General features: G+C 39.8%; 35 protein-coding genes and 2 long non-coding RNA genes across 77 annotated transcripts; 22 read left to right on the top strand and 15 right to left on the bottom strand.

The window, feature by feature from the left end:
* The first annotated feature begins 39254 nt into the window (after window positions 1-39254).
* LOC139993766 (NAD(P)H oxidoreductase RTN4IP1, mitochondrial) lies at window positions 39255-42628 on the top strand. Of its 2 annotated transcripts, none has more exons than XM_072015796.1 (9): window positions 39255-39414; window positions 40013-40230; window positions 40419-40659; window positions 40740-40885; window positions 41014-41163; window positions 41234-41523; window positions 41880-42065; window positions 42137-42314; window positions 42384-42628. In XM_072015796.1, the coding sequence occupies exons 2-9, from the start codon at window positions 40183-40185 to the stop codon at window positions 42585-42587; spliced, it is 1443 nt and encodes a 480-aa protein (XP_071871897.1). In that variant the 5' UTR covers window positions 39255-39414; window positions 40013-40182; the 3' UTR covers window positions 42588-42628. The 2 variants fall into 2 exon arrangements, with proteins under 2 accessions (XP_071871897.1, XP_071871898.1); XM_072015797.1 differs by having other exon boundaries at window positions 39291-39414; window positions 40150-40230.
* On the bottom strand, window positions 41326-45482 carry Fen1 (Flap structure-specific endonuclease 1). Of its 2 annotated transcripts, XM_072015798.1 has the most exons (9): window positions 45321-45480; window positions 45122-45224; window positions 44884-45050; window positions 44070-44179; window positions 43811-44014; window positions 43498-43716; window positions 43236-43418; window positions 43076-43162; window positions 41326-42567 (listed from the first exon to the last, which is right to left on the bottom strand). In XM_072015798.1, the coding sequence occupies exons 1-8, from the start codon at window positions 45400-45402 to the stop codon at window positions 43085-43087; spliced, it is 1146 nt and encodes a 381-aa protein (XP_071871899.1). In that variant the 5' UTR covers window positions 45403-45480; the 3' UTR covers window positions 41326-42567; window positions 43076-43084. The 2 variants fall into 2 exon arrangements, with proteins under 2 accessions (XP_071871899.1, XP_071871900.1); XM_072015799.1 differs by lacking the exon at window positions 41326-42567 and having other exon boundaries at window positions 42777-43162; window positions 45122-45170; window positions 45321-45482.
* A 494-nt stretch (window positions 45483-45976) lies between these two features.
* Window positions 45977-49463, top strand: Rs1 (Dead-box helicase Rs1). The gene is made up of 13 exons (XM_072015793.1): window positions 45977-46154; window positions 46275-46463; window positions 46572-46662; window positions 46726-46871; window positions 46961-47266; window positions 47361-47488; window positions 47575-47772; window positions 47863-48007; window positions 48112-48293; window positions 48374-48705; window positions 48808-49053; window positions 49134-49215; window positions 49326-49463. Exons 1-13 carry the CDS (start codon window positions 46068-46070, stop codon window positions 49417-49419), a joined length of 2226 nt encoding a protein of 741 aa, XP_071871894.1. The 5' UTR covers window positions 45977-46067; the 3' UTR covers window positions 49420-49463.
* A 1741-nt stretch (window positions 49464-51204) lies between these two features.
* On the bottom strand, window positions 51205-57889 carry Pds5 (cohesin associated factor B pds5). Of its 4 annotated transcripts, none has more exons than XM_072015789.1 (17): window positions 57601-57889; window positions 56726-56877; window positions 56436-56630; window positions 56132-56322; window positions 55840-56047; window positions 55231-55737; window positions 54859-55157; window positions 54428-54770; window positions 54251-54355; window positions 53737-54156; window positions 53292-53654; window positions 52963-53194; window positions 52597-52844; window positions 52228-52524; window positions 52039-52074; window positions 51868-51918; window positions 51205-51809 (listed from the first exon to the last, which is right to left on the bottom strand). In XM_072015789.1, the coding sequence occupies exons 2-17, from the start codon at window positions 56804-56806 to the stop codon at window positions 51753-51755; spliced, it is 3633 nt and encodes a 1210-aa protein (XP_071871890.1). In that variant the 5' UTR covers window positions 56807-56877; window positions 57601-57889; the 3' UTR covers window positions 51205-51752. The 4 variants fall into 4 exon arrangements, with proteins under 4 accessions (XP_071871890.1, XP_071871889.1, XP_071871892.1 ...); XM_072015788.1 differs by having other exon boundaries at window positions 52948-53194; XM_072015791.1 differs by lacking the exon at window positions 52039-52074.
* Window positions 57890-58400: 511 nt separating this feature from the next.
* Window positions 58401-59244, top strand: Rps20 (ribosomal protein S20). The gene is made up of 3 exons (XM_072015803.1): window positions 58401-58558; window positions 58742-58847; window positions 58937-59244. Exons 1-3 carry the CDS (start codon window positions 58556-58558, stop codon window positions 59191-59193), a joined length of 366 nt encoding a protein of 121 aa, XP_071871904.1. The 5' UTR covers window positions 58401-58555; the 3' UTR covers window positions 59194-59244.
* Window positions 59245-59246: 2 nt separating this feature from the next.
* Eif2alpha (eukaryotic translation initiation factor 2 subunit alpha) lies at window positions 59247-61349 on the bottom strand. Of its 3 annotated transcripts, none has more exons than XM_072015801.1 (6): window positions 61194-61349; window positions 60711-60956; window positions 60391-60622; window positions 60077-60309; window positions 59887-60002; window positions 59247-59796 (listed from the first exon to the last, which is right to left on the bottom strand). In XM_072015801.1, the coding sequence occupies exons 2-6, from the start codon at window positions 60946-60948 to the stop codon at window positions 59611-59613; spliced, it is 1005 nt and encodes a 334-aa protein (XP_071871902.1). In that variant the 5' UTR covers window positions 60949-60956; window positions 61194-61349; the 3' UTR covers window positions 59247-59610. The 3 variants fall into 3 exon arrangements, with proteins under 3 accessions (XP_071871902.1, XP_071871903.1, XP_071871901.1); XM_072015802.1 differs by having other exon boundaries at window positions 61147-61332; XM_072015800.1 differs by having other exon boundaries at window positions 61160-61331.
* A 238-nt stretch (window positions 61350-61587) lies between these two features.
* Window positions 61588-65633, top strand: Usp20-33 (Ubiquitin specific protease 20/33). The gene is made up of 4 exons (XM_072015792.1): window positions 61588-62263; window positions 62392-64149; window positions 64228-64499; window positions 64575-65633. Exons 1-4 carry the CDS (start codon window positions 61845-61847, stop codon window positions 64874-64876), a joined length of 2751 nt encoding a protein of 916 aa, XP_071871893.1. The 5' UTR covers window positions 61588-61844; the 3' UTR covers window positions 64877-65633.
* A 1391-nt stretch (window positions 65634-67024) lies between these two features.
* On the top strand, window positions 67025-70717 carry Vgat (vesicular GABA transporter). Its single transcript, XM_072015794.1, has 4 exons — window positions 67025-67472; window positions 68349-68652; window positions 68790-68922; window positions 68979-70717. Exons 2-4 carry the CDS (start codon window positions 68366-68368, stop codon window positions 70161-70163), a joined length of 1605 nt encoding a protein of 534 aa, XP_071871895.1. The 5' UTR covers window positions 67025-67472; window positions 68349-68365; the 3' UTR covers window positions 70164-70717.
* A 6241-nt stretch (window positions 70718-76958) lies between these two features.
* Edem1 (ER degradation-enhancing alpha-mannosidase-like protein 2) lies at window positions 76959-79530 on the bottom strand. Its single transcript, XM_072015143.1, has one exon. It carries the CDS (start codon window positions 79318-79320, stop codon window positions 77224-77226), a length of 2097 nt encoding a protein of 698 aa, XP_071871244.1. The 5' UTR covers window positions 79321-79530; the 3' UTR covers window positions 76959-77223.
* Window positions 79531-80096: 566 nt separating this feature from the next.
* Phtf (putative homeodomain transcription factor) lies at window positions 80097-85280 on the top strand. The gene is made up of 16 exons (XM_072015208.1): window positions 80097-80506; window positions 80585-80724; window positions 80839-81050; window positions 81139-81325; window positions 81417-81553; window positions 81631-81733; window positions 81826-82038; window positions 82230-82294; window positions 82436-82605; window positions 82741-82877; window positions 82981-83290; window positions 83409-83637; window positions 83766-83861; window positions 83954-84097; window positions 84207-84302; window positions 84382-85280. The coding sequence occupies exons 1-16, from the start codon at window positions 80481-80483 to the stop codon at window positions 84529-84531; spliced, it is 2415 nt and encodes an 804-aa protein (XP_071871309.1). The 5' UTR covers window positions 80097-80480; the 3' UTR covers window positions 84532-85280.
* A 199-nt stretch (window positions 85281-85479) lies between these two features.
* On the top strand, window positions 85480-89774 carry Pasha (microprocessor complex subunit partner of drosha). 3 transcript variants are annotated; one of them, XM_072015133.1, is made up of 7 exons: window positions 85480-85939; window positions 86895-87326; window positions 87641-87724; window positions 87857-88241; window positions 88341-88618; window positions 88686-89122; window positions 89302-89774. In XM_072015133.1, exons 2-7 carry the CDS (start codon window positions 86924-86926, stop codon window positions 89632-89634), a joined length of 1920 nt encoding a protein of 639 aa, XP_071871234.1. In that variant the 5' UTR covers window positions 85480-85939; window positions 86895-86923; the 3' UTR covers window positions 89635-89774. The 3 variants fall into 3 exon arrangements, with proteins under 3 accessions (XP_071871234.1, XP_071871235.1, XP_071871236.1); XM_072015134.1 differs by lacking the exon at window positions 85480-85939 and adding an exon at window positions 86322-86788; XM_072015135.1 differs by lacking the exon at window positions 85480-85939 and having other exon boundaries at window positions 87121-87326; window positions 87589-87724.
* A 2890-nt stretch (window positions 89775-92664) lies between these two features.
* On the bottom strand, window positions 92665-95350 carry Rilpl (Rab interacting lysosomal protein like). Of its 5 annotated transcripts, none has more exons than XM_072015137.1 (7): window positions 95308-95350; window positions 94170-94520; window positions 93901-94042; window positions 93687-93814; window positions 93138-93508; window positions 92919-93017; window positions 92665-92854 (listed from the first exon to the last, which is right to left on the bottom strand). In XM_072015137.1, the coding sequence occupies exons 2-7, from the start codon at window positions 94479-94481 to the stop codon at window positions 92731-92733; spliced, it is 1176 nt and encodes a 391-aa protein (XP_071871238.1). In that variant the 5' UTR covers window positions 94482-94520; window positions 95308-95350; the 3' UTR covers window positions 92665-92730. The 5 variants fall into 5 exon arrangements, with proteins under 5 accessions (XP_071871238.1, XP_071871241.1, XP_071871239.1 ...); XM_072015140.1 differs by lacking the exon at window positions 95308-95350 and adding an exon at window positions 94957-95287 and having other exon boundaries at window positions 93687-93805; window positions 93922-94042; XM_072015138.1 differs by lacking the exon at window positions 95308-95350 and adding an exon at window positions 94957-95287 and having other exon boundaries at window positions 93687-93805.
* Window positions 95351-96392: 1042 nt separating this feature from the next.
* Window positions 96393-103991, bottom strand: LOC139993540 (FHIP family protein AGAP011705). Of its 5 annotated transcripts, XM_072015360.1 has the most exons (13): window positions 103842-103991; window positions 103473-103684; window positions 103104-103355; window positions 102865-103015; window positions 102441-102686; window positions 101690-101737; window positions 100667-100834; window positions 99280-100557; window positions 98995-99193; window positions 98862-98873; window positions 98625-98781; window positions 98320-98485; window positions 96393-98242 (listed from the first exon to the last, which is right to left on the bottom strand). In XM_072015360.1, the coding sequence occupies exons 1-12, from the start codon at window positions 103989-103991 to the stop codon at window positions 98323-98325; spliced, it is 3036 nt and encodes a 1011-aa protein (XP_071871461.1). In that variant the 3' UTR covers window positions 96393-98242; window positions 98320-98322. The 5 variants fall into 5 exon arrangements, with proteins under 5 accessions (XP_071871461.1, XP_071871460.1, XP_071871465.1 ...); XM_072015359.1 differs by lacking the exon at window positions 96393-98242 and having other exon boundaries at window positions 98276-98485; XM_072015364.1 differs by lacking the exons at window positions 96393-98242; window positions 101690-101737 and having other exon boundaries at window positions 98276-98485.
* A 314-nt stretch (window positions 103992-104305) lies between these two features.
* Window positions 104306-106880, top strand: LOC139993552 (uncharacterized). Of its 2 annotated transcripts, none has more exons than XM_072015388.1 (3): window positions 104306-104422; window positions 105203-105759; window positions 105907-106880. In XM_072015388.1, the coding sequence occupies exons 2-3, from the start codon at window positions 105241-105243 to the stop codon at window positions 106048-106050; spliced, it is 663 nt and encodes a 220-aa protein (XP_071871489.1). In that variant the 5' UTR covers window positions 104306-104422; window positions 105203-105240; the 3' UTR covers window positions 106051-106880. The 2 variants fall into 2 exon arrangements, with proteins under 2 accessions (XP_071871489.1, XP_071871488.1); XM_072015387.1 differs by lacking the exon at window positions 104306-104422 and adding an exon at window positions 104589-104739.
* Window positions 106881-108002: 1122 nt separating this feature from the next.
* LOC139993541 (spondin-1) lies at window positions 108003-135848 on the bottom strand. 3 transcript variants are annotated; one of them, XM_072015366.1, is made up of 18 exons: window positions 135580-135848; window positions 134685-134953; window positions 126811-127012; window positions 116760-117003; window positions 115889-116075; window positions 114828-114992; window positions 114499-114622; window positions 114189-114319; window positions 113087-113285; window positions 112790-112952; window positions 112401-112626; window positions 110998-111202; window positions 110229-110396; window positions 109764-109886; window positions 109314-109462; window positions 109091-109169; window positions 108937-109005; window positions 108003-108800 (listed from the first exon to the last, which is right to left on the bottom strand). In XM_072015366.1, the coding sequence occupies exons 2-18, from the start codon at window positions 134688-134690 to the stop codon at window positions 108625-108627; spliced, it is 2616 nt and encodes an 871-aa protein (XP_071871467.1). In that variant the 5' UTR covers window positions 134691-134953; window positions 135580-135848; the 3' UTR covers window positions 108003-108624. The 3 variants fall into 3 exon arrangements, with proteins under 3 accessions (XP_071871467.1, XP_071871466.1, XP_071871469.1); XM_072015365.1 differs by having other exon boundaries at window positions 112287-112626; window positions 135580-135846; XM_072015368.1 differs by lacking the exon at window positions 109764-109886 and having other exon boundaries at window positions 112287-112626; window positions 135580-135837.
* On the bottom strand, window positions 117020-122615 carry LOC139993555 (uncharacterized). Its single transcript, XR_011801405.1, has 4 exons — window positions 121456-122615; window positions 120953-121253; window positions 117543-117626; window positions 117020-117491 (listed from the first exon to the last, which is right to left on the bottom strand). It is a non-coding gene; the product is annotated as an uncharacterized lncRNA (long non-coding RNA).
* Window positions 135849-136001: 153 nt separating the features above from the next.
* LOC139993542 (uncharacterized) lies at window positions 136002-141774 on the top strand. 3 transcript variants are annotated; one of them, XM_072015369.1, is made up of 11 exons: window positions 136002-136461; window positions 136999-137120; window positions 137295-137513; window positions 137683-138539; window positions 138601-138720; window positions 138824-138936; window positions 139137-139276; window positions 139429-139547; window positions 139660-140008; window positions 140215-140417; window positions 141643-141774. In XM_072015369.1, the coding sequence occupies exons 1-11, from the start codon at window positions 136428-136430 to the stop codon at window positions 141665-141667; spliced, it is 2301 nt and encodes a 766-aa protein (XP_071871470.1). In that variant the 5' UTR covers window positions 136002-136427; the 3' UTR covers window positions 141668-141774. The 3 variants fall into 3 exon arrangements, with proteins under 3 accessions (XP_071871470.1, XP_071871471.1, XP_071871472.1); XM_072015370.1 differs by having other exon boundaries at window positions 140227-140417; XM_072015371.1 differs by lacking the exon at window positions 136999-137120.
* Window positions 140425-141117, top strand: LOC141445871 (uncharacterized). The gene has a single exon (XM_074112020.1). It carries the CDS (start codon window positions 140458-140460, stop codon window positions 141079-141081), a length of 624 nt encoding a protein of 207 aa, XP_073968121.1. The 5' UTR covers window positions 140425-140457; the 3' UTR covers window positions 141082-141117.
* Window positions 141775-141928: 154 nt separating the features above from the next.
* Window positions 141929-143433, bottom strand: LOC139993545 (splicing factor YJU2). 2 transcript variants are annotated; one of them, XM_072015376.2, is made up of 4 exons: window positions 143278-143433; window positions 143038-143152; window positions 142436-142952; window positions 141929-142329 (listed from the first exon to the last, which is right to left on the bottom strand). In XM_072015376.2, the coding sequence occupies exons 2-4, from the start codon at window positions 143049-143051 to the stop codon at window positions 142006-142008; spliced, it is 855 nt and encodes a 284-aa protein (XP_071871477.1). In that variant the 5' UTR covers window positions 143052-143152; window positions 143278-143433; the 3' UTR covers window positions 141929-142005. The 2 variants fall into 2 exon arrangements, with proteins under 2 accessions (XP_071871477.1, XP_071871476.1); XM_072015375.2 differs by having other exon boundaries at window positions 142436-143152.
* A 110-nt stretch (window positions 143434-143543) lies between these two features.
* Window positions 143544-282671, top strand: Cycd (cyclin D). Its single transcript, XM_072015382.1, has 8 exons — window positions 143544-143630; window positions 143743-143846; window positions 200747-200821; window positions 232003-233883; window positions 242479-242694; window positions 270051-270213; window positions 277205-277350; window positions 278456-282671. The coding sequence occupies exons 4-8, from the start codon at window positions 233686-233688 to the stop codon at window positions 278666-278668; spliced, it is 936 nt and encodes a 311-aa protein (XP_071871483.1). The 5' UTR covers window positions 143544-143630; window positions 143743-143846; window positions 200747-200821; window positions 232003-233685; the 3' UTR covers window positions 278669-282671.
* A 2821-nt stretch (window positions 282672-285492) lies between these two features.
* LOC139993543 (calcium-independent phospholipase A2-gamma) lies at window positions 285493-290852 on the top strand. 2 transcript variants are annotated; one of them, XM_072015373.1, is made up of 11 exons: window positions 285498-286133; window positions 286508-286904; window positions 286979-287345; window positions 287424-287636; window positions 287752-287960; window positions 288067-288265; window positions 288534-288737; window positions 288827-289072; window positions 290397-290451; window positions 290550-290614; window positions 290799-290852. In XM_072015373.1, exons 1-9 carry the CDS (start codon window positions 286066-286068, stop codon window positions 290399-290401), a joined length of 1908 nt encoding a protein of 635 aa, XP_071871474.1. In that variant the 5' UTR covers window positions 285498-286065; the 3' UTR covers window positions 290402-290451; window positions 290550-290614; window positions 290799-290852. The 2 variants fall into 2 exon arrangements, with proteins under 2 accessions (XP_071871473.1, XP_071871474.1); XM_072015372.1 differs by lacking the exons at window positions 290397-290451; window positions 290550-290614; window positions 290799-290852 and having other exon boundaries at window positions 285493-286133; window positions 288827-289080.
* A 757-nt stretch (window positions 290853-291609) lies between these two features.
* Window positions 291610-292664, top strand: Pmvk (Phosphomevalonate kinase). The gene is made up of 4 exons (XM_072015389.1): window positions 291610-291771; window positions 291874-292079; window positions 292144-292293; window positions 292393-292664. The coding sequence occupies exons 1-4, from the start codon at window positions 291620-291622 to the stop codon at window positions 292512-292514; spliced, it is 630 nt and encodes a 209-aa protein (XP_071871490.1). The 5' UTR covers window positions 291610-291619; the 3' UTR covers window positions 292515-292664.
* A 187-nt stretch (window positions 292665-292851) lies between these two features.
* On the top strand, window positions 292852-296217 carry Dcp2 (decapping mRNA 2). The gene is made up of 5 exons (XM_072015374.1): window positions 292852-293086; window positions 293197-293844; window positions 294057-294195; window positions 294280-294577; window positions 294661-296217. Exons 1-5 carry the CDS (start codon window positions 293040-293042, stop codon window positions 294912-294914), a joined length of 1386 nt encoding a protein of 461 aa, XP_071871475.1. The 5' UTR covers window positions 292852-293039; the 3' UTR covers window positions 294915-296217.
* Ho (heme oxygenase) lies at window positions 295573-297012 on the bottom strand. The gene is made up of 3 exons (XM_072015383.1): window positions 296712-297012; window positions 296212-296410; window positions 295573-296036 (listed from the first exon to the last, which is right to left on the bottom strand). Exons 1-3 carry the CDS (start codon window positions 296812-296814, stop codon window positions 295595-295597), a joined length of 744 nt encoding a protein of 247 aa, XP_071871484.1. The 5' UTR covers window positions 296815-297012; the 3' UTR covers window positions 295573-295594.
* An 801-nt stretch (window positions 297013-297813) lies between these two features.
* LOC139993556 (uncharacterized) lies at window positions 297814-299690 on the top strand. The gene is made up of 3 exons (XR_011801406.1): window positions 297814-298130; window positions 298214-298384; window positions 299401-299690. It is a non-coding gene; the product is annotated as an uncharacterized lncRNA (long non-coding RNA).
* A 1551-nt stretch (window positions 299691-301241) lies between these two features.
* On the top strand, window positions 301242-336381 carry LOC139993538 (uncharacterized). Of its 5 annotated transcripts, none has more exons than XM_072015356.1 (10): window positions 301242-301829; window positions 302307-302517; window positions 303194-303433; window positions 310637-310735; window positions 310870-311042; window positions 311192-311349; window positions 311471-311882; window positions 312020-320330; window positions 320424-331277; window positions 331464-336381. In XM_072015356.1, the coding sequence occupies exons 3-10, from the start codon at window positions 303196-303198 to the stop codon at window positions 331631-331633; spliced, it is 20415 nt and encodes a 6804-aa protein (XP_071871457.1). In that variant the 5' UTR covers window positions 301242-301829; window positions 302307-302517; window positions 303194-303195; the 3' UTR covers window positions 331634-336381. The 5 variants fall into 5 exon arrangements, with proteins under 5 accessions (XP_071871457.1, XP_071871458.1, XP_071871459.1 ...); XM_072015357.1 differs by having other exon boundaries at window positions 301243-301829; window positions 312020-326880; window positions 326998-331277; XM_072015358.1 differs by having other exon boundaries at window positions 301243-301829; window positions 312020-324441; window positions 324691-331277.
* Window positions 336382-336561: 180 nt separating this feature from the next.
* Window positions 336562-347947, bottom strand: LOC139993554 (COMM domain-containing protein 4). The gene is made up of 8 exons (XM_072015390.1): window positions 347811-347947; window positions 338104-338151; window positions 337884-337955; window positions 337727-337792; window positions 337387-337426; window positions 337017-337217; window positions 336798-336944; window positions 336562-336709 (listed from the first exon to the last, which is right to left on the bottom strand). The coding sequence occupies exons 2-8, from the start codon at window positions 338104-338106 to the stop codon at window positions 336672-336674; spliced, it is 567 nt and encodes a 188-aa protein (XP_071871491.1). The 5' UTR covers window positions 338107-338151; window positions 347811-347947; the 3' UTR covers window positions 336562-336671.
* On the top strand, window positions 340696-343594 carry LOC139993548 (uncharacterized). The gene is made up of 2 exons (XM_072015381.1): window positions 340696-340867; window positions 341059-343594. The coding sequence occupies exon 2, from the start codon at window positions 341501-341503 to the stop codon at window positions 342458-342460; it is 960 nt and encodes a 319-aa protein (XP_071871482.1). The 5' UTR covers window positions 340696-340867; window positions 341059-341500; the 3' UTR covers window positions 342461-343594.
* LOC139993551 (uncharacterized) lies at window positions 344076-347630 on the top strand. 2 transcript variants are annotated; one of them, XM_072015385.1, is made up of 4 exons: window positions 344076-344344; window positions 346286-346729; window positions 346977-347076; window positions 347173-347630. In XM_072015385.1, exons 2-4 carry the CDS (start codon window positions 346288-346290, stop codon window positions 347357-347359), a joined length of 729 nt encoding a protein of 242 aa, XP_071871486.1. In that variant the 5' UTR covers window positions 344076-344344; window positions 346286-346287; the 3' UTR covers window positions 347360-347630. The 2 variants fall into 2 exon arrangements, with proteins under 2 accessions (XP_071871486.1, XP_071871487.1); XM_072015386.1 differs by having other exon boundaries at window positions 344079-344344; window positions 346992-347076.
* Window positions 347948-348550: 603 nt separating the features above from the next.
* Tk (tachykinin) lies at window positions 348551-367371 on the bottom strand. 4 transcript variants are annotated; one of them, XM_072015380.1, is made up of 8 exons: window positions 367160-367371; window positions 351532-351635; window positions 351266-351458; window positions 350844-351032; window positions 350171-350422; window positions 349811-350030; window positions 349515-349737; window positions 348551-349436 (listed from the first exon to the last, which is right to left on the bottom strand). In XM_072015380.1, exons 3-7 carry the CDS (start codon window positions 351455-351457, stop codon window positions 349574-349576), a joined length of 1017 nt encoding a protein of 338 aa, XP_071871481.1. In that variant the 5' UTR covers window position 351458; window positions 351532-351635; window positions 367160-367371; the 3' UTR covers window positions 348551-349436; window positions 349515-349573. The 4 variants fall into 4 exon arrangements, with proteins under 4 accessions (XP_071871481.1, XP_071871480.1, XP_071871479.1 ...); XM_072015379.1 differs by lacking the exon at window positions 351532-351635 and having other exon boundaries at window positions 367167-367371; XM_072015378.1 differs by lacking the exon at window positions 351532-351635 and having other exon boundaries at window positions 348551-349428.
* A 4023-nt stretch (window positions 367372-371394) lies between these two features.
* Window positions 371395-372724, top strand: Ttc1 (Tetratricopeptide repeat domain 1). Its single transcript, XM_072015939.1, has 4 exons — window positions 371395-371821; window positions 371907-372083; window positions 372176-372358; window positions 372428-372724. Exons 1-4 carry the CDS (start codon window positions 371522-371524, stop codon window positions 372605-372607), a joined length of 840 nt encoding a protein of 279 aa, XP_071872040.1. The 5' UTR covers window positions 371395-371521; the 3' UTR covers window positions 372608-372724.
* Window positions 372725-373860: 1136 nt separating this feature from the next.
* LOC139993849 (probable sodium/potassium/calcium exchanger CG1090) lies at window positions 373861-383298 on the top strand. Of its 2 annotated transcripts, none has more exons than XM_072015937.1 (10): window positions 373861-374680; window positions 374754-375046; window positions 376579-377064; window positions 377197-377422; window positions 377739-377851; window positions 377999-378174; window positions 378465-378688; window positions 379339-379653; window positions 379768-380001; window positions 380178-383298. In XM_072015937.1, exons 2-10 carry the CDS (start codon window positions 375023-375025, stop codon window positions 380375-380377), a joined length of 1998 nt encoding a protein of 665 aa, XP_071872038.1. In that variant the 5' UTR covers window positions 373861-374680; window positions 374754-375022; the 3' UTR covers window positions 380378-383298. The 2 variants fall into 2 exon arrangements, with proteins under 2 accessions (XP_071872038.1, XP_071872039.1); XM_072015938.1 differs by having other exon boundaries at window positions 373861-374246; window positions 374315-375046.
* Window positions 383299-392788: 9490 nt separating this feature from the next.
* Tinc (transmembrane protein tincar) lies at window positions 392789-425434 on the bottom strand. Of its 5 annotated transcripts, XM_072015931.1 has the most exons (15): window positions 424739-425434; window positions 403962-404082; window positions 401960-402064; window positions 401515-401791; window positions 400757-400981; window positions 400484-400615; window positions 398440-399342; window positions 398176-398363; window positions 397899-398098; window positions 397279-397781; window positions 396603-396798; window positions 395473-395605; window positions 395259-395309; window positions 394501-394719; window positions 392789-394304 (listed from the first exon to the last, which is right to left on the bottom strand). In XM_072015931.1, exons 4-15 carry the CDS (start codon window positions 401783-401785, stop codon window positions 393141-393143), a joined length of 4185 nt encoding a protein of 1394 aa, XP_071872032.1. In that variant the 5' UTR covers window positions 401786-401791; window positions 401960-402064; window positions 403962-404082; window positions 424739-425434; the 3' UTR covers window positions 392789-393140. The 5 variants fall into 5 exon arrangements, with proteins under 5 accessions (XP_071872032.1, XP_071872033.1, XP_071872034.1 ...); XM_072015932.1 differs by lacking the exon at window positions 403962-404082; XM_072015933.1 differs by lacking the exon at window positions 395259-395309.
* Window positions 425435-431619: 6185 nt separating this feature from the next.
* On the bottom strand, window positions 431620-435302 carry Nemp (Nuclear envelope integral membrane protein). 3 transcript variants are annotated; one of them, XM_072015690.1, is made up of 8 exons: window positions 435165-435302; window positions 434688-434797; window positions 434382-434604; window positions 434146-434312; window positions 433845-434060; window positions 433636-433760; window positions 432071-432232; window positions 431620-431957 (listed from the first exon to the last, which is right to left on the bottom strand). In XM_072015690.1, exons 1-8 carry the CDS (start codon window positions 435256-435258, stop codon window positions 431834-431836), a joined length of 1221 nt encoding a protein of 406 aa, XP_071871791.1. In that variant the 5' UTR covers window positions 435259-435302; the 3' UTR covers window positions 431620-431833. The 3 variants fall into 3 exon arrangements, with proteins under 3 accessions (XP_071871791.1, XP_071871793.1, XP_071871792.1); XM_072015692.1 differs by lacking the exon at window positions 434688-434797 and having other exon boundaries at window positions 435165-435299; XM_072015691.2 differs by lacking the exons at window positions 431620-431957; window positions 432071-432232 and adding an exon at window positions 432674-432897.
* A 138-nt stretch (window positions 435303-435440) lies between these two features.
* LOC139993716 (tubulin epsilon chain) lies at window positions 435441-438268 on the top strand. Its single transcript, XM_072015694.1, has 8 exons — window positions 435441-435572; window positions 435685-435917; window positions 436006-436121; window positions 436197-436385; window positions 436529-436780; window positions 436846-437208; window positions 437295-437469; window positions 437692-438268. The coding sequence occupies exons 1-8, from the start codon at window positions 435548-435550 to the stop codon at window positions 437836-437838; spliced, it is 1500 nt and encodes a 499-aa protein (XP_071871795.1). The 5' UTR covers window positions 435441-435547; the 3' UTR covers window positions 437839-438268.
* Window positions 436455-439640, bottom strand: Vps60 (vacuolar protein sorting 60). Its single transcript, XM_072015693.1, has 4 exons — window positions 439040-439640; window positions 438624-438941; window positions 438301-438528; window positions 436455-438213 (listed from the first exon to the last, which is right to left on the bottom strand). Exons 1-4 carry the CDS (start codon window positions 439106-439108, stop codon window positions 438163-438165), a joined length of 666 nt encoding a protein of 221 aa, XP_071871794.1. The 5' UTR covers window positions 439109-439640; the 3' UTR covers window positions 436455-438162.
* Window positions 439641-439740: 100 nt separating this feature from the next.
* Window positions 439741-500887, top strand: Orb2 (cytoplasmic polyadenylation element-binding protein orb2). 2 transcript variants are annotated; one of them, XM_072015689.2, is made up of 9 exons: window positions 439741-440621; window positions 441880-443060; window positions 451767-451875; window positions 479221-479271; window positions 489877-490179; window positions 490306-490418; window positions 490657-491049; window positions 491129-491239; window positions 491480-500887. In XM_072015689.2, the coding sequence occupies exons 2-9, from the start codon at window positions 441963-441965 to the stop codon at window positions 491594-491596; spliced, it is 2295 nt and encodes a 764-aa protein (XP_071871790.1). In that variant the 5' UTR covers window positions 439741-440621; window positions 441880-441962; the 3' UTR covers window positions 491597-500887. The 2 variants fall into 2 exon arrangements, with proteins under 2 accessions (XP_071871790.1, XP_071871789.1); XM_072015688.2 differs by having other exon boundaries at window positions 439741-443060.
* The last annotated feature ends 8276 nt before the right edge of the window (window positions 500888-509163 follow it).

Consider the following 509163-nt stretch of genomic DNA (forward strand, 5'->3'; position numbering starts at 1 on the left):
GGAAATTAGGTTGAGGCGAGCAAGTTTTATTTTATATTTTTAAGCTGGGTGTGAAGATCGGAGAATAGTTTGGAATTATCGTTGATCGATTAATTTTTTCAACGCTACTTGATCATTATTCCGTGAAATAACATCGGTAAATCGTAACGATATTCTGCTAAATACGAAGGAAGGTTTACGTTTCTCTAAAACAGTCTAACTTTCTATCACCGTATCACCGAGCAAAACATTATAACCTGCGCGCAAGAAGGGAAAAAAGGAAGAAACGGAAGAGGAAAAAAAGAGAAAGAAAAATAACGGCCTTACCCCTGCTAAATAGCGTGACCCACGCGACACACAGCACGTTAAAGAACCCCGATCCCGTGACCACAAAATTCTGCCGCGCCCCGAGAACGCTTGAAAACCGTGCAAAGCTCGCAATATAAATTACCCATATCGCGTCCCCGTATTCCAGTCGCCACTAAACTGCCAGTCCCCAACTATTTCCCCTGGTTTCCCGGCGCGCATCACCCATCACCAGGGGTTGTTCGTTCGACCCTCGCCGTCACGAGCCGGCTTAGGTGGGCGGTGCCCTTGCCCAGTACCGCGAAAACAAACGAATTTTTAATTGATCACCTGCTAATGAGTCGGCTGTCGAGAAGTAACGAGAAAGCGAGAGGGAGAAAGAGAGAGAGAGAGAGAGAGAGAAAGAGAGAGAAGAAAAGCCTATGTTCAGGAACGTGGCTCCTATGGAAGTAGGAAAGGGAAAAGGACGAGAGAGAAGGGCAGAGGTTAGGTCCTAGGGTCGAGGGTGGAAGGCGAAGAGAACACGAGAAAAGAAAAGGAAAGGAAAAAGCTGCGTGGCAGACGGTTGAAACTTCATCATCGACCGTTCCGAGTCTTCGACGAACGATGGCTGGAGGAGAAGTTGGTAACGCGGGGGCGGTCGAAAGGGTGAGTTCAGACGCGTTAACCCTTCCGCATCGCTTCGGCTCCAAGTTGCAGAATTCTTAGTTTCTTCGGAGAAGTTAACGTAAGTGTGTTAACTTTGACTCGCTAGCGGCGATCCGGAGTTTGTCACGCGTTTTAAGTGCGAAGGAATTTTGGTTTTGTTAATTACGATGAGCTTTAGCGTTCAGGAGTGTACGTACGTTGAACCGATTCGTTCCGATTCGTTCGGAATTCTTACTGTTCAGTGTTGTTCGTTGCTACAAGATATAAAAATTCTAATTTCTTTCGTAAGGAAACATCGTTCCCGAGGAAGGGACAGCGTTGCTGTAACCTGCAAACATTTTCCTAGAATATTAAATTATCGGATTTCGAGGTACGTCCGAGAGATACTTCGACTAGTTCGATGTATTTCAGAAAGACGAATGTGTTGGAATTCCTGGCTGACTCCACCTCGCTATTCTAAAAACGAACAAACCTCCATAGTTAAACCGACCTTCTACTATAATCCACCTCACCCGGTATATCGTAATGTAACGCGAAACAGAAAGAGCGGAGACTGGAGGGGGAAAGGAAGGACGGTTTCCTCCTCTAACGAAACTTTTTTTCCCGGCGCAGATTTACACGGGCATGCGTTAACGAGCGGCACACCGGTGTAATAATTAGTGGCACTATATACCGTGACTCGCAAGCGGCCGGGTTCACGCGCACACGCACGCCTACGTACCTACGTATGTGTGTGTGTATATACATATATTATATACACACATAGTTACCGATACACGTATACACACATAGACAGACCATGGTACGGAATTTCCAGGCCGATTATCAGCGTCCTGTCGGGAACGGGCCACCGAGGATCGTGGCTCCGCTCGAATATCGATTCCTCGAGCTTATCGGTCCGCTTGCATACCCTCCACTCTGGTAGACCCACGTCGCGCCCCACTTTTTTTTTCCTCTTTATCCCTCCTGCCTCAACCGACTTCGTTTTTGCCCTTCGACGATGCTTCCGTGAGGTTTTCGAAGGTCCTCTCTCCGGGGAGAGCTAAAATAACGCCAGTTCGTCAGGGACGAACTGTTCGTTTTCGTTGGGTCCTCCCCCGTCCTTCGTCTGCCAGTTTCCTTCGTTTCTCTCCCCGTTGTCCATTCTTTTCCCTCCCTTCGCTCGTTTACTTTTGCCCGTTCCTTGCTCGGCGTGCTCCCAGGGTTTAGATATTTATACGCGAGCAAAGGCTCGCGCCAAGGCAACCGAAGGAAGAACCGGTGGTGCCGCGCTGAAATACGACACGATGCACCGGGACGCGACCGGCAACTTTCGAAATGCCTCCTTCGAGAGGCGTAATTGGAGGGTAATGGCGGCAAGAAAGCGCCGGGGAGGAGAAGCGAAAGTATCTCTCGTTCGCGGCCAGGCTACTCGCTCGAAAACGACGATTAACCCTTTAAGTACGCGCGTCCGGTAAAATGTCAGCTTGATTACGGAATATCTCTGGTTTCTGTGTATATATAATATATGTACGGGAAAAACTAGACCTACCAATACCGTGCGATGTGCTACAAAGTTATAGAAATGTACAAAGTATCGAGATATTAATCGTTACAGTAAGAGAAGATTAATTGTTGCGGTAACTAAAGGACCAAGAAATCTGGGAACGTTCTCGTTTGGAAACGGATAGCCGGATACCAGTTTAGTATTCGGAGATGTTCCTCGTGGGTGTTTGATTGTGATTGGGAGTAGATTTAGAAAGGAAGGTCTGAAAGAAAGGGAGCAGTAGATTAAAGTGGAGTAGAAAGAATCGGGAAATACGTAAGTAAATCTATGTACACTTGGCTAAAGTAGAAAATGGAAATGAAAGAATTATGGTAAATGTCGAAGGAATATATTAATCGAATGAGAAAAGACTTCACAGGCAATTTTGCCATCTTTCATTTACATGGAACAAAGTCTATCGATTTTTGCTTTTAAAAAACTGTTATTCTAGTCTAGTTGTCGCAACGATGCTGCTTTGCAATTAGATGAAGTTTCATACATTTTGATTTTGCTATCGGTTTGTTCATCGATGGTGGGCACCAAACCAAAAACCAAAGGTATTTTAATAAATCGAGAACGTTAAAGGTATCGCTGCATATTTTAGCAAAGATAAAAATGTTGCCTACGAAAGGCTGACTTTTTATCTGCCTAAATTTTTCATACAATTTTACACATTTTCATTTATCCATCGATCGAATCTTACAAACGCGAGCGTATAATACGCGATACCAACAATAATTTCGCACCGGCGGACTATCGATCTATCGCCCTTTGGAACGCTTTAATCGCACCGTCCATTTCTGCGTGAATTTTTTAAAAGCGTATTTTTTCTCCCTTTTTTTTTTCGAAAAGCCACCACGCTTCGGGAAAACAGCAACGCCCACAAATATTTACAAAATCGCAGCTGCTCAGAGCTGTTCACACGAAAAGACCTCTCTACCGCGCGAGAACCTGCCCCACAAACAATACCCATTTTCCCTCTATCGATCTACCTTGTAACCAACATTAAAAACCGGAAAAAAGGAGAGAAGCAAAAAAGTAACCAAATATAAAGAAATTGCGCACTTTTTTCGATCAATGTACATGTATAATTTAGAAATCATAACTCGCAATCGTAACCTTGAGTCGTGCGCTATGTTGCAGCAAATGGCTAATATTTTATGGAACGTCCGGAGGAGTTACCAAAACATTTTGCTCCGCTTTACGGTATTTGCTTCGCGAAAATTCATATAAAATCGCGTAGATCTTCGATTTCTCCGAACCAATTGCTAATCTCGAGGACGCGTACATTTATAAACGTAGGACGAAGAACGTCGATCGATTAATCGTGTCGCAATTTCGAGCGAAATGACGTGTTCTAAGGCTTCTGCGTCTCGGCCTGCAATCGTCGACCTTTGAATTTCGATTTGGAGAAATCTTATCTGGCGACGTAGCCTGTACCTATTCCCCGCCTTCCACGCAACTTTTCCGGCTGAAAAAGCGACATTGTCGGGGCAAAATATCCGCGTCTCGTTTCCCGCGGAGCTAACTAAACCTTTGACGGCTAATTATTTCGCTTAATTAAAGTGAAACCCGATGCGAACCCCGTCGGAAATTAAACAACGTTTTCGTAATCGAGCCCTAGCCATCTCTTCCACGGCCCTCGTCTTCTACCTGGATTTATTTGCCGGCGTAATCGCTCAGTTTGCGACCTCACCATCGTTACACTCTATATCTTCCGATATGGCACGCCCCATACGTTTATCGTTCCAGTGAATTAATAATTTCTTCCTTGTTCATCCTGTACGTATCGCAGTTTCCGCGCGGCTCTTTCCTTTCCTCCCTTTCTCCGCCTCGCTTTCCCGCTTTGGTTCGTCCTTTTCTTCTTTTAGCTTGGTTTGTTTCGATGGCTTGTCGAACGAGTCTCGGTTACGTGAATTTTTATGGATTAACGTTCTATCAACGCCGGATTAAAAGCGTTCCGTCGCGGATACCGGTCCGATTAGTGCGAGTTGCGGCGAAAATTTCCTGTTTGAGGCTTATTTCGTCCTTTGTACAGCAAGCGATGGATCAGCACTTTTTGGTCTAGGTTTTTGCTCCGCGTTATTTTTTTATGTTATTGATACGTGGGATTCTTTAATTGATAGAAAGAGAAAAAATAACGCTCGTTGTTACCTTCGTAACGTTAAATTTGATATTCGAAATGAAAATAGAAATATTCTATACGTATAGAACAATTTTCAATGGGATACATTCGATAGAAGGTAGTATTATATTCCATAACGCGATAACGCATGGTTAACGTACGATATGTTTATTAAATATAGACAAATTTATTGCTAGATTCCTTCTGTTGAAAGATGTTATCGATGACTCGCACGACGTGTCGCCAGCAATTCTAATTTCGTTGAAAACCGAAAAACGCCGTTGCAATCGATCTGTCGAAAACATTCGTCTATTCTTGCGACCTAACTTCCATCCAAAAACCTCGATTCTCTCGTAATCATGCGTCTTAACGTGCCCATTGCACGAACGATCGCACGTCCCCGTTGACATCGGGCGTACAAGGCTCAATTACTTTTGCTCGGATACCGCGATGAGCGCGCGTTGCCGCATAATATGTCAGCGTAATAACACCTTGACACGTTACACGCTCGCGATCAGCACGAGCTGCGCGAGTCCCGTTGCGATCGCGCTAATATCCAACCATCGCGAAATAAACTGCATTTAATTACACGCGCGTACATCGCTCGCCCCATCCTCTCGATCCCTCCGCGCTCCCGGCCACGTTCGAATCGCGTAGCTGGCGGCGGCAGTAGCAGCATTGGAAACGGGTATTTATTTCCACACGGAAGAAAGAGAAACAGTAGGCCGCAGGGAAGCATCAGCCCTCCTCCAACTCGCCAGCCCATGGATCCTGGATGTTCATCCATTAATCCTGCGAGCAAAACGATGCAACGCGTCCCACACCGGCGGCGGCGGCGGCGCCGTCGACGATGGGAACCCTTCTTGGTTCTCTTGGATGCCGGCCGAGTTATTAATGAGTTAACAGGATTTCCTCCGGTCGGAAAATACGCCGGGAAAAGCCTCCGGAGGATTTGGATTTCGGGTCGAGAAGCCAACGATCTTCTTCCTCTCTCTCCCTCACTCTCTCTCTCTCTCTCTCCCACTCTCTCCCTCTCTCTTTCTCTCTTCCTTTCGCTGCCTTTCTGTCGTTCACGACCCGTTCATTCCGTGTTCCATGACGGTGTATGCGTGCGCCGCGCCGCGCCGGAACGATCACCGGTGTGCACGAGAGCGCGTCCAATTGATTGCCTCGAGAAGGTAGTTTGTGAAAAATTTAGCCGCTCGCTGGATATGGGTCGAGGGAACCTGGCTCCAACTACCGAGAGATTCCGCGGATCTTTCGGAAATACAACAGCCTGGAAGGAACGATTCGACGGTTGCTGGGTGGATTGGCTTTAGAAATGGCAAAGCACTTTTTTTTTTTTTTAAGTAAAATCAGCCAATCAGAAGATTTTGTTATCGATGTTATGTAAACGTGTGTTTGTTATGTAAACGTGGAGACGCGGAGAAAATGGGGATAAAAGAAGACGTGGTTTGTTAATCAACAATTAAAACATAGTTGTGAATGAAAATGGTACTGATCAATAAGTATTTTCCAGGTTGGTTTCTAGAATCTTAAGCTCATCGTTTCTAAGTATTATAGTTATAGTTTGTTGCTCGACGAAACAGGGTCATTTGTCACTGGAGAATTTCGAATCGCGTTTTACCATTTTTAATGCACCATTAAATTAACGAAGATCATCATTTTATTTAAATGACGAAGATCGTACATTAATTTTTCCTATCGCGTTCGTACGCAACATGGTACGATTTCCTTGGAATATCGAATGCGCACGTACACACACATTTAAAGCACGAACCACCGAGCCGACATTCTTTCGCATCGTGTCTACGTTCGACCAATCCAATCCAGGTTATAGAAGGCTCGACTGAAATTATCGAGAAGACTGGACGTTCCGCGAAAAACGGAACGTAGATTCGGAGCGAGGGTTTAGTCATCGCTTTCTAAGCGGCTTCCGTGCCGATTCCAGGCTCTATAGAGATCAGGGAATACGTTGAGACCCGGTGGTTCCAGCCAAGGATCGATATATCGGCATAGCCTCTATTGCGAGAGGCTAATCGCCCGGTCTCAAACTCGTACTACCTTTCGTGATCATCATTTCGAACACGGTTTCAAAAATATCCCGTCTAGAACATTCCATATACCGTGAAAATATCTTTTTTATATATAAGATTTCTTGTATAAATTAATATTATCAAATTCCGGAAGGGTTGTATTACTTCCCCGAAAACGAAGTTAATAAATTCCACTGAAATTAGAAGAAGATGTTTATACATCCATTTCCTTTACAATCCTACGAATTAGAATATCGATTCAACTTTGTTGAAGTGGTCGCCATTTCTAAGAAAACTCTATATCTGGTCTTTAGTTTTCTCAAGCACCGAAGCCATCCACAACGTATAGACAAAAGGCAAACCATAAACGGTACACATGCAACGTTGACTTAAGGGTTTTTCAGTCATAGGGTAACGCTGCTGGCGTGCGGATCTTGACCAGCTCATATTGTATTTCACACTTTGTACTTACACTTTAATATTCAAAATATAAATATACATATTTTCTACCTTACAATTTATCCACGCGTTCCTTTGTATTCATTCTTACATCCAATAACCGTAACAGACTTCATTCTTCAACAGAATCATATTTTTATCTATTGACTAAAAATTTCATTCAGTTTGCTTAGAGAACATTAGGAAAAGCAGATCCATAAAATACTGTTTTTCGCGATGCAATCTAGGAAACCAAGTATTAGATCAATCTCATTTCCGAATTCTTTTTCCCAAACCCATAGCTTTACCTAAGAAAAGCTCGTTCCCTTCTCTCTTTCTTGCTCACCGAATCACTCTGCTCATCGACAAATTTCCAATCCCCATTACCGGACGAAAATTCGTATCTGAAAGCCGGCGCTCGTCGACGCCCTCGATGTCGCCGCCGTTCTCCAAACGATCCTCCGATTTCCTATCGTCGGCAGAGGCGAACTCTCGACAGAGGTGGAACGCGTGCTACCGGGGAAGAGAGAGCAGGAAGAAAAAACGGCCCATAAATATTTATGCAACGCGCGGGTAGCCAGGCCGCGAACGCGAGCCCCGCTGCATCGATATAATTCACGGTTATCGATCGAACGCGCCGGAAACGCGTTTCTTCCCCGCAATCCGCTTATCGCCGCGACACCAGATAGGAAAGGCGCGCGCGATGCCCGACGTCGCGTCGTCGAAAGATGCCGACCGATTCGTTCAACCTGTTGCAAGGCCATTAACATCGACCCTACGTGTCCTCCATCGATTCAACCGACATGCAGCACGGCTACCGTTCTCGCTGGGTGTGGCGGCCGACCTCAGAAAACCGGAAAAAGAGAAAGCGACCGAGCCGGAACGAAAAGCGGACCGGTGGCCACCAGAAATCGGCACGCGACGTTCGAAACACGCGCTCCCGCTCCCGCTCCACTCGCGCCACCATTTCTGACACTCGGAGGGGAACGGCCTTTTCCCTTTTTCGCCAAATCATTCTTTTCCATTTATTTTTTGCTTTTTCTTTCTTTTTTTTTAACTTTCTCGTGGTAAAGTATATCCCTTGTTCTTTATTCCGTCTTCAAATTTCACAACGTTAGAGTACTACGTTACGTTAATGTTCAACGTTTGAAATTAATGCGACAATGAAAGAAGAAATTCAGCGGAAAGATGACAGGTTACTAGAAAATTTCTAATAAATTTTCCCAACGTAATCAAGCAAACTTCATTATCGAAATGCTTCGGCAAATCGAAAGAGTTTTTCTTAAGCAACAAACGTCCTTCGACTGACAAGAGCTCCTCCGCGGATACCAAATTCATCGGAACATCCATTATTGTGATTACATACATCAATGCTCTCTCATGATTAGTTTGCAGGCACACCTGTCTGCGTATTAATCCAGCGTTTGATACCGCGCTATGTGCTCGTACGTACGTGGCATAATTATCGTCCAAGAATTTCCCTCCTAACGTCATCCGCATATATATATATATACCAAGAGTCTGGATTTCCGATTTCGATTTATAACGATGGCAGAAAAATTGAAGATGAAAAGTGCGCGGCTTACGATAACATCGATCGTGGTTCCGGTAACGATACCAGTTCCGATTCAAGATAAAATTAGGGTCACTTTCGATCGATACCACCAAGTGGCAGAGTCAGAGAACTACCGTTGATTGCGATCGAAGGTGAAATTAGCGTCACTCGCGATTGATAGTAGCGAGTAGCGAATCGTACGAAGCAGTCCAGTGCCGATTGTGATCGTAGGCCGTAGGTTAAATTAGTCCTTGGTTCGATCGATACTAACAAACGATAGAGTCCTATAAGAACCGGTAGCTAACTTCTGCACGCAGTTGGAACCGCCGGCGTATAACGTTTATTAAAGAACAATCTACAAAGGGGAATTGCACGTTGTCGAAGTAATCAGGCAAACGTGAGATAACGAGATTGTTAATTTATGGATGAGATTAGTGATTATTTCTGACATTAAAAATTCATATAAATTCTATCCGAATGATATCAAAGTGGGAAAAAATTAATACTACAACAAAATTGACGTACAAATGATTGTAGCTAAATCAACGTAAACTAATTTTCTTTGTTTCAAAGTATCGTAAACCTGTTAAATTGTAAATGTTCGAATTTCGCGAAATTATTTCATATACAAAAAAACGTCTAAAACGTAAAGAGTCAAGCATCGCTGCTATGCTGATAATCCAGTGCACGTAACACGATAAATGTCAGCAGCGGCATGACCAAAACGTACAAACATTCTAACCATCGTACCGCAATAAATTACGAGACACCCTCGTCGCGCACCTCTGACGACCCTTTGCATCGGGCCATCATGCACAAGCTCGTCAGCGAGCGACTCGTCGAGTCGGAAAGCGCCCCTTATTAGTATCTCGAGCGCGATCTCTGTCGCATGCGATGTCCCGATTAATCAGCCCCAGCCACGTACCCAAAACGAGCAAAGATATCGACTCGATAATCCGAAGTAGCGTGGAGAAGCGTGCGACGCGGTCGCGCGAGCGTGACTCGCGATCAGCCGGAAAATCAGACCGTGTACCCTCCGCCGTCCTGCCTGCCACTCTGTGCCCTCCCGCGTGATACCTTCTAGCCACTGTTTGTGAATGAGGAAGGGATAATGATTATAATAATAATAAGAGAGCCACCCCTGGGCGGCGTATCATAGACGACGACCTATTACGCGAAACACGACACCGGCGCCGGTCCGAGGTTGGAACCACTTGTAAAAGCGAGCGAGAGGATCGAGCGTCGATGCGGCCCGATGGGCAGAGGAGGAGGGAAGCTAAAGCTATGGGAGAGAAACGATAGAAAACGGGAACAAGCGAGAGAAAAGGATCGGCCGCAGGCGAGAGAAGAGGACGAGAGGACAGCAAGCGATAGCAAACGGGCGAAACAGAAAGAGAGGGTGTGCAGAGGGGTTGGAGAGGGCCACCGCGCCACCGGTGGTGAAACAGAACGGGGCAAAAAGAACGCCGAGAACGAGCTGGCTGGCTGGTTGGTTGGATGGCGCGGGGCGGCAAGACGCCGGGAAACGAAAGAGCGAGAGAGGGTGGTAGTGGTAGCCGTATAGCTGGAACACGCTCGAGGGAGCCAGGCTAACGGAGGAGCAGGAGGAACGGCAGCGGCAATGGCAGCACGACGAAGAGGCTAGAGAGGAGAGAGGAGAGAGGAGAGAGGGTACCGACGAAACGAGAGGAAACGAAATGCACGGGGATATATATCGAGGGTACGAGGGACGTTGAACGAGGCCAGGGGAGAGGGGCCAGGAATTCTGACTGTGGATGCGAAAGAGCCGGTACCGCTCTCTCTGTGGTGTGCAAAACTTCCTTGCGATGCACCGAGACCGAGAGCAGCACGGTTGAACGAGAGAGCGAGTGAACGATGAAAAAGAGGAAGAGGAAGAGAGGCGCACTGAGAAAAAGAGGGAAACCGAAAGAGAGAGAGGAGACCGACCGAGAGAGTCAGGAACGGGAACAGAACGGTGGATGGGGTGGACGTGGGAAAGGGGTTGAGGAGGATAGGAGGGAGAGTGTCGAGTATCAGGCAAAGAGGGAGCGAAAGCAAGAGAGAGAGAGAGAGAGAGAGAGAGAGAGAGAGAGAGAGAGAAAGAGAAAGCAAAGGACGGTGAAAGGAGACGGAAGATGAAATCGTAACCTGGCTCTGGATGAGAGCCAGCATGAAACCCATGGTGTGTGCGAAACTCCCCGTGAGAGAATGGGGGGAAAAGACAGCCGCGCCGGCCGAGATAGCCCACGCACGCAGTCAGAAAAGAAAGAAATCGGTGAAACCAACAGAGAGGAACAGAGAACGAACGAGGAGAGACGCTTGTTTGCCGGTATCGTAATCAATGGGTTAGGAGGATTTCAGCGAGCAGCAACCTCTAGACTCGCGAACAAACCAGCTATCGCTGTGTCTCTTTTCCGTCATGGACCAGGCCGTTCGTCCGTCTTTATCGGAGAGCATCGGTTTTGGTACGTGGGACGTCCCGTTATTGGGTAGCCCAGCCCGCAACGCCGGATTTATTTTGTTTATTTATTTATTGATTTATTTGGAATGATTTCGCCGGTCATTACCGGTCGATTGCAGGATATTATCTGCATGATAATGGGTCGTGCAAACGTTCCGGACGGTGGGCTTCATTTATCCGGCCGATAATGAGCAAGGAATCTGCGGTTTGAAATCGTATTAACCCCCCCTTTCGAACGTGTCGAGCCCATTTTTCCCGTAGTTCCAATGTAGCCGAGTATTATTATAATATGTCGAAATTGTCTTGGTGAATTGAATAGAATTAATCGAGAAAGTATTCGCGGTTCCAGTGAAATCTGTTGGCGAACGACGCGACGCTTCGTCATTTTGATTTCGCTATCCTTGCCTGTATTTGGAAAAATATATATTTTTAGTATTACTCTAACTTAAGCCAATGTGATTAAGATTGTCTTTGAAATCCTCGAAGGCTAGCTACAAGGACGAGTCGTATCTTTGAAAATTTTGTATCCTTACTTTCGACATCTTTAACTCTTCGATCGGAGATAGGGGACGACTTTTCTGAAATTACGATAGTAATCTGTTCCTTCATTGAAACCTAGTTAAGATCTCTGACGCGACGTTATATGGTCGACGTTATCGACGTACATAATACATATATATCTGCAGCCGAACGGATTAGATAGCTGTGGAACAGAACTTTGTTAATTAGTCAGGAGTTTTCAACGGAAATCGTGGCAGACACGAATAAGATAAATGTATTCATCCAAAGATGTAAATTGCAAGAATATAAAATACGAAGAAATTCGAGTGGAATTTTCTAATCCAGCCGTACATTTGTTAGAATTAGATCAATTTTGATTCTTTTCCATTTCACGATTTCCTAAGGACCCAAAATCAACCTGCTCGATTTGCAAACTCTCTGTTCGTTAACGAGCTTGCATTCGGTCGGCGTTCACTTTTACGAGAAAGGGTTGAAAGGGTTGAACTTCGTCCAGGCTCTGGTACAAAAGGGTGAGGAGTCGGCCAAGGAACGATGTAAATTTAAGCAGGCGAAAAGCGATACGCGCGCAATGGTGTGACATTCAAACGTTCGATGCTCCAGCGACCTTAAAGCGTAATGGTTTTACGGTACGTCAAAGCTGGAAGAGTACCGGAACTGTCCGGAGTGAAAATGGGGGTGGCTACAGAGAATCGAGGTTGCTCGTAGGGGGTTTTCGCTCTGACGGGGCCATTACACCCTTGATTTCATTACGGCAGCCTTGCTAGTCAACTGCAATCTCTCCTTCTGCCGCGCTCACACCCTCGTCTTTTCGTTCCATCCCCGATATTTCTCTTGGCTCCGCTGCTCCCTCGTTCTACCTCTTTTCGCTCGCCATTCTTGATTTCGCCGTTTTTCTCTCGCAACGTTACCCTTCTGCCCTTTTTTCTTCTCTTCCGGCTGATTCCTCCTCCGTTTCTTTTCCCTTTACTCGACGTTCTTACTCGTTACTTCTCCCACTATGATTCTTCTCCTCTTCTTTTTATTTTTAATAATTTACATCACTCACTTACCCGCCGCCACATCCTCTTCCCTCGTATCTTTCACATTTCCAACCTATCGATAACTTGTACTTCCATTCGACCTACATCCGTCTCCCATTCTTCCCCTTTTTTTATCGGTCAAACTCTTTAACTTCTCTTCGACTTTTCCACCTCTCCCGCCCGTTTCATTCACCACACATTCTAGCCATCTATATATCCCCCGTTCTACACTTTCGCCCTTCCCGTTCCATCCCTCTTTCTCCAACCCTTCCTCCGCCATACCGTCATCCACCGCCTACGCCCACCCTCTCTTGATATTCCACGCCTCGAGTCATCCAACCGCCTCATCGTTATTCTTCGCTCGCTCGCTTCTTCTTCTTCTTCTTCTTCTTCCTCGCCACTCTCTCCCCGACTTGTCCTCTCATCCTTTTCCCAGCCTCCTTCTCCCTCTACCCTCTGCTCGTCCTATCCACCGTCCATATCGGGTCTCCGTTACGAAATTCGTTTACCGAGCGGCTAAGATCACCGCGCGATTTTCCGCCACCGTTCTCTCCTTCGCTTCTCCGTCCTTCTTTCCCTTCGTCCCTCTAACCAGTTCCAGGGGCGCAAATTGGACGATGAAGTTTTTACGAGGAGTGTTGACAGTTCGCCCGGGCGCGGGCGTCGTTCAGCCCGGCTCGAAGCGAGACGGCTTAATTGTAAACCTCGACCGGAGTCCCGTCGCCATCGACGCCGAGGGAACGATCGGAAATTGGATGGCCTCCGTTGGAGGGAGCCGTCCCACAGCCCACGGCTAGATTGAAATCATAGGCCACCCCGGTTCGCGTCGCGCTATCGGCGTCGGGTTAATCCGTCGAGCTCCGCCGATATTTATCTTGTCGAGTTCGCCCCGACAACTTGGAGCGCGCGCACGATCGCTTGATTGACTGCAGCCGAGTCGTGCGTCGGGCCTCGCAGCCAATTTGCATGAGTATTAGGAGATAATTGATAGAGAGGGCCGGATGAAGCGTGAAACGAACGCGAGACCTGCTGCTCCTCGCCGCTCGCACCGGATATGGCTGTGATTGCCAAGATTTCGAGGCTAATTAAATCGTTGACTACGGGCATGTCCGTGGTATTACGGAAAATACCGTTGTGGTTGAGAAGTTTTTTAACATCGCGAGTCTACATACGTCGAAGCAAAGTGTACGTGATATAGAATTTTTAGAAATATTCCAATATAGTTGCCAAGATAATTTTTAACTATAACAAGTTAACAAGGGTGATAACTACCGCATTGTCGATTCGATAAATACGATTGAAGGTAAGATATCGAAAGTTTTGCTATCGAGAAATTGGACGATGCAAGAATAGAAGAAGAATATGAAAGAAGAAAGGAAAGATTTCCGGTAAAATATATTTTCATTTTTTCCATCCACGGTTTAGTTGGCACTTGCGATCGTAATGCTGTCTTGCGATAGCCTTAAAAGCTAAAATAAACTATTCGGGCACTTAAAACTTTTCACGCCGTATCCTAGTGATATTTACATCCTTCCCTATCAAAAATATCCTTTTTTATCTTTTCGACATTTACGTCGTTTATCGTTTCAACTCTTGACTCGTGCTCAAAAACTTCCAAAGAGTACATAATCCTATCTTTATTGGTCGTGCTTGAAAAATGATATCAATTATCGTAATTATTTCTCTCGAATATAAGGATATACGCGTTATACGCACACCGATGCGTGCAAGGAGTAGCAATTCTTTATATATAATTCATTATTCGATCAACCATTTCGTTGGAACGTTGATTTCTAGACCGCAATAGCGGTTCATAGAACGTTACCGTGAATTTCACTAGCTTTTGCCGCAGCAATAACTGCATCATTTCAGCTCGCAAATTCGCGGACAATTGCCATGGTGAACGCGAATTTCTGTAATCGGCATTTTAAACGATCGTAAAAGGCAGACCCCGGTTTAATTGCGAACAACGATACGCTTTGCGTGAACGTCGAATTAATTATTTATTTCGCCCCGTTTAAAACGAGTCCTTGAAAAACTCTAATTAACTACTTAATGCCCCGTGACAACTCCACTAAAAGCGAGCTCGCAGCGCGCGGTATGCTCCGAGATCGGGGTGGAGGTTGAACAAAAAAAAAAAAAAAAATCGCCATTAATTATCGCAAATTGAATTTCGGCAATCACCGAAAATGCAATTAACATTTTACCCCCAGCTCGCTCTTTTATCGGAAAGGTATCAAGGAGATATTGTACGCAGTAATATAAATTTGACGAAATATTAACGAAATATTGTTACTCGTATAACGTTGTAGAACGCGAAGACGCGTTAATTATTGTTATTATTATTACCATCGATATGGCGGCTTCGCTACGCAAGTTGATTGGTTTCGTTATTTTCTGAATGAATGGACTGATTCAAATAGTAAACGTCTCGTTTCGAGCTGCGAGACTGTCTTTTAATTTCTCGAAGACATCTTCTGTTCTTTAAAGAAGGAGAAACGAGACGTAAATGTATTCAAAATTTAATAAATGTAAGATGTATTCAACTATTTTCGAAATTCATTTTTGGCACTGATATTCTCGTCGCATCCGTGTTAGACGTTTAAAATGCATAGCGCGAATGGAAGGAAATTAAAATTAATTCGACAATGAGTTATTTTGATCGCGATCCGAGAAAAGAGCGAAGCTAGATGGGACACGGATAAAACGTAGAACCCTTATCAAGTCCTTCTCCCCTTGCCAGTGTTCAACGATTGACCTTCGACCCTCGCAACCACCCTTACCCCTGTGTCTCTGCTGCGACCACAGTTTGTGGGTGACCGCAAGTGGCTGAAAATCGCCGCCACGAGATTGATCGTCTCCCAGTGATTGCCGCTCCGTCTTCTAACGGAGAAATCTCGGTTCCTCGATTGATCTACCGCCTCTAACGATTTACGAGCCAACGTACTCTCCTTGTTCCTTTTCATTTAATAGGGTATCCTCTTCTCACATACTTTGTTAAAAAGTAGCGTAATTGCGAAGCATATTTCCATCGTGTCTAGCATACGCAACATACCAACATATACGAGAAAACTAAAGCTCGCAGGAAAATTTTGAACGCGAAACTTCACCGGCAGCCAAACAACGAATAAGGATCAGCCAACTGAGCGACGATCGTCTTAGCAAACCAAAGTCCGTGCGCAAAACTAATCTTGCGATCGATCGGCGCTTCTGCACTGGCATTGCCTGCCTCCGAAAAAAAGAAGAAGAAAAGGAGAAAAAGGAGACACGAGCGTCAACAAGCCCGAGCAGAGGACAGTCCTCGAAAGGCCGCTGGCCACTTGTTGTCCACCCTCGACTTCCTCGAGTCGCGCATTTCCCAGAGGGTGGAACCGAGGCCGGTCGGTTGCATGTCGACCACTTCCTTCTCCGCGGCCAGGAATTATATTCCGTCCGGCAACAGGAACCCATCCTCCCTTCCTTTTCGTCCATCCTTTGGTTTCTCTCTTTCTCAGCCTGCAGCCATCGCCGCTCGTTTCCAGGGGAAATCTTCCCGGACGTTGACAGGGGGAAGGGGGTTCGTCGGATCCGGAATGAGTTGAACGACGACTCGGCAAGTAGTCCGGGACGAGGTGAAACGGGTGAGCAATCACATTACCGGGGGAGCCCACCCTAGCCCTATTTCGATATCCCCGTGTCGCCTGTCTGCACCGAACCTTCGACCCTCCTCCCGCTTCGATCCACCCCCTTCGCCGATGTTCACCCTCTTTCTCCATCCCCTGGCCACGCTCGTTCAGCCTGGTTTCTCGTCCCGCTTAGCAGCGTGCGCGCTGGAATCGAGCCGTACTCGCCGGATTATCAATCGAGAGCCACTTTCGGCCAGTCGTGAATAACTCCAGGGCGAATCGAGTCCGCGGGGATGGAGCGGGGGTTGGTTTGCAGCCTCCGCTGGTTCCGCGGCGGGCCGAGGCAAGGAAATCGCATCGAGGGAAAAATGCGGCCGGAAGCTCTGGTCGATTTCGAGAGACGGTTTTCCGCTCGAAGTGCCGCGAGGATTTCGACGGCCGCATGCATGGTAAATGGGATATGAGTGTCCTTTTTTCGACGGAGGACATCAAGAGATCGTGCATGAAATGTTTCGAACGAAGCTGCTTTATTTTTCTTCGAGCGTTTAAAATGCAGGTTTCGTGGATTTTTTGGCATTCAGATTTCGAGACCGAAACGATGGGAATGAAGAAACGAGGCGGGGTGTGGCCTTTGGAAATAATCGAGGAAGTCTTATTTTTGCGAGTGATGCGTGGTATCGACTTAGAGATTGGATTTAAGATGGAATTATCGACATTTTCTATCCGTTGCTTTTACCGATGTCTTGCGAAAAGAATCGATGGGAACGTGATGTAGAAAATATTTAAAAATATATATTTAAAATATATTCTTGTTAAAGATAATACACGATATAGCTACATAAATCTTCCTATCGATCGACAATACAAATTATTACAATTCGATTAAATTAATTAACTCGATTAGCTTAGAAATTATTCCAAATCACAATTTCCTTTGCAAATTCTTCTTCGACGCAATTCGTGCTCGATTGTCATTTAAATTGCTCGTTGCTCTCTATTTAGGCTTATTCCATCTTTGGTCGACTGCTCGGTCGACTGTAGAGTAGAAAAGTTCAAAGAAGCTTTGGCTTCAGCAGGTTCGATAGCTCGTAAATCGAGGTCGCGGGATCAAAAAAGCCCACGGAGTAGCTGTCAGGGATTAAGGAGTGGAAAGCGCATTCACGTAGCCGCTTACGAAGGCGAGAGAAGGTATTTCTTTGAGTTCTTCGCTGTGCTTCGCCAAGGAACGTCGAGATTGCCGTAGAAAACTGGTTGCGCTTTTTCCAACGGTGAAAGCACCTTGCTCAAAATAATTAGGCGTTCGAGTGGCCGGACAGTTCTGATGAATGGATCAAGTATGGAGGATAAAGAAAAGATACGCAGTCCAATACGATAAAATGTCGAATAAGCGTTTAACAAATGTTTCTAGTAAGCAAGTAATGTTAGAAATTAAAATATATATGTATCGTATGTTAGTTTTAATTCGTCCGAGCGGTGTATTCTATTCTGCTTCAGCAATACTATTTGATCGACCTTATTTTGGGATATTCAAAAGCACGCTTGTCTTGAAAAAGACAGAGAAATTTCAGAATATTGCTAATCAGCTGCAAATGACGTCAAACTTATTTTAGAATAACTATCTTAAAATTAGAAAGGATTGTATCTCGATTTTTTTTTTTTTTTTTTCTTTTTAGTACGATCCATCGTTTAATTCGATTGTCATCTCTAACGTTAACCATTTATGAAACGCACACGTATCTACCAACACCTGTGAAAAGATCGACTAATCTTAGATCGGGGCAAAACTTGAGTGTTCTCAAATCGCGGTCGGCAACATACGCCCCATCGCCCAATTTCTAAAAGCGGAAAGATGTCGCATAAAAATTACAGAGTTTCTATTTTGAACGTGGGAAACAGAAACTGGAAAGTTCCGTATGAATTATGCCAAAAATGTTATCTAACCTCTCGCACCTCCTCCGCTCGTCGACAATCCCCGAAGAAGCAAACAGACCGTCGCGTCTAGCAAACTCTCCGCACCGGGGATCCGTGGGCGCGATAAACATGCCTCGTGTCCGGCGGACGTCCACGAGGCAAACGCGGCACGGTCGAAAGCATAAGGTATTGGACGTGGTGCACGTCAGTGCAGCACGGTGAAAGCGGAACGTCGCACACAGGGTGGCGCGCACACACGCGCCAGAGCAGCGCGCGCGCCAGGACGGTGTCAGTTTGAAAGTGCGAGCAGGCATCGGCCCGCGGCGCGACGCATCGATCCCACTTTCCATCTCTCACCCTCTCCGAGCGTCATATCCTCTACCGGTGGCTCTCCTCCACCTCCACCTCCGCGCCACTTCCACCGACTCTGACAGCCCTCTCTCGCCCTCATGCCGAGCCTGGTTTTCCATCCTATATCCCGACCTCGCTCTCGCACCGACCATTTATACACCACCTCCGCTCCTCTTCGCCCCCGTGCTCTGCATCCACCGCCCCACACCCGCTACGTACAACGGCTAACCATGATACAGATACCAGAAATCCACTTCCACCATCTCGTGCGGGAATGAACGAACGAACGAACGAACGCGTGGGCGTGGGTGCGCGTTTACACGCGGCCACGTTACCCGCGTGTTACACACGCCGCGTCCCATTCCACCCTTCCCTATTCCCATCCCATCCTCCCGCGACTTGCCTCCGCGTCACCCCGTCTCTCTACCCTCCCTGGTCGGTCTGCACACGGTTCCTGTGTACCTGGCGCCGCTGCAACACGGCCCGCCATCATTTTAATGAAGATGTAATTACGGCCGTTTCGGCGCCGGAATCAGCAACGCGACCGCGCCGCGCCGCGCCACGACACATCGACTCGCATTATTGGCTGCCTTATTAACCGGCGCCGCGTGCACACACGCGCTACCTGGCTCGGCAGGTGCTCGCCGCGTCGTCCCCCAGGGGATGAACAACACAGAGACGCGCCAAGCTGTATAGAGCGCAGGTGGAGAGATAGGAAGAACAGGCGAACGAGCGGTGGAAGCAGCGGCCTCGAGAAGCGCTACAGGAAATTGAGTGAAGCGACCGGCCTCGGCAAGAGCTTCCATTTGAATTCATAGGGAAAATTGGGGAAACTTTGAATTGGGTTAAGTGGCAGGGGTAAAGAAACGGCGCTGTTTGCGTTCCGATCGAACGATCGCAGATACATGGAAACTGGGACCTTTCGAGGGGTTGGGTCCGTCCACGAATTTCGGGGGTTCGATAGCTAGATACGATCGGAGAAATTTGAACGAAAATTAGTAACGAGTATAATTAGGAGACCATGCTGAGAAGTGAGGTGGCTGCAAGTTTTGAAAACGGCTAGGCCTCCGCTAAACGAGGTAGCGAGTCCAGGGGAGAAATTGTGAGAAGTTGGAATTGGATAAGCCAACGGGGCCTAAAAAGCAGTTTCGTTACAGTCCATGGGGGAAATTGGAAGAAGTTAGAATTGGTTAAAGTGGTGGATTTCATACAGCGTGGCCGTTTCCATCCACGGGGAAAAACGGTTGAATGCAATTGAAAAAAGTGTCGGATCTTCGGAATCGGATGTTTCTGGGTTCGCATGGAGAATTTGAAGAACTTCGAATCGAACGAGGTTACCGTGCATAAGAATGGCATCTGTTATAGTTATTAGAAAAGTTGGCACTTCCAACAATTAAATACGCCAATGACGTTCGAGAAGTTCCAATTTCTTACGTGGACGATTCGAAGCATCTACTTATAAAATTAGAAGAAAACAAGGTAATAAAATTTAAAATTTTGCAAAGGAGCTATACGATGATAAAAATATGATAATAATTAGATATAGTAAATCGTTTAAAACATATCCATCAATACTTTTTACATATACAACGTCCGAAATATTCAAAGTTCTACAAATATATTTTCAAAGATATTCTAGAAACCAAAAGTACCAAAGTATTAGACATACGTCATGTCCGGTCTGCGGCAAAACCGGCGAAAACCTCGATTCTTCTACCCGTACGCCATCCGGCAAAGTGCAACGCATGGTTTTTCATCTGAGACGCGTGATGAATGTCCCCAATGTTTCTGTTTCCGTAAAAGTGGAAGCCGGATCATCGATATATACGGGTCGACGGACATTTGTCATCATCGGGACGAAGATGTAATTACGGATTTTGGCATCGGGACCGCCATCGCGCCTCCGGGTGCGACATATCAGTCGCATTATTGGCTGCTTTATTAAGCGCTGCCACGCGCACGTCGCCTGTCACTCGATTATACATTCCAATATACATACGTCGGTATTTCGGTGTAGAAAACTGCGAAGAAAGAAGGATCATCGGGACCGAAATAATTATCGGGACTCTACGGAGTCGTTCTTCGCTAACCACTCTCGTCGTTTAGGTTTTCCCTCTTCCCTTGCCTATGGTCGTAATTAATCAGTCGCGTTCTTTTACGTGTTTTCTCCGTTTTATCACCTCGAAGAAGCTAAAAAGGAAAGAATTTTTTTAATTAATAGTATTCGTTAGACTGACAAATACGAACTACGCGTAATTAAATTCCTTTGCATTTTTTTTAAAGAACGCTGTGCCCTAGTTTCCATGGTTTTAGAAATGTCGTTTTATCGAATTGTTTAGAATAACATGTAGCAATTGTAGTAATATATAAGTGAAATAAAAGAAATCTTTAAAATCATCTTTAAAATTACAATTTAGCGGGAAACTTTTATCAGCTATGTATATAAATGCCCGGCTCTCTTTGTAAACGATATCTGATAAATTAAACATTCCTTTGCCTGCACATTGCACAAACTAACCACAGGCACTTGCTACTCCTCTCATACGAGCTAAGAACCAGGAGGGCTAAACAATAAAGATAATCCACCTTTGTACAGCGTTATCAAACCCGTTACACCGACCGTTCTCTTATTCCATTCTCTTGCTTCAAAAATGGCGATCAAGGATGCATGGATAAAGCGAAATACGTCGGGACGCAAATTGTAAAATTTCTAGAATCCTTGAAACCTATTATAAATAAGGAAGAGTCGATAATAATAAATCAGAAACGTATACGTACCTCGAATAATTCAATTATCCGATACTTTCGTGGTGTTTCGAGTATTTACAAAATTTCTACGATCCCAGCGTTTTTTAACAACGATTTGTAAAACCATCGAAATTCCTCGTCTCGAACTAAAATTGTTCCGACTCTTCAGACTCAAATTTTCTAACTCTCTGGCGAAAATAATAATTCAAGGCACTCTGGTGAAAGGAAAAAGAGACAAAGAGAGAAGAGAGAGGAGGTAGCGACACACTTCTCACCAGCAGCGAGTTAATTTGCCTGCGACCGAAACTGTCAAGCCATGCATAATTGCAGCGACTCCTCGGAGATAAATCGACCGGTCCATTCCAAGGTATAATTTGAAATCAGATCTTAAATCCCCGAGGCGGCGGCCTCCTGCAGCCCTCTACCAACACCGGAGACCGAAAGCCAATCGAATACCGGAGCCAGTCGTATCCGTGTGGATACAAGCGAATTGGGGTGAACATGAACAGGGATAGGGAGTTGAAAGGCGTGTGTGCGCGCGCGAGCACGCTGTGTACCGGGTAGGATTGCATAGCAACGCCAAAACCTCGCGCGCACGTTCTGTAATCCCGTTAGGGGGTCGAATCAGGCAAAGCACATTAACCACCGTGAAGGGGATAGTTGCCCTTAACTGCTCTAATTAATATAAGGGTTTCCTCCCGGTCATTCTAGTATCGAAAGCATACGTGCGTTGCCTGCCGTGTTAAGCTATTATAAACTAAACCGTGGCAGGGATATCGCTGGCGGCGTTTCAAGTTTTTACTTTTCTTTCCGATTCTCGTGTTTCCCGACGATTTCGGTAGCATGCTTCTGGAACGCAGAGATACCGTAACTGCAGTACAGTAATCTTTCGCGACGATTTCGAGTAACTGCGAGTTACAGTTTCAGAGATTTTACTTTTTCTTATTTATTCGCTTGCGCCTGAAAACCCTTTGATATCTAAATGTGACGCAGAAGAAAGGCCAACCACGCCGAATTATCAATCATTTATTCGATGGATCAACTTTCTATCCTCTGACCAACCTCGCGAGCGAGAAGTTAAAGCTGTAAAAGATACGTATGCGTTAGTCTTGCGTTTGCTTTTTAAATAATTTCGAAAGAAGAACGGTTCCAGTTTCTTGACAGTGGCAACCTCGCAACAATTTTTGAAAAATTCACCACTGTAAGCTCTTCACCGTCGCCGAGTCTCTTGCACGAACAGCGTACAACCCTTCAAAATACTTGCACGATGGCTCTCTTCGAGAACTCTAATGACGCTCTCACCACCTAGCACGAGTGCCGTAGCCCACAGAATTAGAATTCCATGATCTCTTTCGTCATATTCATTCCTTGTTTAACTACACCGAGACCATTACTGGGCATCGGATCATATTTTGCAACTGTTTACGTTTATTCGTGCAGATCGATGTTGTATTCGAAATAATTTTCGAAATCATTTCTCGGAATATTTCGGAGAACAATCTTTATACGTAAATTGAATCCTGTTTTAATAAACGATACGTGATATTTTTTAGTAATAAAAGTACGCCTCTTAGTTCCTCTCATTTTTTAAAAGAAGCGCGTCCTTCTATCCTCCAACATAATACTTTCAAAAGATAAGTGATGAATTATAGACGTCGTCTAATGCATACTGTACACAGTTTCTTAGATCTCGTGCTCTAGTATTCACAAAAATACTTATCCTTTGGAAAAATACAAATAACATTAAAGTGATGATATTACAGTATCATAGCTGCATTTACATTTTACGCAGTAAACATCATTAATAATGTTAGATATTTTGAGGAACAAAATAAAGTACAAAATGAAACTGAATATTCTAAGATTAAATAGCTGAACCCAATCTGTCGCAATTATGACGCACGATCCTAATTGCTGGTTTAATACAATATTTATGACTCAAACTGTTCTTCTAAAGCTTGCATTGATAATTACTGCAAACATATAGGACAATCTGATATAATTTAAACAAAAGCTTAAACCTAAGACTAGAGCGTAATCCCAGTTACTACCAAGCGAGTGGTCTATGCGTCATAAAATCACTAAAAATGTAAATTTCTCGTTCTTCTCCTTATTTTCTCCTTCTCCCTTTTCTCTTTAATCTCTTCGATAATACGAGAAACGTCAAATTCCAACATTAAAACGTGCGATCATTGACGAAACCTCGATCGGATGAAATACATGGACAACCTTCTAATCGCTAAAAACTTCGCGTTAAAGGAGATCATCGCATCCGACAGGCAAAGTCGCCGCTCAACCTTTAATAAAAAAAACAGCTCCCATTACTCTCCAGAGATTTCATCCCTCGTATCCGAATCCAAAGGGTGGGAACAGTGACCCTACTGATGAAAACTACCCCATCCAGTTCGGGGATGCTGCGTGGTCCAGCACGAGTAACCGAATCTTGATTTCGCAACCAAGGTCAATAGATCATCAACGAACTTTTTCCAACGGTTACGAGCCATCTTGCCTACAGTAGAAGTTCTCAAAGGATCTGGAACGAAAGTCGTACGTCGTATTGTAAAGTAGCAGCACGACGGATTAGTTTCGGACTCGGATTGCAACATTAAAAAGAACTTGAGAATGCGAATCTCAGTGAGTAAATGTATAAAGTTCGGCTTGATTTTGTTAAAAAAAAAAAAAAAGAATGACACAATTTAACAATTTCAATTCTCGTGTATTGCTCGTTTCCCAAATCGACACAGTGGCCTGAAAGTGGCGATGAAAGACGCACGAGGTAACAACTTGGCAAGTTCTTTCATCAAAAATATAAGGTGGATCGTCTGTAAACAAGAAAAAATACATGAGCCTCGTGCCTGGACACGAAGGATCCAAAAATTTTTGCGTATCACGCGCGGGAGTTGCGGGTGGATCCGCTCGATGAGAGTACCCTTTGAATTTTGAATGATCCCCGAGACTACTGCAGTCACCATCGGAATCGGCACCCACGGCTCTGTCCGCCTACACATTCCCTATTCACGACGTATTCGACCCATCAACCATCGCCACGTTTCCTACACACACACACACACACACACACACACACACACACACACTCCTCTTTCGTTCCTTTAATCTAAACTTCTAAAAAAACTGTAGGTTCCTCACAAATTTGTAATAATATTTAGAGTATTCCGTGGACCTGAACAACGTTTTGGAAACCAAATTCACAGTGATATTTAAATTTCCTCGAAAATTCAAATTCCACTGTTGACGTACGAACTTTTATACAATAAATAACATTTCGGTGTACGCTAATATTTTAAGGTATAATCTGATATTTTTCTTTGCCGAAATCACACCTCGACAATTCATCGGTACTTTACACATTCATCTACAAATCTTTCGTAGAAACTACTCGTTTATACACCCAAGCGCAATTTCCATGATTCTTCGCGCAAAATGTCCTTTTTCACTCAACCGGTAGAAAAACTGGCAAAGGTGACAGACAAATAAGTTTGAACATAGTCCACGAAAAAAAAAAAAAAAAAAAACAGCTTGACGGAGCATAGCGACACGAACGGAGCAGCTTTGTTCGTAATTCGGTAGTTCACAGCGTGGCTAATTGCACCGCGTTCCATGGCTGGGGCTCGTAGATCCCGTGGAGCCGTCGCGCTAATTTCCACAGGATCGGGGAATTTTCCGGCGACGGAACGATCGCGATTAATTATTAAACGCGTCGACGATAGCTGGCTGGCTAGCTGGCTGGCGCACGGTGATTAGCAATCGTAAAAGACAAAACGACCGATGCATCGTCATTGATTTTCAACGGTCGACCGAGGTGCCAGTTTGGCGCGCGTTCAGCCAGGTATGATTATCGATTATCGCGTCTAACCGGGTCGAGCGGCCGTGACGTTTTCGTCCGCCGATCACGCCGGATAATTCGAATTGTAAAACCGTATTTCAGTCGTTCACGCGATACCAGTTTTTTGGCCCGTTCACGCTTTCGTTCGATAGCGTTCTGGAGAATCGTTCGATGCTGGTACCGCTAATTTCGTTTGAATCGTTTGTGTTGGAAACGTTCGTGGAACATCGATGGACAGTGATTATGTGTGTTTAACAGAGAACCAGATAGAAGTGTGGCAAACACGATGCAAGTGATTACTCTGTATCTGTATTATTGCGTTGGATTTCATGGAGGTTGTAGGTCGATTCTTTTCGTAAGAAAAAACAAACCACTTATTTCCATGAGTTCCTTTATTAGGAAAAACTGACATAACTGATAAAAGATTGCAAGGTGAATTTAAGAAATAGCGTTCGCAACATTATCACTTTTTCTCCCGCTCATCGGTTCACGAAGTTGATTAATGCGGTTTCTGAATGGCTTGATTATCGTTTTATACCTAAGTCCTTTCCTCCACTTTCCTTCCCAGTGGAGTAACCTTAATCCTGAAGTAACGCAACAAAAATTAACGTTTTTCAAATCTCTGATATCGTGATAAATTTCAAATACTAAACAGCATGTACCTGAAAGAAAATGATGGGTGGAGAGTAAATGGAACTATACGTATCGACAACGCTTAACGGCGACGGTCGGGTATCTGCTGCGAGCAGCTTCCGGCCACAGCGGCAGAAATTAATTAGCAGAGCGCAACGGATCGCACGTCGCGCGTAGTAATTGGCAGCGCGACGACGCCCTTGTAGGGAGCATAAACTGCGGAAGGGATGCACTGGAGGGGCACTATCCAAGTGCATCGACGAGGGGAACGCGGATAAAGGGGCCGAGCGACAGGAATGAAAAAGAAGAAAAGAGGATCGATGTAATCTACCATCTGCTAATAATAGAGGCTTTACGCCGTCCATTCATCCGCGGCGCGGACCAACGCCGCGTGTTTACGCTTTCAACCGGTGTGCATCACGGCCATAATTTCCAACGATTCCGCCATAGACGCGTCGCGACGTCCTTTAAAAGTCTAGCTGCCGCTCGAATTACGTAATTTCGAAGCTCCGTGGCGCGTAATGCTGACACAAAAAGGACCGTCGAGAATACGGTTATCGCACGAGAGGGTGGCAACGATGAAATATTGAAATAAGTGGCATCGATTCGTCCACGGTGGCCCGTGTGATAAGCGGACTCGCCCGAGAAAACTGGCGAGCTTTTACTCCACGAAACTTTCCTCCCCGAAGCGAGTTAATTAGAATTAAAAAAATCATAGGCAGAGTTCGTAGCAATCGTCGTGTCGCGTCACCGCCAATTTTTAGTTTAGATATTTGACGATTTTGGCGATAAAAATTCACCGCATGTAGCAAAGTATGTCTCTCTTCTTAAAGATAGAAAAACAAGACCGCTTTTATTTTTTCAAATGATATTATACGCGTATAATGTTTCTATCGCATAAATAAAGCAAGAAAAAGACTAGGAGAGTTTCGTTTAGTCGCAATTGCGTTTCGAAGAATATCGTTTTATTTGCAACAAAATGTTTAAGAGACTGGCGTTTTTAATTACTGCGGCTAACAAATCTGGAATTTCAGTTGATGTTTATTGTTCAAGATACGTCCCATGTACTTAACGGGATGGTATATTTTATGCAGATTTTCGGTTATCAGATTGAAACTGGACGCGCTGCGCATTTGTCCCACAAGTTTATTAACAGAGTCACGCGGATGGAAGGAAATATTTTTTGATATCATGATTTTCGTTCGTGCAGATAATTAGTATAAATTTTATCAATCTTCTCGCGATTCTTCGTTTCTTCGTTTATAAAAACCATAGTGGCGAAATGCAGTAAACAAATTCACACAAAGGAGAAGTTACTAATCGATGACACTCTGCTACTATTGCAGCGAAATCTGCGAACGCAAGAAGTCACTGCAACCAATCCCGTTACATTCCTCGTTAAATCGTTTCTCATGTCAGGAAATACGTTAACCAAAGTCAGGTATTCGGAAGTGGCGGTGGGTGCGGCGTCTTATCGGCTTTCAAATGGCTTTGATAAGCGTTAATGGAATTTTTGTCGTTCTCCGAATTTCGTTGAAAATAACAAACAGCCTTGAATGTGGGTGGTCAGAGACTCGGCGATTCGTATCTGCAAGTTTTTATCCAGTCTGTACGCATCTTCCGGAATCGTTTCGGTGCCCCTTCTATCCGACAAACAAATATTCCTTTGACACAAAGAGGAACCGTTTGTCGACATAATCGATACGAAGATGCTTCTCTTATCTTCTCCAGCGTCATCGATCGTCGTTTAAATTAATTCCTCTCGTCTTAATCAGGTCTCGTTCGATGTTTCAAAGTGTACGATATCGTGTCGAGATTTTTAACGAAACGTTAAACACGCGTCACTCGATTATGCGGATTACGCTTATTACGATTATTATATTGGATTAGATAAGATCGCGAAAGTGTATTAATCGCTGCTTTTCTTTTGCGATTTGATTTCGCTAGCTTCTTGGCGTTATTTCGGGGAAGAGGATGTGCACTTGTATCGTCAAATTCTTCAAATAATTGCACAAACACGGTAGAAAGCGACACAAGGTAGGTAGGAAGCAGGCGTCGCCGTGAGAGTTCCATATCGCAAAATCGATCTCCCGACTGCTCCTCCTTGGGCCTTCAACTGCCACCATTGCCCGTTTTCCAAACGAGATACGCACCGTACTACCGAATCGGCCGGTTTCAGAAACACGCATCGCGTGTCCCGAAAAAGGCTTAATTCTAGGCATTCCGCGGGTCGGGTCGGGTCGGGTGACTCGACTCGGGGAAGATAGCCGGCACGATAACAGGATTCCGAGAGAGCCACGAGGAAGAAGGAGAGACCGCCGGGACGGGACCAGTCCTCTGGTGGAACTCGCCCGACCGGACGTCTATCCCCGAGGTAATTCTTCGAGGGGAGCGACAGTTATATGTATGGTCGGGTAGAGTGTACGCGCGCAAGAGGGACGAGGAGGTACGGTGGAGTCACGAAAGGCCGAAGAAGAGACCCGAGGGGATCGAGGAAAGAACGACGAGGACAAGGAGGAGCTCGACCGGAGAAGAAAGCTGTGGGAGTCGAGGCTGAAGCAAAGGGAAGGGAAAGGAACGGGCGAAAGAGGGCCCTGAAAAGGAGTAAAAGAAGCAGAGGATTAAAAAAGGAATATCAATGGAGAGGGAGGGGGGGACGAGAAAGACGGGCTCGAGTGGGACCAAAGAAGGAGCGAGAAGACGATCCAGGAAGGCTAAGGCGGTGGCGGGGATGAAATAAGGCCCGGAGAGAAAGCAGAAAAAAGATGAGTGGCGAAGGGAAGTTGACGGGAGGAGGTCAAAGAGAAGAGACCGAGCAAATGCTTAAGAACGCTTACTGACGTTAATAGTGTACGAATGTTGGTTCGCGAGCAAGTGTTTTGTAATCAAATAAAATCCAATCGTAATTATGGTACCCTTCGGAGACAATTTTTTTTATCGTTATCGCGTGCATCCTCGGCAAATTATCGTTAGCTCTTCTATCAGACTGAAGAATGGTAATCGATAATCGTAATTTATCTTTCTGGCAAGAACAAAGAAAAATCCGGTTGTACAGGGTTAAACGAGGAAGGATACGAAGAACGCGGAGGAAAAAGATGAACCACCGTACGGTATAGCAGCAGAGGGGTACACCCATGGGAGTAGGAAAGGGGATATCTTTAATTCGCGGCCGAACGATTCGACGAGCCCGATTCCCGAACGGTTCGTTTGCATCGCGGAGCCTTTTCGTGGTATTTAGCCGAACGAGTAACGATTTCAGCCGTGATACTCTCGCAGGACCCACGCCGCCGATACGGAGGATCGGGAAACGAGCCAGCCCAAGAGAGAGGAGACGGGGGCGGCCGTGGGGCAGGAAACAGGGAGAGGAGGCGGGAAGAGGGAATTTCGAACGAGAGACCTTCAGCGAAGCGCGAATTAATTCAACGCACAGCTCTCTGTTCCTCCGCTTTCCGCCTCATCCCCCTCGACTCTCTCACACGAACACGCTACACGCTACACGCTCACGCCAGCGAGCCACCCTCTTTCCTCGTAAATTTGCCCTCGCCGCACCACGAAGGGCTTCGGGGAAAAAGAGAGAGAAAGAAGAAGAGATGGGGCGGAATGACAGACGCCCAGGGATCCAGGCAGAACGCGTGCAACGATACAAAAAAATGCCAAGAGATAGGGGGACGCTGGCGGCGGGATACCGTATGTTGGCAGAGGGCACCGAGGGGAACCGAACGATCAAGTGGACGGTCGACCCGAGCTGTGGACAGGGGTCCGAAACTCGGGGCCCCTCTTGTGTTCCGTGAACACGTGTTTTTCCTCGCTCGCCAAAGAAAAAAAAAGGAAACGCAATTTTCGACGGCCAAACGAAGCGAAGGGGAAAATTGCTCCGGTCGCGCGGCTTCGGTTCGGTTCGAAGATAAATAAATGGCGCGTGGTCTGTTGCAAACGGCTGAAAATTTGATATCGCCCGGTTAACTGTACTCGGCTTGCGTCCGTTTTTTCATATTCTTGCTCTCCTTTCACGAAAAACGTTAAGTTGTAAGTTTGTACGTTGTTAACGAAATTGGACATATGCTGTATGGATATTTTGCGCGGATCTCCTCTTTTTAACAGAAATTACCTTATTTTTCGTAGATTCGTGTCCCTCCTCGGTGCTAAACGTTAACGTTGAATTGGATAAACGATGTGTAAATTATCTCGTATAATGTTTAGTATATTATGGATGACTGGCATTTCACATACTAGTGCACGAGCTGCGAAATCTACCGCTACGTAAAAATAAATTAATTTGACTAGCCAATCGATGTAAAACATTGATATCGATGAAAAACGAAAAATTAAAGATAAACGCTTCCTAAAACCAGGTATAACTCTGTTATTTTAAGCCAATTCGATATCCTTCTAAACGATTCCAATATCCCAATAACCGAAAACCCGTCGCTATAAACAGGCTAACTACCCCATAAACGGGCCCCGTATCTCGAGGTCTCGCCACATACGAGGGAGAAGTCCCCTGCCGGCTGACAAAAAGAGGAAAATTCCCCATAAATTGCAATCTGCCTGCGGCCCGGTTCCGCTATCGACGGCACAGTGGAAAAGGCGTCGAATAAGAGAAACGACGTGCTAATCGGCTCGTTTACAGTCACGTGCACGCCCACCGTCCGCCTGTGACGTTCGATTTGCATCGGCCACTTAACGGGTGTACATAATATATGTATCGCGGCTGCGGCGACCGCAATTCCGATGTCTCGCCGCTTGGACCCTCGTCGATCCTCTCTCCGTCCCGCTCTTTCTCTCTCCTTCGCTCTCCTAGCCGTGTCGTTCCTCTCTATCGCCCACCGTTCCCCTCTATTTTTCTCACCCACGTTTTTCTCCTCGTCGCACTCGCCCCACCAACCATTTCTTTCCTCGTCCCTCGTTCCATCTTTCCCGATGGCTGTTTCACCCTCCCTGTCTCGCTCTCGCGACGAGCAGGCTGCGTCTCACCCTTGGCACGTTTCTATCCTCTCTCTGTCTGCGCCTCACCCTCTTTCGCCGGCTTCCAGCCGCACTCGAGAAAGCATTTCCACCCTCCCGCCGCGCCGGCGAGAGTAAAGTGAGTTGGCCCGGAGAAGCAAGTACGTGGGGGGAGTGGGTCGTGGCGCGAGTGCCAGAGGGCAGGGGCAAGCCACCCCTACCTTAACAAGCAACAAGGGTGGAGAATTAATGAGAGAGGGCGCTCCGGCAGACACTTGTGGCTACCGCCCAACCCTAGCCATCAAACCGAGCACCGATCCACAGAAAACCCTCGAACTTAACGCACCACGCCCGCCGCTTTTCGATCGCGTGCCCGCCAGCGCAGCGCACCACGGCAAGGAAACTCGCTCGCCTGTTCTACACATACGGATACCTATATACAGGGGGGGGGAGGAGATAGATAGATAGAGAGGGGGAGAGAGAGAGAGAGAAAACCTGAACGTATACACATGGATTCCAGGATGCGTTGGATTTTTGCTCTCTGCCTTTCTGGATATCTCCGCGTAAGTGTGAATATCTGCTAGTGTGCGCGCGTATAGTTTTTTTCGTCGACGTTTTCTGCCTCGTTTTGTTTTCACCGGTCAGGGAGAGGGTATTGGATTTTTTGGAGGAAGTTAGAACGGTACGTGGGAGGAGGGCCGTGGAGGGTCGCGAGGAGAGGAAGGTGAATTATGGCCGGAGGAAAATTAGTGGGACTTGTAGTTGTGAAAAATTGGTGCGAGTTGCGGTCGACGATAGTTCTTCGTTCTCTTTTTTCGGAACAGGTTCGTTTTTATATTTTTTCTTCTCAGGGGCAGAGGGACTGCTGGCTTAGCTTTTTGAAACGCGGCTGTCAATACTCCACGATGCTCGATGTAATTCGTTAGGAGAAACGTTTCTGACACGATGGTCGTAGGATGTACGTACGCTCCGATTAAAACGTACAGTTGAAAGTGCTACAGTTCTGCTATCAAAAGGATTTCTACTTTGTACAGATTATTAGACGTCTTCGAACAACAATTAACGGGTGCTTTAATTTCCATCACAGTTCGTCGTACAAATAGATCGAGCGATATCAAACGGTAATATTAAACGATATAGAAACCCGCGGATACCAATCGAACCACCCAAAAGACAAACCAACCGTCCGTAAAATTTTCCACGCGCAAGAAACTCCGCCGCGAAATCCACGATCCCTTCCGACGATCGTTTCCTCCAACCCCCGACCTTCGATACCAATCTTCTCGAAAGAAATCGATTGCTCGTCGCGACCCTCCCAAATAAAAAATACCCTTTGAAAAAGAAATCTGGCGAAAGGCAGACGCGATATTCGAGAGGAGCGGTAATCTAACGAGAAGCGCTAATTAAAAGAAAGGCTGGAGCAGAAATTAGCGTGACGCTTTTCGCGGATTCCGCGTACCGTGGCTCTGGCAAAATGGTGAGTGAAACAGCGGGTTGCGGGGGTGGAGAGCGGACAACCAGATGTCCAGGCTTTCGTTGTCGGTCGCGTGACACATCGCTGTCGCGTTTTTGAGCACGAGCAGAGCCATGAATGCGACGCGCGCTGGTTAATGCGACTACCTATGGACGCATGCTTAATTGCTTTAATTAAAATTCACGCTGCGCGTCGGGACATCGGTCTCGCGAGGCAGGAGGGAGGCGAGCAATGGGAAGGGGATTGGCCGAAGGGAGGGGAAGGATGCGTAGGCACGTTTATTCGAATGCGGCCAGTGTACGTTCGCGAAAGGAAACGGTACCGCTCTTTCTGCCTGGCCACGACTTCAGGCCACCGGACTGAAAAAAGGAACAAGGCGAAACCGGCGTTCGTTGGTCTCTCGGCCGCGGCCGGTTCTCTCTTGGCTGCTTCCGGTAACAGATTTTTTCATCGACGCGGTGGCCAGTCGGCCGAAAATGGCCTGCCGTTTTCCCGAACATTCGGAAAAATCGAACGAACCCTGCCCGTTACGATCGACTTTGACCTTTTAACGTTACCGTAAGTTTTTAACCAGTTTGCATCGGTTTCGATAAAATGGTTGTTATCGATGGTTCGGTTACGTAACCGATAGAACATCGATACATATATCCAACCCGAGAGAAAGTAACTTTACAAATCAGATACACATCTAGTCGCAAAGCCGAACAACACACTTTTCGTAACATGGAATCGCCGATGCAGAGCGTTTTCAACTTTAAAATTGTTTCTCTATAAAAAAAAAAAAAAAAAAAAAGAGAACGGAGAATATGAGTTACAATGTTTTCCCCCTGTGGTCTCCGTATTCAGAAATTCCCGAACAACCGACCCAACTTCACCTCGATAACCAGCCAACTACGATCACGCTACCGTCGATATCGTACTGTTAATACTTGACCCGTTAACTACGGTAAAAACGAGTTAACCCGACGTCCAATATTGTACCAATATTTAGAAGGTAATAATTTATTCGTTCGAATACGATTTTGGCTGGTGCGCTCCTCGTTTCAAGATATACGACGCGCAAAGATCGATTTAAAAAAAATTGATCAAGAAACAGATATCATCGTGTCATTTAGGACGGCCACGAGCGATTCGAGCGATAGGAAGTTTCCTTGTCCGCGTTTGGTTGTTTCAGAGAGCGATCAAAGAGTTAATTTCATGACCGAAAGAAGCTTCTGGTCGAAAAAACGGTCTAACTAACAGGATAATTAACCTTATCAAAGTACTGCGATCCTACGATCAACGAAACGCAAATTTCACTCGTGCGGAAACTCGGACTCGAAACGGAGGAAAAAAAACAATCGCGCAAAGAAGCTGCGAAAGCAGGAAACGGGAATCAAAGGCAGAAGGAAGGATGAGAAAACGAGCGAGAAAAGGACAAAGCAGTCGGGTTCTCGCCATATGGCAGCTGTCCCCGTGTCCCCTCGACGGACCGTCTAATTCGTGGTCTCTTCGGAAGGGACGAAAACTGCGAGGGCGGCGAACGAGCGCCGGCTGGATCAACTGGATATGCAAAACAAGACGATTTGCGCGAGGACGAGGGCAACCGACACGCGGAGTTACCCCCCGGGGTCCCAGGAACACGATACCGAGGCTGTACGCTTGGTGCTCGTGCCCGGCAGCACAGATATCGTATGTTCCCGGTATCGCCATTTTTCTAGCTTCCCATCGTCGTAACTTAATTCCTCGATCAGGTGGAGGAAACGACGATGGAGAGAAGGGTGGCACGGCGAGGCAGAATAGAGAATCGTGGAATGAGAAAGGAAGATGGAAGAGGGAAAGGGAGAAAGAGAGCGAGAAACAAGGAGAAAGAAAAAAGAAAAAAAAGAAGAGGAGCGATTCGAGCGGAATCAGGAAGGGAGGAGTAGGATGTAAAAACGGTGGCTGGTACAAGGGACGGTACGATCCTGCTGCCTTTTCCCCGCACTTTTCGCTCTTTCCGTCCGTGTGGCTGTGCTGTACTCTCGCGTCTCGTATCGTAAAAATCGAATATTTCCACGAGCGTAGGCGAGCGCACACCGGCACACGCTAGAACCACCTTTATATCTGTAGACGTGACTCCTGTGCCGCCGCGCCGCCACCGCTGCCTCTAGAAATATATGGTGCCGTAACGGTCGCTGGTGCGAGAGCTCGTGCATGGGCCGAGGGAGAGACAACGGCGAGCACGAGAAGGAGGGGATGCGAGAGAGGAGGAGGCGAACTCGAAGCCAAAGAGAAAGGGAGACAGCCTTATATGCCTTCCTGTCCGTTGACCCACGGGACCCTCCTGGCTCTGGCAACCCTCGCGACCCTGTTATTTGCATACGCTGACCTCCTTTGCCGATTTCCATGGACAAACACAGACATCCCGCGGAATCTCTGGCAACCTCCACCTCCGCCTTCTGTCTCTTCCTCCTCCGCCACCTCCACCTCGTCCTCCTTCACCTCCTCTCGCTTCTCCCGCTGTCGCGTCTTCGCCTCTTGCATCTCCTTTCGCCGCCGTTTTCACAGCCCGTGAAGCGTTGCTCGACCGTGGAAAGTCTGCCGCGCGTTCGAACACTAGCTCACCGCGAGAATATCTATAGTTAGCGGGGCTTCTAGTCATTTCGAAGATTCGACGCACCGAGGACAAAGATCAAAGGACTCGGCAAAAGCGACGAATAGCTGGCGAGGAAAATTTTGCGTCGAAAAGAGTCGAACACGGGGATGTTAACGGTGAAAATGTTACGTCGAACTACCGGTGATTCGCGTACGATCGCAAAAGTGCGTGCCTGTTACGCGTGTATGGAAATTAAATTCGCGGTAAACAATCTCCTATCGATATATATTTCCGGAAAGTATCGTTCAGACAGATAGCATTTACGAAAATTTGTCGAATCGCGCGGTATTTGACGAAAAAAATTAGCGAGAAAATCGCGTCTCGGCGGCATAGAACAGCGCGATTTTCTAATTCCGTTTATCGAATGAGTTCCCGGTTTCGTTTCGAGAACGTAATCGCGGAGACGCCAAGGAGTTTCGGAAAAAGGAAGCGATCTGAGAAACTGCTAAAATACGAATCCACGAGCCGCGTAATGCACAATTTGTATACGCGATAAGAAAAACAACAACCGGACAATCTGTTCTTAGGATATCGCCAGAACCGTATCCCCTGTCTAAAATATACAAGGCATATATTCTACACGTAACAAGGAAATATCCTATACGTACATATTCGTATCGTCTTCCGCGAACAAAGAAAATATATCGCTTTCATTTTTCATTCGAACCCGAGCTGCAATCGACTCGCCGATAAAAAGATGCAAGAAACGCCAGCTGCTGGATAGGAAACGCTACCCGTTGACAAATTTTTAATGGCGTTCGATCGCTTCGCTAATTTTCAAATAAATAAACCCACGTTCTTCGCATCTACGAAGAGGAAAACGTAGCTTTTGCGTTAAAAATCTGTCAACGAACACGTCAGAAACTCGCATCTACTACGACGCGTTCCTCGAGAGTATTCTCCATCGACGCAGACGCGCCTTCCCAAATGGTCACTTTACACCCACTGTAAGCTCCCTGTCCCCGGAGAACTGGAAACTTTCTACCCAGCATGTAGGTATCGGCGTGTCGTCAGCTTTTTGGCAGCGGCGCGATACCTCGTCAGCCCCTTTGTCACCCCGAAAGTCGTCGCTAGGCTGAATGCACTCGACCGCGAAACAGTGTGCGTATAATAAACCTTGTGTACGTGTGCAACACGCGCGCTACCCGACGCCATTGCTTCGCGTATCGCACAATAGACCTCGTGCACATTTACACCATCGCTTCACCCCCCCCTCTCCGTCTCTTCAACATCCACGAGTTTGGTCTCCGTCTTTCGCCACCTCTCCAATGTCCCTTTCCCTTGGTTCCTTCCCGTACCGTGCTCTTCCGTCGCGTTATTCACCGTTCCCCGTCTCTTTCCGTTCCAAGCCATCCAATCCTCCTTGTCGCAAATACCTTTCTTTCTTCTCTCTATCTTGCCTGGTTCGTCGACTTCGTTACTCTTGATTTCTGTATCTCATAAGGTCTACCTTTGCTCGGCGACTCCGTCACGAGACCTTCCTTTATCGCAAATTCGCGAATCTCACGCCCTGTTTCGCCGCACTGTCTTTCTTTCGCAGTCACCGCTTCGATCGCCATTTCCTTTTCTCAGTTTGCCCGCACGGTTCTTCTTCCCCGATGCACCCTTTTGTCCGCGATCTTTCTCTTTCTTCCCCTTCCTCCCTCCCCCTTTTACTAATCCCTTGTTCCTTTCTCTCGTGCATCTTCTTTCTTTTTTTTCTTTTTTCTTTTTCTTTTTTCTTTTCTTTTTGCTACGCCGATCTCCTTGTAAAATGTTCCACTTTGACGAAAATTACTTCCGGCGAAGTCGATTTCACGGAGTTTTCGTTCTCTTGATACCGTTTCTTTCGAAGCCTTTCTGGACCGAGGCGCTGATTCGAATATACGCGTGTGGCGTCTGGAGATTCCCTGTTACAAGATCTCTCTCGCTTCTGAGATTTCCCTTTCCCCGGCACGCTCGGGGGGGAGGGCTGTTTTCCTCTTTCCCGAAACGTTTCTGCCTACGGAATTTTCTGATCCGTAGCTTTCGAAAAGTCGCGCTTTTTCAAATCGTACTCCCGTCGGAAATTCTCGCGCCATCTGGCAAATTTGTTTATTCTAATCTCGCACACATGGAAATTTCCATTTGCGAAACTTTTATTCGTACATTCGCTCGTCCCAGGATCCGCTGTTCGCGTTACGACGTTTCTTATTTCCAGAATTCGAGGATTCGCAATAGCGAAACCCTCGTTCCGCAAAATCCGCGCTTCCCCAAGCGTTCTCTCGTTACTCCTTCGCCAAAGTCACCCCTTTCTACCGCAGCCTCCCCTTCTAGTTCTGCAACATCCGGCCGTTTCCAACAACTCCACCCTCGAATTGCCTGCCACGTTTGGCCGAAACTTTCGTCGGCGAAAAAGTGCCGCGAGATTTCCCACTTCCGGGACCTTGCCGTTCCCCCTCCCGAGCGTGCAGACACAGTGACACCCGGCCGTAAAAGGGTGAACCGATTCCTGGAAGCAGGCCAAGGAGGCAGGAAGCGACGTGCGAGAGAAACGTGGCCCGTGTCGAGGCCGGGACGCTTGTCTCCTCTCTCTCTCTCTCTCTCTTTATTTCTTCCTCTTTTTCTCATTTTCTCTCTGTTCTTAGCATGCGAAACACCTCGAAGAACGGCGGTCGCGAGCGAAACCGCGCGCCAACCTCCGAAGCAGCGACGCGTAACAGAGAGTGATCCTGACGCGAGTTTACGACTGGCCGTGGACAACTGTTCCCGGGCGCAGCTGTTTCGCAAATACGATGCAATTTTCGCGGTTACGACCGGTAGGCCTTCGACGACCAACCTTCGGCGTCGCGGCCGATGATCGACGCTTGTCAACCAGCAAATACGGGCTTCGCTCGGGCTGAAACTCGAAGCCGCGCCACCTCTAAAATCGCACGAACGGTTTTTTTAAAAGTACGCCAGTTATTCCTACGATTTTCCTTTCTCAATTTACTTGGATTTGTTTAAAATAACGCGATAGCCCGATCGTCACTTACGATCCTATTTTCCGATGATAATGGAAAGATACTGAAGATCTTCGCGAAATGCCATTACGTGTCTAAGCAGCGGCTATTCTTGTCTGAGAATTTATGAAAATTGATTTAGTCCTACGTTTGGAAATAGAATGCAGGAGAATATCGACAGAACGAAGATAGTCAAAGTAGGTAATCGTTAGCGATTGGATAAAGAAATTTATTATTCTATCAGAAATTTACTGTCTAACGTTGTCAGTGATATGAATAAGATGTGGCGTGAAAAGCTTCCAACTATTCGATGACTGCGTAATCGACAAAACGTCGAACAAGAAATTTTAAATAATTCAAAAATTCGATGAACGAAAATCGTAATAATCGATAAAAATGTGTGTAGCAAGAATAGATCTTAAAATTATGGAAAAATCTCGACATCCCTAGTTAGTCGCGCCAGCAAAATGGTACTCTGCCGCAATTTTCGTAGATAATCGCGAAGGAATTCGATGCACTTGCCGCAACTGCCGGCGATAATCCCCGACAAGAAGCGGCGTCGACGGTCCTACTTGGACGGTTCGACGAGTTTCAGTAGCCGGCCACCGTGATATCCCGTAAAAGGATAGGTTGCTCGCTGGAAAGCGGCCAGGACTCATTCAGAAGGACGTGCCTGGACGGCTACCAACTTGCTAATGTGCCACGAGCCTTGAACTCACCGTGTGAAACACACGTAGAACGCGTAGCTACATGTCGAAAACGATCTTTGAAAACGTTCGAGAACCCGCTCCTTCCGGCCGATCGTACAATTTCGCGCGATTCAATCAGCATTTTACAACGCGTAACGTAACATTTGGATATTAACGCGTTCTATCGGTATTTGTGCATATGTATGAACGCGTTGTTGAGACAAAAAGGCATAAAACATTCTTCTTGCTTAATTGTTAATTTTTTCATACAAAGAACAAGAAGGATTCGAGGGACAAAGAGATCGCGTAATTACGCGGATAACGATTACGGAAATAAAACGCATAAAAAAGAAAAAAGTAAAATAAAGAAAAAATAGAAAAATATAATTGGTAATAACTATAATTGGTGAAAGTATATTTTTCGTCTTTCGATTAACGTTCTTTTTATACGGGCAGTATTAAATTACAAATCTGCTTTTTAATATCTTTTAAAATATCTAGTTTCCTATACAGTTGGAGTAACGATTACTTTTTACGTTCCAACCGGGATTATATAAATTCTGTACAAACAATTCTATACAAAACTAAAATATTGCCATCTAATGAACGATTTAAAAATGCTTTAAAAATACACGTAACTACTTTACCAACCGCAGCTTAATCCATACCACCGACCTGTACCATTGATTATACAGGATTCCAGTACAGTGCCCTACTGTACTAACCGTTCATCTTACCGCAATTCAACTTTATCAATGAACGATGAAACACGACTATACCGATAACTATACTGATAATATTATCGACCGAGCTTTGATCTAAAATTTACTGATCGATAAAGTGTGTCACTCTAAAGATATTTAAAATACCTGTGCACTCGTGATCTGTGTCAGAAGTAATCAGTAATTGCGTGAACATACATGATACTTACTGATCATTGTTACTTACGATCATTGTTCTTTCAACAACCATAAGAAAATGTATTGTGAAAAATAGACAAATTAGTAACTGAAACTTTAGCAAGGTATGATATACGCACACATATACGATATAATAGTATAACATATTCAAATTATTTCTCTTTAAAAGTCAAGTTTATAATCTGTAAAATACATTATATAAAATCAAAACACAAGTAATTTCCTTGCAAACAAATATTCGACGCTTTAGAAAATTGTGTCAAAACATTAATGTTACACAATCAACAAGTATAAATAAATCTTTTATCGGGAACATACGCGTATATATGAATACCAGAATTTTTGTTTTAAAATAATCTTTGTTTATTGCGTTACTTTTTATCCTGTTGACAAAAATGAAACCATTTTTTAGCAATAAACTGCGAGATTTCGCTAGCATTAAGCACTCTTGTGCTTTTATCTCGCGTGACAAAATTTCATAATAATCGTTATACGAGTTATATCACACAGAAAACAAATGAATTTACGTTAAATTTATGCGACTCGAGTTAACCTATCTCGTTCAACAGCAAGCGGCGTTTCATCAATTCTTATCATTCCTTATAAGATCCCTTTCCAAGTCGCCTCGTGATTGAGGCGACGACGTTTTACATAATGCATAACGTAGCGACTTAGGAACTATAATTTCCAATGTTTTCGTAGTCACACTTTGAAACAGAAACTTGGTATCTATTTTGAGTTATACGAAATGTGTTAATCGTTTATTTATATAACTACTGTGCTGCATTTTCAGCTAACCGGTCATTTGTAACAGTGTGCAATATAAAATGATTTATTAGATCTGAACTGTCAAACGAGTTGTTTACAAAATCATGGATGAAATTTGGTTTCATCTATCGAATCAGGTCGAGACACTTCAGGTAATTGTAATTTTTCATAAAAATTATCAGCTATTTTATCTTCCTTTTTCTCTTAATTTATAAATAAAATAAAAGATATATCACTATCGATTATTTGTCATATCTGTTTCCAAATAAATAAAATATGATTGACTTTCGGTTCCTTCATCTTTGATATTACATGTTAAATTTTTTGTTGGGGGCAAAAGATTCAAACATCGTTATTTGCACAACAAGGACAACAATGGATCATAACATGGTTGACTCAAGCACGTCAAATTTTTTACAAATTATATGAGAACCAAACAATGCAAAATGTCAAAGACATCGTACAACATATACTTATTTGGATTGAAAATGCTTGTGAACAATTACAACATCGATACTATAATACACATTTTAATGTCAGAGTACTTTACAGACAAATAGAAAGCTTATATACTAACAGAGGTAGCAAAATAAATTTTAACATTTCATTATTTAATATTAATATTAATTGGGAAAAAATGATAATATAATTCTTCTTCTAGCGTCCAAAAGGGAACTTGCATTTTGTCTGACAGGTTTAGTCGTTGGTACTTTACTTGGTTATTATGCTGGAGTTAATTGGGGGCACGTATCTCATCATATGCATCGTATAAAAGCTATAACATGTCACCATTACATTGGTATTGAGGTATTATATTAAGTTATATTGACGTGTAAGAAAAATAAATAATCTTAGGTTAATGCAACTAAATAATGTAAGTATATAACTGAAGCAATATTACTGAAGCAAATATATTTTTATTATAAACGATATAGGGTGTGTCCATGATAGACGATGCTGAAATGCCTATGATCGAAAGATCTAACGAATTATTAGTACAAGTTAAAGCAGCTTCTGTTAATGTTGTTGATACAAAAATTTGTTACGGTTATTCCAAAATTTACAGAAGACTCCTCAATTCTGGTGTAAGTAAATTAAAATGCTCCATTTTATCGTATTACTTATATTCAAAAAATGTTATTTATTCATTTTCAGAAACATAAAGAACTCCCGGTAACATTGGGCAGAGATTGTACTGGAATAGTGATAGGTATAGGACAAAGTGTTATTAATTTTGACATTGGAGATGAAGTGCTCTTAGCTGTACCTTCGTGGGCTCCTGGTACAATGGCAGAATACATAGTTGTCCCAGAAACTCAAGTAGTTAAACGACCGAAACTTTTTACCTTTGAAGCATCTGCGAGTCTTCCCTACAATGGATGTTTAGCCTGGGATGCTTTAGTTAATAGATCTGCAATTCAGGAAGGCAATGCGAAAGGAAAACGGTATAAATAACTACAGTAGGACCCCCTATAAAGCGAAATATATTTCCGTGTTATACGGACTTCGCGTTATACGAATCCAAGAACGCAAGAAACTATAACTAAATAAATCTGTAGCCTTTTTTTAATATGAAAAAATAATATGCGTTCCACAATACGCACTGTAAACAACCCCTCCTTATCGCTCAACAGTTAATGCAAAAATATCAGAAATGAGTCATTTTCAACTCTTAATCACGTTATATGGGGACAGTGGTACCATTTTTAGTCCGCGTTATAGGGGGTCCGACTACAGATAAACAAATAGTTTTATTATTATATGTATATAGAAGTTACTTTTTAAACTAAATATTCTATAGAGTACTTATATATGGTGGAAATACACCTGTCGGTTGTATTTTAACTCAATTAGTTAAGCTATGGGGTGGACATGTAGTTACAATGTGTAGACAGAATGCAATTCCTGTATCAAAAGCTTTAGGAGCAGATGATGTTATACCATTAGACGATTCAGATATAGAAAAGGAGTTACAATTACATGATAAGTACGTTCAATATAACAATTATTTAAGAATATATTAAATTTACTTGTGTTAAGCGATCAATAAATTTTTAGATTTGATACTATATTTTATACTGGGGGTCAACCAATTAATGAACGTATACTAAAGCAGCACTTGACGTCGTATGGCTTTTATGTCTCTACAGTTCCCGAACAGTTAACGTCTGACTCATTAGGTCTTGTATTTGGAAGCATATTTGCTGGATGTGTACGAATAAAGTTACTAATACAGGTAAATGAAATTATATACGTAGTATTTTTCTATTGTGCAATTTGATTTCAAATTCGATATTTATTTCAGTACGTGCTTGGATTTAATATGCATCAATGGAAAGAAGGTTCAAAGATTAACTCAACATACTTACAAGCATTATGCGATTTAGTTGATGCTGATCAATTACAGATGGTTGTAGACAGGGTCTATGGACCTCATAATATTGAACAAGCATTGTATCATATATTAGATCCCAATGCTATCGGCAGTACTATAATAACATTTCAGTGACAATTGAATATTATATGTATAAAAGTTTTCAGTTATATGAATATCGCAGTTTCTTTTATCAATACATACTATAAACAACATCCCTATCTCCTATCACTGCCAAATACCGTCCAACATTAAAATAATCTCTATACACCTAATAAAACTGTACAATAAATACACATGGTGCAAAAAGCAAGACTGAATAAATATTGTAATAAAATTTACTTTATATACGCAATTACATAATTTATATAGCTCCAAATTGTAATTTACTAGAATATATAAATGAAAAGGAATTATGTAACAGGGTGTACTACAAGTTAAGCCATAAATATTGGACGATGTATGTAAAATGAAAAATATTACTCGAATGTCTATAATTTATTTTATGAAATAAATATGAAACTATCTAAATGTATTCAGAATTATTCATAATGACTTTATATGTTGAATATTATAAATGATTCAGTACATAGCACTCATAAAAATTAAAAAAGTATGAGTACTTTGAACAATTATTTTGGCTGCCGTCCACGTGGTTTCCCTGTTGTTCCTTTCTTATTTTTTTTAGCAGCTCCCTTTGTGTCTTCTGCCTGTTTTAAAATATGATAAATTTAGTAGATTAAAAAAAAAAGTGTAATCTTAAAAACCGTTATTTATATTTACTTTACGCTTCGGAGGATTTGGATTTGGTAATACTTTAAAGAATGTATCTAGCCTTCCTTGAGTGGAAGTATTTCGTGCTTTATGTAATTTTTTTGCACCATTCCTTACTCTTTCCTCATTAAATTGCTTATCACCACATAAATATTGTACTAACCCTTCTTCATTTGGTTCTGTCCATTTCAGCTTATGCAAAAATCAATATGCTTATAAATATTTTCAATCATTTACACATGTTATACTACACATGGAATGTTATATTTACATCAATTGTTTCAGGATCTGTTACTTCAGGTTCTTGAAATAATAATCGAGCTTCTTTATAATTCCAGTCTTCAGGAATGGAAAACTTCTTAGTATCCAAGTTTTCTACAATTTTCTCAAGTGACCTATGTGTTTTAATTAACTCTATAGCTCTTTTTGGTCCAATTCCTTTAATGCTACTTGTATAATCACAACCTAACATTATACAAAGATCAATGAACTGTAAATAAGCAGAAATAACAAGCTATTAATGGCCAGAAAATAAATATTTTTAATTATATCTTGTATACAATAAAAGTATCGATCTTACATACTTCATCATGATTTAATCCAAGGTCTTCTAATACTTTATCAAAATGAAATTCCTGTACAGGCATCTTTCTTGCTTCGCTAAATGTTAATCGCCTGAGTAAAATATTGCATCCAAAAGTAAGTGCATCCATATCTTCTGTAGCGGTTGCAAAGACCTTACCAGCCTTTACCAAAGCAGCACATTGAGCTTCCGCTTCACATGGAGCCTATAAAATCAATATATGTATTACAGTGAAATTTATAGCGCCTTGTTTTACCTACATCAATGTAAGGAATGCCCATTAATTGCAATAATTGTTTAGCTTCTTCTGCATGCTCTTTTGTAACTTTTACTAATCTTCTGTTAAATTTCTCTATATCCTCTGCGTTTCCTAGAAAATGACAAAAGATTTTAATATGATATATAAATTGATGCAATTATCATGTATAAGTATATATACAGGGTGTCCGGCAACTGGTGGTACAATTCAAAGCTGTGACCTAAGAAGACCTTGATTATAAGAAGTCATTATACATGAAAAAATAAGTTGATAGTACACAATAAAATTTTTTCATATAACGCTTTGTTTCCGAGGAAATCAAGCTTGAAATTTTGTTGAGTATACTTGAATTTCACTAAGTACCAACTAAGTATGAATAAATAATCAGTAGCAGGTTATTCTACATGCGAAAATAAGCCAAAAATGTGAAATGAAATTTTTCCATTTAAAGGAATATGCCCCATTTACAAGAAAATAAAGTTTGAACATATTTAGTAAAGAACTGGTCCAGTGCATACACGTGATACATTTTTAAATCTACTCTGCTCTTTAGCAAAGCTATGTTTTTATTCTATTTTTACGTGCAGTTTGACTTCTGTTCAACCCGAAATTACTCTAAGTATATTTGTCAAATTTCCAAACTTGATTTCAAAACTTTCTCAGAAAGAAAGCATCACATGAAAAAAATTTATTGTATATTTTAGACTTTGCTTTTAATGTAGAATCACCTCTCATCCAACTGTACTGTGATAACTGATGGTTACTAAACATTCTATATAATAAATCAAATGAAGAAAAAACACAATTAGAAATACCAGCTTCCTCTGCTGCCTGTAACAACTTCTGTGCTTCGTCTCTTCTTTCAGCTCGTTTTGCTAATTCTCCACCTTTTAGATTTGGTGGTTTTCCGTCAAATACGTATACAGGCTTTATTCCTTGCTCTACTAAACGTATTGTTCGATAAAATGTACCCATTAAATGACTATAATATAAAAAATATTAAAAGTAATACAAAATATATATTCTTATGTAATTATTTGTCAAAATATATACCTTGTTGTTTCACCATGTACAGATGTAAGCTGAGCTCCTTCACTCCGTACTGCAATAAGAAATTGATATAAACACATCGACGCATCTATGGCTACTTTACGACCTAGAATAGAAAGTGAAAATGTAAAATATTCCTTTCGTAATTAATTTTGATAATTAAATGATTAAAAATTCCGAATTATCCTAATTATCTACATACCAAAATAATGCTTTAATTCTTGTTCTTTAATAGCACTTGGCGCTATATCTGCTATTAATTTTGATAGACCTAAAATACCCATGGTAGTATCACTCAATCATTCAATGTTCTAAAGTTTAAAGTTAAATGCGTTAAAGTTAGTCCAATAATGTGTGAAAGGTGGGATCAAAAAGAAACGCATAACATAAGAAGAAGTTTCGCGCCAATATTACGCTGTGATAACGCTATAATAAGAATAAGCGTGCTGTCCATCCAATGTTGAGAAAATTAAAGTTACTAAAACTGAAGTTACTAAATACCTGCTAATACCTCTGCTAATAGAAATCATTTGATACTCAAATTTATCCTATTATTATTTATCCTATTATTATATAATATTTCAATATCACATATTTTATACATCTTTTTATGTCGAGTATAAGAGTTAAAATGAAATCATAAAATTGCGTATAGTAGATTCAACAAATTGAATTCATACGTCATTAGTGTATATTTGAAATTAAGATGCTAGTTTAATGAATAATAAGTTATACATATTATACATATTTCGTTTTAAGTTGTTTATGATATTATTAGTGGAAATTCATTATTATTAAACTATAATTTTCTAATCAGTATCGGTATTGTATATATATATGTATATATATAGATGTTACTACATACTTACATATCCACAGTAGATATTCCACGTGGTTGAATTATTAGGAATTGTACATGGTTTTGTAATATGTGTATTTGTTGTGGAAAATGAATACTAATTGTGATTTAATAAAAACAATTGAAGATGATCAGGAAGTGCCAAATTTCTCTGAAGATTCTGATGTCGAAGATGATGTAAGACATAATTTAACAAATTATATTAGGTTAAATAGTACAACTTTATTCAGTTAGAAAGATGATTGTTTACTAAATGATTCTCATTTTGGAAAAATAAAAATTTCCGAATTAATGTAGTTTCAGCCCAGGAAACAAAAGAAAAAGGAAAATAAGGACTTCGATAACAATTTTCAATTTGTAAATGATATTTCTGATTACAATAAAGACACATGGAATGACTTAAACAAGTATATTAAACGAAAAGCTAAGACAAAACTTGATGATAAAATTAAAAGAATTAGAAGAGGATCTGAATCTAAAATACAAGTACATATATATATATATATAAAACTTTGATGTTATTTCTCTTTAGATATTTAGTTGTTTCAATTACATATACAACAATTATGTTACATTTATATATTCTTCCTTCAGAATGAAATAGATAACGAATCCAATATAGACTTACCTGAAATTAAAAAAGGTGATGATGAACTATCTTTATCAGAAGATGAGCTTAGAAAAGGTAATAATATATTTTACCTTATAATGTAAACTTGATTAGAGAAATATAAGTGTTTTATTTTAGATATATTTAAAACTAAAGAAAAGAAAAGTAAAAAGAAAGTGGTTGTTAAAGAAAATGATGAAGAAACAATTAACTTTGAGGAGTATTCAAATATAGAAACTCATGCAACATTTTACCAAATGAATTTGTCTCGTCCTTTGTTAAAGGTATTGTATATCAATATATTATTATTAGATATTATATTAATATATATATTAATTATCAAATACTAATTCATAATACATATTCTTTAAAGGCTATAACAGCTATGAATTTTGTGCATCCAACGCCTATACAAGCTGCTACCATTCCTGTTGCATTAATGGGTCGTGATATATGTGGTTGTGCTGCTACAGGTACTGGTAAAACTGCAGCTTATATGTTACCAACACTAGAAAGATTATTATATAGGCCATTAGATGGTCCTTCTATTTCTCGTGTTCTTGTACTTGTCCCAACAAGAGAACTTGGTGTGCAAGTGTATCAAGTTACAAAACAGTTATCTCAATTTACAACAATTGAAGTAGGATTATCTGTTGGTGGTTTAGATGTAAAAGTTCAAGTATGTTGATATATTGTGAGAAACTTAAATATTAGTAAATGAACACTATACTAATAAATAATCCTTTATTAATTTACTACTACTTTAAAATTAGGAGGCTGTATTAAGGAAGAATCCAGATATAGTAATAGCTACTCCGGGAAGATTAATTGATCATTTAAGAAATACGCCATCGTTTTCATTAGACAGCATTGAAGTGCTTATATTAGATGAGGCAGATAGGTAAATAAAAAAAGAATATTTGCTTTATATTCCTTTTATTAATTTATAATTGGAAGATTATATACATATACTTTTTTATTTATAAGGATGTTAGATGAATACTTTGCAGAACAGATGAAGTACATAGTAAAACAATGTTCAAGAAGCAGACAAACAATTTTATTCTCAGCTACTATGACCGAAGAAGTGAAAGATTTGGCCGCTGTATCTTTAGATAAACCAGTTAAAGTTTTTGTAGATAGCAATCAAGACGTAGCTTTTAATTTACGCCAAGAATTTATTCGGTAAAATTATATCTTATGCAACTAATTGATCATGTTTATATTCTTGTTTAATATATGTATATATTCATTCTTTATATATTTTTAATATAGGATACGAAAAGAAAGAGAAGGAGATCGTGAAGCAATTTTGGCAGCCCTAATTTGTAGAACCTTTCATGATCATGTCATGGTCTTTGTGCAAACAAAAAAACAAGCTCATAGATTACACATTTTATTAGGGTTATTAGGCATCAAGGTATTTAAAATATAATTTATTCTAATAAATATTAAAGTATATTGAAGTTTGTAGTAAAAAGTAAAAGGTAATCTTTTAAATCATTATTATGTATAATTTGATAGGTAGGAGAACTTCATGGTAATCTTACACAACCACAACGTCTAGAAAATTTAACAAAATTTAAAAATGAAGAAATAGATATTTTATTAGCAACAGATGTTGCTGCAAGAGGTTTAGATATTAGTGGGGTAAAAACTGTAATTAATTTCGTAATGCCAGTTACCATGCAACATTACATTCATAGGTATCAATATTTAATTTGATTGTGAATTTTTACAAATAACCAATATAAAAAAATTAATTGCTTTATTATTTATTTGTTAGAGTTGGGAGAACAGCTAGAGCTGGTCGTGTTGGAGTGTCAGTATCACTAGCTGGAGAACAAGAACGTTCTTTGGTTAAAGAAATTATTAAAAATGCAAAAAATCCAGTAAAGAATCGAATAATACTTCCTGATATAATCGACAAATATTCTAAAAAATTACAGTCTCTTGAAACTGATGTAAACAAAATTTTAGAAGAAGAACGAAATGAAAGGGAATTAGCTAAGATAGAAAATCAAGCGAATCGAGCAGAAAAATTATTAAAAAATGAAAGTAATAAAGGCGCACAAAGAACTTGGTTCCAAACTCAGAAAGAAAGAAAAGAAGAAAAAGGTAATTTTCAATCCATTAATTTTTGTATTTGAAATTGTAGCTATTCAAAATTTCACATGGAATACATGTACACATTATCAAAATAATTTATATCATTTTTAGAGAAATTATCATTGACTGAAAAACAAAACACAAATAAAGAGAAGAAACAAAACAAAGAACCATCAAACATAATTGAAGAAAAGAAAAAGAAATCCAAAGAATCTAAACAGGAAACAGCAGAGGATAGAGCCAAAAGAGAATTAGAAAAAATTGCAGCATACCAAGCGAGACTAGCTAAGAAAAAGAACAAACAAAATAAAATTCGGGCAGTTGTAGAGAATGATAAATTTTCATCCAATAGAAAAGGTAAGTTCTAGTAAATTATTCATTTTAATTATGAAAGATTGGATGTTATCTTTTTTTCTATAATCTCAATACGATTTCAGCATCGCTAAAACGGCCAAAATCTTCATTTGCTGCTGACTTAACAAATACAAGCAAGAAAGCTGTGAAAAAAATGCGTTACGAGTAAGTATATTTTATTAAAGTAAGGTAAAATAAAATATTACATATTATTATATTATATTTAAAAACATACATAATAATGCTTTTATAAGTAACTATTTTATTTATTTTAGGGCAAATGTTAAAAAGAATCAAAGTAAAAGAAAAAATGCAAAAAGTTTAAACATAGGGAAAAAGGATAGTAGATCAAATTTTAAAAGACGTTAATTTTGATATTTGTAACTGTATCTTATTAAATACATACCATTTTACTTAATCTGTTTTATTATAGAACCGTTACAATGCGTCACTTATGTCTCACAGATTGACAGATGAATAGCACTGATTAATTGGTTTTTTTTCATCAGAATATGTATATTTTGTAGTCTATAACCTGTTTGAAAAAATTGCAGTACTATGCAATTAAATACTTATAGAAACAAATGTTTGATAATAATACTATAAGATAAATTATAGCATAATCCAAAACAATTTGAACTTATAAATTATTTCAAGAAATATCAAATTAAATTTCATAAAGCTGAAACAGTAACAATGCACTGCTGATGACTTATGAACAATGCTTTGTACATACATGAAAAATAAAGAATGACCTTTATGAATGTTTAAAAAATTAAAAATTGCAAGATTTGCATTGTACTGTAATTTCAGTGAAGAGGTAATAGGTATGTGTTAATTCTATAATGTTTATATAATAAGATCAAACACTCATCACCATTCACAGCCTCATACACAATTCTCATTCTCATCTTAATGTTTAATACAATTTAATGCTTAATACTAAGAAATCTTCTAATGATGACAAAAGAAATTTTATAAAACCTAGGCCCATTTTAAATTATTTTAATGCTATTCAAATTTGTATCCAATTTCCTAATTTTTTAATAACAAAAAGGTGTGAGATTATTTATTTTTAACTCTAAATATTAAGTAAATTCTATAGAATTTTACACTTAATCTATATTTATTCAAAAGTTTCATTTATTTCTGTTTATTGTAGTTATGAAATAAAATATATTTTTAAATGAATACATTATGTTTAAAGCAATTGGTAATATGTAAAATTACTATTATATAAATATTTATAAATGCAATGAATGTTTTTCAACATCTTATAAAATACAAAATAAAAATATAAGTATTTAAACCATTCAAAGTATGTCTACAATTCCTTGGGATATCGCAATAATACTTTTACTATATTGTTTGTACAAATATATGTTCTGGATACAAATTTGAATTAAAGTGATACGAAAGTAAGTTTATAATACATATACAATAATGACAGTGATGGAAGAATAACTGTCACGTTCGATGATGATAAACTTCAATCGATTATTGAATTGGTGGTGCATTGTCGATACTTTTTTATAACAAAAATTTTTACGTTTATTTTTTATATTAATGCGCACTATCCGTCGAAGATATTTATATGTATACATTTATTAGATACTATTGAAGTATTTATAAGGACACCTTGTCTGAAATAAATTAATAATTAGTGGCCGTGCGCTAACCAAATCTCATTTAAATTAATTTTTGGATTAAAATATAAACATATAATTTTATGAGAAAATATTTTCAATATTTTCTCAGGAAATAATGGTTATCAAAATTGTCATTCTTTCAATAAAATAATTATAACATTAATGCAATAATATTAATTATAATATAATATAATAATAATGATAATCAGATTAATAGAATCAAACAACTTTAGATCACAAAGCCAATTGACACACACCCTTTTGTTTAGTACATGATGGTCACAGAAATCCAACAACGTTATGTTGTTCTCTTCTGCGTGTAAAGATTTAATGAAGTGTATTATTTCGATGTATTTCATGTAATAAATGTGGTTTTCGATTACTTTTTACTGAAAACTACAATTAAGTTTGATGATATCATGTAAGGATTTTACTATTTGGAATAGTTTGTTACAAAAATTTTGTATACAATCTCATTAATCTATGAAGAAAAATGCACATGAAATAGTATATATAAACATTTGTATTCGTCAATGCAAAAGTGAACAATACAACAATTGTCAGATATTTCACAAGAAAGAAAGGGAAATATTTTCGAAGACTTATGTAAAAAAGATGGTGGTTAAACAGTTATTAATTATATAAAGGATTGTATTTTTTGTCAATAAATGTGTCATTGCTTTTTTTTAACGTGTAGAGAAATTAAAACCAAACCAAGTTCATGTTTTTTTTTTTTTTTTTTTTACAATTGAAAGAAAAATATTTTCCATATGATCAGTTAGTAAATTTTTAATTTCCTTATGAATGCGATGCAATTTCACGAAGTTTCTTGACTTGTAAGCTTATATGTATCAATTATTTGACGTTAATGTATCATTATCTTAACATCTTACTGTCTAGACATACGCGAACGACAGGTTTATTAATTGTTGTACATAATCAAAATATTCTGTTTTCTAATTTGTAAAGTATTTTTAGATTCTTTAATTCTTATGATCATCACGGTCTTTCCCCTATTCCTAACATCCCTTTGAATACAGTTCATTCACTTAATTATTTATTTACTTTGTCTGATTCTCTTAATGCCCTCTTTGCTGGTGGTTCTTCAATCTGAAAAATTATATCTTTACTATATATCAAATTACAATCATAAATATGTTTTTCTTACTTCTTCCTCTAAACCAGGTAATTGAATTCTAGTTTCCGATGCTTCCGCTGGCTGTAAGTAAATATAATATATTAAATATAATACATATATTTTATATTTTTGAAATATGAAGTATAATATACTACAAAAGAGAAATAAATGTTGAATATAAATCTATATAAATAATTTTACCTGCGCATCAATACATTCCACTTCTCCAATTTGCAGCTTGAAATTACATATACTCATAGACTTTTTAAGACTATTATTTAGATACATATATCGTTCATATAAAACTTACAAACGTAATGTATATATAAGAATTTACTCTAAATCATACTTTATCTAAAATTATCCTATACATTATTTTAGTTGTCTTACCCTTGCATCAGTTTCGTTCGGCCCAATGCCCACTTCCTTCTGTTGTTTGGACTTAGCCCTACGTTGTGGTCTTTCACTGACAGAATGTGTATTATGAAGAGAACCCTTTCCTTTAGGACTCGACATGTTTATCTGCATTTCAGCAGGTAAGTAATTCCTAGTGTTAGTCAGCAATTCATCCGCTCGTTTGAAGTACATGGTGGGAATTCGTGTTTCACTTGGAAATTCTTTCATATCGAAATTTGTCGTTTTTGTATATATCACATTCATAGCCAAATCGCAAACAGCCCACAATTTCTGCAAGTACACAGTAAATATAAGCTGTTTATATACCTGAATCATAAATAATAAATAATTTGTTATAATTACATAATTCATATTATTATCCTCAGGTTTTAAAGCATCCTTATGACTCTTCATTCGTTCTATGAGATTTTTATAAAAACCATAACAATAATATTCATTTTTCGTTATAAGGGGTTCTAATATAAACCACAAACATTGTTGTATCACTTTCAACTGATTAACCATCAAATGACTTGTAAATTCAGGATCATGTGCAAGAATAGGGACTGCAAATACTAGCATATAATCAGGAAGAATGTGAGGCAATTGACCTGTAATAATAATTAAATAAAATATTTTATATTTATCTTTTTCTAATAATATATGTTTAATAATAAAAGAATAATATTAAACAATATTTCGATAATGCCTTACTATTTAGTTTCTTACCCATGGCCCGTTCCACTGTACCCAATGACAATGTCTTAACATAATCTCTCCTTTTATTTATATCAGTTTGCATATAAGTTTTTAAAACACATTTTAATCTTTTGTCCTGCTCTTTGCCAGCAAGTGCATAATAACCCATAAAGTCTAGTGGCAAACACTTGTTTGGAATTCCTCTTCCAAGTCCTTTATGTAATTTGCTACCAAAAGCTTCCCTCACTTGTGGAACTTCATCCTATGGAAAAAATACATTTTCACAATATTTTTATTTATTTTAAATAAAATTTATTTAAAAAAAATAAATCAATAAATCATAGTTTAGAAAAACGTACCACCATGAGCTGAGATAAATTATAGAATTGTTCTGCTGTAAATTGATCACCAACACCTTTTTGTTCGCAAATCTTCAGCATTGAACAACCAGCTTGTAAGCGCAACCAACTCATTTCTGCTTTACTTAAACGACCCTGCTGCAAAAGATCTCCTTTGTTTACTACAAATGCATTCAGCATTCTAAACGTTTTTTGTGCAGAGAGCACATCAGTCTTCAATCCTAGTAACCAGCGTGCCATGCACTTCAATCCTTCTAATCTACAACGTGTTTCTTCAGGTAATTGATCTTCCCTGCACCAGTCTCCCTCAATGGTATCAGCAGTTTGTTCACTGCTTTCTTTCACTAATAACTCCTTGACTATCTATAAATTCAACACACTTAATCTGAACTAAATCACATTATCATAATTTTGAAATAGTAATATAATATTTGGCAGAACTTACCTTCCTAGACACCATATTTTTTATTTGTACTTGATACTTTTCTGGTAAATTATAAGCTATGTGACCTAATGTAACTATAGATGTTCGATAATATTCTGAAGTTGGTGTAAGACTATTTTTAATTCTTTCAATAATTTCAGGGAAAATAGTATCATGAATATTGGTCATATTAACAAATAAACACCTGACAGCTTGTTTTGCTTGTTTTGGTGTTCCCGTTTCTGCGAAATTTTTACATATTGGAACCATAAGGTTCATAATATCCGGTGCAACATCACATAAAGGTTTATATTTCCCTAAAAATGTGAAAATCGAAAGAACCAACGGTGCTACCATTTCATCTTCCAATTCCAAAAGATGGACAAGTTGCATCAAAATATCATTATGAAGAAAATGTGGACCAAACACAAATGAAAGCATCTAGAAGAAAAACATTTTATATACATATAAAAATGAATTAGTAACATAAAAAGCGAAAATTATATGCTTTTGTACAATGAAATTATAGACTTACCACGAGTAACCTTAACCCCTTTTCACCTGCATTGTTCGGATTAAGTCCAACTTCTTCTATTACATTGCCACCTTTTAAGCAATCTAATACATATCCGATTAAAACCTGTTAAAGCATAATTGATATAAAGATATGAATATAAAAACATATAAAAATATAGCCACGTGCATTACTTACCCTAATTGCTTCTTCATCAATCATTACAGAACTAACTCTTTCCAATAGCATTTTTATTGTGTTGTAATACAAATTCGTCATGACAGGTTGACCCAATTTTTTAAGAACCATACTTATTGTATCTGCACACTCTTTACAAGAAACATTTGGTTGAACTATTGTTTCCATTCCTTGTAATAAAACCGAATCTTTTCTCATGTGAGCACTGAACTTCTGTATAAATTCTTGAACTTTCATAGGATCTGGTAGAAAGCGAGATATCTGATGAATCTTAGCTACAAGTTCAACCATGGCGTCTGGCTTTTTTACAATTTCTAACCATTCAACCACTGCTCTTCGTACACTGAAATATAAAATTTTATATAATAGTACAAAATAAATATATATAAGATAATAATAATAAAAAAAAAATTAAGGAAGAGTGTACTTACGCAAGCTGATGCTTTTGTAATTCTACAAATGCTTTAGATGCATGATCATCAATTGTACCTAGTAAATGATATAACTTTTTCATTCTTTCACCAGCTGGTAGTTGGTAAGGTACCAAACAAGTGTTTAGTAATCTTTCTACTAGTAATCTATCTTCCATTCCTGCCATATAATAACCATGTAATATTTTATCTTTTATCCAAGTAACAGCCTTTTTCGTAGCTTGCGGTACATCTGCATCATTCAAATGTTTCTTATATATCATTGCTAATCCTGCCATTGCTTCTTTCCTGATTTTAAACTGAAAATTGAAACAAATATTAATATTTTTTTCATATTCATAGTTTACATATTTTCATGTAAAAAAAACATACCTTTTTATCTAATGTTCTTTCTTTAACAAATTCTAACAAATCTTCACTGTCTGATACCACTTCAAAATCCCTTCTAGCAGTGGTCACTATAGCCATAACAACTTCATATCGTACACTTTCATCTGCATCATGTTGTCTTAACTTTAACGTATCAGTAATATCCTTTCTCAGTTCAGGATGGTTTAATAAAAAATGCATTGAATACTGCACACATTTGATACGAATTGATACACTGATGTCATTAAATCTTCCTAAAAATGCACGCCACAATTGTGTGTGTTGCACAGCTAACTGAGATCCTTTCTCAGAGAACATTCTTGCTAATAATGCTACAGCACCCAATCTTTCGGATTCAGAGGAAGATTTTAGTTTACATTCTAATTGTGGTAGGACGGACAGCAAGACGCTTGGACATATGTGATTCAACTCATAAATTAAATCATACACTTTCTTGCAAATTTGTAAGCTCTTCTCCTCTTTGCCCAAGATCAATACATGGTTGAAGAACTATGAATTTTAAAATATAAAAAGGTTTTTAGTATTATAACTTTTACCTTCTTGTGTTATAGATTTACAAACAAATAAAAGTGTTTCTTTTATTCTACTCACTGCTTGAATGTATGGTTCTAATGTATCACTACATTTAATCACTAGTTCTTTTGCAAGTAAATACGCATTTTTCTTTTGTGTTTTGTTTGGTTCTACAATGTTCATAAGTATGATATCTAGAAGTTCATTGCTAACAATGTCTGATTCTGTAATAAGTGGACATAATACATCTAGCATAAAGCTTTTGACTTTCCCAGAATGTTCATCGCTGAAATCATTAGAATTACAAGCAATTAATTAACTATTCATTTATATATTGTATTTATGTACTGTATAATCATGTTAAACATACTTTACTATCCTAAACATAAGAGAAAAAAGTGCGCAAAAGATTTCTTGGCAGTCCTCTAATTCAAAACACATATTAAATGATTTCACATATGCTAAATTTTCCAGAAGATAAAAATATCTTTTAAAAGCGGGATCTTTTGGATCTTTTAGTCCAGCTAATTGTTTAATCAGAAACAAGAATATTGTTTTAACCTATAACAGATAAGGGTATTAATTTATTATTAAATCCTTAAATTCCCAATAAGAATTAGAAACATTTATATAAAATATTCTATGAAACGTTATAATTAATTAACTTATATTACCTGCTCTGCATCTTTATATGGAGCTTCTGGAGCATAAACCCTCAAAACATCAGCAATACAACATGCAATCAAAAGTTGTACATCTTTACTCTGATGCATTAAAAAATGTTCTTCTGCCAAATGTAATGCAAGTGGTATATATTGTTGATACATTCCTTCATCTTGACCCATTGCTTGTAATGTATGAGCTAATGTCTATTTGATAAATTTTGATATCGGTTATCTTTAATTGTTTATCTACTGCCTCTCTTATATTTTATATAAGATATAAATCATTTTATCATATATACCTTTAATCTCCTAATAAGTTCATCTGGACCCAGATCTTCTGTGACAGATCTGCACCCTTGCGGGTAAACTATTTCCGACATGTTTACTAAATGATTTAACCAAATATGAGTAACTTTATATCCTTAAAATAATCTAGAACACCGTCCAAATTCTGAAATATTATATGTCTCATTAATTATTCTTCTGCCTTAAAATGTTATTTTTAATGATTTAAGTAATAAAGTCATTTTATTAAAATAAAACACTGTTTGTTACAACTATACGATGCAACTCTTCCAACTTCACATATATGTTGATATTTTATAATATAATTTATCATTCAATGTACATAATGATTTATTGTAATAATTTACAATATAATAATGATTTTTGCATAATGCTTAATCAATTATATAACTGAATAAGAAAATATAAAGTGTATAGTGTTAAAATGATAAAAATAAACATAAAATCAACAAATTAAAAAAGATTAAATGAGTTAAAAATAAAAATAAACATGAATATTTATGTTATTATCAAACTAGTAGATTTTATTCTTACATGCCATTATAGTTTTGATATCAACACAAATAGTAAGTAGAAGCTTCTACATACGTACAACAAATACACATCATATAACAAAATTATGACTTAAATGAATTAATAAAAAGATAATATAACATGCTAATATATGTTTACTTGTATAAAATATAATACTAGTACTTTAAAACAAATTATAATGAAGCATCATAGGTTATGTCTATGATTTGTGCATAAATATAAGAAAACAATGTAAACAGTAATACTATTTAGCACACTTATAAAGCTAAAGAATTTCAAAATACATTATTATACAAAAGATGTTGGATATTACATCCATTAGAGAATGTATTACCTCAAGATATGCATAGGCACCACAAGGCCTGTGACACTCAAAATATCAATAAAGCAAATATATGTGATGGATACACGGCACTATTTTAGTTTTTGGAGTTCACACACTTTCACGTTGTAATTATTACTAAGTGCGAATATATCGCGTTCGACGTAATTTCCTGAATTTTTTGTAAATATCTGGCATGGTAAAACGATCAAAATGTCAGCAAAAATGTAGCGAAATCGTTTTCATAAACGGTTAAGCGTGTCAAAGGACGCGACAGTGCATTCGATCACTTGAAGTCATCCACATTTAACTTTATTGGAGAATACTTCAGATTCAAGTAGTTAAACAACACTAACATAAAAGTACTGAAGGGAATGTAACAGTAATGCTATTGGTTAGAATGTACGAAAAAACATATTGCACCAATAATATAATGTTTCTGTTATGTACAACTGGACGAAGTTAGTCCATGAAGAATTTTAATGAAAACAACATTTAAGCATATGCAATTAGCGGTAGAATTTAGAACAAATAATATGTACACCTAAACATTTGTAATTAACCAGATAATACATATCATAAAAGTAAAAATACAGATTAAATTTTTTAAACATATAATTTATTAATAATTTAATTGTATAAATGATTATAATCTGATAACAAATAAGATTAATTTTTGGAATTAATTATGGAAATTGCCTTTGATTTTTTAAATATAAATTAATATAAAATTTATTAGTGTGTAATATTATTTATATGTAAAGTGAATTTCATTAAAAAAATATATTTACTAATGCATTTTTACTAGATAGAAATTATTAGAATATTTGAATCATACCTAACCGGAAATCATGGTGTTCCCTATCTCTTTTGGTTTAGCACATGCAACGTGTGCTTGCATTGGTTCAGCGCTGATCAGTTTGTTTAAAAAGAAATTGATCATCTCGACCAGGAAAGCAATTAAACAATGGTGTGTGATTATTTTGTTAATTTTCACTGGAAATAAGATTTTCAATTAAATTGGTTTAACGAATTATAAGTCTTTTTATATAAGTTCTGTTTGTTAGGTTAATTGTATGTCCAAACACGCGGTTTACAGCTGTATGTTTTCATTTAATAATATTAATTGTGCTTTATTCAATAATATTTTCAGGCAAGTACAAAAGTTGACAATCCTGAAAAACCAGGACAAGAAGTAACTCCTATTCACAGAATTAGGATTACACTAACTTCACGAAATGTACGCTCTCTCGAAAAAGGTAAATTGTTTTTTGTATGTATTATCTTTACACAATATTATTTTATATTATTATTGCATACATTTTCTTAATTGTACATATTGTTTTAGTTTGCTCGGAATTGATAAATGGAGCAAATAAACAAAAACTTAAGGTGAAGGGCCCAGTTCGTATGCCCACGAAAATCTTAAGGATAACCACACGTAAAACACCGTGTGGTGAAGGATCAAAAACGTGGGATCGTTTCCAGATGCGCATTCACAAGAGAGTTATTGATTTGTATTCACCGTCAGAAATTGTAAAGCAAATTACAAGCATTTCCATTGAACCTGGTGTTGAAGTGGAAGTCACGATTGCAAATGAATAAGCAATTTAAATAAAACTGTATAAAGTTTTAATAAAAATGTAAAAATGCAAATGTCTGTGTAAAATTTGTATTCTAATAAGATCAAATACATAAGTATTTTGCAATTAACATATATCATAAACATGTAAAAGATTAAAGGATTAGAATTTAAATTTATTAATTAAAAAATTGAAAATATATTGCCAATATGAAAAGAAGATAATTTTTCTATCAGTAATTTAGACATTATTTATCTGTTTATTTCATGAAGTTCATAAAAAATTATTTATAAATTATAATACATTGATTTTTGTGTACATATTTGAAATATTTTGCATAATGTCCAACAAGGCAGTACCGTACTTATAAAAGTACAATTGTGATTTAGAAACAATTGTTAGTTAATGAAATGTGATAATTTGTTAATTTATTCTATGTTTATTCTTCTTCTTGAGAATCGTTTTCGGGTTTTTTATCTTCCTCTGCGCCTTCACCGCCACTAAATCCATCCATTCCTTCCACTTCTTCTTCATCGTCATCACCAGCAACTTCAGCATTTTCAAGTTCAGCTCGTTCCATTTGTCTTGCTAATTCTGCTTCATCAGTTGCAGTAACAACTTTTGGCTATAAATTAAAAAATTAGTGTCATACATATAAAAGGTTCGAATATATATAATCTAATAATAAGTTTCTAATAATAATGACAAAACATACAGCCATTTGAACATTAAATACACCTCCCAATGATGTTATTTTATTTTGTATAGCGTCAATGGCATCATTTAATGCCTTTAAACCATCTTGTTTTTCTGGTGTAGATGTTGTTATAACTAAAACGAAATTAAATTTTTAAGTTTTTATCCATAGGTGAAGATTATGCAAAAACATAAAAGTAGAGACATACCATACAGTGGTGGTGCAATTAAGTTAATTTTAATTGGAAGTTCATCAATGGAAAGAGCTAAACCAGCTTTTAAAGCAGCTTTCACTGCATCAATTCCTTCATAACCATAACAAGCTACTTCTACGTCTGCTCTAATTTTTACTGCTTGAGAAGTTAATTTTCGTTTAATATTATTTAATAATACTTCTTTTGTATGTTCATCAAGTCCACACTCTGCTAAAATAGATGGATCCCTAAAGTAACAATGTTTTAACAATCATTACTATACAAAACTAACAATATTTCATTTCACATATTTTATTCCTTGTACTCACAAAACTGATTGCTTAAAGAAATCATATGCAGAAGCTTTTTGTTTCTTATATTTTTCTTCAAAATGCCATGCAGTTTTTTGATATAATTCCTCTAGTTGATCATCACTATCATAATGTAATAATTCTGCAACATGTCTTAATATTGAGTTTACAGCCTTTGCTTTTGCATATCTCTCTGTGCATTTTTCTACATCTTCAGCTGATACACGACGTTTACTAAGATCAATATAACCTATATTGAATCATTTAATGAACTATTAGATAAAATGATTAAAGTAATTTTAGGATAATTTCGTGCATAGAGCTTTTATATATTTTACCTTTCTCTTTGTCAACCCTAATAACAACAACTGGTTCAGTTTTTCCTACTCTAATAAGTTTATTAATAGATCTAATACGTCTTCTAGACAATTCAGAAAGGAGGATCATACCCTCAATATTATTATATTCTAATAAATGTACATATGCTCCCATTTCAGCTATGCTACGTACATTCACCATAACTACATCTTCCACTTCAGGATATTTTTCTTTGTAAAATCGACACGACAACACCATTTTTCCTACTATAAAAAGAAAAATATTACGGTTTGTTTTAATCAAAATAAAAACAAAATTCATTTTTTTTTTTTCAGTGATAAATATCTTTCTTTGCGTCAAAGAACATTTAAATCTGTCAAATATTTTAGTAAATAAAAAATAGAAGGGTAGCATATAGGTTAATTTTAAGAATTTTACTAATGTGTGATAATATACTTTTTATAGTTACCAGTATGAATATATTTGCACAAAAAATAACCAACCGTTTATCTATACTATCGAAATATGCTCAGAATGTTAAAAACTTATTAACGTGTATTAATAATCCATGTGCACTTTGCTCTTGATTTTCAGTCAAGTTATTAAGAGAAATACACAACGGTAGTCAACTTGAGGTTTGTTCACTGACAACATTTTGTCTAACAACGCGACATCTATCGCAATGGATTTAGATAAGTATTGTGATTAATATCACTATACATATAAATTATAAATTTTGGGGGCATAAATACATATTAGAAATAAAAAATTATAATAATTATTATGCGAATGTTAATTATTCAACATAAATTTAATATGAATCACCAAAACATGACAATGTGTAAGTTTATTCTAAATGGTTTCAATTCGATTATCGATTGTAACATGCACGCCAACCTATATTCTTTTTGTTACATTGGCTATCCGATTATAATACCTAATTTTCTCAACACAACTATCTCCAATGACAATCGTTTTCGTGGATAATGTTCGATTACCAAGAACGACATGACCCAGTCAGGTTAGAAAATGAATATAATATTATTCGAGTCGCGTGTAAGCCAAATTTTAGATGAATGTGAAAAACTAAAGTGTACACGCGATTTCGCGTCCTACGATCAATAATAATCGACAGGACAAATATCAAAATCCAAATGCCTCTGATTTCGAGGAATTGTCCTCATATCGCCAATCGTGGTGATCTCGCGTTTATTGAGATTGTAGTATCGCAAAAGGAAAAGTTTAAAAAATGTAGTGAATGTGATACGGATGGACCTAACTTATGGTTGTGCTTATTCCCTGATTGTCGTTGGGTCGGGTGTCCAGAAACACATTTGGATCATAGCATTGTACACAACCAAAAATTTCCTAATCATTGTGCTCATATGAATCTTTCCACAAATCGTATATGGTGTTATTCTTGTAAAAGAGAAGTTATAACTAGGCATGTACCATCACCACCATTGTCACCTACTCAAGTAGATATAAAACCACAAAGTAACAAGTTTGCTGGTGATGCACCTATTAATATAGATTGTAAAACAGATGATCTTAATCGACTTATATTGGATAAGTAAGTATTTTATTTATTCCTCTTATATAGTTCTCATTTATACTATATTATTAAAAAAACAAATACTGAAAGTTTTTGAGGCATATGTACTTACCAAATAAATGTATTTTCTTTTTTATAAACAATAGGTTTTATGGTGAGCTTATAAATAGAGTGAATTATGAGAAAGATGGATTATTTAATGAAAAATCTGGTGATTCACCATATAGTACAGACTCAGATGAAAGCAAAGATTTTTCCGGAAAACCAAAAGGTCTTGTTGGTCTTCAAAACATCGGTAATACATGTTACATGAATGCAGCACTTCAAGCTTTATCAAATGTACCTCCTTTGACACAGTTCTTTTTGGATTGTGGTCATATGGTTAACTATATGTCCAAAGATAGAAAACCTGGTTTAAGCTTAAGCTATTTAAACCTTATTCGAGACATGTGGAATAAGAAAACCAGAGTATATGTTGTACCACATGGAATATTATCTGGTATTCGAACAGTCCATCCAATGTTTAGAGGATATCATCAACATGATACTCAAGAATTTTTGAGATGTTTTATGGATCAGTTACATGAAGAATTAAAAGAACATATTGAAGATGATCGCGACAATGTGTTGAGATTAAAGGGACTAGGAGAACAGTCTTCAGATGAAGATGAAACTGAAATTGATGGTAATGGTTCTAGCCAATCAGATGCCGAATATGAAACTTGTGATTCTGGAGTAAGTGAACAAAGTTCTCTTAGTGATGAAGGTGAACGTGGTACAAAAAGAAGATATTCTAGAGTATCTCAATCAGAAAAACTAAGAAGCAAATTCACAAATAGAAATATCAAAAAGTCAACTGTAGAAAGTCAACCATTTTCTCAGCAACAAAGATCAACACAAAATTCACCTGTGAAATACAGGACTAAGAAACAAATGAAAACACGAAGTATCATTAGTGATATATTTGATGGAAAACTTTTAAGTAGCGTACAATGTCTAACTTGTGATAGAATTTCAACAAGAGTAGAAACTTTTCAAGATTTGTCATTACCCATTCCAAGTAGAGATCATATTGATATGTTACATCAAGGACCTTTAACTCCGCAGAAGGCAGGACCATGTTCAGATGTTGTGTATGTAACTAATCAGTCTGGTTGGCTATCATGGTTCTTACAATGGATGCGTTCTTGGTTTTGGGGGCCAGTTGTTAGTCTTCATGACTGTCTTTCTGCATTTTTTAGTGCAGATGAACTTAAAGGAGATAATATGTACAGTTGTGAAAAGTGTAACAAACTGCGAAATGGAATTAAATTTTCAAAAGTTTTAGAACTACCTGAGATACTATGTGTCCATTTAAAAAGGTTTCGTCATGAATTAATGTTTAGTTCAAAAATAGCAAATTATGTTTCATTTCCATTAGAAGGATTAGATATGCGACCATATTTGCATAAAGAGTGTGTATCCAAAGTAACCATGTATGATTTAATATCAGTTATTTGTCATCATGGTACAGCTGGTGGTGGTCATTATACTTGTTATGCATTAAATCCTATTGTGAATAAATGGTTTGAATTTGATGATCAATGTGTCACAGAAGTCTCACCAGAAACTGTAAAGCATTGTGAGGCTTATGTGTTATTTTATAAAAAGTGGTCACCAGAAATGTTGCAGTTACGCGACAAAACAATGGAATTGATGGAAATTTCTTCCAGAGAATTGTCTGATCTGAACTTTTTTGTATCGCGGCAATGGATCAATCGTTTTAATACATTTTCGGAACCAGGACCTATAGATAATTCTGATTTTCTTTGTCCACATGGTGGTGTCAATCCTGTTAGAGCACAATTTGTAGATAAACTTAGCATGCCTATTCCACAAGCAGTTTGGGAATATTTATATAATACGTAAGCATTACATAAATTATGTTTCAAAATTATTCTTTTAATTTAGAACTTAAATTATTGACTAAAATAATGTTTTAGATTTGGAGGGGGTCCAGCGTGTACACATTTATATGAATGCCCAAGTTGTGAAGAAAAATATGAATCATTACAAAAAAGGAGACAGTATGAGATGGAAGTATTTCAACAGCTAAATCATAACACTGACAATCCTACTGCCATATATGGATTGGCTATGGCTTGGTTACGTCAATGGCAAAGTTTTGTACGGGGTAAAGAGACTCAACCACCAGGACCAATTGATAATAATTCTATCATAATAAATAAGAATGGTCAGAATATCCTCAAAGTTGGTAAGTTTCAAATTATAGTATGTTCAAGTCTTTATAATAAGTTTATATGTATCTTAATATAAAACTTATATATAGGTTCAGATTATGGACAAATACCAGAAGAACTCTGGCAATTCTTCTTAACTACATATGGTGGAGGACCAGAATTAATGTTGCATTCATGTCAAAGACCAGTTTCTGCTCAGTCTAATATATCATTACATTCCACTTCAAATTCAAATCTAGATCAGAATTTTAAATCCAGTCGTACAGAAGTTAAATCTAATAAACTCTGTATGACTAGGAGTTCTGAAACAATTTCACAACCAGATAGTGCTATTGAAAGTTTAACTTCGGATAGTGACTCACATCAAACACAAAGGGATGTCAATGAGTAAATTAATTACTTCAATATACAAAATATAAATTAATACTTCCATATGGACATTAAAGTTATAATTGATATCCTCATATAAAAGAATCAATTTCTAACTGTCATGTCGTATAACATAGTTATGTTATAGATTATTGTTGGATTTGTAAAACAGAAGTATCTTCGATAAAACTACTTGCTACACAGTACTTCTTATAAAATATTTGAACATCGTGCAACATTATATAAAAATTTTAAGAAATGTCTGTATATCTCATGGCGTTTGCTTGTGTGTCTTTTGTTTGTCACTATGTGCAATTTAATGTAAATTTGTGGGTATTAAGTGTATTTGGTGGGCAATTAGTTAGTACAAAATTTGGTATCTACGACTGTATTATTTAAAGACAAATATTTAGTTGTATTTTAGACTAAGCTGGTGACATATTATTAGTCCTCCAACTTTGATATTAAATTTAATATTTTTCCTCTTTGTACATTTACTATAATATCTGTGTGTCATTCCTGCATATACAAAATACCCAAAATTACATATTTTCTGGTTTATATGCATTCATTTAAAAAATGTATACACTATATACATATAAGTGGAAGACTGAAAAATAAATCGACTTAATTTAGCAGAAATTTTTAGTTAACCCTGGTAAAATATACCAAGAGTAATATATAAAACCACAACAGAATGATAGTAACACAAGCTTCGTACTGTAGAAAATTAGTAGAAAATGTCAAACTTCTGCTGTAGTCACAGACACACACACACACGCGCGCGCGCGCGCGCACGCACGCACGCACACACACACACACACACAAACACAAACACACTCTTCTACTGCAGTTAAGTTATAAATTCATTGATATGTATATCTTTAGAGTAGAAGTTAGAAGCATTTTTTGTTGTGATCTCACGGCCTTATATTGTTACCAGAGTTATTAAATTCAATAATTACCGGTTATTTTGTATACAATATATTATAGTGAAGTATTCATATTATATGCGTGAATCGCTTGTTTGGATGTTACTATAATTTGAATTACAAAACGCAGGGACACAAATGATTGTAAAGTTAATATCAATTATCAATTATCATTACGAAAAGTAACATATCTAAGATGAATAATAAACAAGTTGATTTCTTTATTTATTAAAAATTATTGGTTTTTTCCTCTTATAATACCTTTAATATTGTATCATAGTAAATAATAAAATAACATCTTATTATATATATTTATATACAAAATAATAAAATTATTGTTATTTTCAAATGTTATCTACATTACGAAATGTTTTTTAGTAAATAATTTGCAGTCTGCTTAATTAGGTTCTGTAATATTAACTTATGCATAAAAATAGCTTTCTTACGCTATGCTGTCATTTTTAATATTTATAATACATATTAATATTTCACTTTAAAGTAAGATATCATGATTAAAATTATTTATGATTATTGTTAATATATGTAACATAACTCTCTTTGGGAAAATTCAAAAGATCCATATGTCCGTTGCTCCCATTGTTCATCAGTACTTACAAGTATTTAAAAAATGTATAAAGACAAAAATATAATATATAGACACAATATATAAGTGTGAGATATGAAATTAGATATTGCATTGGATGTTGTTTTCGACAATGCATAGCTTTCACAAAAAATATTCATTATTAAAAAAATGATACCAACGATCAAAGAAAAAATCGGCAGTTACGCAAAAAAATACAAGGAAAGGCTAATAAAATAAAGACAGATTAAAGATCATTAATTGTTTTCTCTTATCATTTTACATTATTTGGAAAATAATTATCGTTCAACTTGTAGAGATTGTTTCGCATGTATTTCCGTAATGTATCTGTGGTCAATTTATAACTCTTTAAACATGTGTAAAAAAATATATTTCTTTAAATTATAGCCCTAAATTTACACATTTAATAAATATTTAAAAAATAAAAACAGCTTAATCTTCAAAATTCAAGCCTAATTAAAAAAGCGCTTGTTTAAATCGCGACCTTCTCTTACAAATTTCAATACCAGTCTCGTTTTATCAAACCCAATCGACTCAGATATTGCAATACTAGATAAGATACGCATAGCGAGTCCCATGAAAAGTTGTCAGTTATGCTTTGCAATCATTTTCTTTTAATTCGTTTCACGTGGGGAGACGTGACTTTTAAATACAGTACTGACATGTCGAGAGATGTCTCATGGACCACATCGATCGAGGCTTGCGCGTTCGAGGGATGCTGGCCATATTTTTCGGATCTCCCAACCCCTGATACGCCAACCCCGTAGTCTATGTCGCGATTAAGGGCTCGCGATTAGGGACTCGACGATCGCGGTAGACCGTAGACGACCATGCGGTGTCGTAGCCCACGTAGTTAGACGGTTTCGACCCTTTATTTTCAAGTATTTCCGTTCTTCGGACTTGCTGCTGCTGGACCCTTTTTTAATTCAAGCCTTTCGTTACGCCTGGCAAGGAAATTGGAAAAAATAAAAAAAAAAAACGGGACGAGACTCGCGCTGGAGGAAGTTGCGTCTGTCGTCGCACTGTTCAAACGCCGCTAAGTTTCCCTGAATATTTGCGGGCAGAATTTTATTCGTCATTCGGTAAGTGAAGCAAGAAATCGAGACTCCGGTCGATATTTGAGAGTACAAGAAATCAGGGGCAAACATTCATAGAAGAGACATCAGATACATATATGAAAAGTTTGGAAGCGTACATGGAAAAACGATTAAATCGATTAAGGGCTTACGAAACACAATGAGGGATTGTCATTTAAACACGGGGTTCAATTACACGTGTACAAAGTATTTCCTCGTTAATCGAATGGAATTGTGTCGCGCTATATACTCAACCATTCTTCTCATTCAAGCGATTAAAATGACCTGTATATCGTGTGTTGCATCTGTTACTCTAATTATTTTTATAAAGTGGCAGAGTTGGTTGAGTTACTCTAAAAAGAATCATTAAAAAATACCCATAACTAATAACTAATGCAAATGTCTTATTAAATTTTTCGAATACTAAAGTAATTGAATATTATAGAATTTTATTGCTCATTTCTACCCCTCATTTTATTATTTATTGCAAGATATGAACATTTATACATTTATATTACATTGATATCACTCTATATTGAAATTTTACCAATTTTCGTAGAACATATGTACAATTCGTATAAATTGAAAGGATTCTGTAAGTATATCTGATATATAATATTTAGTATGCTTAAAAACTGATAATTCTAATTGCCGAGTTACACGGAACAGCATTACTCATCCGCAACAGTTGACAGTCATATTATGTATGTTATATTATAAATGATATCATAATATTTGTTAATATACAATTTAAATTTTGTAAATGCAAAGAATTAGTAACAATCGAGTATATTGCTTATTAAGATTTTCAAACGAGGGAATGCATAATTATTAACGTGAAAATTTTAACGAGGATTGTAAAAGCAGTTTGCCTACTTTCAGAAGCAACGAATTAAATAATGGCCAATTTTCGCGGATTCTACATACCATCCTTTGGGGCAACGATAAACGTTGCTTGGGAAACATTGAAAGCTAAATGGCCAGAGAATAGTCCGTGTATGGAACTTATTCGCGGTCCAGGTCCAGGTCAACGACAAACTCCAGGACAAAGTGGACATGCACAGTTCAAATCGTTGGACGAAGGTCATGATAACACGGAAATGATAACTATGAATGGAGATCAAGCATATCGGGAGCAGAATAATGTAGGCATCGCTGAGGACTCTTTCAGCTATCAACGAAACGGGTAAATGAACGTTTCCGCGTATTGTATAGTAATAGATAAAAAAGACTCTTAAAGTTATTGTAAATTCGTTCTTCGGTATTCGATCGAAGAAAGATTCTTATGTAGAAATAGCTCATGCATGCGATTTAATTTCATAGGGACAAAATTAGAACAGGAAGTGTCAGTAGCGGTGAATTTAGCGAATACGACGAAGGTGGTGGCGAATTTGGTGGCTCAGGAGTAAAAATTAATGAATGGCAAGCAGCATGGAACGTTACAAATGCTATACAGGTATTGTTTATTTAACGATAGATTCGCAAGATTAGATTTATTTATTTGATTTGCAGGGTATGTTCATCGTATCGTTGCCATTCGCCGTATTACGAGGTGGTTATTGGGCCATTGCTGCGATGATCGGTATAGCTCATATCTGTTGTTATACTGGCAAGATACTCGTTGAATGTTTATATGAATTGGATACCACGACTGGCCAACGCGTACGCGTACGGGATTCATATGTAGCCATTGCGAAAGAATGTTTCGGACCAACGTGGGGTGCTAGAGCGGTGAATATCGCTCAGATCATCGAATTACTTATGACTTGTATTTTATACGTGGTCGTCTGTGGTGATCTGATGATAGGCACGTTCCCCGAAGGCGCGATCGATACTAGGAGTTGGATGATGTTGATCGGGATATTTTTACTACCTCTCGGTTTTCTCAAATCCCTACAGCATGTCTCAGTCCTTAGTTTTTGGTGCACGATGTCTCATTTGTTCATAAACGCCATTATTGTCGGCTACTGTCTTTTGGAAATCGGTGATTGGGGTTGGTCCAAAGTAAAATGGATGCCCGATCTAAAGAATTTTCCAATCTCTCTTGGTGTGATCGTATTCAGCTATACCTCGCAGATATTTTTACCTACGTTGGAGGGTAATCTGATCGATCGATCCAAGTTCGATTGGATGCTAAACTGGAGCCACATCGCGGCCGCCGCGTTCAAATCGCTCTTTGGTTGGATCTGTTTTCTAACTTTCCAGAATGACACACAGCAGGTGATCACGAATAATTTACACTCGCCCAGTTTTAAGGGTCTGGTAAATTTTTGCCTGGTTATAAAAGCCGCACTCTCCTATCCTTTGCCGTATTACGCTGCCTGCGAACTTCTCGAGAGAGCGTTCTTTAGAGGCAGACCCAAAACTATCTTTCCAACCATATGGACCGTAGATCGCGAGTTGAAAGTCTGGGGTCTGGCGTGGCGAGTTGGTGTGATCGTTTTCACCATTCTTATGGCGATCTTCATTCCGCACTTCAGTATTCTTATGGGGTTCATAGGCTCCTTTACCGGAACAATGTTATCATTTATATGGCCGTGTTATTTTCATTTAAAGCTAAAGAGAAACTCCATGGAATGGAGCGCAGTCGCGTACGATTGTTTCGTAATCTTTCTCGGTGTACTCTTCGGTGTAATCGGAGTATACGATTCAGGCTCTGCCTTGATTAATGCCTTTGAAATCGGTCTGCCGTTTTGAACAATCACACGTGTGATTTAACTCCCTCGAGCTCCGTTTGTTTCTCCAACGGAAATAAAAACATGTAAGACGAAGAAGTACGTGTAGATATACCGCTCAAGGGAATCAAATTTTATGACACATGTATCGAGTATGCACTGTACGATAATATTCGTATCGCTTTTAACGACTGCAGTGCAATCCGCTTACGTATTCCCTTGAGAACATGACGGCGTCTATATTTTTGCTGGTTTCGAACGTTTTTTAACGTTAATCGTACGAAATAACAAAGAAAAAGATTCTAGTTGTGTGTCATCGACTAGGGAGATTCTATGAAAAAGAAAAATGTATATCTCTTCGATTGTTTGAATAGATATAACATACAGATTTGTTTAATCAAAAAGGTTCGAGACATTTTGAGATTGTATATTTATATTCAACCAGAACTCACACATATCTAGCAGATGATCTATTTAAGGCGAGAAAATCTAGTAGAGAAGAAAAAATGAATTTATTCGCGTATACATTTTGGCTTCGACATGTGTCCTATCGTCTTCGTTTGGGTTTATGTCTTCCTTCTCCTTGACAAAAATCGTCGACATTCAGGGGCTTTCTAGGCGACATTTAGACTATTTAGAGCGCAGTAAACGTAACAATATATTGCTGATTGTAAGTGATCGATGTCTTCCATAATACGTTTACAAGCGAAACACACGGTGAATATTGTACGTACAAGTTAACTACTGTTACGCAGATTTCGGGATTTTATAATTACATTGCGGATCTTGTAATTTCTATCTACACGTTGACTACGCGCCGCGCCGAGGAGGCGTTGTTCGTTGTTAAATTTACAATTAGAGGTATTTAGTCAGTGGAACGTGTAAAACAGAGAATAACAACGTTTCTCATTACGATTACTTCAGGATCTTAGCTGCCAACACGTTAACAACAAATTAGTCTATTCTAACGTCTCCTCGTCGTGCAAGCGAATGCAAATATGTAACCAGTTATGTACGGATGAGTACAATTAGTTATAATAATCCAATGTCTTCCAAGGCCTTTGCAGGCCGCATAGATCACACTTAATTTAAGCAATACGAACGTAGCTGATGCAGTAGTTCGGTGCTGCGAGATGTTCTTCAATTCAATTGTACCGTTAAATTGACTCAAATATTAGGTACTTAGTCTCAGAGATCTATACAAGTCTAGATCTATACAATTATTACTGTTTGAGCTGCTTCTCCGAATGTCCGCCAGCAATTTTGTCCGAACGTTTCGCTAGCATTATAATTAGTTTCTTAATAAGTGTACCAGTTGATCCCTGAGGAAAAGGTTAATTTAGGGATTATCTAATTCACTTATATACATCTAGAAGCCGCATACAGCAATAATTGTTATATGCATCTTAGTGCAATCTTAGTTTTTACTACGTGAAAATATTTTATGTTTCTCGATTTCATTCTTGGTTAATGTTATAACTACACTTGTTCGTAATGAAAGTGTATGGTAATTGTTGGAAATATTGTGCGGTTATAATTAAGAGACTATAAGATACATATAAAGATTGGGCTTATATTATTGATTAGATGTTTTACGACCAAAGGAATACTGGTTGAATGAAATGAAAGGTAAAGCCGTCTACCGCTAATCGCACTTCCATATAATCACGACCTTAAAAGGAACAAAAGATATCAGAATAATATTAATATCATTATGACAAGATCAGGTATCGTAAAAATAATATTAATGTTGTTATTTAGAAAGATGAACAGTTCTACTCAGTATTCTGTAACTTGTTATTTTTTTAATCTAGATATCAAATCTAAGGGAAAAAGGGGTAGGAGCATCTCGCAGTCACAATATGTTATTTAAATGAGATACAATAATATTCATGAAACGAGTCTTCCAATGATGTCTTCCAAGATGATAATAATAATTAATGTAATACGATCTATTGATCGAACGAAACCTTTGTCAATGATATTAAACGTTATATTGTGAGTTATAGAAGTTAAGCGTTAATTATTAAGGCTATGATCAAATTTAATGTATAAGTGAAATCATCTGAAAATTATTTCAACTAGTTTTTTCCTTTCTTGAGGAATCGTTTCCTTCTTTACATTATTAACGTAGATAAATGGTAAAAGTCAACGCAAGATTGATAAATTACACATGATATTGCCTTGATCTTAAAGAAGAGATATCGCTATCGTATATATGTATAATGTATATGTATACATAGTATCGATCTTTTATTTTAAGAAGTATAACGAAGCTTTGATTATAATTGTCGACCAAAAAAAATAGACATTAAATAAAATTAGACAGAATGTCGTGCATGAAGATTACAATGATTACAAAAGGAAGTTTCTATTTCAAAGACTATAGCTAAAAAGAGGTTTGAATAATTATTATTCACCTTTGTGAGTACAATATTTTCAAAAAATAATACATACGTTATAAAGAATAATAAACAAAACTACACATGTTTCAATGTAATCGATGAATTTTTTTTCCAACGGACCTTTAATTGATACAGTCCTTAAACAGACAATAGATATACATGTACTTATGATACAGTATTGTTTATCAATCTTACATATGCTTTAATATTATTTGAATCTGGCTCGATTTATGGAACTCGATTCAAAACGATATAAAGATATTGGATTGTAATGTACGAAATGTTCGTTTCTAAGTTGAAATAAAAGCGCTTCTTTTTGACAACATAATTTTATTAATAAACAGTATTTATCAATAACAATATATAATATTCATGTGCAGTATTTATTTTTATTTCCATTTTTTATACAGAATTCTTCTTAAGTATCATGACATTCAAAAATGTCAAGCTCCTTTTGTGTGACATTGAAATTCCCGTAATATTCTTTGCAAAACTTTAATCAACACTATGGAAACTAACAGTGCATGCATAAAAATATGTAATACATTTTTAAACATATATCCATATAATATATTCCAAGGGATTACGTTCGTGTATAAATTTGTAAATTTATAACGATCACAATATTTTATCAAGAAATAATAACCATGATTTAAAAAGTATTCACATTTTTTAGTTCGATTCATAATTTATGTACCTACATATTCTACTAAAAAAAAAAATTCTTTTTTTATTCTACAATAAAGTATATACATATGTATGCGTCCGTATTTCATACGAAAAATAAACCATAAGCTTTTATGCGCGCAATAATTACAAAGTGATATTTAACGTGCCCTCATTTCATTGTCGCTGGTTGTTTGATCCAAAATCCCCATGTAGAAAATTGCTCTCCATTTTGTTCTTTATTTGAACCTCGAAATACTTTTATTTTTACACGTGGTACGTCCCCTGGAAGAAAATAAATCTAGTTCCAAAAAGTGAATTAATATATAACCACTGGCACTTAGAAAGATTCGAATAAACTATTTTATAGAAACATAATTCGAACAGTGGAATTTTATATCTACAACGTATAATGTAATATGCAAGAATAAGTCAATCTTATTTCAATCAATTTATAAATTATTATTTGAAAAGTACATGGTATAAAAGATTATATTTTTAATCTTACCAATTTCTATAGCATCACTCTGCATAGTTGTTTTTCCCCTATTACCTTTTACATTCACAAATATTATTAAAGTGAGGAAACAAAGTAAGCTGACAATTTTCTAAAATAATACACAGACATTTTCACTTATAATAAAAATCATAATACATATTACCAATATTAATGATATGCAACTTACCAACGAATTCATGGCGATAGATGAAAATACAATGATATTTTCGGGTAGAACGAATCCTTTATGTAGCGATAAATAGTATTTGGAGCGTAACCGAATCAGATCTGTATGGTTTTCAGATACTTTTTGTTACAGAGAAAGTTACTTTTTTTACAAATAAGAATGAAAACCTCGAAACATTAGAATAGATACTACTTACACGTTACAATGCAGACAATAAAATTTGCGGTTACTTCTTATTTCAAAAAAATTACTCTTTTTATTTAAAATTTTTTAAAAATAGTTTTAAAAACTATCTTATATTTATCTTTATCTAATCGTCGTTTTGTAAACACGGTATCCATCTAATGGAAAATATACGTCATGAAAAGTGGCGAAACATGAATTTACAAAAAGAATAATTACACCTATTTACAGCTGCTAGGTATTACACATATACTCTATGTACAATAAGTTTTATATAATTTTTTGAACAGAATAGCTCGCGGTCTTAGTGCAGATGTTTGTCTTGAAAGGAATCACAATAAATGTAACAAAAAGTTATTGTATTAATGTGTATTTATTGCATCACTGAAGTACATTATTTTTCTATTATAATTGCATTTGACTTATACAATGCAATTAATTCACTTTTTGTACAATGGATTATTAGGATTCATTTGATTGGAACGGTTATCCAAATCCGCCTTCGTCCCTGATCCATGATATCCTGCTTGATGCCCTGGACCAGTAGGTCCATGAGTTGGATTACATTGTTTTGTTCTATTATCCTGTGATGCCTTGTCCATCTGTTGAAAAAGAAGAAAAATACAAAAATACAAAAATATAATTCGTTACGTGCACGTACAGAATACATGGATAGATTTTATTACATTACTATAAATTAATGTTGTGTGATATTATCCCTTTTACTGTTGAATTATACTCCAAGATAAGATGCTCAATGAAAAATCAAATTTACAATCATTTCATTACATAATATACGGAACGGATTTCACCGAATATTAAAGTTTCAGCAGAGGAGCAATTGAATAAAGTAAAGTAAAATTTGTGACTTTTTCCTAATTTACCCAAAAATATTAAAGTCAACAAATCATCACAATCATCGTTACATAATCAACTAAATCTATATAATAGAAAGAATAATTGGCAGTTGACTAAGAATATAAATATTCTTACAGAAAAAACATATGAATTTATATTGATTTTATTAATCTAAATAATTTATTTAATATTCCTAAGAAAAATTCTAGCAACATACGAGAAGAGGAAGAAAAGAATAAGAAAAAATATATAAAATAATTATAAAAATGGTTTAACATAAAAAAATATACTTCACTTACTTTAGAATTGCGTAGTTTATAGTTATGACGTAAAAATTTCTTAAAAGAAATTTCTTAAAGACGTATGCTCTTGCGCTTTGGTAGATTAATTGTGTCTTCAAGCAGGTTCAATGCTTTATATATGCACATGGAATTGGGAAAGAGGGGATATGGAATTCCCCTGAATCCACATAGGGATTTTTACAAATTTTTACCAGAGAGGAAATGATGTTTTATGCTTATCGTTCTTATTATTTCACAGTACAGGTGCTGCTTCATACGGCCAAATGCTGAAGATGGTTCCCACTAGCATATACAAGAACCTATAACTTTAGTGATTTACCCTGTTTGGTTGACCATAGTTCTACACTACAAGAACCTGTTTTACTTTTCTATTGCATCATTCCACTCATCCATTATCGTTTGAAAGAGAATACTTTCTTTTTTTCTCTAAAGAAATATAGTGAACAATTAATTTCTCCTAGGCAACTTACAATTAGTTTAATTTTTGCGCGATTTTGTTATTCTCATACTTATCTATTTCGGATAGGAAAGTAGATATGAACTTTCCTGTAGAACCGTACAATTAAATAGGTTCTTGTCTATGCTAGTGTGCAATTAAACAGAGCAGAACTCTAACTTCATAGGATTTTGTATATACTAGCATGGATCACCTTCCAATATTGCCTGCGTGGTGCAGCACTTCCTCTCTGCTTTTATGTCGGGGAATTTTAATTGTAGTAGCAATGACTAAATGAGAAGTCCACTAGCCTTGAACGTTATTGGGATTCCCCATTTAGCGATTGATATACCGGATGATATTTTGCCATTTATCATAGCAAATTTTAATAATTATGATGCTTAGAATTTACAATCTTTAAATTCAAAACATTTATCCGTGAAATATATATTTACCTTTAATTTAATTTATGATTTAACATAAAATTTATATTTATACAGGGCCTGCACATATGAAACATAAGTTTTATATTTGTATAGTTTATAAGTTGTTTATATACTATAAATTATAGCAGAGAAGAAATTTCCTCTTTGATCATAGATAAATAATTATTAGAATTTATTTACTTTGCTTCTCTCTTTTATTTAAACATATACCATACCTCTTTGATCATAGATAAATAATTATTACAATTGTGTTACTTTGTAAAATATGTTTCAATTATTACAATTTGTTTACTTTGCTTTTCTCTTTTATTTAAACATATACCAAGCTATTATGTCTTATAAATATAGTATACTAACGAGCATATATAATATTGTTATCTACTGAGTAGTTATGTAAGGATTTGTTTTGTGTAGGTTGGTGCTCATGCTTTATTCATCAGAATGCACGAAAGTTCAAGGTCGCTGTTAAAATATACAATAAAATTTTTATTCCAAACTTAATTAATTTATGCTATTGATTGCTAAAAATACGAAAATATAAGAATCGAAAATTCTTTTCTTTTTCAAACTGCTTTTTACGATCTACAATAACTAAGTACACAATTTTTTATACATATATATGTATATGCTGAAAATTTGATATTGTTAATTGTTAGTTCAATTTACGACAACTTATATTTCGCTAAGACATGTATTTGCAAATGATATGTCACAACTTAATGGTCGTTAAAAGTAATTTAAATATATTCATATTTAAGATAAAGATTAACAGAAAATATACACATATACATTTGTATATTTTATTTATTTTTACTTAGTCCGTGCCTTTCGGCTTTGGACGAGTTTTCGGTTTTACATCTTCTTTTGCCTAATCACGCTTTTTACATTTTCTTTTTTTTGTGGCGTTATCACCTTATTGCCTCCTCCCTTATATCTATCTAACTCTAAACTTTTTTCCTTGTCTCTACCTATCTAAATTCTTTTCTTACGTATCTATCTCCCCTCTCTAATCTATTATATCGCACTCCGCTGTATATTCTATCTATACATTTGTATATACAATTGATATTAAAAAAATTGATAAATAAACAATAAATTGATTAAAAAAATTCTCCTATAATTGATATACGTTGCAGGAATGATTGAGATTGGCAAGATAAAAGCTGATAATTTATTTTTGCAGAATTATTTGTTGGATATAAATTCTTTTTTCGAATGTTCTCAAGCAATATTTGTGGTTCAAATCTCGATTTTATACTGTTTTGTTTAATAAACGATTCTGTGTTATTTTTCGTAGCAGAAGTAGTATAATGCCCATCAGAAGTAGTATAGGTTTCATAAGTATCAATATTTTCACAGTCATCAGCTTTATAAATTCCTGAAGGAGGTGCAGCAACTTGTACTTTCAAAGATTCAGGTTCTTCCTGACAAAGACTTCTGGACAAAGTTTCAGGATTGTTTGTGTTTATTTTACTTTCTTCTTCTATTGCTGTCGCTTCATCTACTTTGTCATTTATAAGTGGCAAAGGATTGATTAAATTTTTGTTATTATTATTCTCTACATTATTTACAGATGTGTGCCTCATTTCAGATAATTTTAGAATTTCAATTGGTTTATCATCGTTTCTATCTTTTACATCTTTTGCATACAAGGCATGCTCTATATTTTCCTTTTCTTTCACATCATTTACAGGAATGAATTTCCATAACGTCGCTTTTTGGTCTGAAAATAAATTCTGACTTCTATGACAACAGTACAATGCTCCAGGATCTATGGGATGTGCTTCTGTATTAAAAATATATCCTCCTGCATCTACAATACATTGACCCCATTGTGTTTCTATAATTTCTCCTTTCTGACCAGAATTATGAATAAAATTATCAGGATCAAATAGGAGATAAAGATATTTAGTTGTTTCTGCTAAGAAAAAGGACTCCATTCTATCAGCCCTTCGGTGGTCCCTAACGTCATTGATAGTTGCATAGCCACAGCTAGTTTTAGCACTATGCTGCAAACTTCTTAATATATCTATTCCTACCTGTATGAGATAAGGATCTCCTGTAGCTCTATATAAGTACATAACTGATTCTATGAGTTCTGGTCTTAACGGGTAACCTTCCCTGTTAATACCTGCTTCTGCTTGTGGTATGTTATAAAATTCTGGTGTGAATCCAAATTGTTTCCAAACTCGATGATAATTGTGCAATGACTTCATTGCATCTCCAATTTCGCCAAATAAACTCAGTACTCCGGGCCAATAGGCATCCAAAGACTGAAACACTGGCAAAGTTACTTGACCTTTTGTCATAGAAACCCATAAATGCCAATCCTCTCGTCGAATATATTTCTCAATAGCAGCTTTGTGCTCATGAAAAATTGTTGCTAGTAGTGGATCTTGAAATAATAAAGTGCCTTTTGCTAAATATTCAAAATAAGAGTCAACACCTGCACCAATTCCTGAATCCTGAGCTGTCCAATGACCTGTTAGTACGTCTATATGATTACCCACTAATCCAATATTTGATTTATGATAGTGTAATGCTTTAATAGCATTCATAGCTACTTCTTCATACAATGGATCTCCAGTTAATCTAGACAAAGTTCCAAATTCTAATAGAAATGTTCCGATTCCAGCAGTACATGTGATACTTGTTTCACCTTCAGGTACTCCATATTTCAAATTAACAGTGCCGTATGGCATTCCTGTTGGAGTGTCAAAGGCTGCAATTAAACGTTTTGCCATATCTTCTGCAAGGCGTAATAATGGACCATTACAAGGCCATCCTGGCTCTAAATTAATGCCTGCTTTATGTGATAAAAGATGAGCACTAAGTAATCCTCCCACTACTCTTATATTAGTTTCAAATACAGATACATTGATATTAGCCTCAAAATCTGCTCTAGCACTTATAATTTCTGCTACACGTCGAAATTCAGAAAAATTACCCATTACAGCGAGGGTATCCAAAGCATCGATAAGTGTTAATGAAAAACTGCCCCATGTATCAAATCCATCACAACTCAATGATCGTAGTTCGTCATAGGGATAAGCGTATTTTAAATAGCTCGAATAAGCATGATCAAACATAGATCGTACTTCTTCCCTTAGAGTAATCAAATCTTTTTTCTCGTATTCATGTAGCCCATTTACCAAAGATAAAAAACCAAAACATAACCATGTATCAAGAAGATGCATCTTGATAATCAATCCGTGAATGTTTATATCTCTTTATTAATTGAGATTTTATTAATCACAGTATATATAAATGCATTAAAATAAAATGATCTTTTTAAACGTGGCATTACTTAACGAAGATGTTAAAAATTATTAGAAACCGGCTTTTGTTTGATGTAATATATGATACATGACTTATTCTTAAGTAATTTCTAGCTTGTTTTATAGCATGAAGTATGTTGCTTAAACTCATTAAGAGGAGGGGGAAGATACATAATATTTATATACATAAATGTTAAATATGCATATTTATCTAGTAATAAAAACATCTAAATACATGTAAATAAACAGATTAAAGAATTTGTGAAATATTTTACATTCTATGTAATCTTAATTACTGTATCATACTTTATTAATATACATTTATGCATATTAGCTTTTATTTTCATACATCTAAGTATATTATAAAATTGATTAAATTAAATATTTAGTAATATACTCAAATCTTTCACAATTAAATTTTTATTGTAGTTTAAAAAGACTATTATGAGTGAGTGATAATAAAATAAAATAGTGATAATAAAATAGGGATATTTAAGTTTAATAACAAAATGAAGATAGAGATATTTAATTTTGCTATCCAAATTTTAATATCTACAAAATTAATTTAAACAACATAATCGTTAAATTTGATAATCAAAAGAAGTTACTGTTTTATGTATATTATTATAAGATTGGTAGCTACATTGTATTTCGCAACGCTGTTTAAAAAGAAATATTATAAACGCGAACAGATAAAAAATATTACATGCATAATTATTTTTTCGTACAAGACTTTATTAGTATACATTTATAAATTAGAATTAATTGAAAATAATCTTCTTATTAATTGTCACAATTATTGCTAGGAATCTAGAACATTTTGTTTCTAGATAATGGCGTAAAATTATTGAATGTGTTGTGAATATTCGTATTTTATATGTCTCGTCTGTTGGTATATCCTGACTGAAAATATTATTTGTAAATAACGCTTGTTATATATTATGGGAGCAACATTTTCTTTTAACATACTAACAAAAGTATACGGAAAATCATCTTCCGTTCGCTCAAATATTGTCGATTATTGGTTAAGATTAAAAATTAACAGTCATTCTGTACGATTACGATAGCGATCGACAAAAATGAAATTAAACGAGCTTGTTTATTGGTAAGAAATTTGCGTTTTCATCACATTTCGGTCAAGATTATATGGCTGATTGTACATTTAAAACAATTCACGTTTTAGGTATCAGAAGAAAATTGGTACTTATGATAAGCAACAATGGGAAAAAACCGTGGAACAACATATTCTTGAAGGATTTACGCATGTTCCAATGAGAACTGCAAAACTAAAAACGGAACTTATTGATGTAGATCTTGTAAGAGGTAATAATAAACTAAGAAATTATAATCAAAATTTAACTGTTAAGTTATTCAATATTATGATATTTATATTTATAATCAATTAATATTCTATTTATATAATATTAATGCATATAGGTTCTTCTTTTCCAAAAGCCAAGCCAAAGCATGGATTGTCAACTGTAGCTTGCTTGGCACTTCAGCGTTTATTGCTTCTTCCTTTATATAGAAAATGGTGGATACAGCAAACTAGTTTAACAATTTTTACTTTATTTTTATTATTGTATAGTTTGCAACTGGTCAATATGGGTATATATTTTTGTCAAATGGCAAAGGACAATGAAAGTGATGTATGAAATGTTTATTAGTATTACAAATATACACACATGCATATATGTATGTATTTATAGATATACGTATAAGATTATACATTTACAGATTATATCAACTTCAGAGGTATTAATACCTGCTATTATGATGTTGACATTATGTGTTGTTCATTCCCATATTGTATCAACTCATTCAGGACCAACAATAGGTGATGGACAAAATAAACAAAAAATAGTTAGACGTTTAAGACACACTAGATGTCGAATGGGTAAATCCAGGACAAGACAAAACCTGCGTAAGTTTCTTATTATATATTGTAGAATTATTTTATATAATTATCATGTATGTGGATTTCTATTTTAGTTTATATTTACTATATCCTGTAGGTTTGCATAAAGATTCTAAATCATCTCAAGATACAGCATCTGAAAAAGCTAGCACAGTAAGTGATGAAGTATTAACATCTGTGCGGTTTGCTAAAAAGGTTGTAATTGAAAATTCTTTGACTGTTAGTCGGTCACAGGTAATTATAATTTATTATTTGAAATATATAAAAATAGGTTTTTAAAAAACTTTATACATAGTAGTTCACTTTTATAGGAATTTCTGACAGCTCAAGCATCTTGTGATAATGAGCCAATGAATGTGGCTGTGAACCATCCCTTACCCATAAATGAGGCTTCAGCTAGTCATACTCAATCAAGTTAATACATTATATACTGTACTAAAACTTTCTGTCTTATTGTTAGTTACATGCTTTTGTTTAAATGCAAAGTATACTTCTTTTTGTTACAGATGAAGTTCCAGATCCAAATATAAAAAATATACATCAGGATGATGATGGATTTGAAAGCTTAAATGGAAATGTGTCCAGTGATAATGATAAAAGTGCTGCACGAGTACCAGAGAAATTTAAACATAAACGGGAATTACTTAAAAATAATGAGGAACGCATTCTTTGGTTAGAAGATTCTACTAGTCAACAAGTTTTGCAATCAAAATTTTCAGGTTTGATTTTTGACAAATTTTATTTAAACATTTCATATAGTAACATTATGCAATACACGATACAAAGTGCTAGTATCTGTTTAAAATAATGTATTTTCATATTTTAGACATATATTTATTTATTAAATCTCTCTAGCAATTTATCTAATATCTTTATTAGCTAAAATGATTGTCTTCCACTTTCCATGCAGCACCTGAATTATTAAAATCACAGGAAAATTCCTCAAATAGCGAAGCAGAAACTTCTAACAAGATGGTAAATATCCTAATCTTGTTTTTAACTTTCATAGTTTATTTTTCATATTATTAATTTTTCTGTAATGTGTTTCATTATATTAGATAATTATGTGAGTTACTTGAATATAAACGTATTAAAATTTTAAGTTATTCTTTAAAGGATAAAGATCAATGTCTAATGGGAATAGGATCAAGGGAAGGACGACAACAATGTGAAAGTGAAGAAGAAGGAGAATGTGAAGAAACAGTTACAAATCATTTAACAGAAGCTACAACATCTGCTACAGAATGGATGGGAGTAACAACAAATAGTGATGAATGTAGCTATAGGTGAACAATTTTTTAGAATCTGAAATTTTATTTAATTAGGTTTAAATGAATTAGACTGATATTCAGTAAAAGAGGTCATCTTACCATTTATATCTTTATACTAAATTAGCTTTTTAAATTTAAATCCTTTTACAGTTCAGAACTTGAAGAATCTGATCTCCATAATGAAACTAACAAAAATTATGGGGAATTTGTTGAGCATCCTTTTTCTTGGGAATTTGAATTACCACCCTCCATAATGCTTATTTCTAATTGTGCTTCATACGATCGTGGTAACATAAATTAAATTATAATAATATAGATAAAATTTAGTATTTAATTATAATTTTAAATGTATTTTCTATTATAATCTATTAAAATTTTGCTATATTTTAGTTTCCTGTACTATATGGACACGACGTGATATAAAAAAGGCTGAATTATCGGTGTTGGATATCAGCTCAGCTATTATTGCTAGAGTAGAATCAATGCCTGAGAATATGAATTACTTTTATGGAGGCTTAATGCTTAGTGTGGTATTAGCTTTAATACCATCTATTAAACGATTGAGTGATCATGTTGGGATGGACAACAGTAGCAATGTAACGAGTTCCTTAATACCAAATGACTTGACTTATGTCAATTTAGAAACATATAGTGATATTTTAGCTAAAGTTATAGATTTGACCTTTGGAACAACTCTATGGTAAGTACACATAATAAATATTTTAATGAAATAAAAACTATCTTACATGTAATAAAATGTAGTATTGTTGGAAAAATATCTGTAGGAAAAAATTAATGAATGTTATTATTAATTTCAGGGAACGTATAGTAGTGCTTATATCAGCATTTGAAAGACTTATATTATCCTCTTTATTATTCTTTTTATTAGCAGTTGCAGAACGTACTTATAAACAAAGACTTTTATATGCAAAATTATTTTCACATTTAACATCGTCAAGACGTGCCAGAAAATCTGATTTACCACATTTTCGATTAAATAAAGTACGCAATATAAAATTGTGGTTAAGTGTCAGATCTTATTTGAAGGTAAAATAAAAAAATATATATATATATATATGTGTGTGTGTTTAGTTCTAAGCATATTCTTAATATATTTGTAATATTTCAATTTTTTAAGCAATAATAATTCATTTCCAATGTATCATATATTATAGAGAAGAGGACCGCAACGTTCTGTAGATGTAATAGTATCAGCAGTATTCATTGTTACTTTATTATTGTTATCATTTGTGAGCTTGGAGTTAATTAAGGTAAGAAGAAATTGTATAAAAAATATTACAATGAGAATATACATATATACATAAAACACTCTATAAGTATAATATTAATATTTGTGATATAGGACCTTGAGAGTTTACATTCCCGATATAACGTTGAAGCATTGTTTTGGAGTTTTTCTCTTGGAATATTTATATTACGTTTTATGACATTGGGTACGAAAATTAATAAAAAATACAGAAATCTTTCTGTGTTAATAACTGAACAGGTAATTAAAATAAATCAAAAGCGATATATATAACATATTTAATACATATACAAAATATTATTCATATTTGTATTTTAATTTGAAGTATTTGGTATTGTTTTGTTTTTAGATTAATTTATATTTACAAATAGAGCAAAAGCCACATAAAAAAGAAGAACTTATGGTAGCAAATAATGTACTCAAATTAGCAGCAGATTTGATAAAGGTAGTATGAAAACGCATGTCCTTGTTATTACATTTGTAAAACAATTGATTCAATCAGATAATTAGTATATATTTTGCAGGAACTTGAATGTCCATTTAAAATATCTGGTTTATCAGCTAATCCCTATTTATACACAATTACAAAAGTAGTACTATTATCTGCTCTTTCGGGAGTGCTTTCTGAATTACTTGGATTTAAGCTTAAGTTACATAAGATAAAAATTAAATAAAAAGAGGGATATTATATTAAATATTTATTTCCATATAACTACCTCATGATGTCGAATCATTAAAGAAAATAACTTCGTTATTGACATTCTATAGTATTGTTTTAAATATTGAAAGAAAATATTTCATTTTTTAATTTTTTAGTTTACGTATATTACGTATCATTGTTATTTTATGATATTGTTAGGAATTCTGTTTTATAGCGACGAAGTAAACCACTAAATTGTTTCTATTTGTTATAATAAAAGGTAATAAAAGTTCTGCTCATAATTATTATAGTAAATTATATTGAAATATTCTATAAAAATATCAGATGTAAATATTTATTTCTTTTAAAGTAACCGTTATTTTACAACCTATATGCAACCCATATGTATTACAATCTGTTATGCTCATAGCAAAATTCGGATATAATCAGAGAGGAAATTTCCTCTCTGATATAATTGCTCGTTTAATACTTAACAAACAATTTAAATACATATTTATTGATGCTTTATATACATATATAGAATATCTAAGTATCATGTACATATAATATTGTAAATATTGCTGCAAACAATGCTTTAAGTGGAATATACAAAATATAAAATAAAACAATTAAATCATGTATATGTATGTATTGTATGTATAGATACACATATACTCTTGCAATTATAAATATTGTGACTTAAATGTAAATTATGTGAATTTTATCGTATTCGATCTTTTTGGCAAATCTGTTTTCTAAAAAATAAAATTATATGCAATATAATCTTGATTTTCGTTTAAATACCTATATTTTTCGTCTATAATACTTATAATAATTATAATTATTATAAAATAATACTTATAATAATTATTATTTATCTATAATACTTAGAAATAGTAATAAGTAAAATTGTACATATGTAAAATTCAAATCTCACTTTACTTAAATTTTATTTTTGCTTTTTCATTTTGACGATTAATTAGTAATAAATTTAAAAATACATATAATCAAAATCAAATATGATACCATCGACGAGGTAAGTACAGTTATGTCTTAGGTCCTTAATCAATAGTCAATGCCAGTCGATGGTGATCTATGGGTGATACATTCATTGGCTGAGTATAGCTTTTTCAATATAACGAAAGAGAGCGTTGGAACACAAAAGTTTCTATCCTATTGTATTATTACATGAGGTATAGTTGAAATTTTAAACAAAATGTATGTAAATTTATCTTAAATAACTAAGTGCTGATTTAAAAGTAATTTGTGTTCTAAATAAAACTGATACAGAAGTTTTTCTTTTAAATCATAAATATTAAAAAAGTGTCAGTAAACATAAAGTATCTAAGATAAACTGTACCTAACCCAACATTGTTAAATGGTCGGTGAATTAACGTTTATAATTTTCGGAAATATACGATATTGTGATATAATAAATAAAGGTATTATTATGAAGCTATATGAAATTAATAACGATGTATTATAATATTGATTTACATTACTTGCTAAATACGAAAATCATATGCTTTCACTATCAACTTATATAAAAAGACAGAAAGTAAATTTTTTACTATTACAACAATATAATTATCCGTATGATTATTTTATCTATCACTCAATTTGTGTATATAGAACAAACTTTTTTAAAAATAAGATACGTTTATTTAATGTACATGAATTAGAAAATTGAGAAGCAATTTTATTATAGTAAAAAAGTTTGTCTATTTTATACGTGTCTCAGATAAACAAGAGAGGATTTCATTATACTGTAATATATACAATATTTTTATACTTTGTACATATTTTCTAAATATATTACATTTTACTAGTGTGTATAGATAAAAAGATATTAAACTTGCATGTAATTTATATTAGCTTACAACAGGAGTATTTGATATATTATTTAAACAAATCTAATTGTCATATCATTAGTGCATTATTCGGACTAGCAACAGGTTCAATTTTTCAATGTTGTCCCTGTCTAGTTTCGGAGCCAAGCAAGTGTGTCAACTACATTCTACAATATTCTGACAATATAATGTATTATTTGTGCAATATGTACTCATGGATATATAATAGGCCCCAAACTGCTAACACTAATGCAAATGTCCAATTTTCGTTGCCACTTTTAAAGTGGTTTCAAATTGATTGGACTTTGGCCTCATTGGTGAAAGTGGTGTGGCCATGCGACGTGCTTGATATTATTTAATCCACGGGTTATTATATACAGAGTTTGTGTTTAAGTTTATGTAACAAATTTTGCTACAAAGATAATTAAAAATTATTTGCTTGTTAGTATATGAATGTGTTAAATATTTAATCAACTATAAAAATTATAAGACCTAAAATATCCTCTAAATTGAAATTTGATATGTTATTGATAATTAGATCTTACAGTATTTTAGCAGATCCTTGTTATACATATAATGGAGATTGATAAAGAAGTTCCTGAAGAAATCCCTGAATCAAATATGGCTTCTCAAAATGAAAACACAAACGAAACAATTTTGGATAATCAACAAAGTACATTGGAAATAAATACTGATAATCAAGGTAGAATGTCGGACAGAAGCAATTGTAGTGATATAATGGAAGAAGAAACTATATCTGTTGATGATACAAATGCATACAATGGTTCTACTACCGAAGACTGTATTATGGAATCTAACACAGATAGCATTGCAGCTACAGATGATTTAAGACAGTTTGATGTTTTGGATGATTTAGAACGCCATCCAGATCAGAACTGCTGTGATATGGATTCTGATACCAATGAAAGTATGGATTCTGATGTACCTGATGAAGAAATTGAAGCCATGCTTGAAGAAGGTAAATCTTACTATTTTAAAACAATTTCAAATTCAAAATAAATATTGCAATAAATTTTATTGCTGTTTTGTAAGGTAAAGTATACAAGGTACTGAGAGAGAAAGAGAGACAATAGTTTATAGTAAGCATAACTTATATTAATATGAAAGAAACTTATAAGAATAGGCTAAATTGGAAAACTTATATGTGTCTAAAATAAAATCATAAAAAGAAGACAGAAAGATAAGATCATTTGTTATTTTCTTTTATACTTCTTATATAGATCATGCAGCTCCAGAGTATTTTTTTAGTTAAGTATTATATGCTACTATTAGGTTTACCGGAAGAATTTAAAGGCAAAAGAAAAGACAAGAAGGATAGTGTACCATATGAAGAGAAAGTGAAACTCGTCTTGGATGGTGAGTATTTAAATATTTAATATATAAAAAGATTCCAATATTGTATAAAAACTATAGCAATAGTTACTGTGAAATTATCAAGAAGTTATATGTAAAGTGTAACATATAAGAATATAACTTTTATTTTTACAGAAATTGGACATAATCACTTTGATGTACTTCCAGAAGGCTGGGTACAGGTAACACATAATAGTGGAATGCCTTTATATTTGCATAAACAAAGTAGAGTTTGTACTCTTGCAAAACCATATTTCCTTGGACCTGGCAGTGTGAGAAAACACGAAGTGCCTGTTAGTGCAATACCTTGCCTTCAATACAAAAGAGCTCTTCATGAAGAAGAAGAAGAAAGAAAAAAGCAGAAAGAACGTGATCCAAATACAGAAGTGTGTAGCTTGCCTAGTGCAAAAATTGAAACAATTCAAGAAAATCGAGCGGCTCATTCGTTAGATAGTAAACAATTAAGAAATTATTGCCAATCGGTATTTCGCTTTAAAGCTATTAAAGTAATGAGATTTCAGTAAGTATATATTAAATAATATCAAAGAAACAATAATACTCAAATAATGGAATAAAACTAGTTAACAAATTTTAATAAACACGCTCCATTATCATTTAGATCATGGTCAGCAAGGAGAAAATTTACAAAAAATAAAAAACATCGTAAACAACTTGAACGTCCTACTTTACCTGATGGAACAAAACTAATAACGTTTCCAGTTAGTAGTTCTGGACTAGCAGGAAGTAGCAGTGGTAATGTTGGAGATGATAGTACTGGACAAAGACCACCAAAACATTGGATAATGAATCCCTCAGGCAAAAGTTATGTTTGTATACTTCATGAATATGTACAACATGCACTTAAAAAGCAACCAACTTACAAGTTTAAAGAATTAGGTAAGTTGTATAAAAAATAATTCTTCAGCTAGTATATATTAAATTAATCTATTTCTTGCATTTTTAGAAAATGCAGCAACTCCATATTCTGCCGTTGTTTGTATAAATGATATGGAGTATGGAAGCGGTTTTGGTAGTAGCAAAAAACAAGCAAAAGCTAATGCTGCGCGGAAAACTCTTGAAATTTTAATTCCTCAAATGAGAGATAAAATTTCTGGTGATAATGGAGGAGATACAGTTTCTGGTAATAACAGTCGAATGATTAAAGCATCAAGGACAAATTCTGATGCAGATTTATCATTCTTTGATGAAATATCGATCACCGATCCACGAGTCGCAGAATTTTGCGCAAAGACAACTGAACCGTCACCGCATGCTATTTTAATCACCTGCCTCCAACGAAATTATGGTCTTGGTGATATGCATATTAATTACTCTGTAAACACATTAAAACATCAACGCAATGAATTTACAATGCGTGTCGGCAAACATGAAGCTACTGTTGTAAGTAAAATTATAATCTATTAAATTATAATTAATTCAAATTTATATAGTCCCATATTTTATCTATTTTTCTTAAAAAAGAATACCCAACATTATAAATGTGCTCTTTTTATTTTAGTTCGCTTTATTTTCCTCATAAAGTACCTTTTAATTGTAACTTATATTTGAAATAATTTTAGGTATGTCGTAATAAGAAAGATGGCAAACAACGAGCAGCCCAAGCTATCCTGCAGCTTATGCATCCTCATATCCAGTCTTGGGGATCCTTACTAAGACTTTATGGATCTCGAAGCGTAAAATCTTTTAAAGAAAAGAAACAACTAGAACAAGAAATCACGTTGTTACAAGGTAAAGCTGCTGTCAACCAACCAAATCACGCTATTCTAAGTAAACTTAGACAAGAAATGCGTAAACTGGCAGAACAGAGACAAGCAATACAACCTATCGGTAAGTTTGTACCGCCGGATTTACCAACTGGATCTGCAGCTAATTTGAACAATGTGGATTTATAACATACTAGTCAACTGTGTATCCTATAAATATTAGTTTATTTTGTAAGTTTTGTAAGAAAGTAAACGTTTTTGATTTACTTTATATTTTATGTTTTGAAAATAAGGGCAAAATATTTTATAATATAGTAATTTAAAAAGAAAATGGTGCTGATCCTTATCCATATTTAATATTTTGATATTTTTATTTTTTATGTATCTCGAAATCAATTTTTATAATCAATTAATACAATGATTAAGAGTATAATGAAATGTGAATATGGGTTAAAAATATTCGGAGATTGTTTCTAAGATTTGAATTTCAAGAACAGTTTTGATATCGAGATATTACAGAATGCTACCTCAATCACATTAGTTTTCTTGCGCTGTAAATTGTTAAATGTATTTGACAATATTGTCTTTTAAAATTACTATTGTTTCTATACATAAAGGAGATTTAATATTACATGTAAATGATTATTAATTGTATGTTATTTTATATAGAATTACCGAACACATAACGATTCATGAAACATAATCATTTATTTTTAAAGAACTGATTACAGTAAAGTATATTTCAGTTCTATAAACATTAAGGCATCAATCTTGCATATTAATAATGGTTACAATGTATTGAAAAGTATTATAATTGTCCTAATAAATTTGCTAATAGAATTAATAGAATATAAATAAATTATCAAATAGTGCAAAAAACATTTACATCACTTATCTTCTTTGGCACTTTTGTATGATTTTTTTTCTATATCACTATTTTTCTTATTCTGCATTTATGTGGTATTTTACTAATTATTTAACAATACCACTGTAAAATTAATAACACAAGTATTGGAACCTATTTCAAAGTTTAAGCTCTCGTCGGAAATATTACAATGTATGTATTTCTAAATTCATTTAAAAGGTATTTCCATTATTTTACTTTAGTATCATGATATTTCAGTAGAAAATACAAACATCAATCTTCATTGTCTGTGTATTATAAATTATGGATTTCTTTTGTGTTAACTATGTGTAAATGAAATTTTTGTTTACTTAATTACAATACAATATGTTACATATATAAATATTACTATATAGATAGAAAAACTATGTATTATACTATAATATGGTGACAGTAAGTAATATGATTAATATAATATTCTAATATTCTATTTAAAATATTGTGAAAATATGTGGAATAGATAAATTTTGTTTGGTATGTGTGTGTGTGTGTGCGCGCGCGTGTTTGGTTTTTTTATATCATAAGAATTGTTACTTTTTGAGATAATATTGTTTAAAAATACTAGATTTACTGATTGTATAGTACACAAAAGCATTGTGTAATAAACAAAATCTTAAACTTTTTATCAGCTGTTTTAAAAACCTTGTTAAATTAATGTAAGATAAATACATTTACATATATGATAGGCACACATAACAGGACTAGAATTATAATTGTAATAAATTATTTTTAAACGTGCGCATGCGTGTGGAACATATTTTTATTATAAAATAAATATGTATATATCATATCCTTTATTTCAAAACATAACTTAAGTTACAGATATGTTTTATAGCTATTTGTAACTTAAGCTACAATATATTCTTGTTTCTTCTAATTTCATTTTATAGATGTTAAATTGAAACAGTTTTATTGAATACATGTATCTATACTGGTCTAAAAATACATATTTAACAAATATTAAATTTTTTATTTTATATCATAGTATTTGAAAAGTATAAAACTTTCCTATATAAAATTTTAGAAACTTTTAATCAATTTAAAAAACTGCAATTAAAAAAGGATTGTTATTTTATAATTAAATTAATAATTATATTTTCATATGACAATATACATACTGGTGTAGAAATTTTAAAGTTTAAACTTAGAATATTTATAAATAATATTTTTATAGGTTTCTTCTGAGATTATTGAAACTATTAGTGAGAACTATATTTTTATTTCTTTTTTATAATTTTAATTTATATATCAATTTAACAAGAATGACTATTATCAATATACTTTTTTGGTTGAATGTGAATGTCATTTTACGTGATTGCATATTTTCACATTAACACTACTATTATTATTTCTTGTGTAATTTTATGTATATATATATATATATAATTAATATCTTTATATATATTATATTAAATATATCTACGTTTATGATTTTCAAATAGTATTTACAATCTATATAAGTATAATATTTGCCTTTATTTTCACACTGACATGGCACACAAATTATAAAAAATGTAAACACATTATAATATCCAAATTCTTATTAAAACTATAGAAAAAATATATATACTTGTTTAAATGTACCCAAATTTTAGTTAAAAAAATACTTATTTTAATTTAATATTTTAAATTATATTCAAACATAAAAATTTTTGAAAAGAAAACGAAGATATACAAATATAAATACTTTAAAAAACAATAATTATTTTTTATGTAATTATACAATTTTTATATTTATTATAACGTTAAATAGTCTATAGTGATAAAGATATATCAGTACTTTTGGAATTTCATGTACTTGTAACTGTTATGTAATAAATGCAAAAGAAATTATCATATTCTAACAAGACAAAACTGAATCTTTTTGTACCTAAAAACATTTGTTTTGTGTTAGCTATAAATATATAATAATGAAAAATGCTACTACATGATTTTTATACAAGTTAAAGAGATTGTATAACTTTGTCTAGAATATTATATTTTATACCATTACTTATATTATATGAAATATAATACCAATAGAAATGATAAGACACTACCATATGCATCATTATCAACATTTTTAACTTTGGAGGCACGTCAATTTAATTGTTAACATATATTTAAATATAGTTCGTTTTAGATTATTTTAATAATTGATAAATGCAATGTTGCACATATATGAATAATCGTGCTTTTATCTAATTCTTTTTAATCACGTATAATTAAATCTTCTTAGTTATTTAATAGTTATAATTAATAACTCAAAAAAATGAGTTACTTTTAATTCATTAAATCAATTTAGGTATTATCATTAGAATATAAAATACTATAAATAAACACAAAGACATTATATTCAATAAATCTTCGTAGGATTTTAAAAATTATTCGTTGAAAAACCATTATATAGATTCATCATATGTACTGTTTCCAGAGAGGGCCATTTTTGATAAACTAGAAAGACTTCGACGTGGGCTACTACCAACTAAAAAACTACTGCTAGACTCTGAGAAAATTTTCCGGAAACTGGAAAGTAGACATTGTTATTAAAAATTAGAATTCTTAAGTTTTTCATGTATGGATTACTTACAATTTACGAATTCCAGATTCAGATGTCTTTTTCCATGGTGCATCATCTGGTTCATAGGGAAGAGGCCCTTGAACAGGAGCATCTTTATCATCTTCAACCCTATAATAATATCAAACACAATATAATTTCTTAAATATTGTAATATTAAATTGTACTGAAAAAATCTCATTATAATTTACAGAGCAAGGCAAATTATTGTTATATATATATGAAACGTACGTTTCAGGTTTTGGTCGATATAATTCTAGTTCATCTTCTAAATCTGATACTCTAGCTTTCAATTCATTCCGTTCATGTAAAATTTCTTTCAACTCGGCGGTAGTAAACCTTGGTCTGTCAGGATCATCCAAATCATATATAGCTTTATTTGTTAAATCTGGGCAACCCTGTAATTTACTTAGGTCTTCATTTTCTTTCTTTGCTAAACCAAGGCGGGCTCGAAGATTTATCAATTCACGATTTTGATCTTGCAATTGGGCTAAAAAGTCTGCTCGTTCCTCTACTAAACCACGTGCTTGCATTTGGGCCTGACGCTGTTTCCGCTTTAATTCTCGACCGACAACCCCGAGTTTTTCAACCTGTGCTGTCAGCTGTATAAAATAGAATAATAATTTACAATAAAATATTTATTATTAGTATCTAAAAAAAAAAGCGAAACAGACAATTAAGGAAATTATAAAGTATCAAACATATTACATTTACAAAAGCATTACTTAATCACAATTTATATTAATCACGAATTACATACGAACATAAGTACCAATTTACATTTTCTATTTCTGTATTTTTTTGCAGCAGCTCTTTGTCTCTTCCTCGAATTTGATCTCTTTGTTTGTCTATCATAGATCTTAAGTGCTGCAATACTGCAATATCAACTTCTTGACTAGCTGTAAAAGCTGGAAATATATTCATGTAACTAATAAGACATATATACGATAGAACATTTATAGCATCGTGTTAGTAGGAAAAAGGTTGTTAGTACTTTGTTTACTGCTGTACTGACTATCACTACGTGATTCTTGCAGAGCCTCTGATAATCGTCTATTTTCTTCTTGTAACCTTGTTACCATTTCTACTAGGTCACGAGATTCTTGACGCCAATGTTCTTCAATTTGTTCCAGTTCCTATATAACAAATAAATGTTTCTGAATAAATAAGAAAACGAGGAAGTTCTAAATATACATCTATCAAATACCTATGTATATGCATCTGTATATATGTGGAATTTATGAATTTTTCTAAATAAAATACCTTTTCAAATCTTTGTCTATCTTCAGCTTTTTCAATTTTATCACTTTCGAGTTGTGAAATCTTTGCTTGTAATTCTTGAACTGTAGTATTTTCACGTTCATTTTTGGTTGCAAGATTTTCCAATAATTCTAATGCATGTATTACTTTTGGCATAAGATTGGTCACAGAGTCTACTCCATATGAATCTATGAGCTTTTCACATTCTTTTCCTATTTCCGATGCAATATCATAAACATCTACAACGGATATGTCGGATACTACAGCATATTCCTCCATATTATGGGTTGTATAATTTCCCAAACAAAAAGGCATGAATACTTTTTATATCAAAGTATATTATATGTGAAGCTGCTGAAATATATAATAACATATTTTAACAGAAATTATGTCAATTACTAGCTAATTAGTTTTAATATATTAATACAATGATTAATTAATTTAAATATTACAATTATTTGTAAAAATTTCAATATTTCAAAATGTGTTACGATCAATTAGTTAAATTAAAAAAGATACAATGGAACGTAACAAAATATTAATATTAATATTAATTTAATATTATCATAATCTGCATTCAATATAACACACTTTTATATTAATTTAAGCCTGGCGTTAAGAAATTTAAATAATATTCGTTATACAAGAATATAAACGATTAGAATATATACATCGATAACAATTAATGTGTCTGAAAGTATGAGATCATGTCGATTAAGCACAGTTGCAATCAGATTCTATTTAGTGCTATATGGCAGTACTGCAGAGGTTCCACTTTTAATATACGTACGTGTACATATAGACGATTTTCATCACAAGCACCGTATGTATCTTTTCGAAGTAATAAATCGAAATAGAAGAAAAAATTAGAGAAGTTTGAAATCGACAATCTAGTGATTCTAGATTAAGCCTAGTCTCCTTTTTGGTACAGCGATTTTCGCAAACTGTATCTATCGGCGAGTGTTAATCAAAGCGATACAATGATTGGACATTTCCAATCGAACGCAACAGAATCGTTCAGTAATTACACATTTTCATAATAATATTTTCCTGAGAAACTATAACTCAAAAATATTTACTTATATGTATTTTTGTATTATGTTCAATGTAAAGCAAAATATCGATTAATTCCTTGCCTTACATGTAAACTACATTGTTAATTTTGGATGCTCCGTTCTAAAAAAAATAGTAGGATACTTGTATACATACCTATGTCAACAACAATATGTATATATATACACACATACATACATACATATATATATGTTGAAATTTATAAGTATTTAAAAATTGTTTATAAAAAATTCCATATAAAATATTGAAAGAATTGATTTTTATTACTTATCTTATTCTTCTTGCGATCTAATAATGATGAAGTATTTAAAAGATGGTTAAAACACAAAGTCCTTTTTACTTACACTAAATACATGTATGTATAACAATTCTTTCATTATTTTAAATAATAAAGTTAATTTTAAAATGTATTTATTCTTATATTATGTACTTTTAATGGGAGCATTTTATCATTATTGAATAAATATTAGTAAAAGATAATAATAGTAACAATAATTAAAAACGAAAATTCTTGTTTCTATAGATTATTCAAAGATCTATTATTTCACATCTATTTTATCTTTTCAATGTTTTAAAAATATACATATGTATTTGAGAATTCTGTTTCATAAAAATTGTACTATATATATTTAATTTTTTGGTATCAGTTTTTATTAAAACATTTTCTATGTAATACAATAATATATATATTTTATTTTATATTACATTTTCAGTGTACAGTCGTTGTGTAATTAAGATATTAAATTTTCAAAATTTGAACATATGTATATTAAGTTTTGTATAGCATATAAATTCTGACACTAGTAATATCTATCTTATTAAGCAAAAATCAATATATAACAAATGAAAGTTTTCTTGGTGATTCACTATAAACTTGTAAATTATACAATTTATTATAACAAATTGTTTATAACAACATATAACATATCTTCAGTTAAACAGAAATGCAAAAATATAAATTCAAATTGATTTTATCTATTTATAAAATAACTATAAAATGTAGTTAAATTATTGTCATAATTTTTTTTTATTAATATACTTTTAATACTAGCAACATAATTAAAAATGCAAAGATAAAAAATATAAACTTAAATATTTAAAATTATGCTATTGAAGTTATATATGCAATTCTGAATTACGAAAATTCTTGAATGATTATTATAAACTATTTTATTACGTAAATTTATTAACAAATTTAAACATAACAATGAACTAAATGATAAAATATTAAAAATATTACATTATATTATTTGCAATAAGTTGGCAAGCATACAACATTATTTGAAAATACTGCATGTTTTTAATAAAGGTACATAAGGTATGCTAATAATGAAATTTGCATTTAAACATTTTTTATGTAAGAAATTATTAAATTATTAAGTTACTAATATTACAATGCTACAAATTCGATATTACTTGTAGTCATATAAAATAATATTATTCTACCATGCATTACATTCAAACATTTGAAGCACATTTGTTTGAATTGTTAATAATTCTTTATTAAATTAATATTCATTTGAATACTTGAAACAGAAATAAAACTAGAATACTTTAATAAAGTTCCAATAATCTAGTTTAATATCACATTATAGTAAATATTTTATACTAAATATGAATTTTAAAATAATAAAAAAACATGTTGATTTTTAGTAATGAACAAAATACACATATAATCATATTTTAACCAGTGATCATATTACAATTTCATTGTCATTTAACTGTTTCTTAACTACCATAATTTTTAAATAATTGCACTCATATATTAATACTAATTTTAATGTTTGTTGACAAAAATTGAGCTGGAATAATTTTTGTATTCTAATAATTAAATTTTGATATGCTATTTATATATAAGCAAATATTTTATAGTCATACAGTAATATCGTATTATTGCCAAGTATCAATATTTCTTCAGTTGTTAACATACATATTGTACTAATGTTTCACTTTAAATATTGCAAAAAATTTGATATTTGTATATTTTAATCAATACAAAACTACATAATAAAATACTTTTTACTTTATATTTAACATTACATTAGTGAAGGTAAAAATATAGGATAAAATTATTACAAGATAGATGAATTGTTGATTTCAGTTAGTGTTCGATTTACGCACAGTTTTATCTAGCAATATTTAAAAATTCATAATTTAAAGTACATTAATTTATATGTATATAATATTTTGTGCTACTAAACTTTCAAATCATATTTGTGGATATATATTACTCAGTAATTATGACTTTATAATTATATATTAAGTTAAGTACAATAAAAACAGGCTATGTAATTATTACGCTTTGTTAGTCAATGTAAAATTCATAAGTATGCGAATATATTTTCCTTGTTGTTAAAATAAATTTGTCATAACAGTAATTTGATTGTTAAATTTTAAATACATTTGGAACAATTTCCAAAGTGTTGATTATATTATGTAACATATTAAAATAATAACTTGGCACTTTCCTTTGTTTATCTAAATATTTTTAACTATTTATGATCTTGGATTAATATACATATATTTAAATATAATTTCAAATAAATTGATTCGGTTTGTAGCATATGTAATAAAAAGTTATTAAATAGTTTAATAATGTAATATGTGTATATTGTATAGGAAATTGCTCTAAATGTCAGTCTTTATAATAAGATTCGGCCGATATATTAATAATTAATAATTAATATTCACGAAGGGCCTATTTTGAATAAAACTTTCTATATATTTTCTCTTAACACAATTTTCATATAACTAGTGATTAAAACGGATAACATCAACAAAAATGTATAAATCTATAACTTTTTAAGCTGATCCCTAATTTGTCTATCTACATTTATAAAATGAAAAAGATACTATTATTTTCATATTTATAGCAATATTCTGTATAATATTTTTACATTCTCTTCAATAACTTTACATAAACATTTTAAATTCTATAATATGATGTATTATACATAAGTCTAGCAGTGTGTGTGTATATCACATATTACTTTATTAAAACCCTGTAAGAAGGAAAGAATATTTTCAATAGTTACTATATCGTCAACTGAATTTTAATTTGTGTGTTCAGTCGTCTTACATATTAAACTTTAAACTCCAGATTATTTGTAAGAGATATAATGGCATGTTCTTGTGTAATAGCAGCTAACTCTTTTAGCCACTCATCTAATACAACTGCACATAAGACCACATTTTGTACTGGACTTACTTCATTTGGGGATTCCCAGGACGTTTTTGTATAATACCTAATCAATGAAAAATTCGATAGTATATATTATAATCTTTATAAAAAAAAGTTTGTGTAATATTAGTTAAATTTGTAACATATCTTTTTAACAATTTTAACTAGTGAATCTATCAAGGATATGATACTAAAATATTTACCGGTATCCAGAACCATGTCCAATAGCTTCTAATTGATTTTCAGATATACCAGTTGATTGATTAACAGTATTGTTTAAACTACCTGGACCAGAACTGCCACTTGATCTTCTAAGCATTTGCGTAAAAGATGATGTTAAACTCCATCTCTTATTTTCACCTAAAACGTAATTTGTTTAAGTTTAATAGAGGAATAATATTTATATATTATTCTTAATTGTAAGCGATTATTATACCTACATCGTTTGAACACTTCCAGGAGTGCATGGCAATTATAAGCAATAATATAATATTTATGTATACTTATATATATGCATCAATAAAATATGTTAGTGAAGTATAATTAATATTTGAATAATCAGAAAAATTGTACCTCTTGAAAATGGTTCCCCACTCAAAGAATTTCTTTTAGTGGATACAGAATGAGCAGCAGCTTCTAATGCATTTTTTCTTGCATTTACTAATTTATCCTCGCGGTTAATTAAAAAGAGTCGTGCTTGTTCGACCAATATATCTATATTATTGTGTTGTGAAAGAAATTGATCTATTTTATGTTTTAAAGATGCAAGTACCTGATGAAAGATGAAGTTTCTTTTTTATAATCTTATACACTATTTGTGGATATGTACATAATAAAAATATGTATATAATTACAAACCTGAAAAAGTGATCTAATACTGGGTTGAAATACTAGAGAATGATTTAAGAGAAATGATTGTAACAAAGGCTGTGGATATATTGCTAATCTGCTGATAAGACCAGTTAGATGTAAATTAACATATAAATTATTGCTTGTCATACATTCGAGTTTTCGTAAAAGAACATCCAAAAATATACCGACATTCGGTTGTCCATTAAACACATCTTGACGGTAATTTTCTTTACTTTGTTTATTCGCTGTTAATTCTTCTGGTGCAATTGAACTTGATTCTATGATGCTATGAAGAGATAATATACCTTGTTCTTTGTTTGATTCAATTTCTATTTCGTCATGTTCGCTTATTCGATCTTCGCTAGGTTCATTATCTGGAGTTGACTGCGATGAACCTTTAAATGCAAAGCTTTCATAGCCGCTGCTTTCCCCTAACGATAAGAGTGAATTCATGGTGGTGTTCGAATCGTCATTACTGCTATCAAATTCTTTTTTATCTATTAATGACATTTCTTTAACAGAATCTGATATACCAATATCTTCGTTTAACAATTCAGCAATATCTGCATCTAATTTTGCTTGTTCTTCTAATGATAACTCTATGCCTGTTGCCGCAAGGGATTCTATTTTTAACTCTTTTTCTATTGTATTTAAATCCTTTCCATCTAGCAAAGATATGTTAACTAGCATGTTATCTATTGATGAGTTTTCAATAATTTCATTAAAAACTGTTGGTTGCTTTGCTGTCTCTAATGATAAAGCTTTATTTGTTTCAGTTTTCTTCTGAGATTGATCTAATAATGTATTGTCATCTATTAAAGTAGTCGCACTGCTTGTAGTACTATCTTTTGGTAATTCTCCATTGTATTGATATGACCAAGTAGAACAAGCAATTCGGCAAGCTCTTATTTTTTGCCGAGCATCACATAAATATGCATGATAATTTCCATAAAGGCTGTCTGATAATCTGACGCCATAATTTATAGATGCTGGTAATGACTTCAAAGATTCAGATGTAGCATTTGAATATTTTTCATATGTTGTATTGTTAGGTAAAGAATTGAATTGAGAATTTATAGATGTAAATGGTGAGCAACAACTTGGTGTCAAAGACAAAAACTTCTCAGCTGCACGTCCAAAAGGATCTATATCTCTTAACCTTCTACGTTGGGAAAGCATTACATGAGAACAAGGACTTAATGCACCCAGACATAATTCTAGCATAATGTCTTCACAATTTAAATTAATCAAAGTTTCAAATAGTCCCAATGTTACTATACATAACTAAAACAAAGAATTGAAAAATTTTTATGATCTTTATTACTTATTATACTTACTAAAAGTTATTAACATTGTCATCTTTTATAATATGTAATAAAAATAAAATATATACCCGTGACCTAGAAGATATCCTTTGAATAAGGCTATCCAGTATTCTGCATTCATCATAATTATCTTCAAGTAAAAATCTAACGAACGAACGTAAGAGACCAGGTTCAGTTACAGAACGAAGAAATAAATCAAAATAAGCTGTGGCTGCAACTAATTCATCCACTGTTGTCTGTAATATTAGAAAATTACTTACCTATAATTTTGCGTATATATATATATATATATATATATATATATATATATATATATATACTTTATCATAACTTAACTAAAAATTAAATAATAATTTTAAACAATTAACGATTAACAATTTTTAAGAACTGTACAGTTTAAAATGTGTAAATGTCATTAGGAATTTATAATTCATGAATAAGCAATTATTAATAAAACTGCTATAATTCTATTTAATATGTCTAGATTTTAATATTCAAATTTTATTTTGTGGTAAAAGAAGGATATTAGCATTTATAGATAAACATTATCTAAAACACAAAAAAACTTCAAAAATAGTTAAACATAAACTCACACTAATATTAATGTAAAATAGTTTCAAGCTACATATTTTTATTAGGAAAACAAATAAAGCATAAAGCATAAAACATGAAACAAAGACAGAAAACAAAAGCATAAAAAGCATAATATATTTAAATTTTAAAAATTTAATCACTGTAATTTGGAAAATTTATGTATAAAAAATATAAATTTTATGAATAACATATATTTCAAGTATTTTATGTAAAGTCATTAAACATAAGGTTTTAGGTATATTTTATAATATATATTTCATATGGTTTATAAGTCGTTTATAAAAGCTTTATATATTAAATGTGTATTGCAACTATTTGCAAATATAGAATTTCAGTAAAAGCTTAAGCCTGCACTAATATTATGTTATTATTTATATAATAAAAATCACGTAATATCAAGAAGGTATTAAAACTTCCTAGAAGTATTAAAACTAATATTAAGAAAATAAAGAAAATTGAACAAGTTTACTACACTAACTGCAGTGTTTTGTACTAACCCAATGTTCTTGTGCATCTAGCTGTTCTATGGTCAAACCAACAGAATCCTGAGCACCATAAACATGTCACCGGATAGCCACCAACAACCATATCATAACATAAATGATTCGAACTTTATATTAGCATTATTATTAATACTTAATTAGTACTAGATATTAATATTTACATTTACCACCACCACATTGACAATGTTATATGCATTTAATAACACATCTATATGTACCTATAAGAATCTATTAAACAGGAAATATTAATAAACTTTATGTTCAATTCCAATTACCAATTATTATGTATTTAATGTTTTCAAATAACTAAGTGGGATATTAAAATAAGACGAAATAATTGAAATCATTATAAAATTGTGTAAAAACCAGGAAAAAGTCATATGATTAGAATATTTCAACATTTAAAAAAAATTAATTTATGAAAACGAGAGAGGAAGTATTGTATATATGTATGTTTAATAATAACAATTTACTAACCATATTCTATTTTCAAATAAACAAGTTGCAAGTACCTTCTTTCACCACACATACATGTAAAGTAAGAAAGATATTGCAATGTGTTATAAACAAAAAAGATATATAATAATTATCTATTATAATCATAAAATAAATATACATATTTAAATTTCTAATATAAGTTTATAAGCCATTTGCAGAATGATACATTTCATCTAAATTAAAATGTAAGCAGATGTTTTCATTTTAAATAAATAATAAGATATATATATGTGTACATTATATTCACCTGTAACAAAGCTGGTCCCATCACAGGTACCAAAAAGCCATGATATAAAAATTCAAGTAACAGTTTTTGTACCAAAGGATGTGCGACTTGTGCAACAGCATTACAAAAGTCTAAAGAATTCATTAAGTGCATCAATGCTGGTAAATCATTAACATCATCTGGTGTTAACCGATGCCAATCATCTGTTTCAATATCTAATTTTCTTGGTAACAATGAATATAGCCCGCTTAAACCTGTAGCTAATACCTAATTATTAAATAAATAAAAACTTCATTAGTACTTAGATACATAACAATATAACATATGAATACATAATAATTAAAAATTATGTTTATGTAAAACTTGTCGCAATTAGTATTATTTCTTATTAATCATTATTTTCTTTTTTTACATAAATTTAATTTATTACACAAAGATTACATACAGGACATATATTAGAATGATCAGCAATGTAGACGCCAACTTCATCATTTTTTTTTGAGAGAGACATACAGAGTAACATGGAATCACGTGCTTGTTGTCCTACCCCACCTTCTCTGTGCACATATGGTATCAGTAATGTAAAAATAATAAATCTAGAAAAATTAATATATATCATTAAATATACATTATGCAATATACGCATGATGTTGTGTATAAATATGTTTGTAATATTCTACTAACTTGTTTTTTCCTATTGCTGTTGAATGAAAAAATAAGTCAAGTAATGCCATGTTTTGCATCAAGGCAACACATAATTGATTTAATAACACTACTAATTTTTCTTCTACTTCTAATGGCATAATATCATTTGCACAATCTTCAAGTAATCGTAACAATGGTCTGGCAACTGGTTCATGGGCAAGAAGAGTACCACTATGTGATACTAAAAGTTCATATAGTTTTAATTGTTCTAAACGAACGGCATTATTAAATCTGCAAAATTACATACAATACAACATACAATACATATATTACAACATACAACATTATTTTTATATTAAATAATATTAAATCACAAATTTTTATGATTTTTAATCAAAGGATTTCTACCTTCCACTATGTTTATTCCAATCGTAAAGTTTAACAAGGAGGTTTTCACTTAATAAATGCTCCAAACAAGGAGAGTGTGTTGCTGTTGTAGATTGTCGATAGTTATTGTAAAAGTTAAAATCACGTAATTCTAAAACTAAAAGAGTTACCATCTGATCTACATGATTAACAACTCCAAGAACATCATCTTGATTACATATTCCTTTCGGCGGCTGTACAAATATAAAAAAATACTTAATTACAATCCTTTCTAATTTATTACGATAATATCAAAAAGCGGAAAATACTACAGATACAAAAATTGTTTGAAAAACTTTCGAATCTTTACTTTTTATACTATAAATGGTATGCTTTAAAAATTGAACTTACAGATGTACGTAAAATGATTTCGTACGCTTGTTGCCAATGTTTACAAAAACTGTCATAGCATGCTGACGGGTCAGCATCTTTTGGCGGAGAATCTCTTGAACGTTGCTTAGTGAAACTAGTTCTCAAGGGGCTACTTCGTAACCAGCTCATTTTTTCGATCTATATTTTATTTACTTCCACGTTCATCAGAAACCTGATTTCACGCATCCTTTCTCTTCGAAATCTCTCATATTACTAACTGGCATAAAAATAAAGTATTCGTCTATCTTCCTCAGTTTCGACTAACCAAGTTTTTCTGTCAAAATTGTCCTACTTATTGAGATAATCGCCCATCTACGCAGCAAGGACACAGTGATAATACAAACTGCATATTTATTATGCGACTTGCGCATTACGAATACTTTGCTAACGCGTGTCAGCGTTATATTATGTCAAATATTTTGTATGTTTGATAACCAGCAACTAATCACTCCTGTATTATTATGTTAGCCCATTAAGAAATCGCCATATTTATTTAACTAAGGTTTAGAGATTAATTTTAACTTTTTTTCATTTTTCCTATTTTCCCAGATTCATTTGAGGTACGTCCATGTTTATACTTCGCAATGCAGTGCGTTTTGTCCAGTTTGCATTTTAGAACCATTTCGAAAATTTGTATTATTTAAAAAGAAATCAGGAATCTTTATGTATCTCCCCAAGATAGGGATTTTCATCTTAAAATCTTATAAAATATAATAAAAAATTTCTGTTTGACTTATATATTATATAACGATTAAGATATAGATATTAATTAAAATAAAATGATGTACTTACATACTTAAGCTTTATAAAGTATAAAGAATTAAACCTCGAACATAGTAATATGACAGATGTGTGTAAATAAATATATGTAAATAAGGTATTGTTTAATTTAACCAAAGAAAATAGTATATTCATTTTACATTATGACAAAGTAATGCAATGTATTAATATTTACAGTTTCTACTCTGTATTAGAATGATATATGGTCAATTTAATATTATAGCTGTCACGAATTTTAAATGTTAATATACATAGAATCTGGATATATTAAAAAATATGAAAATAATTAAAATATGAAATAAAATATGAAATTAATTTTATTAAAAAGAAACAAAAATTCTCGAAAATTTAAAAAACAATATTAAACAATATAAAAGATTAACAGCTTTATGACTTAAAAAGTTTTAATTTTATTATCTCCGATATAAAGGAATCAGACTGAAAAGCAAATGAGATGTTGGAATTATTTTGTTATTTATTCTATAGTTAGCGTGTTACTTAAATTTAACTGTTTTTGTACGTTAATTATAACTTAACCTCAATTCTTTATTCTGTTTCAGTACTGAATAATTTTATGTCTAAGTATTATTTGTAAGAAATGTTACCAAATATATCGTCAGAAATGTCCAAATTTCTATTGAATTCAATTAGATTGCATTTAATTAAGAATAACAGTAACGTAAATCAGTATGTTCAAAGTTTTCAAAGTTTTAGTAACAGTTGTATAGATGATGAAGATGGGAAGGAAAAGAAAAAAAAGACTCAAAGGATTCCCAAAATTACGCTTATACATACAGATAAATCTGTTTCTGTCATGCCATTAGAGGATGCAGAAAAATTAGCTAAAAGGCGAAATCTTGAGATAATGCATGTATCAAATACATCTAAAAGTGGTAGAAGTGTTTATGAACTTGTAAGTTCTTCAATGATTGGCGGGATTACAAGAAATGTAGCAGAAACACATAAAGATGTACAGAAGATAAAGTCTGCTAAGCTATTTACTATAAAACAGAATATTATGGATTATGATTTAAATGTAAAAATCAATAATATTAACAGAACGTTAAAAAAAAATTATAAGGCTAAAATAGTTTTTTCCCATCCTAACGGACTTCAGGTAAGGAAAGCATTAATTGTAACTATCTTTGTTGTTTATAAGAGCTTGTATTCAAAATATTTGAATTGTTAATAATAAGTTAAATTGTATTAATTTAAAAAATTAATTGGTATTCAACTTTAATACAATATCATTAATTTTATATAGGAAGAGATGATAGAAAAAACGAAAAAAAAGATACAGGGAGTTATTTCAGGAACACAGTCGAGAAAAGGTAATACCATACTTGTATATAGTCCTTTATTAAAAGATGAAAATATTTCTTCAAAGGACGATGTTAATGATAAGTAATGTACTGAAAAAGTGGGAAAATTAATAAAATCTTTCATAATTTTATATGACAGTATATTCTAATAAATGATAAATTAAAATTTATTGTATCATATATGGATCTGTCTTGTAAAATTGTGTAACATAAATGAATATTATGTACATAGGACAAGTTAAAATATATAATATAGTAATTTTCAATTATGTAGTTCAAAGTATTGAACAACAAAATGGACAATAATTTTATGTATAGAATTAGAATATTTTACATCCTTAATACTAAAATGAGATTCAAAACTACTGATTTTCAAATCAAGGTGGTTTCTTACATATATATGTATTACACTATATATTATATATAGTAAAACATACTTTAACAATACTTAACTATTCAATAAAATAAAATATTATGCTTATAGTAAAATGTATTATTAACATCAATTATACTGTCTAAGAAACCAGAACTTTCTCGAATTTAGGATATTTATTAGGTGATCCTTTTAGATTATACAGAGTGTCTTATTTCAAATACGAATCCAGGAGAAGAAGTAAGAAGAAGGAAGGGATTGTTTTATCACTTTCAGTTTTTCAAGAACATGAGTTTTTGCAAGAATTTGATTAAGAGTGATGAAAGCTATATCGATATTTTATCTCACTTATATTAATATCATATCGATATAAAAGTCATTAAATTTTGTAATTTTAAATGATTAGGTATTATCATTGAACTCTAGAAAGATATAGACGGTATTTTGCCGCCAAACGGTTACATGTAATCGTATCGGTACATAGTATTATCTGAGAAGTTCTTTATAATTTTGCTATTATATAATGTCTAAGAATACATATATATATGAAAAAAATCGAACATTTTGCGTATAAAAAGTGAATCCATCGGATCAGTGCAAGCAAATGAGCAATGGCGCAATGGGGTGGAAAATCGTGTGTTTCACTGCAACAAAAACTTGCACTTTTTAAAAAATTGAGGGCGATATAGCAATTCTACTTCTGAATTCGTTTTAAAATAGAATAGTTTAATCATCTAGTGGATATGGCAGATCATAATTCAGTGTTGAACAATGTTATCAATATATTTTGTAACTATATTCATATTATATAGGAGAGAACAGAGTTTTGAATTTCATTTAATACTATATTATATATGTATAGTATCATTAGTATCATTATTGTCAGATATACATATGTAAGTGAATATAGTAACTTGACTGTGTCTTGTTTAATAATGACTTATTACTATCTAGCGATATGTGACATATATACTCTTATTCTTAAGATTAATTACAGTATGCTGAGATGAGAAAGAAAGGAAAAGATTACGATTAACAAATAGTGTAAAATCAATAAAAACTGACTAACTACTACGATTATTTGAAATATAAATATTGTGTATTACATTTTCTTTACTTGGAAATAATATTGGATTAAGCTTTTGAATAATAGCATACATGTAAAAACTATTATTACACTCCTCATTTATAAATATTTTCTCCATGTTGATAGTATTTACCCAATTAATTTTACTTACATCTTAAACATATAATTTTAATAAACACTAATTGAAATATTCGATCTTAAACTGAGATCTATATTTTTTTTAAATCTTATATAATAAATGCCACAAATATATATTTTATAATAATACTTGTACAGATAAACATATTTATTGCTACTATACATAGATTGGCTTTTAAAATATTTGAAAAACAGTACATTTTTTAATAATAATTTAAATATCGATTTACTACATACTTTTTCGCATAAATTGTATTGTTTCTTTTTGTATTTATTTTTTTTTTTGGAACATATTTTTTATGAATAATTGGAATGCGGTTTTTTTTGACTGAAAGAATTACTTACATTATATGTAAACTCATATGCAATATATGAGTAATTATATATTACAATTACTCATATCACATATGCATATATATATATGAAGTATTCCATATATGTAGTTCATAGCGATTCGTTATTATTTTTCAATATTGAATAACTGAAAAGAATGAAAACAAAAGGTAGACAAGAATTGTAGCACGATATTTTGTGCGTTGTATAACACTAATTTGATTTTAAAATTTATCATAAATATTTTCTATTTATCTATAAATAAAGGAATTTTTTCAATGCATATTTGTTTTACTGCTAATTCATATATACCTTCCAACATGTTTATCAGAATATAATTTCGGTTTTGAACACTTTTTTATTTTAAATCTTGCAATAAAAGCGATAAAAAATTAAACAAATTCGATTTTAAAATATTATGTATCAATGCATCAAGCATCCTCAAAACTAATATTGTAACATATAGTATAATTAGGTGATATCTAATAGGTATTGATTGTCAGTTCTTATTTATAGTACCATAAATTTTTGGAAAATATATCACGTCAAGAGATTGTAATATTTTATAACAGCTTTTATTATGTATTATAATTGCAAAAACTCTATTTCATGTCAAATCTCTATTATGCTTGATTTAATGATACATAAATAAAATTTCAGATTCAAATGCATTTAAAGACAAAGAAATAAAATAAAAAATGGATATGTAAAAAGTATAGATGAACATTATTATGGACATCTCCCTGTATAACATTTTCTGTACTCTACCAGAGAAGGGCAAAGTTTGCCTTTTGGACCAAAGGGTTGAACTTTGACTATTCTTGTCCTGTGTTGTGCTGCTTCTCCACAAGTGGCTGTACAACGTGACCATCTAGACCATTGTGTCATTTTACAGTCAACTGAAACTGAATTTCATCAATAATCGCATTGAGATTTAAAAATTTTCTCAGAAGTAGTAGTTGCGTCTGGTAACCGTATCATTAACTCCACGGCCTTAACAATGGAATATTAAAAATAATATGTTTATTAATCAGAACTCACTTTGATTTTCTTCTACCTTCAAACTTTGGTCACGGTATATACGTCGCCTTGGAACATCAGCTTGCAAGGCTACGGATTTTACTTTTATTTAATCAGTTTCTGTAGTTAGTACATGTTAAATTAGATTAAATTATTTTATCTTCATTGTACTTACAACACAATGGATCTTTACGACATTTTCTTTTACGATGTAATTTTGTTGGACATCGTTTACCTTTACCCCTATGTGGTACCTATATTATTCAAATTAAACGAAGTTACGTACGCTTTTGAAACTGTTGCAAATGGAAAATATTGATTCGTACGAATTTTTCATCGAATAAAATAAAAAGAACATTTAACTTTCATTTTCCTTCTGATTATACAAATTTATTTACCTTAATTTCTCTTGTACTATTTTTATATCCACGACAACCTGCACACTTAGACCAACTACTCCATTCGGATACCTGACAGTCGACATCTTCCGCGTTATAAGACGATTTCATTTGACTGTCTGCTTCTATACCTCTGAATTTTAATTTCTCTGCAAGAAGATATTGCATATTGTTTACTACATTGCAAGAAACATTTATAAACCAAGCAGGTTAAACGTAGAATGTCACTAAATTGCGTTAACGTTTATACTGATAATGAGCGAGCAATTAACTGCTTAACAACATATCGAGCAAAAAATATTGAATTTCAATCAAATTACGCAACATAATTATGGCTTTTTTTTTTTTTTTTTTTTTTTTTTTTTTGTTGATAATATTCGAAATTGGGGCCAAAGCGATTCGTAATTCGATTTGCAAGACGAAGTAATGCAATTTGTTAGGTAGCATCACCATGGTGTGCTCGCTTTGTCTTCGTACTGCGTTGCCCCTGTGCAGGTATGTGATAGCTGAGAACGCTGCTGAGGGATACCTTATAGTTTTTCGCCATAGTTGACAAGTTAGTCCTTAAATCTTCTATATTTTTTTGATAAGCAAGCGTGCACAGAATAACAATGGAGATTTTGTTAAAAAACGTAAGCCATAAAACTTGAATTATTAAATTTGCTATATTCGATAATCGTCAGAAACTCTAAACGAGTTCGTTCGAACAGTACATATAGTTTTCTTTTCTTAAAGGAATTATAAATCAATGAATTTTGTTAGAGTTGAGTTATTGTTACTTTTATGATACAAAAGTATGTCAAAAGTATCAAAGTTACTTTATCTTATCATTCGAACAAGTTTTACTTCCATCGTCGATGGATTTCTGAATAAAGAAAGATGTAGCAGATAGCTGAATGACGAAGGGAAACTTACTCTGATAGCTATCGCAAACTTTTTTGCAATCTTGTTCAGTTGGAAAATTATTTTCATTTCCATCACAGCCGGAATATTTGAACGATTTACATCCCTTCTCTTTGTCGAAATACCAACGAATGATGTTACCGTTGCATCGTCCTTCTTCCTTCGGTTTCTTGCAAAATTCTGCAATCAGTTCAACATTCTCTTAACAATTGTTTCTTTATTTTTGAAATCATTTTTATTACGATTTACCCTTTAATCTTTTCTCACTAGCTTCTTCTATAAACAACGAAAATCTGCATGATTAATTGCTTCTCTTTGTTTTCGTTTTACGCGCTTTTGCTGCTTATGTTGCTTCGATTTACAATTTGATTCGTTGTTTATAAAAATGCCGCATGCCATGAAAGCGTAAAGGGGAAATTTGATACGGTTCTGTGAGAATTAAGAGGGTTTTACATCTTCGTGTTTCCTTTCAACAAGGGAAGCTTTGTAATTGTCGAGGAAATAAGTTAAGTTCTAATCCGTTCTTGGGACTTGTTACTGGGAAATTATAAGAACATTCTATGCTAGGCATCTACGAGATTTTTCGAAATATTTTAAAATAGCAAAGAGTTAAATATTAGAGGACTTACATTCTACAGCGATATCTATTAATAGGATATCATTAGACTTTTAGCGTCTTTCAAAGCTAATATAGAACGAACGTGCAAAGATTCGTATCAATTTTGTCATGTATGAAAATTGATTTTGCTCCTGGTTAGAATAGAAAATCGTTCGCTCTTACCTTCTGCTTCTTCTTTCGTGAAGTTACATGATGCGATTTTAGCTTGACAGGGAACCGCCTCGTGTCTGCATTCTGTAGGATCCACGTCATCATGGCGTTTCCAATTCTCATGGGTCATTCTAAATCTCGTTTGGGTACCGCTACCGCAGCTAGAACTGCAGGGTGACCACAGGGACCATTGCATGTAACGCTCTTCGATGCATTTCTAATTAGAAAATCAATACGATGGATGAATTAGATTTTTGATTCAATTACTAAGATTTCTGTCATTTAATCATTTAGGCTTATTTAACTTTCTTCGTAAATCTCATGGTTCAAAAGATTTTGACGTCCCAGTAATTAATTGAATTTGATTTTTAAATATGCCCATTAACAAACAATTCTAATCTTTTATGCTCTATTAATTCTTAATAGAAGAAGTTCTAGAAACAAAACTTAATTTATTATTAGCATCTAAAATCTTTTTTTTAAACTGTTACGACGAAAGAAGAAAGAGCTAGTCACTTTGTAACATCAGGAAAGAACGTATGTATAAACTAGATGGTGTCGCATATAGCGAACGTTAGTCGATTGCATTTATTAAAAGTTGAATGTCAGTGCGTAACCATAAGTCTATATGCGTGACAAAGTACATTTAACAAATGACGTTGTTAAATGAAATATGAAGTGACAAATAAAATGAATAATCTAGCACTGTGAGCAAGCAGAAGAGAAATGATCATTATTTTATAAAGAAGGCAAAAGCAATTTTGTTTCGTTGAAATATCGATTATCTAGCTTTCTTATTCATTTCATCCATTGCTTCTGACTTACTCTGTAAACGGAGAGTCAACTGATCGTTGATTTTTCACTTTTCTCGTGATTAAATCGCTCGACTTACGTGAGGATGCCAGTGGATGGTTCAGCGAGAAATGGTGCAGGTATGGTTTATAGTTACTCGCGCGTGAAACGATTATTCTGAATAATTCGAAATTCGTTAGTAATGATTCGTATATATACAGAGTGTCCTGCATAACGTAGCACTAGCATAGATACTATGTTATGCGGGGCAGTTTGTATAAAATGATCTTCAAATGTAATTATTATTATTTCTGTGATGACCAAGTTCGATAATTTGTTAATAATAACATAAACAAGCGCAATTGACAAAAACGATAGTTCGTTCTACGTCTTATTTTCACGCGTTCGACGAGACAATAGCCAGAAAGTTACGTGCACGCGTTTTGCGAGGTTTCTGCCAGTTAGCTTGCAATTAGTAAATTTTCGTAAACTATCACTGGATTCTGTACTTGCGACCATTCCTCGATTCCACCCAACGTTGCTTCGTCTTCCTCGTAATCTTCTTTGTTATCATTGTCCTCATTGTTATCATTCTCCTCCTTTTGGATAGACGTCTCGCTTACCTCCTCTCCGTTCTTTTCATCGCACTCAGAATTCGTGCAATGGTCGGTTTGTTGAAGTTGTTGGTCGCTATAGAAGGCTTTGCACTGTTTATATTTCTTGTTCTTGAAAGCCCTTGTTCTGGTCCTGATTCCGCGGCCGCAAGTCGTCGAGCATTCACTCCAGTCGCTCCATTCGTGTAGTACTTCGGACTCGCTGCATCCTTTCACCGATCTTCGCTCTCCATTGCTGTATTTAACGGTATTCAATTTTATTTCCTTGCGATAGAGATAATGCGAAACGAATTTGTTACAAGTTTCTAAATATTCTTGAATATCTCTAGCAACGTGTTTCAATATTCCCGATCATACAGATTTCTCTAGGAGAGTTTTCATAAAATCATGCTAATTACCAATCGTGTCCAAGACATTGACGTCTGTCACTTAGCGAGACGTTGCACTTGTTCGCGACCGCTGCAGCTTCGTTCTCGTAATATCTTTGTCTGAGTTGAGTGCCACGACCGCACGCTGTCGAACATGCGGTCCAGTTGCGCCATGCTGTCACTTTGCAGGCTCCTGTATACGTTATAAATTATATTTTCATTAAACTTCCTCGTTAAAATGACCACCTCGAGCAGGAAATAAAAAGAGCTAATAAAAAGAGATATATATTCTCTATGTTCGCGTGTATTTAAACTGCTGTTAGGTACCCGTATCCGTGGACGATGGCGCATCCTCTGACGCATTCTTGCAGGCTTTCTCGTAAAGCCTCTGTCGGTTCAAGTAAAGCCTGGCAAGCGGTTTCATATCTAAACCGGAAGGATCGTAAAACGGAGACTTGGAGTCGTTTGGGTAGCTCGAAGTTATCCTACGGATGGGTTCTTGAGGCTCGGTTGGCGAATCCGGTGACTGCAAACGCAACAAATCTCCTTCATTTTACCGCCTACGTAAAACGCAATTGCAGTATAAAGCAATTAAGTTACGCCTATCAAGAAATGTCAAATAACGACGATATCGATAGTTAAGCACGAGACAGTTCACATAATTGGATTATAATTTAAGTCAGTTTAAATACATTCATCAACCTCCAAACAATTCTCGTCCTGTTCGACTTATTCATTTTATCATTATAAATCTGCTTGTTTTATGAATTTCTTTTATTATTATCGTTCGTTTCCTTTGAAATTAACGAACTATCTTTGCCTCTTTATTATTGCTCAAGATATCTGTATGCGTTTAAATTTATGTTTCGCGAGGAATCACGAGGACATCGTTGAACGATGGATTCTGAAGGATCGAAAAGCGGAAATGGTGCGACGCGACGAGGAAAGTCGTTGGTCGGTCGGAAAAGCGTCGCAGGCACGATTACTTCGACGCCGTCAGCGATTTTCACGCGATCCGCAATCCTATTGTCGATTGTTAGGCCCGAGCCTGCGGTTGAATTTATTATGCGATTTTCTGCGATCGACAGCTGACATTGATTTCGTCCTCCTAAACGAATCTTTTCCGCTGGGCATCGAAAACTGCTGAAACGTCTGGGCTTTTCTCCGCCAAAGGGGAAACCATTTTCCATCGTAAACGAAAACCTATTCGTCTTTACCTGTCATTTGCAATTTTTCATTACGCTTCGTAATTTGTTTTTCTATCGGGAGCTGCTTTTCGTTTTTATTCGTTGGTAACGATCGAACTGTACCGAATGGAGCCGGAAATGGACCAAGAAAATGTTTGGAGGATGTTTTTGTGAAAATAATTATATCGTACGAATTTGCTAAAGTAGAATTTAGATCGTTTGAGAAAGGAATTTTTTTTTACCAAATAGGTGATTCCATTATCAGTGCCCGCATCGTAAGGGTACAAATTCAGTTCTTTGTGTTCGATCCAAGTGCAACTATCCAAGCACAATTCCAAACCTGAAACTCCGACGATCCAGTCCGGCGAAGGATCTACAAAATCATATTTTTCATATTTCATATTTTGATTGAAATTCGGAAAACTTCAATCGATCCATCGTAATTCCTAGAATTTTCCAGTGGAATTCGTAAAGCATTTCTAAGTTTCAAGAATCGTCACGTTGTCTAAGTATGAATCGAGAGAATTATTTTTCTCCTTAAAATTTCCTTACCGATCATCGACACCAAAGACATCAGGTGATGTTCCCGATCAACACGGAATACTGCAAAAGTTTTCCCAGTCACATTGGGATAACTTATTCCTCTGGCTTTAATTATAGTTCTGATCTTTTTACTCTGTGAAAAAATAAATTCGTAGATCGATATTTACTGTCGATATTAATACGAAAAGAAATTTACGCAAAACTAAAATCGAATTCTTATAATTCGAAACAAAGAATCGACTATAACTCTTCTTATTCTCTGCTACAGTTAACTTTTCATGATCGACAAAAGCGAATTTAAAGAAATGATATAATATTCTTGCTTTAATAATATTTACTTGACTCTTTAATTCGGATTCTAATTTCCTGGTCGATCCAAGTTCAGCCAGTTGTTGCAATCCAGGACTGGCTAGACCATCGTATTTCCAAAATCTATAATCAACCGTATGCGATGCTCCAATCACGTCTGAAAATCGAATGAGCCATCCTTTACTAGGAAAGTCCTGGAAAAATGAAAAAATTCCATTAAAAATTATTTTCCTATTAAAAGGTCTTGTTAAAGAGAGAAAACATATTGCATAGCTTATACAAAACTGTTGGAGTGTACGTTTTTAGTTTCAATTTTTCGATAATCACCAGTTGAATGCACGAATCTGATCACAATAGTGGCTCTCATTTCAATTTGACCGAATATCGAAAATCGTTGAAACGAATGCACACGAATGCGATTCTGTATTTATCGGTAACGTTTTCCTATAACGTTGTTATATACCCGAGCCACACATCGTCGCAAGTTAAAAGGAAGTTTCGTCGAACTTTCTTTCGACCCATTTTCACGTCGTAAAGTAACTTCGTCCCCCGCGACATCGATAAAACAGCATCCAGTCTCCTTATTCAGCATGAAGAATTCCAATTGGAATTAAAATAATTCCTTTCCAATTTCAACTTGTTTCGATACTCTTCGTAATTTATCAACGTACACTCTTTATTTTAGTACAACGGTTTCGCACAAAATTAATTCGCAGTCGAATTTTATATATTCGAATTGTTCGAAATAAGTAATTTGTTTCTTACACGGTGTAACGTACGTCTAAATGTCCACGAACTAAATAACTTTTTCCTTTTACCAAAACGATAATTTCATTTGTACGAATTTTTCAAGAATCTTATTTCAATCGACCAGTACGCTTATGATAATTCACACCGCTTCGATTTCAATAAAAAGAAGTTTCGACGAAAAAGAGGAAGGTCGAAATAAAAGGAAAAGGAGTTGCTTCGCTTTCGCTACTCGTTCGAAGGAGTTTCTCATCGAAGAGACACGTCGATGCTTAAACAAGAAGATCGATAGCGATTCTATGCATTTCTGTTTGTCGATTTTATTTGACAAGCTCTCACGTGCCTTAGGATGAGTATTTCTAGACCAAAGTCCCTCGAAAGTAACTTCGTACTTCGCCTCGTCGCAGGCGCAGCACTTTTTCAGAACCTGCCCCTGATCGTCCGCCTCGGCTCTCGAGTCTTGACATATCTTTAGCACTAAGTTCGGATCATCCATGTACCATGTATCTGGCGTCTCCAATATCGTTGCCCTAAGAGAAAAACAAGTGGAAGAACACGTGTTACCGGGCCCACGTTCCCGAGATTCCATTAATTCGAGATGTCAGCGTTTACCGAAATGGGCCAAGCTTTGCGTTTAAATGCATGCTATTCGATGCGAGGTAGAAAGACGCATTTATTTTTCGGTCCATTTGCCAAATCGTGCAAAAAAATAGCGAAATATCGTTCTATTCTTGCTACTCGTATCGTATCGTGTAACGTTTAATTCTGTTAAATTTTAGGATAAATTCCGAAATTGATAAATTGAAACATTTATCTTCGGAATTTTGTTCTCTTTTACAATTATTGTTTTCCGATTGATCGCGAAAAAAGAAAAAAAAAAAAAAAAAATGGTTTTCCACCGAATAAGAAAGAATTTCGACGAAGGAAGAATTTTCGTTACGTAAAATTGAAAGATAAAACGTTCGTTAAATCGTGTATTTATTAAATTACGCGCGATATTTCCTTTCCTAACGTTAATTAAAAGATCTGTATATACAAAACAGAACAATATCTCGTTGATTTTCATTCTAAAAATTCGAATAAATTACAGCATATGTAATTTAAAACGACGAGAGGAGATAGATACAAATCTATCGATACGATTAAATTCATTACTATTTGCATGCAAAAATACGTTATCGTTTTCCATGCTTGTTATTAAAATGTCCCTTCACCTGATAAATATGCAACCGCTACCTTCGGAAGGGCTGGTCCAGGCCACAGAAATCTCTTCTTTGGACATCTGCGAGGTCTCCACTACGGCGTTCGGACAATTTTCCGAGTATGTTGTCAACAACTCGTCTTGCAAATCGAAGATGCCACTCTCTGCCGTGTCATCTTCGTTTTCGGGCTCGGCGGATATCAAAAACCTAGTGAATTTTCTTGGCATGATATCCGTACTGTCTGCTTGCAATGTCACTGAAACAAAAAATTGCATTTCATCCTCTTCCTCCTTAACTCTTTCACGCAAAGAGACTTTTTTATTTTAGTCAACGATTCGTATCGCGTCGATTGCAATTACTTTTCTTCCTCCCTTTAACAAACTTCAGAAAATCGTGAATCTTTTCGTTCTCTAAAAATCTTTAAGATTCAAAGTGATCATCCTTTGCTTACAAACGTTTCTTCGAATGATCCGGCTAACTATGGATATTGGCACTGTCCTCGCACAAATTCTTTTTTATGCATCGATATCGTAAGGTGATTTACGGCAAGTCTCATCTTCTGAAGTAGTTCGTAGACGATAATCGAGGGGATTAAGATCGTGACTTTCTAACGAACAATTTTCTGCGACGATGAATGCAGATAAATTCGTTTCCGACTAATGTCGTTCTGACTTTGTGGACAGGATGGAATCTTGCTCGAACATCCGTTTGTCAGCAAACAAAATACAATAACGAATCATCGATCTTCAAATTTTTATGCGATAAAATCACTTTATTCTTGAGGACAGCGAGTACATTATGAATATTTATTTTGGATATCGTTGTTGCAAAATATATTATCGTTTATTTCCCTATTCCTAATCGAGCAGCCGTACGTCTCTGTTACAAGGCAGGAATGTACATTAGTTACCTCGTCGAAAATATTTACTTTATCGCACGTGTCACAACAACGTTGTAACGCACCGCCGAATTCTAGCTGCATACATTTTTTATTGCTACGTTAAATTCTCTGTCTCGCGTAAATTTCTGTAGAGCGTATTAAATTTTCACGGTTTGCACATTCTCGCGACTCGTCCGATTATTTTGTATAAACCTTTTTCGAAGTAAAATTCTTCCCGTTGTTTTACTGAAACAATTGTTCGTTCTTTTTTTTTTTTTTTCTTGCAACAGACGAGGCAACATCGTTGCAAACTTTCGAATAATTTAGAAAAAGAAATCGAAAAAGGATGAATGAACATTTAATTTTGTAAATAATTATGACTCATATTAGACTAGATCATTAGACTGATTATTAGGTAATAATTATTTTTCTTCGGATGGATAAGTATTAATAAAAATTGGAAAATTATTACGATTAAATGGCGTTACGAAATTTCATTCTATTTGTTCAATACTATCGATCAGTGGAAGATAACAAAGATGTTCGATTCGTTGATCTGACAATGTGTTTTAACGGAAAGATGAGTATGATGAGGACAGAATCATATATTTTCTTTACAAAAGCGTCGAAAACAACGAATTAATACAAATTTCGATCAAGCGCTTTTAGATAATTAAACGTTGACGAACATTTGTTGGGAATGGAAAATTAATGCCTTCGATTCAGCATCGAGGGAAATTAAATTGGTTGCAGGCATCGTGGTAGTGAAGCAATTGCACTGGTTTTCTTTGACTCATTCGCGCAAATTACTCACGGAACCTTTGCTCAACAATCTGTATTTTGTGCAACACAGGCGTCAAACAGTCGTGCAATAACGTTGTATAGTAGGTGTGTATACGATGTGATTCGGTTAGCGCGACGAACAGATTGATCGTAAGCTATTGAAACGAAAAACTCGTTTGGGTAAAAATTACGGAACTTCGAAGCTTCTAATTTTGCATGCTTGAATTTTTATCGAAATATAATTCGTGCGTGAACATTGAAAATGTTCAATAAAACGCTGTGATAGTGAAGTCTACAATTAACCGAGTGAAAGTGATGATTTAACGAAGCGATAAAATAAAATATTTTAGCTATAAAATACGAATTATAACATGTAAATTATTGTCGTAGCAATTACCGTCGATAAATTGTTTCGATAAAAATGATCAAAGAATTTTCTGTTAATAAAAAATAAGTAATTAATTTTGTTTAAAGTAAAGATAATAATATCGTTTTAAATCTCTTCGTAAAGAGATGTACGAGAGTTACGTTGATCGACAGGTATTACGAAGATTATATCGTCAGTGGCAACTTTTAGCATGTAAATCGACGATCGTAGCGAGTTTACAACGAGACAACCAACTTGCCGAGTTCTCGGTTCTGTGTGAATTCGAACGACTTTGCACGCACCCTGTAGACAAACAAAACTATCTTTTCTCTTCCAGTCGATTTTACTTCGTCTCGTGCGTATACATCAGAGACGTAACACGCAGATGTTTAGAGCATTTATGGCTTCCGGTATTACGGGTCTTCGCAAACTGCGTCTAGTTCACTGAATAACTCAGTCGTCACTTAAACGTTGATCACAAATATTTTTCACGCAATGCCGTGCACGTATCTTCCTCGTCGTATTTTGCTCGTTTAAAACGATCTCGTTAATCTTAGGGTTTAGTCACCTTTGAAACAAAATTACGCGAAGTACGATAAATTTTTGGTATTTCCATTGTTCTATTTTGGCTTATGAAAAACGTATGTGTATGCGTTTCTATTTAAAAGAATAGCGTAATTACGGGCAAAAATTATACTGCGTGTGACGATATGTAACGTTATTACATAAATATTTATCGTAATATTTTTAATTGCAAAACATGTACGTGCAATTATAAATAATTCTCATTTTGGAAAAGTGACTGCCTACGGAATAGCGTGCACGACAGAAATTCCAAGAACCTTTTAGTATTCGCGTCATCAGCGTGAAACTTGTTATCTACATTTCTGAGTACGCCAAATTTAGCTCTTAGGAAATTTCAGGTTAAATAATTAGCTTAAATTTTTCAGGCACAATATTTCTCAGTACCAATTACAGTACACGATTAGGAAAGTAATTACATACGCATTTAATTATTCTCGATATTAACTTTAACTTCGAACAAATGAAAATTTTTCAAATTCTTAGAAACGAGAAATCTGGCAACTTTGGAAATCCTGAACAATCTGCGAGCTTTTAACTGCAAAAATTACGAAACGTTTGAAAATCGAAATGTCTTTAAAATATCAGAATTTTTAGATGCTCCGAAAATTCGAACGAGCTGCGCAAACTTAGAAAATTTTAAAAGTGTACAAGGTTCGTAAGTCCCGATAACAATTATCGCGAACGAGGCACCGAATGATTACTTTCAACAATTTAATACAATTTAATCCGATTATAGTCTGTCTGCTACAAGCAGGTCTGGGTTAGGTCTAGGTTGCGTCTACGTTGCATATACCGATTGTCATTACCGCATTACAAAACAATTTCAACTATGAAACTCTTGCAACTTTTTTTTTAATCACTCTAATTGTACAGCTTCGTATCAGACGTTACATCTTAATAAATTCACGCAGAATTCTTTTTTTTACGAACTACTCACTTTCTATAAAATAACGTTGAATCTGCAAAATTGTTAATAGTTGAGAAAGATGGTATACCGTGAGAGAGTTGAATAAATTCTTCTTGAACACTGTCTAGACGCAATGACGTTAAATAAATCCAGTCTCGAAACTGAAAGTTGCGCCAGCAAGCAGTGACACATGACTCTCACGATCATTCTCATAACCCTGAATTAGAAGAATTAACTGGGTAAAAGGGGGGAAAAACAGAGTTAATGAAACCTTCGTCGGTGTATCGTGTTTCCCACGCTGACACGCAGAAACAAAAGGAAAGAAACTTGCTCGATTTTGCAATTGCGCGTGGAAAAAATCTCGCCTAAGGTGCTACTCTGTAATCTGTTAATGTGATTAGCTGCAACACTTCTAAGGTGCTGTCTTTCCATGAACGTTACTTTCAGTTTCTAAGCTTTGTCATCGTTGCTCCTCTACATTTTTAGGGATATTAATTTTCAAAGTTACAGCTGTGCGTTTGTCTCTTTCAATTTCGTCCTGTATAACTTATCTGCTAACTTTGATCTGATAAAGTAACAATCGTCGATATTTAATATTACATAGTTACGTACGTTATCGTCATAACTGTCGTAAGCGAAAGAAAAGTATCGGAGAAAAAAAAAAAAAATAAACGGCAGATTACCTTTGCAAGCAATTTTCAAACCAGCGGAGCATGCGATCTATTCGATGTCTCGAGAATTTAGTTGTCACGTTGCTTTATTGCTTCTCCGTTTACGTCTTTAGAAACCCTTCGAACGTAAATCGAGGAGATTTGTTGTCTGCGCGACAAGGTTTAATCGAATTCCCGATAATGTGAGTTCGCTTCATTATTTTTTTCCTTCTCTCTAGGCTGTCTTTTCCTCCGATGTTTTACAATTCTTTTTTCTATGCGATCGATTAAAACCTCTTCAATGTGAATTCAACGATTCTTCCGCATCGTGTTTCTCCTTACAAAAATTGCCTTTGTGAAATGGCTGTCTTGATATACTGGAACCGTATACTATCATTTAAGAAGTTGAACGATTCTCCAAAAGGAATCGATACATTTTATCCATCTTTCGTTCCGTATACATATTATAAAATAATAATTAAACTTAAGGTAACATCACAAAGTAGCAACTTCATTTAAAACATCCAATTTCTCACACCTTTTAAATTTACGATTCTCCGGCAGCTTCCATTGAATTAACCGGTAAGTTTCATTAATCGCGTCAGTTTTATCCAAGCAGATCAACATCGGGTAAGCTCTTTAATGACTGGGGGAAGAATAATAGCAGCACGAAGACGTAATCGCAAATAAGTTTTCTCGATGACCGTATAATCTAACGAAACGATCGCTCTCTATCATTTTATCGTATTTAAAGTTTAATTAAATGGTTGAAGGTTTTCCCTCTGTCCGACAGCCTGTAATTAGATTTAGCCGTGGCAGTTAAATTACAAGCAAGCTTTCGTTATTATTTATGACTCCTTCGCTTACGTCGTGCAATAAAGAAAGCGATACAGAGAGCGATGAATAAACAAAATGAGTATATGCGAAGCTTTACGCGTCGATAAATAATAAAAATAACTTTTTCTCTGTTTTATGATTCGATAGGATTTCTGTACGATGTATGTAAGAACCTGTTGGGGCATAAGTTAAGCGTTCGTTTAAGCACAAACCACTATTTGTCGTTTTCCGAGTACGGCGTTAATTAACGCAACAATTTCAGCTTTGATTACATTTTTACAGTTTCTTTGATCGTGAATAATTTGGAAGTGACGCGTGCGAAACCCTTCTGTTAAGCGTGTGAACGCTTAATATTTTGCAAACGAAATAGAAAGAGTGGAAGGTTTTAATTGCGGTATGGAAGGACTTTGCACCGCGTCCTTATTATTCGTTAGTCTTTTTGTCGGCGGAGAAACACAGAAACTGAATTCGAGAGATGACCATAAAACACATTCCCCGCTTTCTGTACACTATTGTCTTTTCCTACTAAATTGAAATTGCTCCGAGGTTGAAAAAGGAAACGGAACCTCTTTCCGCAAATTCGCATCATCCTGAACTCGGTTAAATATTCTCAACGTTACGATCGTTTGTTATGCTTTCCAAATTTTTTACTGACGCGATAGTCTTTTTTAATGATATTGTTCGTAGTTTTTGAAACACAGGGAGAGAGAGAGAATAGTTATTAAATTATCGAAACAAAATGGCGAGATGCACGTGTTTGATTAAAAAACAATTGATATTCGAAAACGACTATTTACAGGTACGAAAAATGGTAGGAAAATTTTATCTATCAACGCGTTTTTCTAGAGTTTCAATAAAAAAAAAATCGAATTCTGTCTACGTGAATGTTTTCAAAGTGGAGACTAAAACATTTAATGAACGAAGGATAAATAAGTTATACCATTTTTTTCAAAGATTAAAAATATTTGCATTTGAAATATCAATCAATTATATCATTGGGAAGCGTAAATGTTATATATGTACATACAGAAAAGATAGGATATTGTATATAACTGTGGAAAGAAATATTTTGTTTCAGACGTACATCTTTAATTTTGCTTGACATAAATTTAGAAACCTAAAATCGTACTACGATTCATGGTATTGTAATAAATGATTCAAACATAGTGGACGAACTAGCTTCTATTTCGTTTAAGTAGATCAAAAGATCAAATAGTAGGTAATATTTCACGAGCGTAATTTAAAATTTAACGTAAGAACGCTAGCTTATAATTTGAGAATCCTATATCGTATGTTTAAAAATACTTTGTAAAACAATTTTTTTTTTTTTTATTAAATATTGCCAACAAATGTCTTTCGAATTACACGAAGAAGCAGAGTAACCTTTCGGAGGGAGATGCGTATCACTGAGCGATCTGTAGAAATGCCAAAGAAGTTTTGGATAGCGGCGACGTGTAAGTACGTGTCAGAGTGTGATAATTTCAGAGAAGAGCGAGCTAAATCGAGCTTTGTCAGAGTCGGACAGTTGTGAACTATAAATCGTCAACGATTGCCTCGAGCACGTTTCCGAGGAAATTCGAATTTTTCACAGCGGGGATATTCCATTAAAAGCTATCATTGTCCATTGTTAAACTTTCCTTATTCAAACCACCACCGATCCATCGAACAAGTTGGCGAATGTTAAAACGAAACGTTTGGAAGAAAACATGGTACGTAATAGACGACGAAACTTTAATTCGACAAATTCGACAAAGCAAAACTTTAAAAACAGAGAACCCTGGATATTTTCAAACGTTTTATCATGCACTATCTATCGTAAAGTCCGATAAATTTATGACAAAATATCTGGATCTCGTATATCGCTGGAATCGTTTCTAAAAAGAGATTCACTTGCACCACTTTTCCACGAAGACCTTTATATACTGCCGATGCCGATTTCCACGATACATTTACAGCTACGAGTCACGAACTCTGATAGAATGCTTGCGCAAGCGGAGGAAAACACTCGATAAATCTGAAGGGGATTCACGCGCGATTCTCTTCTCAACGATCCGTCTCCGATTCCACGGCGCCATTATAGTTGATTCGATGTGACTCCATTCGCATTCGCGATTCCGACCTGTGCACCGGTTGCACCCGGTGCATTCGTCGAACTGCATCCACGAGCGTGTACTTGGCACCTGGCTCGCGGCCAAACTGTTACGTAATGCATTAATTCACCGACTCGTAGGATTTGCATGCGTTAGTAACCGTGGGGCGTCTACGGTCCACGTTCACCGGTTTAGTTTTCGATAATTGCATCCAGTGTTCCGCTCGATGACTGAGACAAAGTGGATTACCGCTACAGCGATCCGACTGCTTGATGTTAGAAATTTTGTAAATTTATACCGAGTCGCTTTACGTCTCCGCAGATTCCAATAATTTTCCTTCAAATATACGGACGAAGGATCGTTTCTATATCTTTTTTATCATACATCTTTCGTTTCGATTTTAAGTTTCTTAGCATGTAAGTTTTATATTTTAATGGATGGTAATTGCCGTATTAATGACGCGGTGTACACGAACATTAGGTCCCGCTATTAAAAATATAAAGACTGACGCGGACGAGCGATGTGACGTTGTTTGCGATAACGCTGCGCTGCACGACGGGTTAACATTTTTAATGGTGCAACGCACACGAGCGTGTGATCCGGCCATTAGAGATATAAAGCAGTCAAATTGCACGGCGTTACCAGTGCGAACGACGGAAAAATTGCGAATTAGTCACTCTGACTAGTTTGCTAATTACATTGTTCGAAATATAATCCTGCCCGGTATAAATCCGTTCAGCGTTACTGGTGCGAATAATACGGCGGAGAAACTTTGCCAGAAACCATTCGAATCCTCGAAAAACTCACCGCTGAAAATCAATATAAATTGTATAAAAATTCACCGATTCTTTAGTTCGGCTATTTTGCTAATTCGAACGTACAGAGAATAGTCCTGTCAAATCGTAAAGCGTCATTGCCGAGAGATCGGTACTAAATACGACCCCATGCCAGCGATTAATCACGGAGGAGACACGCGAACACGGTTCGCGATCGATCGTATGTAATTGACGGCGAACCTCGCGGACATGGCCACTGCGAATGAAGAATGGATTGAAACGTGTCGATGTATTTCATATTTGGTTGATTTTTTGGGAGAGGCGCGGTGATAGAAAGCCGGTGTTACTAGTCGACAGATGTAACGGATGAGAATATGCAGAAAGCGAGGTATAATTGCGATTGTTGAGAGATTGAATGGAACACAGATGTGGCCAGAGAGGCGAAGAGGGATAGCCGAAGGGATGGAAGAGAGAGAATGGGGTGGAGTTTATGGGAGAAAAGGGATGCGAAGGTGAGCTTGTAGGGGAGGAAGGTTTTACCGAGTTTGCGAGTGCTGGCTGATACAGAGATTTCGGTCGTAGAATAACGCAAAACTGGAGTTCTAGAGAGGAACGAGGTTCCAGTTAATGATCATAGGCCGTGGATCTGTTTACGAAAACTCATATTTATGGAACAGAACTAAGGTATAGAATTTTTGCTCCAGAGAAATCCGTTTCCCTGTTAAACGAAGATCGCAGAAGGCAAATACGATAAGCACTTTTCTTCGCTTTAATTTTAATGTCACTTTATAACCAAACAGAAGAATTTTAATATGACATAATCGAGAAGGAAAATAACGTTCGTACCGTGGAATCGATCGACGATGAATTCGCTTGAATTTTAAAACTGCTTTCACGCAAAAGATAGGAAATGTGACTTATCGTGTCTCCGCCTGTGGTCGACAAATATAATATTTTCTATTCGCGAAGCTCTCGACTAAATCCCTGTAATTTCCTGGCGAAAGCAGCCCGGATTTGACGTCAAATTTAAAAAACGGGGACATCCACACCTTGCACACAAATTACACGCCCGTTTTTTATCGTATGGAAGACAGTTCTCGACGAGCGTTGAATCGCCAGTGTGCCCTGAATCCGCCGGTATCCCGCATAAGGTGACGATACGTTCTAGGTTCCTGGGTTTTTTCAATAATTGCCGTCATTATGGTCGAAGGAAGCAGTTCGAGAGAAATTTCTTTCCTTTATTCTCCAAGGTCTATTCAGACGTTGAACGAAGTGCTCTTGCTCGAGATATATCGAATGGTAGGACTAGACGATTGATAGCTTACGGTGAACGAGAATACGGCGAGTATTAAATTTTCACTGAAATCGCGTTGTTGGCATTATTTATCGCCACGAGGGAAAAACGTGCCTTTTTTTAATGGAATTAGTTACGATGATATATCGTAGTTATTGCAAGTTGAAAGGTCTCGTTCGCCTTGGAGTTTCGTGGTCGTTAATTGTTCAAAGTATAAACAAATTTCTCCACTTTTCGTTCGTTACCGTTTCCGTTCATACGTTATTTTTATCGCGCCTAACGTAACAAATTCTGGAGAGTCTCGCGTTATCGGAAATTCGATCTTCACGATGCTATCTATAGGTGATGTTCTACGTAAAAATTTGTTCGCAGAGAGTTCGCGATATAATTAATTAAACAAAAGTTGTACGTGTTACCAAATGTTACAAAGTGGTATGAACGAATTTCTCTTTCTCCGCCCGTTAATTATAATATACAAATAATTATTTTTGAAAACATCGCGCTCGAGTAATTTTCCCGTCGCAATCGTCGAATAAACAGTAATTTGCAAGCTGGTTCTTCGGACCGCGAGCCCATTCAACTATTCAAAGTAGTCGCGAAGAGAATTAAAACTTCGAAGCGACTCGATTCGAGTCCACCTTAACTTCTCACGACAAAGTTCGTTATTTCGATGTCGATTCGCGTTTTGATCAAACTATGCGTGAATGAATTTTTCCCAATTCCCTCCACATTCCAGATGTATATCACTTAATTGCTTCTTCCAGAACACTGTCGAACAAAACGAATTGAACGATCGCACTCGTTAAAGACGAGCAGTTTCGCTTCTGCGTTGATCAAGTATCGTCGTAGAGTTCTAAAAGTAAAAGTAAAATCACTTAACAAAATACTACTCACCAGTGTATTTGGTATTTGGCATGTAGGAGAAGATCATGTCCGATCGGTTGAACAAGGTGATAAATAGGTGGTATTTCTCTTCCGCGCTGGAACGAGGCATCGTTGTGCCGTCTATGAGTCTGCTACATTTTGTTGCACTTGTGCTCGTTACTGCAGCCAACAGCAACAAAAAGCTGCGGACGTCCCTTAAGCTTTTTATTCCCTGCGAAAATGAAGCGCAAAATTAAACTATAAACTTATCTTGACAATTAAAAACGACCGCTATTATGTTTTGAGTTACGTTCACGAAATTAGCGGTTTAGTAAGCTTTTCGCCTTTGTGGAAGCTACGAGCTTCCAAAGAACCTATTTATGATTTTAAGGATGGATGTTTGAAAGCGAATCCAAGCTAAACGTTGAGACAGATTACGATACCGTTAATTGTTTCGTCGTTACTTTAAAGCATGTACAAAGCATCCGGAGTTGCAAAACATATGGTCAATGAAAAGACCGAAATGATAATTTCAAGGCGTTCTATTTCCACTTTCGAGTAAAGTCTCCTTGGAATGGCGCAAGCGAGAAAATTCGTAATAAACGACAGGACTGAAGATGACATCCCGGTTAAAACTTTCTTCCCTGGCTGTTGTTTCGATTAATGGCCATAATGGCACGTACGATTCGGTTGGAAATTGGGCTAGAACTGGCGTAGTAAATAAGAATGATACGTCATGAGCGGGATTAGGATTGGAAACCGATCGACCCAATTTATCCACCAACACCCACATACAAATGCTGGCATACGGCGAGTTTTCATTTCACGTGAATCGAAGGGACATCGTTTCTTTCTTCTACCCGCTGGCTATAGTGGAAAAACGAAAAATTCCAACTATCATTTCGCACGTTCTCCGCTCCATTGTATTCTCTACACGTGGCTAAATCTATATAGAAAAACAATTCACGCCATTTCTTTCTCTGGATATTTCTTTTCTAATGGAAAAGGAAATTTCTTTCCGATGGAAAGGAGAGATATGGCGGCAGAGGATTTAATTCCAGTGAAAGTTTCGTGTTTATGTATTCGCCTGGATTTTATATTCAAACTTATCTCTTCTTTGTTAGAATAGGAAAATGAGACGAGTAAATCGTAAGATCGTATTCCTAAAAATTTTGGTAAAATTTCACATCTCGAGATAATATTCTTTTTATTCCATTATGAATCTTTATAAAAATATATATTTTCGCGAACAAAATCGAAGAAATTGAATGAAATCTAGAGATTCGTTTCGTTCTTTAAGAATGTTAAAGATACGCAAGAAGTTTTAATTTTTTGTATACGTTTGAATGCTTTCGCGCGATCCGCTAGCTTATGTGCTCCATTCAATCGACCGATAACACGATTTTCTCTTACGTAATTCCCAAGGCTCGCGGTATCATTGACGTTCGCCTTCGTGAAGATCTTGGCCGTGACGATTGCAACGAATCCGTTTACGTGGCCGAGAAAGAATCAATGTCGTAACAACATTCGATGAATTATAACAGACAACGGGCTACGAAGTAGAAACGCAAAATATTTTACGAAACATTTCTCAAATACCTACCAACGTTTTCACAAGATCTTCTGTTCCACCCTTCTCCGATATTACTGTACGATTTTCAGTTTAGAGACTCTTAAAAGTTATTAGCTTCGTGTTATTAAATTATTTAAAAAAATATTCTATCCTAATAAGCTTCTTTAACGTCCTTGATAAATGTTATTAAAGATACTCTTGCTTACTTTCCTCTGCATATTTGGAAAAAATGTATTATACATCGAAGGAAGAACGAAGCGTTTGATTTACGTTGTAGCATCAAAGACGAATGTATCGTGAAAGGAGAAGCAAAAGTTTAAAAAATTCGTAATATCGAATAATTTCTTGTAATTAAAAGCATTTCCTTTGAACCTGCGTTTTTCGATTATTATAATTTATTATTCTTCTCGCCGCTTTTGCAAATGGAAAATGACTGTGTCGGAATTTAGTCGTAATTATATTTTGGCTGTAGGCAAGGAGGAAAGAAAAATTGCCTTTAACTTTGTTAAACGCAACAAATTCGACGCAGGCAGCAATTTTCACATTAACTTGCGTAATGCGGATTAATGGAATGCTTTTCGTAATGCGTTTAGTACATTAGGTGCTGCTACGTCATATCGAAGTAAAAATATATAAGCCAGGAGAAAAACCCTATTTATCGAACAGATTTACATAATAATATCAACCATATGAATAGTAATTTATGGAAATGTAATACACGCGCGAATTTATTAAAAATCCAAAAATGTTTTCGCTACGTTAATATGCAAATATCAGTTACATTATTAACGTATTATGAAATGTAACGGTATAACTATGTCACACGTTACCACGTGTCTAAAAACCAAAAGATACGTAAGAAGTATCCTATATTTTAACGGATTAAAGCGAGCCGCAAGAAAGGAAAATATCCTACGTCTATCCTCGATCGAATAAAAGGAAAAGATCGAAAGAATTCTATCAACGATCAACGACCTACGTTTTTCCTCGAATTTCCACTAACATCGGCAATCGCCGCCAATATACTGCGAAATAATCACGAATGAGACGAATAGATTTAATAATACCAGCGTAAAATAGATTAATAAATAATCCGATTATCGCACCAGCTATTTAACGAGGAACTTGTCGTTTCAATGAAAACAAGAAAATTGGCAATACGCCTGTACTGAAGATCGACAATTTCCTTTTTTGATATCCATTAACGTCAACGACCGTTACAAAACACACTGGGAAAATGATCGCGAAACAACGTATAAAGTTGTAAGCTTAACCAAGATATATTAACCCCGGTAGAACACGGCGACAATTAACCAAATCGATTACTCAACGTTCGCGTAATCGCGCGATAAAAGCCGTCGCGACGACGGGATTTCCATTTTGCCAGCAGCGTTACGTCTCGTTAATTACGTAACGACGTCGCATTGTGCAACAATGCAAAATTCAGCGGATCTCGCGGAACGGGCCGCAGCACGAAATGTCACTTTGCCGGATGCCGGCTTCTATTAAATTAGAATACGAATATTCCGCGGCGAAGCACGTGAATGCCGGCCAGCCCGGCGTCTGCCCACACGTGCGAGGAAACGTGTGCCTCTACTACTTCGTCCGGCTATGCACGTACACCAGTTACTGGCTGACTCATCTTGGCAAAGATACAGCGCGCCATCAGACCGAACGATTCTTTTCTCTTTTCTTCTCGCGCGTGGCATCATACCAGTGAACAGTTTGTTACATATACACAACCTAGAAAATTCGCGCGGTTTCTTTCTCCCGAATTTTTCCTCCGCGGTTGCTGTTAAAACGATCGATGACGCGATATCGTGATTTCTTACGAATTAAAAATGGTCAACGGTGACGTAGCATCGTGCTTCCTGACGAATTGAAAATAATATCTACCGAGCAAGTGATAAAACTGTCGAGGAATCAAGGATGGCTGATCGAGCATGCGTTTTTTCCACGTTCTGATGCTTCTGTAAATTAGAAATGACCGTCAACGAGTTTTACGAGATAAAAAGCACTAGGTTGCTCTTCTTCTTTCAAGTTTTTATCAGAGTTTATATTCTTTTAAAACGATGGTAAGTAGAAAAGAAGATAGAAAGAGCAAAGGTAACGGAGTTAGGTGAAAGAGGTATCGAACGCATGTGGTATTAAAATACGGTTTTACGATCTTTTTATTACGCTTATGCATCATAAACATAGGAAAACTAAAACTATATCGAACGATAAAGAAAGAGAAGCTTTTCGGTGTATCGTTCTATGTTTGGAAACTGGCTTTAAAATATCCATCGATAACGACGTTATTTACACGTAAATGCAAATTTGTATTGTGCCGGTACGAACGAATGCGGCAACAAAGATTAATTGTTTCGCGTTGCTTTTTAATATTTTATATCGATTATCTGCCTGATCAGTTATACCCATTATCTCTACTCATTTCTTTTATGAATACCTCGTATAACGGATTAATTATCGTTTCTTCCCTTATCCGCTCTCAAACCATTAAATTGTATCGCGCTCTATTTTCCCTGCCACAAAATATTCTTAATTTCGAGATTACGAGTCGTACAAGTCCTTCCAAACGCTTTTCATCGTTCGATCGTACGATTCCAGCGCAATTAAATCTCTTGTGTCCGATAAGGGCGAATAACAAGCGTCAAGCAACCATAAATTCACCGTGTCTAAATATATTGGCCGAAGACGATACATATAGGGCGGGGTATTTGACTCGATCTGGCATTCTGCCATTCACGCTGCATCCTCGACCGCAGAGTAACGACAGGAATTCAAACAATACCTCGTGTTGAGCCACGACCATGATTTTCCTGCGCGTCGCGTCACTATTCAAAAGTTTACGCAACTCTATTCGCAAATTCAATTGGCGTGTTCGATTCTGGTTTCATTTTTACTAAGCGATTCGAATCGAAAGGTTCGCCCAACAGATTGATCCGCTTTGTCTCACCTTTGTTCCCTGAACTATAGCTGCGATTATAGCGCTTTTAGCTCTAAATACTAAATACTAACCGAAAGTGATTGAGAATAGTTTTGCACGCGTTAAAGATAGTTTAGCATAGAACGATTTCTCCCGCGAGTCAACTCTACATACGATATTGGTTCGTAATTCGGGCAATAAAATGATAAATGATATAAATTTAATGAGCGTTGGCAGTAGAAAAGGTAGAAATTGCGAAAGAAAATCGACGTACCCACTGGTAATATTCGACCTTTTTCACTGGATTCGAGGGTAGAACCTATATTATCCCTATTATACGATAGTAGGTGAGGAAATAAGTTTGAAGGGCGAGCGAAGTGGAATAAAAAAAGAGAATAGGAGGAGAAGCTTGGGGGATTGCATCGAGTAGAATGAAACTGCGAAAGACAGATTGCGACGACCGCCAATACGTCATTCGAATGTCAATAAGTTGGGGGAGGACGTTTTAAACCTCTAGAATGGTAGTAATTTTCGTAGAAATTTCGCTATTAAATTTCAGACCAACGTCTCTGAGTCGAACGAAGTTCCGAAAACGCGAAGCTGATATTTACGAGAGAATAATTTTTCATTTTCAAATAACAAGAGTTATTTGGCGCAGCAAGGACTGTTATACGGTTGTAACAATTTCTTTGCGTCTCTTTTGTGTTTTTTCTAGAACGCTCGTTTTCACAGCCATTGCTAGCAAATAAATATAGACATATAGTACGTTGTAACGAAAAATAGAAATGTCCGTCATATCTGGTGAATACATTCTTTTGTAGAAAAAAGTGGCTACCTCCGCACAATGGTATCTATTGTAACAAACATTCCTATTCAAAAAAATGCTCTTTCAGTTCTCTATTTCGGTAACGTCAACGATCATAATTTTTATTAGCCCTGCTATATTTATCACAAAAAATTGTAACCGTACGAGTTCAACAAAATCTTCAGTTTTTTTCATTTTATTTTCTACACTTTTGAAACTTTCGTATCTATCGTTGCGTTCTCTTCGCGTTTTCCCTCTTTTATTTTCATTTCATTCCGTTTCCTTCCTCTTAAGAACAGACATTTTCGTTCTGCCGTATGATCCGTAACTTCTATTCGAACAGGCACGCGATTATTTGTTGCTCGTACTGCTATGTATTATTGCTACTTTTGTTGTTAACGAACTGACGGCAGTAGCGTGATTATCGTTACATCGTTACAGGTTAATAGCGCAACGATACAATCAAGCGTTGGTACATTTATACACGTCTATCGCTGGAAACGCGCAGCTTTTTCAGATGAAAACGGATATTCCAGCCAGGTCGAATAATACACTGATTGCGTTTGCTTTTCCTCATGCGGCCTGCGATCGACCGCAGAATTTAAAGAGCGTATGCTCGGTAGAACATGAGAAAGAAAAAGTTGTTGCCGTGGCATTTGGTAAACATTGTTTGATAAAGATTTGAGAATAGAAAACAATTACGTTGAATTCGTTCGTATTCGCGAACGTAATAAATTCCTATTTAAACATAATTTTTAACTCTTTTATGGTTTTCTATAAATTTTTTAAATTGTTCTAACTCCAAGGTACGACCAGTTCTTTCTGTAAGCGAAAGTTGTATCATCTTGCGTAACTTTCCCGAAGAGAATCGACAAAACGTACAGGAACACGGTTTCCCTCTAAAATGATTGATGAACGCGATCAAATTGTTCGAGAAAACCAGCAACTTCACCATTTTCTACCATTTTCTACCATTTATTTAGGACGCGGCTTTTAAAGTTTGAAAAAAAAAGTTTCAGTTACAACGTCGGATATCGTCGCAACGTCGTCGTTTCTTTTTACTTCTACCTCCTCTTTAACACAACTTCCATCTTCTTCGACGTAGAATTTCTATAAATTCTGACCACTTGAACCTCCCTCGACTTATCGTACGACCTGTCTTCGCGGTAAAAAATTATTTCTTAATACTTAATAGTTTTTTACAACAGCTCGTATTTCTTTTTCAACCTTTTACACAGAATTCCATCTCCATATTGTACGAAACCGTACATGTTCTTCTACGATATTTCAACGTTTCCACATTCCCTACTCCGCTCGCTAACTAAAATTTTACTCGGAACAAGCGAACAAGTAGAACGAGTCTTTCCTGTTCAATCTTTACAGAACTTTTAGCAACGTAGCGAGATTGTTGATATATTAATTCGAACGCCAATTATATTTATAAACATCACGTTGCTTCGACGTAGATACAGTGTTACACAGATACGAAAGAGTGCACTCCGCTATAGAAAGTATCTCTGTGAGTCATTTCTGGGGTCATTACCAGTTTGCACCCTTGTTGCCCTCGTGACCTTTTCTAGTAGGCACTTGGTAAATCGTGTGCATCGAACGAATCGATATTCGCATAGTGTCTTTGCGCGTGAATGATTCCGTTAAAGCTGATTTCGCAAACGTTCCCGAGATACGATCGATGCGAATAATGTACCATTTGTTTCTGCGAGAATAAATATTTGGAAACATACCGACAGATTAAAATATTTGCTAAAAAGAAGTTGACAAAACAGACGTAGAAAGAATAATTGATAAAATAGATACTACATAGAATATAGGAAATGTTTGGATATTTAAATTAGACGAGCAACGATCTGGTTACTGCAAATTTTCATGTTAATCTGAAATTTCATAAAACTTTGCAACATCTCCGTTTTCACGCGCTTGAAAACATACAAGCGTAAGATACGAAGACGTACCATCGCAAATGTATTTCAATATAACGCGACAGTGAAATGAAACGAGGAATACAACTGTTCGTTTCATCGTATTGTATCAACATTTCCCGTCGGCAATATACATAGATCGTACACAAAGGGATTGTATCGTTTATTACATTCGCTCTTAGTATTATCGTTCGATACATTTTTAGCAACGTTTTCATTATTTTATTTGTTTAAGCCGAGCAGAATATAGATAACAATTTTATAAATTTTATCAGCTTAGATAACAGCAAAGTATGTAAATGAATTATACTTTTATCCAATGTATCATTATATTTTATTATATATATAAATAACGAGAGGAAAGTGTCCTTAGCTATGGCAAAATGACACGAAGTAACGGAAGATTATCATATCGTACGAAAAGATTACTTTCGACTATTTAATTATAGGTAAACAGATTAGAAGGAATAGAAATTTTGCTTTCGATAATGCTTCATAACTGCTTTTTGATCTTATCCTTAATCTACGCAACGTAATGATATTTCATAGATCAACCTGTTTATACATAACTATGTTATCATCTTGAGCAGTCGTTGAAAAATCGTTCAATTTCTTATATAAATAATTTTACCGTAAAAGGTATAAAAGTTTGGTACTCACCATCATGACAATTGGAATGGTTTGCACACGAGCGTAGAGAACACGTGGACCAAACTTAAAACGGTTGGTTTTCGTGCTTCATGTCACGTGTGTTAAACATAATCGAAATAAACATTCGAAAGATCCGTCACGGACGCGAGTCTCTGGCCAACTGACTGCGTCTGTCGAGGCGCGCTAATAACAACTCACCACTTGCGCAGACTGGCTGCGCAGTGCGTTTCAAAGGAGATTCTTCCGCTAGGGTCAGACAGCACACTCCATATGCGTTCCTGTTATTTCAACGCGGCTGGTTAGAAACTTTTTCTACTTCCGTTTGCATTGATAGGAAAGAAAAGTCAACCAGATTCCTTAACTGTAAGTGACTCAAAATTAACTCGAAACGAAATTTCGTAAAGTATCAAAAGAATTTAAAGTTGGATAAAATATTGTTCTTTGGTCTACGATATTTTATTATACGATACGAGATCGTAATTGTAATATTACAGAGATAATTACAGAGTTTGTTTGCGCGTTCATTCGTTAGGAATAATAAATTAATTTATTACAGAAGTTTAATAATTGCTTATATACGGAGGCGATTATTCCGGATTGAATTATCATTGCTATATTTACTTTGAAAATAAATGCAAATCTATCTTGGTTTGAAATAAATAGACCATGTATACGCGTATATAGCGAGGAAATTAATACATGAATTAAATTATCTTTATGGCAAGACAGGATCGTAGATATTAATTAAGTATTTTTATTACGCGTATCGAATTGTTCGTATTTCCTATTTTAATAAAAGGTGCGATAAAGTGATTTCGTATCGTCAATTTTGAATCATCGAAGGCCGGACTCTGGTTGATCAGCCGCGTGTTCAAAAATAAAACATAGGCGCCACGATAATTACCAAATAATGTTCTCGCAGCGAAACAGACGAAAGAGTTCAATCGAGTGCAAGGTCGGCCTTTATTGAGTAGTATTTTAAAAGGTCTAGAAACGTCATGAGTTGTTTCAAACTTTTTATTCCCACACGCCGCTGTCTGTTCCGACTTGAACGTTGCTTTGAAATATAAATAAAAAATAATAACTCGTATTAATAAATTACTTTACATTAAGCGCATATGCATTTTCAAAGAAAATAACAAATCTATTATATTTTCTTGCGATATCGATTACTTTTCTATAACCTATAGCTAATTTATTAATTCATTAATTCATTATTCATATCGTCAATTGATAAATTATTCTACGATAGAATGCAGAATAAATATTCGTGCAAAGATCGAGCTATCAAAAATATTCTGAAACTATCAAAATATCGAACGAATCCTTGACAATTGCCTGTCATTAAGGCGTTCGTCGTTGTTCTTTCCCTTCCTTGACGTTTCGGGGGAACCGATTAAAATCATCGCGTGATATCCCGACGAAAGTCCCAGGGTGGAACGTAACCCGAAAAGCGAAGCGTCCAGCGTGCCGCGTGTCGATTATGCCAAACGATGGTTTAAACCGCGAGAATTATCTGTAAATCGTACGATCCGCTTGCCAGAGGAAACGTACGGTGACGGTGTTCAATGTCGCGAAGTCGTCGACTGTCTTAAACGAGTGGACGGTCGTGAGACATCGCTGCCTTTCAACCGGCAGGAACATGAAATCGAAACCCGACCACATCTCCGAGAACGCCGCAAATTTGCCCACGTGTCGTAGACATCGAAACCCGGACCGTGTCCAAACGACGCCGAGCCATCGACAACGATAATGAGCCAATTGATTACGTCGCACCAACCGTCAGGTTTCCCACGCGATTTCGTCGTTTCTTAAATCGCGACAAATTTTTCTTCCTTTCCTTCCAGCAAAATATTTTTACCTCTCTTCTCGTCAGATTCCCTCGTTGAACGTCCCGATTGCGATCTTTGATATATTTCGTCATTTTTCCTTCGTTTTTGTTTGATTGTGATAACAGCTTGGTTGGAGAGAAAAGAAGGGATTCGCGTTTGTGTAAATGTGGAACGCTGATAATTAAACGATTCGTGCGGTGAATATTTGAAGGGAATAATTCGAATAAGAGATTATACGGTTTTGACGTGACTGAATTGCTGTTGCATTGCAGCTACGGATAAATGTCTGTATTTTTCATGTGTGTCTTCGTTTAAACGGCGGTTAAGATACCTGGGTTACTATAAAATAATTTTTCTACATCCATCCGATTAAGATTCTCGGTTTTCCTTTTCCCTTCAGCGACAAAATAAGTCGACGAATTCGTTCTACCATTGTCTATTATTATTAATCGCAAGTCGCCCGAATTAAAGATGTTTGTTTAAAAATTTAGAAAACGAAGAGTCAAGAAGCGCTATAGAAAAAAGTGCGATGTCGAACGCAGGAACTAGGTGTAACTCCGCAGCTCAAAAAAATAGAACTCTGACCAGTCAGTCAGGACGTAGTTCGATCGCTGTTCGTATTTACCGCAATTCTACAAATATCTTTAGAAAAATATTGCTTGAAGCAATTCATTTAACAACGAGATATTTAATAATTTTGAAAATTTGTAGTTTAAAGTATCTTAAACGTTCGACGTATTAAAAGTTCAATGTCGACGTTTAATGAAAGATATAATTGCAATTTCAGGGAGATTCCACGAGTAATACCACGGAAGATGCTTCCATCAGTAATAAATCGCAGAGTAATTCCGCTCGACGTACGCCAGGAAAATCATCGGTCAGTCCAATTTCGCACAAGAGGCCCACATCCAGTCTGCCAGCTGGATCGACGCTTAGACCCGAAAATCAATATGCAGTGAAAAAGAAACGTTACTTGTTACTAAAGAAGGAGTTGACGGACAAACAGGTAATTATATAGAAATGATTCGCGTGTTCAAAGCGTGATTCTCTGCTGTTAGGAAAAAATCTATATTCTTAAAAATTAGAAAGTTTCCAAAATATTCTCCGATCGTATAATCCAGAGACTATGGTAATTTTCCAATCGGAAGATTTAACGCAAATTGAAATTTCCACAGAAAACCGCGCAAGATCTGTACAACGAGATGTCTCAGCTCCGTGAGAAACTAATCACCAGTGGTGCGAAAGATCCGGGCAAAGTAGAAACTCTGAAACTGGAGGTTGGATCGAGCAAACATTTCCCAGCAACTGAAACAAGTTGCAAGGAGGCGGCAGACGTTCACGCCGAGAAACTCTCCGTCGGCAAAGAAATGCTCGAATCCTTGGAGGATCGATTACGAGAGATCCCGAAGAAGTTGCGGAACCTTTGCCAGGACCTGTTGGACAAACAGTCGATTTTCGTGGCTTTCGTGACGTCGCAACTGATCAAAGCCAGCTCAGAAGGGAACGACCCGGATCGCACGAACTCGGAAGTGACCATGCAGCTCGAGATTCACCAAAGAGATTACGACGCTCTTAGGTCGCATATGAACGAAATACAGGAGATCGAGGAGAAGTCGATCGCCGAGTTAACGAGGAACGTGCAGCATCTGATCGATGAGTATGAGCATTCCAGGGCGAAGATAAAGGAGACGAACGCGGCGGAAGCGCAGAGAGAACTGCAAACGCAATTAAATGCTACGATGGAGGAGCTGCAGACGGAAAAAGAGAAGAGTAACCAAAACAAAGAACGTCTTCGACAGACTGAGTCGCAATTGCAGAAAGCACGTACGAAGATCAGGGAGATGGAGACGCACATGGCAAACGATAAAGAAAAGATTCAACAGCTGCAAGGCAACGTGAAGACCATAGAAGGTCAAATGAAGCAGAAGGATTTGGCGATAGAGGGTAGGATGAAAGACATGCAGAAGACGATGAGGAACAGCGAAGATCTGGTCGCTAAGGTGGAGAAGCAGAGGGATAGCTTCGAAGCACGGTTGTTTTTCCTGCTTTTCTGAAGTTCCCTTTTCCTCTCTTCTTAACTTGGTCTGTTTTAGGTTGGTGGAGCTTAAAGAGAAGATGAACAGCAAGGAAAACGAAGCGATAAATACGATCAAGGAACTATCTGAAAGGCTGAAAGCGGTTACTACTGATCTTGGGATCGAAAAGGAGAAGAGGTATAAGAAAATAACGTTTCTGATTATGAAGAATGCGGCTATAATAACGAGGGGATGGTTTTTTTAAGTCCAAAAGAATAAAAAAATTTGATATTTAAAATAGGCAACAAGTAAAAGACGCGTTCACAGAATTAGAGGAGCGATACAAGAATCTCGAGGAGAAGAGCAAACAATTATGCGAGCTTGCGGAGAAGAATAAAGATTTCGCTATTACAGGTACAAAGACTTGGACATAACAACTTTCTAACAAAAAAAAAAAGAGAGAAAAAAGAAAGAAAAATAACAGGAAAATATTCGTGAATCTGGTTTGCTCCGTTAAATTAATATTTAAAAAATATCTCTTAGTCGCATCGAGAGAAAAGTGTAATCTTTGCGTTAAAATACAATTTTAATGAGTGTTTCGTTTTACTTATTAGATGGTAGTCATACAGAGAACGAAGTACGCCTGTTCAGCGAGTTGCAGGCAACCAGAAACGAATTGGAAGCGCAGAGGCAGATGATGTTGCAGCTGCAGCAAGAGAAAGAGGAAATCATTGCAGTGATGCATCAAGCGGCCGTTAGTTTGCACTACTTTCGGGACATGTCCTCGTATAAGTCCTAAGAACTGCTCGATTCAATCTCAATCATTTGTTAGACACTCTTTTACCCTGATCGGAGAGAGGGTGATAATTTCTAATTGTTTCGCTTTCTTCTGTTCTCGTGAGCTAGTGTCGCGAGGAGGAGGAAGATTCGAGGGAGAAATTGGCTGCGGAATTAGTGTTCAAATCCAACGAAGTCCAGAAGCTGACGATGCAGTATTCGGAACTGAAAAAGGTTGCAAAAAACGCGTAAGTTGTTCTATCGGTAATGCACGAAAGTATCAAGAATTATTTTTCTAAATCCTTAAATACTAAAGCTTCTCGAATAATGCACTTCCCGAATTTTCATGGGGCGATTTAGCCAAGAAAAAAATGGGATCTTAGAAAGGCAGTTGATAGAGATTCAAACACGGCTGCATTCTCAGTCCATGGAGGGTGGAAAAGCTGGGTTAAGCGCTCATGCGATTGAGCTTCAACAACAGGTCTCCGATCTTCGCAACAATTTAGCAGAAGTAATTCAGCAAAAGGAGGAGCTAGAAACTGTATTGACTCAGAAGCAATTGGAGTTGGAGCAACGTGACCGTGTGATGCGTGAGCAGAGCAAGTTTCTTAAAGTCAGAGACGAGTTGCTTGATATTTTGAAAGGAAAGGCACAGCAGGAGAATGGAGAATTATCGACCAACGATGAGAACAATGAGTATCTTGAGCAGGTAACCAAATATCATTCCTATTTCATTCCTTTCCGGATTTATAGTAGATTCCAATTACTCTCTAACACCCTTCAACGGTTAAAGTTTAGAATATACATATTTTTAAATATCGTTATAATCGTTTCAACTTGTAATTAAAAATTCTTTATATCAGTGTCAGAAGAATAGAACTGTTCGAAGAAACTGACATATTTTTGTCTAACCAGATTCACAAACAGATAGCTGCCAAAACGGAGGCAATCCAGGGGTTGTATACGACTTTGGAAAACAAGCAATTACAGATTATGCGTCTGGAGAAGATGGTGAAGCTAATGGAGGACCATCAAGATCGAGCTCAAGCTCAACGTACGCGTTTAGAGAATCGCATTGCTCAACTAGAACTGGCTTTGCAAAGGAATAAGGAACAGCGGTACGTTAGGGGACAGTCGTTATCTTGCATAGAGTTTGACATGGAAAATGAACGAGATAGATTATCTACAGATAATCAGGAGAATCTTAGCGACTCTGATCAAATTTTTTCACAAGACTCGTTCAACTTGCATTCTTTCTTGCATCGAAATCAACACGATTTGGTCGATACTAGGTCAGAATTTTTACATGGTACGAGTTCTTCGCAAACTGATCATCGACAGTTACACGATTACCAGGACTATATACAGCGACAGACATCCTCCGACGAGGATCAACCTTACATTTGTGAACGTTGTCGCCAAGAAACATCCGCAGAGAAGAACGATCAAATTTGGTCAAACAAAAACGATTCTACTGACAATACTAACGAATCTTTGCGTAACTGGTTGACGAACGTGTCTAGTCACAAAATAACGCAAGATTCGATAAATACTCACGACTTCCAAAATGATCGATATTTTTATGACTTACCTTCGATGGATAAAAATAGAAGGTATACCTCAGAGATGTACAATTTGGACGAAGAGTTTGATAATGTGAATGATAGTAGCAGGGAGTCGCAAAATCCTTATCAGAGAGATTATCATCAATATCGTCATCTTCATCATCGTGCTCGGTCGCCGCTGGTAAATAAGACCGTGCCTCATGGTGTCGCCTTGTAAACTACTGTACATAGCTTCCTTTGTTAAGGGACTGTTGATGTTCAACACGTACAATATCTTGTTGCAATTTTGAAGGATGTGTTTCATCAACGTAGGAATAAATGGCTTGGTTTTGTGGTGTTATTAAATCTCACACACGCAATTCTCTTGAATTATTTTTTTACACAAAACTGATGCAGTAGACAGCTGATGCAAATAATGCACCAGTAATTCAATTAAATTTTCTGAAAATATTACAATAAGTTTGTTACTTAATGGATATAAATAACATTTGCAGTCGTTATTAGTATAAAAAGTAAAAATTTCTACTTATGAATAATAAAAATTCATATACAACCTTTAATCATAGTTTGACATGGGAACCATTAGTAAAGTACGTTGTAAATAAATTTGTACGTTGTATTAATAAGGTCTGATTTAATAGGCTAGGTACTCCCTGCTACCGAATTTTCAATGTTATATCGTCGATACAAAAGTTCCTTACAGAGTGCCTAGCCTTTGAAACAGACCGATTTCTAATTTCTTCAACTCTCTGACCGATTTTATTTTTCTATGTTTTAGGGGTAAGGGCTTCGGCATCCTGTAAGGAACTTTCTAATCATCGTCAACGTAAATGATCTCCATCTTTGGTCGATCTCTTTGTCAAAGAGATTATTTTATGTTATTAATCATTAAGTCTTTGGTAAGCGGCACTTTACATCGTTTGTAAGATCTTTTTGATTCGATATTCGACACGGTTAATCGAATCGTAGATTGTTGGCAATATTTTTGAGAAGAGGCGTGTAAATCGAGTATATGTATTTTGATTTATATTAATCGACCAGGCTTATTTATATATTTTTCTCTGTACATTTTATACGTATACTTTATTTTATAATAAAATTAATAAAGTTAAATTATGTGTACAATTTATCAAACGTTATGTTAATCACTGTCATTGTCACTGCTGCCAGAATATGCACCCAGTAAAGACAGACCATTATTGCTCGTCGGCTTATGCATACTTTCAGGCGTATTTTTATTTGGATTTTTACTTTCTTCCGTGGAAGCATCAGTTTCTTTCCTTGCCAAAGTTTGCGTTTCTTTCTTATTGGTACTAGCAACTTCAGCGTTTGAATTTACTTTGGTATTCACTAAATTTGTTTTTCTTTTAACTATGCCTAGCAAATTTTTTCTATTTGACGATGACGGTGTACTTTCAGACCACAATGATGTTTCAGATGGTTTTATTCCTTGAGTTTCCTTAGGCTTCAAAAAAAAAAAAAGAAAAAATGAAAAACGCTTTATAGTTCTTATAAATACTTAAAAATTACAATTAATTAACCAAAGATAAAGAAATAAAGTAAGTATTTACCTTTTCTTCATCTGTTGTAGATTGAAACTTATTATTTTCAGTTTTACTTTTACTTCTTTTCATTACCTTTTTTGCTGGTTCACTGCTTTCGCTCTCATCTAATTCCACAATTTCTTCTTCTACAACAATTTTTTTACCAAATATCGCTTTAACACACTCTTCGTCATATTCTTCTTGCTCTTTCTCTGTTCTTTGCTTGGCTGCGTCTGTATCAAATTGTTCTAACATTTGATCATAATCGATAGTTTGTTGTCTACGATTCAAGTCTTTCAATTCCTCTAAAGATTCTAACAATTCCAATTCTTGTTTCGATTGCAACGTTCTTTTTTCTAAGAGTTTCATTGGATTGGTAGCTTCTTCCTCTTTTTCTTCATCTTCCTCTCTCTGCGCTTGTTCTTCCGCTAACTTTAAGGCCATAAAATTTCTGGTTGCACCTGCTTCAATCTCATAATCCGTATTCTTGGGATCTGTTTTAAAACTTATTTCTTGCAGGCATCTAGTACATTTTATGTAAAACCTGTAAATTCGTATTCCTAAATAATCATCACCTTCAACATCTTCTTTACGAGCATTAAATTTTTTTCCTTTGTAAATGTATTCACCGCAAGTTTTGCATCTCATATTGAAAGGAGCCATCAAACGAACTGTGTATTGTCTATTTCGGGCTAATTTCATACGAGGGATTTTTGACGGATCAAAATCCGGTGGATAATATTTCTAAAATATAAAGATTATGATTAATGTAATAAATTAATGTATGTTAATATATATAATCAATCTACACAATAATATAAACGTATCGTCATTTAATTTAATGTAATTATTTGTGAAATTTTACTTACGTTTAAAACTTTACGCTCCGACATGTTTCTGGTTTAATGCAATAAAATTATTAACACAAAATGTGTTATAGGACACAAGTAAATAGGTAGTTTACACAACTTAAATATATTTTAGGTTATCTTTGCTGTCAAAGTAAACTAAAGTACACTATTCAGTGCTGCCACCCTTGCTTATGGAAGTCTACGCACTCTATATTAGTTTTAATACTGCAACGTTGGTACACGTGATATTTAATTCCTTGCAAATATGAAATATATAAACTGCGCGTGCGATTATTCGTTAATTTCGCCATTGTGTTTTTGGAAGTTTAAGCGTCGTTAGTTCTTGTGGTCGAGAGAAGCGTCGAATATAGGTATGTACGAGAGAATCATTAAGAATCATTAAGAATCATCGCATCAAAGACTCCTATTGCACGTAATAAGAGTCAACGAACCTTTGAATAGTTCTTACTTCATATTTTTCAGTGATCGACAAGTGTATCACATTATCAAGAAGCGTGTATTGCAGCTGTATGAAAATGAGGCTACATCGCAGCATCCAAACCTCAACGTTCAACGGATTCTGCTTGGTGAGTGTTTTTTTAAAGTCTTTTCGTTTACTATTGGTTCATAGTCACTACGATTGTTAAATAGGAAAAGTAGGAAAGTTTTCGTAACATTTCAACCTGTAGATCGTAGTTTATACTATTTTTACTATTCCACTTTTGAATATAAAACGAGAACCAAAATGGCGGAAATTCAAATCTCGATATAACCGTTTCTAGAATGATCGAACTATGAAATTTAGTACGAAATAGCTAATGTTCAATGAAATCTAATCGTTCACGTTTTTGCTACTTATAATGTTATTTTATATACAATTTATTACAAAACGAGATATGTAGTCATCTTTATAACAAACTATTATACTAATATCCTACAAAGTACAACTATCGTTACATGGTCTTCTAATCTAAGAACCAAGTACTCGACACCGACTAAATTCCACGTTCACGACGAGCGATAAACGATGATTGGTATCACAGCGATTAGCTGGCCATTGTAGAATACTCTAGCTAGCGGAATTCGTTTCACGCGGGACGAATTAAAATCGGCGAGAAGACCTCCCCGGATGTTTCCCTTGGTTTCTTCTTTCTAACGCGAATTTAATATCCGTGAATATAATGCGGGCATTTGACCGAACGATGAAAGCGAGCGTACAGAAGAGACGAGTAGGCCCGTTTTACTTCGTGGAACTGGATTCAATTCGGCATCGTACGCGTATAAAGGTTATTCAGCTAAACGCAAGGTCATGGGTACATGACTTGGGTCAGTCGAGCGCGTAAAACGGGCAAACAAGAATCTTTGCGCAAAGGAAACGAGAAAAAAAGGGGGGGGGAGGGAAAGAAAAAGAAGAACAGCCTTAAAGACACACCACTATCCTGCGTTCCTTTTGTGGGACGGCAGAGGTACGTTTATGAATACATTACCGGGACCACGACGTTTTAAAATCTGTTACGCCTGTATATACGCGTTCTCCTTTCATGGGACTTTCATGGGGATTCCTCCTGGACTTGACTCTTCATGGTCTACCACGACTTTAGCTACTGAAGTTTTGCGGTTTGTACTTTTGGATCTTTTGTTTCGTCGGCGATATGATCCTTTTTTATCGCCATTCTGAGTACAGAACTGTAGATATTGCCTTGGTATATGTAGAAACTAGATATTTTATCGTTTATTTCTTCATTCATAGCGCTACTATGAACTTTTAAGATAATCGCAGACGATCCTTATATCACTAGCTTTGCCAGTGGGTATAAACCTTTAGGTATAACCTTGCTACGTACAGAAATTTATATTTTAATCAAAGATTTTAGAATTCTATATATGTATATTTTGCAAATTTAGCTTCGAATGTAAGGTTTAACTGTAAGGTTAACGTTTCACGATAAGGTAAATGGATATTGAACTTTCTCTCGTAGTATAATTAAGGACTTAAAGTCATAAAAGTTCAGTTTATGCCGAGATACGAAACAGAGGTAACGGCTATCCTTGATCTAGAAATCTAAGACTTTTGGAATTTCGCAACCTTGGAAATTAGTCTTCGAACAAACAAAAATTATAACTCTTTCGTATGATGCTATAAATTTCTACGATGTTTCAACCTTCGAATCAGTTTAAATGTTTTAACCTACTTTTGTCCCACAGTTACGCCGACATTTACTAGCTTCTAAAAAAGTAATTAAATATTTCAGTTTCGTATAAAAGATACTGTTCGAAGCAACGTTATGGAAGTTACGCAACAAATGGATAAGAAAAAAATGGTAGTCAGATTTTAGGAAATAATTCTAAAAATCTATAAATTCGGTTGTGGAATTTTTTCATAAAAGAACGAAACAGGCAACACGGTTTTGTACTTTCACGTTTATTTAAAATATTTTAAGGAGAAATCGCGATCTAACGTACAAAGATATCTGTGATCGATCTCTCTCTCTCTCTCTCTCTCTCTTTCTTTGGGTGGTCCATAAGTTCGCACATTCTGCATCAAAATTTTTTAAGCGCAAACAAATACAGACAATCATATCGCGAATATCGATTGATTAAGTACTTCGTAAGTCGGGGAAATCTCGTATTCGGTATGTTCGGATTGATTTTTCTTCATAATATTCGTATCGATGTAACTGAACATTTTTATCGAGATCCATTCATAAAGATAACATAAAGAAAGAATAATACGTTGTTTCGTGTTGTTATTCCGTAATTAATTTACCACAGAGGAATAAAATACGAGTAAACCGGATACGAAAGAGCAAATCTACTTGTTGCTTTAAAAATTTATCGAAGCGCGAGATAATTATAATCGCGTATCAAGCAAAGAATGCAAAACTGTTGCCGGAACTTTTGTACGTTAGCCCCATGCTATATCTGTACAATGCAGCGAATAACGTACGTGTTAGAGACGAAACCAAATTAGAATCAGGAAGTTCCATTGTAGGCGTCATTGTCCTTCGTTTTATCATACATCGGTTCGCCATTATCCAGTCTGGGTTAACATTCAGACGACTGAAACATTAGCTATTCATAAATCTATTAGAATATATCCTCGGTTCACGGTAATTTTCTTAATGTTCGCGTTCATAGACGCAAGCTCTAATCCGCTTAGATCAACCGCTTAGAAATTAGTGGTAGGAGGCAACGCGGGGCCAGACAACTTTTATTTCCCTCGGTCACGATGCAACACAATCACCGTAAATTGCATCGCAGCCTTCGTAGCGAAGGGGTTAAAGCGAGTGTGAACCCTAGATTACACGTGTCACGATGACGAATAAGATAGACTAAATAAATGCAACATTTAGGGGCGCGAGTAATTTCCAGCTTAACGAGGGAGAAATCTTAATTAATCGTTTTTCGTGCAACATGTTGCTGGTCATCGTTCCTGTGTGCCTTGGCATCTCGACATTTTTGAGTGGGCTGTACTATTCCTGGAAGCCGTTCCATTCATGGAGTGTAGATGCTGTTAGCAGTCAGCGGTGCTCATTTTATGCACGGTTTCGTACTTTCTCTTATAAAAAGACTTAATAAAGGAACGGGGGGGAAAAAACGAAGACGGGAGAAAGAAGATGGGACGAGAAGAATGGCGGGAGACAGTAGCCAGGAGGGTCTCGAGGGAATCGCGTCCGTTGAAACATCGACGAGAAAATATCTATCTGTTTACTTTTTCAAGAAGAAACTGTATTTGTAGATAGTTAAGAATATAACGAGGGTACGACGGATTTGCGACTCAAACGGATTAAACTTTAAATTTCATTGTTGGTTTTGGCTAACAAAAACCGTTGAAACGTAGCTGGACGGTATTGTTTTTCAGTCTACGGCGTTTCGAGTTTACGTGTGATCAAAAAAATCATAGTTCTTTTTTTTTTTTTTTTTTTTTTTTTTTTATACACCGTCAAAACCGAAGATGCTCCCATAAAGTACGCGGCTATCACGAAGGCCATCGTGTACTATTGTTACGGATTACCGCTACGCACGTTTACTACAACTCGGAATGACGTAATTCTGCGTTGCTTGCTCATTGTCAGTGCAAGAAGCCAACGTATTTTTAATGTCTGATTTTATCACAATGATGTCACGCCTGATGAAATTAAAAGCGAGAATAAATTGCCATAACTCTGCTACGAAACTAGCAACGTGCGACCATCTTTGAATACAACTTTCGTACAACGTAGATACAATATACTTTCTAAAACGTATCGATTATATTTCAGTATATTACGATATTAGAATAGCGTGATAAACATCTCAAAAATATTCCGTTTAGGTTATCTTTACGACTTATTAAAAATTTTTGATTTGAATATGCAAATATTAATTTGAAATTGAAATTAGCGAATTTAACCTTAACGTTTCTATTAAAAATGTTGAACTCGATAGGTATTTTGTAGTTTCTTCTACAGCGATATTCGAAAAGAGATACGTACGCATAAAGGACGATGTTCGGCGAATACCAAAACCTAATCTAAATTCGAGTTTCCCCGAATCGAATTGAATCGGTTACGAAGCAACCGTTTGTTTCCCTTTCTCTTTTGTTTTTCCCTTGTTCCTTTTTTTTTTCTCTCTCTCTCTCAAGTTCAAACGTCTCACGTTCCGCGTTTCACAAAAACATCCTCGATAAGAAAAGGAGTGGCGTTGCGCTGCCGAAGAAGCTTTGCCAGAATTTTTCTCAGAAGTGTTTTGCACCGCACTTTTATCCCCTCGCAACCGCAAATCGTGGTATGCCGCGCATTGTTATGCGCGCCACGACACACCGATTCGCAGCTTTCTTTCAACGGTCGCTGCGAACTTTTCATCGCCAAATTTCTCCTCGTTTTTCTCTGCTTCTTCTTCTTTAATTCAGAACCGATCGAAAGGGACCGATACGATCCTTGGAATGCTCATTGGCTTCCTTTAACGCGATTTTCAAGTAGCGACAGCTTGGCACGGATACGATTTCCGTCAGAAAATTTTTACCATCGAGACCAGATGTCGTTTAGTGCTTCGTATACAAGGTGTTAAGAAACGAAGCTTTAAGATATTTACAGATTTGGAACGCTTGTTGAGAAGAATAAAAAACCTTTGTTCTATCAGGTTGTAACGCTATTGTCGACTATTTGAGACCGAGACCCCTTTCTAGCCACCGGAGAGACTTAAAAGCGACCAGATTAACGAAAACGAACATAGGGCGACAAAAATCGTATTTTCCATGTTTCCAAATTTAGATTATATCCTCCGTAAGAGAAACTCGAGTATCGCCGTGCGTGAGAAGTTTCCTTTTCAGGCGCGTTATCATCGGCGAAATATTTTAAAAGATCAAGTAATACGAGACACCCTGTAGACGCAAGGCAAACACACTTCACGTAGAATTCAGTGTCGCATTCTGGCGAAGTTTCTCCCAGCAGCCAGTTAGTCAAGAAATTTCCTCTCGATCCTCTGGGTCGTTTGTCCGTCGTTGAGCCAATTTCTTAGTCCAGCCAAACATTTCCACGGTTCAAGATCGTGTGTAAACGCTCGAACAGAAATCCTATGTCGATGGATACTTTAAAAGGCGGACGATACAATTTCTTAGAGAACGCCGGCAACGAATTCCTCGCGATCCTTGCAAGGCATGCGCGCATCCTGTCCTTCTGCGAAGGAACCGTTGACTACTGCCAAATTATAAGGGAACAAAAACGGTCGTCTGCGGGCGCCACCAGACGAGCTCCCCTTTCTCTCTTCTTTCTTGTTCTCTTTTACGTTCGACGCATGATACCGATATTACGCTATCGTTCGACGCAAAGAAACGTACGCTGCCCTACTGCTTTCTTAAATCACTATCGCGACTCGTCGCTCCATTCGTTCGTCGATTCGCTCTTGCCGTTGCTACCGGACTTTTCAACATATTTCCGAACCTTTTTATCCAAGGAACAACGTTTCAGGAATCGACGGATTTTGCCACTTGTCGCGATTCATTCGCAAACTCGTTTCTCTCGATTCTTACTCGTAAAGTTCTCCAATAGGAAGAACCAGGACCTCTTGTCGCGTTTCCACCTTCTCCGAACTTTCACGCGTCGTTAACGAGCGCGCGCGAATCTATCGCCAAGGTGCACGGGCGGAGGCCACACCGGTGTGTCGATCTTCGATCACCTTAGCCGTGTAAGAGCGTAGAGCACGGTGGTTCATTGTGCAGCGTACGAAGACGCGAACGTCTGTCCGGACAAGCTACGAAGAAGAGCAAGAAAGAACGTCGCGAGGAAGAGAGAGAGAGAGAGAGAGAGAAGGATGACAGGTCTTGCGAACGTTTCTCGGAAAGCCGAAAAGCGAAACACGAGCTGGCCTGGCCTCCAAGAGAGCGTCGGCATGTGTGACACCGGAGAATCACCGCCGTTCTTCAGTGGCCAATTCTCTCTTTCCTCCTGGTTCTTTTCCTTCGTCTTGGTGGTTGGTTCGTTTCGTTGCGTTCGTCGGTATACGAGTATTTACGTTGATCGGAAAGGTTCCTCTTCTCCTAGCCGGCCAAGTTCCGTAGCCCGTGTTCCGCAACAGCGGCTGCGGCTCGTTTAAATGGCCACGGAGGACCATTCCTTGGCCCTTATCGAGTTTCAGCCGCGCAGGTAACGTCTTAATTGGTGTTCAGCTCTCGTGGATACATTGTCGATCGGCGTACGGTGTCGAGAAATTTTAATCTCGCCGCTATGGTCCACCGCCACGAGCCATCGACCGTACTCTCCAGGCTTCGTCAAAGCAGAAACAAAGTAGCACGCACGAACGACGGTCTCGTTTCAAATTGACGAGACCTGATACGCGATATACGCGCGCTTCTTCTCTTTCCTTTTCTTTACCTGCTTGGCTTCTTCCTTTCTAATGCACTCCTCTCTCTTTTTCTCTCTCTCTCTTGTTCAACGTATTATTAGGAGTCTATCGTTGTTCACCGACCGAGACAAAAGCGCTAGTTTCCACAGTCGTAACGAGATATGTCAGGTTTATCCATTTTACGGTGCGATACCACTGTCACCGTTGGCCAACGACGTTGCTCTTCGCGTTATTTATCATTGTATCTATGGTTCTCTGACACTCGACGGCAGTCTGCGTACTACGGCTTCACGCTAGTACACAGACTGATTGCGTTAATGCTACCACGCGAATATAGGACGTGGGAAAATTAAGACTTCGTTAGACCACTGTCAGATAATTAAACCTTTAGCAAACACGCTGAACGAATGACGGATTCGCGTTGGAAAAATTTGATCGAGTCGATTCTTCTTGGCGCGCTATTGCAGCGTGCAGAATACGGTTTGCCTAACCTAAGCCAACGCTGGTTAAATGGATCGGAAAAGAAGGCTATCCATGGTTGAAATGGGCGAAGCTCTCCTCGAACAGGATCGGCCGTGTATTCGGTTACTGTAGCTTGTCGGAAATCCTGTTTGATCCCACGGTTCGCCGGAGGAAGGCCTCCCCGATTCGTACGTGATAAACGAAAAAACTTGCCGCAGCAACTGCAGCACCTACGTGACACCCTGGTAAAGAGATTATCGAATTCCTACGCCCGTTCTTTTGCCTCGTACCGAAATGTTGTCCTGGCAAAAACACGCCCCGCCGATTTCCTCGTACGCGTTTGGCAAAAACCGAAATACTTAGGCCGGTTTTTGCCGATGTTTTCAGCGGTACGCGTGCCTTTCGCTTAACTGAGTTACTTCCACCTGGTCTGCGTCCTGCCCTGACGTAATTGCCGTAAAAAGGCAAGCCAATTTTGCGATATCGGCCGATTTTCAGGAACTTACGACTCCTACGTGGGTCCGACTGTCCTCCGTTCTCCTTCCATCCGAATAAGGGAAATCGTCCCTCGAGATGCAGAGCTTCTTGTCTTATCGTATCAATTACGGAGAAAATGGCAACGGTAACGGCGATGCTACAATACCATTTTATTCTTCGTCCGAAAAAAAAAAATGTTTCCCAAAAATAGGTGGTTTTTTTAACTCGGGTATTTACCCTGGTTTGATTCTTATTCGTTCGTAACAAGTCTGGAATAATAACGAATTAATTTCACGCTTACGAGATAGAGGCGACGCTCCTTATCTACTTACGTTACGAAGGAAACGAAATTTATCCGGATTAGTCCTTTCTTTCGGGTAAGGGAAACATTACTGTCTCGCGCGAACAAGAAAATCGTTACTATCTAGCGCAAACGTTGCATTTGCACGCTACAAGTATAAATACGTAACGCGTGACAAGTTAGACAAAAACTTAACGAACAGTCCACCAAATTCTAACCCATTAAAAATCACATTTCGTATATACGTATCCGATACGCATTTAATAAAAAGCAGATCGGACTGGACATAGCTTTCGTTCCGTTTCTTTCGTGCGAGACACGCTAGACGCGATCGATTCGCCAATCCTCTTCGCGGCTCCTCTTTTTTCAGAGTCGGCTCGTGTCATCCTCCCGCGTTGCTAAATTGTCACGAACGAGCGAAACCGTCGAAACAGCCGTTGCATTCTGATCGTGCAATTAGATTAATAGTAAGAAAACTTGCGACCTTGCGTCCAATCGATCGATAACATTTCCGCGTTTCCATCAACGGACCTAGCCAACCTATGAACACAGCGATGGCTGGTATTGTTTTTTTTTTTTTTACCAATACTAGGGCGTTTCCCTTTCGATTCTGCTTTTTCACGCGGAAAGGAACTCATCGTCGGTGTCAACGTGGAAAGTTCCGAAAAGATTAGATCGAATATTCGCCGCTTCCTTCTCTATTCTAATTCTGCGATTCGATATAAAAATGATAGATCATTCGCGAATCTGGCGAATGAAACGGTCCGTGAATATCAAAGATATTCTTTGAATCGTTCGAAATATGGTTTTTATAAAGACGATAAAAGTGTCACGTTGAAAGCACGTTTTAATATTCCGTCTCGCGCTCGAGTACTCTCACGTTACAGACGAAAGACGTCGATTGGAATTGCAATTTCAAGATCGCTTCCTGACGTGATGGTCATCATGAATGACCTTGAATGGCCTTGTAACGTAGGTCGTTGAACTTGTGTTGAAAGCGGCAGTAATGAAGCAAGTGAGCCTTGGAATTTCCTTTATGCCGTCACCTGTAAAATAGTCGCTTTCGACTTGATCGATTTATTGCCTACCGAAAGAGAATGTTTCCTCGAACAATTTTCTTTTCTCCGTCATCGTTCAAACGCCTGTGCGTCGATTTCTTCATTTACCGATTATGCTCTAAACGAGAAAGACGAAAGTTGCTGGCGAAAGAGACGAGCAAGAGGAATGGATTAACCGAGATCCGCGGTATTTCTATTACTATTTGGCTCTTCAAGATCCAGGGCATAGCACGAGTTCTGTCACGCTTCATATAATAGCGAACAAAATTCGCGCACTGGCTTATCAACGCACGATAGTATACCGCTTAATTTAACGGTTTTGCTGATCATTTTTCCGCAGCAATCGGCATTCGTAAAGGCCGGCAAACGGCTAGACAACTGGTTTAACCAGACCGGTCTCCTCGATTTTTCGATCGATTCTTTCGGTGAACGTCCGATTTCTAGAACCACCAAGTCCAGTTTCTATTCTAGATCGACAGGGATCCCAGCTCGCTATCAGAAATGTTCTTCCACTTCCAGGTAGTAAACTACGCCGTTCAACTGGAACAGGTTGAACGTCGATCAAAATGTTTTTCAGCCTGCTCGCTTCTGTTCCGACAGACTTTGCTCGTACCTCTGATTCGATCGTAGACGAATTTCTATCGCCGTTCGGTATTACGTTCCCAATGCTACGCAACATCGAAGCTATTTTCTTATTTTATCGAAGGATATTCGATATCCCGTCGATACGATCATATAGATCGATGCGACTAACGTTAAAAAATAATCTTTTTATGCGCATCCTTACGGTTCAAATTGCACGTCTGTTGTACCGATTGTTGGTCGTTAATTCTCCACGGAATAAGAGAGTTCATAGCCGCCAGCTAATAAATATATGTGGGAATCGGAAAGGGAATGTTGCAAGGATGATCCACAACGGTTGTCCTTGCAAAAACTTTCGAGAAAAAGTGGTATTACCTGATCGTACGTTCTCCGCGTATACGTGGTATCGTTGGTCACCCTGGAAATTCCATTATGTCGTACACGTGGAATTGATGTAGAAGGTATGCTTGAAAAATAAAAGAAACCTCTAACGGTGTTGTATCATAAATCTAACCAAAGCGCTTGTCTCGGTTGAACTGTTGCAAAGGTATGTTTGCTGTTTCGGATGTCAACGTTCTAGAGGGTGTTTCGCAGATGTTGAAAATTACACAGGATGTGTCGTTTGGGAATGTTCGTTTTATTTTGCTTTCAAGAAGAAATATCCAAATTCAGTAATAGATATAACAATTAGCAACCATTAAAGACCACTAGTTACTCGATTACTCGACACGACGGATCAGATCCGCAGGCTAAAAAGATATTACCCTTTAAATTTAAACATTAGATTCGACTAGAATCAAACATACGACTTATTATTCGCGTTATAGTACCACGTCGGAATAATTTACTTGTAACTCTCAATGAGAATTGATCGTAAAATTCTTTCGAATAAGAGAATTTTCAGAGCATGGAATTTTCATTCGTTCAAGATGTTCCGAGGGTGTTCAGGTACTTTGCGACTGGTAGATGACAGACACAGGCGGATACAATTGAAAGCACGTATGCGGTTCTTGCTTTCTAATCTAAGAATCGATTGTTTCGATCGATAGATGTTACTTTAAAAACGGGTCAGAGAACATAAGGTTGTGATTATAAATAAAAGAGGACAGGCCACGCGATTGTTTCGCATATAGTACCGGATGACACGACGATGCCTCGTTTGAATCTCTGGCAGATCGTCGGTGAGAGATTTTATTCGTGAATGGCAGCCTTCCTATAGCACACGTCGCGGTATGCGATGAGGTACGATAAAGACGGGCCGCTAATCGAACGAGCGGCATTCTCCGGCCGAAGGATTCTGCTTTTGATTATGCACACCGCATCGAAGATGATGCCTTCTTTGAAAAGTACCAGGCGTCATTCACGCGAGCACGCACACGCGTGACTCTCTCTCTCTCTCTCTCTCTCGCGAGACTCGCTCGTTCGCGTGATTTGCAGTTGGCCCGCCAACAGCTAATTGCCTACCCGCCACCTTCGACGTCTTTATCAATTTGCCCACTGGGATGCTTTCGTATCTCTTTTTAATTTTTTGTTTTTTCATTTGACAACCGGGCCAACCTCTTTGGTTTCTTCGTTTGTCAACCGTGAAACCTTGGCTCTTTTTATTTGTTCATTTACCAGCGGTCCGCGAGAACAAAATCGTGATTGGAATTGGTTGGCGATTTTGCGATCTTGTCAAGTGGAATTGAACGTTTAATTGCCGCTCTGTTCGATATAAACCAATAATTTCGGATTAGTTTCCAAAGCGAGTAATTACTCGCCTATACGTTCGCACTTGTGCGCTGCAATTCATAAGATAATATCCAGTTTGAGAACAGAACGAAAAACACACGAGGTTTTGAAAGGATGCGCGGCGTAATTAATTTTTCTAACACGTTTTGGTAAGACGTTGTAGCTATTTAAATGTACCATTTCTATGGAGCTTCACGTACCGTGACATGGAATGTCATTCTTACGGACGTTATTTACCTTGCGTTCTTTCTCATCGACTTACAACGGATGCGTTCTTGTAATTGGTATGCATTCTAACCTCGCTCGGCTCGTCCAACGTCTTGCTATCACTTCGGTACCGATATTCCTAGTTCCTCCTTTTCTCTCTACGATAAAATGCTGCTGGCTTTCGAAACGAGGGAAACACCGGGCAAAGTCACGAGAGTTTAAGTCGCTCGGAAGCGTCGCAAAATGATTTCGATAGCGAACTCGATAGTTTCAAAAACCAAACTTCTAACGTAATTTTCTTATTCCGGAACATCTTCTTCCTCTCAGCCACGGAATCTTCTTCGCTTCGATCGTATCACAAATTTGCGACCACGGTGTATACGTATTAAAAAAAAAAAAAAAAGAAAACAAAAACAAAAAGAAAAAAAGAGTTAGAGAGAAAAATGATGCCACGATCGCTTCCTGCGCGGCGCGTCTGTTTTGTTGGGATCCGAATCGGAGGACGCGCGTAGCCATCCAATTCCAACGTCTTCTTCTCTCACCTGAGCGTCCGCCACGGCAGAAACAGCCTCGTGTGTGGCACACGTGATTTACATGTGAGCTTGTGACTGCCAGTGGCGGCTCTGTCTACGTGGATAAAACTCGTATGTATACACACGGGACGGCATCATCGCGACCGTTGGTAGCTTTTGTACGTGGAAGAGAAGGCGTCAGCCGATGCAGGATGTTTTGGCGAGGCTCGTGAAGGAATTGCAAGGAAAAGACAGAAGGAAAGAAGAAGAGCCTTCGTTTCTCTGCCTTCCTCTCTCTCTTACCCATTCGCCCTCTCTTTATCCGTCCTTGTCGGACCCTGTCTTTAGAAGTTGCGGCTATATGTGACCGGTGTGATGCTCAGGCATGATGAATAGTTGCACAGTATTAAAAATAGCTTCGTGGAATATGCATCAGCGGCTAGTTTTCAAGTAACTCTTCTCTTTCTTCCTTCCTTTCCTTTTCCAAACTTCTGCTCTTCGAGGTCAAGGTTGCGCGTTTTTCGTTCCTTCCTTTTTCGATGGTTCCTTGTTTTCTTAGGCGCCCCGGGCTGCAGTCCTGCGCCTGGCATATTATTATTCCGCTAGATTCTCTGCTCCTTGTTGACCATTGTTTTGATAGGTGTTTAAGACCGATTCTAGTTAGTAGATGGTTTGGATAGTTTTCCGTGAGTCGTGTTTCTTTTTCATTCTTTATTGTTTCATTGAGAATCTCGGGTCGAGTTATTGCTTGTTGTTTTCTTTCCTTCTTGTTCAATTATTCTTTGTTAGACGAATGGTGAATTGGGTAAATAGGTAGACAAAGCGATGTTCGCACAACTAACGGTAATAAAACGTTACACCGAGGGCAAATTAATAAATTTTCTAGTTAAGGAAATAGAAAAGGAACGAAACATTTGTATCGATCTAACAGAGCGGTTTATTTCGAAAAGGTGGAATTGCGTTTCACGGATGAGTTGGTCGGTGTATGGAGTTTTGGAGGCATTCGTCAAGAAATTGCGCGGGGGGAAGAGACGTTTCTTCCTTTCTTCTTGTTTCGGTGCGCGAGACAGGCCCCGGGTGGTCCCGTGTGATCACCGAGGTACCAGTTTATACCTACAACGTGGGCTGTGATACGCAAAACATGATAAACGGCGAGATAACGAATACGTAAAGTTTATATTGTATCAGATATTTTGCAGAGTAACGTATCTCATTACCGGTGGCTTCACCGACCAGCGTTTCTTGGAATCGAACGATCTTGCACGATTCTTTACATTTTCGTTGAAAAGAATATGCAGATGGACGAAACGAAGTTGTCTGCGGAATTAGGATTAATTAAAAATTACGCAGCTCGTTGTTGGATCAGCTGCGAGTGTCTGAGAATATTATAGGGCGTGTAATATTTTGAAATTCCCAAGTAAATGTAAATAGAAGTTAGATCAGAGAAAGCCTCGTGTCAGTCACTTTAAAACGAAAAATCGTTCCATTATTTTACTTAAAAGGCTCTTTGTTCATCCTTGAGCAATTCACGCTCAAATTATTCCCAAACTAGATGTAACACGAACCACGAAAAAAAAAAAAAGACGAAGGAAAATAAAGCGACGCGTGTTAAAAATCGTCAAAATTCATAGCTTAACGAATTGTTTTCCCGTTTCTTTATTGCTTCCTGTGTTCGCTGAAAAAGACTCGGATAAGCAGGAACTTTAAGCGAGAAATATGGCGAGGCTATTTGAAAAGTGCCGTTGAGAAACTGCACTCCGCTCTTTGTATATTTTTTTTTCCTCTTTGTTCCGTGAATAGCCATCAGGAAGTCGACTGCAATCATTGACGTGCCAGGGTGTCCTGTACGTAGGTCGTGATGTGCAGTCACGATGAACAATCTCGGTGCTTGCGTATACCTACATGCAAATGTCGCGAGTCGTAGAATTCCTGAGGCGAAAACTTTGTCGTGAGCTTGAAAAGTCACTTTTGTTCCGGCTGGCGCCGTTCTGCCACCAAATAAAGTCGTTTCTTCTTCATGCAAATGAGTTTCGCGTATTCTTTGTCTCTTATTAGACCTTCCGTAAGATGAAGTTTCGCTATCCAAAACAAACTGTAGAAATCAAACTTTCCTTCGTCAACCAAACACCCAGTAAATAGTATACGTAGGACGGTCAGAAAAACTATTGGCAGAAATCGTGCGCTCCCAACTAGGACGTAAACGTTACGATAAATATAACGATGCGCCAATAGTTTCTGTTGTCGTTCGTTTAAAAGACGCGGAATAGCCACATTACCATGATTTCGATAATACACGGACTTTCTTCGGCATAAATTTTCCGAAAGGGACAGAAACGCGTAAACAAAAAATCTCTCCAAAGACCGACCGATGTTCGCATCCAGGATCTTTATCTACGGACCTTGGGTCTACGTTCCTTGGAGTATTCGCAAGTTCTCCGTATCGGTTCTTCTACGCGTACGGATCATCTTATGGGCAACTAAGCTGGCCGGGACTATATTTTTAACAATTCTGTGTTAGTCCGTGAGTCGGATTTAAAATCCAGGGACTGGTTCCTGGTACGGACCTACTGTGACCACCTGTCAGCCAATCGTAAATTCGCAGTGTCCTTTCATCGGTATCTTCTTGTGTGTGTGTATATATATATATATATTATTGTGCTCGGCCAGTTCGAGAGACGAAACGGTTCCTTTCCGCAATAGTATCCCGTTGATAGGAGGTCCTGCCGTCTTCCAAACCTTGGGTTTGTAAGTCGAAGGCCATCGTTGCCCTCTCACCGGGCCGTTTCACGCTCTTTACGTGCCTCCTGCGATGCTCCGCGGCTGGCCATTAGACCGCCTGCCTGATCCAGGGTAAGAACTCCTCGCATACCAGACGTGTACTCAATGAACTGGGCGAGAGAGGATCTCCCTGGAACGGGACGTGGAAGGTAAGAACTGACGCGAAAGAAGACGAGAAGAGAGCGGCATGATGGATCGAGCGTCGAGGTTCGGTGCAGGAAAAGTCAAAAGGCTAATTAACAAAGAAATTGAGGAAATTTACGGTAGATTTGGATACTTCGTTCTCTCTTCTTGTTTAAGTATCTTAATTTTTCTTGTTCGTTGCTTGTGAAACTTATGGTGGAACGAATAGAGATAAACGAAGTATTCCGTTTGTGGAAAGGAAGCGGAACTTTTGGGAATATCGTTAAATTTTTGGGATTTCTAGGAAGAGGAAAACGACGAAAAGATGGTGCATGAATATTTTAATTCGAATTTTCCAGACATTTTCCTAATCTCGTTTCGAGTAAAAGACGAATCCATGCGCATATATCCTTTTTACATTTTCATCGATGGTCGATTTATTCTAAAAAAAAGTCCGTATTTTTTACGTTTAAAAATTTGGCGAAAATGGCGAAAATGATAAACCCAATTAGAAACTGGACGTAACTTCGGCTTCAGCCTCTCGTTCCAAGATTTTTCGATTTTCTCCGCCTCTCTCGTTTTTTATATTTATACGTATAACTGATAGGTACTTAGCGGAAGCAGCGTCCTCCTATAACGATAAAATCTGAAAAACATCTCGATAGAGTCAAAGACGATACGAAAAAAAGACGAAATGGTACCGTCCAAAATCCTCGCTGAATGCAGATTTTGTTACAAAACGGCTGTTCATTATCAGATTCTTTCGAAAGTATTTTCTTCTTTTTACCTTGTTACTTGTTTTACATCGATACTTTTTGGTCGCCGTTTTCGAAAGAATGCTGCTCGGTCAAGATCGAGTACGCATCGAGATACACCTGTAGTGCCGTCTCAAGTTCAACAAACCACGCTGGGTTTCGCCGGCCATTTCGCGTCGCCGTAATGAAGCGATCGTGAAATTAATTGAAACCGTTTTCCGTTGGACACTGTATATTGGTCATGGCTTACAAGCGGCAGAAATTAAAGATGCCGTTTCAAAGGTTTACAATAATTACGACCGACTGGTCCCACCGCGGTCACGCGTTTGAACAACCCCATTCGGCAAATAATTTGCCGTTTCTCGTAGAAAATGATGCGAATCCGTGTGCAATGAAATATTTTTCACGGCATTAAACTCGCGTACGTAGAGAGAGTGTTAAATACGGCCCATACCGAATGCGAAAGATTTATCGATGCAACGGATAATTAACAGTAAAAATACTTTCGCGAACTCTGCAAAATGTATATCTACCTGTACTAAATATCTTGCAACTTTTACTTGCACGTTTTCACTTTAGTTCCAGATTTGACCAACGTAATCGCGAAAGAAGTAACCCGACATAGTCGTGTCTCGTTACAATGCGAATGAAATTTCAAAATGCTTCGTACAACGCGTACGAGGTTTCCTGACCTAAACGTTCGAGTACCTCTGCGAGCTAATATATATTTGCTTCGCGAGTTATATTCTATTTAAATGCACGGAACCTTGAAATCGCGCAATTCCAAGTAAAACTTCATCCCTTCGCTTTCGCTGTGCGTGTATCCTTATCGTGGAAAAAGCATTCGACCCAAGGGAAATCGGATCGGTTCGCTACTGCATTCCGGAACGTGTTTCCCTAGGAAGGGACGCTTACGATTAATTAAAACGCGCCACGATTCCCCGTGGATGTTGGTTGCCATATTATTTTGCCCGGTCGTCGGTTTCACGTCACATTAACCTGTGCCGCGCGATCGTTCGGCACGAGTCATATATCGCTTATCAACCGTTGGAAAACGGTTAACGATCTCCGTGCGTTAGCTCGAAAGTTTGATCTCGAACAAGGTAAAAAGAGGATCGCCTGGTTTGTCGTCGTTAAGATTAAATTAACGCGGTGCCGCTTATTTTTATCTCGCCAGCGGAGCGTTTAAAGCGATCGAAATTCCGTATAATTGGCGCAACCCGCGCACCAAGGGGTGATCGACGCGGCCAAGCTTTATTGCGTGAGAATAATGCCATTGGAATAAGAATACGGACGACCTCGTGAGTCAAACTTCGCTCGCGAATCGCGCCCAGTGTCGTACCACGTGCCGTTCGTGCCTCTGTGCAAATGTCGAGTCTGTAGCTTGGAAACTTTGACCTCTGCTAGAGAAATTTACGGGGATCGGTACTATGATTCTCGCGTATCGTTGGTTTTTCGAGCTTTTAGAAACAGGCTGTAGATAGTATCCTTTGTAATTTGTTATAAATATGATAATTGTTATAATCGATATAGGCACGAATAGCCGTATGGAGCACGTATTGTCGTAGTCTTATCTTTGCCGAGTTATAGGCATTGACGATACTTGAATACTATCATGAAAATTATTATTAACAGTAGCATTGTATGCAGAGTTCATTGTACTTCATTTTTATTATGAAATATGTCTTTCCATTATGAATAGAGAACTACCGTAACATATATCGACCGCGAAAACAATAAAGATTACATGCGCCGTGGTGAAAAGGATACGGTACGATTTAATGAGCAATAAACTTCTGTGGTGCACCACATCCTCCTTTCGTTCGACTACTGCACGACATATGCTGTAGTTCTTTAAAGAAAGTTTTGAACGTTATAATAAACGTCACGTTTAACGTGCCTTCTAGTCGTCCGGACGATTAAAATTTACAAAAGCGCAATGTTCTTTTATCCTTCGATCGGTCTAAAATCGATATGACGATTCCTTAAATCGTATAGAATATAGAACATGGAATGGGACTAGATGTCCTAAAATTAAATATAGGGTCTCGATATAGGGTTGCGACGGAGGGTTAAATTTTCGCGGGTGCATGGTGCACCAGGAACGGGATTTTTACCAGGAGGAATGTTACAACTTCCTCCGCTGGCGTCATCGGCCTATAAGGAGAAGAATGAGAATGCCGAGGCTAAGATGTGCTTCTGCATGGCAAGCAGATGCATTCACAGAAATCTTCGCTTCCTCCGTAAGTCAAATATACAGGGTGATTTTTAAGTGCGCGTGTGAATGCCTACCGCGATTAAATGCGTTCAAACACGAAAACGGGCTACACGATAAAGCACGATCCGTATTATCGTGATATTTTATTGTCGTATGATTTTGAAATTAGCAGATTATTCCCAACGGATGACGTTTAAACAGCTAAATCGAAAACCGGTTCTCGATTGTAAAACCTTCCTACAACAATTTAAAATCGCTATTCACAGATTACGTTACTCGATTAAATATAGGTCTCGGAGCAATAATTAGGAGCAATCGCAATCTGAAAAGGCAATTTCGAATAATTAATTTAGAAAGGTATAATTATAAAGGGATCTCTTACGCTTATCAAGGTAGGGATGTGGCCAAGGTTAATTCATGCATGAGCTGAATACTGTACCTACTTAAAAATCTTGTAGGATGTTAAAAACTAACGAATATTTATTTATGCGTGTAATATATTACTCGAATTACGTACGAATCTTTTTTTGAAATTATCCTATTACCTTACGATATGAATTTTCCAATACGTGATATTTGCAATTACCATATCGCGCATTAAAAATTATGTAAGTTTGATACTTTCTTAATAACTTCCAAATAGAACACACGCGTAAGATTTCACAGTACGTTCGTTATAACATATCTATAATTATATTATTCCAACGATAGTATAGTATCATCGTTGAGACGATATATTTCTTACAATAAATCTTTGTTTCGCAAGTCGATACAACTTATGACACAAACCTGTGTAACACGTGACAATTTTATCGGCTAACGAACGTATCCCTCGAGTTTCCTATGTCACCGTATTCCTCGGTGAGGTAATCGTGAAATTAGTGGTGTATCAGGTCACGAATAAGAAGGCTGGGGTAACCGCAAAGTGGCGAGGAAGTCGCCGGAGATCAAATCCAACGCGTAGGCAGTCTTGTGTGACGTTTCGTGAGTTTTGACCGACGTACATCCGTATCAGTAGATAGTAGAAAATGGACAATCTCCTCGTAGATCGTACTTCCTTCATCGTAGATTACCAGTCCACTACCGACTTCCGTTGATTTTTTATATCCTTTAACTACCGTTTCGATTACAGGCGAATCGCACGGAAGATGTACAGATGCGTTTTATTTTTCAGATGGAATTTTACGAACTACGTTTGTTCTCTTCAGTCTTTTGATCTTCTTCCAAAGATTCTTCGAAAATACTTTATTATATTTTATTTGTCAGTTTCAATTGGAAATAGGCAAGTACTTAAAAGGCGATACCATAACGCGCTATACGATGTGATAAAAATCCATAATATTTTAACGTCATCGCGACGTAACATTTTTCTTTCCGTACACGTATCTCTACGCGCATAAATCTTCAAAGTCATTGGCAAAAAAAGATATTCGCCACGCCTTCTTCTATCAATACCTTTTCAGTATCCATTTTCTTTCTTCGTTTGTCGTTCGAATCGATCGCTCGGGCGTTCAAATCCTCGAAACACCAACCCTCTGTCGTCGCTCTGAAATTCTCCATTTCTCGAATCAAACCGGTCCACAGTGTGCGCGTCGAGAATCCGTTTCATCCCTCGCGATCAGGCAACGGAAGACAAATTAGGGACATCGCCGTCGAGGAGGGGAAACGGTGGACCCTCGCAACGGCTGCAATTTACCCAACGATCGTCAAATTTCCCGTGAAGGATTCGCGTGCGATTAATTTCGCAAACCAGCCGTAAACAAATTCGGGAATTTGTCCGGTGAACGAAGACAAAAGGCTAGGTAGAAGCCTGCACCCTTCTTCGAACCTGCTCCACTCTCTCCAGCGACAATAGAGGCATCGGTGCAATAGCCCAGACTTCCTTAGGTAAGAAGTAATGTAATAAATAACCTTGCCTCCCTTCGCCGTTTCCTCGACCGAACAAAAACCAGCCATATGGTGTTTAACTACGCGCGGACGTGAAACGATAACTATCGAAGAAAAGGGGGAACTTGCGCTTTCTTCTATCGCGCGAGTCGTGCCGCCTCGGACGACGAGCATTTGCGTGATTCAACCAGTAATCTCGATGTAAACAATGTCAATTAGGCACGTGACAGTGTTGCGCGGCCTGCGCTTCCGATGTCGCGTAGATGTTGTCTAATTGTGGACGATACATAGTGGTTTAGCGGATGCGAAAGAAGCAGAGACAGTACGTAATGATGGCTGTGTAAAGGAAGAGCTCGTGAAAGGATAGGGTGGATGTAGGGGCAACTTTATTCGAAGAAATTGTTTTCTGCGAATCAGTACTTTTATTCGATATATTTTTAGCGAAGACTAAAGAGAAAACACCCCACTGACCTCTCTAAAGAAATAAAATAGACAAACTCGAGGATGGTATCCCGCAATTAAGCTAGAAAAATTTACCGGATGTCCAGCTGGACAAATTGTAAAGTACAAATTAAATAATAAAAAAAAAATATATTTTTAGTAGTGCGTTACTAGTATTCAGGAAACGAATATTCAAGAGAAAGGAAAACAAGTTTCGTGTAAGATATGAATGGGACGCTTATTTTTGTTTTACGATGAAATCGAATTAAGTGATAGGAGCGATACTAGTTTCTCGCGTGAAAAAATATATTCTTTCTAAATTTTGACGTAGAGGAAGCAATTGAGTAGAACGACGTTCCTTAACGTTGTCATTGTTCGCGACTGAGTTCTCAGATTGTTTCGGTGCTCGGTCGAGACTCCGGTAAATCTACAAGTGTTTCACATCTTTGAAACAAATAATATCGTAAGGGACGTACCTATTTTATGACGATATTACTTCTGTTTGTACGGTATGAAAATAAACCGATTCCTAGAATCTTTCCTAATTTTATGTGCCTTAGCGAGGGTAGACCGCGTTTTAAAGCGCTGGTACTTGTACAACATTTCTTGTTGGCAATATAACGGCGAAACATCTGCGTTAGCAGCTAACATAAAGTAAAAAGGAATATTCGGATGCCTTAGTTAAAGCTCTGTTAAATCGTTCCTCGGATCCTTTGGTCGTCTGGTGATATTTATTTTATAACGTACAATGCGAGCATGCTGTTTTCAGATTTTACGAGATACGCGCAGCTTCGTTACTTTCCTCCCTGCGACGTTACTGTTTTACTACTTGATCCCGTCGTCTGCTTTATGTTGTATTAGGTTGAAACGTACGAACCGGTGTTTTTCGTGTAATTTCCTCGAAACGTTTGTGTATTTAAACGAAATAATTCGCTTTTTAAATATACTATTCCTAGAAAGTTTCGTAGCTGCAGGAAGTATTTTATGTACTGTCCTACATCGAATGACTATGGAAGAATCAAATACGAGGATGCGAAGTAACCAGGGAAACGTACAAAACTCGAGTAGAAATTTTTCACAGCACAAAAATGTTAAAGAAATTTATTGGTTGATCTTAGCATCGAATTAAACCCAGCCAGATACGAATCTTTATAATCACGTTCATTTGTATCGCAGGTTTCTCGATTTTTCAAATATTATCTTTTAATTAAAATCAGCAAATACAATGTTCGACAGTCGTAAGTAGCTCGTTTATATTTCACGCGAACGGGTTAAACGAATCGCGTCTTACGTGTTTGATTGCAAAACCTCGCGAAGATCGAGAAAGAAGAAAAAGAAGGGAAAGAAACGCCGTGAATACGCTTCCGAAAAAGAAATACGAAGGAATGCGACACAGTGTTCCTAATGGAAGCACGCCCACGTGCGACAGTGCATTGACCGTGGCAGAAGTTTCGGGTGGCTCGCGGTACCTTAATATTCTGCCATAAATTACCAGCAAGAATGCACGGAAGACATTGTTTGGTTAACCCCTTAACAGCTCGCCAATCAACCGCGAGTGCCCCTTTTAAACTGCGGCCTCTTTTTTCGTGAAACACGCTTTAGAATAATTCAACCGGTTCAAGGATGCTGATTAACGTTAACATCGTTGCCCAATTACGTAACCGTGCCTCTGCCTAATTGTACTTCTACTTAACTCTTTCTTTATAGCTTTTTCGATTCTTGGCTAATTTATCGAGATTTTAGCTTGTCGTACGTTTCTTACAAATTATCTTTCTATAAATTCTCCGCTTGTAAGAAGCTACCTTCGGTGATTCAAATGTTACATCCATCAATTCTTCTCGATAAGTACTATTGTAAATCAAAGAAATCTTTGATCTTTATTTTTTAACACCTTGTATAACAACTACCGCAACTTAAGGCATTCATAGTTCGTGGTCTTTGTTCTTCGAGCGGTCTGATAAAAAAAAAACATAGCCGAGCGAATCTTCCCTTCGCAAAGAAGTTCTTGTGACACTACAAAATCCGTGGCTTCAAAACGGATAAAAGGCCGGAAGAAGACAAAGTTCAATGGCTGATCGTTGCGAAGGACTCTCCCACGGTTCGGAAAGGAATTCCTATCTGCTCCCCACTGACGCTGATTTTTCTATTGCCGTTTGCGTAAGTAGGTCATGGTGGCCACTTGCAGACACCCGTACGCCATTTTTCATTACCTGACACAACCCTGCCAACTTTCTGATGCTCGAAGTCTTACAGGAAGCCGAAGAAGCGCGTGGGAAACGTCGTCGCTCTTTAACCCTCGCAAATTTTCGCCAAGATCCATTCGTATCTATTTTTTCTTTTTTCTTTTTCTTTTTTTTCTAGAGTCTTATAGATATCGTTGAAAGGTGACATCGCGTGTTAAAATAATAAGAAAGATTTTGTATCTGGCATGCGATTGAATCTTAAGTTACGCGTTGGATTTTTAGCAAGGAAAGTGGAATTTTAATAAGAAAGAAGAGGTTCGAATGCAAATCTCGCGCTACGAAAGCTGAATTCTTTCGAATTTTCTCGCGCTGTCGGTGATACGACAAACAAAGGTATTCATGTGGCACGAGCTATATGAATTTTTATGTTCGACTACAATCTGCATATAATGACGCAGATGATTGGACCGGATGCGCCGCTCCCTCAGCTTGCGAATCTTTATCTCAATATTCAATTAAAGAACCATTCGTTACCTGAAATGCAACGCTTAAGTGGTACAACTGATTCATATCTCTGACGTCACACTATCCTTTTGCATTTTTATACGAGGCGAAGGCTGCCGCCTCGCTCGAGGTCATCTGAAAAACAAGCCGTTCAGAAACTGTACTAATGGAGCCCATAAATTAAAAATTAGAAACGTCATTTGTTTCTTGACGAATCGAACGTTACTAGATTCGTGCATTAAAAATAAATTCGTTGACATAAGTAGATAAAAAGGAGTATCGAATGCTTATAGATATTTTTTCTGCGAAATTTTTTGGAATTATAGAAAAATTCTTCTGAATTATTCAATGGCTTAATTAAGAAACACTCGTTTCGTCGAAAAATCTTCTAAATTAGTGTTCCCCGAAACGATGTATTTAAATCTTCAACACGACGAAACGCTAACAACAAAACGATAAAGCAAGATATTCTAGATTCCAGTACATATAAATCTTGGAGATAAATGGCTCGGTACCTCATTTCCTGCCAAATAAATTAAACGTTTACACAAGATTATTTCTTAAGCAGTTTTTCCAATATTTTACCGTTAATCGCTACGCCAGTGCTTGTATGAGTGTGTCCATGCGAAAGATTATGTAATTTAAGTTTCTGAAAAACAGAAGCTATACGGAGAAAGAAAGAAGAAGGAGGCTATATCGGTGGAATCGGTTTCGACAAAATTTCTCCCATGGGAATCGTTTTCTTTGCTTTTTCCGGCGTTCGAAAGTATCTTCGTCGCGACAAGAACACTCGAGGATGCGAAGGAGCCAGGATTTTACCGAATCCTTGGAAAAAACGGGAACACTTGCTGCCGTTTCCTGGGAATTCTTGCAACAAGTTGAAATCTGTCGCCACTTGTTCCAGCTACTTCTAACCGTTCTAATAATATTTAGGTTTTGAAACACCGCGATGTCTGGGACCACCTACCGAACAAGATGCCTTCTTCTCTTTGCCGAAATTCGAGTTCTTCTCTTGCCGAGTCTTGGCTCCAGTTTACTCGAGATAAAAGTAGCCTGGTTTCTTCTCTTTGTCAATGAGGGAACTCTCCCCCAGAATTTTTTTAGTCGCAGAGTAGATCGTAGATGGAAAATTATGTGTCTTGAAATTTATTGGGGTCTGATAATTGTGGTAATTTCGAAATATCACCGGATTTCTTCATTTTTCTGAAACCTTATTAGCTTAGACTTTTTGTTAGATCTTATTGTGCAACTGTTTCTTCACAGATTCTTCTTTCTACTCGCGCCCTCCTCTTGCTTAACATTTTTATTTCCTGTTTACTACTTCAAGAAGATTCTACGTTTACACGTTTACGAGAATTCTACGATGGCTTGTAAGATATTAGATATTCTGTTAGAATCGAGTCTTTTTAAAATTTCAAGAAAAAAAAAAAAAAAAAAAAAAAAGAGAAAAAGAAAAAAGAAAAAGGAAAAGGGAGAATCGTACAAAAACACGAAAGGTGATCGTAATTCACTACGTCGAACGTTATAAAACGTATATCCGTATCGTTGGTCCGGTTCGAATCGTATCTTTGACGTCGCATAGAAAATTCCCAGCAGATAGCATAAATACCGAGTGAATACGCCCCTATACGAAGTGACACGAAATAGAAGAACGTCTCTTCGTGGGATCGACGACGGATCGATGCACCGGGGTGCAATGTCAGCTTCTTCGTAATTGCACATAAAAGCAAGCAGATGTGTATCGTCCGTATACCCCCATATTTTAATGGCATCAGGATGCCACGATATGGACTCTCTCTTTTCATCGAGTACACGGTGAGAATGCGTTTGACTCGTGGCAACCGATGGCAGGATAGCATGGGAATCCGAACGATCGATAATACCCCGAACACAGACCGAGTCAATGGGATGTCGAGCAACTTGTTGCTGGTGGTGTTGTTGTACGAGTAATTGGAACGGTTCGTGGCTGCCCTACGTACGGTTGACTTGCCTTTCGAGTACCGTTATTACGATTTATTTAATACTTGTACGAATATCGTCTTATCTTGTTATCTTATCTTCTTATCGCTAATAGAAGTTTCAGTCTGAAATTCTGTGCAAGGAAATGCGGCAAAACGATTTAGCTTGCTTTATTTGCTAATTTTGTAATAACTTTCGCGCAACTGTCGCGTGTTGTTACATCGATTGGCCCTTAATGGGTTAAGAAGAGGCGCGAAAACAGGACGAGGCAAGGACCAGGTCGAGTAATATTCAAAAGTAGTGGCAACAAATTGAAAAACCGGCGCGTTAACGGCGCAACACACGACCAAGGCGGAGAGGAGATGGCCCTGTACGATGTTTCTCCGTCCGGCTCGGCTAGGGGGCGAAAGGAGCGTGAAAGGGAGAGACGTAGACTGCGGGGCAAGCCGGCGTTTCTCCTCGCGCAACGTTTGATGAGTGCCGACCGTAACAGCTCCTCACGTACGATCTAAGTCGGGTCAAACCGGACTGACAACCGTTCTGCCTGTGAACGGAAGACGCCCTGGCATAGCCAATGAATTCGTCTGCGACCGAATGGTAATGTTACTGCGTGCGGTCCTTATGCCGATGACGAGGCGAACGCAAGCCCCGGACTCTACATACGCGTGTATAACGCACATTGTTGCACTCCACACGGTACAAGTCGGGGAGATTGTGGCGTGCACAGCTACGTGTACATGCACGACCGTTTGCAATTTATCGTCTGGCCTCCAATTTGCCAAGTGAGTGGCCGTGGGCGCTACCGCCGCTTCCGACGGATATTCGGCGTCGAAAATTGCCAATTGTCTCAATGGAACTCGATTCGTATTGTGCACCAACATAGACACGCGTCCGTGCTACCCGTATATAGAGCCACGAGTCCTTCGAAGGGCAACCGTTCGCGTTTCCACTTCGTCGAACCAGACGACGCTCTTAAATCGTTCAATTTGCAAAGAATCCCGGCTCTCGACAGATCGCGCATCATCGATATCCGATATATTCGCCGACCGAAATTAACTAGTCATCGTGCAGATAAACGAGAGGAAACGCTTATGAAGCGTTCGTTTGGCCTCTTGGAACCTCTGGAAGATATCTCACCGTGGGTCCTATTCAGCCGACGATGACATCGTTTCCCATAAAGAGGTCGCCTTATCCAGAGGATCGACGCGACGGTTGTCTTTTTGGCGTTGCACGGATAAGTCGTATATCATTGAAAGAAACCCGAGCTCAGCGGTGGCCGCCGGAGAACCGATCCTCCTCGTTCTTCCGCGCTCATCCCGAGTCGCGCGAGGATTAAGCTTGCGTTTTGTTGCCGCAAACAGAGTGTAATTCCCATAGCTGATATAGGCGCGCGCGCACACCGAGCCAACTTTCGTATCGTTGGCGCTCGTTAATCCGTTGATGGTTAATTTAAGGACTGCACGGGCGCGCGTTCAAGGTGTGCTTAAATCAGCCGGCGCAATAAGGAGAAAGGTATTCCCCGGGCGTCGTAGATTAAATTGCAGAACGAAAACGCCGGGTAGGATAATGGCGTTGGCGTTCAATGGTAACCTTGCAACACGATATTTCGTGTGTAACGTGATAATACGCCTCTCGTCATGGCGATTCGAAAATGCCAGCTCGCGGGAGTTTTCGAATCCCGCCGACCGATCCGATGATCGTTGCGTTCCGACCATTCTCGTCCGAGAAATTTCCGATAAAGGTTCACTTTCCTTCGAAGCTTTCCATATTTTCAAGGTGATTGCTTTGTCTTCCTTTTTCTGCCAATAGACGAACTTTTAGGGGAGGTGTTAGAAAGAGAAGGAAACTTTGAGACGATCATTGGGAAAGAAACGAACACAAGGAACGGATATAAAAATCAAATTGACATCGTTTCGTTTACAGCACGAAGAGATACTAGCTACTTATCTGTACGACACGTACAGATAACAACACGTACAGATGAACAACAATTTTCTCTCAAATCCTCGATCTCGAATGATTTCAGTTGAACGGTTCAGTTGTGATTCCATTCGCGACCGTCTACACGTCCCCTATGGGGTTGAAGGAAACGTAAAGAAATCACGCGAAAATGCCGCGAAACGTAAAGAAATGGCTCGGACGTGGTTTGTTATCGAAACGGCGATATTAGCGCGAGAAAAGGTTAATTTAAAACACGGTCCATCAAGATGCTGGCCACTGGTGGAACGGCAGGGTCTCTGCTGGCGCGGGGGACGAGGCAGAGCAGACGGTGGGAAGGAAGTGCCGAGGAGGATGAAAGGCAACAGAAAGAAACGAGTATTCCCGTCTGGTAGGTCTTTGTACTGGAACTCTGTAGGACCGAGAGAGATGGTTCGGCTGGCGGAACGAGAAGAGACGCAACCAACAGCCTTCGACGTTGGTGTGTGCGGATTGTCTTGGACCGGGGCCCTTTTGGCCACCCTGCTTATGAAACGGTTAATCTGACGATAATGCCCGCTAGCGAGAAACCCGGCCGAGAACTGTCAATGGAATTCCGAATGAGCCCGAAAACCTGCGAAGGGATAATGATCGCATGCGAAATTCTGCCGGATCCGGCCTCTCTCGGCTCCTGTGAATCCTCCAGCTTCCTCTTGGCTCGAAAGGAAGCCTTTTCACCCATTAGCTTGCCAATGCAGATTCGTCTTGTTCGTCTCTTCTTCCTTTTTCTCTCTTTCTTTTCATTGTAATCTCTCTTTCCCTCCTTTCTTCTTCTTTCTCTGTTTCTCTTTATCCGACCGTTTCTCGCGATATTGCTCTCTCGGTGAGCAGTTCCAGTTCCTTTCGTGTACACCACGCCAGGCATCGCCTCTTTTTCTGCTTATCAGACTTCCTTTTTTTAATTAGCAACGCCGCCGTGGAAGAGATGCGTTCTTGCTCGTTACGCGAGACCAGCCGGAATCAACTTGGCAAGAGAAATCGTTAGGCGGTTCATGCTAATGTCAGACTCGTCGTACTTTTGACATGCGTTTTTAACGACACGACCATCGTTCGGTATTTGCAAAAGGAATTTATGACCGTAAATGAAAGGTTAAAACGCGTCGTGAAAGTTTCGAGAAAATTTATGAAATCTTTATCTCATCCTCGTTGAAGAATTTATATTTTAGCAAGATCGATTGTACGCGTTCCGCGAAACTTTTCTAAGCTGATAAAATTCTAAATCGACCGCTTGTTCGATTCGAAATTTCTACGAAACGCGCACAGATTCCAAACTTTTCGCCACGAACGTACATATACAAAAAAAAAAAAAAAAAAAAAAAAAAAACGTCGTTGCTCCTTTTAATTTTCACGGTTGATCACATGTTGTCCGTGTTGGACATTTTAGCGACCGTTTCGTCGCCTGTAAAAGCCAATAAAGAGGATCGAGAGAATTCCTACGCGATTGCTTCTTCGTCTTTAAAACTCGCTCTCGTGTGAATTTTTGTACGTTGAACGGTCGAAATTTTTCCGAGGATAAAGATCGGTTACCGGCGGTTCGTAAAATAAATTCGTAATCGCAACGACTGGTTTCCTTCTTAATTTTATGCTTTCGCTTTTGGTAGGTCAGGCGCCATGTGACAAAAGGCCTGGCATCAATGAAACCCCATGAACTTGCGGTTTATCGGCGTGTTTCGTGAATCCTTGATTCTTGGGCCCGAACGTCCTTCCTCTTCTTCCCTTTTTATGTAAATATACTGGGATTTCGTCCGGCGTTTCTCACGCTCCGACAAATGTCGTAGGCACCGTGAAACGAATGCGACCTTTTTTCATGTTTGATTATTTCATTCTTAAGTAGACGTATATTTTTCTTATTTACCAAAGCTGAAATATTTTTTAAGACTGTCGCCCGATATCTCGTATATTTTTACTGCAAGCAATTTCTTAATAATCAGGGCAATGATTTATCGTGAATCTTTCTTCAGCTTGATCAATTTGTTTCGTTTTTCGTGAAAACGTTTCAATCGAGGAGGGCAAGCTTCTGCCAAGATAAAGTCACGATAAGACATTTAAAAATCGACTTATCGGATATCCCTAAAACTCGACAAGCTTCCGTTGAGAATTATCTCTGCTCCTTACAGAAATTCACAACGATCGATCTTCGTGTCCGTACACGCGTATTTTCTTTAAAATAACATTTCCTTAACACCGCTTAAAATGTTACTTTCTCCAACATTTACGACCGAGAAGCAACGGAGATTAGGTTCGTTTGAGGATGAGAAAGTGAAACGTGAGTCCTACGCCAGTACTTGGCGCGTCGTAGCAGGTCGGTTTTTGGCATAGCGGGCGGTTACATCCTGTGATATTTTTACGAGGACCTTCCGAGAATCGAGACACTGCGTGGGGTGAACAGCTGAGACGGAATGATAAGACGGTCGGCGAGTTATCCCGCTTTATCGGTTGCCCTCGCCAAAACGATTCCGTTGCAAACGTGTCCCTGACCTTCCATTCACATCCGTCCATCTGTATCGTGTTTGTATTTAAAATCGCACAGATCTAACCAACCGACAGAGCAAACATGCGGGCAGTTGCTCTTCCATAGAGACGACTTTCTCGCTTCTTTTATCGATCGCTCCGACGTGTCGGATTATTCCCCTTATCGGCGTTTCGTCCTTCTTCTTCCTTCATTTTATTCTCTTTTTTCTTGTCTTTGATATTCACAGAAGGCCAAAACGCCTCCGCTTTTGAAACAGACACGCGCGCACGACCCTCGAAATTATTAAATTTCATAAAAAAAAAAGACGATTCTTCGTTTCCTCAAATTTTTTACCGCCACTGCCATACGTTTCGCTTACTCGTGTATCCGTTATTCGCTTGCTTTCTCTACTCGGTCGATAAACTAAATTTTAGAAAGCACACGATATTAAATTAGGCGAGAACCAACTTCACCCTCGTTCGTTTACGAAAACAAGCGCAAGCCCCGTCGTTCCATTCGTCAACGAGGTATCGCAGCGACGCGCTTAAGTGGCCTTAATAAACGAGATTACCAATGAAATTTCACGATACTGGTGTACCACGAATTTCGTTATGGAGGCTGATTATGTGTCCAAAAGGTATTTTACCGAGGAGGATCGTAACACTCGCGCGTATTCTTACACACCAGCTAATAAGAACGGTTCCGCAACCGCGATAGTCGTTCGAAAAACGTTCCATAATTATGCTGTCAGTGTCGATATGCCGTATGACTCGAGGTTACTCGATGGCATCGACAAATTCTCCGATACGTGCGTAACCTTCGAAATATCCTTCCCATCGTAAATAGAGAGACCGCCCTGTCGCGTTTCACGTGTTCGTAAGTGGGAATTATACGCGTTTCCGTGTCTCTGCCGACAGTCTCGAGAAACGGATGCGCGCAAATGCGCTAACGTGGTTGAAACTTGAATAATCGATGAACGTTTAGAAGGGGAACGAGTTCTCGATTTAATACGATCACCGACTATGAGTTAGATTACACGTACGATACGAAGCAAAGAGCACGAAATTACGAGAGAACAATTGACAGAAAATTTACACTTATCGACTAACGCAAACGTTTTACGAAAAATCTTGCAGACGTTTCACTAAGTTGACGATTCAAGAAGATTACCGTCAATATCACGCTGATGTTGGTTGTTGGCTGATCTAGATAAAACGTAATCTACAACCGAGTTGGTAAACTATTCACAGTTATCGGTATTCCTAATCTCCAAGATATTTTTTCTGAAAAAACTACACAGCTTTCCGACGAACCTAATATATCTTCTCAATTTAAAGAAACGCGACTGAAAGAAATACTTGCGCACGAAGGGATTAATCATCGATCAATTCGAAAGATCCAATCCACGTTCGAACACATTCACGCCCTTAATAATACCTGCCCTTGACCATTACCACAAAGAATCTTTTTCTACGATCGATCCCGCTGAAACTGAATGTTCCAAATTAAAACGAGCTTCCTCCTCGTAACGATCCAATTCTCTGGTTTATTATTTTCTCGTTAAAGGGTCCCTTCGGAACAGCCGAAAAATGGCTGTGGAGGAACGTTATGGGGTGCGATAAAAATTTGGTCGGCTACCAGCGTGACGGTTAATAACCGTCTGAAAGAAGCAAGAGCTCGTTCGAGCAAGACAAAAGTCGCAGCAGAAATTTTTCGTCCGGTGATTACGATAATTCGATTAAAAGTCATCTGGGCCCGGGGTGGCACGCGTGCAGCACGTGCGCCTTATGCCGCCGACTTGCACCGATACTTATGCACCCCGTTTTCAATAGACCGACCCTGCGAAACGAGTGACCGCCGCCTTATGTTCAAGACGGTTGTTCCCTGGAAGGAAAGCCGAACTGTTGAACGTGAAGCAGCCACTCGTTTCCCATTGTCGCGGTCGCCGGGCAAATTGCAGGCGTCGCCGCACAAACCTCCCCTATTTCAATGATTTCTCCTTGCTCCCTCGTCGCGTTGGCGTTACGACAGTCGTCGTGTAATTTGACGTGTGTCAAGAGAATCGAAGCGTAAAATATTTTGTATCTTTTATATTTCTTCTTTTCTTTTCTTTTTTTTTTTTTTTTTTTTAGCAAGTTTGTGATTGTGATATTTTAAGGGTGAAAAAAGTTCTTCCTCGATAGCGAAAGGGTAGAACAGTTCGTAGGTATTTTTATACATCGACGATATCGATCGAAATGTAACGTTATATTCTTCTCTTTGTCTTATCTTCGTTATTTGCACCGTGTAAGTGGAATTTGCGATATACACATTTTGACGAACACGATGAAACGAATATCATTAACGAGAAATCTGTGCGATGCGAAATTTTAGCGCCTTCCTCGAACTTATCAGAAATTCGAAAATTTTCTTAACAAAATCCGGCAATGTCTGGATCCAGAGAAATCACGCGTGTTAACGGTTTGTATGTACACATGGCGCAGACAAGACAATGATCAAGAACAAGAGGCATTAATTAAAGACCGTTTGGCACGTGCCTTTTGTGTACGTTAATGGCACAAAAGCATATGCACCTCGTACGCATATCTGTAGAACGGCATGCGTACCGGGAGCACCTTATGTTCAAGACGGTTATTCGCGAGATGGAGACCCTCGAGATCGCTCAGTGGAAAGCTGTCACTCGGCTGATCCTCCATGCTCAACGAGAATCGTTATTTCTTACCAAGCTGTTCCATGTTGATAGTTACGCCCTACCTTCTATGGGGGTTTCAAGTTCTCTTCGTGCCATTATATCCTATGGCTAAAAATAGGGGAAAATTGTCATCTGAATATCGACACGTACGTACGTCCTTCGTTAAAAACGCGCAGCAACCTTTAAGATCCGATTCCTCTACAAACAAACGACTAAAAATTAAACGATTATCCATCACGACGAAGCCACTTCGATAATCGTAAATTCCAAAGTAAATTTTGATAAACGATATCCGCGATATCGCCAATTTTCTACTCTTCTAATTTCTAGAGTCGATCGACTTCCGAATCCTTCGAATATCGTTTCTACGATCCACAACCCAATAATCTCGCGATCCATAATCTCGTTAACGCGCCACGCTTAAATACTCTTCACCCTTTTCGAATTTCCCGTTACCGCATGCTCTCACTCCCTAGAGACAGTTGAAGAGCCCCTTTCGTTCGCGATCCCTCCACGGGATGAACGTTCGGCGAGCGATCGAGCCCGATGACGTAAGTGCGTTGCACCGTTTAAGAAAGCGTCTGCAACCAGCGTTTGCTGCGATTCGAGAACAACGTTGGTTAAAAGGAGACGCGCAAAACCGTGTCGATAATAAATAGAAAGAGAGGCGAGGAGAACGCGTGCCAGCACACCTGCGTTTCAGGGGGTAGCACGGGGTTGCGTGGACACCTGGCGATCGACTACCGTCTATCGTCTAACGTAATACTATTTCGTGGCGCGAGCAGCGGGTCGAGGGTGAAGGAGACGAAGCGAAATGAAAAGAAAACGGCAGGGTATCCTCGTGAACGGTTTCTGGAAGGGGCGTTGGGAGGTAAAAGTACCGTCTGACGACGACCTCGATACGTTGGAATCGTTTGCACAGAGGTGGTGACTGCGCCACGACGCCAGAGGCACCTGGCCTCGCTGCTTTTTACGAATACGGTTAAGTGCACCGAGAGATCGGCATATTTTATTTCCAACAATAGACGACGAACGTTCGCGAAAGAGAAAGAGAGGGCAGTGATCTTTAACTCGTCGTGATAGATCGGAGATTTTATGCGTTCGAAGTAGATCGTTTAGTTGGGTGGAGGATGCACGTGCTTTGATTCTTGTGGCCATAAGCGGAGGATAGTTTGATATTTCGATATTTCGTAAAGAAAAATCGTAATTTTTACGATTGGATATTACGTCTATGAACGAAATGTCTATGAAATCTTCTCTTATCGTCGTCTTATTTGGCTCGCGTAACGCGTAACGAGATTTGCCAGGATTTTCGTTAGATCGGAGGGTTAAATAGTCATAAACGTCTAATAACGATTCTCGGTGGAAGAAGCAAGCCATGCTTAACGAAATTTAATGGAAACTAACGATCAATTATTCGCATGGCTGGCTTTGAGTTAAAGGAAGGAACTTATTAAGGTGGAAAATTAGAGTTAAGTAGGAGTACTTCGTTAAAGCAGATTTTAAAATCCAGACTATAACGGCTGAACGACGTTTAAGTATTTGTTTGCTTCTGTAAACTCTCGCAACTTTGATTGCACGTATTTTTATATTCAATTTCCAAATCTCTATCCGTACAGGCGTTAGCTTCGAAGAAAGCGTATACGCGCGAAATTTGGGCAACTGGTTGCCGAAATCACACCGTTTATTTTACGTTATAAGAAAGGCTTATAATAAATTAATTTGTTCTGGGAAAAAGATTAAAGACAGGTAATAGCAGGTTTCGCGAACATCGAGCTTCAATTTTCAACTTAATTTGCGTACAAATTGGTACGAAATGGGAAACACGACGTAAGATATCTTAAAACTTAAGTGGTGTACGATTTTGCCAACTCTCTCGTACAATCTTAACACTTTCGCAACCCATAATTTTTTCACTTCTCCAACCGACCGAAGGTTGCTTCAAAATCGGTAACTTTCAACTTGTTCGTTGCACGTTTTTGATATCGTTAAAAAAATACAAATTACAGAAACTGTTGGAAAATTATCGTCCCGTCGTATATTTAAACGTTACGATAAAAAGATTAGATTCGAAAGTCAAGGTAATTAGAAACGACTATCGCTTCGAGTACATCTCCTACCAAAGTGACGTATCCGTTTCTCTAAGTGGATAGATTAACCGTGTAAAGTATATATGTACTCGATGATAATAGATGGACTCACCCTGTATATCGTTGCTCGCGCCAGTTGATCCTTTATCGATCGAAAGTCAGTGACGCGACGGTAGTCTCCGTGGCTATGACAAAGGCAAACGTAACGACAAAAGTCCTAAGCGTCTAGCCCGTGCCGTGAAACACAAAGAGGCGAAGCCAGCTGCCGGATTTTTATTCGAGATCGCCTGCTCGTCGAGGAGCCAAGAAAGTATTTTTCGAGTTCGAAGACCTGCAGGCGGCGACTGCAGGACACGAGAAAGAGGGGGAGTGAAATCAAAAGCCAAACACACGAAGCCATAGCCACGTGAATTTGCCGTTTATTCAGCCGCCAAATATTTGCCAAGGGGCCCGTGACGACGGTTGCACCATTTTTTGACTTCATCCGATTCGACCATCCAAAGTTGAACGACTTACGGACGTTATTTCTCGTTGCTTCAACCGTTCGCTTCTGTTTCAAACTTTTGACCGATCCACGAGCGCCGTGTTTTTTCACGTGCATACGAGAGCAATCGATAGACAAGAATTCGATCGACGATACGCCAACCACGATTTCGCTTCGATAAATACGATTGGAATAAATAGAATTGCCGTGTAGCGAGAACGACTCGATCGATAAAATGCCGATGTTCAACCGTAAAGACACGAACCGAAACTCTGAAAGCAGGATCTTCTCGTTTAGGGTACGTTACGTTGTACATGGAAGCCACTGCCTCCCCCTTGACCTCCGAAAAAATAATTCCAAACAAGCAGAAACCGACGGCGACAGCCGGAAAGACGTTACGCGTCGCACAAGGGTGATCCCTTAGCATGACAATAAGACATCTGCTTGGCACGAGCTTGCGAAGGGTGCAAGTCGCAGCGCCCGGTCTGGCCAGCCACCCTTAACGAAATCGACTCTACTTGGATAATCTTCGACGACGTAATGAAGCAAAGGAAACACGGCTCGGGTACCAGATATACCTCGACTGGTATACGACGTGCCACCACCTGGCCCTAGATGATCCTAACTTCATCCATCTTGCGATTAGAGCCGCGTTTGCCCGCGGTGAACACGCGAGGAGAAGAAAAACCGGAGCATTGTATATCGTATGGTCGTACGACCACACCACGGCTCGAACGTGAAAGAACACGCGGATAAGAATGTAAAATAGGCTACTTGTTGCTCGAGGAGTTTTCTAAATGCTTTGAACGATGATAGATGACGGGGTCGTAGAAGACGGGTTACGAGGGTTGAAAGTTTAGATCGGAGGCTAGAGACGCGAGGCAAGGGATTTAATTCATATTTTTATTTTAGGGCGTAGTATTTACGACACAGAAAGTCGGATTGTACGTAACAGAGATGAGAGATTTTTGAAATTTTACATTACGAAGCTATTTCAATGACTGTCGCGTAGATCGTGGAGCCACGCGAAAGAACGTACGATCGAAATACGTTGTTTTCTACAACATTTCTACAAATTGTTTGCCTTTGATGAAACGATTAATAAAATCGAGTCGACGATCCTTCGGAACCCATCTTAAATCGTTTCCGATAAATACACCTTCGTATAATATTTCCTCGAACGAATTATATAATTATAGTAATAGATAAAGATAAGAGGATGTTGCGCGCCCTCGGTTTGATCCGGTAGTCGTCTTTAAACAGAGGTTACTCGTTTCATTTCCGCGAGTATATCGTTACAATGTTTCGAGCGTAAGAGATGCAACGCTTGTCCCATTAAATGCCGTTGAATTTCATTGGACCTCGTTCATAGAGTAGATTAGACTTTTCGGAAAAGTTTGACGAATGTCTTCTAAATTTCCTTACGACGTAACGATTATTAAACGAGGTCGTTTGAATTTGTTCGCCTTCTCTTTGAATTATTTAAAGGCGATGTAATTTAAATAAATTAATTAAGATTAAGAAGCAATTTTGAATCGTTTATTTTAAATATATCACTTGAGAATTCCTCGTTGGAGATTCTTATCTCGAAGGAACTCGTTCTAAGCTTCATGGTCAAGGTTCTTGTTCGTAGAAACTTGTTTTAAATTCCTTGCTTTAAGTTCCTTTACTCGAAGGAATCTGGAATACTTTAAACTTTAATGTATTCTAAGTTCCTCATTTCACGTTCATCCTTCCAAAGAACTTATCTTACATTCAGAATTTTATTCCGAGCGAACAATCGATCCCAATTTTTCATTTCGTAGTTGCTCCTTCGATGGCGTTTCCTCTCAGATTCCCTGAAACCAACTAGCTTCGAGCTTTTAAGTAACTCGAACGTTTCTTTATCTACGATTCTTTACTTGGAAATATTCATTTCCCATTCTCTTTTCAAATCGTCTATTTCGTAGAACTGGGACTTTATATTCTTTATAGCGCGTGATTCCTTCTGTACGCTCGATTCCAGTTTCCTTATTCGACGTACGTTGCTTAGAACAAGTTTCGCTACTTTTAGATCAGGTTAAACAATACGCGTTCTGATCGCGAAAGGAGAGCATTCAGCGACTCGAATAACAACGTTCCTCCTCCGTTCTCAACGTATATCGTTGCAAACGAAGGCGAAGTTCCGACACGGTGCGCGTACGATTAATCAAATTCACGCCATATGGCTACCCCTGGGCAAAAGGAGCCTCATTTTTATCGGTTGTTCCCGCACGAGACGAGCTTTCATTGTTCGTACGGCTATACGCGTCGCTCGATAATGATCGTCCTTGCGAAAGTGAAATCCGAACGGTGCTTTAACTCTGGAAAATCGACGAAAACCATTTAGACCGGCGCGTCGTTCAACACGCGTTTCGTTCGGCCTGGTAATCCGCTCCGATGTTTTCGTAACGTGTAATCTGCTTCGATTTCAACGAGTACGAGAAACCACGCGGTGAAATTGGTTGTAAAAAGAGCCGGAAGTAACGACGTTGCGTCTTACGTCCGACTAAATGGCGTTGCTTTCGTTGCTGAGTAATTGGTGGATAAATATTGGTTGAGAATCGTACGTACGGAAAGATAATCTGACAGGATAATCGAAAACGGTCGAGCATCGAACATGACTTTTCGGTACCGAGATATAATACGCGATTTAACGTTGCATCGAATCTTAAATACATGGCACGGTGAGTCGATGTTCTTAACGTAGTTCGGTCATAGAAAAATTATCATAGAAAAATGAGAAACGAGAAGAAACGATAGAAAAGAAAGAAGGGAATCATAGAAGAGTGGTCGATCGTGTCTTAAAATTCAATAAAGAGACATTTTCCTCTCAAGTGTCCTAAAATTTAATCGCAAAAGCTGCGTGACCATTAAAAAGCAGAAGAGAATCGAGTAAAATTTGACGATCGTAAGCCTTTTAAGCGCGATATGAATTTTTCATGATACATATGTAATAAGAAAGTCAGTCGGTACGTACCAATTAAGGTGTTCACGCTTGGATCCCTTACAAGAAGATCTGCAGATCGCACGTACATAATGGCTATAAAGAAAAAACTCTCGTTGAATTTTAATTGAACGCGGTCTAAAATTTAAATCGCAACATATTCGCTGATCCTCTCGATAGTTGACTACCGTATCGTACTAATGACGTCGTTATTTATCTCTTATCACGTCTGTCTACTTAACGTACATCGTTATTCCAATATTTCCAATACGTCTAATTTTCCCACCTTATTCCGCAAAACGTACAACGTTTATCCTCTTCGAGCGAAACGAAAGTAGAAGCAGTTGCAGCCAGCTTTTCGATTTGTTACATTTCCAGGGATACTCGCCGAAATAGAACGATACGTGCTTTATTCGGAATTCGTTACTTTTCCTATCTAAATATTTACTCGAATATGGTTAATTTAAAGAGAATTCTATTAGATCGTGTGCTTTCTATCGGAATCGGTGACGAAAAGCCTGTCCCATTCTTGGTACTCCGGCGACGCTCGTTAATGAGATAAGCTATGGACAGACAAATCATTAGCGCTGGAAAGTCGGGCCACCCTGTTTCGTTCTGGTCATTCACTCGATCAACCGCTGATCGACGATTTATTATATTCAGAGGCGACTGCAGACGCAGCTTCGATAATTTAATCTCTCGAGAGTTTAACGAGCTACGATAAGACGTCATGAATCGTTTTTCTTCAACCAGCGCTTGTGTATATGTATCGTTTTATCGAACGGAAGTATCGCTTCTCTCCCTACCGCGATCACAACTTTTGTTTAAAAGTTTCATTTCGTACGGGCCAAGTATCTTGAAGCAAGCCTAAAGAACGCTTATCCGTGAGAAGGGTGTTTAATTTAAAATCCGTCACGAAACAGGATACTTTGACTACTGCTTTGAAAATATTTCTAGCTGCCAACGTCTCGACGAACTTCGTTAAATTTTGATTTCTAACGATACGTAGGAAGGGAAAGAAAGATGTTGTTGAACGTCGCGGTTCTTTCTACTTTAATGAAGGACGCATTAATACGTGACCGGTGGGCACGATGCGTTAAGAATTTAAATGGCTCGACAAAATGTTATGCAACTTCACGCGCTCGTGTGCGCGTGAACCAGCCACTTCCGTGATTTTCGTTTCCAGACGTGGACGTGAGCGCGTGCAGAAAACGAGCCGTGGCTTCGCGGTGTTCGATTCACGTGACGCCGTTGCACACACGTCTCTGTATATCGTCGGGGAATGTGCACTTCGTTACACATTCTTCCACCGTCCACATCCCCCTCCTCCTGTTTCGACGTCGACGTAAGTAACTGCATATTTACTTACTTGCATCGATCGCTACAAAAAAATATCACGACCGTTGACAGCTATCTTATCGACATTGTGCATGTGCAACATTTTATTTTAACAGGTTATGCTAACTAAATGGATACGATGAAATTTTTATTCCGTTCATAAACGAGTCTTTCGAATCTTTTAAACGTTTCCAGCATTTGACTCGTAGAATCGTCGTATGATTTAATACGCGCATTGGCGATATTATTTCAGAATTTTATTCCACGATGTTATCCGGACATTACGCAGGCCTGGAATCGTAACAGAGTCAGATTTCGCTATAAACGAGCCACTTTGCCTACGAGGAGATTCAATCTGCTCGAGTAAATTTCAACAAAAATTCCCGCTTGCTGTACGAATCGGTCGCTACGATTTTTCAGACACCTGCGACCATCCGACAAACAAATTAAACGACACTGTGTATTTTTGGTCTCGCGTTAAGACGAGTTCAACGACCTAGTACGCTATAACCTTGAAACGACTGTGAATCGTGAAATGTCGGCTCGATCGAAGAAAGTGTCGTTGTTAAAAGCTATTCTATTTCGATGAAATTACGAAAAACGTTAGTGATACGCGCTTTGCAAGAGCAAGGTAAACAGCGTACAGAAATAAACACACCTTGCGTAGTATATTTTTTAAGGATAACGTTTCGATCGATTCGGTCATTGAACTGGTCTTAACATTAGCTGCCACGGTATGAAATCAAAAACGCGTGATGTCGTTTGAAAAATTTCTTACATCGCAATTAGCAGCCGATTCAAAACTGATCGACCTTTATTCGAAACATTCTTTGTCGGATCATCGGACGTGTCTGGAAAATCGTGGCGATCGATTCGTGGATCACCCTGTACGATACTTTAATCGACGAGAAATTCGTTAGTCTCTGGATCGACGATCCTTTCATACGCCGTTCTTAAAGCTGAAAAGCTTGGACAAAGCAGCCAATGCTAGTTCCATCGCGCTATTCGTGCCGCTGTTTTCTCGCATTCTCGGCAATATACGTCGTTCCTCGACGTGTAATTAATCGCGCGTACGTTCGGTAATTTCATTCGGTCGTATTCATCGCATTCGTGATCCGCGGGAACTTTAAAACTCGAGAGTTACCCGCTGCGAATCCTCCAGCGATTTATAAACGCCGGCTAGCAACCTTCGAGAGTTCCACGTGCACATCCCCTTTCTGAAAGCACCGACGTTCGCACATTGCCACGCGTTCTATGGCCACGCAAGGTGTATCTCTAGAGAGAATCGTTCGTTCTTCGATTTTCGTCGTTCGTGGAACTCCATGTGCGATGAACACGCGTTCGAGCGAATTATGCGAAGGTTCGTGTTTCTTCGTGTAACGCGATGTTTTGTCGTGTTTGATATTTCTGCTGCTTTAGGAAATTTGCCGTCGTATAATGGAAGAGTTTCGTGCCGACCGTTTAGCCGAGATTTTAACGGTTTCGTTTTTTGTTCGACCGATGGCTTGCCGATTCCTTTATGCCATGTTCGATCGAGCTCACGAAAGTATTCTAATTGCTAAACGTACGTACCGGCGATCTTTAACGGGCGAGATATAGATTTGCCAAAAAGTTGCTCTTTTACGCTATTAAATTTCAATTATAATTATTCGCTGTCTCGCTCGGCTATCCAGACTATAAATATAAACGCGTAAAGACGCTAGACGTTGCGAGCCTGTAGAGTACAAGCGATAAATAAAATAACCGTCAAAACGAACGCGCTTTTTGTTTCTATTGGAAACGTCGTAAATCGTCTACCATTTCGATTTCTCGCTCATGCCACGCGGTGAAAAAAGAATAGATAAATAAATTTAGTCAAGGTATATTACTTATGCGAGGAACAGTAATGCGAAATAGGTACGATTTGACATGATTATACGAGGAGGAGGAGGAAGAGAAGGAGGAGGACGAGAAAGAGGAGGAGGAGAAGGTTCGAAAGGCTGCTAGCTGGATCCGTGACTGTTCATAGGCAGTAAATCCCTGTAGATGATTAGAGGTCGGCGCCGTGGCTTGTTACCTCGATATGGAATTCAATGGAGGATAAAAGCAACGATGAAAACGATTACCCGTCTCCCTCCTTAGCTCCGTTACCCGGTTCCCAATATTTTTCGTAATTACATTTGCCGCGGCGTGCTTACGTTGATCCGTCGATTAACGCTTTCGCGATTCGAAAAGTCTCAAATTGCCACGTATCGCGTATTGCCGTGCCAAATAATCGACGGTTTCTTTCTCGTCCAACGATGTAAGTGGTATTCCAGGAATTGGATATTTCGGACAAACTCGATACCCTTGCGAGAAATCGGACGATATCCTTTGACACGTTGTTCGTTTGTCGCGTATCATCGAACAACGTGCGAGCTCGCCGAAAAGAAGACGATGAAACTTTTGTCGGTTGATTAGAAGATATATCGCTGGGGTAATAGCGAGATTAGATACCGTAGACTAGTTAAATTTATTTTTCTCGAAATCGATGGACAACCGCGGATTACCGCAGTTCTACCTGGATACTTAAGGTTTCGAATTTCGCTGAACTGGCCCGCGAAATCACGTGTTTTCCCGCTCGTGTTCGATTAGCCGGCGCACGCGGTGCCAAGGGAAGTAAGTCGACAATTTATTAAGCGGGGTTCTAAGGGCAGAATCGTGACGCGGTAATTGCCGGTTATCGATGGCGTGTAAAAGAAACCGGCCAGGGGCGAACGAAACGCGGAATTCGCGTTCGAACGCCGCGGGGATAGGCGAAAGAGAGAGAGAGAGAGAGAGAGAGAGAAAGAGAGAGAACGTTCTGTCGTGTATACCCCTTGCTTCGGGATAAAACTGCAATTTCCTGCCGATCTTTTTTCCCTCGTCGAGGTACCAAATGCACAGAGCGTTTTGGAGTGGGAAGGAATTTTTAAAATTGGCTGGAGGAAGAGGCGTGTTCGGAAATAAGGGCAATTTGCTTGGTACTGTATTGGAAAAGCTTGGTCTTCCATCCAGCCAGTTAATGACTTATTTATGAATTAATTTGCCTTACCTTAATGGTCCAGTCGTGCTTCTTAAACCGATTCTCTGCGTTTTCCCTTCGCCCGTATTCATCGTTGCACATTTACGGGAAATATAAAAATGCAAAGATTCATTGACTACGTAAGAATCGCAGGAGGAAGATGAGAAGCGACGATCTTGTAACGAACTGTGGCGGTAAAAGAATACACAGGGAAGAGGGGAAAAAGCGGTAGAAGAAAGAAAGGGATGGTTGAGAGCGGTTAACAAGAGAGGAATAAAAGGTCGAGGATGTTCTGCTCTGTGATATTGTACGCACGTACGCAACCACCTCGCGAGCGGCAAATCGCGGGTTACGAGCCGAAGGAATTCCACGGCTACCCCCATTAACGTTGATCCTGGGTGAAGCCACAGCCGGCTGTGCAACAGCGAATGCCTCGTCGCCGACAGAGACGGCATCGAAAGGTTGGGGTCAGAGCACAGGGTCCGGACCACGTGTACACTGTACACCACTGTACACCCACACAGACCCGCATGAAACACGTCCGTGCGATTGCTATGCTCGCCAGCATGCACCAACACATTTTCCTCTGTTTGCGTGTACGTCTACGTGTGTTATCGAGTACTATTCAATGTATAGATATTTGGAAAATGATCATTTAAATATCCATAGATAAAATTATTTACATAATTTACAATGAAATACAGTTGACCCTCGAACAACGCGAGGGTTAGGGACACCCTGTATAGTCGAAAATCTGTGTATAATTTTTGAATCTTGAAAAAACTTAAATATGTATGTACATATATGTATGTAATAACCTATTTTGTTATTTTCTCGTAATAAAATAACAAATAATAGATAAAATAAGTTAGAGAAAGGGAAATGTTATCAAGAAAATTATCTACGTGTAGGGAAGAGAAAATACGTACGTACAATTTCAATACGTTTCTATTCAAACGACATCATACATAACGAATCACATATTAATAATAAAATAATATCGACCGAGAGAAAGATGCGCATTTAACGAAACCCGCGTCGTTCGAGGGTCGATTCCTACTTTCTTACTTGCTTTCTAAAATTCACAAAATCGTTCGATATAATTTTTACGTGAAAATTTTTAATCAGAGGAGATAAAGAGAAATAAAAAGCAGAGAAAATAATTTATACGCGGAGATGTTTGTGTCGAGACGCGAAATAAACGTTACTCGAATTGAGGCAATTAATAACGCACGAGTGATTAATGCTGATCTTTATCGGTAACGGTCGTAACGATTTGAAGAAAAGTGTTAAACGCATAAATCATTAGTAACCGTTGATAGTTATCGGCACTTTGGTCGATGGTTATTCGCAAACTATTATTCATCATTGGGACCTTGATCTTGAGACCTTTGATCTATAAAAGGGAGTGGTGTAATTAATATTTTGATACGCGATCCAACGCACACTAAAACATCCTGCATTATGCAACAATGCGAAGCTTAAAGTACGCGCAGAGATCAATCGTCGGCTGTAAATTATTAATGGTCGACCATTTTCTAAAAGGAAGATGGTCCCTCCGATAATTATGTTTGATAAAGAAAAGTGGAGAATCTTTTTTCGTATTTGAATCGTAACTTTAAGAAAATTTATGATACACGAAGTACGTTGCTCTTATTGTTCGAATCTTCTTGCTCGTAATTTTATTAAATCGCATCCGATCGAAAGCAGGCCGGTGTCCTGACACTTTCCAGCGCCATAGAAAACATCGTAATGGATTGGAAACTTAAAAAATCAAGTAGAATCGAGCAGAATAAATGATCAAGATACCCCAAGAGCAATTCCCAAAATGTTCACCTACTCGCCTTCGAACCTCGTACAGTTCGACTCTTCGTCGTCTCGTCCGCGTGGCGATTCGCCGCATAAGATACGAAAACGCGATTCTCGTCTGCCGAGCTGACGGTTGGTCGTCGCGGACGCAAGGTCGTCGTGGCGGAGGAAAACCAGACCAGCAACGCGATTTAACGGCCAAGAGGTGGTCCGACTAGCGGAATGAATGCAACAAGAAGACGAGACAACGCACCGGCCGCGAAACCAACGCCAAAAAGGCGCCAACCGAGTCGACTCGACCGACCAAATGGTACCAATAACGGCGACAGCAACATTCAGAACAACAACAACAACAACAACGTCAGCTGGAGCAGCAACCAGCGTGAACGAGGGACGGCAGCAGGACGCAACAACAGGCGATCACGGCGAGTGCGAAAGCACGAGCTGAACCAAGCCGACAATGCGGCAGGTACCTACCCCGCAGGCATTCCATCAAGATGCTATCGAAAGTGGCCGACCGCGAGAGCCGTCCTAGCGAGAAGGGAAGCCACGAAGAGGAACACGAGCGACAAAGAGGAAACGCTGGACGAGAGGAGGCCGCCGAGAGATATTAAAGGATGCTGAGCCGCCGACCGGCGCTGAAGGAGAGGAGGCATCCCATGGCGTGGTGGGTCCCAAGCCACGAAGGATCAGGGTCGGCCGAAGAACAGCCGAACGGGGAGCCTTCTCTTCGGCCCGGGCCTCCTCTCTTCTCTCTACCTCCTGCTTCTTCTTAGACTTCTTCTTCTCATTCTTCTTCCTCTTTCGTTGCATCGTGAACGCCCTCGAAAGCGTGACTTTCTGTTTGGCGCACGCACGCTCTTCATTTCTCCCGGTTGATATCGTTGGTACGGAGCAGATTGACTTTTGTCGGCGATCCAAGTTTTCGGTTTGTTGTAAGGGTCGTTTGGGACGAAGGAGAAACTTTTGCTTCCAGAAGATGGGTTTTTGATGGATATTTGAGATTCGTAAGGTAGAAGGATTTGTACGACGCGTAAGAATTCGTAGGGGACCGTCGTAAAGGTTCGAATAACAGATAAATAACAGATTTTCCATTGGAAATTATTTTATCTTTGCTCGACGGACTCTCTGGTAGGAGAATGATCTGTCCACGCTACTAAACAACGCTTCCCCGTTGAATTTACCGCACCTAAAACCACTCCTCAAAAATTCCTCAGCCACCGTACACACCTCCAACCCCCTGTCTTCCCTCGGCGCCTTTCTTCCTCCTCTACTTTATTTCGTCCGAAGAATGCGACTAAAAACCATCTCGGAGCCCTTCCATCCGATCGCCATCGAATCTACACGATCCGAAACTCCGACCAACCGATAGAGCTAACTAATCGATCCTAGAACCACCGATACAAAGCTGGTTACTGTTAACCGTAACTAAGCTACCGCACTCGTAAATTTACACTCTGCTTTTAAACTTTCGACAACAGTTTTCTCTAATCGGTTAACACCTCGCCATATGGAAATAGAATCTCGTAGAATCCTACTGCGCGAAATAGCGAAAGTTGTCGGCTCGCAGCTTCCCCTGGAAGAAGCAAAGCGAAAGACCGGCGGCGCGTACACAGCGGGTTTCCGCGCTTTTTAAAGGGCGGCTGTTATTACACAGATTGGATTAAAGGTCTGGTCTATGGAGAGAGAGAGAGAGAGAGAGAGTGAGAGGAAGGGTTAGAGAAAGGTGAGTGGTAGGCGGTAGTTGCGGGAGGCGGTTGAGTTAATGGGGTGGGGGCCAGAAGAAGGTGGTTTAACTTGAGACAAGAAGAAGGAGGGAAAGGTATGCGGTTCGAGAGTGTATATGTACGCGTGTATGGACGAACACGCGTGCGTATGCACGCGAATACACACATAACCGAGGAACCGGCGGCCCACCTTCACAAGGTGATTCACTGCGATCCCAACGTGTTGTGCTCAACCATGAAGTACTCGCGAATCGTCGCAGAAACGTTCCAGATGCTTCGACATCGTACACTACCGTGTTTTCCTCTTGCTCTCTCCTCTTACGCGTTCCTTTATCTTCTTCCGTCTCCTTTCGTCTTCCTTCGGATCGTATCGGATATAGATAGGTTCGTTCCTTATCGTTGTACGTGTACCTGGTTCGGGCGAAAGTTCAGACACTTGGATACGATGCTACGATAATCGAATTTATGCTCGTCACAGACACAGATCGCAGGTCGTTCGGCCAAATTTCATTACCCGATCCGAGACTCTTCTCGTTGCTGTTTATAGTACCGCACGGAATCTGTATAAAAGATTTATGCATACGGACACGGTGCGCGCTTACAGTAAATAACGACTGTGGAAAGACACAGTAACTGTCACAACCGGTCCGTGTCCGAGCGGATAATATAAATGAACCTTACAGGGGGTAAAATTGAACAGGAACCTTATATCGGACAGAATACGTTGTTAGATGAATGTTGGAGGCGAGAGAGGAAAGATGTGTGGTCCCGGTTGCAGGTTTATCGTTGGCTACATGAATCGCATTCCATCGGGTGCATGCTGCAAGAAGGAAGATGCTCGAAGATGGAGTTAAGGATCGTTACGAAGGAAATTATGGACAGTCACGGAAGTAGGTGAATCGAAGGTGATTGCAGGCTTCGCCAATAGCAGTGGTGTATGCATGGTTGTTTGTTCGTTTCAGTAGCTTTCCAGCAACCTTCCACTTAATGCATATCGTATTTTGAAAATTGCTAGAAATACAAACTTTCCAATTTTACGACTCTCGAATAAGAGAAACGAACGCGTTTCGACAAAATACGAAATATCAGTGGCAGTTTTTCTCCATGGCAAGCAAGTGTAATCTTCGTCTTTCGTTTCAACTTTAACCACCGAATTTCAATTTCGAATTTCAATCTCATAAAGCGTAACCGAAGCGAGCGAAGTATTTTGCAAATTAATCATCCCAACGATTTACTTTTGACCTTTCTGTTCGTTCAGCAAAAAGAAAAAGAATTCGGACGAGAAATCATCCTTTTTTTCGTCCACGTGTCCCGGAGCGATCGAACGGCCGGGTCGTGTTTACCGTTTGATCGTATAAGTCCCGGCGATACAATGCTGCACCGAGAAACGAATGTGTTGGCGTCTGAAGCGACGATGCAATGGGAACCGCCCGAGGCGTGTCGGTGCACCCTTGCAAAGGCTCTCAATCGCAAGAATGCAAAGGCCAACCGGTCCGCTCGATTCCGATCAGAATTTCGGCCGTACGTGCCCGTAAACTTTGCCTTTAAAGTAGCCTACTTTATTGTTTCATGCGTGAGAAAATCCGTTGATCCTATCAACGTTTGATAAAACCAACGCGCACGTTAAGAAAGATTGCCAAAGTTTTCTGCCAGCGAAACTCGATTTTCGACAGCGCGCGATTTTCTTTCGCTTTCTCTCTATTTGTTGGAATTTACCAATCGTTCAAGGTTATTTAGTTCGAAATTTTAAACTAGAAAATGAAATTTCGCAAAATCACGCGTTAAAGCGTTACTACCAGCAACGAAGAGTAATTTAACAGTATCGATCGGTCTCGCGTAAACACGCTGACCCAGCGAAACAATAATCTGGCTTTATCGAAGCGAGGCGGAAGAGGTCGGAAGAATTCGCATAAATTTGCTGCGTGCGCGCGGTCCTCGCGGGAGGCGATATTTTTCCGGCTCCCGGTGCGAAGGACTCGCAGAAAAAAAAGGAAATATTGAGATATATTTCGCTCCGGATCTCGATAAAGCAACGATTAAACGCCGTTCTTTCTCCTTTTTCGTCTTTTCTTCTTCTTCTTCTTCTTCTTCTTCTTCTCTTCCTCTTTCTTCTTTTCTCTCTTCCTTTTTCCTTTTTTTTCTTTCTCCCTTTCTTTTCTCCTCGAAAAGTAATCGGTAATCCTGCAACGGAAGGCACTAACGAGAATTAATACCGACCGGAGTGTTTGTTTTGTGACTCGGCGACCGGGCTTTTAAAGATCCGAGTCGCACATGGGAATCAGTTCGCGAGGCCACGTCTGAATAAATTAAATCCTTACCAGGAATTCACTAACGACCTGTACCTCTCTGACTACACATCTCTTGATGCATGTTCTATGGTCTACCGTATGCGCTATGGGTTTTTCTTTTCGACGTTCTTCCTTCGCCTTCGCAGAGAACGAAATTTCATCTAGAAACTTTCTTCCTACGGCGTTCGTCGCGCGTCTCTCCAGCTACCCAAGAACAAGGAACGCTGATTTTGGCAATTTTCGGTACTCCGAAGAATTATTTCGGATTCGCGAGAGACAGAGCGCGATCGCAACGTTTTGCAAAACGCTGCGTTTCTAATAGGATTTTTCTTTTATTAGTAGACCGCGGATTTCAATGATTTACGGAGAATTTAGAAACGAGAAGATCCATAAAATACGCGCAATACGTGAAATACTCGAAAGTACATACGGGATATCAACGCACGTTGCGGCGTTGCATTTTGCACTGCGTTTGTCATTGCACTCCACCTGTTATCGCCAATTGCGCCGACGAATGTGCAAACTTCAGCGGGCATTCACGCAAGAACACAATCCCTCTTTCTCTTAGAGACGTGATAATTATCAACGTGAGAACACCTTCTATTCAGCGTGGAATGTTTGTTCCTGGCAAAAGCAGCGAAAGTTTTTCTTTCGACCGTATACAACTGCTTCGAATTTTCAGATTATCAGGATACGAAGATGAAGAAATTATTCGGTTAATCTATTCAAATTTCTCCGAATTTCATTTTAATAGCCAATTTCGTACAATTTGGTGACTATCGAAGCGTTTAAGCATCGACTTAAGCCGACACATTGGCCATAAAATATGGGAGAATACGATCGGCCACCATTGCAACCACGTTGCATCGATCATCAGAAACGTGTGGCAATATGAGCAATTGTATCGAGAAATATGAGTTACCAGTAGCAATTGCATCGTTGTTTATTAAGATATAGTCGATGAACGACAATTTACCGTTTCGTATATAATTACACGACACTGAATTACTAAAGCGTAATTCTTGGAAGGTAATTGGATATTTACTAGCGTTAGGGAATTATAAAATCTTTCAAGCGTTTAAATAACCCGAATTTACGACAGAATTCTCAACGAAAGATCATCTTTCCGATAAGAATCGTCCCTTAAAAATGTGATCCTTGAAACAAACTTTTAATTTCAATTTTACTCAGCCTTATTGATATTATGCAATTTTTCTTCCGCTGTAAAAACAAATCCGATGCAAGTCGATCGTCAGGCTGAAATAAATAAATACGTATTACGTAAGTTTTTAATTACAATGTACCGTGATTTACGTAATCGATGGTAATACAGAGTACAAAGTAGGATTAATTGTGAGCAAATTACGATTGCCGGCATTGAACCGATACAAATGTTGCGGCCATTGAGAGACACACGGTTGATGTTACAAAAAATATGGCGTGTCGTACAAGGAAAAATAAATACGCTATCTGGAGCGAGGTACTTATTTACGACAAGCATAACTTTACATATGGGCTTGGTTTTTCTCCTTTTTTCGTTCTTGGCAATATGTAATTAATCAGAACAAGGTATATCATTTTTCAAGGTGATCAGCTCTGCGAGAAACACTGGCAATGTTATTCCATGTGAATCACGTTCGTTTCGAACAGAACGAGGGCAACGTTTCTTTCGTTTTAGAAGAATCCTAATTTCTCGTGACGTTTTAAAGAAAAACATTCGTTTAACTTCGATGAATAGCTTCTAAATTATATCACGAATGATTGTTTCACGACAAGAACATCTACCAGTTGTTAGAACTCTTTAGAACACTTGGACGTAGCATACTGTCAAATTGGATACTTCAATATTTGGGAAGTATTCAACGGCGATCGACGTGGCGTAATCTCATTGTTCGAGCCGAGGATTAAACGCAGACGAAATAACAATGAACATCTGGAATAACGGACTTTTAATTATCGTATAGAACTGCACATGTATACCTGAGTTTGATGGACAGACGACCATTCAGGACGTCGACACCGCTAAAAGCCATCGAAGAAAATTCATGAGCTCCTCCTTCGTTCGGATAGCCTACGACGTATCTCGTTACTTACATTTAAATTTCAAGATAGACACGTCTAAAGATGAATAAACAACCCTGTTGGTTAAGAAGAGAATTCTTTTGAATTAGCACCTATAATAGCAGCTGCTCTCCTCCATCCAATGTTTCAGAATCAAAATTGTATACGCATGCAGACTTTAGAAAAGTTCCATTTTTTAGACGAGAGTCGACGATGAAATCACACTCGTGGGAAGGATTATAGTTGCATGTCGACGAAATACACGGCGCTCGATCGCGCCAGAGAAAACAGATGGTACGAATAAACACCGAAACGTCGCGTAAACTAAAGCACCAGCCCTCTCTGTCGTCTTCAGAAAAATTCCTAATGACGAAGTATTTATACAAAAGCAGACTGACTGTCTCTCGGTGCCGCGCAGACGGTGATAATTATCACCGTGAGAAACGTCGTGTATCACCCAAGGCGACCCACCTTGCGAGAGACGGTGCCGATGCTGATGTTGGCGGCGGCGAATGGTGGTGGTTGGCTGGTTTCAAAGGAGCCTCCACCTCCTACGTGGAAAAAGAGGGACGAACGTCCGATCGGTGAAGGAAAGGGATAGAACGAGCAAGGATTTCGATGAAGCGGCACGCGGAGGGATTTGATTTACGCATCGGGTCATTAAATTGGATGTATTGTGCGATAGAACGCTGCGCTGGAATGACTCCTCGGGATGCCCCATAAGGTCTTAATTACTATGCCACACCGGTGTACAGCCTCTGTCCTGGCTTAATCGGCCGACGCGTTTAGGCAGTCGCGAAAATCACGGCCGGAGCATCTCTTCTCCGTCTAAGGCCATCCTTTATACCTTTGCGTTTCGATGACTGTTTTCCGAACCGACGAAGCGTCTCCTCGTTACATTCGTCTACTTTCCTGAAATTTAAGAGACGCGAAGAATCACAGGTTTGAACGTAAAGTTTGAACGAAGGGTCCGTAGGAAGTATTCGTTCGCAAAAACTGCTAAAACGAAATTCCTGAGTGCATTCGCGAAAACGAAATCAAACATTCTTGGAACGATATTATCTCGAGATATCGCGATATTCGTGAAATCAAACACCTGGAAAACTGCGCACACTTAATATCCATCTTCCATACACAGATATACGTATCGTGTTTCAAAGCCAAGCAGACGCACCTCCAACGCTCGTCTCAAATCATACCGCGCTACGTTATTCTCTCCGATACCTTCTGAATCTCTCGAAGCATCCAAACGATTCTCAGTTTTCTATCCAACAACGTTGTACGATCGAGAAACGTCTACCAAATTTACGCGTTCGTCCCAAACGCTCCGTCTCAAATCGTCCAAGCCTTTCAGACAATTAAAAAAGTCCAGCAATTCACACCTTTTACGATCGAACCTCCACAAACCCTAAAGGACCAACCCGTCGAGTCCTGGTTCGAGGAAAATCTAGATGCACGTGTTTCTGTTTCGCGGTATCGATCGTACGACCGCGGAAACGGTCTCCCCACCACAGAAATTCCCACATGTCCGGCATTCGAATTCCAGTGGACCAGGAAGGATGCTTGGAACGACCCGAGAGCTGGCGTGCCAGTTGAGGGAGAACGACGGGTAGGGAGGGATCCGCGACGAAATAAGACCGCGGCGAGAATCGTACACGAGAGGACCCACGGCGGAACTCATTTTAATTAGAAGGGGTCCTTCGCTTTATCGAGTTATTCCTCGGCCCGTGCGTCTCTCTCGCGCCCTTCCGCGGCCTGTCTCGTTCCTTCCCCCCGTTCTTCCCCTCACCATGTCGTTCCACCACCTTCCTAACGTTCGCGCTGGCCCTCCGCGTCCCGCGGATCGAGGCCCCGGTCCACGAAGCCGCCTTGGAATGCGGTTCTACGGGGCCCACGGGGTTCGTGTGGTCGTGGCTCGTAGCCGCCGCGTCTGGGGGTGTCGGAGTGTGCGTACACGCGCACCGCGGCCACGTCAAATCGCGCACAGCCCGCCAGGCTCGTATTTTTTCCGACGCTCGCGCCATCGTCGCGGATATCGTTCTCGCCAGCTACGATAAGGATGTAACGGCCAGTCGGAGGTCGCGTTGATCGATTGGCGATCGATGGGCAGCGGAGAGATCGTTACGAACACGTTCGTACGATTGAACTACGAAAAGCTGTAGATCTCGACTTTTGAGATGGTCTAGGAATGGAAAGAATATCGTTTCGGTAATTACGAACAGGATACATCGGATCGCAGGAGAGATGAAATTGAGAGAAGGGTGAATGGTAGGGACGTCGGGTATTGTTTAAGAGCGCAGGGAATCTTCTGGCGACGTGGTTGCACGGGGATTAAAAGAAGACGTATGGTGTGAAGGGAGAGAGCGAAGAATAATGGAATGATGCGGTTTGGCGATGTGTGGTCTTTGAAGAAGAACGATGCTGAGACGAGATGGTTCGCCAACTTTTGTATTTCACGTACTTGTGTAAATCCCTGTACAACCGTATGTACTTTACGTCACGGAATAGTCAACGCTTCGTTCGCCACTGCTCGTCTCTTCGAAACTTGAAAACTTCTCCGTAACAACGTCAAGCAGATTCTCGAACTATGCCTTCACCTTCGACGCCTGCGAACAATTATCAACTAAATCGTAGAACTCGTTCGTTCCAAATCCATCCACCGCGCTGTTCCATACCACGTACCGCCGCAATTCCCGGAAGACCGAGAAACATTTTTCTAAAGGCCAAGATATATTTTAATCCTTTGAAAATTCAATCGAATCTTCAACCCCCAAAGGATGAAAGTACTCAAAAAAAGCCCCACCCATTGGAAACGGCGCTGAAAAGAAAAGGACGAAGGCAATCGAGAAGGAACAAAACGAGAGCTTGTCCTTTGCAGGCCTTTTGCTCGCACCATGTCGAACCTCTTCGTCTTCGTCTTCGTCGGAGTCCGTTCTGTCGGTCTCCTTCTCTGGTTCGTCCGTTAGCCTGCCGTTTGCCTATGAGGGGCGAGAAGGGAGGAACGGGACCTCCAGAGCAGCGACCAAGTCCAGGGAGGTCCTTCCTTCCAGGCCCAATGGTAGAAGGAATCGAGGGAAGAGTACGAAGGAGAAGAAGAAGAAGAAGAAGAAGAAGAAGAAGAAGAAGAAGAAGAAGAAGAGAAAGGGAACGAACGGCTCCCTGGCAGGATCAAAGGATATGGCAAGATCCTTTTTGCTCCGGAGGGATCGGGCACGAAGAGAAGGCCGAAAATGTTCGGCTCGGGTTTCGGGCCGCGTTTAGAAGGGAACAGCTTCGACGAGATTGCGAGCAACGATCGCGTTCGTGGAGCTTGTTGCGGAGCCTCCAGCCCCGAGCTGATGGTTTCTGGAATATGGGCCGGGCTGATGGGTTCGTTTCGGCTGGTCGGAATTGAAAGCCCGGCTTTAATGGACCGCCGACACTTTACATCCGTCCCATGGACGACGCCTTCTCGCCGCTGGAGTCTACCCCCGACTTTTGACAAATTCGTGAAACCAGGCGGATCATAAATGACACGATTTCGTCGATTAGAGTTTTCGGTGTTTCGAATTAGAAACTTAATGGGATTTCGCGTTGCTTCGACGCGATTCTTGCGGACGACGACCAGAGTCTACCTTTGGGTTTTACAGCGTCTCTGGTATTCGCTCGAAGACAACTTTTAAAGAGAAAAATATGAAATTCGCTGGTTGGGAACGAGGTATTCGAACAATTTCGGAATTTCAAGGCCTGTGATTTTTATAGATCTCGCGTAACCAGAGTGGTTAAAAGCCACGAACGATACAGAGTCGACCGATACGATATCGACGTCCGTCGAAGCAACATACGGCGGGCTTTCGCACGCGTGAAAATACATCGCGCGGCTATCGAATAGCCCGATAATACGGTTCGATTGGCGCAACTCGTTTCTCCTGGTAAATCAACGGTTCACGCGTGCCTCGCGTCTTTGATCCAATCTCTGCGTGAGAAACGCGCGCCATGCTTTTCATCCGGTTCCGTGCTGACTTGCCGAAAGCGTTTCGTGGAAAGAAAAGACGGAGCCGACGAGGATGAGGATCGAGGATACCACGCCGAGAAACCCCTATAGGAACGCACGTATGAAAAACTCCTCGTTCATTTCGCGTGTGGATAATCGATCGTTGCTTGCTACATTACATGTACGGAGGATATTTAATAAAAATTTTAAAGAAATCGTACGATAAGATCGCGTTTCCCATGATTACGATTGGTCCGGCTTGTGAAATCTTAATTAAACCTGTCTGAAAATAATACGTTTCTTCTGCAAATCGCACGATTTTTGTCTCGCTCTTCCAAAAACGTCGTACGGTATCGAAAAGTTCCGGGCCGAGGATCGTCGAGACGGATCACCCTCGCGCGTTTTCTAATCTTTCGCGAACATTTCCAGGCCGAAAAGTTAGCTTGTTACGCTGGAAACCAAAGGTAAAAAAGAAAACTCGTTGATCGCAAGCGCGGCTCCTCGCCGATTAAAAGAGAAACGGCTCGTGCGCGAGTATCCTTCCTCCGCGACCTTGACCTCGAATATTTCTCACCGTTTCCACGGCCGAAAGTGCCACAGGGGCCGCACGCGGAGGACCGAGACGAACGAGGTATCGGCGAACGAGGTGGACCGGGGCGAAAGGAGGAGGGAGATCTTCGCCGATGGATGAAAGGGCGGAGGGTCCAGGTACCGAAACCTGGCCAAAAGATGGCCAGCAGCACGCGATACTCTGGCAATCTGCGTGGCCCGATTCTACCGCGAACTTCGTGGAAGCCGCCACGAACGAGGGAGATTTATCGGATTTGCAAATAATGAGACTATGTTTCAAAGGGGTCCCGGCTACCGCGTCTCCTTTTCTTCCTTCAGAATTCCAGGCTGGATTTCGCGCTATTTTTTCTTCGGTATTCGGTCGCTCCAGCTTCCTCCCGGTTTCCAAGTCTTGGAAGGTTACGAGAAGGGGCACGGGATTGAGAAAATTCGGGAAAATCGAACATCGTTGTGCGCTTGTGTGTGGGTCGTAGACACGAGGGATACTCTTCCCTCTTTTTTCTTCTTTTTTTTTTTTTTTTTGTTCGCTTTCGTGGTGGGAAAATTCTTTGGGAAGAATGTCGTTGGGTTGGTACAGTGTTGGGGGCTTTCGAGGAATTTATACAAGGTGTTCTGAAGATAAACTGATCGCTCTGTCATTTGAACCCTGATGAAGTTTGTTGTAACGCTATCCATGCCTATGGTTGACGGAACCCTACGATTTTAGGTAATCGTGGCAACCTCGTTCGTGAAAGTCCCATTTGGGGAAGCAGCTTGTAATCGTTGTCTATCTATGCGTCCTAAATTCTCAAGTTAATCAGCATGGTTTCCGAACCACTCGACCTTACCTCGTTACGTTCGTTGTTGTCGCTCGTGATTTCGGATGCCCATCGGAGCGTCTTAGAATTCATCCCCTTCTCCTATATATCGGACAGCAAAATCTCAACGTTGTTATCCCAAGGATCGAGACTGCCGTCGAAAGGCAAAGGAAGGCAACCCGAAGAAATCAAAAGAAGCAAGAAAGGCAAAGCAATAAACAGTAGGTCCTAAGGTCGAAAAGGCGAAAGTCGGTTCGGACAGCATCCGCAACAAAGCGGCAGTCTGTTAATCGAGTAGCTAATTCGCCGGGAAGAGAGAAGGAGGAGGTCTTCGTCCGTTTATTTTCCTCGGTTCGCCCGGAATCTTTGCTCTTCCCAGCACGATGCTTCGGTCCCCTTACTCCGCTGACCGTGGTCATGGCTGGCAACTTCTTCTCGGGCTTCGGTTAAAAAGACTCCTCCCTTTCTCGGCCATCCTTCGCGGGGTCTGGCGGAAGGTGGCGTTAACGAGGCGGCGAGACTTTCACACGATCGTTTGCATCGAGACAAACAGGTCCGCTGAACTTGGTGGACCGGACGACTCTTCCCTATTTACACAATCATCCTAGTCGTTCTCCGCGTCTTCAGGTCGATCGCTTTTGCCTTCGTCGTTGGTCCTGAGTTTCGTCGTTCGCCTTCTTTGCTCGATCAAATCGCCATCTCGTTTGTTAAAAGACGGTGCGAGTTTCTTAAATCTCTTTGACACGTAGAAGAAAACGTTTAAGTCGATCTGCAGCATCGATCTTCGATAGAAGAAACTTTCTCCTTGTACATCTTCCAGTCTCGACTGCTCGGACAACGAATTTTCAATCTTTTATCACACAGTAAGTGGCGACAACCAACAACCTCGTTATCCAACGTTACAATTTCCCCTGGGATTTCGTATCGATCTTCCACATCCACCTAAAAAATCCACGAAAGCTGGCCAAAACGATAGCTGTCCGCGTTGAAACGGTGCTGCGCGACGATCTACCCCATTAACAGAGAGAAGAAAACAAAAACGAAGACGTAGCGTAAGAATAAGAATAAGAATAAGAATAAGAATAAGAATAAGAATAAGAAGAGGAAAAAAGAAGAAGGCAAGATATCCGGCAGCAAGACTAGCGGGGGAGTAAAGAGGGAATGAGTCAGAGGCTAATAAAATCGACTGGACCCGAACAGTCGTACAGAGAGAGGGAACTCTGGCGTTGGTGTTCGCGGGCATGGGAAAAGGCCAGCAGATTCATTGACTGCCAGGCCCTCGAGTTGCCCAAGGGCCGCCTCCCCGTCCCCATTGTTCCATTAAGCTTCACCGAGGACTGACACATGCTACGGTCTTACGTGGCCCCCATGGCAAATCGCTTTTTCCTTGTTTCAGGCCCGCGATATCTGTCGCTCGGGCCAATTAAACCAACGTTTCCTCTCCTCCGGCGAACCTAACGCGATTCGTAGACGGACCAAACGAACGCGTTACTATTCGCGTAGGAATGGCTGATTGTCGTCACGCTCTTTCGTATATTCTTGGAGACGAGAATAATTAGTCGCTCTTTATAATGCGTTAACGAACGACGGTACCGTCTCTGCTCTTTTCCAAGATAATTTATCAACTGTGAGGAGTTGGCGCGTCCGCGATAAATAAAACCAGGAAATCGAGAAAACGCGATATTAATCCGTTGAAATAGTCGTTGTTAATCGAGAGCGCATAAAGAAATAGCCGTCAAAGACTCGAAACTAATAATATAGAGAGAATAATCAATTAACGAGATTATCTAAAGAAGATTATCGCGACACGGTTGGGGAAGGACGGTCGGCTTAACAAGCGGACAGAGTCCGTTTCACGGTCGTTAAAATGATTCCTGGAACGCGTTGAAAATCGCGCGGCGAGGGGTGAGTTTCGAAATACGCGCGCGAGGAAGTCTAATTGAGCTTATCGATTTTAATGAATTTTAATGAACGCCGCTCGCGATATTGCCAACGCCCGACCGGCCAATGGAATTCCGCGCGTACCAATCGACCGTACTAACGCCATTGAAAAATCCAGATCCGTTTCTCCTTGCAATCGTTCGTTCCGATTCTTCGTTACACGATTAATTACGAACCATTTCCTCTGCTGAAAACGTTTAAAAAACGGTTTTGGGGGGCGATGGTTTTATTTATATTTTTCGTCTGTAGTTTTCGAACGATATAGGAAAAATGACGTAACTGAAAAATATAATTGTTACAGGAAACGGAAGCACGGACACGGACGTGAGCCAAGTGGCCATTAGGAGCATCAAGCGAAGAAATTAAAGAAGTTAAGGTACGACGCCATTGTGATCATTAATATCAATATGCATTAACACGGTTAACACGCGACGTTAGCGGCTTATAAATAATTCAAAAAGATCGGTCAATTAGTATTAATAATCGGTAAATTATAATTTTCAATGGAGAAGTTAAAAATCGAAATAAACGACGGCCGTTTTATCGTTCTGCCACTTCTTTAAACCTTCGTGACCACTTTATCGTCGGCCGACTTATTTCGAGCGATTACGCAGCCGTGGATTGGTCGAGATGGAATCGCTTCCTCGATAACTCGGCGAGCGTCGGTTTTTGGCGAAGAACGCCGCGACGAATTGCAAGTTCGCGGAAAAAAAGCGCACACCGCATTCCCCAACGACGGCGATCACCGATCCAGGAAGGCAGCCCCTTTATCTTTCCGCTTAACAAGCGAACAGTGTATCTTTTTAGACGGGCCAGCCTCGATCGTGGACGAAATCGTAAATTACGCCGGTTGCGTCCAGTTTTACGGAACGCGCTCCTGTTATATCAAAAATATCGAGTCGTTGCATATTTCTCGAACGTAACGTCGTATTTGATATGCAAGAGCACAGAGTAATTATCGGAACGCGATAGGATTTGAAAATCCTCGCGCTCCCAATGGTTCGTCTCTTAATTAATTTCTGCCATTTCTCACGAGCGACGTCCCGCCGTGAATAAATTCAACGTCGCGATCGCGCGTAATTTTTCACCAACAAATCGGTACACTTTCGATCGAGTCTTGACTTTTTGTGTAAAGTCCGCGCGTACTCGGTTCGTTCGTTCGTTCGTTCGTTCGTTTCTCTTTCCCAGGAACGAAGCCGCGCTGCGGCGTTTGTGGTCCGTTTCAAATATTGGCCGTCCACTCGTGGTATGCGTGATACCCCGGAGTGCGCTTAAAATATTGAAATAAGATGCTCGTACGCCGCTCTTCGAATTCTCGCCCCATTCCCCCCGTCTACCTTTTCTGGCCCTGCCCTTTCGCCGTATTCTTCCTCTTGCACGCGCGCCACTTTTCCCTTCTTGTCGTTTCCACGATCGTTTCGACCCCTTTCCTACCGCTCGTATTATCTCGCCCGAATCCCCTTGGACCACCGACTTTGTAAATCTCTTTTTTCCATATTTCTTTCCTCTTTTTTTCACCAACATCTTACGCAAGATTTATCATTTTGTTCTTTTTCCTTCTGTTCTCGATGGACCAGGGTATGTTTAACCCGTCGAGGCTCGAATAGCCAGATAATGCGCAAAAATTGCGCCAATGCAATACCATTGTTGGATAGAAATTTTCGAGTTATTTATCGCTTCGTAATTGCGTAAATAAATTCAGTAAAGCGTGCTGTCGTTCCGAGCTAAAATTATTTACTAACGTCCACGAAACGTTGTTATGTTTCGTAACCCCGCTGGGGGTAACCATCCACATGCTATATTTTTATTCTTTAAGCTATAATATTTTACCAAATGTCCTTCTGGACAAATTGTAAAAATTTAAACAAATAATCAATAAAAGAAAAAAAAAATGTTTCGTAACTTTTCATCTCTATGATCTGTTGTTTTACGCGCGATCTTTTCGTTAGCCATTTGCGGCACATTGTCGCAAAATGAAAGACGAATCGCGACGATACGACGATAAATGGAATTATTCGGTCAATGTATTTTGTTTGTTTTCTTCGCGGTTTAATCGATCCGCTGCTCATTTTTTCGTCTTTTCTTTCGTACCTACGGTTGCGTATCTCTTCCTTCGCAGGTCAACATACTGCGAGGAACGCGAAGTCGTCGAACCGCGAAGAATACGCGATCTTTTATTGTTAGGCTAACTACGCTGGTCGATTTTTTTTAAAAATAAGACTCGTTCGTGTCGGTGGAATTTTGTAAGATTCGATAACTGCGATCTCATTTACATAAAATGCTCGATTCATATTTCACTTCTTTTTCGTTCTCCTCGAAAGAAATACGTTTGCCCTTTTTATTTGTTCGTTAAACTTTTTGTTAAAATTCTTTTTAAAAGTTCGTTACTTTAACGAATTGCATTTATCTTGTCGGCACTTTTGAAAAGGAAAGCGGTTTCTCGAGAACGCTTTCAATGAAAGTTCTTTTCTTTAGCCTCATCCTCTTCAATGGAAATTCCTTCCCTCCTCTTGCTTCTTCTCAAAGGAATCCTCTCTCCTCTTCTCGCCTTCTCGACAAACCGAACGCTGCTTCCTCTTCTCTTACCTTCCTCGGAAATCTATTTTCTTTTATTCTTCCTTCCATTAGTTTTACATTTTTCTTTAGAAATAAAGGTTCTCTACCGTTTTTTTCCTTTTTCGGCCAAGTGTTTCTTTACACAGAACAAAGCTACTGTTTTCGTGTCCTTCTTTTTTTCGAAATTTTCCTCCTAGAATAAATTACCTTTTATCGTTGGACGCATCTCGGAAGGAAATTAAGTTCGAAACTTAGAACGGTACATCTTCTCCTTTTCTCTCTTCTCTCTTCTTTATTTGTACCTACTATTTACACGATATTCACAAACTGTTATATAGCGCAAGTATCGCGTGGCAAAGGTCGTGCGATCGTTGCTATAGTACGCATAGCATATAGTAGTTTCTGTAATAAGAGCAAAGTTATCGCAAGGAGAAGCAGAGAACAGTAAACGAAAGGAACTTCAAACATTTGGATTTAGTCGCGTATTATTCAAAGTATCGTTCCTTTAGTATCCTCTGTCGCCGTACGTTTTCATCGCTCGAAGGAAAATACGATCGTCATTTTTTTAAATAACGAACGTAGAACGCTATTTTGCGAAAGATCAAACCGGCTTGCACCGTTATGGTTCTCGGTTCATTGCAAACGACGGAAAGAAAAATGCGAGAAAAAGAACAGATTGTCGGAATATTATCCTACGTTGAGAAAAGCTATTCTTTTCGCGTCAGAAATCAAGAAATGTTCGAAAGGTTGTTGCAACGATGTATCGGAGGTTTCTCGACGACCTGCAAATAACAGGCGACGATGATATACGGTGGTGCGTGGTAAATTGCTACGGATAAAGGGTATGATTATCAGTTGCAATACTTAAAAGGGAACGCAGTGGCTGGCGCGCGCTCGCGCGAGACCGCGATCTTGCGAACATTGATTTTAGCTTCGTTTTTTCTTTTCCCTTTTTTCCCGCCTCCTCGCTCTTCGGGCCCCGTAATACGGCCACGCCCGATCCTCGACAGCATTATGCAATAATTCACGTTCATTACGCGATTATTATCCATCAACGTTCGCCTTGGTTAGCTTATACCGCGACAACGGTTTTGCTACAATTTATACGCGATATATTATCACCCTTGTTGGACACTGCTAAACCGATCACGCGGTTTCTTGATTCATCGCTGTCTTCATTAAGGACCATCTTTTTCTCCGGCTGCCGTTTTGCTTTTTTTAGTTTGCCGTTTGTTTGGCATCTGACTCTTTTTTCAATATCGTTGCACGTTCTTCCGCTTGTATCGGATGTAAAAGATTCGATCGTTCCTAGCGCGAACAAATATATCTATATTTGCGTATCTACACAAGCGTGTAACTTTGCGTACGTACATCACGCGAGGAACTAATCGCGCTATAATCGACGTCAAGCCAATTGATATAACGCTGGATGCGAATGCTATTAACGAGAATAGCTTAGGGTCAGGTGAACGTAATGCGATTAGAGAGAAAGAGAAATAGATTGCATTTGGACAGGACGCGAACGAAGAACGTAAACGAAAGAGAAAAAGTAAGGAGCAGTGCAAATATACGAATAGTGAGATTAAAATCGGAAATTACGAAGCACACAAGTTGCAAAGTGTGAAAGACATAAATAAGGATATAGAGATGAAATAACGCGTTTAATAGGAACTGAGAGCCGAATATAAATTGCGAAAGTTAAAGGGCAGGTGGAGAGAAGAATTTTAATCACAACTTGATACAGTGTGTAATTGACACAAGATCGTTGCATTTTATTCATGACGAGTGGCTTGCAGCGCGCGTTCTCTTTAATTAAAGTCCTTGATTTAAAGGATAAGAGCCACGTATGTACCTTAACGTTCATTGAAGCGTTACACATCCTTACAAAAAGCGTAAGTGCGACGTAACGTGGATACGTTTACACGTTCGTAAACTTACATGCGTATAAATAAGTATAAGTAGCTTTCGTATTTTACCGATGGTTTATAAACCATTTACACGGATAGTCAACGATCAATCGGCATTAAAATATGTAAAGGAAACAAAGTATCGAGTATGTTTCAGGTTTATCGAAATTAAATTCGACTTTCCGATGTTTTATACTCTCCAAAGTCCAAGCCCGTATAATTACATTTGTCTCATTTGCTATTTTCTTTCGCGATATCTCTGCGAACGATCGTGCCCGTCCATCCACGCAAAATCGTTCTCTTCTCGTCTTTCAGACTCTTCAGAAATGCAACTTTGGTCGCAAATGCACGAACTACCGTCGCGTCCGTTCTACGTCGATCTTTGGTTTTTTAACGAACATCGAGCCAAGAATCTCACTACAAACAAACAAACGTTTCTCCAAAAAATCGTAACGCAAGACCATCCAACGTTTTTCCAATTCTACCACCCACGATCATCGCTACTCTCCTAAAACAACAATCGTGCATTCTTTAGGTTCCATGTTACGCGTCAAGATCGGCTCTAGAAAGGAGAAGATTCGAGAATTCGATCGAACGTCGAATCTCCAGATCGATGCGAGTTGCGCAATCTACTTGAAACCAAATTGAATTGCGTTCGTCTGGCGGGAATCGAGGTCACCCTTGGAAAGAGTAAAAATGGCGCGTCTCGTGGAAGCGAGGCGAGCCTGGTCGCAACGAGAAGCGGTCGTCTCGAAAGTAAAATTCGCAGTAGAAAGTAAAAAAAAAAAAAAAAAAAAATAGTAGAATTCGCGTAGAGGAGAAATAAAAGAACGAAAGCCGGTGGAAACGGTGCGGTGCACGTGCCCCTTTTTCCAGACGATGCGTGTTCGTTTGGTTTTTTCGGCGGCGCGAGTTGCAGCGGAAACGCGCGGCCTCGCGCCACAATACGCCCGTTGCCGCGTGGAAAAAACGCGGCGGCCAGCATTTTTGTCAGTCTAGACACGTGTTCTAGCGACGAGGAATCGGCTTTTCTTCGCGTTGGTCCCGGTTTGTCGCGCGGCGGTTTTCTATCGCGCGGACCATGTGTTCGCCGCGCGCCCCTTCGGGACACTCGCGCGTCATGTGCTCGATTAATTCCACTCATCCTCTCCTTTCGTACAGATGCGCCCGTCCATCGCTCGTTTAAAGAGACGGCGGTCGTTTTTCTTCGGTATCGAACCTTCCAGCCTCGTTCGCAACCAGCCTCTTCTCGTCGATGCTTATTCGCAACGAATTACCGATTCGACAAATTTTCTCACTGGCAAGCTCGTTAGCCGGTCAGTTACTTGGTCGTTCTCGCTACGGTGGAACCGACGCGCGTATCAAAGTGGACACGTAGAATTTAACGATACGATATCAGCAGAATCTTGCGTAATTTCTGCGACACGATTTACGCCATAAAAACTCCATGAAATCTCATTCGACGGACCGTTTTCTCGAACGTTTTTTGTCGGAATAATCTTACGTAAACGCATCCACGAGATCGCCAAAGAAAAATCAACGACTTTCCATCGAAATCTCGATAATGCGCGGCGTTTCGCAATTCGCCCTGCGTTTGTGACGCCACAGCAGATTGTACTTTCTTTGCGGAGGGACCATTGCGACTATACGCAGGTTTCCTTAGGTTTTTGCCAGCGTTAACAGAGGAAGCTTTCACCCGGTGGCGTAATCGGTATATCATTTGGATCGATTAGCCAGAAATGGACCGTATCGTCAAACGACGATAATGCCGCGATCGTTTTGCAAACCGTTACGTCACGATGAAAATCACGATAATGAGCGAATTCACGAACGCGAGGCAAGAACGGAAGCAAAAATGATTTATAGCGGTTGAAATTTCGCTGAGGGAGGCTGATGATACGGACGAAGGTTGGTGGTCCATGGTTTTTCTTCGCAAGTAATTTATTTTATACCTAAAGAGTAAACGTCTGGTTAAAATACCTTAGAATTACTGAAATCGATTTTATAAATTACTACCTTGTAAATGGTTTCGTTATAGATCATGGAAAATCTCATGGAAAATTGTTTCGTCACGGTGTTTTGTATCTTTCGTTTTCCTAGTTGCCTAGTTTTCTAGTTTCTAAATAGATTATCGTTATCGTATATTACGCGCATAAGTATTATGCTACGTACATTTTCAGATTTGTTTCGACGTAATCACGACGATCGTTTTTCACGTCGGTGCTAATGAAATTTCTCGATGTATTTTCTAAAACGCGTACGATATGAATATAAAAACGTAGGTAAATTCGCCAGCAACTCTATCTGTAGGCGCTAATAGCGAATAGTAGTCGGTCCGTACGGACGACTATTATACGGACGATGCGTTGCATCGTTACGCTCGCAGTCGTGTGCAACGAGAGCGCAACGTGCGCACGCAGCCGCGGAGCGCATGTGCAACGTAAGATCGCGCGAGCGCACAGTGGTGGGGAGGACTTCATTCATAAATGCCGGGCTAAAGGCGTCAATGGATGGCCCTGTGAACGAGCGAGACAGCATCCCCCGTGCTCTCCCACCTCCATTCTCGCGCGTTCCTCTTCCTTTCTTTCGTTCTTTCGTCATCGTCGCCACCATTTACTCCCACTCCATCGGCCGGTTGCATAGAGAACACGCCGCGGACGCCAGACAGGAATTTCACGGCGCAGGTGCCTCGCGGACGACGTTTTTGGAAAAGAATCTCCGTGTACCGCGTGCTCGATCGACCGACCGACCGACCGCTGGATTTTGTTACCGCGTCACCTCTGACGGGACGATCCTCGATCGAGTCGACAGGTATCGACGCCGGTACAAGCTGCTCCATAGCCGAAGGGTTGGCCAAACGGAAGTTTGCGTGGCTGTGTACGTCGACCGCCTTTGCACGTTCAAGGTCGCAAGCTTTGCACGTTCGATGCTTTTCGGCGTAGGTTGGACGAACGAGATTCGCTGGCATTTCACGCGATTTGGTTTCAGAAGATGGGAATTTGCGTGCAACGTCGAATGAATGGATGGACCAACGGGTTTAGAAGTAATTTGGACGTGGTTTGGTAGCCAGAGCGTGAGAGTAGGCTTTCGAAGTAGCTGAAGTTTTCGTCGATGCGTGGAGAGTTTAGTTTCTCGGACGATCAAACGTTTGCTTCGAAAGAGATTCGAAGAGCTTTCATTTTATCCAGTCCGATTGTCAAATGTACAGACCAAAGGTTTTGCAAATACCGAAATTAAAGCTACGATAAATCGTCTGTCTGGTGTCTGACCGGGAACGCTAAAAATGCAAACCAGTCTCGCAACTTCACGTTCCGAGAATTAATACGAAAATCAGCAGAAATGCAGCCTGTCGTTTCTCACCGATCGATCGCATCTAGAGAGGCCTGGGACTCGAAACGAATAGCTGGACGCATCGTCGCAGCGACCTTCGTCGAAGAGTTGTCCAACGAGAGAAAAGAAAGCAGCCGCGGTGCCGTCCGATAAATGATTCCATCAGAAATGGCATCCAGGGTGTAATCGATGATGGCCGAAGTGACGAATGCCGACGAGTTATATTCTCGGACGGACGAGGACCCGCGACCCAGGACGTTTTCATAGAGCCATAACGTCGATGGATATTCCGCGGCTGGTCGATGGCTTGCACGAAGAGAAACGCCACTGCTCGACGGGCCGCCATTTATCTTGATCGCGCATAACTGACCATTCTGACTGTTTGGCCATTGGCCATAGGCGCGCTTCGTATTCCTCGACGTGCAAACGTCGATTCACGGTCGCTATGGAATTCGTTCTATCGGCAGAGTCGATCACGGGTCTTGACCGACGTCCCGAGACTCGGCTCTTCGTTCCGTGGCTCGTGGTAGGTGGTTTTGATTCAGCCGTGGCTCGTATTAACCCGTAACATTTAAATAACCGATAACGAAAACAGGAACGAAACCGGACGATAAAGGAGGGGAAAAAGGCGGCGTCGGGTTTGTCGAGAGAGTCGTGAGAGTCGAGGGAACGAGTTTACGAGACGAGAAGAGGCACGTATATTACGCTGGTGCGTGGTAAAGTGATTCTTGTTCGAGGGAGGAGCGACGCGCGAAGGAAAATAGATGAACAGGGAGGATCGTGTGGAGAAGGGTGGGTGGATACGACGAGATGGAAGACGTTGCGCGTATGTAAGATGGGTTTCGGTCTCGATCGTCGATTTTGTAAGTGGTACGTTGCTCGAGAAGTTCGCTTTCCAAGATAATTAACATGTTAACTGCCGCTCGACGGTCGCTCGTGACTAGCGTTTTCTTGGATTAATTGCGATATTTAAATTGAATTAACTTGCTTATGTTGGCTGTAACGTTGTAACGAGGCAACATACCAAAGAGATCGTCGAAGTTTGAAGTAGCTCGATGCAGTTTCCTTGCGTTTAAATGCCTTTTATTTTTTTTTTTTTTTTTCTTTTTTACGTTTTATCCCTGATTTGTTCCCCGTTATTAATTACATACACGCAAACGTACATATAGAAGAAACCGGTCGCGAGAGGAGGGAAAAACGACGCACCTTCTGCGCGACAAACGCGAAAGGCGGATATACAGACACAGAGCGGTATGTCCGATTATCAATCGCGGTATCGTTACCCGTGCCGTAAACACCGTCACATTACCGTCCGGTAATCGCGTACGTAATAACATCTGGCAGCAAATTGCCATGAAAAAATAAAGAAGCGGCTGGACCGTTGGGCCGGTTGCGTAAATATATGTAGAGCACGATCCTTGTATCCAGCTCGCTCTCGGGTTCGTTATGCATCGACAGCTCGTTTCGCGCGAGCCGTCTGTCCGCTCGTATCTGCGAGCAATCGACTCGCGAGCGGCGAAAATAATGCCCGCCGGCGACGAAACATTTGGAGGCCGCGACTTATCACCGTGGAACATCGACTGGAATGCATCGTAATTTACGGACATCGAGAGAGGTCAGTCCGGTTCGTCGATACGAACCGTGAGGAATAATGGCTGAAAGAGGCTGGCACCGACACCAACGCCCCTGCGTTCTTCCTCGCTGCTCTCTTCCACGCTCTCCGTGTCGCCGACACCGTATCCTGCATCCACTGTGATCGCGTTTAAGACACTCTGTCGCGTTCGAATGGTCGTCTCACAGGCTACCGATCTCTTGGACGGGGTATTGGATGTTTGTGAATTTGTTACGAGCAAATGCGTTCACCCAACGCTGAATCAAAAAGACGAGAAACGAATGGGAGAAAAAAATTGCTACGATAAACCAGCCAACTTCGGCCAACAACTGGCTGCCACGGCATCTTTGCATTTCTCACCAGAAATGTTCGCAAATCATTCAGCGACTTAACTTCGTGCTTCTCCGACAACACGATCGCTTTCGTTTGTCATTAATCACGCGGCCACATAGTTGAGTCGATCGAACTACGCACCATACATCAACTAAACACGGTTGCAGAGGAGTCGTGCAAATAATTCATTATTTACATGGCTGGTATATCCGATTTTTTACTCGTAAAAATTACCGCTTTTTGGTTTCTTACGCGTCCGTACACGTACCCGACTCGTTTTAAGCGCGTTGGTCTTATACAGCTACGTCCGATGCGACATAACTCTCTTTGCCAAATTGCTACGCGGTTCGAGACGAGGCTGGCATCGAAGCTGCAAAGCAACAACAGCTTCCTCTTAACGCCGCCTCGCGATTTCGTCGTTCGAAACGCTTGATTGGGTGATCCTTCAAATTCTCCGCTCGAACTTTACATCGTTGATCGTCCAACCGTTTGCATTTATACTCTGCACCACGGTAACCACGCGTTGTCGTTTCTTTCTCCGCTTATTTTTTGTTTAACTCTTTAACGGAGTATAGGTACCACTGCTTCTTAAACGTAAACTTAATTCGTAGAAAGCGTAGTACGTCGGTCGTTAGTAACTTTTAAATGCAAACTTAATCTGCCGCGAGGTTCGCGCGTGACGTATGGAACCATTATACCGTTATAAACAAATTACGTGTTAATAAATTTACCAGCCCAATACTTGAATAATTGTAAAGGAAATAAAAGAGACGAACCTCGTATTTGCAACAACCTGTCTTTCTACGACAGAAGCTATCGCACGTATCTCGTACGATTACGTACTTTCCCAATTTCCTCGCAATTTCCAACGAATAAAATTTTACGCGAAATTAGTTTACCGCCGTTCGATCCTCTTCTCCGTACGAAATTCTAATCTTTCCGTTTAAAGAATTTTTCAAAAAGTATAATTTAAAAATGTACAAAGACAGTAGGACTCTGCGACTAATCTCGGCGCGCTAATCGCCGTAAACGAAACATACTTTCGTTTGGTAAACGGTCGATGACGCTTGCGCTGGTTTTGTACGTAAGTAAGTAAGCAATTCCAGGAAGGATTCGAAAACGAGACGGCGTGGTGGGTCTGAGGCGTGCAAGCTGCTGGTCGGAACCAAATTATTGCGGCGGCGTGCAATCGCGCGCGTCGCTGTGTGTACGCAAATATGCGGGGTCGCGGTGACGTCACATCCGGCGTCTCGTTTTTCGCGGTGCGCACTTATCACGCTGGCGAAAGAGAAAGACGAGAAGAGCGCCGCGCGGGAATCGCCTTTATACGCCCACGCGAATGCAACTGCAGCGTCTCGTCTACCTATAGTGTACGCAACGTACGCCGCGAACGTCTGTCGTAGTTGCGCGTGTCAACGACGACATTGCCCGAACAACGAATTCGAAAGGTGGATCGTCGCGGAAATCGCAGCACGCAATTAATCGATCGATCGAGCGCGCATCGTCGCTTGGCGTCGATAGCGGCACAACCAACGAAAATTTCAAATTCGCCTCTTCATCGAACGGATGGTACGTGTAAGACGGTATATTTGTAATTCCGTTAGTTTTTCGTCAAAATTATTACCTATATCGTTATCGATTTGGCCTTAGTTTTACCACGACGCTGGCTCGTCTTTCGTTGTCTCCCTACGTTACCAGTGGAAGCTGCATCGTGGAATTCTTCTCCTTCGTTATGATCACGCGAAAAATACATTTTCTAGCATCGCCGTCCGAATCGTGAAAACGGTTCAAACTTAATGCTCGTTGCACGACGACAAACGGTTTCCGTAAAACGCAACGACGATGGAAACTCAACGTTCTCGTCGATAACCGATTCCCAGAAATCGCGTTAACAACGTTACAGCGTCGATCGGATCGCGATCCATTGTCGTTGCACGATGGTAGCGACGGCTTACGCGTACGTTGATGCAGGTATTGTTACTTCGGAGCACGAGTCATACTTGCATTGCAAATAAACAGCCGGTAGACGAAACGATCGATCGAACTGTAGTTCAGCTGCAACTTGGCTCTCGTAACTAGATCCAGAAGTTTGCGACCGTTCGAAGCGAAAGAAACAAAAATCGTATTTGTACGAAGCGCAATGGTATATTAAAGTCGTAATTGTAAATTAATATTACGAAAAAAACGTTAACGATACACGATTAGCAACGATGCAAGGTTCAGATAGAAATTTTATGTAGCGCTTGGCAAGAACTTTGTCTAAAATTGTAAAATTCCAAACGAACGATTCGAAAGAAAATTTGTAAGAAAGGGAGGAACGGTCAGAAGTTAGAAATCGATGGGACTGGCGAGTATTTCGAAAAGAAGAAACGAATGGTGCGCAACGATTAAGAGTAAACGGTTTCGGATAGGAATCGACGACGCGATGTGCGGTCTCGGTTGCGCTTGTGGTGCGTGCCTGGGCTTCTTCGCGCACACATTCATCGTGCCGATGCCTGGGAAGAGTAAAGAGCACCGTGCTCGGGTTCAGGGACAGGTTTGTGCAATCGAACGACATCGTGGTTAAGGCAAATATCGTAGGTCAAATATCGCTGCTGCGGCAATTGTTGCTGCAGCCGGCGTGTTGCGTCGTGCTCCGTTGTTGTTTCAACGTCATTGCCTTTCGAATTCCACGCGATACTTGTGCCATCTACTCCTTTTATTCCCCGGACAATCGTTAAATATCGAACGAAATATTCTCCGCTGGGTAATTGCCTTTTCGCGTAATACGCTGAACCGTTAACTCTTCGTGGGTGGAATTTTATTCGAACGTTCGAACATGGCCGGTATTAAACCGACGAGTTTATCGTTCGAACGAAGAGGAAGAGTGAAATTTCTTTGATTACACGAGGGACAGAAAGGGCTACGGGGAAGATTGGTGGAAGAAAGTGGCCGAACTTGTCCATTCGGAAAAAGTTTTCCCTATCTCGTTCGTATTCCACCGACCGATTCTCCACTCCGTAAGAATTATACGTTTCCTTAGTGCTGTCAAAGAGATAGAAACGAATTCGAGGCAAATCGAAGACCTCCTGCCCGCTAGGATACCACGCCTACGTTACCTTTCAAACTGTTCCTTCCTGTTTGGAAGAAAAATGTTGGTGCGCAGGTTCCTTGCCAACGACTAAATATCACTAAATCATCGCGTTGAAAAGTCCAACGTTCCCTCCGAGACACCGCGAAATTACGGCATTGTTAGGCACATTTCTTTCGGTGTTTAACTTTTACCGACCCCGGCAAGACTGTGCCGCATTGTCACGTTTCCAAAAGGTGTACATATACCCGATGCAACCGCGCCTTTCTACATAAGTGTCTTTCACAGACATCTCGTGGTACGTTAACCTCCGATCTTTTCTCCCCATATGTCTTACTTCGATCTTCTTTTTCTTCTTCTTAGCTTCTTCCTCTTCTTCTTAAGTCGATGTTACTGTGGGAATATTTGCGAAGGAAAGAAAAAACCTGCTATAACTCGAAATCCGCTAATTTATCAGGAAACATCTTCCCGATATTCCTCTCTTCCTCCATGCTTCCTACGATACACGATTTCTCCAAGCGAATATTTCGCTTAACGCCGTGATCTTACGATTAATTATTTCACGTTAAATCGTCTCTAACGAGGTGCCGTCTTTCGATGGCTGTCCATTCGCTACCGTGCGAGTAGGATAAACGTTTCCTTTCAACCAGAAATCGTAAGCATCGTTTTAAAAAATAGGTTATAACGACAGTCTTGGCGTGGCCTGGCGATAGTCGAGGTGGATCGCGTGAGAACCGGTGCACACACGGTTGAATCCCAGGGGAGGCTGTTCGTTACACACACACGCGTGTACACACACGTGCGAATTCAAGGTTCGCGATGTCCTGATTCAAGGTACGCTTTGTCGCGGAACTGTGTACACAGCTCGCGCGTGTGTACGCGCGCGCTGCCCGTGAGTTATAGGCTTAGCGGTTGCACGTGGGTGCACAATATTGCATTCGCTCCCACACCCACCACCGACGCCGCGACTGGTAAAAGAATATCGCATCGACGCGTTTTCGTTCGTTACGAAGGCGTTTTTCTCGCGCCGGTTCCCGCTTCCTCCGCGATAAACCAACCTTCGAGGCTTCTTCTTCCACCGTCGCTCGATCGATCAAACTTTTTCCGTTCCTCTAAAATCTGCCTGCCACTTTGCTTTTCTTTTCTCGCGAACTACGTTATCTCTCGAATTCCTCTGTTTCGGAGTAAAAAGACAAGCGATAATTATCAGAGGCAAACGATAATTGTTCGAAATTCGAAATGGAAATGTAAAAAGCGAAGATCGATTTGAAAGGGACGTGACAATGTGTTTCTCGATATGTGTCAAGTTGACTCGTACATACGTTGAAAATCGACCGATAAATATACGTACATTATAAAACGATAAGGTACTCGTTAGGTATGTAGATTTTTTTCCGAAATGTTTTATAAACGTAAAAACAGATGGGAATGTAGGTTGAATGCGAATTTCTTGCAGAGTCTCGCAAGTATAGACACTTTTGTTATTTGATTTAGAAAAAGATACGAGTGAGATATATCAATACAGATATGGATGATAATGTAAATTTCTTGTCGATAAAAATGTGTTGATTTATCGTAAAGTGATCTACCAGTGCGTAGACTTGTTGCGAACTTAGGTCTCGTCCGTTCGTGAATTCAAATAAGCATCCATCGTGATAGAGCAAATTTGTTGCATGATTGATTTGTGGTTATAGATTTACCGCAAATTTACCTATGATGCGTACATACTTCGTTAGAATGGATAAATGTGCAAATCAATGTAAATAGAAGGAAGGAAAAAGCGAACAGGCCAACGTGTGAAATGTAATATCGCAACATTGAAATGTAGATTCGTCGTATAGATATCTCGTGGTAAAAGTCGAACGTAAAGTTGCTTCAAACATCTTTTCAATTGTAAATCTATTTGAGACCAACCTTTGCTCGTACTAGTTATTTATCGAAGCAAAAATAATTCAAAGATTATACGAGGAATGCGCCTGCTAGAGAAAAACCGATCGCGCGTTATACTTGTTTCTCTGTAACTAAATTAAAGAAGACAACCGATACGTAGAGTCGATCGAACGAATTATAATTAATCAATGTATGAATTTGCAGTGGCTGTTCGTACCAGCCGCGTAAATTGTCCCAGTCATCGTTCGATCGGCTAATCGCGAGTAAAATCGATCGTTTTCCCGTTCCGTGCCGTTCAGCCGGTAAATGGAGGTCTTATGAAACGTTCGCGGAATCGTGACGAACGAGTCTGAACGAGCGGAAAAATAAAAAGGAAAGAATCTTTAATTTATATAACGCGAATAGTCAAAGGCCTTCGTTGAGACGAACAGAAGCTTGAACCGACTTTGCAATCGGAATAATTCGTTCATAGACTTCTCCTACGGATCAGCACTTCCTATAACGTTAATTACTCTTATCGTGGCGGTATCGTTCACGGTATCAAATCTATGCTTGCAACGCGAATGTGATGCGAATGACCGCAAAACTTTCAATCTACGCGGTTACCATCTCGAAGAAATTACTGCCACTTCCTTCGATAGGATGGTCCGTTGTAGAAAAGATCGTCCTTTTCAAAGAGAAACTTTCGTATATTATTCGATATCGATGTTTGTCACATAGTCGCGTGCTGCGTTATATATTTTTCAAATTGCAACTCGCGATTGAAAGTTTGAATTTACGATCGATAAACAGATAACCTTGGCGCGATAATTTTCTGTCGCTACGTCGCCAAACTGTCGGACCGTGGTGTGCACCGGAAGCAGCGCGTCGAACGCGCGGAATAACCATTTTCTTGAATTAAATTCGTTTTATCGGTCGGTCAAGGCGGACGCTGATTACGATTCATTCACGTTTGGACGGCGACCACAGGACACGTTTATCAGCGAAAAAGATTAAGTGCCGTGGAACGACAAAAATACACGCGGTCGAGCTGATGCTCTAATTTATATCGTCGGTCGTCGCATATGGTCACGAACATGTGAATCCTGAAGCTCTTTCAGGAGAACAGCTCGAACGAAAGAAAAAAAAGGGAAAAAGTTTGAGTAGAAAACAGATGTTTTCGCTGCCACGAAGCTCGTCATTTAAATATTTTGACTGCCACTCGAAGTCCTCGAGAAGCCCTCCGACTTTCTCGCGCAAAGCTGGAATGCATACGATGCACCTGATAACTCTCTAACGTTTACCAGAGAGGGAATGATCGTTGGCTACGCCGAACGATAGCCGTGCTTCTGTCTATGCGTTCCTTTTTTCCCGATTTTTCCAGTTAACTTTGATTACGACTCGTCGCGTGGGAATTTTTTCTGCGTAGCTAGATGATATCTGTGGTTTTCTCAACTTCTCCGGTCCTTACAGGTCACGTTTCGTCGTTTGGAAAATTAGTTCGTCCAATTTACTCGTCCCGCCCGCTTTCCTCTTTAGAGCTTCCCCTTTCATCTTACCGATCGTCGGTGGAACGTAATTAGTCGGTTTATGCGACGAGTATTTAAGGTATTTAGTTCGATTAAAGTTTAATCTCAAAGTGCTAAAATAATTCCGTTACTTTGAGAATGATAACTTTGCGTGACACAAAGTCACGGATAGTTCTTATCGAAAGACAGACAGATTGGTATTATCGTCCAAGGCCAGAAACATTTCTTGAACGCGATACTTTGTATCGATGCGTCTATACTTCGTAATAAAATGTAATTTCGCTAAAGATCGCTGAAAACGAACGTGTCCAAACCGCCAACCCCGAATTTCCTACAGAAATACCAACGTACGCGTATCGAACACGAAAACCGCCAACACCTCGCAACACTTTGAAAAAGGAAGAAGCAACGGAGATCCGCGATTAAAGGATGACACCAAAACGTTCATCTTTCTCGCTCTAAGTCTCACCTCCGTAAGGATCCACGAATCGGTAGAGGAAAAAACTGGCAAAGAAGCAACGCAGAAGAAGGAGGAGGAGGAGAAGTACCGATGACCACCAGGGAACGACTGGATTCCAGCTCCTCTCCATCGTGGCCGAATTGTCGGCGATGCTGGCAGCGAGAAATATAAAAGGGGAGTGCCCGGACAACGTCGAAATCGAAAGGGATAGCCGACCAGAGCCAGAGTGGCATTTAAAGTCATTTGTACTACGTGACGTAATGAGTGGCTGGTCTGCTGGTACCATGGAAGAGGGGCAACCCAAGACCCAACTAGGAATTCAAAAAGGGCAGGCATGGAAAACACATACGAGGTGGTTCATCCATTTCCAACGTCCTTAATCGTTGTTGTTCGTTCTGAAGATTATCGGTTTGCGTCGAGAATCGGTTTCGCTCTGAATCTAAAATTCTAGTGGAGAATGGTTAACGAGACACACCTTATGGTGACACCTCTCAACCTTCTTAGAAATAAATTGACAAAGTTTGGAAAAACTTTGAGCAACTCCATCGATCGGTTTACTTTCTTCTTTAAGTTTCTTCCAAAGAAGACGTAAGAAAAAATTACTCGAGCAAAGATACTCTCGACTATTTGCGTATCGTTAAAGACCGGAGCGTTGGAGATTTAATTTTTGGAGGAACAGGTGGTGTTTTTGCGTTTGAGCGACGTCGGCGAAAGATTTGTCGAAAGAACCGAATTTTCGAAGAATTCGATCGGCACTCTAGTCTAAGAAGGGTCATGTTGTGGTAGGCTAGACCGAATCCTAAACGTCCAGACTTAAATCTAGCCAGATTATAAGATGGTAACGCCTTTAATCTGGCCGCGTTCCAAAGACTCCGTTAGGGACACCGCAGGTCAAAATAAAAACGTATATGACTTTAAAAAGATGAGCAGCATCCGCTTAGGCATTCCGAGGATCACGTTGCGAGTTTGAGAATCCATTTTTCCAAAGAGATTCCAATCGAACGGAACGTAGTCCGATCGTGTTACTACGAATAACACTACGATAAAACCGTTGGCAAATTTTCTTATAAACAACAACGAATCGTATCTTTAGAAGTAAGATCTGGTCTTTTTAAAATTCTTCTTAAAATAAAGTATCGCGTATACGCTACGGATTTTTCCTCCGACGAACTCCTATCATCCTCGTACATATTTTTACTAATTTTTCAAATTTCCTCGAAGAGCGAGAGAAAGCATATACGGGTTGTACGATAATATTTCTTTGCTAATTTCTAGCTGTTAAATTAAAGCAAGAAACCGCGATCGATTACGATTATTCGTTCTCGCGATCGAAGAAAATTTGGGTCAGAAACGAGCCATTCTCTCGACCGATTCATAAGCGAGAAATCGCAGAAGAGCGAAGAATATTCGTGGCGCGTGCGATTCAGCGCAAAATTTAGCGATCTATCCATAGATTTCCTGCGAGGACGACCATCGATGACCGGCGAAACGGGTTACAGCATCAGGCCGGTTGTTTCCTGAGAATCCATAAGCGGTTATTCTACAACCTGTGTTCAAAGTACTTTAGTCTACACCTCCTTTGATTTTTGCTCTATGCTAAGAAGAACATTCCACGTTGCCTAGTCATCTCAAGTTAGCGTTGGCATAATGCTCGGGCTTCGCAGACTGGCAAAGACTTGCACTCGACAAAGAGCTTGCTCGGTTATTTACGGTGCGGACTCTTGAAGCTGCAACTTTTGTGAAACGAACGCGAAGCCTTTGAATTTTCTCGAGGAAACGAGAAACTCGACAGAGTAGCTAAGTGGGAAACGTGTTTAGCGAACTGGACTTTCGAGAGAGACGAAAAGCGCTCTCCTTTCGTAAATCTACGCACCTCGATACAGAGATCGTCGTACTAATTACTGTTACGCCGATGCATACGAGATGTTTCTTTCAAGTTGAAACTTCGATAACGCGTACTTCTTTCATCGTGTATTTGATCAAAACGATTTTTACCGTTACTTATTTTGAAAATGTTACCGAGGAGAAGGAAAATCGAAACGATCTCTGCTTAGCTTGGTTCCTTTGTTATTATATTCGTATTATTATTCGCAAACGGCGAGTCTTTCTGTGTACGACCTCACGCAGGCGCCTCGAATTTTCATATATATATATTTGTATGTATCTCTTCATCCCGAGCTTCTCTTCGTATAGTTTCGTAGTTGGAGAGTCCGTCTCCTCCTTATTGTAATTATCGTTGCTATCGTTTATTTAACAAACGTTACCGCAAAGAAAGGGAATCGAAACGATTTCTACTATTACTTACTTGAAAAATTGTACTAGAATGCAAGGAAATTCGGTCCTAACTAACGTCTGACCCGAGAACAAAACGATAAAACAAAGATATACTTCCTCGTAAGCGACATGTAAGTTGTTATCACCCGGCATACGGGCCCGAAAAAGAAATCGTTTCTCGCCATGGTGGAAGGGTAACAACCCGTTAATAAATAAGTAAAGAGACGAAGGAAAGCGTGCAACACACCGGGGGTTAACAAACGCTTCCCCACCACGTTCTACCATTAGTACGTATACCGTCCGTGAACTGTTTCTTGGAAATGAGCGAGAGAACCGGGGCCAACCGAAGAGAAACGACCAAGGAAACCGTCACCAAGGGAAAGAAAAAGAGGATAGTCGGCCGGTTAAGTTAGGATAGGTTGGACCGTTCTGTCCGTGGACCCTTCGACCGCCTGGCGCTACGATTCTAGCTCCAACCAACCTTTAAAGGCGTTCCTACTTAAGCTTATTCGGAAATAACATTCAATTCGCATATCCTTTTACTTTACAAAGTTTTCCAGAATTCTATTTCGCTTCGATTTCTCGAATTACGTAAACGAAAATGTGAAATTGTACAGGTAATCTTCGGTTTAATTAGCTTTCGATCGAATAGCTTTTCGTGAACGACCACCACCGGTTTGCCTCGAAAATCCTAATGGTTGCAACGTTTAATTCGAATTTTCCAAGCGATCTTCCACGAAAGGTATTTAACGATAGAAAATTGTTAAAACGTTTCTTCCAATTTCATCTTCTCCGTGCAACAACGTTTACGTTGCACGTATGAGAATCGATCTCGTGACTATCGCCGCTACGTCCCACGTAGTCGGGTCGAATTGAACCTGACGAGGGTTAACCTGCCCGCATCGGCTCGTTTCAGCGTCTCCGCGTCGGAAAATAGGAAGCACGACGACGGAAGTGGAGCAATGCGGGCATGAAATCGAGTATTTAGCCGATGGCTTCCTCCTTCTGTTTAGGGGGAATCGCGAGTTAAACTTTTGGAAATTATGGCTCGGTCGTCGAAGCCTGAATAATGCGATTAAACGTGGTGTACTAGGTAGAATATATTACGCGACTCGCGATTTACGACTTATTGTCGATACGCCCGCGTTTAATACATAGGTACGGAGATCTTACGACGCATAATCTGTAGAATACACAAAGTTTCAAGTCGATGAATAAAACAGAAGAAAAAAGTTGCAAAGCTTTTGTACAATTACGAAAAATATGATAAAAGTCGTCGTTTGATCTTCGATAGGATCGACTATCTTTGCGAAAGAATGATTTTTCTTAGAAGATTGCGAACTTCTTTGGAGTAGAAAACGATACGATACGATTAGCTTCGCCGTTCGATTTCTAACGTAAGATCTTTATTTGAGTTAGACGTTCGATAGAAAAATAATACGTTTACTTAATATCGACAATATTAATACGCGATCGTAGTACCTGCGAGTATAAATAAGGGAATCTAATCTTCCAAATATAATACAAAAATGGAATGTAAAGCAAGGAGCGGTCAAATATCAGAGTTTGCAACGGCGCGACATTTTAAAGCGCAAACACGTAAATCTTAAAAACCACGATACGGGTTAAAAACCGAGATAGGACGCGAATATACGTCAAGGTTTAAAAAACTATACGACGTTTTAAATCTCTGTAGACGCGCAACGTAACTCGCGAAGTTTCCACGTAATCTTCGTTTTACGATATCTAACTTCTCACGTGGAATGTTTCAAATTCCCAAAATCCGATCCTTTCCCATCCACGGACGTCTCTTTTTTTCCTCAACGTTCGTAGATTACAATTTCACGATCAGTCCACTGGCAATGATCTTTTATTCTTCTCCTAGAATACCGTTTTGTCCCCTCTTTTATTAATTCCTTGGAATACATCTTGCACCGCGATTAGATTTTACGTTTCTCCGGATTTCCTTCTCTCCCTTTCTTTTGTCTTTTTCTTCTTTCGAATCCTACCGGATTTCGACGAGTGTCGCAACAAACCGGGACCCTGGTCGTCTTTCTTATAATTTAAACGAAGGGGTCGCATAGCGTCACGCGGCGTATTCCGGATCCCAGCGCGAGACGCGGGGGACTCGTGGAGGGAGCCGGTCGTTTCACGTAAGAAAGATAAGAATGATTTGGGTTGTTTCGTTCAAACGGAAGAAACGTGGATCCGTCGGCAGCGCGAGAAACAGGGACACGCCTTGCATGAAGAACACTTGTGTTACCGGGAAGAATGTGAAATCCAAACACGACACCGGCGTTCGACGATACGTCTGTTGGTAGTCGCTCGTTGTTGGATCATACTCGAAAACCTCGTGTTCTATCCGCCGTTACCATCATGTTTTCCCGAATTGCTCGAACGTAGCGTCGACTTTTAAAATTCTCTACCGACGTTGCGTTCGTTTCTCGTAGAAATTGCCTATTTTGCAAAAATCACGCGATCCAGTTGTTTAGTTTCTTCGTTCAGCGCGTATCTCCGGTAAACATCTTGCGTTCGCTTTGCCGCGATTGTGACGCGCGATCATCAAAGGGCGCGTCCTTAATTAATCGTTATTCGCGATCGATGGAACGCACCGATTCGAGTCGCTGTAGGAGGAAAAAAGATATTCTGGCTTCGATAGGACGATGATATACGCTCGTCGATAGAGTAAAGAGGGCAAAAGCAGACAATTATTTGGCGCCGGCGGCGCCTGGCCATTATCGTTACACTCGTGATACAGCCTTGCGCCGGCAAACACGTCGTCGATCGATCGTCTGTAATAAAGATTGCATAAGTGGCTATCATTTGTTGCTAATTACGTGCAACTACATTGGCAATTCTAGTTTCTCTTGCTTTGTCGTTCCATGAGAATGCGGATGAATGTTACGCGTACGAGTTACTATGGAACACACACGCTCCACAGCTCGTAATTATTCGAACGGCATCGATGGTTAATGGTTATCCTCGTATAATTTAAATTTCAGTAAGACGTAAGATAGAGATAAACAGAGATTTATTCGCTCCTCTGCACTCTGTACGGAATATTTTAGTTTAGTCTATTTTGTATCCAAGTACGGTCCTTCGATGATTGCGTTTATCGAGAAAATACTGTTATAGATTCGATAAAACTAGGCTAGATCGTAGTGTTACTCGTAATGAGAGCCCCTATTTTTACAAACAACACCGTTGTAACACTTGTAACTCTGTATCGAGCGCTCCTTTATCAAAGAACAGCGGAAGCAGTTATCAATGGGGGCCACGATAAGCGACCCCTGATAGATTTAGTTACGAGAGATCGTTAAAAAGGGTGTGGTTATTTAATATCGTATTATCTGATACCATCCCTTTCTTTCGTAACGTCATCGCTTTCCACGAGTATTATTTCCTCTTCTCGTAATTTTAAATGTCGTGTCGCCATGTAGAATAGCTTTGTACACGAGCCGTTGACTTTTACGACCTTTAAACGTGGAATTCACAAGTATTCCAAGCTTTAACGCTTGGTAATTACGCGTCTGAATATATTCTTTCTATTCTCCCTATATTCTGTCTGGTTAAAGATCACCGATAGCTTAAATATACTATATTACAAACTAAAAGTTTAGTATTAATAAATGTTAACGAAGAAACGGAAATAATATAGAGATTCTCTTATAATGTACAAATTTTATTAATCTTTCGCTCTTTCCAGCGTTTTATCACCTGAACATCGCTCTACCATTCAAATGTTTTACTATCCAAACATTCTACCGCTTAAATATCGTATTGTCCGAAACATCTACCACACACGCTAGTATTTTGTAACGAAACGTCGTACTACGAAACATTATGTTCCCTAAACGATACAGCGTTCAAACTTTCTATTATTTAAACGATACGTTTTGTTACATCGTCGACACGGTAAATCCACATCGACCGTATCAACGGCGCATCGCCAACGTCTCGAAGTCTTCGGTCGTCCGAAAGATCGTTCGACAAAAGAAATTCTCAACAAAGGAATTGCAAAAGCCTGTAAACTCCAAGTGTCGACGAGATCTCCAATAATTACGAAACAAGCTTTCTCGAGAATACCCAACGTGCACGCGGCTGAAAAAAATCTCCGAAGACGAAAGATCCTGGTACAGCTGTATCCTCGTAAACCAAAAACCTTCGTTTTCAGGCACACCTCGTCTCAACGGGATAACAAATCTTGCAAGAAGAGATTAGGACAACGCTTGCAAACTCTCTGGTTACGTTTTCCAGAAAATTCTGTAAAATCTGCCGATAAATTGGGAAATACAAGTCGAAAGATGGTCCACTCGAACGACGGACAATTCCTTTCGTTGAACGGACTTATTGTTACGGTGCGATCCTTGAAGTTTCTCGCCCCGGAGAGGAAACAGCATCCGTATTTTTCGGACCTTGGGCACAGATACGTCGGTCATTAAAGGTTCGGATACGAAAAACGAAAAGCCTAGGCTCTCCTGTTCAAGGTGAGACTAGATCTCTACAAATCTCTTTATTCGTGCCGCTCTTCTAAATAGACCAAAAGGAATAACAACGAACGTGCAATTTCTATTTAAACCTCGAAACTGATCGTTCGACCGCACCTGATAAGGTTTGCGTTGAAGGTTATATTTTGGACTCATTTGGTTTTTGCAAGGTGTTTTATGATTTTAGAACGGGGATTATTACACGGGGATTAGTGGTAAAAACGTTAGAGAGGTTCGTTACGTGGATCTACGAAATAATGTCGCGATTCGTTCTGAAATTTTCGTTGTACGCCGGTTTGGTGTATCGTGTGCTCATCGTTAACAACTTGGAAAGTTTTGTCTCCGATTCGAAGAGAATGCAACGGTGAGAAAAATATCGACAAGGAGCTTAAACGAAGGCGAAGCAATCTACCGATGGCTGGAAATCTACGTCAACAGGCAGCTATAAACATGTCCGAGCTGTAAATTGCTTCTACAGCTTCGAAATTCCAATTTATCCAATTTACGTCGTAGCGACACTAGTCATCGATTATCTGTGAAACTCCTCGTCAAAATTCAGCGTTACCTCGACGAACGTGAACGTACGCGAAGCAAGAGCCGGCATTCCGCGAAACCTTGTTCATCGATGTATTCATCCGGACTGTCGAAGCAATCAGACCTGCCACGTGTCGCGATCATCCACCTCGGTCGGATATACCGCGCCAAAAACGAAGCTGCTGAAAAAATCCGCCGCCGAGTCCGAATTAAGATAACCCCCGTCCAATTATCGCGGCTGTCAGCGTGTCCCGATCGTCGGTTATTACTCAAGGCCCAAGGTGAAATACCTCGAAGGCGCGCGTTCTCTCGACCGTGTACACCCGGAGCACCGTCGCGTTCTATTGCGAGAGAAGAGCGGCAAAGCAAACATCTTCCAGCTCTCGAACTCCACGTTCGACGTGCGCACGTACACGCGCACACAGGTCAAACGGACACACGTTTTATACGAGTTCGCGTTCACGTACGATGCGAGAAGACTGGCGCCACATCGAGGCTTTCAACGGTCGCGACGTTAACCCCGTAGTCACTTATGCAATCGGAAGGCTCATCGAAGGATGTGACACATTATGCAGCCACGTATAAATCATACGGTCAGGGCTGCAGGCATTGGAATTATCGAGCACGCCCACTTACCGGTAGATAAGCCAAATACTGGCCGACCCAAGGCGAGCTGCACGAAATCGCGCACTGGTTGATCGTCGCGCTGGGGTGTATCGGGGTAGGAAGACGAAGTTTTTCCGCATCGAAATCGACCGTGTGATTCGTTTAATCGTCAGAGACAAACAGAGTTTTGTTGCAGGTGTTTTTTTGTCCTGATTGATTCGGATCTTTGGCTATAGAGAGATAACCGGCTGGTTCTTAGAATAGTTTCTCGAATTGGTCTGTGCGGCTATTAAAATCGTCGAATGTAAAATATATATTCGATTGTTATTCAAACGCTCTACCACGCTATAACAAAATCGTATAACGCTATCGACAGTTTCGATAAAAATTCCGCGAAACGCTAAGCATCGTTACGTTGAAGATTCCATGTTCTACGCATAACACGAACTGTATCACAACGTAGCCAGATGAAATATCACGAAAGAACGATTTATTTTAATCGTACGATACGAAACTAAGGAGGAACTAAGGAGATCGGTGCTGTCCGCATGAGACTTCCATCGATTATTGTCGAGCGGTCGATCAACGAGCAAGATAGCTTCTTTGGGGATTCTTTTTCGGAATTTTTATAAAAACTACACCGGGATTTCGTTCCCAAGACAAGTTCGTGGACTGGCAGCAGTGTTGCTGGCTGAGCAATGGAATGCCACTTTTACCTTAACGGACATTTCCAACGATCCGTCCGGTAAACCAAGCGAACCAAAAGCGAGGGAGCTCGCGAACCACGATGCCGAGCCGATAAACACGCTCCCGTTTCGTTTTGCACCTGCTTCGCGGATTCCTTATTTCGGGCATGCACGTAAATGAAGTTGCAATAATGATTCATTTCGCGGTGCGTTTCGAAGTAATCGGATACGCGGAACCTTATTAACGCTCGTTTCCGTGACGCTGGGAATTTCTCGTGCGTCGATGAGAACGTGATCGAACACCGATGTTCAACCGCAAGTCGTTTATCGTTCGATACCGATACAACCGATGGAAAAAAGGCCGTTTAAACGCCCTCGAAGCACTTGTCATCGTTGAAAATTCTTTCACACAGACAGACCTGTACGTCGCACAGCTTCTTCGACGACTCCGAGAAGACGCAGCGCTGCGTCGAGGGGCGTGAACGCGCGCGCAAAAAAAAAAGATTATTTCGCTAGTTAAACGCTAATTAGGCCCTGGACGGCAATTCGCTCGGTCTGGACACGTTGCCGAAACGAGAACGTTGATCCGTCGAAATCAATTTCAAACTTCGAACACAACCACCCGATAAATCGCTTAACGAGGCTCTCGCGTTTCCACTCGCACACTACCAGCCTGTCGGTCGACTTTTTTCGTCGCGTTTTAACCCTCAAATTCCAATTGCCAGACTCGTCGAATAGGGTAACGCTTGTTGTCAGGATGCTTATAAATCGCGAATTAAAATCCGAGAACGAAAGTTGCATATCGATCGGTAAGAACGAAGAGTGACGAGAAAGAAGAGAAAGCGGCATTATTTACCGTACGAATTAGTACGGAGGGAATGTGCGTAGAACGTTGTATGGAATAATTCTAATAATTGGCACTAATTCGAGCTTGATTGCATTATTAGTCGCGTGGCTAATGGAGTTACTCATTGAATGCGATTGCATCGCGGTGAGTAGGTATTATTAGATGCAATACACATTCTTCCATCCAAGCAATTCACGCATCTCACTTTAAGAAAACAACAAACAGATCTGACACGTTGCAACGTATTATCTTTCAAAGCGTCGAACGTCCGTACGTTCTTATTTCAGAAAAATATTCATAGATTCTTTTCATTTGTTATTATAATTAAATTTCATGCGGAACACAGCGAATACATATACATAGCTGTACTACAAATCGTATAGGTAGACTCCTATAAACAGTACCGAGTAATAAGACTTTCTTTGTCCACCCGCATCCATGGCTGCATAAATGTAAATTTAACAATCGCTTATCGGAACGTGTTACACGGCGATAAAGGGCGAACAAGTTCGGTTAAAGACGCCGACTCGAGTAGAAACCGGGTTCACGACTGTAAATGGCTTATTTACCAGGAAGGTGGAACAACAGAAAAATCTTTATTTCGAGGAAAAGACTACTGGTTCCACTTTAGCTTCTTCTTTCTTCGAGCTTCTGCCTTGCAACGAAGAAATCCAAGGCGATCGTAGTACAAGAATCGTTGAAAAGCTAAATCGAAGCAAAAAGAAATTATCTTCCGATTCTATAAATGTTTTTCGTTCGAAATAGAGTTGAAATTTCTCGAGTTACGATTCATCGTTCGTATTACCCTCGAAACCCTTCGAACCTAACCCTTCAAACTTTAGATCTACGTCGAGAAAAACAGAGACGACCATTAAAAAAAAACAATACTCTTCGAACTACCTACTCTAAATTACGATGCAACGCTTCAACAACAAAAAAAGGCAAGCCCTCAAAAAACACTTTGCGATAAAAGAAGAAGAAGAAGAAGCTTAAAAAAGAAGGAACGGAAGAAGCTCGAAAGAAGAAACCAGGTTTCCCACGTGGACGAAAGGTTTTGCGACCATCAAACGGTTCCAATTGCATCGAAATTCATTTTTTCGTAGGACACGTACGATCCGTGGCTCGCCTCGTGGCGAAGAAGCGTTCGAGGCTGGTTTCGAAGGGGAAAAAATTGCAAGGCGTATCGTGAAAGATGGGTAAGCACCAAGCGGAACATTCATGCTCTAGTGAAATTAAATACTAGCGCGGCGAGAGTGCGTATAGAGTATAAAGCCGCCTCGAAGCCATTTAAACGAAGCCGAAGGCGAGGATATTCGCCTGGCTTTCCACCGCTATAAATCTTCGCCCGACGTACCGACCACGTGGTGCAACTGCCATACGATGACCACTTTGTCGCTGCCCTTGTCCAAACGTTGCGCACACGATTCCCTTCGAAGGTTAAGATTTCGTAAATTGCCCGATTCCTGTCAATTATTCTCGTGTTTCTTCGATTCTGTTGGTAATCGAAGATCGACGATCGGACCGTCGTTGGACACGGCCCTTTATTTCCTTTTAGCGGAATAATATCCATCGGGATGGAAGAGTTAAAACAAAGGTGAACGATACCTATAGAAAGAGATTATACGTATCGAAGTAACCGCTGGTTACTAAAAATACACGTTACGTCATTGATATCGTTTTGCCTTGGTAATAAACGTTACATACAATTATTGCGTGTGACCTGTTTGTACGAAGCGCCGCCACAATGATTCATAGTTGTGCGTTTCTGCAATTAAAGAACCTATTATACTTGTATTTAATAGCTCTGTTCGTACAACCAGTAATTCTAACGGTTGATTACAATTTCACGAATAACAGTTTAACGTAGTTACAGTAATCGTTTGTTTTACAACTTATTCGCAACAACTGCAGCCGTTAATATTTAATTGGTTAAAAAGTAATACGATAATTAACGGGCCAGGAATAGATTCAACGTAATATCGCGTGTCAAGTTTCACATTTCGGTAGGTGATACAAGTTACGTAGGAAATATCGCGAGAGTTTATTTTAAGTTAGTAATCGTCGTACGCATATATATTATATGGAGGAAAGACGCGCGTGTAGCTTTAGTAGCAAGAAACGATAACGAATATATTCCATTCATTGTTAAAATTCCATTCTTCGAAGCACACAGGATGTTCTTCTTGTGAGACGGACATATATATACACGCAGACACACTGGGATTACTAGGTGCATGCTAGAAATAACGCTAAAGTCTAATTAGTAGGCGAACAATAACGACGAACATGGCGAAAAGTTAATGAATGCAATCGTGTAGTCAATTTGAATTTTAAATTTCATTGATAGTATCTAGAACTAAAAGTGAAGAAATAATGGTTAACGCTTTTGGTTAATTAATACGGTCGGTCTTACGTTTGATATAATTGGTCTGCCGAAAACTGTCAAACACATGGATTAATTGGCTACGTCGGTGAAACGTTTTTTTTTTTTTTTTTAACTAAAAATATATAAATATTAGAAAATACTAGAAATTCTATTAGCATCTTATTACAGCGTATCATTACCACAATTATTATAATCGTCAGTGTCGGAACGAATCTAGAATATATTAGAGAATGAACGATAGTTCGAAGCAACTGTTCCGACGACGAGATAGTATCGTACAACCAATAACGAACCAAGACCACAACTTACTCGTGACTTATAGTCGCAATTTGATTGTATGTTTATCCTGACTCGATCATGAGCCACCGTAATACGATCGTGACTACATCACTGTCACTATTGTTTGTCAGTGTCACGACACTGTCATCGTGACCATGACCATGACCGTCGCTATAAAAATAACGCATTTACGATCATTGCTGTTTCGCTTCTAATATCGTCGCAACTATTTCTGCCTTTCGACTTGCTGCTATAAACATTGTTATTCTCGTTACTAATAACAACGATTACGTCGTTATCTCGCAACGAGTAGCTCAAAAGGCCACGATTCAAAGAACGAGAGACTTTTTTTCGCAAATTTATGTATTCAATTAAATAACGAATTTCAACCTAGATTTTGATAGATAACGTTTATAATTACCATCTATCCCTACTTTCCAACTTATAGAGTTGGTAAGCATCGTCGCTGTATCCCTCGAACATTAATACCAAGAATTAAACGACGAATGGCGGTAGGAAAATACAGAGAAGTTTACGCGCGTGATAAAAGCAATCGTACGAGAGACTATACCTGCAATTAAAGGTACGTTGGAATAATTGCGTTTACGGCGCTCGTCCAACCTAACCGACCGACCAATCATCGAACGGACGATCGAGCGAGCAGCGAGATATCCGGCCATCCGGTTTTCACCGAGCGTCTAATGTAAGACGGTCGTGATCGTTCCGATTTACTCGGGCCGTAGTCATAGTACTCCAGCGTAGCACTTATTGTTCAGTCGTTACGACGTCGTCTGGTACGCGCTGCCAACATCCGGTCGCGTAAACTTGCACGCGCGTACGACGCTCGTAGTAAGCTCGTAGTACGCGCAAACGAGCCGAGAAGCCGCGAGTTTCGTGCACGAAGGACATTCCCACTCCTACACGGACCGTTTCTTTCTCCCGTTCAAATTATCCGGCGGAAGTGGCCCTCGCTTTCCCTATACACGCTTCAGAAATTTCTCGACTCGGCCAAGAAACAAACGAACGAGCCCGCACTAGGGCTACACGTTCGATCGCCGGATACGGAGAGAGGAGAAGGCCTCTCGCATGCACGGTTCTCGAGCCGTTGGCGATAATGCGATTCTATATTCTGCAGCAACGATAGTAACGTAGCAACGATTCGCGAGCAGTGCCTCCGCACCACGAAATCGGCCGACCAATTTTTATCAACCTTCTAACGACACGAAGCATAGGAAAAACGTTTTACGTTTATTTGTCTTCGAGTACATTGTCGATATTGTGCTATGATAAAACATTTCCTTATTTGTTGATACGTCATACGCGATTGTGACGTAATTATATTGTAACAAAAGACGTTCTATCCTTCGTATACATCGCTATGAAACTATTTTAAAATACGAAGAAGACTATTAATTTATTCGAGATAATTTACGACAGAAATTGATCAAAGTTGCAAGTTTTAAGTCCAAGATCCGATTACGCGTTGATCGTACGATCTTAGAATTACTACTTACACCCATCGCATCCTTATACCTGATCACGTGATCTTAGAATTACTCAATTCCTCCTATTTATCTTTTCTTTCTCCGTGGTTGCAGAGATTCGCTTCAGAATCGAGGCTATTATTCCATCACGATGAAAATATGGAACGCTATTTAAAAAACTCAAGGTGACCTCCATACTTCTTAATCCCTTGCAGTTCCACGGTGTAAGATTCCTAACCTATCGTCCGTGGATCTTTTACTTTTTCGTCTATCAACGGATATCTTTGTAAATCACTGCTTCGATCCGTTTTGCGATAAAAGAATGGAATTTCTCCGTTTCTCGTCACGTGTATACGGTGGTGTATTACAGACACCCGAAGGAAATCGTTCTTCGTCGAATGGAACGAGAGTCCTTCGACGTTTTCTACCGATATTTTTACCTTTCACAACCGACGATACGATCGATCGAATTTTACACTTGAAGATGCGGATGAAAAATAACAGAATATTCGAAAAGAGTGGAAATTTCGATAGCAAAGAGCAAAGTAAAGAATTTCGACATTGTATATCAACGAACAGAGACGAACGAGTCCGGACTTGTCCGAACTCTCTCGAGTCAATATCGGATTGTGATCACATGGAACCCCATGCCACGTTATTAGAAGTTTAAACGTGGTCACGATTTAACGTGGCTATTAAATGTAATAAAATAACATCGAGGAACATGTAACTCGAACATTCGTTGCGGTTCAATGGAAAAATACATTTTAGAAAAATTGTACTCTTAGTGGAACGTTTAATGAAATTTATCGCTGTAAAATTACGGTAATCGTAATATTTTTTATACAATAAGAATCGAGACGAACGTAGAGGCAGTTTGTATTTATTAGGATCTAGACGATAAAGATCTTGTAATTTCCAGAATTTCAACAGGTTTCCTATTATCGATTCGCCAGTGACTCGCGACTTATGGTACTCGTACGAAGGAAAACGTTTCTTACGTAACGTCCACGTGGTATGGATAACGTAGAAAAGAAAGAATAAGATCGATACACGAATATAGCTACTTTACTTTTGAACGTTTATCGGCACAAAATTAAACCGTTCTTTTGATAAAACAGAGTTAACTTTCCGTAAAACTATAAAATTCTAAAAGGAGAAACTTGCGAACAACTCGTCGATTTCGCTGTACGGCGAAGGAAAAAGACGAATAAAAAGTGGCATTTCGCTGGAAAGGGAAGGGTTTTTTTGGTTGCGAGCAATCGAAGGGTTTAAATCCCATGACGAGATATTTCCACCTGTTCGCAGGTTCTAGCGGAAATGCTGAATCTCGCACGGCACCGAAGGGACTACGGACTAGACGAATCGTACACGTTGAAAAAAGCTTGCCAGGTGACGGAGGGTCGAAAGACGGCAGGCTAAAACGCTATACACCTTGGTTCCGTGGATATCGTGGACGTCCCTGAAATAACACGAGACGCCGAAGGTGGCGACCCTGTAGGTGGCAGTCGCGCTGGGTTCCTGTTACACGATGCGAATCCGGCACTGGCGCCCCAGTCATGCCAACCGATGGTGGGGGAACGGTTACGTTTCACGTGACACGCTGGCGCCTTGGTGGTAGGGATCGATCCGTGATCACGTGACCGTTGGCGCCGAGATGGTGGGGACGCACCTACCACCCCTTCGGGAAGAACAAACTGGAGAAGAGCGAACCACGGCAGGAAGACCGGCGGCATTCTGACCTGGTAAGTCGCCAGTGTCGGATCGTGAGAAAGTGAATAATATATTAAAGCATCGGAGGACATTTAAATCGACCGTGTAAGCGACACTCGTTTTTAAAAGCGAAACGGTTTCGCCGCGAACTCTGTCTACGACGCGGACGCAATCGACGGAATACGAGCTACGCCAAACCAAATTACGCTTATTTATTACAATTCCTACGTCGTACGAACCTTCGACCGATCATTTTTATTCGTTCGCTACTAGTGTGTGTTGACGCGCTATTGTAACGCGTTCGGTTCTTTCTTGCTCTTTATCCTCGATCGAGACAGACAGACACAGTTTCGAGGAAACCGAGGATACGCGAAGAAAAACAGAAAGAGTCAAACACAGAAGAAAAGAAAAGAAAAGGGGGAAAAAAAGAAGGTACTGTACAAGATCGAGAGACCGGTAGCTACTTTGGACAACGAGAATAGGAGAGACGAAAGTATAAAGTGTGTTGTGCATGGAACGCAAGGGATAACAAAATCGGTAGACCAGCTTTTTTTCCCACAACTTGGTCGAACCCCGACAGATTCTCGCCGTTGTATATATTGTTTTCGCGTAAACGGCCTTTAGGTGAGTGATATTCGAAGTCATCGCCCGAAACCAAGGTCCTGTTACGTGTATATATACACGCGTACGCACACGTTCGACACGCGTGTATTCCTCTATAGTTTTATTTTGTGAAGTGTTGAGCAGTGTCCTGGGCGAGGTAAGCGTCTTGCCGTGCGAATTCGTGCCAACTTCTCTAGCCGTGGCCGTATCTTTACGATCGATTTGTGCATGCTCTGTCTGGTCGCGCCGGTGAAAAACGGTTTGGCAACGTGGCACGTGAATAAAGTGACACCGCGACGACGACGACGACGACGACGACGACGGTGACGGCGTCGGCGACGGCGCTGAGAAGAGACGGAAAATACGAACGAGAGGGGAAAAATACGTCTGATCTTATACAACGAGGATTCGTTTCGCGTCGTCAACGATCACCAGAATCTTGACACGTACGTACACACACCGTGGAATAATATCTTCGATCGCAAGCAGCAGCAGCAGCAACAGCAGCAGCGGCAGCAGTCATCGCATACACAGCCGAGAAAAAGAAGAGAAGGAGGTGGTGGAGGAGGAGGAGGAGGAGGAGGAGGAGGAGAGGTTGTGCCGCCGCCGCCGCCGCCACCGTTTCTCTCTGTCGTGTGTGTGCGTGTTTCGAGAGGTTAGAAACGCCACGGGATCATGGATCTGCTTTGCTGCGAGAACACCGCGGTCGAGCGCAGAGCTTACGCCGATCCTGCCGTACTTGGCGACGACCGTGTGTTGCAGAATCTTCTGAAAACCGAGGAAAGATACGCACCCAGCAGTTCTTACTTCGAGTGCGTGCAGAGGGACATCTCGCCGCTCATGCGCAAGATCGTCGCGGAGTGGATGTTGGAGGTGAGCAACTGTTTCCGGTCCACGTGTCGCCCTTGAATTTTCCAAAATTTAACCATTAACCGAACCTTATCGTCGCTCCTACGATCACGAACAGATACGTTACGTTGTTTTTTAGACGTCTCGATAGAATTACTAACGCGATCGATGGTATTTTGCGGGAAATCGTTGGTGGAAAAGTCGAAGGAAGCGCGAGACGCGAGACTCGACTTTTTCGATAGTCGAAAGGGTCACGGGTTATATACTCGTCTTACGTCGCGATAATTTTCGTTTGGTTTTAACGAGATTCGTTTTACGCTGTCACGTAGAATGGTAGATTTCGATAACTCGTCGAGTTATTAAATCTCCGTGCAGTGAAAACGAAAAAGAATCATACGTAATTGTATATCGGTTATCGTTGTCATTTTATACGGCCTACCAGTAAACACTGGCGTTACGTAAAACTTTGGCAATAATCTCTCTCGCGCGAACCATTTCCATGCAACTATTTATTAACGATCTATCGATATAATATATACCGATAGCGTTATCGCTAATATTATACGTAGAGAAGCATCAACGAACTACGATCGATCTCGTTTTAAAGTTCCATCTGCGAATACTTAAATGTCACGACGTCGAGCAGTCGATATACCAGTAGGATTTCGTTTGTCATCGAGAACATTAACAGGCCGTAACGCGTAGAGGCGTAGAGTGGTCGAGGTTTTTCATCCGAAAGAGATCGCGTGACGAGGAATTCTTTGAATGCAAGGGTGTCACAGCCGAGGGAACCTCGTTAACGTCGAGTATATCGAACAGAAAATTCCGTTATATCGGTGAGTTTGGAGTTTGGGTAGCGCACGGAAAGCTCGCGAAACGTAACGTTCGTGACTTATTTTCGGCCGCGGTGCGTGAGAGAGAGAGAGAGAGAGAGAGAGAGAAAAGAGAGACAGAGAGAGGCGTCCGATGACGTCGAACGCGCGTCCGGGGTCCCTTTAAAATTTAAAAAACACGCTTGTTGCGTAGGTACGCAACGGCTTTTGGCTGGCGGAGCGCTCTCGCAATCTTTTACACCGTCATTGACGAGCGGTCGAATCGTGTCAGTGGGATCGCTGCGTTACGTCACCTGTGCGTTACCAAATGCGTATCGATGCGGACAAACGCGACATTTGCAAATCCGCAGATTCGAATCTTCCCGAGAACCTTCCTTTTTCAGCCAACCGTGCAGTTGAGTTAAACTTTGGTAAAGGAAATTTCGAATATCGCAGACCAGTAGGCTTCTTAATACGATTCCTTGGATAAATCTTGAACGAATCTTATGACAATTTACGAATAATAATTCTCTGGGTAAACTTTACGCTCGTATTGCGAAAATTCGTATAAACTTGAATATCTAAAGAATTAATTATATCGATTAATTATATCGATCGATATATAATATATATTAATATAGATAGTAATCGAAAGGTACAAGATATTAGCCAAAACGAAAATGAAGGCGATCGTCGCCTCGGACGTTTGTCCGCGTAATCGCATTCGTCGATAGACTTGCTTCGACGGATATGACAACGAATTCCTGCTCTTCCGAATCGAATTGTAAGATTCCAAGATTAATTTTTCCTTCAAACGCGACTCTGACCCGCTGACAATGTAGTCTTCGCGGCTCTCGGTTACATTTAAATTTCTGTTTTTTTGAGTCGAACGGAAATATCTGTGTTTCTCGGCGATATCGTTCGCCCTATCTGGCGACAAAGTATCTTTTTCTTTTCTTCTTTTTTTTTTCCGCTCGTGACTAACGTAACGGTAATCATTTCATTGTTCGGTATCCTGGTTGATCATTTGGTCGGTTCGGCTTCGAGTTTCGTACGCGTACATATGTATACGAGATTCGACCGAATTTGTTCGACGACGATCAACGACGATCGCTTTCTTTTAGTTAGTTGGTACGAGACGTTTTGACCACCGTCCCTTTTGATCGTTGAAAAGCGAAACATTGTATCGTACGACGACGTCTTTACATCGTGACTTTGATATCGTTTTGAAGAAAGAAATCCGAACTCGATATTCGATCCGTACGTTATCGAATATTATATTCCAAAGCGTGTTCAGTAACCAAAGTTTCGAAATTTAACGGAATAAAGTTTCGTAATTCTGAATTTTTTGCGCGCTGAATTTGTCATACTTTTTAACGCTAGAATTAAATTAATATCAGAGTTATCTAAAATATTCGACTAGATTTAATTATACGAAGAAATCGAGCAATCGAAAATCAGAAATTCGCAAAATTAAAATCCTTTATAGGCTTTCTAATGATGTAACGCTAGTTGAATTCGAAATCGTTGATAATCGCCGGTATCCAGCCACGATTAACCCTTCGTTGTCACGTTTCGTCACGAAATTACACCGAGATATTTAAAATCTCTGTTGTATAACTCATTTTATAAATACCGATAAGAAGGATCTATCTAATCTATAAGCCTATAAATCTTACTTCCTGATGCAATGTACATACATTCGCCGTTTTTCACTTTCGATTCATTCCGATGTTATTGGTAGAAGATTCCGTAACGTTAGAAATCAAAATATTCCATTCGAATACAATCGTACGTTGCATAAAAGTGTCCGATTTTATTCGAAGGTAACTTTCAACAGCGTCTCGAGTGTTCTAATCTAATGTAAAAACTTGCGATTTCACTTTTTATCAATTTACAAGTGGCGCGAATAGCGCCAAGCACTCGACGTACTTACACTATGCTTATAATCAGAACTATAAATGTCAAATACTTACTAATTGCAGATTCGTTAAATACTCTCGCGTCCAAGTTTCTGCTACGAGATATTTGGTAATTTGGTAACGTAAAATTTTACGATTTAATAAGATTTGCCGAACGTTAAACTTATCCATAGTAATACAATTAACGCTAATCGTATCGTTACAAGCATCGAACAATTGCAAATTCGTTAACGCAACTTGAAAACGAACCTTACTTACATTTTCCATCTTGCCGTCTTTAAATTTCGCACAAACGCAGCAAACTGACCGCGCGTTTTAGTTGGAAGAAAGTAAGTTACGTTGGAAGAATAATAAATAAGACGCGCACCAGTAAAGGCATTAATCGGTGGGAAGTTTAAACGGTCGATTCTCAAGGTGATTCGGTAATCGTGGATCGTTGGCGTTAAGAGGAAAGATATTAATCGTGTTTAAATGTCCTTCGAAGTTCCTCGAACGATCCGAAGCCTCTTAACCAGGCCGATTTCCTGCGATTCGCGGTTCAAGGTCCGGTTTATTCAGCTGCCGATTGATTTTTTTGCACGATTAATTACAACGATCAGGAGGTTTGTAAAGTCGGCCTTGAATCATACGGGTACGTCGGGAACGCGACCGGAGTGGATCGTGTCGTACACGCGTGTCGAAGTCCACTGCTTCGAATTCTTCGGTATTAGAGACACTCGCGAACGATTCGTTCGGTCCAAATTCGCTCGACGTTGTCCCATCGCTTCGTTTCGTAATCGATCGATCGCCAAACTCGAGAAATCTTGAGAATAAAAAATCTCGATTTCCTCGGAAGAATCGCAGAATCTCGCGAAACGAAATCATTGGTTTAGGGTCAAAGGTTGTCGATGTTTCGATTTGAAATGCCGTTAAATATGCAAATTTGTTTCTGTTTATACTCTTCCGCTTAATCTTCGCGGCTTTGATGTGCTAATAAGAGTTTGGTTGCTTCGACCATGGTGTTTCTTGAACGAAATCCTTTTAGAATGGAAACGTTAATTGTTGTAGTTCGGAATAAATTACCATGGTAACCTAATTGGTTCCATGTTATCGGTATCGGTTCGAATAATTTGTAAATGCAACGCGTTAAATTCAACCTACAACACTGTGTGACAGAAGGCGGGATAAGAAGACGTAGAATATAGAACGATATAACGGAACCTATCTAATTTTAAATCCCTTCGTTATTCACGACCGAAATACTCGTTGGCGTCAACAATTCGTTAGTTAAAAGGAAACGTTTATTTGGCAGCCAAAAAATATTACAACGGTCGCATAATCTTCCTTCAATGAACGCGAAACGATCAAATTGGAAATAGAAAATATCGGAATTTGTAAGAAATTCATTTAAATGTGTAAAGGTGTGCTAAAAGCGCTTATCGTTTTATCATTTTCCACGACTATCGGTATCAGCGGCAAACTTTACGTTCGATAACTATTCAATACGATCCATGACCTATTCTAATGAACAAGATCTGTTAAAGTCACAAACGCTCGAATATTTTGGGAGGTCGGAAGATCTATAGATCGCGAACGGTCCCATTGAGCCGTAAAAGAAACTCGGCTGACCCCCCGAACGTCAAACGCGTTTCCTTTCTTCTCTTTGCTCGGATCTGTATCGAAGGACGGATTAAAGTTTATCGTGGCAGATAACCAACGTAGAAACCTCTCTATCTTCCGCCGTCACTTATATATAGCATATAGGAATGTTTGACGATCGGCGAACAGTTGTTAGAAGCCGTTGCCTAAAGCCTGATAGGGTAATACAAAGCGTTGTCCGGAAAGTTCGCGTGTGGTATCGATAACTTCTGTTCCCTAAGAGATAACGATAATCTGTACGACGTTGTACACGCGTATTGTATAGCAATTTACAGCACGATCGTACGAAGAAACGATTTTCTAATTACAAACAGTGACTGCGAGTGCCATTTGCGCTTATCCTTATCTTCCGATCAAGCGGTTTTTTTTTCTTTTTTTTTTACTACTACGTTCTATACATTTCATTTTCGTGGTATGAAATGTTTTTGTAGTCAGGCGAAAGGAAGGCGTTTAAGGAAGTCTGATAATTGGCGCAACAGTTTCCACAGAGAGAATGACTGGCAAGATTATGAAACGCAAGTAGTATGGGATTTTCTGCGTTTCGATGCGAATTTTTGCAAAATGGTTCGTTAAACTAATTATCTTCGTTGGCGAGGGGTAACGGATGACCGTCCGGCAGATATACAGACGAGTTTGTTGGCCCACGGTTTTTATCGGCTAGCCTTCTCCACGTTCCTTAATTCCAGCTCGAAACGTGTTGCCCGTTCGAACGAGAGATATCGAGCCCCAATTTCGGCCAAACTTTCTTTAATATTTGAACAGATGCGCGATGTAATTATCCAAAGCCTTTTCCCTTAATTCTTCTCCTTTGCAACGGCCGATCGAGCGGAATGGTACCGCCTTCTTCTTCTAATGCAGGAAACTTGTGCCCGCTCAATTGTCTCACTCTGCCGTGTAACTTCGTTTAGCTTGGATAATAGCGTCGGTTTTCTCCGTGGACTATTTTATATTCACAAGTGTCGTAATTTTTGCGTAACTCTTTTCGAATAAATTCGAATAATTTTCTTCGCTTTACGCTGTAGATTAAAATTTGAACAACGGTGCGCATAGCGAGCCGAAAACGCATCTGCGCGACACACTCCGTGCCTTGAACGTATAAAAACACCGCCATAAATCGCCACCCCAGAAAGGATATTGGTAAGCTAGGTCGATTCGTAGAAACGACAACCTTCGAAACTCGAAAAACCCCCGACGTCTTTGAAAGAAATATCGCTTCGACTATCCACGATGATTTACAGGAATAACGCTTCAAAAATAATTAGGCAGTGAGCGATAACAAGGGCTCCGTAGATAAAAATTAACTTGGAAAGATAGCAATGATATTCATAATGAAGACGTTTTTGATGAAAAAAGAAATACGATTTTAGACGCTCTTTCGACGTCGACGTAATTCAAAGAAACTTTATCTCGTTAAATCGAGGTGGAGAACAGCGCAGTTCATCCCCGTTGAAAAGAAATCGTCATCCAAAAAGAATCTTCCAGTCCGAGACGTAAATCACTTGAAATATCTGCTAAGAAACACAATTCGAAGAAAGTAACCGCGACAGCGTTACAGATTGTAATAGCATTTCGTTGAATCGAATTATTCTAATCTGATCAGACTCTACGAGTTTTCGTTTTGTTTCGTTTTATCGCTAGATCTTTCCAAGGGAAAAAAGTCAGTTTCGAAATTGATCGATCTATCTGCCTCTAAACATCGTCTTCTCTAAATAATAATTAATTAAATATTAATTTTCTTATCTTCCACTCGCTCTAAATATTCCCATACGATTCTCACATTACTTATTCCGCGTACATATAATGGATTTCGATTAAAACGATCTAAACTCTGTCTTATCAATACGCTTCGTAATGCTCCCACGTTCCCCGAAGTTCTAACCTTCTCGACTGGCCCAAACGTAATCTTCCACGGATCTGAAGCAAAAAGGCATCCTTTCATGCTGCTAATTGAACCTACAGTCATTAAAACTTACACCGCGAAATTTTTGCCTTTTTTTTTTCTTTACAGCCTCGTAACGCGTTTAATCGATGATGGGACATACAGACAATTATTTCGTTAAACCGGTAGTACTAATTGGTCGTGGTATACGCACGACGAAGCGCAATTAGATGAAGGGGTGTTTGAAAAGGGTGGAATCGTCGGTCACGCTCAATAAGTCGTGACGCAACGACGATTCGTACGGCTGCGCTTGAACCGGTAGGAAAGCAACCGGTGGGACTTCGGTGAGGCCATTGCTGGAAAATTTCGGTGAGGCCATCCTTCGTTCCGGTAGTGCGCGGGGACAACGCAATACAAGTAATTATTGTAAACGATAGGTTAACTCGTTAACTTAATTTGACGAAAGACGACGAAATTCTGTAAGTAAAATTTACCGATATAGAGGTAACGACGCGTTAAAACACGGTGATTTTGTAAGAAACTAAATTGTTTCGTCTCGAGCGTCGGTGATTTGGACGAAGAATCGACGCGTTCTTCTCGATCGATATCTTTCGGTGTGCAGAATTCGGAATTTCGTTTCTTGAACTTGTATTTCGTATCTTGGTACCTGTATCTCGTGTTTTGCGTCTGATTTTTCGAATTTCCAGTAATTGTTGTTCGAAGAGTTAACGATATAGACAGAGGCGTTGAAACGATAATCTTTTAACGCAGACAACGCTTAAATTTGCAATAATTGCACGTTAAGAAATTCCTCTCGAAGAGGTGACGTGTATCCGCGAAAATGTTCATCAGACGACGATCTTTTGATATAAACAATGACTTTTAAATGAAACGTATTGTACATCTTTCATCAATTTGTATCGTTGCGCGTATCTCTTTAATTTTGAAATAATTGTTTGCAATAATTCATTTTGAGAGTTAACAGTATCGACAGAAGCGTTGAAACGATAATCTTTTAACACAAATGACTCCTTTAACAAAATCTGTGTATTATATCTCGTATCGCTTTGTATTTTGATCCTCGAATTTGCAATAATTGCACGTTAAGCAATTCTCCCAAAGAGGGTAACGTATATCTGCAAAAGTGTCGAGACGATAATCTTCCGATATAAACAATAGCTTTTAAATAAAATGTATTGCACATCTTTTATCAACTCGTATCGTTGCGCGTATCTCTTTAACTTCGCAATAATTGCTTGCAATAATTCACTTTGCGAGTTGGCAGTATCTCTGAGAGAAAAAAAGAATCGGCGAGGTATATCTTTAATACATATTTAATTAGGAAATGTTGCGTAAGTGATATTTTCGATTAGCCCTCGTTACTTAATAGCTAAAAATGAAATTCACGATATAATGCGTAATTTTCTCTGTGAACCAACGATCGCTTTTATTTATTCGAACAAGGTTAATCTTATCCGCTTAACGAACGCCGCGAAACTGACCGAAATCGATGTTTCGTTTATTTCTATTGGACTTTAGACGCGGTGTATTCGTTTAGCGAAGAATTATTTCAACCCGTCGTACTGGAATTTCGTACGACGCCGAAAGCTCGTTATACTCTTCTTCAGCATCGACTGTATCGATTGTATCTTCTCTCTCTCTTGGAGAATGCTTTGAAAACAAAAACCGAGGTCCCCGACCTGTGCCCCAGGGTGATCGATTAGCCAAAGCCACGATGTTAAAATACGAGGAGAGGAAATCCGGTCTGACGTATTCCCTTCTTCTTTTTCTTCTTTTTTCAGCTTTACTGCTATTTTATTAATTTCCCGTTAATTTCCACCAAATTAAATACACCAACCTTGTTTCTTCTTTTTTTTTTCTTTTCTTTCTTTCTTTCTTTCTTTTTTTTTTTTGTTTCTCCGGGAGTGAGGTCGAGATTTTTTTGTTATAAATTTAGTAGATATTTTAACAGGAAGGAAACGCATAAATCCATTTCTGATAGAATATTCGGAATATAATCTTCGGAATATAATTTTTTCTTACAGAATAACTTTGTAGATTTTACAGAAAAATTTGTTTCGCCAATGTCGAACAATCTCGACGCGTTTACGTTCTGTAATTTACCCGGTTTTAGCAATATGTAACTGTATTAATTGAAAACGTAACTGTACTCGCGTTCCACCTAACTTCCATCCTCCGAACACCTTTGCCATCGCTTTCCTTTGAAACAGCGCGACGGGACAAATTGTCGAGAGCGATCGTTTTCGTGTTTCGTCGCGACGAAACAAGGGACCCTGTCGTTGGGTCTCTAGCCGCGAGCGAGACGAGAGGACACGATTCTAATCTGTTGGTTGACGATCGGTGACAGGTATGCGAGGAGCAGAAGTGCCAGGACGAGGTCTTTCCCCTGTCGATGAACTACGTCGACAGGTTCCTCTCGATCTGCCCGATCAGGAAGTCGCAGCTGCAGCTACTAGGAACTGCCTGTTTGCTTCTCGCCTCGAAATTGCGAGAACCATCGCCGCTGACCGCGGAGGCGCTTGTTTTCTACACAGACAACTCCGTCACCCTGGATGACCTATGGGTAAGTGTTCATAGAATCGCACTCCCTTTCGCTTTTGTTCCCGCTTATCGCTTATATCGGTAAATTCTTTCCTCTTACGGTGATCGAACGTATGCACACGCGCCGATTTTTATTGAGAATTTGCTTCTTCGGGTCTCGATTAGGTAACGTTTCGAACTTTGCATCGTTAGTTTTTAATTATTTGATCGGGACGACGATTTTATCGATTATTGGATCGGCGATTGGAACGAAAAGCGAAGAATACGGACGATTTATCGCTCAGTTTCTATAAATTTTTACCTCGATGCTAAGAGCTCTAGCACTTTGACCATCGATTATATCATACTTGCGAGATCGGGACTAAAGGAAAAAGAACTTCTTAATCAAATGGTAAATATAATGATACAAACGGTAAGAGATTATTGCGTCTAAATACGTAAGTACATAATGGCTATATTCGCGAAAGTTTGGCCACTCTGCTCGATACCTTGTTCAGGTATCCGGGTATCGAGCCATACGTTCTTCCACAACTATTGGCGATAGGAAAAGAGAGAAAATCCTGTTGGTAAACGCTGTCAGCTGCTACCGATAAAACGCTGTGCGTTAATGAAACACACCGGAGCTTATCGTTAATTGCACCTTCTCGATAAGTTTTTTAGATAGAGTAGTGGAAGTATTGTCAGGTTTTCGGTGCAAAGTCGTGCGACTGACATCTGTCTACCGTTTCTATCGGAGAAAAGTGGTCCCGCGTTCTTTGTCGAATAAAAAAAAAAAAGTAAGTTTCAGAGCTTTTACGATTTTGCCCAATATTCGAAATTTCTTTTTATCTTGGCTAAAGTTTCCATACGATAGGACTTTGCGAAAGTTTATTTCAATCGTTTAAGAGTCGTTTAAAGAAAATTTCAATTAATCGACTCGAGCAGCTATTTGTTTATTCGAGAGATATTCGAGAGATTAGATTTTTATTAAAATAACAGGTTGTACTGGCGATATAAAGTTGAACAACGATATTGCACGATACTGTCGTTTTTTTATGCGATACTTTCGCATAATCTCTCATCAAAGATAATTTTGTTGCTTTGATAAGTGATTTTAATAAACATTTCTTTATCTACGATTGTCGTCCGCCTGTGATTGATTATATATTTCTTAAAAAAGAAAAAAGCAACAACAACAAAGGAAAGGAAAAAAGGGAGAAACACAGAAAAGTATGGCCAGCTGGATGAAACGTACACAATGGCGCGCGATGAATCTCCTCTCGTCGTTAAAATGTATCGTAGACCACTATCGATTCGCCTGCTCGTATGCTAATGCCATGAAACTTTCATAGGAGAAATTTTACGGTAGGTTTGTCGCAGCGTTTGGTAAAAACAGTTGGGAAAATAGAGCACGTTATCGATATCAGACGCCTTTATTTCTCGATTGTTCCCCGACAAGGACCGTTAAATAAATGGCCGAAACTCGAGCCGCCGATAACTTGTCCTATCGATAGCCTCGTCGATTATCGTGCGAACCGACGTTACGTGTGCAACGTTACGAGGTTTTCTAACCCGTTCCACATTCATGGAATGTAAGAATCGCAGCAGACGCAGGCAATTTTCTTGCTTATTCAACCTTGTCATCGTCTGTCCACGTCATGGTTCCTTTCCATCGCGATTTTCAATCTACGCAATTACGTTTTTATGCGCTTAATCCTTGCGCGGACAAGATTCCGCGATTACTTAACAAGCGTACGAGTAGCATCGAAGCTCGGCTATCTGAAACTGTTTAAATTTTGACGTAAAAATGTCCAAGTTTCTACATGCTTCGCGATATAAATCCAAAAAAAAAAACATTTTGGAACAAGAGCCATACTAAAAATTTAAGAACATTATCGGTAGAAAAAAAAAAAATCGTAAGGTATAAAAATTAAGCAAACAAAATCACCAGACGGTTCTTTATTTACTATCTAATCTGGCCTCGAATGGCATTGCCAATTTATTAAAAATCCGAATTGGGAACGTGTAGTTCTTTATCAGATAAAGATCGATGCTATCGAGAGGATTTCGCTGGTTTTGTTATTTGATCGATCGAACTTACCGACAATCTCTACGTTCATAACAAATTCTCAATGTCGCGAGACATTTAAATTTCCTAGGAACGTCGCTGCCTTAAAAAGAGATTTCCGCTTTAAAAAATTCAACGTAACAGTCTATTTATATTTTATCGTTGCTTAGTAATCTACAGATGGATAGATAGATTCTTTTCGCTTATTAAAAATTATTACACTTGGAATGCTTGCATTTTAGTATTTCTACATTTCACACAAATACGTAAAAATTCACTATCGACTCGTCAAAATTACGTAGTTAATTGAATAGGTTTTTAAGTATAGAGAGAGAGAGAGAGAGAGAGAGAGAACAGGCAATTTATCGATGCATAATTCAATCGATTTCATGAATCATCGTATGAAATATGAAAACTGCTAGGGTTTGGGTTGAAAATAGTCATTGGAACGAGAGCCACCTTCCGTTAAAATGTCACGACTTCCTGAGAGATGACAAATCTCGCAAAATCTCGTAGGTGAGCCGTTTGATTTGTTGGAGGTTTATTAAAAATTTATTCGAATTGGAAGCAACGTTGACGCGTCTGCTCTTCTTGCTGGTCACATTATATTCGTACGTTTTATTGGTGTCTATTATTACTCGAAAGTGGTCGATGAGTAAGTCTGGAAAATCTATTTTCGTTGTTGTCACGGGAAACATAATTTTGTTTGTTTTTACAGGTTTCTCTTCTCCGTTGTTTAAATATTCCTCTTGTCGTTATTGCTGGCTCCTATAAAAACATGGAAAAGATATTTTCAACGATCGCGTCGCTCGCTCTAAGGATTTACCAAATATTTCTACACGAGCAAACGTCAAACTCGTGGAATACCCGATAGATCACGGATTACGAAAGGAAACCGAGTCTTTCACGTCTCGACATCTCTCGCCAAGAAGAACGAAAACATGGAAAAGAACACGATCGCGTTTAAATCATTTGGAAACGTCTCGAAATCTAAACGGCGGCATCGTGCGGTGTCCAATTGCGCGTGGTCGGGTCATCGTTGGGAAAAGTGAGCGTTTTGCAAACGCGGCGACGAGGAAGCAAGAATTCCGTGGCTGCTGCGTCACTGAGAAATCGGAACGATCCGTAGAGGATTTTAAATATCACACGAGGCAAATAGGAAACGAAACGACGACGGCCGCAGTCGCTCTACGAATTCCTGCTTTTCCAGAATACGAAAGTGTAACTGGGCTTCCCGAGCAAACAAGCGATAGCCTGAACAAGCCTAAATAGATAACGTGTCTGATACGGCCAGCGTATTATTTAATTTCCAGCCACTCTCGAGTCGCTCGATGCTTTGTGATTGCTTAGACAGATTTCGAAGGATTTCTTTGTTTTCTTCCCGTAATTTCGTTTCTTTTATTGACTTTTCATTTTATTAGCTTTTAATTGAAGTTGCGACCTGCCGAAGCACCCGAAACGGTATAAATATTGCCATAATTTCACTTTCGAGCAACATATACGACACCGTGCGAGAAGCAGTCGGGGTGACAAAGCCCCTGGTTCGAGAAAACAGCTCGTAGAAAAGTCCGCAGCTTGCTAATCGTGCTAATTAACGCCACTGCGAAATGCGTACACGCATTTCCACATTAGTTGCAATTATCTAAATGACGAATGTTGTACGCAGTGTAGCTGCATTCCTCGTCTATAAATGACATTGTTGCACTAGTAGAAGATTAGTAACCTAGATCCAGCACTGCACTAAAATTGGTACACGATATCTCATTATCATACTGCACACAATAAATATCTCGAGCCATGAAACGATTTCTGCGAACATCTCGTTTCAACGGCGATCGATATTGACATAAGCAAACTATTAATAAATCAATTAGAATTCTTTGGGTTCAAAGTGTAGCGATTATAACCGCGTTGTTATTAACAAATTTTCAACGTTTCGCCTTAATTTGCCGTAGCGTCCGACTAAGGAATAGTATTCGTTCGAGGAAGCTTCGTTGGCAACGAAATGTTTAAATTTGTATAAAATTTTAAACAAGAACACAGGCATACCCTAACTTTTGCGTATCAAGCGCAACGATCGCGAGAACGAAAGAAATCTGCCAAATATAAAAAAAAAAAGAAACAAAAACGCACAGGCAAAAAGCGGAAAGCACGCAGGGGTAGATAATCGCCGCGTGAAACAGTGGAAACGTTGAAAGGGTAATTGCCGTTTTCAGGACGATTTCGTCGCCCCTGAGGGCAATAAACTCGATGCAGTCGGTTGTATGTTGTGCCTCGTGCTCGTCGAGTTGTGTAATAAAACAGAAATAGGAGAGAAAAAAGAAAGAGGAACGATTAAAAAAGGGCGGTAGGAAGGAAGAGGAAGGGCAGAGAGATAGACCGCTGACTAATCATTGGAAAACAAACAGAAAGGTGTTAGCCGAGGGCGTGGTGCACCTGCAACATGTCGGAATGCACATGCACTGGCACGCGTGCAACAGGCACGAAAAAGTTTATCGATCGAATCGGCGGACACCGGCTGAAATTACGAAATACAGTGGCAACCCCGGAAACGGGGCAGAGTTTCGACACACGGGGGTTGTGTCGCCAATTGCCACCGGTGACGATATGGAAATTAGTTGGGCTAAATTTTCACGCTACGTTGCGGCTGCTGTTTGTCCACCTTGTTTCTTTTTTTTCCCGTCAGCTTTAATAGTATTTGACTGATTTACGGCTAGTCATTTGGTTATTTATTTATTTATTTATTCCTACATAGGTATCGCAAAATTAATTAAGTCTATCGGGTTATTAGTAAATTTTAACGTTATCGTTCACGTATACAGATACTCTGTACGAAATTATCTTCGCGTTTAAACACTTTGTACTCGGTTAACAAGTCGGAGCGCAAGAAATTAACCGACTGTGTATAAAATATAGTTTGTGTAATTATCGTATACGAAGGAGGAGGAAAGGTGTTTTTAGTTTACGCGTGATTAAGCGATACGAACGAATAACAGATGCACAGACACATTGTACGCGTTGCGAGGTTAGTTAATTTCTGGATGATGAACGACGGACTAGATGTTTCGCTTTTTAACTTTGTCGACTCGGGTCGCGATCTTAGATATTCGCGTCACTCTGCCGATCCAAGTTGCAACAGAATTCGACGAATCATAATTTTTGTTCTAGTCGAATACAAGATCGTACAACGCGGCTCATCGAGACACGCTCGAAAACCAAATTACCAGACATTTTCGTTAACGATGCGTAACGATTGTTGCTGTTACGAATAATTTTCTAAATAATTTGCTACAATTTTTATCAAATTGTCCGATAAAGGAAAAGAAAAACGGGTGGACAGAACGGAGAATTCGTTTTCCCATGAATCTCGGATCGCTTAAAACAATCAGGTCCCACCTTGAAACCATCTCTCGTCTGAGAAACCACCAAAGTTCCGGTGTCAAAGTGCACAGCACCGGAAATCTCCACCTTCCCAGAGTTCCTGCGAAACCTCGTCGACGGCAGGAAGGTGACCCCGCTCGCAAAAGCTTACGGCGTAGGGTTCGAGAAAAAAGGGGTACTCGGGATACCGGGACATTTCGATGACGCGAAAATACCCATAGAGACGAATTCCGGCCGGCTGGCCTCGTGCACCACTGCAGAAGCCGCAGAAAAAGGAGGGGAGCAGGTGATGGCCAGGTGCTGGCTTTGGTATCCTGGCTCATGCAGGGTTGCACCGGGCCCGTGCTCGACGCCCAAAGGCAGCTGCATCTCTCGGTACGACGACACAGAGAGCAACCAGTACCCCTTTCCTTGGATCGCGAGTCAGGAAATCCCGTTGGATATCTTCCTCGGATGGGTTTACCGGGCGTACGCAGACGTTTCGGTTTCCTCTTCTTTACGGAGGCTGTGAAAGCGACTCGGCGCGTTTACACATGGTCAGGGAACTCGATATTCGCGCGGATGTGGGCCAGGTGCCGAGTAATTGTAGTGGAAAGCGTCACCTGTTGATCGGTTCATGTATCAGGTGCGAGTCGAGGTGATTCGATCGCAACTCGATCCAATGCTCGGGGAAGTTGTTCCGTTTTGCGACGGTGGTTCTATCGCGGATATTTATGCTAATGCGTGTTTTATAGGAGGCGAGGGAATGGGAGCTGGATAGAAGTTTGTTCAGTCGTTAACCTTTTGTACTCGGCCGATGCCTCTACAGCGAAGGTTGAAAGGTTTGCAACGATAGAAAGGCACGTCTGACGACGTCTTACGTAATATAATCAAGAGATACGACATTTCGTATATTTCTCTTTTTTCGATCACCATAAATCGGCTTCGATTTTGTCTATTTTTAAACGGAATAGATTTGATATACTATGTATATATATTTATATGTCGGAGATGAAAGGACACCGGGGATTTCTTTCGGAATGTTTGGGAAGGTCCCCGATACTTCGATCCACACCTTTTATTATAGCCGTACTTAAACAATAAAACTGAGAAATAGCTATTTACGAGTTAGGTCAATTATGATTGTCCGAGATTTATGACAGTGGTCTTGGGCTCGAGGTGACATAACGGGTCACTGAACGTAGTCACGGTCACGGGAGAGACGTGTACCTAACAGAGGTATAAATTAATTAAATAACTCTCCTTAAAAACAGAGATTGATCCGAGGGATACAAAGGGATACGGTGAGGAATATACAAGGGCAGATCCACTTGGACCGACTCTCAATCCGATAAGTTCAACCAGCTCAGTGAACGCGTACATCGAGTTCCTAATCGCAATCGTCATCCTGTTGATCGTGTATTCGTTATCGAACCTAAACTCATCGTCACCGATATCTCAATTATTCACTCGCCGATATCACTTGTTAAACTTTGCGATACATTCGCTTCGATAAATATTATCTGCTATACAACAACGATGGACAACTCGCAGAAAGATTCGTTACACGCCCCGACTTGCAACGTTACCCCCGACATATATATATATATAATTACGAAGATGTTCTTCGTCTTCTCGAGGTCTTCGTCAAGCGTCGATGTTCGATGGTTTCGTACAATGTGTCGTACTTCGTATACTTCCACTTATCGTACGTGCTTCACGTCCGAAATAAGTAAATTGTATTATAGTAACGAAAAATGACGGGAAAAATAATATCGTCTAGCGTCGATACGCTTGGAAACGCGTTTGAACTGGGAGAAAAAGAAGTTGCGAAGATTTGACCCTTTTTTTTGGCTTTTATCGTATCAGGAAGACCCTTTAATTTTCTTTCTCCCTTGTCGAAGTCCTGCAAGTTCTTTCGAGACTCGATTTCTCGAAACCTTAAAGCCGACTTTGTTCGACTTAATTTACCAGCCTCTGTCTCTTCTTTGTTCAATTAAACGAAACTAGCGTGAACAGTCGACCGATCAGTCCAGCCTTGGAATTAACGAATCGCGTGATATTTCCAAAAACTTTCTACTCCTTGTAAAATAAGCACTTCGATAGATACATTTTCCCTCAAAGTTCTTTCCTACGTTACTCGATCTTTTTACACGTTAGAAAAACGTATAACGTAAATACAGAGAAATGGAAGATTCCTGAGTAAAATAACGAAAAATATCGCTCGAGAAAATAACCAGTAGTTCGTTAAAGCTATAGCGCCAATCCTTTCTCTATGTAGCCACCATCACCTGCCCGTTGGTCATTATGCATGCAGATCTTGTCGCATTTCCCGTATTTAATAAACAGGACTAACGAGCCAGCCAATTTTTCCCCGCAATTATTTCGACTATTAATTATCGATTAATTTCTTTTCAAATTCCTAGTCGATCGTTAGTCCATGTACCGTATAATTCCCGATCGTGGTTACACGAACGCCTATGGATTCGACATAGTCCGCTGCCGTTTGCGGATGTTCACCAGTCAGACGTTCGCCTTTCCTTGATGATTCTACGCGATAACAGAGCCTTGAAAGTACCGGTTAGGCACGCGATAGTTCGGTTACACTTAATCATTCTGTTTAATTCCAACGTTTAATCTACGCGAATTTTGCCCGTTTTGGAAATAACCGGTTCACTCGTATCTCCTTCGCGTTCCTTCTGTTTTTTTTTTCCTTTTTTAAATTTCGCATCAGTTAGCTCCTAATATTAGTTTTCACAAAATTTTGTAAACCACACCGTTCTTAATCATATCTTCGCGGTATTCCCGCATATATCTCCAACTCTTCGTTCTCTCGTTTTTAACGAACGATCGGATAATTTATGAGCACCTACACACGCGTACTTCCTAACAAAGGTTAGGAAGTTGCGAACGTTCACCTGCCTACGTTCGATTAGAGACCGACACGTGTCCTGGTGCGTGCTTTTGATCGCACGTGTTGCGTGCGGCTGACGAGTACGCGTGCTTGCATACGCGCATCGCTCACCGAATCTCTTGGATACGCAGCCGCAACGTTTTCAAACCCGGACGCTTCTTAAAACGCGTCTACAACGTCTTTGGATGGTAATACGGTTCCAAGTTTACCGCTTATGGCGAAGTAATTTTATATCGGTTCGAGATCCCATAGAATCGCTGTTCCGCGAGTTTGAATCTTTTAACTTGCACGTAGGTGAAGGTACTTTGCCGACATTTGACTTTGCTGTTTTAAGCGGATGAAAAATGTATTCTTCAAATTTATTTCCCAATGAAATATTCCATAAGGTTGACAAATTTATATTCGCAGTTTATTTTCTATAAAATATTGTTTTGGTATATTCGTGAACATTCGCGCGTAACAGCGTCGTGGTATTTTTAGATCTCTCGTATTCGGAGACTTTGTCAGCAAAGTAATTTCAGAAATTTTTAAAATCACCGCAAAATTTGAGAAAACCAGGCGTTCGCATCGTTTTGTTCGATATATTATTATTCGTGTTTTTCTTTTTCCAAGATTCGAAGTATTTTTCTCATATTGGATTCGTAGATGTATCTTTTCTGTGTGATCGAAACGCGAGATAGAAGTCATGCGTGAACAATGTAAAAATAAGGAAATGGCGCGATTAGAGGCGTAATAATTTTGAACAAAGATCGCAAGGCCATCGGATGCATCGATGCAAGATGCGGAACGAGACGTTCTCGAGAAACGTTACCATATCGTAAACAATAATTTTTTCTCTAACAATAACTTTACAAAGTTAAAAATCTCCGCGTGCTAAACATATATTGGCATTCGTGGTATTTAAATATAGATAAATAGAACGCTCTTTATCTACGTTCTACTCTAAAGTTCCAAAGATTTAAGAAACGATTTTACGTTTGATAAACCTTTCGAAAAATTGAAAACACGTCGAAACTTGCGCAATATTTTCTGAGCCCACCTGATATATCGAGTAACTACATATCTATCGTATCTGTTAGATTCGTTCGTACGAAACGCCTCTTCTCAAATAAAATCGAAATTAGTTTCACCGCATTTACTCCCTTTAGAACATTGTACATGGTATAGAAACAATTTTTCAGGAAAAAGAAAAAAAAAAGTAGGACAGAAGGTTTGAAATAAATAGATCGTGCGATTTTATTCAATCGCCGAACGTTATAACTAAATATTTTCAAAAGAATCAGACACGTTCGAAACTCGAAAATGATTCATACCAACGCGTGCATTGCAAACTCGTCTGGGAAGATCCGTATGCAAATGTCGAGAAGTGTACGGTCAGCACGAGTGTAAAATTCACAGTAGATGAACACGTTCGTCGTCAGACATCTGTCTCCTCGAAAACTTCTATTCGCCTCTCGAATATAATTTATGCACGTTTCTTAATTTATTCGTCGATTCGAACGATCGCTGGAGGAGAAGAAGAGGCTTTTTTTTCAAGAGGAAGGGACACGATCCATTTCGTCTTTTCTCGAGACGAAACTAATCTGGATAACCCGGTCGCGTTTTATTACGATGGTCGATGCGTCGCATCGTTTCGAGCCAACAGTCGACCATCTGTCGCTGCAATTAGGAGCCAGCACGCGAATTACAAAAAAACAAGATGCGTACTGCGGCATGAAAAGGTGCTGCTTTTCACCTGTTTTATTTTTCTCTTCCTGCATATTCGAGCAGCAAAAGGAAAATAGAAATATCGGTAAAATGTCTTCATTCTGCGGATCAATTTTCAATCTTTTCGCGCTATGAAAATCGTTTTGAAAGCGAAAGGGTGTAGATAATAGAAATTAGCAAATAGAAAAGGTGGGTATATACCTTCTAAATAAATTTATAAAGATACAGAATCTTCCCCCTTCGAGCTGAAATTGTTTAATTTCAAAAAGAACAACTATTCATTCGACAGATCAATCTTCAATCTTTCCGTGCTATGAAAATCGTTTTGAAAGCGAAAGGATTTAGAAAATAGAAATTGGCAAATAGAAAAGGGAGGTTATATACTTTCTAAATAAATTTATAAAGATACAGAATCTTCCCCCTTCGAGCTGAAATTGTTTAATTTCAAAAAGAACAATTATTCATTCGACAGATCAATCTTCAATCTTCCCGTGCTATGAAAATCATTTTGAAAGCGAAAGGGTTTAGATAATAGAAATTGTCAAATAGAAAAGGGAGGTTATATACGTTCTAAATAAATTTATAAAGGTACAGAATCTTCCCCCTTCGAGCTGAAATTGTTTAATTTCAAAAAGAACAACTATTCATTCGACAGATCAATCTTCAATCTTCCCGTGCTATGAAAATCGTTTTGAAAGCGAAAGGGTTTAGATAATAGAAATTGGCAAATAGAAAAGGTGGGTTATATACCTTCTAAATAAATTTATAAAGATACAGAATCTTCCCCCTTCGAGCTGAAATTGTTTAATTTCAAAAAGAACAACTATTCATTCGACAGATCAATCTTCAATCTTCCCGTGCTATGAAAATCGTTTTGAAAGCGAAAGGGTTTAGATAATAGAAATTAGCAAATAGAAAAGGTGGGTTACTTTCTAAATAAATTTATAAAGATACAGAATCTTCCGCCTTTCGAGCTGAAATTGTTTAATTCCAAGAAGAATAACTATTTAGAATATATTATTATTATAACACGTTAGAAGCAACTATTCTCTAGAAACGAATTTCTTTGCTGTTCGATTTATAATTATTGATCACCGGTTACGTGGTTCCTCCGCCTTATCTCTTTTCCTCGTCGCTTTTCATTGTTATTCTTTTGTCACGCGCTGGAAACTCTCGTTTCTTCTGCCGCTGGTGTTTCCTGGCATTTAAATTCCCCGCGGCACGTGACGCGTATGAGAAAAAGCTCGTATGCTACCGGTGACTAAATTCAAATACCACAGTTTCCCGTTCCATTGAATAGAGAGGAAGAATGAATTTCGGATCGGCCGACACTATGTCCACCCCGGATGACGAGGGTTACCGACATTGTGTTTAGTTTCAGTGACTTCTTTTTCTTTCGCTTCTCTCGCGTAATTTGTTAATCATTGAAAAGAACGTGCGATTCTGATTTGTTTCGACGATATCGCAGTCGATTTTCCCAAACGAAAAATGTTTCTCGTCCTTTGGATATTAAAAACGTCGAACGTCCGAAAAATTTCTCGCAACGACTCGAAAAAAAAACTCGTTTTTCTTTATTACCAATTAGCTGCTCGTACAACGAAACATCGTCAGGAAAATTACGCTTTCAACGTCGAAATTAAGGAAGATTTTTATCGGTACAAATTTCCAGCGAACGAACCTGCTGCGGTAAATTGTTCGAAGCATCCAGAACGGAAGGGGGCCTTTGTATATGAAATTGCAGAAACATATCCGAGAGTCGTTATCAACACATGCTACAACCTGTCGCGAGCATCGTAATATACACCTTGCGTCTTGACCAATGAAACGAGGTGTTTCCTTCCTCGACGTGGCCTACCTTAAAGCGGTCGTGCGACAGGTGCGCTTATTCGATGCCAGCAGGTTTCCATTTCGACGGGACTGCGACGAAAGGATCGCTGGACTCCCACCGATCGAAAGAAAACTGGAATTAAATCGACCCTCCTTAAATCGCGTGAAATTGAATCTATGGAGTTAATCGCGCCTCTAGCTTTCCGGTTTCGATTTCGTTTAGCTCGATCCCCGGGAATTCCTTGCATCCAGGTTTTGTACAGGTGTCCGAATAGATTTCTCTAGCTTTTGCTTTGTAATTTCTTGGAAACAGGTTTTTTCTTCTTCTTTCATTGATAGTTACGTAAGAGAGGAATCTGTTCAACGTACTTTGTTTTAATCCGTGTTTTGTCTTTAACGCGGCAGGATACGGTTATTGAGAGAAGCTTTTAAGGATAACACAGGTTCTTGGGTTCTATCTACAAAACGTAGATCCTTCGTAGATTCGACGTAGATTCGCCATTTCGTCGGACACGTTACGTTAGTAGCTCGTCATCGAATTGCTCCGCGACAGGTGCATTGTTTTCGCTGTACTCTATTCGCCGAGAAAGAGAAGATCTTTTACAGCTTTTAGCGATTTTAGATTTAACGAAAGTCTCTAAACTTTCTCCAGCTTTTATATATTTGTGTCAATGCTGGTCCGCAAAAATTTCGTTAGAAACGAAAATACCGATGCCCCGATTATCTACTCCCAAACGAGTATAATTAGTCGGGTCCATGAGAAATACCATTAAGACGTGAAATACCTACGGTTGCTCGACCTGAACTTTCTCTAGCCAGTTAGAGCCACATCTCCAAGGTCCCTAAAAACCTATGTTAACGCAAGAGCAGGGATACGCGCGACTTTTGTCGTTACGTAAAAAGACCGAGAAAAGGTGGGAAGAGAAATACCCGAGGGACAATAGGGACGTTAGTTTCACGAGTTAGGACGATTTCTCGGTTCTGTCCTTAATTCAGCCCGTTTGCCTATTGTTCGACGCGTCACGGAGCCGATTTTGTCGGCTTCGTAGCCGACTATTAGAAATAGTTTCGCCATGAACAAGTCGGTGGGGGCGGTGACCAGCCCGAGGCCGCGTAAACTCGCTTTTCTGGCTCGCGCACGTACCCGACCATACTCTTTATCGTTGCCTTCGACAGAAATTTAGCCGTGACGTAGCTCCACCATGAGGCTTATCCATCTTTCTTTTTTTCTTTTTTTTCTTTTCCTTTTGCTTCTTTTTTAAGAGCGTTGCTTGTTCTCGCTGTGCATATTTATACTTCTATTTTATTTAGCTTCGTGGGTGGGTGTTGAATAAATTCAGGTTCGTTCGAGCTTCGAGCATAGACCGAAGTGAAACGAGAAGGGTTGGCAAATTAGACACGGCTTGGTGGATTTAACGCGAACGTTAGTTTTCCTAGGTAACATGGTCGATCTTGTCGGATATTGTTTGTTCGTTCTGCGAAGATAAATTTTAGGATCGTTTTCATTGAGAATGGAGTAGAAGATATACGTGCTCCAGTTTTTTCGAACGTTAAAAGGATTACATTTGGGATTCGAAGATTCGAAATATCTCCAGATTTCCGAAACTAGGAACGGAAGGAGAAAAAATTCATCGGGGATTTTAGAAATTTCAGAAATAGGCGAAACTTGACGCGAATTTAAACGGAATTGTTAAAACCATTCACGAAGGAAATAAAAAGCTGAGGTTGTTACACAGGGATATGCTGCGAAGACGCGAAGTCATAATATTCAAATGAGGCACGTGCATTTTCCCCCTTGGTGGTTGAACGCGTTACATAAAGATGAGGAAAACGGTAAATACATAGGTCGTAATGTGCAATTTGAATTCATTCACTGCCGCAATTGTGACAACTGTTTACAATGTTAACTCTGAATTTTAATGGCAAACTTACAGTGTTCCTCTTTGAAGCACGGTCATTGTCCATGTGTTATTATTCCGAAACGACGTTTACGTTAATAATAAATTTAATTTAATAAAGATTTCTCTTACTGTCATCGAGCAATTTAAAGGATTAGGTTTCGTTTTATTTACTTTGGAAATATTCGGCGAATTTTTACAACGTTACTAACGAATTAGAACGTCGCTACTTTCTTCGCTTTCACATTTTTCTATCCAATATTTTCCATTCCGATTCTCTTACCGTGCCGTCTTTCCTTATTGCCATCAACGAATTTCATTGACAGTTGAGCGTAAGGTCGATGTCTGCTGCGTAATAAATTCGACTTCCTTATTCTTCCTTTAATAATCCCGAACTTCATTCAACGGTACGACGTTTAAATCTCCCTTTTCTCCTCAGCTTTCTAGCGTCCATTTAAACTAACCGGACCACCGACCTTGCCGCGACATATATATATCGCCATCGCTGAAAACCGATCACGTACTTTACTTTCGTGCAAAAGACCAAAGCGAAAGAAACGAAGAGGCAATTTTGCAATTCGAGGCAAAAGCTGGAACGTGTCCCTTCGCCGATGTCGCGCAAGATGGAACAATGGGCCCGGCTCGCGAGAAATAATCGTTTTACGAACGAACAAAGATATTGCTTCGTTAACATTTCGTAATGCATCGTAGCTTGCAGGAAGTATTTTATGCGTTTAACTTCTTTCTCATTCGAGGCTGCTGCCTCCTTTACCTTTCAGGCGAGCGCAGCATTGTGCTTCTGATTTTTTTTCAAACATCCCGAGAACAAAGGCAACGCGTGGTCTTAAAGGCTATGCAGATGTTATTGCAAAAACGATGATTCGTAATTTACATTTTGGTTTCGCGTGAAAGGACACACGGGATGCAACTGTTTTTGTCGTTTACCGAAACACCGATTCCAGGCAATAGATAGAACGAAAGCTCTCGTCAACGAAACGAAGATGTCTTCTACCAATGGTATTTCGAATATCGAAGATACCCGAAGAAGCTTAAAATTTCACAGTGTACCGTGAATTTCGTGTTTTTCGCTTTGACCTAAAAAATTATAAGGATATTCTTTGATCTATTCTTCGAGTAAAAAAAAAAAAAAAAAAAAAAAAAGGAAGAAGAAGACATTAAATTATTGAAGATACGTTAGACTGTTCTAGAAGCAAGCGATAGTTTTCGCCCATGTTAAAGATGATTTACGATCGCAAAATAAATCCGGGACAATTCCAAATATGGCGTAGCAAAGGATTTGCGAATCCGGTCACGATGATTCCATGGAAATCGAGTGCAAACTTCCGTTTGTACGAGCTACCGTGTTACGCGACGACTTGTCGCAAGGATCCCTTATACGAGCCCCCGATCAAACGTAGCGTCTTGGTATTTGATCTTCGTAAGCCGGATGTTCGTAAATATTGATCGAGCCAAGGCCAGATATACCGCGAGAATTGGCTTTCTAACTTCTAAAAGAAACAGCGGCTCGATTCTTTTCGTCCACGTTGGCCTCGAATGCGGATGTGACGTATCGCGGTGGATCGCACCACGTATCGTTGGAACCGTTCTTCTCGTTTCACAGGAAACATCCACGCGATCGATTTCGCGGCTCCGGATCTCGTTCCATCGATTCCAAAATTTTCGCTTATTTGGATTAAACGAGATAATCCGTAGCAGGTTTTACAGCAGTTTCTCGGACGATGTTACTAATTTGAAACGATACAAATTGTAGGAGAGGTTTCGAGGACGTAGTACGTAGATATTCCTTTCTCTAGCGATTTTCCGCTTACGATTTTTCCTAGTAAAGGATATTTCTCGTGGTTCTCGGAAAAATATCTAATCGGTACGACAAAAGTAACATCATACGAGCGAAGAATTTTCAAGGTGCGTTATACCGTCGACTAATTAAAACGATCATTAAAAATCGAAAACGATCGAGACAGGAAACGATCGATCTTGGAGAAACACAAAAGCCTCGTAGTCAGAACGAAGCGTTTCTAGGAGGCACAAAGTGAATCTTAATTACGTTTTCCCGGGGTCCGCCTAACCCTCGAAAACGCCTAACCGTTGCTCGTACATCGATCCTTCTCAATTTCTTCGAATGGTATGAAACATAATTTTGGACGATGATGGAGTATGCGGGTACCCGTAGCTGGCTCATCACGATACATTGACATTTTCCTAGAAATTGGTTTCTCGAGCGTTTTATTCGATTCCGAACAAAATGATCTGTTTCAATTCTCTGTATCGTATATATTATGCGCAGAGTAGTTATATTCTTAGACGTCTCCGTGTATGTGTCTCTTTTTTTTTTTTATCATATGTATAATATTCTTACGTTATTTAATGCGATTTAAGTTAATTCCTTGCGTCATAGTGGTTTAGGAGTTTTGCACGATGAATAGCGTCGCATCTATCGAGATAAACCTGTTTCTCTCCTTGTAGCGGCTTTGCGAGATTTATTTTGTTATTTTCGTTGATAAGAAGTTCGATCGCGTCGCAGAATTGACAAAGATTAAATTAAACGAAGAATTTAAAGGCCAACGAACTCGTAAGCATTGAAAATTATTTTTTTAGAATTTCTGATTAATGAATAAATAATTATCGAGTAAATTGATGCAGCCGTTACAGCATCCTGTTTGTTACTTCGCTTAAGGTGTATCAAAAGACAGTCTGAAAGGAAAAAAAAAAAATTAACGCGATAGAGGTAGAATTTAAATTAGATTTAAAATTAAAAACCTGGTATAAATAGCACAAAGCACGGTGATAAAGATACTTTACGATTTCCGTTCGTAAATTCAGAAAAGATTTCTCGAAAATAGTTTAGTATTAGAAGCAGTTATGCAGAAAAATGTTGGCGAAACGATGAAAATTCTGACAAAAAGCAGAGCACGTGCGGCAGGCTGAAGGAATCAGTAGTCGCTGCCAGTACCACGTCAGACACGCACGATGAGGTCACCGCCGTTCTTCTCCAAAGTGAACGTAGAAACAAGTCGGACAAGGTTGCAACAAGTTCTTTAAGAACCTCCACCATTCAGTAATAGCTTTCTAGATGAGCCGTATTAAAAATTATGGTAATTTTTTAAAAGGAATTTACGTTTGGTGAATTTTATTAAAACGATAAAAACTTGAAATTGCGATATAATTTGAAGACGATACAATTGCTTTATAACAACTGTTTTAAGTTTCTCTTATCGTAGCAGTCGCTATTCCTTTCGTTGGACTCTTGGCCAATTCTCGACTTTGGTACGACTTTGGTATCTCTTCGGTGTAATTTCATTGTACGTTCTACCGATTTATCCGTTATCTGTTTATTCTGAAACAAGTTCTTTTCGGTCCGTGAAAAATTGAAAAATATACGTTTCACGGTACAGGATGCATAAGCACATGCACAAATAAAAGTCGACATTGGAAGCAGCTGTCCCACGCGATTCCTGGAAAGGAATCGTCAGAAATACAACGATGCGCCTATCTATATACACTGCACAGCCTTCTTTCACCGTCCTAAATAAATATATAAATACGTGTATTGAAAATATTCGTTTCAAATTTAAATTTGCTCGAGCAAGCCTCTCCGATGGGGTGAATTTATGAAAAATTTAAGCGAAATTTAGACAACGAAGTAGCAAATTTTTCCCATAGCGACGAGCGTTATCTTATTTCTCCTTGTTCCTCCAAAGTCCGGCGTTTATTTTTCCTCAACAATCCACGCCAGTTGATCTATATTCTTTAATAATCAACTTTCCATCGACGCACACAAACATCGACAAAAGCGTTAAAAATGTACCCTTCGGCGAAGACTATCTAAACATCTACCTAAACAGTTCAAAGTCCCAATCACCCTGACGAACCTAATTCAAGCTTTGAAGAGGGTGTTTCCAAAAGCTTCAGGCGCCAGTGCCGAACAACGGACACCAAATGTTCAAAGAAACACCATGGTTTCCCTCTGGTGTCTCGCGTCCATATCTCACCAGGAGTGCCGATAAACGTGGCGAAAGAAGGGAGAACGAGAGAATGGCTGTTCCGGTAGGGTGGCGCGTTACCGATGAAGAAGGGAGTCTCTTACGTGCGAAAAAGGACCCGTCGTATTCTCCGGTAATCGGAGCAGATGTCCTGCAGAAAAAAAGATCGTGAGAGAGAAGGAGAGAGAGGGAGAGACAGTTCCTGGAAGTGGCACTGGCCAGCGTTAAACGACGCAGCCATAGATGGCTACTAGAAGGACCAGAAAACGACCCCTCGAGCGCCGTTTCGACTCTTCTCGTTGGAAAAGGGTCCTTTCCTCTCCCTGGGAATACCTTACGCCCATGGAGGGCTAAGGAATGCGCGGACGGTGATTCTGCTTTTTGTTGCCAGTTACGCTGAGAGAAGGAGCCCTCTATACCTTGGCCTTTTTGTACTTTATTTTTGGCCAGAATGGTAAACACCTTGCTCACAGGCGCCGCCCTTCGATCCTGCATCGTTCTTTCTCCCCTCTTTCTCCTTCCAATCGAAAGGAGGCTTCTCCTGCTGGCTTCTCTCCACCGTTCCACGTCGGCTCGTTTTCTACCTTTTCTTCTCACTTTCTCTCCGACTCTCTCTTCCCTCCACGGATTCCCTCTGCCCTTCCATCCACTCGGTGTCCCAACTGTTTGACCCATTCAGCTCCGCGCGATGGTACTGCCATCTATCGAACCTATCGATCATTCTATTGTACTCCTTTTTGTATTTATTTAGATTCTCGGTCCTTTTTAGCGAGCATGGTTCAACGAACGGATGAGAATTCTCGTTTGGTGGATGAGGAATTTTTATCGCTTGCTTCTTTTTGCGTTACGAGGGAAATAAGAAGGTTCGTTAACCCTCCGTATGCGTTGGTATTCATTTATCCATACATATATGGAATATATCGAGCGGAATGTTACTATATCCTAGAGATAAATAGGTGATCTATATGTCGCAGCACGGATGATATATTAGCGTGGTATTATACGTTACGCCACAGTAGCCGGTAAATTATAGATCGAAGCAAAGAGTCTACAAGATAATAAAACGCGCGTATAGATTTTTAATAGGAAATACTTGCTCCGCGACTTACTCGATACCCTACATACATAAAATTTACATCCCGTTATCTTATCGTCCATCCTATGATACGTCCACTTACTACGTTTACACTTTATTGCTCACGAAATACAGGGTGTTTCGGGAATCTCTACGTCTGTTTATCTACGACTCTGTTTACCAAGTTTACGCCTTATTGCTCACAAAATACACGGTGTTTCCAGAATCTACGACTGTTTATCTTCGTCCAGGCATCTTTCTTTTTTTTTTTTTTAATTAAACTACCTGATAAGCGCTTAGATTTTTTTTTTTTTCTTTAATTTCCCACGAGGCTAGTGTTTCTTGGGACACCCGATGCACAACATCGGCGTCTACCTTTTCGTTGCAGGCCACCTCCTATCGATTCCTCATTGCGAACCAGATAAATCGGACCCCCGTTTCTCGGAACCGGCCAGGTAATGGCAGGGACGTAACCCTCCGCGTTTCTCCTCTCAAGGAAACCTATTGTCCGTTAGCTTTGTTGCTCGCTTTCGCCGTTTCCGTCGTTCGGTCTGTCTAGAATTCGGGCCGCTCTCGTTGGCAAAAATTCATTCCAGCCGCGGAATCTCCTTCCTTCTCGCCTTTTCTTTTTCTTTTTTCGCGTAACGCGATATACCGTTCGATCGAACGGATTATTCTTTGTTAGCGTTAACATTCTATTTTTCCATCCCTGTTTTTCCTTGTTAAATCGCCGTCATTTGTCGATAAAAGTAAAAATAAAAGCACAAAGAATAGTCGAAACTGAGTATCGAAAGAATCAGGCTTAAAAGGAAATTTGTGCAACTTCCGCGATACCCTTTCTTTCGACGCTCACCACCTGTCGCACTGATTCCACCCTTCGTTCGTCATCTGGAACTTGGAAAGTTGATGATTTTCGAAAACGGAAAATTAAGTAACGTTCTACCACATGGAGCCCGTGTAATTACAACAAAATAACCATAATTACTACGCGACTCCACTATCACCGCGTTTTATCCGATTTCACACGATGTCTTATCTCTGTGAAGCAACATATGTCAGAGTAATTTATCCTGTGTTTCGTCGACTGATATATCAGCGGTTTAAATTGCGTTGTGAAGGTACAGAGGTTAATTTTCCCAAGTACAGATGGAATTTGCCTATGGAAGTAATAATTATCGAAATTCGAGGAAAAGAAAGAGTTCTTTACCATGAAAGAGTTCTTTACCATCTTAGAATTAATGAAGAGTTGAAATTAATAAGCGACACGTGAATATAAATCTTAGATCGTGGTCGTATAATTTAATCGCGTTGAAAATAATTTGAACGACGAAACAAGGATAGATCAGACCGCTACGTTCGACTCGACGGATCGAAAACGCCATTTTCGTTAAAATCGGTGACGAGAAGCTGATGACGTAGATCCAATTCAGGTTGGGTCCGAAGTTGAACTAATAACCGGATAGCCGTTAACGCAAACAAGTATCGATAGTAGTAAGGCCAGCGATAAAGGGGTGATTTCTCAATAGGTAGATCTAGTAAATAGCAGCCGTTATTTTCAGAGCTTGTTACGTCGAATAAGCATTTCTCGAATATCTACGATCTTATCGTTAGGCTTCTACGATCAGCTCTTTAACATAATTGTACATCAACTTTAATTACGATCATTGTTATTGTAGATCTTATAGTTCCTTCGATAATATCAGAAATTGGTTGCTGCATACCACAGATATCTGCATGACTAAGTTTTTAAAAGCCACACGATATAAGTCGTCGAAGAACCGCGTTCTTACAACTTCTCATTAACTTCGTAAATATCTACGTAAAATGGAGCGACATATTCTTTGCTACTAGTGACTTATTTATGCGCTTTTAATTACCAAAAAGAAACTTTGTACTTAATTAACGCGCGTGTTTAATATTTCTGTTTCGCCAAACAACTGATATTCGTAGATTTTTGGTGTACATCTTTCGATCGCTTTCCAATTTTACTAGGACGGTCAACTAACGAAATTTCGAAATGTTTCGCGCAACTACGAGTATCGGAGTACTATCGCGAGATCGCGTATACTTTCAATCGTATTATCGAATAATTCTTAGTAGTATCGTCGAGCCTTTGATCAAATTTTGCGTTGTTCGTACTTTCTCTTCGGTTAGTTTAATTCGATCGGCAGATAATAATCGTAAACTATGGTTTCGAGTCCTGCCAGACGAGACCGCAGAGGGTTAAATTGCACGTGGATCACGCGTGCACACGCGTTGCGTCATTCGTGCGTGCGCATGCGTGCACGTCTACGCAAAGTAGGTACGCGTACACACGATACGCACTACCGCAATACCATGAATACCCAGTAGCGTATCAAGTTGTTCTCCTCACCCTCCTACAACTTGTACTTTTTTTTTTACACGCAACTTCTGTTAAAGCCTTGAACGTGACTTGGTTTACGATGCAGCTATATTTTGCTCTTTCTCGCGTTACATTTTCGCGTCGTACTCGGTTAACGTAAGTCTTAGTAACGTAATACTCGTTCGTTATCGCTCGTCTGATTTTCTTCTAGCTTCTTTTAACGAGTAAACTTAAATCATTTGTTATTACAAAGAATTGCGGGTACTTTGTACAAATATCGGGAACTCAGGGATAACTTTTGCAAAACTTGCGTCGACTTTTGTTCGAGTTAAGACAGAAAGGGGAAATTATAAGAAGGCGAAGACATAAGAAAACGCAGTTCAGTTTTATCGCTGGAAATGCCCAACGTTTGTTTTTAAAGACTCTTTAATGCCTGGTGAGTTATTCTTTCGCCCATTTGGCGTTCTACCTGATGCCATATGCAACGCTCTCTGTACTCTTGGAAAAAACCGGCCTGTAGATAATACTTCGAGCGTACATGGCTGACAGTGGCGTGTCAGTGTAGTCAGAAATTATTGCAACACAGTTACCGCGAATATACGAATTTATTTTATCGAATAATTCGTTATGTACGAATTCCTACATTAGCGTCGATTAGAATGTATCACAACTATTTATTTTTAGGCATTTTATACCGTTCTTCGATAAATTAAAATTCCCTGCGACTGGAATGTAAATATTTCTAAAAAATTCAACAACCAGCTGCGATAATTTTCCACATAACCTCTTATCTTCTTTGCATGGAATGCGTCCATTCCGGACGTTGGCAATCAGCTTTTCTATTCTCGCTTTGTCAACCGGTCCGAACCAGTCGCCGAGATTTTTCGAGACGAGCACGTTCTTCTCTTCCTGGTCCTCCCCTCTTTTTTTTCATCGGTCGATGAATTATTACTCGTTCCAAATAGCACCAGGCATATACTCGCAAAGTATTCCCCTTACGTACTATTTCGCATACTCTTGCTGAGGAAATAAACGATACGTTTGTTTCATTATTAAAGCTCGTGGAACATAGCGAAGAAATATGTCGAATATTCCTTCAGCATTCGGCAATTCAGTTATTATTTCGGTATTTATTTTAGCGATTATTCTTCTCGACTCGAATAACTTAAAAAAAACATAGAAAATATTGTAAAATAATCGTAGGTATAAAACGATATGAAATAATATCAAATGATATAAATACGAAATATAGAATCGATGATCGCTCGATCTAATAATATTCTTCCTCTTTGTTGTTCGACGTACGGTCCTTTCAATCGAGGTTACGTTCCTGTTTCCACTGTACACGTTTATTACAACAGCCATTTGCACCTGTGGACATACCATATGTGTAGAACTCGAATATTCCACGTCTCACAGCGTGCTCCTTCTTCTTTCTGTTTCAAGCTCGGTGTCGACTTTCTCTCTCGATTTCGTGGTCGATAACGCATATCGAGCCGGTAGAAAGCCAACAGGAAGTTCGACCAAATGATAATAAAGCGATATTGGCCACTGGATATGCTCAGTCGGTGCATTTCTTGCCTTTACCTTACTTTTCCCCTTTTCGCGACTTTTCATATTCCTTCGCATCGAACAATCGCACATTTTCCGATTGAAAAATAACGTGCCTACCTCGTCTCTACGTCTTGTGCACGTGCATGTGTAATCCAATAAATTCTACGCAAATTCTCCGTGTATAGAATCGATAAGAAGATCCATTAGCGTTAATTAGTCTGTTTTATTGTTATAATTTTTACGCGTTTATGGGCCATTTAAATGCGCGTAAGTTCTTTATAACGCTTAGCAGGTGCCACGAACGATTGGTCATGTTCGATCGTATTAGCTGTGTTTATAACGATATGAATTTCCATAACCATCTGCAACCTAGCGATAACAATAAACGTTGCACGGCGTCACGAGTCGAACGATCAAACGTCAGTCCTAGCTCGAGAGGTATTTTCAAGTGGCGCAGCAACTCCACAGCGAGTCATCGATTCTAAACGCCATCTTCGAACAAATTACCCTGGAAGCATGACGAACACGTTCGCGTTTCCCTTCGCACCAGAACTCGCCATCGAACGCCCATTCGATTCCATTTAATCGGACGAGGCACCGGATAGACAGGGTAGAAGTATACCAGGTGTTGCACAAAGATCGGTCAGTGACTTGAATATAAATTCTGAAACCTGGCCTTCCGAAGAAAGCAAAAAGATCATTGCCGTAATTTTCTTCCAAATTATTTTCTACCAAATGCTTTCCGTAACGCCAATTCCTCCGCTCGAACAACTTACGGCCAAATTTCTAGCGAACCTTCTTGAAACACCCTGTACACAAGTACACAGACGTAAAGGGAGAAGGGAAGAAAAAAGAACGAGGGGCTCTAACATTCCAACGAAGCAGACCTCGTCCTCTCGTGAGAACCCGGTTTCCTAGGCTATGGCTGTCGTGGAAAAATGCAAATGCACAAGTGCAACCGCGGCGACGTTGCATCATCTAACACGCGGGCTCGCACCACGACACCAGATATTCCAAAAGGAAATGATAAAACGAAACAAGGAAGAGGAGGAGGAGGATACGAGGCTCGTCGGAAGACCGAGGCGCAGCGACTTGTCTCGCCTATGTACAACGTCGTCGTCGTCGTCGTCGTTACGCCGCGCCGTGGCTCTCACCGAGATCATCGACGATCAAGAAAACGCAACCGACGAGTTGCTTTATAAATAGTAAAACGTGTGGTATCCCTGAAGCGGATCGTTGGCCTCCCGCGGAATCGTTACGTTTACGCTCGCGTACGCATCGTACCGTGGCGTGCGTAGCCCCGGCGCATCGCGTCGTTGCACCGTCACGCATTCCGTGACACACCACTGCTGTATGTACTTAGGCGACCATCCACGAGATATTACCGAGCGTACCCTCTTTCTTCTGCGATTCCCGATCACCGCGAAAGCGACCGCCGCCGCGCAGTGGGGCTGGCCAGTCACTCCGTATGGAAGGGCAACTTCTTTTTTTGAAAGAGTATGGCGTAGTAGAACATACGCTGTTCAGGTTTCTGCCATGTGAGCGTTGTACTACTCGAGCGAGTCGATACAGGAAGGTTTCGGTGCGCGTACGCGTTGTATTATTCGAACGTTTCGTCATTAGGACGTTCTATCGCGATACGAATGGTTCGATCGATGAATTATTATGAATTATTATGAAAATAAGTCGATCGCTTTTTTTCGGAATCGAATATTAGTCGTATACTGTGTGCGCAATTGTCGCAAAACATCGTCGTTTTCATCCAAGCGAAGAGACGAAAATGAAACTATTCGTTGGGAAATCAGAGAACGATCGAGTTACATAGAAAATTTAAAGCGTTATTCTATGATAATGTACACGTGTGTATGCATCGATGGTAATATTTAAAATTCTATTGAACGAAAGAAACTTCCTGTACCATCGTCTGAATGATTTTCGTCGCGTCGCGTGGAAGAGCTGTCGACTGCCTGCACGGTGGGTGCAGCTATCGACTCCGACGCTACTTGAGAATCGCGGCTGGCTGCCGCGTAAAAATCACGCCTATACCACTGCGCGCCGCCGTCTTTGTTTCATTCACTGGCACTGCGTGTCGCGTTACGAGCATATACGCACGCACTCGAGTATAAAGCTTCACCTTCTCGCGTATAAGAGGTCGATCGAAGAGGCGAAACGAGCTAGCAGACCGATAAGCTTCCGTAAAATAAACCAGAAAGATCCGAGAAATCCTAGGAAGACCAAAGAAGCTCTGATAATTAGCCGGTTAACTCGTGCCGATTGCGGGTATTATTTTCCACGCACAAAATATGTAAAATGATGTCTAGTTTCAAACGTTCCTTAATTCTTAACTAGCTGACGTTGTTTCCATTTTCCTAAAGTTTTAATTTCACATCCGAGGAAAAGTATACGGCTAAGAAGTAGCTCAGGTAACAGACTAAAAAAGTCACTTTCTTCCGTTTCGTACGTGTACCACCAGTATATCTGCGGCTATTCCATTGAAAAATACAATTCGACGGTTCTCCGTCGAATTTCGTTTCGAATGATCGATTTGACGTAGTTAGAAAGCGGTCGATTTAAAAACTCGATCAATGTCTTAGGTAAGATTTAGAAATTTAGACTCTGATTAATAGATCGACAAATCGCCGTATGGAAAAAGTAACGAACGAGGAAGTGGATTAATTAAAAAAAATTCGTTTCTCTCGATTCCTCGAAGTATACGTGGTCCGCGATGCTCTAGAATCCGAAGGAACGGTCGGTCACAGCGATCGACGTTCCAACCTTCGCCTCTTCCTCTTCCATAGCTTTCCTAATATCGATCAAAGATATTTGTGACCATCGAACAGGGACATTGTTAACAGAAGGATGCTAACGATTATTCATTAAGAAACGTGGTACCACGAGGCCATCGCGCTTTATTTGGTGAACGTACGAAAGCCATACGGCGTGGCACGGACACGTCACGTCGCGCCGTTTCGTAAGAGACTTTCAGAACCTTGAGTAGTAGCGTATATACCCACCGAATTCAATGGACTTTTAATCAAGCCGAAGGACGCGTAGTACTCCACGTAGTATAGCCGCCGTGTAATTTCACGGTCGAGAGAAAACGAGGGTACTACGACGTACTCGAGCGAGCAGCTCATCCGCGAGAACGGAAAGGAAACAGAGAGCGGTACGTGTACACTGTGCACGGTTACTACGATCGGGACGACGATACACGCGCGGCGAGGAACTAACGCGTGTACCCGTTTGCATGCAAACTTAAATCGGCCATTCGTGGATAACTGGCAATGTTCGATGCGCGTAATATCTTTTAATTCGCGGTTCTCGAGATTTTATATAACAGAGATATTTTCGTTTAACCCTTTTTTTTTTTTTTTGTTAGAATAAGAGGAATTGTTAATGTTGGAGTTTGTTTGAAATTTGGAATGGTAATAGCGTATACAGTGATTTACGAAGGTATTTGAACAGTCGGTTGGCTGGGTAAGATTCATAGCGATGCGAGTGAGTTCGCTGCGCGTTTATTATTACAAGGATATTATTATGTTGTTTCGTGTCGTGAAAACATATCGCGTATAATATCGCCTATTTAATCATTCTTGCGAGTTCAGATTATCCTAATCAATACATAACAGAATACAACGTGTAAAGCCATCGTGCGGGATCTCCCATGGAAGAATTTATCTTTGATACGTCTATAATTATTTTAAAAGTATAAATAAATAAAGTAACGATATTAGAACTTGACGTTAAGTTTCAGAAGAAATTCTCGCGTAATGTTACGTTCGAACGACTTTAATGTTCGTCTCGATTACGTTTCGACATAACGGATCTCGCGATAGCGTACTTGATACTTGCGAAACGTTCGAGACGGCTACCGATATTAGAAACGTCCGATATGCAAATTGGCAGGTGTAAGAATAAACATGGAAAGCGAAGGATGCCCGGTGTATCGAACGTGCAATACGAAGGGTGTCCGATGTATCGACGATGTTCAGCGTGTAACGTAAAGGATATTCACCGCATTAAACGCGTAACACGTGAAATTCCTCGTATTCTCATCACGCGTTGCGCGAAGTATCTTAATACGTGATACGAAATATGTAAAAGTAATTTTAAACGACAAACTGTTCTCTAAAATTCGATCTTCCGTCTTACGTTCAAATTACTCCATGCATATTCGACTTGTAAAATATGAAACTGGTACCATGATTTATAAGGAAATTCCTAATTCGCTTCTCGTGTAAGCGAACATCCAAAACATCGTCCAGAATAATTCTTTCTTCTATGACCGAATGTTCGAAACCTCGTCCAGAATAACGTCCAATTGATTCTCTTCGCAGAAGCGTCTGCCAGCGAATAATATTAAATCCATTGTACACACACGAACCAACAATCTATTTACAGAACATCAAAAATCCCGAACAAAAAGCTATCTATCTAATCTCCAATGCAGCTTAGAGAGTCATCGTCTTATCTGTTCTCACGCATCGCCGTATTACACCCACCAACTACCCACGTCTAACCCCTTCGAGCCTATTCCCCGAAGTAGAAAATTCCTTCGAAAAAAAAAAACTTCCGCCAACGTAACGCTAATGTAACGAGATTGGATGATGCGATCGTCTAAACCGCGTTCTCGTCTGGATGATTGTTGCAGAGGTGGGAGCAGTTGGTCGTCTCGAAGCTGAAATGGGAATTGTCCGCCGTAACACCCGGTGACTTCCTGATGCACATCCTGAGCAGACTGCCGGTGCCACGAACCTGGGACCCGGTGATGGTCAGGAGGCACGCGCAGACCTTCATCGCCCTCAGCGCCAGAGGTGAGAAACGATCAGGATTACCGACCTCTGCATATGTATTTATGTGTGTGGGATGAGCGTGCATGGCGAATGCGTGCCCGCTGTACCGTGGAAAATTCGAAGGAACAAAGGTAAATGACGAACGATGATTTTTAACTCTGGCAACGTGTAACCTCGTTCACGGGGGAAAATTCGAATTCAGGCTCGTAGGAGGATCGAATGGATCTTCGTGCGTTTGCCTGCGGTTGTTCTCGGATTTCTGGCTTTGGGAATTATTTCATTTACGCACTTTCCATCCGGAAATCTTTCGTTTAGGAATTTTTCCAAAGGATGAGAAGGGTAACGGTGAAAGTTACATTTAGATGTCGAAGACGTTCAAGTTGCTTCAACCCTTTCGCTACCGCCGTCTAAAGAAATAATCGCACATGTTCGCAACCCAAGTTTCAAACGTTCGAAATTTTAAATATAGTACGACATATATTTTTAAATATTACGTAATAGTAAAACATGGTAAGCGGACGATCCAAGCGGCTTTTAGAACGCGTCACACACGTACTTATAACGCTGGACAGTGACACCAGATCGCCTCTTACTGCCAACTACTCGTCACGCATATACAGTAGACCGGCGTATAGCGCGGTTAATACGTTACGCGCTGTATAAATTCGCGTTGTAGGAATTCGCGTTGTAAGAACTCGCGTTATGCGGGAGTCTACTATATAAGTGACGTATCGTATCGTTTCCTGTTGCACGCACCATTTACGTTTACAGTTTCGATCGAACGATCCGTGATAGTAATGCGTTGACTCGTCGTTGTTTATGACATAGTACGTCGAACGAGAACAAATAAGATATCATGCATGTATCCTAAAGAAAATTAAAACACGATATGTCGCATACGTGTGACGCGTACGTAACGAAAGAGTAAAAATTTTCCTGGTAACCAACATGCGTCGCCAGTGACTCACGCCTCTTTAAAAATGTTAATTAAAATCCATGTTTATTTTGTCTATCTGTTTGAAATACGCTTAATTACTTCTTGTCTGTTTTTTACAACCGTCTCTTATTTTCTGTGGAGATAACAGAAGTAAAATGTACGTATAAAGTGTCTTCAATGTTTCTGAACAATGCGCGTGTTGCGCGAACGGATACTATTTTAAATATAACAAGGTTGACTACTTCTTGCTACTTGGGTTAATAGATTTCGCATTAAGAAGCGCATGAGAAATTAATAACTTGGAAGTTACTATTTATGGGTCAAGAACGTGATGGGAAGTTGGAATTTCAATCGTTAAAGCGACGATGCAAACCGAAACCTTACGCGGCAAATTGTATCGAATCAAAGTCTTCTTTATTCGTGATATCACAGTGTTTTTACGTAAAAATGCCAAACGCAAGGTACGTTAAAATTCGAGATACGATCTACGTAGGAAAACGTTGGTAAAAATTGTAAATTTTTCATACGTAACTGCGCCAGATACCGAGCTCTACAAAGACAAAATTATAGTTCGTTCTACTTTCCCGATTCCGTAAAATTGGCGCAACGATATTTCAAGTTGTCTAGCGCCAGATACCTATTTCCCATAATATTCTAATTGCTGCGAACTGGTTAATGATAATTAACGAAAACGATAAATTCTTGCACAACAGTCGTATTCTACGTCATTTATGAATATAGAACGAAGCAAACGTTATCTGCGTGTCGTTTTTTATCGCGACTGCTTATCAAATATTCGAATATTTTAAAAGTACGATAATATTAACGCCGGTTCAGCTTTTTCTTTCGTTTTTCTTCTCTTTTCTCTATAGTAAGCGATTTAATTTCATGTTCGCGCATTTTAAACGCAACATCGTAGCGGAAGTGTATAGTACGAGCCGCTAGTATTCGTTCGTTAAAACAGACGATTATCATTTTAATTAAGCGTTGATTGCGATTCCTTTCTCACCCTATCTATAGACGAAAGTATAACTTTATAACGTTCCTACATATACTTTGTGTCGCGAGATTTCTCAATTTCATTTTATTTATTCGAACGTTCAATTTTATCGCGGTCCGCCTAGTACGAATAACATGGGAAAGAAAAAGCACGACAGAATTGGCCGGGCAGACGGCGTTTAGGCGTTTATTAGAAATTATAATCGCCTGGCGATATTCTTTAAAATGCAATTTTTACGCGCGGACCTTCATTGTTAGCCTCGTTAGAACCGTGCCATGGCATCATAAACAATCGGGAACGTGCATCGTTAACTCACGCGTTAATGAATATGCCGGTGCATGGTGAATAATACACCCGGCGGAAACCATCACGTAACTACTTTGAGTCGATTCTATGCGTTCCATTTTTTTCTTCCTCTCATTCTCTTCTTCTTTCTTTCTGCTTCTTTAATTTCTTTTCGTTGCGTTTCGTTTTAATGAATTATCGCCGAGCGGACAATTACGGATAGAAGGTAGAATGGACATAGAGATGACGTAACGAACGTATAAGGGTGATTCCCGTCTTATACGTTTTATTTTCTTTAATCGTCGATTCGACGAACCTCTCGATGCTACAGCTAACCGAAATAATAACCGTTGTTAGATTTTTATCTCTACGATAGAAGATCGGACGGCAGAAACGCGATCAGCATTTTATACTTTTATAAAATTAAATAGCAATTTGTTTCGTTTAGCGAACGTAGCAAGCTCGCTATAAACATCGCACACATTTTTGCGTATTATATGCGCTCGGTAGAATTTTGGAATCTTAGATTTCACAAAAATTGCGTAAACCTCCGAAATCTAGGGATTAGTATAGCGTAACATGTTGGATATTTAATCTTAATTAACTCTTCCGTGTTATTTTTGCTGCTTGAGAAATGACTTCTACCTTCGTGATTACGAGCGTAGCGAGATAAATGAAGGAGGGAGCGAAATTGATTTTTTTTTTCTCATTAATTCGCAGGAAATTTTTAACGCGTTACGTGTCTTAACGAAGGTGTTGTTCGTTTATTTTGCATTTTGCGAGAGACATTTTTCCATAGCAAGTACAAATAGTAGGAGAAAATTAAGGATGGAGGAGAGCCTTTGGAGAAAATTCGAAATAACGAGCTACACGATCGTAAAACAGTCCTCCTCGCCACTAAATTTTTGCTTCGTCTTCTTATCGTCGTTAATCATAAGCAAAACCTTGCAAATATGTATAAATAACGATGCATTGTACAATCTCGACACATTTATCGCCATCGCGTTGAATAACGATGAACGAAGCGTAAACGGAATAGTCGTGCGATGATCGTCACTGACCACATGGGTTTGTTAACAGCCAATAGAATAAATTACGTAGCAGCAAGTGATACAACCTTCGATTCGAGAAAACCGTGGATAAAAATCTTCGATCGAATCATCCTATCTGTATCGAGACTTTTTATATAAAACGGGATCTTATCGTTGAAGACAGAAAAATATGTTTGTACGAAATTCGAGTAGTTTGCAAAAAATTCCGCAAAATGCTATTAATCATACAAATCATTAATAGCATATTAATTATACAAAAAAATGAAAGTAGAGACGATCGACGTCCGCGAAGTACAGAGCTGTTGAAACGACGATTGCTCGAGTCTCGCTGGAAAATCAAGAAATCGAAAGAAACGAAAGAACGAGCGAGAAAGAGAGGAAGAGTGGGAACCAAGAGAAACAAAAGCAATAAAAATGCGAAGAAGAAGAAGAAGAAGACGACGACGACGACGACGAAGAAGAAGAAGAAGAAGAAGAAGAGGAAGAAGGGGGCGTCGAACACGACGAGATCGCAAGACACGTTTAAATCCCCTTCTGAACGCTGCCAGTCGGTTGTTATTACAAGCGGGGATGGCAAAAAGCAAGGACCATCGTCCTTCGTCGTCTGGCCGGCTCTGGTGGTCCCTGTTGAAGAAAGAGAAAAGACTAGAAGCGGCCCGGGAGACGATGATTGTTTCTCACGAGCCAAACTAGGTAGCTCGCTGAGCTCGGTTCGAGTCGGTTGACCCTCTTTTTCACCGACGAAAAGAGAAGCAAACGGCGGCGCCACGAATTCCAGCCGCTTCCTTGAATCGCGGAAGGTCCGTGAACCTGCTCGCCTTTTTCGATTCCACGCCCCTGCAACGCGGACCACGCGCTCCAACTAATTGTTTTCGTCATCGGCATCGATGCGATTCGCGCCAACGCTTCTTTATTCTCTTTTTTTTCATTTTTCATCGATGTTGGATTCGTGTTTGGTCGACACGCGTATGAATCTTTCACGAGCTAAAACGACGACGCTCGATCCGCTCGCTTCAACGTGGAGCAACGTGAAACGATACGTCGTTGCGCTCCGTATACGCACGATATCGCAAAGAGATGCATGTTCGAATATTAGCGCGCTAGATCCGTCGGTTTCACGCTCCACGATGTATCGCAGGCCTTGATGAGAACTATAAAGATGTCGGATAAAAAACTAGAGGAGAGATTTTAATTTAGTCGTGTTTTCAGAAGCGAAGAAAAGAAAAGGAGACGTGGAAGTAGAATGAAAAGAAAGGTAGGAGAGGACGTTAAAAAGGAGAGGAGCCGAAAATGAATATGAGAATAGGGAGGCCAAGAAAAGGAAGAGGGAGGAGGAAGACCATCGAGGAAACACAAGCAAGAACAAAATGCCGCTAGAATGAGAAGGAGTCCCGAAGGAAAGGTGGAACGAAGTAGGCATCCGAAAGAGAACAACGGCGAGAGAGCGAGGCAAGGTAAGACGAAGTATGCGACCAAGTTCTAGAAAGATCTATGGACAGAATCATACCGAAACCTTGAAACGAAGGTAGAAGACTCGGAGAACATGGAATTACGCGAACAAACTCGAGAGCCACGTAAAAACAGTCGTGGAGCGAGAGAAAAGGAAGAAAATCAAATCTGGAAAAGTTGCGGAGAAACGTCTTCCTGGGATGAAAAATGGAAGAAGCTGTGTGTATGCGAATAGGATGTACAAGGAGATAAAAGATTCGGATAACGTTGCACAGGACTACGAGGATGCTACGCAGAGATAAGAAGGGAAAGAGAGAAGAGCGAGACGAAAGAATCGAGATTCTTAAAAAAAAAAAAAAAAAGGGAGAAATCCGTTGCAGAAGTACGATCGGAGTATGACGAAAAAGAAAAGAGAATTGAAATGGACGGAGCGGGGGTGGTCTTGACGGAGGAATGCCGTTCTCCAATAGTAATTCGCCATCCCCGAGGACAACAGAACGCACCTGCACCAGCTTTATAACTCTCTTTCTTCTTCCTCTTCTCTTTCGCGGCTCTGCAAATTTAAGAGCGGCTTCGCGGAATTCCATTCTTAATGGCTTTATTACGGCGTGTGCGTGCGCGCACACACGCTCCCCGTTGAATTTCAGCTTGTCCATCGGACATTTCGGTTGTCCAGGAACCTGTTCCCATCTTTCCATGAATGAATAGCGCTCGCGTTTGAGAAAAATCCACACAAAACGCGCGCCGGACTATATATTACCGGCATAAAAGGATGAATACGATCGCGTCAATGATTGTCACGTTTATTGTCAATCTCGAGGCCCGCTTTACGAATAGTTCGCTCGTCGCCCGTGCCGTTCCGTTGCTGCGTCTAATCGTCAAGCTCGTTTCATCGAACCGATCGATTTAACGACACGGTCAGTCGATGATCCCTCTTTACTTCTTCCACATCGTATTTACCGTATAAGATGTACGACCAAGTTTCTTCGAGTTTTATTCGTCGCGTGAATACGACGTACTCGGACTCCTCCGTCTTTTCGTTTCTTTTCCGGGAGCGTACGTTGCTTCAAGGTATGCTGTGTTTAGCGCGAAAAAAAGACATTAGAAAGTTCGTATTAGAATTCGTACCTAAACCTAACGAAGACAAAAGACCCCGTAGCCTATTCCCTCGCAATTATTTGTCATGGCCAGTAGCCCGGTTTCAAAGTTACTGGCGATAGCGTCGAGGTTAGCGCGGCTTGCTAAGCTAGCGAAAGCTTTCACGATGGAACTGGACCGTGTTAAAAAGCGCGAGCGAAGGCGAGAAATAAAGAGAGTTGCTTTCTGGTGTTTGCCGAGTCGGTAACCTTTGGGCTTGGCACCACCAAGGCCGGACTTTTCAACGTCGTAAATCTTGTTTCGAATACCCTTTTCCTGGGACGTGTCTACCTGCGGTTCTATTAGCAGATTTTTTATTAGCAGAACGTGGAACGAAACGTTACACGGAATTCTAGGATTCGTTTTCATGGCCGCTTCTGTTAACGCGCTTCGACCACGAGATAGGATCGAACGTTGGACTATCCTATCCTTTTTTTCCCTTTTTCTTTTTTTTCCCTTTTTCTTCTTTTTTTTTTTTTTTGGAAATAATGGTAACGTGTCTTTGTCTTTTTCTAGTTGTGTTTTCGATGTTTCGAAAGAAGGTTCCTCGCCGGTTCCTCGAGAATCGGGTACTTCGTATGCTGTTCGTGTTACTTGGAATGGCTGAGAAGATGTGTGTTTGGAATTTAAGGAGCAATGTAAGGGAGTTTTATGTGCACGGTGGATGTTATGCAGGTGGATGTGGATGCAATGGGAATAAGGTTAATGCACGTGAGTGAGTGTCGAGAAACTTACTGTTTACACTTGACGATGTGCAATCAGATCATTTTATTCTAATTCTTTCGCTGAAACACGCTAAGGGAGTAGTTGCAGTTGCTCTCGAAAGTATTCCAACGCTTGTACGATCCTTTTACGAGTGTATTTACGCGGAACGTTTTAAAATTTCGTTGGCGTTGCACCGAAACGCTCGACATCGACATTAGTAGCTGTTACTTACGTTCGATAATTATAAAAAGGCCTGCGAAAGTATTTGAACGTTTACAGGATCTTTTATACGGAATCTACGTTAGGATCTACGTTATACGGAACGTTTTCGATGTTTCGTTAGCTCCATACCGAAACTGAAACTCAGTAAATATCATTTTTAATAATTCTAAGAAAGATATTGATAATTTTGACGATAAGTTGGATAATGAACATGTTTTTTTGCAGAATACAAATTCTCCATGTATACGCCGAGCATGATCGCGGCGGCGAGCGTCGCAGCGGCCCTCCACGGTCTCGATTGGACAGGGAAAAGCGGTTACGGGCTGGCCGGCCTCCTCGACGAACTAACTCGCATCACGGCTATCGAACAGGTTTGTCTTCGTGTTGATATTATTTCACGACGCTCGAGAGAAACCTCGGATAGCACTGTCAACGAGTAGATATAATCGCAACTTGATTTGCACCCGGTTTATCCGAAATGTCGGAAATAAACGTTGCGCGACAGCTTCTGTCTGAGATTTATCAGATATTTTTAATTAACAAAGTTCGATCGCAAACAGATCCATCGAGATAGCAGAATAAGGAGCTTTTGTCGGATTCAACCTACGATTTAAGGAAAACGTTTAAATAAAAAGAAAAAAAAAAAAAATTAAATTTAAAACAAAAATCTCGAACGTTGCAAACGGTATTCGTTCTCGTTAACATATGGAGCACGTATCGGTGAAGTTTCGCGAATGGATAAACGTCGAAATTATTCAAAATTTCATCTTTCGTCGAGCTGCGTTGTAAATATAAAAGACGAACGTTTAAAAAATCACGTAGAGAGATTCGTTTTCACTTTGGTTCGAATCTGGACGGTTGGAGATTATGAATGAACAGAGGGGCAGGTGGCCAACATAGTTCTTGGTATACGTTCCTTCCTGCTTCTAAACACATGTGGTCGTCGAAAATATTGCGCTTACAGGACGTAGACCCCATGCCGAGCCATTCACGCGTGCACTTTATTTGCACTCGGCGCATTATGAATGTATAGTCTGCGCGTGTTTCGAATCGTCTTTTCCCTTTCCCGTCACGCTGTGACTTTTTTTCCCCGTAAACATGTGCCCGACACCTGCTACACTCCGCTCATCAGCACGTTTTTGCGCCACGTCTTGGCTGGATTCGCGAACGATCTCTCAAACTGCTTCTTGGAACTTTCTCTTGTCGATCAAAATTACACGCTAGCTCGATTAATTAATCGAATTATCTTACGCGTTACCGTTCGTTTCACCAAAGTTCCCTAACGATTCGTAAATCGATCGCTCTCTTTCTAATTTCTAACAAGAATCGTAACATTCTAGAATCTATAATTATTATATTCCGCAAAATCTATTAATCTCGATTCGCTACGTTTCTCAGAATGTCCCTGATCGAAATATCAAAGCCCGTATCTAAGAAGCCAATTGGAAGACTGATCGATGTTTCCTGCTCTTCCAGGATTACCTGCAAGGTTGCCTGGAGCAAATCGAAGAGATGGTATCTGAAGCAGTGGGTGCGGACGGTACCGGCGGGAACGGCCATCAGGTGACCGGATCGTCTCTTTCGGGCACGTCGCAGAGGCCTCTGGGGGACGATATAACCAGCCAGGAGAAGATCCTGGAACACGAGAAGGCGGGCACGCCGACCGACGTGAGGGACGTCCATTTTTGAGAGACGCCGCTGAGGGAAACTCTGGCCAGGGTGACTCTCTGCTGAGCCTAGAGGCCGAGGAGCAAGCGATGCCCAGCAGCGACGACGACAACGACAACGATGATGCTGAGGGACCCACGGCCACGAACAGAGAATCAAGAGGGACGAGGCAAAGTTCGAGTTAAAGAACGCGCGACAAGATTCTTGAAACGAAAAGAGTATACAACACACAGGCACGTGCGAAAGAGACATAGATGTATAAAATACGTTGTGTTTGCTCGACCGAATCGTCGTTTGGTTTCCCTTCGTCACCACTGTGAACAGAATCGTCTTCGAAAAAAGAGAGAGACAGATCTCGAAACGTGTTCGATATTTTAGTGTTCTGTACGGATTCTGTAGATTCATCGCGAAGATTCGTAAACCCAAACGGGACATCGAGGGACTAGGGACATCTCTTTTTTTTTCTTTTTTCTTTTTCAAAGAGCCACTTCCCTTCGAACGCATTTATTCGATTATTCGCCGATCGTTGAGCGACTTGCGAGCGAAGGAGGACTATTTTTCGTGGGCTCGACCGGTGGAGAGAGCGCCTGATCGATGGAAAAACACGAAACATAAGAGTTTTAGTCGATCTATCTAGATAAAGCTATCGGATATTCGCTATAGTTTTTACTCGGAGATCGAGCAACGATCAATGCCGAGGCGTTGTCCCAAAACGAATCGTAATTCCGCGTGCAGAATTTATATATATATATGATATATATATATAAAAAATATATATATACGTATGTATGTGTGTGTGTACGCGCGTGTGTGTGTATGTATGTGTGTATACATATATGCGTATGTATATGCAGAGGGCCGAATAGCGAGCGCGAGGGTCCAAGGTCTCGATGGGCCCCCTTTGTTATTTAGTTGTACGCGTTTTTATTCGCGAATATTCGTGCGCATCCGATCGTTCAAGGCATCGGAATTGGTTTTGTTCGCAATTCATTGACAGAGACTGCGTGTCGTCTCGTATCATGATCTAGAGTTTTCTGAGACTTTTTTCTTTTATTATTATAATACTTTTTTATTTTATTTTTTCTTTTGGGATAGAACGCCCTCTATTGGCGTTGCAGCAGGCAAAGTAGATCGATCGAAGATGCGGAACTTCAAAAAGTCTGAACTGTTTTTTATACTTCCGTTCGAGACAATGATTCGATGATTTAGCCCTTTGAAAGTTAGATTTCTTTTTACGGAAAGATGCTCGTTGGTGCAAGGAAACGAAGCAAGAGAGACTAAATCGTTTGACGAGAAACGTAAGTCGAATGTGTAACGTTCGAGCGTTGTTTATTTAAGTATCGAATGTTATACGAAATAGAAAGAATCGCGAGACACGAGCATTTACTCCGTTCTCGCTTCGTTGTCTCTCCATCCCCACCCCTCCACCCCGCACGAAACATTCACGTAATTATCATGCAATAATATTCTTTCTGCGTACGATATTAAAACGTTCGAGAACTTTCACGATAATGTCAGCTTTCGATCGGATTCCCTTGGCGTTAATTCGAAGCTGGAAAAGAAGAAAAGAAACTGATCTGCGAAAGGTTAATAACAGATCGATGAATATCGGAGAAACAAAGAGCAAAAGTAAACTCTGCGTATAATTTAAAACTCAACGGTTGAATCTTGTTAAAAGAAGAAAGAGTTAAACGTATGGTCGAAAGAGGGACACTGAGATTACTCGAACGTAAGAAATAAAACGAATAAAAAGAATAAAACTCTGGTAGCATCTTCGAGAGAGACGGAAAAATAGCAAGAGATACGAAACGTTTCGATAATGGTCGAAGGAGAACAGAGACCAGAAGTAGAATTAGAAAAGAAGAGACCGGAAGGCGTGCCGTTGAGGGAAGGCTATGCAATACGCTTTGTGCATCTATTTCGCGATAGAATTGTACGCTTAATTTTTAGTAGCCGGACGACGAACCTACCGCGCCAATTTCGCGTATCGTTTAGAAAATTAGAGAAAACCATTAAAGGAAGAAACAACAGAAGAATGCGAACCGATTCTCTTCTCTATAAGGCTAGAAAGAAGAGAAAAGAAAAGCAAAAGAGGAGGGGAGAGAAGAAATGCAGAAAACAAGGAGTAAAAAGTTGATATAGTCAAATCCAGTCATGTAGTGTTTTGTACATAGGTATACATACGAGAAAAGCTATATATATATATGTACACATTATATATACACGAGGTGTGTGCTTGCGCGCGAGCGAAGAGAGATAGTACGATAGGAGAAAAAGGAAGAGTACGAAGAAAAAGAAAACGTTGATCGCGCGTACGAGTTTATTACAGCGAGATGTCGAATGGAACAGGGAAGCGTTTTAGAGTAGTAGATAGTAAAAGGAAAATATAGTTCCCTTTTGTTTTCTTTTTTTTGTATTTACGTTTACAATAATTGTTAATCCAAATGTGTTTTCCTCCCGGGAGTTGCGGCACGACCCGTCGCTTATTCCACTCGGTTCCTAAGATCGGTTGTGCCACGCCCGCTGTGCATTTGTGAACGCTCGATGATGCGCGGTGTGTGGATGTGTGGGTTATACGTGCGTGTACATGCGTGTGTGTCGAATTTTTCGTAAGGGAAAAAAAGAAAAAAAGAAAGAAAAAAAAAACGGGGAAGAAAAGCTTCAACGGCGTAACCAGAGAGTTTCGAAATTCCAAAAAACATTTACAAATAACTTTTTACCGTTGAATATGCTTGTATATGCATTTCAGATTACATCTTTTTAGCTCTTTTTGATAATACTAATATGTAAATACATATTATTATGCGTATCATAAAGCTGATTTACGATGGCTTTCTGTAACATATGTATCGTGTAACTATCACGCGAGATGCTATTCGATCTATTGAAGAAAACGTCGCAGGAATGACAAAATAGCGAATTAGTATGGAATTTCTACTGTCTGTGCACCAGATAGGCTAAAATAATTTCTACGAAAAAGCTGATCCTTGAGTTTCTTTTTTTCTTTTTAACGAACTTGATAAAAGGACGACTTCGATGGTTAAACCGAGTCGGTTTAACTTTGCATGCTCGAAACCAGCACTCTGCATTTGGCTATTCTTCTCCCAAAACTGCGATTGTAAATATGTAGGAAAGCTATACGAGGCGTACTATTAAGAGTTAACACAGTAGTCCGTGTAAGATAGAGTGTCGAATAAGGTGGCAGTGCGATAGGATCGAGAAACGAAAGAGAAATTGAACGAGAAGTTTAAATACGAGTAGAAAACCGGACGTTTAAACGTTGTCTAATAATTGAACTATTTTGGTGCTGTGATTTTTATTCTGTGGGTTTGCCAGAAGTGCGTGTAACCGCTGAATATGAGATTTTATAGAAATTTCATTTATATATTATAGCGAATGTGCTTCGTGTTCGTTCGAGAAACTGGCATTTGGAAGAAAGATTCAAAGTACAAAATCAGAAGATGTAACACGTCTCGATTACTAATTAGGACAAGGTAGTCTAAATAAGAATTTGAATACTCGAAAACAATGAAATTTGATATCCGTGTATTTTATAAAGTCATCGATTGTTATTCGAAATGCGTAAAATTCTTAAAATTAGAACGATTAAAGGGAAATTTTCGAATTTAGGTCTTTGTACATAAATCACCCCTTTCCAAATTTGTAACTCCAAACCACACACAAAAGAAGAAAAAAAAAAAAGAAAGAAAAAAGAACAAAAGGAAGAAAAAGAAATACCAAAAAGAAAGATTCTCATCGCACAGATCCACAGCACCAGAAGCGTCGAACCTCAACTACTATCGTTCATCCAACGTATTTAACGTTATTATACGCATAAACTCCCTTTTAGAAGACAAAATATAAACGTTTAATCGATCTATCCTCGTTAATCTACGCTGCTGTATGTACGTATAATTAGATTGCCAAGTAGTTGAAGCAGGATATTATCCGACGCAAAACCAAAACGATAAGAATAGAGAAATAATATAAATGCCAATCTCTAATGTCACGAAAATGAAAACAACTCGAACGACGGTAGTTGAGGCTAGCGTCCAATGTTCATCGAAAAAGAAACAAAAAAAAAAAAAAAAAAAAGAAGGAAATAGTAAAAAGATAAATAATCCACGAACCCATTAGTACTTAAAATGCGTCGAGTAGAATAAAGGAGAGAAAAAGAGGAGGGGGAGACCAGAGTTCGAGGAACGCGAGTTCCTCTTCTTCCTTCGAACTTGAAAAATGAACGAAACGAATGTACGCTACGAAGAGAATTAAAAGAAGAACTCGCTTCTGAGGAGAGGAGGACGGGAAGAGGTACGCGCGTTTCGTCCGCCCTCGATGAAAATCAATCTGCGCATTCCGACTAAGAAGTAAGAAAACGATAAACAAAAAAGAAAAAGAGAAAAAAAAAAGCAGAAAACAGGAAAATGGCAGAAATAGCCCAGTGCCACAGAACGAAACCTAGTTAGTAACATACTCTTCAAGTAACCAAATCCTAGTACAACGTAGAGAGAGATCGAATAATATAAAAGAGAAAAAAGAAAGAAAAAGCAAATGATACGCAGTCTGGTGTACGCATGGCTGACCTTTTTCATACTTGTACTACTAGCGTACGATAATGCGTTCTCTGTGCACGCACCTATATATATACATGTATCTGTATATATATCGTATACTGTGTATCATATATATACAAATAAATGTATATACGTATATGTACATATATATTTGTATATTTTAAACACGTATCATTGTGTACCTTGGAAGAATGGGATCATTGTCGAGAGACGGGGGAGGGACGCATCGGAGCTACATCGGGCAATTGTAAACCGAAAATGACGGTGCCTTGATGGCAGGGTCCCAGATTTTCTTGTACGTTCGATCGAAATTCGAAGTTCGAAGAAATTCTTCTTCAAAGTTTGCCTCTTTTTTTCCCTAATCGTCCATTCGAAATTTATTATATTATATTAGCTAGAAGTTAAAGTTCTTCGAGAAAATTTATAAATTTCGAAGGAACTTCGAAGGAAAAATAAGAACGTTATTTTGTTTATATCCGTTTGTTAGAAACGTATAGAATCGTATTTAATTGTGGAATTTATTGTGATGGTTCTTTTATGAACCTTTATTTTATTAGTAGTATATTGGCTATATGCGTAGGATATTACATATGTTTACATAGTTGTCTTCTAATTTGTCTTTTATTTCCTTTTTCGATTTGGGATCCGTGAAAATAGTAATTCGCATCGATTTTGAACAATCTTTTGTGAAGAATCTTTCTGTTTCGTTTTAAAGGTCCCTCTATGTGTACGTGGCATTTACATTGATTTATTAAAGTTCTTATAATATCGAATTTATTTACATTAATTTTTCGAGATTCGTGTCTCTTGGTGTTTCACCATTATATTAGTTTTTTTTTTTTTTTTTTTTATATGAATCTGCACCGACATTTATTTGCTTCATTTACACAATATTCTTCGTTATTTTGTTACATAATAACACTGTGTATCGTGTAATTACGAATGGACGAATCCTAAAAAAAAAAAAAAAAAAAAAAAGGCAAATAATTAACGGTATAGATATAAGCATGTATAAAAATACATAGTAAAATAATTTCATAAAAGCGAAGAAGAAAAATCGAAATGACGATAAAGTAGTTGCACTGGTCATAAAATAGAACTGTTTGGAGATCTGTGATCCTAGGTTGCGAGCCTGTTCCTAAATCGCGTCTCGTTCCAGTCGAACAACCCCGTTATTCCGCCCCTGTTTTAGCTTAGTAAGAACACGACGAGCTTGCGACACTCTTTTCCTTCTTTAACGTCACCGAACGAAAAATAATCTAGCGCCACAGAAATTCTTTAATTTTTTTCTTTTCTTTTTTTCCTTCGTTCGATGCGAGTACAGAGTTTCGCTTCATTCAACGTCACGTGATTACGCTTCCTCTCAGCAATCCTAATCTTAGCCACGCTCCGCGAATATCAATAGACACAACACATTTTAAACTCGTACCAAGAAGAGATTGAAGCTCAATTTTCCTCTGTAACGAGGATTCACTGCCAGATTCGACGGACGAAAATAATAGTGCACGCGCTCAATGACGAACTCGCATCGATCGCTATACGTACTATTACATATGTTGTTTTCTCATTTCGTAGATTTCGTCAGTTGTTTTCCCCGATTTTTTCGTTCGCAGTAAAGCAACGCAATAGACATACCACTGATATACCTCAGACACCGCATACACCGCTCGAAACAGCATGTGTAGCTTTTTTTTTTTTTTTTTTTTTTTAAATCTCACTCACGGCGAAAGAGTGTGCAGAAGAATAAAAACAAAGAGTTATGAAAAATCAATATGAATGTAACAATCACACTTATGCGTTACTTTTTAAATCTAGCACGTAAAAATATGATTTTTAATCGATAGGTGCGCGATTGGTTGTACCAGGCGAAAGTGAAAGCTTCGGTACGACAAACTTTGTACATATCCCACAGTGCGTAGTGTGACGCACACTCGAATGGAAAATAAAGTATTAATATTTTATACAGTCGTAAGACATGTCTTATTTATTGCTCGCTTCTTACCATCTTTACGTCGAGATAAAAAGATATTCTTTGGACGTTTTAGCACAATTTTTACTAAGTAATGAACGAAAATATTCTGAAAGTATATATTGTTTTAGATTTGACGAATTCAAATTTTTTATTTAATTCTATCATTCCATCATAAGAGCGCTAGTGTCGTACGATTTAAAATAGTTTTATTCCCTAGTTGCGATATTATGCTACTGTTTAAATAGTAGTTGAAAAGAAAAGTTAATGAACAATTCATTAATTAATCTTACTAGGAATTTGAAGAATAATAAAGCATAGAAGTTGAATAAACTTTATATCTCACCGTTGGTAAACAAAAACAATGTCTAAATACATTTGTTTTCATTCATCGCTGTTTTCTTCGATTGATCGCGGAATGCATTTCGCGTACAATTACCCAGACCTGTAACGTAAACATAATAGTGTTTACGTGCAAAGATCGTAAACAAAGATGTAAACAATATTGGTAACACGGGGCACTTATCCTCGTCGGTGTATTGATATTGGAGAATCAAGTTGGTACATGGTTATCAACGAATCTTATTGGTGGGCTAGTATCGCGCCATATTATTTACAAAACGAGCCTCTAACTGCGTCAGCAGTTCTTTATATAAGTAGAATCAGCTGTTGTCTATTTAGTATTTCAAGATGATTCGGTAAATGAACCCGTAATAATAAAGTGACATTAGTTAGAACTATTGCAGAAAAGGAAATTGGTGTCAGCAATTTTTACGAATCGTTTTATAAAATTTTCAGCGAATCGATAATCGCTAGTGTGATAAACTTTTATCATTCCCATATTCTCATCGTTCATACGACGAAACAAATCAAGAATGACACGAAATGTTATAAAATATTATCACAGTGTGAAACATTATCAAAGGTTTCTCCTTTTATCAAGGTAAACTATGGAACGTCAAGTTGTATTCCCTCGTTCAAGAATTATCATAATTAAAAAATTATCCTTCTAGTTCCTTTCCCAGTCTTAATTGTACCATTTTGTTATTTATATAACATGACGCACATGCGCTTGTGTTTGTACTATAATGTATAAAGTTAAATTAATAATAGTTACACTTGTCCAATGAGTTTGCTTCGCGAAAATTCGTCATTTGATTTAAGCAATTATCAAATCATTTTGCATCATGTCTTGTAGTGTGTACGATTTATTCACAAAATTTAATTAATTACTTACTTATTATATTTATTAATTATTTATATTATTAATTTGCTCTTGTGATAAATATATAAATGTTTAATTCTTTGTACTTACAGACAGTTGACAGATAGTGCTACGGGTAAAGGTTATAGTGGAAGTGTTAATAAAAATAAATTATTAAATCGTTTAAATACTTTGTGGAAAATAAAGATGTCCATGCAAAATCACTCGAAGCTTTTATCGCAACTGAAAGATTATTTGAACAAAGCTGGTTATGATAAAAATTTACAAACTATCTTCTCTAAATATTGGTTAGATTTTCTACAAAGAGTAACATATTCACAAATAAATACTTTGAAGAAGTTGTCAGCGCTTGAATTTTCTAAACATATGAATAATAATAAAGATTTAGATACGAAACAAGGCGACGATAGTAAAATAGAAAAAGAGAAGGTAATATTGAATGCTCCAGAAGAAGAGACATTAACTACCAGCTCTGTTCAATATAAAAAAGTAAGTAATATATTTTGGATAATATGCGACATACTCAAAGATCTAATATTCCTTATGTTCAACAATTCTTTTAGCAAATTCATGAAGATAATATACGTGAGAGTAAACTTCAAAACAAAGCAGTATCGCGAATTATTTCTGAGTTTCTTGGTGCACTGATATTTAATTCTGTACAAAGTAAAACAGCCAGATTAGTCGTACCACCAAAGTGGAAAGTAAATATTCACAAAAATATACCAAAACACAGTATCGCGTCTAGAACAAACCATGTCTTGAATACTATAATAACTGCTGAATCAACTGCTTCACGTTGGAGAAGGATCGAAGATTTATTAGCACACATTGATCAATATCCAGAAGCTAGACATTATGCGATTAAAGGAGGAGCAATAAGAGTATTGCTTAAAACTAGACAAAAGGTTAAAGATGAACAAACAAAAGGTATACAATGATTTAAAGACATTACCATCTTGTTAATTATATGAGAAAGAGTATTCTGAATGCTTTTGAACTTCATAGCATCTATTAGAGAAGCATTAGCAGTATTGGGTTATACTGAACCATTGCCTGGCAGAGGTATTAGAATTCTTTCCATTGATGGTGGGGGTGTGCGTGGAGTATTAGTTATAGAAATGTTAAAGAAACTCGAGCAATTGACAGGCAAGAAAACTCATGAACTGTTTGATTACATATGTGGTGTGAGTACAGGAGCTATTCTTGCTGCTGCTTTAGGTATGTATATAGTATGCTTGTTTGATTACAATAATCATCAACATTTATTTTTAAAAATTAATATTATTTACCATTTGTCATTTTACACATAGTTTACTAATAATATTGTCTACAGGTGGACATAAACGAAAATCGTTGTTTCAAATATCTGAATTATACAAGGAACTAAGTACTGAAGTGTTTACTCAAAGTGCAATAAAAGGTACGAGTAATTTGGTATGGAGCCATGGATATTATGATACAGCGCTCTGGGAAAAATTACTAAAAGAGAATATAGGGGACAAAGTTCTTATAAAAACAGTTCATGATCCTGCTGCTCCAAAAGTATGTGTGTTATTTCATACTTATAAACAAAATATTGCATTGTTTTATTGAGAATTGTTGAAAGTAAAAAATCTTCCATCTATGATACAATAGCTATTTTTTTTAGTTTTCAGCTATATCTGCTGTTGTAAACCAAGAACGTGTAATGGCCTATGTATTTAGAAATTATACTTTACCTCATAGGGTCGAAAGTATATATTTAGGATCTCATAAACATAAATTGTGGGAAGCTATTAGAGCATCTGCAGCAGCGCCCAGTTATTTTGAAGAATTTAAATGTGGTGGATACCTTCATCAGGATGGAGGTACATATCAATGTATTTCATAATCATTGAAGATATCAAACTCTTTTTTCTTTTTTCTTTTTTTTCGTGGAGGAAATCCGCACGGACACCTGCCGTGTTCCGTGAGCACCTGCGTCACCCTGTAGGTCAGGGGAGGTGCGCCTCCGTCCAACCAAACGTTCCAGTTTGGAAGGACAGCCCGAAGATTTCAAACCTAACCCTAACCCTAACCCTAACCATATAAAACAAAACTGACCTTGAAGTGTTCAAATACCTTAATTTTATGCAGGTATACTGGTAAATAATCCATGTGCAGTCGCATTACATGAAGCTAAAGAATTATGGCCAAATAATCCAATTCATTGTGTGGTTTCATTCGGAACTGGTCGCACGCCGAATCAAATTTATGACAACAGCAAAACGACAGAAATAGCGATTTCAAGTTGGAAAGACAAGTTTTATAAAATTTTGGATAGCGCGACTGATACCGAAGGTATTAATTTGCATAATAACGTATAAAATATTTATTTCGCTATTTGTATTGAACATATACTTAAACGTGAATAACAATATACCGTGTAGCTGTGCATATTATGTTGAACGATCTGCTGCCTGAAGACGTTTACTTCCGTTTCAATCCATATCTAACGGAGATGTTGTCGATGGTAGAAATACGTCCTGAGAAAATCAATCAACTAGAACAAGATGCAAGAATGTATATACGTAGAAATGAAGAAAAGTTTCAAAAAGCTGCTGAAGTTTTATTACAGAAGAGAAAACTCCAACAAAAAATCATGGATTGGGTTACATTACAAAGAAAAGTTTCAGGTCTATGAATTATTCTATCTCATAATTCATTCAAGCATTTCATAACTTATAAAGATATGTACAAGTTACATAAATACTAAGTACGAATTTTATATTAATCGGATTTACAGACTTGCAGTGTATCTATAATTTATGAGAAAAGTTTGTTTGAAACAAACTAGTAACTAGATATGTGATGTAATTATTATTGATTTTAACATTTATTTAAAGCGTTAGTATGACGAAACAAATATGTTAGATTTATTTATATTTGTTTTTGTAAATATTATATTGAAAATAATTTTCTGTAAAAAGTAACAATTTATTTAACATATCAATGAACATGTACATAATTGTGACATCTGAGGCATATGCACACATACTCACATGCATCAATAAAAGATGGTCATTAAAAGACAAAGTACAAAGCATCATAAATAAATATATAATATTTATTTTAGTAGGACTGTTTACTATTATAATTAGTTTAATTATATATAAATACACCAATGACTTTTTTATTTTAATATTGTCTTTCATAAATGATAACATTATTTTAATGTTTAGTATACGTATATTTTAGCATACGTGCACTTGCTTAGAGAATTGAAGCATTAAATAACTGTAAATAACAAAGTGATTTCTACCTCGGATATATAATGTTATAAATCGCTCTTCTCTGCTGCTAGTCCTAATGCTAGTCTGTGTTTTTTAACATAAGTATATTAATATGAAAATATATCTGTATAAAATAGGAAATGATCATGTGTATAAAATGTTCTATAACGTTTAAATGTTACTTGTTTCAAAGAACACTCTAAAGTATTACAATTCTGCTTTAACTAAGCTATTGTCAACTTCGTTAAAAAAAAAAATGTTATGTATTGTAAAGATATTAAAATAACTAAATATATTTAATATTATTACGTTTCTCATTTACCGTTTTTGAAGACCATATGTTATTAAATTGAACTTTAAAGAAAGAAGGAAAAGAAATAGCGCGGTAGAAATATGTATATTTGGCGCTAGTGTCGTTCTCACACTCTTTGTTCTTCTCTCTGAATCTGTCTCTTTTTCCTTTAGACTTCCGCTTTCGAGCACTTGTGGAAGAACTCCCGTAGGTTTGTTATAAATTTATTATATCTAAATCATCTTTTATGTAAATGACATAACTATGTTATTATATTATTTTTTACAATTGAGTAAAAATACCTTGTATTAATTTCTTATAGTCTTTTTTCCCAATTCATGACAGAATATAATTTTATTTTCGGAGAAACTCCTAACCTCAAAGGTTGTTTATGACATTTTATGTTGTAACTGATTAAAGCTATTATTTTTCTAGATTGATTAACAGAGAAAAATGGCAAAGTCCAAGAATCATACCAATCATAATCAAAGTAAGTGTAAATAATTATGAAGCATGAAAATTGAAATTCATTCATCTTAAAATGTAAAATACGAAACGTAACATTACCTGGTTCTTTCTGGTTTGTAGATCGTAAAGCTCATCGTAATGGTATCAAAAAGCCAAAACGTTACAGGCATGAATCTACGCTTGGTGTAAGATTTAAATTTATTAAATAATAATAATAATAGTTTTTTTCTTTTTTTAATCATAAACAGAATCTCTAATTGCTTGTTATGTTATCAAGAAATTCCTCTTGTGATTTTAAGATTTGTTTTATAGGTAACATCGTTTATATTAATCAAAATGTGACTTCATAACATTTGATATTTTTTTTAGATGGATTTGAAATTCTTGAGAAATCAACGCTTTGCGAAGAAGCACAACTTAAAACCCAGAGAACAATTGAAGAGGGCACAGATACGTGAGGCTCTTCGTAAAGCTAAAAAGTAACTTTCCTGTATATATATATGATTTTATTGTAATAAAAAAATTTTAAAGGTATTAAACAAACATATTTTATACTTTCCTGACTCGTATCTAATATACAGATTGATCTAGAAAATGAATATCTGCCTTATTTATTGTTGTATGAAAAAACTTGTCAGTAATCAAGAGGAAGTTACAATATTTTAAGGGCCACATGGTATTTAGCAGGACCTGTAATATTAAGAAACTGGGAATTTTAATACACCAATCAGTAATGGAAAATTACAGTATTGAAAGTAGGTTGAGTATTCATGTCCATATGATTATCAATGTCTAAATAGACACATCATGAGAAACGAGCGTTCTTAAATTTATTTTAATGCTTTTACATTCATCAGTATAATTGGAGTCATATAATTATTTAAGTAGTTATACAAATCTACGGAATTTTCTCAAATAAATGATTTGTAGGAAGTATGGAAAATTTACATAAATTTTTTCCTAGATTTTAGATAATCGCGTGCGTCATTTAAAGTTTAAAGAACACAGCGATTCCATCAGTCAACAAGCTCTTCAATTAATACACTCCATTAATAATAAGTTCCCCACTATCTTTTTATATACTTCAAGTGAGCATTATACTCATAGAGATTGCACCTTTCTGAAAAGTTTATTTATATAAAGTAATAAATTTTGATATTTTGAACGAACAATTATGCGATCTTTTGTGAATGAAGCAGTGCGAATTCAATATGGCGACTGACAATATTCCCGATGACCGTGAAATAAGCTATAAAGGAACATTCAAACCACAAATAATTTTATTATTCAGTGGTAAAAGAAAATCTGGGAAAGATTATATTACAAATGCTTTGCACGAAAGGTGATTAGCTTCTAACCATAATAAAATAACTGAGGACAATATGATTGTGATGATAATAATAATATGTTAATTTAACATGTTGAATGATCTATTTGTTAATAGAATTGGACGTGATAAGAGTGAAATTATAAGACTGTCTGGACCAATTAAGTTTCACTGGGCTAAATCTCTTGGTCTGGATATCGATCAGCTTTTAGGAGATGGAAAATACAAAGAAAATTATCGCCTTGAAATGGCAAAATGGGGAGAAAACATCAGGAACGAAGATTATGGCTATTTTTGTCGTGCAGCTCTAGAAATGTACAACGGTACGAAATGATTTTATATTAAAAATTAATATTTTATACAATATCATATGCCAATTTGTTTTAGCATATAGCAAACCTATATGGATAGTAAGTGATACAAGAAGAAAAACTGATATACAATGGTTTATGGAAAATTTTAAAAATATATGTAAAACAATTCGCATTGAATCAGATGATTCAATTAGAAAGGAACGTGGCTGGATATTTACTCCAGGTAGGTAACAAAAATTAATTGTTGAATGAAACAATGGAAGTTTGATTATGATTATATTTACATGTACTTACATTGTTAATAATAAAATATACTTTACAGGTATTGATGATTCAGAAACTGAATGTAATTTGGATGATGTAGATATATGGGATTTGAAAGTGATAAATAATAATGAGAGCATGGAATATATATTAGAGCAAATATTAAAACTAATTAATTAGTGAACCATATTATAAATGTATAAAATAACATTATGTACACATATATATATATATATATGTATGTATGTATGTATATACACTTGTAAAAAATGAATCTTTTTAAGTGATTTATAAAAAATAAAAGAGCAATACAAATTAATTTTATTCTTAGACGAGTTTGAAAATTAAATTGTAATTAAATAAATGTTACGAATGGATATTCGAAACATTATTTACCATTAAACTTGCTAAATATTATATATTTGATTCTCAAATTTTGCGGATTACGTTCGTGTAATTTTGTAAACATGTTTGTACACGACCGTGGTATAGGAATGTCCCGAAAGGAGGTTAGATGGCATCATAGAGCGAATCAATTGAAAAAGAGAATGGAATGCCATAAAGTATAAGTGAACTCAATTGGGGTAGTTTATGTTAACGTTTGAAATGTGATTATATACAATGATTGTGTGTGTACTTTGCGATTACAAAGTTTTGCTATAAAAGAGAATATTGAAATTTCTTTTTGTATGATTAATTCCTGAAATGGTGGATCATTCAGTACCATCCGACATACTCGACGATTTAAGCAGGTTAATTTTTACACTTAATTCTCAAAAAATATTTTTTCATATCATTATTTAACTTCGTTCACATTGTTTCATTCTGTATTGAAAGTATTTTGGGATTTTGATATTTTCAGTCGATTTATTATCAACGTACCTGAAGAAGAGAGGAAAGATTTAGTCCGAATATGTTTTCAAATCGAACTAGCTCATTGGTTTTATTTGGATTTTTATTGTACAGATGAAAATCCAAAGTTGAGACCATGTAGTATGAGAGAATTTGCCACGAATATCTTTTTTCATATACCGTTCCTAAAACCTCATGTAGCTAACATAGATAGTATTCTTGAACAATGGCGTGATTATAAACAAAGTGTTCCAACCTTTGGAGCGATTGTATTGAACGAAGATTTAACTAAAGTGTTACTTGTTCAAAGTTATTGGGCAAAAAGTAGTTGGAGTTTTCCTAAAGGCAAAGTTAATGAGGATGAAGATCCGTCTCGTTGCGCTGTTCGAGAAGTTTTGGAAGAAACTGGTTTTGATATTTCAAATTTAATAAATGAAAATGAATACATTGAATCGGTAATAAATGACCAAGTGATAAGATTGTACATAATATGTGGCGTACAAAAAGATACGAAATTTCAACCAAAAACAAGGAAAGAAATAAAAAATGTAGAATGGTTCTCTCTCGCTGATTTACCTAATAATAAGAAAGATATAACTCCAAAAGTAAAAACAGGAGTTGGTGCAAATGCATTTTTCATGGTTATTCCTTTTGTAAGGTAATAAATTATTTCAAAAGCCTAAAAGATAAAAATTATTTTGACATGATGTATACATTATTATCTACTATCCTTTATATCATGATGTCATGTCCTTGTTCATATATACAATATTGTTAAAAAAGCAATTAGTTTAGATGTTAGAAAAGAATAAAAAGTATAATGAAGATGTGCTTCAAAAATTCTATTTTGCTATTATAATTTTCAAATAGGAGAGTGAGACGTTGGATACAAGAGAAACATTTACGTGAGAAAAATGCAAACACTATACGAAGACACAGACATAAATCTCTGGGTGACGTTGACACTGTTCCAAAGAATAAACGGCAATTACTTCCTCATTCTGTTCAGGTAATTGAACTATCTGTTGCTTAATCATCTACTTCTGTTAATGTATTTGAAAATAATTGTAATGTAAATGTAAATTATTTCTAGAACGATATTCCAAGCTTCAAAGATGTTAAAAACTTTCGACAATGTAATACTTCACCAGCAAGGAGTCGACGTAGCATACACGATTGTAAAAACGTCATACCTAAAGCAGCGATCAAACGTAATCTATTCGGGGAACAGAATGAAGATGAAACGTCAGCCATACTCGCCAAACAATTAACCGACAGTCCACAAAATCAACAATCATACTCATTTTTAATGGATCCAGCTATCCAGTCTGTAAAATGCAATGATTTTAGTTATAAAGCTCAAGCTAAAGTTCCAAATATGGAACCGAAAGGTTTGGTGCTTAATATTGTAATTGGCGCTAGTTGTAAGCTTAAGAGATTGTGTAATATAATGAAGAATTTTATTGATTTACAGATCAAATACCCAGAGAATTTCGGAATGCAGAATTTCCCGATGGAAATTTAAAATCTTTATTATTTGGCAAAGCGGTAAATAAATTACAGGCAGATTTAAAAACTATACCTTCTCCGCTTGTGGTAATGAATCCCAGCGCATCGGGTTTCTTCCCAATAACTCACGTGAAAGCCCAAAACCATTCTATGGAATATTGTTCAATGACTTGGGCAAACTTTAAATTTGACAAACAAGCAATACTTGATTGTTTATAAAATTATTTTAAAATGATTTTAGAAGACATCGTCATACTTAGCAGAGTTATATCGCGATGGTTGTACATTTTTCGTGCATACATTTTAATAATATTTATATAAATTTAAATGATGATAGAGTGTACAAAGATTTATAATTAAATATGATTTTAAACATTTGTTTGAGATCACAAATGTTTCTCAGCATATTGGTTTTGGTGTTCAAACGATCTTGTCAGATATTATAACAGAGTACAAGGTATATACATCACTAGTTTTTAATTATTAGATATTTAAGGACTTTTTTCGTTATTATATATCCAACCTACTACTATAATGAAATGCAACAGAATATTAAATAAAAGTACGATAAAAATACGCTTAGATATGTGATGAACTCAATGAAATAATATACATATACATGTGTTTGCTTTCACTTAATAGGTACTTATTTTTTATGTAATAAAATATCTTGTATATTTCGCTTTAGTTTAAATCAGTAAATTATGAAATTATTTCTGAAAGATCAACAGAGGATATTTAATTTCTTTTATTTTATAACTAGATTGTTTCGCCATAGTTGAGCATTTATATGTACACGTGTTGAACGTATGTTTAATAAGAGATATATCTAAATCAAACTTAAAAACTATTCTTATATAAATAAAGTAAAATCTGTGTTTAAAACGGATATATATTTATCATATTTTCTTCAAAGAAATAAAAAAGGCTAAAAGAAATATCATAATAGGGATAACAAAATACATTGTTTTCTTCACAAGGACAGTGCTTGTACCTTCTATACTTCTTATAATCTCGTTATTTAATGCAAACACCGTTTTACTTTCTTCAATAAGTTTATTTTTTGTATCTTCGTCCAACGTTTCTGCGATATTGTTCATAGTATCGCGCATATTTCGTTTAAGTTCATAAATATTACTGTTTCCAAAGTCTGTAATATTATTAACAATCGTTCGAGATCCTTTAAATGGCCAAATTTTTTGCATAACTTGTCTTTTTTTGCGCAAAATAATCCCACCACTTAGAAGACCCATGTACAGATGATAAATGTATGCAATCAGTAAAATGGGTTCCGTATTTTCGATTTCTTTTAAATGATTCAAATATTTGGTAACACTATCCCTGGAAAAGATATCAAATATACATCAAATTTTAAATCGAGGATCTATCGATTTTGTAAATGATTCACGAATGTCTTTAAATATTTTCAGCGACCGATAGTAAATTAATTACATATTAACCTTTTTTGAAAGTACGCATGTACGTAGAAATATAAATATAATACAAAAGGATTTACCTAGGACTGTAATTTTTTGTCCATTCTGTCCCCAAATAAAATTCAAGATCATGTTCAAACGCCTCGGTACGACGAAGTTCGTCCTGTAAAAGTGATCCTACTTTTGTATGTTTGCACCTGATCATAGCAAGTTCCAAATATCGAAAAATTTCATAGAAAACCAAAAGACCATCAGCCCATACAGAATCCTCAAGAAAACCTATTTAAAATCAATGATATTTGTCATTTTTAATTTGATATCATTTGATTTTAAGTTTTATGTAATCTATCATTAGTTTATTGCACAATGATCTTAGAATAAATATTCATTGCATTGCTTAATAGAATTCATATAGGATTTATTGTTATATTATATTATATGTCAAATATGAACATTAAATTAAAGAAAATATAAAAATTTTGATAGATGTTATATCGAAATATGTCATTTCTATTAACCTATATGAAAAAATGAAAATGTAAATTTCACTGATACGTTAATTAAAAAGATCGTGCTTTACCAAACGCTAATTTTGCATTTACTAATGCGTCACTAATTGAATGAATTTCTCTAGTGGCTTTCTGCATTTTTTTACAAAATGTCTCTTCATCTTTGCTTGTCATTTTCGTGGGATCTATATAATTTTGTCACGGTACAGGAAAATGGATACAGATCTATCGTGCCATTTTATTCTTAATTCGTTCGTATTTAAGACGCTGTACAATTATAATATTATTAAATAATTAAAAACACTATTTCACGTGTAACATGTACACAACACACGAACAGTACGACGAAAGTGTACAATCATATGATTGCACTAGCTGAAACTTACGGTTAAGCACAAGATGGCATTGTGTTCGTCGAAAAAGAAGAGGAAAACGCTATGAAACTATTAATCATTTGATATATTGATTAGTTAGAAAAGATTGTTCAAAATTTTAAGTCCTTGTAAGAATATTTTTCAATCGTTGGAAGCATGAAAAAGATTTATGACATTTTTCAAATGCACAATATATTTAATTTTTCTCTCTGTAATAAATCATTTGAAACTGATCGAGGAGATGTATGTTTTTCTTTCTTTTTGTTTAATTCGTTTAATCGTATTTGCTTTGGTAATTTTTAATTTCCCGTGTTTGTTTGCTCTATTTCGTTTGTTAACTGTTCACCACAGATAATATTATATTATCATCATCGTGGAGATTATGAAAGAGAAATTTATTCCAATAAAATGCAGGTATTCAGTATTTTATAATTATCTTTTTATGTTTGTGCCTTTCTCCTAGTTCATTATGTATATTTGATAAATTATTGAAATGTTTGTATTTTTACCATATGTTATATGTAAAATTTCGGTATTGCTAGACGGAACATTTATGGAAAGAAAAGGAAAATGTAAAACGGCAGAAGAATGAGAATATTAGTATGTAGTTTTTTTTATAGAAGTAGTAACTTATCTCTATATGAAAGACAATAAATTTGTCAAGTAGGAAATGAAACAAGTGAACGATTAAAAATGTTATGATGACACAAGCGTACTGTTTGCAGTAGTTGGCAGTTTTCTCTGCAGATACGTGGATTTCCTATGGCATTGGTATACGCTCTGTGTATATTGTAAGTGGCTGCGGTATTCGGCTAGTCAGATCGATGAGACGCCGTCGTCGTGGCGCCTCGTGAACGCCCAGCCCTGCTGTCTTGGCTAAACTTGCGCTTTTGGGATCACTTATCTTTCTCATATATTTTTATATAATATTGACAGATATCGTTAAACAATGATAATTACTTTTTTCTAAACTGTCCAACACTTTTGGATAACGAGAACGAAGCCAGTTATGTAATTGCGCTAATTACTAGTCGTTAATCTTCGATCAGCATATGAAAAATGTAATTATAATTGTATCGGAGAGTATAAAGAAAGCGTCGTAATATCTTAATGGCAGTAAGTTGGCACTTTTGTTCGATTTAAGCAGAACGCAAGAAGTAGGAAGTTCAAGTAGGAATCTATTAATGTTTCTTATGCAGACGATGCAAGAGGTAGACGTGCTTTATCGCAAGAGAAAAATTTGAAATCTTTAAAAGGAGGCCATCGACGTTATAGCTGCTGAATATACCGCGTTACAGACTGTAATGTAGAAGATGCCAAGTGTAAAATAATTCGAACGATGTAATAATGATGCTGATGCAAATGCTAAGGTACCTGCAATTAATAAGCACAAGCGCACATATATATATCTTCGTATTACTGAACGGTTTCTGAACGGAGCAGATTAGTGGATTAATACGCTTCGCCAGGTTTTTAGTCACGGACTCTTTAATTAGTATTTTAATTACTGTAGAATCGAGTAGAAATTTTACGTATGCATCTCAATACGCGATGGTACTTTCGAACGTACGTTCTTTACTTTTTCGTTATTCTGCCCCACTAAATTGCTGATTCTTTCATACATATGTTCAGATTAAATTGCATTTATAGTTCGAATATATCATTAAACACTTTCATTTAGAAAAATTTTTTAGATATTATGTTTGTTAATTGAACGGTTTGAAGAGTGGAAAGTGAAATAATTTTAATTGATTTACGTATATATATGTCGTTAGAGTAGATATCGTAAATTGAATCGTATCTACGTTTCATGCGCGTCGAAACGTCACATGTGTCGTCGCGATGTCTCGCGTGTGAACGCATTTACCTACGTCACTGACATGGTGGGACGTAGAATAAGTGCGGAACGTAGGGCGCATCGTCATTACGACAAGAGACAGTATCCGACTTGAAGAGATGCTATATTTTGGTTTCTGATATTCTCAACACGGTTAGTAAGGGATGCCGCTCAATACTAGCGCCGCGCACTATGGCCAGCACTGTAAAACTTCTGACTTGTACCCTGATCACGTTCGAATATTATTCGAAATTATATTTTGACATGAAAATAGTATGAAAATTAGGGGCATTTAACGAGAAGAGAAAATAACAATGTTCTACTATTACTTTGAAATTCTAAATATATCATATATAATTCTTCTTAATAACACATTGTGCAACTATTTTTTTTTTTTACAAATGGAATATACACGTTATATTTTATATTTATGTATAGATACATGTGTGCGTGTATATATATATATATATACTTTTTATAGTTATATATTCAATAATGCGAAGAAACAAAGAATAGTAAAAAATTAATAGATAAATATTTCTTAACTAGAACCAGAACGAGAAAAATTTGAATAGATAGAAGGGATATAAGTAATTATGAAATACTGATGTTTTTGAAAAAATTGGAAGAAAAATATACCATCGATCGGGTACGATGTTTCATAGATACAGGGTTGAAGATTGTGAGATGCAATGCGGCAATCGAAGACGGCCAACGAATCGATATATCGACCGTGCGATCAACAAACATTTTAATTGCTGACATTATTTCTTTTCTTTATGATCATCTTCGTTTTAGTAGATTCAAAATTACCGAACAATAAATATAAATAATTATTCATCTACAAACCAATAAAATTGTAAATATTATCAAATAATTATAAATGTTTCAATTATTAGAAAATCTACAAATTTTTAAAAGTTTGGCAACCAAATAAATTTAACTGACCAAACAACAGAGGTCACATCTGCAGTTGTAGCTATATGCATTCATATACATATATCTCTGAAGCGGCTTCATTACGTAATTGATAACACAACTGTTCGTAAAATATTTCTTATTTTTAAAAACATATTTTTGGAGGCTTTATCTGAATGTTCAATCGAGCATTTTTCCATTTTATATCGAAACGATTATTTGTCCTATCTATGGAAATCTACTACTGTATCTTCAATAAAAAAATTAATAGAAAATGGAAATAAATGTACACATGTAGCGAAAGAACTATTTTAATTGTTTTAAGCTCTATGTTTTGTTCGAAAAAGATATTGAGAAAAAAGTTAGAGAAAGGTATTAGTGATATAGAATGGACGATGAAGTAAGGCGATAAGAATTACGGGAACAGATCCTCCCTGCAGTGCGACAAATAGTATACCTACATATGTGGCCCACTCATCAGACGTGACATGTTATGCTTATTTTGGCATCATTATATGTTTATTTTAGAGAATAATAAGTATAAATTACAGTCGTACATAGCAATTACATGCTGGAGAAGATGGGCCAATTATTTCACACATGCGGTATCTAGTTTAATTTGAATATCTTCTAACAAGAATAAAGGTCAATATTATGCCTAAAGTTGCGTGAGACTTAAGTGTGGTAACAATAATTTCCCACTGATAATTTGAGGAAGTAATATATTCATAAACCTCAATACATGTCAACATTTTTTAAAGAATAAAATACGAACTCTGAATATTCATCGTACTTCTAATCATCGTTACTCATTTTAACAAGCGTTTCGACGTAATTATTGCCACGAACGTAAATAACGAATGAGAAACGGTTCCTTAATTTCCCACGGCATGCCGGCCGGCGCAATGGCAGACATATGTATCGCGTGCTTCTTAGCCAGTCATTATTTTACCACGTAACATTTTCCCTTAAATAACCGCACCCGGTACTGCAGAGTATGACCAACGTTGACCTCCGAGTCTCGGTGATACTTTCCCAGTTTTCTCTGTTTTCCGGTGCTGAAGTCCTTTCCCTCGATACCGGCATTTTCCGACGTCGTGCCGGCCGGCTTGCCGGTCGTGTCAGTCAGTCGCACATATACAGATATACACATATGGCCACACACACGTGCAAACGTGTAACTAAAGTGGTACGATGTCGTACCCTGGGCTATTCGAGTATGTAATACAAAGTCTGTGCATGTATATAGCATGGTCCCCGTTATACACCTAAATGGGCCTACATTGCGACGTTTCCGATGCCGTGGAGATGTTGCGTCCGTGTGTATGTCGGTGAAAACCGAATGACTAGACGTTACGGGCAGTCTGAACTGCGCGAACCTAAAGCAACCGAGCCAGTGCGCATCGCTAGTGGGGATACCGGAACGATCCTTGGAGAGGGGGTGTCTTTGCATGGTAGCGGCAAAGGGTATCGCAGTCTGTTAGAGAGCCGGCAGCCCGCAACGCGAGAGTTGCTGCCGAGTCAATTCGAGTTTGAAATATCGTTTGATTGAAACAGACAGAGAGAAGAGACATTTCGTGAATTCGTAGTAAAGAAACTCGGAAACGACGGAATCGTTGTTAACCCCGTCCCTAGATAAAGAAGGGACAGGCATCATCTCGTATTCGTTCCGATCTACGTTTAGTGTCGCTGTGTCCTACAACGGTTCTCTCACGCCACCCTCTTTGCCACCGTATTCGCGAACTACTCGGTCTCCTGTCGCTCTCCATTTGCCCCTCTTTCGCTAACCTATCTCTCCCTTTCTCTTTTCTCTATCTCTTTCTTTCTATCTTTCTCTCTATCTCTCTCGGTCTTTAAACGCAACATCGAATACGAAAGAAACGGAGAAATTAAAGCGTTCGCACGAAGAAGTAGCCTGTTCAGATAACAGACTGTTTTCGATTGCTTCTCTGACGGATATTATTCACGTTGTTTTCTACGTGGAAAGAATACCGTTCCTGGATTGTACATATAACGAAAGATCGAACAATTAAAACTGGATAATCGTGTCACGTAACGAGGTAAGCTGGTAAAACGTATTATTAGAAGATTCTCGGTGTGAGAGTTAATTAGTTGATAAACGAGAACTGTAGGGATTTGAATTTCACGAAACTTTTAATAACATTCTGCTGAACTATGTATAGATTTTATCGGCCGGCTAGGTGGATTGCGGGAGGGGTTGTTACTAAGGGGTAGACTGCAGTGCCGATACTCGCTCGTCCGGTTGACACTCTTATACCAATGTCGTGGAGTAAAGTGTTGTATATTGTGCGGGGAATGACAACATGACACACGAGGTGTTTTATTTTTTTCTTTATTTTTTTCTACGAAATGTATTAATAACGTCAAACGAAAAACATTATCATTTTTATCACTACTCATCAAACTTTTAAGTCCAGTCCGTGATTTTCCGAATTTACAGCCTTTTTTTTTTATTAAATTTTTTTTTTTATTAAAATTCATCATCGAGAATAGGTGTTTAATGTCCTGTTTTGTAGTTAGCTAGCCCGAATTTGGATCAATGATCTAATGTTGTACGGAGAAGCTCGGATCCTGCGCATTCGGCGATAGGACATAGCCCTACTGCTTTTCAGGAAAAGGGTCGTGCAAATCCTGCGCAATACTTAACGCCAACACTGTCCGCATGAAATTGCGGTGTGACGACGCGGTGACCTTTTCGTAAAATCTCTTCGAAATTTTGTTGCCTCGGTAAGATTTCGTTCTAAAATGTGCATTCACGTTTGCACGAATCTCGATGGATATCTCGATCGTATTTTTATTCTCTTTCTTCTCGCATAGTGAAATAATTTGTGTCAAATGAAAGAAATCTTTAAAGTGATCATACTTTGTGTGAAAACATTTTTATTAGCACGTTCATGTTTCAACAGTATATAATTGGGAATACAGGTAGAAGTAAAATCATCGTAAGAATCGAATATATAAAGAGGGACGAATTGCAACCTTGCAGTTACCTGGCAACGATCAATTTGACATTTTCTTTTTTCTTTTTTCATTTAAAGATTTTTACGTTTGTATATGTACATCGTATACAAAATGCACGTATGGTGTTAAATCGACGATCATCGATCATCGTACAGCTGCCAAACATAAAAGTAGTATAACAGTAGTATGGGTCAGCTCTAGTATGATGTCATATATCAGATGTCATCATATCTGACAACTGTTAGCGAAAGCGACAGCCAATCGGTTTGTAGATAACTCACGAATTATAGATAGGTGATTTTATCCGACTAACGTGTTTAATCGACAAACTTTCCTCGAGGAGACATTTACCGATAAAAAGTATTCTTTATTCGAAGCTAGCAATTGTAATTAGTAATAAGCTTCCTTCTTATCTAATTTAGTTGATTTGTCTCTGTTTCAGCAATGAGTACCACGGATCCTACTGGAGAGGGCGGAGGGGGAGGGGCAACGACTACAATATCACCAAACATTGAACAGAATGTATCTCCGATTATACCGGTGACCGGTAGTGCGGTGCAACCAGGCTCTCAACAACAGCATCCACCACCGTCACCACTAAGTGGTTGTTACCTTCTCGTTGTGCTTCCAGAGCCTCATACCACGCAGCATAAAGATCTCATCTTAAATCGTCTTGCAAAAGGTAAGTACAACTCGATTAAAGCAATAGTCATCGTAACGTAATACGATGTCCATTGAGAAATTGTCTTTAGGATTTATAACATCTAAATGCATCCCTGATAGCAATTTCAAAATCAGTTAACAAATAAAAATCGAAATACGCTCCATTAAACGCTTCCGCGGCTTTAGTTTCTATTTAATTCCTTTTTATTTTCGTTCTAATCTAGATAAGAATAGCGTCAATGTAGAATATTGTTTTATCAATAAAAAGGACATAATGTCGTTGATAGACGAGAGAGTGTTGTTAAAGTATTTAAAGCGTATAGTTGAGATTCTGATAACAATTATGATTTCATATACATATTTCGTGGTATTAGTTCCGCACATGAACCCAGGCGCTAACGGTTCTTCTTCGCTGTGCGTATTCCTTCCGATTTATCGGACAAGCTTACCCAACAACTTTATCCAGGTCCCCCTTGTTGCTAGGCGGAGTTTGAGCGGACGTTGGTTAGTAAGGAAATCGAATGGTACCTCTATACGTCATTAACTGTTGGTTGTCAACCTTTAAGAAGCGATAGAAGTCCTATGGTTCTCCAAATTTCGCGATTAATAGTTTAATTGCTAACCCATTTTCATACTATTCGAGTGAACTCCAACTTCATGGGTTAGTTCGTGCTTTTAGACGATCAAGACACGCTTAGCCACGAATTACTTTCTACTTTTAATCTTATTTTATTAATACATCGTGGTATAAATATTATTTGCAAAATTTGACAAACGTAGTCACTGATTTATTTTCAACTTATTCTAGAAAGTTCAGAACGCCTTTCCGTTTCCTTATACAATTTTAATGCAAAATTCATCTATCGTGCAAATTTTCATCAATGGAACGAAAAATTACAAATATATATATATATGTATGCATACGCGTGAAAAATGTTGGTAACATTATAAAATGTTTCATGCGTGTCTCGCGTGTATGAAACAGGTCATACGTAGTTGATTGAACGACAAGATTGTTTATTAACAGATGTAAAATACAGTTCGAGCGTTGGATTATCAAAAATTATCAAGAATGTGGAAAAGACACGGAGAAACGTTTAAGAAACGGTGATTAAGAAATAGGGCGTAAACGAGTTAAGGCACTAAAGGAAAGATTCGTTACGACGGAAAATAAAAGTAGGAAGAAGCGAATGGTAGAAAGAAAATAGTGGATGACGGGAAAAATCTGTATTTGTGAGTTTGATGCGGTATGCGCATGTTAGACCAGCCTACGGCCACATCCCCGCAGTCACCAGAACTTGGATCAATAATCCATCTACACAGTATATAACGAAAATCGTCGCTAAACTATAATGACAATTTTTTAAAATCATTTTCCGATGTAATTCAACGAACAATGGTTGCTTATATGTTGCATACAGACGTATACAGAAGCAAAGACAGGGAATGAAAATTGGGCTGAAACGAGTGCACGCGATGCGTTGATTTCTGAAAAGAGTTGCTAGAAAACGAGCAGATTAGATAAGAAGATAAAACAGATTGAAAATGTTTGGAACAGTGTAATCGTTATAATTGTTAGTTGAAGATCATTTTCGCACGCGAGACCATCGTTATTATTCATTACGTTAAAAAAGATAACATGTCAGAAACAATTAGAAATAAGTACTACCATGTTGTTACGATAACAGAGGGTATAATTTGAACACGAGCTAGAAATTTATATAATTCTTGGAAGATTCCGAGTATAAGAAAGGTATAGCTTGTTCGATAGAGCATCCGATCAAATATCTTGGAATTCTAAGTAGATTTCTTCGATTACAACCAGAATTCTTGTACCTTCTATACGTGAGTTCATATGGGTCGTTTCGTATGCAATGGGTATGGTATACGCGCTAGCAAGTTTCATGTGAGTCATGGGTTGCCCGTGTAGAGCGTAGACGCATCACAGGAAGGATTGGTAGAGCGGAAAGAAGGCGAGACATGAATTCATTCATCTGCTTATTTCGAAGAACCTAAATGTAATGCTGACTCGACCACTGACTATTTTTGACAATGTTATTGTGCCTCGTTCTCGATATACATGGCCAGAGTTACGAATAAAAAATGAGAATAAACTCGACATACTGACAACATACTCGAGTTTTAAATTAGATTTTGCCAAAAGTACATAGAGAAGAACGTGGCTATATTAATATTTAGCAAATCTGATGATTTGTTATAAAAACTTACATAGAAAAGGATATTAATATTTGAGAAACAGTAGTAATAGAATATTCGCGTGATATCTTGATTTGTAAATCGTGTATCTGCTTTAGAAATTGATAATTTTTTATGGAGTATGCGAATCGTCGTACGTGAACATTTGCGTGAGTTAATACATGGTAATATGCTCGTAAAAGATTAATGTGATAATGCATATACAAATACATGTACGCGCGTATATTTACAGATATTGTACGAGTAACCACACATACGTAAGATAGGAAGGCATACTTGTCGGTATGAATCATGATTGAGGACGTGGGGAGCATCGCGAAAGTTGGAGTTATTCGATGCTTGTAATATCCGGAAGAACTTGCGCATAGAGGGTTCCGTTCAATCAAATGGCGAAATTTGCATACGTGCTTTTCCAACCGCATTACGCTGTTTATCCAATTACAAGGAACGAAGCACGTACATGCACCTGTACTCACATATGGCGAACTGAAAATCAAAGTGGTGTGAATCGAGTTTCTAGAATCTCAAGTTAATAACGTGTTCCAATTTTTATACAGTGGTTAGAAAATATATTTGCTATATACCGTGATGTTTGTTATAGCATTTGCATATTAATAATTAGTACCAAGTATATCAAACTTCGAGTAATTCAATAATATTCTCATATTATTAGAAAGGTATTATCCGAGAAGCATTCGGTATCAAATATAACAATTGGAAAATAAGAGAATGTGCATAGAATTTTTATAGCCAGTGTGTGTCATCCATCTAGTTTCATAGTTAATTTGGTCACAACTTCGTCTGTTGCTTTCTAGAAATGTAACGAATTTCCTATAATAATAAACGTAGGACGCTATTTTACGAAACATAACAGCGAACTGACTCGCACCACTATGATTCTTAAGCCAGATGTGGTTCGGCCAGACATTCAGGCGTCTGTAGGCGCGTGATCTTTTACCGTTTTCACCGTGGCGACAATTTTTATTTCAGCGAAATATTCACAATTTCTTCGAACGATTAAACCGACGTTCTAACGTCAATGAATCTGGAGAGAGAATATTCAATTTCGCGTAACGCAGCGCGTATTGTCGACAGCGTAATAAAAGATTTATCGAACATCGAAAGGAATCGAAGCATTGATACCTCGAGAATATTTGCGACAGTCGATGCAAACGTGGAAACAAGGTGCTATTTAGCCAATTTCCAGAAAACTTTTTCAGAAGACTCTTACAATTTCGTCGTACGCGCAACTGAATATAGTGTGTCTAATTTTATCACGGCATTCGCTAGTGATTTGCTCTCTGGTGCATCGTGCTTTCCGAGTCGTGAAACTCTGTTTCTCGATTACCTTGTTCTTGAACCTGACCCTTACACCAAATAGCATACTTAGCATCGATACTCGTCCAGTTATAATAAAAAAATATTTTTTCGCATGCTTGTACTTTCTCCTTCTTTTCCCTTCTTTCCTTTGTTCCGTTTCGAGTGCTTCTTATTATCAACGAGGACGCTAACGATATGCAAAGATGCAACTGCATAAAAAGATTTTTATTTTCAGACTTCTATATATAATTCTCTACTTTCTTTTACTTTCCCTTATCGCATATTTCTGTCACATTATACACAATATTATAACTGCAATACTATGTATTATCTCATATATCCTATCTATGCTTTTTTTTTATAAATCTTTATTCGTTGCAATGATTGTCTGTACGCGTGTGCATACGCACACAACACGCGTATCGCTATAACGATTCCAACTAAAATTTCTTCGCTAAAAGCGCATACATTGCTGCGATCAAATGATATCCGAAAGTACAAATACGTTTGAATATTATTATCGTATATGGAATATTCTTTATCTAAGCGAAAGGATACTCATCGATGGCCTTCGATAAGTATTTAGTTGTTCGTTAAGCGTTATCGGACAATATCGAAACGCGAGAAATAAATTTCGGTCTCGTCTTTAACAAATCCTTGGAGCAGGTCTTCGCCCTTCTCTTAAAAATATAAATAGCCACGGACGGGCTAAGTCGATCTCTGTGCTATTCCATCAAGTTCGTGTATGTTCAAATATTGGTTACTAGTTAATCAGTAAGTTTGCACGTAGGCTGCTGTTAAATTTATCGAACTACGCTAAGATTTATTACATACATACGTAATTTGTTTATTTCGTCTCAAGTATAATAACACGATGGTATATAACAAATATTATTATTCCATCTAGACATACTTTGCATTATTTGCGCTAAACTCGATCAAATGGCTAAACATTCATAGTCGTATTTAATCAAAGAAGCGACGATAAATGACACTTACGATTGAAACAGGTTACAACAACAGCTCTCTATCGACCTCGTTCGATATTTTATTCGCCTCGCGAGATCAATCAAGAACGATGTCAGCACTTTTCGAAGAAACTTTTTGACCCTGTTAGACGACAAAAGCTTCTACGTTACGAAGATCCATCCTGTCTTACCGCATACGATATATCGCGAAAATAATATTTCGACATTTCGATGCTCTTTAACGACGAAAATGTTATTAATTAACTATACAGACGTTTCTCGTGACGTCGAATTTACGTTCATGTCGGAGACGTACGAATTTCGAGAACGGTAAGTTGCACGAAGGATAACGGAAAACCACGTCTAAACATAGTTGAGGCAACTCCTAACATTCTTAGCGTCCGTCGTCAGGCAGGAAGAGACGAAAAAAGGAAGAAAACTTATCAAAATAGAAAAAGAAAAAAAAATACACGAGAAAGGAGGGAAAAAAAAATGGGAGGGAATTAAATAGAAATCGAGAAACGAGATAGCAGCGAATGTTTAAGATTCTGAGAGATACTGCAAGAGGGGTAAATGCTCGAACGAAGAAAGCCATGATTCTGTCTATATTTAACTGTATCTTTCACTGATACTGTTTTTAAGTAGAACATGTCTACGACCTATCAACGCGAGGTGCATCAGACGATTTTCTCCAGAGAAAGAAACATTACTGTTACTAAATATTCAAGCCATTCATTCCACTCGTAGTTTATCGGCATTTATTTTTTTAAATTCATACAAAAGTCTCGCGCTGAATTTAATACGTTCTATCTTCTACAATTTTATTTGCTCTATCGTTATTTGTAACATTTGCATATTGTAAACGATTTTCGATCGTACGTTTGATAATAATTAAATTGTGCTAAATATATTACTACACGGATATTAGTAATTAGTACTAAATAGATTAATATACACGTATTAATCTATTTAGTACTAATTACTAGTACATATATATAGATGTATGTATGTATATCGTAAAGAAAATGTAGAGGGTTCGTCACGCATTAAAAGGCACGACCCCCGACGCACGGCTTCTCTTGTATCATCGTCAGGGCTTCCGATCAATTTGACATAGAGAATTTGCTGGTTCTGTGGTTCAACTTGACAAGTTAAGCGATTCGAAGGAATTATAGTTATACGGTTATCTCATATATAATTGGATTTAGAAATTCATTTTAATTATACGTTCTTAAAATATGAAACCTATTTTCCATTGATTTATTCTTCATGGATTATCAACGATTATTCAAACTTTTTCTGTTCTTTTAGCATATACTCCATTTCTCCCCATTCACGTCCATATTCAAATTTTATTCGATCGAAAGTTATTCTTCTAAATTTTAATCGAATAAACCATTGTTCGTATTTATAATCCTTTTACACGTGTGCGCGTCAATTTATCCGAATAAATTTATTCTCGCAATAAAACAAACACTGGTCGCTCACGATTACTTTTGTTTTTCATAAATGTTTATCGAGCAAGTGAGATTTTACCTGCTGAAAGTTTAAAATCTCTTAGCATCGAGATACCATTACCAATGTATCATCGGTCCTTTGGAGTTATGGTATCTGGTCTGTCACGTTGCTTATTCCACTTTGTAATAAAAATTACCTGTTCGCTTCGACGCAGATTGGAAACGCTTTACGATGATTTATTTCTCTATCTCTCTCGATTCGTTACTGCTACAAAATAAACGTAATAATCAATTTGTTCGTAAGATTTTCGTCACAAGCTTGACAAGTAAAAACTAGCCGATACATTACGATCGTAACGTTAATTTATCTATCTGTATATAATTAAAGAACAATGTTATTATAAATATTTATTCTAGGACAGATTCATTCTACCATAAGCTCATTTATTATTGTTATTTATGCAATGGCGTATGCTTGTGTTTTAAGCGGCTGGCTGCTGGAAGTGGATTTCACGTAGAAAAGATAAAATAACGGTAACAGAGATGGCAATAGAGAGTGGGTGCAGGATGTGCGATCGATCGCCGGCTACCGCCGAACCACGTGACGGGGTGCGGTATTCGTGACGTCATAGAAACTCCTGTTTCATTCGTGCTATCGACATATTCGTTTCTTTCCTTTTTTCTTTCTCTTACGTCCATTGTTCATTCAACGTCTAATTCCTTTAATCTTATTTATTTCATCAATTTTACACGTATAACTTTGTAACTAATTTTCCACCCTCTGCGATTATTTCTACAATAATTTACGTTGGACGAGATCTTTTATCCGTTGTATATTTTCTTGAAAGAGCCCGTAAGAAGGGCAATGCAATGCGCGTTTACCGTCGAGCGTTTCTTTGCTCGGAAAGTAGTTATATGTTTAGTTATAGGTTCTACTAAATTCTGATTTTATATGATGCAGACTTTCATCTCATTAATAGAATTGACGAGTCGACGTTCGAGTAGAAGACAATTCTTGATTTCTTAACCTTCACCTTACGTTATTCAGCCCTGAATCATCCTCGCTTTACGAAGCCAACCTAGTGCAGACTCTTAGGTAGTTGTGTACGACGTAATAACTTGCTATTTCGATCATTTACCTTTCGGATCTTAAGTCCTGATAAAAGAGATAATTTTCGACTTTTCTAATTCAAAGAGAAGATATCGACGAGCCTTACGTGATCTTCCTTTGCATTAATATTTCCTAATTTTGGATTTCAGGTTTCTTGTCGTGGGATAAGGATAGCTGTCACGTAGATTTAGAAAAAGAATTACTGGCGTTGGTGGCGCAAGCTCCGGAAGGGGAAGAAGCAAGAAACGGTATTAATTAAAATGCCCGATTATATGATAAATGTTATCGTTGAATCTAAATCGTTCGCTGTTATTCCGAATCCGAAGAACGTACTATAGATCGTTATAAATCGTTTCGTTCGCTGAGAGAAATGAATTTTCAGGCGAACGACTGATCCAATACGCAACCGAGAACCTCGTTACCGAAGTTCTGATTCACCCGCAAACGAATACACTGTTACAATGTATCCGTAACCTTCTCGCAAGCTTTACAAAACACCGACACATTATACATGGTGGCTATACCTTCAGTGGAAATGGTTCCTGGATACTGCAAGTACGTGCCAATTCTACATAAGCATAATACGTTGCGAAACATAACATAGAAACATAACACTCAAAACTATTACTAAGCTCATCTAGTATAGTCTGAACATTTCTGTTTCTACTGAAACTAACGATCACGTTCAAATGCCACGCGTCCAGGATGGAACCTTTAGCCTTGCCGATTTCCTGGATGCGTTCAGCGAACACGAAGTGCAAAGAGTTCTTCGTGCGTATGAAAACAGTGTCACGGTAGACATTCATTGCGCGAGTGTCGGCGATTGGACAACAAATAGACTTTCCAAAGAAGCTTGTACCAGGTTTGTATCCTATTTATTTCCAACAACGTTTTAATATCGACGTAGATTGTATTTCAAGATTATAAAGAGTCTGCGACGCTTAAATAATTCATCTATGTGTGTTATATTTGCCGTGATACAGACCTTGCCGAGTAAGAGTAAATCCCGATGACGTTCTCACCGCTGGATTACCAGCTATCGCGAGTTTCACGAATTACATTGGACAATATCTGGTTGCCCAGACACTGGACCAACTTATGGAGCCATCCGATGTTGTAGGCAACATAAGATTTAGTCACCCAACATTGTATGTCTTCCCTGGCGGTCAAGGTGATGCCGCGCTCTTCGGCATAAATGGTTTTAACATGTTGGTGGACGGTGGTTTCGCCAGAAAGGCCTGTTTTTGGGACTTTACCAGACACTTGGACCGCCTCGATGCGGTCTTAGTTACTAGAATAAATAATAGTAATGTTGGAGGCATGTCCAGTGTGCTCCGCAAGAAGAAAGAAATGCACGTCTATCCTCAAATCGGACATTTCTTCTGCAACCTAATCGTAAGTATCGTTAATTTATAAAAAAAACTGTCGATTTTATGCTTTCTTACTTGATTCGTATATACGCAATATGCTAATCAGGCTTGATTAATGTACGTTTATTAAAACTGTCGATGTTGCGTTCTTTCGCGTAACAGGAGAGAAGACAATCCAATTCACCGGACGGGGACAAAGATATCGATCCTCTGATACTAAATCTCACCGATATTGGCCAAGAGATGGTTGTCAATCTGCGTCACATCAGCCTGCGAGCGCATCCGTGCTACAGAGACCCAGACCCGATCAATCTCTATCATAAAGTAGGTCATGGCACGTTGGACATGTACGTGTTAAGCCCCAGCAAGGATAGTCGCGAAGTTAAAGAATTTCTGGCCAGATGGCACGCCGCCGATTCGAAACTTTTCGCCGGTGGTCACAAGAAAGACTCGAACAATTTAACCTTCCCGATCCAGAATTTGGTCTCGATATGCGCGTTATTAGTCTGGCAACCCGCAAACCCCGAAGACACCATCACGAGAATATTGTTCCCTGGAAGTACTCCTCAACAGAAGATCTTCGAAGGTTTCGAACGATTGAAACACCTGGAGTTCTTAAAGCATCCTGTTTGCTCCGCAAAGAGCCTTTCGCCGTCTGCGTCCTTAGCTACCCTGCGAGACAAACCCACGAAACAGAAATTGGGCCTGATTACTGAAAAAGAAGCTTCGAAGAAGTTAGGCACAGAGGCGAAGAAAGAGAAGAAAGAATCGCCTGAAATAAAAATGAAAGCTACGGATGAATTACCTCCAAAGACGCAAGCAACGTCGATTATTCCTACGAAACCTGTTAAAGCTGAAACGAAGCCTAAGAAGATAATGGAGAACAAGAAAATAGAGGTGGAGAAGGAGAGTAAAAAGATAGAAAAGGAAGCGAAGGAAGCGAAGAAGGAGATTGTAAAGAAGGATGTTGGGAAGGAGAAGCCGGAAAAGATAGAAGAGAAACTAGAGAAACGCGAAGAGGACGTCCAGAAGAAGATCGAACCTCCAAAAGAAACAGAAAAGATAACTCCACCGACGAAGGAATCAAAACCGAAAGAAGTAGCCAAAAAGAAAGAATCGAAAGAACCAAAGGGAGTCAAACCTGGAAAAATTGAAACAAAGGCAAAGGTAACTGACAAGAAAGTGAAACAGTCTCCCGTAGAAAAGAAGGACGCTGGAATGATAGTAAAATCTTCTCCAACGACCCCTAAGAAAACTATAAACGGAGTTGCCACAAAGACAGAGATATCGAAAGTGAGCGTGACTAAAGCAAAAACCCAGAAGACAGCAGCTGCACCACCAGCGAAAAGCACTAAAGATGCAAATAATAGAAAAGTACTTGAACAGAAGAACATCGAATCGGCTATAACCACTGGCATGGTGAAAGTACCAGCCAAACCAAAACCAATGGACAGAAAACCGCTGAGTCGCCGACCAAAACCAGTTAGTCCGAGTAAAGTTCGAGTATCTGGTAGTCCAGCGAAGTCGACTCGTAGCACTCCGACAACCTCTGTTAAGTCTGACAAAGATGGTGTCGTTCGCAAAGCGAAGAGCGACAAAGGTACTGCCGATTCTTCGACTGTATCCACGCCATCTGGAATCGAAGCTGAAACGGGAGCTAGACTCGCAGAGAAGAGTCTAATGGAACAATCGGAAGATATTTCTCTGGATTCCATCGAAAGCAAAGTGCTGGCTGATCTGAAGGAAGAAAGAGAAGTAGTCGAAGAGATCGAAGCAGTGCTTAAAAAAGCAGATCTTATCGAAGAAACACGAAAAGATGATCGTTCCGAAGGAGATGATGAAATCACGGCAGAACTTACCGATAAGAAAGAAGAGGATATCACAGACGATGACATAATCGAAGCTGACATGGAAGATGCGCTTAAGAGAGAACTCATCGATGAGTATTTGATCGTTGAAAAAGAGGAAGATTATATAGAGGACTCTACTCAGAGCGGCGAAGGCGAGCAAAAGCATATTTTGGACGAGGCTGAATCTGAGAAGGTGAAGATGCTAAAGGATATGGAACAGGTGAAGGAAAAAGGTGCCGAGGAAGAAGTGGAGGAGAAAGAGAAGGACGAGAGCGTAGAGAAGCGTGAAAAACCATTGGAAGAAAAGGAGAAGATATTGAAAGCCGAAGAAGAGAAACCAGAGCCAATTGATTTGTCACCAGATCGTAGGGAACAATTGGAAGAAGAGGCTAAAGAAACAATTGCTCCCGCAGCAGAAATAATCCAACAAAAACCAGAAGAGAAAGATGATTCCGGTAAGAAGGATAGCGAGGACATTACCAAAGAACCTTCGAGTTTGAGCCCTGATAAGTTGGACTCTTCCGAGAAGAAAACCACTGACACTGACTTGAAACCCGAAGCTGACCAAAAGGAACAAATACCAGAAAAATTAGAAGAATCGCAAGAACGAATTTCAACTTTGGAATCTGGTGCTACAACCACAGCGCCGACGCTTCCAGAGGATGAGCGTATACCTCTGGACGAAATCAAAGAAGATATCGACGAGAAACACATTATCGAGGAAGTGAAAGAGAAGGATGTGGTACAGAAAGTTAAAGAAGAGGTCGTTGCTTCGCGAACCGTACCTCCAACAGTAACTACAAAACCAGACGTTCAAGTGTTTGATGTCCGTCAAGCTGTACAGTGTCTTCAACGCGACATTGTAAAAACACCGGACGAAGTTGCTGATTTGCCAGTCCACGAAGAGGTAGATCCTAAATTGTACAGAATGGAAGACTTCGAGAAGGACAAAGAGGAAAAACCAGCATTGGTACAACCGCCACAACCACAGCAAGAACCAGAGCCTCAGCCGCAAGTATCGGCACCGGTACCAACGCAAGAAGTCAAAGAACCACCTACGCCACCTGTTAAGGAACAAAAAGGAGTGTTCAGTTTCTTCGGCAAAGTTGCTGATAAGTTTGAAAAGGGCATCGATAAACTAACGAAGAAATCAAAGAAGGAACAAGAGAAGGATGTCGATGAAAAGTCTTCGTCGAAGTCCAGTTCTCCGAAAGAGGCAAAGGTACAAGAGAAGACTGTGCTCGAAGAAGTCGATGTTGAGAAAATATTCCTGAAAGTTGGTAAACCTAGTGAGAAAGTCCAGGAAGCAGTTCCTGAAGTGGAGCCGAAGGTACAAGAGAGGGCTGCTTCGATCACGGAAGAAACTATCGCGATGGCTAAAGAAAAACTCGAGGAAGTGACTGTAACAGAACGTGACGTAACAGAACTCGAAATTAAAGAGAAAGAAATTAAACCTACCGAGGAAGAGGCTGTGAAAGAAGAAAGTAAATCTCCAGTGTCGGTAGTATCGAAACCCATTGAGGAAGAAATGATTGAATCGAAAAAAGAAATAGCGAAACCAAGCGAAGTTCCGTCGAAAGATGTCGAGGTCGCAGAAAAGATGGAAAAGTCACCAGAGATTGAAATCAAAGCTAAGAAGGAAGAACAGCTTGCACAAGAAGTCGAAGAAGAAGCAGAAGAAATAAAAGCACTGTTGGAAGAAGCTTCGAAGAAATTTAAAACAGTGAAGGACAGCTTGAGGGATTCTTTGGAATCGTTAGAAGAGAAGATTGCCGATGAAACAGCTGATTTGACACGAGAGGTACCATTAACGAAGGATGTCGTTAAGGACACTCTGGAAGGTGTGGTGGAAAAGCTGGAAGCGATTAAGCCACATATCGAAGGCACGTCTCCCGAAAGCAAAGAACCTGAAAAGGTGAAATTCGAAATACCAAAAGCGGAACATTTGGAAGAAGAAATACCTACGAAAGACGTTAAAGAAGCTGTTCTAGACGTTGGAGAGGTTCTTGCTGGAACAGCTGGTATCGACATCGAGGACAAAGTTAGAGATGTTACCGAAATCGTGCGTAAGGTTGCCGAGGTTCTGAAAGAAGAAGATGTCTTCTCGGACAAGTTGTTGTTCGAAGAACCAATCAAAAAGGCAGAAACTGTGTCACCACCTAAACCTGTGGCAGAAGCTGTGTCGCCGCCTAAAGTTGTCGCGGAAACTAAGGTTCCTATGATACCCACGAAAGTTGGAATTACCGAGGAAATTTCTTTGTACCAGGAGGAAGCTGAAGAACTCGTTGCAGAGACAAAGGAAGAACCTTGTGTCCAAGTTGTCAAAGAAACAGAGCCAATTATATCTCCGAAAGAAGAGAAAGATGAGCGTGACGTTAAGGAAATTTGCGAAGAAATGATGAAAGACGTCAAGGAGATTGCTCCCGAAGTTAAAGATTTGTCTTTGAAGGTGGACGTACTGGAAGCTGGGGTGGAAGACGTTTGTGTGAAAGAAACTGTAAAATCACCGATCGAAAAAGAGGAGAAAGTTCAAACAGCTATAGAAGAGCCTGTAATAGGTTTCGAGCAAAAGATTTCTCCCGCCAAAGCGGAGATTGTAATGGTTTCTCCTGGTTCAACACCAACTTCACCGAAATTTGTTACAGATAAAATGCAGGAAAGCAAAGTGGACTTGAGCAAACAAATTGAGATCTCGATTAAATTACCCGCTGAAATAAAAGCTATTGTCGATAAGGTAGATCGTATTGTCGAAGAGATTATCGAAGAACTTGTGATTAAGAAGAAGAAAATCACTATTGAGATTATAGAGTACATTACAATTGTTAAAGGTGTTCCAAAGGAACGTGTTATCTATATTATCGAAGAGATTATTATAAGAAAGGGTCTTTCGAAGAAAGACGTCGTCGATAACGTTGATATCTTAAAATTGGAAGAATCTATCACTCCGAAATTGAAAATGGAGCTTGAAGAGTATATTATCAATGAATACGTAAAACGAGGAAAATGCATAACTATCGAAATCGTCGAAGAAATTTCCATTAAAAAGACTGTCCCGAAAGTGATCATAATTCGTATTATCCAGGAAATTATCGTTAAAAAGTTAATCGATGTTAAAACTGATGGTTTGTTTGATTCCGAACTGGAACCGATCGATACCAAAGCAAAGAAAGAAGAAGCTGAGAAGAAAGAAGAAACGAAGGAGAAAGAGATCGAAGCACCGTCGAAATTAGACAAAGAGGAAGAAAAATTATCACCAATCGAAATTATATCGGTCGCGAAACCAGAAATAAAATCTCCTGTAGAAAAAGAGATTTCGAAGGAAAAAGAGATCTCAAAGGAGAAAGAGATGAAATCACCCAAAGAAGAAGCTAAAATTTCTGAACCACATAAAGAAGAACTCGCCGTCGAAGAGGAATCCGTTCGTTTGTCGGCTGAAGAAGAAAAAGAAGATTTTGCAAGTTTCGTTAAAGAATCTATCACAAAATCACCAATCGAAATGATATCGGTCGCGAAACCAGAAATAAAATCTCCTGTAGAAAAAGAGATTTCGAAGGAAAAAGAGATCTCAAAAGAGAAAGAGACGAAATCACCCAAAGAAGAAACTAAAATTTCTGAACCATATAAAGAAGAACTCGCCGTCGAAGAAGAATTCGTTTGTTTGTCGGCTGAAGAAGAAGAAGAAGATTTTGCAAGTTTCGTTAAAAAATCTACCACAAAAACGAAAGAGGTTCGTGACTATGAGGACACAATACCTACAAAACCGGTATCTCTAAAAGAAATTATCGACAAAAGACAGGAAAAGGACATTGGCGACGACTTTGAGGCCGTCGAACAAGAATATAAAGTACGTGATGTAACTGTTACTTCTTTGGAAGATACATCGCGTATTATTTCACCAAAATCAGACGAATCACGCGAGCGGGAATATGCCGAAGAAGCTGTGGAAGATACCATAAGCGAAGTTATTGAAGCCGACGAAAAATTCGTTCACGAGACAAAGGGAAAAGTAGGGAAGATAGAATTACCTGTCGCTGTAAAACCAGCTAAAGAGAAAGAAGAGGAAGTTAAAGTGACCGAAGTACCAGAATCTCTTGATACCATAGAAAAGTATCTAGACGAAGCTAAAGAGAAGAAGGAGCAGAAGATTGAATCCCCCGAAGAACAAGAGGATGTGATTACAATAGAAAAAGAAAGAAGGAAACGTTCGATCGGTGAACTAGTGCTGGAAAAAGATGAAGTTATTCAGAAAGAATTAGAAAAGGTAGAAGAAAAAGAATTTAAGCCAATAGAAAAGAAGGAAGAAGTTAAACCAACAGAAAAAGAGGAAGAGGTAAAACCAATAGAAAAGAAAGAAGAAGAAAAACCAATGGAAAAGAAAGAAGTTAAACCAGTAGAAAAGGAAGAAGAAGTAAAACCAATAGAAAAGAAGGAAGAAGTAAAACCAATGGAAAAGAAAGAAGAAGTGAAACCAGTAGAAAAGAAGGAAGAAGTGAAACCAGTAGAGAAGGAAGAGGAAGTGAAACCAGTGGAAAAGAAAGAAGAGGTGAAACCAGTAGAAAAGGAGGAAGAAGTAAAACCAATAGAAAAGAAAGAAGAACTAAAACCAACAGAAAAGAAAGAAGAAGTGAAACCAGTAGAGAAGGAAGAGGAAATGAAACCAGTGGAAAAGAAAGAAGAAGTAAAACCAATGGAAAAGAAGGAAGAATTGAAACCAGTAGAGAAGGAAGAGGAAGTGAAACTAGTGGAAAAGAAAGAAGAGGCGAAACCAGTAGAAAAGAAGGAAGAAGTGAAACCAGTAGAGAAGGAAGAGGAAGTGAAACCAGTGGAAAAGAAAGAAGAGGTGAAACCAGTAGAAAAGGAGGAAGAAGTAAAACCAATAGAAAAGAAAGAAGAAGTAAAACCAATGGAAAAGAAGGAAGAAGTGAAACCAGTAGAGAAGGAGGAAGAAGTAAAACCAATAGAAAAGAAAGAAGAAGTAAAACCAATGGAAAAGAAGGAAGAATTGAAACCAGTAGAGAAGGAAGAGGAAGTGAAACCAGTGGAAAAGAAAGAAGAGGTGAAACCAGTAGAAAAGAAGGAAGAAGTGAAACCAGTAGAGAAGGAAGAAGAAGTAAAACCAATAGAAAAGAAAGAAGAAGTGAAACCAATGGAAGAGAAAGAAGAAGTGAAACCAGTGGAAAAGAAAGAAGAAGTAAAACCAATTGAACAGAAGGAAGAAGTGAAGCCAGTAGAAAAGAAAGAAGAAGTGAAACCAGTGGAAAAGAAAGAAGAAGTAAAACCAATTGAACAGAAGGAAGAAGTGAAGCCAGTAGAAAAGAAAGAAGAAGCGAAACCAGTAGAAAAGGAAGAAGAAGTAAAACCAATAGAAAAGAAGGAAGAAGTAAAACCAATGGAAAAGAAGGAAGAAGTAAAACCAGTAGAAAAGGAAGAAGAAGTAAAACCAATAGAAAAGAAAGAAGAAGTGAAACCAATGGAAGAGAAAGAAGAAGTGAAACCAATGGAAGAGAAAGAAGAAGTGAAACCAGCAGAAAAGAAAGAAGAAGTGAAACCAGTGGAAAAGAAAGAAGAAGTAAAACCAATTGAACAGAAGGAAGAAGTGAAGCCAGTAGAAAAGAAAGAAGAAGTGAAACCAGTGGAAAAGAAAGAAGAAGTAAAACCAATTGAACAGAAGGAAGAAGTGAAGCCAGTAGAAAAGAAAGAAGAAGCGAAACCAGTGGAAAAGAAAGAAGAAGTAAAACCAATTGAACAGAAGGAAGAAGTGAAGCCAGTAGAAAAGAAAGAAGAAGTGAAACCAGTGGAAAAGAAAGAAGAAGTAAAACCAATAGAAAAGAAAGAAGAAGAGAAGCCGGTGGAAAAGTTGACTGAACCAAAGTCACCTGTTCAAAAGGAAATCATCGATGAAATCAAGCCTACTGAAATTTCATTAACAAAAGACGAGAAGCGAGAAGACAAATTGGAGACAGTCGTCGACGTTTCCAAGAAAATTCCGGAAACGGAAGTTGTTGATCGCGTATCGAAGGAAGAACTTGTTGAAAAGAAACCGGAAATACTTGAAGTTGAGCGTAAGAAGAGTATTCAGGAATTAGTTAAAAAAGATGAGGAAGTATCTCCCGAAGTAGAAAAGATCGAAGATGACAAGAAAATATCTCCCAAAGTAGAGAAGATCGAAGATGTCACGAAAATTGAGAAAGTTGCTCCTGAAGACTTAGCTAAAACAGATGAGAAAATATCTCCCAAAGCAGAAAAGATCGAAGATGTCACGAAAATTGAGAAAGTTGCTCCTGAAGACTTAGCTAAAAAAGACGAAGAAGTATCTCCCAAAGTAGAAAAGATCGAAGATGACAAGAAAATGGAGAAGGTTGCTCCTGAAGATTTAGCTAAAAAGGATGAAAAAGTATCTCCCAAAGTAGAAAAGGTCGAAGGTGACAAGAAAATTGAGAAAGTTGTTCTCGAAGACTTATCGTTGGCTCAAAAAGAAGAGCCATTCAAAGAGATACCAGTTGCAGTTAAAGAAGAAAAGAAACCCGAAAAATCGCCTGAAGACGATGCTGCAGCTGTTCGAAGGATGTTAGTTACAACAAGCAGCGAAGATGGCGGACAAGAAATTGAAATTTCCCCAACTGGTACTATCGCACTCCAAAAAACTGTTACACCTGATGATTCTCTTAAAGATGCATCTGTCAAATCAACATCTGATAAAGATTCTTTGCTTCTAGATAAGGACTCTCTGCACTCAGAAATCAGTTCTCCAGAAAAAGACAGCATTTCTGATAAGTCACCATCGATGAAAGATGTGGGAAAGGTAACTCCTGAAGACAGTTTGGATAAATCACCGATTGACACTCGTGACTCACGTGATCTCGAAGACAGCTTAGAGAAGGCGGTACCTAGTAAACCAAAAGAAGCGGACAGTAGCACTTCTCCATCTCTGATAGAATCGGAAGTTCCAAAGTCTCCCAGTTTGCAACAACAAACAGAAATTTTAGAGGATATGGCTAAAACCGTTCGTGAAAAGATCGAAAAGAAAGAATTAGAAACTAGGAAGATCGAAACAATCGAATCATCCGTTGATATAGCTACTAAAGTAGTGGATACCGTTGCTGAGAAAAAAGAATTAGATGGAAAAATAATTAAAGAAGCTTTAGAGAAACCGACGCTGATTCAAGAGAAAGTTGAAGTCGATGATGAAATTCGTAAGAAAAGTCTCGACATCGTTGCATCGAAATCACCGGAGTCGCTTCGATCGGAAGATGTTTCTCCGGCGGAAACTATTTTTGCAAAATCACCGGAAGAATCGGCAAAGACTTCTGATGTGAAAGATATAGAACCTCTAAAGTCAACTTTCGAAACGATAGTTCCAGAAAGAAAGATCGAAATGCTGGAAAGTTTGAAAACAGAAGTAATTAAAGAAGTTGCTCAAGTTGATAGGAAAATTGAGATGCCTGTAAGCGATGAAAAAGAAGACAAGAAAGAACGTGTCGGTATTTCACCTAAGAAAAGTCCTGAAGAGAGTCCTGAAAAGAGTCCTGAAAAGAGTCCTGAAAAGAGTCCAGAACTAAAAGAAAAACCAATTGATTTCGAACCTATCAAAGCAGAAAAGATACAACCAATCACAGACATTAAGCCAGCAATTATTACTGATCAAGACAAGTTAGAAAAGAAAGAAGCGGACAAAAAGTCTCCTTCTCCGGCACCTAGCGATAAAGAGGATTTGCAGGAGATTGAAAAGACAATTGTTTCTTTGACAAAGTTTGACAAATCTGAAATCACTACCACAGAAGCAGAAAAGAAGATAGAAGAACAAGTAGATGTTTCTAAACGTCAGGCTGAAGAATCCAAAAAAGCAAAAACACCAGAGGAACCTAGAACTCCAACAACAAGTCCTGTTCTTGAACAACCTTCGAAAGCGGACATCGTAGAAATTCCCAGTGAAAAACTAGATTTAAGAGAAGCTGACGATAAACAAAAATCACCGATAGAATCAAAGGCTCCTTTGGATATATCAAAGCGACCGAGTATTCCTACTGAACCGCACGAGTGGAAAGAGATTGACGTAAAGGAAATAGACAAAGCTAGGGCGTTAAGTATGACGAGTGCTATCGAAGAACGCGAGGTTATTACAGATCGTTTGAAATCACCGATTAGTCCTGCAGAGAAGCCAGATTTGAAGGCTATTGATAAAAAATCACCAACGGAAGAAACTAAACTCCCTACGGAAGCAGAAGAAAGAAAAGAGAAACCGATATCACCGAGCATTTTAGAACAACCGAAGGACCTAAAGGAGGTTGAAGAAAAGATCGACAAACTTAGTTACAAATTCTCTCGTTATTCAGATTTAGAGGATGCAGAGGCAGAAGATGAGAAGTCTGCATCTTCCAGTATAACAAGTGTCTCAGGAGAATCTAAGGACGCATCAGATGCGTCAAAGTCGTCCAGCATTGTTGATGAGGTATGCGATATAAAGGATATTGTGGCAAGAGATATTGAGAAATCAAAATCTCCTAGTGTCACTAGCGTCACAAGTCTCTTGGCTGAACAAAAGGAACCAGCGGATAAATCCAAGTCACCTAGTATTGCTGGAGAGATTCCTGACTTGAAAGAAGTCGAAACAAAATATATGGAGAAATCTAGATCCCCTAGTATATCGAGTGTCTCAACTGAAGCAAAGGACGTGTCAGATAAGTCGAAGTCTTCTAGTATCGCTGGCGAGACACCTGACTTAAAGGACATTGAAGCTAAAGAAATTGAAAAATCTAGATCTCCCAGTATAACGAGTATCCTTTCTGAAGGAAAGGGCGTATCGGATAAGTCGAAGTCTCCTAGTATCGCTGGCGAGACACCTGACTTAAAGGACATTGAAGCTAAAGAAATTGAAAAATCTAGATCTCCCAGTGTAACAAGCGTCCCAGCTGAAGCAAAAGATGTATCGGATAAGTCGAAGTCTCCTAGTATCGCTGGCGAGACACCTGACTTAAAAGAGATTGAAGCTAAAGAAATTGAAAAATCTAGATCTCCCAGTGTAACGAGTATCCTTTCTGAAGGAAAGGGCGTATCGGATAAGTCGAAGTCTCCTAGTATCGCTGGCGAGACACCTGACATAAAGGATCTTGAAGCTAAAGAAATTGAAAAATCTAGATCTCCTAGTGTAACGGGTGTTCCATCCGAAGCAAAGGACGTACCGGATAAGTCGAAGTCTCCTAGTATCGCTGGTGAGACACCTGACTTAAAGGACATTGAAGCTAAAGAAATAGAGAAGTCTAGGTCTCCCAGTGTAACGAGTGTCCCATCCGAAGCAAAGGACGTACCGGATAAGTCGAAATCTCCTAGTATCGCTGGCGAGACACCTGACATAAAGGATCTTGAAGCTAAAGAAATTGAAAAATCTAGATCTCCCAGTGTAACGAGTATCCTTTCTGAAGGAAAGGGCGTATCGGATAAGTCGAAGTCTCCTAGTATCGCTGGCGAGACACCTGACATAAAGGATCTTGAAGCTAAAGAAATTGAAAAATCTAGATCTCCTAGTGTAACGGGTGTTCCATCCGAAGCAAAGGACGTACCGGATAAGTCGAAGTCTCCTAGTATCGCTGGTGAGACACCTGACTTAAAGGACATTGAAGCTAAAGAAATAGAGAAGTCTAGGTCTCCCAGTGTAACGAGTGTCCCATCCGAAGCAAAGGACGTACCGGATAAGTCGAAATCTCCTAGTATCGCTGGCGAGACACCTGACATAAAGGATCTTGAAGCTAAAGAAATTGAAAAATCTAGATCTCCCAGTGTAACGAGTATCCTTTCTGAAGGAAAGGGCGTATCGGATAAGTCGAAGTCTCCTAGTATCGCTGGCGAGACACCTGACATAAAGGATCTTGAAGCTAAAGAAATTGAAAAATCTAGATCTCCTAGTGTAACGGGTGTTCCATCCGAAGCAAAGGACGTACCGGATAAGTCGAAGTCTCCTAGTATCGCTGGTGAGACACCTGACTTAAAGGACATTGAAGCTAAAGAAATAGAGAAGTCTAGGTCTCCCAGTGTAACGAGTGTCCCATCCGAAGCAAAGGACGTACCGGATAAGTCGAAATCTCCTAGTATCGCTGGCGAGATACCTGACTTAAAGGACATTGAAGCTAAAGAAATTGAAAAATCTAGATCTCCTAGTGTAACGAGCGTCCCCGCTGAAGCAAAAGATGTATCGGATAAGTCGAAGTCTCCTAGTATCGCTGGCGAGATACCTGACTTAAAGGATCTTGAAGCTAAAGAAATTGAAAAATCTAGGTCTCCTAGTGTAATAAGCGTCCCAGCTGAAGCAAAAGATGTATCAGATAAGTCAAAGTCTCCAAGTATCACTGGAGAAACACCTGATCTTAAGGACGTTGAAGCGAAAGGTGCTGAAAAATCTAGATCTCCGAGTATACCAAGTGCTCCAGTAGAAACTAAAGATATATCAGATAAATCAAAGACACCAAGTATCGTCAGTGATACGTTAGATCTAAAAGAACTCGAAACAAAAGATATTGAGAAATCCAGATCTCCTAGTGTGACAAGTATTTCAACGGAACTGAAAGATACGTCAAAGACTCCTAGCATTACTGGTGAAACACCAGATTTAAAGGATATCGAGAAGTCTAGATCTCCCAGCATAACAAGTATTTCAGCGGAGTCTAAAGAAGTATCAGATAAGTCAAAGACTCCCAGCGTTGTTGGTGAAGCACCTGACTTAAAGGATGTTGACAAATCTAGGCCTAGTGTAACTAGTGTCCTTACTGAGCCAAAAGAACCAGCTGATAAATCCAAGACACCAAGCATCGCAGGAGATATTGCCGATCTAAAGGAAGTGGATGAAAAAGATTTTGACAAATCCAGATCTGCCAGCGTAGCAAGTATTGCAATTGAACCGAAGGAACTTTCGGATAAGTCAAAGTCACCTAGTATTGCTGGCGAAACTATTGATTTGAAGGAGATTGACGAAAAAGATATTGATAAATCTAGGTCTCCTAGTGTGATAAGTGTCCCTACTGAGCGGAAAGAAACACCAGATAAATCCAAGTCACCCAGCATTGCTGGTGAGATTCCAGAATTAAAAGACGTTTGTGTAAAAGATGCTGAGAAGTCTAGATCTCCTAGTGTAACAAGCATTTCAGCTGAGCTGAGAGAACCAACTGATAAATCAAAGTCACCTAGCATTGCTGGTGAGAAACCTGATCTAGAGGAAATTGATGCAAAAAGTGCTGAGAAATCCAGGTCTCCTAGTGTTGCAAGTGTTGTAACTGAAACAAAGGAAGCATCCGATAAATCAAAATCGCCTAGCATTGCTGGGGAGGTTCCCGATTTGAAAGATATTGAAGCAAAAGATATTGAGAAATCTCGATCTCCTAGTATTACAAGTGTTCCAACTGAAGCGAAAGACGCATCAGATAAATCAAAATCTCCTAGTATCGCTGGTGAAATACCTGATATAAAGGACGCCGATATAAAAGATACACAGAAATCTAGATCCCCGAGTATATCAGTTGCATCAACGGAATCGAAAGAAGCCATGGATAAATCAAAGTCACCCAGCATTGCTGGAGAAGTACCTGACGTAAAGGATATTGAAAAATCTAGATCTCCCAGTATAACCAGTATTCCGGCTGAAGCAAAGGACGTTTTGGATAAATCAAAGTCGCCTAGTGTTGCTGGTGAAATTCCCGACTTAAAGGATGTTGAGAAATCTAGATCTCCCAGTATACCAAGTATTCCCATGGAATCAAAAGAAGTATCAGACAAGTCAAAATCTCCCAGTGTTGCTGGTGAAGTTCCCGATTTGAAGGATGTTGAGAAATCCAGATCTCCCAGTATACCAAGCATTCCTGTGGAATCAAAGGACGTATCAGACAAGTCAAAATCTCCCAGTGTCGCTGGTGAAGTTCCCGATTTGAAGGATGTTGAGAAATCCAGATCTCCCAGTATACCAAGTATTCCCGTGGAATCCAAGGACGTATCAGACAAGTCAAAATCTCCCAGTGTCGCTGGTGAAGTTCCCGATTTGAAGGATGTTGAGAAATCCAGATCTCCCAGTATACCAAGCATTCCTGTGGAATCCAAGGACGTTTCAGACAAGTCAAAATCTCCCAGTGTCGCTGGTGAAGTTCCCGATTTGAAAGATGTTGAGAAATCCAGATCTCCCAGTATACCAAGCATTCCCGTGGAATCCAAGGACGTATCAGACAAGTCAAAATCTCCCAGTGTCGCTGGTGAAGTTCCCGATTTGAAGGATGTTGAGAAATCCAGATCTCCCAGTATACCAAGTATTCCCGTGGAATCCAAGGACGTATCAGACAAGTCAAAATCTCCCAGTGTCGCTGGTGAAGTTCCCGATTTGAAGGATGTTGAGAAATCCAGATCTCCCAGTATACCAAGCGTTCTTGTAGAATCCAAGGACGTATCAGACAAGTCAAAATCTCCCAGTGTCGCTGGTGAAGTTCCCGATTTGAAGGATGTTGAGAAATCCAGATCTCCCAGTATACCAAGCATTCCTGTGGAATCCAAGGACGTATCAGACAAGTCAAAATCTCCCAGTGTCGCTGGTGAAGTTCCCGATTTGAAGGATGTTGAGAAATCCAGATCTCCCAGTATACCAAGCATTCCTGTGGAATCCAAGGACGTATCAGACAAGTCAAAATCTCCCAGTGTCGCTGGTGAAGTTCCCGATTTGAAGGATGTTGAGAAATCCAGATCTCCCAGTATACCAAGCATTCCTGTGGAATCCAAGGACGTATCAGACAAGTCAAAATCTCCCAGTGTCGCTGGTGAAATTCCCGATTTGAAGGATGTTGAGAAATCCAGATCTCCCAGTATACCAAGCATTCCTATGGAATCGAAGGACGTATCAGATAAATCAAAATCTCCCAGTGTTGCTGGCGAAGTTCCTGATCTGAAAGATATGGAGAAATCTAGATCTCCTAGCATAACAAGTGTTTCAGCGGAACTAAAAGAAACAGTAGATAAATCGAAATCGCCCAGTATTGCTGGCGAAGCTATTGATTTGAAGGATGTTGAGGCTAAAGAAATTGAGAAATCTAGGTCTCCCAGTGTGATTAGTGTCACAGATGAATCGAAGGATAAATCCAGGTCTCCCAGCATTGTTGCCGAGGCACTCGATTTGAAGGATGTTCCCACGAAGGATGCTGATAAATCTAGGTCACCTAGCGTTCCGTTGGAATATAAAGATGCATCAGAAAAATCAAAGACCCCCAGCGTTGCTGACGAAACAAGTGATTTGAAGGATGTTGACGCTAAAGTTACTGATAAATCTAGGTCACCTAGCGTAACAAGTGCCCCTGCGGAAGCAAAGGATTTAACGGATAAATCAAAATCCCCTAGCGTTGCCAGTGATATATTAGATTTGAAAGATGTTGCAGATTCTGTGGACAAATCTAAATCCCCAAGTGTAACAGATATTTCAGTAGTATCGAAGGATGTACCAGATAAGTCAAAGTCGCCTAGCATTGCTGGCGAATCACCTGACCTAAAGGAGGTCGAAACGAAATCTATCGACAAACCTATATCTCCAACTATACCAAGTGCTCCAAAGGAAGCTAAAGATGTTTCGGATAAATCAAAGTCACCCAGCATTGCTGGCGAGGCACCTGATGCGAAAGAAGTTGAATTGGAAGATATCGTGAAATCTAGATCTCCGAGTATACCAAGTGTTCCAGTGGAATCTAAGGATGTAGCGGGTAAATCGGATGTATCCAAGTCGCCTAGCATCGCTGGCGACACGCTTGATTTCAAGGATATTGACGTGAAAGACAAATCCAGATCTCCTAGTGTAACAAGTGTTTTAGGTGAACCAAAGGAAGCAGCGGACAAATCCAAGTCTCCAAGCGTCGCTGGAGAAGTTCCCGATATAAAGGATGTCGAAGCAAAAGATACTGAGAAATCCAGATCTCCAAGTATACCAAGTGCAACGGTGGACTCGAGAGACGTATCAGACAAGTCGAAGTCCCCAAGCATCGCTGGCGACGTTGCCGATGTAAAGGAAGTTGAAGCTAAAGACATTGGAAAGTCCAGATCACCCAGTGTAACGAGTGTCCTATCAGAACCTAAGGATAAATCGAAGACTCCTAGCATTGCTAGCGAGACGCCTGATTTGAAGGAAGTTGGTATAAAAGAAACTGAGAAATCCAGATCTCCCAGTGTAACGAGTGTTTCAGGAGAGGCTAAAGATTTGTCCGACAAATCAAAGTCTCCCAGCATCGCCGATTTAGACGAAGGCGATAAAAGAAAAGAAATCGATAGTAAAAAGTTAGACGACGAAGAGAAACAGATTGATATTAAGAAATCAGTCGATAAGGATGGGGCATTAAAGACGCCAGTTAAACTGGAAGATTTTACGAAAATAAGCGTTTCTACGACAGAGGTAACTAAAGATAAGTCGCTATTCGTCGATGATAGCTATAAAGTATTGCCTGAAAGTGTTGAAATGGACCAAACGCAGGTCGATCGAGAAAGTATGATGAAAATAACGCCTGAGAAAGAAGCAAATATTAAAAAGTATATTTTAGAAGAATATATAAATAAGGGAAGGAAGATCACGATGATCGTAATAGAAGAAATAATTAGAACCTATTCAGTCTCAGAGTTGATAGTAATGACTATCATAGAGACAATTATTATGACGAGGGAACTCAACAGAGATTCAGTTTTAGATATATCCGAGCAAAAGATGGAGAAGTCGGATCATTCGATAAGTTCTAGCGTAAGTTCCGAACTGATTGCTTCTGATAAATCTACTCAAGATAGCCCTGTACGTTCTGAGCCACATATCGACGAAGAAGTTTCGATCTCAGAAGAGAAGAGAATCGAAATTGAGAAACTTCTCGAAGAGAACTACATTAAGCAAGGAAAGAAAATCACCGAAGAAATACTAGAAGAAATTATCGTCCGATCATCTTTACCTCGATACATTATTCTAGAAATAATGGAGGAATTAATTCTGAAGAGAAAACTTACTCGAGAATCCGTGATCGACGTGGAGGTGTATTATCACGACGACGAGCCAGATGACAGCTACGGCAAAGACGGCTACCGTTACGAAAAATCTCTGGAGCTTAGATACGAACCCGACCACGGAGAAGGGAAAATGTCTTACGATTACAAAACGGTGGAATATTCGGGACAACGCGAAGGACACATGGAAACGTCGATGACGGATTATTCGACAAGTTACGAGAGCCAATTCCACAAAGCGTTCGTCGGCGGAGTAACCGAGATACGTACGACTCACATAACAACGTTATCAGGAAAATCAACGCCAGACATAACTCGTGACGGAACTCCAGATTCGATATCCGAGCCTACAGCTTCCACCGTAGAGAAAGTAGAAGATAAGTCTGCCGGTAAACCAACCGAGCATATTTCGCCCGATAAAGATGTAGCTTCTACGAGTATCGGTACTTCCACCACTATCACCACTACGGTAACCCAGAAATCATCCGTTACGCACACCGTAGAAGCGAAACCTCAAATAGTTACTGTATTGAAAGAAAGTAAAATTGGTGAACTAGACGCGCAAGTGACGGGTAAAACGGAAGTAATTAGAAAAGTAATCGAATCAGACGTAGACGCGAGTAAATCTGTACCGTCGGCCAGGCTCGAGTTCGAGGAGTTGGAAAAACGAATTATCAAAGGTAAAGAAGAGATGGAAGGAGAGCCGACCGAAGAAGAGAAGGAAGTTTCGCCAGATGGCAAGGTGATCGTGGTTAAAAGAATCGTGACGCGAGAAGTGTCTGATCAAGAAGAACCCGAAACGATTCGTAAGGTAATAAAGCGGGAGATCATCGAGCAGGATGATCCAGTGGTGATTACGAAAGTCATAAAGCGCGAGATCATCGTTCCCGAGGGTGAGATGGGCGACACGGACGATCTCGAAACGATAAAAGAAATCGTGAGCAAAGAAACTATCCCATCGACCGTCGAAACTGTGAGAACAGAAACGAAGAAAATCGTGATTACAGGAGGCGAGAAGCTGAGCGAAGAGAGTCTGACATCGGACATTCTGTCGGGTATGCACGTCGACGTTAAAAAAGGAACAACGACTATCATAGAAACGGGTGGTAAAATATCGGACAAGGACATCAAAGAGGCTATCGAAAAAATGACAACCGAAGCTAGTAAGCAGAGCGAATTTTTAAGCGACGAAGGTACCATAATCAAAGAAACTACTATTAGAACTACGAAGACCGAAGAGTCCACGGAAAGGAAGAAAGAAGAGAAGAAAGTCGAAGAAGCAGAAGTAAAATCTGAAGCGAAATTTGAAAAGGAAGAAACCAAGCATACGCAGATAGATAAACGTTCGATGCCTCCTCAAGTACGCGATATCGCTTCCGACGTTCCTTCTTTGTCAGGAAGGACTACACCGGACCGAAGATCCGAAGGTAGGTCTTTGACTGGAACTCCAGAAGGATTCAGATCGGGAGAGGTGATTAGAACGATCATCACCACGACTAAGACAGTGTCCGACGACGGTGAGATAGTGACGACGACCCGAGAAGTCACGGAAACCACGAACGAAAAAGGAGAGACGGTGATATTGGCGGAGAAAGTGGACGTGAAGGTAGACGAATATTTACCTAGCAAGGATATGACGGAATCTTTGGGTCCCGATAGCTCTCTTCTGCGTTCCTTGCAAGAAAAAGAGAAAGAGAAAACATCCAGCGACTTTATGAGCAGCGCGATGAGCAGCAGCATTTATGGCGAGCTACCATCCGAAAAAGATACAACGAGTGGCAGCATGCAGAAGATCGGCGAATCTTCCACTCTGACGGATCAAGGTGATTACACGTTCAAACGTTTCATGGTGGAGAAAGAATATGCCGGTGATTACAAGGAGAAATCCGATCCGAAGAAATATATCGACGAGGCTGGACTTGACTTTGAGAAAGCTCTGTCGATGGAACAAAAGGAAACTAAAGAAACTGAGCCACAGGGTAGAATTATCTCGATGAGATACACCAACGGTAGCGTTCGTCGAGAAGCGTCAGATTCCGATGGTAAATCGGACGATCGTAAAGACGAGGATCCAAAGTCTGACACGAAGAAAGATCCGTTAGACGGTTGGGGAACTCCATTGGGGCTTCCTTCTCCTATTCCACCGCACAAGTTTAATCTCAGAAATACGAATTCCGATAACAATATGAGACTAAATTTCGACGCTATTAACGACTGGGGTGAGCCATTGAGATTACCTTCACCAGCTCCCGTGACCAATGAAATTTCTAACAAGGGTACACCCGGAACACCGAAAAAAGAGAAGAAACAAGCGAGAAAGGTTCTATCGGAGAATCTGAAGAACAAGAAACGCTCCGAGAGTCCGGGCAAGAACGAGAAGAAGCTGAAGGATTCGAAGAATAAAGTACAACCCGTCTACGTGGATCTTACTTATGTACCTCATCATGGAAACTCCTATTACACATCGTTGGAATTCTTCAAGAGAGTTCGCGCGAGATATTACGTGTTCAGCGGTACCGAGCCAAGTCGCGAGGTCTACGACGCTCTGTTGGAAGCTAAGAGGACTTGGGAAGACAAAGATCTCGGTAGGTCGACGTCAGTTTTCATTCGGACACATTTATGCCGATCGGTATTAGCGCTCGTTTCTTTCAAAATTCTAATAATTTTTTATTCTTATTTTCAAGTCTTAATTCTCATCGAGAAATTAAATCCTTACGTAGCGCTTAATTGCTGATCCTAGCAGGATTGACATTACGATCTTTGCTTTTCAGAGGTAACTATGATCCCAACTTACGACACCGACACCTTGGGCTATTGGGTAGCCGACAACGAAGAAGCTCTGGCTGCGAACCACATTGACCTTTCACCTTCTGCATCTCGATGTACGATTAACCTGCAGGACCACGAGACTAGTTGCAGTGCCTATAGACTTGAATTCTAGGGATTGGCAGCCTGCTCAGCCGTAATAGTTGAGTTCTGAGCGGTGTTCAGAGAGTGTACTTGATCGCTTCATTTCTGGACTTGCCGTTTCGCGAATTCCTTACCGTGCCTACTAGCGGTTCATAAAACTTTAGAAAAATCTTAAGGAGAGGCTACATCGAACGACTTGGACGTGGTCGTTCTACGATCCGAATTTCGTGCCTAATCCCGTATAAATCATAAATACGCAGTTGTTCCTTGTTTTTAAATGCACAGGTTTATTGGATCGACAACTATAATATTACCACGACCACCGATAACAACATATAGCAGCAACAATAACAAAAACAATCACGACAACAACAAGAAAAACAACAACACAACAACAACGATAACGACAACAGCGATGAGGACGATAACATTAACGATGCTCCCTTCTTGCTCTCTCTATCTATTTTCTTTGCTTCCTTCACCTATGATACTTAGATCGAGAATACGATAAAAAGAACGCAATATTCTCCTCAACACTCGGCCGTGTACGATCTTTGCTGGCGCGTGCAAAATTTCGATACAAAGCTGTGAAACGATCACGTTAGAAGCTGTTGCGATACCTGGCCTGTTCTCAGTTTTCTGGACGTTTACACTCGCAAAGTTTAAAGAACGCGTCCTTTGCATCATTATCTTTTTATATACATACCTATTACTCGACACTGTTATCGCTTAGAAAGCATCACCGAAACAGCCGTAGAAAGATGAATGAAGACACATAGGAACAACGCAACACAGCCTAGCAATAACACGGACAAGACGTACAAAGGTAAATAGGATGAAACAACGCGTACACACAACGGGCAGATATTAAAGCATCGACCACGTCGATGAAGAAGAAAGAAGGATTCTTTGTACATTTTTTATGGTCTTAAGTTGTCGACAAAAATTAATTCGAGTTGGAATATCCAAGGACGTTTCTTCGTCGAACCAACGATCAATCTCCTCGTCGTGAATGTCTACTCGTGTACAGAGACAAATATACGTCAGTCGGGAAGTACCGCGGTGAAACGATCCGAGTCGTGAAACAAAGTGTTTCCAAAGATTCCTAAAGAATAGAAGATATTGGCGCGATCGCGATCGAATCGAACCAAACAACAGGAAATGCGATATAGGAAAACGATTGTCCATATCGTCGATGTTCCATTCCAAATGCCACTTAGGTCCGTTATCTTATAACGGAGGTAGGTGAATAAAAATAAAGCAAAATCTAAAAAGGATTCCCTTCTCGATAACGAAGAAAGTAGAATATCAGAAGCAAACCTGAGACGGCGATAAAGTAAAAATCGTACAACATCCATCCAATGGACAAAGTCCACGTTCGATAATCGTATCGGAGTGAACAGCTCTGTTTTTCCACGTTTCGCCCGAGTTTTCGGCCACCTTAAGAACAGAGTTGCTCGTTCCTGTAATATAAATCCGTTTATAGATATTTTTTAGAGACGAGAGTATTTCATTTGCCACGTAACAAAATACCACTTTCTAGAGCGCGCACCGTTTATGAAATTAGACCAAACGATTAATCGCGGTGTCGTATCGACGTTGAGAACTGTACAAGGGGTTTACGAATTCCATTGACTCGTTTCCATTCTCTCCTCGTTGTATCACGCGAAAGAAACGCAATGATTCCGACGATGTTTGCTTTCCAAGGGAATTTCGATGTTCCGCGCGTCCCTATTCCTTTTACGCGTGTCGAACCGAAGACCGTAAAAGAAAGCGTTCCAGAAAGTTGACAAACCGTTTAGTTCATTTTGTACTTATTTCAAGCAGATCGACGAAACACGACAAACTGCACTCGTGCGGGATGACGATGGTGTGACAATTGCCCGACACATGGTAACGATGACTATACGTGAAACGATTACAACGGTGATCGTAACGACAATGAGGAAAACACGCGTTAGTCGCGATAACGATTCGATCATGACGATGATAGTGGTGACAACGATAGTGTGGACAACGCGAACGTAAACGAGAACGGTGACGATTACCGGTTATCGAGGATAATGATGGTGATGATGGTGACGATGGTGACGACAATAACGATTAGAACGGTGACAATAACGACGAGACGACGACAGATATAGTAACGATGATGGCAATGATGATGATAATCCTTGCAAGAGCGATTACAAATCCGAAATTATAAGGACGATGATATCCTCCACGTGGATGAAATGAAATTCTGCTTAACGTAAGTAACGTAAAGCGAACGTGTTTTCAAGAATTTGAAATACGCGTGTGATCGAGGTAATTTTCATAGAACAAACGTAGCCTTATAGATTATGAGAACGCATGCTCGTTATGTTCTTAATCGTTTCGCGATAAATGATATTATAAGGAAAAATTTATTTTGTGAACGCATATATATATATATATATATATACGTGAAAGTAACAGATAAGTATCGTTCGTTGAAAGAACGAAAGCGATCTCATCGACCTATTAACAAAATTACCGTCACATTCGATTTCGTGCAAGTTGACAGTTTCAAGTTTCAAATAATCGCATTCATTGAGATCGACCACGGAGAATTTGAGAAGAAAATGTCGATGGAAATGTCTCGAATAACGAAAGATCGAAAAACTGAGCATAGCGAAAGGCCTATAATATCGATCGATTTTCACACCCGTTGTACGAAAACGATCGTCTTACGAACGTTACCAGGTTCGTGAGAGGAAAGAGGCAGAGTTAAGAAGAGAAACGTACATTCTGCCAATTGTGATTGTCTTACGATAACTCAAGGTCCAATAAATGCTCTAGTTAGTGTGTAAGTTTTTTACCGCTCGTTTAACGCAGTTTGCTCGTCAACGATCGCTTATTTGCTCCTCCGTGTGTATATTTCATCTACTTATTTACGCATTTACTTTACCATCTTTTACATCTTTGTAATTTAGGTTTACACGTAAGATCCTTGGACGAGAGGTTTAAAGAAGTTTGGTCTAAACGAAAATACGTTTGCTACGTATTATCTTCGATATAATTACTGCTATCATCATCATCATCATCATCGTTATTACTACTACTGCCGCTGCTATGCTCGTTATTACCATTATCATTACTATTATTTATTATTATTTATTATTCCTCCTAATATTATCACTATTCGTACTATTACTATTGTCATTGTTATTCTAACAAAACCGTTATGATTATCGCCATCGTCGTTATAATTATCATAATCATCGTGTTACTATTATGTATTATTAATAACCATTATCGTATCGTTACAGTCATCATCTCTATTATTGTCACTGTTATTATTGTTATTGTTGTTGTTGTTGTTGCATTGTTATGTTTATCATCGTCATTGGCATGGTCGTATCGTCATTGTCACCATCGTCATCGTGGACGAGAATTTCGTCGCTTGCGACGAGAAAGAAAGAAGGAACAGATGAATGAAACTGAAGGAAACGTAAATGCGCGATAGCGATAAAACCATGTGTGTACCTATGTATTTATGTATTATTTATTGACAAACTAACGACGACCAGCTATTTAGGTAGGATATTAAAATTATGAAATTGAATATGTAACGAGAACGATCGAAACGAGTAAACAAACACAGTTATATTAACATTGGTGAAACGAAGCGAATGGTTAGGTATGCGCTCGTCCTCGACGAGCTAACGAAGATGAAAGAGAATTTTAATTAAAAAGAAACGAGGATGAATATAAAAGTTAAGAACGAGCTTTCATTAAGACAGTTTAGATTAAATATAAAGATGAACAAAAAGGTATATATATATATATGAACACACACACACAGACACACAGACACAGACACGTACGTACAAACAGTGCGTATGCACATACATGATACATGCATACGACACAAGAAATATACACATAATATATGAATGGAAAGACAGAGACAAAATAAAAAAAAACTAGAAAGAAATCTAATTCCGGGAGGAAAAAGAATATGCAAAGGATTAAGAAGCGCGAACCTCAACACCTGTACGAACCCCTAAATCGCGATGCTTAACGGGTGTGAGAACGGTGATACGGTTTTATTTGAATATCAACTTAAAAAGAGCGTCGTATGAAGCGTGTTTCATACGTCCTTAACACGTATCCGACACTCGAGCGTATCGGGGTAAGGGCTCACGTTCGAATTTTGGCATGTGTTTTTAAAGAGATTTTGCTGGATCAAAGAGAGTACATTGTATCGAGCAAAGTCGAATCAACGATCAAACGAGACGAACTCAAAAAGGGACAAAATGTTGGAAAGATAGAAAAAAAAAAAAAAAAATGAAAAAGGAAAGTAAAGCAATCGGTCTACCAAGACATGATAAATCAAGAGTTTGTTTACTCCACGCGAAATATCGGATACGCTAATGTTCTAGTCAGAAGAAAATCTCGTTTCCTAATATTAAAAAAATCATCTAGTCATTCTTCTTCACAGTCGATTTTCTGCCGTTACGAGACTGCGCCGCAGATGTAAGACGAAGTACAGTTTTTCACAATTGTATTTATTATACAAATCGCGGTTCTCACCCCTTGAAGCGCATCAGCGCGTCGTGTTTTTCGAATAACGAATTAAACAAAAAAAAAAAAAACTTACTGTGGAGTGTTCATGGTGCTATAATTACTATTATTATTATGATTATGGTTATGATTATGATTATTATGATTATGATTATTATTATTACTATAGAAATAACAATGTTATGCTATATGACAAAAAATGATAATATAATAAATATACATTATACCTTAGCAATACTTTTTCCTTGTACTTTCATCTTTTTTTCATTTACTTAAAAAACTTTTTTTTTTTAACTTGAAGAGATATTTCTTTTCTATAAAGTAAGTATATTCCCTTTCCATCCTTTAGCGGAAATGGTTGTCGCTTTTATCGCAAAATATTGATCTCTGTCGAAAATAAAGAACAAAAGATTTTCATTTTGCGATGTTATTATTAGCCACGTTACATGGTTTACAGTATTCTTATCGATAAAGGTGATCATGTTGCGTGTACCGTTGCATAGGATGTAATTTTCAAGCATTTAGAGATTTTCCATCAAGGATTTGGCTCTTCGTAGTTCTAGAGAAAACGCAAGAACAAACGAACAAGTTAAACGCGAATAATACCAATCTTTTGGCCGAATCGTCCGTCAAATTCTAATCCTCACCTGTCAGTAGAACATTAACGTCCTTTTTTGATATATTAATAACGGAATCTTCTACGTTCCCGTCCAGTTTCTTCAGTTTGAGAGACACCGTGGAGAACGGCGAGGAATTGTCGCAGGATAGAACTTCGATCGACGATAAACTGCTGACTGCAAAACCATAGAATTTTTGAATTAGAATTCGCGTCGATCACGCGGGTAACTCGAAAGACGTTTAATTACCTCTTAAGGACTGCGAAGAAAGTGCAGCCGTAATTTGAGGACAATGATCCGTATGTAGTCTGGCAATCGCAGCGCTATGTTCGCGAGGCAGTCCCAGCTGTTGTAATTCGCTGCTTAGATCAGCAGCGGAAACACCGTATCGGGCGGACGATGTGAAAATTAATTCGAGAGCTGCCACCATAGCCTTTGCGTCGTTTAATTCTTCACGAAGAGTAAGAAATAGGAAAGGAGGAGAAAGAAAAATTGTTACGCACGTTGATCGTACATATGAATAAAATGAATAAAGAGAGAAACGAATTTTCGTGTATGAAACGAGAAAACGATACGCTTGTACTTACTGGTTGACGCAATAAAATTGATTTCCACTTACCAACTTTAGCGTCTTGAGTAATTTTTCTGACCTTCTCTTCCTTAAAAAGAAAAAGTATTCTGAAATTGATATTACTCTTTTAAAAATAACATAACATAAAACTCTTTTTCGTCTACGTTTCAGCACCTAAGATCTTCTCTATCGTTCTTTCTTTCCTTTTCAACGACATAAAGCGTTATCCTATTTTGCTCTGCTGTACTAAAATTTTCTGCACAATATTTATTCTTAATCTTTATTCCTTGTTAGAACCAATCTTTGTCTCTTATACGGGCACGACTAAATCCGACAAGCTTGTAAAATTATTATTTTGAAATATAGATCATCAACAATTAGTACTCACATCGAGATCTCTCTCCGTAAGATACTTCGCAACCGTTTGACCCAGTATTTTGATTTTGATCGATGTCTGCGACAAAATAATTAAACGAACCTTCAAGAATCGTGGCGTACTCGATCGAGAAACGAAAACTGTCCGTGATATTGAAACGAAATTGTACCATACGTGACAACGTGTTGATCTCAGCCAGCAGCCAATCAGGGCAATCCCCATCGCCTAAAAATCTGAATTTCTACGAACAAACGAGAGAAATATAATTCTGTTTAGAATTTTGCGTAGTTTCCACTCGCATCGTAATTACACCCGCTTCGAAAATAAACTATATTGTCAAATATATTATATTACCACGTAACTTATGATAGTTAAGCAGATTATCTCACCATGGTTTATCGATTTCTTCGGAAATATCGGATGTATCGGTTCTTGATCTGAAAAGAACATCCAGAAATGTTTCAATCGATCAATAAAACGAGAGAACACACGTTCGACGTGAAATCAAATGAACTGACCGGTCGTACGAAGCGACGAATTCTTACGATTTTACGATTATTAATATCTACGATCTACGACTCGCAAAAACAAACGAAAGAAAAATTAGGGAAGATCGTTGTTTAGGGTAGAGAATTAAAATTTTGTTCGAACTCGATCAGTTTAAAGGGGTAAAAAGATATACCGGCGAAAGGAATTACATCAAACGTAAGTAAGTTGATACGCGCTCTTGGTTACCTCCTACTTGATTCGATTACACAACATATTATCACATTAAGCACGAGTGCATGTTCTTTCTCGCGTCATAACGTTTTTATGGTTATAAGTAAGTACTTGCGCGTCTTTCATGACGCAGAAAGAAACAGCGTACTTATATTCAATCCCTTTCCAGTTTACATTGTAAATATCTGTTTCATTGAACGTATTGCAAACTATATTGCACGTTATCGATATTTTTGATTGTACGACGTACTTTGATTATAGTTTGTTGATTTTCTGACTTCTTTCTTAGCATTTAACGACTAAAAACAAAGTACTTTCACATGGAACAGTTAAAGAGGAAAACATCCTGATAGATTCGACGATACATACGCGGTATATTTTGTAAGAAGCGTATAATATTAGTTTAATTTAATCTTAACTTAATTAAACCCCTATATGCATACCAGGACTGATTTTCAAATCAGCAAATATCCGTTCTTTCGATATTTTTGTTCAAACGTTGCTTCGCTAACAGAATTTAGGTAACGCGTTACGATGGGAATCGAGTGAAATTCTAGAAACTTGGAAGAGTTTTTATCCAAGAACGTTCGGAGATTTTTTAAAACACAAAGGTATAAACAAAGCTGCATGGTGTTAAACGACTCGGTATACGAACAAAGTCGGTAAAAATAAAGTCGCAGACGGAAGATTAATATTAAAAATTGCAGGGACAATATGCACCGTCTTTAAATATATAAATCATCGAGTCGATGTTGAAAATGTTAAAATACAAAATAACATTTTCTGTTATGACAAGCGTGACCAGCGTGAAACGCATTTCCCTTGATGACAGGAATTTTTCGACGAAAGAACAAGAACACGGAAGAAACTTATAACCTAAAGTCATCAGGATGTTTGCGTTTCGTGGCAGGGTAAATTCCCCATACAATTCTCCTAATCTCTCGACCGCAACGAGGTCGCCCGTAGGATTCGCGAACGAGTACCATAAATACGGAAGAAACGGTCATTTCCAGTCCATTCTTCGCGTTCGACTCGTGGTGCAACGACGAAACAGTGATCGTAGTTGGTTGTTACAACAGGTAGGTCCATTTTACGCCACATCTCGCATTAACTGTTACGTTACTGATCGTAATTATACGAACGAGACCGATATTTCGAAATAGACGGAATATCTTTAAATAATTTTTGAAATGTAATCGTTGGAAGGCAATCAGGGACGAAAGTTTAGCGCGACATATTGTTAAAATTTAAACATTCGTAACGTTGAAACACTGTAAGTGCCAAGAAGCAAGATTTGCAGGAGGAGAAGAAACCTTATGCATTAACGCAGTCGAAATTGGTGAAAAAAACGAGTGTATTCGTAGAAAACTCTGTACGTGTCATCTCTTATAGTTGTAGAAAAAGCTCGGTGTTCCATTCGTCTAATTTTTCCCTGTAGAGGCGACGTCCGACATCATCTTCTAGCATTATTGATAAATATTTAAAAAGCGAAATTGCACTCAAATTCTACACCGCGGTATTCCCATTGGTATGTAGAACGTCTTCCAATAAAAAGTCAAAGTTTTTCAATTTTGGCACTTACGATGTTTCCTACGAGCACTCTTCGGTTCTAAACGGTTACTACGTATATAGGGTGTTTCCGAAATCGTGGTACGACAGGAAAGGAGGTGGAAAATATCGCCTGATATAAAAGTAAGTCGAAAATGTGAACTACGATTTCTTCATACGGAGCTTCGTCCTCGACAATGTAATATTTTGTATATTTCGTAGGAATGACGAGATCGCTCGTTACGCTAGCGCTCTTATCAACGGTGGCATGCAATATCGATGCGACGAAGATAAAGGACACTTCTACGGTAAATCTACACGAACTTGTCGCATCGTAAGAGTTAAATGTTCTAATTATGCAAAACTATGCATTACTAATTATGAATTACTCTGCTAAATTAATTCTTATCCCTTTTGTTCCTTTCTTCTTTTTTTTTTGCCATCGATGTATTATTATTACTTCTGTCGCATTTTAATGAGTAAACTCTTAAAAGGTTACACCAACTCGTTTATTGATTACGATAAGAAAAAGAGGGAAAAGAGAAAAGAAAAACACTTGTATGTACGAAGAAGTACAGTTTCCTCCCTGGAGTCGCGTTTCATCTTCTACCTCTTGTTTGCTTCGTAACAATATTTATAACGAACAGTTCTTGTCCACCGTTTAAACGCCAGACCGTTCACCGCCCTCGCTGATGTTTAAAAATATCACAATTTTTAGGAAAGCATAAACGATGAAGCGACACCGACGTTCATTCTGGATGTGCATTGTTCGTGGAAACATGGAAGACGTGGATCCTGGCAAGACGCCATTTGTTTCGAAATCGATGACGATTCTTCGCGAGAGGCTACTAAATCGCTGAAACTCACGCCTTTCACAGCCAACAGGTAAATACGTATTTCTTTCGGATATTTATTTTTTATTTTCGAACCACGTGCTCATATAAATACGCTATCGTCCATAAGTCACCACGTATTTGTTAATTTTAAAGATAATTTTCAATAAATGTGTTCCGCGACCTATGGACGCTACTTCTCTACTATATGCAAATAATTACAAAGTTTATCGTGTTACAAAGATACGTGGACCCGAGTGGCAAACAATCGCAATATGATACATGGAATCTGGCAAAGAGAATAGGAACCGAGCACGTAGGATGTCGTATCCTAAATCCTATCATACCAAGATCGGTAGAGTTCCGCAAACTACTGGAAAGAGACGATCGTTTCGCATCGTTTAATTCCAAGGGATGTTGCTTTCGTCGACAATTAGGTTGGGAAAAACAAAATCCGTTCTACGTGGAGGAACCAAGATGGATCGAAATTGATAATAATCACAAGGAGAGTCATTCGCGTCATAGTCGTTTGGAGACGATCGATCCATTTATCATTTCACGGGGAAAGAAGTTTCACGAAAAATTAAGAAATATCGCGAACGACTCGAAAAGAGGAGAATCGCCGATCGAGTACGAAGATCCGAATGTTATCCTGGCGGACGATCCGAAAACGATCGAGTCAACGATGGAAGATAGAAGATCGACGTATCCGAATTCGCGACTCGAAAGAAACAAAAATAACGACAACTACGACGACAGCGGTGATAACAACGAGGAAGAGAAAAATCTGAAAAGGACGGATGAAAAATGTATCGACTATTTACGATCAACTGACTACGAGAATTCGTTGTTTGCTACGCGAAGGAAAAGGGCGTACGAAGAGCGAAAGAGGCATTCGAAAAACAAGAAGAAGAGCGGGAGATTCGAAAGAGCGGAGTCAACGTTTAACAAACGGAAAGACAAGCGTGGAGCGGATTTTAGAAAAACACCGGTAACGTATCGTTCGAAAGACGAAATAGTCTCACGTCCGATTTACACGCCTCGACTGACGACATTTCACATGCCGATCGAATTGGCTCGCATTTCGAGGAACGCGATTGACGAGAAGGGTAATTCTCTTTTATTTCAAGTTCGAATGAAACGCGACTCGAACACGGCAAACAGTGCCTCCGCCGTCGTAAAGAATATTGTGGTCGAATCTACGTACCGACCAAATTGGCGGTACAGACATGTTCGTAAAGCGACGCCGACTATCTTGGCTTATCTCGAAAGAGAGCGAAAGGGTAGTGTCGGTCGTGACATGCTGGATAACATACTCAGGCAACCTTACTTCATTTCCAAAGGTAAAAGAACTGATAATCGGCACGACGAGAACATATTATCCGAACCACTAGAATCGAAAGAATTCGAATCGATGATAGATAGTTTCATGGATAAAGGAAAGTCGAGGGAAGATTTGAAATGCGATTCGAATAAATGCGAGGATCGTTTTAGCGAAAGAAAAAGGAGAACAAAGAAACTCCAAGATCACCTTCAAGGGGTTGAAACGAAGGGAATTGTTAAAGACTTATTATCCAAATTTGATCCCTTTTATGCGTCTAGAGGTAAAAGAGCGTTGTTACCATCACTCAACGAATCATTCTGATTAAATGCTAATTGTTCTTTAACCGCGAACGCGATAGAAGTTACTTAAAGTGTTTCTCAAAAAATTAAGATCTTTTTGGCAACGAACTGGCTGGTGTTTCGCGATCGTTTTCAATTAGAGCGAAACGAAACACTCGTTTTACAATTGAGAATTTCAGTTTATCTATACGAATGTCTTCATACGTATCGTTTAGGCTTATGAATTTGAAAGATTTCGTGTGGCGAAATGTAATTTTTCTAGTTTGAACGTTCGTAGTCGATTGTCGTTCGAATAATGTTAAATTACGTCAAACTGGACGTATTGCACGAACGTATATATAACATTTCACCGGAATCTTTGCGTTTGCGAGCAAAGGAAAGGCTAAAGCGAAAACACCTACAAACAAAGAATGTTAAACGTTCCGAAGAAACGTATCGACCGAATAAATCTACCGACTGGACTTAATAGCACGATGTTACTCGTTTAACCATAATTTTAAGCAAGTTATTTTGCTTTATCATCACAATTATACGCTTACCTAATGCTTACGTATTTTATAAAGATCATTTCACTCGCGTCCGTATACAACATCTGTATCTACTTGAATCGCTGTACTTAATATTCCTAAAAACGAATGATCAGACCTTGGCTTTGTTTGTTCTTCAAAAATCGTGCGATTCGAGTAAATTTATAGAAAGAAAAACTCTGATAATAGTTCATTGTTGTTCGATTTCTACTGTACTTTGACCGAAACGGCGAGCGATTCTCTCGGTGAGATTGAAATTAAAATGATGATCAACAGGCTGTTGCTTCCGTTTGTCTTTACTCTTGCCTGTTCACCGTAAAATTTGACGTTACGCATTACCCTGAGCTGAAATTTACGACGTAATCTTTCAAAGTGCGAAGAAACGTATTTTTAACCGGTACGCACATATGCTACCTCCGTCTCTTCTCGCATATTCACTTTGTCATTGTATTCGCAAAATGTCACCGTACTTTACAAAGCAAAAGACAAGCGTTTAACACCGTTGCCTTGAATTACGGGCCTGAGTTCAAGAAAAATTCGACGGATTTCCCTGCTGTTCGCGCTTTCCAAAGACGCGCAAACGTATAGACTTTGGTCGAGTGTCAACGGTAGTCGTTATCTTAATGTGTTTCATCACGTATTATAGAAATAAATTATTGAATGATGATTAACAGTCATCGTCTGTTTTAATTCACAAATGAAAGATAAGCTAAAGCTAATTTCAGCGGAATATGATATTACTTGACGAATGTAGGCAACTCTGACGAAGACCTCTGATAACCAATTATTCTACAATAAAATAATGTATTACGACAAATTAAAACTTGCGCTAAACAACGTGGCTCGATCTAACAATAGAATAATAGGACAAGAAAGGCAAAGTTTTACGTTCATTATCATCGACGAATATAACAATTTGCAACATCATTCCGCTCCTTTTCCTACCCCGTTTCGTTTCTAGTTTCTCTTGTTTTTTCCTAGAAGATGGATTTATGTAATAACGTAAATAGGAACCAACGTACAGTAGCGAAATAGAAAGAGAAAGAGAGAGAGAAGTATTAAGCGTGAACAATAATAGCAGCATGGATGAAAAGGGCGGTTAAAAATCGGGGTTGCTCTTTCGAAGCAAGGAGAGTGCGCTGCGGAAGCACGTGGCGGGTATAAGAAGAGCCGCGCGTATCGTTACTAGTCACTGTACATCTTATTTTAGCAGAGCTCGCAAGTGTCGCGCGTACCGTACAATATATTTGCATAGGACGAAAAGGAACGGTGGTGAGACGATTTTTCGTAATCGTAACATCCCATTAAGTGAAGAATTAGTTTTCGAAACAGAAACTGCGGATAGGTTTCAACAGTGAAATACGATACCAGTGTAAGAGGTAAGCGGAAGCACTTAACGTGACAAATTAAAGAAGTTCGCTAATTGATCCTTCTCACCAATATTATTAATCTCTTCGTTACTAAACGATAAAACTTTAAGAGTGAATTAAAATTAACAAGAAGAAGATATAACGAGTTTATCTAAACGATAGTGATCTAAAAATATTTTTATTTAAGCAAGAGAAGACTAGTTTTATTTAATGTGCTAACCGATGAAATAGTTCGTCTTTTTTCCAGCTTTCGTTTGTTAAATCATTGAAAACGGTAACGAAGGGGTTACAGAGATTAACGTTGATTCGTTGATTTATTTAATTTGTTGCATATCGTGTATTATAGGGAAGTGTGTTTAGTAGGCGTAAGAAGAGGGAATGTCTAGATCCTTTGATATATACTTTTCTCGTCTAAAATTATTTTAGATTGATAGATACGGCCTGACACGTACGAATATTTTCTGAAAATTTGATCCGACACGTATTTTGCTTCTAATGGCAGGACATACGAAAATTAAATTAAGTCGAAAATATAGTTTCTTTATTTCTGACATTTAATATAACGAAGAATTGTTTAAAAAAGGTGGGCGGGGAAACCGAAAAGATTTAAAAATGAATATTTCGAGAGAAAAAGGTTCCTTTCAAGTATGATATTGCAGGACGTAAATGGTTTGTGAAAAAGAATAAACCGATGACAGGTTTGAAAGTGCTTGTTAATTGTTTTAACAAGTTTTAACGAAAATGCACTGTTGCTTCCACTTGATGCAACACATCCTTCAACTATATATAACACAAAACATAATAAATATAATAAAATGTAATAAAAAATAGATATATAATATATAATAAGAGAAATATATGAATATATATATATACTTTTTCGTATTCTATTAAATTAAATGTTCCTTTATAGTTCATATAAGGGTACTGATAATAAATATAAAGATTCTCTAAAAATTACTTCCAAAATATCGGATTTATTTTAATTTTGCTCGATGACCGAAGATAACAGGAAAGAAATGATGAAAATATAAAGGAGAAGTTATCAAATCAGATATTCCACGTTAAATTTATCTGCTGTGTTTGCACATATTTAAGAAAGTATATGAAACGCGCATATAATGTAAATCCGACTATTTCGCAAGGATGAAAGTAATGCGACTTTAATAGGAACGTACAATTAGTAGATTATTTTTAGAGGGAATTGAGGGAGACAACGTGCTTCTGCATATAAGAATTATACTTCTCCACAAAGATTTCATGCAGTTAATATAGTATTTACTTTTACATTACACATGTATATTTAGATCCAACAAATGGAAGGTTTAGCCTCTTTTCATGGCTTTTCTCAGAAACAATTTGATCCTACTATGAAATCGTAATGTGTATGCATTGTCAGTTAACAAAGTTAGAAATGAAACGCGATTCCGGCAGTTCGCAATTTTATCGTATAAAATTTAGTACATTATATTTGATGAAAATCAAGCATTATTATTCTGTTCCCTCTCAATATTTCTTTGCGTATAAAAGCAAATGACAATGCTCACGTATGTTTCCCATATCCGACATTCATCTCTTTTCGTACTCTTTGCAATTATATTATGTGATATAGCGAAGAATGCTAAATGCTCGTACTACATACGTACTTAATCGAGCTTATTGTTATCCGTTTCTATTCTATTTTGGGTTTATTAATTAATCAGGTAGTTGTTTAACCTTTCAACGATGTAGCTGAAGAAAGATTCGTGCAAATGTAATGCTATAAATCTCATACCTTACATGTCGATTTCTGTTAATTGCTTAGTTGTTTCCCAAAAAAGGATGAAAATATGTATTTTTTATATTTTGTACCAGGAGCGAAGGGAATGTCGAAGAAATAGAGAAAATTATTTTCTAAAACGTTCATTTGTATCTATCATCTGTTATCTCTACCAAATTAATTTGTTTTAGGCATGTGGTTGGCGCTTCCTATGGTTTCTCTTTTGATACGCGCGATTCTCGCAAATTCAGAAATCGACGATACAGTCCTACCGGACATAATGGACCTGGAAAACGAAAGCGACGATATACTGACCGATAATTATACCGAAAGACCTGGGAACGATATATGGAAAGTGTGGAAAAAGACATCGTTCGACCCTTGGAGTGGTAAACGAGCAAAAGAGTATTCTCGATCGAAAGTCGACTCACAAGGGAAACGAACGAAACTTACACACGATTGGTACGATCGAGACACACCTACGAATGAATTTAGCAACGTTAAAAGAATAACAGAAAGTGTCGAGTGGACGCCTTTTAATAGTTGGGGTGGAAAAAGAGCGGAGAAACTGAACAATCGAGATTCAGTTTTAGCATTAACGAGAGATCCTCATAACCTTCGCCTGATGGCAAAAGGTAAATAATAAAATAAGTTGCACATTCAAAACGTTCGCTTTCGGAAATTCAAAATGACTCGATGCTGTTTACATTAGTTTCGAATACATCACACTACGCGAATCAAAATCGTAATTGGATCACGTTGTATGCTATCTATCTATCGTTGAGTTCGCAAACAAGCTCGAATTACAGATTTAACATAAAATCCTAAATTAATAAAAATAGCAAATCACAGGTTTTGTGATTAATTCGCTTTGTTTCAAAGATGAACTCATTGCAGGAAGAAAACTTGGCGACGAAAAACTCGCTATCGAAATGAAGAATTGGTTATCTTCTATGTGTAACACCTGCGCCAAAAAACATTGGTTCGTAATTAAAATCTTTTTAAAGACATATGTCAATGATAAATTGTCTTCGACAGTTTTCATTCTTCATTTATTTTGGTAATATAATCTCATCAGTTGCAGTGAAATTGAGAAGAAAACGGAGCAAAACGAGCAATATAAGAAACCCAGAGCGTGGGGTCCATGGCATGGGAAAAGAAGTTTAAAAACATATACCTTTCGTTTCGGAAATGAATACTTCACGGTACCGGCCAATTCTATAAAAGGCGAGAGGAACTTTTCTCCTTTCAGAGAACACAATTAATCGCACACTGATTATTCTATCCGATTAGATAAATCCATAGAACGTCATAAAATTTGTAAAGCGGTTTGGCGCGTTCGATTCTATTCTACTTTGTACAATCGTGTATCTTCTGTTTGGAACACGTTTATCTGATCTAATTGTGCAGGAGATTAGGAATAAATAAGTTCTTTAATATCTGTAACATTCGAATTTTGGATGCGAAATATGTCAAGTGATATATGTACACATATGTCTTATATAGCATTATGAATAAATATCTGTTTAATCAGAATTCCCTTGCGGATTTTATGCGCGTTTATTTTATACACCACACGTATTGTTTTGACATTTATTCTACGTTTATTTCAAGACTGATGCATATGTATATTATGCATATATGCATATTTATATTAGTAACTTATTAAATATTTTCGTTAAAATTTTAATTGGTTTTATCGTGGACATTACTTACCAACAATTGGAATTTATGCTTGAAGAGTAACAGATTCGCATGTATAGGTTAGAAATTGATCACTTCGTATATTGCGTACCGTATGACGGTACGACCGTATCCATTGCGCACGATAACAATACAGGTTAGCCAACCTTAAGAAAATACAACGACAGCTTCATTTTGTTGTGATTCTGTGATAGCTTAGGTTAATTTTAAACTAAATAGAATTTTATTTCGTTTCTGCTACAGATAAAAATAAACGCGAATTTGGATAATGTGTGATATTTGTATTTGTACATTAGTAAATATCATAGAATCGTCCACTGCAATCACCTAACCTCTAACGCGTTTACCGGCTTAAAGTTAATTCTTCGATGTATTTTATTATCATTGTATGAAAGTCATTAGTCTTTACGAAAAGAAAGTTGTTACTTTTGATTTCATGTAAAAAGGTGTTTTGATAATAAAGTTTTTAAACATATAAATTTTCCGACACAGAAAAATAGACATATTTGTTAAAATGGAATATTTTCCTGTGAATTATGTTTGTACCAATATCAGCACTTGTTGAATTAATATAATGTAGTGCTTTTATTTATATGTATTCGTCCTTAGATGTAGATACATAGACATAGACTTTCCTTCTGTGAAATAATAAATAACATATGTATATATAGGTGCATTATTTTCATCGTTCTTCCAGTAATTGATGTAGCAACTATTATATTGTGTAGTTCAAATTAAACAAGTAAATCAAATAACTTATATAGATATTTATTCTCTTTTCTAAATTGCCAGAGATTTGTTTCACACTTACAAATCACAACATAGATAGGTCTTTATCATTGGGTAGAATACTAAACGATTACGTATTCTAAAAATTATTTGCAAACAAGCTGTGTTTAACAAATATCGTTCATGTGACAAAACATGAAAGGAGGTGAGGTATCGATAGTATAAAAATATTGTGTTGTATAGTCATAACAATCACATTGTATTCCGAGAAAGGAATGAACTTAAAATATATTTAATTTTATTTGGTGGTTGAAGCGTAAAATATCTGTATACATATATATCGATGATTTCTTTTTCCAAGAAAAATAGAATCTTCTATCTACTTCTATATTATCTGTGTCCGTTTTAAGTTATTCCTAAGTCGACATAACAATCGCGAGAATGACGCGGAGAATGTAAAAAATAAATTATCTTTTTGTATCAAAATTAAAAGGGTAACGGTAAGAGTAAATTAGCAATCAAAGAGAGAAAGAGAGAGAGAGAGAGAGAGAGAGAGAGACGTCTTTTAAGCCCTTTTCAAAATATAAGAAATAGGAACGCGCTCTGTAATACGCTCGAGGTTCACGTATATATGTACATTGGCGGTGTACGGATATGTCGTTGAAACTAAAATCTTGAGGGGAGAAGACAACGTATTCTTTCACAATGTACGCATGGAATGCAATAACAATAACGAGGATAGTCTGTTGATAAAAGTACCGCGTTGTCTTCTCCTATCCTTAGGTATACCTATCAAGCGGTACAATCTAATACACGTTTAAACAAAAAGACTAGCATTACACAGTGATTATTGTTGTTGTGTTGCCATTGTTGCCACCAACAAAACCAGTGATATTACCTGCTAATTACCTGAAACAAGAAACATCGATAAAAAGTAAAACTTTATTCGCAATATTACCTACAATTATAATAAGTTCATCAAGTTACCTAATAACATTCACGAATCTTCATTCATACTCCTTTCGATGTTTCTTTACTGAAATACATTAATAGACAGATTGCAAAGACGACGCTTTTTTGCCTCTCACCCCTACGAATTTTCCTCGGAATTCCCATCGTGGATTCTTCTTTCCTCTGACTCCGAGATATCTGAAGGGTGATCGCTTTTCAATTTCGTACACAGCGAGATTGTTTGGCTGGTTGCTTAAACCTGTTTCAAGTACCACAATTTGTATTTTATTTGATCATAATCTTTTTCAACGTTATATAATTTATATAAATACCTTGATAACCGATCGTCGTTTGCGTAGGGCTCGAATTAGATTCGTAAATCTCCCCAACGTTCCTTTTACCTCTCATTCCATGAAAACCCATGCGAGCTCTTTTAAACGAATCGCTACCGCTTTCTATATCTTGAAAATCCGCAGCCCTTTTCTCGTAATCCGACGGATTCATCGAATAATCTAAATAATCATCGAACATATCCTTCCTATGTTGCAGCCCCTGCAAAGTTTCCCTAGATCTTTTAACATTTGCACTATTTAATATGAATACATAATGTGCACAGTGCTCATATACAGCGCAATTTCTTTCGTTTGTATCGCGCACAAAGCATTGGGAAATATTTTACATACTTTACTCACCTGAAACCCCATAACGTCTTGTTTATCAAGATCTTGCCACGGGTCAAGAATTAATTTTTTGCCTCTCATCCCGTGGAATCCCATCGGAGCTCTCTTCTCCCACAAGAATTCACCTTCCTTATCGAAAATATTTGGATATCCTTCCATCGATAATATTCTCTTTCCATAATCTTCTGGATAACCAATCACGTACATGTCTTTGCTTCTTGGATCTTGGAATCTCGTGGTAGTCTTTTTAATTTCATCTAAGATCTGCACGTATAGGAAACGTATATAGGTATCATCATAATATTCGGCCAAGGAAACAAAGATTATTCTTATTCTATTATTTCTTTGAACGCTTTCATTTCTTTCGCAGTAGGTTCTTGGTTTACAGTGGGAACGAAGCTTTTACCATTTACCGAAGTAACTATGCAACGTACGCAACGATGGCGTAAATTTTTAAGTTTCATCGTTGTAAATTCTATCGTTTCCCAAGAGCGTAGTTTAAAGAGCGCGTTGAATTTGTTTCTTTTCCATTTGTTAAGTATTATTGAAAGAAGTTACAGGCGTAGAAAGGGAAAAAGAACGAAGGAGAAATAAATCGATGGAAACGAGTAAAAAGTAATGTTTCTTTTCCTCGCGTCATACTTTTCAAATGATCTTCGAAATTCCAGGTTCACTGCTTGCCTACCTCCTCGAGAGATTTCTTGCCTCTCATTCCCTGAAATCCCATCGGCGCACGTTTGTAATATTCGTCATCTAACGAAGCTTTCTTGCCTCTCATGCCTTGAAAACCCATTGGCGCACGCTTATTAGTCTCCTCGGGGAAAAGTTGATTTTCAACGTCAGCGATTATCGAGTTTTTCTTTCCACGCATTCCCTGTACACACGCAACCACGTATTATGCACAATGTTAATAAATTCCTGAAAGATGTGCACGCTAAACGAATAGCTAATTGCTGCAAGTATATAAGATTTCTATCGAGTGGTAAAATAATAATATTGTACAATGGTAAAACAATAATTCTCGAAGGAATAACGTAATAATGCAAAAAGAATAATATAATATTATACAAATGACAACCATTTCATAAATAATTTTAAATGCTTTACCTGGAAGCCCATGATCGCACGTTTCAAAATTCCAAAGTCCTCCGGATCCAAAGAGTCAAAATTCTTTTTCCCGCGCATTCCTTGAAATCCCATAACGGCACGTTTGTCAGAGAGAACATTTTCTGACATAGATTCTTCGGCGATCGCGAATGTGACGGATACCATTAACAAAAACGTCGAAGGGATGATCATTCTGTGAAGAATTAGATCGTCGTTATTAATCCGTTACCCCGAGTTCTCTGTTTTATGTTATAAGTTACGTATACTTTTAATTCAACTTTTTCTCATCGAAGCATGGGATATATTCTCGGCAAGGCACTTTTATCGTTGGTTGTCCTGGCTCGTATACCAGGATATTTCTCCCACGAGGCTGTGGTTTAAGTAATGGAATTTTACTCAGTTTATCTTATCGTATGGCATACACATTCCCATAGACATATATACGGACAATACATGTAAAAAACTGAGATTCTTAATTCGTAAACGAAGTCCACGACAAATGCACGAAGAATGGTCAGTTATTTGATTGACAACGTCATCGGCAGTTGGGTAGACCGGCCTATGTCTACGTGTCAAGAATGAAATGATATTTTGCGGCAATTCAGACCGACAGACAGCTGTTCGTCTGTTCTACATATTTTAAAATTCGTACGAATCCGCTCATGCCGACTTTTATCGTTGTCAACTACGGTATCGACGTAAAGTAATTTACAGGACGCTGCCTTTGAATTTCAAATATCGTCGCTTCTTTCATCAAAAGTGCGTCGTGTACGTTTTATTGTCTATTACCTTGATTGTGTCTTAGTAAACGGATGTTTTATGAATACTAAATGAGAAATAAAACAACGCAATTCCTTTCTTGCCGCAACTTCTACGCGTATTATTGCTTGGCACCTCGCTTCTCTTGTATATTTTAAAAACCATAGATATACGTTCGCCTATTTAAAATACGTTTTTCAATTTTTCAGAACGAGAGAGAGAGAGAGAGAGAGAGAGAGAGAGAGAGAGAGAGAGAGAGAGAGAGAGAGAGAGAGAGAGAGTATCGAAACGAAATAAGAATAGTTTTTAGAAAGTTGATACGAGGTAGAAGAATATAAGGAGAGTAGTAAAGGATAGAATAATTTTTGATGAAAAACCTGAGGATCTTTGTAGGTAACTTAACACTTTACCGATCGCTAGCCTATTAATCGGCCTTCTATCGCCGACGATCTTTCTTATTATTTAAGCATTAATTTGTTATTTAGTACCAAGGTACTTTGCTCAGTTGCGTTGCTTTGTAAGCTGCCACAATTTTATAACAATTTGAAAAACTTACGAAAAGAATGGTATTGGAGAGACTAAACCGAAACAGAATCGGTGACAGAGTTGCCGGTCGGACGTGCGTATGCTGTTGAACCGCTAGTGATCGGTGTTAAACAACACCAGTTGTTAACAACAAGTGTTAACAACTGTTAACAACACCAACGATCGAATACAAGAGGCCATTCGTTAATCAGGACATCGGCATATGTGGAACAATTCTCTTCGACGTTTCTCTCGCAACATTTTTTCGATTTTTTACGTTTGTAGTTTCTCGATGGCCGGAAACGTTATGAACTCGATAAATGGCCAAATAATCGCGCAATGTACGCTAACGAGCGTATCGTCGTGTTTCGCCGATCAGTAGTGGACAGTGGGACCACGGATATCGCTTTGTAAGTTTAAACGATGCGGTAAACCGGTGTCGGATCGTGTAGCTTGATTAAAACGCTTCTCGACATCGCATCTCGTAGTAGCACCTCATTGCCCTCGTGGTTTCTCCCATCATCGTCCGTTCGTATTTGAAATTTATACTTTCATTTCGTTTAACTTTGCGACGCCGCAACAGCCTTCGTTCGATTCTTTGCGTTTAAATGGGGCAATCTCACGCGAACGAAAAGTTTCAGGGGACAATTTTCTCTAAACAAAAGTTTGTTTCCGATCTCTTAAAAATGTGATGAATTACCAACTCCGCTGTTTTGATTATCTTTACAAGAATGGTAAGTTAGATCCTTACGCTGTATTTTTTCCATCCTTTGAATATTATGCCGACTACTTTACTTCGAATGTTTCGTATAATTCTGCATATTACATACGTCTCTTGTATTTTTGCGCATACAAATCTTTCACAAATGCGTGAACGTTCGTTGTCTAGCGAATAAGTAAACAGATCGAGCGAAGATTGTTAAGCTTCTACGTAAAGCTAAGCTTACCGTAAGTACAGTTTTCCATTTAGTCGCGAAAGAATCGATAAATTTGAACATACACGGTAGCGCGTTTATAACTTTCTTTTGGACAGATGAGAGTTAAATTGACGAAGAATTTGAAACTGATCGGCAAATGATCCGCGTTAACGAATAGAACCGTAGGTGACCGTCGAGGTCAGCTCGTTGGTTGACGTAGAGTAAACGGAGCGATGATTTCCCGACTCGATAAAGAGACCGATAGAAAGGGAGAGGAAGGATAGATTAGCGGGTATTCGGGGAAGACAAGGGAGTAGCATCGTTGCTTCAGGCGATGTCGTATAGATTCTACGCTAAGCCCCGGCTCTTCTTCACCAGGTCGGTCACTCGTGTAATCGTTGGAAACAAGCCGTCTTTGTATTCCATATTTTCTCTCAAAATCAATGATCCGCGACCAACAAACTTTTATTTGAGACACAATCCGATATTCGATGAAATCATTTTCTTAGGAGCGAGAGTACGAGCAACTGTTGCATACTAATTTGTACGTTCGTTCGAAATTCTTTCATCCACGGCATCGTACTCCGTTTGACGAGCATTACGCCTTTATAAGCAGCTTCGATTAGTTTATTCTGCACTTGGTATAAATCTTTTTAGGTTCGCACGCAGAGAAAAGTTAAAAGAGAGGATGCTTAATTACAAAAACGATTCTAAGCTCGAAAGACGAAAAAAAAAAAAAAAAAAAAAAAAGAAGAAAAGGAGAAGATTCCAAATGAAGCGTTGTGGCTGCGTTTAAGTTCAAGTATGATACATTATTTCGACTGAGTAGCTAGATACGGGGATGATTTTTTTTCAACGAAGGTGAAATAAAAATAGCTACGTTCACTGTACGGTAAGTAACGTTGCAATCTACAGCTGCGCAGTGAAGTTGAATGAGGACGGAACACGATCGGATGAGATCGAGAGGTAGGCGTATGTAAGTACGTGTATCTGCGAGCACGCGTGCATTCGTGTATGTGCACAAAGGATTAAAAACAAAAAGTAGGAAAAAGGATGGGGGAAAGATAGAAAAACACGTGGAAACCAATACGAAACGGATTCGAATCATTGGTCTTTTGTTCCGTGGTAATCAATCTTTGCGTTAGGTTCTTCACGGTACCATTGTCGCAACGTCACGAGAGAGCCAAGAATGACCTTTACATTTACTCTTATCTTTACCTTTGCCTTTACCTTTGCTCATACTTCTATCTTCACCCTAACCAATAGTTTACCCTTAAGCTTAACTTTAACGTTACGCGGTTTCCTCTGACCAACACGAGAGACAACTATACGGACGTTATTTACTTCTCAACATACAGTGGCCCATGAAAGTGTTCGAACGCTTATAGAAACCTTTGTATCAAATCCCTGATTTCATCTGATTTGAAAATAGCTGCATACGCAGCGAAGATCCGCTCGTGTTTTTCCTAACGTTACCGCAATCTGTGCTACACATACCGTAACGATTGTATTAATAATTTGCTTCAATGAAAACCTACTAATTGGACATCGGAAGTAAAAAAAAAAAAAAAAAGATATTAATTTCCAATGACCTTTGCAAGTATCGACGAACAGATTCCTACGAAACGAGTTGGTTATTAGACAGAATCGTTAGTTCCTTCGCTTTATTCCGAGTTACATGAAATTAAAAAACATAAATGATACAAATAAAATTATCTTCATCGCCATCCCCTTGTAACCTGATTTCGAAAAAAAAAAGAAAAAGTCGGCCAATGCATAATAAGCATCCGCATATTTCTTAAAGGATCGCGTTGCGTTTCGAGGTAATTTGTTCAGCTTGTGCTTCGATTATTTGCATCGAGAACAGAGTTGTTCGAGTCGAACGAACGTTCTAAAGGTTTCGCGTTAAAACTGAGCTGTTTGCTAGAAAAACAGCACCGATCGCGACAAATAAAGGGGAGAAAAACCCTCTTCCCTTCCGTGGACCAAGTATCGGAGAGAAGCTGGAAAAAGGAAAAACGGTTGTCATTGTAGCAGGGAAGAAATTATGAATGATTACCAGGGAAAGGTCGTGGTTGAGAAGTCACCCGGAGATAAAATTGTGCACGTGTCGTAATATAGTTTTATAGGTCTGGTACTTGCAATTCATTTACGTAGACACGTATTGTTGGATCCAGTAAAAGAGACCGCAAATTGTAAGCATCGTTGCTATTTCGATGGAACGTGTTTCGACGAATCTTTGAAAATCTTCTTTGAAGTCGCTGATTCTTTCAATAGCGTAGTCGATGAAGTGATTTCTCGAACGAATATCTGGCATGTTTCATCGTAAATTCTACGATGATCTTCTTTTATCTGTCAGATTTCACGTTTTCGCTGTATTATTTATTACGTATTTATATGCCTGATCGGAAAATTTCTATCTTTTCCTCATCGCTGAACGATGAAACGTATGCTCAACTCATTGTTAATTCTTCGGACCATCCAGTTAATTCTTTTAACCTAAAAGGCCACAATCTTACCGATTGTCGACGAAACGAAGTTTAACTAAATTCGTGAACGTCTCCATACGATTTACAATCGATTTACATATCAACATCGCGTTACATATAACCTAGTACCCGTTTATTTAAATTTAGGACAACGATCGGCGAGTAAAATTTAATTAATTTCTGTATCGCAAACGTATAAATTAAATTACTTTCGTTGAAAAGTTCGATCGGGCAGTTGTTCGCAAATGCGTTGAATATTCTTCGTTATTAATCAAACCATGACGGTCACGTGTCGCGTGATACCGTTTCAACGATCGCGAATAATTAAAGAGATTTGTTCGTAATGCAAATGAAAAATTACAAAGGCTCATTATGCGCAAATGGCAAAAAGATCGCAAAAAATGGTTTATTAAAATATTTACGGAGCTCGATAGATCTCTACGAGAGATCGATAGCAGAAGCGTTAACACGGTTGGGATATGGTGCGTAAGATGGAAAAAAAATTGCATAAAGTCCTCGTCGGATCGTCTGACTTACGAAGAGGAAAATATAGTAAGGGATGGAATAAATGTAAGTTTTGTGAAAAAAGTTTTATAGGGATTTTCATTCCTTTTTTCTTTTCTTTTCTTTTTTCTTTTTGGGGAGAACGCAGACCTTTGTTTGTCGACAAAGAAGAGTTTTCTCGTTTCGTAGTTGTGATTTTGTTCAAAGGTCAATACAATCACTTTTTTAAACTAGTCTAACGAAAAACGTACGTGAAAGGACCAACTTATGTCAAAAAACTCGCTATTGGGTCTTTCTATTTGCAATTTCAATGATCGTGAGCGTTATTGGGACATTTTTACCAACCTACGACTATTAATTGGAAAATTATCAAGTTTAAGAACGAAAGCTAATAAGAGTAGAAATTACATTCGTGCGGTTAACTGATGAAAAGTGGAAAAGCCTGTTCGATAAATACCCTCTGCGATCTGTTTATTACCTTCGCATCGAACTGTCCGCTTTCTCTATCGTCTATTTCTGATAAAAGACGGTTCAAACGATCTGAAGATATTTCGGTGCATTTTTATCGAAGAAATTATTTAAAGGTTCGAGGGAAGAGAAAGGACGTCGATTATTACAAGGAAGAAGGATTAGGAAGGAACGACTTGAGAAAGAAACATCGACTTAATATAGCTGTAACCTCGGTCTTAATCGCACGTAGCAATGTTCCAAATGTAAATAACATCGATCGCCGCGATATAAATATTTATAATAAATCGTATTGTTTTCTCGGGAGAATAAAATTGGTTGTCCTCGGAGAGAGCACAAAGCTAGAGAGTTGGAAAGATTCTTGGCTCGAAAGAGGTTCGAGGAAGTTAACGAAAGAAAAGATAAACATTTTGTAAGTTGCGAAAACAATGCGCAAATGCGTTGCGATCGGACAACACCGACGGAAAAGCAGAAGAAAAAGAAAAAGGAATATGGAAGAGGAGCAAAAGGAAAAAGAAGAGGTACCATGCAAACAGATAAACACTCGACGAGGTAGAAAATTGTTCGGCCGCTTCTGCGAAGGCGGAGCAGAAAAAGGACGAGCGATGCAAGTAATATATACATAGGTCTGAGTATTGGTTTTGTTCGGAAAACGTCGATACCTTTGGTTGTTTCGAGCATCGTTCAAGGCATATCCAATGGTCGCGTAAAACAAGCAAGGACGATCTTGATTTAGAGAAGAATAGTCGCGCTGCGAGCGAAACGTTTCCAACTCTTCAACAACGCCGTTTCCCAGCCAACGCTAGAAACGAGAGGAAGAACCATACATCGTCGGTGTAAGGAATCGAGGATTCACAAAGAATTTGAAATTTAGTAGAACATTGTGAGTTCTCAAAGAGCAATGGAATCTAAGAAAAGAATGTTTAGTATTATGAAAACAATGTCTTCTTTTACTTCTTTTTTTATAAATGGATAGATAGAAGATATTCGGGTATAAAACGATAGCGAACAGGGCTAGAAGATAGCGTTGATGATAGGCGACTGAATGATAACGAAGGGTTGTCTATCGAAGAATTATCGTAAAATAATCGATACGAAGCTCGAAAATAAGATTGCTACAATTTTCGGTGAAAACGATTTGTAGCGTTGCAGCGAGCTACTTCTCGAATCAAGATTCATCGAAACTTTCATTATCGGGACGTTTCTTCGTTTCTTAGTCGTCAAATTGGTTCGAGATTCCGCGGCCAGCGAAACTTTTCAACTACGTATACATATTGTATATAAGATTGTATGCCTCGCAACCTGTTGCTGTCCGAGGTTGAACACGGTCGAATTCCATCGATTCTGCTTACATCGACGAAAGCTCTTTCAGAGGAAAATCGTCTTCGAAAGAAAGTGCGGAAAAAACATGGATGTATCTGCGAGGAACGGAAAAGATGGCTGTAATAAATTGATTTTTGTAGTTTCCGTTCACCTTTCTCGTATAGGGACTTGAGAAAGTACGCGGTATAAAGAAAGTGCGCGTGTTAAATTTCATTACGATGTCAGAAACGTTAGGAAGCTTAACAACCTTTTCCAACAGACGATTGGATAAATATAATCATCCTCGCAACTGCGATTAAGCATGGTACCGTTATTTCATGAAATTGTCAGAATGAAGCAGTATAAATGGAAGATGCTGTAAGCGAAAGCAAGTAGCAGGTATAATGCAAGATAATATTTCGAGAAAGTTTCTATATAAGTAGAACGGATACAGAAACGTGGAGAGCTCTCTCTCTCTCCCTCTCTGCTCGTTTCCAATCATTTGCGTGGATAGCAAGGAAGCATTGCTTATACTTTGCAACCCATATTTTGCCAACGATGCGACTTCGATGTCATACTGGAGTCGAGAGTTAGAAAACGATGCTGTCGTTACCGTTGCCACCAGCCTGGCAACGTTCCTCCTCACGAAAGTAACGTCTGCTGGAGGAAGTAACCAAGCTAATCGAATAAACGACAAATTGCATGCTAAATTGCGAAGTCGTCGCGACGACTAGCTTCGGTGTTTGTTAAATTATGTTTCTTCTACTGTAAAGCAACCAAGTACTCGATAACTTATTCTCCTTCGAGGCTCGAACGATTACCAGAGTAATTACACGAACGAGCATTACAATTTGATCTTACGATCTCTTCTCTTCCCTTCAGTTACCTTTCCTTGCCTTTCCCGTGTTTCATCGTTTATTTGCCGTAGATAACCATTTACTTTAATAGACGAAATATAGTTAAACGAACGTCGAAGCAGAATAAACGGAGAAATAGCGGCGGAAATATGGATGCGTGAGAATACGGTTCTCCGAACTCAAACGAGAACAGGTGTTTCTTCGATATTCATCGTCGATTAATAAACGTACGAGGCGCCCTTAAGCACGCCACGCGTACGCAATTTAGAACCTTTTAAAGGTAACCGCGAGTAAGCACGAATGCCGCAACTTCACCTAAAAACTTGATCTCGTTTCCGAAGACTCTTAGTTAAATTGTCGATAACTGTCCTGTATAATACCGTTCGACGTTCTTCGATTTCTTGTCAATTATTTTTACGGAAACCTAATTTATACGCGTTTTCATTGATTACTGCCGTCGTTAATTACGTTTCTTGCCTTGGAGAAGAAATTTTCCAACTTTTTCTTAAACGAATTACATTTTGTCATATTATGCGCGTCTCGAGGCCCTTCGATCGCAAAACTTTAATCCCTTTAGTCTAATGAGACAAAGGTGAATGAGAGTAAGATGAAGGGATTTTTTAAACACGTCCCATAATTAATTCGATCGCATAAAAACAACGATTATCTTTTTCTTCAATCATTTTCACTGATTCTCTTTCCCCTCTGAAGACCTATTCTTCTTATTCTAAAAAGATTTTGTTTTCAATGAAATTTTGTATCGTAATATCACACGAGTGTCGAATTTCTTTAATCGTAAATCTTTCTTTAAATGTTTTATATTTAGTCAGATAGTATATATTTTATTATTCTAATTTTCTCCTCCGTTCGAAGATTCTCTCTTGTATAAATATTTTAACGTCGATCATCTTTTTTTCTTTCTTTCCTTAGAGCGATTCTCATTCCGACGAGATTTCAACACAAATTTTCAATTAACAGACAATTATACAAGAAGAGTGTAAAAAGCATTTGGCCACGTAAACGTGGGAAACGCGATGCGGTGTGTGCATTGTGACGAGACGACGATCGATGAAAGCTGAATATATGAAAGTTTGATATTGCGTGTTTGCTCGCGTCTTGTGTCATAGCAATTTTACAGTTTTGAATCGTCCAATATTTATCCGTTCGGTGAAGCCGCGAGATTATTGCCGCTATTAGAAGCATACACAGGTATACGAATGTATGCGTGTATATCGACTGTACATCGAATGTATATCGACAAGTGCCATGTGATATACGAGCGTCGACAAGCTTCGCTTACCACCGATTCGATTCATTTCTGCCATTCCTGGTAATTACGCGGATATTAATTATTAATCAGAGTAGATTGTCGCGCGTCGTCTTTCGTAACGATTGCACAGCTTACGGTTCTATCTAAAAATAAAAGACACTTCGATTCGGACAACAGGACGCGCTATATTTTTGATCGACGTACGATTAAAGTTTTCCTGCAGTTTCGCATAATTTCAGTTTCTTGCGCGTTTTATGAAAATACGAAAGCCTAAATATGCTTAGAGATGAGAAGCCATAATCGTCAAAAACGTGATCATCGGCCAGCGTCATAAATTGGAAAGTGGAGAAAAGCGATGGAGTTCGGAAAATAGTATCTTTGAAATTCGCGTTGGAATTCCCAGTCGCTTATGCTACCTCCTGAACATAAATATTTCCTTCTTTTTCGGAAGTTGAACGTAATCGTTTACTCGCGTAAGGAGAACGAGGGAACGAGAAGTGGAATTGATCAGCCTGGCATTTGAGAAGCTCGCATATGCGTATGTGTATTTTCTTTGTCGAAAAATATCATAGACGATGGAACAGTTGGAGTGTAAAAGATCTGCGCTATGTGGCATTCGGATGTCGCTATTGTATCGCGTTATTCTACCATACGATACCATAGAACTCTATGATTTCAAAGCGCGATTGTCTATCGCGTTGAAAATTAAACCGCTGCTCGTTATCGTCGAGAACGAACCTCACCTCGCATCCTATCGCGTTTCAGATAAATTTTGGAAAGACTAGGCAAAAGGAAAGGAACTATTCGGTGCGTGAAATATGCATATCCACTCGTGGATACACCTGTAGATACGTTTTTCATAGTGTCACTCTAATTTGTGTATACAGACGTATATACGTACAGGACACATTAAGAAGCATCGTGCAAAAAGATTCGTGCAGGATACTGAAAAATAGAATTTTATCGATGCGTATAATGAAATATTAACGAATTAAAGTGCTCGACAAGATTAGCTTGTCCGCAAAGTGGAACTCTATTTTATTCTGATAGCGGACTAATTTCATTGAGAATAATTGACAAATCTTCGTAACAAAAACGCCTTCGGGCATTGTACTAAAGTTGAGAAACATAAATAACCTTGTCAGAGTTATCGTCAAATCTCTTTTCCCTTTTGAGGAATAAGTTACTAGGAAATCTTGTGATTTATCGTTATAGCGTGCATCGTAGTTTCGTGCTCGGTCTTACACGTGTTTTCAACGAATCGCCTTTTTACCATCCTATAATTATAATGTTTCTGTTCTTTAAACTTTTGAACGATCAAGAAACCCGACGATTATCGTACATCTGCCTTTGTACTGTTATCACGATGAAGTTTGCCACGGTACAGTTGCGCCTGTCAAAGTGCAAATAAAAAATCGCGACAGGTAAGAAGGGCGATAGATGGTGGTGTTGCAGATTGTCTTATCGATAATCCTCGTTGGCTATGTGACGTGGACAAATGTAAAAGGACACAGGGGAATCAGAATCGGAATACAAATGATATCCGATGTATTCGAGAAGAATAAATTTGCCGGAAGATGTCTAAATCTTTTTCTCTCCTCTTTTTTGCGTATATTTGTACGAATATATATACTCGTCGTATGACATACATATATATATATATGCGAGCATACACGCACTAAATTACTGTCATATACGTGTTTCTATCTTGCAAGTCACTGTGAAACACGTGCTGTGTTTCACGATGCTTTAATCGAAAGTTATCAGTCATTCTGCGATAAGATTTTCGTTGACGACGAGTGGGTGCACGTGTTTTGTTTGCCTGCAAAGTAACAGTCACAGGTTAAAAGCCTGGCATTGTATTCGTTCAATTTTATACGGTGTTTTAAAAGCGATCTAGAAATCTGTAACCAAAATTTGAAAATCGAAACTTGGATGGTTCCACGATGCCATAATCGCGCTACGGAAATAAATAGGCGACAAAATGAATTTTTTTTCAAGAGAAACCATTTACAGTTGGAAACGTTCTGTAGAAATATAATTCTATTATTAAAACGTTTCAATCTTAGTAAAGAATTCCAAAGTTAGAAGGTTGTCGGAGCTTTTACGTTTCATTTCGTTCGCACGATCTAACACAATGGTGTGATTGAAAAAGGAATGTTTTCAGCTTTCGTTCCAAGCGAGTTAAGTAAACGGAAAAATCAATTTTTTCCGCAAACGTCATAAAGAAACGAGAGGAAAATTTACATACAAGAATAGCGGAAGAATTTGCACGAAGGAATACGTTGCTGGAGAAAATTCTTACAAATTGAAAGAAAAATCTACGCTAAATCGCGTTTCCCTCTACGCTAAACTGCGTCTTCTTTGAATCTTCGCACCCGTAACGACAAACCAGAATAAACGAAACTAACCGGAACGTTCGCGCGAATCCAACGTTTAGATTTTTCATTTTTGCAACCTTGTCTGTTTGTTCGGATAATTTGTATTAAAGTTAGACTCAAAACTGAATGAGAACTCAGCGATAGTTAATAACGAATAAAAATAAAACTTTGTGTAACGCGTGCATCGGAATTCTTTGCGTTTGACCAAACGAAAGGAACGATGAAAGCAACCAGGTCCACGTGGAATATAGTTCGCAAACCGACCGTATTTTATCTCTACCATATTTTGTCTTTGATGTATATGTTGCACGCGTTCGTGGAAAACATCTGTAGACATATATTTTATAAAATCACAGGTATCGTGCTACACGTTTTTCTGTAAACTTCGTAACTGAAAATATCACCGAATACTGTTTTCCGATCTTCGTTTAAGCGATGGTCGATAAGTAGCCAATTACAAATGGATTAGCGACCGATTAACCCGCAATGGGAAAATGTTCGGTTTAGCCGGATAGTCCGGGTTAAGAGTTTCGAAACTGTACCTAGTTGATCGTCGATTTACGGTGTAAATTACAAACGAGTTTCCAATGGAGTAGAGAACTAGTTTCAAGCACTTGGAAATTTTTCCTCTACTTGTTTCCTCTACATCTTTCGATGCGATTGCGTTAAATACGAAAGCTTGCAGATCGAAAAGTCTTCTTTCTCTGTCTATTTATTTATCTACGATCTTCCTGCGAAATTTATTGTTCTTCCTATGACGCTCGTACTATGTCTTACTATTTGCTTAACGTATTCTGCGAAGTTTATCACAATGCACCCTTTGTTACGCCCAAGCGTCCACGTTTTATCGCGAATGCACAATAATTTGACAACGATTAGAATCGCCTACTCCTCGAATTAAGTTTTACCTTTTGCACATGCTTGCCTCTTTTGAAACAAATTTTTAACAATAAACTACCCTATTATTTTCGCATAAATATTCACACTTCTGTCATAAATGTTTGTCAATAAATCTAATAAATAAATTCTGTCAATAAATTTCGCTCACACTGATTCCTTTCGAGATTAATTCTCCCAGGTTCATCGTTTATATTCTAAAAGTAATTTAAAGTACCAGGCGGATGATAATGGTTAGAAAGATATTTACACGACTTTTTAAAGTATCAAGTACGAAGATAGTGGTGAAGTATAAGAATAAAAGGAAGTCGATGACTCGAGGTTTTTATCTTAAGCGAATTAACGACGATAATTTAAACTAGAAGCACGAACTGATAGATCGGCGAGCGATGTAAGCGAATTGTTTTCGTTTAGAAGAGGAAAGCGACAAGTAGTACGAGTCGACGTATGATTAGGCGAACGGAACCATTTGCTTGATTAAAGCACGCGCTTCCAAATACGTTGGTAACTGTGTTATTTTGTCAGATTGAGTTAATTAAAAGTATAAAATATGAACGATCACAATGGAGTAACGCGTTCTTATCGTTGTAAAAGTCTTGCAACTTTGTAATTATGTACGTCGTTATATTTAGGTGCAATTCGTATCGTGCAAGTTTTAATTAAATCTCCATCCTTAGAAACGCTTCGGATAACTCCGCATATATCTCTATATATATAGAGATATGACAAAGAGATCATTTTCGATGGGTTTTCTCTTCTAGATTTACAGTTTTACACTCTATGTAATATTATCGCTGTTTCTCATCTTTCGTCATATTGCTCGCGGGGAAAAAAGTGAATGGGCAAAATTTTAATAGGAACGAAAGAATAACGATCCAAGTTTTGAAAGAATTTGCGACAAAATATGCGACCACGTAATTATAATGCGAAACTCGTGCATTATAGCTGTTATATATCGTATATGACATTGATATGCATACGATAATACGCAAATGACGGCGTTAAACACGACGAGTCGAACATTAAACACAACGATACACGTAAGAAGAGGAGAAGAAGCAAACGTATGGATGAAAATTGCGTAAAGAAACAAAACAGGGCTGCGTAAGTAATCGAAAACTTGTAATTTCGTATTTTTTCTTGCTGTGCGAGAACAATTTTGTAGGAGAAGACATCGCCTTTTTTGTTAATTGAGAACCGAAGAACATTTGAGAAAGGTCTGTTTTATCCGGCAATGATAAGGTTCGTTCTTAAGTCGCTTTACATCCTTTTCTTATATACGGTACTGAAAGATGAAGTAAAATGAACGACAGATGGAAAGACTGTACAGAGAGAACTGGACCGTGGAACGGCGAAGAGACAAAGCTAATCGCAATCGTGCGTTCTCACGTGCACTTTCTACGAAAAGAGCGGCGGACTATTCGTTTCTCGAAGAAATTGAAAGAACCGCGAAAGAACAGAGCGGTCGATAAGAGAAAAATATGAAATTGTTGAAACGCGGTAAGTAGACGTTAAGAAAAGTAGACCCCTTCGAATTATGCGCATTAATCAGTCAAATGGATGTATTTACGGAACTCGCGTGTTCTTCGCAATAAAATGTTCTTCTTGATTGCGATGCTAATGATACAAATGTAGATGTCGAGCACCAATACGATGTTGTACGATCGTTATGCCGTTTACGTAGCTTACCACGGAAAATATGTGTCAATACGAAGATTTTATCGAGTCTCTGGAACATCGAATTTAAATTTAAAGATCTGATTAAACTTTTGCAATTATGTTCGATAGTAATGGCGATAGTTAATTTCGAGCGTACGCGCTTTGCGTTGAAATGATCGGTGCGCTTAAGAGGATTGATTAAGTGTAAAGAGAACGGTACACTTGAAATTTAAAGTTTCGAATATGGCAATCGGTTGATTAAACGCGTATACACGCGTTTCGATACGAGAAACATTATGCCGAAAAGCAACGAACACGCTGCACCAAAGTTTGTCATTCGGATTCATAAACGAATGGTAAATTTGGTAATATCCAGAATGATGAATTTACGTTCGAGAGATACGTTCGACCGTGCGTCAACGAATAGAGAAATCGAAACGGAGTTGGAAACAATCGAGCGAATTCTATATTGGCAAATTAAAGCGTAGCTTTATCCACTGTATAGGATCTTCGTGCCAGTTACATTTCATTCGTTTAGTTTGTTTTTAGCTTCGTTGTAACTAAAGCAACGCGAAAAGTACGAATTGGAACAATGTAGAAACTCGTTAGGCGTTATACTTATTCGATCGAACAAAATCGTTCACAACTTTATTGTTTCGAGGAACGGGTACTTTCAAGAAACTAATTACTTTCTTAATCGTTGCCTCTTCGTTCGATGCTAATACGTTTGTTTAACAATAGCTAGAAAAGCGCGGAAAATGCGCTTATAACGGTACGCGCAGTATTTCAGTGTTATAAATATGTTCGTTAATGCTCGATACTTTCGTCGACTCGGACCAATAATCGTTTCTGTCGTTAATGTTTTATGAAATGAAAATCGAATATTTTTTAATTTACTGTCGAACGCCGTTGGTCGCATTTGTACGTTCTATTTGGAAGCCTGTTGCTTCGGAATATCGTTCATATATGTATACACAATATAAGTACATTAAGAGTGCTGACATTTAACACAAATCGAATGCTTCCCACTGCTTTTGTTTTTTAACTATTTTATTGTAAATTTGTTGCTTTAATTACGTTACACGTGTTTTATAATATAAAATATTAATTGAAGCAAAATTTATTCGAATTTCTCAACAGACGTAATACTTGTGGCTGTGTACGACCGTACGTTTCTACTTTAACTCCCGGCATTTCTAAACTGCCAACAATATCGTTCTTCTTCTTTCTCTTCCTTCCTCGCCATCCTTTCGCTCTTTATTTCTTGTTTGACGAATATCTGTACGTATACAGTACACAAATATATGTATATTCACGCATGCATGAAAACGCGTTTATAGAAGCATGTGCTAACTGGAGAACGAAAGCACATACGTAGCTGGAATAGTTTGCAAACATTGCGACTGTGAGAAACATATTTGGCGACTTAAAAGCGAAAGAGGACGAAAGCAAACTGACAGAGAAAGGAAATAAGAAATGTAAATATTAACGTCGCGCACATCATAGAATGATATTTCAATTTATTATTTCAATGCATTATATCTCGATGTAGTTTTGAATTCTTTATTCGATTAAAAGTTAACGCGTATGCTGTTCCCTGTATTTCGTGTATCGCCCGAAGCAGTTTCCAACACGGTGTATTATTTCTGCTTTAAAGTTTACCGAAAACGCGAGGCTGACTTAGCGTGGAATTATTATAGACACCATATTGATTGTTTAATGATTCGTAAATGATTCAAGAGAACAAGAATAGTGGCGGCATATACGTATCGTGTATATATATATATAGTTATTTCTAATTATAGAAACAAAAAAAAAAAAAAAAAAAAATCGACCTGACGACTAGTAAAAAAATTTGACGTTTACCTGTTACCTTCGTGGATGAGCGTAAAGATGTCCTCGTCGTTAGGATAACGATGATTTTCGTTGTCGATTGGCTCGAATTAAAGATTCGTTTACGACTCTCGGAGGAGCAGAGGGTGATTCAAAGTTGAGACCCGATCGACGTGACGGACAACGATGTACTGACGCTCCGCGTGCTTCACCTTTACATAGGCCGGCGTAGTGACGTCACGAATCTGCGGGGACCAATGAGAAAACGAAGCTTGCACCACCATTGGGGATAGAAATCTAACCCCGTACCCCTTTCATCGCAAATATCTCTCGGAGAAACTTGTAGCTATCTCGAATACATAATGTTTGGCTAACCACCGATTTTCACCTTGAATCTTCTCCCTTATCAACGGCAAACGTTTCCACTTTTTCTTCTTCCGCTCGCTTCTCTTCTTCCTTCCGCAGCCTCTCCTATATTCATCCATCTACGAACAAAAATATATCAGTTGGCTGGTCTTGGTAACGATAACGAGTAAGACAGTGTATATTAATTTTCCATTGCTTCGGTTATTCGTTTCGTTGTAATTTATTATATCAAAGTCCCGTTTCTTTAATTATGTTAGCAAATATATGAATTCGTATAAATTCGCACTTGAATAACGAGGAATATTCTTCTGGTTGGCGATCGCGTATCGGATATCGAGCAACAGAGTTTCGTTACGACCGTCCGCTTTGTGCACCGCTCTCGTTAACTTCGACGTCAACAATAAATTCTTTCGACGAAGAAACGACGTTTCGTAAGCGTTTTTCTCTATCCTCCTATCGTTCCTAAATTAAAATCCTCGGTCTTTATTCCGTGTATTCGTTCGACCGAATAAACGAATAACAATTCGAATAATATTGCAACATCGATCGGCAAGATCGTTCGACGAAATCGTTGATGCTCCAGAAGAACAAGACGGTAACGCATCATTTTGCGGCTATTTGCACACGATTAACATAGCTAATATCAAGTTGTAACAAACGTTTCGAAAGTTACAGGTGCGTGGCATAATTTCCTTCGATTCATTTATATTCATGGGAAGGTACAAATTTCAAAATATTCCACCTACGATATGATTAAAACAAGTATTTGTTCTCGAAACAGTTTTCGTTTAGATGAAAAGTGATGTGCCTCTAAACATACGGGTGTCTGTTTTATCTCAATGCGCTGAAATATCTTTTAAGGTAATGGCGCTACGAAAAAAAAAAAATGTTTCATCAAAAATCGCTTGTTACTGAGGCAGACGTTATGCGGTGTAAATATATCTTTTGTAATTCGTACAGTGTGGGAGATTTCAAAATCAATTTAATTTTTTCCGTTCAGGACCGATACATCTTCTTGCATATCATTCGATGCATTTTGTAATTCTCTGCAGAAACGTATTAAGGTACTTGGGTCGAGGAGTATTTAGTAATTTGAAAGATATTTTAACTTAACTCTTGTAAAACTTATCGCAAGAAAGACCTTTATGTTTCCCTTACATTCGTACGATAAGTTTCACAATATTTAAAGTTAAAATACATTTCAAACTAATCATTTCTCGACCGAGATATCATAATTCTTTATCGTTGGGAATTAACAAAATGTATCGAATGGTGTGCAAGAAAAATGCATAGATTCATCTATAAAGAAGAAATTAAATTGCCATCCCGACTATAGCAGGTAGAAAAAAGGTATTTGCATCGCATAACGTCTCTCTTCGTACCGAACAACAAATTCTTTGTATCGTCAATTCCTTAAAGGATATTTCAGTGTATTGAAATTGAACAGACACCCTATATAGAAAATATATTTCAAAATCTATGTTATCGAGAAAAGATAATGTTTTCAAGTGAAACGAACAATATGTTCGTTTCGCAGATAGATAGGCGAAAGCGTCCAAGCAGATGCTTTTGTTGTCGATCAAATCACAGAACAGAGATATCGCATTAATACTCTTTAAACGTTTGAAACAGTTTTAATCAATTGCTCTTATCTACCCTATTTCCAAGTAATAATTTGCCTATAAGTCGAAACGAAAATTTACATTGTATTATCACATTATATATATAATATATACATATATATATATATATATTCCACTGATCGTATTTTTAATTCGTGTTTGGCCTTTTTTTCGAAATTGGATTTATTGAGCGTAAAATAGAAATCAAGATAGTTTTGCATATTGATTGTATGGAAAGATAATACGTAACGTTACTATTACTATCCACGATGAGTTGATTTCCATCTGTGTACAACAAGAAAACGATAAGGATGAAAATGCGCGTATGTAATTCATTTTGTTAACGTTTCTCGTGTATCTTTGAAAAAAAAAAAAAAAAACAAAAAATCGACTAAAAGACGAAGATAAAAAAGTAGTAAAAATTCTGGTAATTTAACGGAGTTGCTTGAAAACGTTTGCTAGTACGGCAGTTTATAAGAAAAGAAAGTGGTATTAGTTACACGGTCGATCTAGCACGATGGCGCACGGTCGCGCGCCGTTCCATCGTCTAAGGAGAAAAATACACCCTTGTGACCAATGCTCGTGGTTTCATGAATTCTTTCATAGCATAATTTCCACCGTTTCGAATTTTTTATCTGCGCTGTTATGTCGCATTTTGCTTTGTCGAGAATTTATTCTCTTTTTTTTTTTGCATGAAACCTTGCACGAAAGACAATACACATATATACAAGTTATGCGTGCACAATATCTTTCTAATTAAAGTGCGTGTCGACGAAAAGAAACGCCACGTTCGTTGTACGAAACATTTACTGTAGCTGTATCAAACAGTACGAAGCAATTCTTCGTACGAGATAGCTTTTTACAAACGAGGATACGACCATTTTATACATTTTAAAACTAAATTAAAAGAAAGCTTAAAAAACACTCTTGAATAAATAGATCGAATTACACGTGTTTACAATTGGATCAACAACTTGATTTATGAAATTAACGCTGATCGAGTTGCGCCAGTTTTTAAGTTGGTGACGTTACTTTTTTTTTCAAAAGGATATTTTTATTACCGCGTATGCAATGCTGTGACACACGCCAATGATGACGAATCAACGTAAAATTTATACGGACGAAAAGTTGCTCGAGATGACTCTCTGGATGATGAACATTTCTCTTCTCGTCGAAGAAATCGTGTACTGGCGGATCAACCTTGATGACGAAGAAAAGCCGCAGGCTGCAGTAAGCGAGAATCCTTATTTATCCCGTTTCTACTAGAAACATAGCTTATCAGCCAAGATCCTGTTTATTATCGAAACGGAAGTTGAGAGGTTTGTGAAATCGATTTTCATTGAACCATAAGCCACTACTGTGTTAACTATACTTACGTATTTGACTTCCGTATTTCCTCGAATTTATCGACGGTGAACTTTAACAGTCGAGTCTTTCGCCCAATGTAACGTAATATTCTTCCATAACAACAGGTAAGCTATGGAATAAAGAAAATGAAAGACGAGAAGGTGAAGGAGGAGAAAAGTTAAGAATCAAAGTTGAACAGAGATAATGTTCAATGATTTGACCGTAATATTAATAAAATAAAATAATAATATTGTTGGTTAAATTTTTATATCAATGCACGTTTGTATTTTTTGCATATAACATTGAGCATAAGTAAAATGGTTTACTTCCGCTTGACACGAGCTGGTAAGTTTAATCATGCCAGAGCACGTAGTTATAATATTCGTAGGTTCATTCAGATCATACCTAGTAAGATATAGTTTCACCTCATTAGTAATTCTATACACGTATAAACAATAATTTATACTCGTTTGTAGAAAACTTATACTAGATCACATTGAAACGTGCACGAAACGTAAATGGCACTGCTATGAAACGTAATAATTATTGTTCCATGCGAATAACGCCTATTTTGTAACAAAGTATGAAATATTTCGCGATAAACCAATGTATATAAATGTTTATACAATATACGTGCGTAAGTTTTTACCATTAACCTATAAAATTACGAAGTGACAATTATAATATTGATCATTAAAAATACTCTATAGAACGACGTTTAGAGTATTATTACTTACTTAATTAAACTTAAACTTTATTATAGATCTAAGCGATAGCTACGAAGAATAAATATACGAAATTAATATAATATTGATACTTGCGTATAAATTTTCCGCCATAAGCGCCTTTGAAATACTATTTGCGAAGCGCGTCGTAGAATGCACTCTAGCGATGGACTTGCGAACTACGAAGAAACGTTAGCGCCATCTGCAAACGCGTCGAAGTTGACAATGACAAGTTAAGTCGTCTGCTTGCGATGCTTTAGTTAACCTTTACGATTCCTAGGTGTAAACGTTTAGATTAGGTTTTAAATCATTGCGAGGTAAGAAATAATCGCGCGATGGGCGATAAATCGGAAAATTCGAAAACGAACGAACAGATCATAGAGGAACTCACAAAAGATCTGGAAAGTTCTTGTATCAGAGCAAATAATAACCCCGCGTCGGACGACGATATCAAAGATTCGACTGAAAAAAATGGCAATTCCTCGGGCGCTTGTTACGATCGTATAGGAATAAACAATGACAATGCTGACGAATGTGAAACAGGGGCCAAAGGCGACACAAATTTTCCGCAAGACTATGTAGACGAAGAGTCGTTGAAAGATAGAGAACTTACCCTCTCTGAAGATGAAAAAGAAGTTTGTAGTTGCTTATAAAGTTTATGGTCTTTACAGAATTATAAAAATAATCATCGTATATTATATCTACCTATGTATTTTTCAGATCCTTAAAGCAGAAGCAGAGAAATATAAAGATAAAGGAAATGATCTTTTTAAGAGCGAAGAATATCAAGAGGCAATATCTATGTACACGCAAGGACTGCGAACTTGTCCGTTAACTTATAGCAAAGAGAGATCCATTCTGTATGCTAACAGGGCTGCTGCAAAGTTAATATGTCTGGTAATGATGTTATTTAAAGAATATCGTCGTAAATGTTTGAAAGATCCAACGATTCTTTAAAATAAAATCTACTTACGACGTTTCTTAAGTAGGATAGAGAATCCGCGATATCCGACTGTACAAAGGCCATAGAATTAAATCCAAACTATGTGAAAGCATACGCTAGAAGAGCCAAACTATACGAAGAAACAGAGAAACTAGACGAGGCTCTGGCAGACTTCAAAAAAATTCTAACGCTTGATTCCGGTCATGTAGAGGCGAATCATGCCACTCGGGTAATCACCAAATTATATCTTCTTTATTTCCATCGTACTTAGGTATTAATGCGTTCAATGTTTTACCAGAGATTACCTCCACTGATTAACGAAAGAAATGAAAAACTGAAAGAAGAAATGCTAGGGAAACTGAAGGATTTGGGAAATATGGTACTAAAACCTTTTGGTCTTTCTACGAATAATTTCGAACTGCAAAAGGATCCGAATAGCGGTGGTTATTCCGTCAAGTTCCATCAAAATCCTAGTTAATACATCAACCGCCGCATAAAAATGAATTTTGGAAGCGTGTCACGGAATATTTATACGTACCTTATGTAAATTCTGCTCGGATGCTGTGTGCTTGTTGTAATAAATATATAAACGTTATGATATTTAGACAGATATATTAAAATATTGAGGATTATATATATAAAAAATGTAAAATCGTAAAATCTCGTTGTTCGATTTTATCACGATACGAAGTTAGCTTCTTTCGTTGCCGATCAACGTCTTGATAAGATTCGTGTGAAAACGTACGATGCCTGACCGATTACCGATTACGGCACAAGATTTATTCATTATAAATGGTAAGTATATGTTTGTAAGTTCGTCACGAGGTAAAATAATCATTTGTCGGACGTACTCGTCAGATTTTTTCATACGCCAATTTTATTTACAGTTGCATGTCGTTTGTTGCATTGTTGATTCAGAGTTTCCTTGGCATCTACTGCAGTTAATGTTTCGATCGATAGTAGAATGATTTAATAAATATTAATGAGAACTTTTGTTTGCAAGAGAATAAAAAAAGTTTATGAAAAATTGAAAGACCAGCAGACAGATTGTGAGGCAGACCCTATTGGTGTCTTTAGCATTTATTGCTAACGACGTCGTATGATTTAGATCATATGTAATCTAACGATCCTATTACATACAAGTTCAACAAGCTACTATAGGCAAGAAACTATTTTTATCTTTCACAATCGAAAGCGAACGAACGAACGACCTTAAAGCGTTGCAGGTGCAACGAACGACCGCGAATAGAAAGGAAGTTACGGATGGACTGTTCACGTTGCCACTCCTATCGCTTCTCACCCTTTCATTTCGATATTTTTATCTTCGTATATACTCCTTTTTCTATTCTATTTTTGATACTCGTGTACTATCCTCGTATTTCCTAGACTTTATCGTTGCATTACGGATGATCTATTCCTGCATTTATGGAAAATTAAAGTTAACATACAACAATATATAAATAGCTAAAGTAAAGCGCTCCTTATAATACTTATTGGATAGAAAAATGTCTATTTAGATTTCATTTTTCCAATTGCCATTACTAAACTATAAAATTACATATCTAGCGTTCTTTATCTTTCCCTCTTCGTCTCTGACTATGGGCATTTATTCAAATTCGTATGTTATTAACAATTAAAAAAAGTAGAACTCAAGTTCATACCGAGTGCTCTACTTTGGACATTTTATATCTATATATAATTATCTATATGTCCAATTCCAAGGATGCATAAAAATCCGTAATTCACCGATCAATTGCCATTGCTTCATTCAGTTTTCATTCTTGCGGTTCACAATAAGCCGAATTGTGACATCGTGATTGCGCGTGCGTAACTTGATATCAGAGGATTGGGAATAACAGAAGAAGAGATACGACGGATGTGTGTGCGCTTTAGTAGGATAAGTAGGAGGGTGGTTCTCGCGTACTCGTTAGCGCGTGCGCGCATGCAGGTGGAACACATAGATATAGGGTGCAAAAGGGGAAGAGGATAGAAGCAGTTGCAAAGGGGGGATGGTAGTGGCGGCGTTGATGGTGATATGCGAGGAGAAGAAATGCGAAAGGAGGCTTCATTGGCGAGCAGCGCATAAACGCAGCGAAACAGGCGACCAGAATCGACCGGTAAACGATAAACGTTGCATGGGTATGTGCTAGCAGAGATCGTTAAAAGCTGGTATCTGCGTTTAAAGGTGACCCGTTACACGCATACAGACATACGTGCACGTTGAAAGTGTGCGGTCAAACCGCAAGACTCGGAAGAGATAAAAACAAGCGTAGAATAAACGAGAAAACTGGCGGAAAAATAAAAATCGGGTATAAGAGGCGAATAGAAAAGAGAGAGAGAGAGAGAGAGAGAGAGAGGGATAATAAGGAATGTAAAAGCACCGTGAAAGGGATCTTGCGAAGTTGCTGCGATACTTTTTTCACGGCACGAGGATGGCCGTGACGTCGATGAAAGGAGATCGTATTAACTGGAGGGTGGTTCAGTAAGCACGACACCTACGTAGCCAAGAAGACGACGCCTACGTACAGCGCAAACACGCCGAGAACGCATCGTAACCGAGAGTTTTTATGCAAATCAATAATTCGAGTACGACGCAGCAATAAAGCTTTGCCTTTATTTCCTAGAAATATCGAACGTTGTTGTTGCCGAATAACAGCGACGACAAGGGCGACGTCGCGTCGCGTCGACGGCAGCGAGCGCCCGACACTCGATAACGAGTTTCTATCGTGGTAGAAGCGTTCGGCAGACGTCGGCTGAGTGTGGAGGAAAGCGTAAGAGTGCCTTTGGTCGCTTGCACCGTTTATTCGCTTTTCGCGTGCCAATAATCGGTGCTGCGTACGTGTTTCGTGAGGCACGTAAAAGAAGTTGGCCACGTCGAATTCGCTGGTGCATAATGTGCAACGTTTCTGAGAAAGGGGTAAGCCGAACTACCACCTACTATACATACGTCGATTCGTAAACCCACCGTTTAACGATCGTTGGAAACCCCCGAATTGGGTCACTTTCACTGACAGCTCGGTTTTCCTCGTGCTTTTATATTTGTACGTGTTAATTGCGGTAAATAAAGTCACTCGTCTCGGACCTTTCGCCACCGGAAATAGTTTTACCGAATAGAAATCCACTGTATCGTTGCATCGTTCCGATTACGAAATATGTATGCGCGTTTGCTCGGAATTATTTTTTTCAGAAATCCTGTCGTTTGGTTCGTTCGTTATTAAGAGACACGCGTTTGAACTTTGCCGTAAATCGAGCCGCTGGTGCCTGTTCATAATTTAACGCGTTATTTTATGGTTTCTCTAATCGTATTTCCTTTGCAACACACATACTACACACATGTAGGTATTCATATGGAATTATCAGTATCGTTTAAGTATTTATTTCCTCAATGGGTTGATAAATTATTAACGTAAATCCTTTTGTACGCGTTCGTCGCCCGGCTCTTCGAAATGAAACAAAGAAAGAGTGGATGTAGCTGGCTAATTCGAAAATTGTATTTGTCGTTTGTTGGTATTGATTTTCGATCGTTAGCTGTAAAAATAGATATCAAGTAGAACGACGAAAGAAGAAGTCGAAACACCTTGAGAAGGAAAAACCGTTTCGAAGCAAAAGTTTAGATCCTCGAGTTTTTGTTCGACTACGACTTTCCACATTTGCGTATAATGGCAATACACGTGGCTATAAATGACTCAGTCGCGTTATACAAAGAAGGAAGAACTTTTTGCGATAATAACAAGGTAAAACAAGAATAGAAAAATACGAAGAAAACAATACGATAAATTTTAATCGTTACAGTTAGAGTTGCTTGTCGAGTTTTGAACAGAACTTTTAATTAATTTCTGTATTCTATCGTATCGCTGCTTTCTCATTTCCAGCAAAGAATTATAGTATAACCGTGGGCGATCGCTTTCTCTTCGTTTAATTTTCATTTCGTAACGAGCATAAATATTTGAACGAAAACGGGGATTATCCTCGTACGATATTAAAAGTTATTCTAGTTACCTTGTTTATTCGTAAGGTCGTTACTGACACATCTGGCAACATGTACTACATGCGTGTACGCGTTGCGAATCAATATATTTCGCACGATCGATACGACTATATCGAGATAAAAAGAATCTAATCCTTGCCATGTTTCATTTGATACGGGTCGTTCGACGTTAAGAGACGAGACGTTTGTAAGACGAAGAAAATGCGAACTATTACGTACATTACGTCAAAGTTGAACGACGTGATTCATATAGCGGTAAAAAACAAAATTGATCGCGTATTTCGCACAGGATCTGTTGTATTACCGGATGAAACAAATGTCTGCTGACATTCCATTTTTCCAATTGCGTTACGTAAAAACGAGAATTTGCAGAAACATTTGCGGTCTATTCATCGCACGTTTAAATATAAAAGAAGCTGTCTGCATGTACCAATTATAATTGTACGTTAAATATGTTTCAGTCGAAGACGATGAGGCGAATTCACTTGGAAAGTATTTCGCGACGCAGAAGGTGGTCTCTGCGATTCGGTCTTTTCCTCGTGTACATATTAGTCCAGTACGTCACTTGTGCAAGGATACCTGAAGAGGTAACGTCTCCTTATCCCAGTTCCACGGACCGCGAAGAAAACTGGACGTTGGATTCTACCTTGGAATCGTTCACGCCCGAGACGGAGGCCGGTGTCGAACCAAAACCAAAAGCGAAGGAAGAAGCTGTCTCGGAGAAAGAAAGGAACGAAAAGACCGAACCGAAGAACGAAAAGAACAAAACGGAAGAAAAGAACGAGGGCCAGCAGAAGCATGGAAAGAAGACAGCCGAAGAAGAAAAATCGAAGCCCGATGAACATTCGAAGGAACGGAACGCTGCTTCGACAGAGAGAGCTTCTCCGGCAGAGAAAGCTGCTCCGAAAAAGGAAGTCGCGACAGCGAATGTTCCTAGAACCACAACGGTGAGACACGATTTTTTATTATCGAATTTTCTTTTCTATCGCCATGTTCCTTTAAACGCGAGGAACGCGACTGTAAATCGTTCGAATTCCACTATAACGCATATAAGAGATATTGGTTATTCGAGACTCTAGGTTCCAACAACGACCACTATGAAGTACGAACATGCAACGTGGAGACCGCGAAGGAAAGATTGCTCGCCGCCTGCGATCGAACAATTTCCACGACCACTAATGGGTCCCTCGGCTAGAAAACACGGTGGATTGATCATTCATATTTTAGTCGCAATTTACACCTTCCTGGGACTTGCCATTGTTTGCGACGATTACTTCGTCTCCAGTTTGGATCGAATTTGCGAAGGTAACGAAAGTTTTAAAGTAGAATTTCCTTCGGGTGTCAGACCTGTGCGTTTGGACGTTTTCAGCAGGATGCTGCTCATATAGAAAGATTTCTCGCGTATATCTTCATCTATGTTTAATACAACAGAATCTTTGGATAACGAACTTTACGATATCGTGTACCATGAAATTCTATTTTTATGGAAGATTAAAATCGTATTATAAATAGTAATAGAACTGTGAAACATTCGATGCATCGAAGAAGCGTAATTCCGATAAAAGTTATTACCGCTAAATTTGCGAGAATATCGACGAAAGTCTTGGTTTTCTTTGCGTAGAACTGCGATTGTCCCCGGACGTTGCTGGAGCGACTTTTATGGCTGCCGGTTCTTCAGCTCCGGAATTGGCAACCGTGGTGATCGGTGTGTTCTTTGCCAAGGATGATATCGGAGTAAGTATACGAGAACTTAGCGTTTTGGCCAAAAATCCACACGGAGCAAATACGTGCGCGTGTAATTAAGTTTGGTTAGAGGGGACTTGAAAGGAATTTAGTGGGCAATATTATGCAGATTACAGAGAGTTGCTGTTGGGATTGCAGGTAAGCGGTGTAATCGGAAGTGCGGTGTTCAATATAATGTTCGTGATATCGGTGTGTGGACTGTGTACGTCGACAGTGTCAAAGTTGAATTGGTGGCCTCTCTGTCGAGATTGTTTTTTCTACGCTGTATCGATTCTGGTGATGCTGGGTACAATCTACAACGAATCGATATCTTGGTAAGAGACAGCTTGTTATCGAGATTCTTGTTATGACACAGTCGTCCCTAAAAGTCTTTGTATATCTTACGAAGGGGCCATTTCATTTACATAAAGCGTATACGTTTTACGAAAGAATCGCGTTCGTATAAAATACGCTATCTTTGTACAGAACTTTTTCGTAGCACTTTATTTTAATAAAAATTACCTTCTTCTATGGCGAACGAAGACTTTCGCGACTGTACCATCGTCGCGTGGATGTCGTATCGTCGATTTTTATCATGTATAAAAAAGAAACGTGTTTTTTGCAGGATGGAATCTCTGTTCATGTTGTTCATGTACGGCGTGTACTGCGTCGCTTTATCTTACAACGCTAGACTGGAACGTTGGGCGAAATCTTACAATATACCTTTTCTACCAAAAGACGACGAACCCGCGGAGGAGAGCGCTCTTGTTAGTTATAGATCGTTACAAGAGGACCGCTTGTCTTACACAGGGCCGAGTTCGCCTACGGATCAATACAAAGAGCAGGAAGGTAAACGCCGATTATCAAACACGTACGAAATACCAATTTCTAATCTATTCTAGTGTTTATAAAAAGAATAGATTGTGTGCACGTTCGGTACGCATCCGGGGACTTTCACGAATTCATTATGTCGACCTACGATCTTGATGTTGCAACGTTTATCGATCTTCGGTGATCGATATTTATCCAAAAACGGAAGACAAAATCATCTGAAATCTTTTGTTTCATCATCTCGATACCATCATATCGTTACTGTATAAGTTGTTCCAACCGAAGGAAGTCACCTAGATGTCTGCTTCGCTTTTAATGTCGCAAAAGATGCTTGTAACGCGACTTAAACGATTTCCAAAAATGGAATATCATGGAAAAGGAAGCTTTTCGTTTGCTCGTTCTTCCTTTAATTTTTGTCATCTTCCTATCGCATCTTGCGACGTGTACGTCTTCGCTAACTTATCTCTGTATAAAATATTGTCCAAAAATAACATCAAGATTGTAGGACAATGCGATAAATCCATAAAAGAAACTCAAGATATTGATGGGAAGTGCCTAACTACGTAAGTGTCCGAATACTCATAGACGGGAGTGTATGGAAATTATAGCAGAAAAATGAAATTTCATAAAGTAGAAAATATTACACGGAAGATCGTTTGGCTACGCAGGTGTAACTGCAGGAGCAACGACAGGAGGAAACGTTCCTGAAACGAACGAATCGGCACCTCCGAAACAACCGAGCTATTACAAAGCGAAAGAACCAGATCCGAACGAAGTATCGCCGCTAGAGAAGCCCACTGACGGTAGCAAATGGTCTCTGTTTACCTGGGGTCTCGTCTATCCGATTCATTTCATGTGCCGCGCCACAATGCCGGATTGCCGACAAGACAAATTTAGGAATTGGTATCCCTTTACCTTCTGCGTGTCGATGGTTTGGATCAGTTTCTACAGTTACTTCATGGTGTGGATGATTACGATTATAGGTAAGAAACAGCAGCGATCACGGTGATCTTGAAAAGCGTAACGATACAAATATAATTTAAGTAATCTTCTTCCGGCGTCCGTTATTCTTCAACGGCAAATTCAATGTTTCGTAGGTAGCACTCTTGGTATACCGGACACGGTGATGGGTTTGACGTTCGTCGCTGCTGGTGTCAGTGTGCCCGACGCGCTCTCGTCGTTAGCCGTGATAAAAGAAGGCCTCGGTGACATGGCCGTGAGCAACGCTGTCGGCAGTAACGTCTTTGATATACTAGTTTGCCTCGGGCTTCCATGGTTTATACAGACTGCGATGATACAACCCGGCTCGCACGTGAACGTCACTAGTCGAGGTAAAATCCTGCCATTTCCCTTGTACGAGTCTTTGTCGCATACGCTCGCTGGACTGCGAATGTGCGTGTCTGGGAACTTTCGTGCGTTTCAATTTCCCATGAACGCATAAACGTTCGCAGTCTAGAGATTACCAAACGAAATTCAAATTCCCGTTATTTTATTGTCGCATTGCCAGGCCTTACCTACTCGACGGTGTCTCTGCTGTCAACGGTGGTGTTCTTGGTCCTAGCGACCCATTTGAACGGCTGGAAGCTGGATCGACGGTACGGAGCGATATTGATGGTTTGGTACTTGGTATTCATCACATTTGCCTCGCTCTACGAACTGAACGTCTTTGGTGAAATGAATCCTCCGGTTTGCTTCAGCGCATTTTAAACGAACACCACTTAATCGTATACAGACTGACGAGGAAAATGAAATATAATGGAAAAAGTGGAAAAGGAGGAGCAGTGAAAGAGAGAGAGAGAGAGAGAGAGAGAGAGAGTGCGTGTGTAAGCAACCGACTGAATGCTCGATGAAAATGTTCTCGTCGAACTCGATCTCATTGCATCGTGTAAGTATCAGGCTGCTAAAGCACGATGGAAGATAGTTCGAAAACTCTTTTATAATATTTTCGTTTCCTTCTTCCATCCCCCGTCTCGTTTCTTCTCGTTCCTTTTCGTTCTTCTTCTTCTTCTTTCTTTTCTGTTCCCACTTCTTCTTCTTCTTCTTCTTTCTTCTTCTTCTCTTACCTTAGCTTCTAGCCCTATTCTAATTTCTACGCGAATCGAAATTTCAAGCAAAAGTGAGGAAGAATGGCAGAGGAATGAGAAAAAAGGTGACAAGATTCCAGGTTGCACTGGAATTAAAGAATATATTTCAAACGCGCTCGTCTTAAGATCTATTTGTACAATAACACGTTAGATGATTTGTAGCGTCACCTCTCGAGCACAAATTCGAGTTCTATTCTCGCGTCGCGTGAATTTTCCTTCCAACGAGACATCGACGATTCTCGATGTTTCACTTTGCTTCCACTTGTCATTCGTACGATATCGATCGAGCTTTCTTTCGAAAGCAAATGGAGAACGCAACGAAAACAAGCTCTATCGTTGTTCGTAAGTTTGGAGTCAGTTCAACGGACAATACACTCATCAGTATTAAAACGCAAACGACGACGTTGTTAAGTATTATGCAATCTAGAATCAGTAGCGGAATAGAATCGGTCGATCGATCGTATTAACTCGTCGCGCTTTCTTTCGAATCGTAGACGCGCGAGACGCCACAGTCCGAAGACTCGAGACAGTCGTCTTCGTTGATCGAAAATCGTTTCTATCTTTCGTGCCTCTTTGCTCTTTCGAACCTGCTCTGTTTCCTCGTTCGACTCTTCCTGCTCTACTTGTCGTACTTACATCGAAATTTCTAATCGAAAGGTGCCGCACTTTCGCTTCTTTCTTACGTTTTTAAACGTTTCTCGCGATCGGTATCCAGTCAATTTCTTCTTATACGATGATTCGTCCGTCCGTGCGTTCGTTGGTTCGTTAATTCGTTGATTCATATTGCCGTTTTTCTTCCTCGACAAGTAATATAGTGCACACGCGAGAATAATTATTTTGCTATCGAGATAATCGTTCCCTTGTTCTTATCGCGCACATATACGTTTTCTATGCAAGTATACGCGTGTATGCGTGTGTGTACGTCAGTGTTTTCAAACGGCTCTATTCGCGGAAAAGTTAATTTTCCAACAAGGTAACGCTTTTTGATAGATTTTTCTAATCAGTGCGTCGATAACAGCGAATTTAGCGTATCGATAGACGAAGAATGTTGCGAAAGAGTTTACTTCGATATTTCTTTCCTTTTCTTGGACGATCGTTTGCCTGTGGCCTAACGCGTTTTTCGAAATCACGAAAGTACGTTTTAATCCGTCTTTTACGAGATATTTCTGTGTTCGCGCGTAACCGCGGAAGGAACGCCGCTACTACGAAGCGCTTTATCGATCAGAGAAGTAGAATTAACGTTTAATAGTCAGACGCGACGCAGCGGCACCCGAAAAGTTTGCTTTCTTCCAGAGGAGATCGATAAACGCCGGCCAAACGTCCGAATTTTACGACGCACCGTTGTTTTCCTCGCTGACTATCAACACCATTCGTCCTCACTATCTATCGGTCTTTTTATCGACCTTCTTACCGACAGGCTTTTTACGTGCACTTAAATACGTTGTTTCTGGCGAGGTTCCTTTCCACACTATTATCTCTGTTTTTCTTTCACTTTCTAACGTCCTGAACAAATACGAAACGACGAAAGACGATGCCAACAGTTGCGAAGTTAAAGTTTATCGGACGAATTAGACCGTGGGTGAGGGAGAGGCGAGCGCTTTCAACGAGTCGAGCGAACGATCGAACGTCGTTCGCGTACTCGCATAAAAGTACGATTGCTTGCAAACGAGAGAAAAAAAAAAGCTTCGTTTCGGACGAATCGTATGCATCGATCAAAGGGATTGTGTAGGACCCACGTGGATCGGTCGAGGCGAGTCAAAAGGTAGAAACGAAGTTGACGGAAGAAGGTGAAAGAGATAGAAGGGTACACTTTCGACGAGTACGAGACGAGATAACAAAAGAGACAATAATTAATGCAGCCTTATCCGATGAAAGTATCTACAACGTTACTCTGCGCGATCGTTGAGATCAGCGTGCAAAAGGATAGCGTTCGGTATTCTTCCGTTTTCCGAAACCTCCCGATCTGTCTGTTGCCTGGCCATTTCGCAAAGACGATCGATCAACGTTTCTAGACCATTATACGTATAATATTCCATGTAGTCGCTAAGCGGAAAGCGGGCCGGCGTTGAATTCCAAACAAAGAGCAAACCGTGATCCACGAACCTAAGCCTAAGTATCTATGGTATTTGTCTGTCTACGTTGATCAGCGTTTCTTCGTACGTGGTGCATCGTACATCGTACCGTATGCGTGCATTCGCCTGTTCCAAAAGCAAATACAATACGAACGTGATTCGCTGTTACGAGCGGAGTCGCGTTTGAATCGGTACGCGGTCCGATGACAGATCGCAAAGATCGCGCAGGCGTTTTAACGTAAACTGAACGCGTGCGTTATATGCATGCGTGCTCCATTACGTAAGTACATGTACGTATATACACGTACATACATCGTATGCGTGTGTATATAGATATGTACGATTACGCATTATACATATATAGCTGTAGCAATACATACATCTACAAACTGTATACTACGCACTGTATATGTATATGTATATACACAGTACGTAGTATACATAAAGAAAAGTATATACGATACGTACGAAAGCTTAGATTTATATGATTATCGAACGTTCTACGTGTTTGTTCACTACCATTATTTGTTATATTGTTAGCGCTTCAGGCGGATACACGTTGATATTAACTATTAGCGATTTCCTGAGATATATAGTATGCTCGCTCGCTCGATCGATCGATCGATCGAATTCAACTCGAATTACACCTCCATATAGAGTATATATATATACATATACATGCGTGTAATTAAACTCGAAGGAAACCAATCGCAGCATTAACGAGCGTTCGATCGGTCGATGCGAAGCCAAGAGTCGGTGCGTTCTGACGCATACGAATACGCGTTGGAAACGCGTTCAATTGGTCGAAGCGTAATTATCGGATGAAGCTTCGCGAAGCGAGGCGCGAAGAAGAAGTATCGATGATTCGTTAGAGAATTACGTTCGCGTTGTTTCGACGAAGAGGGATTAAGTTGGATCGGCGACTTGCGTGACGTGCACCAAGAAACGAAAAAAAAAAAAAAGAAGGACTCGCCGGGTAGACGACCAAGATGGGAAGCGTGAAAAATGTCGTTCGGCCTTCTCTCGTTGACGAAGGTTTCGCTTAGTTTCTCGAGAAACGAACCTTCGCTCTGTAGAATTTTATTTTTCTCCCGATTGTCCACTCTATGGATTCGCCTACGTGTTTCGTAGCCGAGTAATATACTCGTCATTCGTGCAACAGCGTTCGAAAATTGGTGTGATTCTAGTCAATGAAGATCAATTAGTAGCGTTATCGTAGGTGTATATCGTTAGATACTTTAGCGTAATAACTTCGATCAATTCTCCGGTGCCCTTAAAATAGGCGTAGTTCATACGTTCAAGTCAATATATTCGATACGGCTTAAAATTAGACGTTTTACGTACGTTTTAATCGGACCTATTTACCCGTCCTTCGTCCCTCTCTGTCTCGTTCACCAATTTTCGAACAACGGACCAACGAAAAATCTGTTTCGAAGGTATCTATCCGATTCAAAAGTTTAAGTAACACGAACAAGGAGACTCGTTGTTCATCGATATCGATATCGACCCGTCGATGATTCATTGTTAACTGTTGTAAATGTAGATTTTATATTGTCGAGTAATATGCATACGCATACATACATATACGCATACCTATAGATATACGTATATAAGAATATACATATACAGATAATATATATACAATAATAATATATATATATATATATAAATATAAATATATGTATACAAACTCTCTATATTTGGCACATACTATATGCAAGTATACGTATATTATGCGCCTAGCTTAATCAACAGGATTAGTTGATTTCAAATATATATATATAGTTTCTTCTTCTTCTTCTTCTCCTCCTCCTCCTTCTTCTTCTTCTTCTTCTTCATCTTCTTCATCTTCTTCTTCTTCTTCTCCTTCTTCTTCCTGTGCGCGTGATATTTCTGGTCTTCGTCGAGTCAATACGTCCGTGTACCTGCCATTGACAAGAGGGAACATCCGAAAAATGTTCAGTTTGCGATAAGGTTGCGACACGACAAACGTTCGTTCGATTTAACGGCGATACAGCGCGCTGTGCGAGTTTGACGCGTTTCCCTCGCTCTCCAACGATTTCGTATGTATGCGTAGTAAGGTATACGTTAAAAATGGGAAACAAAGAAAGCGAGAAAGGCGAACGAGAGCGCGGGTCGTTTCATCGTGACATCGAGCGACGATTCGCAATAAATTACTTACGTAAACGAGTAGCGATCCTAACAAGACTCGTAGAAACCGCCTAGCATTTTATACTGTACGTAACGGAAAAGAACGTGATAAACGCGATAACTTAGCACGCAAATCGTAATAATTTGTAAGCGTAGATTTAATTTTTTCGAATTAAGCGAACGATCAACGAACGATATACGCGTTATGTAACGTTTGTACACGCGTGGAACGTGTTCTCGACGCGATCGAATCGACAGTTTGAGAAAGTACGATGTTGCGCGCTTCTAAACAACGAACAAAATCGAGAAAAATCGCGCGCGATGTGTAACATCGATAAAGCGATAGGACGGGACGATGCGATGCGAAACGATCGTGCACCTTCGAAGAGGATTGTTCACGCGCGATCGAAATCGGAAACAGAACCGGATCTCCCTCTGTTATATAACGTTTTTCTCGTGTTGTTAGAATACATTTCCAAGACAGTCCTAAACCGTCGATACATCTAGTTATAGCTTATTACGGCGTTATGTAAGCAAACTGTTTTACCAATGTCGTAAACAAATAAACACAAATACGAAATATAAATGAATAAACGAATAAACTAGTCCACCAACGAATCGATTATTTCACGAACGAACAAATTAACGCGAAAATAAAACGAACTGTCGCTCTATGGACATACGTGAATATTCGATAATTGCACGGTCGTTATCCCCGTTACGGGGGATGAAGGTTCGTCCGACGCAACGCCAAGCTTGATGATCCAATAACGTAACACGATGGAATCGTGGAAAGTGAAACTTTTTTTATTTTTGGAATTTTTAATATTAAGCGTCTACTAACGAGACCAAACACGATGTAATTTAAATTATATTTAATTATCGTCTATTAGGCGAATACGCCCCGAATCGTATCGTGTTTAGTTTCGCTTTAATTAGAAAAATGTAACAAACGTATTGGTAAAAGTTTCGTTGATCGCGAGTGAAAAATAGAAAATTTTTGAGTCAAAAGTCTCGTCGGTTGGTCGCGAGTCTGGTAAAACGCTTCGACTCTCGGTGTCTCTGTCTCTTTCGCACTTGTAATTTGCAAAAATTGGCACTCGATTTTTCTGCGATTATCGAACGTTTCCTTCTTTACGTTATTCGTGCTCGCTTGCGAACAGGGCAGAAAGGAACGGAGGAAAGGGCAAGACGAAGAATATTTGCTTTATTTATTCGTTTGTAAATTAGCGTGGATAACGAAATGGGGAAATTGACAAAAGTTTTCGGGAATGAAACAGCTGGCTCGTGTATGTACGTCGAATAATTTATCTTTATTCTCTTGGTAAATGAATATACAAAGTTTACATCTAGTTTACTTGTTTATACGATGCATCGGATAATATTGATACGATGTGATGATAGTAGCGTCGCTGTTATAATCGCGCGTACCATTTTTCTTTTTCTCTTTGCTCTGTTCGCACGCGTTTTGTATAATCCGATGGCTCTTCCCTTCAATACGGATGAATTACGCGTTAACGATACGAAACAAAAATCATGGAAATACCGCGGATCGTGATCGTCGATCGTTGATTTTCGTTTCCCTTTATTCCTTCTATTCTTTCTCTTCATTGTTCCGTTTCGCTTTTCGCGTTCTCCGGTCTGTACGACGAAAATGTTTCATAGGCCGATACGAGTATATGACCCGTTCTATTTTCAAACAGAGCATCGAATCATCGATCGATAAAAGACACGAAAACCAAGAATCGTTCGATCGATCCGTCGAACGATCGATTGGCGTTTCGTGATTGCTGCTAGTCCAGTAATGCTCGCTTAACTCTGCCGCAGTTCTGGAATATCATCGTGCAAATCTCACTTTTGTCTCGACATAAGCGATAAAACGTCGAACGTTTTAAGGAAAGCTTCGATATGCAACTAAAATGGAAATCACGCGTATCAACGACAACAGCGAGATTCTATTCGCTCGTGGGTCTCGACGGTATTCTTAGAACAAAGTTGCTACTACTTGCGCGAGAATTGCAATAGAAAAATCCTAGTTTATTGAAATTTAAGCGAGCACCGCTGTGATTGTTTCGCGATTAATACGACTCGACGTTTCGTGGCAATTCGCGCGCGAAATGCCAAATGGAAGAACGAATGGAAACGGGAAACGCGACCGAGTAATCGCAGACAGATGTCAAAGAACAAGAGAAAAATGGAATCTGAGCCAGGGAATACTTTTGGTGTCGTGCTCCGTGAGTATTCGAGAGCGCGCAAAGCGATAGCGTTTAACTGTGAATTAGAATAAATACCAAGATAACTCTAATCAGTCTTTATACAATTATTCGTACATATCTGTTAAATTTTTTTCTCTTTCCTTCTTTTTTTTTCCTTTTTTTGTTTTTTGTTGCATTAATTCTTCCCCTTCGTCGTTCATTCTCGCTCCTTTCTCTCGTTTCACCCGCAAGTTTGATTCGATCCTTAATTATTTACAGCTTCGAAAGGAATTAGTTCGAGGGCGAACGAATTGAACGTGCGCGCACAGACATAGGCACGGAAATTCGTACGCACAACAAATACGCAACCTTTTTCTTCCCCTGTCTCTGGTTCTCTCTTTTCTTTTTTTCCTCTTCTTCCTTTTTCCTTCTCGTTTACTCTCTATGCGTTGTGCTTTTTATACGCGCGCTTCGGATACAATTCTCGCGGGAAAGCTCGGAAATCTCCCCGAAACTACGTTTCTTTCTTTTTCTTTTCTTCTTTAACGTTCTTTTGGGGTGTAGGTAGCACGTGGAACGCGGAATCGATCCGTTTCGTGTAGGTATCCGCGTTCGAGAGGTCTAGCCGGATCTAAAACGAACAGATGAGGTGGCTGACTGACGCTAAACGGTAAAAAAATATTTCTGCAAACAGCAGCGTCCGTATCAGATCGGAGCGTTTCGACGATTCTCCGAGGTACGTTCGGCCGCTCTTTGCTCTCGATATTCTTGCTGTTGCTGATAACAACGATGGAAACGATAATGACGACAACGATGACAATGACAACGGTAATTCTCGATCGTGACAACGCGAGTTGTCGTCGTTGTTAAGCTTGATGTATTTTTATTTCGATTGATACGATGCAAACACGAACTCGATCGTTTTTCGAAGAACGGATCGGCCTGATGCTAAAAAGACGAGAAGAAAAGACGTTACAGAAATTGAAATTTCCTTCTTCTGATCGTTGATCGACGGTGATCCAGAAACGTGTAGAGAATCGAATGATTTTGCACGTCTCGTCGTTACCAACGCGTGGTCCTTTCACTGTGATATGTACGATCGGTGTAAACAAAGCGTTTATTTCTTTTTTTCTCTTTTTTTTTTTTTTTTTGTATTTTTTCCTTGTTTTTACGAAAAGATTTCAGGGATTTATCTCCGTGATCGATCGATTACCCGTATCTCGATGATTAAAAAGACGCTGGTTCGCTCCAACCTCGATTCTCTGTCGTCGTGTTCTCTTCTTCTTCTTTTATCTCTAAAATCGCGTTGTTGACGATCTTTAGCTTCGAATAAAGACGAAAGCAAGTCTCGTATAAAAGTCGATACCGTAATTGGCGTTCAAGAGAATGCGTGTAACCTATGCGCATTGAAAGTCGTTTGAAAAAATATACAAGTACAGTGAAAGCTTTATCGTTTTACGAATCGATCGTCGTGTCGAAGAATCCTGTTGCTCTTTAGCTGTCGTTTGCATTCCGATCGATCGTATGCTTTAGAAAAAGAAGATTTATCGCGTAGAAACCAACCATCCGCGGATTGTTTAAGATTGCTTTTTCAAGAGTCTGCGTTTCTGTCGGTACCATAAAGCTTTGACTGCAACCATTTCGACGTTTCGTTGATCCTAGAAGAATAGACTGATATCTTTTAATTTACTCTCAAAAACGGTTCATCTATTCGATCCTATCGAGGTATAAAAATTAGAGGAATTTTCTGTCTAACGTCCGTCCAGATAACCAAGGATTTCGAGGCTCGAATAGATACGTGCTACGTATTTGCAAAAATTAACGTTTGACAAAAAAGATATAACGAAGCCGTGACGTAAAATCGATCAAAAGTTTGAGATTCAAATAACTGTAAAATTGTACGAGTGAATTTTAGAAATCGCAAATTCTGTTATAAAATTTATGCGAAAGGGATGTGTTATCTACGTATAATTTACGACTCGCAGCTTGCGAGATCGCTAATATCGTTAGCGGATAAATTATGGCGAACGAAGCCTGTGAAATTCAAGAGGTTCTCGCGTAATATAATCGAGCGTATTTAATTTATGACTTCGCTGTATCCCTTCTGGCCAGACGTACGTCCAACATCGCAAAAAACTCGTACGCACGCGTAATTAATTCGAGTAACCTCATCGACGGTGATCTGGCCGACTACTACTGGCTTTTTCTACGCGGCTATACGTTAGATTCCCGTTTCTACTCTCTACGTACGGAAGTCGTAACTCGTTCGTGGAAAGAGTAAGAAAATATCTATTAGATGGTATTCCCTTCCGTTGATTTTGCTCCGTAATAGAAAAATTATTCGAGTATGTTCGTACGCTCCGTGATTCGTTAACGTCCGTGATATGATAAAAAAGTAGTTCACGCGTCGCCCATTAGAGCCGTCTTTCGTAACTTCGTTCCCTCGTTTCGATCCACGAAAGTGAAAGCTCGACGAAAGGCGACCGGCTCTGTTCGCATGTCAGAATGTAAACTAAATAACACTGTCATTTGCGAATAACGAGTCGAGAAAGGTGTGAGTACGCAACGGTATATATGAGGTTTAAAGAAAGCTTAATGTTGATACGACACGCGATACCAGGCGAAATCGGTGTGTTTGTAATACTCTCGTGAATATTTGAGCCCTTCGAAAGCCATATCTGACAAGTCTCGTAAACCGAAAAGTATGTAAACTTTAAACGCAAACTGCCGGTATAAACATTATCCATTACAGTTTATTATCCTAAAGTTTCTCGTGAAAAATGAAGTTACCAAGGTAGATAATTTGTTCTCTTGAAAGTCGTTGTCGATCGATTCAGCTTCTGAGAGACTTATCCGAAATTCTTAGGAATCAGATTTATTACGCTTTCGCGATAAGTGCTTGAACGAACGCGTGTTACAGTTCGGACACGTACGAAAGGTATTCACCATGGTTCGGATATTTATTAGCAATACCGTATATACCGGTTCTACGCACTCCTCTGACCTGTTCCGAGTCCATATCGTTGAAAACGATCGGAAGATATTTCAAAATAACAATCTTTCTTCTAGAGCGTATTTACTTGAGAAAGCTAAATTTTATGCGACTCGTCCGACTACGCTCCGCGTTTATGTCAAAGGAAACCTTCTCCAACGAGTGAGTGGAAAGAAAGAAGAAAGCTTGCGCGTCCTATTATACGTATGCTTCGTCGAACAAGCAAGGCACGCTCTCAGTACCACACCTCTCTTTTGCCACTAGTTTATTACTATCCGTGTATTTGATCGGATATCGCAAAGATCGATCCTAAATCGAAAAATACCGTTCGTTTTGCCGAATTTGCGTCAACAACAATTTCCCAATAGCTTCGCTTAGAACGTATTATCACTTACACGCGTCTGGTATGTAAGTTTCCTGTATCGTAGTATTTGTAGTATCGTAATAGATAAGCACTGATTAATATACGTTACACACATTATTATCTTGATCGTTTTCTATGTTGTTCCGAAAAAGCGTCGGTTCTTTTCTCTTCTTTTTCTCTTTTTTTTTTTTTTTTTTTTTCATCGAAAGTTAGGAAACCCGTACTTGCAGTTTTGGTTAATCGATATCATAAGTACTTGGATTAACGATAGATGCTCGAACTCGAATTCGTTCAACTATCTGGATTATATGTATATATATATATATATATATATATCGTTCACTCGTGCGTCATGTATCTGGATCCTTAAGTCTTTACTTAATTATGAAATTGGGCGCGTGTCCACGCGAGATCATTTCCTATGGTCTCGCCGCGTTTTTCGCCATTTTAAAATCGCGCAAATAGAAAAGAATTGCCGTAGCGCAAGCGTTAAACAGGACGAATTAACATGGCAGTTGATGAAATCAATTTATATATTCGATATAACGAAGATCTTAGAAAGTCTTGCGATTATGTTTATTATAATGGCAGTAATCGTACGTTTCTCAACGTCCTCTCCGATGGGCTCGCTCGCTGATCGTATTAGCAAAGATGTAATTACGTTATTACGTCGCGTGGGATCGAAATTGTGCCGTCTCGAATATCACGAGGGTAAACAACTCGTACGAAGATTTTTCGTTTGAAATGCAAGCTTCGCGTCCAGCTTCCGCGATAATGATAAAAGATCATTTTTTTTTTTTTTTAATAATAAGTATATATATGTCGGGTTCTCATTATGATCGGAGTTAGGGGCGTGTAATGAACCTTCACTGGAATTAGCCATCGTTGTTATGACAACGTATTACAACGTGGTGAGTGTTACAGAATTGACAAGTAATCGCGGTGATTTGACACTAACGACGATGATCTTGGGTTCGATAACGAATCCGCGGTCAACGGGATAGCATAATGCACTTTCCTGACTCTTTGCTAGAAACGCGAAGTATCCACTGGTCGTAAAGACGTTGTTTTACTGGCCGATGAGATCGCACGAGAATGTTCCTCTCCGTCACGGTGATGCTGCAGAGGAAAACTATGATGGGGTGTGTCTCGGGGCACGAAGATCGTCGGAATCGTCGAGGACAACCCTCGTTCGGAAAAGCGTGGAAAATGGGCGTTGCTGCTAATTGTTTAATTTTTACGTTGGTGGTTCGAAAAGGATGCTAGCCGTCCTTGAGAAAGAGTTGCCAGCGGAAAGCGTCGTTCGCGAGAAAAGCAGGTGATAGATTTAAGAACTGTTAGGATAAAGACTGTCCGTTTGAAGGACCTTTGTACCTAAATCCTAAGATTTATGGGCGGATTCTCAGGCTACCTGAACATGTACCGTGGAGATGCATCGACATCTGATGATCTTGCCAGAAGAATAGGGTCTGAGTGGCGAGCCACGGGGTAGAAACCGTTGGAACGTTTACCGTCGAGTGTCGCTACAGCTATTTCCGTTTAAGGAGAGCTATTCAACTCTCTACCCCTATACCCCTATACCGTACTGTACTCTATACCCCTATTAGGTAAAAAGTTCGTCCCATGACCGTGGCCTACGTTGGGCGACTAGTTGTCGCTTCGAGCCCAAGCTCATTGTCGCAAATCTCGGACAATTACAATCGGGTTAACTTATAAAGATAAAATGTACTTAAAATTCTGTAGAAAATTGATTGTAAATAATTTATTAAATAAAAAAAAAAGAACTTATGAAGAGTAAAGTATTGGGGATTTTCCAAAGAATTCCGAAGGGAAGGCCCGGTGTCCGACATATATATATAAAAGTTACTTTAAGCAGTCGTAAATTATTTTCACGAGTGTCTTTGTCAGCTATTTGTTGCAATAAAGCAATGAAATGACTGAAACGACCACACGCCAAGCTATATGGAAAAATAAAACATGTAAAAAAATTTCACTTCTTCGAGTCTGCAGATCGAAATAGTCTCACGTGCGATTTATATCGGTTCGTGATTCACGAGCGATGATTCGCGAGCAGCTCGCAAGATATGTTCGTATCGCGAGTCGTCCATTCGTATTCGAACGAGTCGTTGTACCGGCTGAAAAAACGGGCAGACCATAAAAGTGTATCTACAAGTGTATGATTTCTTACTGGTACATGCATATGGAGAGATAATTGATATGGAAGAACGGGGCAGAATATTATCTCGACATACGACATCTGTATCGAAAATAAGATAATGTAACGGTAAGTGTCGGATGTTGCGAGTAATCGACTGGTATGATATGTAATAACGTTACTTCTGATATCAATGATAGGGTAAAAATCCATGACGGTAATCCTGCGCGAACCTCGATAACAAAACACGTTTGAAAGAAGGTTCCCATGGAAGTACGTTCGCGAAGAACGACGATTCTTTTTCTAAGAACCAGATCTCGCAAATGTCTGGATGGGAAACGTTTGGTCGAGGCGATCTAGGAACGTGATCGTCGAGAACGACGACGGGAACGGCATCGGGTTTGCTCGGCGCGGAGCGAGAGCGAAGAGGTTGGAATCTAGCAGACGCGATCAACGTCTAATGAGGCAAACACGTATCCGAGTCTCCGCTGCTGGCCATCGAGAAATTAGCCGAGTCGCGATCGCTCTGCCTGATCTGCGCGGTAGTGGTCAATTTTCCATTAACCTGCGAAGCTTGGGGGAAAGTGTGGTGGCCTGGCAATGCCCAGGGTTGCGTGTGTAGCTGCACAGGAGGGAACCTCTTGACGAAAGGGTTGTTCGGTGTGGGCGTGATACCGTGAAGAAGTCTGACGCCGTTGTGATGGGACGGTAGAGTAGTATGGGCTGGTACCGATGAGTGTACTTGCGGTGGGACGAAAGCGTGCCTCGGCACCGATCCGCAGCTTCCGCTAGATCCACCCATATGAGATCCAGCCATACTATGAGAGGCGTGTGGCAGAGGCATGGTGGAGCAATGCGGATAAGTAACCGCCGGCTGGGTTGGATAATGCGGCAGAGTGGCCGACGTTGCGTGCACGCGAATATCGTTGCTCTCCGTGAACGATGTCATCCTCATGTTCGTGGAACGACCAAAAGGTTCCTCGTTAGGATTCAGCGGTTCCGTCAGCTTTGTCCTCGACAGTTTCCGCCGGATCACCACGGTCGCCTCGTTCGGATTCTCGAGAATCACAGCTGGACATCCTTGTCCAACGACGTTGACATCGTTCACGTTAACGTTCGTGTTGCCGCCCGTGTTCGCACTCGCGTTTATATTCGCGTTTGCGCTTGAATTTGCGTTGATATTCGCGAACAGCGGCACGTGATTCGCGTACTGCGGCGACGAGAAGGATTGACTAGTGCCTGGACGACTGTTCGGCGGTGAGAAGGTGGCCGTTGCGGATGGAGGTTGAATCCCTCGCTGGAGGGAACAGCTGCGCCATTGATCGCGCGATTCTTCGCCGTCTCGTTGATCGCAGTTGCCGCTCACGTCGTCCACGCTCGTTGCTCGTCTTTGACAACTACCGTTACTCGCGTTGCTCGCGTTACTGTGCACGCCACTCGACGACGTTTCGCTGTGGCTGCTCGCGTTGCTGTGACCCGTCACCGAACCGGCTCCGCTGCTACCACCCACCACGGCGTCCAATGGCGGAGAATTTGACGAATCTGAGCGAGGTGTTAATTCTTCGTGCGGCATTCCCGAATCCCCTCGACGCAGACATCGCGGCGTTTGACCACCGTTTGCCTGAAACCAATGCGCGATCACCTACCTTCAATTTAAGGAACGAGCTTTCCACAGATTTTTGTTTATCCACGTTTATCTCGCTCTCTGTATTTAGTTATTTATTTATTTATTTATTTATTTGTCATTTGCTGTCTGGTATTTATTTGGTAGTTTGTTAGAAGAAAAGTATATTGTGAACGACAAGAGTTGTTAGTACCTGAGTGTTAGTGGTTAGTAACGCCGTGACAACTTCGGTAGTCGGTGCACAAGTTGGAGTCGGAGTCGGAGTCGGAGGTGGCAGTGGAAGTGGTTCCGAAGTGGGATCGGGCAAAGGGTCTGGAGTCAATAGGGGCGAAGGGTCGCCTTCCGAAGGTTGTAGATCGCGATTTGCGCTCGCGTAGTATGTCACTTGGTCGTCGTTCACGCACTCGAGCAGCTGTTGAAACGTTTGATCAACGATTAATTGCCAAGCGAAATGCCAATTAGAAAGTAAGCCTGCAAGAGTCTCATGAATTTATTGGAAATCATACGAATCGAAGAGAAAACGCAAAAAAGAAAAAAAAAAGAGAAAAAAGGACCATCAGGCGAAGAAAGAAGAGGAGAGAAACAAACGTGTTTCGATTCTTAGCAAACACATCTTTCGAACCTTTTTTTACGTAGATACATTTATATGTACAATATAAAATTGGTACGGTTGCTGTTTGGAGATGACAGAGCAGAATTCGAAAGGATGAGAGGATAAGCGTAAGATCGAACGTGCACTACCGATGCGATCGAATTGCGTAGAAATTTGTGGGATGTTAAATCGCTTTTCAAACATTTTCCTCGTCTTATACGAGTCTATGATAACGTATGTTAGTACGCAACCAAAAAAAAACAAACACACGCAGTTATGTTAGTATTACTTCGAAGCGTCAACACGAAACGAGAAAACAAACGAAAAAATAAAAAAAAAAACATTTTTGTACGCCTTACGTTGCCAAACTTAGGTATAACGTCCCTACGAGATATCAGCCACCTTTCCCACTGTCAAAGCAAAAGAAAACTAAGTTAAAAATCGAAGGGGAAACGAACGACGTTACAAGAATCGGAGGGTACACGAGCAAAGTATTTTCAAGTTAACGAAACGTTTATCGCGAATGAGATCTAACAGGGAAAGAACGATTCGCGACAGAAAATAATGGAATACCTTGTTCTCTTCGGACGTTGAATCATCTGCTGGGTCCAGAGACGTGATCAGCGGTAATTCTCGTAACGTGGCATAATCTCCATCATCTTCAGGGCCCCCGTCACCGGTGCCTCGTCTGACTTTTCCTTTATTGCTGCAATCCACACGCACCACGTTGTAATATGTTACAACGAGGTCATACGAATACTTATCCGTTAGGGTAGACGAGGAAAATAGAGATAACGGGGGAAGGGGAGAAAGACAGGGAAGAAGAAAGGAAGGGGAGGAAGACAGGAAAAGAGAGAATTGGATAAAGCGGTATCTCTTTTTTTTGATAGTTTCTAGCGGTCCATACGTGGTATATTGGACGTAAACGTAAAAAATTTTATTCAGTCTCGTGAAAGCGAAAACGAACGACGATAAGGCTTGGTGAATAAATACAGGTGCTAGCAATACGTGACGTTAACTCTTCGAGATTTGGCACTTGGTGCGAATTTTATTGAAAATGAAATATCGCTTATTCGTAAATGCATCGATATCCGATGCAATGTTCAATACGCGTAACGTAATAACATAACGTAAGGTAACGTAATTGTTATTTCATATGATATTAGCAACGTTTTTTTTTATTTTTTTTTTTTTTTAAGAATTCTTGCTAGATCGTGATACGAAATAGGCGTAATAATATAACATTATGATCTCAAAGAGTTAACGAATTTCGATACACTTTAAAAGCACGCAATTTAATAACATTGACAACACGCGTGTGTACGTAAGCACCAGATACGAACACGGTACGATTAAGTGGAAAAAGAATTCAAGGTGAGAAGAGGAGATCGATAGGAAATTACTCGCTTGAATATCGTAAGAGCAACAAACATTATAAAAATACATAGTAGCCAAAGCAGGAGAATTCCACAAAGGGAACGCAGGTTATGATAAAAAGGCGATGGCAAGTTTTCCGTGATACGGACCGATTACCGAATTGGAACGATCGATCAGGCGAATTCTCTACAGGAATCTCGAGTCGATATTAGTTTACAGGAAGGAGAGAGAGAGAGAGTAAATGAAAGTGAAGACGAGCATGAGCACGGGCACGGACACAACGATACATACAGAAAGACATCAAGAGGAGGGAGGAGGGTAGTTACCGCGAGCCTGACGTACTAGGCAGGTCGTTAAAGGTGACCTTGGGTTTCAATTTCTTATTCAGCCAGCCCTTTTCCGTCGTTGGTGCTACGTTTCCGTCGTTCGGCGATCTGGTCGGCGATGGACGTAATTTTGGTCTTAGCCAATAAATCTGTTCGTCGTCGGCTGCTGAATCGCCGTTTACGGAATCGACGTTTCCTACAATTGCAATAAGATAAAAAGAATTATGGTAGACAGTGTCGCGAAATACGTGTCAGATATTTATAAATTCCAGTCGAGGTATCAAAATTATGAACAAATTTCGGGTACAGAATGTTTGAAGCTTGTCTTTCAAGTTAGCAACAATATCAGCCGTTAATATTTTAAACGATAATATACCGTGGAAAGCAAAAAGAGGGTCGTGCTATAAACGGTTCTGTTACACAAGACTATAGCTTGTTCGTCGACTCGACGTATTGTTCTTACGCTAGTGTAATAAAAATTGACTCGGAGACAATTATCAAAAGAAAACGTTTAACAGTAGTATAAGTATATCGCCGACATTGCTGCGACTTTGGACCAAATTAAAACACAAAATATTCACGAGTATTCAAAGATACGAAAAAGTTTCTCGTACGTTCTTATGCGTTTACTGCCTTCCTCTATAATTGCGTGTTACTCCATAGCGCACTATCTTACCTTGACTGCGTGCTTTCCTTTCGATAGCCGCCTTTTGTATCACGCTCATGATAGCTTTTTTCGGCGACGCGTCGGCAATCGTGTAAGTTCTACCATTCCCAACGACCAGTAACGGCGCGTTAGTTCCGTCCTCGTCGTCTCTAGCTGACAATAGATCCACGTCAGTCACGAGTTTCACCGATCTGGCTGACCTAACGGTAGCTCGACCGATCGTCACACGCAATTTGAATGTCCAGCGTTGTTTTATCGTGAGAAAGATCCATAAGATTAACCAGAGGAACAAGTGCAGAACAGTAGCGACGACGCAAGCTAATATCGCACCGTCCAGACTGCCGCGATATACGACGCTGTAGTCGTAGAGCAACGGTGCGCTGCAGATCGCGATCGCCAGGAATACGCACAGAGCGGTGCAGTGAATGAAATATATCCAACCATTGCCACTTCTGTTCTCCTTTGACAAGATTATTCGGCGCTCTCGTTCTTGGCTCAAAAACGCCGTAAACCTGTATGTGAAGAAACGCGAATAAGTTAAAGAAACTTTTGAACGACGAAAGGCAGTTCCATTAAAGAACGAAATAGGGCAGAATGAAAGAAAACAGAGGGGATGGAAAGCGACTTGCCTGCCGTAAGCGTAGAAATACATCACCATGCTAGAACAGAGCACCAGGAGGGAGGAAAGAGCAAACAAGACGAGGGTAACGTGTGGATTTAATAAGAAGTAAGAGTCGCCGAAGATCGTTGATATGCTGCTGGTAGTCGATATCGTGCGATACTGTTGTCGAAGAACTGGTAACACCTTCAAGGGTCCCATCACTTGAACCTGAAGATATTACAAATTTTGACTCTCCTGTTATTTTGTATTTTTATAAGGGAATTTGTTACAAGAGTGTCTCTTACCTTGTAAAGTACAGACATTCCAATATAGGCTAATAAACTCTGGGCGGAATTGGCGATCAACTGGAAACTAAAAATCGTGGCCAACGGTTTATTGCACGACCAGAACACCGCTGGATATCTCACAGAATACACTCCAAGAGCGATGGCATAATTCAAGTACTCGAGAGTAATAGGTCCGTATGATTCAGCTAACGAAGATACAAGAAGGAAGATTAGGACAAATCGGAGAAAGAGAAAACAACTCGAGATTCGATTTTAACTTACCCGCTTGAAACTCAAGATTCAACTTCTCCGGGTGGTCCAAATCAGCCAAACTATTCATCGTTAACGACATACTCTGCGCTGTCATATTCCCAACGTTCTTACCGGGCTTAACAGTCGTCGATGATTTCCCCGTATTCTTCGTTTTCAATTTAGTTCTCGAATTATTGCTTCTAATGATCGACTTCGCAGCGGCAAGTCTTCTAACGGTGTTGCCATACTTCATCGAGCTAGACGTTGAAGATAACGTCGACGGTAACGTTGTTGTTACAGCTGTAGCAGCGGTTGGAACTGCGGTTGCGGTCGTAGTCGCAGCTGTAACCGCTGCCGCTTCGTCCGAGCTTACAGGCGCTTTGACGCTTCTCGTTGTCGTCGTCGTTGTTGTCGTTGTTATCGTTGCCGTAGTTGTTTCTGCCATATTTGTACTGGTCGTTGCTGTTGTTGTAATCGGAGAAGCTGCGGACGTTGGTCTCGTGGAATTTAATTTCGATGCTCCATTGACGATGGACGGTGTTTTTGTCGTGTCGTTAATAATTTTTTGCCTCATGGGCATCGTGATCTTGTTGGTAGGTAAAGTAGTGCTAACGCTTGAAACTCTTGCATTGGGCACGGGTAGATTGGTACTCGCTGGTGTACGAAACTGGCCAAGATGTTCGTTCGTGCTGTCGCGTGGTCGAAATTCCATTGCTGCTGATTTATTAATAACGTCGGTCAATTCCAATTTCGTGGTGACGATGTCGTTGGCTATATTATCGGACTCTTCGTCTGGTGCTAAGGTGACGAAAGGCTGAGGAGTTATGATGCCCGTTAGGATGCTGAGATTCACGTTTGGATTCATGAAGCTGGATACGACCAGACGATCCCGGTGAGTCACTAGCCAATCGAGGTCCGTACGCCATATTGTTTCTGGAAAATAGGAAGCATCGGGTTATCGATTAAATAGGATTAATCGAGCTGGTATCCGCATTGCGCTCCATTTGGCAATCTCTACAACGAATCGCTTCGGTTATAGTTCACGAGTTTGACGAACGTTGATCGAACGCGCGAATGCTTTACGCGAATTGCAAAATTATAATAAACGATAGACAGAAATCTCCGCTTAGATTTTATTTCTTCAATTACGTTCATAAAGATACGAATTTACATACACGCGCGCAATCTGATAATTTCGTGTTAATCATTAGCCAGTTCCGCCCTGTGGTTTCGTGTTTTTGATCACGGATCGCGTGAATAGATCCCACAGCCGGCATTACGATAGCGCCAGAAAAAGAAGAGAAGAATTCGAATATCTCGGAGTATGAAATCATCGAGCCATAAGATGGTTTTTTTTTTAACGAGGTCGAAGAATACCCCGTGTACAAGGGTTGAGAATTGATTCGTTCTAAAAAAATGGTATATTTTTTCTTTCCTTGGTTAAGTGGCTCAAGGTGGAAGGATTCGAGGAACGAGAAATCCTGTAGCTAGCTGTGTGCACACACCTGGCCGATCAATACACGAACCAGAACGTAGTCAGGACGAAGTTGCCCCGTTACATTCCAAACGCCCCTTTCTCCATGCGCGAATCGTTTTACCCCATAACGATAGCGATCTGAATCCGAAGCGCGATTCATTGATCGTCATCGACTCGATTGAAATGTTTCAAATCGATGGAAACGAAGACACACGCGAGTGATAGCTTTAAGCTGGAAGATGCTCGGTTAAACAATTACGGATGAGATCAGCCTGAACGAAGATACGCGTGTAGCTTCGGATAGATTTTTAATTAGTTTCTCTCAGATTACTCTAATCGCAAGGTAGTAGAGCATATTCAACCAGGAAGAAACGCGTGTTGGAGAAAAAAAATGGTACTTATAAAAAGCATCGTTGCCTTCTCCTACGTAAAACAGGAGAGACAACGCGTTATCATCGTTATCCTGAAATATCGTTCGAATCGTATAACCGTCCACAAAAATTAATCACGTTGCTAATGAAAAGCGAAACCATTGAAAACACGCGTCACCGTAATTGCGGAACACGAACAGAAACAGCGATAGGTGTCGGTCGTTACCTTTTGGCAGAAATCCAGCGTGTATCAATCTAGCCTCCATGAGCAGCGAGGGCAGCAGGAAGCACATGGCTGTGCAAAGGTGTACGAAAGCAGCCGTGGGACCTCCGTGTCGCCATAAATTATTCGCCAAACCTGCGAATCGACAGCACGGGAATTGTGTAGCTACAAATGGTTCTGCTTTCCATTCTTCGTCGAGCGAAACATCGCAGCTTGAATGTTTGACGGAGAAGAGGACGTAAACCGGGATGAAAAATGCATGACGTGTATACTCACTGTGGTCAGGATTGTTGGTAAGCAAGGATGAAGGCGGATCGCGTGAACAGGCGCTCAAATGACGACCGAGCTTCACTCCATCGTTCGCCAGGTTGCCTAGCTTTAGGAAGGCCGCGCCAAGCAGAACCGGCAGTAGGACAACTCCGGCTCCGGCTAGCACCAGACACGCGTATAACTCCACCTTCGGCGGTGGAGCGTCCGCCGGCCAAGGTAACGATAAATATGCTGCAAATGTAACCAACCTGTCATGTCGAAGGTATACAGTGTCTCGCGAAAGTGTAGTAGAACTAGAAAATTTAGAGACGTTACGTTTCTCTCGTTCGAAAATAAAATAAAGTTATTTGATTGTCCGAACAGTACGCCTGATTAATTTCGATAATTAAAAGTTTTAGTATATTTGAACATTATGACGAGAAAGTTTCGTGAATATATTACTCGCGTTGCAGGAAACTATTTGGAACTTGATCGATATTGTAACTGGACACGGCTATCGTGATCATATTGGTAAAGTTGGAGACAGAACAGAAATTTCGCGTTAAAATACACCAAAGCTTGGATCGTGTTTCATAGAGCGTAATAATTTAAAAAATCCGTCAACGCCAACTTGAAATTTTGCACGTTTACGAAAGATTTCCATAAGAGTTGAAATATTTTCGCGATTCGCTGTACGTTACTGCACTACGTACCGCGTTTCTTCCGTGAATTTCATGAAAAGCCAAGTTTCCTCTTTCAATCCGAAAAACGACGATTTCACTTACCGGTAAACCTTTTTACGTATCTCAAGCCGATGTAAGTTTGAAAAGCGACCGCCAAAACGCCGTACCAGACGGACCACAAACTATTCACGTGACCTCGTATACATGAGTTTCGTCTAGTAGACCTTCGTGGCTTTTTCGCTTTGTTGGTAGTTGTGATGCCGCTGGAGTTTACGCTGGACACTATCGGAAGCGGTTTTAATGGCTTTTTGCACTTTGCTTGATTTACCTCGTTATTATTTTCGTAACCCATTAAGCTTCCCGTCATTGACATCTTGTTCTGAAAGAGAGACGTTTCGTTCGTTCATCATCGAACTGTCGAGGGCGGGATGATATCGCGCGCAAAAAATTGCACGCGTATAATTTTGAAATTTTTCACTTTCGGATTCGGGAATCGAACTTTCCAGTGGCCGTGAAGTCGAATATCGATCCGATTTGAAATATTTACCGAGTATTCTGCTATGTTTCTAGTGTAGGCGTCTTAATGTTTCGAAGGAGTTAGTTTGGAACAATCGATGCGGAGCTGTGGCATTTTCGGAGGTGACAGCGCCGCCTGAAACGTAAAAGAAAAATCGAATTATCCGACAGTCCAATAGCGTGGAATAAAACAAGCGAATTGTCGTCTTGTACGCGACCGGTCAGAACGTATAGCGTGCGATAGAAAACGAGGACGCACGGACGCTGCAGTGATCGAACCGTGAAACTGACCGGACTTATCTACTTACGTTATACCTATGTATACTACGAGGCACACGTACAAAAGTTGTTACCCGTCAACGTGTATACAAAGCCTGTTGATTCGTTTGTACCTAGCATCGTGATCTTCCGTTCGAGCTATGTAAGTTGCAAAAGGATGTGTCCAAAGAATACCAATATGTCGTTGCTCCGACGTAACTAAATTTTGATATCTATTGTTTTCTCGATCGATAAGAATTCAACGAGAATTCAATAGAAATCGGAGAATGTTCTAAACGATTAAAAAGTCAATTTAAGAAGATATTGGGGATACTTCTTGATAGAAGGCGAGTGATAGAAGTACAAAGACCGAGACGAAGACTTAAACGCGCATTATGCATAAACGGTATCGTTTGAACGTGAAATAGACGAGAAAGGGGAAACTGACGCGTAGGGTGTGAGCATTGTTGGAAAAGTTGCGGAGAAAATTACGCATCGTGTCTATCCGCGAACAACTCGATGCTTCCCCAATCGTGAAACCAACAATGACTAAGCGCGGGAAGAAGAAAAATGATCGAGCGGCTTAATGCTTACCGACAATCGCGGTAGCGAGTCGTACAAAAGGGTCGAAACAGAGGAGGACCAGCGTAGCGTGGTAATTCTAGTGCTCTTACGACCACATCTCCCTCTCTCTTTCCCTCTTTTCTCTCCCTATCGACTTTTTTCTTGCACGCTCAGCTTCGTAAAGTCGTTTCTTCTCGTTTCTTTGACGAAAGAAGCCGTTTTTCCGAGATGATTACTTTGCAGAGAAATTCTTTTTTAGCCGGATATTGCTCCTGATCTTTTGCTTTGCCACGGTATTCAAAAGAAGGAAGCGATACCGTGGAGACGGACTCTGAAGAGGCTCGGTGTCGTAACAAAAAGAAAAGAGTCTTTTCATTTTCCGTTTGATACGAGGTCGAAGGAGAAACAAAGACAGAAAGAGAGAATCTATTATCGTAGAAGCACAATCGTGCCGTAATCTCACTAGGGTTGACCCATTTGTCGCGAACGATATTCGAGCAAGCTGGAATTGGAAATTTCGATGATCGATAGCGAGCTTCTTCCTACGATAAGATTCGTTTCTCTATCTCTTTGGCCGCGTTTTGTCATTTCAGTTGCTTCATCGTCGTTTCCTTTTTTTGAAAGTTTCCAACTTTTGTTTCTCCAATTCTGACAAATTGGCAACTAACGTGTTTTCTCTAATTACGTGAGAGAAGCTTCCCCCGAGGGAAAAGCAGGTACAGAAGAACGGAACGTGGACCGATGGTCCGTCGGTGAAGTTGGACAAGACGAATGGTCGTGAGTGCAATGGAAAATCGAACGAACGTTCAGTCACGGTGTAGCGAGAATGAAAAACCGTGTAACTCGTGGATGGACTTTCCTCCAGGGAGAAGCACGAATAAAACGAATTCTGGCTGTTTGTCAAAATTTTCACGACTACAGCTCTTTGGTACCATTTGGCCAGACTACTGGCAGAAAGCGATCGTGTTTCTCGACGATCGTTTCTAAGCAAAAAACGACGAACGTTCGTGCACCGTGTAAAGAATTAATATACAGTATGAACGTACAATAAGCGTTGAACGATGACCACGCTGAACATAGAGATTTATCGATATAACGGGCAATTGGCTGTTTAAATATTTTTGCGATGTCGCATCTCGGCGTTGAAATATTTTCGCGAGATACTGTACACACGTAATTGGTTAAACTGTCAAAACGATCGATCTACTCACCGAACGGAGGAGAACAACCGCCGTCGTCGCTGTCGCCGTCACCGTCGTCGTCGCCGTCGTGCTGCTCGTCGAGTTAAGCGTCGAGTTAAGCGACGAGTTGCGCTTTGAACGCTATGCGGATCTGAAATGGAAACCAAAGGTTCTTTCAAGTTTCTATAAACGAACGTACGAATGGATTTTCCAGCCACGCTCGCGAATCGATTAGCCATTGTCGTTTTCACTGTTGAACAAAGCGATTCGTTGATCGATTATTCTGCCTCGCTGAATTTCGAGCGTATATGAATAGATGAATTTAATCCAATCTGTAGCTACTGTTATTCGAAAATAGTTATATTCGTCCCGTCTCTTGTATCCAATTCTCTCCATTATGATATTTAGAGGGAGGAACAAATTTCTGCTTATTATTACTATTATTATTTATGTATGGATGGCACGTTTTGATACAAAAGAAAAATACAATAATATAAAATGAACAAATAATTGCGATTGTTAATAACAACGGATCGTAAATGGGGCGAAAGTATCGGTGAATTACACACCGCATTTCTAACATTTTTCTTAAGTACGGGAAACGATTCGCAACAGAAGTCCAATCGACGGCCAAATAAATTAGCAAATGCGATTAATGCAACTGGTAGAAGCGTAATTGCATCCGCATAGAGGTGCGTAGAAAATTAGGAATCTCCTGAAAGATCTGGATGGAGCGACTTAACGAGCTCAAGAACCTTTAGGTACTCGATGCAACGATTTACGATCTTGCATACGAATATGGTGTTAGCTATTTAGGAAAATACGGAATCGCACAGACATTTGCGGATATCGAAACAACGAACACTACCTGGATTGAAATTGCGCGAGTCTTAAGTTTGAACTATCGCGCGGATTATATCATCGTTGGAGTAATTCCGGACAGTAAGGTAGTTGGTAGACACGACTCTCTCCGCTACATATTTTAGCAGCACAGTCAACAAGCAAAGGGTGGTTTCTCTTAATTAATTTGCATCGGTTAGCAATCTGAAGAGGTCGTTTATCTCGTGGCGAGCATGTTCTCGCGTGTTCCAACGTTACATCGTGCTGTAGCTCGTTATTTCCGTTTCCGGAACGTCTCCGACATTTCGAGACAGCTACTTACGTGGCTGTGTCGGCGAGGACAGCCGGAACACCCTATTAATCCTATATATTCCGTATATCGCCTGGCAACTGATTCGACCTCGTCCGTTGTCCCGCTCTTGCTCTCTGAACTCTTGACTCGTCTTGTTTTGCGATTCAAATTAGTCGAGTTTCTTTTCGCCGTCGGTCGGCCAGTCGTAAACAATATCGAACCGAAACTAAGGTTAACGATAGGCGAAGAACGAGATAGCGAAGAACGTGCGAGAAAGGTCTGTACTCTGTGTTCGCAGGGCATTAGCCCGCGATTGCCGTTTCATGCTCCCGTCAATCAACTGCCTTTCGATCGGTCTCCGCTCTTCCCACCAATTCTACTCGGCCTATCCTCCGTCTGCTCGACCTGCTCTGAACGTCGGGGATACGAACGACTTCATTCATTATTAATCGACCTGACGCCGTGCATTTTGTCAGAGATATCGGGAGACTGGCGATCATTTGCCAGGATCGGACGAGTTTGGCCTTTAAGAGAAGCTGTTTTAAAGTTAACGCGATTATATCGATTATATCTAGGCACGATTCGAAAAAAATTTTCTTCTCCGCTGAAATTATTGCGCGTGAACACGCGCGATGCGGAGACAAGGAGAGGAAAGTTCGTTACGAGACAGCAAGCTATTGGGACGAACAGCGACAAGCACGCCGATCGTCCTTTACGGAATGCAATATCAGCCGAGAACGGGAGAGCCGGTCGTTGGATGAATCCTCGACCTGCATTCGGTCTCGTCGAGGACAATGCATCGAGGTCCCTTTTGTTTGTCGGTCAACACCGAAGGCATCGATGGCAAGAGGAGTAGCTGGCAGGCTGCCAATGGCTAGCTCACCACTGTTGCCTACAGCGCGCGCTTGCACCAGTCAGAGGCATCGACACCTCAATTATCGACGTCAACCGATCTCGCGTTTCAACATCCCCCGAACCGTTCGTATTTCTGCTTGTGTTTGCATTCGTTTTCTCTATTACCCGTTTGCGTTCTCGTCTTTGCTCGTGTTCGCGATGCTCTTCTAGTTCTCTTTCTTTCTGCCTCTCGAGAGAGAAAGGGATAAAATGAGAGAGGATTAGAAGGAACGCGCAACGAGTCGAAGATGGCAATATTTCAGCGAAAATCGTGTTGGATCGTTGCCAGGGAACATTCGGTCTCTGTAAAATTTCGTCCTATATTCAAATCACGATTTCTTTCGGTGGTTTTTCACGAAGACTAAAAAGACACTCCGCTGACTTTCGCGAAAGTAGATCCAGCGTCCAAATTAACCCATTCATATCGAACGAACGGCATTTCTTTCTATTATCTTTTTTATCTCGTTATATATTCGTTCGTAATATATTCTTTCGAATCATCGACATCGAACATGAACGCGATCTTTCGACGACTTATACGTAGACAAAGGACGCTCGTTGGAAAGTGGAAAGCACGAAATCGCGATCGACGATCGATATTTTTTTTACCTTCACGTTCGATTTAATCGCGAAACATTCACCGCTGAAAGTACGAGGCGAAGTGTAAAAAAAAAACAAAACTCGATACAGGTATTTCGCGTGCGGTTCACTCTGTCGTGCACGTCAGACCTTTCAAAAAGGTCAAGTACGAAATATACTACGATAGTTGGTAGTAAGTTGGCTATTTACGTACGAAGGGTGACATCTCTGGTTACGCATCGTGTACGCCGGCAATTTCCATATGCAGCTCCGTTTTTGCTTTCGTTTTATTTGAAACAGCACCGAAATAGCTGGATACGCATGGCACGATATAAACTATAGGCTATAGACGCTCGCGCGACCGTAAATTCCTGCCGAATTACGTTGCTGGGCTGGATTCACGAGACGACTGAGAAAAGCCGAGGTCGACGATGCATCGTAATCGTAATCGTCGACGCGTCTATTATCGTACAAAGCAGCCACGATCGTTATCGGAAATCTACGGTTCCCTTCTCGCCACTATTTCATCGATTTCATACAAAAAACTCAGACGTTGAATGGAATAGTCCTAGGCTGCCTATAGCGTTTTTTCCCCTATTGTTCTCCGTTACTGTTACATAATTAGGCTGCAGATTTTTATATCTCTATGAGAAATTTAAAGATGCGAAAATACACCAGCTCGAAAATAGCTAAAAACTGCGGAGCTGTGTAATGTGGAAAAACGTATCCAAAGTATACTATCCTCTGCGATATCTAATAAATAAAACAATTTCCTATCTAAGTTCCAGGCGTTTAATTATATTCGTAGAAATATGAATGTCCGTAAGTATTCGTAACGCGATAACGATATTTTCTTCGTTGTGGTAATTACTTTGAAAGCGAATGACGGTAAATTATCGGGGAGTTGAAATCTAATCTGAAAGCGAATTTCGAAAGATGTGTTCAGAAATAGAAGAAAGCGGCAGGCACCGTATGTTTTTCTTCGAAGAACGTCGATATTCCCGCATTCTCTCTCCGGTGTCTTAAATTAAGCATGCACTTCGAATTTAACGCAGCGAAGCGAATAACAGGGAAACGGCGTCACGTTCGCTGACTCCATAGCCGACAACGACGTTGTTCGTCGTGGAGAACACGACGACAACGACAACGACAACGCGACGACGCTTCCTCGAATACGAAATCCTTCCTGTAGACGAGTATGGAGTATGGAGTATGGAGTTGCAAGTTGGTCACGAGTTTACTTTACGCGGAAATTTCTAAAGCACGTTCGATTGCGGCACCGATCGATGCTCGCTCGCAACAAAGAAACAACGAACAGGACGAAGCGAGCGTGTTGCTGGCGCGATCCGCACGAACCTCGACCGGAAATCGATTTTCTATCGAAACGTCTACGTTTCAATGCTTCGTGCCTAGCGTAAATGTTGCCATCCTCGTCTCGCGGCTTCGAAAAACTTGATTTCCTGCGTGTCATTCGTTACTCTCTGTCGATATAGCCGTAATACGCGTTCATCTACGCCCTCGTAACAACGCGTTTCATACGCAGCCGAGATGAATTTTCTTTGTACGCGCGTATCCATCGGCGATTGATTTTCCGAGATCAATCACAGTGAACGTTCGAGAGGCATACGACGATAAATAGTACGAGAACCGAGCTAGAAAAAAGAAGGGGGGACGTATTCGACGTTTTTCTAAATCTGTAGCTGTTTGATCCGACGAGGTATAGAACGATAAACGAATAACAACGGAGGAGGATCTGTGAACGAAAAGCGAGTGCGTTTTACAAGCAGAGCTATTTCTAGATCGGAAGGTTCAACGGAATCGATGTTGAAATTACGTTCAGGTTTTGGTGCGTACAACCCCATTCATAAGTATGTTAGACACTAAGGAGGAGATATTTTGGAGAAATTGGTACAAAGTTATTATATCTTTTTCTCAGTGTTACTACGTCGTTTGAAACGATAAACTGTAGAGAAATTAATATATTCGATGCTACGATATGATAATATTACCGATCGTACGTGTAACCGAGTTTAATCGAATCATGATTTTGATCAAACTTCTCAGACTCGATATCGATCGGAATCTTCCATCGAATTCATATTTTTTCAATGAAATACCGACTAGAACATCGTGGAGCCAGCTTTTGTGAATATTTCGTAGCTTTTCCAATTGGTTTCCGCCAACTTTTGTTGTACATTCGCGATCGTTATCTCACGGAATCCAAAACATCGATCGATCAAACCTAAAAAAGCAAAGGTTCGTCGAAATCTGGGACGACCGATCGTAGGTGGAGCGGCGTAATAATTTATGGACGGGAGTGTACGCACTCGACTTCCGGCGTACGCGTAACGAATGCTCGGAGGAAAGATTTTTAGCATCGGCTCTAGTTCCGAAGACGAAACGATAAACGGGCTAAAATCGTTGGGTGCAGGTGCTTCCGCAACGGTACGGGAAACGCAGCTGCCCGGAATGTTTCTTCGCGTCGCTTCTGCTCGGCTTTCCCCGGTAAATCGATAGAACGAGGTCGACCGGAGCTCGGAGGACCGCGATTCTTTTTCTCCTTGGCTCCACGCGAAACCGGATGAAATCGGAGCCTTCGATTCGAGAAAACGAGTACCAACGAACGTCGAAATTTTCTTTCCGAACTAGGAAGACCGAACTACAAGACCGAGTAATAATTGCATCGCCCCCTCTTTTTCCAACCTAACCTCACCCTGTTACATCCGAATGGGTGGAACGCTTTGTCATGACAAATCGAATCGACGCGATCCGGTTCGTCTCGATGACTCATCGCTCTCTTCCTTTACCCCTCAAGACATTCCGAAAGAAGAAAGTTTCCCAGTTTTCCGCGGGGTTCCACCGATGACTCACCCTCGAGATTCACCCTCGATTCGACGTTTCAACCAACCGCCCCTACCACGGGACAAGCGAAATTGCCTTAGGATGCTGTTACAGCGAAAGCTTGTCGTACGAATTTTCAAGTTAGTCGACGTCGGTTCGTTGACGTACACCGCAAATACGTATCTTTAACTTGTTAACCAAAGTAGACGAATTAATTGATCGAGAAAACTTAAGCAACGTTATACTCTGTTTGTAGCCAGAAATAGTACGGGTTGAATTGTCGAAAAAGATCGAGTTAGTCGATCGTGAAATAAGAAGGAAATATAATTGTTGCACGTTGTTCTTCAACTTTTAAAAGATTTTTGATTTTTGAATAGAAATTGCCTTAGGATGATTAGCGACCAACGAGCAAAGTATCATCCATCCTTCGTCCCTTTTGTCGCTCTCCCTTCTGACAGTCACCGGCTCTCCTTCTCTCCCTTCAACGTTTTATTCCTTCTTGCCGCACACCTCCCATGGCATCCCATTCAATCAATATCCGATGCCGCACACACACACACACACACCGCTAAACATCGGGATCTAAACCCTCATTTGCACCGAGAATTTCGGCAAGGTCCATTCTCACGCGATCATTACGCGATTAACGATCGATCGTAACGACGTATGCGAATAAAAAGGTGATACAGAGGTGTAACTAATGTACACGTTTTTCTCGGTATTGCTCGAAATACATTTTTCTTACTTTACAAAGCGTACACGCGAGATAAGTTAAAAATAATAACTTAGTTAGTTGGTTAATCTAAAAAAAAAAAAGAAAAAAGAAAAAAGAAAAATGCTGCTACTATAGTGATATCGATAAAAACACAATATAAGCATAAACGATGCGTGAATATCGTGTTAAAAACGGATCTACTTTGGAAAATGTAATTTGGAGCTTATCGAACGACTAAATAAACGTCCTAAAATCGACGAGATCCCTCGTGAGACTATTCGCGAACGTGCTAAGACAACATGGGCTTACAGTTGCAGAATATCGACAACGGTTGCAGAGTACGATAGATATGCGACATAATGTAGTTTGGAGTAATATAGACGCAACAGAGACTGCAATGGTGACGAGAGCATCGATGTTATTCGATAACGAAAGTAGGTACGCAGTCGATGTCAGTCTTCCTGACAGTCTTGCTTAGCTTACGATCGACTGTGACGCGGCAATTATCGTGAATTTCGCCGTGGCTTGGTAGGGGGTTGCCAGTCAGAATAATTTGAAAGGTAAGCGATAGGGCAGCGCGTATACGTGCTCCGTTGCAGCAGGCGGAGCAGACGTATTCGACTCACGGAGTCATAAATTTGAAATTGCAGGAACTGGGAAATAGAATTTCGTACAAATATCGTTTAATCTCGCGGATGTTATGACTGGCCCGACAGATACATGCCAGACCTTTTTATAAATATTTTCGAAGAGAACAGCTCTCCGACGAACAACTGCAACAGAGTTGGCGCGAATATCAACATCCTTGACTGGTATTTTTACGATATCCGTTTGCCATATCTGTTCGACAGAATGTAATACACGTTCGTTGTTACGATTGCCTCGCGTAATTCCGATCGATCGAGTAGCCACGACAAACAAGGTTCGTCGCTCTTCGACGGATTAGATCGGACATCCAGCCTGATCGTGACTTCCTTTATGGATTAATATGCTCCGGGAATATTAATGGCTTTACGAACGTAATTAGTTTTGTGGCGAAGGGATCGGATTCGATCAGTTTCATCCATTCATCGAGCCGTTTCCGCAAAAGACGGTCGCCTACCGAAAGGGGAGAATTATCGAAACGCCATGGAAATGCGAGGGTTACGAGAATTAGCATTGCCTATCGAAAGTGCGAATAGCTATTTAAACGTTTGAACAAGCGATGGTTCTGATATATCGATCGTTCTCTGCGTTTTTCTTATCGGCTCTTTCGGTCGACCGAAACCGAGAAAAATTAAGTCTCGACGGTTCGAGGGACGTGCGACATTTTATCGCCAGTGACTCATAAATTAAATTCAATGGGTTAAATTCAAAAGCTGTCCGTGCTACGGCTACAGAAAGTATTGGAACAATGGAGTTCTCTCTATTTTCTCTTTCTACGCGTATATATATATATATTTCATAGTAACAAAGTTTCGCACGGAACATTACGTTGTCGTTATCGTTATTGTTATCCTTATCGTTAACCCGCGTCACATTAAAATACTACCTTTGAACTACCAAAAAAATAATCATCAAAACCAGAAGATCAACGAAATCGTACTTGTCGTATTTTTCCTCTGCGATTCTCCTATGCTAAAAGTAAAAGGAATCGAACGAAATGAAACGTCGAGTTCAATTAGGAGGATTAACGAGCGACGCGATGCGAGGGCACGCACGTTCTCTCGCCTTGACCGTGTCTGCGATTAAACGAGAGCACGTGCATAAGTACGAATGTATAGAATTCGAAGCAGCGCGAAACACTCGTTGCTTCGTTCCCGTATAACTTGGTTTCCGGGCGTGCTGAACAGCTCCCAAATACGATTAGCGCAGGCTTTACGAAACTTGACGCGCTTGTGAATCCCGTCAGGGGGATGTTATATTTGGTTACGGCGCGTTGCTTTCGTGTCCGTCGAATTCGACTAAAGAAAACAAAGTTTGCGTACCGCGCGGCTTTAATTTTCACCATCTGTTTCCTTTGTCTTCCACCCTTTGGTCGTACCTTTCTCCGTGAACCGTTATCTTACGATGTTTTATCACGTCACCCGCCACGCTCTACCCTATTCTCTATTTTCTTATCGTTTTCTTCTTCCCTATAGTATACTTCCGTATAACGATCGAATGGGACGTTACGGATATAGATAAAAACACAAAACTACACGAACCAACCTACGCATCGGTGAACGAAGGAATAAAATCGAGTGAACGTTTTTGGCCGCGCGTGTATACAAAATATCTTGAATTTTATCCCATGTAATTGAATAGTTTCTCCAGCTATGAAAAACGCGTTTCTTTTACTTTTTCTTTCGCTCGGCCCCTTCTCTTCGAGGTTTTCAAACGGTCGTCCCTTTCTCGCGTTCACAGTAATCTCGGATAAAATCCCAAGTGATTGCCTTCCGTTTTCTACAGTCCGACCAAACAAGAAAAGCTGCATATAAGCTCTGCTTTTCCTATATGTGTGTATGTGTGTGTCGCTGGAACTGAAAAGTCGTAGCAAATATTGGTGTCGACCGAAAGGAAAACCACGGAGGAACGAAGGGAACAGTTTGTAATCCGGATAGAATGATAAACCAAATAGATCGTGATACGGAAAAGAAGAAAATATTAGACGGTGAATGTTCCCGGTCGTGTCTACCAATTTGTACTCAGAATGCGGTAATTTTCGTACTTTTCCGTTATCGTTATCCGATGCATCGCAACGATCGGCTCGTTATGGTTCATATCGTTAAGAAAAGGTTTAAAATAAAAAGATGGTAATACGACAAAGGTGAAAGGAAATAGGATATTATTCTTATCGCCCCTTATAATTGCAAGCTAAGGGATAAACAACAGCTGCAAGATATAAGCGGGGACTCGACGTGTATCGTATATCGTGAATCTACGAGATGCGGCAATCATTGCCGTCGTTATAGAGATACGCAGGAAGAAGTATCTCGAGATATCGTTTTCGTTAAATCGTAAGAAAGAAAGGAGAGAAAATTGGGATATTTAAAACTCTTTATTACGAATGTTGCGTTACTTTTTAGTAATCCGTGAAAAAATTTCCTTTGAACCGCGATTAACGCGATTAAAGAGGATTCGGTGAACGAAAAGTCGATGCGGCGGTCGGTCGCGTTTTCAATTTTCACGTTACGGGGCAAACGATTTTTAACACACTACCATTATCGTTGGCTTTGACGTGGCTGTTAAACGCGCAAAGAGAGTATATTTCGCGAAATTTTAATGTTCCCATAAAAGATCGTCCGTGCTGTTTTATACGATATATATACACACAGGCGGTAAATTAATTCGCGAAATAAAATACGCAGAGACTGGAAACCGAACCGGCACGGCCGCTAGCCGAAGGGAAATTTGATTGATAGGAACTGAAGCGACCATCGGAAAAGCACTTTAGATAATTGGATACTGTTAAATCTCATTAGGTAAACCGAACAAGTACATAGTTACTTGTGTACATGGCGACAGCTTGATACCGTGCACATAGGTTCGGTAAATTCCGACGCGATATTATCGTATGGAGAAACAAAGACGTCGATGGTTAATTTCTGATACTAAAAAGCCACTGGGTCGATCGTATCTCCAACGCAGGCACTAACGACCGCGATGGTCTTTGTACGTTCTATAAAAGCATTACTTTCGTTAAATAATAGTCGTATTTGTTGAGCTTACCTGATAGAGGAACGCGTGGATGAATGTGCAATAGGAATATATTTAAGTACGTATAAATTTACTTAAAATTCTGTATAAGAATTGATCGTAAATAATCTACTAAATAAAAAAAAAAGTAGGTATAAGTATTGGCAGCGTTACATTGCAACAGAGCTTCGAAACCATGGGTCTATGGGTTATTTATATAGTTACGAAAACTGGCCTGCCTATACCCCGCTGCACCATCTGTGCAAGGCATGTTCCTAAAAAGGCTATGCGGCTGAGAGGCCCTTCAAATTGATTTAGTGCTAAACAATACTTAATGACTTCGAGGACTAAGAAAACTAAATACTAGAGCAGATATTGGGTTTTCCTAAAAGTGAGAAATCACTTCGACAATATTTATTTAACAGGTTGGAGATGCATTATATCACAAGAATATTCTCCGACATAAGAAAACAAATATTGTATTAGTACAATCTCCAAACCTCAAACAAGAGATTGTTCGTTATTATTTATATAATTATTTACTTGGTATAGCAAACGCGTGAAGTCTCTTTCCAACTCCAACCCAAGAAATCGACCAAGATCATTTCGCGTTATGCTAATATGTTATAAGCACTTTATTTTGCTTCTGTAGCTATAAAATACGGTAACTTCGAGGTGAAACTTGGTGCAGTTTTATTTTAATAAAAATAACCTTACGCTATAGCGGATGATTCTATTCGAAAATATAACTTTGATACAGAGAATGCGGTAAATCGTATATCGAAATACATTGTTGTCGAAGCAACGCGATAAAGCGATGGTTTGGAAAAATTCGTTCGGGGACAGCCGGTCAACGGTCGATACCTTTAACCGGATGTTTCGAGCGAGCATTGCAGGGTTAAACGATGGTAACGAGTCACTTGGTACAGGAGTGGGTGTTGTGTCACGCTCGTAGGGTGATATTAAATACGGGAGTATCGAGTTGCGAACAAGTCGAGCGTGAACGGCGCAAGTAAATGGATCCATGTACGATGTGTACTCGTGAAAATCGGCAGTGCTTACAGCGGCTGTTACACCGACCAAAGAGAGACTCGTGATCGAAGTTACACTTTGTCGAACCGACATTGTAATTTCTAATCGCACAGACGTAGCTACTTTCATTTCAAAAGCTCGTAGATTCGTGGAAATTTCGTCTTGTTCTTTACGTTTAGTTTTCCATTTAATCTCGACTCAAGGCTATTGACTTTTTCTATTTGCATACAAATCTAACTTTGATCTAATTTGTAAGGCGCTCTAAAAATAAAAAAAAAAAAACAAAAAATACGAATGCAGTCATTGCTTAATCTAATAATTACGAATTAATTTGGACTCGGTGTATCTGGCGTATCGTCGCTAGACGCCGGATTTTTATGCATTTATAGGAAATTTGAAAGCGCAAAATTTTACAAAATGCACATAACATGGAAAAATATATGAAATATTCGTAGAGTGCTTTCTATAATATTTGGTAGATAAAATGATATTTTATCGAGGTTCTACTTTCTAACTGTATTCTCCAAAATATGACAAAATTTCCGCTGTTTAATTCTCATTAACCAGGAATTCTTGAGTTAACCGGGAAAGGAGCTGAAAGACATAAAATCTTAAATGGAAATTACAAGGTTTCCCGTTGAGAAATCGAGTTTCAGGAAATGGAGTCGAGAAAATGAAAGGAAAATTAATTCGTTCGAGCGAATGGATGATAAATACTCTGGCCCCTTGACCCATATTCTTCACACCACTGTCAAGTTCCTATACCGATTGTATTACAGTGTCGGAGCTGATTGCACCATCGCACGCGTAGTAATCGCCTTCTACGGTATACTCAAGCGTCTACGTTTTCAATTTCGCGCGATTAGAAAATCATTGCAACCCCTCGTTACAAGTTACATTACGATAGAATAATTAACATCGCGTGTAATGTTACATCAAGGGGTTACGCCACCCTTATAATAGTTCCTGGTATTTCTTAATTTTCTCGACGTTTCAGGTGTGTAGAACAGCGTGTAGAAATGGTTTGTCAACATTCAAGTTGCCGACAAAGTTCAGGAATAAATACGCCAGATATTTTATGAAATTTTAGGCGTGTAGGAGAAAAAAATGAAATTAAGAATGCGACGATCATAAAAAATCTACTTTACGGCAAGTTACGAATTTAGATACAGAGAAAGTAAAGTTTCGTGGCGACCGAAGGACTTTCTCGAACCGTGGAAGAACGATAATTCGTGTCAGCGATCGTCGTGTCGCTTATGTATATCGTCGGCTATTCTCTAATCTTTAAACAACGTAGAGACTTTTTGCTACGTATATCGATCGGTTAGAAATAACTTTACAGGTCAATACGCAGCTTTTCGCGTTATCCGTTAATCGTTAAGCGGCTCGTAGTTCGACGAAGGTTCGACAACACGCCGTGAATCCTACGGATGTATAAACGCGTTGTTCTCTTTTTCTCCGTCTCATTCCCAGTTTCGTGGAACATTTTTGGAATAATTAGCCAACGTAAAGCGGAATATTCTAATTTAGGACCAAGCAGCTTTGTCAAAAGAACGAGAAAATAATGCACGAAGGAAAGAAGAATCGCTAGGGACGAGGGACTGCTTAGACAAAAAGGTACACAGACTGGAAGGGAGGCAGGCCGACGAACAGGTCGTAGAGCTACCAAGAGAGCAAAACCAGCGTGGCATTCTGATGCACAATAAGTGTTGGGTTACGATAAACTGGCCAGAAACAATGGAGGTTGTCGGAGCAATGTGCTCCAAACTGTGCAGCCAAGCTTCGACTATCGTGTTACTAGCGTATATACCAGGCGAGTTGCGACGATCACACGGCAAGAAGGTTGCGCCAAAGGATCGAGAACGAGAACCGTGGCCTGCTTGGTTGCTCGGCGGCAACGATGTTGCTTGCTGCGCGATATTACCTAGTCCAATTTTTCACGTATCTTCCCTGAAGATAGCCCGCATAACAAGATGTATCGTAAACGATTATACGAGCGAGAGTATAATGGAATAGCATCGACGGATGAAGCAAATGTTCGACCGTATTCGTGGAATAACGCGTCAACGAGAGTTGTAAAGTCTCGTCTCGATACGGTAATCGACGCCACGAATCAGCCGATCGCCTGTTTCGATTAAGATAATAGAGGTGGTTCGAATGATTTTAACTTTGAGTTAACAATTTAAATATAACGATTTACTTTCAACTTTCGAAGACTAAAAGCGTCGATAGCGAGTAAAGTTCGGTGACGATAACGTCGAGAAGGAAAACTAGCGATGGGCGTCTCTAAAGCACGAGACAAGCGGATTCGTTGATTACAATTTTCGGTAGAAAAACGGTAAGAAGCGAGAGAATAGGTGCTGGTCGGCCCCTACCAAAGGTCGCTCGCTGGTGAAATCGACCTTCGAACGTTCTATCTGAGAAAAGCCGCTTATCTCGTGTTTTATCGCAACGAGCAATAACCCCAAGCAGTGTCTCGATTTGAAGGACGCACCGTAGAAATTTAGGGCGTCGACAGTTAGCTGACAAACAATCAAGAAAAACTAAGTCTTAGGACGCTAATAGATTTTATTGCTGTAAAGAGGATTTCAGACGCGACGATAACGATTCCTTGGGATCATTGCGGATCCGAGCAAATATGTTTGAACAGCTGTTAGCCATCTTGATCGAAGGATGGAGATTAGAATACGTGGTTGGGTGACGGGGCGAAATAGCAGGCAACAGAAAATTCTTGGGTTTTAAAGACGTTGAGGCTATTAGACGTGCAAACAGAGGAACGCGTGGATAAATTGTAAAGTAGAAAATATATTTTTGTGGCGGCACTCGACATTAATTAGCGTCGAACGACTGCAGCGCAGTGGTTAGCGCGCCTTAGGTTACGTACGTTTCGGGACCTGGGTTCAAATCCCGGCGACCGGAGTTCAATTTTCTTTCGCGGCATCAAAAATGAGAAGAAAATACAGCAGAGTACCTCGGCGGAGCGACATCTACACCCGCTGTTAGCAGTAGCACTATCACCACAACTATACCGGCCCAAACAACTACAAACAGCTATCCATCTCATTTTAATACAGAAGTGTAAATACAAATAGGAATATAATTTGAGCTGGTCCAGATCCGCACGATCTAGCAGTGTTACCCTGTGACTGAAAGCCCTGAAGCCTGTCTTACTGCTTACGATCTGCCTTCGTCCCAGTCTTTTGTCTATACGCAGTCGATGGCTTCGGTGCTTGAGAAAACTAAAAGGCCAGATGTGTAGAGTTTTCTTAGAAGTGGTGTTGACCGCTACAACAAAAGACACAATGAGAACTTGGCAGGAATATTATTCTGCTTCGTATTTGTAATAGAAGTTAGGTTTTCGAGAAGTTCTATAAAGCTTCGCCGTCTGTAAAATTGGGAAACTGGCCGTAAATGGAGGATCGCATCCGTCTTTCTCTACCTAACGCACGAACCCTTTTCTTTCACTTTCTCTGTTTTACCGCCAACTTCCTCCCTTCTCTCACTCTTTCTAGCCCCACTCCTCTTTAACTACTTTTCTCTTGCCTTGCTTTGTTGCTGCTCCATTCTCCGTGTTAACCTCATACCCAGTAGACACAAAGACAATAGGGAACATGTTGCGGTTTATAATGGATCAAGCGCGACAAACGTTATAAATCAATGTTAAAGTAGGGGATGTGAATCGCGGGAGGTGAAACGAGAAATAAATAATTTCAAGAGGCATGCGAATTGCGAACGAACAGATGTTCCATCATTTGTCTTCGGCTTTGTTTCGATGTTTCCTTTCTTACGAGAAACTGCTCGAGTGTAATAAAAATCGCTCGAACCGCAGAAACATATACGATAATAAAATAACGGAGATATCATAAATTTTGAAGAAAACCATCGATCGTTTATATTCACGAACGAAACGAAACAAAAGTCGAGTTTCGAGCGAAATAATAACAAACAGACGATTAAAATAAGCGAGACCTTTCGATTTGTCAAGGAATAACTGCTGGATTATTTATTTATACGCGCGAAAGAAACAGAAGAAGAACAAAGTTTCGAACGAAATGTAATAGGTACGTAGGAAATAAAAGGTCATGAAATATTCGAGTGATATAGAAATAGATTGGACTTTCATCCGCGATATAAATATAGTATATATGGATAAATGTCGATATACATATTGCACGTATATCCGGAACGTCGATTTGCCAGTGGCGTTTGCGTTCTCGTTCGAGAGCAGAACAAAAGAGCCGTCGTGCACGAGCACTTTGACGTTTGCTCCAACAGGGTAGCAACGTGTAAAGCAAAGAAGAATTGCGAAAGCTTGGGATGAACGTGATATGGTGAAACGTACAATGCCAGGTGGTAGCGAAAAATCGTAATCGAGTGTCTGATGGCCGCTTTGACGCAACAAAACGACGATGAATCGGTAAACAAGTTTCACGTAAGCCACCTTCTTCCACCTTAACTTCGTAACGAGTTATATACAGTTGCGTACTGTTATTACGACACGTTGTATATAGCCTAGCTGAGAAATAAAATATTGTTACGAGTATTTAGCAATTACGATATGTATGAAACGCGGCAAAAGGTCTAGGCAACAAAATTAAAAAACACGGTCGGTCCTTGTGATACGAATTACGTCCATACAAATATGAATTTGCATAAATATTCAAAGTCATGGAATCTTAATCGTACGAACGAAGACAGAGTCGATCTCCTAACTATACTATACTATAGTATACTATAATCTAATAAATTGTCTCTTAAATCTGTTTAATCGATTATGTCGTCAATCGTCGATTATAATAATTATTCGGGGAATTTTGGTTAGCCGTGAAAAGAGGAACGCGAGGCATTTTATATCACGATACGTGGCATCGAACGTCGTTCTTCCCATGGCGGCTACAAAAAGCGGTAACAAAGCTCAGACACGCGTAGAAGAAATCCAGATCGGAGAGGTAAAGCACAAAGAAGAGTGGAAAGGATCGCATACCTGTGGAACAGGTGTTCCATCGAAGACCGGCTTTTCGTTCTCTTTCCCTTCGCACGTACACATCCACGCCTCGATCACTACACCTTCGCCAACTACTATACTTGGTTCGAACGTTTGCCTACAAATACATACGTACGTGTATAGAATATTCGTATAGAGATTTTCTCGAGGATCGAAGACGCCGATGGTAGAACGTTACGATAATCACCATTGTGTGCTGCCATTGTACCCACCACTTGGAGCAATAGGCGTAACGATAAATCTGACACGATCGCCGAAGAGAACTAAACGACCTCGATCGTTCTAACAATAATCGAAAGCGGTCGCGTGACGAATTCGTTGATTGAACTGTTGACGAATAGTATACGATAGGATACTACGATGACTCACGGAAGTGTGTTAAGAATCGTCGTAGACAACTTTTACGTTCATACTCTATGGCTTGTACGAGACACTTCGAAATTTCGTTAGCGCTATGACGAGACTCGGTCGTCACGATTATATTTGAAAGCAATCCGAAAACGTATACGTATAATGTATATGTATAAAATATATATTTGACGAAATATTAATATATACAGTACGAATAGTCGTAACTTTCAAAATGTTTCATACGACACACATAATATATTCGTAAAAGGTGTCTACAAGCGATGGAATATTTTGACGAAGCTGTGCGTACGGAACGCGATATATGGAAGCACGATAGTTTTACCGTGCAATTAGCGACATGCTATCGGAAAGAAAGAGTTCGATTAGCGCGAACGTACGAGCGCACTTGGCTCGGTGCCCGCCAAAATTTACCGTGTTTTAATCGCGCTGTTTCCATTGTGTCCAGCTTCATTTTGTTTTCACGGCGGGGCGTTCTCTTCGATTCGGAGTAATTAATTGCCGCGCGATTGAAATAAAATTGATTTTCGGTTGAAACTTTCGAACGAACGAAAGATCCGGACTTTCCTGAAATATTTGTTTCAAACAATTTGTTTGAAAGCATCGTTAAACGATAGTTTGAAACTTCAAAGTGGCGTATGAAGGCTGTCGCGACGTTCGGTGGTACGTGGCGATAATTCGATGAAACAGCGCTGGAACGAGCGCTCGCGTTTTTCTATAAAAGCCTATCCCGAAATTGCCCCCGGTACCGAGTCGTAGAGTGATAAATTTATCCGGGATGGTCGCCTTCCCGTGTGAACGAAACGACAAAAATAACCCCGTAGCCTGCTCTTTGCGCTCCAACGAATGCATAACTGCGGAAGGATGCACTCGTTTCTCGAAGAACGCGTTTTGTTATCCGTTCGATCGTGTAACCACGAATCAACTTCCTTCCTTCTCTTTCAACCACTTATATCTCGTCGTCTCTACGAATGCCTCGAAATACTCGTGTTGCAGCGATTTAAAGCCGCCAGGAAATTGATCGGTAAAGAATTAATTATTTTCTTTTCGATACTCGATCGTCTTGGACACGCGGTAAAAAGCGTATAGTAATTCGTAAAAACTGGGCCTGTAGGAAATCGATCGTTGAATAGTTATTCCTTCGTCAATCTTCTAACGACCTAGGCGTGCAGTAAAGAATTTATGGCAGTGTATGAAAGCTGTGGCGTTACGCGTTGCTCGATATTACGCTCATAAATTACGAAGACAAGAAAAATATTGCTGTATGAGAATAATCGTACTGCTCAGATCGTACAAGTGCCAGGATAGCCTGTTGCGTGCACAAAATATGTACGTCTCGGCGGTGCTCGTTCCAAAGAAAGTTTCATATTAAGCTAACCTCCGTATAATTATTTCAACCCTTTCGCAGTGTAACACGGGGGAGACTCGGGCAGGCCGTCAAATATAGCTCTATAAATTTCCCGTTTGTAACGTCGTCATACATAATGTATACCCGTTAATGTTTAATATATACTTATTAGTATTTCTTCTACGAAGATGAAATATTTTTTTAAATTACATACAGTTTTAATTAAATACACTTTGTATTAAAAAAGTCGCGGAAAAAGTTTCAACGAGATAAAGAGATAACTATCCTTCGAATCGTTCGTCCGGGATTCTTCGTCGAAGGGTTACCATGCCACGCGATACACGCTCCGCCGGAAGCATAGTCGTGAACGATTTTTAGATTGATCAGAAACCGGAAGCCGGTATACACATATACACACCAGTTGCTTTGAAGCTTGAAACCTTTGTAACCCCGTAACGCGAGCACGTAGAACGAAGAAAAAGGATTTCGAGGTCGTTACATATACATACACGAGTATATACGCTGAAAATTAGCTAGCACGAAAATTAGTCACGATACGGTCGTCCGTTTGAAGCATTTCGAAATCCAATTTCATTTCTCATCGCGTAGAGGCCAGTCGAGCTTAGCATCAACCGCGAAATAAATCGCTTTCGATAACTTTCTTCTACAAAGGATTCGTCCTTGCGCGCTCTTTCGAACGAGAATACGCTGAATAAAACTGTTCGCTATAATAAATGGTGATATTGTCCGCGGAGAAAAGTTTAACTCCGGCAGAGCAGACGGCATACGCGATGAAAGGTGCGTGAAAAAAGAACCGATGAAAAGGCTATTATATTCGATTTCGAGGGAGCCGATCGATCCTTTTCCGTTGCCGCTACGCTAGAAGCTCGTAATGAGATTAATTATCAATAACGAGCCTCCTTCACCGAACAATCTATTATACCGCGGAGTCGATATCGTTAAACTGCCTCGTTCGCGATATTAGTCGATGGTTTGATTCGCTGGCTTTCGTTGACATACTTACATATATTATATATATATTTGAGCAATCTTGCATCTTCGCGAAGAGAAGCAAAACGATGGTACTAAACGCGTCAAGTATTTTTACATCTTTAAATATCTGAAAGTAATCGAATATTTGCGAAAGTAATGGAAAATTTGTACGACTATGTTACGTGCTTGCGATGAAAATTTTTAAAATCTCGCTGACTCTGTGATATTGTTCCTCGTTATGTTCATCGCTCTAGCTGGATTTCTTAAAAAAAGGAGGCAAGAGAGTGCTCTACTATCATCGAGGTTAAAGCTCGATCATTTTGCGAGGCAAGAAAGCGGTAAAGTAGTCGGAGGTAAGAAGAGGGCACGTGAAAGACCGGGAGTAGCTTTTGGTTAGTAATGACGTAACCTCTCGACGAACCTCTTCCGCGAGTTGCTTTAATATACACGACTTGTATAGCTGTATGCTCGGAGATAGGGAAAGAGTGGTAAACATTACCTCGAACAGGGAAACCGGTATCGCTTTTTCTACCATCGTCCAACCTGCGTTCAACCCGATACCTCGCAGACGACCTAATTCCTAATCACGAACCAGAGTTTTACAAGAAGCGAAGTACGATCGGCGTAGCTTTTAAGAGGACCGATCTTAACTCGATCGTATCGTGTCGTGTCTGAGCCGCATTCCCAGCAGTTCTTCGAGACAAACGTAGAAATACCGTTAAATGTAGACGATTTTCGGTAAATCGGCTACTAAGTATAACGGCTAAACTACAACGCTTCTGTCAACCGTAATGTAACGTCTGTATGTCGCACGTGGCACGTGCCAGCAACGATCATTACGCAACGTGGGAACGATGAATGAACCGAGAACTTTACGGTACGTTGACTTTCACGGGAACGACCGACGTCAATTATCAATCTTCGATGCGCGCTCCTACCGTCGTTCATTAACGTCCAAAGTCGATCGAACGAACGTACCGTTCGATGGGAATAAATCGATCGTAAGATCGCGCGTGCGAAAGGGCAATGGAAACGACGCGTGCTGTGTTTTTCGTTGACGAGTGCGATTAGAAGAATTCACGGGCTAAACGAAAGAGAAGAAGAGAACGAGAGAAAGGAGTATCAGGATCGGATACCACAGCAGACTCTCGGAAAATAAATCGATCGAAACTCCACTTTGTCCGTGAAATACGCAAATTTATGAAAATAGAGTTTCTTTTCTAAGATAATACGGTTCGACCAGCCGGTGTATATTCGATTATATTTATGCAACGTTTTAACATATTCGATACTTTGAAATTACAACGAGCGACATTTTGGAAATATCGGAGAGAACGTAAACACGCGTATTTAGCTTCGATACGAAAGAATGGGTCGTCGCATGGTCCATTTACGTAACGCGGAATATTAGTAAACCAAGTACGGAACACGTAACTCCGATAGTAAGCCAGTTTACACGAGAACTTACGACGTAACCTAATCCGATTCAAGCTGCAAGTACTGCGTGCAAAATGAAATCGTTGACGCGAAGGTAAGCATGAATTAATCATTGGGCGTACGCACGCTCGAAGGGAAGGAAAGAATAAAAGTAGAGCGACGGAAAAGAAGTTGGAAAGGTTTCATTAAATCTGTTAAACCCCCCTGACAATGATAATCGTAGGTGAACGCGCGATAGTCACACTTGTATCGCATCGTTGGTATTGCAGAAACGAAACGAGCCTCGTTCCTGCACGCAACGTTCCTCCGCTCACCGCGAACGCTTGTTTCAGCGCAACCACCTTCTCTCCACCATCCTTCGATCCCGAATTCTCTCGTCTCTGCACCCCCTTTCAGCTACTCCCTTTTCCCCGGAACAATCTAATCTCCAGCTATCGATCTTAATTACACCCCGACTACTTCTCAACTACCGCTCAACAGTCACGTTTCTGGCATTTCGTTTCGTTAAGAAAAAAAAAAAAAAAAAAAAACTAACAAGGTTCCATCGAAACGTCCACCGTTCTCGTCTGTTTTCACGCCAATCCACGTCGATTTCCGATACTCGATCGTCGAAAGATTCGATTTGACCCACATTTTCTATATATCGTTTTATTCGATCGTAGACATGGCGAAATTGATCGTTTTTATATATTCCGATATCGTACTGATATCTCGTTGTTTCGTATATATTGTATTTCGTGTTTCCACGTATAGTAAAGTATGCCGCAACGATCGATAAATGAAACACAATGAAACGCACACTGACCTTTCTGCTCCAATCCTGGTTCGACGTTGGCGACTTTCAGCGAGCGTAGATACCTTTCGAAAAGTCAAATTCACCAAACACTGTAAACTACTGACACTCGCGGTTCTTCTGTCCGACCAATCTTTACATTCTTACCGGTGCTATTGGTCTACTCGTCCAAAATAGCCGCAATGAGTTCGGGTCCAAGTAAAAGCGAGTACCAAAAACGTACAGAACGATAGACAGTGTCGCTAATATATAGCGTCACTCGAATTCTCATTCTTATGATCATCGCAGATGTTTCGCGAGCGAAACTTAGAATTCTACGAAACTTGACACGCGGTACGACGTCTTACGTCCAACCGAATGGACAAACGACAGAGAAATCTCGATTGATCGCTCAAAATTCGATACCAATGTCACTGCACATGTGATTCGTCCGCACTGTGTCGATCATCGATACTCCGGCTCGATTCACCTTCCAATCCCGGAAGTTTTCTCGATTCCCCGCAATACGTACGTATTAAGATTCGAGAACGGCAAGAAGTACCGATCGGGTTCGAAGCACTCGCGTAACTAGGAAGCTATCGGTCCGAGTCTGGCAGCCGTGTGACTCGCAACGCGGTCGTAAGCGAAAAAACGAGCAAAGAATCGAGCGAAAAATCGAAAGGATCCGACGCGGTAAACGTCCACGCTTGCTCTGACCAGCCCGGCGCATCGAATGTACCACGCATCTGCGCCGCGCACTTCCTCCCTTCATTGGCTCGTCGAGCTCTATCCTTCCCCCACTCCTTGCGCTACAGGGGTTCTCCTCACGCTCGACACCACCGCCGATTCTACTATTTTATCGACTTTCTTTTCCTTGCTCTTCTCCTTTTTTCCGGATAACAAGCGAATCTACCTGTAATCGAATTCCTTATAGTCCGTCTCTATTCTCTTCTCCATAGTTTTTAAACTGTTTTCCATTTATCATTGTTCGATATTCCTTTCTTCTAGATCGTCGCTTCTAGTATCGACATCGAAATCTTAATTACGCGTAATCGAAGTTACGGCGATTACGCCGTAACTCACGCTTCGCGTTTTACACGCTCGAGCTGCTTCAACGCGGAATCGAAAAAATAGGTGATATAACGATGCGATGCTTCCAATCGATTAATATATACTCTTTTTTTTTTTTTTTTTTTTTTTTTTTACAAAAAGTGAATGTATCGCATACCGATACACGAGCCACGCTTCTCGAACGAGTTATGAAATTAGCGACTCGTGAAAAGGCGCAACCACCCGTATAGTCGAACTGGTCTATTCGCCAGAAGGAACAGGCTTGTCATTGGTTAGGTTAAATTATCTTTGATGATCTTGTTTCGTGCCCAACCAGTTTCGCGTGTTTATGATAATTATGTTCGTTTGCCGAATCTAACGGTAGTTTTTTTTCCGTAAGACGCCCACGCCGATTAATCAACAGTAGCGGAGTTGCTTTTCTACTGTTATGTTGTTAGGAAGCGTGTAGGTTCGTTGGACAGTACGAGCTAGAACAATCGATGATATCGTATACATATACTCGCAACTGAAACTGTACAAGTATTAGAATCGTTATATTTAACGATAGCAACGTGCTTACAATTAGTTTACTCGGTAAATTGAACCGTAATCTAAACTAGAAACGTGGGATCGTCGATTATTTGGAACGCTTGCTTCAGGGAATAGACGCTACTTTAAACGCCAAAGTCCCGGAAGTGTGCGATGCACGGACGAAACTGGAAAATGGTGTAATCCAGTCAACGAACTACTCGTCCGTGGAAAACATCGTTGAACTTTTTCAATTTTCGAGTTTCGATGTTGAAACAAATACGTGCATGCATACGTAACAAGTATGCGTGTACTACGTACGTATAGAAACGCGTTCCTTTTTTCTATTTTCTCTATTTTTCCTTGGCGAATAGGTACTCCACAAACGTTCGTACATTCGCGCAAACGAAAAAGCGCGTGTCTCGAACGATCATGGTCGATCGTTTTTTACGTTCGTCGTTGGTCTTGAAAACTCCAACGTTTTTTCAAACGCAATATTTTTTATCGTGGATACGAGGTAGGAGCCAGTATCCTTCTTTGCTCCTCTTTACTTTCCCTTCGCTCTTTTGCTTTCTATGAACCGGTCTTTACAGTTCTTATCGATGACGTTCATACCCGGAAATCGATCGAGATCGGTTATTTCAGAAAGGACGATTACAATGTTGCGAACGTGGCAATAATTCGTCGATCGAATCGAACAAGATGCGATGCGTGTAGAATCAGTGCAAGCGATTAACGATATCTACTTGAGGATAGTTCAAAAAATTCTATTTTTTCTATCGAATATTTGTTTTTCCGTATTTGGAAAAATTATTACGTTCGATATGCGTTGCTTTTTTGTCCCATTGTTGGATCATTTTCAGAAACGTTTATTCACCCCAGAGATATTCGCTTGTAATAGCATTTACTCTGGTTTACCCTGTCGATTCCATTTCCTCCTATCAACGACGTCGATTCTTAACGTCCGGAACGAATTTTCATCGATAGAAATATTTCCTCCGCGAATTATCGATACCGTGTCACGGAGTTTTTTCGTTTAACCTTCTGCTACGTTTTAGATTTATGAATTCAACTTGTACGAATGATCTACATCGAATAACTGGTTTCATGGTAAACGTTTAAACACACCGATCGAGTAAATGACTAAATTGATACTTGCTACGGACATTGTTTGACTCGGAGTTGTAAAGGTCTTTTGAAAATCCCAGTATTCCGGTCGAACGACATTACATCGAAGCAAAGAAAGTAATTGTGCGGTGATGAGGGTCGGAATCGTGAGTAAGTCTTGGTTACGAACCCGCAACGGGATTGCTAATATATTCGTCCGTCTCACCTTTTGCTTTCACGCTGCTAAACCTGTCTTTCTCAATGTGCACTCTCTCCCTCTCTCTCTCTCTCTCTCTCTCTTTCTCTCTTTTCGTCTCCTTTCCTCTAGCGATATTGACCTTACCGAGTAACAATCGCCGATACCACCTATCGTTCCTATTTCATTAAACGTATCAAAAGTTCTTACTGAAAGGTCATGTGCCAAATTGCGTCACGCTTCATCCTTCTATTGTAATATGGTGAAAAAGCCACGGAGAAAATCCCATTGGGCCATATGTCCGTGGCCTTTTAGGATGGATAATTGAAAAGGTGTACGTGACCATCTTGGGCCACTAACAGCTGTAAAACACATACCGCATAATCGAATACCGAAAATCGTTGTATAAAACGACGTTTTGACGAAGAGTATAGTCGGTTACGAGTAAGTTGCGAATTAGTCGTTACTTGTTAGTTCTCGAGTTGTTGTGAATTGTCAGTTGTGAGTTCTGAGTGGTAAGTTGTCACTCTAAAGTTGAGTAGTTGTACGAATTTAGTTGTTTCAGTTGTATCGCATTGCTACATTAACGCGTTGAATGCCACGCCGGTTTTGCAAGGTTTAGCCGTGGCACCACGATCAATCTTTTACTATGCGATGCATATAATGTTGAGATATTACCACAAGAATTTATCTCACTAAGGATTCACTTATTTTTGCGATTATCAATTATCCTACATTGTTTCTTCGCGTTGCTAAATAGCTGTTCTATATTGTTACGTACCATAAACCATGATCCATCCCTCGATCATACTTATTCGTACCTGCAATAATCCTAAAGAATCCTCAGAAGATTTATACTTTATACTTTACTGCGGGGACCCTTAATTGTTATCAAACATCTATCAAATAGAAACCTTCCTTAGGCTTATTGTTTATTAAGGTAAAACACGGAGAAAACGGGTTCGATAGCCAGTGTTGGGGGGCGCACATAACAAGTTTATATTTCACGTATAAATAAAACTATTTTTATATGTTTTATACTGCATTAATTTCGTCACACCATTGTAGTAACGACGGTAATAATAAAAAATGTATAACTATCGACGTTTGTTCAAATTACGTGTTTCTACTAAACTTGGTACGCCGATCACCGGTGACCCCCGTAGCGTTAATAGCTCTAATTAAATAGTCATCGTTCTCCGTTTCGATCACTGTAAATAAATTACATCCGATAAAATAAAAATCACTATACTATCGATGTCATTATACTCACTATGTTTCGAGTCCCGGATTCGGTACAAATCGACTCGCGAATCCAAAGAAATGGACAATTGACGGAACATATTTACACGATTTACTTTCCGAGTTCTTCGTTCTTTAAACGCATCGTCGTCCGATATAGTTACAATGAAGAAATTCAGAGAAATTGAATGCTTGGATTTAACGAATTTCACTCGCTGCAATATTCGTATTCTTCTAGAACGCTCTCTTCTAACAGTAAAAAAGACCGAAGATTAAAATATCAAGGGATATATTCGCGTGCGCGTCGAAGCGCGATCTCTGCGGTTCAAGCTAAACCTCGTTGGAACTGGGGTATCCATATTTGCAGTGTAACCACAAAAAATCCAATACCCGCGAGTGAAATAATTTTACGGTTGTCGACGATTAAACCAGACGAGTTTCAAATAGATAAAAATGCTACAGCTTTGTAACTCGTGATCCCCGAGCAATAAAAATACATTGTACGTATTATACGATATTTTTTCGATTATGTACCGTAAATACGCGCGTCGATTTGTCAAAAAATAGAACATATAGACATTTTCAGTGCGGATCGTCTATAGCGAAAAGAAGAACGGGTTAGAGGGGAAAAGAACTATCGCGAAGAAAGTAAGCGGAAGAATACGGAACAAGAAGAGGTTGATAAGGAAAAAGAAGCTAGGGGAGAGACGCCGACTAGGCAGCTGATCGTGATTGCCAAAGTAGAGCCGATTTAAAGGGCAGCGAGCTACTTCTTGCGCGCTGGCAAACTAAAGGGCGACTGGCATCCAAAGAACTAGTTGGCAGATGGCATACGCTGGCTGCGATCTTAACCATAGTCCTTACAGAGACTCTCGAAGGAAAACAAGCTCTTCTATCTTACCAACTTCCTCTGCTCTCTTATAACACCGTCTTTCGAACCTTGCGCGAACACGATCATTTCCCATTAAGCCGTGCTTACGTCGATCAATTTCATCGAAATCGGGTTTCAACGACTCCGCTACTTCCAATTACTTCCGATCGTGATTCTTCCGTTCGATTCTTCTTGTTCGACTAAACGAAATATAAATCTATGAATTTTAAAAGGTTGAAGCTTGAGCGACTCCTCGAATAATACCTATCTCGCTATATACACGCTGGAACGTCGCTGTCGCTTACGACAATGAAACTATTCGAGATTTTTGACGAAGAATCGTGGACGAGATCGGATCCGCTCTCCTCGTGTCTCTCCGAAGAGCAGGTGCGCCATGCATCACGGAGAACCAGTCTTTTTCTTATTGATCCTGCTTCTGCCCTTTGGACCGTTACCAATCCCACCTGCCGATCACGTGGCTTCCCCCGGACACTCGACCAACTACAATTTGCTTTTTGATATAGCACGTTCTATACGAAACGTCTTCTATGTCCTCCGAGCCAAGCATTCGTTCTTTACCACGAAATTTCTCCACACAATCCAGAATCCTCTGTTCTAACAATCGCACCATCTATGAAAAGAAATTACGGTGGAAAGAAGGTTGGACCGTGCGAAAAGCAAAAGTTAATCGTGACCCATGGCCGTTCCATGGCAGTTTGTAATCCAATATGATCAACCGAGCAAACGCACCGAAGCCGCATACGTGCGCGTTCAGGTTTTTTGCAAGGTGTCCGATTGGAGACCACCTGTCGGTGTTGTACATCGCTCGATGACAATTTGCCGTGGATCGGAGAAAGCAACTCGTGTGCAAGTACAAGACCTACGAGAGTCTATTGTACGCCGTGAGAAGCAATTGAACGCGTACTCTCGACGAAGTGTCAAAAACCCGACGCTTATCTTCGCCTATGGCGAAACGAGTAACAACGCACCCGTCCGTTCTCCATCGCTCTCGATTCTCATTAATCAATTAATCGATTGATCTGTCGTTTTCTTTTAAACGCGAATATCGTATTTGCCATATGAACGTTTTAATACATCAAATACTATAATAAACGTTATGCAAAATATGCCAGTACCAAGACTTGCATGTTGTTTCACAAAGGCGAAGGCAAACGAAAATTTCGCCTTATTGTACTCGGTAGGATATTCTAAAGGAAGATAGCGGATCAGGAGAAACTAATGAGAAGCTGCAGAACGACGAAGTAATTCGAATCGTAAACACGTACAAACGAGTTGTCCCTGATTTATTGCGATATCTACTTACATTGCTCGATAGAGCTGTTTGAAAAGGAAGCAATAACTCCGCTGTTGTGTACAATACGCGAATACCATATTGAATAAAATGGCAAAATAATAGAAGCCCGAAGGGGATGGGAAATTAACTGGGGATGCTTTTATGGCAATTTTACGTTTTTATCCAATGTATCGTTATGAAAAAGAAGAGAGAATAAAAATAAAAAGGAAGGAAGTGAAATAATTACTGCAAAAAGTTCCTTTATTTTAATAAAGCTCTCGCTGTTCCTCGTTAATCCCGCGACAGAAAAGTTGCATGGTTTTTCCGAGTTTCACAGAATTTTGTTTGAAGAAAATGAGGGAGAAAGAAGAAGTATGCTTGTTGTTGTTCTCCTCTTTCTCTTCGTGCTTTTATAAATGAGCCTCGTAAAATATAAAGTCACATTCGCAGAAACGTAACTGGAGCAAACAACATAACGATACATAGGGCAAATACATGCAAAGGACCGCAGTCACGCGAACCAGATAAGAATACGATCGCGAAGGGTTGTAACAAGATTCGAAGGATCGTGGCGCGATTGAGTAAATCAGCTCGATAGAATCGCACGATGCACGTAACAAATATCGTAATTAACAAGTTTATTTCACAACCATGCAATCGATATAATAAAAAAATAGATAGTATATAGTTATATAATAAATTAACAAGTACAATTAATCCAATGAGCCAATTTCAGAGTAAAAAGTTTTGTACTTGAAAAGTTTCCATAGCGAACGGTGTACAAAATTTCTGTACTCGTCGGTCGTTCTTTTACCGAAATAAATGACTCCTATGTACATTTTATAGTATATCATCCTCATCATCCGTATATTCACATTCCTCTATAATTCTTGTGATCTCTGCGTCGTGTTCCCGAGACTCGCCGTCCGATAAATGTGATTCACCTTCCATAAACTTGGCAAACCTAGAAGCACGTGTGTTAAATTACGTTACATTCGCGAATATATTATCGCGACTGCATCGCGATTAATCTTCGTAAACGCACACCAGCTTTTAACTAATACATAGTATAATAACCTTATCGGATCTTTTAATAGTAAAGTCGTTTTCCATGGATTACATTTAGGACTAACGCAATATTCTCTTAGCTCCTCCAACGCTTTTTTCGTTTCTCTTATTCCTTCTTCGCGATACTGGTCTTCCGTCAATAACTTTCTTCTCTCAGGAAACATGTTCATCCTGATTTCGAACCGGTGTATACATGTAACATACGGTGTTGCTTTTCTAAACGATAATACTAATGCTGTCGTTATCATCATTACCATCACTATCGTTGCTACTATTGTTACTATTCTTCTTATGGTCACACGCTACTGTCTATTGCTATTAACAATTATTCAAGATCGCTATTCATATCAAACTCTAGCTTTGGTAAGTACGATGAAACTGCATTCAAAATATTGATCGAATATTTATCAAACAATTAAAAATGATAAAAATGGAATGGATGAGATAGTCTGATTGACTTTCATTTTACGCGTCCTTTTAATCGATTTTTAATAACAAAATGCTACGAAGTAATATAGAACGATAATTTATTAACACAAATTAAAAAATTAACAATAAGTAGAATATGAGCGGAATAGTAATTATAATCGATATCAACCCACAGTGGACAACCTGGGTCGTTTGTGACTGAGGTGAAATTCCGCTTTTGAACGTCTTCGACGGGAAGGGAGAATTCATAAAAAAATAAGAAGTAAATGGGTATTTTGGAACCAACAGGAATTTGGTGCGAATCACTTTGTTCCGAAGCAGATTAATATTTTCGAGAGTAAGTAATTCTTTCTTTTCTTGCTCTCCTAGTATCTGGGTAGCGTTCTTTTTTTCCCCTTGTATGATCACTGTAATACAAATGAAATTCTATATCAGAGCGCAAGTATTAGTATTGCGTAAAGCGGCCGGCACCCAATGCTGCCACAGACACAAAATAATATTCAGAATTCACCGTAGTAGTAGTAACAACAGTTTTTCACAAATATCTCGCCAACCAAGACCGACTGTCATTAGTATATATAGGAAAAAGTTGCTCAACGTTATTATCATTACATTATCAGTACGTTTGCCGTAACATTTTCTAATAAATATACCGGCTTTTCCCTGCATTGTTGTTCCAAAATTCTTCCAAATTCAAATTTCAAAGTATATTATACTTCTTAAACCCATCGTGAATGTACATATAATTTTCTAAAAGATCACCACATGAGGTTTTTTGCTAAATATTTTTGCTAAGTAATCCTTTAAACGTTCGACTGAAAGAGCTATTATGTACTAAACTAGTGGTTTTGATAAGCATCACAAAAATTTTTTCAGATTTTTTTGAAAGTCAAGAACAGTAAAACGGTATAAGAGTAAAGTTATGGACACAATGACCCAGATTGCCCATGAAAGGTGCAAAAAATATGCTTGTCCACGGAGAGTTAACAGACATTTTTAGTTGTAACATCGAAAATATAGATATAAGGAACGAACGATTAAGATCAAGAAGTAATATGAGTAACACTGAAAGCGAACACTGAAAGCGAACACCGAAGCAAGCTTGCTAAAAAGCTTAACAACGTTGATATCATCGAATAACTTACCAGTAAGTTCTGCTTCTTTGAGTTAATGTAATAGGAAATTTATAAAGTATGAAAATTAAGATACAAAAAAAGGTTGATGCTTCGCGTAAATAACTGCTATAATATATGGTAATCAATCCTATTATCTAAATAAACGAAAAAAAGAACGTTAAATGGGAACAAGTGAACTTTGAACCGTTAGTTTTTTTCAAACGCATTAGTCTACAAACCTGCAAGCACCACTGTATAAGTCTTTTCGTCCTAACATTCGTAATTGGGCCAAACCGATAAGAAATGACGAAACTGATGACAGACGTGATTAAAATGTACCATACCACCAATTCCCTATACCGCACGATGATTAGTTGGGTATTTTCCCATAACATTTGTAATAGATAAAAACTCATTGTCCAACCAGTGAGGACCGTGATATACATTATCTTACCCTTAAATTGTGTATAGACATTAATTTTTAAAAATTTGACGTAGCAAACTACACGTGTGAATAAAACTTGTACAAAAAGTATTTACCTTTAGTAGAAATTTACTAATGAAGTACACTAGAATTATAATGGAGGTGCTGATTCCAAGTATTATACTGATCAAATAATAAAATAGAGTATTTTTACTGAGTTTATAAGCGTTCCAAAATAATACAGCGCCTACCACCATTAATATTAATGCGGAGCTATCGGTACCTGTTTATACAAAAATTTAAGCGCCTTTCATTTATACCACAAAATATTCCTTTGCTTTGGCACACTCACGTGTTTCTATCATGCTGATTGTATATTTGTGCAAATTGGAGGGATACACATATATGCCAATGCATACATCTTCGAAAGGATTAATTTTGAATTTTTTATTCTTCTGTATGCTAAATATATTAAAATTCCAGGACCTATGATTGTCATCGTGCTTTTGTAAAACTTCTTCAGGAGTTTTCCCATTGTAAACATCATAGTTTTCTATATTTGTTCTTAAGTACATCTATAACGTATAAAATACAACTAAATGTAACATCATAGAGATGTACATACATGTTTTACATGAATTCCAAACTTATTTCTTACTGTTAAACTTTCCAACATATGTTTCATATATTTTGATTTGGCACTATGACAGAAAGTTTGCAATCCAGGCTTGTTATTTTCAATAATATCTCCCGGCTTTAAAAAGTGTACTAGAAAGGTCAGATAAAGAAAATCAAACAAATAAAAGCTTAGGTATCTCTTTGGAATTTATTCTTATCAACAAAATATAAGTAAAATATGAGTAAAATATAATGCTTTCAAAGTTCAGTATTTTTTATAACGTAAGAAGCAAAACGCCAACAAATGACAATTGTTAAACTTTTCATGAGACGAATAAAACAAAATTGAATTATTCAATGAAAAACTGTTACAAATGTACGGATGTTGCTATAACATAAAATAAGAGCGAAATTAACTTTTTCCCTCGATTTTCATCCGTATCCTTTGTCATCAAAGTCGGTATATTTTATAATACACATTTTATAGGTTACGGTATTATAAGTTAATATGGCTTACTTGATTCCGTGGTTGATGCAGATTCTGTGTACACACAATCAAAAATAAGTAAAAAAATAACTGCACTTAACGGGTTTACTATTCCGTTGCCCATTTTAAGATCGAACAAAGAATAACCAATATTTTAACCTTAATCTATATGTACTATCTGGTTCTACAGGATAGAACAACACTGAATTTATCGGTAAGTGCTCGTTTGAAATTTCGAAATCGAAATAAGCGACTTTCGATAACGCTAATTTAAATATCGATGCTATTCTTTCTAATTTCACTTCGTCAAATTGAAAATCGCGCGAGTTTACCGTATAGCTCGAAAATATCAAAATATGTCAAATACGAAGAGAATTTAATGTCCGAATTCGAGCACCTTGGACAGACTTTTAATGAGTCAATTCATTTCGGTACAAGGTATATATCGAGTGATATTACGTTTGTGATAAATTGTGAACGTCGTATAAATGGATTTCAAGAAATAGCATATATTGAAACTAAATACTATATTTATTTACATTGATTTCAGTTGGACAATGTGGAAATCAAATTGGTTCAGCATTTTGGCCTTTGGCGTTACACGAATACGGTATACAAACAACGAATACTGGGATGAATTTACTTAAGACGCAACGAAGCCACGTTAAAAATATGAGCGATTTGTCTGATGCTTTTGATAGTTTCTTTGTTATACCTGAGAATACACGTGATTTATGCTTTAAAAGTATAACTGACTTAAAACGAGCTAAAGTCAGAGCTAGGGTATAATATTTATGTTATTGCTGTACAATTACAGAAAAATCAGACAAATGGTTAAAAAGATTTACACCGTGGATTTCTTGGTATGTAGGCAATATTGATAGATATGGAGGATAGTGTCATAGGAGGGTTAAAGAGAGGACCTGTGCGTGACTTGTTTGACCAGACTTCCGTTGTAACAAATTATCCAGGCTCTGCGAATAATTGGTACTGATCTTTTGCTTTCTTCGATTACCTTGGTATATTCTTGGATAAAACAAACATTACAGATACATTTTGTAGGGCTGTAGGTTATCATACCTATGGTACAGAGTATCACGATAAATTAGAAGATACTATCAGACGTATGGCAGAAAAATGTTCTAGATTACATGGTTTTCTAATAATGCATTCTCTTGGAGGTGGTACTGGTTCTGGATTAGGAACAGCTGTTTTAAAGTTACTGGCCAATAATTATCCTACTGTAGATAGGTATAAAATATATAAATGTCTCTTCAAGATTATTTTAATTACAACGAAGAATAATATTTGACGTTATCGTTATCATTATGATTTTTATTATTACTAGCATTATTTTAATAACATTTTAGTAGTTGTTATTGTTATCATTACAGACTAGTATCTTGCGTATATCCAATTGTTATGCAAGATGTTGTTACAGCTCCATATAATGTATTGTTGTCAACTCGAGAGCTTATAGATTATGCAACTTGTGTATTTCCTATTGAAAACGAATCCCTTTTGGATATATGCAATGCACAATTGAAAATAAAAAGTAACACAGATCAGATAAACTATAATATCTCGTGTAAACCATTTCAAGATATGAACAGCATTATTGCAAATATGCTTCTTCATTTAACAAGGTAATTGGAATAATTTCACAAATTTTTATTCATAACAAGTAAATGAAAATAGCCACGTTTTTTAGCGGATCTAGGTTCCCTGGCAATTTAAATATGGATATGAACGAAATAGCGACGAATCTTGTACCGTACCAAAAATTACATTATATATTTAGCAGCGTTAGTCCATTAGCATTATCAGCGCCGACGATGTACAGCATGCGAGAAACAAGGTACTTATTAGCTTATGATATTATCGTAAGAGATTATAAAAACGTAATCTATATACGTTCTTTAAGGCTAATAGATGAAATATTTACCAATGCATGGTCACGAAATAATCAATTGATTAAAATAGACCCGCTACAATCAGGTTCTATGATTTTAAGCGCTGCACATATTGCTAGAGGAAACTGTCCTATAAACGATTTAAAACGAAACATTGAGAGGTAAATATCTCGTGTATTTGTCGATAATGCACTTTTTTATATGCGCTTGGAAAACATTCTATGCAATGTTATATTTGAATTTCCAGATTTCGGAAAAAAGTTACGTTCACAGAGTGGAGCAACGAAGCTATGAAAGTAGGTTTGTGTTCTGTACCTCCGGCTGGGCACTCAACTTCTTTGTTGAGTCTTTTAAACTCTTCCTCGATGGTATCGTTATTTAAAAACATAATAGAACAGTTTACTAGACTGTATAGAAGGAAGGTAACGTTAAAACGGGCACGCATACATATACAGGGTGGACCTTCACTATCAGAAATGATTCTGAAATATAAATTGTTGAAATCTTAAAAAATTATAGCCAACCGTATAACTTTTGTAAATAAAAGAAAATAATTAAGGCGCTCAAAGTTATTGGTCCGCCCTGTATATACAAACACGAAACTTATAAAGTAAGCTTGTAGAGTTATACCGATTATGTTGCAGGCACATGTGTATCACTACACGCAAGTATGCGGTTTTGAAGAAACGCATTTCATTGACAGTAAAGAGGTAATCTCAAACTTAATTATGCAGTACACAGAAGTGCAAAGCCAAACTCAGAAAAATATTTCTCGGTTACAGATCGTTTAAATTCTTAGATTAGATAATTTTATTTAACTTGATCTATACATTAACAACATGAACAGAAAGCAATAAAAATATATTAACATAGCATATCTATTAGCAACAACGAAATAACGTTTCGTTCATCGAAAATTTACAATTTGCGCGAGTTTATATCCATAGATTTAGAGAAATTCGGAATACTCGGTACGTTGTCTGTGTACTACATATGTACGTAGCAAAAGTTTCTGAAAGTCGAAAGTCGTTCAAGAACCAATCATCTTTGGATATACCCATATACATAATATTTACTTATACGAAACAACATCGATGTTTTTACGAAACAACATCTTAACTAGCTGGTATCTGTGGCAAACCAAATTCGTCTACCAATACGCCGTCCTGGAATGAAAAAATTCTTGTTTAATGCAATGTTTCAATAAAATGTTTTCTAATATTTCTACGAACGATAGAACAGAGAGCACGAACCTTATTTCTGACTGAGCTGGCGCCAGGTTCTTTGTCAGGAGCGCTAGGTGCCTTGATCGCATCGTCCAAGAAACTGGTATCTTCGTCGATGGCTAAATCGTCTCCGAGAGCCTCTAACTCGGCGGCTAGTTCATCCTCGTCTATATCCGGCATGCCGTAACTGCGACCCAACGCATCTTGAACTTCGTCCGCTTGTTCCAACATATCGGACAAGTCGTCTTGCAGATCCTAAGATGTGCATTAACTTATCGTCGTAAGTTAGCGAAAAAAAAAAAAAAAAAAAAAGAAAAGATACAATAAACAGGATGTTGTTCTGAAAATACCTCGATCTGATCTATATTGATATTTTTAAACTCTTTCTGCATTTGTTTAACTCCTTCTTTCATGGCAACTACAGTTGCCTGAGTATCTTTTAGTGTTTGAGTAGCATAATTTGCCTGTTCCATGTTAAAGGCCTGTTGACGCAAGTTGTCCACCTGTGTTTCATACATCTTACGCTGCTTGAGGATGCGTAATGCCTTAGCCTTAACCGCATTCTTCGCGGGTCCTTCTCTCATTTTAACCATTTGATCTTTGTATTTCTTCAATTCCGCGTCCAATTTTGCTATCTTCTTCTCCGCAGTATCCGCCCTGCTGTCGACCTATTACAACCATAAACGTTAATTACGCGTTATAAACGTACAAATTGTGTAGACGGTAACGTAACCTCTTTAACGATGCAACGAAAACGAATACATACCCCGGCAATACAGTCGGTGAGACTCGGCGGTGGTTCTTTCGCTTTAGGTCGACCAAAAAGTCTGTTCATTTTGACGAATAAAGTAAGGTAAAGGTAAGATACGATTATCTCTTCTTCCTTCTCTCCTCTCCTTTATTTCTCTTTCTGTTTCTCGATCGTTACTCGCCTTCAATCGAAACGTCAAGCTGACTGACTCAGCGCGGTCAGTTGCTCCATCTGCTGTCACGTAGCACGTTTATCAATGTACTTTAGTTTTGAGCGGGATTTCGGCATTTCTGCCTTTAAGGTAAAATATAAGAAAATTCGAACAAGTTGTTGGTAAATTTTTATCCATCTATGGCGTCTCCTATCTGTCATCCAATTTTTGGAACAAATATTATAATATAATACGTTGTCGATAGTTTGATAACAACATTATCGCCATTATCAGCGGTCTATTCCGATTGGCTGAATTCTAATCGACGAATAATAAGATTCCCGTTTCATCGATAAAGATTACAATTCGTTGGAAGAACGAAACGTTCTCGTTTTATTACGCGGAGTAAAAGAATTTCGAACGAGTCTTAAAACGCGCACTTATATCGTTCATGATTAGACGCGTTTAACCTTAAATCAACGAACGAATGTTGCAAATGTACAGTGATATGATATGTTACAACAGTCGGGTTATTTATCTCTGTCGGTAAGTACACAGGTACGTTCGGCAACTGAAGGCGGAAAGGTAAGTCGAAGAGAAAGGTAACGGAGGAAGGGGAGGAACCAAGGCGCTCGCGTCGAGCAGGTATTTGAAAATTCAGGTGAATTCACGGGGGAGGCCGAGAAGCCTAACGTATGGTACCGTGCGAAGAAAGGGAGGGTAGATGAAAAGGATCGGATGAACAACGACGAGGATGGTTTTCGTCGGCGACCTCGGGTAGCGGTGGTAGAGTCGATGGCAACGGTAGTAACGGTAGTGGAAGTGGTAGCGGTGAAGGCGGTGGAAGCGGCGGCGGCGGCGGCAGCAGCTCGAAGGCGAACGTGAACGCGCGTGCGTGAGCGACGTCGCCGCGCGACGCAGCAGCGACGTAGCGACGACGACGTCGACGAGGACGAGGACGAGGACGAAGCGGCGGCCGAAGATCGCCGAGCGGACGGCTACGCGGAGAGACTACGGCTGGCATGGTGTGGGCCGCAGCACGGCCACAGTGTTCCAAAAGTCGGCACCACGCACGAATCGTGTTACGCGCGACGCAGAGCCACCAAGCTGCGTCGTCGAATCGCGCTCGGCTGGCCTCCGATCGAGTGCTCCGTCGAGCGCAGCCAGGGAACGCGAGTAACCAACAGCTGGCTGCTGTCCGATTAGAGATCGATCGAATCGACGACGACGACGACGACGAGGGCCGGAAAACTCGAGACTCTGTTTGCGTAGAATCGTCAGTTACCAAGACGAAGACGACGACGACGTCTTATCGTTGTAGAAGATCGTGACACGTGAACGAACAGAAGCAGTGCCGTGGGCAAACGATAAACCGCGAGTGATCATAGTACTCGAATTGCCAATGAGAAGCAGCGTTAGCTCGAACGAAGACAAGCCGAGACGACGGTAAGTTCGAGCCGCATCGTCGATAGGACGCGCGGAATCACGTTGAAGAAGACGAAAAGAAGAAAGGGTTGGCGAGAAGGAAACAAGTTGGTCCGGTTCGGCGATAGTATTGGAGTTGAACGAGCGCGGAACCGTTGAACCGGGGAATCGTGGAACCGGGAAACCGTGGAACCGGGGAATCGTGGAACCGGGGAACCGTGGAACTAGCGGAGATCTCCCTGGCGCGCGATACGCACAGTGGCCGTACGTCGTGAGTCGTGCGTCGCGAGTCGCTCGACGACTGGGTCGAGCGATCGGTAATCGAGAGAATAGTCGCGATTAACGAGGACGCGAGTGTGTCGTACAGCGATACGCGCGCTGCTTCTCGCGCGGTGAATTTCGACGTTGAACGAAACGAAACGATCGCCTATCCTTATTGCCGAGATTCTGTGTTTAGTGATAAAACGCGTATTCGCAGTGTGCCGCGTACACGATACGCAACGACCAACGACGACCACGACGATCACGACGATCACGACCACGATCCCGGCCTCGTTTCGCGTAGTACTACGGTGGAGTGTGTGTGCGTGCCTCTATGGGTGAGCGTGTATGTGTGAAACGCGGCTGAAGGAATCGACAAATAGTCGCACTGCAAGACGGAAGGTCGCGTTGCTTCGCGCGTATACTTGGGAGAATTCCAACTGGATAAATTCGTCGTATATTCGTGAAAAGGGTAAATTATGCTGGCCGCAAGCGGCTGAAAAATACCGGAAAAAGACGTTAGACAGCAACGAACGAACAAACGTCGTTTGGACGGTAGCTTCGCGCGAACGACGATGGTCATCTCATCGAGCGGGCGGTCGTTCGATAACTAACAGAATGCTACGGAAGCAAAGTTGCTGGCAAATTACACGGCCGCGACGCGTCTTTGTCATAGTTTAGCTCGGTTTCCACGGTTATTTGGCGAACTGTCGTGTGCAAAAGAAAAAAAGAAAGAAAGAAAGAAAAGAAAGAGCAGGAAGGAAGGAAGGAATCGAGGAAAACGGCGAAAATAAGAGAAGCCAAATATCGGTGTAGTTCGCACAGCTTCCGGGCTTCGTGGGTGTTTTTACGCGTACGCCGTGGATCGATAGTTGTCTCGCGAGCTCTGGTCGACGGGTGGTCGACGACGTCCGTGCCGACAGCCAACGAAGTCGATTTATCTCGAATCACAGGGCAAAAGCGATTCGAAAGCGAATCGCCAAACACAGATTCTAAAAGAATCCGTATTGTTCGACAGGGGGATCCAAAAGGAGTTGGTCGGCGAAAGGGACCTCGATACGATCGACAGGATACTCGTGGATCTTGGAACCCTGGCGATTTATGGGGGACTTTAGCGCGACCAGCCTCTTCTCCAATAGTTTGTCCAGCACGACGAAATCTTCGATCGGTAGCAATACCGCGAGTCCCGGTGTAACCGTAACGTCTTCAACGATGCAGGACGATCTGTTGATCGAGAAACAAGCCAGTGGCAAAGCAGCGCCGCTATCGCCCGGTACAGGCCTGGAAGCCGTCGCTGGACTAGAAAAGGCGAAAGACGCGGTCGAGGTCGAGAGTATCGCTATCACGCCGACGACGCCCTCCTCTACGGAGAAGGAGATCGCCTGTAGCACCAGTTCGGCGCTTCAGAGTTTTTCCGAGGCGGCCAGAGTGCCGAGCTTGTGGTCATCCGCTCCGGATGACACCGGTCTTCACGCGTTACCGGTCAACGGATCCATCGCAGCGTTTCAGAACTTTCCGACCGGTGGTCCGACCGGGTTGTTCGCTGGTACCGGTCCAACCGTCTCGGCTGGTACGCGTCGCGCTATCACGGCTAGTCACAATTTCCCGCAACAGCACGGTAACGCGACCGCTGCAACTACGAGACACGGACTTCAGGTCTCGTCCGCTCAACAACAGCAACAGCAGCAGCAGCAACAACAGCAGCAGCAGCAACAGCAACAGCAGCAGCAACCGCCGCAACAACAACAGCAGCAGCAGCAACAGCAACATCAACAACAACCTACAGCCACCTCGCATCCGGGAGTTTACCTACCTGGAAAAGGTTACGCGGCTTGGTCCGGTGGCCCGCAAGCGCCTCAACAATGGAGCGCTGGGCCGCAAGCTGCGGCGGTCGCGAGTCCCGGCCTTTCGCCCTGGAATCGCGGCAGATCGGTACCGAATCTTCCTCCCCTGCACTCGTCCCTGCACGCCGCTGCTGCGGTCGCCGCAGCTGCCGGGCTACAGGGCAGGAAACCGAGTCCTACGTTTCCCGGTCATCCGGGACCAGCGGCTCATCCCTCCTGCATCAGCCCGGTGAAATTTCGAAGAAGCACCTCGTATCCCGGAAAAGGCAACATATATCCGCCTCAACCTACGCCAACCTTCGAAGTTACCACCGCCGAGGACAGAGATTTGCTACAGCTGCCGCCGTTTCAGCAGGTTAGAATCTTTATTTTTTCCTTTAGCTTCTCTTCTTTCTTCTTCCACGAATTACTTCGAACTTATCCGACTCGAGATTAACCCGTAAGACTCGACCTAAGAATACGCCGATCCAATCGATCTCTTCCGAGATCGTCGAACGTTTAAAGTTCAACGAAGGAGCCGCGATCTTGCCGATTTCAGAGCGAATGGAGTTTTTATTCCGTTATCGATCGTTCACCACCTACGAGAAAGGTTACTGTAGCGGTATATGGTTCGCTCGAAAAAGTATATACCGGTAGCTTTAGCTTCCGCAGTTTCGTTGGTGCACGCATTCGATGCCAGGTTATGCAACTGCTTCGAGACATGCATTTAAATTTAGACGGTACAACGGCTGTTTGAACGGTTTGCTCGCTGTGAACGGTGCAACGTCGTTGTTCCTAAACGGAACGTTTCGTTCCTCGAAATTCGATAAACATTCTGAAACGTGGTTCGATCTACTTCGAAACTAACCTAAATCTTACCTAAACCTATTCCGATTCTCGGCTCTCGTCGATTTCGCGTATCAACGATCGACGATTCGTTCTTTCTTCAATTTTTTCGATTCGTTTGGTTATTCGTGTTGGCCACGCGTAGCTACGATAAAACACGAAATGTACGAAGGTGTGGGAGGTTAGGATGGCGCGTAATGCGCGAAAGCACTCGTAAAATATCGGCTAACAAGCAAACGCATCGTTAACGTAACTTTCAAATCGAGTTTATAGTATTTAAAAAGAAACGGAGAGAAGAACTTTTCCGATGTACTTATTTTGTTATTGATGTCTGACCTAATTCCTTTGCTGCGTGGCAGCTCGAACAGCTCAAACAGTGTCTAGCAGAAGTTTAAGCTCAGCTATTTTAGCCACTTGTCAAAAATAGACCTGCATACTATCCGGGAGAAATGGCGGATTCTGTTATGCGAGCTATTACCCTTCGCGCATCTTCTTCGACGGTTATATTTAAATTATATGCATTATGATACTTATAAACTCTATACTCGTGTTTTATACATCGCGTACGAACAAACGAAATGGTAAGAAAGGAACGAGAAGAACGGGCCATAGCGGAACGAAGAGGTGAAATATCGAACGAGAGGATGGCGTGTAAGATTAATTTTGTTTGTCGTTAGGTCGGTCGTTTGGTGTAGGAAGGTTCTCTTAATCTGTAACAGGCATCATAATCCAATTACAACTTATCCGAAACCCAGTTGATCAAGGTTCGCGGTATCGCTCCAAGTATGTCCGAAAACGCTTCGGAATTGATTCCTTTTTTTCAAATATGCGTATATTTACATTCGTCACGATCGACTCGTTCGTTCTTCGTGTTGGCGTATTTCGCGACATTGTTCTCGATAAGTACGCGTGACGTGCATTTGTTGTACGTAACGTCGTACGTTCGTGCTGTCTGTTTTACGGCTCTAGATATCGACCGTGTTCTACGTGGAAATTTCTGCTCGATCAGTTTTTAGCGATCGATCGTATCGGTATGCTGATATTTACCGAAAGGTAATAACGTCGTATATTCATCAAAATATCATCCCTCGGTTTGCCGCGTTTATCAATTGGGCGCGTTCGAACCAGCTATACCTACGCACGATGAAACGAATAGAAGAAGAGATCGATGCTGAAACAAATGTCGTTCGTTGAAGGGCAAAACTAGATGCACACGCGATAATCCGATCATCGGATATAGGAATCTACGTGGGACGTTCGGACGTCCACTTTCCTCCACTATGATTATCTCCCTTCTATCGTGACCAGCTAAGTAATTTGCTTTCTAATAGATATTATGGAACATAGAACGTAGTATAATAGAATTTCTATTCTTCTAGAATATTTTATCATAGATGTAACTTTAACTCGATAAAAGTCTGACTAACGCAAATGTATTTATCGTAATCCAGTAGCGTGTGTAGATTACCGTAGTTCAAATATATATTTCGTCATTAATTTTACCAGTTATTATATAACAACAGCTCGCTAATTAAAATAACCCTAGCGTAGGCTTTGTTTCATTCTCCGATCGTTGATATTTTTTCTTCCTGGATCTGAAATACGCCACGTTTCCTCGTTCTTTCCTTGTCACGTTAAACGCTGTAACGATGTTCTCGTAATATTCAACGAGTTGAATTATTCCGTATACGATAGAATTTTAAGGAGAATTTAAGTGGAAGTTTAGAAGGTGATTGGAATAGCGCTGCTACCGTACTCCATATCTAGCCGTAAAATAGACGATAACAAAAAAGCTGGCTGTGGGTAGTCGATCGAAAGGAGGTTGTATACTAACTGGCAATGTGGCAATATACGGCGATACGCGAACGAAGCGATTCGTCGAACGCAACGGAGTGAAAAAATACTCGGGCTCGAAGTCCGATAACTCGTCGGTCGTCATTCACCTTGGAAGCGAATCGGGGCACGTGCTCGTAGACCGGCTGGCCAGCCAGAGCCAGAGCAGCAAACCAATCGAAGACGAGCACCGATTACGCCTTGCGTCTCTCTATTTACGCGTGCGCCCGATTTACGCGTGCGTTTTCCCCTAAATTCTCCGCGGCTCTTTTGCTTAAAACCAGGCAGCGGATCTTGCGTTCGAGGGTCACGGGAAAACTAGGCCAAGTTCCGACCACGAGTTTGGCCAACGAGCCGATCGAAGCCAGCGTCGATTCGAAAAACGTTAAACGCGCGACAAGATAAAGTTTTTTATTGACTTTACCTTGACGCAGTGCCGTTACACACAGGCGTCCGTGTACGTATATCGATATATGTATATGTATATATATGTATATATATCGTTACGAAACACGTGTACTACTCTGACGAAACGAAAATGCAAGCAACACCGGCCCTATCTACTTGATAATTCTTCCATAAGTACTTTCATGCTATCACGATTGTTTCGCAACCGTGTTATGCGTCGACGAAACCAAGAAACCGCGTATCAGTGTCTATTCGTGTTTTGGTATTTAACCAGTATCACAACGTAGTACGCGTATCAGAATGTAGGCGGAGACGCGTAACATCTGGTACGCCAAGTGCACACCGATAGAAAAGAACAGGCGGGAAACTCGATAAAAGTCGATTTCGGTTAATCGGTCGACAGGCTTGGGTCAGACGCATACGCAATCGCGTGGAATCGTCTCGTTTATAAAAAATCCTGTCCATGTCGAATCGTATGCAGGAATTTCGATAGCTTCGATACACGCCACGTTCTAGTTAAAAGCGTTAATCGCGTCGTAGCCGAGCGTTTTGGTCAATTCGTCCTTGAAACAAACGCTAAACTAAGAACCTTACTGGTCGCCATATCGGAAGGTGCGATACCGATAGCCAGCGCAACGGAATATCGTTATCGCGAGTTAGGTTCGCATCCGCGAATCAAGACGCAACGACGATCTTTTTCGACTAATTCCGGTGACGCGGTAATATATCCGGGGACGTTAACCCAATTTAAGATCCCTCCTATTTGAATTCGAGACTGCGCCGGTGCGGAGTGACCCGACCCGGTATGAGGTTTATAGGTCAGTCCGGTTTCGCGCGATATAGATTTTTCGCGAGCCAGAGCTCGACGGTGTCCCGCCCGTTGCGACCTCCTCGGAATCCACGCGTGCACCATCGACCGACTCTCTTTGTCCACTCGCCGAATCCAAATCCACAGCCACGTTCGCTTCTTTCTTTCTTTCTTTCTGCTCACGAGCGCGCACTTACAGAACCGATACGATGAAAAATTATGAAGCTCGTATCGATCGGTTGCGTTACACAAGCTCGCAGCTTATGTAATAAAATACGGCAAACTGCAAGGCGCGCGACCCTGCGGCGCTGCCAGAGGGTGTGCGCGAAACTACCCTCTATCGAACGCAACGGCCGACCTTACGCCGTTACTCCTCCATCGTTACCATCGAAAACACGGAACACAGCTTTTTCGAATCGAAGCTTTCGCCTGTAAACCGTGCCCTCGACTCTCGACCGATTCGTACAAACGACAGCGTTATTTCGCTCGCCAAACCGACTAACAAGACTAACATATCTCATCAGCTAGCCGTTCTACGTTCGTTCTTATCAAAAATTCACAGTGTTTTTCCAATCACGACAACGTATCGAGATAGAGAATAAACGTACATCTTAATTACGAAAACAATGGAACGATACTTCTAAGAATAGAAACGATCGACGATCGAATCCAAATTAGGATTTCTCTTCGTGCTATCTTTTTGCGACAAATAAATTTACCAAGATAAGCTCTCTATTTTGGATCGTTAATATCAATCGCGTATCTAGATGTTGCGCAGAAAGTTACCGAGTTCTCGGTTACTGAGAAGCTCGTATAAAGGTATCAGAATGGAACGACGGAGAGAAAGCGTGGTTAACCTTGCACACTTTATCGGCTAAAAACGCCATCTTCATATATATATTTAGATATATATATATCTCGTCGATAAATGGTAATGTTGCAATTAAGCAGAAACTGGACGAGGGTGTAGATTGCCGAGGACGAGCAGACGCGCACTGAACAGAGCGAACATCGACGGCAGCGCTCTACCTTTTCCGCCCTTCTGTCGCCATCAATTTACCCTCACCATCGACTGCTTCCACCCCATCCTTTCCCTCTTCTCTTCTCTTCTCTTCTCTTTTCTTCTTCTTTTCTCTTCTTTACCTACCTCCACTTTTTGAATCCCCCCTTTTTCTCTCTTTCTCTCTCGGAAGGCTGTGTTCCTTGGCGTATCTTGCTTCGTCTTACCGTGCCCTGCCGTGCCATGCCATGCGGTGGCGTAGCGCGCCCTGCCGCACCTCTGCTCAGCCCGGTTTCCACCGACGGTGACCTAGTTCCGGACAGGCCGCTGGAATCGTTTCTTCCGCACATGCCTCGGGATCCAGGTTACACCAAGCTTGTGCCTCGCCGCCTCGCTCGCTCACTCTGGTCTATTCGAATACGAAATTTCAATCAACAGCATGGATTTTCAGGCAAAATTTGATCAATAGCACGGACCGGTCGTCAAAATTTTGCTTGGCAGCGTCAATCGTGAAAATTTGACGCGGAACCTTCGATTCTCAAACTTTTCCTTCGAAGCGTCGATTATTATAATTTTATTTAAAAGCGTCGACGGTCGAAATTCTATGTAATAGCAAGGATCGTCAAACTTTTGCTTAAAAGCTTGCATTTTCTACCGCTTAACGACACAGTCTCCGAGTTTCAACGTTGCTTGGCTCGATATCGGCGATATAGCAGGTGCTTCGACGTTCTGTATGGCGTTCTCATTCGTTGCGAGGATTCTTTCTCGGTTCAACACGGTCTGCGTTTCGTCTCCGGCGTAACAAAGCGATAATTGTTTCTTACATGGGTGCACGCGGTCTAATGGATATTCCGAGGAAGACAGAAGCGAGGAAAGGGTTACGCGCTTTCGCGCGTCGTCCAGGTGGAATATAGTCGCGTCGCGCGCGTTCGAGAAAAAGAAGAGCGCGTTTTAGAGGATAGGAGGCGTCGGGGCGCGGCGAATTACGCGCGTCTGGTTCGTCGAGCGAAAGAAAAAGAGATTGCACGAGTACAAAACACGCGTAGAACAACGGCCGCGAGAACGGTCGCGTCTAGACCGGCGGGATGCACGGAAATGGCGGAGCCGAAGATGTATACGCGTTTGAATACGTGCACGCGCGTATACACTCGCTAACAATCCCTTTCACGCTTCTCTCCCTTTATAAAACCCACCCCCTTGCGTAATCTTTCTCTCTTCTTTCGAACGCTCCGAAATTCTCCACGCAAGAGCGTCGTCGTCGTCGTCGTCGTCGTCGTCGTCCTTGCCGTGCTTCTACGACGACTCTTTGTTCGTTGGCTCGCAGCATCCTCGTCTCGGAGGGAACGACGAAGCCAACTTGTACATCTTAGCAACGATTTATATTTAAGTTACACAGAAGATGATATCGTTGAGTCGTATTTATGGTAACGAGTAATTAAATTCGATAGGAAAGAGCTAGCGCGGCATAAGACGAAGGACGTGGCAGCATTTTGCGGGTCGTAATCATTGGAAGTAGGCCAACGTTGTCGCGAGTACACACCCTGCGATCGTATAGCGCAGAATCCTAGTTCGAATCTGCTCCGTCTGCGACAAACTGCTGCGCGGCCGTGGCGCATTCTCTTTGTTCTCTGGTTCAATCGTTAGAGCGAACTTTAAACACGAATAGATTAGAAAAATTAACGTTCCACGCTAATCGCAAAATGATATTTGATTTCGCTCTTAAATCGAAACGAATCGACTAACGCGTATCGCCTAACACTCTGTATCGTTCCCTTTTTCGTTTCTTTCGTGACACGCGACTCTCTCTCTCTCTTTCTATTATATCCTATCTACGTTCTATTAACGCTAGAACTAGAGCAATTCTCATAAAAATTTCATAGATTCACAATGACGCGTTCTTGCCGTAACTAGCAGGATCTATGTATCATTAATAATCGTTATTTTTTCGGAAAATATAAAACCAGGTGTTCTATATTTCTCAACATTTGCGTCTACGCGATAAACTGACCGCGATATCGCGCATTAAATAACATCTGTATACTCGTCTTGCGAAACGTACGGAAGAAAACAAAAACATAACCTAAAAACACTAACCGATCGAAGCTAAAGTAGAGGGTAAAAAGGGAAGAAAAGGAATGTATAGGTAAATGGATAAGCAAAGTTAAGAGGAGAAGCAGAGGGGTAACAAGTGGAATAGGGGTGGTACTGTGATGGAGCCTGCACGGAGGTTGCTGTCGACGCCCTGCCGTCGCTTCCTGGTTCCCCTATATTGATTTTCCAGCGTGCCTTGCGTTAGACGGAAACGAAGCGACACGGCTAGAGGGAGAGGAAAGGTTGCTCTGCGCTTGTGCTTGCACACGGATGTGTGCGCGTGCACGGAAATCGGCTAGCAGGGTGCTCGTGCGCTCATTCGTGATTCGCGCGTTTCGGCATGTGTGGGTGAGTGTGTGCGCGCGCACCTCGGTCACGTTTGCAGCAATGTGTGGGCGGCCTTAAAACCAAAGAAGGGGAACTAGGTTGGAACACGGTAGTGTTAGAGAGTCGGTGTTCACGTAGGAGGGTGGAGAAAATACACCTCGCAGTTCCAGGTAATACGAAGAAAACGCGAATGCGAAAAAAGTGGGGCTACCTTTGCAACTTTCGCCCTGCACCAACCAACAACGATACAGTAATATACGTGCTATATGCACGCTGCACGGTGTTCGGAAACGCGTGGACACACGTCTATTTCTATCAAGATGTACTTTAATTAGCAAAGCACGAAGAACTTGACTTTTACGATCACCCTATCTTCGTTCAAGAGGATACTACGACCCGATTCAATCGATCTTTCAAAGTCGGCGTGCAACGATATATTTGGCGTTTGCAGTTCTTTAAGCTTGTAAAATTATTTCGTCACTCGACACATACTTTGTCTTCGGATTCTTGGCATAACGTAACGACGGGTCGAGAGAATTAATTCGTACGCGCTGGCTTGTAACGTTTATTTGCCAGGACAAGTAAACAAAATAGGGTGAATTTATGTTGCGGCTCAAAGTTTGACGATATTCGCGTGCTTTTTAGCTCGATTCTCCTTCTGCCTCGTCCATCGCCTCGCACTCCTCTCTCTTTCGCGTATTTTAAGATCCTTCTTTCCGTTCTCGAATACTTTTGCTAGCCGCGTATTACTTACGATCGACCGATCGATCGATCGAACAAACGTTAAATACCGACGTTCGGAATAGGCATTGCCGTTGACTTTATAGCGATAGATCTGCGATGCGCGGTAGGTTAATGTTTCGACCAAAGGAATTCCCTATTTCGTGAAGCGGTTCGTGGAAATGAAATAAACAGCGCATTCTGCTATGAAACGAGTTCAGTAGTAAAGGACGACGCGTGGTCGGACGCTTCGCGATCGATTCGCTTCCGAATGATTCTAGGACGCGTATAATCGTTGCTTTTCCTCCGTTAATTGTTACGTCATTTTCTCAGACGCGTCGTACATTCACGGTCAACTAACATTCGTAATAATAAACCTCCCTCTAGACGTTTCTTCCTTTTTCAATAAATACGACTTAAACGTCGCAGCCTGTTTATTCAAATGCCGATCTTTGCTGTGACTGGCGGCCCTTTTTGACCGAAGCCTTAGGAAAGAAAGCGCAGGAAGCCAAACGATACAAAACCGACGTACTCTCAATGACAAGCGAAATCTCTGAAACAAAGAATTTCATTTCTGTCTAAAAATAGGGATCTTAGACTACGGCAAGCTAAATCGTTCGTTCGCGCGTAACCTTCTCCGAGGAAACTAAACTCGTAACTTTGCTTCTTTTCTCATCTCCCTCATCCTTCCTTTTCTTCTTGTCTTTGGTTACTCTATTCATCGGAGAGCGCGACATCGCTGCCGGGTAAGTTTTCCATCGAGGTACTCGGTCGTCCTCAAAAGCCCTTTCTCCGCGAGAGAGGCTCGTTTCGATGAAACGCGATAACGAGAACCGGTGAAAAATTAAAATTCGTTCGCTGTAGAAATTGCGAATCGAGCGAACGCCTCGTAAATCGTGTTTGCCAACGATCGGTTTCCCGCAGTTGGCGGAATATTCGAAGCGATTCGTTGGCCTCTTCTTACGACCTGTTACCAAACGAATGGACAAACCGTCCGATTTCCCGCTCGATGCAAGCTGAATAACAAACGAATTTTACTGTTTTTGCAGGATCGTATGACGACAAATGGAAATTCACCGTTGGACAGTATGAGAACGTTGGAGCATTACTTGAGCGACATCATGCGAGGTACAGCGGATACCTCTGAACACGTGAAAGGTAAGTCGATTTTCCAATGCTCGTAATTAAACGTAGACTCGATGCTTCCGAACTTCGCCGAACAGAAGATGCGATAATCCGCAAATACAAAGTTATCGTCGTTCGAAAATGTTGAAAAGTTTATCACACGATGAAAGACTCGAGAACCTAACGAAAGGTTTCGTCTACGCGTACATGTACGAGATACGATCGTCTCGATGTCTCTTCGTAATTTGATCAAACTCTATCTGAAGATCGACTATCAAAGTGACTATAAAAATTCAGTATTCAACGGATACAAAGAAAACGTAACAGAAACGGGAGAAGGTTTGGACGTTAAACAAGATTTGGACGACGGTGCGTAACGAAACAAGTTCTCGAACGTATATAACGAAGTAAGGTGGTCGATAGGCAAAGATCGTAGATCGGCGCGCGGAGTAAGACAACTAGCTTTCCGAGCAACGAGACCAACGAAAGAGCCGCCGAACCGACCACTTAACGCAGACCAACCCTCCTCGACACCCTCCACTCGACGCGACTCTACACACTTTACTCGCTCTATCCCGTACACTCTGTGCGATTCGACGCGACTGTATCTACACGTCCAGCTTGAGCTTCGCGAACCAACATAGAGACCGAGCCGAAAGAAGTAGGAAGGAGACTCGCAAACGCTTTGCGTCTCGCGATCCTCTGCCTCTCGCTTCCCTTCTCGGTCGCGATCTCGCTTTCTTTCTCGCACCTACTCACCCTGTCTGCGAGCTCCGACGCAACCCTCAGACAAGCGGTCTCGCGCCTGCAGTCAAGGGCAAGGGTGGTATCGCGAGGCCTCTTCTTCCTTAGTGGTCCGTCTACACACCGAAACCGTACGACGCCACCGACATCGACCACCGGAAGGACCAAGCGACCCATGTCGTCGCCAACACTCCCGACGATACCGCGCTCGAGTTCCCACAGCCACGCAATTTATTCGTACGTCTTAAAATCGACTACTCTGGTTGTTCCAGCACGAAACGCGCGCGACAAGAAGATCCTTGCCAAGAAGCTTGGTAGGATTTAGCAGCTTCTGGTGAAAGTGGCTTCCTTCGTTGACTCGAGTCGCCTTGGTTCTTGCAGGTCGATAAATTTGCCTTCCCACGATGAAGCGATTATTTATTCACGGCGAATTATGTCGTCCTTGCTCGATAATTTCGCAGTTAATAATATCGCCGAGTCGACGAGTTACGAGTTACAGGTTAGAGACTCGTCGAAACGACTCGTCGAGTTTCGCGAATGATGCGAGAAGCTGCAGAAAGATGAAATAATACACGGTGAACGTAGCAGCGGGGATAGGCATAGAAAAATATTTTGGCCAAGCTACTTTGTTCGATCGCGTAATTATCGGCTCCCTCGGAGACCATCGGAGACCATCGGAGACGTCCTGCCTTTCCTTTTTAACTCGCCGCAAACCCTCATATAGCCGTAATTAAAATCTCTTCACGATCGAAATACCATCGGAAATAACGATCGGCCGGGGACAAGCTCGCGGTAACGAAGAATAGATCGCGACGATAATTTCCGATAGAAATTTACGCTTCGATAGAGGGCGGAGAGAAAGAGGATGGCTGGAAGAATAGAGGAGTTATAAGGAGTAACCCTTTCGCAAAACGACGTCTAGTCGAAGATACTCTTCGATGAAAAACGAATAATAGGGTTGAGAGCTAGGATGGGATAGCAAATCGCCAGAGTGCGAACCCGTCTTTATTCTAGAACAAAAACCTCTCTTGAGGCATTGTAAGGCTCGGTTGAGTGGGCGTGCTTGCTACGGCGCCATCTTTAAAAGTGTCAGCATGGCACTTTAAACCGCACCAGTAGGTCAAGTCTCGGAAAATCCGAGTGCAACCTCGAGACGGCAACGATAGTCCGGCTGTATATACGTAGCGTCGCGTAGCCATCTTTTGGACCAAAGGAAACACTCTTCGCGTCGTCCTTCGTTCTAACCGATGAGCGTGTTCCTCTTGCTAAATGCCGAGGAAAAGCGGAAAAATCGCGCCTTAAATTCGAATACACGCGTATCGGCGGTCGTAATTATTCGAGCTTAAATTCGTGGTTCGGGTTTGCAGACTTCGTTACGAAAGCACGAAAGGAACGATCAAACGCACGTTAGAAGCCACATCGAGAGAACGATCACGCTACTCGGACTCTAACGATCGCGTGTTTCGCGTCGATAAGATCCTTTCGAAAATAAGCGGATCGATTTTGCGTTATCGCTGCGTTTTTATACTGCATCGCGTCGCACCGTAGTTAAACACGAACAATGCTTAAGAATAATTTCCTTCCGCTCGGTATTTTTACGGACCAAGATTTCTATCGATTACGGATGAAAACTATAACCCGTTTAAATCGTTTCGATATCGTACGATGAAAACAATATCCCGCGTGAGCGAACGTGTCCCATTGATAGGATCGCGTGCGCGCACTCGTCCAGATTATCTCACGGCGAGTAACTAGCGGTTAACTAGCGGCCAACTTTCCGTCCTTGAACGACACGGGCTTTACGATTGCATTCTCTGACCTATATATCGCGCATACGTGTACCGTGTAATCGGTTAGTAACGCCGACGGGATTCATAGAGGGTGGTTTTACGCCGCGCTCCAACCATCTAGGGTTTCATTGGATCGTGCTTTCTACCCCTCGTTCCCTTTCTATCTTCTCGCACACCCCATCTCGCTACTGCCAACAAACGCTACGCCTGTAATTGAAAAGGTGAATGGATAAAAAGGACACCGCGTAAATACATAAATACTCGTGCGCCTCTACTCGAGATTCGATCTGTGAAGAAAACAAGAATTAATCTTCCGATGCAACGTTTCGTTCGCTTTTTCTTTTCTTTCTTTCTTCTTTTTTTTTTTTTTTTTACTCTTTCTCTTTCATCCCCTTCTTTATCGAGGACGATACGTAATTTAGTAGCGAGATTTTTCACACGATGTAAACTAGTGGTTGCGACGATATCGTCAAGACTTTACATATAGCAGCGACGCTGCGAGATTTGATAGCTTCGTATTTTTAAATAGCAAGCTAATCCGAGTTACGAATTTGATAACTCAGAACTGTAAGTTATCTCGAAGCTACTAAATTTCGTTCATAGACCACTATGGACCCGTGTCATTAAGGATACGATCCTACGAAATCGCGAGATCGCGTCACAAGTGTGAAACAACCCTTAGGTAAAAACCAGGCGGAATTGACGAGGAAACGAAGAGAATCGCAGAGCTTTTTCTTTACAGCTACTACGCTACGCGTTACAGCGTCGACACGACATTCTCGTATCGATCCCGCTGAATCGACTCGACTGTCTTTCCGCAATTCTCGACCTTAATCCATCCAGAAAAACGAAAACCAATTTCTCGTCCCAGCTAGGCGATAGAATCGAGCTTCGTTCACGACGAAAAACGAGTGACAATCCTTTTGTTGCGTAGCATCGGCTACGAAGCTTTCGTCCGTTATGAAATGGCGCCGCGTAGACGCGATATTGGCCGAGAATATGCGACGATGTCTCGAGGATGCGACCGCAGCTATCGATCCAAGTCCATGTAAAAAAAAAAGTTGTCAGGTGACCACGGTGAAGGTGAAACCTGCTCGTTCTAAATATTCGATTCGATCGAAGTTGTCCGATCGTTCGTTGCGTTTTTCCATCGTTCGCGAATCTTTCGCATCTCGAGCAACACGGGCAATTATGGTCGTGCTCGTTATCGAAGAGGTATTTCTGCCACGTGTTTATCAAGCTACCAAAAGTAGCAAACAATTTCCGAAATAGTATTCTCTCGTACGTCGCGGAGTACGATAAAACGGTCGGGTGTGAATTAGAGATAATAATCTGAAAAATGAAGCTGACGTCCGATAAGACGGTAACGGTGCAAACAATAAGCGTATAAAGCGATAAGGTGTGACTGAAAATAGTATTCGGGTCGTGTGGAAGGAAAAATAATTTAACCAACGAACAAACCCGACGATCCTTTCTCCTGTTTGTTCGGTAGAGTTTCTACTTTTCCTATAAGTTCCTATCTTTCGGTATTCTCGTCGATAGTTTTGTATATTTAACCCGGAAAACGTGGCAAGTCCGAATACTACGCTACGCTGTACACGGTACTGTACACCCCTATATACGTATATATACGTAGAGGGGCTCTGGAAGTTGAAACGAAGAAACGAAGGAGAATGTAATATGTTACGAATAAGTTTCCGTTGTAAGAGAACTATATACGCCGATCGATAAATAACGTGTTCGAACAGAGTCATAAATCCCGCGAATGACTCGTGGAATTCTCGAGTCATCGATGTTTGCCAATCTGTCGAGCAGTTTGCGTTTAATCCGTGGCGTTAATACCGACCGAGTATACGCGTGACGTGTTCTTCGAACGACACGCAAAGTGGAAAAGGCGCGTGCCGCCATCTCTAGGCGGCCTGTAAAAGGAATCGTAAGCGGCTCGGCATCGCGCAAGCGCACGCTGCGTTTCAAAATTTATTTACAAAGCGAATATTCTTCTATAATACCGAAAGGGTGCGAAGACTCAATTGAAATTGCAATGTTTTCAAGTTGTCGATCCGTCGATGTTGGACGAGTTTATTAATCGAGCGAACAGACGTACGCGACTCGCGTCGCGTTTGATCTTCGATCCTCGATCTTCCGATCTCAGGTCATCGATCAACGTGGCGCTGCGTTGCATCGTTCGTGCGTACCGCGTAGCGAGCACGCTCCGTGGACTAAGCAAAAAAAGGTTTCTTTAAAAACGTTATACTCGAAGCTGACAGTGCAAAATGGCACAAGGGCTTATTTAAATTCGATCAGAATTGGCTGGTTGCCTATTGACCAACTGCCACCATCAGCCGCATTGCAGTGACCTGCAATGTTGCTCTTCGTACATCGTATTCGCGCAACGCGAAGGGACTTTCGGCCGTCGTTACGCGCGTGTACGCTGGCGCACGAAAACGTTCGAACGCTCGCCATAGAAAATTAAAATTCGTAAAGATATTTGATTAATAGTCGCGTTTCGTTGGAAAACTAATAAAATTTCGAAATTTTTCGTACTTTAAACGCGCGATGTCTCTACGTTTCTACAAGCGTTCGAATACTTTCGCGAGCCTCTGTACGTGCAATTTGTTTACCATCTATCGCTCGATCGCTCTTTCGACGTTTTTACGCGTGTTGCGTACTATGTACAAGCTTTTTTTATTTTCTTATTTATAAAAGAACGCATTCTTTCGGTCTTTCGAGCGTGTTGCGCGTTACGTCGCGCGGCTTTATTTTATTTCCTTATTTATAAAAGATTGCATTCTTCGCATCGTTCGAGTAACTTTGTCCGCTTTGAAAGTCGATCTTTAGCTTCCACCGATTCGATCGTTCCTTTCTTGACCATGGTCAAATTATAAATAAACACGCCAGCATCCAGCAGCAGGCAGTGGCGGTAATAGTAAGAACGGTAGCAGTAGCGAGCAACCCTTTGTATCTTCGGTTCCGTGCCATTAGCGACGTATATTTAAGCCGCTGTACATACTGTCGACGAAACAAAGCTCCGCAAATATCCTGAGGGACAAAAGGCTTACGTCAAAGAATAAAAAGGGTAAAAGGGTGCAAGAACGAGAGTGGATGAAAGCGGTTGGCGGGCGAACGAACGAGCGACACGCGCGATCGCTGATGCTACTCGCTCGGGGACACCTAACAGACTCTTTTCTCGTCCTTGCACTTGTAACCTATCAAGCTTGCATTTTCCGTCTTACGTGTTACGTCGCTTTTTAATTCCTACGTAATTACGCGTCTGTGGTATCTGACATTTTGTTTTCTGATCGTCGGCGAGATAAAACGACGAAGGAAAGAAACGGAACAGAGGCACGAGAAATATTAATCGGAAGAAAGAAGCATTCGGCGCGTGTACAGAACGATCAGCTCGATTCGCTGCTACGTAATATCTACCATCCATCGATAATTCTTATTTATCGAAGCGTGAATCGAAACGAACAGCTTGATCCTACCGACAGCAATTAAATATTTTTTGTCGTCTCTTGAAAATTATTCTCCGGAACGAACGTCATTATTCTCCGTCTATTTCCTCTCTCTATCGCGTTCGATCGCCGTCGGTCGAGCGACTCGAACTACCCCCGTGCTCCTTCCTCCGTTCGTAGACTCCACTGATTTCAAACGCACAGTTTTCGAAAGAATTAAGCGAACAAATGCGTTCGTATTTGTGGCAACTCACCGTTCGGAAATATTTCTCCGATGACTAGCGTCTTTCTACGTTTATGCAATAGGTCGCATGGAAAAATGTCTTTCGCCGTAAGACACACGAGTCGATACGGAGAACAATCGTCGGCTGTCAAAGTCAACGACGAAAGTGGCCACAGACAGTTTCTGTACGCTTATAATTCCGTATTGCTGTTTGATGATGGAAGCGGTCGTTCGAGCACCGTCCAATTATTTACAAAAGCGAAGAAATCCTTACGCAATCGTTTCGTCTATCGTGTAGGAAGAATCGTGCGAGAAGTAAGGTGTAGTAACGGATAGACGCGTAGATGGATGGATGGAGGGGAAAATAGGAGGAAGGGAGAGGGTGAAAAGGAACGACCGGCGTGAATAGAGGGGAACGAAGGAAGCCTTAACGAATAACGAAAGAATGGACATTATATAAATTCAAGGATACCGTGTACGATATCAGATATCATATTCGTTACGATATTTCATTGAAGGTGTTATACGCGTGACGCAACCACAATTCGTTGCAACGCGCGCAGCTCCTCGGACGTTAGCTGCGATAATTCGAAAAGGTAGCTCGATCGAATCGACCGACTATTTATTAATTTTTTAATTTCGTTACATAAGTGCGCGATCGATGTTCGATTCTTGAGCAACGAACCGCTTGTACAGGATCGTTCGTGGCAACGCGACAGAAGCGATGGTAAATTCTAAGGGAAATTTGAGAAACGTACTTTCGACTTATGGAATCGATCGAATGTGGTTTCCGAGAGGCTCGAACGACTCTCGGGTAAATTCATTGGAATCGTAAAGCGACGAAAAAATTAACGAACCAGAGTTAGAATATCGCGAGCACGCTCGAACGACCGTACTTCTCCTCCAGCTATTAGTTCGCCGGTGTCGGTTTTTCGGCGTTTCTCTTTATCCCATGGAACGTGATAGTTTTTAACCTCGACTCGTCTACGTTCCCCGTAGCAATTTTTTCCTTGGCACCGACAGACTCCAAGCCAACGCGACAATTGGTTAATCGTAAGAAAAAGAGACGAAAAAGGCCTTTGAATCTTTTTATCCAACGTCAGGATTGGATAACGGTAACTTTCTATTTGGAACAACAAACGTCTTATTGCGTACAGAAAACCGAATACCTCTTCGTCACTGCGTGACTCTGCAACAAGAACAGCGATTTGTATTTTCCTTAAAGAATAATAGCCGCTTCGATACGCGCACCTTGAGAAAGGGTAATTGGAGTGTACTTTGAGATTAGCAGCAAAATCGCACGGTACGATTAACGCTGTTTGTCGCCTCGATCGTCGACCGAACATTGTTCCTTACGTAAGACGGTCAAAAATAAAACAGCTAGTTCTCGAAAGAGAGAGGCAAAGCATACCCGGTTGGTAATCAGTTCGAAACGTTTCAAATTCCGCTCAAATAGATCGTACGTCAATTTCCCGATTAAAGACCAAGGCGATAGCTTGTTACAAATATATATCTATATATATTAAATACGCGTGTATCTATATTTAAGTATTTGTTACGAGCGTATACTTATATATAAATTATAGTTTTATGAACACATCGATTTCTTCGAATTTCTTAAAATTGTAACATCTAGGTGGAAGAGGAGCGAATTTCTAACCGTATCGCAGAAATAATGTATTACGTTCGACGCGATACGTTAGGTTACGTTACGAGTCGATTGTTCGCTTTTGGATCTCTTTAGCATATACGCGTAATCGATGAAAAGAAGAAGGTCGGCTAATTAAGCGGGAATTGGCTGAACGCATAGAGTCGTACGATCGAGTCGAGAGGTCGAGTCGAAGTGGAAAGGAGAAGCGGAAGAGAGGACGAACCAGTGGAACGGAGCAAGCAATGATCCATCATCGCGTGTATCGCCGCAGCTGTTTTGGCAGTCAGCTGGTCCGGCCGATTCGTGTTCGTATCTTGTACTACGGGCTTTCGTGTCGGCCATCCTTCGCGCCGAATCTACGATAAGGCTGCGTACATACCAAATCGCTGACAAATTTTCCCTAGTCTAGTCGTCCTCGCGACCGTCCATTGTCTCTCCATTGAGACGGTTGTTAAAGACCATTCTCCTTTTTTTTTTTTTTTTATCGAAAATCGTCGAGATCGATGAACGAGGAAGAAGAAGACCACGACGACATCGCGGTAAAAGTTGGTTCGTATCGGTAAAAGCCGCGAGAACTTGTCCACTCTAGTTTCAGGCTAAACTTCTGTATCTCTAATTACGATTCTATCGATCCTTTCCATAGAATTTACAACATGCTTTCTGACGATAGTCAGGTTTTCTCGATATCCTTTTGCCGCTTCCGAGTAACTCGGGCCCTTCTGCGCGGCAATTTAGCGAGCAAAATAACGTTAGCGAATCGATAAGCGAGAAATTATAGATCGTGGATTTCTCTTTTATAATTCGACGATTTTACACGAAACAAGGTAATACGGGTCCCGTATAATACGTATCTGCCGCGTTACGGGGGGTCCCGTTTTGTATCCACGGGGTTGCCACCTGTCACAATAAACAAACGCATAAATTAGGATCAAGAATATGACACGCGAGCGTTCTTTTTCTTCGATATCGCGTGTCGGTGGAAATAGCGAAAGGCAGGCCTAATGGTAGGCAGATACGATGTGCCGAAATGCAAATGGGACCAGTTTTCCACAACTCGGCGGGATCTTGGATATCCATTATGCATGCAGCCTAAAATGCTCAGGCCGGATTGCGTGCACGTCAATGTCGAAGTCGGTGCTGGAATCGAAGCTTCCACGTTTAACCGGAGCACGAGCCCCCATCAGCCAGATATGCAACGAGCAAGCTAGTAGCGTAATGGCCGAAAGGCCGAACGACGAGCACACGTCCACGTCTAAATTTAGATGCGCTCGTGCTGCTTACTTCCGCTTATTTTAGCTTAGGGGCCAACCGTTTCGGCCAAGGAACGTTCCATCCGTTGCTTTTCTCCTCGCCATTTCCTCTCAACGTCGATATCTCTCAACGATCGATATTTCCTACGTTCGAGATACAAACTTGCCAGGAAGATCGCGAACGAATTATACGTCCGGCTTGCGGTAGCTTTTCTTTCGTTTTACGAACGGAGAAACGTTGAAGCGCGTTGGCGTTACAAAGGCGATGGACGAAAAGCGGATTTGCTGGTTTACGACAAGATACGTTTCGAAATTGTACGACTGCAGTTTCTGCTTCGTGAAATTCCATCGTGCCGTTGCGCAGTTCGATCGAGTGGAGTACCGCGCAAGCGCGTGCGTGTTACCTCGTTTATGCATGCACTAATTTTCGCGATCAAGCTACGTACGCAAATTCCTTCGTCCTTCCTTTGGCCATTGTTTAGAGTTTTCATTAACGATGGTTCGATCGGTGACCGTTGCTGAGCTGTTGCCAGCTTATTGGTTACGAAATACGACGACATTGGAACGTCGCGCGATTCCAAGACACGGAATAACACGAACAACCGAATTGACTTTCTAATTTTTCGTATGTCCCTGCATCGACTTATTCGTTTTCTGCAATTATCGTTTAACGGCTGAGACAAGACCGTACCGTATATGAATGGAACAATTTGCCGTGTTATTCGTCGCTTCTCTTTCATTCGCTGCTTTCCCGCTGTTGTTCGCCAAATCTCTTAATCGCTCGAATGTTTGCCGAACAACGAACTCTTCGAATTGGATCGACGATGATCGAGCACGAGGACCTATACCACGCGTGGCTCGTCTCGACGCTGAACGATTATGTAACGGCTATGCGTCACAAAATGCCGACACACCGTGTCTACATATCGGCGTGGTACTGGTCGAACCGCGAGACGAGCACGAGCAACCGCGATCGTGTCGCAACAAGCGCGAGCGCTAATAATTCTGCCGTTTAACCTTGAACATCGATTAAAGTATCCTTCGTATCGGTACACCTCTCGCCGTCGGAACAACGTTACATATAGATATTACCACATGTGCACGCTGTTTGCCATATGCCTTGAACCGTGCATAATCGCTTAGGATCGATGCAACAAATCAGAGGTGTTTACTCGAACGTTTGCAAGAGTAGTTGGAAGAGTGGCCGGCTTCTACGGGCTGTATTAATCATTTGTAGGTAAATCGGCCGATGTATTTGCGTAACGTTCGTCGAAAAACTCGATTTCCATCGATTCGCTCGTGCACGAAACTGATCCAATCGTTCAAATACGTTTTAGGTATCGATCCTAGTAGTATTATGCCGAGTGGATACGGTTAAGTACATTCAAGAAATGCTAGGTTACAGGGATGTTACGTAATTATTCACAATATCGTCTATCTACCCACAGAAAGAAATCGTAACGATGACAAAAGTTTTGTCTCGATCGAATCGCGATACGCGTTTATAGCCGCCTATACGCATATACGCTTGCAAATGTTATCTTTTGGACGATTCGAAAGGAAGGGATGGATGGATCGCTTGGAATTTCGAATGCGCGCGAGGTAGTAGAAAAAGGACGTCAGTGGCGGACAAATTCGACTCGATTTCGAGACGGATTCGACGCGTAACCGAAGAAACCGACGAAGCGCCGAAACAACGTTCGCGTATTTCGCGATATCACGTGGATGCAGAAACGCTCGTATAAGCAGCGAGCTCGTGAGCAAACAACCTTGAGCGTATTATCCAGTTCTTCCACGTCGTCGTCGTTGTCGTCGTTGTACAGGCTTGGACGAAATATTAGAACATTTTTTATTATTCTTTGGTTGGTGATGCAGTCGTAATCGTCGGCGATAATGTACGCACAATTTGTTCGTTGATCGCCAAACGACCGCGAGATCGCGGCTGAATCGGTCGATACGATATTCAGCTGCAATTCTTTCTTTCATTTGTATAATACGGTTAAGATTACGCTCGACTGTCGCTGAATATATTATACTTAATTTCGAGATTCTTCGGATCGATTAGATGATCCGTTCCTTTCGACAAAACGTTGACCGTACACAGTGGCTCAATGGCTACGAAAACTGTTTCCACACCGATACGTTTGAACGGCATACGAGAAGAGAACACGACGAGTCCATTTCTCCGTTAATTTCTTCGTTTCGATAGGGTGTAAAAATACGTATTTCGAGGATCAATGCCGCTCTTGAATTCGAATAGATGTTGAAATAAGGTGTGTAAACAGGAGGATAAAAGAAACGAATAAATAGAGAAAGGATGCACGGCTAGATAAGAAGTTACATATGTACATCGACGGCGATAGATGTACGCGCTATACTAATACGTTGATACGACGCACACGCTTGTTTTTGAGTCATCGCGTCTCAATGCTGAAACATGAACGGAGGCAACGCGACTATCGAGGGGTCGTGCGCGCTATATACGCACGTATGCGTATGAGATTATCTATCTGTATATCAACACGCATACATAAACATAGAGGCGTACATACGCGCAACAACATATATCTCTTCCCATTTTTGCCTCCATTACATTCGTACGATATACGTCGTATAGCTTCCGCTTGTGTTTTTACACGTACACGCGTGCCCCGTCCTCCATCTTCCATTTTTATCTTTTATCAACTTCTCTATCCTCGATCGTTTTTCACACGAACTCTGTCCGAACCCCGTGGTAACCGCGGTAATTCGAGATCGTATTTCGAGATGACCGAACCTGTCTTTTTATTCCCAACGGCCGGATTTAGGTACAGGTGAGATAACAGATTCAGATTTATCAGCGACTCGTTTTACGTTTACGATCGCGGTGAAACATCGAACAAGCCACGAAGCATCAAATAGGACGACGCGTAAGGTTTACATCGGGGTATTCGAGACTTTGTTTACGTCCCTGCGGTACGAGTCCCGCCTCTCGCTCTTCCATCCACTTGCTCCTAGTACGTCATCGAGCCGTATCTCGCATACATCGTTCGAACTCGCTTTGACTCGCGTCGTTGGTTTGTCCCTGACGTACTCTCTCTCTCTTTCTCCGCGATCGCACGTGTACGTGCGCGAAACTGAACGTGTGCTCGTGGACGACTCCTGTATCTCCTTTGGTCGTATAGTAGCGTTTCGCTCGATGTGGCTCCGATGGAGTAGTGGTCGGGTAGCTTCGCCGCGGCGCCATCGATCCCTTTTGCGCGCGTGCTCCGACTCTGTCGCGCTCGTTCGCAGACGAACAGCGGACACGGACACCGGCGCGCGAGAACGCTACCACATACACACGTCGACGTGTCGACACAGAACGGAGTAGAAACGGTAGAGGTGCGCACACACCGCGCGCGTACATATATGTCCGCATGGACTTCGCCTCGTCTCGCCGCTCTTCGCCTCTCTTCGCCTCTCTTCGCCTCTCTTCGCCTGGTCTCGCTTCGTTTCGTCCCACCACGTTCGTTTCGCCTCGTCTCGCCGCGCCGCACCTCCGCGCGCTACCAGCTTCCTCCCACGCCTGGGGGCCGGGGACCATCGCGGAGCGGCCATTCCTTCAGCGAACTTCAGACAGCGCGCATCATACGTCGTATTCACACGCCGCGCAATCGCAGTCGGAAACGTAACACACAGCCGACCGTAACCGTAACCACGCCTTTTTCTAAAAACAAATAGCCGGTTGTGTCGCGTACGCTCGTTCGAAGCCGACGCAGCGAGTACCCGAGAAAGAAGCGGCAAAGTGCGAAGAGAAAGAACGACGATCTGTTTTCGAGAGACCACGGCCGAGGGACGTGTTGAATCGAAGCAAAGTGCGCGCGACAACTTTTCCGTTCGTTTAACCGCATATCGCATAAACGAACGACGTAGCGACTAATACTCTCGCCTCGTCGGCCGTGACATGTGCTTAACTTTGTGTTAATCCAGATACACCGTTTAAATCCATTCGTCTTTGGGATGCGATACGGGTAATACAGTAGCGACACTACGTGTACTACATACGTGTTTAATTTGGTTGCGTGTTCGGTGAAATACGAGGAAGGATAGTGCGCGGAACAGCAGAAAGATACACGGAGAAAGAGAAGGAATACAGGAAGAAAGGAGTGAGAAGAAAGAGGGTGGGTAGGGAAAGAAAGAAAGGAAAAATAGAAATAAGAATAAAAGTGCGCGGTGGGTAGCAGTGTGGAATCGAAGATCGCCCCAGTGTGTGCTAAGTGACTCGATAGTGGAGGAGGAAACTTTATCTAGGGTTCATCGGCAAACGGTACCCCGGTACTCCGGTGCTCGGCCTGGCTGCTCGCGCCCGTTAGTGTGCCGTTCCTGTCCGTATGTGTGTTGTGCATAAACTCGAAACTTCCGATGCTCTGATCACGTCCTGTTGCGTGCAGTCGCTCCGTGTCACCCGCGTAGTGCCGAATCTATCGAAAATCAGGAGGAGTCGTTCGCCGAGGTGAGGTTCAAAGTGCGCGGCGACCATCGTGACCGGGCCGAGTGGACGGACCGGGGAACGAGTTTAACAACCAACGGCAACAGACGAAAACGGAGTCGAAAAGATTTTTGGTGTAACCTACGAATTACCGTCGAAACATTCGCGTTAAAAGATTCAACGGCTTCATCGGGCGACCGTAGTCGCACCCATAGGAATCCATATAGCGGAAGAAGATGTTTCGCGCGTTCGGCGCTGCGCCGGCTGAGACACCTTCAACCGCCGACATCTGGACTACCACGTTCCCCAATAAAGGTGCCTATATTATGTACTTGTAGAGTATGAAACTTGTCGTAGGTTAGTCGTCGCGTTGAACGAACGATCGTTCGTACTCGCTCCTTCCAGCAGCGAGACCAGGCTCGTGCGTCGTGTCGCGTGTATGGCGTTCGATGGTTCTCTCGAATTTCGCAAAGAGGCCGCGCGGGGTGATCACGGGTTCGGAGCACGGTGACGCAACCACACTCCGTGCAGCCTGCCCGTTTTCGGCTCGAGCCGAGAGTTCGTCGACGCGTGTCCCGCCACGTGATCGCACCTCGCACCCGCGTAGCCGCGCATCCTGCCTCGCGCTCTTCGTCGTCGCGAGCGCTACGTTTCTTTCTTTCTTTTTCTTTTTTTTTTTCACCGCTCTTTTTGTCTCGAGCTAATCCCCCCTTAACGTTGCGTGGATCCTTTGCGACTACTCCCTTTCGAATAAGTTTCTTTTCTAATCTCGTAACGAGTATCTATACGCGTGCCTTAATTTCTGTAACTACGATAGGAGTAGGGAAGAGACGGTATATTACTAGAGGACATCAAACGATGGCGTGTTGGGAGTAAGGGAGGGGGGGGGGTAGTTGATAAACAACATCAAATATATATACCGTATATACACATACACAGCTTTCAATGACGATTCATCGATGACTGTGCCCGTCGTAACATACAAATACTTTCCAAGCAAGAATGAAAGAGCGCGTTCGAAAATTTCCATTCTGTCCTTTATTCTTTTTTCGTTCTTCCTGTTTATATAATTTAAGCGTAGAGAATGCGCTACTCTGCTCGTCCGTCAATCACCATTGATATTACGTTGGTAATTGATATTACGTTTTAACGACAACTGCCGTGTTTTCAAGTACTTTCAAATTGGAATAACTGAAAGAGAAATAATTGCTATTTTCGAACGGCGTTGAGTCGAACAAATCGATGATGGGTGATGACAATCGTGATACCAAACGCACCAGTGTGTAGGTATGTATTTACGCGTGCACGTGGCAAAGAGGGATGTCCGTGTCACGCACGCTTCTGGTATCGTAATGAATCGTTTTGTGTCGTATCGTGTTGAAACGCTTGAACGGTCTCCATTGTGGATTTTCGCGAAAGAACGTCCTTTTAAACTTTAAAAGATTCGTCCCTCAGGTACGTCAGGTGCCACGCACCTGTTTCACACTCGACCGCAGGAAACCACGTACGCACGCTATAATAGAAACGAATAGTATTCCACATTTTGCGAGATACGCTTACATAATACGATCGTTCGTCTTTCATTCAAATTGTGCGATTCGATGTTCGTGCTAACGCGTGTTAGAATTGTACCGTTGTATTCTATCTTCGAGATTTTGCACTTGAATTGTTGTGCGTAAGACAGGTATTCGTGAAATCGTACAGATACAATATCGATTCGTAGCGCGAGTCGCGATTTTTAGCTCACCCTCTGTTTCGCTCGCCGATAGAGTGCCTTGACCTGGCCTGACCCGCACAATTTCACACTCTACCCCTCGGGAAAACCTCTCCCTGCTTGTGTACTTCGTGCTGGAATGCATTTTGATCCAGGTTGCGTACCCCTTCACGCCTTCTTTCGCCTCTTTTCTTTGGTAACGCCTCACCGCCGATACTTTTCGTCTCCTTTTCTCTCTACCATCTTTTATTCACGTCGTAATTATTCCGGCATTTTACGCTATCGTCGCGCTATCGTTCAAACGTTCAAGTACAAGAAAGAAAGAAAGATCGAGATCGAGGTACTATCGTCGAAGAACCGTACCGTTTATCGAGTTAAACGAGTAGATATACGGATAGACGATAGAAAAATTCCTCGTTCTTTACGTCGAAAGATTACGTCGAGACAAACGAATGTAATCTTTCCTTTTCTCTTTGATGTTTTCCGTTCTGCGAAAACGCGCAGGAAATCACGGAGATTTTCGAAAAAAGTTGGATCAGTTCGCGTTTCTCCGTATTATTCCGTGTGTACGCGTATCGCGATATTTGAAATCCTGAGAATTATTCTGGCGGATGTTGTTCCATAGGTCAAAGCGAACGCGTTAGATTCGAAACGTTCAAAGGTCTGGTAACAGTAGGGTAGTCGATTCGATGAGAAATATGCACAACGAAGGGGATTGTACCGACCTTTAACTGGAACCTTGGCTGTTCTAGCTGTATATATAATATCGGTCTAACGTAAATAGACGATCCCTTGCCCATCGAACGTTAGACCCGATATCTACATTACGCACGAGCTATCGTTACACGAACGTTTGACGATTCATAGTTGGTTCTTTCGCGTTGAACAAAATGCCCCTTTCTCCTTTGCGCTGTTTCTCAACCACTTGTCCCTTGTCGCAACAGCCTCGACCGACTTTCGAAAACGAGACGGACATCGTGACCGTTGCTTGCAACGTTTTGGCTAGTTACGATCGGGTCGAATCCACTGTCGAACGTCGCGAACACGAACCTGTGGAAAACGAGCCGTTGTTCGTCGACGAACTTCGTTTCGTCGATGGTTGACCGATCGTTCGAAAATAAATCGTAGCAGGCCGAATTTTTGCCAGATGGGATCTTTCGATTACGCTCGTTCGCGTCTACCGATGAATCCAGTTACATCACCGAGCTTTTTCCCCCTGTTTGTTCGCACGTGTGTTTTTCTCGACTCCAAGCTTACAATTAGAGATCCATCCGTTTCCAGAAACTTGCATAGTACACGTATATTTACCTCTGACGTTGCTGTATCGTCGACCGTATTTCGCATTTCCGTTATCTCGTATTCCTTTGGTTCGCTCGGCGATTACGGCGTTACGTAAGTAACAATGAATAATTATATAACTCGTACGTTTTAGTGCACGTGTCGTGCATAGGCAAAAAGAATGGTAGCGTTCGAAGACTCGGACGTTTCATCGATTACCTGTATTCCGATTATCGATGGTGTGACAATGATTTTACGTAATTTTACTACTACTACTACTACTACTACTACTACTACTATTACTACTACTACTACTACTACTAATAATAATAATAATAATAATATAAGAAAGCGAAAAACAATTATAAATAATTCAACCGGAGCGCGATATTACAAAAATGATAGGATAATTTAGGAAAGCGTTGCGACGAACGCTTAGGTCGTCTACGATTTTACGAAATACGTGTTCCTTTCGCGAGCTAACTATGGATCGTAATAAACCATGCCATTATACGGACTCTTGTTTCCGCCGCTACCAACGGCAGCGACTTGTTCTGCAAGAAAGTTGGTCGTGTCATCGCGTTTCCATTGATGCGCGAACAAGCGAAATGTTTCGGTGAATTCGTGATCAGCTGGATGTATGCACCTTGCATTACCGTTGACCTCTTTTTGCGTAAACCGTAACTTGGAAATCTACGGATCTACGACCTACATCCTAACAACTTGCCTATACGCTTTGCAAAGAAACAAACGTGTAGTTTAATACGTAAAACGTATATATCTAGGGTTTTGCGAGCAGGATATTCGATGTTATCGCGAAACCCCGATAAGATATCGATTTCCTTCTTTAGCAATAACGCCAACGTTTCTGTTTCAACATCTTGATAATAAGGCCGCGCGATTCAGCGAACCGATCGTGTAATCAAAGCGTTTTACTCGACCAAGTTTTCCATAATTTCTCTGCCGTTTCGTTTCGTATCGTATAGCTTTCTTGCGATTCGTTACGATCGCATCGTACGAAACGTGCACGAAATACGTGTACGATATTTGCAACAGTAAATTACGTTTTGGATTGGCACGCAGAGCGGCGTTCTGCTAACGCGATTTCCAACCTTTCTCCCCCGCATTTTACGTGCGAGTTTTTGGAGCAAAACGAACAGATCTATGCCACGTATACGACCGCTGACGTTACAGCAACGTCATGTAAATATTAACCACGTATTAGCACACGATATTTACTTATCGATTTACGCGATTCTTTGCTTATTTATCATCTCTATATTTTCGCTTTTCAAGTATTTCAAACCTCTGACAAATACAAGTGGCAAACTTTAATCACCACGAATTATATAGCAATCGAATTAACATATATGTATGCATAACATTGTTCGTCGTTAGAGGAGATATAACGTTTTTACAGATCTTAACAATTCCCTTCCTCGCGCTATTTATTATCGCGAAGGTTATTATAATTCGGCGTAGCGGGGCCAATTACGGTTAAATCGTTTGATCGCGTAATTTCGCCGATTAATGTTAACGCCGATTAACGGCAACTAATTGGATGTAATTTATACGAGTAAAAGCGTGCTATTTTTCCACCAATTGTGATATATTTCGCGTGTGCGAGTGGCATCGATCGGCCCGGCGAAAACGAAAAAATATGGAGAAGGAAGTACAAATATACGTGGAACGTGGAACAGAAGCGCGAGGCAAAGGTGAAGAGAATTCGTCTGGATGGAAATTTCCATGCGTCGAGTTCGGCGCTAGTCGACTGGTAGTTTCGCTGTTAGCGTCGATAGCGTCGACTCGTACGTTCTATGCGTTATCGAGCGATTTTTCTTCGATGGCATATTCACTTGTAGATAGAAAAAGAAAAAAACGGAATCAGTTAAAAGGCAAGATAACGACAAGACCGAGAGAAAGAGGGGAAAAAGTTATCGGGGGTGAATCGTAAGCGAAGCAGGTACGGGCTACGCATGTCAACTGGAGGGCATTCAACTATCGATCGCATAGTTTCAGCCACCCTCCTGTAAGCCGGATCCGACCTTTTCTCCCGACCATCTCTCTCTCTCTCTCTTTCTCCTTTTCTCCCCTTCTCGCGCTGCTCACTTTTTCCTCTTTTCACGCTCTCCTAATACTCCGCTACTTTTTCCACGCAAGAAAATAGAAATTTGGAGAAACCTGTCGGTAGAACGTGCCTCTCTCGACGATTCTCGTCCGTCGCGTTCCAGTTGACATTTCTACGAACTTTTCGGAAACCAAATTGATCGACTCCTCGCTTTCAAAAAGTTGCCAATTTCATAACCTGGCTACTCGGTATCCTACATCTTCGGAAAACAACGTATTTATCTCGACGAATTTACTTATCGCGAATAGCGGCAAATTCCAAAGAGTGGCAACGTTCGTGGTCGCTTTTTTTTTCTCCGCGTTTCAATTTACAAGCTCGTTCCGCGTACCTTCTGCCAAACCATATATACGACTCGTACGTATCGTTGACCGACCACAGGCGAAGCCGAGCTTTCACGCGTAAAATTGAGAGCTGCCCGATCTTGCCGATAGAGTAGGCGATGGCACGCGTTACTTTCCGCATAGAACAACCTGTCAAACAGCGTTGTTAATAAACAACGCTCGCGTGAACGAATCGCAGAGCGCCGGAAGTAGGAGAAAGCCGAGTCAAACGCACGGACACCCGGACGGAATCGCCGCCGGAGAGAGAGGGTCGTGGAAACCCTTATATGCGGGCCAGCTGATCGGCCGACTCGACGCACGTGCACGCGACGCGTACATGTCTGTATGCGTACTACGTCCTGGGGAGTAGCACGACCGGGGAACAGCGTACACGGCAGCCAAGTGCGTTTCGTTAACGACGCACGAGTAGTACCGGGCCATTTAAATTTAGCCTGGCTCCTCTCTTTCGCCCACCCCACCTCGTTCGAATCTTCCCCCAAGCCTCGTCCCCTCCGTTCGGTCCCCGGAATTACCCGCATCCCTCCGCTCTACGGTTTTTCGACGGTTGTGGACCTATTACCGAATTACCATTGTTTCCGACCATTTTTTAACGCCTCTTCTTGCCGATCTGGAACGTTCTTAGAATTCGAATTTTTAGACGCGCGCGCGAATCGTACGTACGTCTTCTCGTTGATCGTCGTCGAAATTCGAATTTCCAGCGTCGAGCGGTAGATAGAGGCGCGTACTAGTCGAGCATGGCCTAGCAGTTCACCGGTTTGCTCGCGTGGACCGGAATAGAATCGTAACGGAGCGGATGCACGGGGCGCTTGCATTCCGTAGATAGCAAGTCTTTTTCTATTTCGAACGATGCCTAGCGTTTCCGAGGCGTTAACCGTTCGACGCGAACCAGATTTCGTCCAAATTTAGGATGCGAAACCGGCTCGACGAAAAAAGAAAATCCTTCCACGTTTTTACCGTTAATCGGATGTTTCTTCCATCTAAAAGAACATCAAATCGATTTCTCTGACAAGAGAAACCAAAGATGCTTCGGTAAATGTCTCGCTCGTGCGGATTTTTTGGTCGCTGCTTTCTCATCCACTACTTTTGCTTTCGCTGCACGACCGATTAACGAAACGGAGCTCGGTAAGCAGGAACCCGACAAAAGTGGAAGGGATTCACTGTGGCCAGTTAACAAAGCGATAGGTACCACTACGCGTATGCAACGCGTTCAAATATTTTCGTGAAGCATCGTGCGTCATCGTCTTGCGACGAACGACGAGTTTCACTCGAAGCGGCTCGTATAACTCGCGTACCAATGAAATCAAGGAATTCGTAAAGAACAGAATTCGTCGGAAGCCGGCGTGCTTGGTTTCTGGAAAGCTCGTATAAAAACGGAGCAGCGTGCGACACGAAAGAAGAAAGCAACGTAACTCGGTAATATTTATAACTACGGAAGAAGGAGCCGAGGAACGACGAGGATAAAGCGAGAGAGATAACGAGGCTATATATTTCTGCGGTATTTGAGACGCAGGGTCGAAGATTATGTAAAGTGCACGGCGATTGTTCGCGCAAAACGCGTTCAACGACGCGTATAATGTCGCGATAAACGTTTACGTAAATATCGAATTTACGTCGAATTCGCCTTTAATCTTAAATACTCGACTGAATCGTTTCGCGTTCTACTTCTTCTGCGATTATTAATTAGTTATCTTTTCGCACCGTCTTCTCGTCCGTTCTCCTCTGTTTTGTTCGATGTTCGAAGCCAGCTATATGCGCTTCGTCCGTCAACGGCGATGACGATAATATCGCGGTCGTATAACGAAAAATCGCACGATTTCGTTCGAATGCAAATTCGTCCAGAAAAAGAGAAAGAATTTTATACGAGATAGAGTTTCACGCGCACGTGCGTTCGTTACATACGCGCAGATCCGATCGACGCTACTTGGGAAAACTAGGTAGCTCGGTGTTGCGTCTACCGTCTTGTACGTAATGGCGCGAGATATTTGAATTTCGTCTAACTCCATTCCACGTCCACCTTCTTCCGCGTCCATTTCGAAGTCGCTCGCATCGCGCGCAACGCGTATCATGCATTGTCCGCGTGTAACGGAGCTAAATAGGTTAATATGCACATCCGTATCGTGGCTCGCGTTATGTCACCGATGCCACTCTAATTGAATAGGCCGTGCTCTAACCGGTGTCTCGAGATTGTTCTAAAACCATCGTCTTCGCTGTCATTTCGCAGCTTCCAGATACGAATGCGATTCTCGCGACCAACGTACACAGTGCACGAATAAAAATGTCGTGACTTTGCTCGCGTTTCGGCCACAGTCTAGAGCAACGACGCAGAGATCTCTTTTTTAAATTGTTGGTACGATTCGAGGCCAGAGCAGCGTGCCACGAATAAAATCGTTATCTAACACTTTCACCAAGTAGACGTCGTGACAGGAACGATTCGAGATCGTGTTGCGAGACACGTCAAAGTAGAATTCCAACTCGAACCGATTCAAACCGACTCGACGATGCACCATTAACGTACGAACGCTTTTCATATCTCGCAGCAACTAGTATCGCGAGAAGCCGAATAGGTGGGGATACAAGTAAATAACGTACGTAATGCGTGGTCGACCTTCGTCGAGCGTACCGCTCCGATCGAATCATCGAGCAACGCGTTCGCGATAGTAAAACGATCGTTGCTGCGTTACGTTCGCGCTTGCCAGAGACGCAGAGTTGCGTTTATACCAGGAAACGACGATAGCCACGATAACGTGTCAATTCGTCGATCGTATTCGTAGGAAAATCAACGAATCCGTCCCTTTGGTCGTCGATCGGTAAATAGGACTTTAATCCTTTAGGTATTTCTAGATTTTCGTAAATCGTTCCCCGTAAACGGAAAGAAAGGATCAAGGTTTGTACATCGTCCTTCGTTCGAGACAACTACGCTTCGCGAAACCTTCGTTTCGTCGTCCGTTGACGACAGCCGTACGAAAATTGTTCACTTTTCAAGGAATTTTAATTCACGAATATTCCTGCCTGGATTTTGTCGAGACAGAAGCGAGCGTTCATTTCCCGATATCCCGGTTTTTGACGTACACGACGTACGTAATGCGAGACGCGATCAAGCGCTCGCCTAAATTCACCGATCGAACCGATCGATAGTCGATTTCGATTCCATCCAAAAACTGACGTTCGTTTGCCCGTGGTTTACGTAACGTAGCATCGATTTCATCGCGCGTTTCAGAAAGCCTCGAACAATCGATTCTTCGCATAGCGTCGTTCCGTGTCGCAATACGTTGCGTGTTATGGCTGCCACGAGCGCGAACGGGAAACGGACGTAGGAAGAGAGTAGTCGGTCGTGGAGTCGCCGTTACGCGGCGTAATTCTAATCTTTTCTCGAATACGACGTTGAAAAACGCACGCGAATAATGTGCTGACAACGATAAGCAATAATAACGAATAAGTAAATGGTTATCTTTCGGACTTGTGACGCGATTCTTCGAATCTGACGACCGTAGAGAAACAGAAAACGCAGTTTCCTACGATTTAACAGGCAACGAGTTTGAAAGCGTGTGAGTGACTTCCTTTAAAAAGAAAACTGTGACGCATTTCTTGGCTGTATCTACCGAAGCTGATAAGACGTTAGAATAAACGTTAATTTACACCGGGCGGAAGGAATTCGACGCGATAACTTTTTCCCCGAGTCCTGCGCTGATTTATCGTTGGATCGGAGACGGAACCTGCGCATTCTTCGACTCGTTTTATCATCGATCGCTTGCTGTGATTATCGGAAACCTTTGGATGATAAATCTTGACGGGAATATACGCTTTACGTAATTATCCGCATCGGATAAACGTGTAAATACTCGACGATGTTTTATAGAAATATGACAGAAATAGATAGGCAAACGTCCAACGTTCGCGATCCTAGTTTCAGCGAAACGGATGAGCCAAAGGAAACGCGAAAGGTCGATGCACGTTTAAACTTTTGCTTCCCTGACACGGTACGGATATACCGCTATTCGGTTCAAGTTGCAAGACAGCCGCTAGCTCGAACGTTCTACTCTATAGTAGTACGTCGTAGTACAAAGTCGCCTTGAAAGTTCCCGCCATTTTGAGCCGCTTGCAACTCCATGTTTTTCCTCTTCTCTCGGCCAGCAACCGTCGTTTTTTAATGGTAATACGATATAGGACGGAATTTATCGCAGCATATCGCGCAGTTTATCGTACGTATGTAAAAATTTAACGCAATACGAACGAAAAAAATATTCCTCGTGGTTCGGTTTTTGCGTGTTTTCGAGCATTCCTTAACTATACGATCACCGGAGCAGGATCATCAAGGAACACCGTGTATAATCCGTGGAAGCGAGCTTATTCGAAGGTCACAGGTGTCGTTAAGCGCCAAGGTCATGATCAGAAAGGAACATGGTCGAGATCCTGCGTTAGATACCTAACGTTAGGAAAAGTCGGAGAACACGTTGTAAAATTTATCCGCGTTACGAACGACCAACCGTATGTTCGTATCTGATCGGTAAAAATATATTCAACGCGATGTTTGTTATTTAAGACGAGCGGAGAAATACATTTCTGCGACTCCACGTTCTTTGAAAGCGAATACGCCGTTAAACTTTGAAGACGCGAAGCGAATAAACGACGCGATTCCGCGTTTTAATTTACTTATTTAGCGCTGGAGGAAGTCGGCACTGCGTAAAAGAAGCGGTATACCGAAATTGATAAGACCGTCGATCAGCGATTCATTTTATTTGCCATTAAGAGGAAATTCAATGCGCGAATTCAAACGCGAGACGAAACAAGCTCGGCTCGGTTCGGCTCGAACTAGATGTAGAACGTACTTACGCTAGTTACTTGGTTCCGGTTAAGTTGGTAACTGGCAGAAATATCTAGTATGGAAAGCGAATCGTTATATACCATCGTGCCACGGAGTCTCGTTTCGCGTTTGATTTCGCGCGGGTGACCAAACTCCGGCGTTGCGCAGCGCGGCGTAGCGCGCCGCCCGGAACCGGTTTCTTCTACGAGCTAACGTCCGGTTGTCCGGTTGCATTAAACTACCGCGATTTTGAATCGGTCGTAAAAGAGAAAAAAGAGAATACCGTATATCGTCGACTTTTGAAAATTGTAGAAACTTTGTCCAGTTACGTATATACATATATATATATATATTTGTCGCCTGACGCACACTTTGACGGGGAACTTGGAAGGGATCGCGAAGATTTTCAGCCGGGGACCGCGAAGGAGAAAGCGTCGAGAAATTTGATCGGATCGACGTGTCGCAAGACCAAGTCGTTTGGCAAAAAATCAAGCCGTCGTGGTTTTGTGACGCGCCTTTTCGCGGGATGGAAAGGCGAGCCCCGTTCGCTCGAAACGCGACTATTGTGTTTTAGAACTCGCGTACGTACGTCGATAAGAAACTGAGAGATTCGAGAGTGAAATTTTCTTTCTTCGCTTACGACCTCCGATAAATTTCAGTTCGACTTTGCGTGAATATAAAGGCGTTCTTTTTTTTTTTTTTTTTTTCTATATAAGTTTTTACGCCGCATCAACCGCAGCTGTGTGGTTATCAACGGCGACAGCGTAGCCAGAGGGAAAGAGAGATCCGTTGCTTAGATTTTGCTAAATAACGATACGTCTTTCATAAAGGAGAAAACGCTTGAAACTTGATTTTTATCGCACAGGTTTTCGCTTAAAGTTGCTTTGATCCGGTATTTGATGCGAGAGTAATCGTAAAAGAAGACTTTACGGGCAGATGTTTTCGAATATTTTGCTTGTTACGCTCCGAAGGACGGCTGACTGGAGCAGGTTAATTTATGTAGCGTGCGATCGAAAGTTGGTTAATCCGTGAAGTAACTTTGATGGGGCTTGTTGAAAGGCACGTAAGTATACGCGTACACGTGTGTACGAGCCAGTCGGAAGCCGGAAACCTCAAGAATGGAAAAAGTGAGGTCGATCGCTTTGTCTCTTAAGAGGCTCGAATTTCCTTACGCTTGTCGTTAGATCTCTTGACAATTTTTGCGATACGAGTACTTACACGGTATTTGCTCGACTCGATCGTTGGGTTACGGAACGAAGATCGGATACCGGAGGAAAGCGAAGAAAAGAGAAAGAGCTTTGTGCGAGAGCGGGACAGCGGTGTAGAAACGAGGAGATTATTGCCGCGCCGACTGTGGCAACAGGGAAGTGTCGCTCGCGCAACGAGCGTCCCGAATATACTTGTAGTGGATATTTTCGATTCGAGCCGATTGCACAACTCTCTCGGCTCGACAAGCACGCGCGTGCTCCTCTGCGTACAGCGGTTATTCGACGGCGTCCTGCATATACGTATAAGTGCGTACTTCGACTTGCTTCTGCGTGGTAATTAACGTTTCTGCCTTTTAGTCGACGACTTTCGAATTACGATCGAGCCGACTAGGAGTCGCGACTCGTTTAATTAACCTTGAATCGGAAAATCCGGTAGGTGTGCAGTTGCCGCGTAAATACGCGAACGCCAATCGCATCGAGCAAGTTTATGATCCTTAAAGGAAACTAGATCTCGATCGGTAAGGACGAAAACTGTCGACAAAATTCCCCACACGTTGGGCGAACGTTCGCGTCTTGTTCGGTTTGCGCGAGGTCGAAGGAAACGCTCGAACGCGCGCAATCTCGAAGCGACCGGGAAGAATTAGGCAACGCGGTCGATTTTTATCTCATTCGTCGTCCAAGTATGTCGCAGCGGCGCAAAGTCAAAGTCTGCGGTTGCTATTATTACCTTTTCGTCGAACACCCATGTTTTACCAGCGTTAGCACGTTTCAAGCTTCTTGTTCTTCTTCTTGTTGCTCGCTTGCTAGCGCGTTACGGCTGCGAAAGAATTATGTAACAACGTCCGCTAGACGGAACAAGACGTTCGATTGTCAGGAGGGCGGAACGAGAGTCGAGTGGACGATAGATCGCAAAGCGGCTCTATCTCGCGAGCTTCGCTCTCGCACTCGAGATCCATCTTCCCTCGCCACACGTCCAAATCGATGGAAACACTCGCCAAGAAGATTGGAAGTCGCGCGTTTAGTTTACGCGACACCTTCTCTCTCGATTTCACGGCAGAAACGTTGGAAGTTTCGAATTATCGAAAGATCGATCGCGCGTAACAACTTTCGATTTCGTTATCATCGACGATATTATCGATGACAAAGTTCGATTTCGTAATTAAAATTAGCTGTCTGTTGCATCCACAACCTTGGTTATTATCATTTATATTATATACGGTTGGTATAAAGTACGCGAACGACGTCAACGCGGTAAAAAATAGTAGAAACAAAAAGTAAGAAAGGACGCGTAAGAAAGACGCGAAAAGTTAAGAGCGTCGTAGACGAGAAAGATAAATGAAACGCGTTTTACAAGATTTTGCGAACGCGAATCCTGTACGTAGCTACTAATAGCGTCATGTTAACGGCGCAACATCGATCTCTCGAACGCTATATCGAAGCGCGTAATACAACAGAACGTAATACAACTGCCGCGTAAAAATAGTCGAATATAGCGAGACGTTAGCGGAGATTCCTTGGACGAAGACAAGAACAGCATCGACTCAGCGAAGTACGCGCGTGTCGATGTTATCTCCGGTCGAGGAGTCTGCAAAGCCGCAAAACCTCGCACAGAGAGTTTGACCGTAGATTCGAGTTGCCGGCGTTTTCTCGTTCGACTTATTTCGTTTGTGGTTAACGGTTAGCAGCGTCGCGTTCTCGATAAGCCAGGTAACGCGGCGGACTTTTTCGAAACGGTGAAACCGCGTTTGATCCACGTGTCCGGCAACGGGCTTTCGTGTCGCTACTTACGACACTGTGCAACGCGATCTCCGAGAACCGCACGCGAGCGGTTCGTTTTCTTTTTCTTTACCTTTATATCCTTGCGATACAATATCCCGGCTCGTAACTTCACGCGCGCGTCTAGCGTTACCGCGCGTGGATGCACGTCCAATACGCTCACACGTCCAAGATATGGCTGATCGAGAGACGCTTGCAAAAGGCAAAAGTAGTTTTCTACGATCGAACGAATCGCAAGGTTTCTTTCTCCTGTTGGGACAAATCTTACCATTTTCAGAAGCTAAATCGATCAACTTTGCTTTTTATCAATCTCGATCCACTGTTTTCGTATTTGTGGCGCTTCGTTTGCTCGATATAATATAAACACGATGCAGTTTTTTAACATACGGGAAGATACTTTTCAGTTTATGCAGTTGATCGATGTGGCTTCGCTTCGTTCGGCGATTTGATTAAATCGACGAAAATCGACTGAAAATCAGTTCACCTTTTATCGTAGAATATCGATCGTCGCTACCGATTTCATGGAAATGCAGGTTTAATCGAACCCACTGAACTTTTCTTTGTTTCAGGATACATAAGTTGCAATGCCAGCACGCTGCAATCGCTCGCGCAACTGCACGGTGAGTGAAAACTGCCAGTTCGTTCCTTTTTCTTTCCTCTTGTCTTGGTTCTTTTGTTCTTTTCCTCTTTTCGCCGTTTCTCGAACGTTTCGCTGATACTTGCGGCGTGCCACGTCTCGCTACGCTACGCCACAGGAAGATTCCTCGAGAGAGACCAGAGCCCGTGGTACGCTCAATTAAAATTTACGCTTGCGCAACGCCTTTGCAACAGGCTTGTACACTTTTCTGACGGCAATCAAGGAAACGAAGCCCTCCTCCGCGACGCTCGTTTCCTCCTTCTTCGTTGCAATCGCTGGAAAAGGACTGGCTTCGAGCCTGTACTTTAGTCCGTTGGCCTCCTCTTCCAGGGATATTCGTAGTTTAACGTTCCGCTTCTTCTTCCCTTCGCTCCTTTACCTCCATTACCTTCACCGTGTTGTCCTTTAATCGCGAATTTTCCTTCCTTTCGATATCCTTCGAAGGGAAAAACACGCAGACTGGCAGCGTCCGATAAAAAAAAAAAAAAAAAAATCGATTCTCTGCGATCTTTCGATCGAAAAGAGCACAAAACGACTATGGAGAAAACTGGTATTTAGAGGTAGGGTTTCCTGCAAGTTCAGCCACAGAGATTTCCCGTATATTCCCATGGAACAGGTACGGACGTACCGACGCATATAGAAAATCCTATCTTAACCGAGGAAGAGAGTCGTGCTCTGATTCGCGCGTCATCGAAAAGCGAAGAATTTTCTACTACGTAGCGTCGTATGGTTCTGCCAGCGGACAAGCACGAACTAAAATTACACGAACATGCACGGAATCGGGCGCGTGACAGACACGCACCGAGTCCTCCGCTGATGCGACGATTTTCTACGTGAAACTTCAAAGCGTGAAGCGCACGCGAAACGCACAAGCGAGAACCTATTTAGAGCATAGCGATGTACACGCGTGCCGATAAAAATCGATCGCCTGATCGCCATGAAAAAGCTAAAAAGAAAAGTGGAAGAGAACTCTGCTGAGAACCGTTCCGCTGTTGTTATCACAGCAGCTAACGAACGTATTTTCGCTGATCTTTACGGAGGAAAACCGATAAATATACAAGACAGGATCGGAAGGTCAAGGCAACCGATTGTACGTTCAACGAATACGGCTACTGCACGAGCCGTATAGCTACCGAAACATTATGTAAAAGTAGATGGATCAATTATTCGGATAATCCAGAGCACGGAGTTTGCGCATGCCTGAACAAAACGGTCTAAAACTTTTCCGCAACTTGTTACAAGCAGGCAACGAATTAGAGTTTTGCTGGCGAAATGACCTTTTCCCCGAACGAGGATCGCGATTTAAATGTAAAACTTTGATCGCGTCAAGGTCATAGATATTTCATCCAGGCGTCTAATAAAGTCGACCAACCGCGAAAAAAACGATTCCAACGAGGCTCGATCGCTGCGTATTTTTTCTAGTCTCCTTGCTTGCATAATGAAACGGAACGAGTTGGTCGCTCGTTACTCGACAAGTCTACCGTACAAACCGGAAAAATTCATTTCCCGTGTACGCTCGACCTTTGTGTGTTACAACCTGTCTGATTTCTCGCTAGGAAACGTTCTGTTTCACGGAGATACTTTGCCCGAATATTTCCTTTCGCCCCGCAACATTCCTCTCGCGTTTCTCTGTTTCTTTGCTCGAGGTAAAAGAGGGCTACGTGAGACGGAATCGAGATAAAAATTAGCACGTCGATACTCGATATTTTCACCAGCGGAACGCTAGTCGTCGCGATATAACGCATCGAAGCCAAGGCGTAAGATTTTCCTTGTCCCACATTCCTAGCATCCTTGGCAAAGTTTCGCGTCGTTGACGTTCTTCGTTTGCAGGGTAAACCTGCTCTATACGGCTTCTCTCCGATAAACTAAGTACAAACTTTTCTTTCGTCTTTCATTTCTATACGAAACGTAGCATTCGCACAGTCCACGTATCTCCGTTATCGTGCATAAGTATCTCGACAGTTTCGAACAATAACAAATGGACAAAACTCGCTTCAAATACGACTCTCCGATCTGATTTTCTCTAATTCTCACAGTCTTGTCTCAGACAACCGTACGTGATTAAGTCGATATCGATAATATCGCTTTAAATAAAAAGATCTGTGTCCTCGAAGGACAATATTCTTCGGATATTCTGCGAACAGATCTACGAATATCTAATGGTCTATTACGGATCTAACAGGATTACAGATGTTATTCGCCAGCATTCGTTGAATTATTCTCGCTAATGGCCAACCGCAGTCGCTCTTGAGATCGCGTATGGTTTGTTGAACGACGGAAAAAGCAATTTCTTGGTCGATTAAAAGCAACGATTATCACAAGGAAGTTTATCGCGGAGCGACGCAATTAGGGGTAATTACCGGGGAGTTGTATTCGCGTCGCGCGAATCACGCGACACCAATCACGCGAGCTACTTTTACCGGAGGAGAATAGGGACGCAACGTGTAACGCGATCATACGCCATTGCAAGAACAGGCGCACGTGCGCCGTCTTCATCATCCTACGATCGTTTCGGCGTACTTCTCGTTCGAATCGGTGCAGAATGATTCGCGAGGCCGTTCTTTTGCGACCGTAACGCGCCGCTGGCAAACTCTATCCGAAAGAGAATCGACTAACGGAGGTCTCCTTGATGCACGACACCGTCCGAACAGCGAACTTGCTCGAAACAGTCGTCTCGCTCGCTACTGACGTTACTCGCGGTAGGCTACGTCTGCCGAGAAGTCGATAATTTTCTCGTAAAGGCGCGTCCTCCTTGGTGTTCGTGAATAGCTTGTCTGTCCGCATACTGTTCGCGAACATATGGTTACATATTCGTAGAATATGGTTGTCCGAGGCGTTGCTGCGAATATTTCGAGCACGCGATAAGATATTTTTCAGGTATCGAAAGGTCGCGTTTTGAAAAAAAACTGTGGTTTCGAAAACTCGCGAGTCTTTCTACGAGCAGTGTCCGCGCGACGATCGTAGTTGCGACATACTTTCGTTTTTTAATGAATAGCTGTCCGCAGTTCGTCGAGGTTTTCGCTATCCTTCGCAAGCGCGTCGCGAAGATGGATCGCTTTATTTTATAGAGTTTGAACCCTTCGATCGGAGTTTAAGCGTGTCGCGAAACACGGTGCAACAAGGAGACGGAGAAGAGAGAGAAGAACAGAGAGAGACCGGGGAGACCTGTTTTCAAGACCTGCCTTAACGCGTTGTAAGACGCGTCTCGTATCAAGAGCACTTTCGCGTTCGACGTTGAGAGACAACGGGTGATCAAGAACGAAAACAAGCTTTAAATATACATCGTTAGGATAAAACAAGGTTTGGAAATTCAGCTCTGGAAATTCGTAAAATTTGATCGCCCTGCCGTAACACCGGTTCCGCCATCCTCCACTCTTACGAATTAACCGTACAACTCGAAGCATGGAACAAAGTCGTTTACAACGATAGTCGACGAAGACGCGATAACTGCGTTTCCTGATCTTTCAGCTTTCTTCTTTGTTTGCAAGTCGAATTCTTCGCGTTGCCTCCTGCAAACGTGGCGAGACGTTCCGCAGCCTCGCTTGCACAAGACTTTGGAAAGGTCAAGAGTGCAGCAGGCGTTCCACGCGTTCCCTTTCTTTGTTGGATTATACACGGTACGATTCGCAATATCGCATCGCGCCGAGTTTCGAACGTTCGATTACGTCGCTTTTAAATCCGTATCGTCGTTAATGTCTTTGATTTTCAACGTGCTTTTCAAGTATAGCTGATTAATTGAAAATTTCTCGCGCCGGTAAGCATCGTGCGTTTTACGACTCGACGAATCGTCGTCTCTCACGAAGCGATTTTCCAGCGTAAAAATACGAAGAAGAAGGACGACAGGCGTAGGGAAACCAGAATATCAAAGTACCAGATTTCTATTTCACCTGCGGGATAGACCGACGATGTGAAAAGAAGTTAACGCGAGATACGCAAAAAGGAGGAGAATTGTATCTTCTCGTTTGTTGACGTCACGTGTTTCATAGAAGCAGCGATACGCGTCGAAGCTTCTCAAGCGTTACCTATAACCACGAGCTCAGGTTTGTCGACGAATTCTACAGCGACGAACGTTACGTTTGTATTTTCCAGCATCGAGAATATACTTTTATTTGATTGTTAGTCAATACACAGGGAAATACTCGCAACACGGAAAGAGCAAAGCCACTCGGATAAAATTTATGACGAATTGATTTCACCTTGCTACGCTCGATCTCAACCGAGAATCTATCATTTTTCCATTGTGCTATTATTACTCTGTTATATCGTTCGTATATATTATAATCTTCGCATCCGTGATATTTTCTATATATCTCTATGCCTTAACGTTTCCTCTAGGTGTACACGTAGCTAGACGAGGTTTCTATGTACCTCGAGCAATTTCACAGTCGGCGTGCTCACCCTCTCGCGCGTCTCTGTACTTCTCTCTTGGGATGGTTAGATCGCGGTCTATGGGGTTGACGAACGGCAACCAAGCGGTAGGAGGAAGAGGAGAAGTCGAAGGAGAGTGGGAGAGAGTGGCGGAGGGCGAAGAAGCGGCGAGGGCAGAGTGGCGTAGAGGCAGAGAGACGACAAGCCGTCGAGGTCGACGGAACGAGAATGCAAGAGGGCTGTCGTAAAGTTACTGGCTCTTGAGACGCGCGCTCGTTAATTCGCAGGATTTTCTAAGTCGTTAATAAGCCCATAATTGCAAATTTTTATAAGTTGCGCTGGCAAATGGAAACCTCGAAAATGGTTATGAAGGGTGCGAGGGAGCAAGGGACAGGAGAAGGGAAAGGAAAGCAAGGGTTAGCGACATAGGTAAAGGTGGTGGGGAGCAGACGAAAAAAAGGGACGAAGAAAGAAAGGGAGACGCAGGGTAGGCTAGACAGCCGAGAGACCGCGAAAAGAGAAGTGCGAAAACGTGGCGCCCCTAGTAACGTTTTAATTGCTGCTTTCTCCCCGATTACCATTATCGCTGCACATCGCGCGTCCGTTGCGTTACACTCGCTCGCGTTCCCATTTCCTCCAACAGCTTCGATTCTTGTCCTTTCGCGAGACCAATCCATCGATCTCCTTCTTCCGGTAATTAATTCTCGATTTTCCTCCGATAACATCCGATAGACTATTCGCGTTCTATCGCTCCTTGTTTCACCGTTATCCGGAGGTCGCTGAAACGAACGAGAATCGTAAAGAGTATATCGCGATATCAAAATTACGATATAGAGTTTTGTAATCACGATACATAGGAAATTCATCACGACTTAGAGTATCGGAGGATTACTCGATGGATTTTTGCAGACAATACGAACGAGTATGTATCTCTCGGCGTCCCGTTTGAATCGACTTCGGCAGCCAGAGCAATAAAATCCTTGCGAGCTTATCTAAAATTAAATCCATTGCCCAAATAAGAAGGGGGAGTGTATCTTTGCTAGGAATTCGACTGTAACAGGACTTCGTAGTAGGGCAGGAAGAACGTGATGAGAGAAGAATGGCCAGGCATCGTTCATGAAACAACATTCATTATGTTCTCTCAACAATGAACGATTATTACGGTAATCCCTTCTCTTCTCGTCTCTTCGGCTTTTCCTCTTTCACTCCTCGAATCGAGTCAGGATGTCTCGCCTTTCCGTGTCTTCGTTCTCCTACGATGCTCCTCGTTTTTTCAATTTCACAGCGACGATCGTTGCGTCTCGATACTTTTCCAAATAATTTCGATCGCCGAACGATTCAAATAGAAACACGGAACAACGTATCGACAAGAAATTACGACAAAGGATATATTCCCGGACGAGCCGGCTGACGTTCCGAAATTTATGAAGCTCGTATCGAAATGGAAAATCATGCTGGCAGAGGAGAGTCGTTTATCGCGCAAATGCGCTTAGAACACGCTGCCGTGCATTTGCATACGACTCGTAAAAAAATTCGTCACGTCGCGTGACCAACTGTCTATTTGTCAGCTCCCTCGTCGAAACGAGCAGGGTTTGGTTGCCCAATAAACGATTGCGCGTCTGTTCTTTTCCACGCCTCCAAAAGTTAGACCCGGAAAAGCTGGTCGAACGTACGTTGCAACGATACGAGACCGTCTCTCGCCACCTGATGTCTATCTGACAAAACGTCGAGATGGATTAAACGCGTTGGCGTATTTAATAATGCAACGAGTGCATGAATTTATAATAGTATTAAAATTAGTATAAGTACACGAGATAGTATACGCCAGTTATAATCGTCTCTAGCTCGATACTGTTATGCCGATCGGATAACGATTCAACCGTCCACGTTCATACATTTATATCGACGAACGTTAGCACAAAAAAGTTAAAGTTATTATGTAACTCCGGTTGAGCATTACAGATAACGGCAATAACAATCTGTCCCAAGTTCGTTTGCCTCTAAATCTTGTAAACCAAAACAGCGTTGGTATTCGAAGGCAGAATGATATGGGTCTGTCAGATTCGAATTTTCCGTTGACTTTCTCTACGATCACGTGGCGCTACAGCGTTATTATAAACGCGATCGTTGCCACGGTAGAATCAGTTGGAAGTAGAATTGTCGTAGCCTGTTACCGAAACCCCTTTATCGAACGTTTATATATTTATACAGAATTTATAGGAAAATCCGATCTCTTTCGCTACTTTTGTTCGTCATGCAGACTCGATTTATTCGCAGAAAGTGTCGTGAAAGCTTTATCAGCTGCAACGCATCATCGTGTCGCTCCGCTATTGGAGCGGTAGGTTAGTAACATTGCACGATAGCGCGATTCCTGCGTTTCCACTGTACGTGTACTGTAGCTTACGTGCCAATGGGTGCGCGTCGTCGCGAGAAAAATAAAATGTAAAGGAGAAAAAGAAGAAGAAAAAAAAAGGAAAAGAAGAGCAGCGAGGAAGGAAAAGAGAAACGCTGGCTTACGATGGGTCGACGTCGAAAGACCAGGAAAGCACGAAACGAGCGTAAGGGGAACTGTTTACCGACGATGGGGTGCGGTAGAGAGGTAGTGGCTATAAAAGGTCATTCACCTCGGCTAGCTTTCGCGCACACCCGTTTCTTTTTCACCGCGTTCTCGAATGCGGGTCGTTTAGTTAGCGATACGACCGCGAAACGCGAACAAAACGATTCGGTGTACCTCGTGCCATTCGGCTTTCAGTTACCGTGTCCGTCGCAAGTTTGGTCACGGCGTGGAAATGTCAACGAGTTGCGCCACTCCGCGATGACTCTCCTGATTCTGAAATACGCACGCTGCGTTTGATTTATTTGGCCAGGAATGTAGAACGAAGCTTGCACCTTGGTTACCTGCCAAAGCTAAGGTATCGGTGTAGTGTGTAAAAGGGTGACGAATGGAAGGGAGAACGTAGGTGGAACGGGCACAGGGGGCAGCGCTACCTGTAATATTGATCCATAGAACCTCCTAGCGTCGACGGCGTGCGTTAGAGGGATGTTCCCCATTACTGTTGCTGTACAACCGAACGAAAACATCGCCCCTCGTTTCAATTTTGCTACACGTGCTACGAGCTTCGACGTTTTCGACATCCCCCCCTCTCTTACGACCATTCTTACGAACACGGAAAAATACGTTTCAATTATCTATTTCCTTAGCTAATTTTGAAACCAAGAGTGGCTTCTCGCACGTGGTTCCTAACCAACGTGTTATTTTTCCTACAGACGACACGTTCTCTTCTTTTTTCAGACAGTCGTGTTTAATTTCGCCATTTAATGTTCAGACTGTCGCTTCATCGGGCGATCAGAATCGACCAATTACAATACATCGGAGTAGAGGATCGTTAACTCTTCGCTGTGATCGCGTACCTCGTTCTTTTCCGTTGATGCGCGTGTTTGTACGCCGCACGTGGAATATTTAATAAGACGCAGCGTGAGTAGCGAATACGAGCGATCCGTTAAATATGGCAGTGTTATCGCGTTTAAACGAATCGTCATAAATTATTCGCATCGTCGAGAACGTTTTCGTCGCGCTCCAGCATTCTCTTTGGACATGGAACGTCTGCTCTCTAGGAAAGCTCTCATTCTACGACCATCGACTAATCGAATAAATATAATTTCAGTGAAAGGCCGCGTCTTGCCGTGTTTTCCGAAACAATACGTGCCAGAGGGTGGAGCGCGAGGGTGAGAGCACGAGCATGGCATAGGCGCAGTCCCTGGTAATAAGGCTGCGATTATCCGCACAGATTATTCTACGGCGAACCGGTCGCCATCGTTCGCCTCCCTCGATCTCGAACCCTCGTGTCTCGTGTTTCGTGTCTCGTGTCTCGTATCTCGTGTCTATACTTCATGCATATAGACGTATCGCGATCACACGCGTGGATCAATTTATTTCCCTTCTCCGTGAGCTACTTGAAACACCTTGCGCCGTTCTTCTATCTCGCCATTCTCCTTTTTCATAATAAAATCTGTTTGTCGAATAAAACGTCGATGTGCCGACGTTTCACCGACGCGTGAAACATTTTTCCATTGAATTTTCAAGATCGCGATGTATCGTAATTCACATCTATCTATCTTTGTATCACACACTGTATCTTCTTAAAAATCTGACGCTTTATTTTGATAAGAATCAACTTCCTATAAAGCGTACGACGACTTTCTGGACTTGTATCTATCGTACGGGTGAGATTATAAGCTGGAAGAAGAAGATAGAAAAGAAATAGGAGAAAAATGAGCGTGGAGCGGAAGAAGGAAACTTGGCTCTTTGCTTGGACAGAATCGACGTGTTTGTTCGCGGTTTAGCGATAAAAGCTGTTAAAAAAGAATAACCCTCGTGGCATATACGTACGTAGGTACCTTTGGTTAGCGTATTTACGTATCACTGGGAAGAAGAATAGAAGGGAAAGGGACGTGGTCCCCTAACTCGCGTGACATCGTTCTACGATTTGCAGAGCAGGCGAGCGTATCGCGCTCGTGTCCCGATCCCTCGAAAATGCGTCAAAAACGAAACGTTCTACCCTCCGCGATCAAACTTGCTGTCAGAGTCAACGAATGATTGACGAGGAATCGGGTAAAGCGGAGTTAGTAGAAAAAGGAGGACTCGCGACTTAAAATCTTCTAATCGATAGGTCGCGCGGCGTGCGCGTGTGCCAGTTACGCGATCTCGTGCTGGAAATGCGTTGATTAAATTTTACTTCCTTTTTTCGTTTCTACGAGTCGTTGATAAATAATTGCATACGTTTGTTCGTTTCCTGCATTAGTTGTATTAAGATCGGGAATTTTAACCTAATTTCGATAATTAGGGAATCGATCTTTCGATTATCGCTCGTCACAGTGCTAGTAGAACGTCCAAGATATTAAAATATCATTCGTCTTAATAACTATGCCATTGACTTTTACAAAATTTCTTTCACGGATTCTCATCTCCGAATTTAACCGGCTGACTTTACTTTCAAACTTATCTCGTTCGATCGTAAAATCACGTTAGAATCGGTAAATCCGCAAAAATATACTCAAATACGCTCGTGTTGCCCCACCTTTGATCTTCGTGTCTATATGTACGCTAAAGGATTCTTTAATCCGTTAATAAACAAACAAAATGTCAAGTTGCGCGTAGGATATACCGCTGTGAGCCACGTTGATTAATAGGAGATCCTAAGAACCGGGTGCTGTTGGAGGCCCTTGCAGAGCTGGCTCGAGTAATCGATACTGCACCAAACCGGGAACGGGTAAAACCGAAGGGGTGGGCGAGGCAGCACGATGGACACCATGTGTCCTCTCTTATCCACCTACCGAGCAAAGAATCGTTCCGATTCTATTCGAAAGCCGATTGCTCGGACAAACGACGATCGACTTATTTTTCGAGCTATATGATCGCCTGGAAGCGAATAGTTTGGCGTGAAACTATCGATCTTGCCGGCAAATGAAAAAGAAAGATGAAGATCGAACAATAAGACTCGATTGTTCCGCTCGACTGCGCGTACGCTTTGTCCGTTTTCTGTTTTCTCTTTTCGCGACAGCAAGAAACAAGCGGTTACGTTTGCCCGACTATTTTGCATTCGTTATCGAAACGAGAATTCGCCGTTAGCAATGGCGACGTTCGTTAGAAGAGCGAGATTCCCGGTCAGAAGAAGATACAGTGAGTTTTTCTCGGATCGATCCGAAATTACGCGTGGCATCGGCCCCGATTTCTCCTAACCGTCTTGTTGCCATGTCTATGCGTAAGAATCGTCGCTATGCGATCACGCTTAATGATATTCAGGTTATGACGATCGCAAATACTCCTCGACCCTTTATATTTCACGCAGTCTAACACGAATCCAAGAGCATCGATCTATTTTCGGAGCGAAAGCTCTACGGATCAACGACTTCGATTCGTATTCGCGTTTTCTCGAGATGAAAAGTTCGACGAAAGCAGCGAACGAAACGAACGTTGGAGGAAGCTTGGCTGGATCGCGCGATCGTGGTGGTCGATATCAAACGGAAAAGAGAAGAGACGCGAAATAATTTAAAAAAAAATAATTTTTCTCTTTTTAATTTCTAATTAGCGGGCAGTGGCTCCGGGATTATGTCGATTAATATAACCGAATAGTTAAGAGTCGATTATTCTCGTCTTAAAAACAGTGGTCGAAAGAAAGGAAAATAACGAGGAATAAACGTAGTGTGTCTATGGTTGCAGGCAAATCGCCGTTCTTTCCAAGTCTGGAGGATCAGAGCGGCACGCTGCTAGAAGATCCGAATGCAGCGAGTCAGCTTGATGGCGTCGGTGTTGGCGTCGGTGTTGGAGTCGGAGTCGGCGTTGGAGTTGGCGTCGGTGTCGGCGTCGGGGTTGGAGTCGGCGTCGGTAGCGGCATAACCGGCTCTCAGACCGCACCGCTTTCCTCCCCGAGTCGGAGCAGTCCTCACAGTCAAGGCAGCGAGACCGGAGAACGCTTCTCTAGGAAGGTGTTTGTCGGTGGTCTGCCACCGGACATCGACGAAGGTAAGCTTTTTGTTCCGTGATTCGCTTTTTCTATCCGTTCGACGTTCGTGTATATCTGTTGGCGAATCGTACGGTTTAACGGGACGACGAACGTTTTTCTAACTGCTCGTTATCGTCTCGTTTCAGAGGAAATCAAAGCCAGTTTCCGTCGTTTCGGATCGTTGGTCGTCGACTGGCCCCACAAAGCGGAGAGCAAATCCTACTTTCCACCGAAGGGCTACGCTTTCTTGCTTTTCCAGGTAAGCGAGAAACTCTCGCTGTGTTATGCTCCGAGTAATAGTAAACTCGCAGTTTGGCTACTACGAAAGATGCAATTCGATTTACTTAGTTCACGTACGTGATACTACGAAGCAACGAAATAATATCGAAGATCGACACGATCGTGTATCGATAATTGAAAATTGTCAAGATCGTTAATTAGAACGTCGAATAACGAATAAAGAGACACGTTAATTAGAATGTTTTCCTTGACGACAGGACGAAGCGTCCGTACAACAATTGATCGACGCGTGCATTCAAGACGAGGAGAAATTGTATCTATGCGTGAGCTCGCCAACGACCAAAGACAAGCCGGTGCAAATTCGACCGTGGCGACTGAGCGACGCGGATTTCGTGCTGGACGCTTCGATGCCGTTGGATCCACGAAAGACGGTGTTCGTCGGTGGTGTTCCACGGCCGTTGAAAGCCGTCGAGTTGGCGATGATCATGGATCGACTTTACGGAGGCGTGTGTTACGCCGGTATCGATACCGATCCCGAGCTCAAGTATCCGAAAGGAGCCGGCAGGGTCGCTTTCAGTAATCAACAAAGCTACATAGCTGCCATATCGGCGAGATTCGTTCAGTTACAACACGGCGACATAGACAAGAGAGTGAGTAGTCACTGCGAGCGCCCTTTTCCCTGTATTCGATTCCATCGTTTGTAACTATCGCTCGTTTATTTTTATTTAGGTCGAAGTCAAACCATACGTTCTGGACGATCAAATGTGCGACGAGTGTCAGGGACAACGTTGCGGTGGCAAATTCGCGCCGTTTTTCTGCGCAAACGTTACCTGCCTACAGGTAAATTCTTTCATCTCGTTATACATTTTTCTTCTTTTTCGTTATTTTCCCTGTCGCGTATCACGAGTCAACGACGACGACGACGACGACGACGACGACGACGACAGCGTCAACGACAGTGACGATGATAACGACGGCGAAAGCGAAAACTACGAATTGACGAGAGCAGCAAACCCCTGACGAAAAAACTGAAAGCAACGGCGCCGAAACGCGCATTCTCATTTGTTGTTGTTGTTGCAGTACTATTGCGAGCACTGCTGGGCGACGATTCACTCGCGACCAGGTCGCGAGTTCCACAAGCCGTTGGTGAAGGAGGGTGCGGATCGACCTCGAGCCGTACCGTACCGCTGGTGTTAACCCCAGCTGCGTTGTCCCTAATTATCTCGCAACCCTAGCTAATTAACTACCACTTCTACGTACCAACTTCTCCTCCCCCCCTAAGAGAACCTTCTACCGCCCGCCGCCACCCACCCTTCCATTCATTCAACCTCCCCCGGCCCGTCCGACACTTCGTCTCACCCTTGCTCACATACCTACCTGCATCGAAACACAGCCCGAAAACCGTTATTATCGCTACTATCCACTGATCGTCGGTACTATCGCTATTCTACTACTATCGCTATTATCGCTATTGCTATTACCGCTCTATCGCAATCACCACCATTACTATTCCACTATGAGTTACCTTTGCTCTGCTATCCACCGCTACATGGACGTGTTTACCGGTTACACGGCGGACAAATCAGTCGCCTTCACCACCGTCACGGCCATTACTACCACCACACATCCACTACCACCACCACCACCACCACCACCACCACTACCAACACTACTACCACCACCACCGCCGCCGTCACCACCGCCGCCGCAGCCGCCGCCGCCGCCGCCGCCATCGTCTTCTGCCAACCGATGCGTCTCGACGTTACCTTTTCGCACCGACGACCACTTCGATCTTTCATCTCCGAGTTTGTACGTGTGATACTCAGCGCACCAACCAATTCACCACGAGGAAACGGTTTAGCAGCGGAGGAGGAAGACTCGTCGACGATTCGTCGGTGCGCCGGTAATACACAGAGTGCAGCGCGCTAGTTCCGCTTTATAACGAACGTACGAGTCGAGGCCAAGAAGGAACAACGGACCGTCGCCCTAAACGCCTTTCGTCCGACCGAGATGGAACATGCGTTAGTTACCGATATCGATATCGGCACACAAACACACACATATATATATATACATACACACATACATATGTATATATATATATATATAAGTTACGAATGTGCGTAGACGGTTATAATTAAAAGCTCTCTCGTACGAAGCACGCGTTGGACGCGTCCGACGAGAGGTTTTAATCGTGGTTCGCGCTCGCGGATCGTCTCTTCCCATTACCGACTGTCGGACGGGAAGATACGTTCCAGGTGTTCCTCTTCCTCTCCTTGCCTGTTCGCTCGTTCCTTTTCTCGTAGCGCGTCGGCCGAAGACGGACGACGGATCTCCTCGTCGATCGATCGCGCGTCGGGCAGAGGCGCGGAAGCTACCACGAGGAACATCGTTCTCCGTTGTCCGCCGATTGTCAATCCGTTTTTTGCGAGCCGCTCGAACGAAACGAAATCTTTGGCGCGACGAACGCGCGCTATATCCTCCTTGTTGACTTCTTTCTCCTCCTTCTTCTACTTCTACTTGCTTCACCTCCTCCTTTTGCGATCTCGCTTGTTCTTTCTCGTCGAACAGGCCAAGGCAACGAAAGGAAATCGGAGAACGAGAGGAACGGAGCGCCGTACCGGGGCAATCGTCCCTTTCTTTCGTCGTGCGTTCTGTGCCACCTCGAGAAATCGATCGAGGCAGAATCGAGCGTCGATCGACGTAGCCAAACGGCAGCTTGCCCTCTCCTCGATGGAAGGATGCGGCCGTCGCTTCGAACCTGAGCCGAGCGGTGTACGGAAATATATAAGGAACGTACGAGTGTGAACGTGAATCGAAACGGTAAGAGGTGATAGCGAGTACCTGATTCGACGTGAAACCGCGAGGATTAAGATTGATGGAACGCGAGCACGAGAGAGCAAAAGATTGAGACGAAAGCGAGTAAAGGAAATGATTGGAAAGAATCGGAAGAAGCGTGTATGTATGCCTGTGTGAATGAACGAGGAAGAGGAGATGCGGATGGAAAGATGAGACGGCAGAGCGACGCGAAGAGTTAGAAAATGATCGATACTCGCGAGCTGGTAGATAAACGCGGAAGAGTGATATAAATATAAAGACGCAAACGTTTAAAAATGAGCCATTCGCGTTGGACGTTGAATAGGTAATGAAAAACCAACCACGCTTCGAATCGCTGTGTGTCGGATAATTATCTGTATCACACGGTCTTTAGCTTTTAAGAACTTATTAAATGTTACATAGGTGCGTTATATATATATATATATATATATGTATATATACGTTATATATCTGTATGTATATATAACATACATATATATACACATGCGTTTCCCGCGTGAAAAACGTGACGTTGCGCTCGTAGACAAAATATTTGAGTAAAATAAACGATTTTTTACTAATTAACTTATTTGAATGCAAGAAATAAGTAGCAAAAAGTATCATGGGATAGAAAATAGAGGAATAACCGAAAGAAAGTGAAACGGAGGTGAGATGATATGCCGAGAGTCAATGGAAAGCAAGAACGAAAGTGTAAGAAAAAGAATAGAATGCGTGCGCGTTTGCCTGAGTGTGTGCGTGCGTGCGTGAAGGAGAGATTGTGAAAAAGAGACGAAATAAGTAGAAGGAGGAGGAGGAGGAAGGATAAACCAAGAAAAGAAGAAGGGGGCTTAGGAGAGCGAAGTAGAGAAATGGAATTCGAAACGGACGTTGAAAAGACGATAGTCCAATTTACTTAACGCACGATCGCGCGTTGAGTTTGCTTAACCGTACCAGATCCTCAGCCAATACACCAAAACCTTAACCGAGCGACCCTTCCAAAAATGTGTGAAACGACGGGAGGAAAGAAAACGCGATGGTACGAGGCTTAATAACCATAACGATCGTACCGGGACAGTCTGTTACTCATTTTCAAGGAAATAAAAGAGAGTACAAAACGAACGGTCGCGTCGGCACTCGAAAGTCAAGGAAGGAAAAAGCATCGAAGCGGGCGTAACACCAAGATACCGAGAGAGCGAAGAAACGGGAGATTTCTCGCGATCGAGACGAGTCGCGGGACTAATCTCGGCCGTGAATCCGTAAACGATCCTCGAACCTGCTGTTGGAACGTAAACGATTCTACGTACCTGGGCCTCCGCGTTTCTTTTTTTTTTTTTCGAACAACGAGCGGCGAACGTCTCTTCAGTGGATCAGTGTATTTGGAGTAAGTCGATCTCGCGAATACACGGTAACGCTCCTTTCCAGGGCGGACACAGACGCGGATTCGCGCGCGCACACACATACACACACACACACACATAAACACGTACGCGTTACAATTTTCTCGACGGGGAAGAGACGTAGCGATCGAGCTCCTAGCAAATTACTCTTCATACGTCCGATATATAGGAGATCCGAAGGAAACGCGTGCAAAGATTAACGTTGTTTTCGCGCGAACGAACGCTAAATCGATAGGATAAAATACGAAGAAAACTGCACGGGTTTCTGCTGTGTAGATGACCGATCCTTCTCGTACCGATACGATCCGCGTTGAACGCCTGTCGCGATGCACGTTTTCTCGATCCTAACGAATTTCTTCGCTCGATGTATATAATCAAACGCAATGATGCAATCGACGTAGTTCAAATGAAATCTCATCTCGACGGAGACGCGTTATTATAAGTTTTATTCTTCGAAGGAGGAACAGAGGACTTTTCTCGGTGGTAATTGCCAGCGGTGTCGCTTCCGACCGTGGGCCCGTTGCCACGCGTTAACTTTCGTCCGACATCCCGCCCGTAGCTTTATCATCTTTCATTTTCTTCTCGATAAATGGATACGAAGCCAGTCGGTAGTTGGATAAAGTTCGCGGAGGAAACATTGACGCGAATTTCGGACAAGGACGCAACGGTGGAAACGACACGGATGGTTATCAGTATGCAACGTTATGTGTTCCGCTTAATAGATGGTCGTTTTATACGTAGCAGCACCGTCAGTTGAAACCATAAGCTCGTAGATTAACCTCGCACGACGAGTATCTTTAACGACACGTTTTAGCGTGTTACGCATTCGTAAGAAAAAGATATACACGACACACAGACACACGCGCACGTACACGTAGACACATACATACGCGTACACGCATACCTACGATATCACAAATGTAGTCATCCGGGAACGAATCGATAAAAATTAATCGTGAATTAACCGATGCGTACCTTCGCGTACGTTTAGTAACAAGGAATGAATAAACAAAAGTAATTTCCACATCTATATATACATATATATATTTACATATATATTTATTTTTTTGGTACTCTTTTTGTATATACGTGTCGCCATAGATTAGGTGACGTCTAGGATCCACACGAGGTACGAGATATCCGCGTGAGAAAACAGAGCGAAAACCAGGGACGAGAGAAACAGTGTACGAGAGAGTGCGAGCAAGAAAACGAGAAACAGAATGAAAAATCGATTGTCTGTACACACGTGTGTATGTATGCGCGATAGAAAGAAGAAAAGTGCATGAAAGGGAGAGAGAGAGAAAGCGAGAGAGAGAGAGAGAGAGAGAGAAAGAGGGTGGGAAAAAGGCTGGAGAAACGAGCCACGTTAACGACGATCATCTCCGTCCCTTCGTTCACACGAATTATCCACGGTGCTCGCATACACGCAACTTAACTCAACATCGAATCTTGTAAACCGATCGGCTATTACATTAACGTAGGAAAATATTCGTGGCGAGCATTCGTGTTTTACGTTTATCGATCTCGTTTGGTAAAACGTTTGGTAAAAATATACAGAAGGTATTTCGACCGTGTCGTAGGTGGGTCGACTGGCAAGATAGTTGCGATCGAAGCGAACGGACGCGTTTGTTAACATCGTTGGAGCCACGCGGAGAACCTTGTCGAGGTCTAAAAAAAGCCAAGTGAGATTTTTGTGAACGAAGGGGCGCGACGAGTGAACGGCGAGTAGGAAGGAAGGAGAGAAAATGGGGGGCGAAACAAAAGGACAAAGGAAGGGAAGAGCATTAGTTAGCGTAATTTTGTCGACGCTCGGCACCGTTCTCGCGTGGACGAGGAGCGATGAAACGCGGCGACTCACGCGATTAGGAAGCAAGCGCTGCGATTCACGCGTCTCGGCAGCGTCGCTATCTCACGGATAAATTTATTAAAAACGCATATACCAAACGCAGCGTATAAGCGTGCATATATGACGCGGTGCATCGAGATGGTTTTCCAATTGCTTCGAAGATAACGAGAAACGTTCTCGATTCGACGATTCGCTTGGCCGCCGATTCTGACGCGCGGTGAACGGCCCGCGGAACAACGCGTTGTCGCGTCTCCTCCGTTTGTTCCTTGACATTAGATCGCAGCGCGGTTCGAGAAAACACGCGTGGAATTCGTTTATTTTCGTTGATCGGTAACGATCGTAACGCTGCCTTTCGTTTATCACCGCGTACACCATGCGTATTGTTTCCACGAAAGATTAAAAGATTGCTCGGGGATGAAAGTTGGGAACGCGACGTCGGCCGCGTGTGTCTCCGTACGCGTCGAGATTCGGTCGTAAATGGATGGGAGAGACGGGAGAGAGGGCTGGCGAAGAATTTTCGAGGTCGAGAGATACCGTTAACGACGGCTTCGAAGGAATCGGAAAACCTTTGATCGCGATAGCGCGGCTACGAAGCTACCGCGGCTCATATATATATATACTAGGTGAAAATTTGCATCCCGTAAACGAGCACGAAACGATACGCGTTCGAAAACGATTTCGCGCGCGACCCCGAGCTCGTACACACCGACACACGAAAACGAGACCAACTCTTAGACACACGATCTCGTTCGTGCACGGACACGTTCTCCCCACTAATCGATCGATATAATCGTAGTGAAACTTATCTAGGTACCAATTCACCTAAATCAATTGATAATTAAAACAAAGTATATATATATATATTCATATACATATGATATATATATTAATATATATTATATAGAAAGTAGTATTGTTCCGATACTCGACAGCGAGCCGAGTATTTGGGCGAGAATCGAGATCGAGATTTTTCTAGACAAATTTTTCTAATCGTTGACGAATGCGCGGCGTTCCGCCGTTGAATCGAGCGGAACGTCTCCTTCTATCGATACACTCGCGTTATCATGCCTCGTAAACAAAGATCTCGGCTCGTTCGCGCGTTTTCACGCCGCGAACGACCGAAACGAACGACCGGTATCCGTGCCAGAACTATCGCGCGATCTCGACTAAACGAATTTCTTCTTCTTCGAGCGTTTTTTGCGTTCACCTGTGTTCTGACACGGATCGTACCGATTTCCCTGCTCGCGCGCACGCGCGCGGGCGCGTACACACACACACAAACAAACAAACAAACAAACAGAGGCATACACACACGCGAGAACGTACGTGCGCGTTTTTCGTACGCGGAACTCTGGTCACTTTTCCTCGGATAAAAACGTCCCGGCAGAATGTTGACGTCGGCGTAGGTTCGCGCGAAATACGAAGTACTCGAAACAATGACCTTATCAGACGTTTTAACGGCACGTTCGCAAATCAATGTTCAATTTCGAAATTTCCGTGCCTAGGTAGGTAATCAATATCGATGAAAGATTCGTTTTGTTTCGCGCTCGATCAACGAACCGCGAACGGTTGCTCTGTGCGCACTCGATGCTTAGATTAATTAGAAAATTTTAGTTGACCGTGAACCGTTATCGGGGATATTCCCGATGTACGAATTGAGCAGCGTTTAGGTAAAATTATTTCGCGAATGTTGTCGAGATTCCACGCGTAGCGGATAAGTGACATATCACTTTCGAGCACGATCGACGCGATACGGGATATTTGCGCGCGACTCGACGAATTTACGTTTCTCTGCTAGTCGGCAAGTTGCGAGAAAACAAAAGTTGACGACCGGCGAATCGCGAAAATCCGATGAACTCGCCGCTTAACGTTAGGCGTACGAACACCGCGCGCGACTCCTGCGTCGTTGAAAATAGGGGCTGAAGCCGCGAGAAAGTATGGATAAAGGGAATAACCGCGACTCTGTAGTCGCCTATAGCGAAACTTTATACGTACGAACGTGCACGCGTACACACGATGGAAACGCAAATCTGCCGGCAATGGCACGCTGAGAATTTAAAGCAAAGAAGAGAAAAATAATAACGATGACGATTGATAATAATAATAATAATAATAATAATAATAATAATATTAATAATAATATTAATAATAATAATAATAATAATGATAAGCTACATTTCGCAGCAAAGTTATTGTTTGAGAAAATCGCCCTTAAGAAAAAAAAAAAAGTAACAACTACAACAACTACAAGAATAACAAACAATATGTTAGGTATGATTCTTCACCTCCTTTGTAATATGTGTGATAAAGCATAATATATAATATAATGACAATTATATATATATATGTATATATGTATATACATATACATAGATATGTATATACGCGTGTTTACATGTACATACATATTTGTGTGTGTATATATATATGTGTATATATATATGTGTGTGTGTACATGTAGGTACAGGATATAAAATACTAATATATAATTGATAATAACGATCGAAATATTTAATATATTCTGATGGACTTGAAAAAAAGAAAAGATAATGGATGTAAACTTGAAATATAGATGTTGATTGCGCGACACGACAGTAGCGGAATTCAAGGAAAACGGATAGGAAAATTGTGGAGCGTGGAAACGCGTCGAGAAGCGGAGAAGCGGAAGTTTCGAATAACGAAAGAAATCGCGATGCCGACCGAACGATGCTTGCATAAGCACAGGCGCGACGTAACGCGTACACTGTCGTTCGTGTAATGCGCACGAGTGATTCAAAAACGTATGGGTTACGAAACAGGATGGCGAAAGCTAAAAAAGAAGGAAGGATGAACATTTTGGGGGAACGAGTAACAATGGTAGTCACTTACGATAGATTTGTATTTTTCAGTGTTGAAAAGTTTTTTATACCGCTGTTATATTCTTGTCTAAATATCTTAGTTCGGAGAAAATGCGGGAGACGATGATTGCGTCTTAGCTTGCATGAAATTATATAGGTGCGTCCGAATACACCGAATACGTGTGTGTGTATGTGAGAAAAAGAGAGAGAGAGAGAGAGAGAGCGAGAGAGTGAGAGAGAGAGAGGAGGTTTTAGCGAAGGAAAGGAATGAAAGAAACGGAACGAGTGAAATGGCTTGGATAGCGGTAACGGAGAGAGGAGACGAGAGAGAGAGTGCGCGTGAGAAAGAGAAAGAGAGAAAGAGAAGCGAAAGTCGAACGAGCAATCGGAAAAAGCACGAACATCGTGTATAACGTAAGCTCCAAAAGAGGAGGACACGATGTACTCGCCACGAATCGACCCTCGAGATTTTATAATCACGCTGCGTTCAAACTTGAACTCGATAAATGTCGAATAGAACCGGTGCAACGACGTTTTGTTGTCGTCCGTCGCGATCAAGCGCGGAACGATCTCTAGCTTGATTCGATCGTCTCAAAACGATTATTCGCGAGAGAAAAGCCGACGATAAGAGAGAGAGAGAAAGAGAGAGAGAGAGAGAGAGAGATTGTTATAACCGCGGATGAGATTGAGAAGGTGTAGAAACGTCGTGAGTCTCGGTGATCCTTGGCGAGTGGTCGTTTGTCCAAGAAAGAAAAGGCGTTCACGCTTTCGAGACTCGCTCTGCGTAAACCCCGAGAACACGAGCGAACCGACGACGATTAATGGCGAAAAAGCGAGATTGTAGCGAGCGCGAGATACCAGGCACGAAACACGAAGCGCCAGACGCGATCGACCATGTCGATCCTACCTCTAGTTAGCTCCTGATATGCTCGAGCAATCCTATTTCTATCTACCATTTTCCACGTACAATTTTATCGATCGATTTATATTTTTTTAAGCGTTACGATTTTTATCGCTCTCGTATTGTATAGATCGCGTTCGAACGACTAGCGTTCGTTTAGAGGCAATTCGCAAATCTTATTTTTCTCGTTTAATCTGTGTTCTTGCTGGACTTCCCGCCCACCCTCCTGTTCATCGCGTTGTTCTTTCTACACGCGTCTTTTCTTCTTCTTTTTTTTTTTTTTTTTTTTGTAACTCGAGCCATACCTCGCAGATAAAACGCGCACGATCGAAGGCGACGGACCGCGGAAAGTTCGCGCGCCCACGAAACGATTTTTCCTTCTTCGAATTGGCGAACGAGTAATCAAGTACGTGGACGAACGCGAACCCTCCGTTAAACCGTTGCGCGGTCTTTTGCTCCGCGCGAAAACGCATCATCCTTCGTACCTTCGTATTTTGTTCGTTTTCTTTTTTCCTTCTTTTCGAAGTCCTACGAAAGGCAAGCGATCGTTCAGTCGCCTTTCCTTTCATCGTTCTCCAAATTTCTCTATTTTTGTTACATACGATATACGTTCACTACGAAACGCATTACTACTAGTTGATAATGTTTTTAACGCAATCAATATAGTCGCTGTTATTTTTGCAATTGTCATTATCGTCATTACTATTATTCGATTACTAATTATCATTACCTTTATTATTATTACTATCATTAGCACTATTACCATTATTATTATTACGATTATTATTATTGCTGCTGCTAATGCTGCTGCTACTACTACTACTACTATTACTACTACTATAATTATTATTATTACGAAGACGGTAATGATTATTATTATTATTACTACCATTACTATTACCATTACTGCTATTTCTATTGCTACGTCTGTTACTACTACTACTATTACTACTACTACTATTACTGCTACTACTACTACTACCACTGCTACTACTACTACTACTGCTACTGTTACCGTTACTACCACCACCACTATTACTGCTACTATTACTACTACTACTACTGCTACTACTACTACTACTACTACTACTACTACTACTGCTACTGTTACTATTACTATCACCACTACTATTACTGCTACTATTACTACTACTACTACCGCTGCTGCTGCTGCTACTACTACTACTACTACTACTACTACTATTACTACTACTACTACTACTACTACTATTACTATTACTACTTCTAGTAGTACTATTACTCTTACTATTACTATTACTACTACTACTTCTACTACCACTACTACTATTAGAGTGTCTACTGTAGATGTACGCATATATCTGCATGTACCAAAGAACAGTTGAACATATTTGTACATCTGATGTATACATGGACATGTGCACGTTAGGAAATGTACAGATCGGCACGCGTACAGAGAACAAAAGCCGGTAAAAGAGTACTTTCGATGCGAAAACCGAAGCGCAACGATAAATGAGAAACTTGAGTCTCGTTAAAGCTGGGATATATCCTGTAAGCGTCGGACGTAAATGTGATCCGTAGATCGTTTAGAAGTAACGTTCTTGGAATAATTGCTTGTAATATAGGCAAGCATCGCGCATCGATAGAGATCTCTGTGCAACCAAAAGTGACCGAAAACCCGTTGGTCTGACGCCGATAAGGAATTACATCTTGGCGCGTTGCCTTCGATACGTAAAATCGTATCGCGATCTCGGGTCAGCGACGCGATAGCGAATCGTCGAAGAATGTCCGCAACGCGTCAGCTTCGACCGCTCGAAGGATCCTCCGAACGGACCATCGTCGCTGCGATCCATTCTTTGATCCTCGAGATACGTTCTATGATCGATTCTCGCACAGGTATGTCGTCGGCGTAGCTTCCCTTGGAAGAGTGGACAGCGTGTCTGACCCGAGGTCGAAGGATCGCATCGCGTCGACGGGCACCAGAGTGTTTGGCGTTGAAAAAGCGACGACCAGATATATAGCCTTTTTCGATAAGATAGCCGAACATCGTATTCATTGCCACTCTACAGTCGCTCGCCTACAGAATGATTTCTGCTACCCTGTTCCTTGGCAGCCGGATCGTAGCGCGCCATCGATAGATTGTACGGGGCAAAATACGATCGCGTTCGCGGTACGCGTGAACCACGCAGCTACAAACAGTCTGGATGCGTTCAATGGAAATGCGGTACAGCGATAAGTTCAATGTATGTACGTGTATATGTTTAACGGAGACACTTAGAGCGTAAAACGTGATAAGGCTATAAGACAGTATAAGTTTGGAGCTGGGAGCCGTGCAATGTTGTTATCGGACGAATGAAAGCGGACGGGTATAACAGTAGTAAGAATGCGGAAAGAGAGAACGAGAGGGAGTGCGAGAGAAACGAGGAGAAAATAATGGACAAAATGGGAATTTGCCAGGAGCGAAAGTTATCGCGGAACCAGAGGAAAGAAGATATTTTTTTATTTTTTTAACGAGATCTTGGAGACGAAAAAGAGATACAAAGTTTACACGCAAGAAAGAAATAGCAAGATGGAGGAACAAAGAGGCAGGCAGATGAAAATCAAGTGACAGAGAGCTTGCGTGCGTGCGTGAGTGTGCTTTCGTGTTCTTTGCTCTGTGTGCGTATTTATGTCGGCGGTACGTGTGTTTGAATGGTCGGAAATGTATGGGAGAGCGTGCGAGCGAAAGATAGAATGAGAGACGGAGCGCGGAAAATGGAAAATACAGAGCTAAGTGCATCCCAGAGGCGGGCACAGTGCATGCGTTTTTTACGTAGAAATAGAAAGTCTGACTGCTTTTGATTTGTGGAAATTTTTACGGGAAATAGTTAACGTCTCTTAGATATTAAAGAAAAGTTGTTCGAGTAAAAACAAGCTGAAAAAAGGTAAAAACGTTGAGAAAACCACAGAAAAAAGAAAAAGAAAAAAAGGAGAAAAGAAGAAAGGACGAATGAAATTTACAATAGCGGCGACGATGATGAAAAAGAAGATTGAATTTTTTAAATGTCGTTTCGCCTTTGTACGTATCTTTTTATGTACATTTACACGTCGACGTTTGTTTTTTATCGTAAAAATTTCACCATTTGTATTCGTAAGTTATCATATAGGAGACTCCTGTTACTAATACTACTGTTTACTTAAGATAGCCCCTTATTTCCTAGCGTGTAAAACAATGAAAACGCAAATTTCTATATAATTTTGTAATATAATCGATGCCGAGGATACGAATGAAATTAGAGGAAACTTACAAGTGCAACTTAAGTCTTAACTTGAAGTTACCAAGCTGCGAGGTTTTCATACTCTCGAAAGATATAATTTTTTATTAAAGCAATTTTTTGCGGAGCTCGTTTTAATCGATCATCTTTATTTTTTTATATATACCAGTGGTAGTATTTTCTGCCCACCTCTGGGTAAAAACGGCGTACGAACGAATAACAGAAAAAAAAAAAAAAAAATGTCACGTGACGTCTGTCGTGATGCAAGACGCGATTTTACCCCTTCTTACACTGCATTTCTATTTTTAATAATGTATGCTCTTTCATATTTCGCTGCATCGGGATACGACACGATAGCGTCGCAATAAATAAATCTTTGTCGCGTTTTGTAAATAAATCGTCGAGGGTCGCGTCTTGTATATCGACGGTGGTTTTCTTAGGAAAAATATCGAAGAGAAAAAGGAACAAAAAAAAAAAAAACGAAAAAGTAACCAAAAAAAAAGAAACTAAGAGAAAAATGATAAAAAAAAAAAAAAAAAAAAAGGAGGAGAAAAGGCGAAAGCAAGAATATTACTAGTCAATCCTCGATCCACGAAAGTTGCACGGAAATTACGAAACGAACGAGAAAACGTTTTTTATTTTCGATTCGTAAAAGGAAAAGACTTTCTTTGTATCTCGATCCCTGAATTTTTGATAAAAACCAATAGGTATTATTAACGCGATTTAAATATGTGTCCTACTGATTTAGAGACTATTTACACGATTCGAGAAATCCTTTTTGTACGTTATTTCTACGTTCACCTGTAATTTAACATTGTCCACGTTATTGTAGCGAATAGCGTATTGTATCGTTGTATGGTGATCTTTATTTTTAAACACATTTTTATTATCGTTGGTAACGTTAAGGGTACTTTAGCTCGTCTGTAACCGAGGAAAGTTTTCAAGTACTTTATTATTGTATTTGGATATAGCAACGTTGACTTGGTTTCCCTTATTTCATATTTTTCTGTTTTGTTAATGAATTTCTATTCGTACTACGGTTAAATGCAAATTATGCATACTTCAACGATATCGTTTCGTGTCTGTTTTTTTTTTCACATTTCACACACTTTTGCATTACGCTTGCCATACACATACGATTAAATACACACACACACACACACACACGAATACAGGCATTCTTACACAAAATACGCACATACATACACACGTAGCACCACATCCTTCTCCCTTGCTTCCTACAAACTCGTCGAACGATTCGAAGCCCGATACAACCGAAGGACCTCGATCGAGTGTACGACAGAAGGTACTCCCGTGGTTACATTCGGTGAAAGTTACGTTTATATATATATATATATATACATACATACTCTGTCGTGTAATTTTTTTACACATATCTATATAAAGTAGACGTTAGTGGCTCGGAACTGGCACGAATCAAATCCACGTTCGACTTTTACGCTACTTTTATTCTAACGAAACAATCTTTCAACGATAAGAAACCGAGAGAGATCTATAAAACACGATCGCAAGTACATTGAACACCGTGTGGTCCTTGGAGAAAAGACAAACGAGGTGGACTTGATTCACCATGCAAGTCGTACGTATACAGGTCTTTTTTATATGTTTCCATGAAAACGAAAGGAGCGAGCGGGATAGAGAGGAGGAGAGCGGAAACGACGAGAGAAAAAAAGGAATAGGAAAATAATAGTTTTATCGTTTGGTTTGTTATAGTATTAAAGTTAACGTTAATGGACGATCGATTCGATCGTGGCTTGCAAAAAAAGATCGATGTGTCCGACCGAACGAACGACGATCCAAGTGAACAGCGCCTGAGAGGAAATCGCGCTGTACGTCTTAGGATATTGTACACATTACGCTTAACGTAACTTTAAGTAAAGTAACTACGCTTAAGTGAAACAAACCACTTATTACTAATTTGATGGTTGCGCTGGTTCGTCTCTCTATTTTCGCCTCTAGATTTATATAAAATAGTTACACATTCTCTTTATCGATAGGCAAAGCTCACGGACGAACGAAATGTATCTTCTTTGTCTTTCTATATGATACTTTCTTCCATCGAGAATCATTTTTCAATAAAGACCATTCACTCTGTGCAATCACGGTCAACGATTTTTTACGCGAAACGTGGACGCAACGAACAATTTTTGGTCTATTTTTTTTTCTTTTTTTTTTTTTTTTTTTTTTTTTTTTTTGGAAAAATTGCCGATGACAGAACGTTGCACCTTCGTCGCTGGACTTGATTCGGTTCAGTTCCCCGAGACTCTGGTAGATTTCGGAACGCTAGCGTTAAGGTAGAACTTCGCTTCGGAAATAATTATTTCGAGAAATCCGAGTGAAACCACACGAACGAAGGAACGATCGAAAGTTGTCGTTAGCGAGCTCGTCGCTCGACGAATTTTACCGTTCGATGGAAATGCTCGGTGCAAATCGAGCGCGTTCTCGTTTTCCCTTGATCGCATTCGTTCCGCGAATTCCACGTTTTCTCGGATTTTATTACGAACTAACCGATCGTTCGTTAAATATAGGTTCGTCGACTTACGTACGAGTCGACATTTTTGTAGAAATTTCGACGAAAGAGAAAGAGGCAGAACGCGATATCGTAAGGATAAACCGTTCTCTGCGTTCGTATCCCGCCGACACCGTCTCCACAAGTTCGACTAGCATTTTTAATAAAATTTAGTCTCTTTACCTTACTCGAATCGATTTATCGTGTAAGAATCATTCAACTACTTTTAAACGCCGCATTTGTGCGCTAGGTTAGCATTTAAGTATGTCGAAGCAATACTACTATGTGTATGCGATATATTTCTTACGTCGAGAGGTTTAGATCCAACTTTCTTCTCGCTATCGAAAGTGCACGAGATCGAAGTTATTCGAACGAAGAGCCAGCCAGGACTCTTGCTCCGAAACAAGGGAATTCGCGTCGCTGTCTTCTTCTTCTTCTTTCCTCTTTTCTTTTTCTTTCTTTTTTTTTTTTCGTTTTCTCGAACGAATCGAGCGTCGCGCGATTTTCTGCAAAATCATCGGAGACGGATATTGGGAAGAGCGTCACTCGGCAACATAGAGAACGAGAAGACACGATATCCTAAAGCTTATCTCTCCTATCGCGAATCATGTGCAGAATCTGTTTGTTTTTCCGCGGACACGCGATTGATTACGCGTCGATCGATTCTGGTAAAAGTGAACTCTAGCGCAAACTCGCGTCCATCTACGCAAAGGATGTCTCGAATCGAAGCGAAGTTACGAAACTTTCTTTAACCCGATACAAAGTGGGGAGATTTCGCGAGGTGCTAAAAGACAAGATAGATCTCCGTTCTCTTTGTCGCGATTATGTTCGAATTCACGCTGTGATCAGTTCCGCGTAAACTAAACGGAAACGAAGGTTGTACGCGATCGTAGGATCAGATTCGAAAAATTTTCTTCGAATCGTTCGGCTCTCGTTCGAATGGCGAAAATTGGACGAGAGAGAGAGAGAGAGAGAGCGTGCGTGATATCGTGGGATCGCGATCCATCGTTAGAAAGATCGCGAGAGATAATTGTAGCTTAGCCAATACAACGCACGTACACGATAGAATTTATTTTTTTGGTCACAGAGTACCGTTCTAGGTGCGTAAGTATATCGATATACGTTTAGTGCGAACGACGAATGAGGGATTCGTTGTCAGTGAGGCGAGCGAACGAAAGAAAGAGGAGCAGCAAAGCCGAAAAAGCGACGAGAAAAAATCGGTCTCGAGACAGAGCGAGAGAGTGAAAGCGAGAGAAAGAAAGAGAGAGATTGCGTGTGTGCGTGTGTGTGACAGAGAGAGAGAGAGAGAGAGAGAGAGAGAGAGAGAAGAGAAGAAGAAAGTTTTTTGAGCGAACGTATAATCGCGAAGAATGGAAAAAGAAAGCTCGTGTGTCGTGGATGCTCTCGATCTGTACGTATATGCATGTATGCCTGTATACGTGTACACGTGTGTACGTGTGAAGGTGCGTGATGCGTGTATATGTGTTTGTGTGTGCGCTCGCATACGTTTAATCGCAATTGATCGCGCGACGAATCGTTGGACGCGAATAAACACGGGAACGAACGGCGAACACGCGCAACGATCGCGACGATCGCGACTTGAAGAAGAGGAACGCGCGCGCGTCGTCGATCGGTAATAGCGACGGAGTGAGTTCGAGAGAATTGCGAATGTTTCGCGTCGATTCGAGTTAAGGCGAATTCCTTAACTCGTTGAACGATGGATGCATGGAACGACGATCGATTGGATCGGCGAATCGATAAAACGGTATTCTCGAATTCACCCGTGAATTTTCAATGTTACTGGCACTGGTTCGCCTTCGTTTCGCGCGATCCCCTTATTATCGTTAACTAAACTTTCTATATTTCGCGAACACGAATCAATCTTGTCGAGTACGCGGCTCTATGTTCTTTTAAAACTTTGTAGGCCAAGTTTTTAGCGATTTTTAAAGAAAGAAAAAGACGAAAAAAAAAAAAAGCGAAAAAAATATATATAAGAGAAAAGTGTTATCGCGCGAGACAACTCTTGAACCGAGATACGAGGGACCGCGTGGAACGAGAGGCAATCCTTCCTTTTCTCTTCCGATCGTATATACATGTATATTACGACCGAATCGAACGGTCGTCTAGAATCTAGAGAGTTTAGAGAGGATTTCGGCTGGCTCTCCGTAAGCTTCCTCCGTATTGTTTGGTTCAGAAGGATCGGGACTGTTTGTACTACGTCCACATCGCATGGTACGGTGTGGTCACTACATATTGTGGCATTAGTAAAATTAAGATCACGTTTAGAGAATGAAATGGATACACGTGTCGTGCCACGTAGCGAATATTCGATCTGTTGTACTCGTATTTTCATCGTTTGCTTCATTTCCATCCGCGTCTCTCTTATTCGCTGCTATTTTCTCTATTCGTAGTGAAACGTTCCTCTATACGATCCCGTTCCAACGAAACATTCGATAGAGTCGCGTAACGTCCCATAGAATCCAGTGAAATTAGTTGGATCGATCAAAATTGAAAATTTCCCTTCTCCTCTATTCTCATATCGAAAATCACGAATCACGATAGATTAATTTGGCGTTGATGCGGGCAAACGACGACGATAGGAGTACAGGAAAAACTCACTTTGCGCTGATATACGTGTACATGTATGTAATGTGATCTTTTTGGGAAGAAAACTTAATTAATACGTAAGAATGAAAAGTCGGAAAGATGAAAATTCGGGAAGGTATGCGAGGATCAAGCGTGTATGTACGCGTGCAACAACGTAACTAGTTTGCGAATAATGGATAATTAGCACGCGCCTAAATCATTCCACGAGGCGTTCCCCTCCTATGACCATGGAGGACGAGCGATCGACACTCGTTGGAACCGGCGGCAATTAACAAATAAAAGAAAGAAAGAAAGAAACGAAACGAAAAAAAAAAAAATGGAAAAAAGTGGAAAGAAAGCGTTAAAAAAGCGACGACAAAAAAAAAAAAATGGGAAACACACATACACATACACACGAATAAAAAAAAAAAAAAAGAACAAAATGTAATATTAGTAGGGAACCGTAATTTTTCATGCTCGTTTCTCGATCACACTACTCTAATTACCCAGATGTAATTTGTACTGTGTAACTATTACTATTTTTATGAATTTTTGTACATTTTTCTAATTATTTTGTATGATAATCCTTAGCGGAAAGAGTGGCGAGTCTGGCACCC

Source organism: Bombus fervidus, chromosome 13 (assembly GCF_041682495.2).
Source record: "Bombus fervidus isolate BK054 chromosome 13, iyBomFerv1, whole genome shotgun sequence".
Classification (NCBI taxonomy): Eukaryota; Metazoa; Arthropoda; class Insecta; order Hymenoptera; family Apidae; genus Bombus; species Bombus fervidus.

Excerpts from the sequence above, each read along its gene's own strand:
- Phtf (XM_072015208.1), top strand. The coding sequence starts at position 80,481 with ATGAAATTAAACGAGCTTGTTTATTG. Across the intron at positions 81,326-81,416 it reads CAGGACAAGACAAAACCTGC|GTTTGCATAAAGATTCTAAA; the intron begins GTAAGTTTCTTA and ends TATATCCTGTAG. Across the intron at positions 84,098-84,206 it reads CTGTGTTAATAACTGAACAG|ATTAATTTATATTTACAAAT; the intron begins GTAATTAAAATA and ends TTTTGTTTTTAG.
- Tinc (XM_072015932.1), bottom strand. The coding sequence starts at position 401,785 with ATGTCAATGACGGGAAGCTTAATGGGTTACGAAAATAATAACGAGGTA. Across the intron at positions 400,982-401,514 it reads ATACGTAAAAAGGTTTACCG|CATATTTATCGTTACCTTGG; the intron begins GTAAGTGAAATC and ends TTACATTTGCAG. Across the intron at positions 395,606-396,602 it reads CCTAGTACGTCAGGCTCGCG|CAATAAAGGAAAAGTCAGAC; the intron begins GTAACTACCCTC and ends TGTGGATTGCAG.
- LOC139993543 (XM_072015372.1), top strand. The coding sequence starts at position 286,066 with ATGACACGAAATGTTATAAAATATTATCACAGTGTGAAACATTATCAA. Across the intron at positions 287,346-287,423 it reads TAAAGATGAACAAACAAAAG|CATCTATTAGAGAAGCATTA; the intron begins GTATACAATGAT and ends TGAACTTCATAG. Across the intron at positions 288,266-288,533 it reads ATACCTTCATCAGGATGGAG|GTATACTGGTAAATAATCCA; the intron begins GTACATATCAAT and ends AATTTTATGCAG.
- LOC139993716 (XM_072015694.1), top strand. The coding sequence starts at position 435,548 with ATGAGTCAATTCATTTCGGTACAAG. Across the intron at positions 436,781-436,845 it reads ATGCTTCTTCATTTAACAAG|CGGATCTAGGTTCCCTGGCA; the intron begins GTAATTGGAATA and ends CACGTTTTTTAG. Across the intron at positions 437,209-437,294 it reads TTAAAACGAAACATTGAGAG|ATTTCGGAAAAAAGTTACGT; the intron begins GTAAATATCTCG and ends TTGAATTTCCAG.
- Vps60 (XM_072015693.1), bottom strand. The coding sequence starts at position 439,108 with ATGAACAGACTTTTTGGTCGACCTAAAGCGAAAGAACCACCGCCGAGT. Across the intron at positions 438,942-439,039 it reads TCACCGACTGTATTGCCGGG|GTCGACAGCAGGGCGGATAC; the intron begins GTATGTATTCGT and ends TGGTTGTAATAG. Across the intron at positions 438,214-438,300 it reads CCAGCTCAGTCAGAAATAAG|GACGGCGTATTGGTAGACGA; the intron begins GTTCGTGCTCTC and ends TTTTCATTCCAG.
- Fen1 (XM_072015798.1), bottom strand. The coding sequence starts at position 45,402 with ATGGGTATTTTAGGTCTATCAAAATTAATAGCAGATATAGCGCCAAGT. Across the intron at positions 45,225-45,320 it reads AGAATTAAAGCATTATTTTG|GTCGTAAAGTAGCCATAGAT; the intron begins GTATGTAGATAA and ends TTTCTATTCTAG. Across the intron at positions 43,163-43,235 it reads CAAATCCTCCGAAGCGTAAA|GCAGAAGACACAAAGGGAGC; the intron begins GTAAATATAAAT and ends ATTTTAAAACAG.
- Nemp (XM_072015690.1), bottom strand. The coding sequence starts at position 435,258 with ATGGGCAACGGAATAGTAAACCCGTTAAGTGCAGTTATTTTTTTACTT. Across the intron at positions 434,313-434,381 it reads AATCAGCATGATAGAAACAC|GTACCGATAGCTCCGCATTA; the intron begins GTGAGTGTGCCA and ends TTGTATAAACAG. Across the intron at positions 433,761-433,844 it reads TTATACAGTGGTGCTTGCAG|ATAATAGGATTGATTACCAT; the intron begins GTTTGTAGACTA and ends TCGTTTATTTAG.
- Tk (XM_072015379.1), bottom strand. The coding sequence starts at position 351,457 with ATGATCATCCCTTCGACGTTTTTGTTAATGGTATCCGTCACATTCGCG. Across the intron at positions 350,031-350,170 it reads AAGACGTTATGGGGTTTCAG|GGGCTGCAACATAGGAAGGA; the intron begins GTGAGTAAAGTA and ends GAAACTTTGCAG. Across the intron at positions 349,738-349,810 it reads AACGACGATCGGTTATCAAG|GTTTAAGCAACCAGCCAAAC; the intron begins GTATTTATATAA and ends TACTTGAAACAG.
- LOC139993540 (XM_072015360.1), bottom strand. The coding sequence starts at position 103,991 with ATGAGCTGGTTACGAAGTAGCCCCTTGAGAACTAGTTTCACTAAGCAA. Across the intron at positions 103,356-103,472 it reads TGGAATAAACATAGTGGAAG|ATTTAATAATGCCGTTCGTT; the intron begins GTAGAAATCCTT and ends GTAATTTTGCAG. Across the intron at positions 101,738-102,440 it reads TGGGACCAGCTTTGTTACAG|GATTCTGTTGGTTTGACCAT; the intron begins GTGAATATAATG and ends TATGGTGCTCAG.
- Ho (XM_072015383.1), bottom strand. The coding sequence starts at position 296,814 with ATGACAAGCAAAGATGAAGAGACATTTTGTAAAAAAATGCAGAAAGCC. Across the intron at positions 296,411-296,711 it reads AAATGCAAAATTAGCGTTTG|GTTTTCTTGAGGATTCTGTA; the intron begins GTAAAGCACGAT and ends GATTTTAAATAG. Across the intron at positions 296,037-296,211 it reads ACAAAAAATTACAGTCCTAG|GGATAGTGTTACCAAATATT; the intron begins GTAAATCCTTTT and ends TATCTTTTCCAG.
- Dcp2 (XM_072015374.1), top strand. The coding sequence starts at position 293,040 with ATGGTGGATCATTCAGTACCATCCGACATACTCGACGATTTAAGCAG. Across the intron at positions 293,087-293,196 it reads ATACTCGACGATTTAAGCAG|TCGATTTATTATCAACGTAC; the intron begins GTTAATTTTTAC and ends TGATATTTTCAG. Across the intron at positions 294,578-294,660 it reads TCCAAATATGGAACCGAAAG|ATCAAATACCCAGAGAATTT; the intron begins GTTTGGTGCTTA and ends ATTGATTTACAG.
- LOC139993545 (XM_072015375.2), bottom strand. The coding sequence starts at position 143,301 with ATGTCGGAGCGTAAAGTTTTAAAC. Across the intron at positions 143,153-143,277 it reads CGGAGCGTAAAGTTTTAAAC|AAATATTATCCACCGGATTT; the intron begins GTAAGTAAAATT and ends TTTATATTTTAG. Across the intron at positions 142,330-142,435 it reads CTACAACAGATGAAGAAAAG|CCTAAGGAAACTCAAGGAAT; the intron begins GTAAATACTTAC and ends TTTTTTTTGAAG.
- Orb2 (XM_072015688.2), top strand. The coding sequence starts at position 441,963 with ATGGGGGACTTTAGCGCGACCAGCCTCTTCTCCAATAGTTTGTCCAGC. Across the intron at positions 479,272-489,876 it reads ATCGCTCGCGCAACTGCACG|GCAAATCGCCGTTCTTTCCA; the intron begins GTGAGTGAAAAC and ends CTATGGTTGCAG. Across the intron at positions 490,180-490,305 it reads GCCACCGGACATCGACGAAG|AGGAAATCAAAGCCAGTTTC; the intron begins GTAAGCTTTTTG and ends GTCTCGTTTCAG.
- LOC139993554 (XM_072015390.1), bottom strand. Across the intron at positions 337,793-337,883 it reads TCAACACGTTGTCACGTATG|ACATCGATCAAAATCAAAAT; the intron begins GTACAATTTCGT and ends ATTTTGTCGCAG. Across the intron at positions 337,427-337,726 it reads TTACGGAGAGAGATCTCGAT|GAAGAGAAGGTCAGAAAAAT; the intron begins GTGAGTACTAAT and ends TTTCTTTTTAAG.
- Pasha (XM_072015133.1), top strand. The coding sequence starts at position 86,924 with ATGGAGATTGATAAAGAAGTTCCTGAAGAAATCCCTGAATCAAATATG. Across the intron at positions 87,327-87,640 it reads TGAAGCCATGCTTGAAGAAG|GTTTACCGGAAGAATTTAAA; the intron begins GTAAATCTTACT and ends TGCTACTATTAG. Across the intron at positions 88,242-88,340 it reads ATTAAAGTAATGAGATTTCA|ATCATGGTCAGCAAGGAGAA; the intron begins GTAAGTATATAT and ends ATTATCATTTAG.
- Cycd (XM_072015382.1), top strand. The coding sequence starts at position 233,686 with ATGGATCTGCTTTGCTGCGAGAACACCGCGGTCGAGCGCAGAGCTTAC. Across the intron at positions 242,695-270,050 it reads TCACCCTGGATGACCTATGG|AGGTGGGAGCAGTTGGTCGT; the intron begins GTAAGTGTTCAT and ends TGATTGTTGCAG. Across the intron at positions 277,351-278,455 it reads GCATCACGGCTATCGAACAG|GATTACCTGCAAGGTTGCCT; the intron begins GTTTGTCTTCGT and ends CTGCTCTTCCAG.
- Rilpl (XM_072015137.1), bottom strand. The coding sequence starts at position 94,481 with ATGCCTTTTTGTTTGGGAAATTATACAACCCATAATATGGAGGAATAT. Across the intron at positions 93,815-93,900 it reads TCAGTACAGCAGTAAACAAA|CTTTTACAGCTAGTCAAGAA; the intron begins GTACTAACAACC and ends ATATATTTCCAG. Across the intron at positions 92,855-92,918 it reads GAATCTGGAATTCGTAAATT|TTTCCGGAAAATTTTCTCAG; the intron begins GTAAGTAATCCA and ends TCTACTTTCCAG.
- LOC139993766 (XM_072015796.1), top strand. The coding sequence starts at position 40,183 with ATGGATGAAATTTGGTTTCATCTATCGAATCAGGTCGAGACACTTCAG. Across the intron at positions 40,660-40,739 it reads AAGCTTATATACTAACAGAG|CGTCCAAAAGGGAACTTGCA; the intron begins GTAGCAAAATAA and ends TTCTTCTTCTAG. Across the intron at positions 41,524-41,879 it reads GGCAATGCGAAAGGAAAACG|AGTACTTATATATGGTGGAA; the intron begins GTATAAATAACT and ends AATATTCTATAG.
- Rps20 (XM_072015803.1), top strand. Across the intron at positions 58,848-58,936 it reads TGTACGCTCTCTCGAAAAAG|TTTGCTCGGAATTGATAAAT; the intron begins GTAAATTGTTTT and ends ATATTGTTTTAG.
- Pds5 (XM_072015788.1), bottom strand. The coding sequence starts at position 56,806 with ATGTCGGAAATAGTTTACCCGCAAGGGTGCAGATCTGTCACAGAAGAT. Across the intron at positions 54,157-54,250 it reads AGGGGTTAAGGTTACTCGTG|ATGCTTTCATTTGTGTTTGG; the intron begins GTAAGTCTATAA and ends TTTTTCTTCTAG. Across the intron at positions 53,195-53,291 it reads ATTTATCTCAGCTCATGGTG|GATGAAGTTCCACAAGTGAG; the intron begins GTACGTTTTTCT and ends TTTTTTCCATAG.
- LOC139993548 (XM_072015381.1), top strand. The coding sequence starts at position 341,501 with ATGGAAGATAGAAGATCGACGTATCCGAATTCGCGACTCGAAAGAAAC.
- LOC139993541 (XM_072015365.1), bottom strand. Across the intron at positions 111,203-112,286 it reads GAATCGAGGAATGGTCGCAA|AAATGCATCGAAGAGCGTTA; the intron begins GTACAGAATCCA and ends TTTTCTAATTAG. Across the intron at positions 109,170-109,313 it reads ATAGTACAAGAGAAATTAAG|GTACCACATAGGGGTAAAGG; the intron begins GTAAATAAATTT and ends TGAATAATATAG.
- LOC141445871 (XM_074112020.1), top strand. The coding sequence starts at position 140,458 with ATGGAAAATGAACGAGATAGATTATCTACAGATAATCAGGAGAATCTT.
- LOC139993542 (XM_072015369.1), top strand. The coding sequence starts at position 136,428 with ATGAGCCAATTGATTACGTCGCACCAACCGTCAG. Across the intron at positions 138,721-138,823 it reads GGGATCGAAAAGGAGAAGAG|GCAACAAGTAAAAGACGCGT; the intron begins GTATAAGAAAAT and ends TATTTAAAATAG. Across the intron at positions 140,418-141,642 it reads CAAAGGAATAAGGAACAGCG|GGGTAAGGGCTTCGGCATCC; the intron begins GTACGTTAGGGG and ends TCTATGTTTTAG.
- Rs1 (XM_072015793.1), top strand. The coding sequence starts at position 46,068 with ATGAATACTAATTGTGATTTAATAAAAACAATTGAAGATGATCAGGAA. Across the intron at positions 46,872-46,960 it reads TGTCTCGTCCTTTGTTAAAG|GCTATAACAGCTATGAATTT; the intron begins GTATTGTATATC and ends TATTCTTTAAAG. Across the intron at positions 48,294-48,373 it reads ATGCAACATTACATTCATAG|AGTTGGGAGAACAGCTAGAG; the intron begins GTATCAATATTT and ends TTTATTTGTTAG.
- Pmvk (XM_072015389.1), top strand. The coding sequence starts at position 291,620 with ATGAAGCAGTGCGAATTCAATATGGCGACTGACAATATTCCCGATGAC. Across the intron at positions 291,772-291,873 it reads ACAAATGCTTTGCACGAAAG|AATTGGACGTGATAAGAGTG; the intron begins GTGATTAGCTTC and ends ATTTGTTAATAG. Across the intron at positions 292,294-292,392 it reads TGGCTGGATATTTACTCCAG|GTATTGATGATTCAGAAACT; the intron begins GTAGGTAACAAA and ends TATACTTTACAG.
- LOC139993849 (XM_072015937.1), top strand. The coding sequence starts at position 375,023 with ATGTGCAACGTTTCTGAGAAAGGG. Across the intron at positions 375,047-376,578 it reads GCAACGTTTCTGAGAAAGGG|TCGAAGACGATGAGGCGAAT; the intron begins GTAAGCCGAACT and ends AATATGTTTCAG. Across the intron at positions 377,065-377,196 it reads ATGTTCCTAGAACCACAACG|GTTCCAACAACGACCACTAT; the intron begins GTGAGACACGAT and ends TCGAGACTCTAG.
- Ttc1 (XM_072015939.1), top strand. The coding sequence starts at position 371,522 with ATGGGCGATAAATCGGAAAATTCGAAAACGAACGAACAGATCATAGAG. Across the intron at positions 371,822-371,906 it reads TCTCTGAAGATGAAAAAGAA|ATCCTTAAAGCAGAAGCAGA; the intron begins GTTTGTAGTTGC and ends TGTATTTTTCAG. Across the intron at positions 372,359-372,427 it reads AGGCGAATCATGCCACTCGG|AGATTACCTCCACTGATTAA; the intron begins GTAATCACCAAA and ends ATGTTTTACCAG.
- LOC139993551 (XM_072015385.1), top strand. The coding sequence starts at position 346,288 with ATGTGGTTGGCGCTTCCTATGGTTTCTCTTTTGATACGCGCGATTCTC. Across the intron at positions 346,730-346,976 it reads CCTTCGCCTGATGGCAAAAG|ATGAACTCATTGCAGGAAGA; the intron begins GTAAATAATAAA and ends TTTGTTTCAAAG. Across the intron at positions 347,077-347,172 it reads ACCTGCGCCAAAAAACATTG|TTGCAGTGAAATTGAGAAGA; the intron begins GTTCGTAATTAA and ends TAATCTCATCAG.
- Usp20-33 (XM_072015792.1), top strand. The coding sequence starts at position 61,845 with ATGCCTCTGATTTCGAGGAATTGTCCTCATATCGCCAATCGTGGTGAT. Across the intron at positions 62,264-62,391 it reads AATCGACTTATATTGGATAA|GTTTTATGGTGAGCTTATAA; the intron begins GTAAGTATTTTA and ends TATAAACAATAG. Across the intron at positions 64,150-64,227 it reads TGGGAATATTTATATAATAC|ATTTGGAGGGGGTCCAGCGT; the intron begins GTAAGCATTACA and ends ATAATGTTTTAG.
- LOC139993552 (XM_072015388.1), top strand. The coding sequence starts at position 105,241 with ATGTTACCAAATATATCGTCAGAAATGTCCAAATTTCTATTGAATTCA. Across the intron at positions 105,760-105,906 it reads CCCATCCTAACGGACTTCAG|GAAGAGATGATAGAAAAAAC; the intron begins GTAAGGAAAGCA and ends AATTTTATATAG.
- LOC139993538 (XM_072015354.1), top strand. The coding sequence starts at position 303,196 with ATGAGTACCACGGATCCTACTGGAGAGGGCGGAGGGGGAGGGGCAACG. Across the intron at positions 311,350-311,470 it reads TCCAAAGAAGCTTGTACCAG|ACCTTGCCGAGTAAGAGTAA; the intron begins GTTTGTATCCTA and ends GCCGTGATACAG. Across the intron at positions 331,278-331,463 it reads TTGGGAAGACAAAGATCTCG|AGGTAACTATGATCCCAACT; the intron begins GTAGGTCGACGT and ends TTTGCTTTTCAG.
- Vgat (XM_072015794.1), top strand. The coding sequence starts at position 68,366 with ATGGCCAATTTTCGCGGATTCTACATACCATCCTTTGGGGCAACGATA. Across the intron at positions 68,653-68,789 it reads TTCAGCTATCAACGAAACGG|GGACAAAATTAGAACAGGAA; the intron begins GTAAATGAACGT and ends TTAATTTCATAG. Across the intron at positions 68,923-68,978 it reads ACGTTACAAATGCTATACAG|GGTATGTTCATCGTATCGTT; the intron begins GTATTGTTTATT and ends TTTGATTTGCAG.
- Eif2alpha (XM_072015801.1), bottom strand. The coding sequence starts at position 60,948 with ATGGTGTTGTCGTGTCGATTTTACAAAGAAAAATATCCTGAAGTGGAA. Across the intron at positions 60,310-60,390 it reads TTCTTTAAGCAATCAGTTTT|GGATCCATCTATTTTAGCAG; the intron begins GTGAGTACAAGG and ends TTGTTACTTTAG. Across the intron at positions 60,003-60,076 it reads AATTGCACCACCACTGTATG|TTATAACAACATCTACACCA; the intron begins GTATGTCTCTAC and ends ATTTCGTTTTAG.
- Edem1 (XM_072015143.1), bottom strand. The coding sequence starts at position 79,320 with ATGCATCTTCTTGATACATGGTTATGTTTTGGTTTTTTATCTTTGGTA.